The sequence below is a fragment of the Odocoileus virginianus genome, chromosome 16 (genome assembly GCF_023699985.2).
Source record: "Odocoileus virginianus isolate 20LAN1187 ecotype Illinois chromosome 16, Ovbor_1.2, whole genome shotgun sequence".
Lineage (NCBI taxonomy): Eukaryota > Metazoa > Chordata > Mammalia > Artiodactyla > Cervidae > Odocoileus > Odocoileus virginianus.
Genome location: NC_069689.1, coordinates 1,438,866 through 1,911,249, shown reverse-complemented (window position 1 = coordinate 1,911,249; position 472,384 = coordinate 1,438,866). Strand labels below are relative to the sequence as shown.

At 52.7% G+C, this 472,384-nt stretch overlaps 6 protein-coding genes, 4 long non-coding RNA genes, 1 other non-coding gene and 1 pseudogene across 27 annotated transcripts; 7 read left to right on the top strand and 5 right to left on the bottom strand.

The window, feature by feature from the left end:
- Positions 1 to 74,989: 74,989 nt before the first annotated feature.
- Positions 74,990 to 288,400, bottom strand: LINGO1 (leucine rich repeat and Ig domain containing 1). 9 transcript variants are annotated; one of them, XR_011491669.1, is made up of 5 exons: positions 287,321 to 287,406; positions 263,069 to 263,171; positions 233,025 to 233,963; positions 204,559 to 204,602; positions 143,683 to 143,708 (listed from the first exon to the last, which is right to left on the bottom strand). XR_011491669.1 is itself a non-coding variant. In XM_070477598.1 (4 exons), exon 4 carries the CDS (start codon positions 77,867 to 77,869, stop codon positions 76,025 to 76,027), a length of 1,845 nt encoding a protein of 614 aa, XP_070333699.1. In that variant the 5' UTR covers positions 77,870 to 77,881; positions 143,611 to 143,708; positions 204,559 to 204,602; positions 263,069 to 263,127; the 3' UTR covers positions 74,990 to 76,024. The 9 variants fall into 9 exon arrangements, 4 of the variants coding, with proteins under 4 accessions (XP_070333699.1, XP_070333696.1, XP_070333700.1 ...); XR_011491668.1 differs by lacking the exon at positions 143,683 to 143,708 and adding an exon at positions 158,232 to 158,320; XM_070477598.1 differs by lacking the exons at positions 233,025 to 233,963; positions 287,321 to 287,406 and adding an exon at positions 74,990 to 77,881 and having other exon boundaries at positions 143,611 to 143,708; positions 263,069 to 263,127.
- Positions 247,655 to 248,217, top strand: LOC110124885 (uncharacterized). Its single transcript, XR_002309907.2, has 2 exons — positions 247,655 to 247,946; positions 248,041 to 248,217. It is a non-coding gene; the product is annotated as an uncharacterized lncRNA (long non-coding RNA).
- A 73-nt stretch (positions 288,401 to 288,473) lies between the features above and the next one.
- LOC139038653 (uncharacterized) lies at positions 288,474 to 317,223 on the top strand. The gene is made up of 4 exons (XR_011491672.1): positions 288,474 to 288,560; positions 304,329 to 304,835; positions 309,302 to 309,358; positions 314,294 to 317,223. It is a non-coding gene; the product is annotated as an uncharacterized lncRNA (long non-coding RNA).
- A 21,763-nt stretch (positions 317,224 to 338,986) lies between these two features.
- CIMAP1C (ciliary microtubule associated protein 1C) lies at positions 338,987 to 343,086 on the bottom strand. Of its 2 annotated transcripts, XM_020873614.2 has the most exons (4): positions 342,591 to 343,079; positions 341,464 to 341,574; positions 340,224 to 340,337; positions 338,987 to 339,620 (listed from the first exon to the last, which is right to left on the bottom strand). In XM_020873614.2, the coding sequence occupies exons 1-4, from the start codon at positions 342,709 to 342,711 to the stop codon at positions 339,142 to 339,144; spliced, it is 825 nt and encodes a 274-aa protein (XP_020729273.2). In that variant the 5' UTR covers positions 342,712 to 343,079; the 3' UTR covers positions 338,987 to 339,141. The 2 variants fall into 2 exon arrangements, with proteins under 2 accessions (XP_020729273.2, XP_020729274.1); XM_020873615.2 differs by lacking the exon at positions 340,224 to 340,337 and having other exon boundaries at positions 342,591 to 343,086.
- A 10,700-nt stretch (positions 343,087 to 353,786) lies between these two features.
- On the top strand, positions 353,787 to 389,271 carry CSPG4 (chondroitin sulfate proteoglycan 4). Its single transcript, XM_020873617.2, has 10 exons — positions 353,787 to 353,958; positions 372,552 to 372,715; positions 374,551 to 378,078; positions 379,216 to 379,698; positions 380,018 to 380,194; positions 381,795 to 381,993; positions 382,070 to 382,204; positions 382,304 to 382,470; positions 386,059 to 386,242; positions 386,521 to 389,271. The coding sequence occupies exons 1-10, from the start codon at positions 353,871 to 353,873 to the stop codon at positions 388,353 to 388,355; spliced, it is 6,960 nt and encodes a 2,319-aa protein (XP_020729276.2). The 5' UTR covers positions 353,787 to 353,870; the 3' UTR covers positions 388,356 to 389,271.
- LOC139038652 (uncharacterized) lies at positions 383,719 to 386,117 on the bottom strand. Its single transcript, XR_011491667.1, has 2 exons — positions 385,377 to 386,117; positions 383,719 to 384,910 (listed from the first exon to the last, which is right to left on the bottom strand). It is a non-coding gene; the product is annotated as an uncharacterized lncRNA (long non-coding RNA).
- An 8,540-nt stretch (positions 389,272 to 397,811) lies between the features above and the next one.
- LOC139038870 (5S ribosomal RNA) lies at positions 397,812 to 397,920 on the top strand (annotated as a pseudogene).
- A 1,874-nt stretch (positions 397,921 to 399,794) lies between these two features.
- TRNAC-GCA (transfer RNA cysteine (anticodon GCA)) lies at positions 399,795 to 399,866 on the top strand. The gene has a single exon. It is a non-coding gene; the product is annotated as a tRNA-Cys (tRNA).
- Positions 399,867 to 403,722: 3,856 nt separating this feature from the next.
- SNX33 (sorting nexin 33) lies at positions 403,723 to 414,423 on the bottom strand. The gene is made up of 2 exons (XM_020873643.2): positions 411,719 to 414,423; positions 403,723 to 405,218 (listed from the first exon to the last, which is right to left on the bottom strand). Exons 1-2 carry the CDS (start codon positions 413,169 to 413,171, stop codon positions 404,965 to 404,967), a joined length of 1,707 nt encoding a protein of 568 aa, XP_020729302.2. The 5' UTR covers positions 413,172 to 414,423; the 3' UTR covers positions 403,723 to 404,964.
- A 9,593-nt stretch (positions 414,424 to 424,016) lies between these two features.
- IMP3 (IMP U3 small nucleolar ribonucleoprotein 3) lies at positions 424,017 to 425,220 on the top strand. The gene has a single exon (XM_070477591.1). The coding sequence runs from the start codon at positions 424,125 to 424,127 to the stop codon at positions 424,677 to 424,679; it is 555 nt and encodes a 184-aa protein (XP_070333692.1). The 5' UTR covers positions 424,017 to 424,124; the 3' UTR covers positions 424,680 to 425,220.
- An 11,712-nt stretch (positions 425,221 to 436,932) lies between these two features.
- On the bottom strand, positions 436,933 to 440,765 carry LOC139038651 (uncharacterized). The gene is made up of 2 exons (XR_011491666.1): positions 440,681 to 440,765; positions 436,933 to 439,086 (listed from the first exon to the last, which is right to left on the bottom strand). It is a non-coding gene; the product is annotated as an uncharacterized lncRNA (long non-coding RNA).
- Positions 440,719 to 470,403, top strand: SNUPN (snurportin 1). 8 transcript variants are annotated; one of them, XM_020873651.2, is made up of 10 exons: positions 440,719 to 440,846; positions 443,742 to 443,904; positions 445,459 to 445,603; positions 448,316 to 448,474; positions 450,039 to 450,143; positions 450,373 to 450,469; positions 452,490 to 452,587; positions 455,015 to 455,092; positions 456,562 to 456,642; positions 461,316 to 470,403. In XM_020873651.2, the coding sequence occupies exons 1-10, from the start codon at positions 440,804 to 440,806 to the stop codon at positions 461,412 to 461,414; spliced, it is 1,068 nt and encodes a 355-aa protein (XP_020729310.2). In that variant the 5' UTR covers positions 440,719 to 440,803; the 3' UTR covers positions 461,415 to 470,403. The 8 variants fall into 8 exon arrangements, with proteins under 8 accessions (XP_020729310.2, XP_020729304.2, XP_020729308.2 ...); XM_020873645.2 differs by lacking the exon at positions 461,316 to 470,403 and adding an exon at positions 458,316 to 458,925; XM_020873647.2 differs by lacking the exons at positions 440,719 to 440,846; positions 461,316 to 470,403 and adding exons at positions 440,858 to 440,955; positions 458,316 to 458,925.
- The last annotated feature ends 1,981 nt before the right edge of the window (positions 470,404 to 472,384 follow it).

Genomic DNA, 472,384 nt, shown 5'->3' with positions numbered 1-472,384 from the left:
TCCTGTCCAGCCCAGCACACCAGCATCTGTGGGTGAGATAACCATCCCCTGCTGGCTAGGAGACTGCCCAGGTCCTGCCAAGGTCAGGTGGGTCTACACCCACGCCTACATGTAAACTTACACACACATACACTCTCTCATTTACTCGGGATCTACAGCAGACTCATTTTGGATTTGGTCTTTATGTGAGGTCTATCCTCTGCCCAGATCTGGATCTAGAAAATTCATTTACTCTGCAGTTATTGAGTAAGGAGTAAGAGCCAGGAGTTGGGAATACCATGATGAATAAGATGCAGCTCCTCAAACTCACAGGTAAGGCAGAGAGACAAAGAGACCAACACTTTAGAGAACAGAGCACCACGGGAGCATAGTAGATGGGCATCTAGTACAAGCTTGGGAGGTCAGGGAGCACTTCGTGAAAGGTGACATCTTTAAGCAGCACTAACCAAAGATAGCCACTGGCCACATGTGGCCTGTGTATTTCATTAACTTAAGGTTCATGCATGTGAGCACAGTCATGTCTGACTCTTCACAACCTCATAGATTATAGCCCGCTAAGCTCCTCTGTCCATGGAGTTTTCCAGGTAAGAATACTGGAGTGGGTTGTCATTTCCTACTCCAGGGGATCTTCCTAACCTGGGGACCAAAACTGGGTCTCTTTCATCTTCTGCATTAGCAAGTGGATTTTTTTTTATCACTGTACCAGCTGGGAAGCCCTAACTAAAGGTGAATACAATTTTAAAAATGTTTTCTCCTTAGCACTGGCCACGTTCAACTGGCTACTATATTGGACAGTGCAGAGACAGGATATTTTCATCCTCACGGAAAGTTCTGTTGGACAGCACTGTGAGGATAAGCAGATCTTCCCCAGGTTAGGGTCATGGAGAGATATTTCAGTTCCAGGGAGCAGATTTGTAAAGGCCAGGAAGCATAATGCAGTGGGTCTAAGGGACTGGCACCCCAAGCACAGGCGTGAGGAGGAGGGCGGGTGGTGATGGCTGAAACTAGAGAGCAGGGAAGAATTCTAACAGCTGCTGAAGCCTGCATGTGTTGGCAAGGACCTGGGATTTGGTCCTGAACGTTTGGGAAGCCTTGGAAGAGTTTTCAGTGGGGAGTAGCAAGATCAGTTTTTCATGTTGGAAGAGCTTGCTTGGGGAGTGTACTGGAAGGGAGCAAACTTGGAGGCCAGAAACACTCAGGGAGGAAGCAGGTACCGACATTCAGGTAAAAGTCCTGTGGAGAGAGTCGCTGGCCTGGGAGTTAAGCTGAGAGGACCTGGAGTTGGATTGGCTGAGAGTCCCAGGGAGAGGGGTTTCTGGCTTGAGGGACAGGTATCTGGGCTGCCCTTTGTTGGGGAGGAGGGAATCTGGGGGAGACCAGCTTGGGCTGTATTGAGTGTAAGGGAAAGTTGAGACCCTGTAATTGGTAGGTAGGTGAGGGCGCCTGGTCCTCTGGGGGAAAGCTGGAGCTGGAAAAAAAGGGAGTGGTCATCAGCAAAAAGACATGAATGTAGGTCCTGTTGGGGAACTGAGGTCCCAGGAGCATCCTCAGAAGATGATGTTGGAACTCACCCTGGAAAACATGGGCGAGTTTGTGGCCAAGAGAAGAGAAGGAGTCAGAGAACCAGCGAAGAGCAAGGGAGACCAGATGTCCCTTTGAAGGAAACGTGTAGCTGTGGCTCCATCCTCAGGATGGGGGAACTGTAGCTGCCAGTCTAGGTGGGGCTTCTATAGAAGACAAAGCCGTAGCTGGACACCGAGAAGACCAGGCTCAGAGAGGAAGGGAACTCATGACAGCAATGACAAGAGGCGATGGGGCAGCTTGTATTTTCTGAAGATGGCCACACAATCTCCCCCACCCCACAGGCTCTTCTGCAGTGTGACCTGGCCACCTGTTTCTGGAGTCAGGGGTCTGTGTCCCTCCTCTTAAACCTAGGCAGGCTGGTGACTGCTCTGACTAATAGAATACAGCAGAAGTGACACTCTGGGACTTCTGAGGGTGAATTAAGATGCAATACAGCTGCCACTGTGTTTGCTGGGACATTCACTCTTGGAGCTCCGAGCTATCGTGTCAGAAGTCTTATTGGGACTGAGGCCACCGTGCTATGAAGATGCCTATGCCATGCGAATAGGCCCCATGTGGATGAGTCCCCTGTGGGTGTTGCGGTCAATAGCCTCTGCCTAGCTCCCAGCCCAGTCAGTATCAACTGTCAGACATGTGAGATGCTGAGCCTCTGGATGATTCCAGACCCCAGATGTTGTCATCCCCAGCCACTGAGGCCCCAGACCACTGAGACCAGATACAAGCTGTCCCTTCCCTACCCGGTCTGAATGCCTGACCTACAGAATCCTTGAACATAATGAAATAGTCAGAGGTTTACACCACTACATCTTGGGGTGGTTTGTGATGCAACAGTAGTAGTAACAGGAACAGACAGGAAGCAAACAGGCCAGGATGTGGGGGGTTGGCAGGGACACGGGGAGTTGATTGGACTGCACGGTGGGCTGGGGCCTCCAATCTGGGGGAGGATTGTGCTTCACCCTGCAGGCAGCTTAGGGAGAGGAGGCAAGGTAGAGTGAGCAGGGGCTGATGCTGTGGAAGCTGGAGTTTGGAGACCAGATGTGAATGTCAGAGAGAGTTTTGGCCTGGGAGGTTACCCTAATGGTGGCCTCAGAGAGGTCCTGGTGGGAGCAACTGTGAGAGGTGGGGAGGGCTTTGGAGTCTCACAGTTTTATGTTTAGTTCCCAGTGCTCTCACTAACCAGGTCTCTCTCAGCCTCAGTTTATTGATCTGGAAAATGGGAATATAAATTCCTCCGTGGCACAGAGTAAAATGCAACGTAAATGTGACTTCTGTTCCTTTTATCAATTTTTCTCCATTTATTTCTTATCTTAACAAGGAATGTTCACATGTGTATTGCCCTGGTGGCTCAGTGGTAAAGAATCTGCCTGCAATGCAGGAGATGTGGGTTTGACCCCTGGGTCCAGAAGATTCTCTGGAGAAGGAGATGACAATCCACTCTGGTATTCTTGCCTGGGAAATCTCATGGACAGAGGAGCTTGGCAGGCTACTAAATCCACGGGGATGCAAAGAGTCAGACATGACTGGGTGACTAAACAAAAAAACCAGCAAATTTTAACAAGGAATGTTTACAAGTGTATAGACTCAACTGTTGATGAACACATTTAAGGGCAAGGTTATTTGCCTCATTTTACAAACAGAACATGAAGCCCCTAGAGGGGCTGAGAGTATCCGAAAGCCTCAGAAGTCTGGAACCTTCAGCTTGTACTTTTTCTGCAACTGTTCCTCCCCTGGTTAGAGTCAGGGAGGAGGCGAGGGCAGGCTGGTGCCCCAGCAGGTCCCAGGGGCCCTGAGCAAGGCCGCCAGTGCTGTATTATGTATTCCTGTCCAACCCTGCTCCAGCCCCAGCCTCAGTGACTGCTTGAACTCTGGAGTCCCAGACAAACTGTAGCCCCAAGAGTGAAAGCAAGTGCGGGGAGATTACAAATATGGCAGGCCCAGCCCTCCCCACCCTGGCTTCCACCCGAGTGCCTGCTTCCGGATGGGTTGGGGTCAGAAGAGCCACTGAGGCACCCCCACCAGGAGCCTCCACACACACCTGGGCCTCCTGGGGTCCTTGCTGCCTGGGCAACACTTACTCCAAGCCCTGGATGGACCACCTGGACCCCAGCTCCTCTCTTCCTGCCACTCTCCTCTGCATCTGGTTTCATCTCTGAATGCCTTGCTGTTGTCCCTAGCAACCAAGCTCCTGGTCCCATCCTGGTCCTCCTTTCTCCCCTCTTTTCCTTCTCCCCTTTCTGCTTCCCCGTTCTCATCCTTCTTCCCTCCCCCAACCTGTGGAGACAGTGCCAAGGGCTGGAAGGCTCCCCTCAAATCCTGGGCCAGCTGAGCAATGCAGCCAATCCCCCTGGCCTTTCTGGGTTGCTAACTGACAGATGATCACATTCAGTACTCTCCGCCTGCTTGAGGGACTGGGTACTGAGACCCCAGGAGCCAGGGGATGTCCTGAGAAGACCCTCAGGCAGAACTCTCAGGGCACCCCAGGCACAGAGCTAACAATTATACAGAATAGAGTAGACTTAAGAGCCAAAGAGAGTTTTTCCCTCTTAGAGCTGTTTGAGATGGTGAGCTTCCCAGAGTTGGGGGCATGCAAGAAGAGGTTTCTCCCATGATGATGGTGATGGTATGGTGTAGGGCAGTGAGGGTCCTGCGACAGTGACTTGTGCCAGATTGAGAAGGAAGTCAGTGAGGTCCTGGCCCCTATCACTTCTCACTGTCCTTTTTATCCTCGTTGTCTTTCCCCCAACCCCATGACCCTTTAGTAACAGGCCCACTCCCCCCATCCAGCCTTCCCAGAGGCTCCATCTCTCTCAGCTGGACCCTAGGGAGTGAGGACAGTACCAAAGTGAGGTTCTTGGGTGTATTATCCACCCACAGGCAAGCCCAGTGCTCAGCACAGCTGTTTCAGAGTGAACACACGCAGTGCACAGGGCAGTGTGCACACAACCACCCCACCCTCAGAGTCCCCAGATGTCCAGACTCCCTTCCAGACTCCTCTGTCCGTACTCATGGCCCGATCCCTTATCACCTCCCCAGTGTCCTGCTGTAGCCTGTTTAACTTGGGCTCCAGTCCTGCCAAATTTGCCACCTACTCAGGCTCTTCTTAGTCTTCTCTCCCTGCCTGGAGTGCTCTCATCTGCCTTTTACTCCAATTCTGCTCAGAGGTTGCCTCTTTCAGGAAGCCTGCCCTCATAGCCCAGACTTAACTCAATTCCTCTGGCTATCTTACAGCTCTTTACCCCACTGAGTGGTCACCATCTTTCTCCTGAGCGCTCCTACCTCTCTCTGGGCCTCGGTTTCCCTCATCTGTAATGTGAGCAGGACAGGCCAGTGGTCTTGGAGGATCCTTCTGACTGGTGAGGGTGTGTAAGTCAGGGCTGTTAGAACAAGAGAGAGAATAGTCTGGGTCATCTTTGTCCTCCTCTCCCCTCACTGTGTCCCCTCTGAGTTTCAGGCCCTGGGTGTGAGGGCCAAATCCTCCCTGTGTGGTCCTAGGTTGGTCCTGACCTTTTCTGAGGCCTCAGTTCCTCATCTGCTAAATGGGGAGAATAATCACAAAGACCTGCATCTTCAGGCTGCCATGAGGCCTGGGGTGCAGCTAGCAGAGCAGACTGCTCCGTCTATGTCAGCCAGAACCCAGGCTGCCAAAGGGAAGAGCTCCGGCTCAGCTGCCTCCTCCTTCTGGACGGCCCAGCCCTTGCGCTCAGGGGTCCCTGGGGCTCTGCTGCCCCCCAGTGGCCAGAGGCCCCTGGGCACTTGGAACCAGTGAGTTTCTGGCTAATACAATTGACCTCCCACCCAGCCCAAGACAGAGGGAGACAGGAACTAAGGTCCAGAGGGGGAAGTGTCTCGTTGGAGGGGTCACTCAGCAAGTCAGGGCAGCGTCTAGATCAGAACCTGGGCCTCCCGGCTCCCAGCACTTCCAAGTCCAGGGGTGGGGCTTGTCTTCTTGCGTCAGGCTGACCAAAGACGGAGCTGCCATCTCACTGACTCAATCTGCCTCAAGTGGGGACCCTCAGGTGTGGAGGGCCCTGCCCTCTGAGAAGGATTCCCCATACTTACCCAGGGGTCATCCCTGACTGGGAGGGGCTCTATGACCGGCAGGGGTCTGCCTTAATCCCCTCCCTCCTGATTAATCAAATACTTAAAATAATGGCCTTGGTCATGATTGATGGACAGAGCATAGCTAATTACCCTGGAGATTAAAATGACTGTTTCTGTTTAAAAAGGCTGCAAATGAGTTAATTATTTCCTTTGCTCACCTCTCTAACCTCGTTACACTTCTAAATGAATAGCAATATTGATCTTGGAACTGATTTTGGTGTTACACCGCCCGAGCGGGTTTAATTAGGGTTTGAAAACGCTGCAGTGCCTCCTCCTTCTGACCGAGGAAATTAGCCTTGGGTTTTACTTACATTTCACAGCCTTGTCCTCGCAGACAGCAGGGCTAGAACACGGGCAGACATGCCTGATGCCCGCCAGCTCCCCCCCATGTCTGGCTCCCAGCTCCCTCCCCACCCAGAGCAGCAGTACCGACCATCCCTTGCCTCTCATCTCTCAGAATATGCAGCAGGAAGGTCACTGGGGCCAGCTAGTTTAGCCTCTTCTTTCTGGTCACAGTGGGGGTTTGGGGGCTCAGATATGACAGGGAAGAAGTCCAGCATCACATGGCGAGGCAGGGGCAGGTCTGGGACCAAAAACTGTCATGGATTCCTAGTCCTAGACCTTGACAGCTCCCTGACTAAATAAATATTTCTTCTCCAGATCCCTAAGGAGCCACTTGGTCCTCCACCTCCCTGCCTTGCAGCTCCCTCCTGCCTCTCCACTCGAAGGGCCGCGTGAACAAAGACTGCCAGCCTGTATAAAGGTGGGAAACAATAGGAGGAGCAGGAGCAGGAGACAAGGTGCCCTATCCTGGTTGGTTACTATAGGCACGACAGCCAGGAGGCTGGTGGGGAAAGGCAATGCTTCATTCAAGCCATGGGGGCATTAGGAGCCTGGCATCCATACCTGATCCACCCAGAAAAATCCAGGAGCCAGGTCACATGCCCAGCCTTATCAAATACAGAAAGGGAAGTGTATTTGAGAATGAGACTCCTGACTGAATCTGACCCCAGCCATACACTGAGTTCCAACCCTCAGAGGCTCAAGCTTGGACACACTGCCTCGACCCTGGTCACCTGTAAAGCCACCACCTTGGTCACTAACTGAGCCCTGACCCTCCTCACGTATTGAGCCCCAACCCTGCTCACACACACTAAGCCCCAAATCTGGTCACACTAGCTGGACTCTGAAAACATACTGAGCCATGAACCTCCTCACAGCCCCCAACCTGGAGCTCCAACCCTGTTAAGAAATGGAGCCTCTACCCTCCTCAAACATGGAGCCCTGACCCTGGCCACACACTGAGCCCCAACCCTGGAAACAAACAGAGCCCCCCCCACCCCCACCCCACCCCGACCTCCTCACATGGAGTCCTTGACCATGGTTACGCACCAATCCCTAAATCTGGTCACACATAGAGCCTCACCATGGAAACATACTGAGCCCCAAACTTCCGCACACAGTGAGCCCAGATTCTCCTCATACACAAAGCCTGGACTCTCCCCACACAAGGAGCTGTGATCCTGGTCACACACCGAGCCCTGACCCTCCTCACAGGGTGACCCCTGAGCCTCCTCACAGTCAGAGCCCCAGCCCTCCTCACACCCAGAGACCCGACCCTAGTCATACATGGAGCCCTGACCTTGTCACACACGAAGCCCTGACCCTGGTGACACAGAAGGCCTGGACCTTCACACGAGGAGCTGCGGCCCTGGTCATACGCAGACCGTGGTTGGTCTGAGGGAGCAAGTTTACTGGTCTCTTCTTGTTCTTGTTGCCCCTTCTGTTCCCAAGGATGGGGGCAAAGGAGAGGGAGTTCAGTACTCCAAAAATGGCAGGCCTCTAGTAGTGAAAGCAAAATAAACCAGGTCCATTGTGCAGGCCCAGGAAAGCTCAGCTTTGTTGGGGTTCACGGCTTATGTGTGAATACTGGAAAATTTTGGTGGGAAAGCTGAAGAAGTTGAAAGACCCAAAGTCACCTTCAAGGAGCCACTAGCAGCATTCTCACAGGAACCACTGTGCTATCAGGAGCCTCAGAGGCCCCTGGAACTCTTCAGTTGCCACATGACTCTCTGGGTCCTGAGGAACAGAGTGGCCTTTGAAAGGAGTTTCTTATTGTCCCAGCTGTGCTGCCATTTTCCATCTCACTGTGTCCTGTGACCCACTCAGCTCAACTTGGTCCACATCCCATCAGTTCAGTTCAGTTCAGTTGCTCAGTCGTGTCTGACTCTTTGTGACCGCATGAATCACAGCATGTCAGGCTTCCCTGTCTATCACCAACACACCCCATAGATGGAACATTATGTCCCCTTGGTGCATCCAGTGTAGTTGATGGGTCCTTGACTCTAGAATCTGACTGCCTGGAATTCAAATCCTGGGGCTGCTCATCCCAGCTGTGTAGTTAGAGGCAAGTTACCTCACCTCTCTAGGCCTCACTCTCCTCACCTGTAAAATGGAGATGATAATAGCACTTACCCCCAATACTTCCACCACCTGATAGGAAGAGGTGACTCATTGGAAAAGACCCTGATGCTGGGAAAGATGGAGGGGCAGGAGGAGAAGGGGATGACAGAGGACAAGATGGTTGGATGGCATCACTGACTCAGTGGACATGAGTCTGAGCAAGCTCCTGGAGACAGTGCAGGACAGGGAAACCTGGCATGCTGCAGTCCATGGGGTCACAAAGAGTCAGACACAACTGAACAACACCTAGGGTAATGGTTCTGAGGATTAACATGAACTAATTCCTATTAAGTGCTTGGTCCTTGGCAGTGGGTAGGCACTATATTTGGGTGGTTTTTGTGCTCATTTTGCCTTTTGGTGCATACTTGGCTGACACTGACAAGATCACAACACTCGAGGGAGGCCTGTGTTCAGGCCCTGAGGGACCAGCATGGTTCTGTGACAACTGGTGGTTACTCTGTCCTGGGCACGGGTGACACAGGGAGTAAAATGCCATAATCCTGCTCTCTGGGGGCTCCGCTGCCTGGGCAGAGACCATGCTAACACATGTGTGTGGGCTACGTTGGGGGAAAGAAGACCAGGTGAGCTTATTGGGGGATTGGTGGGTGTTTGAAACAAATACAGTTTGTTGAGCAACTATTGTGTACCAGGAGCTGTTCTGGGACTTTACAGACACTGTCTCATTTCAGTCTCATAAGAGGATCATATATAACTATGTAACACTTAGCATCCCCATCTTATAGATAATTCTGAGGTTCCGAAAGGATGGGACTGGAGAAGTCTGAGGCTTTTCTGCACTAGAGAAAAGTGTGAGTGGAGGTGTGACCGAGCTCTGGGGACCCAGGGTCCAAGGGTACTGCCTGGCTGAGGGGCCCAAGAGGTGTCATAAGCGAGGGCCTTGAAGGCCAGGCTCAGAAACTCTGTTCAGTAAACACTCTGGATTGAACGAAGCAGTGCTCCAGCATAGGGAGCGGGGGGAGGACCACCCGACTCCCAACACCCAGCTCTGAACACCACACTTCCCAGAGAGTTCTCTGGTGGGCGTGTGCCCAGGTGTGTACACGCACAGCAGTGCTGGTTCAGGGCAAGGCAAACTCACTGGAAAAGACCCTGATGCTGGGAAAGATTGAAGGTGGGAGGGGAAGGGGACAGCAGAGGACGAGATGGTTGGATGGCATCCCCGACTCAATGAACACGAATTTGAGCAAGCTCCGGGAGATGGTGAAGGACAGGGAAGCTCGGTGTGCATCACCAAGAGTCGGACATGACTGGGTGACTGAATAACAGCTGCCCCCTTCAGGGTTCACATTTCCAGTTCCCAACCAGGATAGACCCAGGCAGGCTACACAGGGCTCAGAACAGAGCACATAGCTGGCTGGGAGGCTCAGCCCTGGCTCCGTGAGGGTGAGCAGGGTTGGCAGAGGGGGTGGAAGGGAGGGTCTGCTGGGGTGGAAATGAGTGACAGCTTCCTAGGAAAGGAGAGCTGCACGTTGGGCTGTGGATGGGCCTAGAGGCCTAGGAGGGCAGGGGCCTGTGGGGCTGGGGCCTCCCACTCAGCTCTCTCTCCTGGCCCCGTGGAGTCTCCTCCCTACTGTGGACCCCAAACACCTCCACCTCAGACTGGGAGGAGAGGCTGGAGGCCGCCTGGCAGACCTTGGGAGCATGGGGCACCTGTCTCCGCCCTGTCCCTCCTCCCCTGAACTTACTCTTTGCCCACCCCACCCCACCCCCGGCCGCACAATTAGCTGCTCTTGTCTCTAACTGATTCCTCTGGTACACACTGGACAATTAGAATTTAAATTGCCTTTTTCAAAGGTCACAAAAACATGATCACAGAGAAATCTATTAGAGGGGCTGGGTGGCACCTCCTTCTTGGCCTCCTAGAGCTGTTGGGGTGGAGGCCAGCTACCTGCCAGGGGCCCTATTGTTACCCCAAATCACTCCCAAAGCTCCTAGGCCCCTGCTCTGTGAAAGCAGGGAGAGCAAGTCCCCTGCCTCATTTCTGTGCCTTCCCACAGCCCCTGTCCCTCACTGTGCGACCTTAAGTAAGCTACTCACCCCTGCAAATCTCAGTGGCTTCATCTGTGAAGTGGAGCCAGTACATTTTGCTTCCCAACCATGGGAGGCACCACATGAAAAACACAAGACCTCCCTCCAGCTGTGGACTCCTTGCGTCTCTGATCCCATTTGTTTCTCTGCCTCTTCCAGGAGGCTGAATGTGGGCGCTCGTCCTCTGGCTCCTCCAGCCCGACAGTGGCCCAGGCCTGGCCGGGCTCCTCAGGCTGCCCTGGGGGTGGAGGCCGCCTGCCTCACTGGAGCCCAGGTCGGGACTCTGCCCATGCCTTCCTTTGGCTCCCTCAGCAGCTTACCCAGGGCTGGGCACATCGGGAGACAGTCTATCTGACAGATGGAGAAGTGGCTGAAAGAGAGCCCAGGTCCCTACATGCAGGGGGCTCAGTCTCTGTTGGGGCAGGCGACAAGCCTGGGCAGCAGATGTGACCAGCCTGCACTATGTCAGACCTGAGGAGGATTGCTGCGGGCCTCAACCTCCCATCCATGAGACAGGCATGGGGCTGCAAGGTCTCCGACGACCCTGCTGACTCAAGTTCTTGGGTTGACTTGGGATTGTTGGGGTTGGGGCCCAGGGCCAGAGAAAGCTGGACGGAGTGGCCTTGGCTGTATCAGGAAGTCATGTCAGGCCACCCCAGTCGTCTATATCAGCCTCGACAGGCCAAGCTTCTGAGCTTGGTGGGGGGTGGACAAAAAGAGGCCAGCAGGGACTTGGCTTCGTGGAAGGAGGCCCTGACCCAACCCAACCAGATCTAAGAGGAGAACTGGTAGCCACCACAGCCCTAGCCCTTCCCTGTTTATTCTACCCAAGCTGGGAGGATGGCCCCTAGAAAGCAAATAGCAGAGCGCATCCTGCCAGACTGGCTCCAGGAGGAAAGTAGGGCTGAAGCATGACTGCTTCCCCTGGCCTAGGTCTCCCTCCACTGAAAGGCAGCCCACCCAGTAGCAATGTCAGACATAGAAGGGAGCGATGTTCACTGAGCACCAATGATCAGACATCCCTGGGCCGCAAATGCTGCAGAATTGAAGCTTTTGAACTATGGTTCTGGAGAAGACTCCTGAGCATCCCTTGGACAGCAAGGAGATAAAACCAATCAATCCTAAAGGAAATCAGTCCTGAATGTTCACTGGAAGGACTGATGCTAAAGCTGAAGCTCCAATACTTTGGCCACCTGATGCAAAGAACTGACTCATTGGAAAAACACTGATGCTGGGAAAGATTGAGGGCAGGAGAAGACGGGTGACAGAGGATGAGATGGTTGGATGGCATCATCAGCTCAATGGATATGCATTTGAGCAAACTCCGGGATACAGTGAAGGACAGGGAAACCTGGTGTGCTGCAGTCCATGGGATTGCAAAGAGTCAGACATGACTTAGCGACTAAACAACCTTAGAGAATCCTCCAGCAGTCCTATATATCACCATTTCACAAGAGAGAAAACAGGCTCAGAGAGGTCAAGCACCTTGCCCAAGGTCACCTAGCCAAGGAACTGACAGGGCTGGAATTTAAACTCAGGCTTGCTTGGTTCCAATGTAGAAGGTCTGCACGGCCCAGCCCTGTGGCTGGTACTGGCTGTAAGGGATCTCATTCATCTGGGATTCAGACCAGCAGTAGGAACACCAGAGGATGTCCTGTGGCTCCTTGGGGTGAGCAGGGAACCCCGTAGGGAGTCTGTGTGGACTCAAGGCAGAGGAGCAAGCTATCAGTATTCCTGTTTTCTCTGGGTTGGCTCCCAAGGTCAGGTTCATCCTCATACCTCATTTAGAAGCAGGTGCAGAGCCACAAAGTACAGAGATTACCCAGGTAATCCAGCCTGATTACCAGCCCTGTAGGAACTTCATTTGGATGCTAAAGGAGGCAGACCTGGGACCCAGGCCTGTGGCGCAGTCAATGAACGCCCTGCCCCCTGACCTGGTGTGAGCAGGAGATGCCCCCTAGGAAGGCCCTATTAAAGTGAAGAGGCATAGGCAGGCAAAGGGGTGGGGGTCGGGGCACACAGGGGCCCTCAGAGCAGGAGGGGAAAGACTCCCCTGGATTCAGGGACGGGGAGTTGACAGAACCTGCCGTCTGTACCCCTGTCCTGAAGACTCTCAGAGTTGTCCGCTAGCAGGAGGGACTTTAGGAGTGGAGAATGAGGCCAAGAGTGCCCAGAGAGAGGGTGGAAGGGCTTCTGTCGCCTGCAGCACCCTTGCTGGAAGCGTTTCTTGCTCTGACCCTGGGTCTGGCCAGGGCTGGGGGTGGGGCTAGGCATTCAGTCAGTGCCTGAAACATAAGAAAGTCTCTCTGGGGCCATAAATCCCATGAGCCCAGGCAGGCAGGCCCACAAAGCTGTTGTGACAGCAGTGGTTAAATTAAGTGGCTGTCACGGAGCCGGGCGGGGCTGGTTTCCTAAAATGGGATTTATGGCCTCCCTGCCTCATTTGCTGCCCAGTCAGCCTGGGCCCCCCCACTACCTGCCTGTCTGACAGAGGCCCGTTCTCAGAGCCCAGGAGCTCCTGCCACACGGGGGAGCCAGCACGGACTGCCATGCAATCTGGGGCCTCTAGGGCTGGGGCTCTGGGGCCACACCACTGCCTGCCTTATCCTCAGAAAAGGGGCCCAAGGCCCTGAGAGGGCATGAGGTCATGTGAGTCCTGGCCCAGACTCTGTCAGAGGACACACCCACACTGCCTCCCTCAGAATTCGGCTCAGCCCTGCTGCCTCTGAGACTTTGCTGGCTGCAGCCGAGCCCCTTACCTTGCTCCTTCCACCTGCTTCTTCACTGCCTTCCACCTCCTTCCACCTCCTTCCACCTCCTTCCACCTGCCTTCTTCACTGACCTTCTCCTAGGCCGCTGCTTCCAGGTCTTCCTCCTCTCCTGGAGTCTTTTATCAGTGAAGACAGAGCGGGAGCAGGGGGCTGGCCATGCCTTGCCTCCTTCTCACATACACATGCCTGTACACACACACACCTGTCAATGTGTGTGTTGAGTAGCAACATAAATGTGCCAACAGTTCAGTTCATTGTAGGATAAAATATTGTGCTTGGAGCATTTCATCTGCAGAATCCCCTGAACTGGACGTTGTCAGATGCTGACAAGGGGAACAAATAGAACATCAATGATAACAATAAAGAAACGAGACACAAAACATAAAACATACAGGCCTGGAGTCCCAAAGCATCCTCTGACCAACCTGTTCCTTGGAGTCGTCTGACCTTAGGACCATTCCCCCCATCCCCAGTTGCACAAGTGATCCCAGCCAATGAGGATCCAGAAAGGCTGACACGCCCCTCCTGGACACCACCTTGGGTTCACAACTAATCTGTGGACAAGCCAGAGAGCCAGACCCATCTCCTCCCCTGGTGCTTATTCCAGGGACCCTCCTAAGTCACATTTGTCATTGAAAAAGTGAATTGTGGATGGCCGATGACCAAGCCTCAAATAATAAATCAAACCCAGTTCATAGATGTCCCTGAGCAAAAGCATGTGGTAACTGGGAACTGCCACCCTTCTCAGGAGGGTCGTCTGCTTGGGCCAAACCTGCAGGGCAACCGCATGGTCCCAGACAGCACCTGGGAACGTCCATCAGAAGCAGCCCAATCCCCCTCTGCTCTAAAAGGGCTCCTACTGCCTTGACTCTGAGGCCTTGGTGGTGGTGGGGCGGGGGTGGGGTTGTCAGATTTTTGGCTGGATTCTCTCCTGAAGGCCTAGGATGTCGGGAAGGCCAGGAGAGGTTCCTTCTCCTCAGCTTGGCCCCAGGACCCCAGGCCAAATTTCCAGCCAGCCTTTCCAAACCTTTTCCCTCCACTCCTCATGTGCTCAAGTTTAAGGATTGCAGGTGTCATTTATAACCTGAACTTTCCCACCTGCTAGCCTTGGCTCAAGGCTCCAATAGAGATGGAGCCTCAATCTCCATCTCCACCTTTTCTGATCCTCTCCAGCCCCTGAGGACTGCATTTGCACCTTAGAGAGGGTCTGGATTCAGAGATCCTGGGTTTTCTCTTCAGTTAAAAGAAGGCTGGTCTGAGATGAGTACAAACAGATGAAACATCTGCCTGGCTGGATCCTCACTGGTCTGTGAGAAGGAAATAATATCCTTGTTCATCTCCCTGCCCCACCATCCCCCATGCTCTGTGGTTCTCGGGCCTTGAGGAGTCAGCATAGGAGGGCAGGGCAGCCTGGAGCAGAGGGGTGAATTGGAAGGGGAGGTGCTGCTGAGTCAGGACTAGCTGGGGAGCAAACCAGAGGAGGCAGAGTGAAACGGCTGAGGGGGGCTCTCTCGGCCTTAAGGCTCATGAATGGGGAAGGATTTGTAGGCAAAAGCGAGGAGGTGCAGGCTCTGCAGTTTGTACCTGAAGGGCAGCCAGGGCTGCGTGTGTATGTGGTGTGTGTGGTGTGTCTGTGTGAGTGTGTGCGAAGAGCATGTGCTGCTGCTCTATGTATGACATGCATATCTGAGCATGCACATGTGCCATGTGCATCTCTGTGTATCTGTGTGAGCCTGTACATCTGTCTATATGCATGTGGCATGTTTGTGTGGCCCTCGGGCCTGGACTGCATCCCAGGGGTCCCATCCTGAGCTGCTAGGGGTTCCATCCCCTTTCCTCCACCTGCTCTTGTAGCTTCTAAGACTTTGTAAGGTTTGTCACCAGCTATTCGTTCACTGGCACCTGGCCCTGGCCTGCTTTGCCTGGTTCACAGCAAGAAAACAACAAAGCCTCATACTGCAGGTAAAAGAGCCAGACCCTGACTTTGAGGGTCTCCCCGTCTTGGGGGTGGGAGGCCAGCAGATACTATATACACATTCATACACTCAAGCACGAGCTGGGTTCCAGTGGGGGTCTTGGGCAAGGGGCAGGTTCAGCCCTTGGGGCATGAGACCCCAAGGCCAGAGCATGCTGGGAACGTCCATTCAGATCAAGGAGCCAGGCAGAGGTGGAGGTCCTGGGCACAGGACTGAGGTGGGGCAGAGCTGGGCAGATGCAGAGAGAAGGGAGATGGAGGAGCTCTGAGGAGAGAGCAGATGAACGAGGGTGCAGGGGGTGGGGGAGAGATGCCGGAAGGGCCCTGGGGCAGTGAGGCCGGGAAGGAGGGGCTGCTGCTGGCCTTTCCAAGTTGGCTGATCTGGACATCAAAGCCCAGAGTGTGTTCTGAGGATGCTGGTCGCTCCCTCCCACGGAGAGACAGATGTCCCTTTGATGGTGAGAAGAAAGGATGTTGTACAGAGAGGGTGGAGGAGGAGGATGGGGAGAAAGAGTCTCCTCCTCCCTGTGGCCACGTCTCCTCCCTGTGGCCACCCAGGGAATGGGAGAGACCACACAGTGGCACATCCTCCATCTCCAGTGTTCTGGGAAGCCAACCCACCACTGGGGTCTTCACCTCTCCAGGGAATGGGCAGAGGTCCGGAGGGCAGGGTCTGATAACGAGTTGCTGCTTTTGCTGTTGTTCTTTTTCAATCACTGAGTTGTGTCTCTTTGTGACCCCATGGACTGCGGCACACCAAGCTTCCCTGTCCTTCACTATCTCCTTGAGTTTGCTCAAACTCATGTCCATTGAGTCAGTGATGCCATCCAACCAAATCACAAGTTGACTACTGGCTACTTCCTGGCACCTTAAGCCCCAGGAAGGGCTGAGTGGGAGTGGGCCAGTCTTGCAATGGAGGGACAGCTGTGTCCTGCAGAAGGACAGGCTCTGTGCCTCTTCACACCTCTCTGCAGCCACCTTAGTTAGACATCTCACCTGGGCCAATGTGTGTGCGCACACATGTCCATCGGTCATGAGAGGTTCTATGTATGCTGTGTGCAAGGCCTGCCCCTCCAGCCCCAGCTGGCCCTCTCATTCCAGGAAGAGCTAGGCATGCTCCCTTTACAGTTCCTGGACACTTCTGAGTACCACCTCTGCTCTCAGCTCACCGTTTCCCAGCCTGGCATACTCTCTGCACCACCCTTAGGTCATAGGATGCCTTTGTAAGAAATAGCAGCAGGCGCCCTTCCTCCAGATGCTTTCTTGCTATCTGTTGGAACATTGTCATAAAGATACACATCAATTATAGACTGGAGCTGCGAGGGGAGGACCCTGAACACTCCCTGCCCTCCTCTTGGTGACCCTGATCCACTATGTTCCTCCATGAGCCCCAGGGCCCCCAGAGCTTGTGGTGCGGGGCAGGTCTTGACGAGAGCAGTGGTGGCCTTGGGCATCCCTTCTGAGAGCCAGGTTTGGTGAATTCCTCTTGAGAGAGCCAGCCTTCTCCCCTCCACCATCATATCCCAGAGAGGGCACACTTTGGGGGACAGCCCCATCTCCACCAGTGTCTGACAGGCCCTGCGTTACAGACGGCAAATGGATCACAGCTGGATCCAGGGTAGATTTCAGTCTGGTTGGGGATCATATCCTCCTGGCCAGCATCTATCCGAACGAGAGGGCTTGGCTCATGGTCCCAGCTCTAGGACCATCAGGAAACATCTTCAATGCAGCAACTAGTTCTGAAGAACCCATGGCTTCTCTATGTGTGCTCAGTCATTTCTGACTCTTTGCCACCCTGTGGGTTGCAATATGCCAGGCTCCTCTGTCCATGGGATTTCCCAGGCAAGAAGATTGTAACCTGTTGCCATTTCCTCCTCCAGGGATCTCCCCAACCCAGGGATCAAACCTGCATCTCCTGCCTCTCCTGCATTGACAAGTGGTTTCTTTACCACCGAGCCACCGTGGTTCTCTACGGCCTCCTTAATCTGGATTCTTTGGAAAGGCCCCTTTAATATGGAACACCAGCTCCCTCAATCACCCCACCCCACCAGCCTGTGGGCATTTGCTGGTCACCACAAAGGGGATAACCTTCCTCTGCCCAGGCAGGACCATAAGCTTGGACAGATTCTGGGGTTTCTCACTAAACTCACACTCCCCTTACATTCTTTGCTCAACACCATAGCCTACAACCCCCTAACTTCCCACCAAGGGGATGCCCACCACACCCTTCTGCCCACACTTCCCAAGGGAAGGCGCGTCCTGTGTCCAGGGTCTGGTCATTGGTGCCAAGGTACCAGTGGGTAGGTCTATAGGGACCTACAGACCTCTTAACCCCAGCTGTGCCCAGCCTTGGTACCAGATCCTGGGACTCCTGGTTTTGTGCCATTAGCGCCTCCAGCCTCTCCCCACAGCCTCTCCCCTCCATGCTCATAAGGCTGAGCCATTCCAAAGACCCCTGGCTGCCCTCCCTCTTCCTCCTAGAAACAGATGCTTGCAGACTGCAGCGTCCACACCTGCTAACCAGACATGCCTGGACCCCCTGGGGCAGAAACACAGCAGTGCCTCTGCTGCTCACATCCAGGGAGGTTCGCACCATCTACCACTTGGACCCAGGCTCCGTCAGCAACCTGGTGGAAAAACCCAATCAGCCCCAGCTGACTTGGCTCTGACCCCTTGAGAAGGAAAATGGGAAATAAAATGGAGGTGGGGGAGATACAGAAAAATAAATTTCCAAGCCTTGTATGTGACGGTGACATCCCAACAGCCGCTGTTGACGTGGAAAAATAAAAGTTGCCGGCTTGTTTTTTTGCCCTCTCTTTCTAAATGATTTGACGTTTTATTCCCCCCCACCACCCCACCATCAAACTCTCTATTCTCTGCTAATGGCAGAATAATAAAAAATTATACCTCATAGCGTGTGAGTGAGAGGCCAAGACGGGAGCCCAGGAGAGGGAGGAAGGAGAGGAAGAAAAAGGTTATTATAAATGTGTCAGCCTTGTTTATGGCCCTTTATCAGCGAGGGAGAGACGAGGAGGGAGAGACACCGTCAGCGCACACTTTAAAGCGGCCTGCCAGCTTGGTTGGGGAGTGTAAATAATTTTTATTTTCAGCTGCATTTAGATATTTTAAAATATACACCCGCCAGCCAGCCGTTGTGGGGAGCCAGCCGGGCTGCTGGGGAGAAGCGGGGTGGGGGTGGCTTGCCTTTCAGCCCCTTTGATGGGCCCATGCTTGACAATTAGGGCTTTCAGAAGCAAGTGTTCACTGATAAGGGCTCCCTTCCCAAGGAGCCAGCAGAGATAGTGAAGCCAGCCTCAGTGGCTGCCAAACTCCCCAGTTGGCTGGCTGGGGCCCATCTGACGGAGTAGGACTGGGGAAGCTCGCTCAGCCAGCCGGTGTCCTTCCCAAAAAGGTCAGCAAAGGCATAGGCTGCCTGGGTCAGCACCCCACCCTTCAGGCGCCGCTGGACGCCACATCTGCATTGCAGGCTTGAGACCATGTAACTTCAGCCCTTCAGGTTTCATTCATGCTATTATTCACTGGTCAGTATTTATTGAGCACCCACTGTATGCCAGGATCATAAGGGTTCAAGGGCAGGGGAACTTAAAGACCATCTCATCTAACTGGTCCTCTTATCCCTCCTCCCAGGCGGCCTCCCAGGAGCAGTCCGTCATGACCTCTCATGCTACCCCACTGCATTCTGGGCTTGAAATGGGCTGTCCGAAGGCGGTGTGGTCCAGGGATTGAGAACTCTCACTCCATAACTGAGTCATGGCTGAGATCTTGGGCAGATGACTGCCAAGGGCTGAGCCTCCATTTCTTCTCCTGCAAAATGGGGATAATAGTGGTACCAACCTCATATGGTTATGGAGATGGTGAGCATAAAGACTTTGCTGTCTGACACACAGGGAGCACACTCTAAAATAAAGAATGTCTCTCATCACTGGTTCTGCGTATTCAATCCCACCAAAACCCCCTAAATGTCCAGGGTGCTAGCACAGAGGCCAGGATTAAGGGGAGTCTGCAAAGAACTGAGCTCTGTTTTCCAGAAGCTCATGGGCCAGGCCAGAGGGCGTGTGTGTGTGGGGAAGGCTCATCAGGACAGGCTCTGGCAGAAGGGTCCTAGAAGGAGGAATAGGATTGAAGTGGAGAGGAATAGGGAAGAGCCTGGCCTGGCTGGAGAGGAAGGGATGGTCAATGCCCCGATGGCCTGATGTCCTCCCCAGGCTCATTCCCAGGACTTCCCAGGTGGCGCTGGTGGTAAAGAAACTGCCTGTCAATGCAGGAGACATGAGAGACATATGTTCAATCCTTGGGTAGGGAAGATCCCCTGGAGGAGGGCATGGCAACCCACTCCAGTATTCTTGCCTAGAAAAATTCCATACAGAGGAGTCTGGAGGGCTACAGTCCATGGGGTTGCAGAGAGTCAGACACAAGTGAAGTGACCGCATGCACACAGGCTGGTACCTAAACCAGCTCTGAGAGGGGATTTGGCACACATACCCCATGAGAGTTGTATCCCAGGTATGTGGCCTGCACATTACTGTCCCCTGTGTCTTAGGGCTTCAGGTTTGTACTAGTCCTGGCATGAGGCCTGTCGGTTGAGAGGAAACCATAAATGTGAGAGAGGGATAGAGTGGAGAGGGAGCAGACGGGGGCTCTATGCTTGCCTCTTACCTCTTGTCATCCCTTCAGTCAACCTTTACACATCATAAACACACTACTGCCTGCTCAGAGCCTAGCACTTAAAGCACTAAGAGCCCCAGAGGGAGAAAGATCTGTAAACAGGCAAGGACAAACCAGCGTATGAAATGGTGGTCTATGGTGGTACAAAGGTGCGGAGAGGAGGTCGGGATCCAGGAAGGAGCAGGAGAGATTGAGTGGGCCTCAGAAGTAGACGCAGGAGTTTTCCAAGCAGACTAGTGGTGAGGACACTGCATGTAGAGGGTAGAGCATGAACAAAGGCCTGAAAGCATATATTGCAGCTGCATGGGTCACTGGGGAAAGTACAAAGTAATTATGAAGGCCTGGGTTTATGTTTCCCAAAAGTGTCCTGAGGAATATTAGTCCTGGGAGACTTTGATCGATGTTACTTGAAACAAGAGTTCCCCTGGTGGGTTATATTTGGGAAATGTTAGACTAAACAATGAAAAGCACAGGGTAGAAGATTGATATACAAAAATCAATTGTAGTCCTATACATAGCAGTGAAAAATGAAATTAAGAAAGCAGTTACATTTACAATAGCATCAAAAAGAATAGTATACTTAGGAATAAATTTAACCAAGAAGGTATGAGATTTGTACCCTCGAAACTACAAAATATTTCTGAAAGAAATTAAAGACTGAAGTAAACAGGAAGACATCCAATGTTCATGGATTAGGAGCCTTAATATTATTAAGGTTGCAGTACCCCTTAAATTGATGTACAGATTCAATAAATCCATATTAAAATCTCAGTTGGCTTTTTTTTTCCTGCAGAAATTGGACCAACTGATCCTAAAATTTACATGAAAATGCAAAGGACTGCTGGTGGGAGTTCAGAACAGTACAGCCACTTCGAAAGACAATTTGGAGGTTTCTTACAAAACTAAGCATTGTCTTACCATACGATCCAGCAACTATGTTCCTTGGTATTTACCCTGAGGAGTTGAAAATTTATATCCACATGGAAACTTTCACACTAAGGTTAATATCAGCTTTATTCATAATTGCCAAAAGTTGTAATCAGCCAAGATGTTAGTCAGTAGGTAAGTGGATAAACAAACCATGGTACATTCAGATAATGGAATATTATTCAAGGCTAAAAAGAAATGAGCTATCAAGCTATGAAAAGACATGGAGGAAATTAAAATGAATATTACTGAGTGAAAGAAGCCAATCTAAAAAAGCTACATACTGTAAAACTCCAACTACATGACAATTGTTGTTGTTCAGTCACCCAGTCACGTCCGACTCTTTGTTACTTCATGGACTGCAGCATGCCGGGCCTCTCTGTCCCTCACTATCTCCCAAAATTTGCCCAGGTTCATGTCCATTTGCATCAGTGATGCCATCCAGGCATCTCATCCTCTAACGCCCTCTTCTCCTGCCCTCAATCTTTCCCAGCATCAGGGACTTTCAATGAGTCAGTCCTATTATGGCCATTAGGAAAAGGCAAAACTATGGAGACAACAGGGCTCCCCTGGTGGCTCAGACAGTAAAGAAGCCACCTGCAATGGGGGAGACCTGGATTCGATTCATTGGGTTGGGAAGATCTCCTGGAGGAGGGCATGGCAACCCACTCCACTATTCTTGCCTGGAGAATCCCCATGAACAGAGGAGCTTGGTGGGCTACAGTCCATGGGGTTGCCAAGAGTCTTACAGAACTACTAAGCACATGGAGACAACAACAAAAAATATCAGTGAATTTTAGTGGTTAGAGGGAGGAAGGGATGAGTAGGTGAAGCACAAAGAATTTCAGAGTAGTGAACTACTCTGTACGATACTATAATGGTAGATACAGGTCATTATACATTTATCTAAACCTGTAGGATGTAAAACACCAAGAGTAAACCTTAGTGTAAACTGCGGACTCTGGTTGATAATGATGAATCAGTGTAGGTTCCTCAGTTGTAGCAAATGTACCTCTCTGGTGTGAGATGTTGATCACGGGGGGAGGCTGTGCATGTGTGAGGGCAGGAGTTATATGGGAAATTTCTATTTTGCTGTGAATCTAAAACTGCTCTAAAATTGTCTGTTTAAATACGTCAATTTTCAAAATGCAAGGGACCTAGAATAGCCAAAATAATCTTAAAAAAGAACAAAGTTGGCAGACTCATACATCCCAATTTCAAAATTCACTATAAAGCTAGAGTAATCAATACTTCGTGGTACTGGCATAAGAACAGACATATAGATTAATGGAATAGAAATGAGAGTTCTAAAACAAAGCCCCACATTTGTAGTCAATAGATTTTCAAAAAAGGAACCAAGACAACTCAATGGGGGAAATACTAGTCTTTTCAAGAAATGATGCTGGGACAACTGAATATCCATACACAAAAGAATGAAGTTGGACCCCTTCCTCGCACTATGTATAAAAATTACTCAATACAGATTAAAGACCTTAATATAAGACTTGAGATTGGGAAAGCCAGGCTGCTGGGGCTAGAGGCAGGGGAGTGGAATTACCACCTGGTCAGGTCCAGTTATAGAAGTCTTAGAAGACTTCTTAGTCTAAAGAAGTCTTAGAAGACTCAGAAGTCTTCTACAATAATCATTATTATTTATTTTGCCCTAGAATTCAGAGGTTGACAAACGTCAGTAACAGACCTTGTAGTGAATCCATAGAAACAGGAAGGGTCTGTAAATGTTCTCCATCTCTCTTCCAATTTATCTGCCTTGAAAGTTGGTGGGAGTAGACATCGGTACTTTTGGAGGGAACTTTGCAGTTACTAATGCCCTCCTTGAAAAATGTGAGAGCTCTACCACCGCTTGGCATTTGCAGAAAATACCAGCCTGATGGAGCAGAGAGAAGGAGGTACAAAGGTGTCATCACAGAACTGCTTGTAACAGCCTCTTTGGTAGACCAATTACAAAAATGGCCCCAATGCCCCACACTTTCCTGTATCCTTTTCCAATGTCACTTTGCAGCTCTTTCCAGCAAGAGATGGAATTGATTTCTCAACCCCTAGCATCTGGACTGGCCTCTGACTAGATTTGGCCAATGGAATATGGTGGAAGTGACCATGTGCCAGTTCCAAGTGCTGGCCTCAGGAGCCCTTGTATGCTCCCACTTGTTCTCCTGGACACCTGCTACCACCATTAGGACAAGTCTAGCCTAGTTTGCTGAAGGATGAGAGACCACATGGAGAGAAGAAAATCATCTCAGGCGAGGCCATCCTGGACCAGCCAGCCCCCAGGCGACCCTCCAGCTGACTGCAGGTGCCCGAGTGGACTCTTAGGAATCAGCCTAGCCTGGCCCAGACCAGGGCTGCCCAGCTGACTCAGACTCATGGGCACAGCTAAGCTTTGGGCCTGTCAGATGGCCATTATTTACAGCACTGAAAAACAGATACAGCCCCAAACTGGAGGCCACCCAGATGCGCATTGATGCGAGGCTGGAAGTATAAATGGTGGTTCGGCCATACAATGGGACACCCTGTGGCCATTAAGAAATGAGGTCGATCCATACATACTGACCTGGATGATGTCCATGATATATTGGTGAGGGAAAAAAGCAAATGACTAGTCAATATTTATGCCATGACCCCATTTTAGTTTTTGTTTTTTTTTAAAGTCTGTGTGTAAAATACATAGATTCACCTAGAGAAAAATCAGCAGTGATACACAGCAAACTATTCATAAAGGTTGCCTCTAAGGGAGACAGGGAGGAGTTTTATATTTTTGTTTTCTTTCTTGCATTTTTTTTTTTAAGTGAAGATTACTTGGGGAAAAAAATACACACACACCAAAAGCTGGTGTTTTCAGTGACAGAGTTTGTTGAAATTGAGGCCCAGCTGTTTGTTGAAATTGAGGGTTCTCCGGCTTCTCCTCTTCTGCCCTGACCCAAGCCCACACCCTCCTCCAGCAAACCCACACCCCTGCATATCCCTCCATCACTCAGTCACTCACCACGGACCCCTCACCCCCTTAGGTATTTACCTTCAGACCGGAGGGCAGGAAGATCCTTAGGGGATTCAGTCCTGCCTTTGTGACACAGAGGGAAACTCGGTACCACAGAGGTGGCGGGGACACAGGGGAGGCCTCTGAGGCAACAGCTGAGCTGAGGTAAGACACAGGTGTCCTGAGGGCCCGTCCACCTCAAGGAGCCGGAAGCATCCCCAGCCCGGCCCAGACCGCTGCTGGCTCCCAGTTCCCTCAGAGGGAGCCTCGAGGATCAGGGACAAGCCTCGTCCTTCTTGGGAGATGGACGAAGGGCTGTGAGGGAGGGGGAAAGGGACAGAGCCCAAGAGAAGGAGGGATGGGTGGGGGTGGGCATGAGTGCCAGCCGCAGCCCAGAGCCTCCGGCAGGGAGCAGCCAGATAATAAGCAAGAATAATAGAGGAAAGAGAGCGAAATGTCACATAGGCTCGGGTGCCATTAGCCACCAGAGAAGGGAAATATCACATAATTAGGCCGGGCCTTTGTTTGTTTTTGTGCAGGGGGAATATGAGGGGGCCCTGGTTATTGGGGGGGGGGCATTGTGCCTCTGGGGATGGATCTGTTTACCTGGGGTGCGGGGTGGGGCAAGGGGAAGTGGATTCTGGGAACCTCAGGCTTCCCACTCCCTGGTCCCTGAGCCTGACATTCTCAGGGGGTATTTGGAAGGGGGCCAGGGAAGGGATAAGACTGGTTCCACCTCGAAACTGAAACGTGGAGCTCAGAGGCTTCCTTGCTAAACTGTGTTTGCTGCTGTTTGTTTATATTTCCCTCGTTATTACCCAAGTCACAGAAACACCCGGGTAATAGCTGCAAAATTACACACTCGCAGCTAATTCGAGTACGACTCTTGGCATAGCAGCCACGTTTTAAGGAGAAATAAACAAGGCTTGAAATAAAAGTCGGCAGGAATACAAATCTGCAGCAACGAGGCCCACTCCCCCCCTTCCCACGCAACAACTAGCATATATAGCCCTCTTTCCACACGTGCACATGTCTCTACCCAGGCCCAAGGACCCACAGGCCAGCCTTCCCCATTCCCTTCAGGATGACTTGAAGTGGCTCTTATCACTGCTCCCTCCACTCTAATCCAGGTCAGGCCAGGTCCTTTGTTTGTCAGACCCAGGCCCCTCCTCTGCCTGATTCCCTTCATTTGAGGGTGCCCACTCTCCTGCTTCCCTGGCTAAGGAGGTTCTAACCACCTGCTCACCGTTTACTCATCCAACACGTGTTTCTTGAGCATATACTTGTGCCAGGCATGGATGGTGCTCTAGTGGTGAAAGAATATAGACACAGTGTATGAGACAGATATTAGACAACTAAATGCATGAATAAGTGCATAATAACAGGCAGGGATAACTGCTCTAAAGGAAAAGCACAGTGTGCAGTGGGAGTGGAGAAGAGAGACCTGCTTCAGATTGTGGGTTCAGGAAGGGTTTCTTTTAGGGAAAAGGAAAGCCCTGTTGGAATTGAGGCCCAGAGTTTTCTGAGTGCTGAGTGGGGAGGAGAGTATTCTAGGTGGAGGGAACAGCATGGGCAAAGGCCCTGAGGCAGGAAGCCAGTGTGGCTGGTGAGCAGGGAGCTGGGGGAATGTAATATGAACTGGCCTGGACATAGGTGCCACCTTAGGGAGTTGGAAAGAGTTATAAGCAAAGAGGAATTGATCTTGCAATCTTGAAATATCTCCCTGCTTGGCTAGGGTGGGGGAGTAAGGTGGGAGGGTGGTTGTAGACTTCCTAGTAAGAAATGACCATGGCTTGAGAAGGGGCTGTGGCAATAAGGACAAAGAGGGAAAAAGGGCTTAAGGGGATCTCAAAGGCAGACAGCACTTGAATTTCCAGGGAAAGGGAGAAGGAGTCAAAGAGAGCTGGTGGATGGAGTTCATTTTCCGAAATGGGGAGTCTGCAGGAAGCATGGGTCTGGGACGTGTGTCTGGGGTGCATAGAGATAACACTCAAGACCACTGGGGAGCCAAGGTTGTCCATGGAGAGAGAAAAGTGAGGAGAAGGTGTGTGTGCACATGTGTGACTCAGCTCAGACTCTGACAGACTGTCCCTCCCCCCATCACTAATAACAAGAATAAAAGTTCCAACCACAGTTTGTGGAGAGAATTAAACAAGGAGTCTCAGCCCAGCTGCATCAGAGGCAGCCCCACTGTACCCTCTGCCTCCCTTAGGATCTGCTCCAACCAAGTGTCCGTGAGCTGGGAAATTTGTTGGGAGAGGGAGTGTAGGAACCTGGGAGAACCCATGGAGCTCAGTCCAGAGATGAGAGAGGTGACAGGTGAAAGCAGCAGGGGAGAGAGGGAGAAGATGGTTGGCTGGAGTGGGCGAGGAGGACAGAAAAGACAGAAGGCAGGCAGGGACTGGGCTGGGCAGCAAGGGGGTCTCTATCTCTGCCAGGCAGGCCCAGGCTGCAGGAACTAATTAGCACAGAACAATGTCCTAAGGATGCACTCTGACTCCGGCTCACACCCACACACTCACACCATGGAGTGTAAGGGATTGTGAGCATATGACTGCTGGAGGCAATGTCACCAGGCCCCTCCCTTCCCTTTTCCCCCTCTTCCTGAGAAAACTTGGGGGCAGAGCAGGGAACCCAAGCTGGGAGGTGGGAGACCCTGGTTTGCCAGAGTCCCCGACCCTGCCTGGTCCCTGGCCTCCCTATGAGGGTTGATGGAGGTCCTGTCTGGCCATTTAAGCCTCAGACCACCCTGGGCCCAACCCCAGTCCCCTGTGACTCCAAGTTCTGCTGTCCCTCACTGCTTGTGTGTGTGTGTGTGTGTGTGTGTGTGTGGTCCACATATTTTGCTTGTCCCCATGTGTACTTATAAAACATGCTTGCACACCTGTGTGCACATGTATGTGTGTGTCCAGGTGCATCAGTGTGAGGAAAGGGAGGGGATCCCAGCTGAAGTGGTGCGCGGCAGCATCCTGAGGCCTGGCTCAGCCTCCCTCCCTAGGGAATCCTCCTCCACCCCACTTCTGGGCAGTCGGGTCCTCGGTCCTTGTGCTCCTGCAGCAGGAATTGTACTCACTGTACCCCCGGGGCCTTCTCTGGGGCCTCGGATTGACTGAGAACTGCCCTGGAAGAGGTGGGAACTCTCCTCATTTTTGTCAGGCTGGTGGGCTCTGCTGGGGCAGAGGCCTGAGGGTCTAGGACCTGCTGGGGGGAAGCAGCTGGCCTGAGGCTGCCAAGGGAGCTCTGTGCTTCAGGAACACCTAGCTGGACTCAAGGGACACTGGACTATGTCTGTCTCCAGCCTCCTTGACTCTGGGCAAAACTCTGGGAAGGAGAGGCTATAGCCAAGTGACAGTCCCCCCATCCCCACCCCACCCCATCACCAAAGATACAAGGGTAAACTCCTTTGCCATACATTGTTGAATGAAGTTTGGCTTACAGGCCATAAATTGTCTAGGTTTGAGGTCCAGCCCTGCCACTGATGTGCCCTGTGACACTGGACAACACCCTCCTCTTGGGCCTCAGTTTGTGCATCCATAAAGTCAGTAGAGGTGGATGCTAGACGACTGGATGGCCCCTGAGGGCCTGTTCAGCTCCAATGCTTTATTGCATGACTGAGGCAAGCAACCCTTGGCCCCCTGAAGACCAGCTCAGCGGGGTGAATGGGGGGCAGGAAGTCCAGAGAGCACAGCCCCAGGACGCTTTCGGTCACAAGTGGGCTTGTACCACCCTGCATTGCTCACATCTGCAGTACAGAGAGCATCTCCTTAAACATTCAGGCTCACTTAAGAATTTCATCCTCACCTGAGCTCTGTGCCTTCTGGAACTGGCTGGCCCACAGGGTGCCAGAAGCTGCACTATTGCAAGCCCAGAGCTGATGGAGAAGCCCATGTGACAACCGGTTCTCCCCCTGCCCCCAGCCAACTGCCCCTGGGGAGGTCTGTTTGTACCTTCCGATCTTCTGTACTGGGCTTCCCTGGTGGCTCAGATGGTAGAGAATCCACCTGCAATACAAGAGACCCAAGTTCAATCCCTAGGTCAGGAAGATACCCTGGAGACGGGAATGACTACACACACCAGTATTCTTGCCTGGAGAATTCTAAGGATAGGGGAGCCCCGAAGGCTACAGTCCGTGGGGTCCCAAAGAGTTGGACACCACTGAGGAATTATCACTTTCATCTTCTTTATTGCATCTATTCAGGACTAGGGAGATAATGGCCCCAGGAGCAGCTTAACATTTTAATTTATAATTTTGAAAAAAAAAATTCATGTGTTTCAAAAATAAAAAAGTAAAAGTTATAGGGTAAACACCTTCCCTCCCTCTTGCTGCTCTGCAGGACTGGCTTTTAGTTTCCCGTGTGTGCTTTCAGGGTTTCATTTACTTTCAGAAGCAAATACAAACACAAGCATCTTCTGAACGGATGACTAAGAGATCCGGGGGCTTTCATGGAGTGCCGAGAGCTGGGCCTCCCATCCCTGACCGGCTTTAGACCCGAGGATGTGACCATCCCAGGATGATAATCAATCGGACACTTTCAAATATTTATGAAACACTGATGGATTTTCTCAGTCTGGAGTTGTAGCTTTCATGGAATTGGGCTTTATTAGCCAGAACGTCAATATTTTCCCTGGGCCACGGCCCAGCTGCATGTGTTCCTGTCGTGCCCCTGGTCCTGTGAGTCTCGCTGCTTCTGCCATGTCAGCTTCTTGCCGGGGGCTCTCGACTTCCCTGCCGCTGAAAGCTGGTAGGGAAGGACACACAAAGGCCAGACCTCAGGAGTGAGCCTCTGTGCAGAGACTTACTCTGGGGCTTGTGCTGGGCAAATCATTTTCCCTCCCTGAGCCTCAGTTACCCTATCTGAAAGGCGAGAAGATGGATCAGTTATTGAGCTTCATTGCTGCTTGGTGCTCAAGAGGACCCTGCAGGGTTCCCCAGACAGGGGCTCCCTAAGTGCAGAGCTAGGTCTTCTCTTCCTCCTTCATCTCTTCCAGTGTCCCCAGGCATAGGGCAAAGCTCACGCTAGGGCTCTTTCCTTCTCAAAGTATGATAGACTCAAGGCTCCATTATTCTGCAAAGAGGATGTTTCCATGGGCTCTAAAGAAACCACAACTCTTGGGCCTCACCACAACTTGTCCTGGGTTCATGACGTCTTCCCTGCGTGGCTGGGAAATATAAAGCTGGTGGGATCTGAGTCGGATCAGCGGTGAGGGATGGCCACAGAGCAGGGCTGACGGGAAGTTGTAAAAAGAGAGCTGATGTTTCTGTGACTCTGAGGTCAAAACCAGGGGCAGCAGAGAGAGCTAATGAGCTTGGCTGCGATGAGTGGGTCAGGGGGAGCAGGACTGCTGGGCTGCCAGAGTGGAGCCAGGTAGGGGCACATCTGGTGCCAGGGAAGCTAAGGCAGGGCCTGCTTACCCTGCCCAGCCTTTTGAAATATGTGTGTGTGTGTTTTAATTTTACAGTCTTGTGTTAGTTGCTCAGTCATGTCTGACTTTTTTCGACCCCGTGGACTGTAGCCCACCAGGCTCCTCTGTCTATGGAATTTTTTAGGGAAGAATACTGGAGGGGTACCCATTCCCTTCTCCAGGGAACCTTCCTGACCTAGGGATCGAACCTGGGTCTCCCGCATTGCAGGCAGGTTCTTTAGCATTACAGACAGATTCTTTACTTTCTGAGCTACCAGGGAAGCTGAAATGCCGGACACACTCAGTTGTGTCTGACTCTTTGTGACCCCATGGGCTGCAGCCCACCAGGTTCCTCTGTCCATGGAATTCTCCAGCCAAGGATACTGGAGTGGGTTGCCATTCCCTCCTCCAGGGAATCTTCCTGACCTAAGGATCAAACCCAAGTCTCCTACATTACAGGCAGATTCTTTACCATCTGAGCCACCCCAGATGCTCTTACAATCTTAAAAATATTTAAACATATATTCTAGTAAGAGGAATACATGAATACATTTTTACCACAAAAACTCAAACAGTGTACAAGCATATCACAAAGGAGGCTTCTTTCCCTACAGAGCATCCTCCACTGTTTACCATTGTTAACAGTTTGACATGTAGCTTGCAGACCTTCCCTTACATATTATATTTACACACAAAATACCTACATGTGCACAGATAAGAGGCTGTTTTACAACATAACTAAGATCCTACTAGATACATCTTGTCCTGGAATTTACTTTTTTCCCCATAAACTTGGGAGATCGCAACTGCTTCCAGGTTTTTCTTACAAAGGATGGGTCTTAGCTGGCTTAACAACCCCTCTATGTATGAGCATTCAGGTTGTTTCTGGTTTTTCACTATTACAAAGAGAGATACTGGGAATATCCTTGATGATCCTGCTCTCTTGGCCTAGTTGAGATCTCCTCTCAGTCCCGAGGTACATGGGGCCCACTCAGTCAAAGGTAAATGTCTGATCCATGATGGCCCCTGAGTAGGAAGGGCCGAAGGCATGCTCCCTCTGCTGGGAGAAGCTGAATGCTGAGCCCAAGAACAGATGCCTGTAGGATGGCATTTCAGGCACTGAGATGGCAGTGGTGGGGTTAAGAATGCTGCCTGTTAAAGAATGCCACATCTCTTACTACCCATCCTCTCTGGTTCTCACCCAAGACAGCCCCAGAAGGGGAAACATGAAGATGCTGTAGGAGGAGACTGGAGTGGAGAGGTCCCTGATGGCTGCAAAGCAGAACGCCCAGAAGGGAGCGTGGGCTTGACCGGGCTTGATGAGCCCACCATTCAGGGTCACGAGCCAGAGTATGGAGCTGGGAGTTTGCTTTCTCTGAATGTTTGCTGTATGCGAGGCTCTGTGCTAGGAAATCTGGATGCTTGTTGCTGCTCAGTCACTCAGTCACGTCTGACTCTGCGACCCCATGGACTGCAGCACGCCAGGCTTCCCTGTCCTTCACTATCCCCCGGAGTTTGCTCACACTCATGTCCATTGAGTCAGTGATGCCATCCAACCATCTCATCTTCTGTCGCCCGCTCCTCCTCCTGCCCTCAATCTTTCCCAGCATCAGGGTCTATTTTCCTTCAGTCCTGTGTGGTAGCGGGGATTTCATTTACAGACACAGATACTGCAGCTCAGGTGAGGTGGCTTGCCCCAGGCCATACAGCCACTTTCCCTAACTGCACAGCCCCAGTCCATCCATCTTCCTTGGCTGCCTCCCTTTGGCCTTTGGTCTCCCCCACCAGATGATGCCAGGTCTGAAACCCCACAGGTCTCTGGCCACCTGGGCCTTGCAGGTCAGTGGTGACAGATGGACCAGGGCCTCTCCTGGGAAAAGCAGGGTCACCATAGGGCTCACACAAGCTGCCTTAGCTCATTCCATTGTGGCATCACATGGCTGAGAAGCAGGCCCTAGAATCTGCACAGGCACTGGGGGAGTCAGGCAGAGCTCAGGTTTGCTCAGGCTGTGGGTCCGCAGCTAGGTTTGGGGTCAAAGGGCAAGTAGCATGACTAGAGATTTGTTGGCTGGGGATGAAAAGCTAGGGCCTTCCTTACTTGTCCCTTCATATCTCTGTGTTAGGGCAGGATTTAGAGCTTTCTTCAGATTCTCAGAAGCATCTGTGGTTCCCAAAGAGGTTCGAACTTTGTGGATTAAGACACAGTCTCTACAGAGCAACTGGGGCAGAGGAAGGAGTCTGGGAGTCCTAGTTAGGATCCCATCTCCAACCTAATTCAGCGTCCCCATCTGTCTTACCCTGAGCTGGACCTGAGCATTCCTAAGGGCCTTCCTGGCACCTCCAGCTGGACTCCACTCTCCATCCCGGAGAAGGCAAAGCATTCTGGGAGGCTTAAGTAGGTCTTTGAGAATCCCTGGGCTCCAGGGTCAAAGAACTGGAGAGTTGGTTCATGCCTTGGGAAGCAGGAGGTGAGGAGACAAATAAGAGAATACAGGATAAATTTCTCTCTTTTTTTTTTCCTCCAATGGTACTGGGCAGGGAGGGTGGGTCCAACATGAACAACTGGGTATCTGTGTGTTGAGTGCTGGAAAAGCTCTTCAGGCTGGGGGCGGTGCCCAACTCTGTGCCTGACCACAGTGGGATGTGCCCTGGTGGGAACAGAAGAGGGGAGCCCTGCCGTCCTCCCTCAGAGAGCTCTTACCAGACCTGGTAGATAAATTTCAGCCAGAGCCAGAGTTTGGACTCTGGGGCTTCAGGGGTTCTGGAAGCAGCCCAAGGCCTGGGCCCATCAATGAATGAGACCCTGACATTGGCAGATAGCTTTAGCGTCACACAAGCAGGGCAGACTTCCTGGAGGAGAAGGGAGACTGCATTGAGCAGATCTCCTAAGCGTGTGTCCTGGAGCCAGACATACCTGGGTAACCCTCTCACCTCATCGTTTATTGGATGTGAACAACTGACTTTGCCTTCCTGTGCCATAGTGCCCTTATCTCTGAAATGGGAATAATAATAAATTCTAACCCAGAGAGTTGTTATGAGGATCCCAATTTTTTATAATGATGCCTGACACTAAGCAACTGCTCAACAAAGATAAGTCATTTTTGTGATTATTTTCTCAATGTGATTAGAGGATAAGAAGAATATGAAAAGATGAAGATGCAGGCAGTCCAGGTGGCTGCCAGGGTGGGGCTAGGAAACCCAGGTCTGGAATAATCTCCAAGGAGGTTCTACCTCTAAGGGAATAAGGGGGCCCAGCACAGATTTACAAGCAGTTGGATCATCTAGTGCATCCCCACTGTGAGGACCACACTTTGCCAGCTTCTAGTCCCAAGCTCTGTGATGACTGACCACATCCCAAAGACCTAGAGCACAAACAGTAGAATCTTAGTACTGTGACAGTTAAGAAAAATATTTGAAGTCTGAGGTGAGGTAGGAAGTAAATGGATGGCTGCCTACCTTGACCATGCACAAGCCAACTCTTCTGGGAGGTGGCGGGTGGGTGGATCAGACTATTGAGTCAATCAATAGCTTCTCAAGGGACAGGGCAGGTCCCTTTCCTAGTCTAGACCTCTGTTCCCTCACCAGTATAATGGGACTGGAGTGGCTGAACCAGGTGACCAGAAAGGCCCTGCCATCCATAGTTATCTCTGAGCTAACAGTCCAGGCCAGAAGCCAGATGCAGAGTGTAAGTTAGAGGGCCCACCCTGGGGGGGCTCTCCCAGAGGGGAAGTTGGCAGGAAGCTGGGATAAGGCAGATCCTGTCCCCTCCCTTCTTGCTGCCTGGCAAGTGACATCTCCTCCGCTCAGCTCCCTGAACGAGACTGAAGCTGACTGACTGAGAAGGCTCCAGAGCCAGGCTGTCAGCAAGTGCCCCCTGCCACCTTTGCGTGGCTAATTTGCATAAAATTTGCACATATCTGCATAATTTAGGAAGCAGCCAGTGCTCATCTTGGGCAGTCCAGCTCACTGTGATTTTATGAGCTTTGAAGTAGCCCTTTTTTCTCCTGCCCGCTCCCCCTTCTGCTTCCCTTTCCTCTGAGTCTGGGCTGTCAGATCCTGTTGCCTCTGCCCACTTTTCCGGGGCTGGAGGATGGGCCTCCCAGGCTGGCTGAGGTCTCCAGAGAGCCCCTCTGCAGCTGCAAGCCTGACACTGGTTCCAGCCCAACCCTCCACGAAACCTTCACAAAGAATGTTTAGGGACCCTGAAACAGCTCTAGGTCGTTCACAAAGAATAAGTCAGGGCAAGGTAACCAACTCTTTTTTCCTGACGGGGCACTAGGACACAGGGTGCCTATAGGTGCCTACAAAGCTCTGCACCTAATGTTGGTGAGGCCAAGACGGTACCCTGAGGCTGGAATACAGGGCATGGTCTACAACTGGCTGATCAAACAGTCGACCCTGACAGCTCCTGGATTACTGACTCATGGATTGCTGTCAGCCCAGATGGATGTCACTACAACTGTGCCACAGGGCTCTGTCCCTCTCCTTTCAACATTTTTATTCTTGAATTAGTCAAGACTCTTTTGGATACAAATAATATTAACTCAGCTTTCCTGGTAGCTTAGAGGTTGAGAATCCACCTGGCAATGCAGGAGACACGAGCTCCATCCTGGGGTCAGGAAGATCCCTGGGAGAAGGAAATGGCAACCCACTCCAGTATTCTTGCTTGGGAAATCCCATGGACAGAGGAGCCTGACAGGCTGTAGTCCATGGGTCGACAAAAGAGTCGAACATGACTTAGGAACTAAACAACAACATTAACTCAATTCCAACTGGTTAAGCAAAAGAAAAAAAAAAGAAAGAGAAGGAATTTATTGGCTAATGTAACCGAGAAATTCAGGGGTATTGACTTCAGGCACAGGTGGATCCAGAAGCTCAAATACTATCATGAGAAAATTGTTTCTCTCTCCTTGGTGTTGGCTTAAACTGGCCCTTTTGCTTTTAGAGCCCCTGGAAGCTCCAGTGCGATAGATACCCTGCCAGCTCTAAGTTCAGGAGAATCGGAGTTTCTTCCTATCAGTTTCAATTAAAGTCTAGAATGCAGTCTTACTGGTTTAACTTGAGTCTTGTGCCTAAGGCTGAACCAAGCTCAGTGATCAGAAGCCTGTGACCCTCTCATTGGCCACACAAAGGTTACATGGGCAACTGGGGCTGGGGAAGGGTCAGCCTTACACTAAGGGTTGAGAGTGGGAAGGGGGATGTGACCGTTTCCAGAAGACACATGGGGTCCTGGATGTGATTCCAATCAGGCAACTAGCATTTTCTATGGATAAGTCATTTTTGGCAACCTGACATACAAGGAGCTGGAAATTGGGGAGGGGGAGGTTTGTGAAGACTCACTAGGACTGTGGATGTAAATTTCCTCACCTCTATGAGCTTAGGAAGAACTTGGGCAGGATTTGAACCCAGCCCTACTGGTTCCTGGGTACTTGGTGAGGAAGCCATGACGCCCAGTGATTGCAGAGCCCTGAGTCACCTGGCCTCTGAAACACAAAGACGCACACTTTATAGAGCAAAAGGGACTGCAGCGGCCATCTGGATAAGGAACAGGGAGGCACTGCTATCTAGCTCTGATAGAAAGTGGGTGGGATGACCCTGGACTTCCTTTCCACAAATGCTAATGGAGCCTTGGCCCTTTAAAGCTAAGGAGGCTTTGAGGTATGGAGTAATTACAGACACAAGAAACCTCCATTTTAAGGCAGTCCCTCATCAACTGCACGCCTTTCATCCCATCCTGAGGCCAGAACTGCTGAGTCTGCCCTCCACCTCCGACCAGCTCAGCACTTTGCCTGCACACTTGGGTCCCAGGGCTGCCCAGTCCAGGGTGGAGGGTGGAGGCTGGAGCTCAGACCTGCAGCTCTCAGCCCTGCCTGCACATTGTGCTGCCCAGGCCATTGCAGTGGGGTGGATGCTGCCAGCTTTGCCGGTGGCCTGGCAGAGTTCAGCCTCCTTCTCACGGGGCCGCTGCCCAAGGAAGGGCCAACAACTGCCAAGCACTCAAGAGGAGCCAGACCCTGGATTAAGTGTTTTTACTCATTTAATCCTTAACAACCCATGAGAAGGATATGGTTTATCACCATAAGCTTCCTCCCTGCTTTAGGACCAAGGAGCCTGAGATCCAGAGAAGTTAAAAACTTGCTCAAGGTGGTACAGCCAGCAAACAGCAGTTGGATTTAAACCTCAAAGACCTGGGTTCTCTAGGTTGTACTGTGTCCCTGCCTCTTTCTGTACCATCTGTACAATGGGCACACAATCACATGTGTCCCATGCTGCCAGAGGTATAGGGAAGAACAAACCAGATTTTAATTTATTTGTTATATTATCATTTTTTTTATTGGAGTATAACTGGGCTTCCCTGGTGGCTCAGATGGTAAAGAATCCGCCTGCACTGTGGGACACTTGGGTTCATTTGACCCGTGGGTTGGAAAGATCCCCTGGAGAAGGGAATGACTACCCACTCCAGTATTCTGGACTGGAGGATTCCATGGACACAGGTGCCTGGTGGGCTATAGTCCATGGGGTTGCAAAGAGTCGGATAAAATTGAAGGACTTTCACTTCACTTTTCGTAATTGCTTTACAATGTTGTACCTGCTTTACAATGTTGTATTAATTTCTGCTGTACAGTGAAGTGAAGCAGCTGTATGTACACATACACCCCCTCCCTCTTGGACCTTCCGTTCCCCCATCCCACCCCTCTAGGTCATAACAGAGCACCGGGCTGAGCTCCTTGTTCTATACGGCTGCTTCCCACCAGCTATCCATTTTACATATAGCACGTGTCAATCCCAGTCTCCCAATTCACCCTACCTACCCCTTCCCCCCATGTCCACATGTCCATTCTCTATATCTGTGTCTCTGTTCCTACCCTGCAAATAGGTTCATGTGTACCATCTTTCTAGATTCCACATATATGGATTAATATATGATTTTGTCTTTCTTTCTGACTTAACTTCAGTGTGTATAATAGACTCTGGTTCCAGCCTTGTCTCTCCAAATGACCCAATTCCATTCCCTTATATGGCTGAGTAATATTCCATTGTATATATGTACCACATCTTCTTTATCCATTCATCTGTCATTGGATGTTTAGGTTGTATCCATGTCCTGGTTATTGTAAATAGTGCTGCAAAGAATATTGGGGTACATGTGTTATTTTGAATTATAGTTTTCTCAGGGTATATGCCCAGTAAGGGGATTGCTGGGTCATATGGTAGTACTATTTTTCTTTTTTAAAGGAATCTCCATACTGTTCTCCACAGTGGCTGTATGAATTTACATTCCCACCAGGAGTGCAAGAGGGTTTCCTTCCCCCCACAGCCTCTCCAGCATTTATTGTTTGTAGGTTTTCTTTGATGATTTCCATTCTGATCGGTGTGATGTTATACCTCATTATAGTTTTGATTTGCATTTCTCTAATAATTAGTGATGTTCGGCATCTTTTCAAGTGCCTGTTTGACATACAAACAAGATTTTAGAAGACAGGGCTTGAGAAGCACCCTTCTAAGACAGATCGTTGTCCTCACTACCAAGGCAGAAGAGGGGGAGCTGGGCGGGGGAGCAGGCGGCTGCAGCCCCAGGACAACTGCATGGAAGGAATGTGTGGAGGAAGATGGCATCAGCTGTGTCTACCACTGTGAAGAGGAAGCAGCGGGGGAGGAGAGTCAGGATGAAGCTTTAGGAGTGGAGACTGGGGCCTTAGCTGAGCAGTGAAGGTGGGCGGAGGGCAGCTGGCCAGGCCTCAGGGAACTGGCTCACACAAACCACTTGTGGAAGATTTTATCAGCAAGTGGAGGAAGGAAGGAGGAGGATGGGAACAGAGCTAGGAGAAGGCTTTTGATGCAGAGGAAACAGGGCATGCCTGGGTCAGAGCCAGGGCATCGGGAGGGAGACAACCTCCTCATCTCCCAGTTCCAGAGTCCCCTGCAGGACTGGTGTCATGCCCATTCTACAGAGGAGGAAACAGAGGCTCAGAGAAGCAAGGCCGCCGATGTATCTCCCAGCTGGGGTGTTGGGACTGAAGTTCACACAGACAGCTGGAGGCTGCTCCCTACCTGCACACCTACTGCTATGGCTTGGGATGCAGAGATGGATGCCTTGTTTTTGTACATTGTCATACTGTTTTCCAGAGCTTGCACATCGAGCCCACCTTTGGAAGTCTCAGGGGCTCCCAGGACAGGAGGGCAGACTACCAGGAATCATCACAGCCTCACACGTGAACAGCATTCTCTCCCATAGCCCCTGCCTTTCCCCAGAGGAAGAGCCAGGCCCAGGTTCAGGAACTTTCAGTCACTACTGGCTTTAAGATGACAAACTGCTTCCTGAGGTGGTGAACTCCCCATTCCTCAGGGTGTGCAAGCCGGAGCTGGATGCTGTCTGGGCCTGGGCTATTACGGTTGAGATTGCTGCCCTGTATTAAGATATCCTGGCCCACCTCCAATGTCCTTCCCATCTCTTAGTTAGGGAAGTCCCATCCCTGATGGTGGAGTTTCTGGCAGCCAGATGACAGAAGTGTGGGTGTTGCTGGGCCCTCCCAGAGCCCCTCCAACTTCACTGTAGAGGCAGCTGCCTCCTCTGTTTCTGCATGTGCTTGTTTCTGGCTCAAGGGTCCCTGGACACAGGCTGGGCAGATCCCCATAGAAACAACTAATACACCTGTAGGTGCCCATGGCTGCAACCCAGAGCAAGAGAGGGAGAAGCCAGGGCCGGGGGCGGGGGGCTGGGGCAGTGAGCTGGCCTCCCCCATTGGTGCCCCACAGCAGAGCCACGTGAGCTCATTTGTGAACTGCCTCATGTGGAGTGGGTCTCCCTGGGAAGCCACTAATCCCATCTCACGCCTCCTGTCTCCTGGGGGGCAGTTTCCGGAGGATCCGCGCTCCCCGCAGGAGACATGTGGGGTGCTTCCTGACTTCACTGACGTTTCTGATTCCAGGCCTTCAGCGGCTGTGCGACTTTCCTTCCAAGTCCTCGGTTCCACAGATGCCAGCTTGCAGGGCCAACTGGTGGTTACCCGGCAACGCAACAAATATTTGGGCCAGCCAGGCTGGTCTGTGCCCCCCATCCTGGGTTTAGTGAGACCTTAGAAGGCAGGCAACCCCATGGGCTTTGCCTATTTTTTTAAAATATCTGGGCACCAAGTAAAAATAACTCTGCTTGGCAAAGCCCTTTCTGCTGACCCCTTCTCCAGGGATTTCCATGTGGGGACCTGGGCGAATAGGTGGGGGGAACTGACAGAGATAAGGAAGGGATGGGTGAGAAGGCAGCAGGCAGCCGTGGATAGAGGAAGTCAGGGCTTTGGGGCTGCGAAGGCCTGGGTTTAAATCTGGCTCCGGAAATGTTGGCAGGTGGGAAAGAGTGGACCCCTCCCCCTCAGATCTGCTCTGCTCCAGAGAGCTACCCATCTCAGTCCCTGGCTTACAGCAGCCCCACCAGATCTGACCCGGCTCAACCTGGCTCCGCCCAGTGGGTCTCATACTACACCCCCCTCTCTCTCTGGGATGCCTCATTGGTCCTCTTGGCCCCTCCCATTCAGCCTCCACCCAAGAGGCAGAGATTTACACTAAAATAATCATCTGATTCCCTCATTAGGTCCTGCTGAGAACCTTTCCCGAAAGCCCCTTAGCTGGTACCCAGGAGAGCCCCTTAGCTGGTACCCACGCCCTGCCCGGTTCCCCTGCCTCCTCCTCTTCCCTCCCCGGCAAACCTTCGGCTCTGGCCATTTGCCATTGTCTAAGCCAGGCTTCCTTGGGCCTTCAGACCCTGGTTGGGGCTGGTCTTGGGCGCCACCCCTCCCACCCTTCCCCACCTTCCGGGTGTCTGCCTTCTTGAGGATGTAGAGACTGGATGAGCTCCCCTGGCATTCCTGCTCTGATGCCTGTCAGTACACTCTGAGCAGAGATTTCTTCTTTACTGACTCATCCTACACCACCTCTGCACCCTGACCACCCCCCGCCCCCGCCGCCCAGCCCTGGTGCCGTCCACCCTGCATGGGGCAGGGTCCTTGGGGCAGGCCCCTGTGGGCCCGTGAAGTGCACTTGTGCCCTAAAAAGAGACTTCCTTCCTCTGGTGGACACAACCCCACACGGAGCTGCTGGGCTTGACGAGTGGAACACAGGCTGGACTTCAGTCCTTCTTCCTCCCCACCCAGACACTGTGACCCCGAACTCGACTTTGTCCAGGCCAGCTTCCCCAGGGCTGGCACTGCCCCCAGCATAGCACTCAGCGGAAGCAGGCTGAGTTAAGCTAGAGCAGGCTTTGTCCCTCCCAGGGGGCCCCAGGTCTCCAGGCCTCTGCCCTGGGCTGGTCATGGCTCTCAGAGGTGGGTTATGTTCTCTCCTCCGTCATGGGTGCTTTCTGCTGTGTCTGCTGCAGTGAGGCTCTCTCCTCGGTGGGACTCCTGACCCGGCATCTGGCCAGCATCTGCCTGGCACTCTGGCCATTTGTGTAGATGCTCATTCTCATATAGCGAATCTACAGCATTCCTCTTCTTGTTGATATTGTACAAACAAAAACCATGGTTGTAACTGACAGGCTGGGTGTCCAGGATACGAAGGGCACTGGAAATGTGAAGCTAGAGCGCAGGGCAGGGAGCGGCTGCCTGAGGCAGAGTGGCTTGCAAAGGGGCTGGGGCTCCCTCGGCCTCCCCCATCCCCATCTTTCCCTGTCACAGGCTGCACTTCCTTCCGGGCATTTTCTGAGGAAAGTCGGAGACTGGCTCATCTCTCTCTTGTATGAGGAGCAGGTACCCCACCCACTGGGTCCAGAAAGCGAGATAACAAGCCCCCCACTCACCCTCTCACACATCTGACAGGGAGTAGGACAACCCCACCATGGCTCCCACCACACCAGAGAGAAAGCCCACATCTCCACGTGACCTACCTGGGCTTACTGATTCGGCTCCATCCCCTCTCTGGCCTCACATTTTCCTCTCTCCCCCTCAACTCACTCTGTCTCCACTGTGCTGGGTCCTTTGATGCCCCTCCCCCTCGCCAGACATGCTCCCACCTCAGGGCCTCTGCACTTGCTGTTCCCTGGATCTCATAGTCTCCTAGCTCAGGACCCACACGACTCACTCCCCCCACCTCCTTTGCCTCTCTATTCAAGGGCCACCTTCTCAGCAAGACCTTCCCTGACCACTTGTTTAAACCACAACCCCTCCCCAGAACCCCCAAGTTCCTGATTATTTTTTCCATAGCGCCTATCATCATCGGAAATACAATTTATTTTTCTTTCTTATTTTTTGGGGTGCCAGTCTCCCCTCTTGGAGAAGGAAATGGAAACCCACTCCAGTATTCTTGCCTGGAGAATTCCAGGGACACAGGAGCCTGGTGGGCTGCAGTCATGGGGTCACAAAGAGTCAGACACAACTGAGTGACTAAGACTAGATTAGTCTCCTCTCTAGAATGTAAACCCCAAAAGGTCAGTCACTTTTCACCGCTCCATCCCCGGTGCCTGTCAGAGGGTAAGTAGCATGAATGAGAGTTTGTAGAATGAACAAATGAGTGAATAGACAACAACAGCAGTAAAGAGGAGCAGCTGCCTTGGGTGGGCAACCTCTTGGGCTGACCTTTCGCATCCATTCTCTCCTTGAATTCTCCCAGCACCCTTTCACCTCCTAAGTGAGAGAACTGAGTCTCAGGAGGTTAAGACTCCCGTGAGGTCACTCAGACAGTAGGTGACCAGGCAAGGCAAAGGTGGACCCTGTAGGCCAGCGTGTGCCCACTACAGCAAGTAAGGGGCTGCCCCACACCTGCCATCTGGAAGCTCACTTGACTTCGGCCTTGGAATCCCAATATCCCTGCAGACTCTGACATACCCAGCATTCCTTGGGCTGCGGAGGTGGGGTAGGGGAGAGGGTTTGTGAGCATCCATCTTCTGTCCCTTAAGCCTGTGGTGTGGTCCTCTCCTCTCTGCCTCAGGCTGGGGAGGCGGGGTAGGGGAGACGGTATGTGAGCATCCATCTTCTGTCCCTGCAGCCTGTGGTGTAGATCCCTCCTTCCTGCCTGCCGCAAGGTCCCTTCATGGTCTCAGGCCATTGGACTGGCCCACATCAATGTTCCCCCTTGCAGCTTCCCACGAGCACTGAAAAGGCACAGCTTTTAATCTCCCTTCTGCCCCGCCTGCCTCCCGCCGGTCATTTCAGCGGCACATGAAATATATTCCAACTCAACCTCTTTCTAAATCTACTTGGCACCCTCTCTTCTCATATTAGCACCCCCTCTCCTCCAGCCCCTCGTTCTCTGCCACCCTCTGCCATTGCCTCCTCCAGCAAAGCCCCCAGGGAATGTTGTATATGAAATTATTTTGTGAAATCCAATAAAAATTTTAATCAGGTCAACATCATTACAGGAAAAGGAAATGATGGGTCTTCCCTGGTACAGAAAAAATGAAGAGAAGAAAAATATCCACCAAGCCACCCATACACCAATGCCTGCCCTTGTGTGTACTTGCAACCGTGTGTGTGCACCCCCACTGATGTACGTGGCACCCTGTGCTTGCACACATGCATGCATTCTCACAAGGCTTGTGTGCATCACTGACAAGTCCTTGGCACCCTCCAGGCCTCAGTTTTCCCGTCTGTACAATGGGGCCTTCATTACTGAATTCAAATCCCTACCAGCTCGGGAGCTCTGTAATCTGGTGCCTGCTCACAGCTATGCCCATGGTCACACCGCCTGGTGGAGGTGGCGGCCTCAGCCCACACTGCTGATAGATGCCATCTCAGAGCACAGAGAATTGAGTCGAATACCCCAGCCTCCAGGTTCAGGTCCACTCCTAACATTTGTGGGGTCTGGGGCAGTGGTAAAAATGGAAGCCTGTGTACCATATGTCTAGATATTTATATTATAAATCAAGCTAACTGTTAAATAAAACATGTTTTAGGCTCCTACCTTGACAAATACACCTTTAGGGAACCTGAAAGGCCAGGTTCAAATATAGAATTCTTGGGAGGAGCTGGCCCCCAGCCTCCAGCCCTGGCCTGCACCTCACTCTGCCCTCTGCCCCTGGCTCACATATGTGGGGACAGACACCCCAGGCTGCAAGGCCTAGCTCTGTCTGCACCCCATTCCCTGATCACAGCCCCCTGGACTTGTCTCAGGCCTTAAGAATGACCATCAGTGGCATGGTGCCCTCTTAGAAGGTGGGGGTCCACGGAAGAAGCCCCTCATAATAGAAAGTTCAGGCCAGAGCACTCTAAGGTGCAAGGCCCCCAAGAGGAGCCCCTCTTACCTGGGTTGAGGGTGATGCTGACCCACCTCCCTGCCCTGAGGAAGAACATGTTAGGGGAAGCACACTGATTGAAACCACCCACCCTGGCCAGGCACCATAGTAACCATTTGCATGAGTTGTTTTACAACAGGAGGTCCTGGTAAGAAACATGGAACTAATAAGCCTCCACCAATCAGAAGAGTTCGGGAAAGGTCAAAAGGAGACACCACCTGTCCAACCACCTCCCAGAATCCTTCTCTCTGGCATCCATCTTGGCTGAACAAGGCGTGCACCACCAGGAAGGATTCTGAGTCAGAATGACTGGCTAAAGACAACCTGGAAACTAATTTCATCACCATAAAACCCGAGACTGCAAGCCATGTGACAGAGCAGTTCTCCTGGGTTCCCTTACCTTAGTGCTCTCTGCCTGGGTGCCCTTTCCCAATAAAATCTCTTACTTTGTCAGCACATGTGTCTCCTCGGACAATTCATAGTCGGAATGTTACACAAGAGCCCAGTTTCGGGCCCTGGAAGGGGTCCCCCTTCCTGCAACAAATGGACAGAGAAGCAGGAGTCACTCCTTGCACCATGACAAGGCCGATGGCTTCAGCTGGCAGTCCACCCTCAAGCCCCTTTCCCCACCCTTGTCTCTGGGGCTGGTCCACAGCATTTAAGGGGTGCTGGCCAGGGAGGCCCCAGGCACACAGATATGCCCCAGAGTGGGTGGGAGTGTTCTCTGCACCTGCCCCACGAGCGTGGTGAGCCTCCTCCCTCAGGGATGTGGGTGGGGACACGGATGGGGAGGGACACCCAGCCAGGGGCACTCACCCTGGGGAGAGGTCAGGCTTTCTGAGGGGGAGGGTCACGTCGGGGGAGCCCTGGGGGGAGGCACTTTCAGAGCCCCCTTCCAAGGATGCCTCAGTGTCTGTGAGTCTGGAAGACAAGTCCATTAACCCACTGCTGCCCATGGTCCCATCGCAAGGAGGGGAGTCTGGATTCATTTTCCCTCACCCATAAAACAGGGAAGTGACGCTGGCCACTCTGGGGTTCCTGGAATAATTACAGAGGGCTGCGTCTCTGATGGGGATAGGGTAGGAACAAAGGAGACCACCTGCCCCCCACCCCCCACCATTCTCTCTTTTCCTTCTCCAGCCCTGCCCACAACCGGATCCAGGAAGCTGCTCTGCCCTTCTGACATTTACAGATGACTGTCCCTCCTCTCCTTCCTGCTGACATCTGAGCCTCCACCTGGGCCCGCCGGCCGGGTTGGGGGCAGGGCTGGGAGGGAAGCTACTTAGCCTCTCCTCAGGGGTTCCCAGGGACAGGAGTTGAGACCCCAGCCCTCCCCCAGGCCAATGGTGAGAGAGAGCCAGAAAGACTGGGCGGAGGCTCCCCCTCCATGGAGCCTCTCTTCTCATCCACGGCCTCTTTTCTCCCGGAACTCCTCCCAGTGTCCCAGGCAGGAGACACTGACCCTTGCAGACCCACCAGAATTTCTCTTGCTTCTTGCCAGATGTTTATTCTGTAATCGGGAGCCTAGGATTGCTCAATACTCTGCACAGCCCACCTCCCCCTCTTCCCCAGCCTGGCCCTGTTGGGGGGTGAGAGGTGGATAATATTCCAGCTCCTTATCTTCACAGACTTCCCAGGTGGTGCTAGTGGTAAAGAACCTGCCTGTTAATGCAGGAGATATAAGAGATGCGAGTTCGATGCCTGGGTAAAGAAGATTCCCTGGAGAAAGGCATGGCAACCCACTCCAGTATTCTTGTCTGGAGACTCTCATGGACAGAGAAGCCTGGCGGGCTACAGCCCATGGGGTCACACAGAGTTGGGCACGACTGAAGCGACTTAGCACGCACACCTCACAATAAGATATCACTGCAGTGTGCTTCATGCAGTCCCTGTCAAGTCCCCAGGTCCCCAGGCCGACTAGACTCCCCGAGGCCCACATCAGTCCCCCACACTGGCACTGATCTCCTTCTCTGTTCCATCCCACTGCCCTTCTCTCTCTCCTCCCTTCCTGGGATCAGCTTAGACTCAAATGCCTGTCTCAGTGATTGCTTCTGGGGAAACCAGCCTATGATGGTCATGGATGCAGTGAGTGCCAGCTGGGACTAGATCCCCAGGGCAGAAAGGACAAAAGCAAAGCTCGTGTTCTGATCTTACTCTTTACTGCAGGGCTCCCCACATCCCCCAGGAGGCAGTCTGTATTCCTGGGTGGGGGCTTCTCTGGCTTCCACATCCTCCTTGGCCACATCAGTGGGCTCTCGAGGCTTCCAATTTCCTCCTGGGTTCTCCGCTAGGCTGTGAGTCCTGGGAGGGCAGGGACTGGGACCTGGCACCAGTGTGGCACCCAGAAGATGCTCGGGACCAGCTCTTGAGTGTGTGAAGGTGCTGATCGTGCTCTGGGAGCTCGGGACAAGGGCTTAGTCACTTCCTGGAGGATCTGGCTGGGATGGAGGGAACGCCTTCCCCACTACCAGCCCAAGGAAGCTGCTTCCTGCAGGCTGCCATGAGAACATGTGAATCATGGAAACAATGATGTCTGGCCTACCGTGATTACTGGAGCATTTGTGCAATTCGTTCTTTGCAATTTCGGGGAAAAGGCCCTTGTGCCAAAAGGAAGCTGCCTAGCTCCATAACGAGGCAGTCTTGGGGTCTGCCAGGTCACACCTTCCAAGTGGCAGGAGGCTTGGGGAAGTGGACTCAGGCGTGGGAGCAGGCTGGGTGGGAAAGCATGTGGCCTGAAGGAGCTGCTAGGTGAGCAGGAAGAGGCCGGGGCCAGGAGGGCCAGGGCCAGTCACCATGCAGCCTCCACATTGAGTCTGATTGTCTTCAGGTGTAGAAGTGAAGATGCCAGGTATGTCCTATTATTAAGTCTGGTGTGACCCCAGGCTAAGGTCTTGATCACTCGAATATGAGGGGCCTGAATGAAATGCCTGGGCTTCCCAGGTGGTGCTGGTGGTAAAGAACCCACTGTCAGTGCAGGAGACACAGTTCGGTCCCTGGGTCTGGGAGAGTCCCTAGGGGAGGACATGGCAACCCACTCCAGTTTTCTTGCCTGGAAAATTCCGTGGACAGAGGAACCTGGTAGGCTACAGTCCACGGGGTCACAGAGAGTTGGACCCAACTTAGCAACTGAGCGCACAATAAAATACCATTTTGAAAGGAGCACAAAGTTTGAAGTGTGGCTTCAGATCCTGACTCTGCTACTTACTGGCTTGTGACCTGGGCCTTAGTTTTCTCATCTGTAAAATGGGACTAGTGGACATTCCATTCTCCTTTCTGTGGCTGGTGAAAGGATAAGAGTCCTTGTTTCATTTGACAAAATTTACTGAGTCCTTTCTAGGAACTGAGGATACAACAGTGAACGAAATGCAAAAATTTCTGCCTTGGGAATTTCCCACCAGTGCAGTGGTTAAGGTTCTGTGCTTCAGCTTCAGGGGCTGTGGGTTCTATCCCTGATCAGGGAACTAAGAAAAAAATGTCCCTTCTTTCATGAAGTTTGTGCTCTGAAGGGGGAGAGGCAGGAAAGGAGGGAACACATTTGATAAACCAGATAATTAAGAAAAATAGACAACCTGTGAGATACTGATAAATGCTAAGGAGAAAAATCAGAACAGAAAGTATCAGTGGCTGTGTGCCTGCAGTTTTGGGGTATCCGGGGAAGACCATGCTGAGAAGGTGACATTGGAGCAAGATCTGAAGGAGGTAAGGGAGGCGGTCAGATAGATTCTGGGAAAAGGAAATCAGGCCTAGGGATGGGTAAGTGCTCAGGCTCTCAGGAGGTCATGTGGCCTAGGAGGCTGGGATGAGGGGAGCTGTTGGAGGGCTGGCTGGAGGAGTCATGAGAGATCACCTCATCACGGTAGGGTCGTGGTGGTCTGTGTGTGTGCTAGAAAAGCATTTCCAGACACAGAGTATTGCAGAGAGGAGTGAGTTAAGAACAAAGAGCAGAGATAACATGGCCACTGTAAGCACAGTGGGCCGACTGCCCAACAGACCCAGGAGAGCCTACGGTTTAACAGCAGGCCGGCTCAAGGGAGAGCCGACCCCTTTCATGGGTCAGTAGCCAATTTTTACAGTCTCAAGACAAAGAACATTCCTGCAGAAAGGTGGCATTAGGTGATTGGTTAGGGTGGGCCCGTGGGTGCTCAGTTGCTCACTATGGTCAGAGCTACTAGACTGCAACCCCTGGACTGTAGCCCTCCAGGCTCCTTTGTCCATGGGGTTTCCCAGGCAAGAACACTGGAGTGGGTTGCCGTTTCCTCCTCCAGGGGGACCTTCCCAAACCAGGGATTGAACCCGCATCTCCTGTGTCTCCTGCATTGACAGGTGGATTCTTTACCACTGAGCCACCTGGGAAGCCCTCCGGTGTGTATTTTTACCTAATATGGGGTCAGGGAGCTGGCCAGTAAGGCCAGGGGGGCTCTTGGCAACGGTTACTATGGGGCTGAGTCAGTGCCAGAGACGGCCTTGGTTCTGGCTCCAGGTCTGTAGCCTTGGTACAGGCCTCGCAACTGCGACCTTGGTATGGGACTCCATGGTAGGGACTTTGGCTTTTGCTTGGCTAAAGTGGAAGGCTCCAGCGAGAGGAATGACAGGATCTGACATGTCTTTTAACAAATCCTGTTGTTGTGGGTGGGTCCCCTAGCTGCTGAAGGCAAAAGAAACAAGAGTAGGAGCAGGGATTCCATCAGGAGACGATTGAAATTGTCTTGGTCAGGGGCTCAGACCTGATGAACCTATGCAGAGGGACCCAGTGATGACTGGCGGGAGGGGGACACAGGACATGTCATCGTGTCATCAAATCGTCACTGGATAAGAAGGCTATTCTACTTTCCGTTAGTTTCAAAAGCCTTCTGGAAACACTGAGAAAGCCTTCAGGTGGTACTGATATGCCTTCAACACCTCTAGCTTCTGGCCATCTCCTCCTTTTAAACCCAAAATGACAGGCCTCAGACTCAAGGACTCCTGCCTTTTATGTCTAGCTTTTTTTTTTTTCATCATTTTCATTTGTATCATTTTCATGGCATTTGGTTTCACACTTACCTTCTGTTTACGAAAACTGAGACTGAATTTTCTCTTAAGTTACTAACAGAAAGGTTTCTTTTAAAATAAACTTATCCAAGTAAAATGTAAGTTGACCTAAAAAATATTAGGACAATAGCACAGATAGTATAAAAGTTCAGCAAAAGTTGTATGGTAAGCCTGAATGGCTGCAGCTGGGGAATCTCAGAGCTGAGGTAAAGAGCTGTTTCCAGCTGTGAACTGATGTGCTAAGGCCCTGGGGTTCTGAGCAAAGCTTTGTACTTCCTGGTGTCTCCCAGGCCTCTCCTGGCCCCCAAATTCCAACAGTGCCTCCACAGACCAGCCCTGCTCTCTCAACTCTTCTTCTACCATGCTCTGGTCAGGAAAGTGGAGCAAGGCCATGAGTTAAGAGCTGAGAGACAGGGTGCACCTGGGGCAGGGCGGAATCCTCACACTGTCCCTCCAAGGAGGGGTCCGGAGAGACTGAGGGGAAGGCATTGGTGTGAGCCTCACTGTCCCTGAGGGAGGAGGTTGAGGAAGACTTAAATCACCATGCCTGTCACGCCCCCGAGCCAGTCGCCAACTCTCGCCTGTCCCCAGGGAGCTGAACCATCGTCACATTTTCTTAGCCTTCTCTTCAATCTCAACTTGCCCTTTCTCCACACGCAGCCTGTAGATCATCCTTAAAGGTTGGCAGCAACTGGATTGGAGAGAGGAAGGAGGGGAGCGGCCTGTGGGGATGCCTCCAGGAAGGAGGTTTATTTTGGCCCCAGTGCAGCTGTCTTGTGGCTCCAATAAAGAAGGATGGGTCCGCACCATCATACACTCAGCCTGGGGGCTGGCTGAAACCCACTCACCCTGCCCAGAAAAGGTATGGTCCAGGCCAGGCCAGCTTAGCGGGGGACCGGTCATTTCAAGCAGTGTTGTAGTCACACCTGACCGCACAGCCCACTCGTCCATTCTGCACACCGTGCCTGCTGTGCTCCCGTTCTGCTCACAGATTTAACTGCATATCCAGCATACTGAGCACCTCCTATGCTCTGAGCAAGATTCTGAGTGCTTACATAGATAGCATCCTTTCCGAAAGCTCTTCTAGGATGTCAAGGCTGTTTTGACATCTCCACTGGGGTTTTGGCTAAAGAAGCTCAAAGTGGCATGGCCAGTCCCCTCTGCCCACCTACCCTTGCTGTACCAGCTGCTATTCCTGAGCCCAGCCCCCAGCTGCCCTCGTGGGCAAAGCTGTGTTCAGGCTCTGGTCCTGGGTCCCCTGACCAAGTCTACCAGGGATGTCCACGTCCAAGCAGGACCAGAGGAAACATACAGCCTGTCCATCCATCTTTACTGAGCGCATAAGCTCCCAGTCTGGAGAAGGCAATGGCACCCCACTCTAGTACTCTTGCCTGGAAAATCCCATGGATGGAGGAGCCTGGTGGGCTACAGTCCATGGGGTCGCTAAGAGTCGGACACAACTGAGCGACTTCACTTTCACTTTTCACTTTCATGCATTGGAAAAGGAAATGGCAACCCACTCCAGTATTCTTGTCTGGAGAATCCCAGGGATGGGGGAGCCTGGTGCGCTGCCGTCTATGAGGTCGCACAGAGTTGGACATGGCTGAAGCGACTTAGCAGCAGCAGCAAGCTTCCAGTCACCTGCACGGGTCCATTCCCTTCAGCTCTTCTCCACCTGGGTGACCTCCCTCCACACCTTTCCCTCCAGCCAGGACCCATTCTAGCCCTGGCTCTGCCACTGACTCACTACATTAATTGAGGGTGTGGAGGTGGACATTGGACAGACATGCCAGCCCAGAAACCCCAGGGTTGGCTGGACTGGCCTCGCCCGCCTTCTCCTTCATCTAAACTCTCCCCAGGCCTCAGTAGCCCCGCCTCTCTAAACCCTCCTCTGATGCTTCATCAGTTCATAACACTCCCTGTTACTCTGGAGCTGGGGCCATCTCAGCTGGCTCGGTCCCAGATGGCTCCCTGCTGGGCTTCTTATCCAGCTTTTCAGGAGGACAAAACGGTCCCTTCATGGACCCAGAGTTAGATTTAGGAGTCTGGGTTGGTGGGGAGCAGAGGGTCAGAGAAGCTATCCTGCCAGCCGTGTCCCCTTCTCTCTTAGGAAGCTGGGTGCCTGGGTTGCCAGTTTCTTCTGAGGCCCGACTGAAGGTCCCCACAACCCCTAAGGCCTCTCCCTCTGGGATAGCAGGGAGACAGTCTGTCCAGTTTCTGGGGTTCTCTGGAGCAGCCCTGCCTGGATAACAGGAATGGTGAGAAGAACCCCGAGGGCCTTCCTGAGGAACGAGGGTACCAAGGACTTAAGATCAGAGGCCAGGAGGGTAGGCAGCGGGAGGTAGGCTGGGGGTGGGGAGACAACTCAGCCAGCCCAGCTGAAGGAAGTCTGGGAGCTGGGTTATGAGCAGGAGCAGAGCTTTACCAGAACATTCCAGATCCGCAGGGTCAAGGGTCCAGACATTCACAAAAGTGGGTGTTAAGGACACGTGAAAGAAAGAGGTCCCAGTTATGGTCCATCTGGAGGAAAACTCTGGGATGGTACACGTGTGTGCTTGAGTGCTAAGTCACTTCAGTCATGTCCGACTCTTGGTGACCCCGTGGACTGTAGCCCACCAGGCTTCTCTGTCCATGGGGTTCTCCAGGCAAGAATACTGGAGTGGGTTGCCATCCGATCCTCCAGGGGATCTTTCCGACCCAGGGGTCAAACCTGCACCTCTTACATGTCCTGCATTGGCAGGTGGTTTCTTTACCACTAGCACCACCTGGGAAGCCTGGCACGGAGAAGGGCAAATTACCTCGGACAAATTCTGCCACACTTAGGGCAGGGTGAGGGTGGGGAGATAGACACAGGAAGCTCCTTAGTCCAACTGTTATGAGCTCTTCCAACAAGCCACTTCTAAGGGACCCATGTTCTTCCAGACTCTCATTCAAAGCATCTTTGCAACACCTAAACTGGAAGAATCTAAGATATATGACAATTCTAAGGAGTGAAAGATTCCAAGAACAGATTCCAAGAGTCCAGGGTGCAGAGTCCCCCAACTTTGGAGGCTTCATTGATCCTTCCTCCCTGACATGTATCTGGGAACCATTCTCCCGGGCTCAAGTGAGAGGGTGGGGTGTTACCACAGATGCTTATGGTGCTGGGTTTGAACTCCTAACATCTCTGAAGACCAAGCACTGATTAGTCTGGACAATACAGCCTCTGCTTTCTCAGGCACAAGGCCACTGAACTGGGCCCGTCTTGCTGGAGACATGGCCATGGGCTATCCTCTCTAAGGGAAACTATGGCAGTGGTGTGCTTGCCATGGGGAATGAGGAGAGGCTCCACTGAGCAAGTGACGAGCCTCTTCCGGCCTGCTGAGGCAGAAGGGGCAGGAGAGAGGGGGGCTTGGCTCTAGGGAGCACCTACTTTCTGTGGGCTAGGCCTGGAGCTCTCCACCCCTCTGCAGAGACAGGGCAGACTCTGGTTTAGCTCTCTTTTCTCCACCCCCCGGGAGACCCCCAGGTCTTGGAGTAGTAGCTGCTAAAGGTACAGAGAGAGGAGGGAGCCAAGGATGTAGCTGTGGCTGGAGTCTGGCTTCTCTTGCCTAGTAACACTCCTCCATCTCCCTTACCTGCCTGGACTCCCAAGGTCCACTTTCCCAGGGTCTGACCCCTCTTTCCCCAGAAAATCCCTAAAGAAGGGAGGATGTATGTGTTAGCCAGTATTCCTCCCCGAGGTTTTTCTCCCACAGCTCCCCTTGCTTGAGTGAGCTCAAGGTGCCCTCAAAGCTGGAATCCCATCTTCCCTTTCTCATAGCATTTTTTTTTTTTTTTTTTAGCTGTGCTACATGTTACGTGGGATCTTAGTTCCCTGACCAGGGATCAAACCCGTGCCCCCTGCATTGGAAGCACAGAGCTTTAGCCACTGGACTGCCAGAAAAGTCCCTCTCATAGCATGTCACAGGGTGTGACTGTCCATGGCTGCACCATCTGGCCCAGGAGCCATCAGCCATACGTGGCCACTTCACCTTTGAGATGCAGCTGGTCTAAATTGAGTTGGGCTGTAAGCGAAACTACATATCAGATTTCAGAAACTTGGAACCATAAAAGAATGCAAAATAGCTCAATAATTTGTAATACTGATTGCACATTGAAATGATAATACTTTAGACACATTGTATTAAATATATTCTAAAATTCATTTCACCCAATTCTTGTTCTTTAATGTGGCTACTAGAAATTTTAAATTTCATACGTGCCTTGACTATGGCTCGTGTTATATGTCTGTTGGCCAATGCCGGTCCAAGGACAGGTCTCTGGACATCCGTGAACACTGAGTAGTCTGTGCAAGGGACTGGGGGTGCCAAGGTGCTGAGTGTGTAAGGCCCAGAAGGAGCTTCAGCCTCTCACCAAAGAGCAAACTCTGGGCTTGTGGAACAGCTGTTTCGGTAGGTGTGGGGTCTGCCCAGGGGGGGCCCAGACGTCCTGCCGCTGCTGGTGATGAGTCCGTGCTCCTCAAGGAAGCTCTTAGCAGCCAGGTCCCAACATCAAGGCCCTTAGTGCTTAAGGCTCTGGAGTGAGCACTGTGGGTTCAAATCCTATCTCTGCCACGAATTAGCTACTAACACTGAGGCTCTGTGCCTAGAGCTTCTCATCTTAAAATGGAGGCTGGGTTTCTTTTTCACTAACTTTTATTGAAGTATAGTATAGGCAGAAGGAGAAGAGGGCAGCAGAGGATGAGATGGTTGGATAACACCTCTGACTTAATGGACATGAACTTAGGGAGATAGTGAGGGATAGGGAGGCCTGGGGTGCTGCAGTCCATGGGATCACAGAGTCAGACACAACTTAGCGAGTGAACAACAGCAACATAGTTGATTAACAATGTTGTGTTGGTTTCAGGTGTAGAGCAAAATGAATCAGTTATACATATACATGTAGCCACTCCTTCTTAAGATTCTTTCCCCATATGGGTCATTAGAAAGTATTGATTAGAGTTCCCTGTGCTATATAGGAGGTTCTTATTATCATGGGACTATTTTGAGGATGAAATGGGCTAATGCACATAAGAAAGTCAGGATAGTATCCAGCACGTAGTAGGTGCTCAGCACACAGAAGCCAAGGGTGTCAGAGCCCGGGTCTGGGTCACTCAGAGGACAGAGGAGACAGGAGATAGGCGGCTGGGGCAGGCCAAGCTTGAGGCCCAGTTCTGCTAAGGCCTCCTATCCTCAGTCTCCCTGCTGTCAGGGGAGGGTAACCACGACCCTGATGGCCCAGGGCGGTGACAGAGGGCAGTGTGATGCACTCCCTTGCCCTTCATATGTCCCACCATCTCTGCCAGAAAGCATGTGGGAAGGGTGCCGAGCAGCTGGGGAAGGTGACCTTGAGGCCTGGCAGGGTGGGAGCAGGCCAGTTGGTAAGGGGCTCACAGCTGGAGGACTCAGGAGCCTCAACTCCACCAGCCCCTTGGAAAGCCCGGTCTTAGCACTGCTGGAAATTCTTAAGCTGGGATTTCAGTTTAATTACATATTGATTAAATGGAACAAAGGCGCAGAGGCTCCAGGGACCAGGCTCAGTGAGTGCCTGATGGAATTTCAATCCTGCTTTGTTCCTGCCTCCCACTCTCTTAGAGACTCAGAGCGCTCTCCGCTGAGGAGGCCTGGCCTTACATGAGCTCGTTGGGCATCAAAGATCCTGCCATGACAGAGGGCAGCAGGTGGCCCTTGGCTACCCAGCGCTTCCCCACCCTAGCTCCCAGCACTCCCATCTACCCACCATCCCCGAACCGAACTCAGGTCCGCAGAAGACCTGTCCAAGCTCACACCCAAGGTCAGAGGAGGCAGATCCAGCATTTGAACCTGAGTCTTTCCCTGAAAGGTCCTGGTGACATGCGGACCCACTCTGCAGCCGGGCTCACCACAGCTCCGCATTGAGAGGTGCCCAGACAGTCCTATTCAAGAACCACTCTCTGCAATTAGAGAAAGCCCACACATAGTGATGAAGACCCAGTACAGCCACAAATAAATAAATTATTCTTTAAAAAAAAAAAGTATTTACTGAGCACCTTCAGCATAGTCTTCCCATAGACACGGCATCTGGCTGGAAGCTTAGAGAACAAATAGCCAGACGAAGGTAGGGAGGCAAAGAATGGGAAAAGCATTCCGGGCCAAAGGAGCAGCCTGTGTGAGGACTAACAGGCAAAGGCAGCACTTTGGTGGGCCAGAGCAGGCTGGACCACAGAGTGTGGGGTAGGGCAGGGTGGGATAAACTGGAGGCTTGAGCTGGACTCATCTCTCAAGGCCTATAGTAGATGACGGGGCTTGACAACACCTTCCCCATTCTTGCCCTGGCAATGCAGTTTGGGAGTCTGAACTCAGCTCAAGGGAATGGAGTCGTCACCCGATTTACTTACCAATGATTGGCTCTGGGAGGGCTGTGTGACCAGTTCTGGTCAATGAAGAGTTGAGACAAGGCCCACATACTCCTAGACTCAGGTTTTGTGAGCCAGTGCATTTATTTATTGGAGAAGGAAGTGGCAACCCACTCCAGTATTCTTACCTGGGAAATCTCATGGACAGAGGAGCTTGGTGGGCTAGTGGGTTACAGTCCATGGGATCGCAAGAGTCAGTCATGACTAACTAAACCATCACATTTCTTTATGGTTTAAGTCAGTAATAGTTTGATATTTTGTTATTAGCAAAAAGCATATATTGGTATAAACCACCATAAGGACTCTGGACTTTACCTTAAGAATGATGGGGAGAATGTTAACTCTGAAGAATGTTAACATGGAAATATTTTCTTTTTAAAAATATCACTCAGGGTACAAAGTCAAGAAGAGGGGGAAGAGTGAAATGGGAGAACCCAGCTGGGAGGAACAGGCTGTTTAGGGCGGCAATGAGCTTCCCATCAGCGTAGTGAGTGAGCAGGAGCTGGACCGCCATCTGTCGAGGGCAAGAGCTGGGCATGATGATATCTCTTAGTTCTTGTCTGCTGATAAGATTTGACAGTTCTGCAGACGGCCTCCTACTTCCTGCTTCCCTGAGAATTACAAGAGCCTTGGCATGAGTAAAATTCCCAGACTTAGGAGCAGCCCAGTTACTCGAGGGACTCCTAACCTGCCCTTTCTCTCCTACTTCCCTGCTTTATTTTCCTCCACGGCACTTGTCATCTGTAAATATGTGGAGTATTTTCCCTATTTACTTAGTTCACTGTTCCTCCCGTAGAACTTCATGCTATCCAACCTGGTGGCCACATGTGGCTGTTCGATCACTTGAGATGCAGAGTCTAAATTGAGATATGCTGTCAATATAAACTACAGAACGGAGGTTGAAAGCTTAGTATGAAAAAGAATGTAGAGTATCTAATCAATTAAACAAATATTGATCGCATATTGAAATGATAAAATTATGGATGTTGGTGTTGTTTACTGACTAAATCATGTCCCAACTCTTTTGTGACCCTATGGACTATAGCCCACCAGGCTCCTCTGTCCATGGGATTCTCCAGGCAAGAATATTAGAGTGGGTTGCCATTTCCTTCTCAGGGGATCTTCCTAATCCAGGGATCGAATCTGAGTCTCTTGCATTGCAGGCAGTTTCTTTACTACTGAACCACCAGGGAAGTCCGATATAATGGGTATATTTGCTTAAATAACTATATTATTAAAATAAATTTCACCTGTTTCATTTTTCTTTTTAAAATCCAGCTACTAAAAGTTTTTACTTACTCATGTGGGGCACATTATTTTTCTACTGGACAGTATTATACCAGACCAAGGACTGGCAAACTATGGCCCATGGGCCAAATTCAGCCAGTAACCTGTCTTTGTGTAGCTCACGAGCCAAGAATGTTACATTCTTAAAGGACTGTAAGAAAGCAAACAAAGACAAATATGCAACAGAGGCTGTATGTGGCCCACAAAGCATAAAATATTTACTTCTAGCCGTTTACAGAAAATGTTTACACTAGACTATAAGATTGACACAGGCAGGAACTTCTATCAGCTTTGTTCTTCACTGTGTCCCCAATGCCTACAACAATAGGAGCACTGCCCGGCACACATTTGGTGTTCAATAAGCATTTGATGAACGAATGAATGGATGAATGAATGAATGAATCGATATGTTGCCAAACCTTACATGACTGCCTTTTGTTCCTACCCTGGAGGCTGCCTGCCAACTGGCCTGGCTGCCCCCAAGGGCAGAGATGTGCCTTTTCCTATATAACCCATTACACAGCTAAACATGGGGCTGTAGGTTGGGGGTGAGGGCAGGAGAGACACATGCAGAGTAGCGTGCTGCTTCATCCCACCCTTGTAGAGGTCAGCACCACCCTGTCCAGTCCTGCTGCCAAGAGCTTTGAGGGTGGGAGAGACAGATGAGACTCACCCACCCCTTAAATCAAAGAAGTCCAGATCCCTCTAGGGACAAGCTCTTGCAGGAGAGAGGGGATCAGCCTTGGCCTGGGGCGGCTGGGATTGGGGTTATGCCTTCTTCAGGGTTCGGTTCTTCTCCAAGGAGCCTATCAGTGGCAGGCAAGGTGATCCAGAGCCCACAGAAGTAGGCCCAGCAGAAATGAGGTTCTGCCAGCCCCAAGAAGGATGCTGTGGCTTTGATAGATTAGAAACCAGAACCTGGCCATGAAAGGACTTTAATGCTTTAGATTAAACTGGGTTTGGACGGATTTGTTTTTGGCTCCTTTGTGCTTACCTTTTACATTCCTTATGATAAAATTGCCCCTGACCATCTCCACCCACCCAGCACATGCAGTGAGAAAGGGGCTAGGATGTTGGTGGCTCTCTTTGCCCATATATAACCCAGAGAGAAAAAAGAAAGCGGTGTGTGGCCCTTGCTGAGGCAACAGAGACAGTGACCTGATGTCCCCTAGAGATGCTCAAACCATTCCTCAGAGCGGGTAGGCTAGGCTCGCTTGTGCGGAAAATAGCACTGTTTCATGGAAAGCGTGGACTTTGAAATCAGACCCACTTCCCAGCAGGGCGTTGCTTCATTTTCCCGGGCCTCCGTTTCCCACTCTGTAGACTGGCTGACGGTGCCGGTTGCGGTGAGCACCAGAGTAGGGGCTGAGCAGAGTGCCTGGCATACAGACGGCCCTCGGTGAACAGCAGTCATGACTGACCCTCCTCACTTAGGAGACAATTCCATCACCAGGAGCCCGAGCAGGGAACAGTTTAGACTGCTCCTACCTGTGTGATGTGGCCAAGAAAGCCTCTGGCCTGGAGAGGCCCTAGTACAGCTCATTTGGAGCCAGGGGAGAAGAGGGGGTCACTAACTACCAGAGTGAGAACCAGTCTCTAGTCTGCAGACCTCCCACCCCCACCCTCTCTCCCACCCACCACCTTTGTCCAGGCTCAGAGCTCCTGGGATGTGGAAGTAAGAACTTGGCAGCTTCTGGCTTTCCTTCCTTCTCTCCCTCCCTCCTCCCTTTATTTGTTATTTGTTACATGGGCTGTAATTAAGAAGGGAAAATCTGTGAAAATTAAATGATTCTGAAGGGGCCGAATAGAGACTGGCAGGAATGAGGGGTGAGGGGAAGGAACTGGAGGAAGGTTGTGCCCTGCCTGCTTCTTAAACGCCCTTTGGAGAAAGGATGCTGGAGGAAGTACTGGGAGCCACCCCTTGTTGCCTCTTCTGGAAACCCAACTGAAGGTGTACAAAGCCCTGGGCCAGACAGAGTTGGACTAGGCCTTACTCAAGAGGATGGTAGCCTGGCGGAGGAGACAGACACCTACATAGATAACTACACCGCAGATGACAGCCAGAACCTGCGCCCCTGTCCAGACCTCTGTTCTCTTCTTGACTTGGGATGAACAAGCCCTCCAGAACAATGCCTCAGGGGAAAGTGGGGCTCCTTTTAAATTTGTCCGAAATGTAACCTCCCTTTTGGGTGGTCCCTTTAGGTGGCCTCAGAGAGAGACCACCCAACGCAGCCTGGGGTGGGGATGGTCAGGTAAGACTTCCCGGAGGCAGTAACATTGACACAGGGCTTTGAGGGCTGCTCAGGAGTTTAGCACCCTGGCATGGGGCGAGGGGGAAAGTAGAGTTGAATTTTTAGGCAGAGGGAGCAGCCTGTGTGAAGGCTGGTGACAGGTCCAGTGTGTGAAGGGAATAAGGGATGTGTGCCAGCTGCGTGTGAGCACATGCTTCCTTTGTGGCTCAGTAAAGAATCTGCCTGCAATGCGGGAGACTAGGGTTTAATCTCTGGATTGGGAAGATCCCCGGGAGAAGGGGATGACTACCAGCATTCTTGCCCAGAGAATCCCATGAACAGAGGAGCGTGGCAGGCTACAATCCATCACAAAGAGTGAGACACAACTGAGTGACTCACACACACACACACACACACACACACACACGAATCGGGGCTGGAGGCAGGCGGGGAGGTCAGGCAGCCTCAAACACTGTCCTCAGGAGCTTGGGGATCTTGGTCTGTGGATGACAGACGTCATCTGAGGAGGCATCTATGCCCCAATTTACAGGTGAAGGTCGTGACTGAAGTGCTGAGATGTGAAGACCTTGCCCAGTGTCCCCAAACTGTGATCTGGGCCTGGAGGGCAGGCGCCGACCTCGGCTTGCCTCTGATAACAGTGTTAATGACTCTAATTCACTTTAGTCCATTAACGAGTCTTTATTGAGCAGGAGCAGGCGCCAGGAGTGTGCGGGTGTGAGCTGCCACGTGGGCCTTAGAGCCCTGCTCCCAGAGAAGACAGCCACATGAGCCTCCCTAGACAGCCATCTAGAAGGCCAAGAAGTCTCCTCCTGCCCCCTCACCACCCTGGGGCTGCAATGATCCTCCTGGCCAATGAAGCCTCCATTCAGGGAGTGGATGGTAGACAAGGAGGCAGGCTATCACTGTAATTGCTTGTGACCTAGCCTCAGCCTGCTCCTTCTTAGGCGCCAGCCTAGACCTTAAGAAGGTGGTGGGGGTGTGTGTGGTAGGACTGGGTCAGATGAGGCAAGGGTTTCTTCCCACCTGACAGAAGGGTACAGAAGCAGCCACAGTAGCACCCAGAGGAAGAAGGGAGTCATCCCGGCTCCCAGAACGAGTCCCCTGGCCAGCTGCCCTCTTCAGCTCCCACTGTGTGCTGGCAAGGGGAAAGGTGGGGCTATTGCTGGGCCCCCTGAAGGAGGTCTAGGAACTCAGGCTGACGGCAGGGTCCTGGAGCACAGGAGGACCCTACCGTTCAGCTTAGCCTGTAATAGGAATGAATTATGCATATGCATGAGACCTCATGATTATGAATGCTAGGAAGAAGCCTAAATGCTTTCAGGGGCTGGCTCAGCTAGGCTTGGGACAAGGCAGAGGTCTCTGATTTCCACCATCCCTGTAGAACTAGGGCTGTGGCATATGTGGCTGACAGCTATCAGAGCAGCTGGAGCAAGAACCCCAGTTGCTGTCTTGGCTCTACTCCTGTCTTTCCCTAAGACACAGAGCGAATCACTGCCCTGCCTTAGACCTCAGCTATCCCATCTGCAGAATGGGCATGCATGCTAAGTAGCTTCAGTCATGTCTGACTCTTTGCAACCCTATGGACCTTAGCCCACCAGGCTCCTCTGCCCATGGGATTTTCCAGGCAAGAATACTGGAGTGGGTTGCTATTTCCTCCTCCAGGGGATCTTCCTGACTCAGGGATTGAACCGTCTCCTGCATTGGCAGGTGAGTTCTTTGCCACTAGCGCCTCCTGGGAAGCCCTGCAGAGTGGGAATAAGTCTCCATTCAAATGCCTCCAAGAGTTGGGCTGAAGGCCAAATCCAAGGAATAGCCATCATGTGGATTGGATTCCCTTGGAAGTTTAAGAAGGGTCTTTAAGAGTCAGAAGTTGCTCAAGACTCTCAGTCAAGGTCACAGAGAAGTAGTGCTGCATATTAACTCCTTTCACAGACTCGAAAACAGTGGCCCAGAAAAGTGGAGAGACTTGACCAAGATTATACTAGTAGGTTTCTAAGCCCTGTGGCCTTTCCATGGTCAACTTTAGGACCCTGCACAGGGCTGCTCTCCCCAGCCTAGGCACTTATGCTGTTTCCTGTCACTCCATCAGGGCTTTCTGAGCCATTTGTTTTTATTGTCTGAATGTTGGGTGGCCTGCAAGAGGGGCTGGCGTCTGCCTGTGAGTATAAAACTGACAAGAGGTGCTGGCGGAGTGTGGAAACTGTCAGCAGAGCAGCCGCCTGTGAAATTAACATGATATCGAAAGCGTCAATGTTTATTTACTGGAAATATCTGGACAGGATGCAAAACAGGCCTGCAGCTGCTGCCTCAAGGGTGAGGATGAGGGTCACTCAGCTTGTCCCTTCTTGCCAGCTACCAGGCCCTGCTGGCAGAATCAGCTGACCCCCTCATTGAAACTCCCATCCTCTTCTTGACTTGCTGAGGAGCACGCTCTCAGGGAGATGGTGCGGGTTCATTTAAGGTTATCCAAAAGTGATCTCCCTCCTGTCTCAGGATTCCAGAGATGGTGAGTCTTGTATCTGGTAAATGAGGGTGGGTCCTTGTTCCCACAGCAGCCCGCCCCAAGCCCCAGCTGATTGGGCCAGATTGAGGTCACCTGACTAAAATGTGGCCAATCACAGTGTGTCTCATGGGAATTTGAAATTGGGGCACAGAGATTAGGTTAGCTGCAGGGAACTGAGACTGGAGATTGTGTTGGCTCCAGGCAGGGGCTACCATCTCGGGGTGGGTGGTCAATCTCAGCTAAGAGCATGCTGATGAGTGAGGGGAAATCTTGGTTACCCGGAATGAGGAAGAGAAAGGAGCAGATACATGAAGGTGAACAGAGATGAGAGACCGCCTAGCTCCTGGTAGAGATAGACACAGACACATGGTTTTCAGCTTAGGGTAGGGAAGTCTTACATCTTCCTGTCTTACAGTTCGTTGTGCATTTGTTTCTTCCCATTTCTCTGTAACTTGACATTCAAAGTATACTTTGGGGGGAAAGGGCAGAAATCTACTGAAACTGGCCATAAGACGAGATTGAGCCTAGGATTTGACATGACAAGAAACAGACCCTCAGATAAAGTGTGGAATTATCTAAGAAGGCTGAAGGGGAGGTCTGTAGTCCATAGCATGTGGTAGCAAAACTACTAACTATTATAGTTATTGGGGTCCAGACCTGAGAGCCAGGCTCAAGGGACCACTGAGAAAGGCAGAATCAAGAACACTCCCTCTAGCTTGCCTCTGCATCTCTTGGCATCCTCTGTGTGTTGGACATATGGTTCTTGGTAGCTCCCAGGTTCACATTTCCGAGCCTCAACTCCATAGAAAAACCAATATTGGCATTCTCTAGTTCTCAAATTCAAATATCCTAAGGAAGGGTTCTGATTAGCCACACTTGGGGCAAATCCCAAATTCTTGTCCACTCACACCAGCAAGGAGCTGTGGGTTGGGTACAGATTGGCCGAGCTTGTGTTGACACCCTCTACAAAGCTGGGCCATGTCCAGGGGGTGGGTCCATAAGAAGACAGCAATTCCTAGTCATACCACATGGTTGGAGGTGTAGGCACCTCACACAAAGCAGACAGAACAATTGAAATCCACTCCATTCTTTGAGCACAGAAATCTGGGGCATCAGTGTTAGCTGAGGGGTCTGGAGACCCCTCCTCCCATGGGCCTCGGTTCTTGGTAAGGACACAAAGAAGAATCTGAGGTCTTACCTGTTGCAAGAAAGTTTACTGAAGTCAAGGAAAGAAAAAACAGAGAAAACACTTCAAGAGAGAGATGGGCCAGGCCAGGGGAGACAATGGCCCTGGAGGGCTGGGGTGCAGAGTTTTTAAGACAAGGTCATTTGCATAATCCAGGGAGTCATTGATTGACAACTGCAGGTTATATAACAAGATGGTCTACTGTGCATGTCCTTCCCATAATTCAGTCTCAGATGTATGTATTCATGTAATATCTATGAGCAGTTTTGAGTCCAGTGGCCACCAAAGGTTACTTTAGTACACGATAGTATGAAGTGTGAGCATGTGCTACAGGGAGAGTCCTGCCAGTTGGCCAGTGGGGAATTCTTGCAGCACCCCAACTATTTTGGAGTACTGATGGGGGCACATTTGGGGTGAGGCTGGTAAATTGTTTGGTGGGATTAGGTGGCCATTGGATGTTTAGCTGAAGAGGCCACCTCTCACTGCTGTCTTCTAACTTTCTGCCTAACATCAGACCTGCTCCCATCACCTACTTCTCTCCAGAGGACACAGGTTGGCATCTACTGATGACTATTGTGCAGTGTGGGACTGAAAGCCTTTTTCTAATTCCCCTTTTGCTACAGGGAAGTTTTCATTGCACTTAAGCTGGTGTCCATGCCCTCCCCTCACCATGATGACAGGTCAGGAGCATGGATAGGTGGTAAACTACCATTCAGCCCAGTGTTCCCAACTTGACTGGTGACAAGAATCAGCAGAGCACCATCCCAGACATTTGGATTCAGTATGGCTGGACTGGGCCTGGGAATCAGAATTCTGACCTTGTCCTATCTGGAGGATGACTTGGGAATCACTGATTTAGGCCACGCAGGGTAAATGTCTCACCTGGCCAAAAATGAGACCAAAGTAGAGGAATAGATGACACCTTGGTGTGGACCCACCCTGGGAAGTTTTGTACGTGGTGGTCCGCACCCTGGCAGCACATGAGAATCACCTGGGGAACTCAAGGATCCTATTACTCAGGAAGAACCCAGACCAGTGAAGTCAGGATCTCTGAGAGTAGGAAGTTTCTTTTTGTTTTTTATTTTTTAAGTATGTACTTATTTATTTGGCTACATTGGGTCTTAGTTGTGGCTCATGGGATTTTCACTTTTGCATGCAGTCTTCTCTCCAGCTGGGCGTAGGCTCGAGAGCACGTGGATTTAGTTGCCCCCATGGCATGTGGATTCTTAGTTCCCCGACCAGGGATTGAACACGTGTCTCCTGCATTGGAAGGCAAATTCTTAACCACTGGGCCGCCAAGGAAGTCGCTGAGAGTGGGAGTTAAATAGCAGTTTAGTTGCTTCAAGTTTTTAAAGGTTCCCTGGTGACTTCACTGTGCAGCCAGGGTTGAGAACCACACTGATCTAGAGAAAGTCACCGTTTCACTGCACTCACACTCTTACTTACAGACCCCCACCCCGCCCATAGCCTAAAAGAGGTGGCCTTCCATATCTTCTGGCCCTGCCTCAGCTGATTGGACCAAGGGTGGACACCGCATGTAATCCTGGCCCATCATAGTTTCTATTGGGAATTTAGAATTGAATGCAAAGGCTGAGTGAGTGGCCGTGGAGAGCTGAGGTTGCCCTCTTAAGGGAGCTGTGCTCAGTCAGACACCCCCTGGTTGGGCAGCAGAGCAAGGAGCAGGTGACCTGAGCCACTGTGCATCCTGAGGCTGAACCAAGAGGAGAGAGAAGCGGTTTACTGTGATGAATTTCCCTTACGGCAACTCCCTTATTAGACTCCCTTATGGCAATCCTAATGGCAACCCCTTTGTTAAAGAACATCTTTAAACGGACTTCTGTTCATTGCACTCAAATTGTTTTGGATACCCCAGCCCAAGAGCCCTCCTCCCCCCTGCTGCCTCCATGGATCCACCCTGGAGGCCCAGGGAAGGCCAACAGCTGACGCCTACTGGGCACATGCCACAAGCAGGTACCTTCCACGGGTTTTGTCTCCAAGCTTCTCAGCACCCCTGTAAAGTGGGAATGACCATCACCGTTCTAAGGGGAAGTGCGGTGCTGTGCCCCAGGCTGCCTGACTGATTAGTGTGGAGAGGAAACATAAAGCTGGGTGTGCCAAACCACTTCCAATGCATCTCGCCAGAAGCCAGTTATGCAGAGCAGGGCAGAGTGGAGGTCTTGCTGCAATAGGGAGTGGAGGGCCACTGCTTGCCCTCCGCCAGAGCGGGGTCAGAGCATGAGAGGAGGGGGGCTGACCATTTGAAAACAATCCCACTAGGACTTAGGCCCTGAGTTACTGTGGGAGACCTGAGGCCCAGGGACGCACCCAGGGCCCTCACAGCAGCTGGAGCTGCGACGACTCTCATCACCACTGTCACTGTTGTCGCACAGGCTACAGAGGGCTTTGTGAACCAGCTCACTCCTACCCCATCCCGTGTGAGTCCTTGCTGCTCTGATCACAATTTTTAAATATGTATTATTTGAGTGATTGGCTGGCTGGCGTCTGCTCCCCCATCAGATTCTAAGCTGGGCAGGAACTTTCCTCCGAACATTCCTGGTGCCTAGCCCAGTGCCTGGTGAGAGGAGGTGCTCAATGAATATGTTGAGAAGGAGGAAGAGAGAGAGTGCTCAACAGCAAGAATTATGACTCCATTTTCTAGATGGGGTGTGTGAAACCCAGAGAGGGGAAACCAAGTGGTCAGATCAGACAGGAAGCAATGGATCTGGGCGAGGACCTGACCCAGAGCAGGGAGGGAGGCCCAAGAAGACACAGCAGAAGTGAGATTTCAGAATGGCTGTAGGCATGAACAATCCTGGACAAATGAGTGTGGGACAGATGCCAATAAGGGCCCCATGGGACTCCTGGGCACAAGACCTTTCTGTCCCCCATTCTTTGTAGGCAAGACTCCAGCAGCTTCCAGGTCCTTCTCTGAGTTCCAAAGGGAAGAGCAGTTGCTAATCAAGCAAGGAGCAGCAATGAAACCACCTGAAGCAGAGGCTCATCAACATTAGGTGATAGACCATCTAGGACCCCTGGTGTTGTTCAGTTGCTCAGTCATGTACAACTCTTTGTGAACCCATGGACTGCAGCATGCCCGGCTTCCCCCATCCTTCACCATCTCCTGGAGTTTGCCTAAACTCATGTCCATTTGAGTCAGTGATGCTACCCAACCATCTCATCCTCTGTTGCTCCTCCTCCTCCTCTCAATCTTGCCCAGCATCCGGGTCTTTTCCATTGAGTTGGCTCTTCACATCAGGGGCCAAAGGATTGGAACATCAGCCTCAGCATCAGTCCTTCCAATGAATATTCAGGACTGATTTCTTTTAGGATTGACTGGTTTGATCTCCTTGCAGTCCAAGGAACCCTCAAGAGTCTTCTCCAGCATCACAGTTCAAAAGCATCAACTCTTTGGCGCTCAGCCTTATTTACGGTCCAACTCTCACATCCATACATGACTACTGGAAAACTTGGGACCCTGCATACATCCTAATCCTGTTAGCAACCCCACCCTATTGAAACTGCAGAAGAAACAAGAACGCAAGACTGTTACTGCCTTGATCCTTATCACATACACCTGCTTGACTATATAACTTTTCCTGACTCACCAGGGAGAGGGGCACAGGTCTTGAGGTGTGAGTCTACTGTGTTCCCCCTTTGCCTGGCAAAGTAATAAAACCACTTTTTCCTTCTCCTCCATAATCTGTCTTCATGTTCCTGTTTTGCATCAGTGCACAGAGAGCCAAGATTTTGGCGACAAGATATAAAAGTGATGGTGGGGTCCTGAGTGAAGCCCTTTCCTTTGACAGAGACCTCCCTGATGGGGAACCACCCCTCCCAGCAGGTGGAATGAGCAGCTCTCTTGGCAGCTCTCTCCAAGGCTGAGAACCACAGGCCCGACCCAGGGTGAGCAGGAGGTGGGTCACAAGCTGGAGAAGGTGAAAGCCCTGCAGAACCTCACTACAAGGCCCATTAGAAAATGTGCTTTTTTTTTTTTTTTAATGTGGACCATTTTTAAAGTCTTTATTGAATTTGTTACAGTACTGCTTCTGTTTCTTAATGCTTTTTGGTTTTTTGGCTCCATGTGATACCTAAGATCCCCAACTAGGGATCAAACCCACAACCTCTGCATTGGAAGGTGAAGTCTTGATCACTGGACCACCAGGAAAGTACCTATCCTTGTTTTTAATGTTGCTAAACATAGAGAAAGAGGCAGAGAGTTGAGCTTGTCTTTGCAATATGGAAAGACAACTATGATTGGTTGTCGCCATGGGCTCTTAATTTCTACCCTGATGGAACAAGTCTCCCGCTTGGGCAGGGCACCCGGTATTGGAGCTATGATTGGTTGTCACCATGGGCTCTTAATTTCTATCCTGATGAAACAAGTCTCCATCTTGGGCAGGGAACCCGGTATTGGAATGGATCTGGCTGCGTGTCAGGGACAAGCCCTGCATAGCTCACCACCTGTGAGTCTCCTGGTCCACAGCCCCATGCTTGTTCTGAATGTCCTGAATGAAGGCTGGGGGCTGGAAGCTGAACTGAGAAGGTGCCAATATATATAACAGGGAGTCCATAAGAATAATAACAGTAGAAGCAAACACTGATTGGTCAGTTGCTCCGTGCCAGACACCATTTGAAGTGCTTTGCAGGCATGATCTAATTTAATCCTCACAAGTTACATGGGCAACCTGCCCAAAGGCACACAGCTGGTATGTGGCAGAGCCAAGATTTAGACCCAGGTCGTCTGGCTCCAGATCTCACACTCTTGACATCCTACACTTGCCACTGTGACCAGCCTTCACCTCTTGGAATACTTTGTGTTTCAATGTGATTCAAATATTCAAGGTATGATTTTGCCTAATCCCAGGGCTGGCAGGCCCTAGGCCAGGGGATTGATTCAGAATTGGGAATTCAGCAATGGTGATGAGGAAAGCACTGTTTGGGGAAGTGACCTATACCATGAGCCAAAGGTTGCCAGGAAAAAAAAAGTGAGCGTGTGTGTGTGTGTGTGTGTGTGTGCGCGCGCGCGCGCGCGCGTGCATACACGATAGGGGAAGGGTTGGGGGATAGGGAGCTTCTTAAGCAGAGGGAAGAACATTTGGGGAGGTCTGGAGGGGAAGGAACTTGGGCATTTCAGGAAAAGGAGGTCAATGCAAGCTCTTGGGAACCCTCTGGAGCGAGGAAACTATACTGGGTCCTAAAAGCTCCCCCAGAGTCTTTGAGCCAGGTCCCTTCACAAACCTCCCGGGCTAAGTCCCACAAGGCACTTCTGGCCAGGATGCTGGCCTGTCGTTTGCATCCAGGTGGACGAGCACCACTGCGATTTATCTTGGGCTCAGTATCTGGGTGCCTCTGAGGAACCCCTATCATTCCTGGCCTCAGCCTAGTCGTGCCTTCTAACCCTGTAACGAAGAGGGCCCGGGCACAAGGGTCCGAAGTGGGGCGTGGGGATAAAGGGAGGGTCCCTCGGCCAAGCTCCTCGAGGCCGGCCCCTCCCAGTCCTAAGTTGGTCGCCTAGGAGACAGCTCCCGGTGCGCTCTCATTGGCCGGCCCCGGCTCCGAGGGTGGGAGCGAGGCTCTGGGCTGTTTTCCGCACGTGCACGTGCGTGCGCGGGCTCACGTGTGGGAGCAGGGTGCGGGAGCCTTGAGCACCGAGCGGATCTGGGCGCCCTGTGATCCCAGGAAGGAGGGAAGCGGCGGGAGGGGGGCGTGGACCCTTGGGAGGACCCAGATGGTCAGAGCTTGGTTGGTGGAGGCTCAGCCAGGGTGCACCTGTGACCTGCGGGAGGGGGCTGTCCTGTAGATCTGTGCTTTCGTGTGAGTGCTCAGGTGAGAGGAGCCAGTGTGGTATACCAGTGTGAACAGCTATTATCTGTACCAGAATGTACACTGAGGGTACTTGCTCACTTCAGGAGAAAGGCTTGTGTGTGGACACATAAATTGCTGCTTGTCTGTGTAGGAGAGTGTATGGGTTTGTATAAATGTGAGTTCTGCTGTGTGCACGTGTGCCCACTGGAGTGCGTGTATGTGTGTGCACGTGTGTAGCGGAGAAGTGTGCACCTCCCACACCTCAAATCTTTCCTCCATAGACTGAGACGTGTCATGTCACTCTCATGCTCAAGCACCCACCATAGCTCTCTATTGCCCCATGGCACCCTACAGAACACCCACCCCAGCTTCCCCAACCCTTCACACTCAAGTCTACTCTCCCTCCCCCAGGGACACGGAGAGTCACCAGGATCGGGGGTTCTGCCCCTGGTGCAGGGAAGGCTTCAAGGAAGGGCAGGTGTGAAGTGTTCAAAGCAGGTTTTCCTAAAACTAAGCCAGGGGGCCTGGAGCTGAGGGCCTTGGGACCCTCTAAAAACTGGGACTTACCTTTTCTCTCCCCTGTTTGCTCTCTTTACAGGAATGGTAACCTTCCCTTACGTCCCCACTGCCTGTGGGACTCCGGACTCCACAACTGTGGGGTGTTTACAGGTGTTGTTCCTTCAGCCACCTCCCCACCCCATCCTCCCCTGCCTGCCAGTGTGTTTGGGAAACTTCCTTTTTTGGGGAGGAGGTCTGGGGGTCAGCCAGGACCTGGGAGCCCATCATGGCCTCTTTAACCCTCTGCCTCACCTCAGAACAACCTCCCATCTAGCCCACCCTTCCAGCAGTCCTTTCTACCTCTGGGCAACTGCAGGAGCCCATCAAGCTTGCCATGTCCCTGTCCCTTCCAGCTGCCCCGCAGGACAAAGGAAACAGCTGTTCTCCCGGCTCCTAGCCAGCCAGGTGCCAGCCAGTGGCCGACCAGGCAGCCCTGCCCAGCACTTCAGGTGGCAGAGACTTCCATCAGTCCTACTTCTATGGTCCACCTGGACTCTCCGGCAGAGGGGCTTGTCCCTCTCCTCCTGGGCTGTCCTGCCTAGACGAGCTCTGGGAGTCCATCTGGTCCAACCCTAGCTGTGCAGAGAGAGGAAGGTGACACAGAGGGACAGGGGTGCACCCCAAGTGGCAAGAGACGGGCAGCCTCCCCAAGGAGGACATAAGGTGATCTCCGGAGTATGTGTGGGGAATGGGTGCTCTGATGGGCTTTGGCTGTCCCAGCTCCAGGCTGAGAGGCACCTGAGGAAGGCTAGGGGACTGGGTAAGTGGGCCTGAGGTGGCCAGCATTGGGGCAAGTGGAGGGGCCGGCAGGCCCCGTGGGCCTCTGTTCCAGGTGACTGCGCAGTCGGTATGGCGCATGGCCAGGGGGATTTATGGGCCCAGGCGCAGGGCTCGGCAGTAAATGTCGTTGTGCTAGAGGGCTGTAACTCTGCTTCGCCTCAGCAGCAGTGTGGGGGCAGGGAAGTAGACAGGGGACACTGCTGAGTTCTGGGGGGGAACCCTGAAGCTGGAAAGGAGTGGGGAGACCAAGCTGGTATTGTTCTCTCTCAGGCACTTGGGAGGGTCGGCCCAGGGCCTGCTGCAAGGTCACACCAAGCAGTGTCTTCCCCTCCCGGTGCTGGGCACTGGACAGAGCCCAGCAGACAGACACACAGAAAGCCTCACTCTGACCTGGCTCCATGCTGCCCGGGGCAGCTGCACACCCCTTCCAGCTGGGGCTGCTCCCTGCGCCCTTGGCGTGACCTGAAAGAGGCTCCAGAGCTGGCAGGCAATGGAAGGGATGAAGGTTTACTGTGCCTGTGTCTCTCCTCTTTATGACGCTGTATTTTTTAATGAGCTATGTAAATCTCTGCTGGTTGGAGAGCACAGTTAGGGCCTCCAGCTGCCCCCCCTCCTCTGGGGCTGGGTGCCCCTGGGGCTGGCCTGACCTTGTGCTTCCCGTGGGAAAGCTTTCTGGATGCCACAGTGGTTCTCACCCCCCAGTTCAGCTGAGTCAGAGCTGGTGCTACTACTGACTCATTTTGTGACCTCGGACCTGTCACTCCCCATCTCCGAACCTCAGTTTGCTCATCTGCAAAATGGGAGCACACACTGAGGCTTGTGAGGTGCCACAAGGTGTCTTAGCTGTGCAACTCTGCACAATGGCTAAGCCTCTCTGAGACTTGTGTTTCTCATCATCAAACAGGGAGACAGTCATGCTGATCACTGCTCTGGGCTCAGCTCTGGACCCTGGGAGTGGAGGACCACTGAGAGCGTCGGCAGTCCTCTTGCCTGCCTGGCTTTCTCTTTCCTCTGCTTCCAGCTTTATCTCAGCTTCTTTCCCCTCCTCTGTTCCCCCAGGGCATCCTGTCACTCCGTCGCCAGAACTGGCTGTCTCCATGGCAGTTTGACTGGGAGTGAGGGGGTAGGGACAGGGTGGAGCTGGTGGGAGATACAGGGACAGCCATGCTCTGCTCCTGCTGGGGTCACATCCAGGGCATGACTCGGCACGGGGGTTGGGGTGTGAAGGAACTGGGACAGGAGGGGGCTGGGGCTGAGACCCTGGGGCATCCCTCAGTCTCCGTGGCCTCAAGTCCACAATCTAGCCTTCCCAGGCCCAGAACTCACCTGGCCTGGGCTGGAGTGTAGAATGAGCCATAATAGGTTTATGAGGAGGCTGTAAATCCCTTTACAGGCTAAGCAATCAGTTCCCTGAGGCAGTCAGAGCCAGGGCTTAGATACATGGCCACTGATCTCAGGCCGCTGCCGTGTAGTCAGTCCGCAGTTGCAGGCAGGTACCAGGGCCAAATTGCTGGGTCCTTAGAACAGGCTGCCGGGCCCTGTGTATCATGCTCTGATCTCAGGAGCCCACAGAGATGTCTGGTCGACTGGGAGCCAGGAGGGAGAACTGATCAGCAGAAGCTTTGATCGTGACCCCCACCCATGTACTCACCCACCTATGCCAAGACACACTCTCCCTCACCAAATCATTCCCATCCCACAAAGGAAAGGGGCTGGAGGAGGCGATGGGACTGTACCCACTTCACAGATGAGAAGCTTGAGTCTAGAGTGGCTCAAAGTAGAGACCAGTTTGGTGCTTTCTTTTGCCATGAAGTACTTGTGCCCTGAGTATGAATCCTGGCTTTGTCACCTACCTGGTGGGAAACCCCAGGACCACTTGTCCTCCTTGAGACTCAGCATTCTCATCCAAAAGGCAGCATATGGGAACATCCTTGTGAAAGGATAAAATAAGAAATGTGGGTAAAGTGTCTGACCTGGTGCCTGGCACAGGCCTTGAGAAACAACAGCTCTTACTATGATTGCTGTATTACCCCTGGTGTTCCCGCCACCTGCTTCTGTTTGAAAGGACAATGCACCAGGGGCAGCAAACTTAGGCTCAAGTCCTGGCTCTTACTTACCAGCTGTAGATCCATCTATAGGTCTGTAGCCATCACTTAAGCCCCCCGTGCTCAGTTGCTTCAGTCGTATCTGACTCTTTGTGATCCTATGGACTGTAGCACACCAGGCTCCTCTGTCAGGGATTCTCCATGGACACCAGAGTGGGTTGCCATGCCCTCCTCCAGGAGATCTTCCTGATCCAGTGATCCAGCGATCTAGCGTCTCCTGTCTCCTGCCTTGTAGGCAGATTCTTCACTGCTGAGCTACCAGGGAAGCCCCCTAAGTCCCCTGCTCCTGGGTAAACTTGTAGAGAGATCTGTGCACCAGTGAGTGGTTCCTGAAAGGGAAAAGGCACCTTTTTCCATGGAGGTTCCTGGGGAGGATGACTTCCATCAGTGGCTACATCGACACTTGCATCCAGCATGCCCTTTCACCATGTGACTTTGCAGCACCTCCCACCCAGAGCTGGGTCTAACCTCCCACCCCTCAATCTAGGTGGGCCTTGCCTTAACCAATGGAATGCAGTAAACTTGAAGCTGTGGGACTTCTGGCCTAGGCCTCAAGAGACCTGGCATCTTCCATTTAGCCCTCCTGGAGCGCTGAGCTACCATAAGGAAGTCCGGCTAGCCTACTGGAGAGACCATGTGGAAAGAGAGAAGCCTGCCAGCCTCCGGTCCTCCTAGCCTCCCCAGCTGAGACAACAGACATGGTCAGAAACCACCCTGGACCTTTCAGCCCCAGTCGGGGTTTCTTAACTAACACCAGGCAGAGCAGAGATGAGCGGTCCTGACCAAACCTGCCCAGCTTAGGAAGCTGAGAACAAATGAATGGTTGCTTAGTTTTGGAGAGCAACAACAGATAACTGATACAGTCCTTTAGGCTTTCTGTACCATCTTTACCCAGACTGGGTCTGGATGAGGTGGAGCTCCCTGGCATCAGTTGATTGGACAGGAGATGAGCACCTGACTCAGAGGCAGCTGATACATTGGCTGGCCGGTGACCAATCAGATTTTTCTTCTCTGGAGGCTATGAATGAAGAGATCGGAGATCCTACCTAGCAAGGAAGATTATGAAAGCTGCTGAAGCTGGATTTTGGAATGGGAGCTGAGGATGACTTTCAACCCTGTGTAGGCTATCATGTCATCAGAGGACATCTAATAGGGGAGAGCTGCAGGAAAGCTGACCGACCGTGGAAGCAGGTTCTGTGAAGGCCCCAATAAATCACTTCACTCCAGTTGGTCTGCTCTGACCTTGCTCCTGGGACCTCACGACCCATGACTTCAGGTCCTGAGTTCAAGGCTCAAGGTCCCCTGGGACTCTTTAATAGCTGCCCAGGGTCTATACTGCTCCTCTGGCCACTCTTTTTCTATCCTGGGCAGTCAGGGGTGAGAGCTTAGAGTCTGCTACCACCTTCCCCACATGGGCCCCTAAGCCTCCAGTGGCAAATCAGAGGATATGACCAGGTTTGGTTTCTACCCCAACCCCACTGGAGTTCCAGCTCTTTGGGATCCCCATCATGTTTCCCACACAGTAGTTCAACCACCACTTCTCTGCCTGTCCATAACGATATCATGCTGATAAAAGTGGTCCTATTGTACACCACACAGGTGCCACACCTGAGATGGTGTTTGAACCAAGGTCTGCTGAGTCCAAAGTCCATGCCCCAAACACCACTCTGCTGTGTGCTCTAGGCAGGTTATTTTCCATCTCTGAGGGGTACACTGGTGTCGGGGTTGGGGGGGGGCATAGCGTTTGCTGCTCCCTCTAATACTCCCCCTGCTCAATGCTATCCTTGGCCCAATCCACTTGCTTGTCCAAGGGGAGGCTCCCAGTCTTATCACCCCTTCTCTTTATAGTATGCTGTCTCCTGCTGGAAGCTGTCTCTGGCCTTGGTCTTCTGGGAAGCAGGCTAAACTCTCAGGATTCAGTATCTTGCCTTTTCCCCAGTAGCTTGGACCCAGGGTGAAACATGAGCAGAGCAGCCAGTATCCTATAGGGCCTGATGAGGAAGGACACTCTGAGCCCACAACCCCACTGGGCCTGAGGCAGACTGGGGCCATGCAGTGAGTGGTATCCATTCCTACTCTTTCTCTGTTGGAGGCTGTGAGGTTGTGGAGAAAGTAGCCCCTCCAGTCTGGCATTCCATGCTATTCCACCTTAAATCTTAGGATTTTCAGCAGTTGAGTTCAGTCTTCTTTAGGTGAAGGTCCCATGGTTAGTAAAGGGCCACACTAAACCTAGGCTGCCGAGCTCCCAGTGTGGACTTTTCCCAGTGTCCAGGTTCTTTTGCTTGGGCCAACCCAGTCCCCCAGCCCAGGGTGCTCACATTCCGCTGAACTGACTCTCTCCCCCATCTGAAAACAACCTCACAATTTTCCCATGTCCTGAATTTCCTCAGGGGTCCAGTTCCTTCCCAATAGCCAAGAAGATATTGGTCCTGCTCTTACCAGAACCTGGTGAGGCCCCAGGGATCCTGGAACCCCAGATGGGTTAACTAACAATCCCCTGGCTGCCTTTTGCATGCAGACAGTGTCTGTCAGTGCATCAGGTTTGGGGTGACAGAGAGCCTGCGCTCTGGTCTCTCTGGAGATGGATAGGGCTCCTGGGTTCTTGAGCCTCATGTGAGACCACTAACCTCTTATTGTATACATGCTGCCCACCATGTTCAACGACTCCTCTCCCTCCCCTTGGCCTCCCCAAAATTGTCTTCTGCCAGATGGGGCTCCCCAGACCTGGTCCTGAGAAGCCCTGAGTCAGGCTAAGAAGTCTGTGGCTCTAGAACTTCCAAAGCTGGTGCTGTTACTGAGAAGTTGTGTGACTTTGGCTAAGCTCCCACCTTCTCTGGTCCTGGCTTATCAGCAGAGTTGGACTCAACAGTAATGATCATCCTCACTGTTGGCAGTGGTTTTACTGAGTGCCAGGCACTACATAGGTGGCGCTAGTGCCAATTCGATCCCTAGGTTGGGAAGATCCCCTGGAGGAGGGCATGGCAACCCACTCCAGTATTCTTGCCTGGAGAATCCCCATGGACAGAGGAGCTTGGCTAGCTAGAGTCCATGGGGTCCCAAAGAGTTGGACATGACTGAAGCGACCTACCACAGCACAGGCACTACATCACTCAACAAATATATCTATGCTCCCTCATTTCACCTCCTAACGACCTGCATAAGATTGTCTTTATGCTACAGATGAGAAGACCAAGAAGCTCAGAGGGGTTAAGAAACAATCCAAACAGCTAGTAAGTACTAGAATAGGACCTCAAACTCAGACCTGACTTCAAACCTCAGAGTCTTATCATCGCTAGTCTAGGCTGCCCCAGGTCTCCCAGGGACCAGCCACCTTCCCCGCACCAACATCCTAGGATCCTAGAGAGAGAGAGGATCCTATTTCTTCTCAGAGATAAAATCATAGTTCAGAGGGCTTGAGGCTTCCCCAGAGCCAGGGACAGTCTGGGATGGTGGTTGGGAGATGTGGACAAGTGTACAAAGACCATACCAGCTGGGAGCCTGGAGCAGAGCCGGCTCTTGGGAATGTCTGTAAATTGAATGAATGAGTGACTGAGTGTTGACTCCATGCCAGACTCTGCTCACCCTGTCATCCCACCAGAAGCTTGGTTTAGAAGTTGCTAGGCATGCTGTTGGGCTCCCCTGGTGGCTCAGATCATAAAGAATCTGCCCGCAATGCAGGAGACCTGGGTTCAATCCCTGGGTTGGGAAGATGCCCTGGAGAAGGGAATGGCTACCCACTCCAGTATTCTTGCCTGGAGAATTCCATGGACAGAGGAGCCTGGTGGACCCCAGTCCATGGGGTCGTAAAGAGTCAGACACGGCTGAGCAACTTTCACCTTCACTTTCACCAAGCATGTTGCTACCTAGTTCATGCCAGCTTGGGTGGGGGGGTGTGAACCCCAGGAGGAGCTCTGACTGGAGGAGCTGCATTCTGGAAGTTTCTTGTTGCCAAAGGCTGACTTGTCTATTGCTTCCCCTCACCCCCAAGTTCAGCTAAGCCTGTGCCTGTGGGTTCCTGCGTCGCTGGATTCTCCTCTAGTCCGAGGGTTAATGGGCAGCAGGGTCGCCCTGGGCCTACTGTGGGGCGCAATCCAAGGAGTACCTGAGGAGAAAGGGGAAACTTGGAGAGGCGAAGGCAATAATCTCTGAACCCGGGGCCCCTCCCTGTCCAACAGAGGTGGGGGGTGAGTACGTGGTCTGCAGGAGGAGCTACTGCCCCAGCTTCTCGAGCCCGTGGATTCTGGGAAAGTTACAAGGTGACCTGCCTGGCTCTTCGCACTTCTGTCTCCCAGAACAGCCTTTTCTAGAGTTGAATTTGGAGTGTCTCGGTTTGGTGTGAATGAACAGGGCGCTTCTGACTCTCCTGGTCAGCTCACATGCAGGTGGATCCCAATCCCAAACTGGGAACCCTTCAAAGCCCAGGGTAAGCTCAGAGTAAAGCCTGGTGGAAGATGAGGCAAGACTTGGGTGGTGACTTGGGTCCAGGCAGTCCTCAGGACAGCCCCAGAACTGCATTTCCCAGCCTCAAAGACTTGGTGCTCTACACGGGAAGTGGCATAAGCAGGCATTTGATAAATGCTTATGGAAAGAAGGCTTGGAAAGAGATGGTGTACCCAGTCCCTGGATAGGTCCAGGTCAGCTGCAAGCGGCTTCTGCCTGGGGGGACCCAACACCAGAGTGGGTGGAAGTGATGATGCTCATGGGCTTAGGACTCCCCTGGGGGTCTAGAGCCCTGGCTATCCAGGCAAAGCTTATGGTCACCGCTGGGCAGCTGTCCTGGGCAAAGCCTCTGGAAGTCCATGGAGGTGGCCCACCCCTGGCATGCCCCCCACCCTGACCCCATGGAGATCCCTTAGGAGCCCCGCCCCCCCCACAGTGAGATAATAATGACCATAATGAGAACAGTCACCCACACATGTGCACAGCGCTTTACAGGTTACAAAGTGTTTCACATACATCATCTCATCAATTCCTCACAACAGCCCTGTGAGGTAGGCAGGGCGGGGAGTAGCGTTTCCATTTGTACAGATGTGGAGGCTGAGGCCCAGAGAGGGTTGATGGCCTTTCCGAGGCCACACAGCAAGTCGGCAGCAGAGCTGGGACCAGAGTTAGGCCTTGGCGCCCGGCTCTCTCCACTGACTGTGCTGTCCTCCAGAGGACCCCAGCCCCTGCCCAGAGTCTCAGCCACACCCGAGCCAGGCCGCCCTGCCCCCGGCAGCAGTGCTGCCTGGCAGCTCAGCAGACAGGCCCTCATCCCCACTGGGCAGCCCTGTCCCCTCCACCCGCTCTCTGCAAACAGCCAGCCCAGAGCTGGGCCCAGACCCACCACCCAACCTGCTCCTGGGGACCGCCCTGGCAGGGTGGGCAGGCAGGCGGGTGGGGCTGGAACCTCCTTCCCTGTTTTCCTGAGTGATCCCTCCCCACAGGGGAAGAGAAGAGGAAGGAGGAAGAGGAGGAGGAGGAAGAGAAAAAAAAACAAGAAACTGAGTTGGAAGAGGGCCCTGGAGCAATCAGGACGTCAAAAGTTTGCATTCCGACTAGCTATAGGAAATAGCTTTTTTTTTTCTCTTTTTATTATTTCAAGTTTTCATAAAAATCCATAATTATTGAAACCCAAGTTACAGAGGAAGTTCGTAACTTTTTTATTGAACTATTGACTGTGCCGCATCAAGTTGGTTCGTCAGCTTCCGGCTCCAGTCTGTCAACGAGTGCCCCTGTGTAGGTGGGGTCCCCAGGCCTGGACTTCTGAGGTCCTGGTAGGAAGAGGGCAGGCGGTGAGGGCCGGCGGGGGCAGCAGGGGACGGGGTGGGAGGGAGAAAAAGTGTGTGTGCGGAGGGGTCGGGAGGAGGTGGGAAGGGCTGGGGAGCCCGCGGAGGGCGGCCAGGCCCCTCCTCCTGCCCGGCGCACCCGGGGGTCCCTGCCCCCCGCCCCGTCCTCATATCATCTTCATGTTGAACTTGCGAGGCGCGTCGGCGGAGCTGATGCCTGCGTCCGACTTGCGGGGCACGTACTCAATTTCGATGTTGTGCTTCGTGTTACCCTTGCCCCGGCTCCAGAGAAACAGCAGCACCAGACAGAAGAGGACGACGCCCAGGAAAGAGATGAAGCCCATGGTGGTGGCAATGATGAGGGTCTTGATGTCGAAGGGGAAAGGCACGGTGGCGCGGGTGCTGTTGGCCTCTCCCTCGCCCGGCTGGTTGGAGATGAAGGCGAAGGTCTTGTTGGGCTGATGGGGCCAATCCGGCGAGTAGCTGCGCACATGCAGGTGGGCAGGCATGGAGTCGTTGCCGCCCGCGTTGGCCGCGATGCACAGGTACGTGCCGTTGTCCTGTACCTGGGCGTAGCGCACCTCCAGCGTGCCGTCAGGGAAGACCGTGAGTCGCCCGTTGCTCTTGGCCGAGACCAGGTGCTTGCGGGGCGAGAGCCAGAGGATGGCGGGCGGCGGGTCGCCATCCGCCCGGCACACAAACTGCACCGTGTGGCCCTCGTCCACGAACACCTGCTGGGCCTTGCGGTCCCGGATGCGGGCGCGGCGGCAGGTGAAGTAATTGGGCAGGAGTACGTCGGGGAAGTCCTTGAACTCCTTGCCCTGGACGAACTCGGGCGTGGCACACGTGGGCTGCTGCCGGTTGAAGTTGAGCCGCCAGCGGCGCCGGAACACCCACAGGAGCCGGCAGTCGCAGGCCAGCGGGTTAGAGTCCAGGATGAGGGTCTCCAGGTTGCCCACCGAGTGGAAGGCCGACTCCTCCAGCGTGGTCAGCTGGTTGCCGGAGACATTGAGCACGCGCAGGTAGTTGAGGCCGCGGAAGGCGTAGGGCTCCACCACGGCCAGCTGCCCGCCCACCAGCTGGATCTCCTGCAGCCTGAGCAGCTCATGCAACATGGAGCCCTCGATGGTGCTGATGGGGTTGTAGGAGAGGTTGAGGAAGCGGAGATAGACCAGGTGGCGCACGGCCAGGTAGGGCACAGCGGTCAGGTTGCAGTGTGTGATGGACAGGGACGTCAGGTTGAGGCCGTAGAGGCAGTTGGGAGTCATGGTGTCCAGGTAGGGCCAGTGCGAGATCTCCAAGACCTTGAGCCGGTACAGCCTCTTGAAGGAATAGTCCCGGATGGCATTGATGTTGAGGTGCCGCAGCCGCAGGACGATGAGACCGTGCAGGTGGGACAGCGCCTCCGTGGGGATGGAGGTCAGATTGCATTTCTCCAGCGTTAGCTGCTCCAGGCTATTGAGGCCGCTGAAGGCTCGGTGGGAGATGTAGACGAGGTCGTTGTCGCCAACCTCCAGCGACTTGAGGTTGTACAGGTCCTGGAACATGTAGTCCAGCAGGATGACGATCTTGTTCTCGCTGATGTCCAGCTTGGTCAGGTTACTGAGGCCGGTGAAGACGCCCAGGGGGATGAGCTTCAGGCGGTTGCTGCGGAGCCCCAGCGTCCGGAGGTTGAAGAGGTTGTTGAAGGCGCCGGGCTCCACGGCGCTCACGATGTTTTCGTTGAGCTCCAGCTCCTCCAGGTGCGGGAAGCTGGCAAACTCGTCCTGGTTGAGCGTTTTGATGCGGTTCTTGCCCAGGTCCAGCAGGCGGGTCTCGGTGGGGATGCCTTCCGGCACCGCCACGAAGCGCTTCCGGTGGCAGAGCACCGCGCGGTCCTGGGCAGAGCACTCGCAGCGGGGCGGGCAGCCCGTGGCCGATCCTGACAGCACCGAGCCCAGCACCAGCAGGAGGATGGGCTGCCAGCAGGCCAGGAGGGGGCTGGGCATGCTCCTCGCGCCCCCCGCCAGCATCCTCTCGCTCACCTGCGGCCAGGAGCAAGCACAGCACAGAGGAGGTGGTTAGAGGACAGTGATCGCTGGTCCCCCGCCCCGAGCCCTGTGTGCCCCTGTGCCCTCCTGCCCCGTCAAGATGTCCCTGACCCAGAGAGAGAGGCAGGGGTCCAGAGTGGCGTATGACACCTGTCTGGATTGTCAACACAGTGAGGTCCAGATATCGAGGCCAGAGGAACTCCTGCCACCCCATGCTGCTTCCTCCTTGCTCCTTACCCTGCCTAGAGCCCTTCTAAAGGACTGTCCCACATCCCTGGGATCCAGTGGCTTCATGGATGGGGTGAGGTCACTTCTGGTGATCCTGGAATTGGCACCCTAGGCTGTATCCACCTCCTTTTCATTTTACATTTATAGGCAGTGGGACTCCCAGCGTGCATCCCACCCCCCACCTGGCACCCTGAGCTTTAGCTTCCCCTGGTGCTCATCAGGGATAAAGCTAGACCTGCTGAGCTGCCCTCGGGGCTCACAGAGGGGATCAAAGGGGCTCAAAGGCTGAGGCCTCTAGGAATGGCCAACAGAGCAGCACATCTGGGCCCCAGTTGGGAAAGGGCTTTTGAGGCTACTGGGGTCCACCCTCTCGGCCTTCAGCCTGAACATTCCCAGGCACAGAGACCATGGCCCCCTCCCTATCAACAATGAGCTAAGCCCAAAGCCAAGAACCCTGGGCAACCAGCATACCCAGTGGTTCCTGCCATTGTCTGCGAGTCTGCTCCCCATGGGGTTTCTGGATCAGTGGAGGGCACCCCCTTCCAGAAAGCCAGGACCCAGCCCTGAGGCCTCCCCAAGGAACCTCTGCAACTCTCACAGTCCTCCAGGTCCCCATGGCGACCCACCCAGGCAGGCTGCTGAGCTCAGGCTCCTGCTCCTCTTTCCTCCGGGAATGCCCCTCCCTCATGTGTGGAAACCCCATTTGCAAGGCCTAATTGAGTCCACTGCCCTAAGAAGCTTTTTCTGTTGCCCAGTTGGCAGTGTACTTCCCTCCAAAGAACACCCACCCCTCTCAACCAGGCTTCATCTGTCTGTCTCTCCAGGTTCCAATCACTGTCTTCTGAGTACCAGGGTCCTGTCTGATGGGGGAGCAGTCAGACCCCCACAGCCCAGGATGGCACAGACAGCCCCACATTGTAGCACTGGGGATGGGAGACTTCTTACAGTTGGGTCCCGAGGAATGTGCAGGACTTGGGTGGTGGTGACTAGGGAGATCCGCTTGAGGACAGGCTGCAGGCGTCCCCACACACAATTACTCTCTCCTCGTGGGTTCAGAGGCCACTTGCTCCCACTTCTGCCCAGAACGCTCTTCCGTCCTCTATCTCTGTTCCACCCCACAGGAAATTGGCCCAGTAGAGTACTTAGGGGGTTGGGAGGACTAGTATGGACTCCCTGAACAATAGAGGTTAGACCAATGGTCTCTGGGGTCCAAGCTGAAGCCCTTTTGTTCGTGGGGTGAAGATCCCACCCAGCCTGGCACCTTTGGGGCTCTGCTGCCATCCACATAGCCCACACCCGTGGCCCTGAGGGGGCCTCACTGCAGGAAGGGGGTGCTCCGGCCGGGAGGATCCCATCACCCTGCCCCAGCTCAGGGCCTTCTCCCATCCCTCCAAGCTCCTCCCCACACCTGCCCACAGCCTCCACTTCTAAAGCTACAGGTTTTGTCACCCACACTTCAACCCTTAAGGCAACTGGGGCTTGGAGAGCTCGCGGCTGCCCAAGGACACCCAGCCAGTTGAGGAGGTAGATTGGGGACCAGAGCTCTGGTCTGTCAGACTTCAATGACACCACCCACTTCCCAGTGCTCCAGGGTCTCCCAGGACTGACAGGCACTCCCTGGTTGTTGATCGACTAAGTGACTGATTAACCAGAGAGGGTTCCTAGTGTCACTGACATGTTATGAAATCTGCAAAGTTTTGTTATTCTCAAGGGCTTTGTCCACTGCCTCTGCTTCCTTCATCCCCTCTCATTCTCCCTCTGGAGTTTTCTGTGGTTTGGCCTCCCCCACTCACTCCAATCAGGCCATTTTCCACAGTCACACACGCTCCAGTGACCCACCAGAAAAGCAAACATCCTGACAGACAATCAATAAGTAATTGGGACGGCAGCTGGGGCTGGCGTGGTGTGAGCCTGGGGACCGGGAGAGGTAAATAGGACTTTTAGCACCCAGCTCAGGGGCTGGGCTGGTGGGTGGGGTGGGGGCTGCTGGAGAGGATGCCAAAGAATGAGAATTGGGGCAGTGAGTGCACAGTGTACGTTGAGATGTTGGCAAGACCGTCATATAGACAAGAATCTGGCATTGAAGACTGCACCACCTTGTCTCAACCTACCCATCTCCCTCCTCTCCCACCATTCCCCCCAGTGAAGTCACCCGGGTATCCGAGTCTTATCCTGTGCATTCCTGCCTCTCAGCCAGCTCCTTTTGGAGATCTCTCCCAGCCTCACTGACCCAGAAGCCTTTGTGACATCCACCCCCAAAGGCCACCTCCTCCATGAAGCCATCCTTGATCTACTCAATCAGAAATCTCTTGCCCACAACTCTGAAGCACCTTACATTTATTAGTAATGACATTATGTAACTGGTATATAACATCTCATTCTAAAAATGATTTGAGCCAATGGCCAGCAAAATGATGTTACAAGATGATAAGAAGATAAAGGAGACAAGCCAGTCAAGAAAGAATGCCACAAAATCCTGTGTAATGATAAAAGGTTGGAGCTTCCTAGTGACCTGGGCAAAGAGGGAAATATGCTCCAAAGCTTCAGCACTTGGCACCTCTCCTGTGTCTTATGTTTAATCCTGGGTCAAACCCTCATGGGGTTTATCCCACCTGCTAGACAGTGAAGTGCCTGTAGGCAGATGGTGTGTCTGCAGCCTCAGGTCAAGGTGTGGCACAGAAAAGATTCCACTGAATGTTCTCTGGAAGGAACTGTGTGTGCATGAGAGATTTTCTGCAGGGGTTGAAGTCACTCTGATGAGGCTGACCCTGGAGCAGGTCCACTGAACAAAGAGGACACCTGAGGGATTCAAATACGTTGATAAAAAGCTGGTCAGTATTGCCTGGGTGGCAGGCCTGGCAGTTACACCCACAAAGGAATGGACAGTTACAGAAAGACACATCCTCCGAATTGCCTCTTCCCTCACCTTTTATGTGCGGCTGTCCTGGAAGACGAGGACACTGAGGCCTCGAGGGGCTAAGATGGCTTCGCACGCTGGCACAGCACACTGGGCCTGGTCTCCCCATCTAACACCCCCGCGGGGTCCCTGTCATCAAGGGATGCTGGCAGGCTGGTGTCTGAGGGGTTCACCAAACCTGCTGAGTGAGCAACACGCTGCTCCCGCCTGCCCCGGCACCACCAATCCCACTGGTTACTCCTGCAGCGGCCCAGGAGAAGAGTTTTATACATTTTAATCAGCGTTTTATTTTGGATCCTTGCCCCCCGAAGGGCTTCCCACAAGGGCAAGAGTTTCAAAATTGGCCCAATAAATACAAAGGAAATGAACATGGAAGGCTGGCAGGTGGGCAGGCAGAGGAGAGCCGTGCCCGGGCCATGGCGCGCAGAGCCCACAGCAGCCTGTCTGTGTCCTCCCAACCCCAGGGCGTTGGGGGCGGCCGCGCCATCAGACCCGCACTGCAGAGGGCCAGCCTGCCACTCACGTCAGGGGCAGATGTGGTCCGGCTCTCTTGCTCCCCACACCAGCCACTCCACTGAGTGCCCTGGAGGACTCTTCCCCTCTCTGCCTTTTCCCCAGCTGTGCAGTATGGGTGTGGGGGGGGGGGAGATGAGGGGTGGATGCCAGGGTTCCCTCACAGAAGTTGGATCTTCTCCAGCTAGAAAGTCAGCAACATGTTCAAACCCATGTAGGGAATGAAGAGCTCTATAGGGGCTGGAAGGATCTATTTGAGGGTGGCATCCCTAGCTGGGGCCTCCCATTGGGGCTGTTCCCCTGGGGCTCCCCACTGGCTCAGCTGGTAAAGAATCCACCTGCAGTGTGGGAGACCCCAGCTTGATTCCTGGGTGGGGAAGATCCCCTGGAGGAGGGCATGGCAACCCACTCTAGTATTCTTGCCTGGAGAATCTGCATGGGCAAAGGAGACTGGCAGGCTACAGTCCGCGGGGTCGCAAAGAGTCAGACACAAGTGAGCGACTAAGCACACATCCTGGGGCTCAGGGTTGGAGGGAACAGCTGATGGAGACTGAAGAGGCATGGGATGACCCATGGGTGGACCTGGAAAACCCCTGAGGTCAGGGGTCATTCTGTCTCCTAAGGCAGCATCTGAGGCTCCTAAGGGTGTGGGCATGCCACTACCACACATGCAGCCCGACCCACAGAAACTGATCAGACACCTGCACTTAGGGAAGGGGTGGGACTAGCAGCTACAGGCCACCTGCTACAGGCCAGATTTTAGGCTTTATCCACACCGTCTTAGAAACCCTCACCTAGCATTCAAAGAGAGATTTCTTGTCCATTTTATAGATGAGAAAGGTGCAGGCTTCCAAAAGGGAATACATATGACTCTGACTTGGCTCCAAAGCCAAGAGGCCGCAGAGCCCCCTGATCCTGTGAGTCAGGCTGCCTGTGCCAAGAGTTACCAGGAGTGAAGCAGGACTTCTCTCAGACACACAGGCCAGGCCAGAGGAGAGGCGGGCATGTCCCAGCAGAGCAAGGCCGAGGGGAGGCACTAGAACTTAGGTAGCTGCATGTAGGTGCATCTGTGTCCATGTGTCCATGTGTTTAGTCAGTTGTGTCAGACCCTTTGCAACTCCATAGACTGTAGCCCGCCGGGCTCCTCTCTCCTCTCCTTTTGCATGGGATATCCCAGGCAAGAATACTGGAGTGGGGATCTTCCCGACCCAGGGATCGAATCTGGATCTCCTGCACTGCAGGTGGATTTTTTTTACCTGCTGACCCAGTAGGGTACGACCTTGCCCCTTAAATCAGACAAAGCCCTTTCCCCAACTTTCAGAAAATGGTATGTTATACACACTGAATTTTTTCAGTGTTTCCCCGCTGTACCATTCTCCTTTGCCTGCTGCCACTGTCTATGCTAGAATCTCGCCTAATTTGGGGTCGACTGCAGCACAGGAGGGAAGGTTCAGTTATTTTTCGTTTATGGTATCAATATTTCATGGTGTTCCCACTCAGTGTTCCTCAGGGACCGCAGGGAAATCCCCAGCACATGCAGACGTGAGATCCCTCGCCATAGAGGTGCCCACTGCCTCCCTGGGATGCCTGGCCCCCTGGGTCCTCAGCCTGGCTGTGTGACCTGGGGCAGCTGTGACAGGTTGCTCTCTCACTGAGGAATGAGGCTGCTATGTTTTGTCTTGTCCTGCCACCCTACATTCCTCAGGCTGGGTCTGCAGCAGGAGTGAGGGAGGAAGGAGACAGACCTGGGACAGGAGACGGGGCTTCAGAGAGTCTGCCTCGGGGCCCGCTCAGCTCTACTCCCCTTTCCTGCGTGCGTGCTAAGTTGTGTCGAACTCGCTGCAACTTCATGGACTGTAGCCCACCAGGCTCCTCTGTCCACAGGATTGTCCAGGCAAGAGTACTGGAGTGGGTTGCCATGCCCTCCTCCGGGGGATCTTCCCCACCTGGGGATCGAACCTGCGTCTCTTACATCTGCAGCATTAGCAGGCAGGTTCTTTACCACTAGTGCCACCTGGTCAAAAGTCCTGGGCCATGAGCACATCCTGTTCCCACCACCACACCTTGAGGTGGGTCAGTTACTCAGAAAGGGACTTATGCTGGGTCACCGAAGGTTGGAGGCAGGGCAAGGTCTAGCTTCTTCGTGACTTGCCCTGTCCCCAAATCTCTGCCTCTCTGAAGTCCCTTCTTTGCTTTCAGCTCCAGGAAACAGAGTAGCTGGATCCATTTCATGAAATCATAGAGCACATTTGTGGTGAGCGTGCCTGTTCAGAGGCAGCCATGACCACGTGGCTGAAAGTAGGGTAATGTGGGGCTGGAGTGAGGCCCCTCGGGAAAGCCCCCGAGGGTCGCACCATGCTGGAGCCTTTTCCCACAGCAGTGGTAGGCCATTTGCCTATGCCTGGAGGCATCCCGCTCAGCCTTCAGAATCCAGCTCAGGGGTGTTTCACCCCAAGCCGCTCAAGCCTGCAAGTCCCCAGGAAGAAGGGATCACCTCCGGCGGGGGGAGGGGGTCCCTCTGGATCTCGGGTGCCCGCCCACCAGGCCCTGCTGGTGTGCTGACCTCTGTCCCTTTCTCCCTCTGCTGGAGCTTCTGCTGCCCCCCGCCACTTCTGGGTCCCCCAGATGGACAGTCCATAGTGCAGGGCTGAGGCCAATACAGCTCAGGAGAGCCAGGTCCAGCTTCAAGGGACAGAAGGCCTCCCACCCCCACCACAGCTGCTGGGCCAGCTTCCCAGGACAGCTCCCAACTCCTGATCTCGGCTCTTTATAGAGGCCTCAGGGAGGAGGTGTCAGGCTGAAACCCAGACACATTTCCACCGGCCAAGTCGGGGGCAGGAGGGGTGGCATTTTCAGCCAAGAGAACGATGAGGGCAAAGATGTGCAGGGTGGAGGCGACTGATGTCCTGGAAACTTTGAGAGCATCTGGGGGCTCCTAATTGCTTCTCTCCTACCCCAAATCCTGACCCAGGTCCCTGGACTCCTTTTAAAGATCCTCCATTCTGCCGTTCCAAGGCTAATCCCTGCTGAGGTGTGAATGGCTGATAATGGCTTAAGGTGTGAGCTGCTAATGGGGGGAACTTGGTCTTCCCCGGCCAGTCTAATCCTGCAGGGCTCTGCTGAGAGCCGGGGGAGGGCAAGGATTGCCTCCTGGCACAGGGGGTTGAGGACACAGGAAACCCTGAGAGGAGGGGTGAGCACCCAGGCTGAGCTCTGGCAGGAGAAATCGGGACCGACTGAGGCTAGCCAGCAGGCAGCTGAACCTCAGCTGTGCATCCGTCCATTTGTCTCCTCCCGGGCTGGTCAGCCCACCCTTTCCCTCTCCCTCTCCTCTTTCAGCTGCCACCCCCATGGGAGAGAAAAATCAACCTGAAAGAAAATTGAGGTCATGTCCTTTGTCGTGTATAATTCTTTATTTTCCTCTCGCTCTTGGTTCCAGCAAAGAGTTGCTGGGCCCCCAGGATGTGTGTGTGTGTGTGTGTGTGTGTGTGTGCAGGCAACTGTGTGTGGCCTGTGTGAGTGTCTGTGCCTGAAGTCCCTCCTCCTGCCACTGCCACCAGCCCCATCTCCCAGGTACACTTGGAAACTCCATCCTCTCCCAAAGGTGCTCACCTGGCCTCTCAGCCACGGCCGGGCTGGAGGGTGCTGCCTGCCCATTTGCTAGGGCAGCTGCCCCTGTATGGCCCTGGGCAAACACTGTGCCACCTAAGGGAGGGACGCTCCTGCCCACCCCATCGCCTACCCCTTCAAGCACAGCTGGTCTCGAGAGCTGCCAGCCTTCCGGCCAGCTCGCAACCCCAGGCCATTTGCGGGATAAATTATGAATTTTAATTGTCAGAGCATCTTAGTGTTTAAAGGCTTCTATATATAGGCTTTGCCCTCCCGGAGCTGCTGGCTGGGTGGGGAGGAGCCAGGGTGAGGCAGGGCCACTTCTGGGTGGGCAAATAGCCCTGGGCTCACAGGTCCCTAGCCGGGGCTCTGGCCAGGGCACCCTGCCCTACCGTGTGGTCGTGGGTGAGTCCTGGACCACTCTGGACTCTGCCTGTCCTTTCACAGGGTTGTTCTGAGGTGAGAGATCCGGCCTGGGGGAGGTAGGAGGGAACCACTGATTCTGGGAAGCGTCTGTGTTGTCAGCTATGGGCCTGCCTGAGTGGACAGCACTCCTGGTTGGACCAGTGCTATCCCAGAATTGAGGAGGGGCAGGCAAGCACCCATGTGGCAGCCTGATGGGGCTCAAGGAAAGAACAGCTCTGCTGCTGCTAAGTCGTTTCAGCCGTGTCCGACTCTGTGCGACCCCATAGACGGCAGCCCACCAGGCTCCCCCATCCCTGGGATTCTCCAGGCGAGAACACTGGAGTGGGCTGCCATTTCCTTCTCCAGCGAATGAAAGTGAAAAGTGAAAGTTAAGTTGCTCAGTCATGTCTGACTCCTAGCGACCTCATGGACTGCAGCCCACCAGGCTCCTCCGTCCATGGGATTTTCCAGGCAAGAGTATTGGAATGGGGTGCCATTGCCTTCTCCGAAAGAGCAGCTCATGCACCCCCAAACCTCCCTTCCCATCTCTCTCCAGGCCTGGATGCCCACTCAGACCTACAGGGACAGGGAGGTGCCCTAGAAGGCCTTGGGCCTCCTCCACCGCTCAGGCCAGGGGCCCCTTGGGAGGTGCTTAGCAGACACGCCCGCCTCACTTCCCCTCAGCGCTGCCCCCCACCACTTTGTGGGGCACCCAGGGCCCTCTCCCGGTGCTCCAGTCTTGGAGGCTCGTCTACCTTGGAAACATCTCAGGCTGGCGCATTTCAGGCATTGGAGGTCTGAAAATCAGCCAGTCCCTCCCTGGGAGGGTCACCAGCCCTGGGTTTGAGAGAGTGGGGAGGTCACAGCCTGAGAAACCCAGGGTGGAGACGGGAGAGCTGGGGGAAGTGGTGGATCTAATTGTGGGGTCTGAAGGTCAGAGAGACCTCATAAAAATGATGATGATGATGGCGACTAGAAAAACCCTAATAGAGGGCTTTTGGTATGCTGGGCATTATTCCAAGTACTTTACCTATGAAAATTAATTTCCCCTCACCACAGCCTGTTGAGATAGGTCCTGTTATTGTTCCCATTGTGCAGATGGAAAAGATAGAAGCACAAGGAAGTTGTGCAACACTCTCAAGGTCACAAAGAGGTTCTGTAACTTGCTACAGGTCACAAAATTAACATGATATGAACTCAAACATGAGCTTGTTTGCACTTCGAAACAATCCTATGAGGGTAGTATTATTATCTCATTTTAAAGATTAAATAACTGGGGCACTGAGGTGATGCCACTTGGCCCATTACAGTAAATGGCAAAGCTGGAATTAGGCCTGAGGTGCTTAGACCACAGGTGGTCCTGACCATTCTCATATGCTGCCTCTCTCCAAATCAGGTTCAGGGCTGCTGAGCTACACAGTCGCGCTCAAGCGACTTTATGTCTTGGGGCCCTAAACTCCTCGTTTAGAAAAGGGAAGGGCAGGGTTGAAACTGCTCTCACAGGGCTGGGGGCAGAGAATTCAAGGAGAAGGAAGAGAAGAGACATTTATATGCAGCACATCAATTAAATGCTTTGCAGATTGACCCACCAACCCTCACCACATACCTTATGATGGAAGTACCATTAGCCCCATTTTACTCATAAGGAAACTGAGGCGCCAGGACATTACTTCACCTGCCAAAGGTCTCTGAGCTTGTCTAACTCAAGAGGCACGATAACTCTACAGACCATCACTCAAGTGAGGAAACTGAGGCCTGAGAGCATCAGTGACTTGTCCGAGGTCCCACAGCACCTCGGGGTTGGGGTTAAGGAAGAGGCCCGGCCTCCTGACGGCAGCCACCTTCTCTCCCCAACACCCTAGCCTCGCCATTCATGGTGTGGCCAGGTCAGGGACAGATGAAGGTTTGTGTTTATTCTGCCCTGGAAAAGACTTATAAACCACCCCCCAGTATATCACAAACCAAGGTCCAATGAGGTATTTATAACATGGGACAGGCAAACTATAAATAAAAACCCTTGCCTTCTCTTGGCACTGACTGTTCAAAGCCCTCTCTGCTCAAATGAATCTTGGCCAACCTCTTGCCAAAGTCTATTTTCCCAACCCAGTATATATACTAATTTCAGTATCAAGTTCTGCCCAGTCACAACTGATGCCATCACCTGGCTGTGCGTTCATGAGAAGCCCAAACTTGGGAGGGCCCGGGCATCTCTGCAGATCTCTCAGGTTGCAAAGCAGAGGGTGCAAAGGGCCCAGAGCAGGCCCATAGGGCAGAGCCAAGACCCTGCATGGAGTCACAGAGGAGGTCCATTCAGTTCAGTGCATGCACACTAAGTTGCTTCAATCACGTCCAACTCGTTGTGACCCTATGGACTGTAGCCCACCAGGTTGCTCTATCCATGGGGATTCTCCAGACAAGAACACTGGAGTGGGTTGCCATGCCCTCGTCCAGGGGATCTTCCCGACCCAGAAATCGAACCCCTGTCTCCTGTGGTTCCTGCATTGCAGGCGAATTCTCTATCGCTGAGCCTCTGGGGAAACCCCATTCAGCTCAGTACAACAAATCAAATGGAAGATCAGAAGGCTCAGCCTGGGAGATGTGCCTCGGTAGATAATGAGTGAGCAGACTGTCATGAGAGGCATGCAAGCAGAGACTGTGGACCAGAGACACTGCAGGAGGTCTTCTCTGCTGAGCCCACAGCTCAGCAGCCCCTCTTGGCTCTGAGATACCCCCACCTTACACCCTAGGCAAGAGAGCTGACATGGCCAGGTCCCCAGCCTCATCTGCAGCCCCATGCTGGACCAGACAGAGGGAGCCTGCTGCCCGGGCCCCCACCCACTCCACTCCCAGAGCCATGAGCAGGTTCTCTGCAGAGGGAAGAGAGGAGGTGGTAGAGAGAGATTAATTCCCTGAAATGGGAAAAAATAGAAAAACACACACACACCACACACCCTAATAACATGTAATAAGAGGTTGGAGACGAGGAACAATGCCCTGGTAATGTCACCCTGGCGGCAATCAATTTGGGTGTCACATGAAATAGGCATAATTATTCCGCCAGCCCCGTCTCCCGTCTCTAACCAGCTCCAGGGGCCCGGGCCCAGGCGGAGAAAGCGGTGCGGAATCAATTGTTGGTGCACCAGGCTGGTAGAGGGAGCCGCTCCAAATTAGCCTGCCAGCCCCGTGCGGCTCAGCCCCTGAGGGCAGGCAGGGGCTTGGGGGCCTTGCAAATGCCCAGGAGCCACCTCGTTCAGCCATCCCTCACTCGCTCAGTGGGCTGGGGCAATCAGGGAGGACTTCCCAAGGAGGTGGGAACGGAGGAACACACATACATGAGTTCATTCCTCGGGTCACCAAATTCTCACTGAGCACTCACCCAGGCCAAGCCTCACACCAGGTGCCAGGGGTTCATCAGGGGGCTCTGCATCGTTAAAATAATGAAGCAAACTCTGCCTCTGCCTCTCAAGCTGGGACCACCCCTTCCCATCCGGTGGGTGAACACAGTGCCGCTAGGATTCCTTTGGCTCTAAATCTGCAGGGACTTGAGTGCTCCCTGTTCCCCCTTCATTCTCACCCACTGGGGAGAACTCCCTGACTGTTCTTCCCCATCCCTGAGCTCGGGATTTGTACGGACAACATCTCAATACCTGGGGAAACTGAGGTGCAAAGGGGATGATTGCTTAGTGAGCATCCATTACTCACTGGCAACTGCCTATCTCAACCCCCATTTCATACACTAGAAACTGTGAATTTCAGAAATGCAAATCAAGGCCATAACATAAGATTGTTTTACACTCATTCAGTCAGTAAAATTCAAGATGTCTGGGACATCCCTGTAAGAAGGCCTGTGCCCTGCAACAAGAGAAGCCGCCACAGTGAGAAGCCCTTGCACCGCAACGAAGAGTAGCCCCCACTCACCACAACTAGAGAAAAGTCTGCACAAAAGCAATGAAGACCCAGCGCAGCCAAAAATAAATAAAAGATTTTTTTTAAGATGTCTGGCCATATTGAGTGTGGGTGAGTGTGGGGAATAATGGGGATACTCATCTCCTGCTGGGGGAGGCATTAATGGCCCAACCAATTTGGGAAGCACTGTGGCACATTTCCTAGTAAAGCTGACAGTGAACACGACGTATAGTCCAGCAATTCTGCTCCTAGCTGTGTGCCCCCAGAGATGCTCTGCATCTCAGGGAAGGGACCAGAAAGTTCACCGTGGTATTGTTTGTAAGAGCAAAAAGGGAAAGAGCCTACATGCCCATTAATAGAAGAAGGATAAATATTCTGAAGAATAAATACAAACAACAGAACATTATGTATCAGTGAAAATGAATGAACTACATCTATCATTATTTGCAACAATATAGATGAAGCTTAGGCATACAATATTGAAGAAAAAAGAAAATTCCAGAGGACAGCACAGTTTCATGTTCCTTTTACAGAGTTCAAAAATAACTAAGACAGAACAATTTCTCTATATTAAACTATGATTTTTAAAAGGCAAGGGAATACTAAATAGATCATTTAGGGTAGTGGTTGCCAAGGGATGAGCTAAGAAGAAACACATAGTAGATGTATATCGTTATTAAAGTGTGAGTGTTCATGTTGGGAGGAGGGTCATGATATTCATTATATTATTAGTAGTAATAGTAATACTAAATATGTTAACTAATTAACAGGCCATGCCTGGACCAGTGAGCAAGAGTCCCAGACCAGAAGTCAGGAAGAAGGCATTCTAGACTGAGCCTCATGCTTATAAGCTGGGGATTTGGGGGCAAGTCATTCTGCCTCTCTGGCTCTGTTTTTTCTTAGCTATAAAATCAAATCTCTGTACCACCTACAAGGTTAAGACAGAGAGTACATCACTGATACAAACTAGGAGTAACTAGCAGTTCTGGAGAATTTCCTGTGTACTCTTCTAAATGCTTTGCATATATGAACACACTTAGTTTTCATAATGGCCCTCTGTTATCATCACTTTATGGATAAGGAGGTCAAGGCCCAAAAGATTAAGTATTAATAACTTGCTCAGAGTCACAGAGGTAGGCAGTGGTAGAGCTGAGATTTGAACCCAGGCATCTGCTTCCAGGGACCAAACTCAACAGCCTTACTCACTAGAAAATGACATTGAAGGAACTGAACTCACACAGGAGAGGACTTTTGTCGGAACAGCTCTACTGGGTCCACAGAGCCCAGGGATAATCATTCAACACACAATGGAAATGAACTTGCCTTCCCACACTCTTTCTACCAAAAAACCATCCCTGGTTCTAGAATCCTGCTCTTTATGTCTCTGCCAAATCTTCTATTCCCTCAAGAGATACCCAGCCCCTCTGTCTTCTTGGGGGACTCCTGACTGCCACAACCCCCCAGGAACAAATCCCATCCTTCTCTAGGTACCTATGTGTGCTACTGAATACCCTGCCCGGGCCCTCCCCAGTCCCTGCCTGGGGCATCTTTGACATCACCTACCTCTGCCCATCCATTATAGGCTGAAGATACTGTGTCTCCTCCTGGTAGTTTTGGCCACCAGAACAAGCTGTTGCCTGGTGCCTCCCAGAATCGTCCCTATCCCAGAGGCCAGGCAGGGGAGCCCTGGGGATGGGTACAGGATTTCAAGGCAATCCATGGGGGCCATGGGAGGGTCTAGTCCAGAGCAGAGCAGGCATCCCAGCCAGGATGTGCAGAATAAATGTATGGATGAATTGGTACAATATTAGGTGCAAACCAGGTACTGTGGGTAACTGGGGTAAGAGGGTCAGTGATGGGGAGCAGTCAGGGAGGCTTCCTAGAGGAGGGGCCAGGAGAAGAGAAGACCTTCTAGGTAGAAATGCTGAAGCAAGCCAGGTGATGGGGGGATATCAAAGGGACTGGTGAGAATGGGACAGAGAGCCATCAGTAGGTAGCCATCAGGAGGCAGGATGTCCTTGGGGCTGGAAGGCCACCAACCTTCCACAGAGAGCTACACACTGGAGAGCTAAACTAAGAGAGCCCAGCCAGCAAAACCAAGGCTCCGGCTCTGAAACCACCACCACCTACGGCCTCCCTGGCCCTTCTCTAGCCCCATAGGACCCACTTCCTCAACCCTCCGTCTGACACACTGCCTCACGCTTCCTCGGGACCCTGTGCAAATCACTGCACTGTCTCATTTCTCAGCAGGAATGCACTTCCCCACCCTCTAGACCCAGTCATCACCTGCTCACCGTTTGCTTCAGTGGCACCCAGAAAGCAGACCAGATGAACTATCACTGGTACCAGGAATCCTGTCTGGCTTTATGCTGAACAATGATCCACCCTCATAACACTTTTTTTGTTTTTTGGTATCCTGCTGGAATTTGGGTCTTAGAATATAATATCTAGTTTAGGAAAAATGGGTGCTCAGAGGCAGAGGATGGAGAAACTGATCCCTAGGATCAAAGAAGATTACTGCAAGGGTAGGGTGGTCTCTCTATTGCCCTTGGCCTACAGACTATGATGCCTTGGCCCTGAGTACCCAGCCATCCCCCCAAACCTGGCCCCTTGCATTGGGGACCCACTCTAACTCCAGGCATGGGGGAGTACCGCTGCCTTGACCAAGCCCTACCCAAAGCCCACCTCACACTTAAATTGGCAGGGAGTGGGAGAGGGGGGCGGAGACAACAAGAATATCACAAGGGGCCCGCCCTCGCCTTTGCTAAGCCTCCTTCCAGGAGGGGCCGCTGGGTGCTGCCCGGCGCCCCTATCTGGGTTCCGAGGAGCTCTTGGCCTCTCCCTTCTGCCCCCTAATCCCCATCTCCGCCTCAGGCTGTAGGGAGAAGGCAGGAAGAGCAGGCAAGCCGTCCCAGCAGACCAGGTGCTGGTGCCTTCCCAGAGGTGTGAGCACTCGGCCCCTCCTGACCACACAAGGACAAAGGGTCTGGGAGCAGCTGACCCTCCCTTCCCGCACAGCACTCCTCGCTGGGTGTGGGGAAGCCTGGATGCCCGGGCTTATTGCTCCCTGGGCATGGGAGGCACCGGTGCTGAAGCCATCGGCATAATGACCAGCAGGGCTGAGCCGGAGCCATGGGCCAGGCAGGGCTGCACACCCTCAGGCTCCGAGAGCAGAGGACTGAGGGAGGGCTGGTTGGCAGGGAAGGGGCTTGCCCAGATGGTACTGCTCCCACCTCAGGGCTTCCTGCCCTTCCACCCCTCCAGGGCAGAGCTGCTGCCAACCTCCTAGATGCCCCAACTCCCCCAGCCTGACCCCAGGACCTCTGAGAACAAAGAGGAGATGCCGGTACAACCAGGTCTGGATGGAGCAGGGCTGAGACTCAGGGCAAGAGACAGGAGGGGACTGCCCACTGGGCCTGGCCCCACCCCTCCTCTACGTGGGATCCGCCTGGAGGTGCCAGGGGAGTAGGAAGCCCACAGCCCACCTTACAGAGGTGGGGGGAGAGAAGGAGGCCCCTTCCTTCTCAGCCAGGTCCTACCTGCCACCAGCTGTGCTTCAGAATTAAAAGTGGGGCAGGGGGAAGTGAGAAGCTGGGGCTGAAGACAAAGGGGAGGCCCTTCAATGGTTCCTGGGTCCCCCTCAACCCCAACTCCCTCTCCTCCATTCCTGCAACCCCCGGTCTCCCCTCTCCTCCCCCTCACTGGGCAGGAGCTGAAAAGGGGCTGCTCCTAACCATTAGGGGAGCCAAGTGGCGCCCAGCCGGTACCCGGGAAGAAACCTGGTCCCTGACCTGCGTCCACCGGCATCCACAGGGGTGCCTGGAGCAGGCTCAGGCTGCCTGGGGGTGTCTGGGGTCTATGGTAAGAGGCAGCCACCCAATGCTGAGCAGGGGGCTTACCTTCCAGGACGCCCAGTGCTCAGGATGGGAGGGGGGCAGAGGACGAGCAGGACGGGGACCCCTCCCCAGCTCCGGGGTCCCAGCTAGCCAACCTAGAATTTGTTGCGGTGGGAGGAGCGGGAAAGCTTCATTTCTGAGGCTTCAGGGGGGCGGTCAGATCTGAGATCCCGAAGCGGGTCTGGGAGACGCCGGGGTGCCCCGCAGACCCAAGAGGGCACAGCCCCGGCTGACGGCGGCCCCCAGGGGCGCTCGTCGCGGGGCTGCCTACTCGGGGCTGGGCCTCGGACGCCGGGCTCACCTGCATTTCGGGCGCGCCGTCCGTCCGCTCGGCTTGGTCGCCAATCGCATGTCTTCCTCGCCGGGCCCCAGCCCCTGCCCAGCCCCCTCCTCCGTCTCCTCCTCCTTGCCCGACACCTCCGCCCGGCAGTCCACGCGCCCTCGCGGGGCTAGCCGTCCGTCTGTCTGCCCCACGCGGGCGGGAGCCAAGCCGGGGCCGGGCAAGGACCCGGGAGTGGGGTGGCTGGAGGCCGCGGCCCCCGCGGGCGGAGGGGCGGGTGCGCTCAGAACGCGCGACACGGGCTCTACGAGTCTAGTTCTGCGCCCCGGGCCGGCCTGGAGCCGCCGCCGCCGCCGCCACCTCTGCCGCTGGGGCCGGGGTCGAGGCCGGGCGCGCTCCGCAGAGGGGCCGGGGCCAGGGCTGAGGCCAGCGGGCAGCGGCCGCGCATGCTGCTAGGAGCCCCGCGTCTGGAGAGGAGCCGGAGCGGCGCGGGTGGGGACTCCGCGCGCTCCGGGACCGGGACCACGACCCACCGCCGCCGCCGCCTGCGCTGTCTCCGGCCGCCCGCTCCGGCTCCCGCGCCGGCTCCCGCCCGGGCTCCGCGCTCTGCCGCGGCGCGGGGAGGGAGCGCGAGCAACGAGGAGCGAGCCAGGGAGGGAGGAGGGACCAAGGGAGGGAGGGAGAGAGCGAGCGGCGGGAGCCGGGCGGGGGAGGAGAAGGCGCGGCCGCAAAACCGAGGGAGGGGGGAGGTAAGGTGCGGAGCTCGGCTCCTTTCAGAGAAGGGGGCGGAGAGCGAGGAGCGCCCCGACCACCGCCCTGTTCGGATGGGGCAGCGAAACTGGCAAGGGGGCGCGAGCTAGGGACGCGTCAGCCTTGGGCGGGGGGACGAGGGGACGGGCAGCGTCCCGGTGCTCCAGCCCAGCGTACGGCCGCGCCCCTCCCGGTCCGGGCCGGCGGGGCCCCGGGGAGTCCCATTTGCGGTCCTCTTGGGTGTGTGTGCGCACCCTCGCGTGTGGCTACTTGCGTGTATTTGGGAGCGCGTGAGTGTGTTCACACGTGTTCACTGGGGTCACTGCACACTGCTATGGGGAACCGACACACGCACGTGAACCCGCAAGGTTCCCCCCGACCAGGGTTGTTTGGAGGACGGCGTGGGAAGGGTCAGGCCAGGAGCCTGCGCCTTATCCCCTCTTCTCGGAATTGTCTGCGCATCCCGGGAGAGCCTACATCCTGGCTGCCGGGAAGCTCCGGGGGACCCCGAAGAAGGCGCACTAGACCCGCGGTTCTACCCAGAGCTAGGTCTCGAGCCCTCTTTTGCAGCCTGGGTCCCCGCCCAGCCTGGCTTCCTGTCCAGCAGAGGGCAGCAGACCGCTGGGCCGCGGGCACTGCGCCCAGAGACCAGCAGAGGGCAACGCGGAGCCTCAGGCTGGTCTTGGCTGTCCCCCATACCGTTCCCCAAAGGTCCAGGGGATCCTGAGTTGAGGCGTATCCGCGAATAGGCCCAAGGAATGGGACCTCTCCTCAAAGATCCAGGTCCTCTTTGACCGCAGATACAGAGAATCGGCTGGTGGAGGTGTCTAGGGAAATCCTGTAGAGTGGGCTACGACCCTTGGGACCTCACCTCCTTCCCCATGGGTTCTGACATTCACTGCAGTTACCTGGCTAGCATGGTGGGGCCACCAGTGTCCCCCTACCCCCAGCAGCATCTTGCTTCTCCACTGTTCAGCCTCACACACAGCCCAGAGAGTTGCACAGACCTGTTCTGGCTAAAGAGTTTGGGTACTTCTCAGGCTCACGGCCACACCACAGCTCTGAACAGTCCTGCCTGGAGAACAATCTGCTGTATTCCGTGTCCATCCGCATCCTAGGCCTAGGTGAAGCCCCTCCTAGCAAGTGAGGATGCTATGCTGTGCACTCTGCATTTATCCTCCAACAACCCTGGGAGGAGGCGCTGTGGTTCCCCCTGTGACATAAAGAAGGAAACCCAGGTTCAGAGAGGTTCTGTCATTTCCGTGCGGTCGAACAGCTAGGAAAGCCGGGAAAGGGAATCTGAATCGCCTTCTGGGGCTCGGAGTAAACCGGCAGGGGGCAGGCTCGGCAGAGGGACCTACAAAATGCGGGAGGGAAAGAGAGGAGGCGACACAGGAGTCGCCTTCCCTTCAACAGCCCAGCAGGCGACTCCCCGGTCCCTCTGTGCCGCCTGGACCCCCGTCCCAGGCTCCCCAGCTCCCCCACCCCGGCTGTTTGTGAGTTACCCGCGAGCTCCCGCCTCCCGCGCCGCCTCCTCCCACCAGCCCGACAGGAATAGACGCGCTCTAGCTCCTGCGTAAAGGCTCTGCCAGGCACCCGGCGGGCGCTCAGACCCGCTGCGGGGCGGGGGCGGGGGCGGGGGCTATTCCTGGTGCGGCGACTGACGCAGACACCGCGCGGCCAAGGCTTCTATCCGCCCCCGACTCACCTGCTCCCCGCCTCGGTGATCTCGACGGAGAAATGGGCGAGAGCCCACCGCTCCCGCCCCTACCTCCCAGGTGCTGGCTGAGGAAGTTAGTGTCCTGGGATGAGGTCTTCTGGGGCCCACAATTGTCCCTCTAAACCTTGGAGGTAACAGGGACGACGAAAGAGCTATCTGTCTCCGAGAAACTGCCCCAGAGTCTTAGTTCTCCAAGTGAATAGTATCCAAGCCACTTCCCACTCCGTTTCGCTAAAAGACCCCTCCCAGCACTGCTTATCTTATTTCACCAGTGGAAATGATGGGGAAGGGGAGGCTCTGGGGGGAAGTATTTAGAAAAAGACCTTTTTGAGGGTCTAGCCTGGGTCTGATGAGAGTACACACCCCTGGCCTTATCACCAGAGACCCCATGGGGTAGGGGCACAGTCACTGGAAACAGATATCTTTCCATTCCTATCTCGTGGGGGTGATCCCCAACACAGTCCTCTTAGGGACACCAAGACAAGGCAGAATGTGGATTAGGAAGGCCCAGTCCGAGACTCAGAGACCATGCCCCTGTAGCTTCAGCTGAAGTGTTCATCCACACCTCCGAGCCTTGGTCCTTACTGGTCCACCTGCTTGTCATGCCCTATCCCTGGTTCCCACCTGCATTACAAGACCAAACTAGACCGTTTGCTTCTATTCCTGTCTCTCCTCCTCAGACTGAAATGCCCTTAGAGGCAACAGTCCAGTCTCCTCCCTCTCTGTCCCCAGACTAGGAGCTCCCAAGAGCAGGCCTGAGACAGCACATCTTATGGGTGGGCACACGGCAGATCTCAGCTCCGGGGGGAAAACTCAGCAAGTCCCCGTCAAGCAGGAATTGATGGCTGGAAGGAGTCCGCCTGCTGATGCCTGAGTGCTCCCAGCAAAGTGGAGAAGCTGGGAATTTATCAGGGGATTCAGGAGGAGGGGCAGGGCCTCTAACATTTATAGAGCTCCTACTGTGAGCTAGGGTCTGAGCTGTACTTCATCTCACTTCAAGATGGAGTTTGCTATCCCCATTGTACAGATGAAAAAACTGAGGCTCTGGGAGGGCTAGTGACTTGTCCAGGTTTACTCTGTATAAAAAGTAGAGCTGGGCTTTGAAGCTTTGTGTGTGTGTGGTGTCAGAGCACACGCTCTGTTCTCCCCACTCTGGGAAGCTGAGCAGACAGGACCGAGTCCCCCGTGGCACAGGCAGGAATGGATGGCACATATTGGCCTGCCAGAACGCCTGCTTTGTGCTCGTCCTGCCCACTTGCATCCCAGCAGCTCTCAGGGTTTTACGATGATGATTATTTCTGAAGGCACTTGAAATTAATGACAGCTCTAAAATGGCCGGGACAGTGGAGTCATTGCTGAGACCTCTAATTAGTAAGAAAAACGGAGGAGACCAGGAGCCGGGGAGGTAGGTGGGGGCTGGGCAAGTGGCACGGGGCATGGAGCAGGGCAGGGGAAGTGGGTTGGAGCCAGCACCTAGCTGGAGGTCCCTGTGGAGCAGATGGACCCCGTATCCCATTTGAGGCCACAGATTTGATTCTGAGCACTCATTTATTTGCTGTGTCACCTTGGAGGGAGTCACCGCCCTCCCTGGGTTCACGTCTCCCCAATTATGAAATAGGAGTTGGCCTGGGGGGTCTCTAAGTTTTGGGGGTTCTATGGGGAGAGTGGAATGAAGCTGTAAGAGGGGGCTCCTTGAAAGATGACCCTGAGTCCCTGGAAGGCTGAAGCCCAGAAGGTGGGGGCCCTGTAGCCTCCAGGAGCCACCTAGAAAGCCCTGCAAGTCTCTCACAGCCTCCCATGTTGGTGTTGCTGAGGCTGCTGGTGAAATGAAGTCCTGAAGACTCAGGCTGGAGAGAAGTGGATCAGGAAGTGGCAGAAAATCCATAGGTCAGAGCCCTGTGCTGGCGCAGCTATGGAGGGGGTGAGGGGTGGGGTGACACCTGAGGGGGTTGCCTCTCTAGGGGGTAGGCCTGGAGCTGGGACCAGGGTTAAGACCTTCCTTCTCTCTCTTCAGCCCTTCCCTACGAGCCACTCAGGGACTCCAGGGTCCCACCTAAGCATGTAACAGGGGGTCTGGCTGAGGTACCTAAAAGGGAAAGGACTTACTCAAGGTCACTTGTGCAGGTGCGCCCTAGCTCTCTGTCCTGTCTGGGGTAGCTGGCACGCAGGGGCTTATTTACACGGTGGCTGGCTCAGCTGGATGAGGAGATGTGCTGGCTGACGCGGAAGGACACCCACCATGGGTAGAGGCTGAAGCCAAGACTCCAAGGGCAGGAATGTGAAAAGCCCACCCTCCCTTCCTTGGGGCATCCTCTTATTTATCATTAACAGCTTTCTTAGATCCTTAGACCTGAGACCCATTTCACCCACTCCCCTTCCAAGGCAGGGCACTGTGTGGCCCCCTCCTTCCAGAAGCCTGCTCTGAGCCCTTCTGTCTCCTGCTCTGAGCTGGCTTTTGTATCCTTGGGCATCTCTCTAAGCCTCAGTCCAGCCTCTGTAAGACTGGGCGGCTCAGTAGGACCATTTCATGGGCTGGTGTGAGGATCTCATGACAATACACAGATACCGAAATCCACAGATGCCCAAGTCCCTTACGGCTGGCCTTCTGAGTCTGTGGATGTGACCTGTGGATACGGAGGAATGAATGTACACCCTGTACCTGCTGCTGGACCTGGCACTCAGTAGGTGCTTGGTAAACTTAGGTACTTTTTACAGTTATTATACATACTTCTGTGGCTGCGCTTTGCCTCCTGACCCTGCAGCCCACCCTCTGTAAAGACTGGGGTCTACCCTAAGGTCCCTTTCACATTCCCATCAGGAGAAGCCTGGACTGAGTTCCTTATTCTCCAAGAATCAGGAACACCCTGAAGGCAGAGATTGATCTTGTGTCTCCTCCAGTTTCCTCAGAGAGCCCGAAGCCCAGATTCCGGAGAGTCTGGGTGTGCAAATTACACTCAACTGAAACCCATTCATCAGGAAGAAGCCATGAGTTCCTCTGGAGAAGGCGGCCAAGGCATGGAGGGGGGTGGGCATGGATACTCTTGAATCCCCAATTCTCACCTCCCCTCATCTCAGGGGCCTCCATCACCCACGCCTCCTTTGGAAATGTTCCAACATTGGTGACATTCAGTTATCTAGAAACAATATGGGCAGCAGCCTCCACTAGTTGGGATTGCACTGAGAACTGGGGAGGCCAAAGCCTCCCGGAGAGCCCACGGCAGAGACGAGGTCCTGGGACTGCCCCTGCTCAGTCTGCTGAGCTTGGCGCCTGGCTGCTGCGTCCATAATGACTGAGATGCAGGAAATCTGTCTGAGGCCAGTCAGTGAAGGGGCTCGTCAGTCCACCCTGAAGTCCCTCCAGGGGAATAACTCATGTTCCTGACCTTGAAGTTAGCTCTCCTTGAGAACACAGGGAAGCCGTGCACTCCATTAAACACACACACACACACACACAAAACACACACACGATATCCAAATGATTAAATTGAGAGCAAAAACAAAAAGCAAATATAAAAAGTAGTTTGTATAAAGGGATACTCCCTGGCTCTTTGGGAATCTAGGCTCCAGGCTTGGCAGAGCAACTTCTCCCAAGAGCCTGGGCTTGGCTGTCCCCGCGGATCATGTCAGGGGGAACTTGAGCTAATGTGTGTAAACAGACAGCACTATTAGCAAATCCATTTATTAAGCACTTGTCTTGAGTTCTGTTGTGCAGGAGACTTGTTTATTAACTTAAGTCGGAACCTGTTATTAACTTAAGCCAAAGGCAGCATGTCAGGTCGGAAGACATCCAGCCCCAGAGCCAGGCAGCCTTGAGTTCTGGTCCTGGCTCTGTCTCTAATCACTGTGTGACCCTGGGCAAGTCACTTTGCTTCTCTGAGCCTCAGCTGCCCTGCGATAGGCAGCTCCTAGTGTCCCCCAGTGGTCCCTGTATTCTGGTGTTCCCCAGTCCTTGTACAATCTCCTCCCCTTGACTGTGGGCTGGACTAAAGGACCCACTTCTAGTGAACAGAATATGGCCAAAGGGATGGGATGTCACTCCTGAGATTAGGTTACAGAAAGTCTGTGGCTTCCATCTTGGGTACCCTCTCTCCATCACTTGCTTATTCACTATGACAAAGGCCAGCTGCCATGTTATAGCTGTCCTGCTGAGAAGTGTAAATGGAAAGAAACCGATGTCTCTAACCCAACACTCAAGGAGGGCCTGAGACTTACCAATAGCCACACAACTAAGCTTGAAAGACCCTCCCCAAGTTCAACCTTGAGATGACTGATGCTTTGGTGGACACCTTGACTGTATCCTTGTGAGAGACCTTGAGTGAGAGGTACCCAACTAAGGCTCACCTGGATTCCTGACCTACAGAAACTGTGAGAAAATAAATATTTGTTGTTTTAAACCTCTATGTTTTGGAATGATTTGTTATGCAGCAAGGGGAGATAACTAATACATGCTTCATCTGTCAAGTGGGCATACAAATTCCTTTCTCCCAATATGGCTGAGGGCATTGAGATAATGCAGGAAAAGTGCCTGCTGCCAGTCAAGGTGAAGAATGACACAGCAACTAGGTGGTTATCTAATAAAGTTGAGGAGCTGCACATTCTATGACCCAACTCCTGGATATACAGCCTGGAGAAGCACTTCCACGGAAGACAAGCACATGAATGATCCCAAGGGTAGTGTTTGTAATAGTGAAAAATCAGGAATCCCCTAAAGCCTATTACAGGGAGAAGGCATGAACAGAGTGTGGTATACCATGTAGTGGAATACTATGCAGCATTCAAAATGGACAAGCTAGAGCCACACGTGTCAGTGTGGGTACTCTCACAAACACAATGTTGAGGAAAAAAAATCAAAGATGGTACCATTTATAGAAGGTTTAAAAACAAGCCCCAAACCCTGTAAATGATGTATGGATATCTATATATATTTTTAAAAGCATAAACACACACATAAGAATGATCAACTCTGACTCCAGGTCAGTGTTACCTCTAGGGAGAAAGGCAGGGGATATGTAGTGTTGGCCTGAACCCCATACTGACAATTTACCATGAGCACAGTGGTTCTAAGTCACTCATTTAATCCTTTCCACAACCCATGGGGTCCATTCTATTATTCTTTCATCTTACAGAGGGGAAAACTGAGGCACAAAGTCTTCAGGGAGATTTTCCTGGAGTCCAGTGGGACACCAGGACTTGGTTCCTCACTTTGTCACTAAACTGAGGGAGGCCACATTACCTCTCAGGCCTCAGTCTATTCTGTAGCATGGGAGAGACTTGCCCTCTGCCTCCCCCTTCCTAGGTGTGGACTGAGATGCTGGGAAAGTCTTGATTAATCAATCTGAAATATTTGCAGAGGCCCCCATGAACCAAGTCTGGGGCTGGCTAGGAGAGACTAAACACAAGGAGGTGTGGATAAGAGGGGGCTTCCCAGGTGGCACAGTGGTAAAGAACCCACCTGCCAATGCAGGAGATGCAGGTTCGATCCCTGGGTCAGGAAGATTCCCTGGAGTAGGAAATGGCAACCCACTCCAGTATCCTTGCCTGGAAAATTCCATAAGCAGAGGCCCCCTAGCAGACTACAGTCCACGGAGTTGCAGAGTCGGATGTGACTAAGCACACATGTATGCACATGGACAAAAGGAGGTGTGAATAATACGGTTCCATTCAACACAATTCAGTTCAGTTCAATTTTGCACAGACTTCATTCACAGACAGTTGTTGAAGTTAAGGAATATTGCTTGAGCACCTACAATATGCTGGGCCCTATATTAGGTGCTTTCCTAAATTAGCTCATATAAGCCTCAACCACAGCCCAGGAACTATCATCCCCATATAATCAAGGAGGAAACAAAGTCGGTGTGGGGAGCGGGTGAGCAACTTCCCCAGGTCACACAGTAGAACTGAGATTGTCAGGATTTGCCCTCCCTCCAACCTTGACCTGCCCTCCGTTTGGTGTTAGGGGCATAGATGGGAAGGGTCCAGGCTTCATTGCCCTCTGGGGATCCTGGCCCAGCCCAGGAAGTTCTGGAGAAGTTGGGAGGAGAGAGAGATGTGTGTGGCTGGAGCAATCAGGACAGGTTTCCTGGAGGGGAGGGAGGGGCAGTTGCTTCAATGGGCTCATTAATGATGAAGCAGGTGAAGACATTCATCCATCCATTCTCCCATTCATATCCTCAGTTAATGCTATGGCTTTCTCTGTGCACCAGAGCCCATGATCTGCACAAGAGGGCACAGCGCCATCTAGACCGAGGTGAGGGATGCATGGGGCATCGTGCACACACAAAGCAGGGGCTAGGGAGGCGGGATAGATAACCAGGAGGTGGTGATAGCTGAGCTGAAATCCAAAGAGTGAGTAAGGGGTCAACCAGCAGACAGAAGTTGGAGGATGGGACTCCAACAGAGAACACCAGGGACAAAGGCAGGGCCCTGGGAAGGTGGGGAGAGACAGCGACCCCATGGAAGCCCCCAGTGACCAAGGCGGTTGCAGCTCAGCTGAGAAGGGGCTGGGGGGCTGAGGCCACCACCATGTCTCTACCAGGTAGGGAGAGTGTCCGCGTGCTGGGTTCTCTAACCAACTGGGTCCCCACACCAGCTCAGCCCTATTGGGCAGGCAGGGCCCCTCTCCAGAGGGATTAAGAGCAGGCAAGTTCGAACCATAACGGTGCATGTAATTATGTGCAAAAATGAAGGAGAGCGTCTTAATAATTGATGGTGGGAGAGAGTACATATCAGCAGAGGAACCCAGCTGTATCGCTGTCCCGTCCCGTCTGGCTGGGACCCAGGGCAGTGCCTGGCCGCTAATATGCCCATAAATTATTGAAGTTATAAAGAAGAAAGCAGGTGTCATGTCGCACCCCTAAACAGCTTGTTAGCTAAGACTAACGAAGGGGCAGCCTGCTGCTTGGCATTGTGTGGGCTCCCCCCACGGCCTCCCTGATTGCAGAGGGAATATGGATGAGGGCGGGTGTGGAGAGAGAGGTGGAGAGACTGGCCATCCCCTCCCTGCCCCCATCCAGCATCCCAACCCACTGTGGAGTCAGGTGGTCGTGGGAAAGAGAGGAGGCCCACAGACAGAAAGAGCCCCCAAACGGGCTGTGAACTCCCCTCACTGAAATGTACAAGCAGAGGCTGGACCAAATGTCCAGAGGACACGAGGAGCCAGAAGAACTCCGAGGTCCTACCCAGTCTGATGCACTGAGGCTGACTGGGGTTACTGGGAAGAACCGGATGCTGGGGCCAGACATGCAGGGTGCACATCACAGGAGAGCCACCTGCTGGCTGTGTGACCTTGGGCAGGTCACCCACCCTCTCTGAGCCACTTCCAATTCATGCTACCTGGGTCTAGCCACACCTGTCTTGGAGGATTGTGGGGAGGATCCTAGGAGCATATGTATGTGATTCTCTGGGTGCACATAGGACCTTGTGCATAGGACGCCCCTTCTACCTCCCTTGTCCACCCCCATCCTCACAGGGGCTTCTGATTAGATCAGGCCTAATGAGGCTTCCCTCTGCCAGGCTCTGTTTATGCTTCATTTAAGGCCTGCAGGACATTAGCAGGAAGAGAGAGACAGCTGAGGAGGGGAAAGGAGTCCAGCTGCCAGGGCTTGGCCACCCCAGGCTCCACCACACACAGGGCATCCCCACCTCAGGGAACAGAGGAAGAAGATAGGGGATACTCCAGGGCCAGAGAGAGAGAGAGAGAGAGAGAGAGAGAGAGAGAGAGACCTTGGGGGAGTGGGAGGGTAGGAGGGAGGTTGGGAAGGCAAGCATTTTGGCTCCTGGATGATAAAGAGCTTGAACCTCACTGTCTCTCAGGCTGGGAGGTCTGTGGTCTCTAGAATGCTTCCCTCCAGGGGGTGCAGGCAGTCAGCCTGAATGGGGCACTCGGGTGCCCACGTTGTGGTCAGCTGCGCTAAGGGCCACATAAGACAAGAGGGCTTCCTTCCTGGGCCTAGGGAGGGTGCCCAGGAGAGGCAGCCACATCCGCCTCCATAACCTGCCTGAGACCACACAGGGAGCCAAGGGTAGGCCTGACACCTGGGATTGGCTTCCAGCAGCAGAAATACCCCCAAGAGAGCATTCTTTTGTCAGTGGTTTCCTTCTTCCAGAGGAAAGAAATCCTGAGAGTTTGCTTTGGGCTGGGCCTCTCCTCCAGGGGTCCCCTCTGCACCCCTTATCTTATCTGGTGCAGGACTGCTCTGTCCCACCATGGCCTGCTTTGCAAATGCACAGAGAGGCATCGTCACTGCCCAAGGCCACACAGCAAGTCAATGCTGATGCCTAGAGCCAGGCCCTCCTGCCTCTCCCCACACCTGCTGGGCTCAGCCCTGGAGGAAGTGGGAGGCTTGCACGGTCACACTGGGCGCTGGGCACTGTGTTGTGACTGTTGGGATGTGAATACTCCGACAGCCACTGTGGTGTGGGGTTCCCAGGAGCACTCCTCCTGCCTGAGGACTCCCAGACCCAGGCACCTGCTTATCTACCTACCACCTGCCCAGTGGGATGACAGCCAGGTGGCCTGGACAGAGAGGGATGGAGGCATTTTGGAGGGACGGCTCCTGGGGCTGACCATCAGCAATAGTCAGGTTACATGGAGGGGAAGAGAGGCTCGCTGGGGAAGGTTGGAGGGTGGACACACAGCGGGGACAAGAACCTCAGGTCCATGGCACCTCCTCGAGTCTCTCCTGGCTATGTGAGCTGCACTCCCTTTCCTGCCATCTTGAGTGTGCTATCCACCAGTCATAGCACTGACATCAGGGAGGGTGGGCCCAGGGGAGGACGCACCCCAAGCTCCATGGTTGAGTGTTTCCACCCCGAGAGGAGCCACAGCTCTGGCCCAGAGGCAGCTAGGACCAGAGGAAGATCACAGGTAGGGATGTGAGAAACCCAGGCATCCTTTCTGAGAGCCTGGGCCACCCCCAGCAGGACCCCTGGGCCTTTTGCCCTCCTATCTCCTCTCCTGCCAGTAAGAAATTGGGCAAGGGGATGATATATCTGCAAACAGGGATATGGGTGAGTGTGATGAGTGGGAGAACCTTCTAGAACACGGAGCCCTCTGGGCAGAGCACTTAGGCAAGTCCCTTCACCTGCTCCAAAGTATCGTGAGGATTAAATGACATAACCCATTCAGAGCCCCGGAATAGGACCCAGTGCCACGATCAGCCTTCAAGAGAGTGTACCATTGTGATCGTGAGTCTAGCTGGTGCGGCGATGTCTGTTTTGTGTATGTATCCAGTTTTTTGTGCTATGGTTTTATCATTATTATTATTACAACAGTGTTGTATTACAAATCTGTTCTGTTTGTATCACTGTTGAATGTTATGTGTCATTTTGGTTATGTATGTCAGGGTTAAGTGACCTGAACAGGACTTTTCTGCAACTCCCCATTTTCAAAGCCCCATCAGTCCACAGATGGAAAACCCAAGTCCCCATTCAGGGTTTCCAGCTGTGCTGGAGAGGAGCAGAAATTGTGATCTACACCTAGATTGTGCCCACCCTCTCAATCCCCTCTCTGCCCATGTTGTCCTAGAAGCCCACCTCCCACAACTGGCTGACCGGAGCCTGAGGGCAGGTAAGTGAGGGGCATACCCCGGTTCCAGGAGTTCCAAGGGCAGACCTGTGTATCTATCTGCCCCTTCTGGGCCTGCTACCTAATGTGGCATTTCTATACCAGGGAAATGAAGGTGGCACTGACAGAAGTATGAATGACACCAGGGGAGCAAGAAAGAACCTAGCACAGGAAATGGGCCCCAAAGCAGGACTGAGGCCTGGATGACTTCTCACTGGTCACTCCTGAAGCTGCTGGACACATGCTGGATGGTACTCTCAATTCCTTCAGCAACACGTACAGAGGGCACTACTGTGCCCATTTCACAGGTGGGGAAACTGAGGCTCAGAGACAGGAAGTGACTTGTCCTAGTCAGTGGAGCCAGGAATAGCAGCCAGGTCTGGCCCTGCTGACAGTCACAGAGGTTTAGGAATGGAAGAAGAACACTCCAGTTGGAATCTTTTCTAAGGGGTAAATGATGTGGCTCAGGTGGCAGCCTCAGGTGGAGACATCTAGAAGGCCCCAGACAAAGGGGGGGCCCCCCACATTAAACCAAAGCATGGGCTTATATACTCAGATGCAGTGTGTTCACACCACCTGCTGGGGTGTGAAAACCAGCCATAAATACCTGCATTGTCGTGGTGCTCATCAGGCAAGTGGGAAGAGAGGCCTGGTGTGCCCTCAGGAAATTTCCCAGTGACTCACAGACTTGTGGACCCCCCTCTTGGCACACCCAGACACTCCTTGCATAAGCACATCCCCTGAAACCAGCTTGTCGGGGAGCCTCCTTCCTCCCCCCCACCCACTTCCCAACTCAGAGGACTGAGGGGGTCCACAATAGGGTGAGTGGAGGGCTGACCCCGAGGCCTGCTCTGTCTCACTGCCTCTCTGCCCAGAGGCAGCCCAAGCAGCAGGTGGAGGTGATGCTCACCACCACTCATCCCGCCAGTGCCCAGCTCTCTCTCCCCACCCTTGAACTTGGCAGGGACAGCTCCACATTTAGTTAACATGCTGGAGGAGTGTGTTCGGGTGGAGGGGTACCTGCACAGCTCATGGCTAAAGATAAATACCAGCGAGCGTCTGAAGTGTGGGAAGCGCCGTGAACAAATTCAGGCCTTCCCATCCCCCGGCAGGTTGGTCCCTCCAGCTGCCTCCCTGGCTTTGCCCACACCTGTGCTCACTACACAGCTTCCCGTCCCCCTAGAGAGCAGGCTCCAGACCCACTTTAGAAGGGCCAGCAGCCCTCCCTTAGCCATCAATTAGCCCTGGGAAATGGAGAGTGAACAGAAGAATAGTTCAACATCTTGCTGCTAATTCTCCCCTCGTGGCAGATATTAGCCTGTCCTCCTCAGTGGATCCCAGGAGCACAGGGTCCCAAAGGCCCCCCAGACACTTCCCCTGCTGCAGGAGCCAGGAGGCCCCAGAAGAGCCTCGGCATGGCTGGTACTCCCGTGAGAGTCTAGTGAATGCACGAGTGCCTGAGCAAGCCTCAGTTTCCCCATCTACAGACTGAGATGGTACTGCCAAGCCTGCCTGCTTCATGGAGGGGCCAGTGACACGAGAACGGCCTAGGGGGTGTGACGGGGCAGACACCCACCTCCTGGGGGGGCAAACGCACCTACGGCCCCCATAGTCAGTTAAGGCACTGCTGGTTCCTGTCTCTGCTTTAGCTACATGTCAGGAAAGCGTGTGTGAACCAGGGACCCCACCCAAACACAAGGCCCCCACCTCTACCCCAGCACATGCCAGTGGGCCAGTGGACCCAGGTGTGTACACAAAGGCACGCCCACACCTCCACCCCTGGCATACATGCTGGCAAACTCTGGTTCTATCCCCAGAAGGAGTCCTGCTTCCCAGCGCCCTGCTGTCATGGCAACCAAGAGAGCTGAGTCGGGGGCAGGGATGAGGAAACAGGAGCCTGGGCTGCAACTCACAATCCACTGAGAGGTCAAGGACTCCTTCCCGCCTCTCACCTCTCTCTCTCTCTCTCTCTCTCTCTCTCTCTCTCTCTCTCTCTCTCTCTCTCTCTCTCTCTCTCTCTCTCTCTCTCGGTGCTCCCAATACAGGTCACACAGCTCTGAGCATGTGGAGCCCAGGCAGGAACCCAGTTTCCCCCACACCCCGGTGGACCAGAGCAGAGCCCAGCAGGCCGTCTCTCCTGGAAACAGACCAGTAAAACCCACATTCAGGGCAGGGTCTGAGGGTCAGCCCCTGGCTCAGATATCTGCCCATGCCGAGCCTGCCATGACCCTTCTCCATCTCCATCCCCGCTGCCTGCGGTTCCAGCATCAGGGGTCCTCCTGGGGTCTCTGATGCACCTCTGTCCTCAGTAGCACCCCAAGAAGGGCAGGGACTTTGACAGTCACAAGAGATGGGGCTGGGATTGGCTGGCAGCCAGGTAGGGTGTGTGCCTCTAAACGAGGCCCAAAAGAGAGGCAGGCCCCACCACAGACGGTGGAGGGAAATAGAAATGCCTAATACTTCCTGAGCATTTACTCTGTGCCAGGTAGATGGGGCCCTCCTGTAATCTAGGCATTCACTTATTTCCTACTCTCAACAGCTCTGTGAGGAAGGTGCTCCAAGAGTGTCTCCATCTTACAGGTGAGGACACAGAGACACAGAGACGCACAGTAATTTACCCAAGGTCCTAGGGAAGGAAGTGGCACCCGGGCACATTCCAGCATAGAGTGTGAAGACTGGGGAAGGCACTCAGCTGATTGCATATGTGGTGGGGGACCTAGAATTCATTTGTCTAACGGCCTAGTTTACAGGTACTAATGCTGAAGCCTCCCTGGTGGGAGTCTAGGGCCAGGTGGGTGCCTGGCTGAGAATCAAGGCCCCTGGAGCCTCCCAGGCCTCTGCTATGCCCACTGTGTTGTCTTGCCCGCCCACCCCACAAGAAGGCACAAGGAAGCCAGAGCTGAAAGGCTCCCAGTTCATCTGCCAGGGAACAAGCCAGTGGAGAGGCAGACCCAGCTCACGAGAGGATGTGACACAAGATGAGTAGTGATCAGAGCAGGAAGGGAGGAGAGAAGAACCCCAGGGAAGGGAGGAAATCCCAGGGGTCTCCCTGGAGGAGGCAGTCTTTCAGGAGCGGTAGGATCCTGGCCTTCAGAGAATGGGACAGACATTCTAGGAGGAAGGAACAGTAGATGCAAAGGCATGAAGGTTGGACAGGGTGTACACAAAGCCCATGGAGTAGCCACAACTGCCCAGAATGGGGTCAGAGTCAGAATATGGTCAGAAGCTGAGTAGGAGCCTGGGAATTCTCCAAGTCCTGCCTCCTCAGCACTGAGGGCAATGTTTAACTCATTGATGAGATGTGTCCTTTTCTAAAAGGCCAAGGGGCCCAAGAGGCTCCCTGAAATTGAGCAGGAAGACTCACAAAAAAATCCCAGTGTTAAAAATCAGAGATGGCTTCTTCCACTAGAGCCTGTGCTGAAGCAATGGCAGCCTCGCTGAAGGACGTTCCAGGAAGCCTGAGACAGGCACTGGCCAGCCTCGGTATCCTCCCTGCTGCCATGCCCCAGGCCCTCTCTCCTCTGTCTGTTTTGCCTACCATTCCCTTCCATCCCCCCTCCCTCCCTTCTTTCCTTGTGTCTTTCTATCATTGTTCCTTTATTTTATTTTCAGCCCTCAGCACTTTTCCTGAAAAAGAACAGCTGGGCTGCTGGAGTCACAGAGGAAATATTTTTTTGACTACTTTGCAGATTCCCCTTCTCTATGAAAACTGACGCCACCATTGCTAACTGACAGGTGGACGCTGAGATATTTATTTCCTTGTCTCCTTCTTTCCTCTCCCTCTCTGGGCTCTGTTCTGGGGTATATGGGAAAGACAGGGCAGTCACACAGCAGTGGGAGGAGAAGAGTAGTAAGGGGTAGAACTTTGGCATCAGGTGGGCAACTGGGGCCCTCAGTAGCATCATTAAGCCCATTTTACAGATGAGGAGACTGAGTCCCGAGACCACCCAGATACAACAGTAATTACAGTACTAACACTAAACACAGAGCTGGCATTTAAGGAGCACTTGCTGCATGCCAGGTACTGTGGTAGGCCCTTCACATGCAATGAACCAATGAGGTAGACACATTACCAAGCCCATTTTACAGAGGGGAAAACTGAGGCTCACAGAGACGTCACTAGCCCAAGGCCACAGAGCTGGACCAGTAGAGCGGAATATCCCCCCATACAACCATGCCCATGTTCATTCTGCCAGGTGCGACCCCCTGCTGCCCTCCAGATGGCTGGCAATGGGAGAATCAAGATTTGAAACCACATTTGTCTACGTTCTCACTGCAAAGCTGGACTCTACTCCATGCTGATTGCTGTTGCCAAGAAAACATTAGACAGCAGTTCTAATCAGAGAATGACCTGGCCTGATCCTGACCCCAACCTGATTCCTGAGGCTCAGGGGTACGGATCTCCAGACCAAGCCTGGCTCAGCCTCTGACCTGCCTTCTCTGGACCTCAGAGACCCTGCTAAGCAGGGGAGACCGAACAGGCTGAGCCCTGGGCAGCAACATAGGAACAGCGGCCGAGGCCCCCCAGGACCATGCTGAGCAGAGCATGCCTCCTTCCCAAGGGTCCTTTGGTTCATCCTGTTCTCCATGGCTGGAGACCATAAGCAGCCCCTGCTCCCCTGGGATTCTAATCTGCTCTCTGTGGCCCAAAGACTCAAGGAGGGGACAACAGGAACCCTGGCCTGGGCCTCAAACCTGCTGGTACACACCCCAGCAGCCACCTGAAATTGCACACACACACCCCGGGGCACCCCTGTAAGGCCAGGAGGCCTTCAGCTCTGCGTGTGTCATTGTGGGCCCTGATCTGTGTACCCTCAAGTCCAAACTTAGGGACAGTGCCTTTAAGACATATCCAGGGAATGACGATCAGTCCTGCAAGCTAAGAAAGACTGTTTGGATCAGAGCTGGCAGTAATATAGGATAGCAGCCTGTGTTATCTGCAAACCCGCAGCCCTCCTTGGCCGTCCAACATAAATGTGTTTAAATAGCAACACAGATGTACATGTCAATGGGAATGTTCTAAGCTAACGTGTGGCTGGTATAAATGTTCATGACTTCAAAGTAAACATGATAGGTGGCGATGCTGTGTTCAATGTACACATTCAGTCTTTGGTAAGAGAGAGGGCTTCGTGAAAAAAAATGTCTAGTTGATGTGAGATGCACGTGTGGGACCAATGGTAATGCATGTGTTCACATAGATGGAAGGTTAAGGCAGATGGGGCTGACTCTCAGAGATGGAAATCATGGTAAGAAAGGGTGGTTCAGTGAGAGCAAAGCCCCAGGGGCACAGAGGTGGAAAGGAGAGAAGGATTCCAAGTGGCGACGAGGGTGAAGAGAGAGGCTGGGGGCAGTGGACTGTGGCTCTGGGGTCAGAGTGGAGAGCCTGCTCAGCTGGGGCCCAGGCATGGCTGCGGAAGGTCTCCAGCGGGAAAACAGAAGCCAAGGGAACCCGAGCCCACTGAGGGATGCTTAGAATCCTGTGTGCCCAGGTGGACCCTGGACCCGACCTGGGCTCCCACAGACTGCCCCTCAGAGAAGAGCAATTCCCAAGACTGCTCATGACTGGGAAAGCGAGACCCTACTAAAGGGAGAGTGGGGGGATGAAAGAGGGGGCATCCTTCCACCACCACCCAACTCTGTCACCCCAGGGGGTCGAGGACAGAAAAATAAAACTAGAGTGTCAAAAAGGCTTACTTCCAGCCCTAGTCAACCACCACGTGACACTGGTCAATGGAACTAAGATCCCAAGCCTCAGTCTTCTCACGTGAAAAATGGAGGGCGACAATTTATTTAAAATATCCAAAACAGGCAAATCTACAAAGCCAGAAATTTGATTAGTTATTGGTGAGAGATAGGGATGTTGAGGGGAGCCAATGGATTTGTGGTCTTTTGGGGGGGGGGTCAAAGATGTTCTAAATTTAGTTTAGTTGTGGTGATGGTTGCCCAACTATATGAAATGCTAAAAGATATTTAATTGTATACTTTAAATGGGTGAATTTTATAATATATAAATTATGTCTCCATGGTGGCACAGTAGTAAAGAATACACCTGCCAATGCAGGAGACGCAAGAGACATGGGTTCAATCCCTGGGTCAGGAAGATCCCCTGGAGAAGGAAACAGCAACCCAGTCCAAAAATCCCATGGACAGCGGAGCCTGGTAGACTATAGTCCATGGGATGGCGAAGAGTCGAACACAACTGAACACACACACACACACCAAGATAGTTTAAAATTGATTGCATAAATGAATAAATGGACAAATTATTTCTAAAAACAGTGTTATACATTGAAGATATTTTGTAATAAATATACTAAAGAAAAAGAAAAACAATGGAGAGTGTGATAATACCACCTGTGTAGTTCCCACATGAGATAGTATGTGAAAGGGCTTTGCAAACTGTGAAGTGATGCGCAATGTGAGGTGGCAGAGTCCTGGTCCCTGGGGCTTTGCTGTTGATTGACAAGCACCAGGGAGGCCAGTTTAATGTCTCCATGGTGTGTAAGCATGTGCAGAGCATGTACATGCACATGTGTTTGTATGTCTTTAAGACTTGAGGTTCTCTAAGACTCTGCCACGGAGTTTTGAAATGAGGGGGAAGAGAAGGAAGTGAAATTTCAGGATAATCTTAAAAGCGAAAAAAAAATTATTACGTGTCAAAAGGAGTGGAGAGGCTTAAATGGCTCCCAGGTGGGACACAGAATAAAACAGTCTTTGCTTTTATTTTTCGATTGTCTCCACGCAGGGAAGACAGGCAGAGTGTCGTCATAGCAACCCTGGGCATCCGGCAGGGGGCGGCCTGGACTCCGCAGGTTTGTCTGGGTTGAACAGGGTGAGTCAGCTCAGCAGACCCCTGGAGCTGAATCTGAAGGTGAAGTCTCAGGATGGGGATGGGATGAGATGGGTGGCTGAAGGCTTGCCGGGGCAGTAAGGGAATCCCATGTGGTAGTTACAGAGGGGAGAGGTCATGCATGGCTAACAGATGGTTGGACAAGGATTGGAATAAGTGTTGAAGGATCCACCCTGGGTGCTGGAATGAACAGGGCATGGTGTGAGGCTGATGGCTCTCCCAACCACCCCTGAGCGTGTGTTAATGGTGAAGTTATCGTTTTAGAGGCTAAGTCTAGAGTGAATTTGGCTCCAAAGGTAAGGGTCAGACAAGAGAGAAATGGGGAGGAGAAAAATCCTGATTGGGGGGACTTCCCTGGTGGTCCAGTGGGTAAGACTCTGAACTCCTAATGCAGGGGTCCTGGGTTCGATCCCTGGTTGGAGAACTAGATCTCACACACAGCAACTAAGACCCAGTGCAGCTAGGTAAATTTTTTTCATTAAAAATTAAAAAAAAATCCTGATTGGAAAAAAAAAGTAGCTATGGCAGATTCATGCATCTGGGTACATACAGAGGCCACTTTTAACGGAAATTTGAATTGGGGGAAAGAAAGAGTCCTACATTTGTGAAAAATAGCTGGGAGTTCACTGCCCCTTTCACTGTGTATTCCTAGCGCTGACATTCAAGAAATACTTTTTTGAATAAATGAATGAATGACAGAGGTCTGACTGAATGGTGTTCAGAACACTACATGGAAGCTCTAAGGAGGCAGTTGACACCTTCTCTCTGATCACTTGCAGGCTGGTACTGAAAGTTAAGCAGCAAAAGAAACCAAGCTGACCTAAAAATGCAAATAAGGAGGTTGCTGGCCCAGGAAACCAAAGGAATCTGAGCGTCACGTGGCCCGGGGCACACCCAGAGTGTCTGGCAACCCAACTGGGAAAAAGTGGTCACAGTTCCTCCTTAATGCCAAATGATAAAAACCCACATTTGTATCAAGTGGTGATTGATAACAGTCCATTCCTACCAAGAAAGAACCACATTGTGCCAGGTGTTTGGGCTTCTTTAGGTCCTGCTTGGACTTAATAAACCACGATTCTGATACATGTGCCAACCTCACAGTCTGATGTCCTGGAAGTTACACTTGCCAAACAGCTTCAGATGAAGAGCAAACACATAGGCAGTAGGAAGCCTTTGATGGGTAAGTCACTCCAGCTAGTGGAAATGTAGATTCTGGGGCATGGTCTGGGCAGACCCCTTCACCCAGTGACTTTTGCTGCAGTCTTGTTTCAAAGGAAAGAGGCTTTGCAATAATTTGGGGCTTGGGATCTTTGGATCTTCGGGTTTGGTCAAGCCCTCAGGGGCTCTCAACTGAAGGCTGAGCAAGGGTAGCCTTGGGAGAGAGTCCGTGGGAGACCAACAAGCCTCAAGAGACATTTCAATCCTGAGAAGTCAAGAAAAGCCTCAGAACAAGAAACCTAGAACCCCCTTCCCATTCATGATGGAACCCTGTTCCCTCTACTCACCAAGGAACTGTTCCCCTGGTGAAGGCCCACATGGCTTCTGAAAAGCAGGCAGCATACATCATGGGGTCAAAGGGCATGAGCACACCTCACGGACCCACCAGCTTTGGCCAAAACTTTTGTTTTTTCTGTGAATCAGGGAATCAGTGGGACAAAGCATCCTTCAAAAAGCCACTGTGAGGACTGAATAAGACAATGAATACTCAAGAGCTTCATTCACAGTAATATGAACAAAACAATTACTAGTATTCTTGTTGCTGTTATTGATTCACTGGATAGAAGTGGGTCCCTTCCCACAGTCCCTGGAGATTCAGAAGCCTCTCTGGGCCTTGCAGCAGCATCCCAGCTCTGAACTATGAAATCTTGACTGACAGCTCTTCTGTCTTCCTGAACAGCCCCAACATCTCTTGCCTGTGGCAGCAGCTGGGGAAATTGTGTGCGTGTTGCTAGAACATGGGGAAATCATGTTTCTCCATGCAAATATATATTCCAGGTGACATCTGTCACTCACATCCACACCAAACGCACCCCACCTCTAAGCCATGTTCCTGCTGTTCTCCACCTAGAACCTGCTCCCGCTCAGTGGTTTGAGGTCCAGCTCCAATGCCTCCTTCATCAGGGAGTCCTCCTGGATTTCTCCCTGCCCAGCAGTGGACAATGCCAGGATCTGGGAGGAGAGGACAAGAAATCAGGCTCAACCTATAGCCTGTCTGGTTTGTGCCATGATTGGTAACCAATGAGCCTCCCTGGAGGGAGTGTGCCTCTGTCACACCACCTGGTCTTTGTCCACTTACCTGCCTGTCTCTCCCTCTGACTGTGAGCTACTTACTGGAGGGGAGGGAAGGGTCTGACTTACCCAGTGAAGATAGGGTGAGGAGAAGGGGAAGGAAAAGCCACCTCTTTCCCCAATATAGAGGGAAATGCTGGTTGGTAAAGAAGCTCTCAGAAACCGGATGTCAGAGGTAGGGGTGGGGACCTAAGTCAATCCCTTCATTAACTGAGAGCCAAAATGAGAAAGGGACTTGCCTAAGGTCACTCAGCCTCATGTGGCTGTGACTTATGTGACTTAGGACTCAAGCCCAAGTCCTAAGTCACTGTGTATACCCACTGTCCCCTCCTTGCCCCAGGCCTTGGACTCTAGGGCCTCCAGCCAGGGAGAGTGGCACCTTCCTGTGTAATGAGGGAAGGTGCTGAGTGAGGGGAGGGGTCCTTAGCTTGGTGGGTCACCCAGACCACCCCAGGCCTTCTCCATGTCAAATGCAACATTTGTTGAACAGAATTGAATTTACTGTTCGATTGTAGGAGATGTAATTTGATCTGGGTCTTATGAAGCCCTTAATAAAGTCAAGGGATTACTGCTATCTCCTGATTTTTTTTTTCATGTGTTAAAAGAGGCACTGGACAAGCGGTGCTCAGCTGGGAGTGCAGGAGTCTGTCTGCTTGTCCTGGATCTGCTACCACCATGCCATACGCCCTGGAAGAGACACCCCTCTGCTCTGTCCTGGAAGCCAAGGCCTTCAACCTCAAGGCAGGGACTGTCCATCAGCCCTGATGACATCAGAGGAGGTGGCCAGGAAAGGAAAGAGGGTTGGATTCCCTAGGAGTTGGAAGTGCAGAGGATGACAGCTAAGACTGATTAGGTACCTTCTGTTTACCAGGGTCTCCATCCCCTTTAGCATGTTGTATGCTCCTGGCCTCCTTGTGGGGCAGGGTCATCAGAAAGGAATGTTTGCTAAGATCTCAGTTTTCTTCTTTCAGGAACGTGGTAAGGCATTGGACTTTCCTGTTGCCTTTGAAGTCGGACAAGGCCATGTGACTTGCTTTGACCAATGAACTGTTAGTGGATATTACCCATGTGGCTTTAATGGGAGCTTCAGAGCCAGTGCCCCAGCTGGGCCATGCCTCTTCCCATTGCTGTGGTATCATGGGCACACATGTTGAAATGGGGAAAGCTCCTTCAGCCTGGGGTCCTGAGTGACAGTTAAGAATGGACCCTCTCACCCCCAGTTGCAGTTGCACAAGAAATGCATCTAAGATATTTTAAGTCTCTGAGATGTTTAAGGCTATTTATTATTGCAGCAAAACCTACCTAGTCTGACTGATACAGTGCTGCTCTGGACCAGTTTTCTAGAAGAGGCAACAGAGGCTTAGTGAGGTTCAGTAACTTGCTGGGGAACCAGAGTGAGTAAGTAATTCACTCAGTCTCTATATACTGATCCAAGACCACACTCTTCCTAAGCTGGGGTTCTGTGTCTGCCCAGGCTGGCTAGGAATGGTCAGACTCCAGTCAGTGGGGATGAGGGCCACTGCTTAGCATCCACATCTCCTCATTTCCCACTCCACTGAGTGTAGTGTCCCTGTAACCCTTCTGAGTGGCCCGTTGGAAAGGTCAGATTGGGGTCTTTCAGTCTGTGAGGGCTGGTGGAGGTCAGAGGCGAGAAGTTTGGGGAGGTCATGGATACAGTCCAGAGTTAGGCAGACCTGGATTCTAATCTTGGTCCTGCTACCCTAGCTGGGCGAACTTGGCAAGATACTCTCCTTCTCTGAGCTTCAGTCTTCTCAGGTGTCAAGGGGGAATAATGCTACTTCCCTAGATATTGTTAGAATGAAATGAGACTCAAAGATCTTGGCACATAGTAGGACCTTCTACTTGAGCTCTGTTATTACTGGAGGCAACATACAGGGGTAAGGCCTCTTCACTCTCTATCCCTGCCCTTCCTACCTCCTCAACAGGAATAAAGGCAGACTTCCCTGCTCTGATTTCTCTTGTTACTGTTGTTTTGTTCAGTCTCTCACTTGTGTCTGACCCCAAGGACTGCAGCACGTCAGGTTTCCCTGTCCTTCACTATCTCCCAGAGTTTGCTCAAAGTCATGTCTGTTGTCCTGTTTTCTCTAGACACATCCTAAAGGAAGCTTGCTCCATCATCTTACAGGGCCTTACTCAACCCCTGGGGGAGTGAAGGAGAGCTCTGTGACCACATGTATAGTCAAAGAGGAGAGATTTTTCCCAGCATCACACATCAGAAGGTGCTGGTAGAGCCGGTGTTACTGTGCTGGCCTCCTTATTCAGTAGCCCCATTTTTCAAAGGTCTGCAGGGGGCTTCCCAAGAAGGAAGCCTGACTGCCCCAGACATGCCAGGCAGGGCTTCCAGGAAGAGGAGTTGGGGGAGAGCTGCAGATTCAGTGGAGGCAATGGTCCTACTTTAGAACTGCCCATGTGGCCTCGTTCTACCCCAGCCCCAAGCCCTTCTTCAAGTTGCCACCCCAGCCTCTTCTTTAAACGAGTCAATTCTAAAGGAAATCAACCCTGAATATTCATTGGAAGGACTGATGCTGAAGTGCCAATACTCTGGCTCCCTGATGCAAATAGCCGACTCATTGGAAAAGACCCGCTAGGGAAGGTTGAAGGCAAGAGGAGAAGGGGATGACAGAGGATGAGATGGTTGGATGGCATCACTGACTCAATGGACATGAGCCTGAGCAAACTCCAGAAGACAGTGAAGGACAGGGAAGCCTAGCGTGCTGCAGTCCATGGGGTTGCAAAGAGTCAGACACAACTGGGTGGCTGAACAATAACACAGCCTCTTCCTGCCAGCCCACTCTTCTTGATCCAGAGAGTCCCTCTATACAGTGCTTCTTCTCCACAGCATGGCCACATTGGGTCAGGCCTCTGCTCAAGGCAGCCCCTACTCCAGGGTTGGGACCATGTGAACTCATCCCTGTGTCCCCAGCAAACGCCAGGGATCACGTCCAGAATGACCACACCAGTGGCAGCTGCCTTTAGTGAGATCTGCTCTAGCCCCTGGGCTATATGCACATCACACAAATCCTACAGGGGAGGGATTATGAGCCCATTTTACAGAATGAGGAGACTGAGGTTCAAGAAGACTCACTTGGCAGAAGTACTACAGGCATGAAGAGATGGATCTGGATTAACAGCCAGGTCCCCAAAGCCTATATTCTTAACACACTCACCCTTCAATCCCTGACCAGATGGGTGGGTGGAAACCATCCTCTCCTTTCAGCTCCCCCCAACCCTCCCAAACCTCATCTCCCACCTCCTACCTCTGCACCGTTTCCTGTTCTCCAGGCAGCCCTTCACACCTGCCCGGGCAGTGTGGAGTCCACCACCACCCAACGAGTCTGTGATGCACTCAGGTTAGATGAATGCCTGCCCCTGACCAGGAGCGGGGCCCAAGTCTTCTGCCCATGTCTGCCCCAGTGTCCCTGTCCACAGGGTGAAGGCTCTGCAGACAGGGATAAGGGTGAGGAGCCCAGAAAGGGCCAAAGAGTTGACCTGAAACCCTGAGCCGGGCACTGAGTTGCATGTTTTAAGGACAAGGTTTACCCAAGGCCTGCACAGGGGGTCAGAGGGCATGCCAGGGCTGCTGTGGCCCAGGGACCAGCTCTGCAGAACACGGAACACTGATCAACCCTCCGCAGGAGCTCCCACCCTCCTGCTGCTGCCTCTGTCTTACTCCATCTCTCCCTCCTTGCTTTCCCACCCCCTTCCCCTGCCCTTTTTCCCTTCCTAAAAAACACAGGGGAAAAAAAAAAGGGGATTCAGAAGCCTACACCGCCTGCAAAGTATGGTTCAGCCTCCCCAAAAGAGGAAATGCCAGCGTGCGGGTTCTCATGGCAACCCCAGCTCCTCCCCGCCCAGCCGCCCTGTGCCCATATGGTGAGATGCACACGGCGCTGACTCAGCCGGGCCCTGGGGTCCCAGGCCTAGGCCTCAATGTGGTCAGTGTTGGTTTATTCGGCTGTCCTGGCCACAATCTGCCCTCCTGAGCAAACAAGACCACCTCCTACAGGGACTCCTTGGGGAGTGCTAAGCCCTACCCAGGATGCAGGCAGGTGGGGGCAATATTCAGGAGCTGCTTCGGCCCGAGAATGGGAATTCTGTGATCTGATGCAGCCTTTGAATTCTGTTTTTCAGCCTTCAAGGCAGAACAGAATGGGCTGGTCAAACAGGGTCAGAGGGAGCTCCCCTACCTCCTCCTTCCCTCTGCCTTTGCTCTCCATGCCCTGGACATTAGAATTTCCATGTCAGGTGTGGCGGGATGCAGGAAGCAGGATGACCTGGAGAGGGTTTCCTTGGTCCTGGCAGTCATGCACCAGCTACTTGCCCCCACCCCATCCCAAGCCACAGCACGCCTGCTGGTCTCAGAGCTGTGGAATGAGGAATCAAGGCTTGGGCCCTTGCCATGGCTAAGCTGCCCCAGGGCACTGTCTGCTCATGTCTCTAACTGTTCCCCATGCCCAGAGCAGCTCCTACCAGCCTCCTGTGTGGACTCCTAGTTTTCCAGGCCAGTTGGCATTTTCATGGCTAATGAAACGGAAGCTAGTGCCAGGCAGGCTTGGGGACAGCAGGGCTGGCGGCTGAGAAGCAAACCTTCCAGGGCCTGGCACCCACGCTGCTTCCTTTTCCAGGGCCCTGCAGGACTAGACAAGCACAGCAGGGCGGTGCAGGGCTGTCCAGGTCCCTGGTACTGCCTGGATCCCCACCTGACTCGGAGCAGCTTCCCAGACCTCTGTCAGCCCCAGGTCACCTTCAAAGATCCACCCTGGGTACTACACCTATGTAGTGGGAGTCAAGTGGGGAACCCAGGCCCCAAACCTGAGGGGAGTGAAGGTTGGGACCCACTTAGTCTGGCTTCATGTACATGGTTCCCTCTGCCACTGTGGGGCCATCCTCCCAGAAGCTCTAAACCCAAAACTTGCCTGTCTTGATCCTTCCTGTATCTTCTCATTTCTAATCCCCCTCCCCATGTCATACACATGTCTATGAGTGTCAGAGTCAGGACACCCAAAGGGGATGTGCCTGACCCTTAGGTGCACATGCGTGGGGCCTAGAGAGGGTCAGAAACGGCACAAGTTCACGCAGCAAGTCTGAGGTCAAGTTAGCCCTGAAATAGGGCCCCTGACTCCCTGATCAGGGTCTCTTGGAGTATCAAGCTGCTTTCTCTGATTCTCCCTCTCAGCTGATGGGAGGAAAGGGAGGAAGGACGGATGGATGGATGGATGGATGGATGGATGGATGGATGGATGGATGGGTGGATGGATGGATGGATAGATGAGTAGATGGATGGGGGGGCTGTGGGGAGTCGGGAGCAGGGATCCAGGAACAGATGGGCTTTAAGGCTCCTCCGCAGGGGCTTGGGGGAGGGGGAGGAGGCCTAGAGAACCTGGAACTGTTACAAAGTTGCGAGTTAAAACATTCTTCACACTCCCGCCTCCTTTACTGTTCTGATGCACCAAGACGTGACAAAAATGTGTCAGATTTTTTAAAAACCACACACATACACAAATGCCAGTCCCCATCTCTGCCGCCCGCCCAAGCTTGGGCCATCTGTTCCCCGGGGGTGGGAGGGGAGTGGAGCTTGGCAGTCGGTGTCAGCATTCTGGTCACCCCCAACCCTGGGCCTGGACCAACGACCTGGCCCAGAAACGGCCCTCCGGTAAGGGCAGGACGTCTAGGAAGGTGAGGGCTTGGACACTTGGCTCGTCCCCAGCTGTGCTGGCCCACCCTACTGCCAGACCACTGTCACCTCTGTCCACCCTGGGGTCCAGTGCACGCACAGCCCCTCACTGAGCTGGGCACTGCCCCTCCTCTCCAATTTCCTGTGTTGTGTGCACAAGGTCTGGGAACCCCCCTCATGGTGTATATAAGAAACCAAGGCCAGAGAGAAGGAGAAGCTTGCCCAGGTCTGAGTGCATCTCCTCATTCATTGAATGAATGTCTTCCAACAGAAGAGTGGTGAGGACAAGAAAACAGGTGGGCCTCGGGGCAATGGCTGGAGGGGAATCAGTGAGGTCAACCATCATGATGTGTCTGGGACTGTCCTGGTTTTGGTACTAAAACTTCTGCATCCTGGAAATGCCTCGGTCCCAGGTAAACCGGGATGACTGGTCACCTGGTAGCCACTTTAAGATGGGCACACATGCGTGCGTGCATCCTCAGTCATGTCCGACTCTTTGTGACCCAATGGACTGGGGCTCCTCTGCCAGGCTCCTCTGTCCGTGGGATTTCCCAGGCGAGAATACTAGAGTGGGTTGTCATTTCCTTCTCCAGGGGATCTTCCCCACCCAGAGATCAAACCTGTGTCTCATGCGTCTCTTGCAGTGGCAGGTGGATTCTTTACCTCTAGCGCCACCTGGGAAGCGCCGGGCACATATGAGTCCAAACATGGGGACTCAGCGTGAGGGTCTGAGACCCTGAGAAAGAAGGGGCAGGCTCTATGGGTGGGGGAATAAGCCCGGGAAGGGAGTAGGGGTTTTACTTGGTCACAGAGTCAAATTTTAACTGTGGACATAGAGTCAAATTACGGAGCAGTTGGTGCAAAGGTTATAGCCTGTACAGAACTTTTAAAAAATTCATCAAAGCGGACTTCCCTGGTGGTCTGGTGGTTAAGAATCTGCCTGCCGATGCAGGGGACATGGGTTCAATTCCTGGTCCAGGAAGATCTCACGTGGTGGGGGGGGGGGGCAACTAAGCCTGCGCACCTGATACCTGTGCTCCACAACAAGAGAGGCCACTGAAATGACAAGCCTGCACACCTCAACGAAGAGTAGCTCCCAACTAGAGAACGCCTGCGTGCTGCAACGAAGACCCAGCACAGCCAAAAATAAATAAATGTTTAAAAAATTCATCAAAGCTGGAGACACAGGCTCGGGTATGTGAAGCTGGCAGGGACTATATCTTGCCAGGCCTCTGAAGCTTCCCGAGGGAGTGGGGACTTTAGCCAAAGAGCATCATGGAGCCACTGAAGGGAATGAAAAAGTGAAAAAATGTGTTAGTTGCTCAGTCATGTCCAACTCTTTGTGACCCCATGGACTGTATCAGGTTTCTCTGTCCATGGAACTTTCCAGGCAAGAATACTGAAGTGATTAGCTGTTCCCTTCTCCAGGGGATCTTCCCAACCCAGGGATCGAACTCAAGTCTCTTGCATTGCAAGATGGATTCTTTACTGTCTGAGCCACCGCAGAAGAGTATAATGTGGGCTTACTGTGGTCAGATTTGCAAGCAAGAAACCCAAAGGCCACAGGTTAGTCAAGCCTGTGTGTAGGGCCCCAGAAGACCATCCATTGCTGTATCCACCCCCAAATGTAGGAGAGTCTGGTCATCCTTCAGGGCGCAGCCCAAACGCCACCTCCTCTGAGAAGTCATCCCTGATTGCTGAGAGAAGCAGGGGCAGTCATGCCCTACTCTGGTCTCCTCCACCCTGAGGATCCCCAAGTCTGGGTCCCAAGGGAGCCCTCATCACAGTGGCTACCCTGCCAGCTCCCACACTTTGTCACACTAGATCCTCAAAGCCATCTGAGCAGATACATTTCCAGGTGTGGCCATGGAGGCTCAGAGAGGGGAAGTGGTTTGTCTAAGACCACACAGCATTTGATGGTTGGGGTCAGTTCGGAATCATGTCACATCTGTCTAAATTCAGAGTCCCTGGGGCCCTGCCCACAGCAGTGTTGTTGGCGGGGGTGGGGAGTGAGAAACAGAGGATGATCAGCTATCTTCCCCTGGAGGAACACATGAGTGGTCATCACCAGGGTAAGCTGGATAGAATGGGCTGTGGGACGTAGTAGCTGGGTATACGGGAAAAGCTGGCCACGGCTGGGAGATTTATAATGGAAGTCTCCCAGATCAATTACTGAATTACCAGGCAATCTGACCTTGAAAGCTTGCAGGCAAGAAAGGCTGGAGTAAGGTGAGGAGGTAGCCTGGGAGCAAGTGCTCAGCCTCCTCCAATAGGGGAGGGGGTACCTGGGAGAAACAGGAGACCGCCTGGTAGAGAGTGAAAGGGGTAGGGACTGAAATGCCACCATCATCTCACACTCGTCTGTTGAAAGTGGTGAGGTCCCTGTCAGAATGCAATCAGCTCTCCTCGCCCCTCACTACAGAGTTCATCAGGGCATCCTTCTAGATAGGAGGGAGTCCTCACAGTAAGTTTCTCTTCTCAGAGCCTCTGTCCGCCCACCTACAGAATGGGGATCCTGTCCCAGCTCCACTCACCTTATAGGGTTTGTCTGAAGCTCATGTTAAAGTCCAGCTTATAGATGGGCTCTGGGGCACGTGCAGCCTATAGTAGAGTCAAGGGTGCGGCCATGGGAGATGTGGAGGGGTTCAGAGACCATAGAGGACATTGCATTTGGCTTCTCAGGGGGCCCATGTGATGACCCTAGGCACCAAGGACCCTTCTAAAGGGTGCTCTGAGGTTCCTGGGGGAAGGCTGCCAACCCTGGAGCACCAGTCTCCCAGGTGTCTCCTGGGAGAACCCTGAGCCCCCAGGGAACAATAAAGACTCTCTTGCCCTTGCAAGGTGACCCCAGGTGAATGCCTGACACAGTTTGCAGTGCAAACAACTGGACTCTCTTCTGTGTACTGAGTGGGAGGTAATCCCTGTATAATGGGGATGCACTGGTACTTCTCTGTACAAATGGATGGGGGTTCGGAGGAGGGAGAGGTTTGCTCCCACTCCCTCATTCTTCTCCTGCCCCTCAACACTGTTCCCTTATCTTCCTACCAAAAAGAAATTTCTTTGGGTCAGTAGATTAATTATTAATAAATGGCTTAATACTGCTTTTTAATACCCATGCAGTGTTAACAATAGTGCCTGACCTACAGTAAAAAAAACTGAGTGTTAGTGATTGCTATTGCTATTATTATTAATACGATTACTATAATGCTCTTCTGTTCAAATCCAAATACCATAGGCAGGATAAACTGCTATCAATCACTCACACCTTAGTATGAATTAGTTAAAAAACCATCTTGCTTTCCTGCTCACCCGTCTAAGGTCAGCTTCTCTTGGGATGGGGGTAAGTTTGGAGCTTGTTGGAAGGGGGGCGCATAATAAGAAACACCTGGGCCTTGAGCATCAGATTTCAAGGTGAAGATGCCCAGGTCTTCCTAGCCTGGCTAGAGGAAAAAAATTTGAGAGTGAGGGGTGAAAAGCCTTCAAGGGCTGAAGAGTCTGCCCCTAGTTCTCAACTAAAGAGAGCATCTGGTCTGGGATCAGGGAAGGGGTACAGAGGAAGGGATGAAATGCTGCCCCGAGCACAGGTCTCTTCCCAAGACAGGCATGGGGTGGGGGGAGGATGGGGTGCTCTGAGCTGTGCCCAAGCCTGACTGCCTGCTCACCACCACTCTGGGTACTACAGGGGGATACTGGGGAGACAAGGATGGGTTGGAGGGGTGATTACAGGCAAACAGAGTGGAAAATGAAGCCCTTCAGATGGCAAATGAGTTTAATAGAAATGAGATGGGCAGAGGCTGCGATGAGAATGGCAATGCTGGGGAAAGGTGAGCTGATTCTCAAACAGATCTGGCTAGGAACACTGAGGGTGGGGGAGGTGATCAGCTTCACCCCTTGCCCCTGAGGGGTGGCCAGGCTGCAGGGGCCAGGGTGCACACCCCCACACTCAGCTAGAACCAAGAAGGCTTAGGGACCCACAGGTGGTAGGGTGAAGTTAAAACTGTGACTGTGGTCAGACTTGCAGAAGAAGATCTTGGCCAGCACAAGGCACCAACTGGGGAGTCTAGTATCCTAAAGACAAGTGTCTGCCTCTCTCAGAGGAACTGGTCCCAGCTCTGCCTCAAGGCATGAAGCAAAGCCCGCTTTGCTTAGAGTGTTAACCTGTGGGAGACCCCTCACCAGGAGCAGGTCTCTGTCCCCTATGGCAGGCACTGCCCCTCCTTATCCACAGGTCTTGGGAAGGCTTCCTTTGGGCCTCAGTGTGTGCCTCTGTGAAATGGGGATAACAGTGCCCACACTGCCAAGCCATACGAGGCTCCAAATGAGACACAGTGCAGGTCACTGTCCATTCCCAGCCGGGCCACCATCCCTGAGGGCAGGGTGGAGGCCCTTCCCTGGCCCACGGGCTTAGAAATTGTTTGCCAGGTGAGCTGGTGGGCACATGTTCACACCTCTCTAGATCCTGCACCCTCTTCCTGACTGACTTCCACCCTCTGCTCCTTTCTTCCTCCTGCCCTTCCTGAAGCAGGCTCAGCAAGCTAGCACAGGGCAGCCCTCACCACATCCAGGCACAACTTGGCCCTCTGCCTTCACTGGGCCTCAATTTCTGCCTATACATGCTGACCGAGAGGTTCCTGTAGGCACTCCAAGGGCTAATGGCTCTGGACAGGGAGAGGTTGTCCCAGATTCTGCCTCAGTCTTCACGGGTCATTTTGACCCGGGACACTGCACGCTGCCCAGCTCTCTTCCCAGCCAGATTCTGCTCGGGCCTCTGAATGGAGGTGAGAGGAGAAGGCCGCAGAGAACCAGGAGCTACTTCCAGCACAATAACTAATAACCGGGCTGGCAGATTGAATTATACCTTTTCCAGTTCCTTACCCTATTGATCCGAGAGGACTCACATGTGTGAGCAGGTGTGTGCCCCTAGCCCGTGGGGCTCTGGGGGCTCCAGTGCACGTGCTGAGTCAGTCAGCTTCGCAAACGGATGGCGTGCTGCCAGTTTGGGCCCTCCGGGAGGGAGCTGAGCTTGCCCCTAGCGCCCCAGCCCAAGGGGTCCCGAGCATGTGCTTGCGGCTCAACCTGGCCGGGGCCACAGGGAGCAAGAGAAGGATGGGCTCTGGAGTGGGGAGAAAGGAAGAGAGACAGGGCTGGCTGGGGCCCTCAGGAATGAAGGAGGAGGAAACTCCTTTCACAGGTTCTTAAGGAGTGGGCAGGCTGTCCAGGAGCCTAGATGAGGCCACAGGAATCCCAGTCTGAGAGAAAAAAACCAGTCCTGCTCTGGGGCCCATCTGAAGAGGCTGTGCATGACCCTGCTCTCACCTCTACCTCTCAACCCCCCCTGCACCCCATCCTCTCTTCCCTGACCCTCCTTAACTCCTCTCACAGCCAGGCCAGGGTTCCCCTGAATGCCCCTGCCTGGGAGTCTTCACTCCACAAGGGGCTGGTGAGTCAAGGGAGGCTGGCCACCCTCCTTGTGGTCTCAAACACAACCCCTGGAGCTCCTTCTAAAGATGGTTGGTCTCTGGTTCCATATTTCAAAAGAGGTTCTAAGTCCATGAAGCAACTCCCGAACTGTCCTGTGCACACATACCGCACAGGTGTGAGTCAATTCAACCATACCAGTGACCGGCATTTCAACAGCCAGCCCCCACATGGGACATGTGTATGCATGTGTGCTAAGTCACTTCAGTCATGTGACTCTTTCAAACCCCATGGACTGTAGGTTCATCTGTCCATGGGATTCTCCAGGCAAGAATACTGCATGCCATGCCCTCCTACAGGGATCTTCCCGACCCAGGGATGGAACCCGCATCTCTAATGTCTCCTGCATTGGCAGGCAGGTTCTTTAACACTAGCACCACCTGGGAAGCCCACGTGGGGCACACGTGTGCACTCTGAGAAAGACAAGCAGTGCAGTGGGCTCTGGGCCTGGAGGCTCTCGGATGAGCTGAAGCCCCTGCAGGTAGGCCGCGTGCTCTCTCCCCACACCTCGTAGGTTAGGAACTGGCCTCAGCGGGAAGCTGGGGATGGCTGGGGTCCCTCCTTCCACCCGACACTTTCGAGTGTCTCACCTGCGTATGCGTTACATCCGGAGACTAAGGCTGACCCAGTGGCATTAGGAAGTCCTTCCTCCACCTAGCCTAAATCAAATCAATTGTCTATCCTTTCACTCAACAGACATTCTTGGGCAGGCACTGAGGACCCAGTGGTCATGCCCTGGCAGAAGAAAGGAAAAATCTCCCGGGTCACCTGAGAACTGTGTGCTGGGGGCAGTAAGCAGGAAGTGGCCTTGGTGTCTCCAGGGGTGGACAGGGGGAGAAGGTGTCCTGAGTCCCTGGGTAACTTAAACCACCGCAATTCCCCAGGATCGTTTTCACAGCTGAAGAGGAAATCCCCCTCCATCCCTCTGCCCCTAGTCCCAAGAATGTCTCTCTGAGCTTAAAGGTCCTATCTCAGACATGGACTAGCTGAGTCCATCCTGAAATGGCAGTAATATCCTTAGCCGTTTCTCTATCCACTTTCTCTTGGAAACTCCTTTCTACCCCTGAGGCATCCTACTCAGACTCCAGATCCTGCAGATTGCCCCAAATTCTACCACTAGGGTCCCTCCTCTGTGTCAGGCATGCTTTACAAGGGGTTGCGTGAGTCCTCAGTTGCATCTGACTCTGCGACACCCTGGACTGTAGCCTGTCAGGCTCCTCTGTCCATGGAATTCTCCATGTAAGAATCCATTTCGTGGTTGCCAATCCCTTCTCCAGGGGATTTTCCCAACCCAGGGATTGAACCCAAGTTTCTTGTGTCTCCTGCATTGGCAGGTGGATTCTTTACCACTAGTTACCTGGGAAGTCCCCTACATGGCGTTGCTATTAGACAAGCCCCAGCTCCAGCCAGGCCTCCCCGAACCACTCCTCCCCTCATACCCAGAGCCCAGGAGCTGAAGCTGGAGAGTCAGTGGGAGATGGAAGAGCTTCTGCCACCCTCCATGCAATCAGCAGAGGCTGGCAAAAATGAACTGTGAGTCCCGGGGCCTGGCCGGGGAACCACGGAGGCTAGAACATGAGGTCACCTGGCAGGGAGGCCCAGGGAAGGCCCACAGGGCATCTGGGGCAGGACTGAGACAGGCCTCGGCCTTCAGACCACAGTCTGAGTTTGCAGCGCTGAGCATCTGCTGGGGAAGGTGGGGAGATGCCACGGAGCTCTCCCTGGGAGACTGACCCAGATTTCTCTCCCTCTCACTCAGCCACACAGGAACACCGGGTATGAGTGTGTGTGTGTGTGTGTGTGTGTGTGTGTGTGTGTGTGTGTGTGTGGTGTTCTCAGCTCTGGCAGGCGGAGGGGTGGGAAGGGAAGAAGCTTGTTGAAAGCTCTGGGAAATGAGAGAGAGAAATCCTCCCCAAATCCCTTTCTCTGTCACTAATAGCTAAAATATGCTCTTGACAACAAGGTGAAAGGCCCAGAAGACTCGGGCCTGACCTTGCCCCGGGGAGCTGCTGGCGCCGCAGGCCTGGCTGTTGAGGGAGAGCCCAGGCCTTGGGTGGTCAGAGCTGAGCCTCCACGCCACCCTCTGGCCTTCCTTTCTGGACGGTGTCCCACAGGTCCCACAGATACTGCCCTGGAAGGCAGTGAGCTCCCCATCATGGAGGCTGTACAAGTGGCAGGGGACAGGTACCTACCTGTCAGGAGCCCATGACAGGCACTTAGAGATGGGTGGGGAGGGGACAAACACAAAAAAGAGCTGGATGGCCCCTCCCAGCCTGAGCTGTCCCCTTGATGGGACGCCTACCCACAGTCCCTACCCCCAAGGGATTGGACCTTAGCACCCGGGGGTGGGCCTTGTGAGGGGGAGGGCCTTGTGAAGGGGCGGGCCTTGTGAGGGGGAGGGCCTTGTGAGGGGGAGGGCCTTGTGAGGGGGAGGGCCTTGTGAAGGGGCAGGCCTCGTGAGGGGGATGGCCTTGTGAAGGGGCAGGCCTCGTGAAGGGGCAGGCCTTGTGAGGGGGATGGCCTTGTGAAGGGGCGGGCCTTGTGAGGGGGAGGGCGTTGTGAAAGGGCAAGCCTTGTGAGGGGGCGGGCCTCGTGAGGGGGAGGGCCTTGTGAGGGGGAGGGCCTCGTGAGGCGGAGGGCCTCGTGAAGGGGGAGGGCAGAGCTGCGCCCAGGCCTACCCCAGACCTGGACCCAGTGGGTTGTGTAGATTTCTGGCTCTGGAGTGAGGATGAGGGTCGTGCGGGGCTGCTGGTTGTGGCCGGGGGCTCTGGTGCACACATACAGAATTATCCTGCCAGGGTCACACTCCTTCAGACACACACACAAGATATACACAGAGACCTGAGTGTAAACACAGAAGCAGGCTGTACACTCAAGCATGAGCTGGTAAACCCGTGGACCCACCAGGGATATGTCTGGTTCCCTCCTGGCTATGCTGGGCCCCCTGAGGCCCGTGAGAGAAATTTTCCCCAGAGACTACTAGGGGCTCAAGCTAAATCCTTGAAACCCTTCGCATGTTAAGACTCGAGATGTAGGCCTCCTCCTCGGCCACATTCTAGGCTCCCTGCCTGACCTCTGACCTCCACAGGCCCCGCACCACCTCCTCTCCAGCCAGGCCTTCTCTGTGCCAAACAAGGAGGCCACCCTGGCTCCATCCTGAACCCTGAGAGCTGGGGTGTCTGTCCTTGCCAAGAATCCCAATATCCCGCTGAAGCGTGTTGTTGCTGTTCAGTCGCTCAGTCGTGTCCAACTCTTTGCCACCCCACAGACTGCAGCACTCCATCCTTCACCATCTCCCAGAGTTTGCTCAAACTCATGTTCATTGTCGGTGATGCTGAAGGGTGAGAGGAACACTGCTCACCTGCTGCTTGTGTGAGACCCTAGATGTGGCCTGCCACTGTCGGGCCTCAGTCTCCCTTCTGCCCATTAGGACTGAGCAGCCTGGAGGGGCTGTTGGGAGGACTGGAGATGTGCAAGGGTGGATGCCTCCATGGTCATGGGCACCCTCCAGGCCAGCCGCAGCCCAGAGCACCTAGTTCCTGAGCCTGAAGCAGCCTCCCAGCACGGTCAGGGGATCCTTTGTCCTCATATACACCGTCCATTCCCTCACCACACCTGTGTGCACCACCACCCCTGGATGCTGACCCATCCACACCTCACCCTGCACCAGGAAGGAAAGGAGAAACGCTGAGCCTCCCTGAGGCTGGGACCATCTGCAGAAGCCCTGGCCTCTGTCCTTACACGCCCTGCTGTACATCTCTCCAGCATCTGCAGGGGAGACAGCATGCACCCCTCCTTCCGACAGTGAGCCCTCCCCCGTCTCCACAGCCAGGCCCACCCAGTATTTTGTAATTGAACTCCTCGCCTTTTCCTGAATCTGCCCTGCTCTCTCAGACTCACAGCCTCCACACAGGCTGTTCCTTTGCTGTGATGACCTTCCCTCTCTGTCAGTCTGAAAACGCTTCCCTCTCCTTAATGAATCTTTCCAAACGCTTCCTCCTCTGTGCAGCCTTTGTGCCTCACTGTGTTTAAACCCCCATGACGCTCTGGCACTGCCTCCATGGGGCAAGTTTCACCTTGCACTGGTCAGATGTGCCTAAGCTCTTGTCCTGACCAGGCTTTGGGCACCCCCAGGGCATGGCTGGGACCTGCACTCAGCATGTTTAAGGCCCTCCAAAGGGCCTGGCACTCAGTACCCAGGACCCAGCAAGTATTTACTGAATGAATGAATGGACAATACAAGCATGTGGACATCCTTGCCAAGGCCCAGCATAAGCTGAGACACAGCTTTGAAGGTCTCTTTCGAGGGGGATGGATTACTTTAGGGAGTCTTGCAGTCAGACACTGGTCCCTCATTAGGCAGACACCACCAGCAGGGCATACAATGTAGGAAGCTCCATCCTCAGAGAGTGCGCAGTGCCCTTGGGAGCACCAGAGAGCCTTGGAGGGGAACCATTTGCATGATGCAGAGTTCAGAAGAGTGTGCTGCTGCCACCACTACTCTCATTTGCCAACTATGAGCACCTGCTGCAGGGCCAAGGAATCTATAGCCCCTGCCTGCCTCAGGAGCTCATGAAGTAGAGATGCAGGTAGAGGAAATGATTTCATGGACTAAAACTCGAAGCAGGAGAGGGTGGCTTGGAAGCCACACATCCTGGTTCTCGCTGTCCACCACTTAGCAATCCCGTGATCTTGGGCAGCTAGCTTAATTGCCTTGCATCTCAGTTTTTCTCATCTGTAAAATGGGGATGCTACGTGTATTTATTCCATAGGGTTCCTATGAGGATCAAATGCTTACAAGCTGCTTTTAACAGTGCCTGGAACAAATAAGTACCCAAGGAACAAGAACAGCCACTGTTATTTGTTTCATCATTAGTTAGATGGCAACCCACTCGTACTCTTGCCTGGAAAATCCCATGGACAGAGAAGCCTGGTAGGGGTCGCAAAGAGTCTGACACAACTGAGCAACTTCACTTTCACTTTTCACTTTCATTAGTTAGAAGCAGCCCCAGACTAGGGATTCCCAGGTAGCACAGTAGCAAAGAATATGCCTGCCAGTGCAGGAGACACACAACATGTGAGTTCAATCCCTGGGTCAGGAAGATCCCCTGGAATAGGAAATGGCAACCCACTCCAGTATTCTTGCCTGAAAAATGCCATGGACAGAGGATCCTGGTGCTCACCAGGCTCCATGGGGTCACAAGAGTCAGACACAACTGAGCATGCATGCAGACTAGGCATGCAGAGAGTGGGCAGACTGGCAGCAACGGAGTTGGAGAGATGTCTAGGACTGAGGAAATCAATCTGTTCAGAGAATGTTTGGTGTGGATTTCTCTGCTCAAGGAAGCAAAGGATCTAAAGAGATCTGGGCAGAGAGACCCTGAGGAAGGTAAAGAGGGGAAGGTGTCAGTGGATGGATCGGGAGGTTTCTAGGGGCCTGGGAGTCCTCATGTCAGCCCTTGTGTGAATACATAGATGAGAGGAAGTGTGCCAGGCCCTGCAGGAAGGGATGGTGCATGCTTTGCCTAGGAGTCCAGCATAAACAGGGGGATGCAGATCTGAGTGTGGCAAGGCTCAGGGTGGGAGTAGGGGACATTCTTCCACCTGGAGAAGAAGGGCAGAGGGCTAAGGAGCTGCTCTCCCACCTCTGGCTACCTGGGAAGTCCTCCTGGAGGCTTCCTGAGCTGTGAAGACATTAGACTGAAGCTACAGGTAAAGGGTTCACATACAGGGAGGAGAAGCTAATGATCTTGCTTGAAGCCCAGGTTCACTGTTCAACTTCAGGCATGTCTTTTTGCCTCTCTGGACCTCAGTTTCCTCATCTGCCAAATGGGTATATTAATTTCCCATGGAGTGTAAGCCACTATATCCTCCTAGCCATCCTGGTAGGACAGGGAGGGGCGAGGGGCCATGGGTTGAAGGGGGCAACCTGGAAAGCGAACTCTCTTGGGATACATAGGATGAGGGGTACTCTAACAGGCTGTGCTCAAGGAGAACAAGTGCCTGAGGAGGAGAGAAGAGCTGTTGACCTTCTGCTCAGCCTCACTCTTCTCCTTCTCCCTACCTAAGAACCCCCTACACACACCATCAGCCATGTCAGTGTGACATTAACTGGCTGACATTAATAAGCCGGAGCTCCTCCACTTGCCTGCCAGACTGAGCCTTAGCCATGGAAGAATTGCTAATTACAGCCACAATAAGGAAATATCAATGATGGACATCAATATTATTGCCTCTTGTGTCCCTTCCTGTTGATTTGAGGTGTCCAGGGCTGACAACATTGAATGATGACAGAGGGGAGGAGAACTCCATGTGGAGAAGGAACACGCTGCAGTTTGATTCATTCATGAAACCAGGGCCCATTTCCTCTGAGCAGGGTCCCCTTTACCAAGGGCCAGGGCCAAAGCTGCAGGTAAAGAGTTCATACACAAGGAGGAGAAGCTAGTGATCTTGCTTGAAGCCTGGGTTCACCAAACAACTTTAGGTATGTCCTTTTGCTCCTCCAGACCTCAGTTTCTTCATCTGCCAAATGGGTACAATAATTCTAATCCTGCCTACCTTGTGCAGTATGGAGGAGTGACTGGAGTGCAAAAGCAAGGCTTTAGAAGGGTGACCTTTGGTGCAAATACAGAGGTTTCATGGGCCAGAGGAGACAAGTGAGATGAGGGTTAGAGGCTCAGAGGCTTAACAGAGAGACAGAGGTGTCCCAGTTCAATGAACTCTCAGAAGCAAAGGTGCTCCCCTGTGGCCCCACTCAGAACTCCAAATAAACAATAAACTCCAATAAACAAATAAACAGTAAGTCAGAGAAAAGAGAGGCAAAGCTTGACTCATACGTGCAGCACACCAGCTGCCACCTCTGAGCCCCTGAGCTTGGGAGGACTTCAAGACTTTCAGTGCAAACCCAAGACCCTGAAGACTCCCAAGGCACGTCACAGAGAGAAGTCACACACAGGGTGGACTTCCACCCACCAAGAGGGTCTCCTAGGCAGCCCGCCCTGAATCAGAGTACAGGGCACAGCAGAGAAGCACCTTCAGGAACAATCCAGACAGTGGTGTGAAACGCACTGTCCGTGCCAGGGTGCATCTTACACACAGGTGTGTGTAAGCACACACACTCAGAACACACATGCACGACCAGGTTCACCAATGAATGTGCAGAGGCTAAACAGGCGAACACACCCTACACACACCACAGACACACATGCACGCAGCCTGTCTTAGGCCCAGCGCCAAGCTTCTTCCTAGTCCATGGAAACCTCTCCCTGTAGAGAAGGAAATAAAAAGCCCCATGCGGCCTTCAGGCTCATGTGGCCTCTCAAGCTGTGGCCCAGCCAAGCAGCAGTGATTAGGTGGCTGGGAAACGAAGCCCAGCATGGCCTGAATATTTCACGGGAGATTTTGCTTCACAGAAAATCCCTTCTTTGCTCCATGCATGTCAGGGTATAATTACCCATTAGGTAGTGGAGCAGAAACCTGGGAAGATGTGCGTGCAGCTCTGAATCTGGGCCCCTCGCTCTGCCTTGCCTGCGGGCCTGGTCCAGCCTGGTGGGGCCCAGCCCCCCTCTCACCCGCCCCTGAGGAATGCCATTTGGGACACAGGGTGTCCTGGCTCAGAGTCACCTCTGTCCTAGGTTCTCAGCCTCTGTCCCTGGCTCAGAAAGGGCCGAGGTCCCTCATCCTTTTGCCCATGCACTCCCCACCCCCAGCTCTCTCTGTAGGGGCTTAAGACCGTCTGGCTTATCTCACTCCCTCATCTTTCCCCTTATCCTCTCAGTCCATCAAACTGTTTGCAGCTCCCTGAACAAACAGAAAAGACAGAAATGAAAATGAAAACCGAGAAACAGAGAAGAATGAGAAAGAGAAGATAGAGAGGAGGTACACACTAGAGGAAGAAGAGAGGGCACTTCAGCTGCTCCCTGGAGTTCTCATCCATCCCCCTAACCTCACTAAGGTTCACCCAACAGAGTGGAGAAAGGGGAAAGGGTATCAAAGCTCCATCCTTTTGCTTCCCACAGGGAGCATTCTTCCCCACTCCTTTTCCCTAAAAAAAAACAAACAGTCCACTCAGCTTAAATTAAACTCAGGTGGCTTCTCCTCCAGGAAGTCCTCCAGACTCCTCCCCAGGTGAGGAGGCTTCCCTGGTTCCTACAGCCCCCTGTGTCTCTCCATCACTGTTCTGTAGTCAAGGCCTGGAAGCTTAGATGCCTACAGGGACCAGAGAGGAAATGACAGTGAGTAAAGGGGTGTAAGTGATGCAGTCAGGGGCTGGGTTAAGATTGAGAAGGGGAGAGCACGTGGCCTGCCTAAGGCATCAACACCAAGTCACTTTATGGCCCAGTGATTCCACTCCTGCGAGAAACCCAAGAGAATGGAAAACATGTTCCCACAAAGTCTGTGACACAAATGTCCACAGTGCCAGTATTCCTAATTGCCCCAAAGTGGAAATATCTAAATGTCCATGAGTGAATGAATAAACAAAATATGGAATATCTGTAGACTGGAATATTATTGGGCCATAAAAAGGATTGAAATACTGACACATGCTACAACATGGATCAACTGAAAACATTGTTATGTGCAAGAAGCTAGTCACAGAAAGCCATCTCTTGTATGATTCTATTTATATGAAATGTCCAGAATAGGCAAATCCATAGAGACAGACAGAAGCTTAGTGGTTGCCAGGGCCTGTGGGGTGGAGACAGGAGGAGTAACTGCTAATGGGTACAGGGTTTCCTTTTGGGGTGAGGAAAATGCTCCGGAATTAGATAGTGATGATGGTTGCATAATCTTGTGACTATTCTAAAAAAGACTGACTTGTACACTTTAAAGTGGTCAGTTTTATGGTATGTAAATTATATCTCAATGAGAAAAAAACAAATGGTTTAAAATGGAACAAAACATATTCATCAGCCACATCCCTGGCTGGGGCCTCCAGTTTTCAACTTCTAGTTTATACATCTCTCTCCTCTGCAAGAATGGGGAGTCAGCCCTACCTGAGGCCAGCCCCTCAGTGGTCCCCAGAGCTGGCATCCCAGGGGCAGGCACTTGAGCCACAACAGTGACCACGGCAGCGTGTGAACGCAGGCCACATTTCATGTTTCACACAACCTCCCTCAGAGGGCCCTGGTCCAGTCACTCAGGCAAGGACCACTGAGGCCCAGGTTCAGGGTCAACTGAGCTAGGGTCACACAGCAAGCCGGAGACAGAACATCGAAGCCAGGCCTCCCAAGCTGGTGCAGGACCACCAGGGCCACTGGTAACCAGACTCTGGTGGACAGAGGAAGGTGGACACAAAAGCATGTGCAGCTCCGCCACTGCATCCTGCCTCAAGGCCCCTAGACTCCCCAGGCCTCAGATTCAAGTCTACCCCCTTGGATCTGGCCACTGCGGTGATCCCCCTGCCCCCTGCTCCTCTGTCAGCACCCCCACCCCAGGAGCCCACAGTTACTTCCTCCAAGTCCTAGGCATGGCCAGCACTGTGACCTAGACATCCAGCCCTCAGAGGCCTGGACACTGTAGGTTGCCAGGGGCACAAGCTGAGCCTCTTGTCGAATGGCCTTCTGGTGTAGGATGACCAACGATCCCCGGACTGAGAAGTGCTAAACTGGACAGTCCTGTGCAAAACGGGACAGCTGGCCACAGTGCCTGGGAGGTCCACCTCCTTTCTCAGTCCTGGGGAGGGGGTGGTCACAGAGCGTGGGGGCTTATTTCTTCAGAAGGCTTTCTCCCCTTCCTCTCGCGCTCACCTTCTCATCTTGGCCATCCTCCCTTCCAGAACCATCCATTGCAGAAAGGAACCCTCTCAGCTTCTCCTTCAGGTCCCTCAAGGGCAGCATGTTCCTGGCACTAGCCCCATGAGCCCTTGTGTTTGTGGAGAAACCCTGGGGTCCACTGGGTGGACAAGAGGAGGGGCCGGGGTGAGGCCGTTTACTTCTCCTTCAGTCACAGCCTCCCTGTAAATTGTCAGCTCCCAGAGGGCAGGAACTTACGTCTTGTTTGGTTCACAGATGTGCCTAGTCTAGACGACTAGGTGCCCATTTGCTGAATGAACAACTGGGTCTATTTTCCAATCCAGGCTACAGGAGGTTTGAACTGCTGAGGAAGGCTTCAGGTGGCCATGAAGGCCTCCTCCCTCTGGCCCCTCATGCCTCCCAGCCACCCCTTAACTCACTGACAGGCCCCACCCCTGGCACCTCCCGAGACCCCCAGCCTTCGCTCCCATAGCTCACTGCTCTGGAGGCTCTCTCAGGCCTGTTCTTGGTCACCAAGCTCGGTGAAGTCTGACTTCATCTCTACCTGCCCCCTCCAGTGAGGCTCCCTTCCCAGCTGAGCCCTGGAGCACCTTAGGGAGGGTGTGCAGGTGAGAAGGAGGGAAGAGCTGGGGATGGGCCCAACCACAGGTTGCCCAGGACCTGGGTCATCCTCGAGATGCAAGGGTTTCTGGGTGTCTCAGGGTCTGTCTGTCAGCACCAGGGTGCGAGGCCAGGGCTGGCAGAGGAGAGGAGCGGAGGGGAGAGAAGGGACAAGACAGGGAGGAACCAGGAGGATGAGGGAGAAGCTACTCTCAGTCCCGGAGTCCCAGGAAGGCCAAGTCAGAGTCCAACACAGTGACGAACGGGCGGGACAGCCGGTTACATGTAGACACAAATATCCCCCAAAGATGCAGATCACCGCCCCGCTGTTCCGAGTGAAGTCAAGAGGGAGAGAAGGTCCTCCTAACCCTGTTCACACAGTGACCTTGAGCCTGGTCACACACTGGGCACCAACGCTGTTCACACAAGGAGCCCCAACCCTCCTGCCACACGAAGCCCGGGCCCTGGTCCCACAACTCTCCTCACGCTCTGAGCCCGAAGCCTGCTCACACGCCGAGGCTCGACCCCCCTCGCACACAGGGATCCCCCACCCTCCTCACACAAGGGGCACCAACTCTGGTTACACACCGAGCTTCGACCCTCCTCTCACACTGAGCCCAGACATTCCTCAAATGGAGAAACTGGGTGCTGGCCACAAATGGAGCCCTGACTCGGGCCACACGCTGAACCTTGACTTTCCTCATGCACGGAGTCCTGATCCTGGTCACACAGGGAACCCCCACCCTCCTCATACAAGGAGGCCACTCCTGGTCACATGCTGAGCACGGACCCTCACTACAAGCTGATCCCTGAGCCTCCTCACAATTGGAGCCCCAACCTCCTCACACATGGAGCGCTGACCTTGATCACAAACTGAACTCTGACCCTGGTTACACTCCAAGCTGACTGTCATCACATGCCGAAGCCTCTACACAAACGGAGTCCCAACCCTCCTCACGCAAGGAGCTCCAACCCTGGTCACACCTGGAGCTCCGACACTAGTTACACATTGAGCCCTGAACCTCCTCACACATGGAGCCCTGACCCGCAGGGCAGACTGACGCTCAAAGATACGGAGGAGGTTCCAGCAGCATCAGCCTTTCACCTCCCCCATTCCTCAGGCCTGGGTGACAGACATGGTATCTGGGTGTCTGAGACAGATCCCAGCTCTGAGTGACTGTTGGCAGCTGGTGTCCAAGGTGGCTCATGGTGGTTGATTTCTTGACGTGCTCAAGACCAAGAGTGAGCAGGTGACAAGCTCTTCTGTGTCCAGGACACAGCATGTGTCTAGTAGACACCAGGTCCTCTAGGAGCCCCAGCCCCAAGCTTCCATGGCGAAGCTGCCATGCCCATCCTTTCCCCTCCCCAGCCCAGCAGAGCTTGCTTCCTTGCTCCTCCCCATCCCTTCCCCTCTCCATAAGAATCCAGCTCCACCTCCCTCTCTTCCAGGAAAAAGCTGTGAATTTCTAGGTACCTGTCCCCTCCGCCTTCCCCCTTCCCCTCTCTTGGCCTTCCCCAACACAGATACACATGGAACAGGCCCCCATTCAGTGTCCTCAGCTGACTGTCAGTTAATCCCTGCAGAGGTGTTAGCTGATAATTAAGACGTTAGCTGAGAACTTAACATGTGATTCCCTGCCAGGAGTATTTTGGTTTTAACAGGTTGCTCTTTGAAATGGGAAAACCTTCAAGACCCAGCCAAATGGCAGAGGGGGATGCTGGGGGGGAGGGGGGGATGGATATTTTGTGCCTGGAACCCTTCCAGCGTTCCTGAAACCCACTCTGTCTCACCTCCCCTGTCACGGGGTGGACAGAACTCAGACATCAGAGCTGCCTCCCAGGCTTTCTCCACCTCCTTAGAGTTGATGCCACTGGACACATGATGAAACCTCTCTGAACCTCAGTCGCCTCATCTATAGATGGGTTTATAGAATACCAGCCTTACAGGACTGTGACAGCACACAGGAGACCCTCCACCCTTCAGAGCTCCCATCATCCCCAACTTCCCTTCGCTTCTTCCTTCCACACCTCTCACCTCCTCACACTCTACCCCTAATCAATGGCCAGGTCTATTCTCTGAACCCCCTACCATCTTTCCCCAGGCCATGATCAATGGAATCAAACAGCAAGGCCTGGACATACATGAGATTGTGGGGACATTTGTCAGATGATGGGAAAGGAGCTTCAGAACAAGGAGAAAGAACAGCTCACTCAATAAACAGTGTCCAAACAACTGGCTAGTCATTTGGGGGAAAACTGCTTAGATAGCTATCCTCAAACCACACCCATAGAAACATTCTGAACAAACCAGAAATTTGAATATTTTTATATATTATGCGTGCTGCATGCTCAGTGGCTTCAGTCGTGACTGACTCTTTGCAACCCTGTGGACTGTAGCCCGCCATGAGATCTCTGTCCATAAGATCCTCCAGGCAAGAATACTGGAATGGGTTGCCACACCTTTCTCCAGGGGATCTTCCCAAGCCAGGGATTGAACACTGTCTCTTGTATCTCCTGCATTGGCAGGTGGGTTCTTTACCACTAGCGCCACCTGGGAAGTCCCTTAAATATCATAAAGAACTAGAAAACAACATAAGACAAATTTTCAAAATGTTTCGGTGGATAATGCCAGAAACTGTAAAGGAAAATAGTGATGGACTTGACCACAGGACCATTTCAAACTTTTAAGGGGTTAAAAAAAAGAAGCTCCATAAATTGAAATGACCAAAAACAGCCACAAAACTGTGAAAAAAAATTTGCAACATATGGCAGTTAAAGGGTTAAATCTCTCATCCTCTTATAAATCAGTTTGCTCTTGCAGGTCAATAAGATGCATTTCACACACCCTCGCTCCAAACAAGGAAGCCTGTGACCTCCCCACGGCTAATGCATGATCAATGCTCAGTCTGCATTGTACTCGACCTCATGCTTGAAACATGTCTTGCCCTTGGCTTCCAGGATAGTATACCTGGCTCTCTTCCACCTCACTCATTGCACCTTCTCAGTCATCTTTTCAGTGCCTCCTCAGCTCCCTCACTTCAGGCCAAAGGAGGCTCCAGGACTGGGTCTGCGATCCTTCTCTTTTGTACCTATATGCTATTTAGTCACTCAGTCGTGTCCTACTCTTTGCAACCCCATGGACTGCAAACTGCCAGGCTTCTCTGCCATGAGGATTCTCCAAGCAGGAATACTGGAATGGGTTTCCATGCCCCCCTCCAGGGGATCTTCCCAACCCAGGGATTGAAGCTGGTCTCCCACATTGCAGACGGATTCTTTACCATCTGAGCCACCAGGGAAGCCCAAGAATACTGGAGTGGGTAGTCTATCGCTTCTCCAGGGGATCTTCCCAACCCAAGAATCAAACCAGGGCCTCCTGCATTGCAGGTGGATTCTTTATCAGCTGAGGTACCAGGAAAGCCCCTTGCATCTATACTCATTCCCTTCATGCTCTTATCCAGTTTCATAGCTTTATGCTGATGACCATGTATTTGTATCTCCAGTTCAGACCTGGGCCCTGAACTTCATCCTCATGTCCATTTCTACTTAGCTGTCTACTAGCATCTCACACTTGACCTGTCCACAGCCGGGGCCCACCTGGGCAGTCGAACCAAGCCCCACACACGGCAAGGTCCCAGGCTTAGTTTAATGCTCTACTCTCAGCACTTTGAAGTTCTTAATATTATTTTTTAGACAAAAGGCCATACATTTCAGTTAGCTCTGGCTCCCACACATCATGTAGCCAGTCCCGTCCATAGCCGAGCTCCTCTCCTCCCCTACATCAAACCCACTCTTCTCAATCCTCTGCTCTGCGGATGGCAGCAGTCCCATCCTTCTCTCCACTTGGGCCAAAACCTTTGGAGTCATTGTGATGGATTGAATGTTTGTCTCTCCCAAAATTCATACGTTGGAACCCCAACTCCCAGTGTGATGGTGTTTGGAGGTGGGATGTGACGTGGGTTAGATGAGGTCATGAAGGTGGGGCCCTCATGATGGGATTGGTAACCTTAAAGAAGAGGAAGAGACGCCAGGGCTCAGTCTCTCCGTGTGCACACAAACATGTCACATGAGCACACAGTGAGATGGTAGTCATCTCCAAGCCAAGGAGAGGGCCCTCGCCAAGAACTGCGTCTGCCAGCACCTTGATCTTGGACTTCCCAGTCTAAAGAAGTGTTAGAAATAAATGTGTGTTGTTTAAGCCACCCAGCCTATGGTATTTGGTTATGGCAGCTTAAAATGACTAAGACAGTAATCTTTGGCTCTCTCTCTCTCTCTCACATACACACACACACCACCTCATCCAATCTGCCAGCAAATCCTATTGGCTCTACCTTTAACATGTACTCAGAATCTTTTCACTTCTCCCCACTTCCATCAAGACCCCCTAGTCCAAACCCCACCATCTCTTCCCTGGATCATCACAAGCATCTACCGCCTGATATGCCTGCTTCCATTCTGGCACCCTTCAGTAGCTGGAGTGATCTGGCTAAAATGAAATTCAGATTGTGTCATACCATCATTCAGAACCTTCCATGTCTCCCTGCTTTCCCCACTTCATTCTGAGGAAAAGCCCAGGCCTTAGGGTGCCCACAGGGATCTGGCTCTTGATCCCTCTCTGGTCCCACACTCCACTCTCTCCCTCCCTCACCCTGTCCCAGCCTTCTCCCTGAGCCCTGAACAGGCCAGGCCTACCCCTAACTCAGGGACCCAGACATCTGTGTGACTCATTCTCTCACCTCCTACAGGTCTTTCCTTTACTGCCATCTCCCAGCGAGGCCTTCTTGACTGCCATATCCAAGTATCCCAACACTTCTCATCCCCACCCTGCTCACTTTTCTTCTCATTAGCACTTAGCACTCATACACGCACTAGATTTCACTTGATGATCTGCTTTTCCTTGGCTGTCTCTCCTTCACAAGAGCTTAAGTTCCATGGAGCAGGGATTTTGTTTTGTCAATTTCATTCACTGTTAGGTCCCTAAACAAAACAGTATCCAACACGTGGTAGATGCTCAATTAATGCTTACTGAATAAAGGGACAGATGAATAGAAGAATGAGCTGAGGGCGTGACATGAATAGGCACTTGATAAACAGGCAAACAATTTGAAATGGCCAAAGAACACACACGAATATGCCCAATCTCATCAGTGATCGAAGAAATGTAAAATAAATCAGTTTTACCTACCAGGTTGGCAGGGGTTTAAGTGAGTGATAATGTCATGTTGGCAAGGGTGAAGGGACAAGGCCTCTTGTATGTGACAAGTCAGCGCGACTTTCTGGAGGTTGATCTGACCTGTGGGTCAAACCTGGAAATGTGCGTGCCCTCTGACCCAGGCAGTCCACTTCCAGAAACACCCCCAACACAAGTGCACACAGATGTAGGAACAGGGAGGTTCCCTGAGTGAAGTTTATAAATAACCAAACACCAGAAACAACCTAAATGGCCCCTGACAGGATTAATAATTGATAATATAACTTAAAGACTACCCATACAACGGGCGTAAAAGGAAGGGAAGAACACTAGAATGATCTATACAATAATATTAAGTGAGAAATCAAGTGACAGGACAGTATAACTAGTATGATAGTTTTTCCTTTTAAAATATGTTTCTCAGCACATAGAAACAAGTCTGGAAGGATATGATATATGGAACTAGTTAGCAGTGGTTAGCCTTGGCAAGAAAGAGATTTGGGGAAGAGCGTGAACTGCATGCTTTAGATACTTCTACGGGGACTTCCCTGGCAGTCCAGTGGCTAAGACTTTGCCTTCCAGTTCAGGGGATGTGGGTTTGATCCCTGGTCAGGGAGCTAAGATCCCCATGCCTCACAACCATAAAACAGAAAGAACACTGTAACAAATTCAATAACGACTTTAAAAATGGTCCACATAAAAAAAATCTTAAATAATCTATCTACATTGTTAGATCAATAGGTAGACATAGGGAACATACTACCTTAATAGTTGGGAAAATGACTCTGCCTAAGGAGAAAACACATCCCTTGTCTCCCTAGTGCTGAAGGATGCAGAAATAGGACATTCTAAGCCCTCATTATCTGGCCCTGCCTCATCCCTGTTACCCCACCCACCTCCACCCCCACACCCCAGCACTCTGGGTCCCAAGTTCAGGAAATAATTTTCTATTCCTGGTTCCTCTCACAGCTCCACACCTGTCTCACAGCTCCGTTCACAGGCACAGAGGCCCAGCCGACCCCATCTAGTGACCTCCTCAGCCTGAATTCTGCTATCAGAGAGCCAGAAGGGGGAAGACAAGGACCCCAAGAGCACCCTTCACAGCCAGCCCTGCAGCCTCTAGCAGGAACCCCAGGTCTCTGCCCCAGGGACGGCTTGCAGGACCTATTGACTGTGGCCTGAGCAGGCTTGACCACCCCTGGCTCCAGGGCCCCCTCTGTAGGCCCTGGACACAGCTGCTCCCAGGGTGCCAACATGGGCCAGCAAAGTGGGGACTGAACAGAGGAAGAGGGGGGCTGGGGTTTCAGCTCCCGTTAACATCGCCAGATTAAATCAATAGAATCACAGGTCTCATGCAATATTTGGGACATACTTATGCTGAAAAATGAGCTGTTGTCTTTCTGAAGTTCACATTGAGCTGGACATCCTGTATTTTTTCTGGCAAGCCTAGTTCCCACTGCATCCCAGCCCTTGACCCCAAGCAGAAAGCCTCCACTGGGGCGCCCAGGAGCAACCGAGAAATGTCCTCTCTTGGGCCCAAAGCCGGGGGATTAAAAGTGAGCAGGGCTGTTCTTGGTGCCAGAAAGAGCACCTCTGCCCTGGGGGTGTCCTGTAGACAACAGGGACCTTCTGGAGTAAGAGCCCCCACTCACAGAAGCACACACCCCAGGGGAGTGAAGATGGCAGCTCCGGCAGGGAAAAGCCAGTGATAGCAATGGATGAGAAGCCTCAGAGGCAAAAGCTCCCACCGCCAAAAGAACTTGGCAGGTGTGTACCACGAAGGATCCTTAACCAACTGCAGACAGCGATGTGTGGGAGCCACATGGGGGCCTCTCCATGTCTCGGGGACGAGGCCTGGTGAGCAGGGGGTGCTGCTGAGGTAGCTCGCCACTTGGAGGTCTGGGAACTCCTCCCCAGGAGGCCCTGCGGGGGCCTGGGGGCTTCAAATCCCACGCTGTGTGCCCCTCCATCGCTCTGACAGGGGCTCATCCACCCAGGGCTGGGGGACCCTACTCTTAAGAGTCCTCCCACCCAGTGCAGAGACACAACAAGGGAGAGCCCAGCTCCATCTTCCCCTACCTGGGTCAGACAGCGCCGGGAGGCAAACAGACAGGCCTCTGGGGGCCGGAGGAGCGGCAGGTGGAGCGGCAGCCCGTCCGTCTCGGTCCCAGCATGCACTGTGGGGAGGAGCAGGGAAGTGAGTGCTGATCAAGACTGGGCCTCTGCAACCCAGGGGGGTGCCCACCTCAGCATGGGACCCCCCCCCCCCCGCCCGCCGCCCCCGAGCAGATCCCGACCCTCTACCCCAGGGGGCTCAGCGCTGCCTCCCACTTCAGGGAGGGGCCTTCTGCCACCAGTCCTGGTGTCTCCGGCTCCCTTGAATAGCCCCCCAGGCCTGGCATTCGAGGCCCTGTCCAAACCCCTCGCTTCTCATCATCTCACACTATCTCCCATAGGTCAGGCCCACCTCTGGTAAGTTTTGCTCACCACACACACACATATACACAGGCAGTTCTACCTCATTCTCTGTGAGGTTCCCTCTGCTACCCACCAAGCCTGTCCCCTGCCTTCTGGAAGCTTCACCTACATGTCTTCACCCCCAGCACCTCACCCCAGCATGGCTGGCCTCTGCCCCACCACTGCCCACGACACCCTCTGCCAGGACCCCCACTGTCCAGACCAGTCCTCCTGCCCCAGCTGCTGGGTCTCTGGCCCGCTGCCCTCTCCCTCCGGTAGGAGGCTCCTGACCCACACTCCCCTCATTTTCACCACTCCTCCTCACACATGGTCCTCAGCTGCCATGCCCCAGCTTCCCTTCCTTTCTCCCTGGACCACCCGACTCACACCAGTGTTTCAGTCACCCTCTGTCTATGCTCCCCAGGGGATTCCATCATGCCCGGAGGAGAGTCGAGGCCCTGACCTGTCTCCTGCCGTCTCCTCCCTCCCTCAGCTCCAGTTGCAAGGCCCGCCCGGCAGCACACCCCCCTCCAGCTCCACACAGGCCTGGCTCCTCCTCAGCCAGGTTCAGCTCAAGGCACCTCCTCAGACAGCCTTCCCTGACCACCCTGCATAGGAACCCCTCCTTCCCCGAGTCACACTACCGTGGGTGACTGACGTGTCATTTGGTGTTCCCTGTCTCAACAATCCCACGGCGAGCTTTATTTCCAGTCAGGTTAATTGAGGTATAATTTACTTGCAGTAAAATTTACCCTTTTTTAGATAACAAATTCTAGTGAGGATGTGGAGAAAAGGGAATCCTTGTGCACTGTTAGTGGGAATGGAAATTGGTGCAGTCACTATGGAAAACATTACGGAGGGTCCTCAGAAAATTAAAAATAGAACTACCATGTGATTCAGCAATTCCACTTCTGGGTATATAGCCAAAGGAAATGAAAACACTATCTCAAAAAGATAGATGCACTTCTGTGTTCACTGCAGCATTATTTACAGCAGGCAACATGTGGAAACAACATAAGTGTCCATCAATGAATGAATGAATAAAGAAGATATGAGATATATACACATATATCTATATAATGAAATTATTCAGTCATAAAAAATAAGGAAATCCATTTGTGACAACATGGATGGACCTTAAAGGCATTATGCTAAGTGAAATAACTCAAAGACAAATACTGTATTGCAGAATGTAAAAAAATAGAAATAAAAAACTAAACTCTTAGGAAAAGAGATCAGACTTATGGTTACCAGAGCCAGAGGGTGGGTGGAGAAGGAATTGCAGGAAGTTGGTCAAAAGGGCTTCCCAGGAGACTTAAGAGACTCTGGCTCCATCCCTGGGTTGGGAAGATCCCCTAGAGGAAATGGCAACCCACTCCAGTATTCTTACCTGGAGAATCCCATGCACAGGGAAGCCTGGTGGGCTATAGTCCATGGGGTCGCACAAAGTCAGACACGCATAAAGCAACTTAGCATGGCACAGCAGGGTCAAAATGTACAAACGTCCAGTTACAATTTAAGTATGTGCCAGGGACAAGCACAGCACGACGACTATAGTTAACAGTCTGTTATACACGAAAGTTATTAAGAAAGTAGATCCTAAGGGTTCTTATTACAAGAAGAAAACCTTTTTTCTTCTTTCTTTTCTTTCTATATATCTATATGAGATGATGGCTATTGGGTGGTAATCATTTCACAATATATGTAAATTAAACCATCATACCATACACCTTAAATGTAGACAGTGATGTATATTGATTATTTCTAAACAAAACTGAAACAAACTTTACACTTTTTAGTGCACAGTTCTGAGCTTTGACAGCATGTAACCACTACTGCAATTAAGATAAAGAACAATTCTATTAACTGTCCGTATCTGAAAATCTCCATGAGTTGTCCCCTTTGTAGCCAACTCCCCCTATCCCTGCCTCTCATAACCACTGATCTGTTTTCTGTCTCTGTAGTTTTGCCTTTTCCAGAATCTCATACAAATGGAATCATCCATATGTAACCTTCTGAGTCTGGCTTTGTTCATTTACCAAATAATGCATTTGAGATTTACCTGTGTTGTTTCTTGTATCAGAATTTCATTCTTTTTTTTTATTGCTGAGTAGTATTCAATTGTTTATCCATTCACCAGCTGAAGGACATTTGGATTTTTTCCAATTTGGGGTGATTATGAATAAAACCACTATAAATATTCACATACAAGTTTTTCATGAACATAAGTTGCTATTTCTCTTAGGAAAATACCTAGCGGTAGGATTCTTGGGTTATACAGTAAGCATATTTTTAACTTTATAAAAAATAGCCAGACTTTTTCCTAAAGTGACTGTACCATTTTTCATTCCCACTGGCAACATATGAGAGTTTCAGTTACTCTGTACCCTCATCAGCATTTACTACTGTCAATTTTGTAAAAGTCAATGTTAGAGATAAGCAATGGTATCTCATTTTGGGGGGGGGAGGTGGCTATCAAATCCAAGTTTATTGAGGACATTTGTAGAATTGCTTTAACTCTCATTGTCATTTTGATTTGCATTTCCCTACTGACTCATGAAGATGAGTGATTTTTTTTAAATGTACCTGACTTTTGTTTTAGTACCATCACTATCTGCAAGTACATCTTGATTTAATTATTTCTGTTTATTTTCCATTTCCCCCATCATATGTGAGAGGAGGAACCATGAGAGCTGCTCCCCCAATATCTAGAACGGTACCTGGTAGTGGATAATGGTGATGATGTTGCACTTACAAAGTCCTGATCGTACGCCCAGCACTATTCTGAGTGTTCGACAGATACTAACTCATTTAATCTTCACAAGCGCCCTGAGAGACAGGTGGTATCCCCACTTTAAAGAGGAGAAAACAGAGATAGACAGAAGTAACTAACCCAGAGCTAACAAGGCGCTGAGCAGAGCTTCACTCTCAGGTGGCTGGAGTCATGATCAATACACTACATGGCCCATGGCAGCCACATTCACTGAAGGAATGAAAATGTGGAAGAAGGACAACTTCAGTCCAGCGTGCCATAGACTGAGTATCTGTGTCCCTTTCAAAATTCATAGCTGAACCCTAATCCCCAATGTGATGGTATCAGGAGGTGCAGCTTTGGGGAGGTGATTAGGTCTGAGAGTGCAGCCCTCATGAACAGGATTAGCGCCCTTACAGAAGAGACCCCCGAGAGCTCTCTCATCCCTTGTGCCATATGGGCACGCAGTGAGAAGAGGGCATCGATGAACCAGGAAGCCGGCCCTCACCAGACGCCGAATCTGCCAGCACCCTGATCTTGGACTTCCACCCTGCAGGCTGTAAGACGTAAACCACAGTTGTTTATAAGCCACCCAGTTTCTCAGGTATTTTGCCTAAACAAAGACACGGGCTTCTAGATGCTACCTCCTGATAGTTCCCCTCCAAAGCTGAATTCATTCTCACTCTCGATTCTACCTCTCCTCCTAAAAAATTTGTTTTATGTTGGTATTGCAAGCAACCAATAGGGACAAGCGGGGTGAGGTTGAGTCAAACCTGGAGCCTGGTGGTGAAGGGTCCAGGCCTGCCAGGGGGCTTATTCTTTTACAGGGACTTCTCCTCAAAGCTTTTCCCACCACTGCCTCCCACACACTCGGGGCCTCCCCAGCTGGAGAGAATGAACAGGAAGTCATGGCCTCGGCAGTTCAGAAACCCTTGCTCTGAGAACATCCCACAAAACCCTTTGTCCAGACTTCGCTTCTCACTGCTCACTGAATGTCTGGCATATTTCCTCCATGCCCTCCCCCCAACATGTCCCATTTCCTCAGCCCCTTTACAGGTAGTTGAGGCCATGTGAGAAGTTCTAGCCAGTGGGCTGTGAACAAAAATGATGTGTCACCTCTGCCCCAATGCATTTAGGAGCCTGTGTGCATCTCTACCATTTTCCCTTCTTTGCCGCTGTGGCCAAAGAAGGCTATGAGTTCCAGGGGGCAGCTACCATATGGTGGAGCTTCAGCCTGGGTCCCCGTGTGACTAAATGGACCAGCTTCTGCCACCCTCTCCACCTCCCATGTTGGTCCTGTAGTGTGAATTCATATGGTAAAAGAAGAAGGGAGCCTTGTCACATTTAATCAGGAGTCCCCAACCTCCAGGATCTAATGCCTGGTGATCTGAGTTGGAGCTGATGTAATAACAACAGAAAGAGAGTGCACAGTAAATGTAATGTGCTTGGATCACCCCAGTAGAAAAGTTGTTTTCCTTGAAAGTGGTCCCTGGTGTCAAAAAGGCTGGGGACTATGGCATTAAATCACTGAGAGTTCAGAGAGAGCTTATTAGTGCAGCACTTCACTACCCTTCCTACATCCCCACCAGCCACATGGGGGCATATGGTTTAAGAACATGTTTGGATGACTTTCTGGGTGACAGAACTAAGCTCCATTTGGGAGCCCCAAAATAACTAGGATTCCCGTGAGAGATGGAATGACTTCAGTTCCCAAGTTGAAGGGTTCCCTGCATTTACAAGGGAAACGGGGGCAGTTCCAGGCCCTTCCACAGGATCCACTAACAGGACAGTCCCCACCTGGAGAAGGGAGGTGGGAGCTGAGTCAGCTGGGAGCATCTTTATGACAGTGAGGGCCTTGGCCCACATTCGAGGACTTGAACTTGACTTTAGAACAAAGGCTGATACATCTTGAGTTTTATCCCTGACTCAGGCCTGGGACAAGCTCCCAGAAAGGCCCCTGAACTCCAAGCTGGTTTGTCCTGGATGGACAATTTGGGGTGGGAGAGAGGGCAGGAAATCTCAACCAGGACCTTGAAGCCACAAACAACAATGCGCGGCAGGTTTAATTGTAGGTTTATGTTTTGAACTTATTGGAACTCTACTTCGGCAATTATCACCTTAAACGATGTGGACTCCTGTGGGACAACACAGGGAACAGGGGGAGGAGGCAGCCCTTCAAGAGGACAGCAGGAGGCCGGTAGAGGACCTGGGGGAAATCCCTTAGTTTATATAGGGTCCCTGTGACTTCTCGCATCTTCCAAGAAGTAAGATTTGGCTGCCATAAAATACTCTGCCTCTGCTACTCACACTCACCCCAAATTGGAACAATACAGCTTCTTTGAGGCCATTAAAAAGACTCTTCTTGAGAATGAGTGCTGGGTGCTGGTGTCAATACTTGAATGTGTGCAGCCAAAGGCCTGTGGTTCTGAACTGACGCCAGGGTAGATGAAAACTGCAGCATTGCATGGCACCCTACAGAGGTACTGGGGTGGGCTGGGGGTGGGGACTTGGGTCAGAGGCAGGGGTGGGGTTGTTTAAAGTGAAGAAGCCCCTGGAGCAAAGGCAGGATCTGTGGAACCTGGGGACCTGGGGACTGGGGCTTCCAAAGGAGCAGTCATGAAGAATCCTCTCTTGGAGGCTTTGGAGTTGGGGGCCTGCAGTTTTTGGTGTAGCTGGTCTCTGGGAAAGACTGAAGCGAGTTTTGCCATCTTTTTGGTTAAGAATAAAAGGGTGTGACTGTTTTGCATATAGGGTTATCATTACCATCTTTCTAAATTCCATATATATGTGTTAGTATACTGTAATGGTCTTTATCTTTCTGGCTTACTTACTCTGTAGACAAGTGCTCCGGCCTGGTGCACTGGGAAGACCCAGAGGGATCGGGTAGAGAGGGAGGTGGGAGGGGGGATTGGGATGGGGAATACATGTAAATCCATGGCTGATTCATGTCAATGTATGACAAAAACCACTACAATGTTGTAAAGTAATTAGCCTCCAACTAATAAAAATAAATGAAAAAAAAATAATTTAAAAAAAAAAGGGTGTGACTGATACAATATAACTGAAAACTAAACCCTACAAAGAAACGGCAATAACTGTTCCATTCTTTACCACAAGCATTTATTTACTTGGGGGCTTATTTTGATGATGAAATCCATAATGATAACTTTGGTGATTTTGGTGAGCTTTTTGGCTTAGGAGAAAATTTAAATTGGGTGCAGACCCGAGGTTTTAACCCAGTTTGCATACTTTGCCCCCACCCTGATGACCACAGGATTTGCTTAGACATACCAGCGGTAAGGAACCATGCCCAGAATTTGCTGTGCTTTCTCCTTTTGTTTCCTGCAGGCAAGTTTCCTGACCAATGATGCTGAGAATTACTCATCCTGGGGTCAGGGCGCCAGCAACAGCTTGTGGTTAGAGTAGAGATTTGGCTGAGGTGGGGTCAGCTCAGACCCCTGGCTCAAAAGTACACTCGAACATCCCCACTCAGGGACGAAGGTGTTTTAGGCTTGGACGTTATGGTCTGGTACCCAGAGGCCCAGGCAATGTTGAGATGGATGCACTGGCTCATGGAAAATGCCTGACTAGAACTGCTTGGGGGAGGATTCCCTGAGAACAACATGAATCGTTTCCCCCTGAATGGTTTTTGCTGACTGACTGGGCTTTAATTCACTGTCTGCTAAGGGTTTGGGGGCTGAAAACAGAGGACAAAGTTTCAAAGGCAAATACTGAGAGATGTTCCTGTGGGGAATGGAGGGAGAGCTGGCACACAGCAGAGAAGTGGCAGGCAGAGGGAGGATGGGGGGACGGGTGGGGGTAAAGGGCACGGACATCCACGTCTCGTCCCCGTCACCACAGTCAGCCTCCCCGAGAGCTCAGCCCTCGCTGTGGTAGGTACTTCCCACTTGCTAACACATCCGATGCCCACCAGCACCCTAGGAGATGGGCACTGTCACTGTCTGCATTTCTTTTAGTAATTAAAAAAAATATTCATTTATCTGGCTGCACCAGGTCTTAGTTGTAGCACGTGGGGTCTTCAATCTTTGTTGTGACATGCGGTATCTTTAGTTGTAGCATATGGGATCTAGTTCCCTGACCAGGGATCGAACCTAGGCCCCCCTGCATTGGGAGTATGGCATCTTAGCCACTGGACACCAGAAAGTCCCGCTGCCTATATCTTCAGGATGGGGAAATCAAGGCCCAGAGAAGGGCAGTAACTTGCCTTATTTGGAATGGGGCTAGGTGTCAAACCCAGGCAATCAGGTTGTAGCACTCATCCTAAGAGTCCCTGATGAAGCTGGGTTGGCCAGGTTAGACATGAATGAAGAGCTCCTCAGTGCCACTGGCAGGAATTCTGTCTGTGGGTGGTCAGATCCAAGTAGTCCAAAAAATCCACTTTCTGCCACTAGCTCGTGACCTTGAGCGAGCTATTTACACTGAGACTTGTTCCTTACCTATAAAATGTACTTCATATGACAGTAGAGATTACAGAGCACATGTGAGTATGTGTGTGTTTCTCTGTGTCTGTGTGTATGTGTGTTGCCTTGTACAATACTTGGTAGAGAACAAAAATGCCACAAAAAGCGGACACACCCCCATACTCCCTGCCATGGTGCCAGAGCACAGATATGCCCATCTCTAGAACTTCCAAGCATGTACACGGGCATGTATGTACTTATGTGTACACATGTATATGTGTGTGTGTATACTCATGTGCACGCATGTCCCAGTCATGTATGTACTCGTGTGCACATGTGTCCCTGCCAAGATGAGCACTCATGTGCATGTGCACATATTTCCCTCCCTCTCCTGTCCTTAACTCAGGCTGGTGGCAGCATCAGCCACATGGTCTCCAGCCAAATACCCAGACATCACTCGTGAGTCCTTTCTTCCCCTCTCCCACCCTCACATTCCCTCACCACAGTCAGCCAATGCCTGAATATTTCTCAATCACATCTTCTCCCAGTTCTCCCTCACCCCCACTGCAGCCAGTGTGCAGTCCCCCCTCCACCCACACTCCACACAGTGGCAACCAGAATTACCTTTCCCAGTCACAAATTTGACCTCACCCGTGCTCCACTTAAAACCCTCCCAAGAAGCCTAACCAAGCAGGATGCAAAACTTCTGAGTTTCACATAAAGCCCTAAAGAGAAGCCTGACAGAGTTGCCTGAATAAAGATCTAAAGCGTCTCTATGGCCAGAGATACCATAAACAAAGTTAAAAAGATAAATGGCAGACTAGGGGAAATATTTCTAACACACATAACAGACAAAAGTTTTTAAATCCCTAACATACTAAAAGCTCCTTCATACCCATAAGAAAAAGGCAAAAAGAAAAGAAAAATAGGCAGCGGATATGAACAGTCAATTCACAGAGAAGAAAATACAAATGGCCAGTAACCACATGAAAAGTTGCTCAGCCTCGTTGGGGAGAAGGAAAGTGAGTGTTGAAACCACAGTGAGATGTTTTCCTGGACTGGTGAAAATTAAAAAGCTTGATAATGTTCAGTGCGGAGGGCGGCTGGGGAAATGGCTCCCCACAGATATCAAGGGTGGAAGCAAAAACTAGCCCAACCTTTTGGAAGAGCAATGTGACAGTACCTATTAAAATTTAATAAGCATACCCTGAGCCAGGGCAACTCCACACCTAGAAGCCTATCCTACAGAAAGGCTTACACGTGTCAGCCAAGATATATATACAAGGATGTTCACTGAAGCATTATTTGCAAGAGTGAAAAATTGAAGGCAACCTAAATATCCATCAACCCAGGCCTAGTTACATAAATTTCGTTACAGCCAAACAATGGAATATTAGGCAACGATTAAAAAGAACACGGGGGATCTGTATTCCGTGACACTGACAGATGCCCACAGCATACTGGGAAATGAAAAATGGAAGTCGTAGAGTAATGTGCATAATATGATTCATTCCTTCTCTTTTTTTAAAGATAACACACAATAAATATATTTATAAAGGCACAGAAAAAGTTCTAGAAGGAAGCACACCAGATCAACAACAGTAGGACCTCCACAGAAGGAGATTTAAGGGCAAAGAAGGAAATTTCTTCACAGGACGCACTTCTATATTGTTTCAGTTTTTACAGGAGCAGATATTGCTTTTGTGGTTAAGACGAGAAAAGAAAAAAGATACCCCGTCCATAGCCTCTCAGGGGCTGTAAGTCAAAGTCCACACTCCCTAGGCGGCGGCTAAAGTCCAGGACACCGCCCTTGTGTGCCACCAGCCCGGGGTCTCCTACGCTCCCTTTCAATTCCCCAAACTAAGCCTTTGTCCCTACGGTTCCATCTTCCCACAGTGTCCTTTCCTGCCTTCCACGCCTCATCTTTCAGGTGGTTCCTCACCTATCGTCACCTTCTGGAAACTCTCCTTGAACACTCCCCCCCACCCTGCCTCCACTCTCCCAGCAGCGGTGACAGCCAGCATCCAAGGAGCACCTGTGTGTCTGTGTCGGGGCTGTGCTGTGTGCTTTACCCCGTACTGACCCCTTCAATCCTCGCAGCAATCCTAGGAAGGTCTGTCATCACCTTATTTAATGTATAAGGAATCTGAGGCACAGAGGCGTTACCCAACTTGCTCAAAGTCACACAGCCCAGCAATCAACAGAGCCAGTGAGTGGCGGTCCCAGGCAGAGCATGCGTGAAGCCTTCTGCCAGCACTCAGCACACAGGACCTATACCTTCCAGGCTCCCAGACTTGCCTAGGAGCCCCGAGTTGGTGGGTGGGTGAGGTGGGGGCGTTGCCTTGTTCCTGCCCCCAGAACCTGGGCGGGTAAGCGTACACAAGGAGGCCTGCTGGGGTGACGAGCCAGCTCCCAACCTCAACCATCCAGGGCTCAAGGAAGCAGCTGGTCTCCCCAGTGGGCTGGGACCAGTTCAGCTGGAGGCCAGCTGACCCGGGGCTGCTGAGGAATGGCACGGTTTGTGGAGGTGCAGCCCCTCCTGAGGCGAGGACCCAAGCTACTTCCTGCACACCTACTGTGTGCCAGGCCCGAGGGGTCACGGGCCAGGGAAGCCAGGGGCCAGGAGACTGCTCTGCCCTCCACGTGCTGTGAAGTCAGACACATGGAAGCCAGGAGCCAGAGAGGGGGACAGTGGGATGATGCTCAGAGGAGCAGGGGCCTGGTTTCTGATCAGGACAAAGCAGATGGGGGTCTCCGTGAAGTGGCATCTGGGTCCAGCCCCAAAAGACGAAGGAGAATCTGGGCAGGTGGAGGGGGGAAGGGAACTCCAGGGGGCTGGAACAGCTTAAGCAAGGGCTGGAGGGGGGCAAGTGAGGAGAACTCTGGGGAAGAGTCACTGGTTTTGGCTGGAAAACAAGATAAGTTGGGAAGCAGCCGTGGAGTGGGGGTGCGAGATGCTGGGGCCCTCGGAGGGAGCAGCTGCCCACAGCAAGGAAGGGGCAATCAAGCACGTGGACTGCCCAGGACCGGAACCTGTCAGGCAAATCCACGTCCGCTGTCAGCTCAGGACAGTGGCCTAGTTCCCCACCTCGGTGCCCTCACCTATAGAAAATCATGCAACTTCCAGGATCATTGAGAGAATTAAACAAGACGGTGGTTTGCAGCACCTTGAACCTTGGGAGGCGGAGGAACACGTCTGGTGGGGGCACCGTGCCAGAGGAGACAGAGGCGGCTCCCTGGGGGCATCGGCCTTTGTGATGAGAACTGGTGTGGGCATATGCCCCTCAAGGCACCCCAGCCCAGCAAAAGTACTCAAATACTAGCCTTGTGTTTAAAGTGTAAACTCCAGGCGATGTGATTTCAGACTCTATGCTTTCTTAAAGAGATGTGAGAGGCAGAGCCTCACAATGTTGAGCAGGTCTCTCTACCCCTCTCAAGCCCTCAATCTCCTCATGTTGGGGGGGTAGGTGACAGGTTGGGTGGTTTCCCTAGACCTGGTTATTCAGAAGGGGCTGAGCCATGGAAGGAGGGAAATGGGCCAGAGGTGACTGTGGGGAGGTGTGGAAACCCAGAGAGGTGGGACCCAGAGAGGGGAGGGTGGGGGATGAAGGAAGCAGAATACGCTCCTTCCTGGGCTAGTCCCCCAGCCAGCCAAGGTCTTCCTCACACCCCCTACTCCAAGGCCCGCAGCCCCCACCAGAGCCCAGGGCATATTCATTCAGTTGGGGGTGGAGAAGCTGGAAGAAGAGGAGCTCCACCCTCCCAGGGCAAGTTCACTCCTGGGAACGATGGAAACAGCAGTGGGTGGGCTGGGAGGCAGGTAAGACCTTGGAGGCAGGTGAGACCTGGGGTCATGCCCCACTGGGCTATTTCAGGCTGAATGCCACTAGGCAAGTCCCTGCATGGCTCCATTTCCTCTTCTATGAGATGAATAAATATGCTTTCCTTGTAAGTAACATTTTTACCCTGGGGCCCAGCACACGAGCAACCTGCCTCATAGGTGAGCCCTTTGGTTCACCAGGAGCTGCGCAGGGCCTGGGGGAGTCTCAGCCAGCTCTGGGAGTGAGGGAGAATCACTCACCCCCGGGCACCCCCAAGACCCCCATGGGTGCCATCCTCCTCATCGCCCACAGGGACCCCGTCTTAGCCTCCCCACTGGCCCACCCACAGCACTGCCCCCACCCACCTGCTGCCAGAAGAACTCTCTAAGTGAGGCCCTCCTCGACTCTGATCACTCGGCTGTCGCTGTTGGCTTGTCACTTCCCCCACCAGCCCCGTGGGCAGGAACTACATCTGATTCATCTTGGCCGTTGCAGAGTGTGGGGTCTGGCACGGGAGTCCTGCCCACAGGCAGCAGAGCTAGCAGTGGGGATGAACAAGCAGGACCATTCACCCCTCCCACCAGCACCTGTTGCTCTATTGAATATTCATGACAGTGCTGGGCTCCACGTGGGACTCGGGGAGAGCTCAGTGTGGGACCACAGTTCAGTCTGTCCGGGATCAGGGCTCAGTGGGGCTGGGGTCAAAGTTCAGTCTTCTGGGATCTGGGCTCACACTGCGGGGCTGAGGTCAGGGTTCAGTCTGTCCAGGATCAGGACTCAGTGGGGCTAGGGTCAAAGTTCGGTCTTTTGGGATCAGGGCTCCGTGTGGGGCTGGGGTTAGGGTTCAGTCTGTCCAGGATCAGGGCTCAGTGAGGGGCTGGGGTCAGGGTGCAGTGAAGGAAGTTTTCTGCCCTCTATCATGAAGGGCTCAGGACTTCTCCCAGCCTTATCCCCTGCTTTGAAAACAACTTCTCCTGCCCCTGGGGTGCTGGGGGCTGTCTTGAGTCCCCACTCTGCCCACGCACTACCCAGGCAAGGCCTGACCTATGCTCCACTCCAGGCATCCCTGGAGTGGAGGCAACCCATTCTCATTGTGGCCAGCCGCCACCACCTGACTCCCACAGAAGGAGCTCAAGGTGGGAAGTGCTTCCTTGCATCCCTAACTGGCCTTCAGAAACACAGCAAGGACCGTCAGCCTTCTGGCCTGAATGTGTTCCCAAGCCAAGGAAAAGTGGTTTGTGGGTTAGCTCAGGTTTTTCTATTAGCCACCCCAGTGTTCCACTCTATTAGCCCAGATGATCCGGTGCCAGTGGAGGTAAATCTGGGTCTGGCTGAACAAGCAGGCAAAGGTGTTGGCTGGCACATGGCAATGAGATGTGCCATCCAAACAGTTCCTCCTGTCACAGCGCCTGAAATCCTGCTTTGTGCTCCTTGCTTTAAGTCAGTCTTGCTGACCCTCCTCTGAAACCTCCATCCTGAACAGTTTTTAGCTGGGCGTTGGGACTGCCAGATCTCCCGGCCCTGGGCGACTCAGGTTTAAGCCAGGTCTGGCACTCACGGGGCTCAGAAATGGGAGCTGAATCACAGACTGGCCTGAGTGGGCGTCAGAGTTTGGCAGGAGGCTGCCCCACCCCTCAGCAGTCCCACCCACCCAGCCAAACCCTCCGCTCCCTCTGCCTGCTACTCCCAAGCAGAGGGTCAAGTTGGTTTGCAGGAAAGACACATGGTTCTCATTTTAATTAATTAAAGAAAAATCTAATCACTGCATTAAACTTCTCATTACTCCACTTGAATACCCGTTAAGTAAATTTAATTACCAGAGGATTGGGTTTCCCAGCCTCTTTCATTAGCTTCTGATAAGATGGGGAGTTGGGAGGGAAGGGGATGGGAAGCAGAACAATGCCATTCTCAACCTACAGAGGGCAAGGTGGGCAGTGTACTGGGGCTACTGTGGTCAGGCTTTGGTGTCTCCCTGAGGACAGGCTTAGCCCTGGGCATGGGGAGACGCTCCTCCCAACTACCTCTAGAAAGGAAAAGGCCTAGAATTTGGATACTGTCAGCGCTGAATGCTTCATTTACAGCCACTCTTGGTTATTTATACCCCACCTCCTTCTAAAAGAGTTTGAGGTTGCTAAGAACAGCACAAGCTGAAAAATAACAGAAGAAATCAGAACAAGGGAAAGATGTGCGAGAAAAGAAGAGGAAGCCAAAGGCAAGGCTGCTGAGCAACATGCCCCAGCAACCCGAGCACTTATCAGAAAGGGGCCACAAACCAGCTATGAGCTTCCTAGCAGCCAAGACAAAGAGAGCAACACATTTCAGCACTAAGGTCATAACAAACAGAGTATTCATACGGAAATGCACACCAGACCTTGGTCTTTCCATCTATAAAAAGGGCAGAGCTTGAGCATGAACTAAAGGAAATGACCATTGGCGAAAGCAGTCAGCAAAAGTTTCCTAGAGCAGGAGGGATCTAAACTAGGCCTTGAAAAAGAGGATGGGGCAGACTCCATCTTTAGTAATCATTTATTATTTGCCTCCCCCAGTCAGAGACATCTCCTTCCTGCCAGCAGGACTCTGAGCTTCCTTTGAGAAGCTCAAAAGAAGCTTCTCTCTCATTGCTGGTCACATGGTTGGGGAAGGACAGACCCTTACCCCAGTCCATCCTCATTTCCTGTGTATCCAGTTAAAGGATCAGGATTATCTTAACGCTGCCAATAGGGCCCAAGAGATTTATAGTCACTTGGTACTATCAATCCCAAGTCCTAACTCCAGGACTTTTATTTGTTCTATCAGAAAAGCAGGCTTTATCTCTAGCCGAGACCCCAGATTTCAACCTGGTAGCCAGTAGCCCCAGAAATTGCTGACACATCTTAACGATTACATCACGTGAAAAGATACTAGGAATGGAGCCATCACCAAAAAAAGAGAAGCAGAGAATTACAGACAGAAAACAGCTCCTGGTCACATTGTTGAAGTGACTGGATCAAGCCCTGCCTGAAGCCCAACTTACCCCTAGACGCTTCAGTTTCATGAGTTGATAATCTCATTTTATTGGAATAAGATTTTTGTTACTTGAAACCAAAGGGATCCTCACAGACACCGTGTTCAGAAAGGTATCCTTCCAGTTCCAGAGACGGAGAAGGAGCCAGGGAATGGGCAGGGTGGGTGTGCCACCTACCGTGACTACCACTGTGCCCCACTGAGTCCTGAAGCTTGAGGTGCAGGCTGGGGTGAGGAATAGGCTGGGGAGTGGGTCCAGGAGCTGGGCAGGGACAGAGCCCCGAAATGCTGGCAGGAGGCAGGCTCAGCACAACCAGGACATGGCTGTGGAGCCCCTAGAAAAGAGGAAAAGCAAGAATGAGCCGTATGGTTCACATGGGGACACAGGGGCACAGGGCGTCAGGCAGACAGCGGTCACGCTTTCCCAAGGGGAGGCGAGTCTGCCAAGTCTGTCTTCACTTCCTCACCTCTGTACCTCACTTACCCTTTACTGCGCCCTCACCCAGAGTGCCTCCAGGCTGCCGAAGAGCATCTGTAGGAGCCCTTCCCTCTGAAGAGAAGGGAGGATGGGGGAGGGGTGCGCAGGCATGGCTGGAATCCATGTGCTAGTGCCAGACTGTATGTGCCTGGTGGCAGGCGGAGGGCAGGGGAGCGTCCCCCTCAGGACTGTGGACTCATTTCTCACAGTTCCTCTCCCAGTGAGTGTCCAGAACCGGGCCCAGGGCCTGAGGTAGCCAGAACAGGACAAAGGTGAGCGAGGCAGCTATCCTCTTTGATCGCTGGTCTGGACATCCAAGTGGCTTCCCTGGTGGTTCAGATGGTAAACAATCTGCCTGCAATGCAGGAGATCCAGGTTCAATCACTGGGTCAGGAAGATCCCATGGAGAAGGGAATGGCAACTCACTCCAGTATTCTGTGGGCTTCCCAGGTAGCACTAGTGGTAAAGAACCCACTGGCCAATGCAGGAGACATAAGAGACAAGGGTTCAATCCCGGGTCAAGAAGAACCCCTGGAAGAGGGCATGGTGATCCACTCCAGTATTCTTGCCTGGAGTATCCCATGGACAGAGGAGCCTGGTGGGCTACAGTTCATGGGGTCACAAAGAGTCAGACATTGCAAATCTGACTGAAGAGTCAGATTGAAGTGACTTGTCACACTGGACTTCTTAAAGAATCCTAGAGAGGACAGTGCTCAACCCAAGGGAATGAATAGTGTTCCAGGCATGGGCAGAGAGCAATGTAGCACCTCTGAGTGCCTTCCCATCTGAAGAAGCAGGAAACCGCCTACTCTGCCTTCACACATACCTCCTTTGGGCACTGACCCAGCTTTGGGGGGCCACCCCTCAAGGGGGTGATAAACACAGTCTTCCCCAGCTTCTCTGAGGCCAAGTGGCACCTTTGGGGAGGGACAAAGGGTGGAGATATTTCAGACTCAGGACATTGCCTGAGGTCCTGGCTGTTGGAAAGTCACTAAGCCTCTTTATCCCTTCGTGAGTCCTCTGATCTAAGGGATACTGGCTTGCTTCTTGGCTCCATAAAAAAGGCACAATGACCGAGATCCTGCGTCACAGAACACTCGGCTGACTGGGTCTCCAGAAACATCTCTAGATCAGTGCAGTGGAATTGAGCTTTCTGCAATGATGGGTGTGTTTGATACCTGTGCTGCCTGATATGATAGCTGCTAGCCACATGTGGATGTTGAAATGAGGATAAAGACACTAAGAATCTGGTTTTTTCTTTTCTTTTATTCATTTATATTTAAATCTAAATAGTCACATGTGGCTAGTTGCTACCATATTCGATAGTACAGCTCTGGACCAACCCTTGCCTAGCCCCTGGCCCCAATGCTATGCGTCCTCAGTGGTGTTGGACTCTTTGTGACCCCATGGACTATAGCCCGCCCAGCTCTTCTGTCCATAGAATTTTCCAGGTAAGAATACAGGAGCAGGTTGCCATTTCCTAACCCAGGGGATCTTCCCAACCCAGGGGTAGAACCCGCGTCCCCTGCGGCTCCTGCATTGCAGGCAGATTATTTCCCTCTGAGCCATTGAGAAAGCCCCCCTGGTCACAACCCAGAGAAAACTGAGGTCCAGAGAGGAGATAGGATTTGTCCAAGGTCACATAGAGAGTGGCAAAGGCAAAATCTAGAACCTAACTCTTCGGACTCCTAGCCCCAACTCTCAATAGCACCCACTGACCTTCTCATGTTGGGCTCATGTTCTCCCGTCCTGATCAGCACCGTCACACACAGTGTCTTGCTATCCCATTAACCATGCTACTGCTCCCAAGACAGGGTATCAGGCCACCTTTGAAGGGATCTCTCCCAGCCACTGCTGCTGGCCCATCCCTCAGGCCCCTAGTCAAGCAACCCCAAAGAATATTGCTGGGGAAATCATTCATCAGAGAGGAAGTGCCCTGGGCACAGAGCTGGCCACTGCAGGGTTATTAATAACAACAAAATGCTGGAAGCTGCCTAAACATCCCACAATACAGATAACGAAGTGCATCATGACACTGCTGTTTGATGGAATATTACACAGCCATTAAAAGTGATAAACACAGAGACTTGTAGCAGCACAGAGCAATGTTTACTAACAATACTGAACAAGAAAACGGAAAATGGATGAGGGTAGGGCGGGGTTGCAGTGGTGTACAGGGCTCTGTGCTCACTGAGCCCACTTGTATCTGTTATCGCAGCCTGCACTGCAGCATAATGACATCCAGAGTTCACACCCATTCTAGAGATGGAGGAGCTGAGGCTTCAATAAGCCACCCACAGCCCTGGTGACATGGGGAGGGAGCACTAGAATAGGGCTTGAACTCTGATTTCTGACTCTAAGGACAGACTTCCACAGCTGTTACTTTGTGCCATGATGGGGATGTTAACTTTTGACCTCTCCTTTTTATGTATTAACTCATCTTATTTAACAGATACATTCTAAGTGCCTTACAAACGTGGGCTCATGTGATCTCTACAATAGCTGTAAGAAGGAGCAACTGATACTCATTTTTTTTTTTTGAATCAGGAAACTAGGGCACAGAGGTAAAGGGTCACTTCTACTTCCCACATGGTCTACAAGGTTTCAGTGTTGTCTTCACAGGAGAAGGGCAAGGTGACAGGGAGGGAAGAGCTGTTGACTCGGAGCAGTAGAAACAGTAGTATGTGTGCAAACAAGTGTGTATGTGCATGTGTGTCCTCCCTTTCTAATTGCATGGAAATGCTTTTTTGTAGCAATTGAAAGAAAAAAGAAATAAAATGTTGTATCAAAAATTCTTTACAAAACAAGCACAAACACAAAAATGAAAACTTATTCAAAATTAAAGCTATTGATACATCCAAGAGACTGTGAACGCAATCCAGCCCCTGGCAGCCAAGCTCATGTCTCCAGGCTTTCGTGCCAATTTTCTGACCCTGGACTCCTCCCTCCTGCCTGGGTGAGATCCTCACCTCAGGGGGCAGCGAGGAGCAGCCTTGTGTGCAGGTGGACTTCAATAAACACCTCCCGGAGCCCTCGGCACAACACAGCAGGACAGCAGACAGACTTCAGAGACCGAGCTGCCTGCGGCACTACGGTCGCTGGCCAGGGCTGACCTAAAAAGGCCAAGACATCCAGGCTTCTGCCTCCAGCCCCAGGCAGCTCCATTCCACAAGTGCAACAACCGAGCCACGCAAAAGGTAAAAGACCTCATTGGAGGTCACACTGCTACTGAACAGAGAAACGTATGTGTGCACATGCCTATGCGTGGATACAACCCACACGTACACGTGTCTCCCGTGTTTGCTAAGTTGCTTCAGTCATGTCCTACTCTTTGCCACCCTGTGGACTGTAGCCTGCCAGGCTTCTCTGTCCATGGATTCTCCAGGCAAGAACACTAGAGCAGGTTGCCATGCTCTCCTCCAGGGCATTTTCCCCACCCAGGGATCGAACCCTTTTCTCTTAAGTCTCCTGCATTGGCAGGCGGGTTCATTACCACTAGTGCCACCTGGAAAGCCCTGTGTGTCTCCCACGTGTACGTATAATTAAAATATCAGGTGATACTCAGCTTATAGACACACACCACACACACACACAATGATGATTACATTACTAACTGCTACCATATCCACAGTTGTGTTTCTATTTCTCCTGTACATTTTTCTGTTATTTTTCATTCTGTCACCAAATACTTATGAGCACTTACTATGTACCAACTATATTATAGGTGCTGGAAATTAATTGGGGTGCCCCTCACAGGGATGGGGATACAGATGATAAGCAAATAAAGAAACAAGATAGTTCCAAAGAGTGACAAGTGCGATGAAGATGAGCCTGGGCACGTGAGGGAGAGCGCCTGGGATGGGGCTCAAGGGTCCCTCGAGCAGGAGGATCTGAGGATGTCTTTCTGCAGAGGCCACATCTGAATTTACACATGGACAATAAGAACTCAGTCAACCTAGAGCAGCAGGAGCAAGGCAACAAACAGAGTGGGGAAGAAGACTGGTGTTTCTGAGGAGCCACAAGCCATTTGGCCCCTAGAATGAGATGGGCAGAGGTGGGGCAACTGTGCAAAGGAGGCCACAGAGGGAGGCTGGGCCTTGAAGGCCAAGGTAAAGCTTCGGTCTTCATCCCTAGTGCAATGAAGAGTCACCTCGGAAGTGCTGGGACGTCTTACTCGTTGTGAAAAGTTCCTTTGGGCTGCCGACTGGAGACTGGATTGAAGAGGAGCAGGCCCAGGAGCAGGGGACCCGTGGGCTGGCTCTGGCAGTTGCCCAAGACAGGGAGATGTGCCTTGGGCCAGGGTGAGGGAGGGACTAGACAGATTGAGGATATATGCTGTTGCAAACACAGCTCATCAGCAGTTGGTTGATGAGTTGGATGTGAGGAGGTGGGGGTAAGAAAAAGGAATCAAGGATGACTCCTAGATCTTCTACCATGGACACGAACTGCTTTTACCACCAGACCCCCCACGAAAAAATTTTAAATAACTGTTAAAAAATAACAGCAGATGAGCCACCATGAAGACCGCCACCCCCCACACACTGAGTCTCACACCCCCCAGGGTGCATCTTTCTTTCCAAGCCCCCGCTGTGTTCTCTGGTCCTGCATGTAGCACACAGGGCAGGAAAGAGATTGGGTCCCACCCTCAGGCTGGCAGGAGACAAGACTGTCCAAAAAGACAGGACAGGGAAGGACAGGGGAGGGTGTAGAGAGGCTGGTCCAGAGCAGGCCCCCAGCACGTGCTTGTTAAAGAACATGCTGGCTGAACCTGAGAAGTTCTAGCATGGGGTGTGGAACTGGGGAGGCAGGGCACAGCATCTGGGAAAAGCAAGAGTTTGAAGGTGAGACCATCCAGGGTTTGAGTCTCGGCTTCATCCTAGCTCACTATGGGACCCCGGCTAAGTTCCTTTGCTTCTCAAGGCTCAGATCCCACAATCCTCCCACTCAACGTTGTGATGAAGACTCAGTGAAGTGATAAATGTCAAGAACTGACATTTATAACTATTAGCACCTTTCCCCTTTTGTTTAAAAAAGGGCTAAAGAAGTCAATTTAAGCTTAGACAGGTAAACTTACATCTATTCCAGTCAAGATTCTGGAAGTGTTGCCGAGAATGCCAGGAAAGCCAATGGTAAGTGTCAGAATTTCATGACCAAAGAGTCTTGTGGGAAAACTGCATATCCTCTCTTGGCTGCTCAAAAGAGTGACACACACTCCAGCCAGCCACAAGTGAGGCCCTCGTACATCCTTGTCGATGAGACAGAAAACTATGATCTGGGCTTCTCAGTGGTTAGCTATATAACCACATCCAAGAAAGTGGGAGAATGAGGCAGACTGGCCCCTGGGATGGGATCTCACTGGCATCAGCAGGGTTGGTCCTTGGCCCTTCCTGGAACAACCTTTTTTGGCAGAAACTAGAGACTAGGATGTGGGCTTCCCCATTGGCCCACTTGGTAAAGAATCTGCCTGCAAGGCAGGAGACCTGGGTTTGATCCCAGGGTCAGGAAAATCCCCTGGAGAAGGGAATGGCAATTCACTCCAGTATTCTTGCCTGGAGATTCCCATGGACAGAGGAGCCAGGTGGCCTACAGTCCGACTCACAAAGAGTCAGACACAACTAAGCGACTTTCAACTTCAGAGACTAGGATGGAACTTTGAAAGGAGGTCCAGCCTGGAAGGGTCAATTAGGGAGTCAGGATCCTCTGTCCAAAGACCTCCATTTACCCAGGAAGGGGCCAAAGTGTACAAGAGAGGGTTACTAGGCCCTGGCTGAGTTCTGTGAGTAGCTCTAAGAGTGGCCAGGGAGCTGTGGCCTCTGTGGATCCTAGTGGCACACGAGGGCTGGGTAAGCCAATCACTCCAACTCTGGAGATGCTGCAGCCATGCTTCATCCTCGATGTATCTGTCTAGATGATTTTGGATAAAGTGTGGTCTGTTCACAGGGGCTTGACAGGAAGAGGTGGGTCTGAACCCCATGTTCCCTGGGGAAGCCTCAAGGGCCTGGTCAGGACTTCAGGTCCCTGGCATTGGCATTTATGGGCCCAAAGAGTAGAGCTAGGCCCAGTGAGGAAAGATTCCAGGAAGAGAGATTGCTTTTCAGCATGAATAGTAGTGAGCTCCCTGTCCCTGGGGGCATGCAAGCAGAGGCCTGGAGAACATATATGCTGGGTAGGGATTTGCACTAAATGTGGGGGTTGCTTTCAGCCATGGGGTTCTTTAATTCTACTCACATGTGAATCAGGACTAGATTATGTGGATCAAAGAGGGTGTTACAGAGAGTGAAGGGAAGGCAAGGATATTATTATCCCAGAATAATAGTTGTTATTATTATTATTACTACATTATAGATCACCAACATTCCTATCTATTCTCTAACTCGATCTTGTGCCCATCCCAGAGGCACAAAGGAAGATTAACCCCATTTAGCAGATGTAAAATCTGAGGCCCAGAGAGGGAATAAGACCAGCCTGAGGTCCAACAGTACATCAGCCCCACACCGAGAAGCCTTCCCCTCTGAATGCCAGTGGTCATCCCACCACTCCTGCTGCTGAGGAGGGAGCAGGAATCTGCCCTCCAACCAGGGCTCCTGTCCCTTTGCCAAGACTTCCTATCCCTGAAGGTTAGAGGCTCTCTTTGTGCACCCCCACAAAAAACCCTGGAAGGGAGTCCCAGCCCAGAAGGGACTGGGACTCCTCCCAGGTTACACGTGTCCTGCTCCCTGCCCCTTTCCTCTCATTCCCCTATGGTCCTGCCACAGCCCCTTAGGTTGGTTCCTTCAGACCAGATCGAGGACCAGACACCGGGCTTTGCCCAGGAAATGAACTCAAGGGGCAGGGTCCCTCCTGCTCAGCCTTATTCTTCACCTCACACCTACACAGGCAGCTTGAGACTGGGGAGAACTAGAGTCCACCTTACCAGGTATCCCACCAGAACACCTTCCCTTTTCCAAGCCAGAGGGTCAGAGAGAGGGCCTCTGGGCAGGAGATGTGACAGTGTCAGGGAGTGGGGAGACTGGGACCGCCAAGGCAGGAAAACTGCCACCTCCAGTACCACCCATGCCACATCATACATCGAAGCCCAGGGCATTCCTGTGAGCCAAGGAGCAGCATCTCACTTTACAGGTGATGGGATGAAGGCTTAGAGAGATTAAGGATTTGCTCAAATTCAAAATACTAAATTGAACAGAAACAGCCTGTAAGTTCTAGAGTCAGGATTTGAATCCAGGACCAGCTGGTTCTAAATACCCTGTGCTTTCCCAGGCTCCCTGCTGCCTCCACAGAAGTGCAAGGAAGCTCAAATAGGCAGCCTGGTGAGCAGATGAAAGGGAGGGTGCAGTGGGGGCAGAGAGAGAAGACAAGACAAAAAGACAAAAGACAGAGATCAGCTGGGACAGACGAACTGACAAGTGGACCCTGCAGGGGCCAGAAGGAGGCAACTACAGAAGCCCCCAACTTGATCAATGAAAGGCCCCCAAGTGCCACCCCCACAGCCATCTGCTTCTCCAATTTAGCTACTAGTCTTCCCTAGGTCCTCCACAGGATGCCCAGGTCCAAGGAGCAGAAGAAACTTCCCGTCCTGAGAGTACTCCATCAGTGAGGGTGTCAGGTCAGATCCCTGGGTCTGGGCAGAGAAAGGAGGTGGACAGAGAAAGAAAGGGGCCAGTTCTGTCCCTGAGCAAGGCCGTCAGCCCAGCTTCTGTCTGACCATGCCAGGCTAGAGGGTCCAATGGCCCCAACAGCCCAGAAGGTACAGCATTCCTGCCCGCCCCACGCGTCTGGGGGAGCATTCTGGGCTAGCCAGGTGTTCCCAAGTCCCACTGGCAGCCAAGCACAATTGGTCTGTCCCCAGAGCATGCAGGGTTTAGCAACAGCCTCTCAACTGAATATTTAAGAAGAAAATTACCCCTCCTGTTTTTTTTTTGTTTGTTTGTTTTAAAGAGAGAGAGAAAGGGAGGGAGCAGGAAGCCAGCAAAGGAGGGAGAGGGAAGGAGGGTGGGAGAAACCTACCCCAGCACTGCAGTCAAGGTCACGGGCATCGTTGTGGGGCAGTCGCGGGCAAGGAGCCTTTAATCTGGGAGTTCAGGCCGAGGAAACTAAACGCTGGAAACCGGAGTACATTACTGCCCTGAATGATCTGTCGGCTTCTATTAGGCTAAATATCCCTGGATAATAGGGAATTATCCTCTGAAAAGGCAAACTGCCGGCCTCTCCAGGGAGGGGGGTGCGGTGGGAACCTCTCATCGTGAGGGCTCTCCCACGGTGATGGGGGGAGGAAAGAACAGGTCCAGCTAGGAAAGCCGCCCCCATCCCACACCCCCTCCTGGGAAAGTCACAGTCACCAGCTATGCGAAGCTTGTGGCTGCTGCCAGCACCCCACCCCCTCCTCCCCAGACTCTCCCTCCACTAAGGAGTCTGAAAAGATGCTAGACGCAGGGTCCAGGCCAGACAAAGCCTCCATGACAGCAGGTGACCGTGGGCAAGTCCCTGAGCCCCTCTGAACCTCTGTTTCCCTGTCTGCTAGATGGAGTTAATAATACTCACCCGAAGGCTGTGCCATAGGGAGGAGGAAGCTGGCGCCCAGCCTGGCACAAAGTGGGCACCCAGGACAATTCTGCTCATGCCGTTCTGCCCACTGGTGAGGGCCTCCTCTTCATCCCCTCCTCCTTATCATCACTGGCCCCCGCAGGGCATCACCCCCTCCGCCCCATTCTGCCCATTGTGAGGACCTCTTCATCCCCTCCTCATCCTCACTGGCCCACTCATCCACTGCCCCTCATCCATGGGGCACCACTTCCTCCGCCAGGAAACCCTCCCTGGCCCCCACCCTTGGGTATCTCCTACAGCCAGGACCCCACCTTCTGGGGTTCTGGGCTCTGCCAGCTTCCAGTGGTTGTTCACACGTGGGCCCTTCAGCTTCAGGGGTTCCCTCTGAACCAAACAGTATTTCCTCCTTCCCATCCTCCCCAAGCCCTCTCACCCGCACAACTGGCACTCAGGACTCCGCTCAGACGTACAGACTGGGGCTGGAGGAAGCCAGGATCAGGCATGGACTGGGTCCATGGAAGGGTGTCACTTGTGGAAATGCATTCGGCACCAGCGAAGCAGAGCCAGAAAGCCAGAAATTCCAGAACACGAGTCTGCAATGGCAGCCAGACCATCTGCAAGCTGGCCAGGGCACAAGGCAGGGCTGGGCCAGGTCAGAGAAGCATAGCGGTGGGACTTAGTACTGGGTTCCTGGCACAGTACCGAGGCCCTGGAGGTGTTTAGGCCAGGAAGGGCCTCAGGGGTCAAGAGGGGCATGGCTGACCTGTGCAGGGAGAGGAAAGGGTCAAACGAGTAGCTGGGTGTGGAGCAGCGACATACCGCTGAGCATCATGGGTACTCATGTCCAAACAACACTGTCCAACTTTGTCAGATCAGTTCAGTTCAGTTCAGTCGCTCAGTCGTGTCCGACTCTTTGCGACCCCATGGCTTGCAGCACGCCAGGCCTCCCTGTCCAACACCAACTCCCGGAGTTTACTCAAACTCATGTCCATTGAGTCGGTGACACCATCCAACCACCTCTGTCATCCCCTTCTTCTCCTGCCTTCAATCTTTCCCAGCATCCAACTTTGTAAAGTCTTTTAAGTCCACTAGTTACTTTGATCTGCACAGCCTTCAGGTGAGTGGACAGATTGTGTGTGCGTGCTATGTTGCAACTAACTCTTTACAACCCTATGGACTGTACCCAGCCAGGCTCCTCTATCCATGGGATTCTCCAAACAATACTGGAGTGGGTTGCCATGCTCTCCTCCAGGGGATCTTCCCAACCCAGGGATCGAACCCACGTCCCTTATGTCTCCTGCTTTGGCAGGCGGATTCTTTATCACTATCGCCACCTGGAAAGCCCAAGGGGACAGTTCAGGGATTACTGTTAGCAGTTCCTTAGTTCATTCATTCAACAAGAACTTGCGGAATGCCTGCTTTGTTCCAGGCATTGTTCTGCCTCACTCAACAGAGAGGAAACTTGAGGCCCAGAAGTGCTGCCCAGGAAGTTCCATGGCCCCATGGAGCGGGCGGAAGTCCAGGCTGCTGTCAGCCCCCATTAGTGAGAGGGGCCATGGGGCCTCTGCTATAGCCCCAGAGACTGCAGGAGTGACCGGGAATGCCCATGGGCTGGGAGACCCAGAGAGCCTCCGGAGACGAGGAAGGAAGCGGGGCAGTGCCAGGCGGGAGCTGTGGAAAGGGGAAGCCCAGTGGTGGGTGAAGGGGGATCATGGGCAGGAGGGGCCTCAGTCTGGAGTGAAAGCACCTCTTCCTCCAAGGCAGGGGCGGGAAGCCAGAAAGTGTGAGGGGAAGGAGGGAAGTTCACGGTGGAGGGTGCTGAACTCCGTGGGTAAAGGCTGGGGACAGGGCAGCAGAGGCACAGGTGAGGAATGACCAGGCCATCAGCCCCACCTGCGGAGAGGAAGCGGCACGCAGGCAGGGCCAGAAGGTAGGGGTGGGGGGTCAGAGTGGGCCCATCAGGAGGACCTGGAGCCTGGCTGGGTCCTCTAAGATGTCTGAGCTCTAGGGGAGGGGCAGAGGGCAGGGAACCCCAGCAGGGAGAAGCAGGCCCCATGACCGCCCTAGTGGGTGCCCAACCCAGTAGCCTCAGGTTGCCCTGTGCCCCCAGGGGACTGAGAACCTCCCTGGGGTGTGGGCTCCCAAGGGCCCAGCCACGGGAAAAGCCCAGAGCAGGCTACACGCCTCCGGATTCTCCCTCCCACTGAAGGGAGCCCCTGAGTCAGCTCAGGAATGGCTCTTCTCTCTGTTCCTTGAGCCAGCCCATCCACTCTGAGCAGTCGCCAGCAGGTTCCCCACTTCCCTGGGCGCTCCTCTCCTCATGGGTAAACTGAGGCAGACCTCACCTCTCAGTGGCCAGCCAGATCAGGAGAGCACTGCCCAGTGCCCGGATGCACACACAGTAGGTGCGCACAGATGACTGGCCCCTTCCTGTCCCCAGTAGTGGAGCCTCTACTAGTGTGCACACAGCATCCGCAGTGCCTCGCACGCACTTTTGCTCAGTTCACTTTTATTGAACTTTACAGCTAACCAGCTGGTAGCGGTGGAAGGAGGTCAGAATTCTGCCCACTGGACGCAGTGGGGAAGGGGCTGAGAGAAAGCAGGACATGGTGGGAGGGCGTGGCGACGCCCCGGGGAGCAGACGTGAGGATGCAGCAGAGGCCGAGGTCGCTGGGCACTCCTTAATAATTCAGCAGGCAGGGGGGCCGGGGAGGGGCAGTGAGGGCGGCGGGGATGGGGTTCACCCAAGGGGAGGGTCCCAGGGCAAATGGGCCCCCCAGGCCCCAGGCCTCCTCATGGCCCCCACAGCCTTGTGAGCTGCTCCTCCAACTCACCCTGCCCATTTCAGAAGCTACCCCACTGTGTGCCAGGCCTCACCCAACCAACCAAGAGCATTGGAGAGAAACTGACACAAGTCAGAAGGAAAGAAGAGCCATTCTGGGAGGAGGGACAGAACCTGGAAGGCTTCACAGAGGAGGTGGCTTTTCAACTGCTCTGGGTCTCACCTGGCTTTTCTGTGGAACAGGACTATATACGCCTCCTCCTCTTCTTACTACTGCTATTGTAACTACTACTAATAATAATAATGCCTTAAGTATCTGGGGTGCTCACTTGGTGCTAGGCTCTGTGTGAACACTTTGTGCACAGAGAGATTGAGCTGGAGCTGAAGCCAAGCCCTCCTTCTCCTAGCCTCCCTTTGGCTGGACCAGCTGGTGGAGGGTTGACTGAGGTCTGAGCCTTGGGCCAGCTGCAGCAAGGTCGGTAGGCAAGATGGGTGTCACTAGTGGCCAAGGTCTGCTAGTTGCCCCATGTTGTCAGCATAACTCCAAGTGAGTGGGGTGGGGGAAGGGGGTGGGGGGAGGGAAACTTCCAGAGCCAGGTCAGAGGCAGCAAGGTCAGAGGTTACACAGTGACCATGGCGGCAGCTCAGTTTGGCCCTCCCAGTGTTTGAAATGCTGGTGCTGAGTACGGCCTACACCTGCCCCTTCAGCCTACCCATCTCCCATAGGACCAATCTCACCCACATGCCAGCTTCCAGAAGTCCTCTGGCTCTCAAGAGGCAGGGTGGGGAAACCACAACTATGCTAGGCAGTAGGTATTATTGATCCCATGTGATGAGAAAACAGGTTCCAACAGATGATGTCCCCTGCCCAAGGTCACAGATGGGAATGGCCAAGCTGGTACTCATACCTAGGACTGTTTCCAACAAACAACGAGATGCCAAGGGCTAAAAGGCTCATGGGGCTGAAGTTGGAGTGTGTCTCAAGCACAATCAGTAGGCCTGGGAGAGGCCTTTGCGGGTGAAGTCTTCCCGGCTCCCCTCCCAGTGGCTTCAAGCTGTCCACAGCCAGGACTCAGATGGTCTGGCAGTTTGAGAAGATGAGGAACTAAGAGGCAGGGGATGGTAAAGGAGACCTCTCGTGGTGGCTTCCAGCAGCCCTTGGCCTCACCCCAACCCTGCCTGAAAGCATCCATCTCCCTGGTGGCCTGATGTGGCCAAAAGGGCTTGAGAAGGACTTTTTAATGAGGCTGAGGTAGGAGGCAAAGGGCATGGTTAAGGAGAGATGAAACTCAGCCCAAAGATAGAACAAGACCACCTGTGGACTAAGGCTAGTAGCAGGGGATGGGAGGGGGTGGTCAGGAAGGCCCAAGGGAACAGGTCTCATGGTGCCTAGACTCCCACTATTAGAGCATAATTCCTCTGAGTTCCCAGAGGTGTTTGGTTTCCATAACGCTTTGAACCAGGGAGAGGCACCATCTAAGAATACCGGCAGTGGAGAGTAGGGCTCTGAGGTTCTGGCCCCCCTCCTCTATTGACATACTGTGCTCCTTGGCACACGTGTCTTTCCCGCTCTACTCCCCAGTTGCCCCATCTGTAAGATGCCCAGGTATGAAGACTGGGGGACACAGAAGGGAAGTGGAAACACCCTAGACAAGCAACCCCTTCCAATGCCCGTATCGACTAGACGCAGGCTCCATGCTCAACATAATCCTCTGTGGTCTACCTTTACCCTCTCAACAAGGCCATGCCATAGATATCGGCACTCCCATTGTCTAGGGGAGCAAACTGAGGCTCACACAGGGAAAGGACACTCCGAGCTCCAGGAAGAGTTCAGACAGGTCCTACGAGTGCTGTTTTGTTCAGCACTCTGGACAGCTCCCAGCCACGGCCTCCCCGGCCACCACCTGGTCACCCCCACCTCTCACACACACACATACTCTTAGATTTGCCTGCTTTTCCCAACTCTCTCATCCTATATAAACTTCACCTAGCTTTCCTTTACTGCTCCAGCTGCACTGAACTCTCCTGGGCTCCTGGCATGGCTGTGATCTGTGCACACAGCACTGGGACCTAGGTCAGTAGTTCTTGCTCCCTTTTACTTCTCTGACTTAAATCTCATTCTCTCAGCAGCAACGTGAGGGCAAGGAACTATCTCCCTCTCTCCTTTCTCTGCCACAGTCTGGGCACACAGAGGGGACTCGTGGAAATCCACTGGCTTTGGATCGGATGTGGGTGAGAATTGGCTGAAAAACTCTAGGGTCATCATTTTACTTCATTCATTGAGTTTCAGATTCCCCAGCTGGGAAAAGCGCTGATCCTGTCCATCTCACAAACCTACTGTGATTTACACAGAGAGTGCAGATAAGCCATGCAAGGAGCTCCTACCCCCATGACAGTGTGGCTACCTGCTGACACCCCCTTAAATACCCTCCTGGGACCTCATTCAAGTTATGGACCACTTCTCCCCATGAAAATCCCAAATGATTCATAAATAGGTGGATTAATATCACTGAGGAAAGTCTGAGGCTAGTAGATGGGTCAGGGAAGCCCAAAAGAACAGCTGGTACAGTGCTCGGAGTTCCACTATTAGAATTGATGCCTTTGTGGGCTCATGAGTGTTCAGTATCCACAGTGGCTTTGAGCCTGAAAGCAGAAACACCTAGGAATATTGACAGTGGAGGTGGGATCTGGGGTTCTTGTCCCTCTTCTCTACTAACATACTATTACTTAGTACAAGCGTCTTCTTCTCTCTGGCCTGCAGCATGAAGTATCCAGGCATACAGGAGGTGAGATGGCCCTCTCTGCACCACTTCCTGGAAGGACAGGAGGAAAATGCCTGTAGGAGTGATGTCAGAGGTGCTGGGAAGGACCCTCTAAAGCTCTCAAATCCAGGACTATGATGCCAAAATGCCTCCACTGGGATTGCCACACTCCTTTATCCTCCAACAAAAACCAAAGTCAAACCCTTGGTCTTTAAGGGACCCAGCAGACTGACGCTACCCATTCCCAGGCCCAATGAGGGCGGGCCTGCCCGCATGCCTTGGACCTTGGAGAAGGGTCCCCTCATTTATCCTCAGGCCCAACTGACTTATCCAGGGAGCTCCAGCCTGAGGAAGGCTGAACTTATACCCCCCAATCTAGATGGAAAAGAGAATAAGATTCTATGGGAGGCCTGGGCAGGAAGAGCTCTGCTGAGGCCCCTTCTCTGGACCAGGAAGGGATGCTGAGGGAAACGGGGGAAAGAACAAAGAGTTCTATCCTGGCTCTACCACTTAACTAGCTGGCTGACACCAAGAAGTTGCTTTACCTCTTTGAGTTCCACTTTTCTAATCTACAAAGTGGGGGAATAATCACACCACAGAGCGTCCAGTAGTGGGAAGTTCTGGAGGAACCATGATCAGGTTCCTGGCCAGGGTTTTGTGTTTTTTCACATCAAAGAGTGGGTGACATCAGCTGTGGACACGTAAATAACATGCCCCATGGGGAAGATGAGCGCTGAGAGCTCCGAGGAAGTGTGGATAAGGTGGGTACCAAACCCACCCCAGCAGGGTTCTCCCTAGAGAATCAATCTGAGTCCTGACTCTGGACACACACTGGGTCCCAATCCTGGTTATGCTGAGCCTTGAACCAGTCACCAGCCACTGCAGGCAGTCACCACCAGAGACCAGTGTCATAGTTGGCTCTAGGGAGGGCTATCAGACTCCCATCTTCTTGTAGAAAAGCTGCTAGTAATCTTCCATTGAATGAATTGGCTCATCCCCGGTGGGGAGGGGGCAGGAGCCTGTGGGCTCAATGTGTGTCCCTGGCCTTTTGCCCCTCTGTTCATACCCTCCTCACCCCTTTGCCCTATGCCACTGGCTTCGGTCTAAAGATGCACCCCCACATACCCCAGACCTGCTTCCATCACCCTGGCCATGTTTTCTAGGCCCCCTGACCAGTTTTGTCCCCTGACCACAGCCCCACAACCCAAGCCTTTAGTATGTTTTGCCACTCTGACCTCAGATGGTGGAGAACCTGGGATGCTTGTGGCAAAAGGCCCTTGGTCTTACCCACTCATTGGGCTCCCTGTCCAGGTGGGGAAGCTGAGGTCACTGGGGGTGAATGGCAATCCCAGGATTTCCATCCTGGACCAGCACTTTTTTTTACCTGGCCTTCTGGCTGCCAAAGGGCTTCCCTTCTCTCAGTGGCACCCCCACCCAGCCATCAGAGGAGGGGCCCCAGCAGATGGGGGTCAGGCAAACCCCAAGTCCCCTACCACATCCAAGCGGGCAGCAGGAGGTGGCGAAGCATCACGGAGCCACCCTGTCCTGGGCTCCTCTGTCCTCAGAAAGCCCCAACTCGAGGCTAATTTTGGACATCTTCTCAGGCTGAACAATTGAAGAACTTTTCCAGATCCTCCCTGGCATAATGGGGCCACAGGGGTGAGTTGCCCCCACCCTTCTCAGGGCAGCTGAGGCCTCCTGGCCCGCAACACTACAGTGTGACACTAGGCGGGAGTATGCATCTGAACACAGACCTGGCCCCGGGGGAAGACCAAGGTGGCAGTGCGGGGAGACGACCTGCCCACCCAGGCTGACTCATCCTTTTGGGTAAAGCACTGCCCTTCTCAAACTCAAAACTAGGCAAGGGTGGGGGTCCGCTCTAGAGGTGGTGGCTCTGGGTTCCCATCCTGGCTCTGAGTACTACCAGCTGTGTGGTTCTCTGAGTTTCAGATCACTCATCTATAAAATGGGGATGATAAGATGTCAGTCACCTGGCTGGTACCACGACGATCCTGACATCCTTGCCATCTCCCTCAGGATGTCCCACAAACCCCTCATCCTTCATCTTCCTCCAAGTCTGCTCCCTCTATGCTTACGCTATTGCCTCTGTGAATGTCTCCACCGTCCACCCAGCTGTGATTCCAGAAACATGGGAGCCCCTGCAACTCCTCCCCAACTCCCACCCCATCCCAGCCAGCACGAGTGCTCAGCGTATCTCCAATCCAAACTCCTCTCTGCACCTCCATCCCAGACCAAGCCCATCACTGTCTGCTGGGCCGCCACCCTTTGCCCTTGTGCCTCTCCACTCTGCTCCCCATCTGCTGGCAGCCAGTAAATTAGATTATGTCCTTTTCCTGTTTAAAACCCTCCAACAGCTTCCACTTTCTCTTAGAACAAAACCTGCTCACCCTCCTGGCCATGGTCCACAGATTCCGCTGACCCACCCCTGTCCACCTGCCTTGACCTCCTCCAGCTTTCTTTCTCCTACCCCATAAGTTTCTTCCCAGCTTCTCAACACACCAAGGTCCCACCCCACCCCCCACCTCCCACCAGCATGAAATGCTCTTCCCCGCTCCTTGCACACAGCACCCTCCTCTTCTTCCGTTCAATTTTGGGATGAGACATCTCCTAAAGAAGCCCTCCCAGATTACCCTGTCTCAGGGAGCCTGGAGCCTTCCCCACCTCCGCATTCTCTATTATTCCCTTGTACCACTTGTCACAATTTGCAATTATACATCTATGTCTTTGTTTACTTGTTTATTATCTGTCCCCACCCCAACAAAAGCTGTGAGTTTCACAGGGGAAACTTGCTCAGCCCTGTACACCCAGAGTCTGGGCCTAGTTAAATGCCCAGTAAACAGGCATCTCCCCTGAGGTCCATCACCCCAAAGCTGATCAGAGAGTCCACCCTCCCAGCTTCCTCAGTCAGTTCCAAAAGCCATATCTGGAGTCTCAGAAGAGGACTTGGCAGGCACAGACACCCAGAAAGGCAGGATTCTGCCTCCCTGGCTAGTGCCCATGGCTGCAGCTATGCCAAGACACCATGCAGATCCCCTGCAGGGAACAGCGCAGTGAGGGGCAGAGCAGGGCAGGACCTGCGGCTGCTGAGACTGTGCCAGGGGCTGGGCATTCTCACAGCAAACCATCCCAGCGGGCAGCAAGCAGCAGGCGGGCATGTGCCCACATCTGATTCTCCAGGAAAGAGAGAGATGAAAAAATAATCCAAGCTCGCCCCTCTGTCTGTGCCTTCTCGGTGTTGGGCTCTGGCAGGTCCCTGAGCCTGGCCCCACCCACAGCAGCCTCAGCCAGGTCAGCCCTCCGTGGGGCACACCCCCCGCAGCACCCAGGCTCAGGACAACTTGACCTGGGTTCAAGGCGAGGAGTGGCCGCGTATGATTAGGTCTCACACACAGGGTTCTCAGAACTCAAATCATGGAATTGGATCGATGTGACCTCTCCTAGAAGTGCTGGCAGGGCAGGGAGTAAACGGCATCTGTGCCCAGCATCTGGGGTCCAGGCATCTCCTTGACCCCTTCAACATCCTCCCACATGGGTCCTGCCCCAAATTCAGATTCCCATCTTCCTGCCAGCAGGCCGTCCAGTCACACTTTTGCATCTTCCTTCTTCCTTATCTCTCTCTCCAGATCTCATCTTGATCAAGTTCCACTTCACACAGGAAGCACTGCTGGATGCCCTGGGCCCAGGAGCTCCTATAGAGGCAGCCCTCTGCTCCCATCACTGCTCCTGGAGGCAGAGGTTGGCACCCCTGGGAGATAGGGTGGAGACCCGGTGAGTAAGGCGGAGTGCCGGCAGAAAACAGGACCACGTGTGTGCTGTGAGTCCAGCTCCTCCTGCTCCTTAGCCAGTTGTGCGCTTCTGAAAGGAGGGGCGGGGGCAGGCAGGACCCCTGCCCCCAGGATACGCTGGTCTGATGAAGGAGACCTAGCTACAAGGTCCAAACCTCCTGTCATTCAATCACTGAGCAAACCTGCACGAGGCTCCGGGCACTGCTTGGGCACTGGGGGTACCAAAGTGAATAAACCCAACTCTGTTCCCTGGGCGGCTACTGGCAGAGATGACCACACAGTAACACTCCTGCACGCTCGCCTGTTCGGGGCCCCCGAGGTCCTGAGCAGCGCACCAGCGCGTGGAGGGAGCACTCTGTGGTGGCAGTCCAGGACGCTGAAGGGGCCGCCTAGCCCAGCCTAGGAAGGCTTAGGGATCCTGGAGACAGATGCCCTGGAGGAGGGCATCTGTGCTGAGATGCAGAGTGTGACAGAGGCTAGGCGAGGGGTGCAGGGAGGGTCTCGGGCAGCTGTCACTAAACCCCAGGAGCCCTGCCCTGCCACTCAGGAGCCTCCACGCATAGACTCTGCCTCCCCACTCCTGATCGCCAGGCCTATGTGGGGAGGGAACTTGGTCTCTTCAAAACTGTCCTAACACTGGCGCAGCAGCCCCCCTCCCCAGAGAGCCTCTGCGCCAGGCTCCACGGACGCCAGTGACATTTCCGCATGCTGCCATCTCCCAGCCGTGGCCCACCTAACTAGTCAGTGGGGACCAAGGCGGTCCCGGGAGACTCCCAGAAAGCCAAGAACTGAAAAGTTCAGGCTGGCACAAAAGCCCCATGGGGGGCGGGCATCTCCAGTGAAGGGCACCCTGATGGCCTCTCCTCTCCTCCCACTGCAGCTCCTCCAACTTGGTGCCGACCTCAGGGCAGGGTGAGGCTGCAGGAGTGGCCCAGGCTGGGCCCAAAGCTCTGGCCCGGGCACAGCTGGGAGGGGAGACCAGGAAAAGGGAAGAAAGCATCCCTGAAACCACCCCCAAACGCACACATACACACCCCTGGACTGGAGGCATATGAGAGAGGAGAGCCCCCGACACCAGGACCACTGAGGGATGCGGCAGAGCCACTCTTTAGGTCAGCGGGGTGGCCACCCCATCTGGCATTAAGCAGAGGAGAGAGAGAGCAGCCCCCACGCAGCCTCTTCTGGAGAGGGAAGCGGTGAGGATTCAGTCCCCACACACACCAATGCCAGGCCATCCACATGGGCAGCCATGCCCATCTCACCACACCCTTAAGCAGAAACAGTGTTGACCACTCTGCAGGTGAACAAATTTAGCTCAGAAAGGTCATGTGACTTGCCCACCGTCACACAGCCAGGAAGAGAGGGGCTTAAAATCAGGTCAGCATCAGCAGAAGGAGTTTTAGACAGACACAGGAGAAATCCCCCAACGGTTAGAGAAAACTTCATCCCAGGAAGATGGTCCCAGGAAGGCTGGAGCCCCTTCTCAGGAGGCTGCTGGGGAGAACTGGGTGAATGGCTGAGGGCAGGGTCCTGCCCCGCTATTGACCCCGAGGGTCCCATTCCACTGTGATTCTCTTGGACCACCAGGCACGTTCCATCAACCTCCTGGAGGGTAGGCTCGAGAAAAGCTGGGAAGTTCCTGATAATGGCTGGGGGAGGCTCTGAGCACAAGGCACCCATCCAAGGCTGCCTCCCCCAGCCCTGGCCACTCTGCAGCTCTGATCCCTCCCTGGGAGGCTCTAACCACCTGAGGCCACCAACGGAGACAAGAGTGCCCAGATCCCAGAAGAAAAGAGACCAGAAAGGATTAAATAGGGGAGAGGAAGAGCTCACCCCTAGTGGCCAAAGCAGCCAGCGGTGAACCCTGTCGGGTGGTTTTGACAGTGCTGGGCACCAGCTCATCCAGAACCTCCTTCTTGTGCAACATAATTACAGTTCTCCCTGTGTAATGAGACGGTTTTTAAAGGCCATTCAAAAGAAATTTCCTATAATGAGGTGAAGGGGTTTATAGTATTATACATCAAGGCGGCTGGTAATTGGTGGGACCTGGGCTGTGTCCTGGAGTGGAGCAATGGGAGTTCCATGTCTAAAGACGAGGAGAGCAGGGGGAGGGATGCCAAACCCTGGGAGGTAAGACGGACACTTTGCCAGAAACGTGTCTGCAACACCAACAGGTGTCCTGGAAGAGCAGACAAGAGGCTGGGAGGCTGACAAAGCTGCGGCTGGACAAGGGAGAATCTCCGGGGTAGGGTCACAGAGGTGGGTTCAGGAGAAGGAAAATGAAGGTCCTGTTTGAATTGTGTCCCAGATTCATGTCCACCTGGAACCTCAGAACATGGCTTTATCTGGAAACAGGGTAATTAGCCACTGCAGACGTAATTAGCTAAGATGAGGTCACGGTGGATTACGGTAGGATCTTGTCCAATGACTGGTGTCTTTATGAAAGGAGGGAATTTCGGACATAGACGCACTAACAGGGAAGAATGCCCTGTGAAGATAGACATAGGACTGGAATGATTTTTCTACAAGCCAAGCAATGCCAAACAACCACCAAAAGCTGGTAGAGGCAAGAAATTTCCATCCCTAGAACCTCCAGAGGGAGCAGAGCCCTGCCAACACCTTGATGTCAGACTTCTAGCCTCTAGAACTCAGAAAATAAGTATCTGTTGTTTTAATCCACTAGGTTTGTGGTACTTTGTTATGGCAGCCCTAGGAAATTAATACAATGACCATTCTAATAACTGCAACTATCCAGCAATTTAAAAGGTAGCCTCAAAAGGTGATGAGCACCCCACCTCTAGAGGTGTGCAAGCAAAGCCAGGAGTGTCCCCATCTCCCCCTGCACTCTGAACAGATGCCGGGGCAGGTTCACACTTAGTCCTCCATCTGATCCCACTGTCTGAAGTCCAGAGTGCTGGAGGCAAGAGTTATTATTCCCATCCCCAGATTTGGAAACTGAGGCTGAGAGAAGGTAAACAACCTGCTCAAAAGCACAAGGTAGCCAGTCAGTGCCAACGACAGGCCTGGAATCCTGGAACGCCAACGCCAACACCAGTTCTCGGCTCTTCAGGCTCATGACCCTGAGTCTTCCTTCTGTGCCTCCCCTGTCTCTAGATTCAACTGCAGTTCAACATCCTGAAAGGCAGAGAAAAACCCATGGTCTCCCAGGACCCAGATGTTCCAGACTGAAAATGGAACACTGCTGAAACTCTGGCCCAACTCTAAACAGAAGCTTCCAAGCAACACTGGCTGCCCACTGCATCCTGGTGCAGTTACCAGCCCCTCACAGCATCTGGCTCAAGGAGGCGCTACCCTGGCCCACAGACCCTTACTGAGCACCTACTACGTTCAAAGCCCTTGGCACAGTGTGGGGTGGGAGTGAAAACCAGGGAAGGCAGGATATTGCATCCCCTTGGGGACCCAGAGTTCATGCGGATCAGACCACCCAGCAAGATCTCACAAGGTGTCCCCAGACCAAGTGTGACCTCTGGGTGGACATCCTAGGCCCTCTCCTGGGGCCTCTGGAGAAGTCAGCTGAAGGATGGGAAGCAAGAGTGTGGTGTTCTCCAGCTCCTCCCAGGCTTCGAGTGCCGGCAGGCTGCACCGCATCCCCACCTGCGCCTGGCACTTGGCTTGGCTCCGTTACCCCAGGAGCTAGAGAACAGCGAGGAGGCCCCCAGCTCTGGCACCAAATGGAGCGTGAGCACAGCCAAGCTCACCAGCCAGGGCGGCCCGCTCTAAATGCTGGCTAATTGGCGCTGCACGGCGGAAGGACGGAAGGAGTGGGCTTTGAAGTCACCTGGTGTGACTTGTCCAGCGGGAACAATGGGCCACCCAGTCCAGTGAAGAGTCTCGGCTCTTTCTAATTAGGTGTCGCTTTGAACACGGAGGCCTCAGATTAATGAGGTTTACGGTGCTCAGTTTCACGGCATGGCGGGCTGCCGCTGTTCTCTGATCGCAGTTTGATGCCAAAACCTTGTTCTCTAAATCAAAGCTTCTCCCAAAACTCTGCTTTCTGACGTGCCTCGAGTTTCTGCAGGGTGTCTCTGCCAGGGAGCTAAGAGCCTTCACCTCCATCGCATCACTCCCGGCGCTGGCTTCTGTTTTGCTGAAGAAGACTTCACAGGGCCATGACACCTCCCACAGCCCGCCTGGGAGGGTCAAGGAGCGGCTGGGGCTAGCCCCGTTTTGCACCGCTGGCTGGCCCAGCGCACCCCTGGGGGGCCAAGAGCCCCCCTCCAGCCTGCAGGCCCCTCTGCCTCAGCTCTTGGCGGCTTCAGGCATGCTGGGCCACAGAGAATCCACTGGCCAATTTCCCGCTGTTGGCATCTGTTCACAAGCCTCAGGGACATCTGGTTCACCAGTCTTGGAGAAGATTGAGACATTGTGGAAGCCGGCCTGCAAGGCCTCACTCTCTGCCTCTTCTGCTCTAACAGAAGCCTCCTCCCCACCCCTGCTCTGGGCCTTTGCTCACAGCTCCTCTCCTCTCCCTCCCTGGGAAGGGCCCCTCTCTCTAAACTCATAGCGCCCTTCAAATCCCAGCCCTGCCCCTTGCTCCTCCTTCACCACCACAGACACCAGACCTTGTTTCCCCTTCTGAGATCCTCCAGCCCCACATCCGTCACCTGGAGCAAGCGTTTCTTGCTGTGTATTCCGTTGTTTGATGCTGCCTCCTTGGCTCATGATCTTGTCCTGCCTGCCCTGTGACGCTGTCCCCCGAGACAGGAACAGTGTCTATGTCACCTCAGTGTCCCCCCCACAGAAAAGACTGGCTGATAATAAAGAGCCTACCCTCCCTGGGTGCTCCAGAATGCACCAAGAGGAAAGACGCCATCCTGCCTCAGTTTCCCCATCTGCCAAATGGGAACAAGGGCCTCACCCTACTTCCTTCTAGGGCTGCTGGAGCATCCAGGCTGACCCTGACAGATCCATGTGTTTGGGAGACGCGAGGCAGTGCAGTGGGTGGGCTACACCTGGAGCAGGGGGACGGGATCTGGCCAGGATGCTAGGGACCCCTGGAGACTGGACAAGCCAGTTTCTCGCTCTGAGCCTCAGTTTCCCTAAATATTAACAAGGGTGGCTCCAGGACTCACAGGATGCATATATTCACTCACTCAATCCTCATGACCACCTGTGGAATATATACTGTTATTAGCTCCATTTCACAAATGAAGCAAGGCCCAGACTGATTTTAAAAAGCAGTTTATTGGTGGGAGGAGGCAGAACTCAATTCTAGGCAGCATGTTAGATCCTGAACCTGCCTTTTTCACCACTGCACTGACTTTCAAGGAGGCTTCAGCTAAGCTTCCACAGAACCCATCATTTCTAAACTTGCTTAACCTCTCAGGCCTCTGTTTCCCCATCTGAGGGGTGGGTATACAGTGACATTTATAGACAGCTTCTGCTAGGCCATCTATCTGCAGGCTGAAGTGCTCCCCACTCCTCTGAGCCCCTTTCAGACCTCAGCTCCAAACCTCTCTCCCCTAGAATTTTCCTGCCCCTTGGATGCCTACCCCATCGACTACCTCCACCATCTTTTCTTTCCACCTTCCTGGCCACTTCTCCTCATCCACCTAGAGGCTCCCATCTTCCTCTGAGCCTCAGCCCTTGTCATCCTCTAGGTGACCTCCCCATGCTAGGGATGACCAACACTGGGGTTCCCTGTTCCCAGACCTTCTGCCTCCAGTGACCTTTGGCCTCCACGTCCACCAGCTCCCATCCTGGGCCACAGCCGGGCCCTTGTCTCCACCACAGCTTCCGGTCAAGCCTCCTTGCCCGGCCCACCTGTGCCTCTCCTTAGCCCTCTTACCACAACTTTCTCATCACCCTGAGATCTTCACACCTCCTTCTTTCTCTCACTGTTCTTCTGTCCTCACCCTCTTTGTCTAGTTTGAGTTCCATGATCCATCATTATAATAAATCCCTCAAACGCATTGCCTGCCTCTCTCCTTTGGCAGTACTTTCATGAAACCCCTATCTGGAGGAATCCAACTAGCACCTTCTGGGCACCTAACACTGAAAATTCAGATGAGCTTGGAGAAAATGAGCCTGCCATGCACACCGTCCTCTCTCTGAGCTCAAACTCTCAGACCTCGAGTGGTCCCAGCACTGCCCAGCAGGCCCAGATTGTGTCATGGACTGGCTCACTTCCTGCCTTCCAACATGGCCATGTCTGCCCTGTCATAAAGCACCAGATGTGAACTCCCTCCCTGCCCACTGCAGATTCCAGAAACCCACTTTCTTCTGCCAGTATCCCCTCTTCCTGCCTGAGGAGGGGCCATGCTGCCTGTCAAAGGTCCATTGCTCCACTTGGACTCTGAACCCATCCCTTCTGGTCCCAGGAGTTTGGCTCCCACCACTGCAATGTCCCCTGGCATCACCCGTCTTATCACCTATTGGATCCACCATCCTCCCCCATCAGCAGTTATGTTCTGCTATCTCTTGTCCTTTAAAAACCCCTTTCTTAATTATGCTGAGTTTTTAAAAAATTCAATCTCAGATGATTCTATAGTGTATGATTCTATTTATATAACACTCACAAAGTAACAAAACTACTGAGATGGAGGATAAAGTAGTGGGAGCTGCAGGGGAGGGACCATGGGGATGGGTGGAGTAGCCCAGGGAGCCTCCTGGTGATGGAGCAGTCTGAATCTTGACTGTGATGGTGGTTACAAAACTACACATGCAATGCAATTACACATTGCACTGTAATGTGTAACTGATCAGTTACACAATTAATGTGTAACTGATGTGCTCACGTATACACACACACACACAACTGGGAAATCTGAATGAGATCTATGACTTGACCAATGTCAGTGACTTGGTTTGATATTTGCTGTGTATTAGAGTTACACAGAACATTACCACTGAGGGCAGTCCAGTGGAGGGGTATCTGGGACTCACCTAGACATTCTTTGAATTTTCCTGTGACTCTCCCCACTCCAGCCCCTACTCCATCCACTGCTTTTCCTCTCTTCACACCATTTCTAGGAAGAGCCAGCTACTCTTTCTCCCTTCTCTCTCCACCCATTATCTTCAACCTACTTGAAGCTGGATGCATTCACCCCTTCATGACACTTCTCTCTTCCCATCCTGGCCTCTTTATTGTCAAAAGCAAAGGTCTCTGCTTCTTACCCACCCTCACAGCATCGTCAACCATGGCTGTTTTTATCCTTCTATTTGGAACCCTCTTGGCTTCTGGGGCTGACCTCATGGCTCAGCTGGTAAAGAATTCACCTGCAATGCGGGACACCTGGGTTCAATCCCTGGGTTGGGAAGATCCCCTGGAGAAGAGAAAGGCTACCCACTCTAGTATCCTGGCCTGGAGAATTCCATGGACTGTATAGTCCATGGGGTCGCAAAGAGTTGGACACAACTGAGTGACTTTCACTTGGCTTCTGAGATGCCACACTATCCTGGCTTTCCTTGCTGTCCCTGGATGTGCCCTGTCAGCCTCCTATGCTGATTCTTTCACCTCCATCCACTCTCCATGCGGGTGAGCCTAGGCCCCAGACCTGGGTCCTCTCTCTCTACCATCCAGATCTCTTCCTGGGCGAGCTGTGCCTATGTCCACAAACACCACCTATAGCCACTGGTCCCCGGATCTCCATTCCTGCTCAGTCCTCTCCCTGATCTCCAGCCTTGTGAACCCAAACATCAGTGGACATTTCTGCTTCAGGAGGTAGTCAAAATGAAACTCCCATCTGACTCCCAATCTCAAACCTCATTTGGTCCTCCCCATCTCAGAAAATGGCCACAGTGGCTCAAGTCAGGAATCAAGGAGACCCCTTGCTTCCATCATGTCTTTCTCCCAGTTCTCTTTTCTTTTGGGGGGAGGGGACACCACCTGTTTTGTTGGATCTTAGTTCCCCAACCAGGGATTGAACTGGGGTCCTCTGCAGTGAGAGTATAGAGTCCTTAACCACTGGACCAGGGAATTCTCCCAACTCTTAGTTCTGCCTCCAAGCTGAGTCTAAAATCATCTTCCTCTCTCCATCTCCATGGCTACCACCTTGGCCCAAGCCTCCATCACTTCTCTGCCTTACCCTCCTACAGCAGCCAGAAAGCTCTTTAAAAATCATAAATCAGATCTGTCAGTCCCCGGCTTAACCCATCAGGAGCTAGCTGGTCATCCCCCTTGGAAAACATCACAGTTCCTCCGCACAGCCAGGGTACCAGGCAAACACTCTCATGTAAGACCCCTCCCTCCCACCACACAGCCCCCTCTTCCACACTCGGGGCCTTCTACAGGTGCACCCTCACCTGAGAGGGGCCTGGGCCCCATCCCACAGGTGTCCCTATTCACCCCATCACTGCACCATCAGCGATTTCAGACCCCTGTGCACTTTTATTTTGTTAGCATCTTCATTACCCACCAGCCAGAGGGAGTTTGCACATCACTACCTGGCACATAGTAGGCACTCGGTCATGCTTGTCAAGTGAATGAGTGAGAGCTCCCTGGTCTCTGCGCCCCCGGCAGCATCCTCTCTCCCCCGATGAGGCTGGCTTGCCTGTGCATGGGGAGAAGGTGCACGTCCTATAAATATCCACACGATCTGCTCTCCCCAAAACAGTAACTGACACCCCGATGACTCGACGACAGGATAATTCCCCCACATCTTGCTGGAAGCTGCTTCCAGCGGTAAAAGTTTGCTGTTTTATGGCCCCGAGAAGACATCAGCTATATAATGGGCTAAAATTATAACCTAGTACACTCATCTGTTTAAATACTCTTGGAAACTGAACACCCCGGGCTGAGCACTATTCCGGGTTGCCAATGGGGGGCCTGGCTGTGTGGGCCACACCAGGCCCAGGGCAGGGCATGAACCTGTTCTATAGGGTGACCGTGGTCACAGGTGGAAGGCGGCGGGGCCGGGTATCACATCCGGTTCGCTGCAGGCACTCAGCGTAGGGCACTTGCCAGTACTTTCCCACGTCCGTGGGACACCGGGAGGAAATGGTGCAGCCTGCTCTGCGTGGGCCCACCAGGCGGAGTGGGGCGCAAGGGTGCTGGGTGCACGAGGGATGACACAGAGCGACTGGAGTTGGGCTGAGGCCGAACCCCATGGTTAGAGGGAGCAGAACCCTGTGAAAAGGGCGTGAACTGTCCTGAAAGGCAGTGACCTCCTGTCACCGCCTGCGTCCAGCGTAGCAGGACATTATAGGGGGATGGTGTGGACCGACTGCCTTTCTCCAGTCTTGCAGCACTGGAACTGGAGCCACAAGTGGAGTAGAGCTTCAGGATTAAACAGCCACCTACTCAAATCCCACCTCTGCCACAGTTTGGGTGACCCGGGGTGAGTCACACCTCAGGGCTCAGACGCAGTTTGCTCATCTCCACAGAGAGATAACATGTACAAGATGTCTGCAGGTAGTTGGTGCCTACTAAATGTTTGTCCTTCCCCTCCCTACTTCCCTAGAATCAATGTAAGCACAGCCGTCTGGGCCCTGGGACTCTCCAAATAGTCTTCCTGCCCTGGCCCAATAGATGCTCAGGTCCACCCATGTATCTGGACGCCTGGTATCTACCTGGACCCCAGCACTGGCACCACCTCCTCCAGGAAGCCACCCCAGGCTGCTTTGATAGGTGCTGGGCTCCTCCCCACTTGCAGGCTGTGGTGCACACTGGGTGTTGGAGGTGAGTGGGTCTGGGCACATGTGCCTACTGCATCACTAGTATCTCATGGTCAGTGGGTTGGGGGAGGAGAGTGTGCTCTGTGTGTGTGTGTGTTAAACAATTACGACAGCAAACATTTATCAGTACACTGCATTTAATATGTACCAGGCACTTTATAGGCAACTGACTCATTTAATCTATACAACAAAGTTATGAGGGAAGCACTATTTTATCTCTGTTTTACAGATTGGGGAACTGAAGCTCAGAGAGGTTCAGTGACCTATCCAAGGTCACACAGCACTAAATGACAAAGCCAGAATTGCACCCAGGCAGAGTCGGTGTGCCTAACCTCGGCCTGTACCATTCAGCCTCACAATGCAGATGTGGATTCCCCACTGTAGGTGCTTTCACAATTCCTGCAGAGGGTCAGAAGTCATCCCAGGTGAACAGTGGTGGGGCCTCATGACCCTGGAGGCCAGGACACTAACATAAATACTCACACACAGACTTCCATACAGATGCAGGCATTAGTGAACACGTGCACACTCATACACACAAAGGAGTGAAGAGCTATCCCTACCAATCCCACTGCCCAAGAGTCTCTCATCTCACCTCTCCCCATGTCACCATGGGTGGGGCAGACACAGGGGAGACTCAGACACTGCCCACCCCTGGTGTCAAGTCTATCCTAGATGTTAAAATCAAATCCTGCTCGGTCCCTATGGTGAGATTTATTTATATTGGTGGAACCTGGAGGCTCAGAGAGGGTTGGACACTCCTTTTAGGTCACACAGCAAGTCAGGACAAAACTAGACTAGTGCCCAAGCCTAGGAAGCTCCCAACGAATGCTTTTTCACACCATCCCGGGGTCCCCTCCACAATCTCTGATTCCAGACATCTCTATTTCTGCTTGCTTTGAACAGGACAGAAATAATAGAAATGAAGAGAAGACAGAAGAGAAAGAGAGGAAACAGAGGCCAGAAGGAGACTTGGGAGAAGATAGGAGAGGAGGGGAGCAGCAGGAAAGTCTGATCAGTGAGCTGCAGGGGGCCAGGCTCGGCTTACCAGCCCTCCTCGCCCACCCGCCCGCCTGAAGCTGCAAGCTTCCGAGAGGAGCGCAGTGAGGCGGGGGTTAACTCTCTGCCGTGGAGCAGAAAATGAGGTTCCAGTTATTAGTTGATTTATTGCTCTGTCCTCAATCTGCGCTCAGGTCCTGGAAGGAAATGTTCCACTCGAAAGCATTAAGCGTCTTCAAAGAGCAGAGGCATTAAAAATTGAAATCATAAAATAGACACGTAAATACAGTGGAGGTGAGAGGGGGGCAGCCCCCTAGGCAGGCTGAGGTGGGGGTGGCAGGCCCAGGTCCCAGCAGGCCTGTGGGGCCGCCACACTCAGGCAGGAGCCAACTGTGTCTACAGAGGCGAGGGGGGTGTTCCTGCCCAGAAGGGGCACCCCAGCATGGCTCACAGTGCCTGAGACCCCTCCATTAGCATACCTCGTCCTGGGTGGGGGGCGGGGAAATCATCCTATCTTTGAAAACATTCCCTCTTGGGAAGGGGACAGCCCCACGGCCTGTCAGATAATAGGGGGAGAGACAGGAGAGGGGAGGCAGGACTGAGCTGATTTCTACCATAGCCAGTGTGCTGGCAAAGGCAGGGGCAGCCCTGGGACGCTGGGGCAATCGCAGCTCCTCTGGCACCAGGCTGCCCTGTGGGAAGGGAGCCCCAGTAGACAGGCCCCCAGTCCTAGGCCCTCCTCAATGTCACTCAGACCCCACTGCACACCCGGAGTTTGGCTGGGCCATGTGGGGACCGGCCCACCCCCAGTCAAGGCTGGGCCTCGGCGGGAGTGGTCACAGAAGGTCCCTGCTCTGTCCTCAGTCCATCTGGGCAGCAGAGTCACGGGCCAGGTTATATAGCCCATGCTCTCTCCACAGAAGGGCAAGGGGGCCGGAGAGCCGCCAGCAGGGTCTGAGCCCCACCTAGAAGGATAGCATCTCCAGTGTCCCCAGTGGGCCACCTCCTGAGGCGGTCCACACACACGTGTACACACGCACCACTGGGGCAGAGTCTGCCACTGAGAGCCTTTGTGATCCTGATCACAGGCGAATGAGAGGGGACCCTCGATGGCAGAAATCTGAGTTCTGGGTCGGGGTCCTCCACGGACGTGCTGTGTGACTCTAAGCCTGGTCTTGCTGTCTCTCAGCCTTGATTCCTCACCTCTGCTCTCCTGGCCCCATCTCACTCCCTTCCAGCTCAGCTTCCCTAGGAGTGAGAGACAGGTGTCTCCCCCACCTCCCCCTCTTCCTTCCCGTCCTCGGTCCCTCCCTCACTTCATCTCTCATCCTTGCGCATCGACAACTACCCCCATCTCATTAGGGGCCCTCGCCCTGCCCCTTACCCTCCAGCTCACCCTCCTTCCCAAGCTCTTCCCACTCCCACCCACCAAGCCCAGGATGGGGGTCACCCCTCAGCTCACCCCTCAATTCTAGAACCACTCCTGGTCCAAGGACCTCTTTCCCCCACATGTAATTTTTCTTAATTGGAAGCTTGTCAATTATCCCTATGTTTTCCAGAGGAAATAAACAGCAATTAGAGAAATAAGTGGTGTTTTTATTCTCCAGGATACTCAGCAGCACAGGCCCCCATCTTCCCCACCCTAATGGCCAGTCCAGCCGCCTGCAAGGTCCATTCTCCCACCCTCTCCCCGCATCCATCCCCACATGTGTGTGAGCAAAGGGCCTGCCACCGGGCCACCCGGCAGCAGGTCGCCTCTTGGAATCTGCGTGAAGAACCATAAATCGCTGAGAAAGGGCCTCTTTCCCCGTGCAACAGAAGGTTAGAGTGTTTAAAGAGAGCAGTGGAACTGTTTTTATTAATCAGAACTGCTATAAAGAAAGCATTTTAATTAACATAATTATCCCGATTGAGAAAAGCAGTCCTTACTCCATAGATACTTTTCAGACTAAAGATGCAAGCTGTCACAATCAGTCATAATTAAGTAAAGCGAGCCATTTTTTTTTTCTCTCGCTCCCTTCCCCTCTTGGGCAACCACTCCTCCCTAGGTTAGATCTCAAAGTAGAGACAAGGCAGATGTCACGCCTTCCACGGGTTCATACTCTCACACCCCAGCTGCCTCTGGTGTTGCATTTCAGAGAGGGTGCGCCGCTGGTCAGTGGACCCTGCACCATGACCCTCTCTCATGCCTGACCTCAGAAGGTTCTCCCCACCTCCTCGGGAAGGAAGGAGACAGACCCATCTCGAAAGGCATCCACCTCGACCCCCTGCTGGATGACCAGTCCTAGAGCACTGTTCCTCCCTGACACTTGCAGGGACTTTCCTGGGCCAGCTGACCCAGAAGGAATAATGGAGGAGGACAGCCAGCCAGTGGGCACCACGGACCATCACCCTGGTCCAAGCCACCAGCTGCTCCCACCTGGATGCTCAACCTTCACCTCCTACCTCTCTAATCTATACTTGACTCAAATTCAGGCCATTTCACCACATTAACAGGTAGAAATCTGTTCACACCACAAATCTAATTGTATAACTTCCCTCATTCCAACTTAAACCCCTTCTTGGGGACTTCCCTGGTGGTCGGTGGCTAAGATTTCAAGCTCCCAATGAAGGGGGTCCGGGTTTGATTCCTGGTCAGGGAACTAGATCCTGCATGCCACAACAAAGAACTAAGATCTAAGACCCAGTGCAGCCAAATAAATAAACAATAAATATTTTTTTAAAAATCTCCATGGACCTCACAGAGGCCTGGCCCAGCCCGCTTCAGCCACACCTCCCACCACACCTCCCCAGTGTTCTCCACTGCACCCACATTGGGTGTTTCCTCACCCTTCTCAGTTCACATGCTATTCCCTCTGCTTGTTGCCCTCATCCCTCCAGCCACCACCGCCCACGCTCTCAGCTCTCCTGTTCATTCTGCAGTGCTTAGCTCATGTGTCACCCCCTCAGCGAAGCCCTCCTTGACCTCCAGACCTGACCCATCCCCTCTTAAATCCTCTCACAGCACTGCATACCCGCCCCTTGCTAGTATGTGCAGTGTGCTAGTGTGCAGTGGCCTTACAACAGCGCTGCCATTCTTTATTTAGCTTTAGTTTCCTCCGTTCAACTATAAACTTCAGAAAGCAGCCAGCCAGACACTTTATTGTTTTGCTTTGTTTGACAGTATTCCTGTTTGTTCACTGTTGTGTCCCCACTGCCTATGATGGTGCTTGGTAGGTATTTAAGAAATACTCATGGAAGGAAAGAAGGAAGAGAAGGAGGAGGGAGGAGAAGAAAGTCCTGGCTCAGGGCACGCTCCAGGAGACTGTCACAGCCCCTGTGTCAGATGAGGGCATTTCAAGGAAGAGGTGAGGGCTGCTGAGGGCATTTCGAGGAGGTAAGGGGTCATCCCAACAAACTATGAAGTGTCCTACTTCCCTCATCCCATCTCAGCATCATTGCCGTGCTGTGCTGTGTGTTAGTCACTCAGTCGTGTCCAGCTCCTTGTGACCCCAAGGACTGTAGCCTGCCAGGCCCCTCTGTCCATGGGGATTCTCCAGGTAAGAATACCGGAGTGGGTTGCCATACCCTCCTCCTGGGGATCTTCCCAACCTGAGGATTGAACCCAGGTCTCCCTCATGGCAGGCAGATTCTTTACCATATAAGCCACCAGGGAAGCCCTTGAATACTGGAGTGGGTAGCCTATCCCTTTTCCAGGGGAAACTTCCTGACCCAGGAATTGAACCGGGGTCTCCTACTTTGCAGGAGGATTCTTTACCAGTTGAGCTACCAGGGAAGCCCCTCAGCATCATTACTCTCCCCATTTTACAGAACTGGACACTAAGGCCTCGAGAGGCAAGATCAAAGTTATGGTGAACCAGTGCAAGAGTCTGGGCCCGTCTCAGGCTCTGAGAGAGCCTGTTTTGGGGTGGGACAACAAGGGAGGAGAGAGATACAGGAGTACCCACTGTGGGTACAGTATTCCCCTTGGGCTTGGGGGATTGAGAACTGCTAGGAGCACCTCTTAGGATGTGTGACCTTGGACTTCTCAGCCCATCTGAGCCTTAGCTTCTCCATCTGTGAAGTGGGCAGTCTGGAGCAGGTACCATCCTCTGCCTTCTACCCATGACCCTTACTCCCGCTCACCTGACAGCTAACACCCCCAAAGCTTCAGACCCCCCCCCCAACCTCCTTCCCCTGAAGAGCCAGAAATACTGACAAACACACCTGCTCACCCAGGACGTGCCACCCTCCTTGGCCACCCAGGGAGGGTGACGCTGGGAGCCTGCTGCTCCCCGCACCAACACCTGCAGTGAGACACGTGCACAGGTGACACCACGGGCATATTTTACCCAGACATGCTGCCATTTCCTCCCTGAAAAGGTGCTTATTTTTTAGTACCTCTTAAATAGGAGACGCAAAGTGTATTATCAGCACTTTTTAAATGGCTTGTTAATGCCCCTGTAAAGCTCAGCACTGGCCAGAGGAAACAGCTCACTTCTGGCCCTGGTGTGGCCTGAACTCCCTTGCAGTCTGCGCTCTGAGTATCACCAGTACTGAGCCCTGTGCTGGACTCTGGCATTGCCAGGAACTTGACAATTTCTGACAAAAATATGCCCAGATTCCTACTAGGGCCACAAGATTCGGTAACCCTTTAGGAATGGCTGGGAGCAGACTGGGGCCCTGCCTGGTAGAAAAAAGTGGAATGAGCACGGGCTTTGTAGTCAGGTGTCCTAGGTTCAAGTTCCTTCTTGGTCACTTACCAGCTGTGTGACCTAAATCCAGTTACCAAATCTCTCTGAGCCCCAAGTTTCCTCACCTATAAAATGGCAATGCTAACTCCTGCCTCAGGGCTTTTTTGAAGAGTGAATCAGGTAATAAAAACCAAGTGCCGACTTACATTAGATTTTCAAGGTGTGGTAATGGCTTCCCTGGTGGCTCAAATGGTAAGGAATCTGCCTGTAACGCAGGAGACCCGGGCTTGCTTCCTGGGTCAAGAAGATCCCCTGGAGAAAGGAACGGCTACCCACTCCAGTATTCTTGCCTGGAAAATCCCATGGAGAGAGGAGCCTGGCAGGCTACAGTCCATGGGGTCGCAGAGTCAGACACGACTGAGTGACTAACACTTTTACTTTCTTTCAATGGCATTATGGCTATGTTTTTTAAAGAGTCCTTACCTTTTAGAGATATACCCTGAAACATTTATGGATAAAATTATACGATGTCAAAATAACCCAGTGGTGGCGGGGAGTGGGTGGGTACAGAGGAAACCAGTCTGGTCCTGAGTCCACGCTCCCTGATGAGTATGTGGGGTTCAGTACCCCTCCACTTTCAGACAGGCTGACATTTTCACACCCAACCATCACACAGGCATCCAGCCAGCATGTGTTCATTAAATCCAGGGGCATGCTCTCCCAGCCACTGAAGCCTTGGACCCCTTGCAGAGCAAGGGCCAGCAAGACAACATAAAACACCAGGAAGGAGCGTGGGGTGGGGAGCTGAACCTTCACAGGGGCAGCCCCAGAGGCTCCTGCTGTCCATAGAAGGGGAGACAGGCAGGTGATGGGCCCCAATAATCCAGGGACTTGGGATACCCTGGAAGTCAGGCAACCTCTGTTTAAGGGACCCAGGGACCACCATTCTCGCTCTCTGAGCTCCAGATTCCTATCATCATAAGGGGGTGGTAACACCCCACCTCACTTGACCTGTCTGACCTGCCCAGGATAGCAGGGGCCCAGCCTGAGGCAGGTGCTTAATCGCCCTTGGGCTGGCCCCCACCTTCCTCAGTAAATTTAAACACAACCACCTTCAGCTACTGAAGCCTGGGGTGGGCAGGCCAGCTTCCTACTGGGCACAGGGATGCACACCTGATAAGAGCCATCCCGCTCTCAGGAAGCGCCCAGGGATAATGTCATTTTGTAAACTACACTGTACCCAGCAAAGCCTCAGGAAATGGGGCTGAGATGACTCTAGGACTGGGGGAAGAAGGGAAAAGGCAATAGTAATACAGTAGTCATGTACCTCGGAGAAGGCAATGGCACCCCGCTCTAGAATTCTTGCCTGGAAAATCCCATGGACGGAGGAGCCTGGTGGGCTGCAGTCCATGGGGTCCTGAAGAGTCCGACATGACGGAGCGACTTCACTTTCACTTTTCATGCGTTGCAGAAGGAAATGGCAACCCACTCCAGTGTTCTTGCCTGGAGAATTCCAGGGATGGGGTCACACAGTGTTGGACACGACTGAAGTGACTTAGCAGTAGTCATGTACCTATGTGAGAGTTGGATCATAAAGAAGGCTGAGTGCTAAAGAATTGATGCGTTCAAGCTGTGGTGCTGGAGAAGACTCTTGAGAGTTCCCTGGACAGCAAGAAGAGCAAACCAGTCAATCCTAAAGGAACTCAACCCTGAATATTCATTGGAAGGACTGATGCTGAAGCTGAAGCTCCAACACTTCTGCCACCTGATGTGAAAAGCCGACTCATTGGAAAAGACCCTGATGCTGGGAAAGACTGAAAGCAGGAAGAGAAGGGGATGACAGAGGATGAGATGGTTGGATGGCATCAGCCACTCCATGGACACGAGTTTGAGGAAACTGGGAGATTCTGAAGGACAGGGAAACCCGGCATGCTGCAGTCCATGGGGTGGCAAACAGTCCGACAGGACTTAGCGACTGCACAACCAACAATAACAATAGCAGCAACAACAGGGCCTGACTCCAGCACAGGGTCACAGGCTTCACCTGCACCTCTCCGACCGCCCCGCCCAGATAGGAGGTACCATTCTCCCCCCTGGAGCGGAGGAAATCGAGCGGAAGGAGATGTTACAGCAAGACAGGGCTGAGCCAAGCCCGAACCTGCCACCCAAGCCCAAGGGCCAACAGGGCGAGAAGACGCTGGGGACACGCGATCATCCCAAGGGACCATCAGCGAAAAGTGCCCAGGCCGGGAGCCTGTGGCCCCACTGAAGCCAGCCCTCTCCAGGCCTCCATCTCTTCACCTGTGACAAGCGGACAGGGAGACCCCAGCCCCACCTAGCGGGCACGAGGGGAAGGCGGCAGGGGCTGGAGAGGGAGGCCGAATCTCGAAGGTTCCTGAGGGAGCCGAGGCGGCTGTGAGGTAAGTCGGTGCGCGCGGGCGGGAGGCGAGAGAACGAGACGGATCTCTCTCAGGCTCGGGCGCTGTGATATTTTCCCCGGGTTATATTTTTAGATGGACTACTTTTTGGCCCCTCCCCCTGCCTCAGTAGGAGGAAGAACACTGAAATAGCTGGGTGTGCGTGTCTGAGCAGCTATATATAGTGGGCACACACCCTCACCCAGGGCTTCTCCCACTCACTGCCCCCAGAGCAGGAGTCGGGCGGGGACGGTGCCCCCTCTTACCCAGGGGCCACGGAGTCTGCTCGACTGCCCTGCCTCCCACCAGGCACACCCCTCACCTCAATACATGCCTGTGCACACGTACACACAGCCAGACACACATCCTCAGTGGCTGCCGGCTCGGACCTGTCTCAGGGGGTCGTTGGAGAACGCCCAGAGCAACCGGCAGGCCCCCTCCCGGGGAGGGTGGGTTGGGTGAGGAGAGTAAGGAGATGATTTCCAAAAACCTAGTTGTAATTCTCTCGGCCTGGGGTTTGCTGGTCTACACACCGCCATCAGGTTCCTTTCTTGGACTTGTCAAATCTTCAGACTCTGTCACTTCAGCATCCTGAGCAGAAGATACATCTAAAGTCAAACACATTCCCCCAAACACGTCCATCTGAGTCCTCAAGTTCGGATTGGGAAACTGAGAGCTGAAGCTCACCAGCCAGTCAGAGCCACTTGGAAGCTTCAAGCTCACCTCTCTGAACTCAGCTGCATCATCAGTGAAGTGGGGCTGAGGCAGGCTGGCTCCCACCTCATGGGCTACTGTGAGGAGTAAATGGAGTGAGGCACATGAAGCCACCATTCCATAATGAGAAAGAGGGCCATGAGCTCCCAAGGGCCGGAAGAAACCCACAGTCTCCCTTGACCAGAGGCCCCAGTGGGCCAGGCCCCAGCCTCATGGCCAGAGGCTGGTCCATTTCCACCCCACATTCTAGCCTGGCAGGTCTCCACCCAGCCCACAGTATGTGCTTCCCAGATGGCACGTGGACCTGGTTACCACCTTCCCTAGGAGAGCCTGAGATGGCATCCTGGCCTCCTGTCCGTCCTCCCACTGGTCACATAAGCCATGGTAGAGGGTCAAGGTGGGAGGATTCACCCTCATGACCACCTCCCTCCAGACGGTGGGGCTCCTCCTCGGTGTCTGAAGCTGGTTTGGGTATACCCAGTCCAGAGGCAGGCCTCACTGGACTTAACTGATTTCTTGTGCCAGGACCTAAGCAGGACAAAGAGCCCTGGATAGGGAATTCAGTGACTGGAGTCTGAGTCCTAGATCAGCCGTGTGAGCTTAGGGGTATCAGATTCCCCATTTACACAGGGCAGGGAGTAGACCTGTGGTCTTTGGGAACCTTGGGATCACAGTCCACTCTGAACACAACTGACTCCCCACAGAGAGACTTACAGCCACCATCTTGCTGAACCCTCAAAATTCCCCTAAGGGAAGGAAACAATGGTCATTTTTCAGATAAACTGAGGCCCAGGGAGGGGAAAAGGCCTACCTGGGTCACAGAAAGCTGGTGGCTCCATGGGCGGCCTTATCAGAGGTGGAGCCTGCATCACCATGCCTGGGGAAGCCAGGACACCTGGGATGCCTGTGCTGAACCACAGGCTAGCAGAATTCCCGACCATGTGCCAACAAGAGGCGGTGTGTGAGCCGGCTCCAGCATGGATGGCACTGCTATAATGTGTGTAAAAGCGCCCTGTCCCCTTCCTATACCCATCCCCTAGTCATTGTGCCCAGGTTCAGAACTTTATTCTTCTAGCTCTAAGATTCCATTTGGTTTGGTGGGTTTTTAGCCCAGAGCTTCCATCAGCTGAGGACCCAAGGTGAGAACCGCCTCTCGTTTGCAAATGTGGGACTCTGCCTTCATCTAAGTCATCAGAAGATTGGGGCAGAATCAGGCCAAGGCCCTAAATACCACCCCCCCCCCGCCCCACCGGGGACCTTCTTCCCACAAACCAATATCTGCTGTGGACTCCTTGTGTCACTGATCCTGTCCATTTCTCTTGAGTACACTGCACCCATATCTGTCCCATTACAGAGCCCCAGAATTCACCCAGAGGCCCCAGCAGCCTTGGAGATAGGTGGGGAAGAAGCCTGCATCCCTGTAGGGACCCACACCACCCCAGTGGGGCCATGGGTACCTGCCCTGCCTAACTGGGCCTGGGTACAGCAGAGCCCAAAGAGGGGAAGAGGAAGGACTCAGGGCCAGGGCAATAGCCATCCCCCAGGTAGAAAGGGTATGGATCTGATGGACCTGGATATATAGATATTGCACAGGAAAGAATTAGCTTGCAGTTGCTTCATCCTTCATTAAGTTTCTGGATGGAAAGTAAGAGTGTTAGTTGCTCAGTCATGTCCAACACTTTGTGACCCCACAGACCATAGCCCACCAGGCTTCTCTGTCCATGGGATTCTCCAGGCAAGAATACTAAAGTGGGTAGCCATTCCCTTCTCCAGGGGATCTTCCTGACACAAGGACTGAACCCAGGACTCCTGCATTTCAGGCGATTCTTTACCACCTGAGTCACCTGGATATCCACATGCAAAAAAAAAAAAATGAGGTTGGACCCTTAAGGTACACCATATACAAAAATTAATTCAAGATGGATTAAAAATCTAAATGTAAGCCCTGAAACTATGAAACTCTAAGAGGAAAACATAAGGGGAAAGCTGTATGACATTGGACCTGGCAATGATTTCTTGAATATAACACAAATGCACAGGCAACAGAAGTGAAAATAGACATATGCTGCTGCTACTAAGTCGCTTCAGTCGTGTCTGACTCACTGCAAACCCATAGACAGCAGCCCACCAGGCTCCCCCATCCCTGGGATTCTCCAGGGAAGAACATTGGAGTGGGTTGCCATTTCCTTCTCCAATGCATGAAAGGAAAAGTGAAAGTGAAGTTGCTCAGTCGTGTCCAACTCTTAGCGACCCCATGGACTGCAGCCTACCAGGCTCCTCCATCCATGGGATTTTCCAGGCAAGAGTACTGGAGTGGGTTGCCATTGCCTTCTCCGAATAGACATATGAGGCTACATCAAATTTAAATACTTCTGCATGTCAAAGGAAACAAAGTAAAAGGGCAACCTACTGAATGGGAGAAAATGCTTGCATATTACACATCTGGTAAGGGGTTAACATCTAGACTAAAGAATTCCCAGAACTCAACATCAAAAACCAAATAATCCAATCAAAAAGTGAGCAAAGGACTTGAATAGACATTTCTCCAAAGAAGATACACAAATGGGGGCGGGGGGGAATGAGGAGGCCCCTTAGACTGAGCCTCTTCGGAGATGACCCCTGGGGTCAAGGCTGTTTCTCCTCCCTCAGACCAGGCCTACTTCCCCTCTACCCCTGGCTGCCTCTCCCCATCCCAGTCCAGCCAGGCCTGGTGGTGATAGATTCTACCACAGTGCAAGCATTTCAGGCAGCCGCCTTCTCCCACCACCAGCAGTATGATTGGTGCTCAGCCTGTCAGGAGCCCATTCGTCACAGCCACGCCACAGCCCCACAAGCCCAAGGCAGGTGGACTGCACTGGGGCCTGCCTGAGTCCTGACCCTCAGAGTCTTCTCAGCTTCCAGCCAGGCCAGAGACCAAAGCCTCACTGAGGGCCAGGGCCTGAGTGATGGCCACATCTGGAGTTGGGCTTTCTACAGCCCTCACCACCTCACTCCTGCCCCTTCCTTTTAGCCTCCAGGGAGGGACCTCCAGCAGTGGCTCTAGGGGATCAGACGGAGCTAATAGGAACTTATCTTGTCTACTCCTTCCCAGCTATGTGGCCTTGCAAGCCTCATCTTCTCTAAGGCCCTGTTTCTTCATGGGTAATATGAGTGTAACATTACTCCCTCATCAGTCCACCGGCTGGGTCAAATGCTTGGAATATAATGGAAGTGTAATAAATAATGGACCCCACCCCTTTCTCTTGAATCCAGAGTGCCTGAGTTCAAATCCCCATTTGGCCACTTATGAGTTGTGTTACATTGGGCAAGTTACTTAACCTTTCTGTTTTCATTTCTTCTTCTGTGAAACGGCCTCATGGGTTGTGGTGAGGATTAAATAAATAAAGATTTGTAAAATGCATAGAACAGTGCCAGGCACACACCGGGCACTTAGGAAGCATCACTGTGTTTGTAATTGGTGCATTGTTGGTGTCCTATTTCACAGGCTGCTTCACGGGCTGGACATGGCTGAGTATAAGCAAGATTCTGCAAACTGGAGATCCCATCCTCTGTGACTGCTGAACATCCCTTTCCTTTAACCCTCCTTCCCTGCCCCACTTTATGGAGACTTCCATCCCTCAGGAGCCCAGGAAACATTGGGAAGGTAGCAGGGAAGACTCTGTCCTGCCTCTGAGCAGCTCAGGAGCCACTGGCGAGGTGGGCATAGGGCAGCCCCAAAGGCTGAGCTGGGCTCAGGGCTGAGAGCCAGAAATCCAGGCACAGGGAACTGCGGCTCGTACTCAGGCAAGGAGGAAACACTGGAAGTTCTTGAGGCAGGCAGGCAGGCACAGGTGGCCTCAGACCCAGTGTGTCCACGATCTAATGTGCCCAGAGCCTTTTCTTCCTATTGCATCCTATTTTTCCTGGATTACATCTCTTAGTATGCTTGGAAGCCTTCTCAAATATTTGATAGAATAAAGTGGGTATAAATATATAATAGGTAACATGTAAATTGGAAGAAAAAAACCAAACAAACAGCTTTCTCCCACCACACCCACAGCTCCTCCTCAGGTCAGGGGAACTCCGGACCTGAAGTCTGGAGGGGGGGAGTTCGGGGGTGGGGACTGGGGGTGGAAGTTGTGGCAGGCTCCAGCCCTGCCCCTCCTGCCTCTGGTCTCTAGTTGCACACAGGAGCTGGGAGGGTCCTGTTCTCGTCCTAGAACATTCCACAGCCCTGCTAATAACAATATTGGCATCTATGACTAGAATTTGTTGAGTGCCTACTGTGTGAAAAGCCTCACTCTTGGTGTGTCCATGAGCACTCCAGCTGATCCTCCAACAGCTCTGCAAGGTGGGTTGTGCTATCATTCTCCCTTCTCCAGGTAAGAAAACTGAGGCACAGAGGGCTCAACATGTCAACAGTCACACAGCTGGTAAGTACTAGAGCGGGGATGCACAGCAGACTTTCTGATGCCACAGCCCAGGTTCTTGACAATTACCCATACTAAAGAGGACATGTCACTGCAGCACTATTTACAATAGCCTGAACATAGAAGCAGCCTAAATGTCCATCGATAGAGGAATGGATAAAGATGTGGTGCATATATACAGTTGAATATTACTCAGCCAGAAAAAAAAAAAAATGAAACTATGTCATTTGCAGCGATGTGGATGGGCCTCAAGTCTGTCATACATAGTGAAGTCAGAAAAAGAAAAACAAACATTATATATTAACACATATAGGTGGAATCTAGAAAAATGGTACAGATGATCTTATTTGCAAAGCAGAAGTAGAGACACAGACATAGAGAACAAATGTATAGACACCAAGGGGGAATGATGGGATGAATTGGGAGATTGGGATTGACAGAGATACACGACTATGTGTAAAATAGGTAACTAATGAGAACCTACTGCACGGGGAGCTGTACTCAGTGCTCTGTGACATAAATGGAAAGGAAATCCAAAAACAAGGGGATATATGCAGTGTTGTTCAGTCGCTCAGTTGGGTCTGACTCTTTGTGACCCCGTGGACTGTATGCATATAGATCGCAGACATATACCTTATAACCCCATGGATACATGTATACATATGGCTGATTCACTTTGTTGTATAGCAGAAACAGTAAAGCAACTATACTCCAAAAAATATTTTAAAAATAAAATGGTATAAATAAATAATACAAAGGTTATGTGAGTTCCCTGGTGGCCTAGTGGTTTCAATTCAGTGTTTTCACTGCCAAGGCCCAGGTTCAATCCCTGGTTGGGGAACTGAAATCCCACAAACCATGCGGTGGGGCAGAAAAAAAAAAAAAAGGCTGAAAAAAGACATGAGACTGGGTGGGGTGCCGGAGGCTCAGCAAGACATCCCTGAGACCAAGAGTCCAGCCCCGGCCCCCCGCCCACCCATGCAGGGGCCGCCCCTGCCTCCCTGACTTTCTGTGTCTGCACCAAACCAGGCTCTCTCCTCCCCTCCAGCTGTGTTAACAGGCGTGAGCCTGGGGAGGGCGGCTAGGTTAGGATGCATTCACTCCACAAGTAGCAGGGCAGGAGGTGAGCAGGCACTGTGAGGTAGCAAGCTGGGGGACAAAGGCCTGACTTTTCACCAGAGTGCCCTGAGCCCCTCCTGAGCCTCAGCTTCCACGTCTATAAGAACAGTTAGAACCTGCTGGCAGGCTCCTTGAGGCGGTGCATATCAGAGGCCTCCCTGGGGCCTGGCCCACAGGGCTGGGCAGGATCCTGACTCTCTAAGCTTTAAAGAGAGCAAAACCAGAGCTGGGCCCCACCAGGTCAGAACCCTATCTCACTACACCTTCTCTGCCTCAATTTCTTTAGCAGTAGAATGGGTATAATAGAATTATCACTAACCCGTGCCTGGCATACAACATCTCAGCCAGTAATTATTTTTATTATCCTGGGGCACCTCTAGTCCACGCTAGAAATCCCCTCTTCCTGGGTGGCGGATCAGACAGAGTCATGTGCAGAACAGGGTTAAGTGCCAGGCACCAGGCTCCAATGTGGAAGCTGTCCCCCAGATGCCAATTCCACAGGAGACAGCAGAGAGCCACCCAGCTGCCCCAATCTCCCAGAAGCATCCAGCCAAACAGGGAGGACATGGACACATAGTCATACATGCACACCCGGGGCCATGCATGACCACAGCTCAGAACAGCCAGAGCCTAGCACTACAACCCCACCAGTTCCTGGTGCCCTGCAGGCCCCCCAGGACATAGGATACAGTGGGGTTCAATTCCACCTCTGCCTCTTCTGTGACTTGGATCAACTCGCCCTCCCTGTATGGGCCTCCGTTTTGCATATGGAAACAGAGCTAGCGATAGCCCTCTTCTCTATGAGGGTTGAAGGAGGTTACGTGTGTGAAAACTGTGCTAGGTGCCCGGCAGGTGGCATGTGCCAGTTCTTTCTCTTCCCCTCTCTCCTCTCTGCCTCCCACTTCCACCTGCCCTGCCTTTCAGGCCAGCCCCAGCATTACGGCTGCTGCCTTCCTGCACCCCGTTTAAAGCAGCCTCTCTATCTGCTTGCAACTCGATGTCACCCCTCTGTGCCCCCCTCCACCCTGGCAGCTGAAAGCACCAATCACCAAAGCAGGGACAAGCTCCCTTGTACTCAGCAGTGCCCCCCGGCAGCCTTCAGTAATTGATACCCAGAGGAGGACAGCAGAGCCGCCTTCCCACCACCACAACCGCAGGTGCGGGAGTACAGAGACCCAAATACCACTGGGTCAGCCGCAGCTGGCTCAGCTGCCTACCACCAATAAGAGTAACCGGCCACCAATCGTGGCAATCATAGTAGCGCCATGGACGGGGCCCTTGCCACATGCCAGGCCATGTTTAAAAGCTTCTCACACATCATCTTATCCAACATCCCCATGAGGAAGCGCCTGTTGCGCCCATGGTACAGATGAGGAAACTGAAGAACAGAGAAATTAGGAAACTTGCTCAAAGTCACACAGCTCACAAATGGTGACAGTATGAACCCAGGTGATCTGGCTTCAAACTTGGGCTCTTAACTCTCTACTTTTCTGCTAAGTTTATCCCCAAGCATTATAGAAATGCCCACGACTGAAGGCCTGGTGGGGAGAGGGGAAAGGGCCATGGGGTCTCCCTTCTGTGCTGAGCTAACAGAGGTGAAAACCAAGGAAAAAGAGACACTCTGACTTCTTAAAACCTAAAAATTACATCCCCAGGAATAGGATGTCAATCAGGGCACAGGCCTGACTCCCAGCGCCATCAGTCCCCTGTTTTAGAAATGAGGGCAGTCAGAGCTTGGGTCCACATCTCAAACCCACACCAAAAGTCAAGCCAGTGAATTCTGGCAGGCGTGATGGAGAGGGGGTGGGTGTATGGCAAGCCCACCTATCCAGGCCAGAGCATTTCCCTAGGCCTCCTGGGCTCTGCTAGGTGGACCCAGGCCCCTTCTGGAGCGGCTCTCACATTTCTGGTCCCCTCAGATGCCCACGTGTGGCTTCACATGGGGCAGAGCACTGACCAAGGCTGGCCACCACCCGCGCCCAGCCTTGAGTGCAGATGGAGCCTGTGCCCTGGTGTGACCCGCGGCTCCCTTCTGTCCCTGGACAGATGCTGCTGTAACCGTGGCTCCCAGATTTGCATAATGCCTCCCTGCCAGGCTCCCCGTGCCCCGCCCCCCCATGTGGGCGCTGTTCCAGCACAGGTTTCTTCTCTTCCAAAGATTCCTCGGGCCATCCCACGAGTCATAAATAATCAAACATGCATCAGATGCCAGTTCCAGGTGTGCCGGATGACATCCCTTCAGACTTCTGCAGTCAGCCCCGCGGATCTGAACCTGCCCCTTCCCAGTTCTACCCCTAAGCAGCATCCCTGTAGCTGAAGCCCATGTCTGAAACAAGCACCTGGCTTGCTCTCACTCAACCGAGTGGGGCTGGGACCCACTTGGCCAAGCAGGGGATGGTGAACTGCAGAGAGCAGCTAAGGGCAGTGACTGTGGGGTAGCTTCTAAGAGGGGCACACTCTGAGCAGAGGGGCTTAGTGTGCAGACAGAGGAGAGGAAAGAGGGGTGTGCCACAGAGAGGGAACCCCAGAGACCAGCCAAGTGGCTTCATCGTGCAGCCCTGCTGATTGTGGCTCCCACACCTCATGTCATGGCTTCTCTGGAGGGCAGACCCCAGCTCCTGGGGACCTGGACAGGAGGCATGGTGGACAAGAGTGTGGCCTCCAACCATTCGTATCCCCTTGGGAGGCCCCAAACAGGGAGGCAGTGTGTGGAGTAGCTGGGAGTGATGTGCAGACTGTAGAACTTGGAGAGAGAACCTGAGCCAGATCCTATCTTGACCAACAGGGCCCCATCCCCACCTCCCAGCCTCGGCATTTCCACCTCTAGGAAGGGAACAAACTGCTCCCACTCATGAGCTGTTGTTAAGATTAATGGGCTAATTAAAGTGTGAAAAATGTTTCTTGTAGACTCGAAAGAGGTGGCTAACCATGGCAAATTAATAACAATTAACACCCCTCCTCCAGGCAGTCTACCTGGACTGGGTTCACTGGGCAGTTTTTCCTCGCAAGAATGGCAGGAAGTCTGTGCTGGCCTTTGCAGGGGTGTCCGAGTTCTGCTCTGTTCCCCAGAGTCCTACAGACTCTTCCCAACAACCAGACCCACCCCTTGCCTGACCCCAGGCTCTGTGCTCACAGAACTCAGTCCCTGAGGCAAGAATAACTGATGTGCCTTTTAATATCTTTAGCATCAATTGTGTTCTAGGCTCTGTAGCAAGCCTTCTCTTCACAACACAATGCCCTGAAGGATGCGCTGTGAAGGTCCCCTCTGACAGATGGGGAAATGCAGAAGAGTCACAAAGACAAGGGGGAAGCCAGGACTCCAAATGGTTATCCCAGTGAACCCCCGCCCTGTGCGTGCAGCAAGGCTAGATGGTCAGATGAGGGTGGAGGACCAGGGAACCCTACCCTCAAGTCCCAGTGCTCCCCGCTGGCTGCTGCTATTGCTGTGAAAGGCTTGGTGGGGGGGATGGTGCCACCTCCCCCCTTCACACTCCTCTGCTCCCTCCCTTGCGTGGAGGCGAGACTGACTCAGCAGACACCCTGGGGCCCCTGACGCCAAATTAGAGCCAGAGCCCTCCTAGAAATCATCCACTCAGCAAAGCCTCCTTGGAGCTGAAGTCCGAGGAGACACAAGAAACTGGGGGGAGGGGAGGGAAAGCATCTGCCCTGCATGGAGACCTGCTGGGGCCTGTCCATGCAGCCCCTCATCAAACAGCATTCTCCAGACCCCAGAATACTGTCCCCAAAATGCTTATTCATTGCAGAGCACAACCAGGCCCCCAAACCCTGAGCTCGACCACCCACAGCACCCACAGCCTAACTCATGCCCTGGCTTGTCCCTCACAGGCAGGCCCACAGCTCTGCCCCCTGCTCAGTGAGGGACCTCCAGGGTCCCCGAGCCCCACTCCTGACTAGTTCCTAGGCCAGCAGCTCCCAAACACCAGCAGCTGGTCCCCAGCATTAGTAAGCCTCACCCCGTCCGACCTAGGAACCACTCTCCTCTTTTCTTCCCTGAAAGCTGATCCCAACCCCCTTCTGCATTCTGCAACTCAGAAGCACCCCCAGGAACATGGCTGGAGGAGGGCAGGGGCTCCAGGAGATGGAAGAGGAGAAAGAAAGAAAGAAAAGATGGCAGAGAGGGCCAAGCAGAAGGAGACAAGGCCTCTGGAACCTGCCCCGCATACATTTCACCCTCCGGTCCTCTCCTCATCCAACACCCCAGACATGCACTGCTTACCTCTAGGGGGTGCCGGCAGGCTCAGGGACTCTTCAGAGGGACACCTGCAGAGAGACAGCAGAGAAGGGGTGAGAGCACGGTCAGATGGAGACCTGCAGACTCTTCACCCAGAGGACCCGTCTGGCGATCAACCCCACCCAGCCTCTGCCCCGCAGCCCAGGACAGAGGGAGTAGGAGACTGGGCAGCCCAGGGGTGCCAGACTCACTGCACAGAGTTAAGAATGCCCTTTTCCGTAAGTCAAGTACCCTGCTGCAGCTGGCTGGGGAGGGGCCTCAGGAGAGATGGAGTTGCCCCAGAGGGTTCCTGCTGCAGGCCCAGAGCTCCACGTGGGCCCTGAGGCACGCGCACATAAGCAAAGAGCAGCTTCCCCTCCTACCTGTACCTGTGGGTTCTCTGGCCCCTGGACACACAGGACTGAGCCTCAGATTCTCCCTCCTGGGGTCAGATGTGGTGGCCAGAGGGAGCACCCAAGCTCTTTCTTTCACCTTTAAGTGGCACCTTGACCTGGTCATCTCAGCTTTGTCACCAGTTCACCCCATGACCCTGGGCAGGCCCACTCCCCTCATTGGGCCTTGACTTCCCCATCAATACCAGTGGGTGAATCAGAGTTGCCTGGAGGGCTTGTGAAAACACAATGTGCTGGGCCCCACCTCCAGAGTTTCTGATTTCAGCAGGTCCAGGATGGGGCCCAAGAATCAGCATTTCCAAGAAGCTCCCAGGCGATGCTGACACTGCCATTTGGGGATCACACTTTGAGAACTGCTCGTCTAGTTGTGTCTGGCCTGCAAAGTGCATAGTCCACGCCCTCAAGGAGTTCACAGGCTAACCGAGGAGACCACACGTATATGCACACACCACTGACTCAAGGAATGTGGAAATGTGGCTTATAGATCACAGAAGGAAATGTGGCTTATAGATCTACTAGTTTTGGGCTATGGGCCAGTGCAGTCTGGTAAGGCTTCCTGGAGGAGAGAAAGGCCTAATTTACCTTTCATTACATATTGTAGTCTTATTCCTATATAAGTAATACAGGCATATCTTGCTTTACTGCACTTTACAGTTATTGTTTTTACAAATTAAAGGTTTGTGCCAACCCTGCATTGAGTAAGTCTATCAGCACCATTTTTCCAACAGCATTTGCTTGCTTCATGCCTCTGTGTCACTTTTTGGTAATTTTGCAATAGCTGAAACCCTCCACTAGCAAAAAGATTATGACTCACTGAAGGCTCAGATGATGGTTAAAATTTTTTTAGCAATGAACTATTTTTTAATTAAGGTATGAACCTGGTTTTTTTCAGCCATAATGCTATTACTTAATAGACTGTAATATAGTGTAAACATAACTTTTATGTACACTGGGAGACCAAAAACTTCATGTGACTCACTTTACTACAATATTCATTTTATTGTGGGGGTCTAGAACCAAACCCACAATATCTCTGAGGTGTGCCTGCACATGAAAGCTTTCTCTTGTTAAAGAGCTTCAGATACAGATGCTGTTGTTGTTTAGTCGCTCAGTCCTGTCCTACTCTTTGCCACCCCATGGACTGTAGCCCATCAGGTTCCTCTGTCCATGGGATTTCCCAGGCAAAAATACTGGAGTGGGTTGCCATTTCCCTCTCTAGGGGATCTTCCCTACCCAGGGATTGAACCCACATCTCCTGCATTGCAGGAGGATTCTTTACCATTGAGCCACCAAGGAAGCCCTTCAAATACAGATACCTACAGGGTAAACATATTCTCACTCACAACCACAGCTCCAGAGGTCTTGACTGCCCATCTGGTGGGAAACTTTCACTAAGCATTTGCACAGACATACAGAGAGGTGCACAAGTGTTTATATATAGAACAAACCCGCGGTTACACACCAGGCAGGAAAGTGTCTGTGCTAGTGTATAATCAGGTTCCTCACTTAATAGATTTTGGAAAACGTTCCCTATCTATATATAAAGATAATAATGATCACTGCTTGTATTCACTGAGCACCTACTATGGGCCAGATACTGGGTTGAGCACTATATGTATTAACCCATTTAATTATCGTAACACTCCTCTCCCCAAGATGGGGGCTGCTGTTAGCCTAATTTGTAGAGGAGAAAACCAAACTGCAGAGTAACCTGCCCAAGAACGTCCAGCCCAGGGAATGGCTGAGCACATGAACACCAGTGTCCACGCTCCAAACGGAGCCCCCCCCCCCCCCCATGCTCAGTGCTACATGGAGGAACTCCACTCAGGGACAAACGCTCACCTACTTAATCAGACCTCCCAAGATGAGTGCTTAGGGGGTTCCAATTTTTTATTTTCATTGCTATGGAAAAGCCTGCCTCTTTGTACACATGCATTCCTAAAAAGTAGGTCAAAAGGTGTACACATCTTACTTTTTTCTTGCAGGGGGAGCACTTCTCAGTTCCCCAATCAGGGATCAAATCCACAGTCCCTGCAGTGGAAGTTGGAGTCTTAACCCCTGGACCACAGGGGTGAGATCTCAGGGTATACACATTTTAAATTTGGATACACTGCCAAATTGTCCTCCAAAAATGTCTATGCCAACGCCAGGCTGACTATTCCCTGGCAAATGCCTACTGAAGAACAATTCCCATTTATTGAGTACATTACTAGTTGCCAGATCCAGTAACATCTGGGTTGTCATTTCTATTTTGCAGATGTGGAACGGAGGCTCCGAGAGGTTAACTTTATCACCCAAGGTCACGCATCTGATAAAGAACGTATCGATTTTCTTTGATATGATGGAGGAAGAGAGAGAGGGAGGAAAAAGGGAGGGCGAGAGGGAGAGACGTTCCTTAACCCACATGACCCACATGCCCTTCCATCCTTCTGCTCCCATTTATAGCAAAGGTCTCGAGCAGTCCCTACTCAGCATCTCAGCCTCCGCTCCCTCACTTCCAGCTCTTCCTCACTCCCTCTCCAGTTGTGCTTCCACTCCGTCACTCCACAAAACTGCTCTTCTCAAGGTTCCCAGAAACCTCCGTTTTGCCAAACCCAGCAGTCACCCTGATGGAGCTAACTGCTTCCTCCTACAGGAAACACTGAGCTCCCAGAATTCAGCCTCTCCTGGTTGTGCTCCCAGGCTTTCCTCCCTTCTCACCCAACCTGCCTCCAAACATCCAAGGCCCCAGGGCTGGCAGGGCTCTCTGCTCTCTCCTAATTCCCTGCTCTCACCTGGTCTCTGTAGCTTTAAATCCAGCCACGCCCCCCAATCTCTCTCCAGCCCCAGCTCTCTCCTGAGCACCAGCTGCGCATATCCACAGGCCTATTTGTCATCTCCACTTGCTCATCTAAGAGACCTGTCCAAAACAGAACTCTTAATTTTTATCCCCAAAATTACATCTCCCTCAAGTCTTGACTCCTCTCTGCCTCACCCCACACCCAAGCCATCAACACACCAGGTCAGTACAACCCCGGAAACACATCCCAAACCTACCTGCTTCCCCTGTTCCTCTGCTCTTGCCCTCATCAGCCCTTGCCTGGATAACTGCAGCAGCCTCCTGCCTCTCCGGGCTCCCTGATCCCACCCTGGTCCCAAACTATCACAGCAGGCACATAATGGTACAGACAGAATCCTTTGCTCTCCAGCCATATGCAAGGGGTCTCCATGGCAGAGAGAATCAAGTCCAAACTGTTCAAAGTCTGCCCACCATGGCTCAGAATTCACCTTGAACCACAGTCTGGCCCCCTCCCACACCAGCCAGTTTCGGGGACTCTGTCATTGCTGCTCCTTCTGCCCAGAATGCTATTTCCCCAGACCTTCTTACCATCCTGTTCAAATGGGACCTCCTCTATCTTCCCTGGTCACCCCCAGCCACCCCAACCTCTCCCATCTTTCATGGATTTTATCCCTGCTGCTGCTGTTTAGTCGCTTCAGTCATGTCTGACTCCTTGCAACCCCATGGACTGCAGCCCGCAAGGCTCCTCTGTCCATGGGATTCTCCAGGCAAGAATACTGCAGTGGGTTGCCATGCCATCCTCCAGGGAATCTTCCCAACCCAGGGATCAAACCCAGATTTCCTGCATTGCAGGCAGATTCTTTACCGCTAAGCCTCCAGGGAAGCCCCAGACTTTATCCCTATCTGACATTATCTTGTTGATTTACTCCTTGTTGTTCATGCATCTCCTCATCATAAGATGAACCCAGTAAGGCAGGGAGGGACCATATGCATCTTACTCACCTCTGCATCCACCTCCTACCCTGTGCGGTACTCGGCACATAGCACTCAGTAGATATCTGATGAATGAATGAATGAGTGGGCAGAGGCAGCTCTATCTGACTCCAAGGCCTGTGCTTCTGTTTCCTACACAACCTGCTCCCATATGAAGCAGGAAGGAGCCAGAAGGCAGACCCGGCAGGGCAGGACCCTCTGAGCAAAGGCAGGGAGGTGGGCGCAAAGCTGAGACAAAGCCAGGTGGAGTGGCGGATGCACACTGGAGAGCAGCAAGGCTTGGGGCCTCCCTGGCATGCCAAGTCCAGCAGCCCCTGCCCCAGGGGGGAACTGGGGCCCTCACACCTGCCAACCTGTCCCATTCAGGAGGGAGCCTTGGGGGGCGGCCGGCAACTGAGCGCGACTGGCGGGGGGCCAGGATGGCTGCCAACAGCTGGCGCTGCTGCCAGGCAGCCAAGTAATCGTGTTAGCCAGCGGAAATTGGTCCAGGGAGTTTTTTTCCTTCGCCTCCCGTTTTCTTTCTCTTCGCTTCCCCCTCGGAGCTGCAAGACTCGGAAGATTGATCTTTGCCTGAAACGGAGGAGATAACTCGATATAATGAACTCCTCTGTCCCTCTTGCTGTTTGGAGCTTTTAAAAAATTTAAAAGGGCTGGGGACAAAAAAGCTCATCCTCAGGGTTCTCTGGGGCTGCTCATCCTCCCTTGGAAGCCCCCACCTCTGTTCATGCCCCTCTCCCAATTCTCCATCTGCCTCCTTCCCCTTTCTTTTTCCCTTGGGATGCCTTGATGGAACAAAGGTTAAAAATATCCCCTTTCTCTCGCAGGTTTTAAAAATAATTTTGTTGAGGTCAGGACTGGATCGGCCAATGGCCCTGCCTCCCACAGCCCCACCCCCATGGCCTTCCCCACTCCCCAGAGTCACCAGCCAGCCTGGGGGTGACAAGCTGGCGCAGACCCCCTCTTCTCAAAGCATTTCCAAAGGGAGCCGCGAGGCCCAGCCCGCCCACTGAGGCGCTGCCAGAGATGACTTTTGTTCCAGCAAAGGGCTCTTTAAAGAGCCGCCTAAAGACGCACAAAAGAAGCCCAGCTCCAACTGGGACCCAGGTTTTGTCCCCCATCACTGGAGGTCCATGCCTCCCCATCCGCAGTCAACCCCACCCTCCTGCCTGGGACTCTTGGCTCTGTGCTGCAACATATGTCCACCCAATCAATCAATATTTATTGAGCACCTACTCTGTGCGGAGCATTGGACTGGCAGCTAGGGACCCCAGGGACCACCAGTCCCTTCTGATTCCTGCCCTCAGTGGCCCAAAAGCCTGGTGAGCAATCAGGGGTCACACTTGTTGGGGCGGGGCGGGGCGGGGGCACTCTGAGAGCAGAGACAGAAGTCAAGGGAGGCTTGCCTGAGATAACATCCTTAGAGCAGAAATCTAAGGACAAGTAGGAGACCACAGATCAGAGGGTGTGGGTGGAGGGTTCCAGGCATCATCGGAAGGGTCTGCTCTCAGACCCAATGTTAGAAGGGGGTGGGTGGCCTCTTCCCTGGGCTCTCTACCTGCAAAGGGAGGCCAGATCCCATAATTCCTTACCTGACATTTAAGTCCCTTTCTAGCCTGGACTCTGACCCCAAGACTCCCCTCATCTCCAGCCTCCTCCTTCAAGGGACAGCTCAAATGTTGCCTCATCGGCCCCTGGGCAGGAATTTCTACTCCCTCAGTCTCCTATACCAGTGCCTCCCCACCCTGCCTGTGGGATTCTACAGGCCCCCTGCGCATGTGGGTCATGCTGAGCAGTCTCTGTGTAGCCAGAGCCCCGCACATAGCCAGCAGTGTGTGGCAAGTGGAAGGGAGCAACTGGGACACCATCAGAAGCTTCCGGCTCAGACCAGTGATGGCTGAAGGCATCAGAGAGAGCTTCCTGAAGAGGTGGGTCAGGGCTCTGAATAAAGAAGGATGTGGACATTAGAAGCCAGGGCCTGGGGGGTGTCAAGAATCCAGGGAAGCAGAGACAGAGCAGCTCAGGAAAGGCCCAAGGAGGCGGGCACCCCAAAGCCTAGGCTGATCACTAAGCTGTAGCCCCTAAGAAGTCACAATGGAAAAGGGGAAACTGAGGCTCAGAGAGCAGCTGCTTCTACAAAGCAACAGAGGCAGGTGGGATGCTGCCCAAAGGTCCTTAAGCAGTCATTGACCACCAGCACCCATTTCCAGTACTGTGTGTGCGAAGTTGTTTCAGTCATGTCCAACTCTTTGAGACTCTATGGGCTGTATCCCACCAGGCTCCTCTGGCCATGGGATCCTCCAGGCAAGACCACTGGAGTGCGTTGCCATTTCCTTCTTCAGGGGATCTTCTCAACCCAGGGATCGAACCCACGTCTCTTAAGTCTCCTGCATTGGCAGGCGGGTTCCTTACCACTAGCGCCACCTGAGATGCCTCCACCCCTATTAGAAGAGCTCACAGACCAGTAGGCAGTCAGGTACCACACCATGTGGCCTGTGGATGGGGGATGGGAGCCTGGAGAGTCCAAACCTGAGCGAGGGAGGGAAGAGACACCCGAAGTGGTTCTCTGAGATGTTTGCTGGGCCAGGAGAGGCACTTTAGGCAGCAGGTCATCCCAGGCGAGGGAAGACCCTCCAGCGGGTCTGTTTTCTTTGCCCCTACCCAGGGTTTCTGGCTTGGCCAGGTTCCTGGGAACACAGTCAGCCCACTCCAGCCTGACCCTTGAAAAAAACCATCCCCTTCCCCACCTACCATATTGCCCTGAGAGGCTGTTCTGAAAAAGCCCTGGCCAGTCTCAGGCTTTCTGTCCTTCATGTTGGGACCCTGAGGTCCCAGCCTCCTGGGCCCAGGGGCACAGAAGAGGCAAAGAGCTCTTACCCAGGAAGGCCCCTGACACTGCCTGCTCCTCTTGCAGCTCCCAGGCAGCCCCGGAAACCAAGCCTGGCCACCCAACAGGGGCAGGCCACAGCTCCCACAGACGGTAGTGTGGCCAGCCTCTCTCCCCAGGGCCCACCACTGCCAGGAAGAAACGGAAAGGCCCAGCCTGACCTTGTGGTTCTGCAGGCAAGTGGCTTCCCGCCTCAGCTTCTCCAGCGCAGCCCCCTGGGCCTGTGGGCTCTGCGGGCATCAGGGCCGGCTGGAGGCACAGGAAGCTCCGTGTAACCAGCCCGGCCTGCTGCTGGGGCCTGAAGCCTGGTCCCCACACAGACCAGGGAAGCCTCGCCCAGAACATCCAAACACAAGGCTTCCCAAGACATCAGCTGAACCCAGAGAGGAGCAGGGCTGAGAGGAATCAGGGTTCAGACAGAGGGAGAGAGTCTCGTGGTAGGAGGGGCAGAGACAGGCTTGGGCCATACTCAGTGGGCAAAGCCTGAATGCCAGGTGGATGGAAATATTGGGCATCACCGTCTGTGTCCAGTAGCTCATGGGCTGATCCAAGCAGAGGAGTGGGGCTCAGCCAGTTACTGGCAAATGTGAGGCCAAAACAGAGGGGCCACTCCAGGGATGCTGATTGACCTGTCTGAGCCTCCCAGTCTCAGCTCTGGTCAGGCCAGAAAATCTGCTGCTGGGCATGTGTGGAGTAGAACATTTTTTCCTAAACCTCTGAGGGGTGAGAAGGCCCAGACTGGTCCCCCCTACCATGGTCTCCCAGCCAGTCCAGCCAAAGTCACCCCTGCCCATCACTGTACCTTCTCCCCATGGCCTCTGGGGAGCAGAGTCACAGCAAACAGGGGCTTGAGGAGGCACCATGGAGTAGGGGGCCGGGGCCTGATACAGCAGCTCACCTTCCCTCCCCTCCTAGCAGCCTCCGAGGCGGGTTGGGCATCCCCATTTCAGAGAGGAGAACAAGGCTGAGTCGAAGACATAGCATCTAGCTCCCAGTCCAACAATGAGAAACAAACAGGTGATGCGCAAAATCATAACTTTTATCCAGCCCGTCAGAGAACTGAGGTCACGAGGCAAGCAGGGAAACCAAACTGCAGAGGGTGACAGGCCGCTCCAAGGAGTGTGAGACACACACACTCTGTTTCACCCCTGGCGGAGAAGGGAGGAAAGGGCGCTGCCAATACAGCAGGAGAGCAGAAGACAGCTACAGGTGGACGAAGTCTCAGGGGCTGAGTGTGGGTCAGTATATAACTAACCATGCAGATCCCACAGTCCCAGGCACCATGGGGGTTGGCCTTCGCCACCAGCCTGTTTTCATGGGCTCCCACAACACTCATGCGAAAGGGGGGAGGGCACAGTAGGAGATGGAAGAAAGACCCCTCAGTGCACAGACAGGACACCCAGCCCACCTCTCCTTGTTGACCTGGCTGTCCCTGGAACTTCTCCAACCTCCGTGCCAGGCTCCCCGGCCAGGAGGGGTCTCGCTGGGGGATTTTGTCAAACCCTAATCCTCTCTGCGCTCCTTCTCACATCAGTTGCATCCACAACCATCACCTTCACCAGGGCCCACAAGGTAGTGAGAGAGGGCCAGTGGGGAGCCAAGGAACTGAGGAGCAGACAGACAGCACCTCTCACATCTTCCCTGTGAAAGGGGGCACATGACCCCAATACCCCAAAGCGGAGTTGAGGGGCTGAAAGGGCATAGATGACTGGGGGTGGGGCCAGAGCTGAGGCTTCCTGGGTCAGGCCTGTGCCCTGTGCCCTGCCTGAGGAGCCTCAGCCTAAAATGGGTTGGCAGGGTCTGCTCCAATCCTTCTGCAGACAGACTACTCTGGGCACAGAGTGGGGAGTGATTCTCTTTTCTTTCTCCCTTTAGATAGCCAAATTATAGTGCAATGTAAAAGCAGAGGCAAAGGCATCAACTTCAGGAGTTATTCTCTTTATAATGAGTAAGTGGGGAGGACAGAGGGAGGAAGGAGGGAGACTGAAGATTTGCAGTTACTGCAGGTGGCGGGCAGAGTAGAAGCAAAAAACCCCAGGCCACTGCTGGGGGAGGGAAGCAGCAAGGCAGGGGGCCAGCTGGAGGGGGTGCTTCTGTGAGCCGAGGGGTTGGGGTCCTTACCTCCCAACCAAGCAGGAAAGGGGGGATCTGAGGAGCTCAGGCGGTGAGCACTGCAGGCTCCAGGAGCAGTTCACAGCCCACCCTACTTTCATTTATGCACCCAGACAATCAACAAGTATTTCCTGAGCACCTATTGTGCGCCAGGCCCTGAGGGTCCTCAGTGAGTAAGACAGACAAGGTCCTTGAAAGGGAAGTGAATGTGTTGTAGACAGGCTGGTCCAACACCTCCAGGGAGGCCTAGACACTGGTTGCACACCAGACACGTCGGTGAGACACCAGGAAAGCCCAGAGTAAAGAGCAGAGGTTTGGAATTAAACAGGCCTTGGTCTGAATCCTGGACCTTCATCATGAGCCATGTCCATGGGCAAGTTCCCCACTCTCTCTGAGCCTCAGTAACAAAAGCAATAGCAGCTAACTTTTATTTAACAGTTACAACGTACTCAGGTTTGTTCTATGACTTTACATGCACGTGTGCTCAGTCGTTTCAGTTGTGTCTGACTCTTTGTGACACGATGGACTGGTAACCCACCAGGCTCCTCTGTCCATGGGGATTCTTCATGCAAGAATACTGGTGTGGGTTGCCATGCCCTCCTCGAGGGGATCTTCCTAGGGATTGAATCTGCATCTCTTATGTCTTGTGCCTTGGCAGGTGGGTTCTTTACCACTAGTGCCACCTGGAAAGCCCCTTTACATGTATAAACTCATTTAATCAGTATGATAACACTATGAAGTAGGCACTATCATTATCCCCCTTTTCTTGGAGGAAACCAAGACATAGAGAAGTTGTGGAGATAGTGTGTGAATAGAGACCAGTGTAGGGTCACCTAATGGCTCCTGAGACATCTGAGGACATGAGTACCTGAGTTTGAAAGAGCAGATTATAAGAACTGGGTCAGGATAAGTCAGTCAGTAACACTGCCTGGGGGCCCTTCATAAGGAACATGGGTGTGAGTGAGGGACCACTTCGTGCCGTGGTCTCCCATCTCTCACCCAACCCCAAGGCTGAAAGCACTTACTTGTCTCTCCATCTGTCCAATTCCTGCTCAGCTATTTTCTCAGGTCCAGAGCCAGTACTGCTACCGCCTCCAAGAAGCCAGCCCAGATTGCCCAGCATCCTTTGGAGCACCTTGAACCTGCAGTCTAGTTGAGGACTAAAGCAGCCATAGAGGGTAGAACTGCCCCTGGGCCATGAGGAAAGGGCCATCAGGTGTAGAAGCATGGCTGGTGGGGAGGCGAGCCCTGCCTGGAGGATAACAAGGCACCCTACTCTGCAGGAGACTCAGGCAAGACGCCGTGCTTGTTGGCAGCAAAGCTAACGTGATGGATGACACCATTCAGTAAGAAATAAATCCCGAGACCCGCGCGCCAGGTGAACTGGGGGGGTGTATCCGTCTTAGAGATGCTTAATGAATGTGCCAGCTGCAGTGGATGGCAGCACATACATCTGCCTCCCACCCCTCTCCAGCTCCTTGTGCTCCGGGACCACCCTCATCCCCAACCCTCAGGCTCAGCCCTTTCCCTAAGCTCTCCTAGAATCAGGGATGGAGGGTACAGGAGAGGTGCAGAGATTAGCTGGTCTGGACAAAAACTCCCACTGCACAGACTGGAAAACTGAGGCTCAGAGAGAGCAGCAACTTACCCAAGGTCACATATAAAGCCAAATGCAGAACCTAGACTAGAACCCAGGCCTCCAGCCAAAGCCCACGTGGCCACTCCCTTAGACTCTACTCTCCAGGGACCTCTCCAAACCTTCCCTGCCTTTAAGTTCTGCTGAGTTTCCCCCCATCCCCAGGCACAGGGCTCCTCCAGAACACTAATCCTGGACCCTTCTGTTCCTCTGTTCCCCTCTCTAGCCACGACAAAACAGCCACACCATGGCAGGCACCCAGGGCTCGTGGTCACTGCTGGTAGGACTGAGTCATTCCCAGTGAGTCCAAGTCGGAGAACAGGCAGGTCCTAAAGGTCCATATTCATGACCAGATAAGATCCATCCCTGGAGACTCCTCCCAAGCACCAGACCTTCGGTTCCCTCCCTGGGTTAATCACTCCTACTGTGCGCCTGTTAATTATCCTTGGACTGGTGACCCCTTACTTCCTAGAAGAGTAGAGGTCAGCCTGGCCCTGGCTGCTGCAGAATGCCTGCCAATTCCCAGGCCGGGCTTTCACCAAACTGATAGGCAAGTATGCGCAGAACAAATCCCTCAATCAAATTAACGAGATGCTGACCTGCATGGACAGAATAGAGGGAACCTCGGGGAAGCGGGTAGGGGAAGAGAAGGGCTAAAGAACGAGCTGCATGCAACGACACAGGAACCAGGCAAGCCCCCACCCCAGCATCTTCCCGCAGCTGCCACCACGCCTGAAATGTCACCATTAAAGGGAAACATCGTTCCTTTGGGGTTCAGAGGCATAAAAGTCTCCTATTAAAGTGAAAATATCTTGGAGAGAAATCACACCCTCAGTCATTATCCACCTCCACGCGTCAGCGCAGGAAGTGGGCAGAAGGAGGGGGAAGCATGGGGGAACCTACTGTGCGCCTGATGTTAGAGACGACCCCAAGACTCCGGGGCCCCGTGGCTGGTCAGAGGTCACTCAGCCTATGGGTGAGGGTTTGAGCCCCAGCCAAGCAGAGCAAGGGTGTGAACCCAGAGCCAAGCTTCCTCCTTCTGTATGATCCAGAGAGGGGCTGTGGTTGCCTCCCTGAGCCTCCCCCTCGCAGGATGAGCTGCTGCCCACCACCATCAGCCCTGTGGGGCTTCAGGGCAGAGCTCCACTGGGCCCCTGGGGGTGCGAAAACCAGGAATCGAATCCTAGGACAGGCACTCTGAGCTCTCCTAATGAGGCAGTACTTTCCACAGTATCCCACCCTCTGGACATCCCCTCCCCTCACCCCTGCGGTTACCAGTTTGTTGCTGAGGAAAAGGACCTGTCCTTGGAATCAGATGACCCAAATGCTAATCATGTCTCTTAACCTTCCTGGGCCTCAGTCTCCCCATACATAAAATGGAGCAAGTCACACCCTCCCTGCAACATCACTGGAGGGATTCCCTGGGAGAAGATCTGAAAGAAGCCCAGGCCCTAGGGGAGCCCCCCTGCCTCCACATGGAGCCACCCACCTGGATTCCTGCAGAGCCCTGGAAGTCCTGGAACCCTGAAGTGGATGCCTCGAGAGGAGGGCTCAGGCCCAGGGAGCAGAGCCAGGAGGACTGAGACCCTGCCCCAGCCCCAGTCCAGTTCCTGCAGTGGTCCTGGAGGGAGGTCTGTGCCCACCATCACCTGCCCAGCCCAGTACAGGGCTCTTCCGAGGCCCCTGCCTTTCCTGACCACAGGAAGCCCTGCCAGAAAACAAGCATGACGCCAGCCCCTGGGCAGGGCTCCGGTGAGCACCCCCCCCACACCCCTGTCTCTCTCTGGGCAAGTCTCCCTTCAGCTCTTCCTCTCACCCAGTTTCCCACACCTGGCCTCTTTGCCCAGAGGCAAAAAAAGGCTCAGTGATGGCTGCCGGCTGCAGCTGAACAGGGCCCGCAGCAGGGAAGGGTCTCTAACCTCTGACCTATGCCAGCCAGGCAGGGGCCCCTCCTTAGGAACGGCTGTCTTTGTCCCTTCCCACAGTCACTTCATAGGCCTCCTTGTTGCTACCTAGTGAGGCCGCTTCAGCACCTCTGAGGTCCTCCCACAAGACCACCATCAACCCACCCCACATCCCAGACCTCCCTGCCATCACCAAGGGGTCTTCTGAAAAAAGGGGCAGGACCCCAGCCACTTACCGGCTCCTGAGTTAGTCAATCACCTTCTCTCTGCCAATGATTTGAGGGCTGTCTGGGAGCAGCCAGAGAGGTTGAAACACAGAAAAGTGACTAGCTTGGGCGTTGATGGTAAAGCATCTGCCTACAATGCAGGAGACCCGGGTTCAGTCCCTGGGTCGGGAAGATCTCCTGGAGAAGGAAATGGCAACCCACTCCAGTGCTCTTGCCCAGAAAATCCCATGGACGGAGAAGGAGGAGCCTGGCAGGCTACAGTCCGTGGGGTCGCAAAGAGTCGGACACGACTGAGCGACTTCACTTGGGGGTTGTTGAGGACAGTAAGGAAGAGACGGGAACAAGCATTAAGTAAGCACCAAGCTGTGGGGCAGGCTTGCTTTATTTCATTTAATCCTCCAAATAGCCCCTTGTATTATGCCCACTTTACAGATGGAGAAAGTGAGTATCTCTGAGGTGAAGGTGCATGGCTTAACTTTGATTTGAACCCAGATCTATTAATACCTGACTCTCCACTGCTCCCAACCCCCACTCCAGGTGTTGAATTGACATCATCAGATGGACGAACTGCCGTGGTGACAGAGTTGGTGCCGTTTCCCAGATCCTCCTTGGGACAACCTTGCTAGTGACCCCTTCCCCTCTGTCCTCAGGGTCAACAGTCGGCCTGGCCAAGCCGGGGTGGGAGGACGCCTGCTGCCTCCTGTGTGGCAGCCTCCCTCCCCTCTCTCTGCAGTCTCACTGGCAAATGAGTAAGAAGAATAGAATTACAGTTGGGCTACATGAGACACAGAATTAGTGGGATTAAATAAAAATAGCTATTAAAAGTGCCTTATAATTAAATTCATTTTCCAATTATTTGTTTTACACACACACACACATCCGCCCACACTCATGCACACACGCACATTCTCCAGGCCGCAGCTCCACACCAAGTGGGTGTCAGGGCCCCAGCTGCCAACCAGCCTCCTCCTCACTGTTGCCTCTTCTTTGGAGTTCCGGGGCCTGCCTCTCTTCCTCACCCTGCTCCCTGGCCCTGCTTCCAATCCATCCAAGGAAACTACCGTTTACCACTATTCCCACGTGCTGAGCCTACTATGAGCCAGACACCTGACACCATTCGCCTCCTTTGTTCCATCCAAAGACATATTTTTCATTCAATAAATATCTGTTGAAAGCCAAGTACTTAACATGCACGATCTCACTTAATCCAAACAATGACACTCATTCCTTCATTAAATATTAGTTGAACACCTACTTCATGGTAGGATCTAGTAAGCGCTGGTAACACTTCAGCCAACAAGACCAGACCCTCTGTTCTTGTGGAGCCCATCCTGAAGAAAGCCCAGAGCCAGAGACCAGGCCAGGTGATGGGGAAGAGGCAGATGCCACCTGAGTCGGGCCAGGAGGAGGTTCGGTGGGATGGGGATGCACTGAGAGGGGGGATTCTTCCCACTGAGAGCCCCTTGAGGGTGGGAGGGGGTCCCACCATCCTGTGTCCAGGGAAAGAGGCGGAGCACAGAGTGGGAACATCATTATGATTGTCAGCCTGAACTGACCTACCAGGTGTGAGCATGTCTCTGCCACTTCTCAAGCTATACTTTTAATGCTTTTAGGATTACCATTATTACTACATTTACTGCTGTTATGGCTATCATCACACCTGTGGAGCTGATCAGTCATAAATATGTGAGAATTTAGAAAAAGCCTCATAGAGATGGGACAAATTACAAAACCTCTAATAGTGGAGGTGGTGAGGATGCCCTGGGAGGAGTACAGTGAAAGTCTATGTAAAGAGGGTCACACAGGGAAGGAAGATTTCCAGCTGATCCCTGGAGGGCTTCCTGGAGGAAGGAGCGATTCTTTTGGCCTCCCCATCCCAGGCCCCTCCCCTCTGCTCCCTTGGTCTGATCTTTAACTCCTTTCCATGGGGCCATGGGAGGACCCTAGCCCCAAGTCTGGACTCTAAGTGTGTTGTTGCTGTTTAGTTGCAAAGTCATGTCCCCTGCAACCCCATGGACTATAGCCTGCCAGGCTCCTTTGTCCACGGGATTTCCCAGGCAACAATATTGGAGTGGGTTGCCATTTCCTTCTCCAGGGGAACTTCCTGACCCAGGAATCGAACCCACATCTCCTGCATTGGCAGGCAGATTCTTTACCTCTGAGACACTGGGGAAGTCCGCTCTAATGGAGGGGGCACTTCAAAACCTTCAGCCTTTGAATCCAGCCACTCAACCAGGCCCACTGTCTCCTAAGCCCTGGGAAAGGTACAAGACCTTATCTTTTAAGAGATCAGATAGCTGGGGCCAGGGCACACATGTCCAGGATGAACAAGGTCTAAGACAACACCAAAGCAAGGGCATGGTCCCTAAGAGTGAGCCATGAGGCCACCAACACTTCCTAAGTCCCTGCTGTGCATCCAGTATTCTCCATCTCTTCCCTGAGGCTCTCTCACACCGCGGTGCGACCCTGGGTCCTTCTTCAGAGGAAGCCACTCAAAACGCAGAGAGGTCAGCAGTGACTTGCCCAAGGTCACAAGATTTGCAAGTGGCAGAGCTGGGGTTGGATGGACCCCAGATCCATCTGATCCAAGGCCTTTCCTTCCCCCACTCTCCCCTGACCAGGAAGGCCCTGCTAGGGGACCCGGAGGCCAAAGAGACAGTGTTCCTGGAAAGTGTCCTCTGTGTGGGCCCTGCCCGCCTGGCCCCTCTTGTCCTACCCTCTGTCCTCAAGGTGGACAGCCCACCCTCCTGGCCCCCCCGCAGAACCCTCACACTCAGCCAGCCCCAGGAGCCCAACAGTAAAGACTGTCCTCGAAGGAGGCAGCTGAGCTAATTAGCAGACTCTATCCTTTCCTCAGCGAGAACATTACTTCATTATCCGAAGCCAAACACAGCCCCACGGTGTCCGGCAAACACACTCAGGCAGCTGGCAAAAGCAGCGCAAATCGATGGGCAGCAAGAGGCCCGCTCTGGCCCAGCCTCCCCACAGGGCTCTGGGGCTCTGTCCCATCTTTCTGACAAATGCCGGGGAAGAGAAAGGCGCCGGTGTTGGATGGGAAAGATTACAGCTGAGCAATAAGGCACAAAGACCCCACAGACAAGCCAGGCCTATTGTCACTTCCAGATGAAATCGGCCAACCCCAGGTGAAGGAGGGGAGGACGAGGGAGGTGGGATGCTGGGAGCAGGCCAGGCTGCGGCACTGGGGAGCTGAATGGAAATCCCATAGTGTCCATGGTGACAGACAGCCTTCCCTGTGTCCACAGGGCAGAGACCAGCCCCTCGGTGGGGGCACAGCCTACTTTCTGAGACTCATCGCTGCCCCCACCCTACCCCATTTCATGGGCTCCTCACCCCCTCCCCCACACACACAGGCGGCCTCAGGCCGGCCCCCTGTTCGGGACCACGCTGTCTCCCCCTCTTTTCTGCCTCTCCAGCCTTGGTGCCATCTCTTTCAGGGTGCTTTCTGACCATTCCACCCTGTAGGGACCTGCTCTGCCTCATGTCTAGAGCACTTTTCATAGGCCCCATAATCAGGCACCTGATTCTTTGCCTGCCATGCCCAGCTCTCATTGTTGTGGTTGTCGTTGGTGATTTGTGGGTCCTCTTGAGGAGAGAACAGAGATCTGGCTGCCTCCAGCTCTCCTCCGTCATTGAACTTGCTAGAGACAGGCACACAGTTACTGCTTGATAAGTGTTTGTTGACTGAATACTGGGAAGACCTTCTAAAGCCTCTATGTGCTGCAGCTGGGAACATTTGGAGAGTTCAGAGACCAGTGTTTGTAGTCAGCTCTCACACTAAGCTTCTGTCTGCCCCTGGAGAAGTCACTGGCATCCTCTTGGCCTTAGTGCCCCGACCTGACAAAGCAGGTTTTTGTCAGAACAACCAGCGGGGTGAGTTCGGCTGGGAAGAGATGGTGGGCCCCAGGCTGAGTTGGGCGCTGTTTGTGGTGCTGAATCTGGGCGAGGCCCTCTCTGAAGCTGGTGGGTACAAAAACTGAATACAGCCAGAGAGACAGGACTGGAGGCGGCAGTGGGCGGCGGGGGGGCGGCAGTGCGGGGTTGGGGGAAGAAGGAAGACACAGCTGAGAGACAATTTATTTGGCCTGCTGGTTCTGGGCATTGCCAGGGTCTGTCAGCATGGGGGCCACATGCTCAGGCTGGGGGAGGAGGTTCAGCTTCAGCCCTTGGGGGACCAACTGTCTAGCCAAGGACCCAGAGTCACACTGAGAACAGTCTGATGGAGTAGAGGCTGGAAGCACACACACCATGTGTGCATGCAGCAGCACACTCATCACAGTCTGTGTGGACAATGCAAGCTTCACAGGCACGAAATTCCCAGGCCAGAGTGCCCTCCTAGGCGCTGCCACACTCGGCCCTCCTACAGCCAGGGAGGCACCGGGCACCCCTTGTGGACCCGTTTAAAAGAAGAGGCAAGTCAGGCTCGGCTCCTGGAGCCTTCTCACTTCCAGAGAGTGAGAGGCTACTGCCGGATCCCCTCCTCCTCCAACTGTGCCAGGTGCCTCTCTTCATGAGAGATGAGACAAAGAAGGCATTTGCTGTGGAAGAGCAGGCAGCAGGCCCGGAGCTGGGAGAGAACATGCAAGCAGGGAGGGAGGGAGGCAGGGAGAGAGACAGGGAAAGGGGGAAGAGAGGGAGGCAGGGAGGGAGACAGGGAAAGGGGGAAGAAAGGGAGGAAAAGAGAAAGGGAGGGAGGGAGGGAAGGAAGATAGATTCCACTGCTGTTGAGGAGCAGATCTTGGCAGGGTTCTGTGCTGGCCCAGCCACCGTCCGTGTCGGAATAATTTCTCCAGCAGAAACTCCATAATTATGGGTAATAACAATCACTCTGATTTGCGTGTATTGAGCACCTTTCAGCCAGAGATCTCCAAGTGCTTTGCCAACACTAATTAATTCATTAGGCACGCCCGCCTCCCTGGGACAGGGCGACATGACGCCCCACCCAGCGCAGCACAGCTGGCTCGGGTACTCAGCCGGTGGGTGGCAGTCCCAGCAGGGGCACATGTTGGGTATCCTGGGGGGAGAGGCTCTGAGGAGGAGGAGATGGAAGAGCAGCCCATCTGGCCCCGCATCCTGGCTCAGTTGCCCCCTCAGAGGTCGGATCCACACCCCGAGGCACAGCCTCCCTGCCCGCAGGCTGTTAGAGGGCCAGGTGCTCAGAGTGGGCGGAGCCTCAACCGAGCCCTAACTCCCTGCGGGCCATGGGAAACTCACAAGCTTCCAGGAAACAGTTTCTTCACCTGTAAGAAAGAGGCCCGGGGTCTCCAACTCCCAAGGTGGCTGTGGAGCTCACAGCATGTAAGTGGAAAGAAGTTAGACCTGAGCAGGGCTTGGCAAACGAACGGTGCTCTTTCTCCCTCCATCAGCCCACTCTATGGAAAATGGGACCAGCTGGCCACAGATGGATGTACAAACCCTCCCTACTGGCTGGGACCCTCCTAGGACTATACATGGGCACTCAGTACCTTTCAGAAGCAAGGAGATGCCCCTCACTCCAAGGGGCGCTCAGTCCTGCCTCATTGCTCACCCCCCACCCCCAAATCCCACACTGGCCTCGATGCCAGAAACCCATGGATCTGACTGGGAAGGAAGCGGTTCCCTGAAGGCCAGGCTCAGAAACAGGGCCAAAAGAGAACTCAAGGATCAGCAGGCTGTAGCCCTGAAGCAAGGCACTCCCCAAACTCAGTCAAGATCAAGCCAGATCAAGTCATCTCCTCCAGATTCTGACAGTGCAGACAGGAAAACCGAGGCACAGAAAAGGAAGGAATACAAGCTTTGAAGTCCCACCTGGAATCGGAGCCTAGTTCCACCAATTCTTGAGCAAGTCACTACCCCTGAAACTCCATCTCCTTATCTGCAAGATAAAATGGTAAAATACCCTTGGCTAACAGTGCTGCCTACACTGTAGGTATTAATACTTAGCAAATGGAGTCAATGTCATTAATTACACGGCAGTTATGTTGTCTATTTAACAGCGTCCCTAAGGTCACAAAGGAAACTCCATAACGGGATTCTTGGTTTCATGTCACAACTCTTTACAGAGCACCTACTATGTGCCAGGCACTCTGCCATCTACCTCTCCAGCCTTCTTCCTTTGTAAGCACCCTCTGCCAGCTGGTTGGCTTCCTCCCTGGGGAGGCAAAGTCTCAACAACAAGGAACATGCAAGTCCACATTCATGCAGAAGAGCTAGGACAGACCACTCCCTCTTCCTGCTACTGGCCTCCCCCTGCCCAGCTGAGCCCACTTTCTTCCTTGATGGGTTCTGATCTCTTGTTCAGTTTCTCAGTCATGTCTGACTCTTTGTGACCCCATGGACTGCAGTACACCAGGCTTCCCTGTCCTTCACCATCTCCCAGAGCTTGCTCAAACTCATGTCCATTGAATCAGTGATGCCATCCAACCATCTTGTCCTCTGTCATCCCCTTCTCTTCCTACCCTCAATCTTTCCCAGCATTAGGGTCTTTTCCAATGAGGCAGCTCTTCACATCAGGTGGCCAAAGTATTGGAGCTTCAGCTTCAGCATCAGTCCTTCCACTGAATATGCAGGGTTGATTTCCTTTAGGACAGACTGGTTGGATCTCCTTGCAGACCAAGTGACTCTCAAGAGTCCTCCAGCACCACAGTTCAAAAGCATCAGTTCTTCAGCGCTCAGCCTCCTTTATGGTCCAACTCTCACATCTATACATGACTACTGGAAAAACCATAGCTTTGACTAGATGGATCTTTGTTGGCAAAGTGATGTCTCTGCTTTTTAATATGCTATCTAGATTGGTCATAGCTTTTCTTCCAAGGAGCAAGCATCTTTTAATTTCATGGCTGCAGTCACCATCTGCAGTGATTTTGGAGCCCAAGAAAATAAAATCTGTCTGTTTCCATTTTTTTCCCCATCTATTTGCCATGAAGTGTTGGGACCAGATGCCATGATCTTAGTTTTTTGAATGCTGAGTTTTAAACCAGATTTTTCACTCTCTTCTTTCACTTTCATCAAGAGGCTCTTTAGTTCCTCTTCACTTTCTGCCATTAGGGTGAAGGTATCATCTGCATATCTAAGGTTATTGATATTTCTCCCAGCCATCTTGATTCTAGCTTGAGTTTCATCCAGCCCAGCATTTCGTATGATGTACTCTGCATATAAGTTAAATAAGCAGGGTGACAATATACAGTCTTGACATACTCCTTTCTCGATTTGAAACCAGTCTGTTGTTCCATGTCCGGTTCTAACTATAGCTTCTTAACCTGCATACAGGTTTCTCAGGAGGCAGGTCAGGTGGTCTAGTATTCCCATCTCTTTAAGAATTTCCCACAGTTTGTTGTGATCCACACAATCAAAGGCTTTAGCATAGTCAATAAAGCAGATGTTTTTCCAGAATTCCCTTGTTTTTTTTGTGATCCGATGGATGTTGGCAATTTGATCTCTGATTCCTTTGCTTTTTCTAAGTCAGGCTTATACATCTGGAAGTTCTAGGTTCACTTACTGTTAAAGCCTAGCTTGAAGGATTTTGAGCATGACCTTGATAGAGTGTGAAATGACTGCACCTGTGGGGTAGTTCGAACATTCTTTGGCATTGCCCTTCTTTGGGATTGGAATGAAAACTGACCTTTTCCAGTCCTGTGACCACTGCTGAGTTTTCCAAATTTGCTGTCATATTGAGTGCAGCATTTTAACAGCATCATCTTTCAGGATTTGAAATAGCTCAGCTGGAATTCCATCACCTCCATTAGCTTTGTTTGTAGTGATGCTTCCTAAGGCCCACTTGACTTCACACTCCAGGATGTCTGGCTCTAGGTGATCACACCATCGTGGTTATCTGGGTCATGAAGATCTTTTTTGTATAGTTCTTCTCTGTATTTTTGCCTCCTCTTCCTAATCTCTTCTGCTTCTGTTAGGTACATACTGTTTCTGTCCTTCATTGTGCCCATCTTTGCATGAAACGTTTGCACTTCATGCCAAGATCTCTACAGGGAGACCCCCTCACATGGCGACAAAGGATGACCCCTCATGTGCAAAGAGAGCTTTACAGTTATAGAGCGCACAGTCCCACTGGGGGCTGTGAGGAGCTCAGACACTTGACACCCACATTTGTAAGCCCAGTCCCACATGTATAGAGCACTAACAGTAATGCAGTCACACACAATCACACGAAATACATGGTGACACACAGCCACGGACACACACTCTCACACAGAGCTACACAATACATATACCAACACACAATGACAACCACACACCCATGGACACACACTACGAAGGGGAGGTCAAGCCAAGGCATTGCCCCAGGCTCAGCACAGCTGATTGGTGAGTCAGTGAACATATGACCATTTCCCTCTATCTAGGCATCTGACTGGCTTTCCCCTCCCTCTTCTGCACACTTTGAACACAGTCTTAAGAGCACTTGTGTCAACATGCTAACTTGAAAGACGATTGCAAAAGTACCACTCTAAGTGAATGTGCTCGGGCACTCCTCTATTTCCACCCACACATCTTCCCCACAGGGAACTGGATACCTCCACATGTGTGCATGGACACCCAGGGCTCCACTACCTCTCACACAGGCTCATCCAGGCTCACATATGCTGACCTCAGGGACACTCTGGGGCGCAGCCCAAGGGAATGGCCCCATTTCTGCTCTGCAGTTCTTCCCACACATCCCTGCAGCCCCTGCACTGTGCAGTGAGCCAGAAACCCCAGGAGTCCCACCATCCTTGAATCAGGTGAGATGCTCAGGGCCCGGCTGCCTGCCTCCTTGGCCAAGCCACCCTCCCTTCCCCCTCGCCCACCAGTATCCCTGTCTCAGGGTCACCTCCTCCAGGAGGCCTCCCAGGTTCCCAGGAATCATCTTGGTTTGATGTTTGAGATGATGTCTTTGAGAAGGGTCTTCTCAGGCAGTCTGCCCCAGGGTCTTGGCTCTGGGATGACACGACAGGAGGTCCAAGCCACCGGAACAAGAATGTTTGTGAACTACTCTTGTGGGATGGTAGGATGCTTCCCCTGGCTTGGGGTCCCACCTTGCATCCCCAGAATGGGTTCATCAGGCATTGACCATGTGCTCATCAGGCATTGACTATGTGCGAGGGATTGACTCCAGGGACAAGGCATCACAGGGGAGGGTGGCCTAGTCATCCAGAGCAAATCTGAGGTGGGGATGGGAGCACCCATTGGCATAGGCTGGGTCCCCATAGACCTTAAGGAGGTCACTTTCCATCTTGGTACCTCAGTTTCTTCATCCACCAATGGGGATATTGTGAAGACCAAGTCAAGGTGCTTATGATATAAAACCGTCATGGAAGTGTGAGGGTCTCGGTGTTTTCCTGCAGGGTATCCTCAGGGAAGGCTTCTATTCCCCTGACCACACAGGGCCTTCAGTGGACCTTGAACCACAGGGAGGTCTGTTCAAGTCTTCAGAGGAGAAGAAAGACTGGAGAGAGGATAAAGAGAGCCAGCAAGGGGTGAGAAGTTTCCCTAAGGGACAGAGAGAAGGATGATGAGGAGAAGAAACGCAGCCATAGGTGTCTATGAGCAAGAGCTGCCTGGAAATGCCTAGAACCCCCCACCCTGGTACAGTCCTCAGGGCACAGGGCCCCCGGTAAGAAGCCCAACCTTCAGCTCGTTAGCCAAGACCTGCTCGTTAATCACCACGGGCCGCCTCTCCTTGCCTTGGCTGTGTCAGGCCATAATAATATATGAAGAACATTCATTTATTCACCAACTTCCCACTCAGGGAAAGATATATGACGTTGTAGGAATGGATTTATCCTGACACCCAGCTTTCAGCAAAGTGAGGCTAATTTAAACATTTAAGTCAACAGCTCACCCCTCCCGTTGTCTCCCAATTTCTTTTTTAATGGTGGGAGGTGAAGGGGAGGGAGGTTGAAAATGCACAAGCCTGCGTGGTTGGAAGATTTGAGGCGATGGAGGGAGAGGAAAGGGAATCTCGGCCAGCTTTCCCTCTGGCCTCTCTCCCACCACCCATCCTGGGCCCACCTCTGGAAAAAAAGAAAAAACCAGGGCAACAAGTAGGTGTGGAGGAGCAAGCACTGAACTTGGGGTCCAGAGTCCTGCTCCATCTCTAACTCACTGCACCCTGATAAGCCCCTCTCCGTCTCCAGCCTCTATGCCCTTGTCTGCAGAGCAGGAGGTTGAACGAACTAGACTCTGCCCAGGTCATCTCCAGCTTCTGGAGCTGGGTTCCTTTGTCCTCTTCTGGGCATCTCCTCACCCCTGGGGTCCAGCTGCACGCTCCTGGGAGACAGAGGGGAAGCAGGACTAGGTCCTGCCTAGAGATCCATCAGGAAGGGCCAAGACGGCTGCCGTGCTAGGGAGAGTCAGCTGAACCTGAGGGAGTCCAGAGCAGGCTGGACAGTCAGGGCGCACTTCATGGAAGAGGCAAGGCTTACATTCAGGACAAGGGAGCAGCCAGGTCTCCATCTGTTTAAGAGCACCGCCTCCAGGCGTAGGTGTGTATGTGTGCTAGGTCACTTCAGTCATGTCCAACTGTGCGACCCCATGGACTGTAACCCACCCAGATCCTCTGTTCATGGGACTCTCCAGGCAAGAACACTGGAATGGGTTGCCATGCCCTCCTCCAGGGGATCTTCCCAATCCAGGGATTGAACCTACGTCTCTGATGTCTCCTGCACTGGCAGGCAGGTTCTTTACCACTAGCACTACCTGGGAAGCCCCCGAGGCTAGATGCTTGGACTCAAATCCCTCTTCCATGGCCTTAGCAGGCTGCTGACCCTCTCAATGTCTCAGTTTTCTCATCTGAAACCTGATGATGAGAGTGCCTACCCCACAGCATTCTTGAGAGGATCAGATGGGGCCACCATCCATGGGAAACCCCTGGAACCATGCTCGGTACAGAGAAATCACCGAAGCAACACCAGCATCACCATCATCAGGGATGGGCCAGGAAGAGGGGAGGAAATAGCTGGGTGAGGTCAGTCTGCCCCAAGTCTCCCCACTTCAGCCCAGGCCGGTCTGGGCCTGGTGTCCCAGGGTAGGGCGAGCGCCACTCAGCCCACCTGGAGCCCAGGAGGCCCCTGACCAAGGCAGCAAGATTTCTCTTTGCTCCAGGTAGAGACCAAACCACCCCACCCTCCATGATAAGGAACTAAATCCAGGGCCTTCTCTGAAGCCCTGGAAGGCACTTAATAGCTGGGCAGTGGAGTAAGCAGCTGGGCAGCCAGGGGCGGGTGTGTGGCATGAGTAAATGCACTGCCCTCACGCGTGTGCGTGTGCATGTGTGTGTGCCTGTGTGTACAAGCACACACGTCGGCACACACTAACTTTCTCATAGTTCCCTCTCCCTTCACTGGCCTCTGATCGAGGTTCCAAGCCACCAGCTCCCCCCAGAGAATTCTTGGACCTGAAAGTGGGCTGGTGTGGACACTACAGAGTCCCTGGCCAGATGGAAGGCTGGAGGGTGGCTGGGAAGGAGAACAGGGACCCTCAAAGCCTGCTAAACCCCCACTGCCAGAGCCTACTAGGCTCAAATGGGCCCGGGGGTTGTGGCCAAGTCTCGGTTTCCTCACCTGAAAAAAATGGAGCCAATTAACACCAACTAGTAAGATTAAGTGAGGTCATATGTTGAGGCGCCCAACCCTGGGCCTGACACAGGCCCCCGACCCACATTTCGGGGGTGCTGGGAAAGCCAAGAGCAGCTTTCCTCTCACTCTACTCCCCCCTAGAACAGGAGACCCCATTAGACAGTGATGGATGGGAGCTGGCGACTGAGGAAAAAGGTGTCAGCTTATGTGGGGGTGTCTGCCTCTCTGCAAGTCTCGCTCTAATTGAGTGTCCTATTAAAACACGCTGATTGGTAACACAGCCACTTTAATAAAAGAGTTCCTGTGTTATTTTTACAAGTCACCACTGAACAAACATGCCAAATCCTCCTCCCTGGCCACACCCGCAGGGAGCCTGGCATCTGAGCCATAAGCTCATAAGCGGGATGCCACTGCCCACCTGGTGTCATAAGTGGGATGCCACTGCTCAGCAGTGTCCACGCCCCCCAAGGCCTGGAGGGCGGCCACGCCCCAAAAAGTGACAACCAGATCCACCTCCCCCGCCCCCCGGCCGGCCCCTGGCAGGCTTGAGTGACAATTTTAACAAGCCAGCATATTTTTCCTCCTCGAAAGAAAGCCTGGCGGTGACTCACGCCTGTTTCCCACAGCAGCCTACTTCTGTGTTGTCTTTGCTCAAACACACCTGCCGGCTCCCTCCCCTGTGGGGGGTGGAGGGCACCCGGGGGTGGGGGAGGTGACATTTAACAGCCCAGGCTGGGTGTGGAAAGGTTCAAGGAGGCTGAGTGAGCCTCACCACTGAGGGTGAGCTCAGCCCCACCCAGCAACTCCAGCCCATTGGGCCTGGGTGCCCATCTATAAAAACAGAGGTTGGACCATACACAGGGGTTGCAAACTGGGCAACAGAATGCTTTGTTTGGACTGCTCAGTGGGTTTTAAAAGATTGGAGTCTGTTGCCAACTTTTATAAATCACATAGAAATCTGGATTTCTCGTTCTCCAAAAAATCTGATCTGGCCATCGACACCCTGCATTTCCATGTAGCAACAGCCAGCCTGCTTCGCTCACCATTCCCTGCCTGGCTCCTGCAACCTCTGAGTGTGAGACCCATGGGCCTCCACTTCTGAGGTTCGGAATCCCTACATCTATATGAGCCCCCTGTGCTCTGCCTGGGGCTGGAAGAAATGAGGCACAGAAGGAAAAGGGAGTTAACAGGACCCACAGCCAGACTCAGACTGGGGATACAATCCAGGAACACACAAACCACAGAATTTATTGTGAAAAGTTTTCTTTTGTGTTGCTAAAATAAGATTCCATGGGTTAAGTCACACCATTCTATGAAACCAGACATTTGCTCTAGTGTATGAGACTGGATGGTGCTGGGACCTGCCACCCAACTGTGAGGGACCAGCCATGATAGCCCAGCGCAGACACAGGATTACCATGATCAAAGGCTAGAACAACTTGCTGATAGCACAGAAAGTGGGATGGACATTCTCTTTTTTTTTTCAAATTTGGGGACATAAGAACCAGTTTAAAGGGTTCAGTTGTAATTGTGCAAATACACAGAATGAAATAAAAGGCTTTTTTCCACTATGGTTGTGCTCTTTCCAGTTAAAAATGCCTCAACTCTAGAAATACCACTAATCTGGTCCAGGTCAGATGCAGGACACTCCAGGTAAACAATATGTCAAGGGAATTAGGGACTGGAAGGAGAGATTCCAACAGGAGGAGTTCTCAGGAGGAAGGGCGCCAAGGGCTGGGGGAGCCAGGCAGTTTCCTGGCCTCAGGCATGAAATTAAGTCCCCTCATGGCTGCCTGTAGCCCCTATGCCCAAGAATCCCCCTGGGGGAGTGACGTCAGAGGAGATGACCCAAAGAGTTCTTTGGGACCCTTTCACATGCTTCCATTCTTGGCCCATGGCTTCTTTGAGCCTCAGTTTTCCCATCTATAAAGTGGACGTGAATGATGGAGTGAGGCTTGGCTGTGCAACGGTGTTCAGGCAACAGGCCTCTGCTGCCCTCTCCCTTGTTTTCCCAAGAAAGGGCCCACAAGCCAACTGCACTCATGTCTAGTCTGTGCCATGCTACTAACTCCTGGCTGTGTGACCCCAGGTCACAAGGCTGCCTCCCCACAGGGCTGCCAGCTCCCTGCGGGAGGATTGGGTCTGACCGCTCTCTGTCATCCCAGTACCAGCTTCAGGACCCTGCTTGGCACACAGTAGGTGCTTAAGGAATGAATGGAGGACCAAAGGCCAGACCCTGACCTCTGGCCTCATGTCTTCCATCTGTAAAATGGAGCTTTACACCCTCCTGGGTATTTTGAGCCCTAGAACTTGAAGAGCCAGTCCTGAAATCACCTGGGCAGCCTTTGCTGAAGCCAGAACAGCCTGAGGCTTCCTGGTACTTGGGGGTGGAAGAGGACCCAAGGAGCTGGCAGGGCAGGCGCTGGGTGGTTCTTGTTGGGTGAAGGCAGGGCAGCTTGAGGGGCAGGTGAAAGGCAGTGACATGAGGACAGTGAGTGCAAGCCACTCTTCTAGGACCCTGGCTGTGGTGGTCAACCTTGAGGGGACATGGGACAATGGCATACACCAAGCACATCATATGCTCAAAGACCCAAGTGTAAGGCAAGGTACAGTCTCACAGTCCCAGAGAAGCAGGCCTTAAGCAAGCCTCCTCCAGGAAGCCTACCCTAATCACCTTCCTTTCCAGGTCAGGACCTCACTCCCCTCAGGCCCACATCAACTCCTGCTGAGGCCCTCAGGGTCCAGATGGAGGGCGGTAACCTGCCCAAGGCTGCACAAGCTTCCCAGCCTCCTGTGTTTCCCAGGCAGGAGACCTCGACTAAAATCTTGGGAAGCAAGATCAGAGAGGGAGAGCACCTTGGGGAAGCCACACAGCAGATGAGGCTTCAACCACCAGGTCTTTGCCACAGCAGGGCCCTCCACCCAAACTCAGGTCTCTTGTCTACTTGGGGAACACTTCACTTCCCACTCAGTCCACATGTCCCCTCCTCCACGAAGCCTTCCCTTGACCCACCACCGAGGGGACACACCGCTTTCACTGGTCCACCCACCTGCCAAGCAGTCCCTCCCACTCTATGTCTGCCCCAGGGGCCCTCCCTGTGACATCTACTCACAAGGCTGCCTCCCCACAGGGCTGCCAGCTCCCCTGGGGAGGATTGGGTCTGACTGTTCTCTGTTATCCCAGTACCAGCTTCAGGACCCTGCTTGGCACACAGTAGGTGCTTAAGGAACGAATGGAGGACCAAAGGTGAGAAGGTAGGAAAGAACTGCCCTGGAAAGAGAGGTGCCCGCCCATCCCCGCCCCCAGGCAGGCAGGCAGGCAGGCATGCCCCGCCCCACCCCGCCCTCGCCCAGTTGGCAAAAGCTGCAGAATTAAGCACAAGTTATAATTAAGACGGGATGTTTGAAGAGAAACACAATCTCCGTTTCCGTGGGATCCGCGGGCACAACAGTAATTAACGTCTCATTAACATTCGCCTAATTAAGCAGTTTATGAAAGTGTATGGATTTGCATACTGCCACGCCAGGCAAAATTAACCCCTGAGGTCCTGGGTGGGGCTGGGAGGCAGAGAGGGCTGGGTGAGGCCTGGGGAGGAGGCAGGGTGGAGTGCCACCTGTCAGCAGAGGCTGGGGGAGGGGAGGGTCTCCGCCTGCCCTCCTAGCCACCGCCCCCAGCCCCACCTCACACGCCCCTCCACCGGCCAGAGGGCGGAAGTTCACTCCTCCTCTCTTCCCACTCCTTGGGCCAACACCATCTTCTCAAAAAGGACCTTTTTAAAAAGGAAAAGTAGGTTATTGGTTTCCTAATCACCCCCCTACTACGACCAACCCCAGTGGTCTTCCTGGGAGCCCACTGCTCAGCCAAGCTCCTAGGTCTCCACCCTTCCCTGAAGCTCTCTGCAGGGAACAGACCTTCCACCTAAGAAAACCTTTTTAGCTTCAGGTGCTATTACCTACCTCACTCAGCACCCCCAGCTCCCTGAGGGCTGTGTGAGTATCACCCCATTTAATCCCAAAGAAGAGGGGCTCAGGGAGGTGTCAGTTCAGTTCAGTCGCTCAGTTGTGTCTGACTCTTTGGGACCCCATGCACTGCAGTACACCAGGCGTCCCTGTCCATCACCAACTCCCGGAGTTTACTCAAACTCATGTCCATTGAGTCAGTGATGCCATCCAACCATCTTATCCTCTGTCGTCCACTTTTCTTCCTGCCTTCAATCTTTCCCAGAATCAGGGTCTTTTCCAGTGAGTCAGTTCTTTGCATCAGGTGGCCAAAGTATTGGAGTTTCAGCTTCAGCATCAGTCCTTCCAATGAATATTCAGGATGATTTCCTTTAGGATGGACTGGTTGGATCTCCTTGCAGTCCAAGGGACTCTCAAGAGTCTTCTCCAACACCACAATTCAAAAGCATCAATTCTTTGGCACTCAGCTTTCTTTATGGTCCAGCTCTCACATCCATACATGACTACTGGAAAACCCATAGCTTTGACTAGACAGACCTTTGTTTGGCAAAGTAATGTCTCTGCTTTTTAATATGTTGTCTAGATTGGTCATAGCTTTTCTTCCAAGGAGCAAGCGTCTTTTAATTTTCATGGCTGCAGTCACCATCTGCAGTGATTTTGCAGTCCAAGAAAATAAAGTCTCTCACTGTTTCCATTTGCCATTCATTTGCCATGAAGTGATGGGACCAGATGCCATGATCTTAGGTTTTTGAATGTTGAGTTTTAAGCCGGCTTTTTCACTCTCCTCTTTCACTTTCATCAAGAGACTCTTCAGTTCCTTTTCACTTTCTGCCATAAGGGTGGTGTCATCTGCATATCTGAGGTTATTGATATTTCTCCCAGCAATTTTGATTCCAGCTTGTGCTTCATCCAGCCTGGCATTTCACATCATGTACTCTGCATATAAGTTAAAAAAGCAGGGAGGTGTAGACCCTGTCCAAGATCACAATGCTGGCAGTGGCAGGCTCCTGGGCCCCAAACCCTTCCCACTTCCCCAGGGGCTCGATCGGGGTGGGGGGGCACAAACACTCCCCACCAGCAATAACAACACAAACCACACATTTGCAGCCCAGCCTTGGGAAAAGACAGGCTGCTCCTTCTCGCTCCTCTGGATACCTATTAACCAATCTCCCGCAGGCATCTTCAACTCCCAGCCTAGCCACCACAGCTGGAGTCACCTGTAATGTAGCCATGGCAGGAGGCCTTGGTTCTCCAAAGGAGACAAAGAAAGTAGGCTTTTAGGACAGTGTCAAAGATCAAGTAAAGTATTTCTCTCTGGAACACTAAGAAGCCTTGAGCACTGAACACATTTTGGTGTTCATTAATTCTTTTCTTCTTTTTTTTCTTTTTTTAAAATTTCTGGCCACACCGGGTAGCATATGAGACCTTAGTTCCCAGACCAGGGATCAAACCCAACCCCCCTGCACTGGAAGGCAGAGTCTTAAGCACTGGACCACCAGAGAAGCCCCAATGATCCTCTTACTCTTTGATCTCCACTTCCACTGCAATGATGTCCACCATTCAGGACATCTGTCAATACTCTCCATTCTGAGGACAGAGTCAGACAACTTTTCCCAGTGAAAATTTAATTTAACAAGATTTATCATGATCTTTAAAAAAAAAAAAAAAAGCTCATTCCCAGCAAGCTATAAAAAGCCTAAGCCATAAAGGTGAGAGATTTGACTTTGTTACAATTTAAAGTGCCTGGGCAACCAAAGACATCACAGAGGGAAAAGACAAGCCAGAGACAGACCAGAGGAGTATGCCTGCAGTACATACAGCCAACAACAAAAAAAATTTTTTCCAGGCTATATAAAGAATTCTGCAAATCAATACGGAAAAAGACAAATTGCCCACTTTTTGTAAAAGCCAAAACATAGGATAGGCAACTGGCGGATGAGGAGACCCAAAGGGCCAAACACATGACAAGACTTGCCTCAGGGCAGCAGAGTTCCCAGTAATGCCAAGTAAAAAGAGATACAACGCTGTACCCGTTAAGTTGGTGGGCATCTAATAAGTGTCAAGTGTTGCTGGGGCTGTGAGACAACAGGACTGCTTGGACATTGCTGGTGGAAGCAGATGTTGCTACAAGCATTTGGTGAAACACTGTGGTCTTATCTTGTAAAGCTGAAGTTGCACATAGCCTACCACCAAGCAATTCCACTTCAAGAAAAACACCCACACACATACACACCAGGAGGATGTACGATGCTCATGGCAGCCTTGTTTGAAAGAGTGAAGGGTCTTTTCGACCCCATAGACTGTAGCCCACCAGGCTCCTCTGTCCATGGAATTCTCCAGGCAAGAATACTGGAGTGGGTAGCCATTCCCATCTCCAGTGGATCTTCCCAACCCAGGGATTGAACCTGGGTCTCCTGCACTGCAGCAGATTCTTTACCATCTGAGCCACCAGGGAAGCCCAGAGTGAAAGGGGCAATGCTCTAAATATCCACCAGCAGGAGAATGGATCCACTGCGGGATGTACAGATTAACTATGGTAGGTTGAACATGTGCATTCACCGTCACACCTTTCCAAAACCCCATTACAACAATAAAGGATCTTTTTTGTACCTAAATCCACAAGGACAAAGATTGGAAGAAGAGAAAACAGCAACATAATTTTGGAAGTTGGAAAACAGATGGGTGAGCGGTAATTGATTTGGCAGAGCTGAGAAAGTGAGTCCCCATCCTATTACCTGGCAGAACCCACCAAAGGCACGGTAACTAGTGGGCCCAGGCAGCCCTGGGCATGGGAATGAAGGACTGCTTGGAAACAAGAAGCAGGGAGACCCCACAGAGCTCCCAGCTCTGCCCAGAGAAGACTGGGAGACACCAGGCCATGGGGCTGGTGGCAGGGAACCCTTACTAAACACTGAAGGAGTAGGTGAAGTTTCTGTGCTGGCTTTCAGGTCTCGACTCCAGCCTTCCTTCCTGACTCACTTCCAGGAGGCCCTGCCATCAGGGCTTCCAGTGAACCAGCACAGTGAAGCCACAGTTGGTGAGTCTGCCCCCACACGGGGGACACCAATCAGCCTTTATTGTCCCAGTGCTAAATAAGAGCTACCAAACAGGCATCATCAGACATTTGAACATCAGCTCCATCAGCTCAAGGACTTTTGACCATTTTGTTCAGGGCTGCAGAATGGAGCTGGTGCAGAGCAGTGACTCCATAAATTTTGCCAAGTGAATTAACTGAGGAAATCTCTAATAGGAAAGACCAAGTCCCAAACAAGTGAAAAAAAAAAAAAAACAGAGAGAGAGTAAAACAAAGCCAACTTGAAGGAAATCAGCAATGCAGATAGAAGGAAACTTTAAAAAGAGAGAGAACTATTATTATCCTTAGAAATAAAATATCCACAAAACAAGAGTTGGATGCAACATATTTTAAAGAGAACATTCAGCAAATAAAAAAGAATCTTTGAAATTTAAAATTTATACAGCAGAAATAAAAAAACTCTAATAGAGACTTCTCTGGTGGTCCAGTGATTAAGAATCAACCTGTCAATGCAGGGGACACAGGTTTGATCCCTGATCTCCAGACCAAGATCCCACATGCCACAGGGAAACTAAGCCTGCACACCACAGCTCCTGGGCCCATGTGGCCTAGAGCTCGTGCTCTGCTGCGGGAGAAGACACAGCAATGAGGAGCCCGTGCACAGCTAGAGTAGCTCCCACTAGCCACAGCTAGAGAAAGCCCCTGCGTAGCAACAGATTCCCAGCACAGCCAAAAATAAGTGCATAAATAAATATTTTTTTAAAGCTTCATTAGAAGGGTAGAATGATAACACAGAAGAGATCTCCCAAAAACAGGGACAGAAAGGTAAGCAATGTGACCAAAGAAGGAAAAGATGAGGAAGTTAGGGGTCCCCCTGAGAAGCACAACATGTGGCTGGGTGGAGTTACAGAAAGAGAGAACAGAGAAAACAGAGGCCAGGCATAAAGGAGTAAATCAAAAACTTTCTAGAACTGAAGAACACAAGCTTCCAGCTTAAAACATCAGACCTTCACCAAGGCCCAGCGCAGTGAGTTCTCAGAACATGGAGGGAAAGAGAAGGCCCTACAGGCTTCCAGAAAGAAAATCCCAGGTAGGATGCTCAGAATGGACGCCAGAGCAGCCATGGAACTCTCAACACCAGTACCACAAGCAACGTAAAAGCAACGACTTCAAAGGAAGGGCCCCCATTAAAATTCTGGGGATAAAGATCTCCATCTGGAATTCTATACCCAGTCAGACTCTCAATCGAGATTTAGGCAGAAGAAGAGTTTTCAGATGGGCAAGGTCTCAAAACATACTTCCCACCCACCTTTTCTGGAAGCTATTGGAGGATGTGTTCACCAAAATGAGAATGTCAACTAAGAAGGGAAGCAAGAGATCCAGTCCGAGAGAGGTGAAAGGAACCTGAATTATGGAGAAGGGCCATCCGGGTGTGCCTGAAGCACAACAGGCATCTAAATAAACCCAACTGGAGCAGGTCAGAAGGCTCAAGGAGAAATTTTTTCAAGAGGATGAAATTGATAGAGGACTTTACATGTTTTCCTTATATTGAAAGGAGATTTACCCAACTGAGGGAGAGTTGGGAATTGAAAAAGTGATAAGTATTTTAAAAAATAAAACCCTAATCCCTCCCACCCCTCCAACCCTGCAAGAAGATAGTTTTAAAACTCCAGGGAAAACAGAGCTGTCAAGAACGAAAAAGTAATCAGAGTATTCTGTGTGGCTCAGCTGGGAAGCTCAGCCAACCAAAAATGTGGTGACTGGGGTGGAAGCAGGGGGGTGGTGGTCAAATGGAGCTAAATCCTCAGCTAGTAAAACTCACTAGGTGATGCCTGAAACTAAACCAAGGAACAGCCATACAAGCCATTATATAGAAGTAGGGGGGTAAACACACAAACAAGCCACAAAAGGGTTGAAAGAGTTTGCTCCAGAGGTGTGGCAGATGGTTCAGGGAAGGGCCGAGGACTACAGGGTTTATGACAAAGTGATATACGTGGCCTCACCCGCTGCCAGTGGGGGCCACCTCTGGCCATGAACACCCCAACCCCTGCCCTAGCCTGTGATCGTTCACTGCCCCATGCACCCTACCTACCTGCACCCCAGCCTCCTGGACAGCTGCTGCCTCCATCCCTGCTGGATTCCAACACCTGTGCCCCCCACCCTTCCTCAAAGGGACAGAAGCAGGTTCCCAGGGGGTACCCACTTCCTCCATCTCCTCCTCTTCTCCCTGGCTGGGGGCACCCTGAGGGTGGGGGTCTGCCCAAGCCAGCAATCCACTGAGTTTTTCTTTCTACCTTTCATTTAACAAATAGTTATTGAGCCCCTCTCTGTCCCAGGCTCTGGGGAAGGAGTTGTGAACAAGGCAGCAGCACATTAAACAAATACAGCAATAAATACAAGTGGTGGGGAAAGCCATGAAGGAAGAGAACGGGTTTGTGGAAGGAGAATGTATGTCTTCATGCGGACAGTGAGGAGAAGGCTGGTCAGTGACAGGGACACAAGTGTCCTATGTAGAAGAAAGGAGGGAAGGAGTAGGTGGGGGAAGGGGACTCTACCCCCATCTCTCCTCCCCAACTCTGTCTCACCCCTCCTCCTTTGATCCCCACCCTCTTCCAGCCAAGACCAGGGCCAGTCTTGTCAGAGGACAGCAGGAGAGAGAAATTCATGGCCCAGCCTTTTAATGGAAATTGATGCCCACCTCACCAGGGTGATCTACACCCTCAATTCATTCCTCACTCAGGTCAGATAAAGCACCACAGCCAAGCAGGGAGGTCAGGGCAGTGGCGTGTGGGCACCAGTTTCCTCTGCCAGAGAATTCTCTCTGCCGGCTGCAGCCCCATCACTGCAGGTATGTTCCTGCCCTGTCCCTCCTCCACAAACCCTGCTTTCATCCAGGCCTCTCCTGCTCAAGATCCTTCCATAGCTCCCAGTGCTCTCAGGGACATTGTATGGTCTCTGATCCAGGCCAGGCTCAGGGCCACAGCTGAGCTAGGGGCTGATGAACACTCAGCATCATCCTGGCAGGAACAGAGGAGGCTGTCCATGGCAGAGCAGGGCTCAGAGAAGGGAGTCCCCTACTCCCCCAACCCCAGCTGCCATAAACTCAGCAAAGGCCTCCAGAGGGAACCACGCTAAAGCCAGCCTTGGGATGAGCAGAAATCTGGCAAGAGCTCCAAGAGAGGCCAAAACCCCATGTGGCCCATTCCCACGTCCAGGGCTTTGCTCTCACTGGACCACTTGCCAAAGGGCTCACCCTGCCACCCTCCCTTCTACCCAGTTACCACTTCAAGTCCCCCCGAGGCTGCTCTTTCAAGGAGGCTTCTGTGACCTCTCAGGCTCCCCCATGACTTGGGCCTCTCTCCTTCCTCTCCCTAGCCCACAGCACATGTTTTGGGAGATCTGTTGGCCAACAAAATGGCCAGGGTCAGCAAGCAGTCGAGGAGAGGTACCTTCCCGTGGGAGAAATCCCTCTCCTACCTCACCGTACCCCAGCTTGGACTGGATAATGTCAAAGCCAACTACAGCCATGGAGGGAGGCAGGGGGATTGTCACAGAGGGAAAAAGAGGGGAGAGAGCCAGGTCCTCAGTTCCTTACCCACCCCTGGTGGACAGCGACCACACCTAACAGTGCTGGACCACTGTCGCCCACTTGCCTTGTGCTCCGTCTCCACCTCACACCATGAGCAGAGATGGTCCCTGGGAAGAGGGGGCCAGGGAGGAGCTGAAATAGCTACCATCACCCAGCACCTCCTGTGTGCCAGGCACCTCACATAAAACCTGCCTTTCCTTATGTGCTCACTCACCGCTAAATGTGCAACATATATGAGCTCATTTAATTCCAAGACCCTGATGGGCCCTATTTTCCAGGTGGAGACATTGAAGTCCACAGAGGTTAGTGATTCATGCCCACAATCACACTCTGGTTAGTGGTGGAAATGGGATCTGGAGTCAAATATGTCAACCTGGGGAGCTGAGTTCCTCCCAGGGACCTTTTGAGACAGGGCTCTCTGGGATGGAGGGACATGCAACTTGGGGCCTGCATCCCAGGAAGCAAGCAAGCCTTGGTGCTCCTCAGCTGGAGTAGGTGTGGCCAGAGGGGCAGGACATTGCTGCTCTCTATCACTCCCCATAGATGGGGAAATTGAGGCTCTCAGAAGTCACGCACAGGGTCGGTAGATTCAGATCCAAGCCTGACCTCAGACCCAGGAACTCTTCCCTAGGAACAAGTCATCCTCACCTGGGCAGGAGGCAGCAGGCCCTTTCTGAGCCCCTAGACTGGCCAGGGACACAGGAGGCTGGAGTTCCCCATCTGGCCCAGCAGACTGCCTCCCAGGGCCAGAGAGAGCCCAGATACCTGCCAACTTCCAGCCCCTGCTTTGGCCAGTCAGGGGAGTGGGCCCTGAAGAAAGGACCTGGTCCCACAGGACTGGACCCTTCCCTGGGCTTAAGTCACCCAGAGAGCTGAACCCCATCCTACCCGCAATACAACACCTCTTCACCTGCAGGCACCTGGTGGATGAGACAAGGTCAGAGAGAGGATAATGCCAAATAGCATCATAGCCCTGGGGGAGGAGAAAGCCCCCTTCCAGAGTTGGGCCAGGGGCTCCTAGGATCCCATCCAACCTCCTGACAGTCAAGACCCTGGACCTCCAAAGGTCTATGATTCCAAGATCTCATGCTTCTGGGAACCTTACATCTGCCACCACTTTTGAGCACCAACTAATTACAACACCATGCCTACCTGCTCAGTTGCTCAGTTGTGTCCACCTCTTTGCTTCCCCTTGGACAGTAGCCCGCCAGGTTCCTCTGTCCATGGGATTCTCCAGCCAAGAATACTGGAGTGGGTTGCCATTTCCTCCTCCAGGGGATCTTCCTGGCCCAGGGACTGAACCTGCATTTCCTGCATCGCAGGCAGATTCTTTTTGGCTGTATTTACACACTCCCCCCTCCCCCCCCCCCCCACCATCCCAGCAAGAAGAGGATTTTAACCCACTTTTTCCACTGGAAATGGGAACCTGTCCAAGGCCAGCAGTGATGAAAGGCAGGTGGGGTCAGACTCTGGGGCACTGAGTGCAGTCATGGTGTAGTTAGCCCACAGCCCATGACTGCTCACAAATCCCACTGTCCCGTATGAGGCAGGGGGGAAGGCAGGGGATCTGCAATAGATCCTCTGACCTAGAAAACAAAGAGTCATGATTTCCTAGCCCTGGGCTTCTCCACTGAGAGTTCTCAGAGGATAGAAAGGAAGCCCCGACCCTGCTCCGCCCTCCAAGGCCTTCTCCAGGCTCTAAAAACAAGAGCTAAGACCTCTGAGGAGGAGCTGAGGGGCTCAGTCTCAAGGCCCCAGAAGCTGGGCCAGGAGCCTGGGGTTGCAGCCCAAGAGGTACAAGGGGCTGGCAGGGAGCCCAGAAGGCACTGCCACCCCTCTGCCTGCATGTGAGCAGGACACTGTTGGGCCCGTGCCACAGATGCAGTAACTCAGAAAGGAAGATTATGGGCTCAACTCTGCATCCTGGTTACAGGGTGCCCGCTCCCATCCCAGCTCTGGCCTTGAAAAGCTGTGGAGGTTGGGCAGGCTGCCTGCCGTCCCTGGCCTTGAATTTCTCTCTGCGCAGGTAACTGGATCATCCTCTCCAGCCAGGTTCCGGGGTCTGGTGCTAGAATCCTCAGAGTAACCCCGTACTCCGATTCAGGGGCCACTGGAAACATGGGCTGCCCACCTCCACTGTGGGCCCTGCCTCCAAACCTGCAAAGATCACCATTCAGGTAGCATCCTCGGTGCAGAAAAGAGGAGACTAGATCAGTGTGACCCCAGGTGCTCTGGGGCCAGGGCTGCCCAGTAGCCAGGAGGCTCTGCTGGCTTCTCCTACCTTCCCTCACTGTCCCTGGGAGTGACCTGGGCAGACAGTCCCACTCTGGCTGCACTCCCACAACCCCCGAGTCAGACAGCAAGATGGAGTAGTAACAGAATGCAGTTTGGTGTCACACAGCCCAGGTTCAAAGGCCACCCACCAACCCCCGAATTCCAGAGCAGTTTGGAACAAGTCTTTTAACTTCTCTCGACCTCCATGTCCTGATCCATAAATGGAGCCCACAAGCACGCCCCTTGGAAGCAGGGACAGATTTCCTTTTCTTGGGCTCTAAGATCACTGTGGATGGTGACTGAAGTCAAGAAATTTGAAGACGACTGCTTCTTGGCAGGAAAGCTATGACAAACCTAGACAGTGTGTTAAAAGGCAAAGACATCACTTTGCCAACAAAGGTCCATATAGTCAAGACTATGGTCTTTCCAGGAGTCATGCACAGATGTGAGAGCTGGACAAAAAAGAAAGCAGAGCGCTGAAGAATTGATGCTTTCAAACTGTGGTGCTGGAGAAGACTCTTGAGAGTCCCTTGGAAAGCAAGGAGATCAAACCAGTCAATCTAAAAGGAAATCAACCCTGAATATTCTTTGGAAGGAGCGATGCTGAAGCTGAAGCTCCAATACTTCGGCCACCTGATGTGAAGAGCCGACTCACTGGAAAAGACCCTGATGCTGGGAAAGATTGAGGGCAAGAGGAGAAGGGGGCAATAGAGGATGAAATGGTTGGATGACATCACCAATTCGACAGACATGAACTTGGGCAAGTTCCGAGAGATGGAGAGGGTCAGGGAAGCCTGGCGGGCTGCAGTCCATGGGGTTGCAAAGAGACACAACGTGGCGACTGGACGACAAACCACGCCCTAAAAGGAGGGGAGGCACGTGAACAGGGAAACCAGTGAGAGAATTGAGAGACTCTGCCCAGGCCTACCTGAACAGTCAGCCTGCCCCAGGTCCTGCCAACCTGACACCTCGGCTTCCACTTCCAATGCCTAAAAGCCACAGATGAAGAGGAAACCTGCCGTTTAAAATAAAGTGGAATTTGCCTCTCATTAAAATGAAGTTTGTCACTTCTATCATAAATTGTCCCTCTCAGCTGCAGAAAAGGTCCATTAACACATTATTTTTCCTTCTCCAAATGAGACGAGAGTGGGTAGGATTGAAAATCCCTGTGGACAGTTAAAAAAGCCAGAAAAGCCCTCTCCCCTACCACCTCCAGTTGCCCCCAAGAAGCCAAAAATCTCATTGTAATTATCTGTCTGGGAGCAGGGTAGGGGAGCGTCGTAGCACGGTTCGTTAAGTCGCTAATTAGCAGGAACCAGCTTTGACTGTAGGGGTTGGGGGCCAGAAGAGTGGGTTTCGTTCTCTCCCTCCCCCCCTGCTAGCCCCCAGCCTTGTACCCACCCAGTCTCACCTGGTTCCTGGGCACTTGCTCTCAGAGCCCAGGTCTCTGCAGTAACCCTTTTCCTCTGAGGTCTCAGCCTCCACATCTGAGCTACAGAGACTCATCCCTGTGACTGCTGAGGGCTCGTGGAGCCCTGGACACCGTCCCTGGGAGGCACTGGCACAGACAGAACGACAGAGCATGCAGGGGGCAGGCTGGCGGGGGCAAGGGGTTGCTTGGAGCTCTGAGCACTTCCAGTTCCGATGTTATAACAATGATGACCTATGTTTAATGAGCACCTACTACAGGCAGGGCTTGACAGATTGGACTCTTAATCTTGGCACAAGAGCCCCACAAGGTCATCCTGCCCAATGTCCTTTACAGGTGAGGAGGCTAGTCACTACAAAGTTGAGTGACAGCTACTAGGTGAGATCTGAAAAGAGGCAGGCCAAACTGAGCCTGGTGCCCGCCCACCCACCACACTTGGAGCCTGTGTGTCTCAGTCCCTGATTCCATGCAGGAAGGACGTGCAATTCTCCAGCACCTTCCAGTACAAATGGCCCTAGGAGATGGAAATACTGCTGTACCGTGATACACAGGGATAAAGGCACTTGTTTCAGGTCACGCAGATCAGGAGAATGAGGATTCTAAGAATATGGTCTCCTGCCCTGCACTCCCACTCCTGGGCATATACAGAGAAAAACGTGGTCCAAAGGGATTCATGCATCCCAGGGTTCACTGTAGCACTATTTACAGAAGCCGAGACATGGAAGCAATCTAAATGTCCATCAACAGAGGAATGGATAAAGATGTGATACAAACATACAATGGACTATTACTCAGTCATTAAAAAGAATGCCATTTGCTGCAACATGGGTGGACCAAGAGACTGTCATACTGAGTGAAGTAAGTCGGCAAAGAAAGAGAAATATCGCATGATATCACCTATATGCAGAATCTAAAAAGAAATTATACAAATGAACTTATTTACAAAACAGAAACAGGCTCAAAGACTTAGAGAACAAACTTACGGTTACCAAGGGTGAAGGGTGGGGAGAAGAGACAGTTAAGGAGTTTGGCATCAGCGTGTACACACTACTATACTTAAAATGGACAACCAACAAGGACCTACAATACAGCACATGGGCTCTGCTCAATTCTGTGTGGCAGCCTGGATAGGAGGGGAGTTTGGGGGAAATGGATACATGTATGTGTATGGCTGAGTCAGTTTGCTATGCACCTGAAACTATCACAATACTGTTAATCAGCTATGCATGCTAAATCACTTCAGTCATGTCTGACTCATTGCAACCTTATGGGCTGTAACCTGCCAGGCTCCTCTGTCCATAGGATTCTCCAGGCAAGAATACTGGAGTGGGATGCCATGCCCTCCTCCAGGGCATCTTCCCGACCCAGGGATCGAACCAGAGTCTCTTCTCCCACATTGGCAGGCAGGTTCTTTACCACTAGCACCCCCTGGGAAGCCCTAATTGGCTATGCTGCTGCACTGTGTTGCTCAGTCATGTCCAACTCTTTGCCACCCCATAGCTATAGCCCACCAGGCTACTCTGTCCATGGGGATTCTCCAGGCAAGAATACTGGAGTGGATTGCCATGCCCTCCTCCAGGGGATCTTCCCAACCCAGGGATCGAACCCAGGTCCCCACATTGCAGGCAGATTCTTTACAGGCTGAGCCACCAGGGAAACCCAAGAATACTGGAGTGGATAGCCTATCCCTTCTCCAAGGGAACTTCCCGAGCCAGGAATCAAACCAGGGTCTCCTGCATTGCAGGTGGATTCTTTACCAGCTGGGCTACAAGTGAAGACCCTAGTAGGCTATACCCCAATATAAAAGGTTTAAAAAAAAAAAAAAAAAAAACTTGGGCTTCTGCCCCTACATCACAGTCCTGGAAACTCACTTGCAGCCGCACAGCCCTCCAGAAGCCCTGCCCGGAGCAGAGCTCCCCTCCATTACCCTCACCCAGGAACCTGCCTGAGGCACAGCTGCCCTCCCTGGGCTCAGAGACCCTGTCTGTCCTGCCTATACAGTTGTCTCCAGGCCCCATCAGCCCTCCCTTAAATTCTGAGAGTACCCATCGGGTTCCTGCCAGCCCTCAGGCACAATATCCCTGCTCAAACCCACACTTCCACGGCTCCAAGGGGGTCACTGGGTCATGAGCTCTGGGACCTCCTCCAACCCCACCTGGAGCTCTGCCCACCCAGAGCCACTCTGCTTACTGCCCCAGCAGGTCTTCTTAGGGCTGCAAGCAGGCCCACGCCCTTTCTTGGGGAGGATGACCAAGTGGAGCTGGAGGCTGTGGAGGTGCAGTCTAGGAGGTGATGAGAGTGTGCAGGGAGGGTGCCTCCATTTCCCAGAAAGGTTTCTTGGTTCCTCAAATGGGCAGGGAAGTGTGGGCCTTCACTCCCCCGAAACTATGGCCATGCCAAACAGGTCTTTCTGCCCTCCTGATGCCCACTCTGTCCCAGCCAAGCCCTCCAGCCCCCTGCCCACCTTACCCAGGGCCTGCTGTCCGTCAAGCACCTTCCAGTTTAGATGGCACCTCAGAACCAAGGAGCAGCTGCTACTTGATTCCATTCACACCCCCGTGGATGCCAGAGATAGGGGGGCCTCCTGCGGGAGCCCAGCTCCAACCGCCCTCACCTAGTTAACACATACATCCATGCACACACGCTCATACACACAGTCCCAGGAGCCAAACAGTGAGCACCCACTACACACGCAGTCCATCTGCCACCCAGTTCAGGCCTCTGGTATTGGTAATGAGAGCAGCAGGCCAACAGGTCATGGGGCTGATGGCCACTCAGCAGCAGCAGATGAAAGCAAATTTCCTGACCCGGGCTGAGCCCTGACTCTGATCACAAGGATCACCGATGGGTGCTCCTGGGATCCTAGCCTCCCCCTTGCCCTGGGTCTAGCTGTCTGCAGAGGAAAGTGGCCAAGAGGGGTTAGAGTCAGTGCCTGGCATCGGGCCCTAAGGTTCTTCCTCAGCAGCTCCCAGCCCACAGCCTAAGTGCTCCTTGTCCCTGCCCAGAGAGGCCAAGGGCTCCATCTGAAGTCACAGAGCAAGTCAGGGACAAGCTGGCACTAGAACTCGGGCCTCCCATCACCTGGGCCTGGGACTCAGCTGCAGTGCATGCTGTGAGAGAGGCAGAGCCACAGGCCCGGCAGTCATCTCAGGGGCCATCTTATCTCCTAGAACCCAGAATGACTGTGCCTCAGGCCGAGAAGGGCAAGCCTCAAACCCACCCCTTTCTCCATCAGGATTTTCTTTTCTTCAGTCTCCTTGGCCATGCCCATTAAGCCCCTGCTTGCACGCTTCTGATGAGAGCAAACTCACTACCACCCAAGGTAGCCTGTCCACTTGAAGCTCTAATTGCTATCCCTCTCCCTGACCTGGCTCTCCATGGGGCAGTCCATGGCCACTGCAGGTCCGGGTTTGAGGAAAAGGCTCTGGCCCCTCAGATATTTCTGGACAGTAAGTGCAGCCCCTGAGCCTACCATCTTCCAGGTCCCAGTCCCTGCTTGCCTTCCACTTCCCGTTAGAGTCCCTGTGGGCCCAGGTGGAGACCCAGGCTGGAGCACCAATGGCTGGGTGGCTGAAGAGTAGCTCCTCACTCTCTCTGAAACAAGACAATTCAGGTAAATCCTTGGCCCTGGAAGCTCTGGCAGTGGGGATCCACCACACTCAGCCCTGAACAGGACCCTCCATACCAGGCACAACCGAGCTTCCCCAGTCATCTCCTCCTTCACACTAGACTCCCTGCTTCTTGTGATATGCCCTTCCACAGCCTGAGCCAAGGCTCTCTAGCACTCTGCCCTATGTCTGTGCCCCTCCAGGCCTAGAACAACCACTGTGTGGCTCAATGGGCAATTGAGTGCCCATTGCCAAAAAGTAAGGGAAGGCCCCTGACTCTGAAAATATCTCCCTGCCAGCTTAGCCTGGCTCTGAGGTTGGTGCTGGGCCAGAAGCCAGAGGCTGGAGGGTCTCCCCCAAACCCTGGGTAGCAGCAGGCACCCACTGTCCCCCTGGACACCCAGTTCCAAGCCCCCATCCCTCCATTAGCATCCCCGCCATGCCTTCATTAGCACAGCCGGCTGTCCCCGAGCCCCAGGCTTGCTGAGTTACAGTCCATCCATCCCTCCCAATGTCCTTGCCATTGCCACCACGGGCCCATATTACGGCACGCACATCTGTCAGCCTGTGGCCGCCACTACCGCCACTGTTTCCAGGGAGACAGTCTCCATTTATGACATTATCAAAAAGTCTGGCCCCTCCCTCCCCCTCCCAACCCTTACCCCTGCCTCCCTTTATGGGGATGAAGATTTTGGCTGTAAATATCACCACATGTCTTCTCTGCAGACTCTGACGGGGCCTGACTACGTAGGTGTGGCAGAGGAAGCCACAACCACAGCGCGCAGCCTCCACGTGCTAGTAGGTGCACTAAGGCCTCACTCTGGCTGCCCTGGCCACCCTCCCTGCTCCACCCAAGACCATCAGAGAGTACCCAGCCCACTGCTCATCCATGTACCCTCTGCTGCCATATAAGCCCTGAGGCAGAATCTGCTCACGGTGGAGGCAGGCTGGCGATGGGTCACCAACCCAGGGCTTTGGCTGCAAGGTGGGTAGAGAGCTAGCCCCGGGAAGCCCTCAGCTTGGAGGCCCCAACATAGCAGGCCCTTTACCCATCAGCTACCAAATCCTTCTCCCAGCAGCCCCGCAAGCAGCAGGTGTTAACAGGACAAAATCAAGCATCTAAAATCACACAGCTGGTCCACGGGGGAGCTGAGATTGGAAACCAGAACCAAGGACTGCAAAGCTCCTTCCACCACAGTCCTGATTCCTCCCACCCCACCATAGCCTGAGGGTTAAAATCTGACATGTTCTAAGCACTTTACATGTTTACATGTATTAATAATAACTTAAGCCTCACAATGGTGGCTCAGACAGTAAAGAATCTGCCTGCAATGTAGGAGACCTGGATTTGATCTGGATCAGGAAGATCCCCTGAAGAAGAGAATGGCAATCCACTCCAGTATCCTTGTCTGGAGAATTCTATGGACAGAGGAGCCTAGCAGTCTACAGTCCATGGGGCCACAAAGAGTTAGACAGAACTAAGTAACTAGTTGGACTTGACTGAATGACTAACACTTTCACTTTCAAGCCTCAAATGACCCTGTGAGGCCAGCACCACTAATATACCCATTTTTCAGACAGGACACTGAGGCATAGCCAAGGCCACATGGCTTACAGGTAGATGCATGCAAAGCCAGGCAGGCTGGCCCCAGAGCCCAGCTCTTAAGGCCTCTGCTCAGAGGAGTGGTCTAGGCTACCCAGGTGAGGGGTGGCTCTCCACAACCTTGGAGAGACTCAGTCCCTTCCCTGCACCCTCCCCACGGAGATGGGCCTTGCCATCTTTCTCTGAGATAACACTAGAGTAGTGAAGCCCAGGTGCTGGGCCTGACACATTGCAGGGATTCACCCCAGCCCTTCCCACCCCTAGTCCAGTCTTAGTCGCAGAGAGATCATGAGGAGCAAATGTTCAAGATTTACTCAACTATCAAGGGCCAGGAAAGTGGTACATGGAAATATTGTCATTATTATTGTCATTGTGATCATCACAGTGGAGATTTGATCCCATCACTGTGGGGTTTCTGACCTCACGCCCCACAGGGGTGGTACACACAGGACCCTGGAACACTGAGGGTGCTTCACAGACTCTCTAGGCCTGTTAACAACTGTATTCATTTCCAAGGGCTGCTGCATAAATGACCACAAACTTGGTGACTTAGAAATTTATTCTCACACAGTGCTGGAGGTCAGAATTCTAAAACTAGTTTCACTGGGCCGAACTGAAGGTGTCAGCAGGGCTGGTCCTCTCAGAAGGCTATAGGGGAGAATCCATACCTGGCCTCTTCCAGCTTCTGGGGCCACTGGCATTCCTTGGCTTGTGGCCACATCACTCTACTCTCTGCCTGTGTAGTCACACAGCCTTCCCCTCTCTGTAGTCAAACTTCCTTCTGCCTCCCCATTATAAGGACATTAGGGGATTGCATTTGGGGCCCACCCACTCAGTGCAGAATGATCTCTCCATCTGAAAATCCTTAATTTAATAACATATGCAAAGATTTTTTTTTTCCATATAAAATAACTTCCACACGTTTTAGGGATTAGGTCATGGACATCTTTGGGAGCCATCATTTAGCCTAAAACAGTCACCAGTTACCAACTCAACACCCCTCCTAGACAATTAGCAGGGACATCAAAATTCACATGACCACAGCTGAATGCTTTATTTTACCCCAAGCCTGATCATGCCCACGTCCTCTTTTAAAAAGTAGTTATACTCCCATCTGCCCAGCTGTTGAGGCCAAAAACCATGGGGTCAACTCTTTTTTTTTTTAATATTTATTTATCTGGCCACACTAGGTCTTAGTTGCAGCCCTCGGAATCTTTGATCTTGAATGTAGTATTCGGGATCTTTAGTTGCAGCATGTGGGATCTAGTTCCCTGACTGTGAATTGGCATTGGGAGCATAGAGTCCCAGCCACTGGACCACCAGGGAAGTCCCAACGGGGTCAACTCTTAATTCCTCCCTTTCTCTGCCCCAGAATAGCTGATCCACCATCTGCAAGTCTCACTGGATTTCCGTTCAAAATCGATCCAGGATCTGACCACTTCTCACCATTTGCACAGCTGCCACTAGGCTCAAGACACTGCCTGTCTCTCCTGGATTACTGAAGCAGCCTCCTCCCTGGGCACCTGCCTCCATAGTGTCCCCAACACAGCAGCCAGAGGGACCCCGAAAACCCAAGTCACACTGTCAAAATGCTGCAGGAGCTCCCATATCACTCAGAGCAAAAGCCTTACAACAGTCTGCAAGTTCTGACCCCATTTGCTCTCAGACATCAGTTCCCATACCCCTCTCTCCCTCTCCTGCCTCTTCTGCCACTCAGGCTTCCTCCCTGTCCCTCTTACAGGCCAGGCAAGGGCTGGGGGTCCTTGTTCCCTCAGCCTTGAACGCTCTTCCCAAGTATCTACACAGCTCCCTCACCTTCTTCAGGTCTTTACCAAAAATCATCTTCTCAATAGGCACCCTCACCACTAACATTTCCTTTTTTCCTCCTCCCTGATTTGTTTTTTCCCCTTGACTTTATCACGATCTAACGTTTTGCTTATGCAGCTTGTTTAATGTCTGTCTCCTCTGCTAGAATGTAAGTTCTGTGGAGACAGCCTTTTAGGTCCTAAAAAGTGCCTGGACAAGTTCAGTTCAGTTCAGTCGCTCAGTCGTGTCTGATTCTTTCAACCCTATGGATGGCAGCACACCAGGCTTTCCTGTCTATCACCAACTCCCAGAGCTTGCTCAGACTCATGCCTGTCGAGTCGGTGATGCCATCCAACCATCTCATTCTCTGTCATCCACTTCTCTTCCTGCCTTCAATCTTTCCCAGCATCAGGGTCTTTTCCAATGAGTCAGTTCTTCGCATCAGGTGTCCAAAGTATTGGAGACAAGCAGGTGCTCAATAAATATTCATATCAATTCACTCCACAGACAATTATGGAGGCACTGGAGAGGTACCAGGACCAAGTGGTGAACAAGACACATCCCTTGACAAGGACCATCCAGGGTGTCAAACACAGTGACAGGGAAGCATAGAGTAACATGGAAGTTCAGTTCAGTTCTGTGAACTAGGAGTTCATTAGCTAGATGAGGAGACAGCGTTATTCCTGGCAAGAGGAACAGCAGGTACAAAAACAAAGAACAAAAGACCTGTTGATGGAACAGGGGAGAAGGCAGGAAATAAGCCTAAGGTGTGAAGCAAGGTCCAGTTCAAACAGCCATGGAGAGCAAGGCAAGGGAGTTGAACTTCTCCCTGTAAGCAGCGGCAAGGACTGAAGGGAAGGATGTGGCAGGTATAGGGGTCTGGAGGCTCCGCTGCCGCAGATGTCTGGCAAGCAGCCTAGATGCGGGGAGAGGTTGGGGTACAGGGCCCACCAACCAGGCGCCAGGGGAAGGAGTAGGAAATTTCCTCAACTTGTGGCCTCAAGACACAGTGACATACTGGGGCCCCCAGTATGCCCAGAACTGTGCTGGGGGAATATCTTGGGGAAAATTAAAGCCAATAGTTTACAACAGATGCTGGACTGTGCAGCTTTAATGGATCCAGGGGACAGGACAGCAGGGTGGCATCATAGACTGAATTGTGTCCCCCAAAGTTCATGTGCTGAAACCCTAGCCCCCAGCATGAGTGTATTCAGAGTAAGGAAATAATTAAGGTTAGAGAAAGTCATAGAGTAAAGCCTTAATCCAATGCCTGGAGAATCCCATGGACTGTAGCCTGCCAGGCTCCTCTGTCCATGGGATCGCAAGAGTCAGATAGACTTAGCGACTAAACCACCAGCACCTTAAAGGAAGAGACACCAGAAACCCCTCCCTCCCCATCTCTCCCCCTCTCCACGCCCCCTCCTCACTCACTCTGCCTTATGAGCACACAGTGAGAAGGCAGCCACTGCAAGCCAGGAAGAGAGGTCTCACCAGAACCTGACCATGCTGGCATCCTGATCTCAGACTTTCAGCCTCAGAACTAAAAGAAAACACATTTCTGTCGTTTAAGCTACCCAGTCTATATCAAATCCACCCAGTCTTTTGTTAGAGTTGTCAAGCAGACTAAGACAAATAGCAAAGTCAAGGAGAGCTTCCTGGAGGAGACAAGGTTTGGGGCCATCCTAGGGCTTAAAGACAAGTCAGATCCTGGCTGGCTGGACCTGGGGTCACACAGCAGACTCCAGCCAAGGCCCTGCTTCATCAGGCCTGCAAAGTCTCGGCAGCTTCTTTGGGGTTTCATTCCTCTGCTGAGGAGCACAGAGATAGTTGTGGGATTGATGGAACTTTGCAGCTTCCATAAAGTATAACCAGACCCCTCAAGATGGGGTTAGGAGGTCAGAATATTAAGGTTCCTAAGCACCAGATCCCTGCATCCCTATTCTGCTCCCGTGAAAGGTAACTCAGCCTTATCTGGGACAACCAGGAGTTAACATGCCAAGGTCCCCCCCCAACTCAGGCTCCCACCCTATGGAGGCTGCCTACAAGTGGAGACCTGGGTGGGGCTCTGAATGACAGGATATGCAAAAAGAGAGAGAGAGAGAGAAGAGAGAGGTCTACAAATGAATATACATTTTTATAAGACATGTTTAATTAAAGTAGATTAAAATTAATTTGCTTTAAGAAAATTAGAAGTGCCCTAGAGGATTTCAGAAGCAGGACAAAGTCCCTGAATCCAGAGGCTCCACAGAAGGGCCTGGAAGTGGGGTAAGAAGGAGGGCACTCACACCTTTCCCTGGTGGTTCAGATGGTGAAGAATCTACCTGCCAATGCAAGGGACACAGGAGACATGGGTTCGATCCCTGGATCAGGAAGATCCCCTGGAGAAGGGAATGACATCCCACTCCAGCATTCTTGTCTGGAGAATCCCATGGACAGATAAGCCTGGTGGGTTACAGCCTATAGGGTTGCAAAGAGTCAGACACAACTCAGCAACTAAGACTTCCTTTCTTACCCATTCTCTGCACAGGGAACCCTCAGAAAGATGTGCCTCCCACTTACACAGCATTCTGTACACCTCAAGATGTGGTCCGTGGAATAGCAGGCCCATTCAGCCCCATTATAACCAGGAGAAACTGAAACCCAGAAAGGGCAGTGACTTGCCCAAGGTCACACAGCACACCTGTGGCAGAGCTCAATGTGAAGCTGGTCCCTTCTGCCAGCCCTGGATGTTTTGTTCACACTCAGCACCCCAAAAGCCTCCAAAAGCCCACACACAACCCACCCCCTGACTGAGCTGCTGCCCCCCAGGATCCTCTCATTTGCAGGGCGAGGACTTTGGCTCAGTGACAATCTGGCTCCTCTGAGGCCTGGCACAAGGAAGGTGGAAGGAAGCAGCCTGGGGGTTGAGGACAGGAGGCAGAAAGGGAAAGGACCTGAAATCAACAAGCATTCCAGAATTTTAAGCAGTTTTTGGAGGAAAACGAGGAGCAGGTTCAGCTGTAGCAATTTGCTCCAGGGGAAAATTATGTTCCCGTGCTCTATTATACAGAACAGAAGGAACATTTGGTGGGTTGAATACTCGTTAATTTATTTCTCTGTTTGTTAATGGGCCTGACGCACGCGCATGCTCATGTACACACACACACACCCCCAGGCGTCAGCAGGAGATGGCGCCGGGCTCCCCGAGTTTTCCTGCCACCTTCCTTTGAAGTATCACTGGGATTCTTACACCCTCTTCTCAACGTGGATGCCAGGGTTCTAGAGGGAGGCGGTGTGCAGTTCAGAGACGGAGGTGAGGTAAGAGCCCCTCAGTTTCCTCATCTGAAAAATGGACTTGGCAATGGGATGATCCAACGTATTAGGTCAAAGCCTTTGACCTTGGAACAAGTGTAATAAAACACGTGAAGTCATTTCAAGAGCATCGAATCTAGAAACATGCAGGAGGTCCCAATAGAGCCCGAGGAAGTGACGCTCCAGTGAATGGCTCCTTGACACCTCACACCCAGGAAGTCCAAATGAGGACAGTCTTGGCCCAGAATCCCATCTCAGAAAACAAGGCCACTCAGGCCAAACTGACCTCCCCTGACCCAGACTCGCAGTCTTCCCACCGCAGAGCCCATCTCCAGCATCTCCCCCCTCCACCCATTTCTCACCATCCAGAGGCACTCTCCTCCCCGCTGTGACCCCATGGCCCTCCTCCAGATCCAGCACCAGTCTCCCCACGAGGCTCCCTGCTTTCCCCACCACTGGCTCTAATCTATTCTCTCCCCATGGGGGCCAGAACGGAATCTGAAAAGCACACGTCAGATCATGTCACTCTCCTGCTTCAGCGCTCTCAGAGCTTCCCCCACCCCACACACCCCTAATTATCTGAATAAAACCCGCCTCTGCTAGGGCCTCCCCTCTCCCTCCTTCCCCATCCACCAGCATGCTATCTTTCTCCTGGTCTTCAAACACATCCAGCTCCTTCCTGTCTCCAGGCCTTGGTCTAGTCGTTCAGCCACCCTAGAATGCTGTTTCTTCTCAGACTTGAGATCACCTCTTCAGAAAGTCCTGCCTGGATCCCTTCCCCTCTAAAGTCACTCAGTCCACCCCAGCCGCTCCCTGTTTCATGGTCCAATTTCATCACAGTCTGGCGCTATTCAAATGATTTGAGGTTTGGGACTCAGCTGGTGGTCCAGTGGTTAAGAATCTACCTGCCAATGCAGAGGACATGGGTTTGATCCCTGATCCTGGAAGATTCCACTTGCTGCAGGGCACACAGGCAAACCTGTGTGCTATAACTACTGATCCGACACACCCTAGAGCCCGTGCTCTGCAACAAGCGAAACCACTGCAATAAGAAGGCCGTGTGCTGCAATGGAGAGTAGCCCCTGCTCGCTGCAACTAGAGAAAGCCTGTGCCCAGCAACAAAGACCCAGCACAGCCAACACATAAATACATAAAATTTATTTTTTTAAAAAGAGAGAGGATTCCCTCTGCCTAACAACAAGTGATTTGAGGTTTGCTTCACTGCCACTCCCACAAGAATGGAAACTACCTGAGGGCAGTTGGAGTATGTGTAACTTCCCTCTATCTGCAGAACCTAGAAATAACACCCAGCACTTAGGAGGTATTTTATAAACACATGAATGAATGGATAAATGAATGAATGAAGAGACAGGTAAGCTCTAAGCCAGAGGGGTTATTGAGAAGCAGGCCAGGGCTCCCTGATCCCAATGTCATCTGCCCCAAGCCCTGAAGGGTCTCAGCACCTCTTCCACTACAAAAAAGGAACAGGCGGGGATGAGGTTTGTGGAGCGGCACCTATGATCTGGGACCTCTTCTCTAAACAATTCCATGATGCAGTTACAGATCTGAGACTAAGGCTTGAGTCCTGGCCCTGCCACTCTGTGCATCTCACTTGACCTCACTGAGCCTCCGTTTTCTCATCTGCATAATGGGGTAATAACAGGACCCATCTCCCAGGAATGTTCTGTGGGTGAATGAGATCTTGTTTTCAAAAATATGAGATAATGAAGACAATACAAAGACCCCCATCTCTTGTAAGTGAGGACACAGGAAATGTTGTGGGAGTAGTCTGGGTCCCACACTGGAAGTGGGAAGTTAGGAGTAAATGCAGACTCGTGTGACTCAGAATCCAGGCCTGTGCCCATGTGCTGCTCAGCCCCGGGCTGGGAGTGGGGAGTGGCGCACAGGAGGCCTGTCTGCCATCTGTGTGTCAGTGGTTGCGTTCCCTTGTTCCCCAGGTGAAGTGACAGGCGCTCCCCAACCCGGTTCCCGCAGGTTCAGCATAGAGATACTTTAGGAAGCGGGGAGCACTGGCCAAGGAGAACAACCCAGCTCCCACTTCCCCTCCCACCATGCCTGAGGCTAGGGAGCTGGGGAAGAGGCAGTGGTCCAAGCCCTGGACAGGTAAACTGAGGCAGCCTAGGAGCAAGTCTATGCAGAGACTCCCCAGGGTGGTCTAAAGTGGAGGAACTGGCAGGTCTGAGACTCAGGAAGTCTGGGAAGAGGAGGTGGCCCCCATAGCAGGGGAGGAGGAATATCACTCAGCCAGCACACCCTTGTCCACCCCCCAACACACACACACACACACACACACACGCACGCACGCACGCACGCACCCCAGCCAAGAGCACAGAGCAGGGGGAGGCAGCAGGACTCCAAAGGCCCTGGGGTGGGGTATCTAAGGACAGATTCGGGGAGCACCCACTCCCACTCAGACTGGTTTCAGGGGTTGGAAGGTCATCAGTGAAGGTCTAGAGACCTAGAGGTGAGGCCACACTGCTGAGATCCTGCTTAGGCCCAGCCAGTGAGGGACGTGGCAGCCAGAGCCAAGGTGCCTTCAGCTGGCGGCTCGTGCACATTAAGAATTATTCCTCTCGCCAGCAAACAATTTGTTACAATATCCATCGTGCGCTTTTCCCAGCTGGGTGCCCTCCCATACATCCTGGATTAATCCCAGAAGTCACTCCATTCATTGAGGACATGCCTGAGTGTGCCTCCTCTTTTATCAGGGAAATTTTTCATTGTTTTGAAGCACTCATAGGTTTTAATTTGGGGTTGAGATTTTAAAGCCTCCTTCAGTGGTGAAGACATATGAGGCGGCTTGTGGCTGGAAAGATTACCTCTGACCTCCAACCTGAAAGGGCCCAGCAGGAGCCAACAGATCCTCTAGAGGAGGGGAACACAGCACCTCCTCTCCAGGGAGTCAGGGACTGCAGGCCTCAGTGCTGTGTGGCATTGAGACACACCCTTGGCCTCTCTGAGCCTCCCCAAGAGAGGCAAAGTCAAGGAAGACTGCATATTTGAGGGACCCTCTACTGAGCACACTCAGGAAAGTCTGGGAGATGCTCACCTTTAAATCCCACAGTCCTGGGGGGTAGTGGGGCCACATAAAAGGCTAAAAATTGGGAGTTCAGATCTTAAATGACCTGGGACAGGTGAGTCATTATCCTTTCTGACTAGGATGAGCTCAGGGCCGCCCTAGGCTTCTATGCAAGCCCAAGTTCAGAGTGGGTCTAACTGAGGGCCTGGCATATAGTGGGTACTCGGCAAGAGTGACTCTCCTGATTGGACTTCCCGGCGGTCCAGTAGTTAAGACTCCAAGCTTCCAACAGAAGGGGCGCAAGTTCGATCTCTGGTTGGCAAACTAAGATCCCACATGCTGCATGGTGCAGCCAAACTGAAAAAAAAAAGAGTGACTCTCCTGGCCCTCCCAGCCCACCACAGATCCCTTCCACTTCTCCGGCTTTCAGTCTCTTGGCCCTCAAGAAATCAGACCCCCTGGTTCCTTAATCCAGGCTGCCCTCAGGGTGATGCCATCTCCAGCCAGAGCCTCTCCACAGGCCTTGCCAGTCTGGGTAGCTGCCACCAGCCTCCTCCCAGGCCTTGCACAAGGCTGCCATACTTTCCACCAGAGACTGGAGAGTCCTGTCTGTGCACAGTGAACCCGTGCCCCTACTAGACCACAGGCACCATGCCAGGCTCTCTGCTGGGATTCAGGCTGCAGGCTTGCTGACCCCCGGCCCTAAATCAGGAGACAACTGTCCCACTCCCACTTCCTGGTCCCCCGCCCCCACCAGGGGTCCAGGGCTGGGGCTTCTCTGGGCTCTGAGTGCAACCCCCACCCTCCCAATCCCAACCCCAACCCCACTACCACCTGCTTCCTGGTTTTTGCTCACACTATTCCCAACCAGCCAAGCCCTCTCTACATTCCTCCTTGCCCCGCCTCCTTCCCAAATCCTCCTTAACACTAAGGTCCAGCCTCTTCCAGGAAGCCCTCCCTGACTTCTCCAACCCTTATCTCCTTCTCTTTCCTAGACTCCCAGCATTTCTCCTCAGTCCCACTAACTTCACATTGCTACCCAAAAGCAGGAACCGTGTGACCTAACTCATTTTGGGGTCACCAAGCCCAGTACCACTGGGTACTCAGAAAGGATGGGATCATTAAATGATTCAGAGAGAAGGGGATAGAAGTCTCCCACTGATAAAGTAGACACCTCTGTGAAGAGCCATCATTATGGCCATTGTGCTGATGAAGAAACTGAGGTTAAGAGGACTGAAGCACTTACCCAAGCAGAAGGGCTGGGATGTGAAACAGCCCCACCAAATGGTGCTGTTAAGACACAGTCCAGGGAATTCCCTGGCAGCCCAGTAGTTGGGATACTGTGCTTTCACTTGGGGTTCAATTTCTGCCTGATCAGGGAAATAAGATCCCACAAGCTGCATGGCTCGGCCAAAAAAAAAAAAAAAAATGACACAGTCCACAAATCCACATTCCACTGACATGACCCGCCAGCCCTGCAGTTCACACACGCTACCCCATGTGACCCTCCATTCCACTGGAACCTGTGCCACCGGGAAGCACAGATAGCCCCGAGAGGTGGCATCACTTCTCAAGGCCAGACACACAGCCGCAGCACTGGCACTCAAATCCGAAGTCTCTCAGTTCCCAACCTGGTCAGAGCGCCTGATCACGACTCCTGTGACAGGGTCTGTAGACGAGCCTGCCCACCCTGGTGCCTTCCCTCCCCAGGCTGTGGGATGGCCCTCCCTGTCCCCAGCCTGCTCATCACCTGCTCCCAATTATCAGCCGAAACCCGGCGCTCCGGGGATCACCCGCACGGTCGGCTGGCCTTCTGGAGGGGCCTGGCTCTCACGGTTCCGGGTGTTGACACAGACAGCCTCGCCGTGATGGCTCCCGGAAAGTAGGACACATCGGGGGAGGGTAGGAAAGCAGGTGCAGGCTGGAAACCCTCCCGCCACCTTCCTCACCGCCTGGACTGCGGGCCCACCATGAAGGGTCTCCTCAAATGACCTTGACAGCTCCCAGGAGCGGACCCTGTGGGGCCTGGAGAAAAGGCCTGGACTGCCCATTGAGGGGAGAGGTTTGCCCTGTGTCTCCTCCAGCTCCTCTTAGCTCAGTCACCTGGAAGGCCCCAGGGGCCGTGGGAAGAGAAGCCTCTCTTAGCAAGAACCCCTCTCTGCATCTAGGGGTCACTTCACTACTCCCTCATCTGCAAGAGGGGCTCAGGTAATAGAAGCTTCCACATTCCAGACACTCAGGGAGGCTAGGTTGGCTTATCCCGGCAGGATCTGAGGAGGCAGCTCTCCTGGGCCACCCAGCAGACACTCAGATCCAAGCAGGACAGACCCAGTCTCCCAGGAAATCAGCTGGGTAGCATTGAGTCCAGGGTCCAGGCTGGAAGGCAGGTGGACACGCCCACCCAACAGTTACAAAACCACACCCAGCACGTCACCAGGGAGCCTAGGGTCTCAGAAGCCAAGAGGTACTGCCCCCTATGCAGACTGTCCGCTCCTGAGCACAAGCTCAGGCCATGGGCATGGTTACAAACTGTCATCACCACATCCCAGCCTCCTCCCAGTTCCATCCTGGCCTGAGAGATGATGACAGAGGGTTCCCATAGAAGGCACCAGGGTGTGGGGTTCAGGCAAGAGTCAGAAAGGCTTAAAGGCTAAAGGGGTGGAAGTAAAGACAGTTCCCTGCTCTTTGCCTTCCGCATGCCAAACCCCCCCCCTCCACTGGTGAGCAGAAAGGAGATGCAGCCCACCCCATCACACACAAACATCATTCTCAAGGCTGTGGGTGCCCATCTTCGGTGTCCCCCACTCTCTTGTCTGCAGCTCAGGCTCCATTCTGTGTCTCTCCAAGCCCAGCTCAAGCACTTTTATTATTCAGAAGAGCCTCTTGATTGAAAAGGCCTCTGAGGCATCACACAAATAAGAATCCTTTAATTGGGAAGTTGTTAACTTCTCAAAGAAGAATTTTAATTTTGCTTCCCCACCACCTCCTCTCCCCCGAAACCTATGAAAACTATGGACTAGAAACAAAGCCAGACAAAGCCAAACACCCTGGGGCACCCCATCCCCAACAGTGCCAGCATCCAAGGCGGCAGAGACAAGTGGCAGCTGGCCCCTGCCAGTTTGCACAGACACCACAGACCCCCACCTAAGACATATGAAGGCCTGTGTGAAGGCCTCGAGCCTTTCCCTTTGGGCGTGCCTGCTCCATCCCCCCATCACCACCCACAGAAAGGGTGGCAGATGGCTGAGGGGATCAAGGGATGACAGGGCACCCAGACGGGGGGGGTCGACCATGTCTGTCGGCTTCCCAGAGCCTGACTCTTGATGCACATCTCCCACCACCCTCTCTTCTATCCTCGGTCACACTGTCCTATAGCAGATGACTACACTTAACTGAGCATTTACTATGTGCCAGACGTTGCTCTAAGCCCTTACGTGCACCAACCAACTTAATCCACACAAAGTCAATGCTGTTACATTCCCTGTTTACTGAGGAAGAGACTGAGGCCTGGAAAGCGTAAGGAAATGGCCTGAATTTACATCATTAGTGAGAGGCAGAGCTGGGACTGGATTCCAGGCAATCTGACCCCAGAGGGCGTAATCCAAAGGGCCACCTTCACCCACCAGCCCCCCTCCATGGCCTGTGTGCTCCTTGAGGATCAGGGCCATGACTAGCTCATCTCTGGGTCCCTGGGACAACACAGACCCTACCAAACAGCCGCACTTAGGAAATGTCTGCAATGTGAACGATGAAAATGAACAAAAGGAGTGGTTGAGAATCCGCCCTTCAGCTATGCCTGTGCGCAGCAACTAGAGAGAATCCTGGGAGCTGCAAGCAAAGATCATCCCAGGAGCCACGCCCATGGGTCATCCGCCCAGCGTGGGAGCACTGCTGGGGTGAGCACATGTGCACAGGGAAGGGCCACCCGATGGGCCCAGAGGCCAGGGAGGCTTTCTGGAAGAGACACCTACCCCCAGCCTCCTTCCCCGGCTCTCCAAGGACATGGGTCACCTCCCACTCTCCACGTAGGCAGGGGCAGAAGGGAGGCCTGTGTGACCAGTGGCACTGATTCAGGAGTCAGTAAGTGTCCAAAGGTGGTGGATGTGCCCCTCCTGCAAGGAGACTTGGGCAGGGCTGGCCACAGAGAGAGAGGCTTGATTTAAATGTCATTGACCCCACCAGAAGGCGAGAAGTCAAGGGCTATGGCACCTGGGCCCCCCAGTTTCACCTGCCCTTCCCCTACCCCATCAACCACCCCCCCCACCCCCCAGGCCACAGGAGCGCTGGAGGAACAGGCTGGAGGAGGCAGGAGACAGGAAAGAAAGACCTGGGCTCCCTCCAGGGCTTGGCTGAGTCAAGTCTCAACTCCTCAGCAGGCCTCAAAGGCTCCCGGTAACCAGTCTGGCCCCCCTTCCTGGGCACCTCACTCCACAAATACTCTAAAGTCTCCATCTCTATACCTCTGCTTAGCCTGGGTCCTCCCTCCTCCCCCAAACCTTTTCCACCCATCACAGCTCCACATACATCATCTTGTTCACGCAGCATTATTTACGATGACACACCAAGGAAAACAATCAAACTCTACCACAGAGAATTGGTTAAACATGCAACGGCACAGCCGGGCTGGAACATTACGCTGCCATTAAAAATCACATTCCAGAACAGTATTTAATGGTGGGAAAATGATCTTGGCATAGTATTAAGTGCAAAAGGCAGGTTAGAAAACAGTAAGTACAGTTTGATCCCAATTATGATATAAATACATATTTTGTAAAAGACTGACGGGCAGAACACCCAAGTGCTCACATTTTCTATGGAGAACACGCAGGCTTCTTTATTTATCAGAAAAATAGAACATTTTAAATGAATCCTACAGCCTTCGAGGCTCAGCTCGGGCACCCCTCCTCCAGGCCCCTCCAGCCCCCCACCAAGAAGGCAGCCTCCACTCTGTGTTAGTTCCCCGACTCCCTGCCCACTGAGCTTCCAGTGCTCATGCAGTTGCCTGGGCAGCTGGGTGGGGGAGTGGGGGGAGTGGGGGGCAATAGAGGGGTCTGCGGTGCCCCCCCACGAGCGTAGGGGCAGGGGCCAGCCACCGCCTCCCTGCCATCACTGCCCTCAGCTCTCCCATCACCCCAGGCTGCTTTGCAGAGAATCCTGACCACCTGCTCTCTCCCCATCTCCCAGCAGCAATTACAGGTTAAACTGGAGGGCTAATTAGCTGCTCATTCCACCCAGGGCTGACTGATTAGCAGGAATATCTTGATGGAGGTAACCGGACTCCAAAACGAGGAGGGCCCGGGAAGGAGATCCTGCTGTCTGCTCCCTGCCAAACCCTGCAGCTTCCTGAAGGGGAGGACAGCATTGGATGAGCCTTGGCTACATCACAACTGTCACCCAATCCTTCAGGAGAAGGGGCCGCTAGGTCTCCTTCCTCTGAAAAACTGGGTTAACGTTCCAGCCCAGCCTGCTGCCCCCAGCTCTTCCCCAGCACGCCTTCTGTTTAGCAGACCTTCTCATGAGTCACGGAGGCCTGTCAAAAACAAAGCATTAGCCCAGAAAAAGAGTGGAAGTCACTTGTTCAAGGTCACAGGCAAGTCTAGCGAGGCAACAACCCAGGTCCCCCCCTCCCCATCAACCCCCTCTTCGGGACTTGCTGTGGCTTCTCCACATTCCCTGTGTTCATACAGGACCAGAGTGGTGGGGCGGGGGACTGTCACCTCCCACGTTCTGGGTGTCCTGCTCCTCATGATAGAGTCCAAGAGGCCATCTGCTCCGCTCACACAGAGAGCGGCAAGGTCACCTGGCTGCCAGTGCCTGTCACACGCGCACACCTGGGGCTGAGCCGCCTCCAGCCTTGAAGGTGTCAGGACTCACACGTTTACTCTGGCTCGGAGCCCCGTGAAATTCCCCACGTCGGAGCCAATGCCAGCCTCCTGACAGTTCCTTGGACCCTGACTGTCTCAGTCCACACGTTCCCACTCCCACCTGACCTGGAGTCATGCACACGTTTGATCAACAATGTGACAGAACCAAGGACAGAGCCCGTCAGCTCACCCCGAGAGACCTCCCACAGCACACGGAACCCGACAGCCGGCACGTCCAGGAAACCGCGTCGCTCAGAAGAACGCCCCAGGCTTCTGAGCGGGCGGCCGGTGCCCTGCCACAGCCCGGACTAGTGGGACGCCCACGGCCACAGCAACCCTCCTGGACTTGAGTTCAGGCCAAGGTGGGAGATGGGAACCCCCCAAGAAGATGGGAGATGGGAACCCCCCGCGATGGCCTGCCCATAGCCGCTCCCTCGGGGACACCCACATCCACCCTCCATGGCCCACCCTCACCTCCCAGCAGCCCAAGAGCAGCCTCTTACCTCAGGTCAGGCGGGCTTGTAGGGAGTGCAGCTGGGAGGGGGACTGGCGATCTCTCCCTTTGCCTGTGGGCACGGGGGCCTCAGGGCCTGTGAGGGCAGGAGGCTGTGGGAGAAAAAGTCAAACCATCAGCCAGAGGAGAGCGCAGGCAGCACAGGACGGTTCTGGGGGGCAGTGGGGGGCCATGCACACAGAGGGCCTGATCCCACTAGGCTGGGCAATTAACACTCATACATCTCACACACAGACTCTCTCTCCCTCTTCTTGACACACTTACATACACACTTGCATGTGTTCTCACTCATTTGCACACGCGCTTATACACACACACACACATGCTTTCATCTGTATATATTGCACTTAATCTCTGAGACACTTACATATCACTGGCACTTACACCCACATGCACGCTCACTCACTGACACTCACATACCCTCACAGGCCACCAGCTTGGGCAGTGGGGCTCTGGGAGTGGTGGGGTTCCTGGCAGCAGGCAGAGAGGCGGGTATCTGGATATGCCTCCCCAACCCACCAGCTCTGTGACCTGGGGAAAGTCAAGTCTCTGAGCCTCACTTCTCTCATCCATAAAATGGGGATACCGTCTCTCAAGCCAGGGCTGCTGGGAAGATAAAAGGAGACAAGAGATGGACAAACGGGGGCATGTAGGTGCCCAGCCGATACCAGGGACTGCCTTCCTTCCCAGCCTGGCTCCAGGAGGCAGGCCTGGGTTGGTCCCTGAGAGCGGGTTCTGCAGAGCCCCAGGGGTGCCTCTCCCCAGGCCTGAGCCCCGGCTTCCTGGTTCCCAAGGTGCCCTCTCCCCTCTTCCTTCCCCTGCCTCTACTGGTTTACTCCTTCACCAAACCTTCTCCCAGGGCAGCTCGGGTCCCAGTCCCCCCACCCTCCATGAGTGGGGTTGACACTAGGGAGTCGTATCCCCTTGGCAAGGCCCCTAAACACAGGCCTGGGGCTGCAAGTCCGAGGAGAAAGGTCGGCTCCCAGCTCTCTCACTCGCTACCTGCATGTCCCTGGGTCCGACTCTCTCTCCCAGCCTCAGTTTCCTCAACCTCTCAGCTGTTGTTCAGTCGCTAAGACATATCCGACTCTGTGACCCCATGAACTGCAGCACGCCAGGCCTCCCTGTCCCTCACTATCTCCCAGAGTTTGCCCAAGTTCATGTCCATTGATTTGGTGATGCTCTCTAACCATCTGATCCTCTAAGAAAAAGACCCAAGTCCCTTTCTGAGCTATTGCCAAGAGGTTCCAATCCAATCAGTGTTTCTCAAAGTGTGGGACACATGCCACAGGGGTGCATAAGGGGATTCTAGGTGGTATGCAAACAATTTTATTTTCATAGGTGTTTATTTTTCCAATGACAAGCATATCACAGCTGTGATTTTATGGATGTGTGGCGTGGGGAGCACTGGGTAATCCACCTTCAAATGTGAGTCAACACAAAGACAAGGATTAGGAAAATGCAAGTGCAGGTGGCACCCAGAGGTGGCTATAACTGCAATGGTGAAAGGGAAACACAGACAGTCGGCATCTCACAGGGCCTGGCTGCCAGCAGCCCTCATAAGTGTTAACAGTTCCCTTCTTCTCTGACAGGCCAGGTCAGCCTCCCCTTTTCCTCTTAATTCCCTGTATGGCACCGTACAACACAGGCCTGGACCCCCAGGGAGACTCATAAGGCCTTCCAGACAGGATGGATAGAAGTGTGGATGAATGTATCTTGGAGGTGGTTGTCATAACATAAGCAGAAGATGGCAAAGGCCTCTGAGTCCCTTCCAAAGTCAACATTCCATCAAGTCTAAGATGCAAAAGTGTAATTTCTAGCTACATGGTAGGTAAACATGGAGGAACGCTCTAGAGGCAAGTCTTGTTTCACAGGCTGCACACTTCTCCTCCGAGAAGGAGGCAGAGAAACGGGCACAGAGTAGGTTCCGGGGTCCACCCAGGCTTTCCCATCCTGACAACAGAACCACAGCAGTGTGAACCCAGTAAGAGAGGGCCTGCCTAGCTCCACAGTTCACCAGCCCCAAATTACACTCCCTGCTGCCAGCAGATCCCAAGGGTGCCTCCCAGTGGCTGCTGACCCTGGAGGACAGGACTAGACATAGTGATGCTAGCCCAGGTCAGAGGGGTGGCCAGAATCTGGGCCATTCCTCAGGCCTGGGTCCTCCAAGCCAGGCGTATCCAGGCAGGAGTACCCTGAGTGGCTGCCCAAGCTGGCTCCCAGTAGGTTGGCACAAGTCAGCAAGGCCCAGGCCAGCCCGGGCAGCCCCGTCCCGGGCAGGCCTCCAGATCACCTGGCTGGCAGCCCTGAGCCCAGCTCCACCTGAGCTGGCTGGGCAAACCATGCCCACAGCTCTGCTCTGAGCACCCAGCTGCCACGTTCCATGATAATGAATGGGCCTCCCGCTCCCTTCTCCCCAAACCTTCCCGAAGCTCCCACTCTCCTCGGTGGCATCACAAGGAGTTGCTATGGAAATGGGACCACAGGCAGAATGTGACAATGATTTGGGGCAGAGATGCAGTAGGAGCCAGGAGCTCTGCTGGACATGGGGGGCCAGGGGGGCTGCCTGTGTGCCGAGTCCTAATAAGGACATGAGATCCCAGCTGCAGGCCTCAGAGCCACGGTGGGTGATGGGGACCATGGCAGAGGTGGGGGGGTGCTTCTGACCTGCCCTCCTGGCTCCTTGGCCCTTCAGTTGAGCCCAGGGAGCCCTGGGAATCATACACCTGTGTGCTCAACAGAAGTAACACAAGCCCTTAGGAATGTGAGACTTTCACGGAAAGGCTACTTCAGGATGCTGCCAAAGTAGATTCAGTACTGTGGGGGACTGGAACCCAGTAAGTGCTCAGCAAACACTGTGATCAAAGAGAATGGTACTGGTATGTATATATGCATGTGTGTGTGTGTGTGTGTGTGCGTGTGTGTGTGTGTGTAAGAGAGAGAGAGACAGACAGAGACATGTGGCTATAATGGTCGACCCAGTCACAGAATCACAAAGTTTGAAAGGCCCACACCCATTGTACAGATGGGGAGACTGAGGCTCAGTGAGGGTCAGGGTCAACCCAGCAAGTCAGCCAAAAATTTAAGCCCAGAACCCAGGTCTCCTCTTTCCCAGACCTAACCACTCTACCCAATATCCCTGGGTTTTCTTTCATTCATTCATTCATTCTACTTTTGCTGAGCAGTTACTTTGTCCTTGGTGACTGGGATATAGAGAGGTGAAGGACACTGCCCCTGCCTGCTAGAAGCTCAGCGAGGAGACAGGCAATCATGGTCAGAGGAAGGGGTTGGGAGAGAGATCCAAGGGGCTGCAGGAGCCCAGGGAAGGTTATCGTGGGGATTTGAGTTATGTGCTTCCGAGCCATGCATCAAAGAGACCTCCGGCTGTCCCCAGCTTGTCTCCCAACTGCTCCCTCAGTGCATGGCCCCCTAAAACTCCCACACAGAGGCCTCCAGTGTTGGACAGTAGTGAGCCCACCTGGGGCCCTCGCCTCCAGGAGGTCATGGAGGTATTCCCCATGAGCACATCTAATCCCCAGAAATGAGCAACCATGACAAAAGCATGTTATTACACAGAAGGAGTTCAAAGAAAGCTGGTGCCCTAACTGCCCTCCTCCTCCCGCAGGCTCAGCCTCCTCTTGAACTGTTCACTCTTCCCTCGTTCATTCTTGCTTTTCTGGGCACCTTGCATGAGCTGGGCATAACACTGGGCCTGGGTGGAGCAGAGAACAAGTGAGCCCTAGACGCCAGCCAACACATTAGTAGATTTCAAGTTCCCATCTTTGTCAGCGCACACAGATTCTCTACTGCAGCGGGGTTTTACTGAGAGGGCAAGAGGGGACACCTTCCAGAGCTCGGCTTGAAAGACACACCAACTTTGCTGTATACCCCATGGGCCATGCCTCCCAGCAGCTGGTACACACTCCCACGATCAATTCCACACAGGTGGAAACCGAGACCCTGAGAGGTGGCCAGGTGGACCCCAGGTCGTTCAGTGCTGAGGAGGCAGGACATGGCAAGACCAGTGAGGACAGAAGGGAGGGGCCAGGTCCAGGGCTGCGGAAGGGGAGGAAGGAGACATCGGGGAAGGCCTCCTGGTGGAGGAGGGATGGGGGTTAACTCAGAGCCTGCCCCCAGCCTCCCAACAGGAAAAGACTTTCTCCAAGAGAGAGGAATGGACCAGGGGTTGTCCTGCCAGCCCATGTGACACAGGGCTGGGCTGGCAGGTGGAGGATGAGAGGGTCATGTTCCTTAACAGCCACCATCCTGTCCCAACCCACTGAGGGCTGCCACAGCGCCGTCTCCCATCCCAATTCCCTCTGCTCAGTGGGGAACCAGCTGGGGATGGGAAAACAGCAGAGACACAGAAATGGGATGGGGGCAGACACACAAGGAAACGGAGATCTAAAGAAAGACAGAGCAACTGTGACTCCAATGCCAGAGGGCAGAGAGGAGACAGAGAGATGAAATGCATGGGAAGAAGGGGCTATCCCTCCCTTCCCCAGAGCCAGAGCTGCAGCTGCCAGGAGGAGCCTATAAACCAGGGCTTTGCAAAGACTTCTCAGCAATAAAATCCTTATTTGAAATGAAATCTTATGCAGTGGGGGAAGCCTTCCATGCCAGACATTAAATCCAGAAGCCATAAAGTAAAAAATTTGATAAATCCAACTACATAAACATGTAAAAACATCTGTACAGCAAACGCACTATAAACCAAGTTAAAAGGCACTGGGAGAAAATATCACTAATATACAAAGAGCCCCTACAAATCAATAAGAAAAAAAGACAAAAGAAGAGAGAAATTGGCAGTGAATTAGAAACCCACAGAGGAAGAACTAAAATTGGCCAATAAACATATGAAAAGATGTTCTATCTCACTAGCAATCAGGGAAATGCAAATGAAAATGACATGATATCATTTTTTTGCCCATCAGACTGGGAAAAACTAAAATGATTGATAACATACAGTGCTGGCAAGGATGTGGGGAAATGAGCACTCATGGACCAGCAAAGGGAGGAGGATTTGGCTCAACTTTTGGAAGGGTAATTTGGGAAGATTGAATAACGTTTTAAACCCACACACCCTACAACCTAGAAATCTCACTTCTAGGAGCTTCTCCTACAGAATTGATAGTATAGGCACCCATATATAAATATTCAAGGATGCTCATAGCAGCCTTGCTGGTGAGAGTAAAAAAGAAATGGCCTAAATGTTTATCAGTAAGGGAATGTTTAAACAAAACACAGCACATCCATACTATGGAACACTCCGCAGCCACGCAGCCATTTGACAGAAGGAGGCACATCTATGTATAACAATATGAAAAAAAATCAAGCTGTACAATGCTATTTCAGAATAAGCCCATTTTTATAAATAGCAGATTGTTCGTTTATGCCCCAAAAGGCTGGAAGACAATATGCAGACAGTACAGGGATCACTTCTTAGGAGGGGCGCAAGGGGGCTTTCACGGTCTCCATTGCCTACAAATGTGTTGTAGAATTTTCAACAGAGTTCACTTAATCCTTTAAATCCTGCTAAGACTCCAGTATATAATGCAGACCTGAGCAGACTGGCTGTGGTTGAAAGGGGAGGGGCGTATGTAGCCCCACCCCCAGACCTCTGGTATGGGGTGGGAGCAGGGCTACAAAGGACCAGTTTGAGGACCTCAGCTGGAGAATGCGAAGCCCCCACCTCCACTGCCCCAAACCAAGGCCAATGGGGAGCCCTCCCTGGCCAGATGGCACTCACTGGCAGCAAAGCTGTTTGCAATGAGACCTCGGTGGCCGCTGGGTATCTCCAACCTGGACTTATTTCTCTGGGATGCAGTCACAGTCCATGGCTGTGCAGGAGGGGTCGAGGGGCCCTTGTGCCCACGTCCCCCCACCCCCTCAAGCCCTCTGCTGAGGACACAGCTCTGAAGCCAGCCTGGGGTAGGGTCCAGCATCTCTGCCCAGGGCAAGGGGGCCCAACAAGAAGTACAGACAGGTCATGCTAAAGCCAAGGCCACTGGCTCCTCAGCAGGACTCTGGCCCTCGTGGGCTGGGGTGGGAGTTTCCCCTCAGTGACCAGAAAGTCCTGGAACATCATGATCTTGAGAACCCTAGCTAAGGCACAGAGGAGCCCAGGGAGTGTGGGCAACACAGGAGGGGTCTTTGCAGGAACGTCCGGTGAGGGGGCTCTGAGGTCCAGCCCCGGGCTCTCACAGGGCTCTTGTGCTAGGGAAGGAGGGAGGGAATGAAGAGAAGACAAAGCAACAGGGACGCTGCGAGGCTTCTCTCTGTGCCAAGAGAGGGCTGGGCAAGCCTGTGCTGCAAGTAGAGGGCACTGGTGTCTGCATGTGCCGGTGCTCAGAGAGAGGGGCTTGTGTGGGTCTGCACAGGTGAACTATGGAGAGGGTGTTGTGTATCGTTATGTCTATATCTAGAGTCAGCAAGTGTGTGTGTGTGTGTTAGGGCATAAGAACAGCCAGTAGGCTTGTGGAAAGGCCAGGGTGGGGGGGGGAGTGAAAAGTGAAAGTGTTAGTTACTCAGTCGTGTCTGACTCTTTGTGACCCCATGGACTGTATGTAGCCCACCAGTCTCCTCTGTCCATGGGATTCTCCAGGCAGGAATCCTGGAGAGGGTTGCCACTTCCTTCTCCAGGGGATATTCCTGACCCAGGGATTGAACCCGGTCTCCTGCCTTGCAGGCAGACTCTTTACCAACTGAGCCACCAGGGAAGATGCAGAGGCCAGAAGCAGGCGGCAAGTTCCGGAAACCCATCCCCAACTGGCCCTCAGCCTGACCCAGTGCCTCCCAATACTGTCCTCCCCTCCAGTCAGAGGAGCTGTCAAGGACCAAAGTTTATGGGAAGAATGAGAGGGTTATCACAATGCTCAGCCCCCAGGCAGGCACAGGGTGAAGCAGAAAGAGCATGACCTGGGGACTCAGATACCTGGCTTCCCATCCTAGGGCAACACCACGGGTCACATTAACCATGTCCCCTGGGAATCGATGACAGCAGAGATCCTCACCAGAGGCCCCACAGACGGGGAACTTAGGAGGCCTGTGAGCACGGAAACTGCATGAAACTCGATGTGAGTTTACGCACATGGTGTGAGGGGGGGAGAGCGTGTCTGTTTCAGGTCTGGAGCCATGGCTTTCATCAGATTCCCCAAGGGGCTCACAGACCAAAAAGACTCAGAACCATCAAGCAGGAAGGGAGCAAGGCTGGGCCTCCAGAGGACAAAGGTCTCAGGGGCTTGATGTCCACCTGTCCATCCATGGCTGGCGGGGCAGCATGGTTTGAAGGGCAGGGGCTAGGGCAGGTTCTGCAGCTCCAGGCCCTAAGCAGGACGCCACCCACTCCGAGATGTCCCAGGGTGTAGATGCTGGTTTGAGCAGGGATGAGAGTTGTCCAAGGTGAGTTCCCCTGGCAGGAAGGGAGCACAGGGTGAGCGAGTGGTGACCCTGAGCCTTACTCTCAGACTCTCTGGGCCTCTGTGTAACCATCTTACCCTCCAGGCTATGCAAGGTAGACCCTGGGAGTCCATTCTGAGCACATGAAAGGAAGGTCAGGCCATGCAAGGGTGAGGCTCGGGCTTAGCCCTGAGTGTCTTATGCCATGCTATGTCACTTCAGTCGTGTCTGACTCTATGTGACCCCATGGACTGTAGCCCTCCAGGCTCCTCTGTCCATGGGATTCTCCAGGCAAGAATACCAGAGTACGTTGCCATGCCCTCCTCCAGGGGATCTTCCTGACCCAGGAGTTGAACCCAAGTCGCTTATGTCTCCTGCATTGGCAGGCAGGTTCTTTACCACTAGCGCCCCCTGGGAAGCAGCACTGAGTATTCACTCCTGCATTTGGCAGTCTTCCCACCTGGTGTTGGCCTGAGCCCCTCTTCTCTCCTGGGATAGGGGGCAGGCTGCCCGGCTGCCCCACACTGCTAACTAGGTCTGCAGAGCCCAAGTCCTTCTTGGGCATCACCACCTCCCATATGACAGTGACCCCAGAAAGGAGAGGAATAAGAGGTTTCATTACAGTCCTGGACTGGAGTCAAAGGAACCTAGGGGCTGCACAGAAGCCCTGAGCAGGGCTGGCAGGCTGGGGCATATGAGCTCAGGGGAGCCCCCTGAACTGTCTCTGATCCCTCCAGGGCCCTCTCTCAGCCTGACATGGGGAAACCAAGGGACAGAGCGAGCCCTCTGTCCTGGGTCACACAGGGAGTTGGTGGCAGATCGGGGCCAGGATCCCAGGCCTCCCGCCCCTGGCTGGGTTTACTCTGGGCACAAACGCAGCTCACCCCCCTCAGGGGACTCAGTGCCCATCTCAACACCCCTACTCCTGCCAGAAAGAGGCAGCTGGCACTGGGGTCCCAACACACTGAGTCACATGCAGGCCTGCAGGGCCCCTGGATCCAGACACCCCAAGTGTCTGTTTCCTCCTCTCTAAAACAGAGGTACAGGACTTCCCTGGTGGTCCACTGGTTAAGGATCTGCCTGCCAATGTAGGAGACACCGGTTCCATCCCTTTTTCTAGGAAGATTCCACATGCCACAGGGCAACTAAGCCCATGCGCCACAACTACTGAAGCCCGAGCTCTAGAGCCCACGAACCACAACAAGAGAAGCCACAGCAATGAGAAGCCTGCTCACCGCAACTAGAGAAAGCCCGCATGCAGCAGTGAAGATCCAGTACAGCCGAAAATAAATAAATGAATAAAATAAAGCAGCTATTATTTTAAAAATAAATAAATAAGTAAGACAGGTGCAAAAACTCCTGTTGTGAGAATCAGCAGAACAAAAGACTGCTTAGAGCATGACAAGAGCCCTTTCCACCGCCCCTCGCCCCCAGGTCTGGGCCTCAGTTTCCCCATCTCTAAATGGGAAGCTTGCTCTGAGTGATTTCCCAGGCTCTCGAGCCTCTGAAACTCCTGGGAATCTTGCCTGGGTGCCCAGCCCATGCCAGTGTCTGTGGGGAGACAGGCTGCAGAGGCAGAGACGAGGGCCTGCCCTGGTGGAGCTCCCTGCAAGCTAGGGAGTGACAAGGGTGGCTCTGGAGCACAGGCTACTCAGCAGAACTGGGTGTGAAAGCGCCCACGGCCGAGCTCCCAAACGCACAGCCACACTGCCACAGTCTCCACCTCTCCCCACCGCTTCATCCCCAGCCTGTCCCACTCATTACTTGCCTGTCCCCTTTAGGCACTAGGTTTATACCCTTGCTCCAGGGGCCATGAGAAGCTTGAATATAGAAAACTCAGTATGAGGCTTGGCAGTGACCAAGGAAGGCTTCCTAGAGGAGACAGGACAAAGAGGGTCAAGTTCTCACAGCGTGCATGCACGCTCAGTCACTTCAGTCGTGTCTGACTCTTTGCAACCCCATGGACTGTAGCCCGCCAGGTTCCTCTGTCCATGAGGATTCTCCAGGCAAGGATACTGGAGTGGGTTGCCATGCCTTTTCCCAGGGGATCTTCTTGACCCAGGGATCGAACCCAGGTCTCTTGTGTCTCCTACACTACAGGTGGATTCCTTACCGCTGAGCCACCGGAGAAGCCCAGTTCTCACCGCAGGCCTCGAATATCCAGATGCAGAATCCAGACCCTAGGAGCCACTGGAAGTTTCATACAGTCCTCTTGGCCTGGGCAGAGATGTTGGATCCCACCCCAGGCTGGCCTCAGAGTTGTGACCCCTGCAGGGGATTCAAGGGGGTGGGGGGAACCTGGGCACCTTGTGCCCACTGCCCCTCCTCCACAGCCATGGACTATGACTCCATCCCAGAGAAATCAGTCCTGGTCTGAGAAGCCCAGGGGCCTCTGAGGCCTCATTGCCATCGGTGAGTGCCGTCTGGCCAGGGAGGGCTCCCCGACAGATTAAGAGCAGTGCCAGCCCGGACTCATTCATATTCCGGTCTGGCTGCCGGCTTCAATATGGCTGAGAGACGCGAGGGCAGAGGCAGCCCTCCGAGAATGCCCGGCGATGATTCCTCTCCGATTCCAATTTATTTTCTATCATTAATGCTTTTGAAAAGCCCCACATGCTCTGCAAACAGGGAAGGAGCACGGGGCTGGGGAGGGAAGGAGAGGAGAGGGCTGGGGGCGGAGGGGGGCATGACAGAGGTGGCGTGGGCAGCAGGCTAGGGGCCCTGAGACCTAGGTTCAGATTTCCACCCCGTCTCCACCTGCCTGGAGACCCGGGGACAAACCTGGCCTCTCCTGGGCCATGGGGAACAGCCCCCTACTCTGCCCATTTCAGGGGACACTTTCCAAGATCTCCTGAGGGGTCAGAGGTGAACAGGCTTTATACACTGTGAAGGGCTGTACACCTTGAGGAACCGAAAGCAAAGCAAGCCTGACTGACTGTGGCAACAGAGACCTATGAACTGGACCCCTGCCTCCCCACCTATACTGGGGACCCCCACCCAAGGGTCCAGGAAAGGCCTTGACTGCCTCTCACCACAGCACAAGCAGAGGCAAAAAGCACCAGGATCTGGACACCCCCACCCCTCACCCCACTCCCGTCCCCTGCCTTTTCTGTCTCAGACTCACACTCCAGCCTCCCTTCGCCCACAGGCTCACCAAGGATCAGCCTCCCAACCAGCATCCCTCCTCCCCTACTACCACCCATGTGGAGCCTGGGGTGGGGGTAGGGGATGATTCCCACATGTCCTCTGCTCAGAACCTTCCAGAGGTCCCCATCACCTAAGCCCAAACTCCCCACCTCCATGCAAAGCTCTCCCAGGCAATTCAGGCCCATCTGGGCAACCCCTAGGCCTCCCTGGCCTGACCCCACCCTCAGCTCCAGTACTGACCACGCCTGGTCTTTGCACATGCTATTTCCAGTCTGAAACTCCCTCCTTCTCAGCTCCGGTTCACCTGTCAAGCTCCTACCCCATCTGCAAGATGCAGCCCAAGTTCTCCCCTGTGCAACTTTTTCTGACTCCCCTGGCCGACCCCACTCTGTGCTTCTAAGCATGCCATATCCACCTTCCACGACTCAGTAATACGGTCATTATGTGTGTTTGGCAGCTCCCCTCCATTCCGTGAGCCCTGGTGGCCAGGGGCTGTGTCTGATCCATCCAGCGCATTCCTAGTGCTTGGCAAAGTTCCTGGCTCACAGAGACCCACTGATCCAGTCAACTGGTCTTAACAGAGCACCTACTGGGCGTCAGACTCTGAGCTGGATGCTGGGGATGCAGCAGCAAAGACAGAGTTGGTCCTTGTCCTCAAGCTCTTCCAGAGGATGTGCTCAGGGAATGTCTGTTGAATGAATGAACATACGACCACCTTGTAAACAGAGAAACTGAGGCTCAGAGAGGCAAAATGCCCTACCCAAGGGTACTTTTGCCTCCCTGCCCACATCTCTTTCTACTCTGTTTCTCCCCTAGAACTTTAGCAGCAGTGAGGAGGAATTTAAAACATAAGGTTAGAGTCAAAAAGAAAAAAAAAGGAAGACGAGAATGTAGTGGATTTTCCCCCCTTTCTCCATAATGTAAAGAAAATTGCTTTTGCCAACTATCACAGCTTAAAAGCAATTAGAGTTTTTGGAGGGGACTCTGGGCACGAGCAGAAGAGACAGAGTGAGCACCCCAACACAGAATTTCTCCAGCATTCGTTTTGTACCTAGCAAAACAGGGGTAGGGAGGTTGGGGGGAAGGGGATGTGTTAAAGCAGCAATTTGGAGCAGCAGAGATGGTGGAAATAAAATATTTACAGACTTCAAGGGAGGGGCCTGGGAGGGCCAGAGACACCCCCCCACACACACTCCTACTCCCCATTCCGGAGGCAGGTAAAGGGAGGATAAAGAACAGGAGACAAGGAAAGCCACCTCCCCACCGCTCCTGCACTGATGGATGCTTGAGACAAGGAGGGGAGAAGCCCCCAGATGCCCCGACTCTCACCACTCCCCCACCAGGCAGGACCCACAACCACCAACCATCCCCCAGCCATCAGAGATCCACCCCTCCAACCATCAGTCCTGGCTCTGCTCAAAATCTGGAGACCATCACCACTCCAGGCTGGCATTCGAGGCGTGCACAGCCAGGCCCCTCTCCAGACTCATCCCCAGATGCTCCCAACAGGGCACGCGGCCCTGACTGTTTTCTGAGAAGCCTTGCTCGGTCCCACCTCCAGGTCTTACCCTGAGAAGGGAGTAAAAGGAGTGTGCATGCCTCCCCTTGGAGGGAAGTAAGGCAGGTGTGAGGGTGCAGACCCAGAGCAGATGACCGAGCCAAGGACACACAGCTCTAGGCTGCACACTAGACTTCCAGAAATGCCTCTCCCACCCCGGCCTCTTCCCCACCTCTTCCCCTTGGCCTCTTGCCTCCAAATACAGAGCAGCCACCAGCAACATCTTCCTGAATTCTAACTTCCTCCTTCTAGTTGCAGCACAGACTCTCCTCGTGTGGCACACAAATGACACAGCCTCCGCTAGAAGCAGATGTTACTAGGTTTGAATGCCAACACCTCCACTAACTGTGTGACCTTTCCATGTCCCTCGATCTCTCTAAACCTCAGTTTTCTCATCTGTTAAATGGGAACAGTAATAGTACAAATTTCATGGGGTTGTTTTTAGGGTTAAATGAGATAATATGTGTAAAGTACCTGGCACTATGACTAGTAGGTGTGCAGTGAACTCACCTCTGCCCCACTTCATACTCGAGTACTCCTCCAGGCCTCAGGTGGCCCATGCCCATGCACACAGGCTCCCATGCCACCTTGCCATCCCCTGATAAAGGCTAAGAAGGTACACACCACCTGGGTGCAGAGAGGGTGGGAGATACTGATGCACTTTGCACACACACACAGGGGCCTGATCCCTCCACACAGAGCCAGAGAGCCCTCGTTTTCTTGGCTTAGGAAGGATTCCTCCTTCCTAAGGATGGGGGAAGCTTCAGTCAGAACCCTGAGAACCTGTCCAGGCAGGTGGAAGAGGTGACCAGAGGCTCAGCCTTCCCTCCATCCTGTGGCTACGGCCCAGCCTTCAGACATCCTCACAGTCCTGCCTGACCCAGGGCCCAGAGAACAACAGTTAGTGGCAAAGCCCAGAGCAGAAACCAGGACTCAAAGACAGTGAGATCCAGCCAAGCTAGGTAGTTTTGGTCTCAAATCCCAGACTCACCACTGACCAGCCAAGTGACCTCCCAGAGCCTCAGTTTCCTCATCTGTAAAATGGTGCCCATAATGGCCACTTGGCTGCGGTGAGCACTAAGCTCTTCCAGCACCCTGCCGAGGTTCCAGCATGCAGTCAGTCAGCGCAGGGACCTCTGCTGGTTCTATCCCTGCCGAGGTTCCAGCACGCAGTCAGTCAGCAGGGGACCTATGCTGGTTCTATCCCACCTGCCCCCGGATTCTAGGCACAGTGCCATTCCTACCCCCCAGCACATGGAGAGCAGAGGGAAGGCCTGCCCTATTTCCTGTGACCCTTGCCAGCCTACTGCCCACCTAGCAGGTGGTGAAGGACCAGTCAACAGATGGGCCAGTGGCCACGGCCAATCCTCCCTACCCTTCTCACAGCAGCAGAGGGCCATTCCCTGCCTCACTTCATCGCAGAGAGGTGGTGACATGCCCCAGGTCCACAGCCCACTCAGCCACTTGGGGGAGGGTGGGTGTTCTCTCCATCCCCAACAGCAGAGAATACACAGGCTTGATGTAGGGTCTGGCCATGCACAGGGCTGTGGACGAGGAATCAGAAGGTGTTTGACCTTGCTCTCCCTCCTATCACCTTCCTCTCAGGGCACTTTCCTGCTCACTGCTCCTACTTCTGTCCTCAAGAAATAAGCCCAACAGTAAGTGTGGCACAAACCAGGGCTCTCCTCATTGTGGGGGCAGAGATGGGAGCACAGGAAGCCTGTCTCAGCCCTGGACGGCTGAGCCTCAGGACACCTGAGCCTCAGGACACCCTGCTGAAGCCTCCTCCCCAACCTGCACACCCACGCTCCCCACTGGTAAATAACAAGGTGTGTGTGCATGTGTGTGTGTGTGCACGCATGCATGTGCATGTACAGAAGGCAGGGCAGGTCCTAAGAACCTGGGGCTGACCCCAGGATGACTGACAGCCCTTCCCCAGCTGGGCCCACCTCTGCCCCTTTGAACCAGAGAGAGCACTGATCTCTGAAACACAAGCCCATAAGGCTCAGCAGCAGGGGATCCTGGGACTGAGAAACCAGATTCCTGACTTATTGCCAAGGCTCCACAATGCTTTTCTTTTTTTAACGTTTATTTTTATACATATTTATTTATTTGATAGCATCAGGTTTGAGTTGCGGCATGCAGAATCTTCTATCTTCATTGCAGCATGCAAGATCTTTAGTTGCAGCGTGTAGGATCTAGTTCCCTGACCAGAGATTAAACTCGGGCCCCCTGCATTGGGAGCTCCGAGTCTCAGCCACTGGACCACTGCAAGTACAAAAGCATTGTATTTGCAATGCTTTTCGATGTGACACTTGAGATGGGGTTGGCCATTCCCTGTGCCTCAGTCTCCCTATCTAAGCCTAAAAGAATGAGATCATCTCCGAGGCTGCCATCTAGTTCCAATGTTCTCCAGTTCCATATCTGTGACCCCTGTGACCCTCACAGAATCAAGAGGTGCTCACAAGTCACCAAGGGCACTAAGGGCAGAAAAAGCATGTGTGGGTGCCAGAGGGCAGGATCACCCTGACCCCAAGGAGACAAGGAAGCCCAGGGAGACCTGCACGTGCCCTAGGCTGGCAGAGGACACCGGTCCTCCCTCCCCAAGGAAAAAACTGGGCCCAGGCAGGAGAGTGGAGACAGCTCCTCCATGGGGCTAGAGGCAGCCAAAGCCTTCCCTCCTTTCTGCACCTGCCCCAGCTCACCCCTCCGTGCCTGGCTTCTCATCTCTGTTCTGAGGCTACCAAAGACTCAGCCCAGCCTAGATCTCAGGCACAGCCCCCCACCTCCCCTACACACACCCTCAGTTCTCCCAAAGCCCCTGGCTAGCCAGGCTAGGCTCCTACGCACTGCCCCCGAACTCCAGGCAGCCCTCCCCTTGCCGTCCCTCCTGCCATCCAAAGTGGCTGGTGCGGGCAGCCCTATGCCTCGTGCCAGCAGAGGCTCCCTTGGCCCTGCATGGCCAGAGCCTGATAACAGTCTCCTAAATTAAACAATAAACAAGAAGTTGTTTTAGATTTTCCTGACGCTGCAGTTCCTGATTAATCCCCGAAGCAAACAAAAGGGAAAGAGACCCGGCTATCCTAAAAGAGACTCACTTCCTGTTTCTAGGCGGAACCTCCAGCCTGAGCCAGAGGAACCACCCTAGAGCATCCTACCCCAGCCCCCCGCCCAGCTCCAGGCCGCTTCCCGCCTCCCCTCGCCCCACAATCCCAGGCTGGCACCTGTAGACCCCAGCCCCCTGCCCAGCTCCAGGCCGCTTCCCGCCTCCCCTCGCCCCACAGTCCCAGGCTGGCACCTGTCGACAGCCTCCTAGAGCCCACTGCTCCTCCCCTCCCCCTCGGGCTGTGTGACCGTGGACAGGCCAGCTTGTCTTTCAGGCCCCAGTCTCCACATCTTTCAAGCATCCTCACCTCTCAAGGATAAAATGAATTATGTGACCACTTGAGGTGAGACAAGCATTTTCTTATATTTTTTGGAGATGGATGCTGAACTATTTAGGGGTGAAATGTCATGATGTCTATAATTTACTCTAAACCACTCCAGAAAGAAAAAGATAAAGCAAAATGTGGTAAAATGTCAACAACTGTTAAATCTAGGTGAGTGGGTATATGGGAGTTTGCTATACTACTCCCTCTATCTTTCTGTACCTTTGAAAATGTTCCTAACAAAAAGTAAAAAAACAAAAAATAAAAAACAACACATTGGTCACATGAGCCAGAACCCCACAAATAATGCCTCCTGCTCCTGGCAGGCCTGAAAGGCAGCTGGGTCTCTTAAGTAGGTTAAACATGCCCCCTGCCATCTCCTTTATGTGGTTTCCCTAGAAATCGCTTTTGCACAAATTCCACTGAGTCCTAGCTCCACATTTAGAAGCCTGAGCACATTCAGAAGCCAGACACAGCACTTTAGTGAAGCAACTGTTTTCTTCTGACCAACCACCTTCCTCCCACCCACCACCTCCCTCCCACCCACTTCCTCCCTGTCCTTCTGCAAAATGACCCTGGATTAGAGTTCTTTTTTTTTTAATATTCATTTTTACTTATTCATTTGGCTGATCCGGGTCTTAGTTTCAGCAGGTGGGATCTAGTTCCCTGACCTGGGATCGAACCCCAGGCCTTCTGCATTGGGAGCTCAGAGTCTTAACCACTGGACCACCAGGGAAGCCCCTGGATTAGAAATCTTGATGCTGGCTCCATCCTCATATGGCCACTACCCTCTCTGAGCCTCAGGTTGCTGCTCCCCTGCCCCACTCCCATTAACCAGAAATAATGACAAGTCAGGGACTGCTGAGGCATCTCATTCAAAGGCACAGTGTTACCCCCACAGAGACTGAAATTCCCACTTAGCTGATGGGAAAGCTGAGACCCAGGCCAGGAGAGACTGGAAGCAGAACACAGAAGGTGGGAACAAAGGGAGGTGAGAGTGAGCAAATCTCCCCCTCACCCCCTCCCTATCTCTCTACCCCAACCCTGGCAGTGCGAATCTAAGTGAGGATCGCCAGCACCTCCCTTTCTCTTGTTCCTATTTACGAGCATCCTGGTCAGGAATAAATGACCATGATTGTAATCTCCCAGCCAGGCCCAGCTGACCCACACCAACGTTGGCCAGGCCCGCCTCCACCGATCGATAATGGAAGAGTTATCAGTACCCCAAATAATCAATTGCTAATTGCTGGATGCCATGCAATTCATCGGGGAGAGTTATGTGTGGCCAGTGACTGGGCATCCCGGCCCTGGCCTGGTGGAGCTTCCCAGGGGAGAGAAGGCCTCATCCGTAGTGAGTATCTCAGCAGAAAAGCCGCCAGTAACTCGGAGCTTCTCAAACAGATGTCCTGGACCCAGCCAGAATCTCCAGACCCAAAGAGGAGGAGGAAGAGGCAGTGGCCACAGAGCCTCTGAGGGATGGGCCACATGCCCTGGTCAGCCCATCTGGTCCCAGGCCCCTGGATCTGACAGGTACGCAGGATGAATAAGCCCAGTCCTTGCCACCAAGGCATTCCCAGGCCATGAGGAGAGACCAACTGCCAGATATCGCAGGCCTTGCACACAGTAGGCCTCACATACAGTAGGTGGACAGCAAGTGTTTGCAAAACATAAAGCAGATACACTGCTCTGAGTTCTGAGGAAGGAGAAGCTGCTCCCAGCTAGGGGGACCAGGAGGGGTTTCTAAACACGGCATTTGGGCTGAGTGTTGAAAAGTGGTGGGATCTATGGGCAGAGATGGAGGAAGGACTCAGGCAGAGGGGTCAGCAGAGCGAACCCCTGCAGGAAGGAAAGCCACAGCGCTTGAGAAAGGGAGAGTGAGTGGCATTGGGCTGGAGCCTAACTGCACAGAGGACTATGGAAGGAGACGGCTGGGTGCGAGGAGAATAGGACTCTGCAAAACACTGAGGGGTCCAGACACCAGTCTGAGTGAACAGGGAGCCCTTGGAGGATGCTGAGTGGGAGCGTGACAACCAGCATGTGTTTGGAAGGACCGTTAAATGCCACGGAGTCCACAGTTCCTGCCAGGTTCCACCCCACGAGGGTGGAGGCTAGTCTTACTCATCTCTGTCCCCAGAGCAGCCAGCACAGCCGGTCCCAGAGGAAGCACCCAACAAGAGAACCGCTGAGCGATCACAGGACCCGCAGATGTAGGACGGGGGACGCCTGGACTCGCAGCTGTGGAAAATGATGTTTGTATCAAAACATGTATTTACAGTAGAGGCCCAAACACAGCCTTGGAGGCAGGCAGGGAGGGGATCATCTTCCACTTACAAAGAGGGACGCTGAGGCTCAAAGAGGGACACATAATGACCTGGCCACGGTCACCCAGCTGGGGGAGCCCAGTGTTCTCCCCAGAAGAGAGCTCCGAAGGCTGAGCCCTGGTTGCCTGGGCAGGGTTTAAGGGTGCCCAAGAGGTAAAGGCTCCCCCTGTCACGCTCCCTGACACACACACACACACCCCATCCCCTGCCGCTACCCCATGTTGGACAGACATTTCATTGGAGAAATGCCCCAATCACTGCCTCACTGAGCATCCCCCACAGTAACCCCAGCTGGGATTGACTGTCACCAGGGCAGCCTGTCCCTGCACCTGTATCAGAAACAGGGCTAGGCAGAGACTCTCTAGAATCCCCAAGCTTGTTGGGGATTCTAGACAGATTTTGTGGAAGACAGACCCACTTCTCCCCAGCCTCCACTTCCCCGAAGTTTGGGACCCATATCAAGGCAGCAAGAGTCCTGGACCAGGAGTCCAAAGACAGGGTCAAGGCCAACTCGCTGTGAACCAGACTCTGGAGAATCACTTGCAGGTTTCTTCATCTGTGAAATGGGACGGTGCTCTCTGCCTACTTTACAGCATGCCATGGAGACTAAATGAGGGGTGAAACATAAAAACTTACTTATAAAATTATAAATTGGGCTTCCTAGGTGGCATTAGTGGTAAAGAACCTGCTTGCCAATGTCGGATATGCAAGAGACATGGGTTTGATCCCTGGGTCAAGAAGATTCTCTGAAATGGCAACCCACTCCAGTATTCTTGCCTGGAAAATTCCATGGGCAGAGGAGCCTGGCAAGCCACAGTCCATGGGGTCACAAAGAGTCAGACAGGACTGAGCATGCATGCACCACATAAAATTATAAAGCAAATTTTTTCCTGAAAAATAAGGCTCCTCTTTACTTCAGCCTAGAGACTGAAACTCACTTCCCTCTCCCAGCAGAGGGCAAAACATGACTGACACTGAGATTCTTCAGTGTATCAAGCTAGCGCATGCTTTATATGTATTATTTCAAAGTATGCTAATGACACCCTGAGAAGGTAGGTTATCATTCTCACATAAGAGATTAGGAAACTGAGGCCAGAAAAGTGATTTACCTGTGCCCGTCCAGCTCAAAAGTGGCTGAGACAGAATTCAGACTCAGTTCCAGATGGCTCCCATGCCCAAGGCAAGCCCTTTTAATCACACCAGACTGATTTGAGGGGCCCATTTCCATACTCCAAAATCTCAAAACTACAGAATCAGTGATCAGGGTAAGGCTGCATGTCACACCTGAGCTGTGGCTCACACATATATACTCCACTCAGACCTGAGACCCCGACATCAGAGGCGATGTGCCACCCCACGGCCTGTGGACCAGCAGGGCCAGAGGAGTGGCATGGGGAATGGGGGTGGGGTGTCTGGCACAGCTGGTCCTGAGTTAATTGGATCAGTCCTGGGCATGGAGCCGCCTGTCCGACTGCCCTGGCAGATGGGTGCTGAGACTGGGCCACCTGCCAAGGCCCAGCTTCCATGTCCAAACCAACCTGGACACTGAGGTTCCACTTTGGCCTCCTCCCGCCCTGACCCTGGGGGTGGGCAGTGCCCTCATAGATCCAGAAGGCCAGAGTGGCAGCCACTATCCCCCTGGGTGGCGGGCTCCTCCCCTGATGTGGCCATATGGCTGCATACTCTCCCTGATAGCTGGACAGTTGAAGCAAGTGCCTGAGGAGGCCCTCTGCAAAGGCCCCGAGGCCCCAGGCACCCCACCCATCCCTGCCCTGCAGGCCACAGGCACAGCCAGGAAAACCCCTGGCTGGAGCCCCTGCCCCCAACTTGCTTTATGACCTGGTGTGAGTCACTGCCCCTCAATGGGCCTCCAACTCTTCCTCTGTCAAACAGCAATGCTGACGAGCCCTCTACCGCGTCCCCTTGCATTCCACTTCCCAGGTCACTGACTTCCACCCAAATTCACTCCAGGTCTTCAGGGAGACAAACTTATCCATTTTACAAACATAAAAACTGAGGCCCAAGAAACTTCAGGGGAAGGGCCAGTAAGAAAGACTCATTTCTTGACACCAGGATGCCTGCCGACTCTGTAGGCCCAGGAGGTGGGAATGGTGACACCAGAGGCCCTGCCTCACTCTGATGGCCTGCATCATCCCACCCAACTTCCCACCCAGCCCGAATTTCTTCCTCCTCCATCAGAAGGGAAACCATGCACAGCCCCTTGGCCATCCCAGCGAAGGCTGGCAAGGCGCCTGGCCCCGCTCTTGCCACCCCCCACCAGCCTGCAGCCCTAAAGCAGCTCTAGGACGGCTGCCCTGCCTCTGGCTTTCCCGGCCAACCACTCCCACGACCACCAGAGGGAGCGGTTTAAATTGCAAATCTGATCGCGTCCCTCCAGAACTTCACCCCTACAACCTCTGAATACGAAATCAGCCCACACTCCTCAGCTGGGCACTCAAGATCCTCCTCCGTCTTGTGCCAACCTGCTCTATGCCTGCTGTGCCCCTGCAGGAACCACTCCACTGCAAACACGTTCCCCTCGTGCCTGGAGCCTCCCACCTCCAAGCCTTTGCTAACACTATGCCATCTGCCTGGAAAGCCCTCACTTGGTCGCATCCTCCATTCATTCACTTATCCAGCACATTTCCTGAGCATCCACTAAGTGTCAGAAATATTCGAACAGGTCAGCCCTTCTGGGTCCATCTGAAACAACCCATTGCCAGCCTCCCTCCCCCGTACCTCTTGGGGCCTGCCTTATACCCAGGGGTGTGGGTCCATGTCTGTGACTCCTTTCAGAGCTCATCCAGGGATGGGCCCAGGTTTGTCATAAGTACCCTCAGTATGAGCTCCCAGGCCTCAAAGCAAGAGAGGCCCCCAATATGAAGTGACCCCCAAGTGGACAGTTCCAAGCAGTGAAGAGCAAGGCCAAGAGAGACACGGTTTCTGGGAGCAGATATTGAGGCCCTGGAAGCCCACAAAAGAAATTCTGATTGACCAGGGTGGCCCCCAATTCCCCCCAAAGGAGGCCTGAGTGGTCAGGGGTAACTTTACCCCCTCAAATTACCCCAAGGCCCAGGCCAATCAACAACTTCTCACTGCGTGCTTAGTCGTTCAATGTGTCTGACTCTTTGTGGATTGTAGCCCACCAGGCTCCTCTGTCCATGGGGATTCTCCAGGCAAGAATACTGGAGTGAGTTGCCATGCCTTCCTCCAGGGGATCTTCCCAACCCAGGGATCAAACCCAGGTCTCCACATTGCAGGTGTATTCTTTACCATCTGAACCACCAGGGAAACCCAAGAAAACTGGAGTGGGTAGCCTATCCCTTCTCCAAGGGATCCTCCCAACCCAGGAATCAAATCGGGATCACATTGCAGGCAGATTCTTTACCAGCTGAGCTACCAGGGAAGCCCACTTATCACTGAGTTTGTTATAATTTAAAACACAAACACAGCAGGGTCAGGGCTTGGCTGGACAAGGAAATTAAGGGGGCCACCCTGAGCAAGACTCGTTCCCAGTCAGGAGGTTTAGGGCAGGGAGTGGTCATCCTCCTAAAGGAGGCAGCCAGTGGGGGCTGGGAGCACCTGGCAGGGGCTTTCACCCCTGACCCCCAGATCAGGGGTCAAAGAGGTACCATGTTCTCTCTCTCTCTCTCCTTGGCTTGAGGCCCCATATGGAGGGCTCACCCTGCTGGAATCAGTTGGGGACAGGGGATGGGGGTAGGGGTCAAAGAACTAGAGCAGAGTTCAAGCAGGTCTTGATGGCAGGGGTGGGGCCAAGCAGACAGCTGGCTATGTTCCAGCCACTTGGGTACCAACCAGAGCATCAGTCAGGCCAACACAAAGGAGCAAATGTCCAGAGCTCAGGGAGCCACAGGGGGACAAAGGGGTAAAGAGATGGGGGGCAAGGAGGTCAGAGGGCGGGGCAAGGACAGCTAAGGAAGACCAAGTCAGCTCAAGCTGGCAGAAAGGAAGGGGCAGAGGCCGACAGAGGCTGCCCCAGAGTGAAGCCAGCAAAGCAGCTGAGGGAGCCTTCACAGAACCCAGTAGACCACCCCTACCACCCTGCCACTCCCACCCCCAGATGAGCTTTGGTCACTTCTGGGCAACAGCTTTCTCCACCTGAGGTCTTCGGGGGCCTGAGTGGCCCTGGGGATAAGTCCAGGGTATCATCAGGACTGGGCTGGGGAGAATGGACACAGACACCTGCCTGGAGCTGAGAGCTCCTCTAGCTACCTGTGTCTCAGGTGGGCCACTTGGGAAGGAAGTGGTCCCCATAACCATCAGGCCCTATCCCCACCCCCAATGCACATTTAGACCTCTGTCTGAGGAGTCCATTCTCCTGAGGGTGAGCTCTTTGGCCCATAAAGGGACTCCATGGGAGAGACCTCAGAATAATAGGAAGGGTTCCAGGATCCAAGCAGGAGGACAATGACAGGACCTAGAGTGTCAGGCTGGCACTCTGATCCGCAGAATGACACTGACATCCCAGTGCCAAGGATTATCGGTTTGCAAACTATCAAGCAGAGACCAGGCTGACTCTAGGGTCTGCCCAGATGAGGCTGGCATCAAACCAGGAGAATCAGGCTGAGAGAAGCTGTGCCTACCTCCTTGTCCATCTGAAGAGTGTGTTGGTCACAGCAGCAGGAGAAATGCCCTGGGGAGACCCTCCAGCAGCAGATCCCCAGAGCCCTGCTGCCAGGTCAATAAAGAGGGTTTGAGGGCCCTCCCTGCACCCTCCCAAAGCAAAGATCAGCAAAGATCAGGGTTAAAGGATACCTTCATGGTACAAGGGACTGAGCCATTCCCCTGGCTCCATCTCTGCCTCAACATTCTCCTCTGAAACGGAGAGGAAACGTGCCCACAGCCCCTCCATTCTCACAAGGTAGCAGAGAGATCACAGAGGGGCAGTGAAGGTGGAAGTAGGTCTAAGCCTGAAAACCGGTAGATATTACCATACCCCTTAGATTCAGGGAGATACAGACTGGCCCAACATCACCACCCTCCACCCAGCATTGAGGCTGAGAACAAGACTTCTGACCCCACGGGCTCACTCGCTGAATGCCAGGGAGATACAGACTGGCCCAACATCACCACCCTCCACCCAGCATTGAGGCTGAGAACAAGACTTCTGACCCCACGGGCTCACTCGCTGAATGCCAGGGAGCAAGGCACATGGACAAGGGGGGCTGAGAAACTCAGCTGCTCCATCCCAGAATCCCAAGCTGAAAGGAAAGATGGGGAGCAATCAGAGAAGGCTTCCTAGAGGAGGAAGAATATGCTTGGAAGCAGGGAGAATTCAGTAAAGTGGAGGGGCCTGCAGGGAGCCTGAACTCTTTCCCTGTCTCGGGCCTCTCCCTCCTGGGATACTGGCCTCCCACACCTCTCAGGGCACCATCCTGGACTACCCGACCATCCTATCTTCTACTGAAGAGGCAGGGCTGGCACTGGGGGCAAAGGGGGTGGGGGGTAATTGGTAAGCTTCCTGAAGCTGTTAGCAGAGTACAGGAATGCCAGAGGAGACTCAATAAGATGGAGGTGAGGGTAGGGGCACAGCACAATCACAACCTCATCACAGAGTGAGGCAGCAGGAGCATGGTTCCAAGAAAAGCAGGGGCGGGGTGGCACCAGGCTAGGGGCCTATCCCTAGGCTCTTGGGAGCTCTTTGGGGGCCAGGGCTGATGGGATGCACTTTCCTGGCAGTTCCCTCCTTCCAGCCGCCTGTCCCACGGAGCAGAAGGAACAGGGACACACACACACAGAGGCACTTCTCCCAACTCGCAAACCTCAAACCCGCGTCCTCAGCCCAGCTGCAAAGATGACCTAGCGGCCCTGAGGCCGGGAAGCTGTCGCCCCGCGGGTCCCATCTGACCCTGGCAGGGTCACAGGAATCCAGCGCCCCGAACGCCTCCAGAGCAGCACCGCGGGGCTGAACCGGTGTCCCCGAGAGCCGGCGGCTGCACTGATAAAGTGGCTGCTCCCCCTTGACCCGCCCGGCGGCACGGCACGCAGCCCATTCCTCCCTGGCGTTCTCTCCGAGAAAGGCCGGAGTTCCACCATTAAAGCGCCTCCATCCTCTGCGCCCATACGCAAAGTTGCTCCAAGTCGCCGGGGTTCTGATGGCAGGTGATGGTTAGGCGGGGCCGCGCAGCGGGCGAGAGCGCGGTCACGAACCGGGGCGCTGAGCGCGCTCCCCTTCAGCTCCACGCGTGCACCCCCCTCACAACGGGCGCGCACCCAACACCCCACCCCCCACCCGCTGCCCCTGAGGCTCCCGCCCAATCAGAGGCCGCGCACGCGGCGCTGCCGGCGGGCAGACACCCCAGCTCCCCGGCCTGCGCCCCAGCGGCCCCGGCCCCGCCGCAGCATCCCTCCTGCCCAGCCACACTCACCGTCCCGGGCGCGCAGTCGGCGCGCAGCTCCGCTCCGGGGCCGCATTCCCCCGCTGGGCTCCTCTCTGGTTCCCGCTCCGGCTCGGGTTCCCGCTACGCAGGGCTCGGCTCTGAGATGGTGGCCGCGGCAACGAGCGAGGCAGGGAGGGCGTGTGCGCGAGTGTGTGTATGTGTGTGTGTGTATGTGTGCGTGTGCGCGCGCGCGCGGTGCGTGTGCCTGTGCACGGGAGGGCCCCGCGCTCCCCTGCGCGCCCCGCTCCTGCCTCCAGTTCTCCACACTGCGATGCCAGCAGAATCCCTAACGCGCGCTCCCAACTGCCTGGGCGCTCACACTCGTGCACACACGCGCACACCTGGGCGCGCACACACCTCCGCCGCCGCACAACCGACTCCGCACTCCCGACTCTTGCCCTCCTGGGGAGCTCACAAAGGCCCCGGCCCGCCGGGAGCCCCCGGAGCGCGGCCCGCGGAGCCTACGGAGTGGCCCCGCAGTCCTACCAGGCTGGCCCCGCCTTAGGTCCTCCGGTATTCCCGGAGGGGCTCCCTCGGGCGTCCCTGCTCCTTCACCCTGCCGGCCTGACCGCGGCCGTGCTGTCCGCCTGATCCCCGGCCCCGGCGCCCGACTCCGGCTTCTGGCGCTCCCACCCAGAGGCGCGGGCTCCCTGCTCCTCGCCTGCGCCGCCGCCCGCAGCCGCGTGCTCTCCCTCTCCTTCCTTTCCCTCTTTTCTGTCGCTGCCTCTCCTTCTATCTCGTCTCCCTTCTCCCACCTGCACCCGCCCGGATCCCGGTCCTCCGTCTCTCCGGCTGCCTCTCCGTCTATCTTGCCGACGCCCTCTCCCGCGCCGCCGCCTCCTCTCCACCGGCCTGCGCTGCCCTCACATTCTCCGCATTACACTGGGGTGCCGCCCGCCACTCGCCGGGCCCAGGGTTCCGGCGCACAGTGGGCGGCAAGGGGACCCGCCGCGCCCGGGCCCCACCGCCCCCTCGGCTCTCCGCCGGCTCCGCGGCTCCGCGCTCCGGCCTGGCGGGCGGCGACGTCCCGCGCTAGCCTCGGCTGTCGCTGACAGCTCCCATCTCGCCCGGGCTTAAAGGGATAGCGCACCGGGCTCGACCTGCCCCACCCGGGGGCGCCGAGGAGGGCGGCCTCGTGCGCCGGCACAGTCCGGGGCGGTGGTGCAGCCGGGGCCGTGCGGGCGGCGCCCGGTCCGCCGAGGTTGAGCCCGGCCCTCCGGGGCTGGAGGTGAGTCAAGGAGACGGGCGGTCGGGCCGGACCGCGCCATCCAGGGGGCGCTCAGGGCTTGTTGGCGGCTAAGCCTAGGGGCACGCTTGAGGTGTGGGGCGGTGCAGGCTGGGCGCCCGGCACTGCGGGACGGGGGGGGGGGGGGGGGGGGGATCAGGCAAGCAGCTGTCCGGATCTGAGCACAGGGTGAGGACACCTGTCATGCTGAGAGAACAGGGCTCACAGGATGGCCTCCCACTCTTGGGCTGTGTGACCTTGGGCAAATGCCTGCCTCTTTCTGACCTCAGTTTACGCTTCTTTGGAAGGACATTGAGTTCCATCATCTCTGGGGCTCTGATTTGGTAGTATCAATAGATGCCTCCTCCCTGTAAGAGCAGGAAGTATGAAGGAACTTTACTGGGTGCAGGCGGTCCGGAAAAGCTCCTGGAGGAGTTGACATTGAAGCTAGGTATTGAAGGATGAGTAGGAGTTGGCTGGGCAGAAAGAGCATCCCCTTTCAAGAGGATATGCAAAGACCTAGGTGTGGGAAGCAGGGAAAGATGCCAGGTATGATTCCTGGATCGGGAAGATCCCCTGGAGAAGGGATAGGCTACCCATTCCAGTATTCTTGGGCTTCCCTGGTGGCCCAGATGGTAAAGAATCCACCCACAATGCAGGAGACCTGGGTTTGACCCCTGGGTTGGGAAGATCCCCTGGAGGAGTGCATGGCAACCCACTCTGGTATTCTTGCTTGGAGAATCCCCATAAACAGAGGAGCCTGGCAGGCTACAGTCCATGTGGTTATAAAGAGTCAGACAGGACTGGGTGGATAAGCACAGCACAGCGTATTGGGGGAGTTGGGGGAGGCAAAGAGAAACTATAATAGCCTTGGGTTGAGGAGTTTCAACTTTGTTGAGGGGTAATAGTGGGGATGACACGGTGTAGGGAGAAGCCCTGCCCATCCTTCAGCCATCACAGATGCATTGCTAAGGGCTCCCCAAATCCAGGCGCCTTTGAAGGAGACCTCCTCTTTCCTGTTCCTAAACCCAGTCCCAACCTCTGCTCCCAATCTCTCCAGCCAGACGCAGCACAGCCTCCCCCTGCTGACCGGAGCTGGAAATGGAAGAAGCCCAGGCCTGGCTGTGGTGCTGTGAGTCCCAAAAGGGTGGGTCATACTTTAGCACCCACCCACCAAGGTGCCCTGCAAAGACCCCAGACTTAGTTATCAAGTCATACCCAGTGCCAGCCCCAGCCTCAGTGGCCTCTTCTGTACAATGGGAATAAAAATACTCAGCCACCAAGGAGGTTGGCAAAGAATTCCTGAGGAATGACACGCAAGAATGACCCAGCATATGGGAAGCATTCAGCAAGTATCCTTTTCCTTCCACACACCTGGCCTTGGCTCTGTGGACCATCCCCAAAGTGCTTTCTGTCTCCCTTTTCCCTCCTTCCTGGCCATTTTCCTTCTGCCTTCCTACCAGACTTTCCGGGAGCCTCAAGGGAAATGAGCTCATGGCTGTTACCTGCTCTGGCTAAACACACCTCCTGAGAAGTCTTCCCAGGGCTTGCAGGTGGACCCTAGGGAAGCCAACCAGAGACAAACAGCCTTTCCCCAGAGTCCCTGACATCCAAGCAGAGCAGCAGTCTACATCCCCTTCCATTTCTCCCACTCTCCTATGCTGGGAGCCACACAGCCTTTGTGTTTGTGCTTGGGAATTTATGTCCCCAGTTTTGCTGTGCAACATCAGATAAGTAGCACACCCTCTCTGAACCTCAGTTTCTTTCCTAAGTATGAGGACAAGCTGGTGTGCCCGAAAGGGGCAATGAACATAAGTCTAAGTCAGTTATTTTCCCTCAACAAATCCAGGCCATGTCCCTTTATCCAGGGATTCTTCAGAGAGGCAGACAGATACAAAAGACTCTTGGGACCCTCGGATGTCCTGCCCTTGTGCTAGTGACCAGGAGCTGTTACTGCCTCTGCCTCCCAGCAGGCTTTACAGAAAGTCAAGGCATGAATATGAACAGACACATGGAGGAATCACTCCCCACTGCCACAGCATCAAGTTTAGGGGCCAGGCCAGTGTGGGCAGCTGCATGAAGATGCTTCTTCACGGGAAGCTAGGAACTAACTGCTTCCTGCCGCAAGGGCTGAGTCAGTGCCCCTACTGATGTTTGCTCACAGCTCCTCTGCTGTTTTCAGCTGGGTCCACAGGCCAGTGGGGGAGACCTAGGCCGCTCCCCAGACCCAGTCACCAAGTCAGGTCTAGCCGGGGGCTAAGTGGCCTGCATGGAATCCCAGGAGACAGTGGGCATTTCCTGCCTGCCTTCTCAGTCAATAACTGGCTTCCTGGATCAGGCTGGAAAATAGGGTCACTAAGGGAGAAATGTCCCACCCAGTCAGGCTTTCTCTTTGCTATCTCTCATCCCACATCCCCACCTCCAAGTCTTTTCCCACCTGTCCTACCACCTCTTGGCTTCCACACATCCATCCACCTCTCAAGTCCTTTCCTACCTAAACAGCTTCCCCTGAGTACTCCCTGGCATCTCCAAGCTCTCTCCTCCTTTGTATCTTAACCTACTGTGTGTCAGGAGTTTTCATTCACTGGTTCATCTTTACACTAATTCTGGTGTTATCATTCTCATCTCAGAGAAGAGGAAGCTGAAGTTTAGTGTGCACTTCTAGGATTTGAACTGAGGGCCATTTTCTTCATTCTTTCCACAAACATTTGTTGAGGGCTTGCTCCATGCCAGGCTCTAGGCCAGGTGTAGGGAATACACATCAGAGGACCTAGAGTCTAGAAAAAGAGAACACTTTACATTGCAAAGAAACATAAGATTATAACTAGGACAAGTGCCATGAAGCTCTGTGGAGCTATTTGGTTGAGGCACAGTCTGGTCTTGAGAGTCAGAAAAGGCTTCCTGCAGGATGTGACATTTGACCTAGCGCCAGAAGGTTGGGTAGACATTAACTTGGAGTAGTCAGGGGCCCCAGAGAGAGGGAACAGCTTGTATAAAGGCCCTATGTGGAGAGGAAGGAGAGAAAGGCCATGTGGCCAGAGCATAAGGAGAGGGGATTGGAGATGGGGCTGCATGGGGATTGGAGATGGGGCTGCATGGGGCCAGGGCAGCAGGTTCCAGGGGACCCCAAAAGGAGTTGAACGTTTAGCCTGCTGGCTCTGGGCTGGCCCTGGAGATTTGAAGCAGAGGACAATGCTCATTCTTCCTCCAACTGCTCCCCAGTCCACCACTCAGTGCCTTTGCACCAAGGGACCACTTCCACCCCTTTCTTCTGATGCCCCAGCCCTAGCACAACGTGGGACATACTGAGGGCTCAGACTTGCAGGTGAACTGACAACTTGGTGGGCCGGGCCAGGGAGAGACAGAAGACCTCAGCTCAGCCTTCACCCAGCCTCCAGCTAAATGACTTTGGTCAGCTCCCACCTCTCTCTGTCCCTCATAACTGTAAGACAAAGATTAGACTGATTCCTTTGCCATCTCTGGTTGATCCTGGGGCATAACCTGTAATAAGCGAATGAAAAAGACTCAACAGTCAAAATGATCCTACCTGAGCCAGGGGATTCAAGGCCTAGAGCCCTGCAGGGTTATGGAGTAGGGTGCGGCTTGGGGCCTGCTGCTGGCCTAGTGCCATCCCATCTTGCCTCTCCTCCTGAGCTTACCTTCCCAAATGAAGCACTCCAAGGTGTTCCTCCTCCCCTCCACCCCAGCATGGCCCATGCCCTCACCCACTTCTCCCCCATCAGATGTTTGGGAGTCACTGTTGGCCTGTAAAAGCTGAATTGGATTCCTTGGGCATTTGGTTTTCCCATCTGTAAAAGGGTGTTATCCTTTCACCTCCTATCTCCCTGGGAGGAGAGAGGATGAATAAACAGCTTGTTGGTATAACCTCCACCTTCTGTATCAGGGGCACTGCTCCCTTGTCAAGTGTCCTCCCGGGACCTTGATGTCAACAGCACTGGGGGAAACAGACACACCAACTGACTTTGATTTTTTTTTAATATTTGTTTACTTATTTATTTTTGGCTAGATGGGATCTCAGTTGTGACACACAGGCTTCTCTCCAGTTGTGGTGCATGTAGTTCAGTAGTTGTGGGTCTCGGGCTTAGTTTTCCCAGGACATGTGGGATCTTAGTTCCCTGACCAGGTATCAAACCCAAGTCCCCTGTGTTGAAAGGTAGATTCTTAACTACTGGACCACCAGGGAAGTCTGCCAGCTGACCTTTTAAAACCTCCCCTAGAAGACCATAGCCAGCTGCCCTCCCCAAGGACACCACATGCCTCCCAATAGGAAGTCCAGGGAAGGGTGACTCTCGGGGTGCCCCTTCCCTCTCCCAAGGCTCCTTTGTGGGTCCAGACAATGGCTGGAGGGGGCCGCTTCAGAACTTGCTCCCTCTCGGGGCAGCCATGCCCTTTGCCCTGTGGGAGGCTCACTCCTCTGTGTTGTACCTGCTGCTCTGATTGGCCTTATCTTCTTAAGGGTCCATCCTAAGGATGCTGCCCCCAGGTCAGCAGCAGCCCAGGCCAGATCAGTTCATAGTTCTGTTCTATCAGCTTTTTCTACAATAATCACACCTACCTGTAAGTGAGGAAGTGCTTTCCTGTCCACAAGTCTATCCCATGCGCCTTCTCCGCAAAGCCTCACTACAGCCCAGGAAGTAAGAACAAGGATTGGCCTCATTTTATGGATAAAGAGACCAAATCGCAGGGTTATGACCAGTACAGACTTTGGGGACCTGCAGTCCATCACAGTCACATGGGAGGTGGGGGGGAAGTCAGGAAAGGAGGATGCCAAGGGCAGCAGGAGAGGTGGTTGTTGGAGATCTGAGTGGAGAGGTGACCCTGCCTATTACTGAAAGGTGGGACTGGAATTGCAGTTTGGGAGGCCAGTGAGGCAGGGGGAGTTTAAGGACCTGAGAGTATGCACAGTTAGGGGGACAGACTTACACTTCAGCTCCCACTCATAGAGGATGTGCTCTGTGCCAGGCCCTGAGGGGCCCGGTCCTCGGGGAATTCACAGGCTGTAGGCAGACAGGCACATCCACAGAGGAAGGCCAAGGGTCCGAGTTCTGGAGTGGTAGGTACTGTGTCGAGGTGGCTGGCAGGATCACAGAACCAAGAGTCAGGAGCCCATGTAGCCTGGCCCTGAGCCTCAGAAGAGATGAGGGGTTTCCCATGCTCACCTGGGCTGGTGTCCGTAGGATCACGCTCTCCCAGAAAGGCTATGGATTGGCTGCCCTTGAAGGGTGCTTAGGAATTCACTGGGCGGGGGAAGGGGGCCTGAGGAGGCGCGAGGGCAAGCAGAGGTCACCTCTGAGTTATCAGCACCCATCGGCCTGGGCCTGGCTACTGCAGGCATTTAGGGAGCATGTGCTGGCCAGTTGGAGGGTGTTTGAATGAAAAAGGAAGCCAGGAGGGAGAGTAGGAGGGAGGAAGAAAGGGGGTGAGGAGTGCATGAGAATAGACAGAAAAATAAGAAAGAACCCACATTGTCAAGGAAGCTGCAGGAAAGCAGCTGGCAGGGCAGGCTCAGAGCCAGGTCACAAAGGTCCTTGAATGTCATGGGGGGTGATCACTGTACTTTGAAGGATTTTAAGGTGAGGCAGATGATCAGATCTGAATTTGTGGACACTCCTTCCAACTCCTGGGGGGAAGATAGATGGAGGGGTGAAACTGGAGGTCAGAGCCTGGAGAGGCAGCCAATGGGGTCCTCCAGGTGAGGGGATGGGGTGGAATGGAAGGTAGATACTTAAGAATTCAAGAAGCAGGGCTTGGTGAGTGTCTGAGTGTGGAGGTGAGGAAAGGAGGGCTCCCCCCCCATGGCCTTTCCACAGAGCTTCCTGTGAGCTGACCCCTGCAAGGCTTCACAACTTTGTTCCAGGGAACACTCACACCCACCTGCCTGAGGGTCTACACGGTGTAGGGGGCACCACGGTGCAAGGCTCGAACCCCTTTCAGGCTGAAGCACTCCTCCGTGTTGCTAGGAGTGTTGAGGCTGGCTGGCCGGCCACAGATGAGCCCCTGCCCCTCAGCTGAAGAGAGAGGCTCCCTGCCCGGGGCCTTGCCCCTCCAGGGACAGCTGCGTCCAATTAGTGACCAAAAGTGAAAGTATTAGTCACTCAATTGTGTCTGACTCTTTGCGACCCCATGGACTATATAGAGCCCATGGGCTTCTCCAGACAAGAATATTGGAATGGGTTGCGATTTCCTTCTCCAGGGGATCTTCCTGACCCAGGGATCGAACCCAGGTCTCCTGCATTGTTGGCAGATTCCTTACCACCTGAGCCACCAGGGAAGACCAAGCCAGGGGATGAAGGCTCAACCCTCCTGTCTCAACTCAGGACGAGCCCACAAAGAGAGCTCAGGTCCAGACTCCCATTGCTCTGTGCTGTGAATGCATCACAAACCATCTCCCAAGTCTGCCCCATCCTGCTTCCCTCACTTCCTCCCTGCCATGGGTCTAAATCCCAACAAATCTCCTGCATGCTAATCTTCTTCAATGTGCTGGTATTAACATCCACATTTCACCCCTAAGGAAATTTCAGCTCAGAGATGTTAAGTGACTTGCCCATGGTTGCACAGCTGATAAGTGGCAGATCAGGGGCTGGCTAGGGAGGGAAGAGGCCAGGGACCCTGGCTGGCTGAGGCAGAGAGACGGAGGGAGAGTCAGTCCCCAGGGAAGGCTGGTCCAGCCTGTAGACCAGCACTGGAACCAGGAGGGATTTATTCCGTCTGCCTCCCTCTCCCCATTCCACAGATGGGGAAACTGAGGTCAGAGAAGAGATAAGATTGCCCAGGCACATAACGTCAGTTAATGATGACCCTAGGAGTGTTCCCTAAGGTTCTGCCTCCCAGACCAACACAGGCGTTTCCTTTTTTTATTTATTTATTGCTGGACTGGCTTTTCATTGCTGTGTGCAGGCTTTCTCTAGTTGTGGTCCAAGGCCTTCTCGTTGTGATAGCTACTCTTGTTGCAAAACATCAGCTCTAGGCATGCAGGCTTCAGTAATTGTGGCTTGAGGGCTCTAGAGTGTGGGCTCAGAAGTTGTGGAACCTGGACTTAGTTGCTCCGCAGCGTGTGAGATCTTCCCGGACCAGGAATCGAACTGGTGTCCCCTGATTGGTAGGTGGATTCTTAACAACTGGACCACCAGGGAACTCCTGGGCATTTTCTTTGGACCAGACTGCTGTTCTCTTTCCACTGGCCCCTTTTCCAAGCCCAGCAGCGGGTCTCAGGCTCAGAGACCTGTCAGGGTTGACCCTTACTCAATTCCCCCAAGTGGAAAGAGGTGGCTGTGCTTCCCCCAGGCTTGCAGAGACCTTCACAGCAGCCTGAGCTGCCCAGCACTGGTGTGAAGTTGGGATGAACTGGGCTGGGCAAGGCTGGATCTGACTGGCACAGTAGAGCAAACAGATGAAGCAGACGGGAAGGAAATCAATTTGAGTGTTTGATTAATTTTAATTTTTAATTTGCGCAGAGAGTAGCGCTCCCCATTTGGTACCGCATGCTCACTGTGAGCTGCTGGCTCTGGCCATGGCTGCCACTGCTGCAGCTCCATGTGCCCGGCGGCTCCCTGCCCTTCTGTCACATGAGCCAGTCTCTCACATGGCGACTGGCTTTCTGCAAAGCAGAAAGGAAGGGGACCTCCGCCCCTTCTGCCCAGGAGAGACGGGTCTGCTAAGTCCCCTCTGTGCCAAGTGGGAGGAGCCAAAGCTATGCTCCCTCCTGGGAGGACACCAGGCAGGCCACGCCTGCACAAAGTCACGGTGGATGAATGAACTCTCCGGCATGGTGACAGACCAGTCTGGGGGGCAAGGGAGATTCTGGGTGCACATCAGTTCACAGGTGCTAAGTAATTGCCCAGGCCACTTACATTTAAGGGCAACTATACCTGGAGTCGGATCTGTCATAAAACTAGGACAATCTCAGCTCTTGTGTTCTGAAACTTCGAGGGTCAAACCTCTGCTCTTTGTTGATTTGGAATTTGACCATATACAGAATGGAGAAAGTTGGTCTGAACTGGAAGAGACTAAATCCATCATACACACCCTCTAGCTCCTGGCCCTTTCTCCCCAACCCCCTCCCCACCAGGCCCTATACTCTGAGAGCATCAGCCAATGGGGTTGAGAACAGAGACCCTGGAAGGAGGCAGACATAGTTGGAATCCTGGCTCTGCCACTTTCTAGCTGTGTGACCTTAGGCAAATCACATAATCTTTCTGAGCATAGCCTTCAAGGACACACCATTTAGTGGCCTCCTCCAGGAAGCCTTCCCTGATTAAAACTTCTGTCCTCACCACAACTATTCCCAAGTGCTGGTCCTGCCCTAAACACAAGCCCTCTCTGACCTTCCCTTGACCCTCAATAACTTGACTGTGTGCACTGCACACATTGCATGGGATGATGTGCTAAAAGAAAGTGACTTTTGGCATAGACATCCCTGCTCCAAATCCAAGCTCACCTCCATGCTGGCTGCTTAGGCCCATCTCTTGAGCATCTCAGATTCAGAGGATCCAAACTGAATGCACCAACCCTCCTCATACTCACCTTTGCCTGTTTTTCTTCCCCATCTCATTAAGCAATATCCCAGTCTAGGAGGTAGAACCCTAGGGAACACTCCTAGGGTCATCATTAACTGACGTTATGCGCCTGGACAATCTTATCCCTTCTCTGATCTCAGTTTCCCCATATGCGGAATGGGGAGAGAGAGGCAGATGGAATAAATCCCTCCTGGTTTCAGTGCTGGTCTACAGGCTAGACCAGCCTTCCCTGGGGACTGACTCTCCCTCCGTCTCCCTGCTTCAGCCAGCCAGGGTCCCTGGCCTCTTCCCTCCCTAGCCAGCCCCTGATCTGCCACTTATCAGCTGTGCAACCATGGGCAAGTCACTTAACATCTCAAGCCAGTGGGCAAGGATCCACTGAAACTCCTCCATCTGCCTCATTCCCCGCATCCTACCTGACCCAGGCCCTCTGTCCCCACCCTCCACTTCTGCCCTCTGATAGCGCAGGCAGAGGGAGAGGGATTCTCTCTTATATTTACTCCACTGCACGGCAGGGCTAGGGGACCCTTCTGAGAACAGCCAGTGCTCCCCTCCATTCTACAAGATGAGGACCCTGAAACCCATAAAGAGACAAAGACCTGCCCTGGGCCCGACGGTCTACTGCCCACAACAGAGCCACGGTGAGAAGGCCGGTGTCCTCTGCAGCCCAAGTGGGCATTGCAGGGACGTCATGGTCACAGCCAGGCCCTGGGACAGTGGTAGAAGGGAACTTGAAGCCCCCCAAGTCCCAGTCTACCTACCCTCAAACCCAAAACCCAGAGAGTCTGCAGAGGAGGGATGAGGGCTGGGCTGTGTTCAAGTTCCCAGGCAGAATGAGTAACCCACAACTGAGAAGCTCACGAAAGCCACACATCATTCCATGCTGACTCTACAGCCCAGCACCTCGCAGTCCTGCTTGGAAGCGGCCACAGCAGCAAACAGAAAGAGGCCTCAGTTATGATTAGAGCCAGAGGCCATTCTCTGTGTCCCCCTCTCCCTACACCCAATTCTCATACTGCCTGGAATTCTATTAACCTTGCCTGGCTCAAATGCAAATTAATCTATTCTGGCCATTAGAAGAGTTGGTACAAGAATGGGTGAGAGGGCATAAAGAGTCATCCCGGTTAGAAGTCCCAGAGAGAGGCCCCAAGGTAGACCAGGCTGACCCCTTTTATTGAGCACCTTCTGCATGCTGGGCACTGAGCTAAGGGCTTCACAAGCTTCCTTGCTGCTCCAAGGCCCCCTCCCTGTTACCCAAGCATCATTCAACCCCTCCCAGCCTCAGTTTCCTCTCCTGTAAAATAAAATTAGTGTTAAGAGCTACCTCTAGAGCCTATTGAGTGATTAAATAGGAAAAAGTGTGTAAAGTGCTTCCTACATTGCTGGACACAAAATACATGCTAATTAAGTGCTAATTATAGATGAGATGACTTTTGTGATAAAGCCGAGAACCGATCCAGTTCATATTCATGACTGTTAAATTTGAGCTGCTGGACTTGCTAGATGGTCCAGTAGTTGAGAATCAGCCTGCCAACACAGGGGCATGGGTTTGATCCCTGGTCCGGGAAGATCCCACATGCCACGGGGCAACTAAGCCCATGCGCCACAATTACTGAGCCCTGCTCTAGAGCCCAGGCCCCACAACAAGAGAAGCCATCATGAGGAGAAACAGGCAGAGAGTAGCCCATGCTCCCCACAACTAAAAGCTCACGCGCAGCAACAAAGACCCAAAGCAGCCAAAAATAAATAAATAAATAATTTTTTAAAAATCTGAGCTGCTAGTAAGATAAATGTTTCACCACTTGCTGCTGGAATGGGGTAGAGCTGGGGGTGGAGATAGGATTCTGCCCAGGTCTATGCAACGAAGGAGTTGTCTAGAAACCCACAGCATTAATACTAAGACAAAGCATAGAGAAGGGATAAGGTCACAGGAAATGGACCATAGGAAGCCATCTTATCTTTTAAAAGCCTCCCTCTCTGAGGTTTGGCCCTAGGTGGGCTGACCCCAAAGGCCCCTGAGTCTTTTGGATTGGACCAAGCCAGGCAGTCAAGGAGAAGGAATGAGAACTTCCTCCAGTGGGAGGGAGAGGGGAGTGGCAGAGACCCCAGTGAGACAGAGATGTTAGGAAGACAGTCATGTGATAGCCACTGATACACAGCCCTTAAAGCACTTGTGTTTGTCCTTTGCCCACATTTTCTCATTTCATCCTCTGAACAACCATGTCAAAGGTATCGTTATGCCCATACACAGAGGGGGCCCCAAGAGGCCAATAATGACTTGCCCTTTGAGTCTTGATCTTTCTGTTTTCTAAAGACCAGGCTTGGAACCATATGAAGAAGGATCAAGGAAGAAGCTAGTGCCAGGGTCCAGCTTCTTCTCTGGGTTCCAAAACCCCTGGTCCAGGGCAGTGGGGCCTTCCAGTTTCCAAACCAAGGCTTCCCCAGATAATCAAAGTTGAGAAGCCCAGAAAATATCTGCCTCTTCCTAGTCTGACTCTGGAAGCAAGATAGAGATTACTATGGGAAGAACCTGGCCATGTACTGGAGGTTCTTGGAGCAGAGCTGGAGCAGAAATGCTTGAGGTTAAAAAATAATAACAGTTTACTGCACTAAGTACATACCAAGCACTGCTTTACATGCTTTATGTATTATGTTTCATTCTACAGCACCCTTTGAAAGTGAAAGTGAAAGTGGCTCAGTGGTGTCTGACTTTTTGCTACCCCATGGACAATACAGTCCAGGGAATTCTCCAGGCCAGAATACTGGAGTGGGTAGCCGTTCCCTTCTCCAAGCGATCGAACCCAGGTTTCCTGCACTGCAGGCAGATTCTTTACCAGCTGAGCCACCAGGAAAGCCCAAGAATACTGGAGTGGGCAGCCTACTCCTTCTCCAGCAGATCTTCCCAACCCAGGAATCAAACCAGGGTCATCCCTATTTCACAGATGAGGAAACTGAAGCACAGAGACTGTTAGGTAATGCCTCCAAGTTCACACAAGCCAGAAGAGACCAAGCCAAGATTCAGTTTCAGGCAGTGAGGTTGCACAGGCCATGACTCTAACCACCTATCAAGCTGCCTATCTAAACAGCCAAGTACTGCCCCCAAAGCCCAGAGCAACCCAGAATAGTGTTGGGAGTAGGATTCAACTTACAGCACTCCTATTTGCACACACTTTTTAGAGTACAGAAAGTGAGACACCTGTGTCTTTGCAGACTCAGCACAGAGAAGCCAGCTGGGCTGCCCCTGTTTTTGCTCTGTTCCATAAGTCTGTTCCTGACTGCTCTGTTCCACAGGCAGTCAAGCTGCATGGAAACATGAGGCCGCTGAATAACTTGGGCAATCCCATGTTCCCAGGGCTCCAGGCCCCAGGTCCCACCCATGTGATGATTTCCCAGGATGAGCCACTTCTGAAAAGTCCAATTCGGCATTTACACCCACCTCTGGGGAGTTTGGGGCACTCTCCAGGGTCCTGAAATAGCTCTCTTGCCTGTAAGCAGGGAGTCTGGAGACCCCAAAGCAGCTGGTTTGGTTCTCTGGACATGTTCTTAAAAACAAGGAAGGTACATCAACATTTGCAACATGAACTATTACCCTAAGCGCACGTGGGGAGCTATTTCTTAGATTCATCACCACCGTGACCAAGGACAATCCTTTTGTGAAATCAATGAATTGATGCTCCCTCCTCCCTGTGGGTGGCTCTGTTTCCATTTGAATTTTCAGGTAGAGGATGCACCTCAATGAGATGGGCTGGTCTGTAGCCCTAGAATTGAGGTGAGTGCATCATGAGGTGTTCAGCCCAGGTGCTCAGTAAATGTCATCAGCTGCCATCATCACCACCATAATCCTCATTATCCCTCATCATCTCTGGGCAGACCCGTCTTTTGGGATAGCAACACACCCAGATGTATACCCCCAGTTTGTGGCTCTAGAAGCACATCTGGGGAGAAGGCAGTGGTCGCCATTGCTGTGTGCAATGGCCAGATGACAGTCTTTAGAGGGAGGAGGAGGAGGGCCTTCCTTTCAGAGTCTGCTCAGATCCTCTCCATCCCAAAGTTCCCCCTTGGGGACCTAGAATATCCTTGTCCTACCTGTGCTTTCAAGTTTAGACTAAGTAAGGCTCTAAGAGTGTCTCCCTCAGTCTCCCACCCACCATTCACAAGTCCTGATGGGGAAACCCCATGAAGTGACTCCAGGACTGATTGATTATAGGGCCATCTTCTCTCTCCATACCCTACCTCTTTGGGCCCCCAGACTCCCCCATCTCAGTGGGAAATCAGGCAGCCAGATTCTAGTGATTAAAGAAAGCAGGGGCCCTCCTTTTTAAGGAAAGGACTCCATATACCCTGAAAAAAAAACATAGTTCAAAAAGACACATATATCCCAAATTTTATTGCAGCACTATTCACAATAACCAGGACATAGAAGCAACCTAAATGTCCATCGACAGATGAATGGCTAAAGAAGATGTATTATTTACCTATATACAGTGGGATATTACTTAGCCATAAAAAGGAATGAAATTGGGTCACTTGTAGTGATGTGGATGAACCTAGAGTCTGTCATACAGAGTGAAGTAAGTCAAAAAGAGAAAAACAAATGTCATCTATTAACACACATGTATGGAATCTAGAAAAGTGGTTCAGATGAGCTTGTTTGCAAGGTCAGAGATGCAGACATAGAAGGCAGATAAGTGGACACAGAGCAGGAAGGGGAGGATGAGACAAATTGGGAAAATAATATTGACATACTTTCACTAGCATGTGTAAAATAGATAGATAGTAGGAACATGCTAGGTAGCATAGGGAGCTCAGCTCGGTGCTCTGTGATGACCAAAAGGGGTGGAAGGTGGGAGTGGGGCAGAGGTTCAAGAGAGAGGGGATATATGTATACATACAGCTAATCACAATGTAGTAGAGCAGAAGCTAACACAACATTGCAAAGCAACTATACACCGATAAAAATAAATAAATAAATAAATGGAAGGGGCCCACATGCTGGGGAAAGAGCTGCATCCCCACAAGAAAAGAAGCTACACCTCTACCCTTTGCTCCCCACTCCTGCATTCTCCCAGTCACCCCAGCTTGGAAGGGGCAAGGTCTCAAGGCAGAGGCCCCTGACTCTTGTCCTCACTTTCAACACCAGCAGGCCAGGACTCTGTTACTCGATCTCCATTGCAGAGCAACCCTGCAGGCTCCACTGCTGGGACTGAGAATCCTCAACTCCTCTTTTCAGCAGACACTTATTAAATACCTACTGTATGCCTGCCCTGTGCCAGGCAATTCTCTTACACTTGATCCCATGTGATCCTATGAGAACCCATAGGATCCTATGTGATCCCATGGAAATAGGTATTTAACAGATTAGAAAACTGGGGCTTAGAGAGTCTAAGTCTTTTTCCCAAGGTCACATAGCTGGGGGGCGGTGGGTCAGGAACACCAGATTGCCCCTTTTCCAGACTGAGGAGAGTGGCTCTCCCAGCCCTGCTCCAAGTTGATCCACAGGGCTGACTACAGCACAAGCCTTAGAACAGGTGAGCTTCACTGAGGAGTCAGAGGAGAAAGCCCTGGCTAGCCTAGTTTACACCTGCTTTGGGAGAACTGCCCAGCTGGCTCCCTGGGCCTTGGAAGGATACCCCGTGTGGGCGATGGTCAAGGTGATGGAGCAGGGAAAGTAGTCACATCCCAGACTGAATGCCTTCCTTGCTCCCCACTTGGAACTGCTGAAGCTGAGAGGGTGGGAGGTGGGGCGCAGGGCAGGTTGTACACTAGGAGACCCAGAAGGCAGATGTGCCCTCCTCCCCCACCCAAATACAGCCCACTTGCCTCTCTGGACCACCGTGGAAGACACTTCTGAAATGCCAACATTTTCTGAAAGGGTTAGGGCTCTCTACCCTCAAGGGGTCAGGCAGGTAATCAGAAACGGACCTGCTGAGAAAGGGCCAGGGAAATGCAGGCTCTGCCTAAAAACCCCAACTACCCCATGTGGGCCTGCCGATTTTTCAAGAGAAGCCAAAAGTCAGACTTCCCTCAGAAGGCGTCCATTGTTTAAATATTGGCCATTTCAATTTTTTACAGTACCCTGTGTGTCAAACATTTGCCATCTCTGGCTCATGCCCTTAGATGCTCCCATTGGCCAAGGCCCCAGTGGAGACCAGCGCAGCGTTTCCAGCAGTTCAGAGTTCACAGAGTCCCTGCGCATCCCCCGTCATCTGAGCCTCTGGGATCATGTCCCCTTTCTTCAGCTGTAGAAACTGAGGCTCAGAGGGACAGAGTCCTGGGGGAGGCCAGGCCCTGACCCCAGCACAGGCCTCCTCGCCCTGACCCCTCACTGTAGCCCACGGAACACAGACAAGCTCCTTTAGAGGAAGGGACCTGGACTCCAGACAGACAGAACTGGCCGGAACACAGATGAGGACAGCAGGCTGCTCTCAGGAGTCTGGGGTAAAGGAGGCACAGATTTTATCCGCCCCTCCATTCTCAGTGGGCCCTTTTGATTGAGGTGCAGGAGCAGGGCCCCTGGGCCCAGAAGAGGTAAAACTGGGTGGCGAGAGGGAAAAAATTAGGGCTTGGATTGGATTTTCTCCATTTGGAGGCAATGTTAGCTCCACTGTGCACTGCTCTCATAGTTATTTTTTATTCAGAAGTTGATACATTGGCTGGAGTGGGGACTAGGTAGGGACCAGGTTGAGGAGCCTGGACCCCCAGGGAGCTAGCCAGGTTTTTCAAGGAGAGATCACAGCAGGAGGCGGGATGGTGGGGAGAGGAGGTGAGAAAATCCACAAATCTGAGACAAGGAGGCACTGATGTCCTTTCTCAGCTTTTTACACACATGCACACTTGGGCCCAAGACTTATGCATGGAACCAGCACATGCACACATGTGTGTATATGGGCAGGTAGACATACATACATCCTCACACATGCCACCAAAGCCTTTGCCTACACTGTGCTCCCCACCTAGGATACTCTTCCCTTGTCTCTGCGTCCTCTTGTTATCATTTCTTGGGCCACCTCCATTCCTAGTGTCTGGAACCAGAGAGGGGTGTTTGGATTAGGCCAGGGGGTACTGGGCCCTGGGTGTGTGTGTGAGAGAAAGGAAGGGGATCCTAGGGCAGAGCGGAGCTCAGGGATGAGGTCTGTGCCAGGGCTGGCAGCGGGGCTGGGAGGTGTCCCAACGCTGCCGGCAGGGAAGTGCAGAGGCTGCCGGCAGGGCACTGAGAAGGGTCCGCTGTTTGCAGAAAGGGACACCGAAGTTGGACCTGAAAATCTTCCTTCCGCGCCCCCAGTGGAAGTCTTCCAGGATCACCCCGGGTCGGGTGCTCTCGCCTCCCTTCTAGCTCCGAGAACCGTTATGGTGGGCTGAACCTACTGGATACTGCGCTCAAGAAATCTTAAATCCATCTTCCCGGAGCAGCTAACCTCCTCGAACAGCTCCAGACCTAGTACCGTACTTTTAAAACCCAAGCCCTTTGGCGGTGGGGAGGCAGCCTTCAGCACCTAGCAACGGAGAAACCAGGCCGAGTGTGATTGGTCAGTTCCAGCTCAAAGGAGGGACGTCGTGAACCGATTGGGTGGCAGTGCTTATAAAAGGGAGATGCCAGCGACCGCGAAGAAGCAAGTCCATGGGGCTCTGCTGTCCTGAGAGCCAGAGAACCAGAGAACCAGCCGGAAGGAGAGAGGACAGTGTGCAGTTCAGAATTCCCGCTCCTGCCAGGGCAGGTCAGAGAGGAGCACTCCAGGTGGAGGTAGGTGTCCAGTTTCAGATCCTAACCTTGGTGTTCCAGGAAGATGGGCTCAATTCTCAGTCTGCTCATGGAGGCAGCACTATTGGCAATAAAACAGAAGTGTCTGGCACTCAAAGGGTTAAGCCTGAATTAACCAGAACAGCCCCAGAAGCATTCCCCGGGGACTTCCCTGGCAGTCCAGTGGCCCAGTACAGGGGACAGGAGTTCAATCCCTGATCAAGGAACTAGACCCTGCATGCTTCAACTAAGAGCCCACGTGCCCCTTCCTCAGGTTTTCCTAGCGGTTGTAGAGCCTTGAGACTGCTACCCTGAAGAGTTCTCATGCCTCAACTGCACACCTCCAGGGAGCATTACTCATGTTGTTTTCCGCTAATCGCGTCCCCTGGAGCCACAGACTGTAACGTGAATGGTGCCTCCTGGAGCTGGGTGCCCCCTGGAGCTGCGTGCCCCCTGGAGCCCCCGGTGGCTCTGGGTGCTCAGTGCAGCCCAGCTGATGGTGGGCTCCAGAGGGAGGCTTTAGTCTCAGCCGAGCAGTCTCCCTCGTGGCGATCATGGGTGGGGGCTGACTAAAGGCTGCCAGCTTAGATGCCTGTACAAGAGAGTCCGGACCCTGCCAGCCCCGAACCTCTCTTCCTAGCCTTCTCCCCTCAGCAGCCACCAGCCATCTGGCTGGACAGGCCCATGAATGGCATGTCTGCAGCACCCTGGTGGCAGCCAGGCAGTTGATAACTGAAAGACACCCAGGGCAATATTTACACTTTCCAAAACCAGGCAAAGGGGGTTGTAATGTAACAGTAAGGGGGGGCATAAAGGCATACTAGTGACACCATTTTAGGAGTACCCTCTGTGGGTCAGACACCATGTAGCAGTTCTGATTCTCACAAAAATCTTGAGAAAGAAATATAAATATTCCCATTTCACATATGAGGAAGCTGAGGCTCCAAGAGGCTTGGGAACTTGCCAGGCCACACTGAATCTTAGCAGAACTGCATTGGAGGGTGTCCTGCCTGACACCAGGGCTTTCCACACGCCTCCTTCTAGCCCAGCCCCCAGTAACTTTCTGTCCTCAAGGGCTATAAAGGCAGCAGTAACAGGTCGGAAGTAGCTTTGACCAGTCCAGTGTGATGAGAGGGCTGCCCTATAAGGGTCCCCTCCCTGAGGCTGTGGGCATCCTTTCCTGCAGCAGACAGGAGCTGCCTTTGTGCCGCATGCTTATGTGGCCGCCTGTGCCTGTGACTGTATGTACGTGTGCTACTTGAAACTCTCGTGGGCTCTGGTCCCCAGCAGGCTGGCCTCAAGTCTCACTCATTCACACGGTAGCATGGCCCCTGGGGAGTCACCTCCCAGCTCTGTCTCTTACCCGCTGTGTGACCAAGTGCTGGGCTTAGTCACTCAGTCATGCCCGACTCTTTGCAACCCCATGGACTGCAGCCCACCAGGCTCCTCTGTCCATGGGGATTCTCCAAGCAAGAATACTGGAGTGGGTTGCCATGCCCTCTTCCAGGGGATCTTCCCAACCCATGGATCAAGCCTAGGTCTCCTGCATTGCAGGTGGATTCTTTACCATCTGAGCCACCAGCAAAGCCCAAGAATACTGGAGTGGGTAACCTATCCCTTCTCCAGGGGATCTTCCCGACCCAAGAATCAAACCAGGGTCACCTGCATTGCAGGCAGATTCTGTGTGATCTTAGTGGGCTACTTAACCTCTCTGTGCCTCTGAGTCTCCATCTGTACAGTGGGGATAATAATATCACCTTCTTCAGAGGTAAATGAGTCTAATGCAGTGCCTGGTGCATGGTGGATGCCATAAGGGTGTTAGCTAGTCTATTTTTCAACAAAGGTTTACTGAGTGCCTCCTATGTGCCTACTATGAGTCTGATGGGTGCTAGGACCACATACTGGTAAGTGGTAGGACCTGGTAGGTGCTAGGACCACCCCCAGCTGCCTGCTCAACACCTGCACCTGGGTGTCCACCATGCTCAGATAACACATCGCCCTCCTCCCCCACCAGGTCTGCCCTCTTTCTGGTTACCCATCTAAGAACTTAGAACCCCCAGCTACCCAGTCACCCAAACCAGTAACCTGGAAGCCCCCTTGTCACCTTGCTCTCCATCACCCCCTCATTCAACTAAGTTCTATCAACTCTATCTCCTAAATCACCATGAATCCATCCCCTTCTCTGCAACCCACCAGACTCCCCCTCCCCCAGTAACAGTAATAGGTGCTATTGGTGCCTCACCCAGATCCCTTCCACCAGTGCATCCCCCCCATCCCCACCCTCACCCCCCACCCTCTGAGCACTGCTGTGAGTGCTGGCTGTCAACAGCTCACCGCTGTCCTTCTCTAGAGCATTGCCCTCAGCCAAGGGAGACCGACCTTATCGGGAAATGCTTGAAGGTTTACAACCCATAGCCAATGGCTGACAGATCTAGGAACAAAAGCCCACTCCCCTGCCCCCAGGCCCTTTGCCTCCTGACAACTCTGATGCTATTCAAGCTCCAGGGCTCCCCTGGGATCAGGCAGAGAGCAGACTTCAGCTGACCCCTCATCCTTGCCTAGCTTCCTCCCTGTCCTATCCCACTCTCTCTGGGCATCACTTGAAAGCACTCATTTAATAAACCTCTACCCCTCAGATCGCCTTTTCCTGCTCTGCTTTTCAGGAACCCTGTCTAAGAGACCATCTCCCTTGCTGGGTTAGTCACAGTGACATGTTCTGGCCCTGGAGGAAAACTTGAAGGACAGGTGGGGGCCTGGCTGGGGCAGGGGACAGTGGGGGGCCTGAGAAGGGAAAGCAGATAAGCTCTGGTCCTCCCCACCCATCCTGAATGGGCTGGCCTGAAGGAGTAGCCGGCACCCACCTGGCCTCCGAGACACTGTGATTAACTTTTGTGCCAGAAGGAGAATGGGGAACTGAGGCTTTCCCTCCTCCTTTTTTTCTTTTTACTTCTCTTTTGCTGTCTTCAAAAGCTGAGCCCAAGTTAATCAGATAAATTCTTCGCCAGTCGCACCAACCATTTTTCTAAGGTTCAGTCTCCCCAGAGCGACTCATAATTACTCCAGACTGAGACATTAAAGCAAAAGGGGAAAGAAGAGGGAGAGAAAAAGATGTTTTTAATTAAAAAATTAATTTTTCCAACAGACCCATGGATGGCTGCCTGGCTGTGGTGCTTCACCACCTCCGAGACAATCCCCTTCCATCCGTCTTTCCTCATTAAATCTCGAGGAAGGGGAGGGGGGCCTGGAGAGGGCAGTCCATCCCTGAACAAAGCCTTCTCTCCCTCCAGCGGAAGCATCCCACCCTCTGCCGCCCTGAACAGTAAGTGGTTAGACTGCAGGAATCTAGGTGAGAACAGCAGATGCAGGGTGCGAGCTTGGAGTCAGACAGACGCGGGCCCCTGTTCAGTCCCCTAGGACATGGACAGCGTGGCAGCGCTCCCTGGCACCTCCCTCCTCAAGTAAGGTCCTTCGACCAGCAGCACTGACATCAGCTGTTAGAAACCAGGATCTTAGATCACCTGAATCCAAATCTGTGTTTCCATAAGCTCTCTGATGACTCATGTGCACACTACATTTTAAGAAACACTGTCCAAGTGGCTCTGAGCCTCAGTCAGCTCCTCTGGAAAATGGGGAGAATAAGGACCTCCGCCTTGCAGTTTAGTTTGCAAGGATTATGAAGCTGTAGAAGAAAACAGTTCATCAAACCATAAAGCAGAAACCTCAGAAAACATTCCCTGCTTATAACCCTGAGCCTTTTTGTTGTTAGGTGTCAAACCTCGCATCTGGTAGCATTTCAGGCACTTGATTTGGTGAGCCAGAGACCTTCCCACTCACTCGGGTACTTCATTCCCTGTATCTGGGGCCCAACCAGGAGTTTCTTAAAGCAACTAAAGAGTTTGTAATCAGGGAACTCTTGACCAGAAGAAATATAGTCACTCACTGTCTAAAGCATCATTTTGGTGTGTTCCCTGCTCACAGCAAGCTGGAAGCTACTGGGGGTGAGTAGGCTGGGGTGAGGGCAGCTCAAATCCCAATGTCACAAGGATGCAGGCACCCACTCCAGACAGACATCAATAGCCAGAGTCTCTGACTTTTATTAATTAAATTTTACTGGAGTATAGATGGTGCTTCCCTGGTGGCTCAGAAATAAAGAATCCTCCTGCAATGCAGGAACTGCAGAAGTGGTTTTGATCCCTGGGTTGGGAAGATCCCCTGGAGTAGGGCATGGCAACCCACTCCAGTATTCTTGCCTGGAGAATCCCATGGACGTAGGAGCCTGGCAGGCTGCAGTCCACGGGGTTGCAAGGAGTTGGACACGACTGAAACAGCTATCACACATGCACTGGAGTATAGTTGCTTTACAATGTTGTGTTAGTTCCTACTGTACAACAGAGTGAATCAATTATATGTATATATATGTGTGTGTGCATACATATATATATATATTATATATATATCCTCTTTTTCAGAGTTCCTTCCCATTAAGGTCACCACAGAGCAGCCAGTGGAGTTCTGTGTGCTCTACAGTAGGTTCTCATTAGTTATCTATTTTATATGTAGTATCACTAGTGTATATATATTGGTTTTTACTTTGTCATTCCCTGCTGGGGTCTTTTCTGAAGCCATAATCCAAAGTGTGGCCAAAGCCTTGGGTCATCAGGTTACCTCTTAATTAAGAGCGACTGGAAATAACACTGAGGGAAAGACTGGGTAAATGGTAGTAAGGATCTCTGAAATATTTAAGAACTATTAACAACAAGAAGACATGTTTATAATGTAATGTAGGATATAGAACAGCTATAAACATACCTGGGTTTTTAAAACTTGTCCATATGTTTGTGTGTGTGCAGGTGTGTGTGTCTAGGCTTCTGGCCAGACAATGCTATAGTTCTGGTTTCCAAGGCCCCTGTAAGTCCAAGTCCCCTAAGCCAGGGGATCCTGTGAGCAAGGCTCTGCCCCAGTAGAAGAGGACTGAGAGAGGAAGAGAAAATAATAGAGGAGAAGGATTGGGACCATAGCAGACAGAGCCAGAGTTCAGGGCTCCTCTCCAGCACCTGCAGAGTACTGCAGAGACCCGAAGAAGGAAATCAGAGAATGAGGCAGGCATGGACCACGCTGCAGGGGTGTGAGGAAAGGCTGAGGTTCCAAGATGGAGCGCACTCTAAGCCAAGGGATGCAGGGCAGAGCAGCTCCTGGAGCTGGGGCCAAACCTGCAGCATCAAGCCTGGAACTGACACCATGTCACAATATCCAAAGGTCTTTGTTGACTACATTTAGGGAGAAAGGTGCTAGAGTTATAGTAACAGTGGACCTTCAGTCAGGATGCTTCTCTGGGCCTACCAATAACTCCCTCTGCTTTTATGCAGAACTTTAACAGTGACAGAGTAAACTTAAACAGAAAAAATAATAAAGAAAGTACAACACAGGGAAGCCAGAGGAAGCTGACCCAGCAAAGCCACATGCTGGTTTAGGGACGGGATTCACAATACCTACAAGATCACCAAGGGATAAGAGCCTTAAGCAGGATATAAAGAGAGGGCAAAACCAACATTTTAGAGAATAAGAAAAAAATAAGACCTGGTTTTGCACTCAGGGCTTTGGGGGATTAAAGGAGCAACTACAAAACCAACAGTTGCAAGGAAAAATACAGAGAAAAACTGCCCCCTCAGGATGAGCTTATAGAGCAAAATTCAAAATGCATAAAGAACATTGATGCTAAAGCAAAATCAACAGTTAGAAGATGAACTTATTGCAGACAAAACAACTAATAGAATAATCTTTAAATGGCATAACATTGTTACCAAACTGAACTTGGGTCCACTTGCCTGTAGCACAGTAAGGCCAATCTACTGACACTAGGTTGTGGTGAAGGAAAATTTGACATTTTTTGAAGAGGCCAATAAGGAGATTGGGCAGCTGTGCTCAAAAGACCTGAACTCCTGGATGACTTTCAGGGAGGGGCTTTTTAAGACAGTGCAAGGCAGAGTCACAGAATGTGTGATCTGCTCATGCACAATTTTCTAATTGCTTGATGGTGAGGTGAGAGGGTGATGTTTCTGGAATCTCAGTCATCATCCTTCTGGTTTCAATGGGCCTGGGGTATACATGCTGGTGGTCAGCGTGCAATTAACTTCTTCCACCTGGGGGGGGTGGTTAAATTAAAGATATGGCTCAGAATATTCATCTATAGCCCTGGGGAGGAACTAAAGACACTTGACTTTGTCTTGTGGCTTAACTGTTATTACTTTTGTCTTGCTTGACTGCTTTCCTTGGCTTCTGCATTTTCTCGCTTTTCTGATTAAATCTTTTCTTTGAAACTCCATAAAGGCCTAGGATGTGCATGTGTGCTAAGTAGCTTCAGTCACATCCGACTCTTTGCGACCCTGTGGACTGTAGCCCTCCAGGCTCCTCTGTCCATGGGGTTTTCTAGGCAAGAATACTGGAATGTGTTGCCATTTCCTCCTCCAGGGGATCTCCCTGACCCAGGGATTGAACCAGCATGAATCTCCCGCATTGGCTGGCAGGTTCTTTACCACCAGCGCCACCTGGGAAGTGCTTGAAGACCTAGGAGCCTAAAGCTCTACTACAAACAAGAGGCAGGGGACACGATGAGGGAGGGGGTTTGTCCCCAAGAATGCCACCACACAGGGTCCTGCTCAGTCTCAACAAAAGCCTGTTTAGAAACCTTTTTAAAAAAGTGGAAGAAAAGACAGCATCTGCCAAAAGGAACAAAAATTAAACAAAAAGAAGCATAAATGTAACAAGAGTAGATAGACATGAAAAATAACCCATTGAAAATCTTAGAAGTGAAATGATATACTCATTGGGGGAAATCCCTCCAAACTTGGATAAATTCTAAACTACACATGGCCAAACAGAAACTTAGTGAATTGGAAGCTGCTGCTGCTGCTAAGTCACTTTAATCCTGTCCAACTCTGTGTGACCCCATAGACGGAAGTCCACCAGGCTCCCCCGTTCCTGGGATTCTCCAGGCAAGAACACTGGAGTGGGTTGCCATTTCCTTCTCCAGTGCATGAAAGTGAAAAGTGAAAGTGAAGTCACTCAGTCGTGTCTGACTCTTAGCGATCCCGTGGACTGCAGCCCACCAGGCTCCTCCGTCCATGGGATTTTCCAGGCAAGAGTACTGGAGTGGGGTGCCATTGCCCGCTAGTACTAAGGAATTTAAGTAGAACACAGCATAGAAAGGTAAAGATATAAACAGTCCATTAAGAAAAATGGTAAGTAAACTGAGTTGTTCAGTCGCTAAGTCATGTCCCACTCTTTGTAACCCCATGGACTGCAGCATGCCATTAATTGGGAGGATCTAACCAATACCTAGTAGGAGAAGAGAATCAAGGGATGGAAGAGAAGTAATAGTAAAAAATATAAAAACAGATTATTTCCTAAAATTAAAGGAAAAGATAAGTTCTCAGGGTGGAAGTAAACATGGAATGTCTGGCATCATAAATAGAGCTGTATCACAGCTAGACACATGCTAGTGCAGCTGCAGAACATCAAAAATAAGGATTAAAATGTAGAGGCTTCCAGAGAGAAAAGACCCTTCACCTATCAAAGTACTGACAACAAGACACACAGACCTCTCATCAATAAGAGGCCAGAAATCCATGGGGCAAATGCTTCAAAGTACTAAGTATAAAAAAATGGAGGTTAAAATTCCATTTGCAGCTAAATAATCACTCAAGATTAAAACAAAATAAAACCTTTGTCAGACTTACAAAGACTAGAAAATTTATACCCAAGGACCTTCACTGAAAGAAGTCCTAAATTATGTACTTCAGCAAAATAATAAGTGAACCTAATGGAAAAGGTAGGGTGTAAAAACACAAGAATGAGTCCGGAAATTAGTGTGTGTGTGTATATATATATATATATATATATATGCATATGCATGTACATATACATTAGGGTTTCCTGTGTGTAAGCACACACACATACATACATATATACTAACTGAAATGTTGACCATAAAGGCTTCCCCAGTGGCTCAGCAGTAAAGAATCCACCTGCGATGCAGGAGATGCAAGTTCGATCCCTGGGTTGGGAAGATCCCCTGGAGAAGGAAATGGCAACCCACTCCAATATTCTTGCCTGGAGAATCCCATGGACAGAGGAGCTTGGCAAGTTACAGTCCATGGGTGTCGCAAAAAGAGTTGGACATGACTGAGCGACTAAACAACAAAAATTGACCATAAAATGATAATAATAATAATAGCTACAGTTATCTTTTTTTAAAAAAGACATAATATTTTAGACAATGAAATTGAGTACTTGTCCAGAGGATAATAAGGATACTGAATAACCTATGAACTTTGTTTTTAAAAAAATAAGTAAATATGTATATTGAAAATGTAAGAGTACCACTAAAGATTATAAATACAATTTATAGGTTGTGATATGCAACTAAAGCAATATTTAGAAGTAAATGTATAATCTTAAATGAATTTATTAAAACATGGAAAAATTTTAAACACCTTAAGTTCTTAAATTCAAAAACAGAGAAAAAAAAAAAAACAAAACAGTAAGTCCAAAGAAAGTAAAAGGAAGAAAACAATAAAGAAAAGATTTTTTTAAATTATTTTAATAGGAAACAAAAGCAACAGAGAGATACAGCAGTCAAATTATTTCATCACATCTGCTCTGCAGAGTTACATCTTTACATGCTATAAAAACTTTCTAAATTTGTTTTTAAAAGTTATCACTTAGCTGTCTTAAAACTCAACATTCAAAAAACTAAGATCACGGCATCCGGTCCTATCACTTCATGGTGAACATATGGGGGAAAAGTAGGAACAGTGACAGATTTTCTTTTCCTGGGCTCCAAAATCACTGCAGACAGTGACTGCAGCACGAAATTAAAAAACACTTAGTCCTTGGAAGGAAAGCTATGACAAACCTAAACAGTGTATTAAAAAACAGAGACATCACTTTGACAACAAAGGTCTGTATAGTCAAAGCTTTTTTTCCCAGTAGTCTTGTATGGGTGTGAGAATTGGCCCACAAAGAAGTCTGAGCACCAAAGAACTGATGCCTTCAAATTGTGGTCCTGGAGAAGACTCTTGAGAATCCCTTGGACTGCAAGGAAATCAAACCAGGCAATCCTAAAGGAAATCAACCCTGAATATTCATTGGAAGAACTGATGCTGAAATTGAAGCCCCAGTACTTTGGCCACCTGATGTGAAGTGCCTCATTGGAAAAGGCCCTGATGCTGGGAAAGACTGAGGGCAAGAGGAGAAGGGGGCGAAAGAGGATGAAATGGTTGGATGGCATCACTGACTCCATGAACATGAGTTTGAGCAAACTCCAGGAGATGGTGAAGGACAGGAAAGCCTGGCATGTTGCAGTCCATGGGGTAGCAAAGAGTTCGACATGACTTAGCGACCAAACAACAACATACAATTTGTTTTGGTAATCCCATTATATCTGATCTTTTTCTTTTCAGGTGGTTTGATGATGGACTTTAAATACAGGCCTGAATGTTTTGACCAGGGAGTGGGGGTAGAAATCTTTGCCAGATACTTTCAGGTTTCCTGCCTCATTTGCATCCTCTGAACACCCAGTGAAGTGAGGAGGGTGGGGCTGTCACTGAGGGTCAGAGAGGCAGAGACTGTGAACGGCAGTAAGTGGCACAGCCAGAAACAGAACCCATGTCCCAACCCCACTCCCACAACCCTAGTTTTTCCCATGTCTCCCCAAGTCACCTCCTAGTTGCAGGGGGACTGTGAAGTATCTTTCCTTGAAGCCTCCTTCCTGAGCCTGATTCAGACCAATCTTGTGCATATAACCTCATTCAAGATGCCAGAGGTGGGATTTCCCTGGTGGTCCAGTGATTAAGAATCTGCCTTCCAATGCAAGGGATGTGGGTTTGAACCCTGGCCGGGGAACTAAAGTCTCACATGCCAGGGGGCAGCTAAACCTGATCTCTGCATTTAAAGAGATGCCCTCGTGCTACAAGGAAGACCCATCACAGCCAAAACAAAAAATAAATACATTTTTTTTAAAATATTTTTTTAAATAGTTAAAGAAAAAAAGATGCCAGAGATGAGAGAAAGCCAATGTCCCTGGGGAACACTGCCAAGCAGTCCAGGCTCCCCTCACTCTCCCTTGGGGAGAAAAACAGTTCTTAGAACAGGAGGCTATGCATCTGCAGAGCAGCCTCCAGTACCTGGTGTTTGAGGCTCACCTTTGCAGGCAGACAGTGAGGAGGGGCTGCCTAACAAGACCAGAGCCAGTGTTTTCCAGGTGGGGAGAAAAAAAGCTCTTGTGAAAAAAATTATCATTCTTTGGATCTGCTTAAGATGGGGCCCAGCCGTTCTTTAGTTAATCGCTCCACATACTTAGAAAGAAAGTTAAATCACTGACGACTTCTCAGTAGAATGACTTGGCCCAATATTGTGGTTATAAAACTAGACTGGTGAATTTCCTTGTCTGTGAAATGTCCTTCCCCAGAGAGCTTGTGGAGCACAGCAGACATGCAGCGATGTGAGTGTGGGCACAGTTAGATCCAGCCTGAGATGGGGGCCAGAGCTGGGCTCTGGGTTCCCTGCCCAGCCTGCTCAGCCACCCCTCTCCCTGGGTGGGCTGCTGCATGTTTATTGCATCAAGATGGCATCTGGTTCTCCCACAAGCGCTGACCTAATGGGCTGGACTCTAAGACAACCTTGAGGCAAGTCACCAGCCACTGGCCTGGCGCTATTACCATGTTTCCCTGGAGGAGAAAGAAGGATGAACTCATTGCCCAGGATTCCTGTGGAGTGAAGGAAAGACAGAAATTAGCATGCCCACCCAATTCCGTCACACTGTCACGCTCTTGAAAGAAAATACTCTGCAATTTGCTTTGAAATCTTAAAGAAAGAAAAATACTAAGTCACAGAGTAGTCAAGGCTGAAGGGAACCTCAGACAACAACTGGCCCAACCCCCTGACTCTTCGGAGACGGAAACTGAGGTCCAGGGTCACACAATGAGGATTCGGGGGGCCTGAGTCTGCAGCCCCCCAGGGTCGGCCTCCATGGCCTGCTGCTCTCACCCCAAGGCCCTTGTAGCAAGGGGGGCCAAATCTCTACTGCCCGGAGGGGAAGCCTGAGGAGCAGGAGAGAGAGGAAAAGAAGGGGAAGGACAGAACACGGGGTGGCAGGAAGCAGCATGAATTTGCTCAGCCCAACTGTACTTGATCAATCGTCAGCGGGGCGTGCGGGAGCGGCTGCTGGAACCACAGCTCCCCGGAGCCCCATCACTCAGCGATATGGTAATAAAGTGGCCGGGGCTGGAAAAATGCTATGAGACTCCAGAGAGCTCAGTCTCATCCCGCCGGATTATAACCCTGTTATCGACACCCCTGAGGCTTGTTCTGTCTCCTTCAGCACCAGCTCTGGAGATGAAAGCTCCAGCAGGATACAGTCTGACCCAAGCATCCAGGGCTGGGAGCAAAAGGAGGCAGGTAGCAGGAAAGACTGACTCCTCCAGGGTCATACCTGCCATCAATGTCCCGTGTTCCTGAGTCCCAACTCCTGTATCCATTGAGGCCTCTGTGGGGCATTGGGCTGTGCCGTGGGGGACAGAGGGAGGAGAAACTGGGGTCAGGCTTGAGATTCCCAGAGAGCTGGAGGCACAGTCCTCACCCACCCAAAGGTTAGCAGATAACAGAGATTGTGCAGTTCAGCTGTTGATACTCAGAAGACAGACAGGGCCCTGGAGGTTTCAGAGGAGAAGACAAGCTTCCTGAGGAAGTTACAGCTACATCGGGCTGGAAGGGTCGTAATTCTGCTCCTGAAGGAACCATCACCACGGGCTCCGGCAGACCACCACCTTTCTCCCCATCCACCCACACACAGGTCTGAGAGCATCCTGAACACCAGGTACTCGCTGTCATCCTATGTAACTCTCCCCAGCATGTCAGTACTTCCAGGAGAAGCTCAAAATCTCACTGTGTCATAATAATATTCAGCCATGAACAGAAATGAAATTCTGATATGTGCTACAGCATGGGCGAATCTTGAAATCATTATGCCAAGTGAAAGAAGCCAGACACAAAAGGACAAATATTGTATGATTCTACCTGTAAGCGGTACCTAGAATAGGCAAATTTGTAGAGACAGAAAGTAGAACCGTGGTTGTCAGGAGCTGGAAGTGGGGGAAAAGGGAGGGGAATTATTGCTCCATGGGGACAGAGTTTCTGTTTGGGAAGATGAATTTCTTGGAATGGATGTGGTGATGGTTGTACGACATTGCAAATGCACCTAATGCCAATAAATTGTACACTTAAAATGGTTGAAATGGCAAACTTCATGTTATACATGCAATTTACTACAACTTTTTAAAAATTCTTACCCTTGATACTAATGTTATCTGTCAATTATACCTCAATTTTTAAAACACCCATCACACGCTGCTGTGCAAGGCGCCGCCACTTCACCCTAGTTTCGAGAGGGCGTGTCCCTAGAATGAGGGGAGACCCGGAAGCCCTGCCGAGCACAGGCAGGCACAGCGCTCATCCTCTGAATGACTTCTGCCCTGGCCTCTGCAAACTGGTGCTGCCTCCTTCAGGCACTATGCCCTGTCCTGTCTCTGCGCCCTTCGCACAGGCTGTTCCTTGGCTTGGAACTCCAGCCCCCGCTTCACTCTCTAGCTAATGCCAGCTGATTCTTCAGGACACCACGGGTGTGCCACCCTCTCTGTGAATTCTCCCCCACCAGCCCCAAGCAAGTGTTACAGCAGTCCTCCTCTGGGCAACCATATCTTCGATGCGTGCATCAGGGAACCTCTGCTGCTGGATTTGTGGGCCCACTGGGGCTTCCCAGCTTGCTCAGTGGTAAAGGATCCTCCTGCCCATGCAGGAGACACGGGAGATGCAGGTTCGATCCCTGGGTCAGGAAGATCCCCTGGAGGAGGAAATGGCAACCCACTCCAGTGTTCCTGCCTGGGAAATCCCAAGGACAGGCTGCAGTCCATGGGGTCGCAAAGAGTCAGACACGACTGAACAACTGAGCAGAGGCAGGAAAATAATACCAACCCCTTAGAGTGCAGCTGGACAAGGCAGCCCAAGACAGCACAGCACAGACTTCAGTGTCACTTCCTGTGGGTATTCTTAATTAAAGCAACAACAACAAGCCACATCGCTGATCAGAGGCAGATTCTGGGTTACTTCCCCAGCATTTTCAGTTTGAATGTAAGCCATGGGTCAAAAGCGGTAGAGGCATTGCTAGGGTCAAGCTTATTATTAACTTCCCAAGAGAATGTAGTGATATTTTGGTCCACCAGCAATGGAGAATAGAATACAAAAGTAGATAGGACTTACAGAAAAATCAAAAGAGCAGCTAAAAGCTGGAGCTATCCATCTCTCTAGGAGAACTTTTAAGTGGCCCCCAACTAGAACTTAAAACATGGATATTAGTTTAAAACTTTTGTGATCTAAAAAAAAAACTTTTATGATCTATAAAAATGATACTCTACCAATCAAGATTTGATTTCCTATTCTATCCTGGGACAGAGGCTGCTGAATTTACTTAAATAAAATCACATTCGCTAGATGGATGGACAATAGATAAATACATACCTAGACAGACAAAAATATGGAGACATAGAGCCGTAGACATACATGTAAGTAAAAATACTTAGATTATTTGAATCCTTGTATTTACAAGAATTTACGATGTGACTTGTAAAGCAGCACATCTTATATGTCAGCAAACCTAGTACTGTATCTATGTCCTCAGTTTCCTCATCTAGACTGTGAACTCATTTTTTCTCATATTTATTTATTTATCATTTACTTGGCTGTGCTGGGTCTTATCTGGCTGTGTCGCTGTAGCACGTGGGATCTTTAGTTGCAGCCTGCAAACTCTTAGTTGTGGCAGGTAGGATCTAGTTCCCCAACCAGGGATCGAACCCAGGCATCCTGCACTGGGAGCGTGGACTCTTAGCCATTGGACCACCAGGGAAGTCCCTAGACTGTGAACTCCTTGAGGATAGGTCTCTCTGTTTGTGGTCTCAGCACAACAGAGTTTGGCGCATAAACCAAAATGAATAAATGTCTGCTTTGTAACTGAATGAGTTAGTCTCTGTTTCTCCAGCACCCAGCACAGGACATGATTCTCAGCCAAAGCCTAGTATATATTAGGGGAAAAAAAGGAAGGAAGGACCTGAGCACCAATACAATGCCCCCTGCTGTAGACTGACCTACCTCCTAACGTTAAGCTCTTGGAGAAGCAGAAGTATCGCTGCAGACAGAGAGCCAGGTGGCCCTGCTCACTGGCTTGCCCCCATGGGGAAGACAGCAGGAAGGTGAGGAGGCCCAGCAGAGTTGCCTCCATCACTGAGAGGCCAGACCGCCTGGGTTGTGGGGTCATGAAGGCTGAGGCAGGAGCTACATGGAACTCTCTGTGAACTGCAAATATCTCGAAGTCCACAGTTTAGGATGATGAAATCCAAGCGAAATTTCAAGATGAGACTGTTCACTGTAGCAGTGTTTGTAATAGCAAAAAACAAACACAAATAAAAACTGAACAATCCAAATGCCCTTTGAAAGGAAAATGGGTACGTGGGGATAGAATCACTCTATGAAATACTAAACTGTAATAAAATGGGAGAAGTCACAGCTACATACAGTCGTATGAATAAATCTTAGCAACATTTAACAATGTTGAGTGAAGAAGTAAATCTCAGAAGATCACATATAACATGATGGATGCCTTTCTATAAGGTTCACAACTAAAATCAAAAGCATATTGTTCACTCATCCCAAGAAAAAAAATTTTCTATTTCTTTAATGTTGTAGCTATATGAGATGATGGATGTTCACTAAACCTACTATGGTCATCATTTCATGATGTGTGTAAATCAAATCGTTATGTTCTACACCTTAAACTTACACAGTGCTGTATGTCAATTATCTCTCAATAAAAACAAAAGAACAGTGAAAACATATTATTTCAGTATCCACAGGTATGTGATTGTGGTATCCAAGCTCCAAGCTCAACAAAACTTCCAATTTTTCCTCCTTTGTAGGTACCTGCCCTCTTGAAATTAGGGAGAGCCATGGGAAGAGCTTTGACCAGTGAAATGTCACCAAAGTGTTCAATGTCAATTTAGGGCAAAAACACTTAAGTATGGGTGCTTAGTTCTTACTCTCTTCCCCTGCCAAAGCAAACCCCAGATCTTAGTGTTGAATAGCAATCTCATAGGTTGGTGGCTGCACCGTGTCTGGGGTCCGTGTCTGCAATGTCCTTGGCTAATCTACATTGGCCATGTAGCATGAGTGAGAAATAAAATTTTGTTGGGTAAAGCTACTGAGATGAGGGATTATTTGTTACTGCAGCATAACCTGGTTCATCCTGATTGATACAATAATAAAATTATATTTAAAGTCAAGATAGTGCTAAACACAAAATTAAGCATTGTGACCACTCTCTGAGAGGGAGGCAGGGGAATAAGATAAGGGAGGAAGAGCACAAGATGAGTGCAGATATTGTTAAAGCTATAGATCTTAGGTTGAGTTCTGAGTTCACACCTGTTCACTATATTATTTTAAACAAAAATAGGTCATTGTAAGACTTCCCTGGTAATCCAGTGGCTAAGACTCCACATTCCCAGTGTAGGGAGCCTGGGTTCAATCCCTGGTCAGGGCACTAGATCTCACATGCCACAACTAAGAATTCCCATGCTGTAACTAAAAATCCCACATGCCCCAACTAAAGATTCCACTTGCCATAATGAAGATTGAAGATCCCATGAGTGCAAATAAGACCCAGCACAGCCAGATAAATAAATAAATATATTTTTTAAAAGAAAAGCTTTAAAAAAAAATAGACCATTGTAAATAAACTGCTTAATTAAAGGGGCACTGTATGGTCCAATAAGGAGTGTGTCATAACCAGGGGTTGTGATTACCCAGCTCCATGTATCTGAGGTCCATTTAAAACTGAAAAGAAAAGGGGGTGTCACTCAGATATGAGCCAGAAACCCAACCACTGTACCTGCCAAAGGGTGCTTACATTTCATCTTGTAGAATATGTGTTAGTCACTCAGTCGTGTCCGACTCTTTGCAACCCCATGGACTGTAGCCCGCCAGGCTTCTCTGTCCATGGAATTCTCTAGGCAAGAATACTGGAGTGGATTGCCATTCCTGTCTCCAGAGGAACTTCCCAACCCAGGGATCGAACCCTGGTCTCCTGCATCACAGGCAGATTCTTTACCGCACCTTGTAGCATAACAGCCAACAAAGTGTGGAAGGCGGGCAGGGAATGAGCTCAGGTGTGCGGTTTTTCCCCTAATCCCCTGAGGTCCAGGGCCTGAGATGTCACTCTCCACAACCCCTTCTCCAGACTCCCCCAAGGAAATTGTCAGGCCAGCTGGCTGGGGAGGTGGGAGACAGGAACTTCACAAAGCCTTTGTTCCCACCAGCTCCTCAAACCAACCCAAAGCCTCATTTCAATATATTTGCATGAAATGGTTTCATCCCAGAGTTGGCCCCTCCCTACCCTCATCCCCCACCCTGGAATGCCCGCAGGCCCCTGGACCAACCTCAGGCCCCTTTGGATGATGTCATATTTACCAGGAAGAATTTTTGCTTTTTCTGCACCCCAGATATCATAAATCTTACATAACTTTTTCTCCCTCAACCTCGATGCTAAATTCACTGCATTCGATGGGGAGTCACTGGGGAGTTTTCAGCCGGAGAGGGTGTGGTGGGATTTGCAACTTGAAAGCTGCTCTAGTTACCAGTGAGGGACAAGGATGGAGGCAGGGGGAACACTGGGGGGAATAAGCAAGGCATCGGAACCTGGGGCGGGGGTGAGGAGGCACAGCAGTGGGAGGCCCCTGGGCAGACCCCAGAGCCTCTCAGAGGGTGGGATCAAGAACTTGGCAGAGAGTCAGAGGGGCACAGCCTGACTCCATGGTCACTGGGGAAGACAAGGGAGGGTACCTGCCACCCGCCTGCTCCCGACACCACTCGGGGTGCAGAGAGGGAGAGAAATGTCCTGGGAAATGCCTGCGGGTACAGAGAGGGAGAGAAATGTCCTGGGAAACGCCTGCGTGGGGCTGTGGCCTCTGGAGGAGCCTGGGCTGGAAGTGGGGATGAAGCAGGGCCAACCATTTATCTTTGAACTTTCAAAACTAGTTGCATATATTAATTTAACCAAAAAAAATCAACTGAAAACATAAAGAGTCAGAACACTTCGGTCACGTGTTCTTATACACGAGAGCTTCCGGGAGTTCACAGCCCTAGAAATTATGCACCAACTTGAACAAGAGGGTGCAGGTTTTTTTCTGAAGAAGAGTCTATATATTTTATTGAATTCTCTAAAAAGCCAGTGACCTGGGAATACTAATGACTGTTTATGTAACACCATACTTCGGGCTCTACATATATATATATTCGTTTAATCTTCACAGCAGCCCTGTGAGGGACAGTCTCTTGTCATCCCCATTTTACATATGTAGGGACTGAGGCACAAGGAGCCAAAGCAAGATGCTGACGTTTGCTCACATTACTGAGATTGGAGTCTCCAATATGTCAGCCACTAACCTGGACCTGGTCTGGCTCAACTCCAAACCTGCCCAGATGGACAAGTCAGGCCCCAGGGCACAAAGGCCCCAGGTCCCGAGGACAGACAAAGCTGGGCAGCCAGGATGTGTGGACCTCCATGCTCATAGCCCTTCTCAGGGTCAAGTTCAGGAGAAACAGGACAGCGGACCCTCGCTGTCATCCTGGCCTGTGGCAGGGAAGGCGATTTCCTGCCAGGGTCATCTCAGGAGCAGGCATGGGGGAGGGAAGCCCCCCAACCATCGCAGAGGCCAGCCTAGCCTGATCACCCCCTTGCAGGGACAGGGACCCTCCTTCCTCGACAGCCAAGCCCTCTATCTCCCTGGCCTATCCTCACGCTTCTGCCCGCAGCCCCACTAGCAGCTGAGGACAAGCGCCAGGCTATCCACGCTTGGGGGGGCACGGGAGGGAAAGTACCTCCAACCTTACTTTCCCTGTCTCTCCTCCCTGTCATCCAGCCCCAGCAGGGGTTGGCCCCTGGGGCTTGTCCTCTGAAGCCTTGTCCTGCAGCTAGCCCCACTCCCTTCTGGGAGTACGTGAACCCCTCAGCCTGGCTGGAGGCCGCCCCCAGGGAACTGTGGCAGAGGCAGGGCCCAGAGCAGAGGCAGGGCTGGGCAGTCCCAGGAGGTGATGAGGGCCCTGCCCTAAGATGCACGTGAGCAGAGGCTGGACACCACCCCCCCCCCCAATCATCTTTGAGAGGCATCTGGACCAGCGGACACACCCAGATCTCCAGTCCTCCCATTCTAGGGCCCCATGAGAGGCATGGTGACACAGGATGTCACAAAAGCAGGTACGATGGGCTCCAGCCAGATGGACCTCAGAGCAGGGCTCTAGCTTCATTCTGCAGAGGGTCAGTGGCTTGTCCAAGGTGCCACAGCATCTTGAGGTGCCCTAGGGGAAGGGCACGTGGGGGCAGAGGGATGGGCTGGGAGGAGGGGCTGGTGACTTGAGTAGGATGAGGTGAGTGGCCTCCCGGAGGATGGAAGACATACACGAGGGTCCCTCAAGGTAGACAAACACATCTCTAGGCAAAGCAGGAGATGGATGGAGTCAGACATCCTCATTGCAGAGAGAGGCGTGTCAGGCGGCACTTTGAGAATTTAAGCCCTAGGAGGAGAGGCCCCTGTTGACACCCCCCGTACCAGCCCACCTAGGACAGAGGCATCCTGGTGCCCCACCTCAGTCTGACGGTGGGGGGGAGGGGGTACTAGGTTATCTTAACAGCGTGGCAGTTGGGGTGGCAGGCCAGGGCCTCCCCACACCCACCCTCAGACAGGGGCCCTCAACACAGAGTTCTCTCTTCCCCCCATCGTCTTCCCAGAGCAGGGCCCTGGCTCCCACCCGCCCCCACCCTCCCCCCGCACCTCTGGACCCGGCACGCAGTGCCAGCACAGGAGGGGTTGCCCCAGCCGTGGCTCCTGAGTAGATTTTCCTGGGTACCAGCGTCAGGCGAGAGGGAACGAGCTATTTTTAGCGGACTCTCGGCAGCAGCGAGCAGTCTCAGAAGTGCCCGCGTGGTCGCTCCCACGCTGCTCTCAGGTTTTAGCTCCTGCGGGCACTGATTCTTGCACCCAGCACGCTCCGATTACCAGGGTGACCTGAGCAGCCACTGGGCATCTCCTCGTGAGCCGAGTCCACGGGCAGATGACATGAGAGGAGCCGGGGTAGGCCTCCCACCACCAGCCCCACAGCGCCACCCCCGGCCCCCTGTGGCCCCCTCAGGCGCCCGTCAACTTCCAGGAACGTGGGTGCTGAGGGTGGACTTCACTGGACCTTGCTGACTTGGTTTGCATAGCATACCTCGTGCTTCCCAGAATGTGAGGACCACTCCAGGAGCCCATCCTGCCTCCGTCCTTTGCAGAAAGACACGCCGTGGAGGGGTTAGACGTAGGTCACCCCAGTGAAGAGGAACTCATTTGAAAAGGACCCCCCTTTCCCCTTGACGGAGATCAGACACTGGAATGTTTTCAGTGAAGATTCAGCAGGTACAGGAGTGAACCGACCTGCTTTGCATGTAAATGGTTCCTGCCATTCTGCAATTCCACAGACGGTTGGATGCACGCTGTGTTGATAGGTCTCCTCAGTTTTGTTTTGTGTTTTTTCAAGAGAACTTTAAAATTCAGAATCTGTTGTGGAATCTCCCAGGTTTTAAATGTTGGCAACCAGGTCAAATCTTAAAAGAAGACTGTGTGGTTTAAACAAAGCTCATTCAGGAACTACACCCGATTCACAGGCCAGGAGATGGGAGCGGTGTTAACAGGGGGGCCAGCTTTCCAAGGCCTACCCGGCTCCAAGATGTCCACACGGGAGGCCCTCCGTACCAAGGGGGAGCAGACCTCAGGACCCCAGATCTTTAAGGACAGGGTACCACTTTCAGGGCCCATCCAGCACTTTTCAAACTGTAGTCCAGGGAGCCTAATTGTTAGAGCTGTTCAAAGATGTTCCTTATTTATGAGCAAACACTCTGGGAATCTCTGGCTTAAATAAAGCAAAACAGACTTCTTTACTATAGTACTTGTCTGAGCCTTTTACGTGCAACAAAATGCCGTGTGCATTTTGAGGGGCTGGAGCATAGGCAGAGCTTCTCAAAAGAGTTCCACACAGACCCCATTTTCAAGGCATACACATTAACTCCAGCAAGACACTGTTGTTGCGTGGAGTGTGGTTCTAGAAGTAGGGCTCACCACACTAACTTAGGCAGTCCACAAACCAACATCCCATGGTGGCTGCAGCCTGTGAAGGGGGTGGAGAGGGGCATCAGAGAAGCTGAGACCAGCAGGCAGTGGTCAGGAGTGTGGCTTTGTCCTCAGGACACGGAGCCACCAAAGAGTTGTAGGCAGACAGGGATGTGGTTGATGGAGCGCTCCCGTCGTGTGCAGACCAGACTGAAAAAGGGAGACTAGGCCAGAGGCAAGGAAGCTAGTGCAGAGGGGATGGGTCCCAGGGATGTTTTGCAAGTGGAACAAACTGTCAGGACTAGGTGGCTGAAGGTTGGAGAGTCTACCTGTCAATGCAAGAGACATCACTTCGATCCTGGGTCAGGAAGATCCCCTGGAGAAGGAAATGGCAACCTGTCCTGGTATTCTTGCCTGGAGAATTCCATGGACAGAGGAGACTGGTGGGCTACAGTCCACGGGGTCGCAAAGAGTTTGGACACTGCTGAGCATGTGTGCGCATGCGTGTGCATAGACACACAGATGCCTAAAAGGCTGTGGGGAGTGCAGGGGAGGGAGGAGGTGAAGGCAAGGCCAGGCAATAGGCTGAAAAGGCAGAGCCCAGACAGAGGCTCTGAGCCAAAGGAAGGGAGAAGTTCAGAGCCCAGGCTGGAGATAGGTCCCCTTGCTGTGCCTTGCCCACCTCTTCAGGAAGCCGGGTTTGGGTAAACCTCAGCCACCCAGAGTTCCCATGGCAACCTGGAGACAAAATCAGCTGAGCACCTGGGCAAGCAGAAGGTGGAGAAGGGGTGGGGAGCGGGGGGCTGCTGACCTGATCAGTGTGCTGTGGGCTCCTGGGGTTCAGAACTGGCCACCCCTTCCCCCAGGCCAAGGGGTGGCCAGAAAATAAAGGCTCCTACCCTCCAGGGCTCCTGATCTGACAGCCAAGTTAGGAGGGCCGTGTGGTTTCTTGCGGCTGCAGTAAACCCAGCCCTACTCTGGGTCCAGGCCTGTGTCCATCATCTCCCAGCTGCCCTGGTCACTGCCTCTGAGAGAGAAGGCAGGGCGACTCCTGTGACTGTGTCTCCTGCCGCCATCAGAGCCACAAGGCTAATTTTAGCCCTGACATCAGGCTATACCCAGGGTGTTGGGTGGAGAGGGCTGTGTCTGCCCAGTTCTAAATGCAGGCCCTGGGAGCCCAGCAGGAGGGCCTGATGGCTGGCCATCCCTACCCCCAAACAAGCAAAACAGCTCATCAGAACAAGCCCTTCTGACACTCCCACCCCACCCCACCCCACACCCCCCACCCACCTCTCCACACCCTGGCCATGCCCTCAGCCCTCCAGGAGCTGACCTTGCCCACTTTGGGGTCAACTCCCAAAGTCTGGGCTCTCTCACCAACCAAGTCAGACTGGTTCACAGTCAGCTCCCCTGCCCCCGCTCCCCCACGCAGAGCAGACAGGCTACACCATCTATGACAACAAAGATATGGTGCTTCCAGCAACCCCAGAACCACATGCTAAAGTCCCAGTCTGTGGCTCAGATCAGATATCACCCCCTGCATGAGGCATCCCCACTCCTCAGTCAAAGCTGAGTTCTCCCTCCTCATACATCCCAAGCTCCTTGTGTCGCTTGGACAGACTGTCTCCCACACGAGACTCTCAGCCCCTGAGAGCAGGGACTGAGTCTTGTTCCCCTCTGCCCATACCCCTTCCCCCGTAAGCCCAGCATGGTGCTTGGCACACAGTAGGCATTGCTGGGTCCAGGTCAAGGAGACCGAGGTGGGGGCTGCAAGTGTGACCTCTGAGCCAGAGGGGACAAGGCGGAGCTCAGCTCAGACACTAGCTTGCCCTGTGGTCACAGTCCCCTGTCCCCACTCCCATCCTGTTCTAAGGAAGAGAGCCCCACTCCCAGGTCCGTTCTGGGTCACCTGAAGCGACCATGCCTATGACCATCGAACCTCCGAGGCCACACCATGGGCCGACCATTGGCCTGGTGGGAAATGACTGGGCCAGACTGCCCCCCTAACTTGAACTGGGAACTTCCTTGCATCTCAGTCCATTCACAGCAGAGGCAGAAGCGAAGAGCGTGTGTCTAGAGCAGCCAGGAGCTAGATCCAGAGCCTTGATGGAGAAGCAGGAGGTAAAGGTGAGGGGCGGGCAAGGAAGAGAAGGAACACCCCTGTCCCAGGCTCAGCCTCAGCCCTCCCCCCGCAGGTGCCCCCACCTACCCGCTCAGTCCCCCCTGGCCCCACCCCAACCCCTGCCCTGTGCCGAGGCCACTCTGCCTGGCAGGTTGGTGATGCTGTTTCTAGTGCCTGCAAGCCCCATCAACAGGCTCTGCACGCAGCCCGGGTGGCGGGTGACTGCCCAGCTCCCTCTTGCCTGGGGTGGAAGGGGGGCTCTCGCTCAGGGCAGGGAAGCCCGACCTCGCCCCTCCCTGGAAGAAGAGGCTTGGGGACCCCAGCAGAGCCTGGAGAACACTGTACCCTCCCACAGAGGTCAGGGGCTTCTCTGCTGTGGGGAAGTGGGCTCCTGAACACAGCTGTGGGCCCCCGCCCAAAGGAAGAGACACCCTCAGATGTGCAGGCTGCAGGGCTCAGGGCCTCCAAGTCCATGTTCCCACTCTGGGAGGAGAGACAGGGAGGGGCCCCGGACTTCCACCTGCCAGCCCACAGAGAAGGGTCCAGACTAGCCCCCCTCAGGCAAGGTCTATGACGTCTCCAGGGGGCGCCAGAGAGCTCCCAGCCATCAGTGGCCTCCCAGGCCCAAACCTGCAGCAAGGGCTTTGCTGTTTAGCTTCCTAGGCTGGGGGCCGTGGTCGTGCTGAGCTGAGGCCAGAAACGAGGAGCCACCACTGGCCACAGAGTCCTCTCCCTGGGCTTCAGTTGCCCCTTGTGTGAGGGCAGGAACCAAGATGACCCCTCTGTCCCCCAGTCTAGACACTCTCCCAGGCAGGTTTGGAGCTTCTCCGAGTCCATCCAAGGGCGCCAGGGCTGGGCACACACCAGGCCTGGCAGAATGTGTCCCCTCCCTCCCCACAAGCCAGGCAATGCTGGAGGAGGTGAAGGCAGAGAGGCCCAGAGGCCCGGGATGGAGCCAGCCCAGGAATGACCACCCCCGCCGTGCCCCACCCCCACCACGGGCGGCAATCCCCAAGGAGCCACTTCTGCAGGAGAAGGGACCCAGGTGGCAGCCGGCGGTCATAAAGCCATCTCAAAAAAGGCTCCTGGCAGCCAAGCGTAAGTGCCTGGGCCACGGTGAGTAGCAGAGCCGGTAAATTACCACTGAGGGCTGCACACACACCCCCTCTGTATTTATACCCGCCTTGGTGCCTGAAAATGGATATTTATGCATTTTCAATATTCAGGGCAAACACTCCATCACTCAGCGCTGCGTGGCTGCAGCACATTACCCCGGCCCCGCCGAGATATTCCTCTTCCACCTGGCTTGCCAGCTCAGGAGCTTCCAGGTCGGGCCTGGACCCCAAGCCCTTGCAGAGCCCCCACCCCCATCTGCAGGCCTGTGTGCCCCAAGGGGGTGTGGAGGGCACAAAAGGCCAAGCCAGCCTCTCCTGCGAGCCCCGGGGCTCACTTTACAGACCAGCAGCCAAAGCTCAGAGAGGTTGGGTGGCCTGGGCAAGGTCTCACAGCATCCACTCTAAGCCAGGGTTACCGTGCCCAGGTGGAATGACTCCCGCGTCACCAAGGAAAGTGGCGGCATTGGGCTGTCTCTCCCGACCTCCCAACCTCTCTTTGCATCCTTTGCTTGATGTCTGTCTCATCCTGGCTCTGATTCTGTCTCTAGATTCCACTCTGTGTCTCTGTGCCTGTCTGGCTGTCACCATCTCGGTCTCAGTCTCTCCCACATCTCTCCTTTCTTCGTGTCTCCACCTCCGTCCCCTCTGGTCCCTGTGTCTCTCTGTCACCCCCACCCACACCCCACACACACCCCCTTTCTCTTCCTCAGAGCCTCTGTCTTTGTCCACCCCTGCCTTCCTGACTTTGTCTTGGGTCTGAGATCAGGGCAACAAGGCAGGGAGCTGTCCTGCTGTCCAGGAGGGGCCCCCTTGGGGAGCCACGTCTCCCCCACACTGGCCCTGTAAAGGGGAGCCCCACACCCCCTGAGCTGGAAGACCCACAGAGCAGAGCGGAGCTGTGGTGGGAGGCTCCGGAAGCGCAGATTGAGGCTCACTGGAAACAAGTGAGAGATGGGGTGCGTTCCCCATGTTGGGCTAAGCAAGGTTTCTGATCAGCCATCCACTGTGACTTTAAAGGGCCCATCTAGTTTGTGACTGAGGTTGAGTGATGGGGTCCCTGGGCCCGCCCTTAGCTGAAAGGGTTAACGCATCTGCCTAGCCCCCCACCCCTCTCCACCTTCACCCAACCAGCTGCTCCTTTTCCTTTCTCCCTCTCTTTCTCTCTCCATCCATCCATCCCTTTCTCTCTCTGTCAGGAATGATAAGAATTAATTAAATGTGTCCTCAGCTCCTGTCTCCTCACTTCCCTCAGGGAATTTAACCAGTCCCAGCACCTCAGGCCTTGTTAGATTCCAAGAAAAACAGAACCGATGGTGTACTCTGTTACATGTGGGTGTGCACGTGGCTGTCCCTGCCCATAAACATGCACGTGGGGGCACGCGGTATGCTACTGAATGTTTCAGCGTGTCCGGTCTGCTGGTTCATCGACACGTACACGACTGTGTACAGCTCCATATGCGCTCCTGAATCTGGAGACACATGCTGGGATGTTGGTGTGAATACACATACGAGTCTCTTGGTGTGGGCATGGCACACGAGCATCGTATGTCTTCACATTTAGGTCCACTCTATTGAATCTATCCACTTGTACTGTGAGTCTGGGTAGACCTCATTACCATGCAAGTCTGTTTGGAGGTAGACATACATGCCTCTGTATTCTGGGTGTGGCTGTGTGTGTGTGTGTGTGTGCAAGCACGCACGCGTACACCTATGTGTGCACATCTAGTGGTATGCGTGCACCGGCGCATGAGCATGTCTGGGGGCACGTGGGCTGTGCGTGTGCAGTGTACACACACCCACACACCCTGGCTGCCCTGCACGCACATCTTCCTGGCTCCCTGGGAGCAGGCAGCCTTGTCCCCAGCAAGAGCCACTGTGCCGCCTCTCAGGGGTGATGTCAGCGGCAGTACGGGTGGCAGGAGCCCGAAGGTAGGAAGGTGGAAGTGGTGCAGGGGAAGGCACTCGCTAATGAGGCCACCTTCCTTGCCAGCCTGGGAGTTGCTGCCACTAATTAAGGCCTCAGTAAGCAGCTCCCCAGGGAAGGGCTGCTGACGGAGCCCTGCTCTCTCCCTCCCCCTGAGACCTCTTCCCCCACCTCCCAGCAGTCCTGAGATGCTGTAGGAGCCCTGGGCACCAAGAAGAAGGCAGAGAGGAGGGCCAGTGCTTAGTCCACCAGGAGACCCAGGATGCCCGCCTGCCTGCCATCCGTCTGCTGCCAGGAAGCCCACATTTCAGAGTACTCCTCTGTGTTAGGGCACAGTCACCAAAAGGCCTCTGGGAATCCAAATGTGCTCCTGGAGACAGGAAAGTCTACACACCCTGACCCTCACAGACACCGAGCATGCCCCTGTAACTCAATCTCTAGACTGGGAGTCAACTGGGTCGGCTGATAATCCCGGTGCTGTGTGACTTTAGGCAAGTCCCCATACCTCTCTGGGTCTTGGTTTCCTTGTCTGTAAAGTAGGGGAAGAAGATTTGCAATGCAGGGGACACGGGTTCCTTGCAATACAGGGGACATGGGTTTGATCCCTGGTCGGGACCCCACATGCCACAGGGCAACTCAGTCTGCACTGGGCAACTAGGAGCCTGCACACTCTGATGCCCTAATGCCAGTACTGGAGAGTCCATATGCCGCAAGGAAAACTCCCACATGAGATCTGCATGCCACAGTGAGGATCCTGCATGCCCAAACTAAGACCCGACACAGCCAAATACATAAATATTTTTTTAAAAGAATGGTGAGACACAAGACTGTTTCAGATAGTACAGAGATGGGCATCTGCTATGTGTTTATTTTCATGTGTATATTCTCATGCGTATGTGTGTGTTTGTGTGTACTTAGCACATCAGACCCCTGATTTCACAAATATTGCTTAAGAGAAGGCAGTGAGCCAGTTTGAAGAAAAATGTTCAGTAAATGAGAAGAAAACCTGGCATCTGAGTGTGACAAAGTCCTGATGGAAGGTGACAAGTGACGGTGGCCCCAGGCCAGAGGGTCTCTGAGGCCCTTCCCTCTCCAAGAAGAGGTGGGTTCAGACCCCCCAGGCCCCCCAGAACGAGAAATACACAGACTGGGCCCTGGTTTCCACCTTGCTCTCATCAGCACCAAGATACACCATCACCAGGAGCGGCAGGAGAAGTTGCTATGAAGTAAGTGGGGTGGTCCTTCCTCCATATGCCCTCAAAGGACACAGAAAGTGTCCACACGCATGACCCCTGGTGTGATTCAGCCCAGGTCAGGCCAGGGCACAGGACTGACCCATATGGAAGGCAGATGTGGCCGGGGCCTTGACAGAGACAGCTCAGGCTGGGCCTGGCATGTCCAGGGGGTCAGCAGCCACACTTCCCATAGAGGCTAAGGAGAGGTGCTGAGCACCCCCCCACCCCAGGCTGGTGAATAAGCTCTTCCACCCGTGCTGCCCAGGGGAGAGCCACCTGTCCCATGGCCCCAGTGTCTCTGTCCTCCAAGTGGCCGGGTGTGAATCACAGGGATTTACAGCCCAGCCTCGAGTGGGATTTATGGGTCTGCCTCAAGCCCGGCCAGCGGGGAGTGGCCGCCCATCAGTCCCCGATTGCGGCTGATTGATGAGGATGTTTCCTGCCAAGAAAAATCCCCTCTGTGGCAGGCAGCTGACAGAAAGGCTCCAAGGCCCAGGGGCCAGCCCCTCACCCCACACCTGTCCCCAGTCTGGTCCTGTCTCCTGCACTTACAGCTCACACCTTCCCACGATCCCCCCAGCCCCATACACTGACACCCAAACGGTAGGAGCACCCAAGGGCCCCAGCTTCCAGGCCAGCATTCTACCTTCCCAGACCTGCCACTTGCTCATCCCTGGGAACAGTGCCCTTCAAATAAATCCATCCCAGGGCTCAAGGCTGGACATGCCAAATTCCAGAGTGAATTTCTGAAGGAATCCAGAATACACACACACACACACACACACACACACACACACACACACACACTTCACAGATGAAGAACCAAAAGTCCAGAGAGGGATGGGCCTTGCCCAGAGACACACAGCAGCACAGTGGTGGAGCTGAGACCTGCGCCCACAAGACCCTGAACTAGTCAAGTCAGTGTCTGATCCCAGCTGATTGTCCTATAGCCTCTAGGATAGTTTTCATCTCCAGATATGGGCTCCTTTTCTCCAGAGAATTCACAGACCTGAGTTTGAAATTCTGCTCTATCAGTTTCTATCTGAGAGTCACCATTTCTCTGTGCCTGATTCTTCACCTGAAAAGTGAGGTTCCAAAATAGTCCTGACCTCTTGGGGTCATTATGAGGTTCAAGTGATACAATATAGGTGAAGTCCCAGGGCAGAGCTGGATTCCTCTCTGGCAGTGCTCGATAGGTGTTAGAGATTGTCCTCCTTCATCCCTGTTGTCTCAAAAGGCCCCCTGCTCCCTGATTTGCTAGGGGTGGGGGTAGGGCAGCCTAGGGCAGGTGGAGCAGGAGGAAAAGGAGAGGGTATATGTAGGGCTGCAGAACAAGAGCGAGACCCCTTCCTGCTGAAGGAAATCCTGGAAGGCTGCCTGGAAGAGGTGACATCAAGCAGAGGATGCAGAGCTCTACCTCTCTTGCTCTGAGGCTATCTGGGGACTTCCTGAAAACCACAGGGCTAAGGGGAAGTACCCTGCCCTGAAAACCAACCCCAGCCCCAGACCAGCCCCAGCACAAGTTGCTTGCTTGAGTGATCTGGGGGCAAGTCCCTCTCCTCTGTCAGTCAGTCAATCAGTTTAGTTGTGTCTGACTCTTTGCGACCCCATGAATCACAGCACGCCAGGCCTCCCTGTCCATCACCAACTCCCGGAGTCTACCCAACCCCATGCCCATCGAGTCGGTGATGCCATCCATCCATCTCATCCTCTGTCGTCCCCTTCTCCTCCTGCCCCCAACCCCCCCCCCCCTCCAGCATCAGGGTCTTTTCCAAAGAGTCAACTCTTTGCATGAGGTGGCCGAAGTACTGGAGTTTCAGCTTCAGCATCCTCTCCTCTGTAGGCACCTGCAAAACAGGGCCAGGCAGGACCAGACCACACTCACTAGAAGGCATCTTCCAGCTCTGACCTTTAGACAAGCGCATGCAGACCCAGCCCATGCAGTACCCAAATCTTGCCACTGGGTGACAGCAGGGAGCAAAGCCGGAGTCTGGCCTCCCCTTGGCTGCTGCTGACCAGTCCTTCCCCGCATCACCAGATGTTCTTTGCTTCCCCACGCCCTCAGCTGACTCTCCCACGAGCCAGAGCTGAGGGATCACCCACATCCAGACATGCGCTTCTCCCCACAGCCCTGCAGAGCAGCCTGCATTCTCTACTTCTCAGGTGAGAAAACCAAGGCCAGAAGAGGGAAGGACCTGTTCAAGGTCACACATCATGCACGGCAGAGCCAGATCTCTAACCCTTTTTCCCAGCCCCCGGCCCCCTAGCAGAGGCCATGTGAAGGGAGGATTGGAGTCAGGGAAGCTTGGGCTGAAATCCTGGTGCCCCCACCCCTAGCTGTGCATTATCACTAGACAGGCTCCCCACCCTGTCTGAGCCTCAGCTTATGTAGATGCGTGGTGCCTGGCAAGAACTGAACACACGAAGCTACTTCTTTGTTTCCAGTATATCTGACACCCCACGAGAGCAGACACGTGTCTATCTGACTCACCTTGGCGTCCCCAGAGCCTGGCGTGAGGAGGATGTTCAGAGAATAATAGCTGCCCAGAAGCTCTCTCCCTCCTGGCCCTGTCTGGCACTCAGTGTAAGGGCCTCCCCCTCCTCAAGTCCCCTCTACCCTCTGGGAGATCAGCCCTTTCCCTTCCCCCTCCCCTTGGCAGCCCACACCCACCCAGGCCCTGAAGCAATAGCCCCTGCCCCCCACCTTTCCTCCCCGAGTCTCAGCCCCACTGTTCTCCGTCCCTGCCTCTCCTTCAGTCCCTCTCTCCTGCTGAGTCCCTGCTCTGCACCGTACACTGTGTTTACAAGAAAACCATGACAGTTTTCTATTTCTCTCTTTTGTCTCCTATCCTCCCCTGAAGGGAAACGTGTTTCCACTCTCCTAGGAAAAAATGAAGGCTCCAGAGGAGAAACCACAAACAAAGGACAGTAGGCCCCATGGGTGCCCCCCAGCCCCACCCACGGGCCACACGCACACACGCGCCTACCCAATCCTCCTCTTGTGGGGGCCTCCAAGAGCGGCTCTGTTGTTTTGGGGGTAATTGAAAGTGTCAATCTTTATTCTAGAGGATAAGCTAGGCAGAGAGACACGTGGAGCAAGAGGCAGAGAGAGAGAAGAGAGCGGAGGGAGGCAGAAAGACACAGGGGAGAAGACCCAGATGGAAGAATGTGGACTCGGCGAGGAGAGGAGAAGCCGGAAGGAACAGGTTGGCAGCAGATTCTGCCTCCAGCGAACTTGGAAAAGCAGCTTCTGACCCCTCTGGGAAGCCAGGGGCATTTGTCCACCAACTAGCTTCCCTTCCCCACCCCAGCCAAGGACCAAGAACAGGAGAGGTGGGCACAGGGAGAAGGGTCTGACTTGCCTTGGTCAGTGAGGGCTCACCACCCAGGTGACTGGAGGGATGAGAGCCAGGCAGCGGCTCCTCAGCCCCCCACCCTGGGCTGGGAATCACGCCCCAAGCCGTCCTGAGCCCAGAGACCCTCCTGAGCTCCCTGCCTGCAGCCCACTCCACCCAAACTGCACATGGGCATGTTGAGTGGCGGGGAGAGAGGCTTCTCACGGTTTATCTGCTCTGATTCTCCAGGGCAGTGGGCTGTGAGGGAGCCTGGGGGGAGGTGAGTATGTGTGTGAGATAAGGAGGTGCTTGGAGAGAGCAGGGTGTGGGAAAGTAAACGTACATGTGTGTAGTATGTGTGTGTCTGTGTGTCTGAGTGGGCTTGGTGTCAGGGCATGTGTGCGGAGTAGGGCGTGTGGTCTGAGCATATGCGTGCATGCATGTGCATGTGTGAGCAGTGCTGGAAGGAGCGTCTGTGCCTTGTCCCCACGCATATGTGGGTAAAGGACAAGTGTTTGTGCACAACCCCTACCTGTGAGCCAGTGAGCGGTGTGGCAGTGTGGTCCCACGAGCAGGGCCCCTCTTTGACTCCTGGCCCAGGGCCACCATCGCCCCAGCTCCTGGGAGCCAGAGTAACCTCTGGCCCTCAGGGTCCCTCCAGCAACAGCAGAAGGATGGCCACCTACCCACTCCCCCACAACCTGGCCAGTGTCCAGGAGGGTCATGTGACTGAAGTTTTACCACCAAGCCCAGGCAGGGGTGACCCATGGAGGCCAGGGCTCCCCCCAGCCCCGGGAGAGATGGGCAGAAACTCTGGTAGGTGTCCTGCCATGCACGTGACACTCACCACCTTCCTATGTCTGCCCACGCCTGGAGAGCACTGCTTCTCATCCTGCCACCCAGCCACCCTCTGAACCCCTGGAAGGTGTGGCTGGGACTCTGAGGCACACTCAGAGCTTGGCACAGGGCAGGAGCTCAGCAAATGTCTGTTGAATGAGTGAACGATTGTGTCTGCGTGATCTGGGACCTAAGTACCTGAGGGTACAGGCTGAAGTCCTGCAAGGGTCAGACCAGGGCTTCCGGCCAGGTCAAGCGTGGCTCCCAAGTTGTTCAGAAGGGGTGCAGTTAGCACCCAGACAGCCCCGAGAGGCCAGGCCCGCTGACCTTCTCCAGGTCATCTACCCAGTCACCACCACAGGGGAGGCAAGGCCAAGAGCTGGGGACTGCTTGGTCTAAAGGTCTGTCTCAAGCTAAATGACCCTCTCACTTCATGGGCTGAGGCACCAGGGAGGCCCCATTCATCTCTGGAGGCCACAGCCCTTTATTGATGGGGCCATCTCTCTTTCGAACATCTTCATCCTCCTGGGGCTTCCCTGGCAGTCCACTGGTTAAGACTCTGTGCTGCCAATGCAGGGGGAATGGGTTCACTCCCCTGGTTGGGGAACTAGGATCCTACATGCTGCATGGTGCAGCCAAAAAATAGAAGGGAAAAAACTACATGTGTCAAAGATTCATACTGAATCCTCCAGGCTGCTATCCTTCCTTGGGAACCACAAACCAAGGGTGAGTTCTAGCTCTGGGGCAAATACCCAGCCCCGGCCCATCCTTATCTGGTAGCATCTGGGGCCACTAGGCTGAAGGTCTGCCCCGGACTGAGCCACAGAGGTAAAAACTAACATTTAGTCCTAATATAATATATTAAGACTATGTAAGTCCTAAAATAACTCACCCCAAACTGAGCCCTGACTCTGCTTACCAAACCCGATCACACTCTGAGTCCTGACCTTGTCACACACTGAGCCCTGACCCTGATCACATACTGAGCCCTAATCCTGGTCACACACTGAGCCCTGACCTTGGTCATGAACTGAGCCTAGACCTTTATTTAGAGACAGGCCATTATCTTGTCATCTGGCCAAAGCTATTTCCCTGGCTCTGGGCCTCAGTTTTCTTCTTTTTTCTAATGGAGGGCCTTGGGATGACCTGATCATTAAATCAGAAAACCCCTACTCAGAGGTTGGCCTGTAGTTTCCCCAACCTGGTGACACTGGAGAGCATCAGCCACTGCCACCTGCCAGCCCCCACCCCCAACAAACACATTCAGCCCAAGCATCACTAATTTTTGCAGCCACCATGATAAATGGCATTGTCGGCAAAACGACGTCTTTCTAATCTGCTGCAAGACAGATGGGTCCCCAAGCTCACTGGCTGTCTCTCGAGCCTGCCCAGGCCAGACTTGTGGAAGAGTGGGGAGGATAGGACAGACACAATACCCCAGGCCTGCACGCTGGGGTGGGAAGGGGAGGACATTTCAGGCCCAGAGTCAAGAATGACCTCAGTGGGGTTTTCTACAAGCCCCCCTTTTTAGATATTCAGTTGTTTGTTTCTTTTTAATATTCCAAAGATAGTCTCTGCTCCTTTCTACCTAAAGTTAGTTCTTCAATACCATTTTCATTTTTAGTTAAAACTTGAATATTGGACTTCCCTGGTGGATCAGTGGTAAAGAATCCTCCTGCCAACGCAGGAGACGCGGGTTCGATCCCTGGTCCGGGAAGATCCCACATGCCGCAGAGCAACGAAGCCTGTGCACCACAACTATCGAGCCAGTACTCTAGGGTCCAAGAACCACGGCGTGAGCCCACACGCCGTGACTAGTGAGCCTATATGCCCTAGAGCCCGTGCTCCACAACGGTAGAAGCCACCGCAGTGAGCAGCCCGTGCACCGCGACGAGAGAGCAGCCCCCACTCACGGCAACTGGAGAAGAAAGCCCATGCAGCAGCAAAGACCCAGCACAGCCAAAACTGAATAAACAACATCTTAAAAATAAAGATAAAACTTGCATATTGCTCAAATTCTCAGGGATGAGCCATCAGACACTGGTTCCTAGTGGCCCCTTCCTCCTGCCTCCCTCTGCTTCGGGGACAGGGGCTGCGGAGGAACGTGCCTCTGCCTGAGCCATCGGGCAGATTCAGCCTCCCCTCTTCCTTCCCTAAGCCCCCCTCCCTCCACAGTTCCTGCTGCCCTTTCCTCACTTCCAGGGGCTGTAGAGAGGCAGGGCCAGTGCCCCCCACATCTCCTGTGGCCAGGGGAGCTAGGAGAGGGGCTTGTCTTAGGGATGAGGGCAATCAGAACAGGGGATCTGGATACCAAGAATTAAAGAAGGACAAACACCAGCCCCCAAGACCGCAGCCTCCCCAGAGACCAGCAGGAGAGCGGGCACCAGGCAATTCAAAAGCAGCAAAGCCAGAAGGGGTGGGGGCTCTGAGCGCTGCCTGGACTCATGAGTGAGGCAACACTGCCCCCTACTGGTCAGTTCACAGCTCTCTCCTCTCCTCTGCCTCCAGACACTAGAGGGCTAAGCGGTTGGGGTGGGGACACACGGGTGACTCTCCAAAGACAGCATGTGACATACAGACCCTCCTCCCAGCAGCTCCCTTCCCCTTTCTTTCTCCCCTTCGCTGATCCCTAGCCTCCAGGCTCTGCCCATCTTGCCCAACCTGCTCTCACTGCCCAAGGAATTCTGAAAAGACCACATCTCCTCCAGCCCCAACACCCTGAGGACAAATCCCGAGTCCCCTTCAAGCTGCACACCATCTGGTCTCATTACAGACCAGCCTCCAAGAGCCCAGGTGCCCGCCCTCTGAGCCCGCCCTGGTTCCCTGCTCTTGTACCCTTGGGTCCCACCTGCGTGCCATCCTCTTCATCTTTACCTCCACCAATGATACCCTCCATGCTACTCAGTCTCTGCTCATTCCTGGGGTTCCTCCCCCAGGAAAACTGCCCTCCCCCCACCCCCAACCAGCACGGCCCCTCCTTCCTGTGTGCACACACCCTGCTCCTCACTCCTCTCTCAGATGCTGGCCACCATCCGGGATCAAAATCAAACAGTTCAGGAGCTGGAGGGAACTTGGCCATCCCCTAGGTGCCTCCTCCCCCCTCACAGAGGCCCAGAGAGGTATGGGAGCTGCACAAGGCCACACAGCACTCCAGGGGCAGATGCGGGGCCGGAACTCAGCTCCCCGGAGTCTCTACCCAAAGCTCCTTGGGGGACACAGAGCTGTCTCCCCTGATGAGCCACAGCAGAACATCTCCTGGACAAGGACCCCTCCTACACCTCCCAGTATCCCCAGCTCCTCACCCAGGGCAGGGCCCAAAGAAAGCAGCTGTGTTTGCAAAACCAAGGAATAAATAAATGAAAATATTTATCTAACGCCTTCTACGTGCTGGAGACAGCAGGCACCAACTCTGCTACTTAAAACCTGGGTAAGTTGCTCAATTCGGTATAGAAAAATAACTTCTGGGAACAGGGTGGGGGGGGGCAGTGACCAGGTGGGCTCTCAGTCGCGAACGTCAACGATCAGTGGGCATAGGTGGGCCGAATGCTTGATGCCCATGGTGAAAGCGGGCGGGCGGGGCTTGTGTACCGTGACCTGCTGGACATTGTGGGAGCCGGGGCCAGGCCGAGGTGTGTGGTCTGCCAGGTAGCCAAAGCGCTTGGCCATGCTGTAGATGGGGCCGCGGTTCTGATAGACGGAGGGCTCCGGCCGGGTGTGTGCGGCCGGTCCAGGACCTCTTGCTGTATTCTTGTAGAACCAGTTCTTGTCCGAGTGGGCCAAGCTATAGCAAGGGGCAGCTTTGTTGGCAGGGAGGTTGGGCCCCAGCAGGAGTGGCATCTGGTACTGGTTGGGGCCCGGATTGGGGTCCATTACTCGGTATGGGCACCGGAAGCCAAAGGAGTACTCAGGAGCCCTGCGTTCCCCAGGCGGGTGGGTCTTCTCCAGGTGGTAATGGCAGGGCGCCGGGGTGGGGCTCAGACCTGGATGTAGGCAAATGAAGGGGAGAGGTCTCAGGGCCGGAACCAGGCTGAATCTCCTGGTGACCAACTAACGAGTCGAGGGAGGGGGCGAGGTCTTGGTGAGCCTGGTGTGACTTTACTATAACCACCTTAGCATCAGGCGGGAACATCGCCTCCCTGCATGCGGCTCTGGGACGAGGGTGGGGAGGGACTTCGCCATCCTGGCATCAGGATTGTGACACTGTCTTCATAATATAAAAAGCCCGAGCATCACCAGAACGCCACCCTTGGCTGTCATTGTCCCTGTGACAGCACCAAGAAAACGTGCTGGAATCAGTAGTCTGTGAACTCATTAGCATGACTCGAGCCCTGTGATATTTTTACCATATCACCCTGCATCATACATGGAACATTGGCCTCCAGACATTAAGTACTGTGACCCAGACACGGTGACATGGGTGTCTTGAAGTGAACTTGCAGGGAGGTGCCAGCATCTGCAGGCACACCTGGCGAAGGTAGTCATGACCCCTTTGCTCCTGCTTGTGTCCTAAGCGTGGACCCCCACCCTCCAACCTCCACCCCCCAACCTCCCACCCCCGACCTTCCTCTTCTGGCCCATCTTACGCAGGTTAGAGATGTGCTCTGCCATGGGAACCTGAGGACAGCTGGCCATCCCAAACCGAGTTATCTTAGGATCCAAGAAATAACAAGGCCCGGGGCTACGTATGTCCATGATCCCTGCAAGGCAGCCAAGGAAAGGGCCAGTTACCCCAGAGGCCGCCCCAGGGTGAGTCTGGCCTCTGCCTCCAGGCAACATCCCCCTCCCCCAGAAAAGAACTGAGGGTGCCTTCCTAATGCCTTGGGCTCTTGGGGATTTGGGGAGCCTTTATTTTCTCATCTGTAAAATGGATCTTTTAACACAAGGCCTAACATTCTCTAGAACTTGTTCAGAGGAACAGATAAAGTAACAGCTACCAGGGACTGGTGCCAAGATGACAATAACAGGCATGTGTGTGTGTGTGTGTGTGTGTGTGTTAAGTCGCTTCAGTTGTGTCCAACTCTTTGCGACCCCATGGACTGTAGCCCGCCAGGCTTCTCTGTCTATGGGATTCTCCAGGCAAGAATACTGGAATGGGTTGCCACGCCCTCCTCCAGGGGATATTCCCCGACCCAGGGATCGAACCCATGTCTCCTGCAGCTCCTGCGTTGCAGGTAGAATCTTTACTGCTGAGCCACCAGGAAAGCCCAGGGTGGCTATTAATAGAATGAAGAAAGGACCCAGCCCCAGAAAGGGCAGGGGTGGGGGTGGTTTCCCCTGTTCAGAAGGATGTGTTACCCCAGCGAGGTGCCTGGATCTCAGACCCCCAGATACACACTGCTGCCTGCTCTCTCACCAGCCGTGGCCATCAGCCCCAGCTTTCGCCGGCCCTCGGCTCCCTGCCTTCCAGGGGGTTCTAAGCCATCTGGGAGGCCCTGAGTCCACCACTCCCACCCCCTTCCCCCCACCCCATCCCTCAGTTATGCCTGTCCAGCTGCTTTAGCACGTGAACCCACAGCCGTCAGAACTGAAGGGCACCGGCCAAAGACAGTCAGAAAGGAGGCCCTGCCAGCTGGATGCAACAGGTCACTTCACAGCTCCCTCAGGAGGACCAGTTGGGAGGTGCCTTCAGAGGGACGGGTAACTTGGCCCCCTGCCGACTTCCTTCTGGACCTAACAGGCCACCTGGGTGTCCCACTCAGGACAGGCCTGGGCTCCCAGGGGCCTGTGGCTACAGGTAATGACTTCTCCCCTTTCACACCGCCCCAAACATCCAATATTAATAACCCTATGCCTGCGGGGACAACGGGTGTGGCGAGCACTCACGCTTCTCCGAGTGCCGGGCATGCAGGGTACAGGCCGGCTCCTGGAACATGGAGACGTCATGGTCTATGTAGCCCGTGCAGGATGGCCGGAGGTACTTGGCAGGCCCCGGACCTGTGAGCACAGAGAGAGAAGCCCTCAGCCTGGGCCTGCCAGATCAGAGGCAGGGAAAGCCCTGAATATGGTGTGCTTAAGACCACTGCAGGAACTTCCCCGGTGGGCCAGTGGCTAAGACTGAGCTCCCAATGCAGGGGGCCTGGGTTCAATCCCTGGTCAGGGAGCTAGATCCCACATACTACTACTAAGAGTTCACATGCAACGCCTAAATACCTCATGAGCCACAACTAGAACCTGGTGCAGCCAAATAAATTAATATTAAAATAAAAAAACAAGAACACTGGCGTCTTTGCTCCTCCTAATGTCATACTGCCACAAATCCCACTATCGAGCCACTTCCTTTAGGGAAAGTTAATGTTCCTAGATAAAATGCAATTTCTCTTGGACAGGCAATGCATAATAAGAAAAGTAATAGTTACAAGTAACTGAGAACTTATTATGTGCCGAGTACTATGCTAAGCACTTTCTATGGGTTATCTCAGTTAAGCCTCTCAAGAACTCTGTGAGATACATATTCTTGTTTTTCCCGTCTTATAGATGTTCAGCCTCTAACTGAGGCTTAGAAATATCAATTCACACAAAGTCACACAAGCTGGTCTTATGAAAATTCTAAGACATCAGCCAACAGAGCCCAAACATTTAATCACATACTAAACAACCCCCATGTACAGCAAAAGTCAGTCATCAACGATGTAGTAAGAATTAGTTTGTCTGCTTTCAGTTGAGAGTAAGACTCAAGGGAAGTGAGGAAAGCTAATATGGACTAAAGATGTCATTGAATCCCTAGTCTTTTTCCAAAACTGGCCTCACTTCAAACCCCTTCCCACCACCCTCCCCAAATTCCCAGCAGTTAATTCTGCTTGTGGAGTTTAGCTTGGAAGTGCAGATCTTCTGTGGCTTTGAGAAAAGCCTGAAGGGGTTTTGCAAGAGGCAGGGCTGCAAGGTTAGGACACCTTCAGCCACTCTTCAGAGAGAGGAATGAGCCCAAGCTCAGGTCAGGGGTCTGCTCTCACCTTTGAGCATCGCCAGGACCACAGGGGTCTGCTTTATCTCGTGCCCTGAGGACACTGGCACCTTTTTCTCTGGCTGCTGCCCATAGAACACAGGGTTCTTGACGCCCTTGGACAGTTTCATGTCTGGGGCTAAGCGGAGGGGCAATAGCAGCTACTGAGAGACCTGGAGCAGCGGGCAAGGAGCTGGGCCTGGGTGAGACTTGTTCCGGGCATCCCTGCCCAAGCCCCCGTGTCCACTCTCTCTCTCCCCGACGCCACAGGCGGCGTGAGGGCTGAGAAGCAAAGCAGTCCTCCTACTTGAGCAGCTGAAGCTGTCTGGGGTGCAGCCAGCTGCAGGGCCCCGCAGGCAGGAGCTAAGATGACATCACTGCAGAACTTGGATGTGAAACCCCGAGTGTTTATTTCCTCCAGTTGCCGTGGCGCCTGGACTGTGGCATAGAAATTCTATGCTGGAAGCAAAGCTGTGGAACCCTGAGAACTCAACCCCACTGTCCCTGTTCCCAACCTGGCTAAGTGGCCTGAGGGGCCCCAGGACCCTGGATCAGAAAGCAGAAAGGGCAAAGTGGAGTGACAGACCCAGCTCTTCACTCTGGGTTTGTTGTTATTCAGTCGCTCAGTTGTGTCTGACTCTTTGCAACCCCATGGGCTGCAGCACACAGTCTTCTCTGCTCTTTACTATCTCCCAGAACTTGCTCAAACTCATGTCCATCAAGTCGGTGATGCCATCCAACCATCTCATCCTCTGTCATCCCCTTCTCCTCTTGCCATTTATCTTTCCCAGCATCAGGGTCTTTTCCAATGAGTCAGCTCTTCACATCAGATGGCCAAAGTATTGGAGCTTCAGCTTCAGCATCAGTCCTTCTAATGAATACTCAAGGGTTGATTTCCTTTAGGATTGACTGGTTTGATCTCCTTGCAGTCCAAGGGACTCACTCCTGGTGGGTGCCCTGGAGGTGGTGAAACAGTGGACAGGTCACGGGTGAATGATTCTTGCTACCTGCACAGCCCCCTGGAGTGGTGGTCTACTCTCTGCCCCTCCCACCTATCCCCCAGATTCTGGACATGCCCCCCACTTCTATCGCAGTCTACTTTTTTCTCAGGAAAGTATCAAGCCAATTATTTACACTAAGGTGTGACTGTCTGATGACTTCTCAGATTCCTGTCCCAGGGATGATGTCTTTAGGGACCCATGTCTAGGAATATTTGACTGCTGCTGACATCTTGGGCAGGGAATAGGTGCAAATAAAGGAGGATGGAGGGTGGGGCTGAGGCCTCAAGAAGCTACTTCCTGGGGCTTCTCTGATGGCTCAGCGATAAAGAATCCGCCTGCCAATGCAGGAGATGGGGGTTTGATCCCTGGTCTGGGAAGATGCCACACACCTCAAAGCAACTAAGCCCAAGCACCGCAACTATTGAGCCTGTACCCAAGAGCATGGGAACGGTAACTATTGAGGCCATGTGCCGCAGCTACTGAAGCCCATGTGCCCTAGAGCCTGTGCTGCACAAGAGAAGCCTGAGCACTGCAACTACAGAGTGAGCCCCACTCGCTGCAACTAGAGAAAAGCTCGCGTGCTTCAATGCATGCATAGTCAAAAAATAAATAAAATTATTGTTTGAAAAAAGAAGAATCTACTTCCTGTGCTTGTGGTCAAGAGCATCCCCTGAGTGGCGGGAGTGTAAGAGCAAACACTGAAGAATAGGGAAGATGTTTAGCTGCCAGGTGATTGATGGATGAGCCCCGGGGCTGAGGAAATGCTCGACACCCCCTCACCCCAAAAAAACAGGAGGCTCGGGGGCCCTGGGGCCTGCTTCACCTACCAGTTCATAGCTCAGACCAGGGATATGATCTAGAGTGGTTTCCATATTGGGCACAGATGACCACTGGCTTTGAGAGGATGTCTGTCACAGCCCCGGTACACAGATAGTACAGTTGAGGACTCGAAAGGGCCCAAGACTTGCCCAAAGCTTCCCATCACATTAGTAGCAAAGACGGGACCAGAACACAAGCTCCAGAGATCTCTTTGGATCACAGCCTCTGATCGAATGGAAACCAAACCATGCTCTGAACTCACTCCGACCAGCAGGCACAATGAGGACCCAGAGCAGACCAGCCAGGTACGCTGCATGCTTCAGCCCCGACTTGTGGGGCTGAAGGCTTGAAACAGAGGACGGGGTGCCCATACCCAGCACAGCATTTCCTTCCTGTGTCTTTCTCATCACCCGAGGGGCAGCAAAGCCTTTGATTTATGGAGGGGGAGGGCTGGGCAAGGCTGGGATTGGCCCAGCCTCAGTTGGCCTCGGGCCACGGGCAGTGCCGCCTCCTCACCCTCATCCTTGCCAGCTTTTCCTGCTGGAAGTTGCAGCCTGCTGGGCCCCAGTCCTGATGGTCCCCTCGTACTAATAGGGGCCAGATGTTGGGCTGTGGCCTTCACCATCCTGGGCTGGTGGAGCGTGGTGGTCTCCAAATATCTCAGGCCCAAGGAGCCTTTCTGACCCCGCTACACACACTGTTGCTGTCTGCCATCCTTGTGCCTGGTTCTTTTAGGGAAACTGAGACATTTTCCACCCTGGAAGGTCACCCCATTTCCACTCCAAAGGCTCCCTTCCCTCCAACTTTAACTGAAACTTAGCTGACCCTGGAGACAGCCCTCAGTTCTCTCCAAAGCTACTGCTCTGTTCCTCCAAGCCCAAGGTGGAGCGGGTCGCTGGTCTCCTGGGTATCCACCCAGGCAGTGTTGCCTCCCTGACAAGGGCATGGCTCCGTGAAGACCCCAGCATCCAGGGTGCCCCTCCTCTCTCTCAGAATTGCCATCTGTCCTGACTTACAAACCTGGCAGCCTTGGCTCATGGTCTTTCCCCACCCCCCACTCCTGCCATTACCCTGTTCACTTAGGCCTCCCCAGGGACCACACAGGACTCTGGGCCTCCCAGTTCCCAGACCTCCTTCTCCCAGAGTCTCCAAATGCCTTCTCTCCACTCCCTCCCAGCTACCCTCCCCAGCACATTCTGGGTTTCTCACCCTCCTCTCAGGAACACCATCCCCTGTTCTCACCATTCCACTTCTGGCACAGACCGCCTGCTATCACCAAGACCCCATCAGTGACCCAGCACTTGCCCCAGCCCCTCTTTCAGGCTTCCCACCTTGTCCAACACCTTTGCTGCTAAATCCCAGCCCTGAGTCACCACATCTGACCTGCCCTCCTGCAAGACCTGTTGGGAATAGACTCATGGCCCCCAGACCCTGGACTTGAGTCCATGCCACCCAGCCACCCACCTCCGTGCTGGGCAGCTTGCTCTCTCCCTCTCCCCAGAGATCATTGCAAACATGGTTTATTCCCCTCCTGGTACCTGGCCCTCCCTCCAGCCCCTTGCTCTGCATCTTGCTCACAGAGCACGCAGAGGCCGTCAGACTGACCTTGGACTCAAAGCCTCCTTCCCACACTGTCAGAACCACCAGCTTCCACTGGCACCTGCTCCTGCTTCCCTCCAGGGCTTAGGAGGGCCCACCAAGACCCTCTCCCATCTCTTCTGCATCTCGAGAATATTTCACTGTCCACTGCCATCCTCTCCTTTAACCCCTCACCTGGCCCTTCCCATCACACTCTATATACTCTGCATCTGTCCTATCTATTAAAAATCATCTAGCACAGGGAGCTATACTCAATATCCTATGATAAACCATAGCAGAAAAGAATATTTTTTTAAAAAAAGAATGTCTACTTGTGTATAACTGTGTCACTTTGCTCTAGAGCAGAGATTGGCACACATTGTAAATCAATCCCACTTGAATAAAAAAAATTTTTAATTACTTCTATAGACAAATAGACAAACTTTTTATAGAAAAAAGATAATTAAAGAAATAAAAAGTATCTCCCTGGTTACACACAACTCTCCCAGTCAGCTTCCCCTAAGAGGCGTTTTCCCTGCTGTCTCATTCTCACCTCCCTGTAACGCTGACTCCCTACAAGCTGGCTTCAGGTCCATCCTCCACCTAAACTGTGACCCGCATGTGGAAGCCTCCGCCAATGGCCACGTCTCACCCTCGTCAGATTGGCCTCTCAGGAGCACTGGGCCTCAATGACCCATCACTCCCTCCTTCTTACAGCCCCTCTTCCTGGTTCCAAGATGTTCTGGTCTTCCTCCCTTATCCCCACGGCCCCTTCACAATCTCTGGCTCTTCTTCTTCAACCTGACCTGTCAGTGCTTCACAATTGTGAAGGGAAAAATGAGAAAATACAAGGAGAATCCTGGCAGGCATCACCTCAACCAAGTGTTGGAAGTTAACATCATCGACAATGGGACAAATAGATGCTGTGTACCTCCCGAGAGGATGCACTGAGAAGGACACGAATCAAGACTTCCCTGGGGGTCCAGTGGCTAAGATTCCACACTCCCAATGCAAGGGGCCCGGGTTCCATCCCTGGTCAGGGAACGAGATGCCATGCGCCACAGCTAAGAGTTTGCGTGTCGCCACTAAAGATCCTTCATGCCACAACAAAAACCCGGCACAACCAAACCAACCATTTTTTAAAAAAGGACATAGGATCACTTCTGGGGTGTTCCCACCAAAGATGCGTAAACCTGAATCTACAAAGAAACCAGATAAACTCAAATCAACATTCATGTTACAAAATAACAGGTCTATACGTGTCCAAAATGACAATATCGTGAAAGACAAAAAAATACTGAAGAGCTTTTCTACAATAATGGAAACTCAAGAAATAGGACAACTAAGTGTAATGTCAGAGCCAGGATTTTCTTTTGCCAGCAAGGATATTATTGGGGAATTGAAAGAACCAGAAAAAAGTCTGTGGCTAGTTAAAAGTATAATACCAACCTTAATTTCCTGATTTGGGTCATTGCACTCTGGTTCGGAAAGAGAAGGTCCTTCCTCCCATATCTGTATTTCCCAGGAAATACACACTGAAGCATTTAAAGATAAACAGCGTTATGTCTGTGACTTACTCTCAAAAAATTCTTATAGGCAAAAAATATGTCTATACATAGAAAATAATTTAAAATGTGATAAAATATTACCATTTGGGAAATCTTGGTGAGCATGTGGGAAATATTTGTAATGGCCTTCCTACTTTTCTGTAAGTCTGAAATGATGTAAAAAAAAATTTTTTTTTTTAGAAAAAAATGTTGGCATCTCAGAGTTCAGTCTTGGGAACTTCCTCTCCCTTTCCACCATTCTCCTCTCTCTGGGAACTCTCATCTCCTCTGTTGCTTCATTCCCATTATCTGTATCCCAACAATTCTCAAATATATATATCTCTGGCTCAGCCCTTCTTAGGAGTTTAAATCCATGTATCTGACAGCCTGCACAGTATCACTTGAGATTCTCAAAACATCTAAAAATTAACATGCCCAGAGTTCTTCTCATGAGTTGCCCCTTGACCCCATTTATCTCAATGAATGATGCCATAACCCATCTAAGTATCCAAGCAAGAAATCTGGGCTTGTCCTGGACATCTCCCTTGTCCTTACTCCCCACATCCAATAATCATCAAGTCACTTAGGGAGACGACGAGTTCCCAAACGCAGGGCTCCTGTCATTCACCCTTGTGCTCCAGTCCCCAACAAAGTGTCCTGACATATGGTAAGTGCTTAAGAAATGTTTGTGGAATAAATGAATGAGTCAATCCATTGATTGATCAAGAAAAAGGTCACTCCTCATGGGAACAGAGTCCTACTTTCTAAACCCAGACACAGGCCCAGTCTGGCTGACTAGACTACAATTTACATTCATGGAAGTTTGTATCAGTTATCTCTTGCTGTGTAACAAATTATCCTCAAAGCTTAAGAACATAAAAGAGTGATAAACATTTATCATCACACACAGTTTCTGTGGCTCTGGAGTTTAGAAGTGGCTTAGCTGGATGGTTCTGGCTCCAGATTTTTCCAGAAGTGGCAGTCAGGAGCTACAGCCATCTGGAAGTATGGCTGGGGCTGGCATATACACTTCCAAGATGGCTCACTCACGCTGAATGGTGAGTCGGTGCTAACCGTTGACAAAAGGCCTCAGTTCTTCTCCAGAGGAGCTCTCTGCAGGCTGCTCACCTGTCCTCAGCTCACGGTGGCTAGCTTTCCCCAGAGCAAGTAATCAGAAGAGAACAAGGCAGAGGTCACCATGTCTTTTGTACATACTCCATCATTTCTGCAAAGCCCTGTTGGCCATTCCCTGGTAGCTCACATGGTAAAGAATCCACCTACAATGCAAGAGACCTGGGTTCGATTCCTGGGTCAGGAAGATCCCTTGGAGAAGGGAATGGAAATCCACTCCAGTATTACCACCTGGAAAATCCCAAGGAGAGAGGAGCCTGGTGGGCTATATAGTCCAGGCGGTTGCAAAGAGTAGGACACCTTCAGTGGCCATTCAGGTCAGCCCTATTCAGTGTGGACACTGACTCCACAAGGTTGCGAATGCCAGAAGATGAGGGCCATCTTGGAGGCTGGCTTTCACGGTGTTTTCACTGTACAAGGACCCCTAGCTAATGGGACCAACAGGGGCTGAAATCCAAGCTATACACCCTTAGGTGAAGTGGGATACGCACTAAACCCCACACAGGCTGAAGACAGCCCTGTCAGCTCACTCCACCACCTCTTGGTTGTGAGTTTTACCTCTCCTTCAAAGGATTCCTGGGAGATGTGCAGAGAGCACAACCCTGGCATCAAGAGTTGCCCTCATCATAACCAACAGGTGCTGCCCTTCAGTTCATAAAGCCCCTGCGCCTCTGTTTGAGGGCATCATCCACGCACCATAGCAGTTCTAGTTTACAGATGAGGGTGAAGGTGCTGAGAGGTGAAGTGACTCGCCTGAGGCCACACAGAAAAGGCTTGGCAGGACAAGACCTCTGGCTCCTAACCCCACATTCTTTCCACTGCCCTGCCCAGCTGCCAGCTCAGACCATGTCTCCTAACACCCACTGAAGCCTCATCCCCGATCCTAAGCAGGTATTTCTCACCCTTCTTTTAGGAGCCCCACCCCAGCCCCCAAAAGCATCTGCCCCACACTAGACCCTGAGCAAATACGTTCACGAATATTTTCCATCCAAATGAAGACTCCCAGAGGCTCTCTCTGCAGCCAAGCTGAATATCCACAGATGGAGCAGAGCAGGGGTTAACAGCCTGAGCCAATATTTAGAAATAGCACAACCCCAGGAGGAGTCAGCTGCGGCCAGCTGGTCACAGCCACTGAAGCCACAAGCCTTTGTGGACGTGGTGTGGAAGATGAGTGCTGCTCCTGGGAACAGAGGCCCTGAGAGGGTCCCCGACCTCCCCCAACCCCCATCTCCCCATGACAGCTTGGGCACGGGGAGAGCCTGCCCCTGGCCAGGAGAAACCCTGCCACAGGCCTCCCATCCACAGCCCACAGCTGGCTCCCCAAGGGCAGCAAACATAACTTTTCAGCTCCTGAACTGTGTAATTGTTGGGAATAGCAGGCCCCACCCCTCCCGTCCTGGCTGCCTTGCGCTTGGAGGAGCCCCATGGATGCCTCCAGCCAGGAGCAGGAGCAAGGCCACTCCTAGCCTAGGCCCTGGGTCAGGGGCCCAGGCCTGGGGCCCACCATCATGGAGCTCCTGGCCATGTGGCTTTGGGGTCACGGAATTGAGACCAAAAGCCCCAACTGCACAGTAGTGGCCTGGGTTCTAGATCTTTCATGGTGGAAGGCCACTTCCCTGAGGTGAGGACCTGTGCAACGGGAGCTGAGGCTTTGCCCCACTAGGGCACAGCACCCGCCATTTACCCGCAATCTGGCTTTGGCCACAGGCTCCCTGGGTGGGGCCCAGGCAGTCAGGGTACAAAACACAGAGGCACTCAGAGTGCCAGGCCCCACCCAAGGCATGGCACAGCCACGGCCACAGCCAGAGCAGGCACTCTTCATCCAAACGGCGTAAGCATGCGGGTGACCGGGAGGACCTGGCCCACACGCCTGACTGAGCCCTGCAGTGGAGAAACCGGTGACGCGAGGCTCTGTCCTCTGTCCTCCCAGGAGCCCACCACTTGGAGAAACTGAGGCAGCATTTTGACTTCTCCAGCCCTCAGCCGGGGGCATCCTTCCTCATTCTTCAACTGTGTCCTAGGTCTTCCCCCCTCCCCCCATCCTGGGTGACCTGCCCTGTGCTTTGCTGGGAAGAAACCTACCGAGAGGACAGGAAGTATTATCTCAGCTCTGTGTGCCCATGGGAGGTGGAGGGGAGGCCGGGGGCACTAGGAGAATACAGAGGGAGTCTGTGAAATGGGAGTTCAGGGTGGGAAGGAAGGCAGGGAGGACTTCCTGGAGGACGGTGAGATATGGCCAGAGAGGCAGGGGCGGTCAGGGATGGTCACTAGGGACACCTGGCCAACCCAAGCCAGAGAAAGTCAGAAGGCAGAGGAAGAAATTTGAGGATGCTCGGGAGGTCCTGATGGGCTCTACTCAAAATGAGGATGTGGGGACCTTAGTGGAGGGCATGCTGAGGAGGCTGGCTGGGAGGGGGGACAATTGAGGACCAGGCACTGCCCGACCATGGCCTTTGTTCTGAGATGATAAGAGGCGGTCAGGGATCAGTTTCAAGACAAAAGGCCTCAACTTTGCGCCAGTCTTCCTGGTATGATGCCGCTTAGCACCAATACGGGGCTCAAATCCCTGCTACAGGCTGAACAAAGGCCCGGCAGTCTGGCTCCAGGGCCCCAGCATCCCTTTACCACTAGAGCCTCAGTTTTCTCATCAGTGAAAAAGGAACACTGTCCCCCAACACACACGCTTCCCAGGGTTGTCAAGAGACCAGGTGGATGTTTTGTAAACTGAGAAGACTGAGCAGGGAAGTGACAGTGGGTTATTACTGCCCTGCCAGTTGCCATTATTTTTCCAGGCCTGTGTTTCTCTCCCCAGCTAGCAACCAGGCAGGGGGAGGCTGCAAGCTAATCCCGACTTGAATCTAAGCTGTGGGTGGGAACTCTGTCTGGAGGCTCCACAGACAGACCAATAACTCCTGGTAGTTGTGGTAAATCTGAGTGGGTGGGGATGGGGAGGAGCTGCGAAAAGATGGGGAGGGGGAAGGATGGGCAGATGGGGTGGCTGGAAATCTCCACCCATATTTTTGATTCATAAAGAAGCAAAAGTCCTCTCCTCCAAAGAAAGCTCTTTTCCTCCAAATGTTGTCTTCTCAGCAGCCCCGGCAACTTGGGGCCCACACTTGGCCAGTAATTAGTCCCTAACAAGGACCAGGTGCCTTGCTGACTTGGAGAGAAGGAAAAACAAGGGAAAAGTATGGAATTGATGGCTTTACTGCCACCAAGACCAGCTAAGCACAGCCCAGGCACCCCAAGCCTCCTGGGGTGAACTGGAGGGGAGTTGTTAGGTTTGCCAAAATTCCCCCAGAACAGCAGCAACTGACTTCTAAGTCAATCCCAGCATGCATTTATTGGGTACCTACTGTGTGCAGCTGCCTCTGGAAGTTACATGCAAACTGTGAGACCCAGGGAGGATGTGCAGCAGGCCTACAGGGCAAGGAGGGAAAAAAAGACTAGCATTCGTTGAGCACCTCTGTATACCCTGGGCTAGGCACTTGAGGTACATTAAAGCCTTTAATCCTCACAAAGCCAATTTTACAAAGAAGGAAACCACAGAGACATGAAGTGATTTGCTCAAGTTGGACAGCTAAGCAGGAAAGCTGGGATTTGAACCCAGAGCCCCAGTTACCACTGTACTGTGGGTTTGGGGCCAAAGACCCCACTCTACCTCCTAGCAGCTGCGTTTAAGTTAAAGTGTTTATCACTCAGTCATGCTCAACTCTTTGTGATCCCATGGACTGTAGCCCACCAGGCTCCTCTGGCCATGGTATTCTCCAGGCAAGAATACTGGAGTGGGTTGCCATTCCCTTCTGTAGGGAATCCTCCCAACCCAGGAATGAAAACTGGGGCGCCTGCATTGCAAGCAGATTCTGTATCATCTGAGCCACCAGGGAAGCTGTGTAGACTTGCTCAAGTCCCTTAACCTCCCTCTGCCTCAGTTTCTTCATTTGCAGAACGGGGCACAATTTTGTTGCAAATTTTGAAGGGCCATACACACACGTTAGGACAATCACCAGGCAAGGGGAGAGGTTGAGGAGAGAGTGAGTGGTGGGATGGGGTTGGGGGTGGGCTAAAGCAGGCAAGGGTAATAGATTCTGATGGAGGAAGGGAGGGGAGACACTCCAGGGGTGCTCTTCCACCCATTCGCTGGGCAAAGAAACCAAGGCCAGGCGATACCAATGCTAGGACTCGACAGAGGGCAAGCAGAGCCTCTTGACGCCAGAAGCTCTACAGTAACATTGCCCTTTCTCCTGTTTGGGACAAGGCTGAGATTGTTGCCTGGGAAGGAGCCAAGGAGAGCAGGGCCCCAGCCTGAAACTGTTAGGTAGGTGATAAATCCAGGGCCAGATTTCCAGGAGGCCACCCCAGAGGAAGTTGAAACACCAAATTCAGGAGGCCTTGGGTTCTGGTCCCATAAGACCAGGTACCTACTGTCCATCTGGGGGCCTCTCGAGAACCACTTCCAGCTCTGAGCCAGTCTCCTCCTCCATGAAACGAGGGCAGGAATGGTCGGCAGCCACTTGGCAGGGTCCAGTTGAGGCAAATGATCCCGTGGAGTTGAGGATCCCTCCTGCCTTGTGGGAGAATCTAAAACATCTCTCCTTTACCGACTAAGTCATTGAGGCAGAAAAGGTCAAAGAGGCAATGCCAGTGGGCACTGCGCTGTACAGAACTTCAGGCTGGTGCTTCTCTGACCAAATGGCATCCTCAAGACACCTCAGAGGCAAAGCAGCCCCAAAGCAGTCCGTGGAGTGGAGGGCATCCGTCCTTCCTCCCAGACCTGGCGTGAGGACGCCCCACACCCACAATCCTTGCAAGAGCAGAGGGCAGAGAAGCGAGGGGACCAGCCCAGCTCACATCTCCTCGCAAAGGAGTCCTCCCGGGAGCCCCCGGGAGTCCGGGCTCCTCTGGGATTTTGTTACGAATCTCTCAGGTGGAGCCTGGGTCTGACCGAGCTGTAAGGATCCTCTCACCCTCGACGGGGAGGAGAACCAGCACGGGCCCTTTAAGACGGCTGGGGGTGGGGGGGCAGCCGGGAGAGCCCCGGCCTGAAACCGGAGCGCGGGTCGGCGCCTGCCCCGCCCCGGCGTTAAGTAGGCGGCGGGACGCCCGGGAGCCCCAGCCCGCGCCAGTTCTCTCAACTCAAAAGACTCTTGGGTCCAAGCTCCAGGCTCCGGACTCCGCTCCTCGCAAGTCGCCGCTGCCCAGCCCGCCGCCGCGATGTGCTGGGGTCCCCGGCTCCCGCTTCCAGCCCCCGCCCTGGCCCTGGCTCTGACCTTCGCTGTGTTGGTGGGACCAGCATCCACAGGTGAGTGAGGGGCCGGAGACCCCGGCCCAGACTGGCGGGAGCGGTGGAGGGTTTCTTAGGCAGAGAAAAGGGACAGGAGGACCCAGAAGTGGCCCCCAGTCGGAGAAACAAGGGGGCTGCACTTCTGCTGTTCCCGGCTGGTGTCTCTGTGGGTATCACGCCACCCTCAGGGAGGCAAGATCCCCAGCGACAGCTCGCTATCTGGGGGTCATGTGGGCTCTGGTTATCTGAGGTTGGCCCCTGGGTCGCTTGTCTAGGGCGTGGCTCTGTGCAGGATTGTCCTCTAGACCCAGACGGGACACCCCGGTGCCGCCTGGGCTCCTCATATCCAGGAGGCTCTCTGTGACCGAGTCGATGCCCAAAGGACACCTGGTGACAGGGAGTCCCCAACTTCCGACACCCAGGCCAGGAACGGGGAGTGTGCAAGGTGGGCAATGCGGAGGAAGCCACCCTCCCCACCCCGTGTGGGGCCCCGAATGCACCCCAGCCTCCACCTCCTCCAGCATCCTTGGGTCTCTTCCAGCTGTGGCCCACTCTGCCGGGTGCGTTCTCTGTCTTCACCACCACCCCTTCCTCCCCTTCCTGTCTTCTCTCTCCTCACTGAGAAAGCCTAGCTGGTGACAGACAGGACCACCCACTCTTCAGCCTCCTAGAGGCAGGGCTGGCGCCCCTCAGACAGACAGCCCTGGGCGACCCCCTGCACACCTCCCTGTCCCAGGCATTGGTACTTGACTCCAGCAGAAATGGAATGCCGTGAGAGGTGCTAGGACATATCCAGTCTCTATTCCAATGCCAGAAATCCCACCATTATGGCATTCTTCCCTTGGTGAAGGCATGGTCTAGTTATGCCATAAGAACTGCGGCCTCAGGGCTCATCAGTCATTACTACCCATGTATGTATGAATCAGTGCTTCAGCCTACATCTTTTGGGACCATTCCCAAGAACAACTTTGAACTGAAGAAGGGCCTGAGTCTCCCTTCCAAGGACCTAGGCCACACCCCTCTCCCCATCAGATGGGGAAGCCAGTTAAAATGGACAGTAATCACACGGTATCCAAAAGGGAAATGAGTCAGGGGAGAGCCCCCCACTGGAATGAGGCAGAGCTGGATCCCCAGGCTCCCTGTTCCCATCCCCAGGAACCCCATCCTTCAAGGTCTCAGGGGGTGGGTGATAGGCTAAGCCTCTAGAGAGATGGGAAGGGGGCATCTGAGCTGACTAGAGAGATGGGTGCACACCCAGCCCCCAGCCTCTAGCCAAAGGAGCGACTCCAGGACCCACCTCCTTGGGCTTCAACTGAGAGCTATTCCCAGATACCTTCCCAGCATCAACAATGTGCAGACATTGTGCTGGGCAGTCGGGAGTGCACAGAAATACAGATTGGACTTGGACTCATTCAGAAGGCAGAAAAGCACATTAAAACTCAAACAGCAATTCCTATCATGTCTGCAAAGATCCAGATGAAGAATATGGTGAAGAGAAATTCAGAGGCAAGCTAGGATGGGACAGAGGGTGATCCTTGAGCTAAGCCTTGGAGGATGGGAAGGGGGTCAGTGAGCACAGGCTCTGAGATGGGTATGAGCGGAGATTAGGAGGCCAGTAGCCTGGCTGGAAGGCATGTATTTTTGAGCACAAGCCAGAAAGAGCCACTGGGGTGGGGCAGAGAAACCTGAAATGGCAAAATGCAGCTCACAGCCCAAGCCCTGCTGGCGGTAGGGAGCCAGCGCAGGTTTTAGAGAGGAGAGCAGCATGGTGCCAGTGGGGTTAAAAACATCAAGCAACCCCTTCCTATAGGAGGGATTTGGAAGTGGTGAGGGGGTGGGCGAGCTAGTACCCTCGCCCCCTCCCAGTCTGAGCTCCCCGCCAGCAGCCCACCTCTGTCCCCAGGCCTGGCTTAGTTCCGTGTCCTGGTCTCTGCAGTAGGGGCAGCCCTTACCCGTGGAAGGTATCACTGCCACCCCTCTTGGACACCAAAAGCCTACCCCAAAAGCCTCTGAGTCTCAGGTACCAGAGTGAGGCACACTGAGATGCTTTCCCCGCACTCGTCAACACTCCAGAGCATCCAGGTCATGGGGCCTGAGAGTCAAGCACCTTTGGAGACCACCTGGGCCAACCTTCCGATTGTACAGACAGGCAACCTGAGGGCCCAGGAGGGAAGCAAAGTGGTCTAGCCCACAGAGAAGCCCTGCTGCCCAGGAGGAGCCCCCCAGTCCCACTTTGTGGGAGCTCCCCACCTGCATAGTCGGTGAGGCTTGGGCCCCTATGCCAGTGTGCAGGGTAAGTGTGGTGTCCATTACCTTCTGAGCCTTATGGGGATCCCGGCAGAGCCACAAGCAGTGGGGAGACTGAGTTGGAGCTGATGTGGTTCCAGTAGCGGGTGTAGCACAAGCGAAACCGGGGGTCAGAGTGGGCACAGAACATACAGGGCTAGTGGCTTCTGCACCTCCTCCCTGCTACTGTAGCTGACTTTGAAAGGCAGCAGATGAGGGGTGCAAGTGGGACTCAGGAGGGAGTGCCAGGCGGAGAGGGTTCTTGTACCATCTGGGTGGGGGCCCTGAACTGATGGGGGTGTCTTAGAGAGCAGGGCTAGCGTGGGGGCAGGGGAGCATCAGAGCAAGGAATTGAGCCAGGGTAGGACTCTGTTGCTTCTAAGGATGGTCTGGGAGACCCTCTCTAACCGGAGACAGAGACAGCCTCTGAGTCTTGTGTGTGTGTACACTGGGGCTCCAGCCCTCTAGAGTGGGGCAAGGGCCAGTGCCCTCTGCCCAGCCCACCCGGACTCTGAAAGTGCTGTTCCAGAACCAAGTATAGCTGAGCTCCCCTTCCCAACACTCGCCCGCCTGCCCGGCCAAGACAAGAAGAGCCTTTCAGTGCCGCCTGCCTGGGGGGCCCAAGGAGGGGGCTGCGCCAGGTGGGCCAGGCGGCCAACGAAGGGCGGGAGGGGAGTAGGGTTTGCAGAGCGCGCAGCGCAGAGGAAGTGTATAGGGAACTGGGCGTGCTGCCCAGGAGGGGGCGGGTGTTAGGGGGGGAATTGGAAACAGCCCTGATACACACACACACACTGGCGCACACAGCTGTGGGCCCGAGAAACCGTGTACACAACCAGCTCCCAGACCTGGGCTGGGTGGAGCCTTCAGGGAAAGAGGTGAGGACAAGATGGGGGGGCAGGGGTGCTGAGCTGCTCTGGGGCTCAGTAAACAAGGGGGCCTTTGGGTCTGGGACTCAAGTCTCCTCCCTTCCAGGTCCCTCGGCTCTTTTACTACATCTCCCCGACTCCCGCCCCATCCAGCTGCCCTTTTGCTTCTAACACGCCCTGAACCAGTGTGTGCCCGGTACTATGGTACTATAGAGCCTTCGAGAGTTAAGACTCCTTCTCCAAGGACTTCCCCGGTGGTCCAGTGGTTAAGACTCTGCACTTGCAATGCAAAAGGCACAGGTTTGATCCCTGGTCGGGAAACTAAGATCCCACATGCTTGGAGATGAGACCGAGAAAATATAATAATAAAAGATTCCTTCTCCAGGTACAGGTTTAGGGTGTGTTTCAAAAGAACTGTAGTACCATTATTACTGAATGTATGTGAGTAATTTTTGAGTGAACTGAATTCATATGAACAATTTTGAACTTGGATTCTTCCTGGGGTAGGGTCTCGTGGCTCTTTCTACTTCTCAGAAGGGTCCGTAACCCCCAACAGGGTCCATAACTCCAGAGAAAGCCCCTGCGTGGGCACTGGCCATGTTGTCCTGCAGCCTTATGGCAGCTCTGCAAGTCACAAAACATTCCCATTTACAGATATGGAAACTGAGACTCTGAGAACATCAGGGACTAGCCTCAGGCCACTCTTTGGGCACATGGGCTATGGTGTTCTCACTCACCCCAACAACAGTCACCTTTCCCAGCTCAGGCCAGGTGGGCCGCCCCCCACCAGGGGAGAGAGACAGGTCTTTAAGAGAAAGACAGTCCCCTGAGGACCCCGGAACTCTGTGTCCATCTCCGCAGACCCCTCCAGCAAGTGCCCCTCACCTTTCTAGGCCCTCCCCACTTCCTCCCGGCACAAGCAGATCCTCTTCAAAAATGCCTACCACCCCGCCCCCAACAGCTGGGGTGGCAAATGAAGCCACGTTTGCCTCAGATGCAGGGGAGTGCCCTGGGGCTGCCGTCACAGTGGCTTGGTGGCATGGCTCACCCGTGTTCTGGACAGCGCTTCTCCTGTTGACCATTCCTGCCTCTCACTCAGCTCCTGCCCACACCCCTGCCGCTCCCAGCCTGACAAAGAGCCAGCCCTGCCAGTGCTCATGGGTATCAGCCAGGCGTCCTGCCACTGCTCAGGCTAAACTGTTTCAGTGTGTGTCTCTCGTGGCTTAAGTGTCCTGGTGGTCAGTGAGGTGGCCTCCCCTCCCAAACCTCACTGCAGAGGCTCCCCAGCCCAGGCCAGCTGCCCCAGGATGTTCATAGGGAAATCAGGACCCAGAGAGGGGCTGCTGTCTTCTCAGTCAGATAGCAAGTCCTCAGCAGGGTGGGTGGTAGGCCTCTTGGCTCCTTGTCCTTGTATCCTGGTTTGGGTGTGGCCTTCCCCATATGGCCAGCAGCTCCCAGAGGGCGGACGTCCCCTTTGCTTTTCTCTGAGGTCACCACAATCTTGCGGAGCCCACGACGGAGCCCACAAGGGGCATAGAGATCACTGAGCCAACAGAGATTTTCAGACTGTGTCCGAGGTGCTCCGGGACTTTACATTCCCATATCTGGGAATACAGGATGCTTGTGCCACCCTGATTCATGCATAGCAGTCCCATGAACGTGTGTTTATAGATGGAGGTTTTGTGTAAGATACAGTTTTGATAAAGCGTTCTGTGGCTTTGTTAGGAAAAAAAAAAACCTAAAAAACTTGAAAACTAATTAATTGCTTTGAGTTAAAACATTCTGAGAGCAGGGGAGAGTCAGGTCAGATACAAGAGAGGACTTCCTGGCTTTCAAAGAATCCAAATCAAGATTACAGCCCCCGCCATGGTGGCACCTGCCTGCAGGACCCAGGGCTGTGGCTGGGCCCTCTCTCTCCCCAGTAGATCAGCTGGGACCCACGTTCAAAGATTATGCTGTGTCCCATTGTCTGGATGGTGAACTAGACCATCAGATAACGATCAATAATCTCTGGGACCCTTCCACCACAGCCAATGCTGTTGCCTACAACTGGTCTTCTCTCTTTTTCTCTCTGTCCTTCAAGGTTCAGCTCCAGCATCACCCCCTGCTTGGGATGCCTTTTCTAACCATTAATTTTTGAGGGATACAGCCTGGTCTGCCACCCTTCTGGGACCCTACCCTCCATCTCTGTGGGGTTACAGGCCTTCCCCCCCCACCCTCACCTGGCCCCTGCCCCTGTTCCGTGACCTCCATCAATGTGACACCTAGTAGGCATGCGTGCATGTGTGTGTGTGTGTGTGTGCATGGTTGCACACACATGTGCACACACACACAGAGTACATTCAACAGCCTGGCTAAGAGCCTAACAAGGAGAGTGTCCAGGCCCCGAGCCAGCAGCCTGGGGGAAGCCCCCAGCTCAGGACACAGCCCCCAGCTCCACCACCCAGCCAGGGCCCCTTAGCCTGGGCCATCCTGCTCTCTGGGAAGATCGACGGGGCAGGGAGGAGGAGACCAGCTTCCGTTCCCACCTAAGAGCAGCCCCTCCTCCCCATATTTCAGGAGGGGGCAGCTATAAATATCAGTGAGCCCAGGATGTTGATTCCCACGACACCAGCCCCTCCCTGCCGCTTCCCTGCATACATCGACTGGGGCCCACTCAGCGCTCCTACGGCTGGAGGCCAGCCAGGCCAGCCTCGGGCCCAGACACACACACACACACACACACACACACACACACACACGCTTCTCACCGTGGTGAGGGAAGGAACGAATCACTCTTTTTGGGCGTCTTGGAGCAGCTCAGAGTAAGCTTCCCTCCCGCCCGCCCCTCAGTCCTGACTCAGGCCTCACCTCCCCCTCCTCTGAGTCCTCAGCTCTGCAGGGCTGGAGGAGGCAGGAGGCCAGGCTCACCTGGTCAAGAACAGGGTGTTAGAGAGCTCAGAATTCAATTACCGCCCAGCCACTCAATGCAAGTGACCAGGCCTTTATGAGCCTCAGTTTTCTCTTCTCTAAAATGGGATAAATAATTACTGCCTCCTGTGTGTTGAGGATTTGTCTACAGTAAATGCTCAGTAGGTGCCTGCCCCTAAGGTTGCTGATATTCCGTTATTACCATCTTCTTCTGGAGGGAGGCAGGCCCATCATTGGAGCAGGGTGGGAATGCAGGGTTCCTGCTTAGGAATCTTTGAGATAGTTTCCAAAGCAGGAGATTGAATGAGGTGGCCCTAGGAGAGGGTCCGTCTGGGGCAAAGTGATGTGGAAAATGGGAGGCAGGCTCCCAGGAGAGCTATCAAGGCAGCCTCTGCCTGGCAGCCAGCCCAGGACCCTTCAGAAAGGGTTGGGGGGGCTACATCTGATTGACTCACTGGGCTGAGGTCCACACAGCCCTCCTGTATGAAGAGAAGCAGAACAGCCCCTCTGAGCCCCACCCCAAAGCCTAATGGCCCCTTGGATAGAAATGACTGAGCCAGGATGCAGCACAACCAATCTGTTGAATGAGTGCCAAATGACTCCTGTCCCAGGAGTAGATGGATGGGGATGGAGAGAAGGAGCAGGCATCAAGACCTTTATAAAATTAGAAGCCTGGAAGCTTGTCTTTTCCCTGCTCTCTCCCCACCCTTCACGGGCTCCTCTGATGGTAGGGGCTGGAGGTCAGGGCCCAGTGATGTGAGATGGTTCCCCAGGAGCTCCTGTGGGGCTATTACTGCCACTCAACAAGCAGCAGTGGCTGCATCTGTAGCAAGAGGATCTCAAATGAAGAACTGAGGATTCTCTCTGCCCTGCCTGGGCTGCTTGGACCCACCAGAGGAATAGGTGATGCCTGAGTCCATGGATATGTGAGATCAGAGTTGGTAGAGATGAGGGAAGGTCTCAGGAAATGGATGAAGACTGGGGTGAGCAGCCTAGGGGAGTGCCAACTGGATGGACTCTCTGGGTAAATAACCTTGGCCCCCACAAGCCATGATCCCAGTGTGGGGGCATCCTCTGCCTTCATCCCCTGAACAGACTGTTGGGCAAAGACTGGCCAGCTCCCCAGTAGTGTGCTAATAGAGTCCAGGCTCCTGTCCCCAGCTCAGGCTCCATCTCTGGGCATATGGCCCTTGTACTTCCAGACACTCATCTGGAGCCCAGCTGATCCCCTCCAGGGAGAAGGTACTCAAACGGGGGCCTGCCCCTTCAACTGTTGACAGCCCTGGAATAGGAGAGATATTGCAAGGACTTGAGCCAGATGTGTGATGGCAGCCCTTGGGATACCTGGCCCTGCTATGTGGCCTTGGGCAGACCTCTGTCCCTCTCTGGGTCTCTGGGTCAGATGTCCATTCTCCAAGGTCAGCCCTAAAGTTCTGAGCTGAAGCCTCTTGGGAGCAGGAGAAAGACCTCTGCTTCTATCCGGAGAGAGCCAGCTTCTTGTCTGGGTCCACACAGCAAGGCAGGCTGGGCTTAGAACAGGACTGAGAGGCGGCCCAGGCTGCCAGAGCTCCCTGGCATGAAGAAACCGTTTTTCTAAACTGGCAAAGAGCCCTGGGGTTCTCCTGGGATGAGAGCAACGGCTCCTCTCCACCCCCGGTTCCCATCTTCCAGCCCCCTGGCCCCAGCCCCACCCCACCAAAAATAAACCCAGACCACCCCATCCTGTACCAGCCAGACCCACCCAGCCCCTCCAGAGCCAGTTGAGTCATTGCTCAGAGCTGCTCCTTTTTTAACTGTCTGAGTCACCGGTTGTGGCTATAACTCCATGACACATGACTGGGACTATAGACACCCCCTAGCCCCCAACGGCCCAACCAAGGGAGGGGCCTGAATAGAAACTGGCGGCAGGTGTGAGCGCGGGCCACCGCCTCGGCTTGGAACCCCTCCAGGCCCAGGGAACTCCCCACCCAGCAAGTCAGAACCCAGACCTGTCCCCAGCAGTCCTGGAACAACCCCGCCCCCCTGTTCAGGACAGCCCTTCAGAGACCTTGGCGACAAAGCCCTTCAGCATCAGCTCTGCCCCCACAGGTTTGCTTTGCCTCCAGACGGACCCGGGGCCTCCCAGCCTTAGACTGCCAGGCACACAGGGTCTCCAGCCCTGAGGGTAGTGGGAGTGGGCAGCGGTCTGGCCTTCTGGGGTACAGGCCCCAGAGATGCCTAATTCCTGCCCTCCCTCACCCAGATCTGACGCGCACTGACCAGTCTGCCCAGAGCACCGTGAAGACTTTCTATGGGACAGAACCCCCACTTCAGCTCCTCCCTGCTCCCTCTGTCTCCCCTCTATTCACCATGTCAGCTGGGCCACTGCTCCGCCCCCCACCCCCGCCTCTCCCCGTCTCTCCCCAAGGCCGTCTCTCCATCTCTTTCCCCACTGCTGCCCGGCCCTCTCTGGCTGCCCCATCTCTCTGGCCTGTTTTCTGTCCATCACCCAGTCGCAGTGGCAGCCGGCACCCCCACCCTCCGCAAGCCCTTCTCCGCCTCCTAGGCTCCTAGACATCACATACCCTCACCTCCAGCCATTCCCACCATGGACTCTGGGCCCCTGGGACCCATGCTGCAAGAAAATTTCCATCCTCATCACCCAAGCCCCCTCCTTCCCGCTCCAGAGCACAGGCTACATCCTGTCCCAGGGAACGTTAGGATCCCTCAGACATTTCCTTGGAGGCTCAGAAAGGGGGGCAGGGGGGCCTGGGAATGGCTCCACCCACGGCCCCTTCCTGAGCACGGGACTGCACAGCCTCAAACCCCATCCATCTCCTGTCTGTGGCTATGGCCTCCAGCTATAAATAGGGGCTCAGAGTCTATTTTCTTTCAAAACAAGCACCAGACTGTCACCACAGGCCCAGAAAAGTACTCTCCAGCTGGGGCAGTGCCCCACTGCACCCCAGCCATTGTGTCCTGCCCCACGCCCACCCCACCCCAACCTGCAGGCACTGGGCCCTGGAGGGCAGAGGAGGACTGGAAGCAAGCCTGGAGGTAAGACAAGTTGCAGGGGCAGAGCTGGGGTAAGCCTCTTAGGTGCAGCCCCTCCCGGCTGGGTCAGCCAAGGAACACGGCTCCCTCCTGCCCTGCCAGGCCTTCTCCTCCCTTTCTTACCACCTCCCGTCCCCAGTCTTGTCCCGGAGGCTCACAGTGTTAACAGAGAGAGGTGATAGTCGCACAACTCCTCAAGCCTCAAGCCACGGTGGAGTCTCTTTGCAACCCAAATGCAGAGAAGGAGCTATGGGCTGCGGAGAAGGGTGGGGAGCCTGTCTTTCCTGAAGGAGCATGAAGGCATTTCACAGGCAAAAGGGAAAGGAGAGCTTGCTGGGCAGAAGGCCCAGCCTGAGCAAAGGCCGGAGTGCAGACCTGTCAGATGTGGAGGGAAAACAGCCAAGGTCTGGTGAGGCTGGCACCTTTGGGTATTTGGAGGAGTGAACAGGAGAGCCTGGCGGGGTGGGGACAGGGTCACCCAGCACCGTCAATGCCACACCAGAGGTCTGGGGCTTGATGGGAGGCACTGGGGAACCATAGAAGGCATCCAGGCAAGCAAGGATGATGGAGCGACTCAGTTTAGGCTAACTGTGGCTGCGATTAACAAAGGGAGGCAGGAAATTCATTAAGCCAGGCGAGGGATGGTGACCATCTGTCTTGTGGAATCAAGCAGAGAAGCAAGATGGGAGACACATTTGAAGGACGATGAAGGGGCTGAATGGATGGGAAGTTCATTCAAGGTCAGGACGAGGGAGAGGGTCAGAGCGACTTTCAGATTTCTGCCCAGCAGTGGGTGCCTGTGGGCCCTTCACTGGGTGGTGAGCAGCTTGGAGGATAGATGATGCTGAGTCTGGCTTGAACAAGTGGGCTTGGGTTTGGGGGGCTTCCCATGGGTGTTCCTGGTGTAAATGTCCAAGGGACATTGGCAGGCAGGCCCAAGCCCTGGAGACTTGGTGCTGGAGACAGAGATAGGCGTACCAGAGCAAAGAGGCAGTACCCGAACCCTGGGAAGAAGTGGGGGGCTGGAGAGAGGGAGCCAGAGATGGGGCAGAGCTCAGTGGGTGCAGACAGGCTGGAGAGGTCTACAGAGCCGGCAGGTGAGGGTGCTAGGCTCGGAACTATTCCAAGAGGAGTCAGGCCTGCCCAGCGGTGGGGCAGGGGGTGTCGGGCTGGGGATCTTGGTGGATCCTGGTTAGCACAGAGTTCCCCAGCCAGGTCACTGAGGTTTGCTGGTCCACCCTCTGAGGCCACACATTCCTGCGGGCACAGCACCAGTGCCAGGGACTTGCTTCTCGGCCTGTCTGCCGTCAGACAGCAGTGCTGGTAGGAAAGCCTTCCTGCGGGCGTGTCACCATCATTGTCCCTGCATCCCCTTGGGTGCCAATGTTTCCTCTGCTGGTGCATGTGTGTGGGCCTCCGGGATGGCAGATGCACTGACCTGCAGATACAGGCGCTGGGTCCTGTCCTCCAGAGCCTCCAGTCTCGCCAGACCTGTGGCCACTCAGGCCGGAGGCAGCTGTGCTCTGCCTGCTGTAGAAATCACACCTCTCCACCAGCCACTTTCTGCTGGGCTGGGCTAGCCAGAGGCCAAGGGTGTGTGTGTAGGTTGGTGGGTGATCCCTGATCCAAGCCTCTGCTTCCCCCAGTCTCCTGGATGTGAGACTTCTGTCTGTGGGGTCACCCCACCCCTCTATCATATATTTCAGGTGGGGGAACTGAGGCACAGATGGTGGTGGCTTCTCCGAGGCACTCGGCCTGTTGAGCACAATCTGAGCCAAATGGGTCCAGGCCTCTGTCCAAAGCCACAGTCACTGCTTCCAGTATCCCCATCCCAGCTTGCACACTCACTGTCTCCAAGATCTGCCTGCCAGGCTGGGGGAAGCCCTGAGACATCTCTCCGGCAGCCCTGCCCTCAGCGGTTTCTCAGCCCAGAATGATGGGGAGACTTGGAGATGAGCAACAGGCATCCAGGCTCTGGCTTCTGGCCACGACAGGGGCTGGCCCACCAGAGAGCCCATTCTCACCCCGGGCAGAGCCAACACCCCTGCCTCTCCACCCTCTTCTCTGACCTCCAAGACCCCAGTGGGCATGAGTAGCACTTATCACTGGTTTCTGGAACGTGCCGCCTTCAGCCATCCTTGAAGAAGGTCCTTCCCTGGCCCGGCCGGCCCCAAGCCAGCCACACTGGGAAAGGCCAGCTGCCAAACCACCCATGGCAAGCAGATGCTCCCCCGCCCTGCTCACTCCTTCCCACCTCCACCCCCAGCCCTGAGAGAGGGAGCCCCCGAGGACAGGAAGGGAAGGGAAAAAGTGTGTCTTGCCCAGGCAGGGGGCCAGCTCTCACACCCTCCTCCCGCTGGGGCCAGAAGCAGATGCTGCACTTCCGATTCACAGACAGTGACTAACCCCCTCCCCTCTGTGCTTCTGTGCACACACCCCTCCCTGAATCCACAGCACCCAGCTCTGGAGCTGCATGCGCGGGGGCTTGAATCCCAGCCCAACCGCAGCCCATCTTGACACCCTAACACAGACGACTGCCGTCTTTAAGCCTCAGTTTCCTCACCTGTAAAATGGGAGCAACCTCACAAGGACCCTGCTGGGGACTGGGGGCTGCAGGCCCGACGCCAGGCAAGGGTCCCTCCCTCTCTTTCTTCTCAGCCAAGGCCCGCTGAGATGAGGATCCCACCTTGCTTCTGCGGCCAAGAAAGCCGGAGGGAAGGGGATGTGGAAAAGGGCATGGAAATCCACCCAGCTGCCCTAGAAGGAGGCAAATTACAAGGCAAGGAAAAGCCGCTGGGAATTGCTCTGCACTGCGGCCGCCCCACCCCGGGGAGCAGCAGAGGCTCCACAAAGACTTCTTTGAGGGCCCTGCTTCCTCCCCACCCCAACCCTCCAGCCTGGGTGGACTCTGGGCTGCTGCTTCCAGCAAAAACCTCTCATTTTCCCTCCTACTTCCTCTGTGCCCCACGTGGCCCCAGGGTTGGAACACGTGACTGGGCGCCCAGGGCACCAGCCTTGCCCCTGTTGGTGCCTATGGACCAAGCTCAGCATCTCCCACCCCCACCCATCCCCTGTTTCCTTCCCAGGGGTGCTCACCTTCCACAGGGGGTCCATGAATTGGAAATGCTCCCCAGCATATGCCGCTCAGCACGGGTGGCCTCGGATGCTTGATTAAATGATAACCAAGGCCAATGACCAGGGTCAGAGATCAGCCAATAGCTAAGGAAACTGTTATCTGCCTTGGCCTTTTGGGCCTTGCAAGGAGCCAGAAAGGCAACTGAAGAGGTTAAGTACCCCGAGGGGGAGTCTCAGAGTTCGAGAGTTCTTGGAGTGAGGAAGGGCGGGGTCATCTTAACCCCAGTGAGGTCTCCATAGTGTTGAGATGGGGAGGTGGGCAGGAGGACCTGCCCACATAGACCTATGCTCTATGGAGACAGCTATTGTCTCCCAAGAAGAAGGCTGCTTTTTTAACTCCCACGAAAGTGAAAGTGAAAGTTGCTCAGTTGTTTGCAACCCCATGGACTGTAGCCTACCAGGCTCCTCTGTCCATGGAATTCTCCAGGCAAGAATACTGGAGCAGGTAGCCGTTCCCTTCTCCAGGGGATCTTCCCAACCCAGGGATTGAACCCAGGTCTCCCACATTGCAGGTGGATTCTTTACCATCTGAGCCACCAGGGAAGCCCCCACGGAAGTTGACTCCCATCATCTATTGCTGTTCCTACGGCTACGGCTTGCGGGGGCAGGAGAGGCGCGGGTGGTTGGCGGGCCCCTGGGGTGGCTCTGGGTCAGTCCCTGGTCTGGAATCAGGGTAGCAGAGCCAGTGCCATGAGCACTGTGGGTCTGCAGGCATGTGAGCCAGCCCCACAGGTGCTGAGCCACCTAGCCTTGGCTCTGTGACCCCAGTGTCATCACCATGCGCAGGCTATGCTGTCCTTTTGGTCTGACCTGAAGTCATCCCTCTAACTTTCCCCCTTGTTATCTTCAGTGGAAACAGCCTGGGTGGAAGGTCATAGCTCGGTTTGGGACGGCTGAGGCTGGGGGGACTGTGGGATGTGATGAGGGAAGGTTGGGTCCCTGAGTAGGTGCGATGACAGCTTCTCCCTCACCTGGGAGCCCTGGGAGCAGGTGTAACCAGGGAGTCATGGTCCAGCATCCAGAGCCAGACTGGGCCCACGGCACCGAGTCCTCACCTGCCCACACTCACCTTGACCTGCCGTGATGCGTGGCGCTGACCTGCACTCACACACGCTCATGCCCACACGCAGCCCACTGAGGTCATTTGGGGGTCTACCGTGCTCTGTGGGGTCGAGTTCTCATCCCCACACTTTCGCTTTCCCAGCTCTGAAATGGGAGGGGGTGGTGGCAGGAACATTGCCCTCACTGGCAATCCTGGGGGCGGAAGCCCTGGTTCTGAATCAGAGGGAACTTTCCACCCCACCCTGGCCTCCCCAGAGGTTCCCTGGCTTGGGAACAGAGTGCTGGTGAAGAAAAAATGAGTCCCTTGGAGGCGCGCGAGGAGGGGATCAGGCACGAGGTCCAGAGAACCTGGGTGACAAGGCAGAGTGCCCGGCCCATCCCTGGCATCACAGGCCCGGCTTTCAGCCTGCAGGTGGGCCACACACACTCCTCCCTGAGGGGAGACAGAGAGCCCTTCAGCCCTGCCTTGGCGCTCTCCGCAGCCCCTCAGACTACCTCAGAGGGACTCTCCCAGCCTCACCGCTGCCTACCAAGGATCTGGTTAGAGACAGGATCTGTCACCCCTGGGGCCAAACCCCAAGAGGTCCTGGAGGAGAAGCCCAGCTTCACCCCAGAGTGGAACCCCTCCTCCCCCCGCTGGCTGGCAGATCTCCCCGCCTCCTCACCCTCCCTGCTCCTGTCCCACATCCTGCCCTCTCTCTCGGTTTTTCTTCCTCCATCTCCTACCTCAAGCCTCCGTCTGGATTCCTGAATTCAGTCTTTGGCGGGGGGGGTCCTTATTTTTTAAGCTCACTTTTCATACCTTTCTCAGGCTTTCTGTGTCTCTCGGCTTCGTTCCCCTTTTACATTCCCATAGCTACATTATTATATTGGTGAATGAACGATGAATGAATGAATATATGGGTTCCCACTTTTCTCCCCGCCCACCTCTCACCTCCTGCTCCATCTCAGCATCACTAGCTGAATCTCCCTCACATCCACTGGTCCAGGTCTCCCACCACCCCACCCTTGACTGCAGGGCCAGGCATTCCCCACCAGCCATCCTGCCCAGCAGCTCTGGGCTCCCGAACTTTCTCCCTTATAAAGTCAGGCAGCAGCAGACACCCAGGAATGCTGCTGCTGCCCATGACGCATGCTGGCTGCAGGGCCGCCTGGCTGCCCCCAAGCGACCAGGAATGTGATGGAAGCTGGGCACACAGAAATTGATTGCCCGAGGGTGGGTGGGGTGGGGTGCCCAAGCAGGCAGCGTTCTGACAGGTGGCAAGGCCCGGAGCTGCAGGCTTTCTGCTTCTGTCAAATTGCTTCTCCTCTGAAGCCTCAATTGTCTGTCTGGTAAATGGAAGCCAAGTGCCCTCCTCCAGGCAAGGGCCACAGAGAGCCTTGATATTGTGCAACCATCACCAAGGGCTGGGGGCAGGTCTGGCTCTCTGGACTGTCCTAGGGCAAGGGTGGTATCCCAGTTACAGCCGGGATGGAAAGGGGAAGAGGGGGCTGAAGACCAAGAGAGGAAGAGAAGTGAGTGAGCAGAGGCAGAGACAAGGAGGTCGTGGGACAGAGACACGGAGAGACAGATTTGGCCAACCCCAGGGGTTTCGAGGACCTGGAAGGAGCTGGGTCTGCAGCAGCCCCAGGACTGGAAAGGTACCTTTGCTCGAGCCCCTGCCCCTGGCCAGCCTGGGGGGTGGTTGGGGAGCCTGTGAGAGACTGAGAGGCCAAAATCCTGCTGTCAGGCAGAGGGTTGAATGCCACGATGCAAGTAAGCCTCATGTTTGGGGTCCCCCAGGGACAGGGACCAGGTCCTCGCTCATAAACATCCTAGGAGTGGTCCAGGGAGCCAGGAGATGCCAGCGTAACCCATGCTCTGCCAGAAGGTGGCTTGTTGGGGGACCTTGGCCTAGGCTTCACCTCCATGTGTGAGGAAGGGGTGCGGCGGGGATGGAAACAGACTCTTTCTGTGCCCCCAGCCCTCGTCTCAGGAAGAGGGATGGAGGCGCCCGCCCTGGACCCAGACAGCAGCGCCCTGTTCGTGGGCAGGAAGGGCGGGAAGCTGTGGGATGCTCCACCTTCAGCAAACCTCTTGGGCGGATGGGTGCCGGGCGGGAGGGGTGGCAGCCCTCCAGGAATACACTGCCCCTTTCATGGAGCCCAGAGCAGCCAAATCACGGCAGGCGGGCACCGAGAGGCAGGACAGGCCTGGGCACAATCATTGCTCTGTCCTGGCAGCTCCCAGCCCACACGCGCACACATGCACAAACACACAGCCTTACGCAAACCCAAAACACACTCCCAGCAGCCACCCACACACTGGCACACACAGGCGAGTATACATCTCCACAGCCCCGGACACCCGCCTGTGTACCTTCTTCCAGACAGTGAAACCCATACCTGGGGCGCTCGTCCTGCCCCTCCTGCTTGTCCCTCGGGCCCTCTGAGGCATCCTGATCCCCCCCATGCCAAAAGTTTGGAGCTTCCCAAGCAGCCCACACCATTGACCTTCTGCACACTCACCTTTGAGAGCAGACCTCAGGCCAGAAAGGGACTTTCAGGACTAATCCCTACAGACAGGAGTGGGAGAGAGTGGAAAGGGGTGCCCATTTTACAGAATGGTGACAGTGAGGCCTGAGTTGGGCTCCTTCTGGCCCAGAGGACAGCCCACATAGCTGCTGCAGGCCTAAACTGGTGTTTTGATGAATCGTGGGTCTTCTTGACCCAGGAGAGTCAAGGCCAGGCCTCCAGGCTGTAATGAGGCCTCCTCTCTCCCCCTCACTGCCCTGGCATCCCTATCAGGCTGCCGAGCCTGGTGTGGCCCCTGCTGCTCTCCTCTCTACTCCTCTGTCTTCAACATTTCCAGCACCTGTACATCCCCGCCAGCCTCTTGGCCTTGCTTCCCTCCGAGATTGCCCATTTCCCTCCCTCTTCTCTACATAACCCTCACCTCCCCCAGGAAGCCCTCCAGGACTGATTCCTAGCTCATGCCATCTTTATCCTGCCTGCCTTCTCCATTTGAAGGCCCTCTCCAGCTGTTCCCCCAGCCCACCGGTCAGGACAGGGACTCTTGGTTCTTACCACTGCCACCCATCAGAGACAGTTAGAGAGGAGGCAGAAGGAGACCAGGAGATGGGGGGAATGGCGCTGTCAGAGCTTCCAAAACCGCAGCCAGCAAGGCCTCAGAGGCCTCTGTTGGGGCGAGGGGGCTTCCCGGCCTGTGCGCTGCTGGCTGCACAAGGCAGGCTGTGTGAGCCCTTCCCGCGTGGCCCCACAGGAAACAGCAGGGCCCAACCCCTCAATGGGCCTATTCAGACCCCAGCTCTCTCTGGAAAGTTCCTCTGCTTCCTGACGCCCTCCCGCTCTGGCCTGGAGAACCAGACCAAACAGGCTGCCACTCCCCCGCGCCAGGAGGGCGCTGCAGGCAGGTGGTTCAATGGTTGGAGCCAGCCAACTGCTTCAGTTCCTGCCTGGTCCCCAGCTGGACTGCGCCCTGGCAGGTTGACACCCACCTTTAGTGAAAGGGAGTGTGGATGGGGGTCTGTGCTCACTCGCACACAGCTGGGAAGCAGAGGGGCCCCCAGCCAGTGCATGTTAGGCCAGTGAAGGTTTAGCAACAGGCTCTCGAGGGAGCCCTGATCGATGTGTTTTGCCTCTTCCTGTGGTATAAAGAAGCTCTTTGGGCAGCGTCACCTGGCTTACAAAATTCCTGAAAGTGTTACGGTCGTCTCTTGCCAGCCGCTCTGAGCTTTGCCGTGGTGGTGGCTCCATCCTACAGGGGGCCACCTGCCTCCGCTCCTTGCCTGTGGCTGCCCCCATCTTAGTGTGCTGCATTTTGTTCCTCAGAATCTGTGGTCTTGCAGATAAAACACCCCTGTAGGCGCCTGCCAGCTGCCAGTTCCCTGGTCTGCCCCTCGCGGATGCCGAGGTGTGCTGGGCCCACCGAGCCGTGTCTGCCTAGATGGCTTTGCAATTTTGCTTTGATTTCTTTAGCTTCCTAGAGAAGGCTCTGGTGTGGCCAGCAAGTGCTGGCAAGAGGGGATAAGTAGAAGGGATTTCAGCTCAGCCTGAAGGGGAGAGCTTCACCTTTCTTGGGTGTCCCTCCATCTCTACAGGCTGTGTTGACTGCCCTTAGGGCACACGAGTCTGGGACTCCTCCAGTGGCTGATGCAGCTTCCTCAGGTGCAGGTTAGCTGGCTCAGGCCCCCCGGGGAACAGCGCATAGATGGCTGGTGTCAGATCACCCCTAATGAGGCCAACAGGCTTGACTGACTCACAGAGAATTTAAGAGAAGCCCAAGGAGGATGAATCATCTTTTTAACCCCCTCCTATCTCCACTTACCCCACCCCAGCCCTGGACATCAAGGGGGCAGAGTCAGTAATATATTTGGCACTAGTCTCCATGAAAGGAATGGACCAGAAATTGTGGCAGCAGGTTAGAGGCCAAGGGAAGCTCATTTGGAGAAACTTCCTGGAGGGGGTGACAACTTAAAAAGAGAAGGTGTCCCAGTGTAGGGCCTACACGGTGACCCTGGGAAACCCCAAATATGACCTCCTGTCGTGGGAGGCCCCATCAGACCGTCAGCCGCTCCCAGGCCTTGCCTTCAGTCTGAGACCCAGGCTTGGAGAACTCAGCTGAACCCTGGCTTCCGGGCCACGGTGGAAATAATGGGGCCGGATCTGACAGCTCACCAGGGACCATTAATATCTAAGCAGCAGGAAGCAATACAGGGTGATGGAGGAAGCTTTGGCCCCTTTTGGGTCTGGCATCACACGTGGTCTCCATCTGGGCTCAGAGCCTTTGCTCTCTGGTGGACTCACCGCCACCAGGGCTCAGCCGTGGCCAGCCAATCCAGGAGCTAAGCCAGATGGGCGCCTCAGAGAAGACTCTGAGCAGGGATCAGTTTGGGTAGCAGTGGTTCTCCTAGAGCTTCATTCCTGGGGGTGTGGCCATCGGGCCAGTTGATTAGGTCAATGATGGTTTCCCTTTGAGCCAGGAAGGAGCCAGACCCAGGATGCGGATTCCTCTAGGGCCCAGGGGAAGAGAGCCAGAGCTGGCAGAAACCTCTGGCCCCAGAAACCCCCGAGGAAGAGACCTCGATGCTTGGGATTGTGGGGTCTGACCTCCTTCAGAGCCAGGGTCTGGGCTAGACATGAGGCAAGGCCGTGCCTTCTGGTGCCAGGACCAGCAGAGGCCACGGGGGCCACCGTGGAGAACCGTGGGGGAGCCCCGGCCTGAAGCACCGTCCCTACCGCCCAGCCGTCCACCCTGAGGCACCTTTCCTCTTCCAGGCACAGGGCCGCACTTCATCACAGCTCTCTCTTGTCACACAGCCTCCTTCTTCGGAGAGAACCACCTGGAGGTGCCTGTGGCCACGGCTCTGACCGACATAGACCTACAGCTGGAGTTTTCCACGGCCCAGCCCGAGGCCCTGCTTCTCCTGGCGGCAGGCCCTGCTGACTACCTACTCCTGCAGCTCTACTCCGGACGCCTGCAGGTCAGTGACGTCGCCCTGCTGGACTCCTTCTCTAGCTTCCAGTGCACCCCCCACCCACCACCTGTGACCTTGTGCATGTCACTTTCACCTTGAGGCCTCAAGGGCCCCCTGCCCCCACTGTGAGATGGACAGAAGTGTGAACTGCCTCAGGAACCGGCTCTGCCCTTTTGCTCTCCAGCCACGCTTCTCACCAAGACCCCTCGCCGGTCCTCGGTGTTCTGAGCACTCTGACTGCTCTCCATTCTCTGCCATCCCATGGTCTCTTGCTCTTGGCAGGCCTTTGCTCACCACTCTGCCTGATGCAAGCTTCATTCATTCCCTGCACCTGCCTCACTCCAGCCTCTCCTTGAAGTCTCAGCATTGGCACCCCTTCCTCACCTGGGCGGATTCCCCTCTCCTGGGTCCCAGAACCCCCGTGCATTCCTCTAGCAAAGCCCTGGCCACCCTCTATCAGTACTATGAGAGTATCACCACTGTCTGTCGGTGATGGAACAGCCAGGAATGCTACTGCTGTTGTTCAGTCGCTAAGTCATGTCCAACTTTTTTGTGACTCCATGGATTGTAGCCTTCCAGGCTCCTCTGTCCATGGGATTCTCCAGGCAAGAATACTGGAGCAGGTAGCCATTTCCTTCTCCAGGGGATCTTCCTGACCCAGGGAACGAACCCATGTCTCCTACACTGGCAGGCGGATTCTTTACCACTGAGCCACCTGGGAAGCCCCACAGCTTCCTTAATTTTATTTCATCATTCAAGTCACCACAAGTTTTATTCGCAGAGTCTTCTGCCGTCTCTGGAGGCTTTCCCCTAACCATGAAGAGTTTGAGGACATGCGGTCTTAGTCCACCTTTGGGGGAGCCATCTGTTTCCACACTCCAGTGGGGAGAGGTCTCTGGTCCCCTCAGTCCTACCCATGAAGAGTTTGAGGACATGCGATCTTAGTCCACCTTTGGGGGAGCCATCTGTTTCCACACTCCAGTGGGGAGAGGACTCTGGTCCCCAGTCCATCTGATGCCCCCATTGCCTCTCACTGCCACAAGGTGTCACTGTTGAACGTGGCCTGGTACACCCTGGCACTGATGTTCTTTCTTCCTGCCAGGTATATTGATGCCTCACTCCTAGAGAGGGGCTCCATACACGGACTCCCAAGGCCATAAGTTCCTAGTGCTCTGCTCTTTCAGTTTCCATACTCTGCCACGACCCATTCTACCATCTGGCTGTGGGAGCCCTGCACCAGGGCCAGTTCTGGGGTCAATGTCCTAGAGACAGAACCATGTCTCGCTTCTCTCCCCAAGGACCCCCACCTTGGACAAGTCAAAACACAGAGCGTGTGGTCAGGTGCCCCATCCCTGAACAGTGAGCCTGGCTGCCTCAGTGACTCCAAGCTGTTTTGCTCTACTTGGGGGACACAGAAGGGGATTCCCAGGTGCCCGTTATTCCAGGGGAGGAATCTTCTGTATTCCAAGGAGGTTTTTCTGGCACTTCTCACCCAAGGAAAGAAGGGAGACATTCTTTCAGCCTAAATCTCTAGGAAATCATCTTGATTTCCCAGGCTGAATCTCTAGGAAAGCATCTTGCTGCATGACAGGTCTGGGTGGGCAGGGACCACACCTGATTCACATTGGGGTCCCCTGAGCCCTTCTGGGCCTGGTTCAGAAACCACTCTGGGGAGGGTTTGGGAGATGAGTAAAGAGCTGGCAGGAAAGAGAAGGGAGTGGCTTGAGAAGCACTTGTTCTAGGCCCTCTGCTTCGGGGACCCCAAGTGTGGGAAGCCAGTTATGCTTTTACCGCAGAAGTGCTGGATGCAATGTGCTTCCTTCCCCGCTGTGTCTCCTCAGGTCCGACTTCTCCTGGGCCAGGAGGAGGTGAGAGTGCAGACCCCGGCAGAGACGCTGCTGAGCGACTCTGTCCCCCACATCGTGGAGCTGACCGTGTCAGACAGCTGGGCCTTGCTGTCGGTCGACGGGCTCCTGAATGCCTCAGCCCCAGTCCAGAGGGCCCCCCTGGAGGTCCCCTATGGGCTCTTCCTGGGGGGCACAGGGAGCCTTGACCTGCCCTACCTGACGAGAGCCAGCCGACCCCTGCGGGGTTGCCTCCACACAGCCATCCTCAATGGCCGCAGCCTCCTCCGGCCGCTGACGGCGGATGTGCCCGAGGGCTGTGCCGAGGAGTTCTCTGCTGGTGACGACGTGGCCATGGGCTTCTCTGGGCCCTACTCGCTGGCCGCCTTCCCTGCCTGGGGCACTCGGGACGAAGGCACCCTGGAGCTTACACTCACCACACGGAGCCAGAAGGCGCCCCTGGCCTTCCAGGCCGGGGGCCGGCAGGGGGACTTCGTCTACGTGGACATATTTGAGGGCCACCTGCGGGCCGTGGTGGAGAAGGGCCAGGGCACCGTACTGCTCCACAACAGCGTGCCTGTGGCCGATGGGCAGCCCCATGAGGTCAGCATCCACGTGGATGCTCACCGGCTGGAAATCTCCGTGGACCAGTACCCCACACGGACTTCCAACCGTGGGGTCCTCAGCTACCTGGAGCCACGAGGTAATCTCCTCCTTGGGGGGCTGGATGCTGAGGCCTCTCGCCACCTCCAGGAGCACCGCCTCGGCCTGGCTGTCAACGTCTCCCTCCTGGGCTGCATGGAGGATCTCAGTGTCAACGGTCAGAGGCAGGGGCTCCGGGAAGCCTTGCTGACCCGCAACATGGCAGCCGGCTGCAGGCTGGAGGAAGATGAGTACGAGGAGGATGCCTACGGCCCATACGAAGCTTTCTCCACCCTGGCGCCCGAGGTGTGGTCGGCCATGGAGCTGCCCGAGCCCTGCGTGCCAGAACCGGGGCTGCCTCCGGTCTTTGCCAATTTCACCCAGCTGCTGACCGTCAGCCCGCTGGTGGTGGCCGAGGGAGGCACAGCCTGGCTGGAGTGGCGGCACGTGCAGCCCACGCTAGACCTGAACGAGGCCGAGCTGCGCAAGTCCCAGGTACTGTTCACCGTGAGCCGTGGGGCCCGCCACGGCGAGCTGGAGCTGGACATCCCGGGCGCCCAGGCGCGGAAGATGTTCACCCTCCTGGACGTGGTGAACCGCAAGGCCCGCTTCATCCATGATGGCTCCGAGGACCCCTCCGATCAGCTGGTGCTCGAGGTGTCAGTGACGACCCGGGGGGCCGTGCCTTCCTGCCTTCGCAGGGGCCAAACATACATCCTGCCCATTCAGGTGAACCCTGTCAATGACCCACCTCGCATCATCTTCCCACACGGCAGCCTCATGGTGATCCTGGAACACACTCAAAAGCCCCTGGGGCCGGAGGTCTTCCAGGCCTACGACCCAGACTCTGTATGCGAGGGCCTCACCTTCCAGCTCCTCGGAGCCCCCGCCGGCCTACCCGTGGAGCGCCGAGACCAGCCTGGGGAGCCAGCAACCGAGTTCTCCTGCCGGGAGCTGGAGGCAGGCAGCCTGGTCTACATCCATCGCGGTGGGCCCGCCGCGGACCTGACATTCCGGGTCAGCGATGGGCTGCAAGCCAGTCCCCCAGTCACGCTGAAGGTGGTGGCCGTCAGGCCGGCCATTCAGGTCCTCCACAACACGGGGCTGCGCCTGGCCCAGGGCTCCGCTGCACCTGTCTCGCCCGCCAACCTGTCGGTGCAGACCAATGCCGTGGGGCAGGATGTGAGCGTGCTGTTCCGAGTCACCGGGGCCCTGCGGTTGGGAGAGCTGCAGAAGCAGGGGGCAGGCGGGGCGGAGGGCACCGAGTGGCGATCTACACAGGCCTTCCACCAGCGGGACGTGGAGCAGGGCCGCATACGGTACCTGAGCACTGACCCCCAGCACCACGCCGAGGACACGGTGGAGAGCGTGGCCCTGGAGGTGCAGGTGGGCCAGGAGGCCCTGAGCAATCTGACCTTCCCAGTGACGGTGCAGAGGGCCACGGTGCGGCTGCTGCGGCTGGAGCCACTGCACACCCAGAACACCCAGCAGGAGGCCCTCACCACAGCCCACCTGGAGGCCGCCCTGGAGGAGGCAGGCCCGCACCCCACCGCTTTCCTCTATGAGGTGGTTCAGGCCCCCAGGAAGGGCAACCTTCAGCTCCAGGGCACGCGGCTGTCAGACGGCCAGAGCTTCACCCAGGATGACCTGCGGGCCGGCCGGGTGACTTACGGGGCCACAGCTCGTGACTCAGAGGCAGTTGAGGATGCCTTCCGTTTCCGCGTCACGGCCCAGCCACACTTCTCCCCGCTGTACACCTTCCCCATCTACATTGGCGGTGATCCGGATGCCCCCGTCCTCACCAACGTCCTCCTCTCGGTGCCCGAGGGTGGGGAGGGCGTCCTCTCTGCTGACCACCTCTTCGTCAAGAGTCTCAACAGCGCCAGCTACCTCTACGAGGTGATGGAGCGACCCCGCCATGGCAGGTTGGTGTGGCGGGACGCACAGGACAAGGCCACCATAGTGACATCCTTCACCAACGAGGACCTGCTGCACGGCCGGCTGGTCTACCAGCACGACAACTCGGAGACCACGGAAGATGACATCCCCTTTGTGGCTACCCGCCAGGGCGAGGGCAGCAGTGACATGGCCTGGGAGGAGGTACGGGGTGTCTTCCGTGTGGCCATCCAGCCCGTGAACGACCACGCTCCTGTGCAGACCATCAGCCGCGTCTTCCACGTGGCTCGCGGCGGGCAGCGGCTGCTGACCACAGACGACGTGGCCTTCAGCGACGCCGACTCTGGCTTTGCAGATGCTCAGCTGGTGCTGACCCGCAAGGACCTCCTCTTCGGCAGTATCGTGGCTGTGGACGAGCCCTCTCGGCCCATATACCGCTTTACCCAGGAGGATCTCAGGAACCGGCGGGTCCTGTTTGTGCACTCAGGGGCTGACCGCGGCTGGATCCAGCTGCAGGTGTCCGACGGGCAGCACCAGGCCACCGCGCTGCTCGAAGTGCAGGCCTCTGAGCCTTACCTCCGTGTGGCCAATGGCTCCGGCCTGGTGGTCCCTCAAGGAGGCCAGGGCACCATTGACACAGCCGTGCTCCCCCTGGACACCAACCTAGATATCCGCAGTGGAGATGAGGTCCACTACCAGGTCACATCCGGTCCACGCTGGGGGCAGCTGCTCCGGGCTGGCCAGCCAGTCACCAGCTTCACCCAGCAGGACCTGCTGGAGAGAGCCATTCTCTACAGCCACAACGGCAGCCTCAGCCCCCGTGATACCCTCACCTTTTCTTTGGAGGCAGGGCCTGTGCACACGGAAGCCACCCTGCAAGTGACCATTGCCGTCGAGGGGCCAGTGGCCCCCCTGCACCTGGTCCGGCACAAGAAGATCTATGTCTTCCAGGGAGAGGCAGCTGAGCTCAGAAGGGACCTACTGGAGGTAAAAGGCTGAGCAGGGGTCTGGGCTGGGTAAACGGGGCCCCTACCCCCAGCAGTCATGCCAGGCATGCTTGCTTGGATGGTTTGGGATGTAACTGTGGTGGCTTCTGGGCCAGGTGTGTGTATGTGCCTTGGGTGTGTACCTGTGCATCTGCATGTTGTGTGCCTGAGGGTTTCTGGGCATTGTTGTGTATGCACGGCTGCCTGTGGGTTACATGTTCCTGCACATGTCACATGCACACATGAACACGCTGTGGCCAACATGCAGATTCCTGGGCTCTACCCAGACCACAGAGTCTGATGTGGAGCCTGAGCATCTGCATTCGAATAGGGGTAGGCTGTCTGGAGGGTTTTGACAGGTGCAGACTTTGAGGATTACAGGCCTTAGAGACAGGTTTGGCTTCCCCCACCCCCCTGGCCAGCTCCTGTGTCCTCAGTTTCTTTCCTGGACCTCAGACCAGGCCTTGAGGGCTGCTGGCCACCCAGGAACCTCACTGAGCAACCATAGGCCATCTAGTAGGTCCATTACCTTGCTGTGTGACCTCATACCAGTCGCTTGCCTTCTCTGGGCCTTATTCTCCTACTGGGAATAAGCTGCCAATTTCTGAGCCTCTTGTGGTTGTTGAACCTGTCAAGACTTCAGGGCAGATGGTGACTAAACATGTCTGGTGGCTGGAAGTCTTTGCCCAGGAGAAGGTAGCTTTGAAGAGCTAGGCTTTGAAAAGTCTGAGGTTTAACAGCAGAGAGCAGGGGGACAGTCTTCCAGGCAGAGAGGCAGAATCAGACATGTGAGCTTGGGGTGGTGAGTAGCCTTTTATGGCTGGGTCATCAGATGAGGGAGCGCCTTCCTTCCAGGCCCTGGACTGGACTCGGGTCTGCAAGCTCCATAGAGCCCCGTAGTGTAGGAATCCAGGTCGCTCAGAAGGATGGGGCGCCCTCTGGTGGCAGTAGCGTGGCATGACGAGTCAGTGTGTCTGTCCGTGAGTGACGTGTGTGTCTGGGTGCACACATTGGCGTGTGGTAAGACTGTACGTCCGTGTCACTGAACCTGAGGCTGTGTGATTGTATACATTTCCACGAGAGTGTGTGTGTCTCAGAGGCCTCAACAAGCTCCCCCTGTGACCCCTCTGATAACCAGGCAGCCCAGGAGGGAGTGCCGCCGGCGGACATCGTGTTCTCGGTGAAGACCCCGCCGAGCGCCGGCTACCTGGTGATGCTGTCCCACGGCGCCGTGGCAGCCGAGCCGCCCAGCCTGGACCCCGTGCACCGTTTCTCCCAGGAGGCAGTGGATGCGGGCAGGGTCCTGTACCTGCACTCCCGCCCTGAGGTCTGGAGCGACACCTTCTCCCTGGATGTGTCCTCAGGCCTGGGTGCTCCCCTCGAGGGCGTCCGCGTGGAGCTAGAGGTGCTGCCCGCCGCCATCCCCCTGGAGGCACAGAACTTCAGTGTCCCGGAGGGCGGTGCCCGCACCCTGGCCCCGCCCCTGCTCCGCGTCACTGGGCCCTACTTCCCCACGCTGCCAGCCCTCCACCTGCAGCTGCTGGAGCCGCCGCGGCATGGGGCCCTGCAGAGAGAGGAGGGGCCTCAAGACGGGAGCCTCAGCGCCTTTTCCTGGAGAGAGGTACTGTCAGGGAGGCCCAGGGTGCAGCCCAGCTCTGGGGGTCAAGTCTGGGGGTATGCAGGGAGAGGAGGCAGGAGCCCACATTTACAGGGCATCTCATCTCACCCTCCTTCACCGGCAGAGAGAGATAAGTGTCCCCACTTCCTTCATTCTTTCACTCTGGGAGAAATGACGGTCCCCATTGCCGCCCGCAAAAACAAGCTCTGAAGGAGTCAGTCTTCCGTGCCCAAAGGCAGGGCATGAAGGGTGCTGGGCCTCAGGCCCACCAGGGGGCTCAGGCCTGCTGGGGCCTGACCTCTGGCCCGGGGCCTGCCCACAGGTGGAACAGCAGCTGATCCGCTACGTGCATGATGGGAGCGAGACCCTGGCAGACAGTTTTGTCCTAGTGGCTAACGCCTCAGAGATGGACCGCCAGAGCCACCCCGTGGTCTTCACCATCACCATTCTGCCTGTCAACGACCAGCCCCCCATCCTCACCACAAACACAGGCCTGCAGGTGAGAGAGTTCTAGGACCGTCTCCCACTGTCCCCGTCCCCACCAGAGAGGCCCAGCATGTAGCTCCCCTTCTGTGAGCCTCAGCTTCCCCCTCTGTAAAATGGGGATCCTGCCCCTTGATGCCCTAGGTTATTGGGAGGATAGAAGAGCTACTGCACCGAAAATAGAACACAGGTGTGAGGCTTTGTAATTGGTCACTTACAAGGGCAGCAGACAGCCTTGTGAATGGACATGCTTGATCCCGCTGCTCCCTGGACTCACCCTCATCAGGAAGCTTTTGCTCTTTCTCCGCACCAGGACTCCTGAAGAAAGCTGTTTCTAACCCTTAGGGGTGGACTCCAACTGCTCCCCCTTCCACCCCCGGCAAGTGCAGGCCGCAGCTTGACTCCCCAGTCCCCTGACTCTTACACTACTGCAGGGTAGTGGTGTCCCCATCCAGCAGAGGTGGAGGCTGAGGCCAAGACAGGTGACAGGACTTCTCCAGGGTCACAGTGGGAGTCACCGAGGGAACAGAAAGAGTGTGGCTTGACCAGGGCCACACAGCAGGATAGCAGACGGGCAGGGCCCTGAATGCTGACCTCTAGGGTATAGCCTCTGGCTCAGCAGCAGCTATAGAAGGTTTCAGAAGAGGGCTGATTTGGGCTGTCTGTGACATGAGAATCTTTGGTGTATAGGATGTGCCTGTGGGGAACAGCCCGGTGCCGGGGAGGCCAGCAGAGGGTAGGTTTCAGGCTGAGGGCTGCCGGGAGACCGCAGTCAGATGGCGCTGTGTGCCATTTCGCCACCAGGTGGTGCTGTCTACCGTGTTTGTGCCAGGAGCCCTGCACTAAGGCCCTGTCTATACATTATGGCCCTCCTTCCAGAGTTCTGGCTGAGGTCAGCCTTGGACTGGGAGAGGGAATCCCAGCGTGCTTGGTTTTCCAGGGAGCCCCTCCCCAGTACTGCTCATAAGTTGCTGACCCAGTTGGACCCTCGGAATGGGATTCTGTCCTGCTAACAGGACGGAGGCTTGTGGGGTCTCCCCTTCACTCAGCGTGGGGAGGGGCTGCCTGCACCCAGGAAGCCTTTACCCACCTGCCTGGGGGCTCGTGATTGCACTGGGAGCACCTGGGCCCTCATCAAGTACTGCAAGACAGTGGCCTGCCACCAGCCTCTCCAGCTCACCACTCCTCCTACCCCCTCCCTCACCTGGAAGGGGAGCCCATTTCTAAGTATCCTGATCAAATTCCCATCCCATGCTCCTGCCCAGACTCACCATGGAGGGTCTGAAAGGAGACCCGTGCCCCGCTGGTGAACCACAGAGGCAGCACTATGGGTCAGGGTTGGGGGGTCTCTGGGTGGTGAAAGCTGGGGGCTTCCTGGGGTAGGGGTACATGAGCTGGTCTTGAGGGACAAGCTGGACTAGGGCAGACGGAGAGCAGGGAGCCTGGGTGTGGGAACCTTGGGCCAACAGGGGAAAGTGAATGGGATGGAGGGCCCCTTTGTGCGGGGGAGCCCTGTATGGTGGTACAGTTGGAGCCTTGACAATGCGCCCAGGCCAGGGAGGAATGAAGTGGGTGGGCTTGGTGGGAGCAGACCCCTCACAGGCCTGTATCCCCAGATGTGGGAGGAGACCACGGTGCCCATCCCAGCGGAGGCCCTTAGGGGCACAGACAGCGACTCCGGACCCGAGGACCTGGTCTACACCCTGGAGCGGCCCAGCAACGGACGGGTAGTGCTGAGTACGGCGCCGAGCACCGAGATCCACAGCTTCACCCAGGCCCAGCTCGACGGCGGACTCGTGCTGTTCTCACACAGAGGTGGGTGCCGAGAGGTGGAGGTGCCCCGAGGCTGGGTGCCCGTGTGAGCCGAGGCTCAACTCCCCTCCTGTCCTAGGAGCCCTGGACGGAGGCTTCCGCTTCAGCCTGTCTGATGGCGAGCACAGCTCCGCGGGACACTTCTTCCGGGTGATGGCCCAGAAGCAGCTGCTCCTCTCCCTGGAGGGCAGCCGGACGCTGACCGTCTGCCCAGGTGGGTGAGCCACGCCAGGGCCCTTCTGCCTCCCCAGCGGCCGCGGGTCTGGCCCTGGCTCCCGGTCAGAGGCTGACAGTCCCCCCTGGCCTCTTGCAGGGTCCGTCCAGCCGCTCAGCAGCCAGAGCCTGAGAGCCAGTTCCAGTGCGGGCACTGACCCCCAACACTTGCTCTACCGGGTGTTGGGGGGCCCCCGGTTTGGCCGGCTCTTCCACACCCAGCAGGGCAGCACCGGGGAGGCCCTGGAGAACTTCACTCAGGCAGAGGTAAGGGCTGCTATCTTCAGCCACTCGAGGCTTAGACTCCATCCAGTCTAAGGCCCACTCTCCCCCTGGACACATTTGTGGACACGGGTCCCAGCTCCAGCCTCCCTGGGCCTGCCATGGTCCAGGCCCTGTATGCCCCACCTTCCAGAAGCTGCCAGGCTGGGGGGTGGGGGAGGGATGGGGCTTAGTGTTCCAGGGAAAGGAAGAAGGATGCAGGAGACCAGGGCTCTAGGGGCCCAGAGCAGGGATCAGGTTCTCAGACTTGGCTTCCAGAAGGAACTGCACTTGGACCCTAGGGGAGTAGGGCAAGGGTATACTGCATAGGGGACCCTAGACACCCCAGTGGCTGGGGAGGGACAGTGTTTAGTTTAGGGGGGATACAGTTTGGGATGAAGGCAGCTGGTGGGCTTGAGGGCAGAGATGTGTGCCCGGGGCTCAGGTGAAGAGCCAGAAAGAAGCAGAGTGGGTCCTGAAAGCAGACGAGTGGACACAGGCAGCTGAGTAAGTCGAGCTGGGGGTGAAGCTGCCATCCATGCTTCAGGGCAGCTTCAGGACACAGCTGTCCCCAAGCAGAAGCCACCAGTGAAAGCTAGAACTCTCAACCATGCGAAGAGGCAGACCACCGGGCTGCTTCTGTGGGGGTTCCAGAGCGCTCTGTGCTACCTGGGCCAGTGGGGCCAGCAGCCATCATTTAAATTAAGGTCCCTGTAAGCGCAGGAGGCGCCCAGCATTCCAGGGCAGCCTTGGCTCTCCCTGAAGGCGGAGCATGGCAGTGGGGGGTGGGGGGGGTTGTCTTCCAGGTGAGGGCAGGAAGGAACTTTAATGAGGGTGAGAAGACGTTCTCAGGTCTCTCACATCACCGTCCCCCAGGCTCAGGTTCTCTGTGCTCCCAGCATCTGCTATGGCACCCCCTTCGCAGCCATCCCCACAATTAAATATTCAGCAGGGCAGCTGTGCACCCTGAATCCCAGGATGCCCGGGGGAGGGGGATGGAGCAGGAGGAGAACTTCAGGCCCCTCCCCCACACTGTGGACTAGATTGAATGGCCACCAGGGGGCCAGGCTGGCAGCACCACCCAGGGAAGCTGGAGGAGGCTTTGAGGCAGACACACCCTCCCCTTGGTGAAGGGGGCAGGGCAGAACGGGGTGGGATCTGACAGCGCCTCGGTGGCACAGTACTCTGAGCTGGGGGGAGTGGAGAGGAGACAGGGGCCAGGTGTCTCCATTCTACAGATAAGGAAACTGAGGCTTACAGAGGTCAAGGGATTTTATTCGGATCCCGTGGCTATTTGAAGCCATCCCAGGGCTATGCCTTCGGCATGCTAGTCCAAGATTCTTTCAGCAAAGGATGCTACTGGTTCCCAGAGGCCAGGGACCCCTCCTCACCTCGCCTGTGACTTGCCTCATCCCCAACCAGACAGCCCCCCCACCCACAAGTACCTCGTGTACCCAGACCTCCAGCTTCCCACCACTCAGCTCCCGAGGGTCTCTGTTTCCTTCCTGCTCATCAGTCAGCCCCAGGCCAGAGGTCACAGCTGGCAGTCCTTGTGGACCACAGCTGGCCCACAGATGTGTTTTATTTGGCTTGCGCATGCATTTAATATTTTTAAATTAGTGGTCAAGATATAACCTTTGGGGTATTTCACCCACACGCAACCTGATTTCCAGTTTCTTAAAAAGTTTGTGTTCCCCTCTCCCAGACAGCCTCTGAAGAGCACCTCCTGCTTAGACCAGCTCTGCTCCCCCTCCTGACTCGGCAGGGTGCCCCACTTCACCACAACCCCGGTGCAATAGTGAGATGGAAGCCTAGAACCTCCCACACACTGTGACCCCAGTCGGCTTCCTCCTCACTATTGCACAAGTCCTGTTTTTCCACGAGAAGGAAAATAGTTCCCTGTGTCTCCTAAAAGGGGAAAACAAAAGATAAGCCAAGAGGACACAGTGGGATTAGAAGGGGAGGGAGTGGATTTCTTGATGGAAGTGGAGACTACTCCTTGGTGTTTAACACGCAGCTGGCCCCAGAGAACAGCGGGCGTGGCTGGAGTGGAGAGGGAGGAGGTGAAGTCGCAGGTAACAGGTCACACCGGGTCTTTGAAGCCAAAGGGTGGTGAGCCATTGCACTGTCTGAGCAAGACTGACAGAACCCAACTTACATTTTTAAAGCTCACCCTGACTTCTGTGTTAGAACCCACCTGCGAATGCAGGAGACCTAAGAGATGCAGGTTCGATCCCTGGGTCAGAAAGATCCCCTGGAGGAGGACCTGGCAACCCACTCCTTACCTGGAGACTCCCCATGGACAGAGGAGCCTGGTGGGCTAGGGTCCATAGGGTTGCAAAGAGTCGGACACGACTGAAGTGACTTAGCACGCAAGCGTGAGGGGCAGAGAGAGAGCCAGGACACAGTTAGGAGGCTCCGGCAATGATCCAGGCCAGAGATGACACTGTTAAGAGAGGAAGCGAGGAATCAGGGGTGACTCAGGGTCTGGGGACCCGAGCCACGGGAAGAACAGAGCCATGCCCTCCACAGTGGGAAGGCTGGGAGAGGCAGAGCAGATCAGGGGTCGTCTCGGATATGCTGAGTTTGAGATGTCCCTCAGACATCCCAGTGGAGCTGCCCAGGAAGCAGGTGGCTATGAGCCTGGAGTTCAGGAGAGTGAAGCCCGGGATTGGAGAGACAAATAAAGGGGTCGTCTCATGGCTGGCATCTGAGGATGTGAGACCCAGTGAAAGTACATGGGTAGTGCCTGTAGGCAGACTGTCAAGGCCAAACCACAGACATATGGGGGGGGGGGGGGGGGCGGGACCAGCAGGAGAGTCTCTGAAGAAGCAACTAGTGAGGCTGGAGGTCAACCAAGGGAGCAGAACCGCTTGGAAGCCATCGGGTAGGCTGGAGGAAGGAACACTCACTTGTGTCCAGTGCTGCTGAGAACTGGCCTCTGGATTCAGTGACATGGAGGCCATGGTCCCCCTGGCAACAGCAGGAACCGAAGTCTGGGGGAGTGTGCTCAAGACTGTGTGGGGGAGAGCATAGATTATTCCTTCTGGCTTTTTGCTACAAAGAGCCTAAAAGGTGAAAGAACGAATGTTGGTGTAAAAAGTGAAGTCGGGAGAGGTTTCTTCTTTAAGATGGACGGAAAGCATAGTTACCTAATGATGGGACTGATCCGCCTGGGGGGACATTGATGCCACGGGGTGAAGATGGGCATTGGTAGAAGTGGTGGCTTCAGTAGGGAAAAGGGACAGAGATTTCATGCAAAAGAGGACCGAGCTGCTGTGGAGAGAGGCACAGATAAAGTACTGCTTTCTCAGGGGCTCCGAGAGATGAGGTGACTCGCCCAAGGTGGCAGAGCTGGGGTTTGACAGAAGCGTCCGGATCCAGAGCCTAGCTCTCCACTGTCACGTGACTGTTTTGTGGCGACCCGCTGAGCTGATGAAGGAGACATAGAGCGAGGCACACTGGGGAGAGCCGCGAGGGTGGCTGGGCTCTGGGGGTCTACCAGGGAGACCCCAGGGCCCAGTGCCAGCACCAGCCTCCAAGGGGGTCCCAGGCCCTGCAGGATCCCATCCAACCAGTGGGGTGTCCCCACAGGTATATGCTGGGAACGTTCTGTATGAGCACGAGATGCCCTCCGAGCCCTTCTGGGAGGCCCATGACACCCTGGAGCTCCAGCTGTCCTCACCCCCTGCCCCCGACATGGTCGCCACCCTTGCCGTGACCGTGACTTTCGAGGCTGCCTGTCCCCAGCGCCCCAGCCGCCTCTGGAGAAACAAAGGTGAACAGCATCATGGGCTGGCAAATTTGGGGGTGGGGGGCACAAGGCCAAAGGTCAGCAGCTCGTGTCAGCTCTGAGGACCTGGTATATTACAGGGAGGATGGGCAGGTGGGGTCAGCAGGGGGATACGATCCCAGTCCTCCTGGGACCCTGAGGCCCAGGCTGGGGTGCCTGGTCTCACCAGGGAGGGACAACTGGGCCTTGAAGACTCTGGTCTGAAGGTCCACGGTTCTCCCTTCGGTGGACGGGAACCTTCACAGCCTGTGTCCCTTCCCCAGGTCTCTGGGTCTCCGAAGGCCAGAGGGCCGAGATCACCACTGCGGCCCTCGACGCCGCCAACCTTCTGGCCAGCGTCCCATCGCCCCGACGCCTGGAGCATGACGTGCTCTTCCAGATCACGCAGTTCCCCACGCGGGGCCAGCTGTTGGTGTCCGAGGAGCCCCTCCATGCCGGGCGGCCCCACTTCCTGCAGTCTGAGCTGGCCGCAGGGCAGCTGGTGTACGCCCACGGTGGCGGGGGCACCCAGCAGGATGGCTTCCGCTTCCGCGCCCACCTCCAGGGGCCGGCGGGGGCCCCCGTGGCGGGACCGCAGACCTCAGAGGTCTTCGCCATCACGGTGCGCGATGTGAATGAGAGGCCACCGCAGCCTCAGGCCTCCGTCCCGCTCCGGCTCACCCGAGGCTCCCGCAGCCCTGTCTCCCGGGCCCAGCTGAGCGTGGTGGACCCAGACTCCGCTCCCGGGGAGATCGAGTATGAGGTGCAGCGGGCCCCCCACAACGGCTTCCTGAGCCTAGCGGGGGCCAGCCCGGGGCCGGTGACCCGCTTCACGCAGGCTGACGTGGATGCAGGACGCCTGGCGTTTGTGGCTAATGGGAGCAGCGTGGTGGGCGTGTTCCAGCTGAGCGTGTCCGACGGGGCCAGCCCCCCGCTGCTCATGTCCCTGGCTGTGGACGTCCTGCCCTCAGCCATTGAGGTGCAGCTGCGGGCGCCCCTGGAGGTGCCCCAAGCTTTAGGGCGCTCTTCCCTCAGCCGGCAGCAGCTCCGCGTAGTTTCCGATCGGGAGGAGCCAGACGCAGCCTACCGCCTCACCCAGGGGCCCCGGTACGGGCATCTGCTGGTGGGCGGGCAGCCTGCCACAGCCTTCAGCCAGCTCCAGGTAGACCAGGGAGACGTGGTCTTTGCCTTCACCAACTTCTCCTCCTCTCATGATCAGTTCAGCATCCTGGCGCTGGCCAGGGGTGCCAACGCATCTGCCACGGTGAACGTCACCGTGAGGGCTCTGCTGCACGTGTGGACAGGTGGGCCGTGGCCCCAGGGTGCCACCCTGCTCCTGGACCCCACTGTCTTAGATGCGGGAGAGCTGGCCAACCGCACGGGCAGTGTGCCGCGTTTCCGGCTCTTGGCAGGACCCCGGCACGGCCGCGTGGTTCGAGTGCCCCGGGCCAGGACAGAGCCTCGGGGAGGCCAGCTTGTGGAGCAGTTCACCCAGCAGGACCTTGAGGATGGCCGGCTGGGACTGGAGGTAGGCAGGCCAGAGGGTAGCTCTCCCGGCCCCACGGGTGACAGTCTCATTCTGGAGCTGTGGGCAAGGGGTGTCCCTCCCGCTGTGGCCTCGCTGGATTTTGCCACGGAGCCTTTCAACGCAGCCCGGACCTACAGAGTGGCCCTGCTCAATCTGCCTGAGGCTGCTCGGACTGAAGCCAGGGAGCCAGAGAGCGGCACCCCCACGGGCGGGCCAAGCCCAGCGACCTCCAGCCCCGTGCCCCCCATGGCCAGCGGGGGCTTCCTGGGCTTCCTGGAGGCCAACATGTTCAGCGTCATCATCCCCATTTGCCTGGTCCTCCTGCTCCTGGCCCTCATCGTGCCTCTGCTCTTCTACCTCCGCAAACGCAACAAGACAGGCAAGCACAACGTCCAGGTGCTGACCGCCAAGCCCCGAAACGGCCTGGCCAGTGACGCCGAGACCTTCCGCAAGGTGGAGCCAGGCCAGGCCATCCCACTGACGGCGGTGCCTGGCCAGGGGCCCCCGCCGGGGGGCCAGCCTGACCCCGAGCTGCTGCAGTTCTGCCGGACAGCCAACCCTGCCCTCAAGAACGGCCAGTACTGGGTGTGAGGCCTGGCCTGGGCCCAGATGCCGATTGGGCCAGGGACAGGCTTGCTCGGGCCCCGGCCCCATTGCTCCCATGCCCTGGTGCTGTCTGAGTCTCCCCAGGGCCAGAGAATCCTGGGGACACCAGGGTGTGGAGGGTGCTGGGAAGCAGGCCCAGGGATCCAGGACCAAGTGGAGACAAGAGCTGGAACCTCCCCAGCTCACTTCCGGCCAAGAGAACTGCAAGGGGCGGAGAACAGAGGCGGGCTCAGAGTCAGGTCCCTGCCCTGGAGCTAGTGTGGGTGATCAAAACCAGAGCCGCCTCCTGGAAGAGCAGGACTCTGAGTCCTGGGTCTGTGACCTTGGGTAAGTCACACTTGACCCAGGCTGCTAAGAGGGCAAGGAGCAGAGAGGGATGGCGGGGCTAGATGGGGATTCCTGGATTTTCCACGCCATGCCAGGCCTGCCTTCATCTCTGCCCCAGGATGGGGAAGAAAACTTCCCCTGGTTTTTCAGGGAGATGCTATTCCCTGGGGCAGAGGGCAGGAGGAGAGGGTCCCCCCTACTCTCTCAAAAGCATAAGCAGTGGAATCATATATCCAGGGTGCCAGGTGGGTGGGTTGCTCTGGGATGGTTTTATTTAAGGGGGATTGCAAGGAAGCTATTTAACATGGTGCTGAGCCAGCCTAGACTGATGGAGCCCCTGGGGTAAGGGATGGAGAAAGGTCTGAGGCCAGCTCAGTCCCAAGGCCCCACCTTGATGGACTGATGGCTAGGCAAGAGTGGGTCTGTGGCCCTGGAGAGGGCTGGGCTGGGGAGTATACAGGTTCTCAGGCCCTGGACTGCCGCAATGCCTGTGCCCCTTGAGGACTGTGGGGTGGGTACTTGGGGGCACTGGGCTCTGTGAGGCCTGGATAAAAGGTGCTTCAGAGGTTCTGGACAGCTGTGTGTTGTTTGTCTGACTGTGTACTGGGGCCCCGTCCACACTAGCCTGCACTCCCCCAGGCCTGTCACCAGGATAGATGGGGCCTGAATTTCCACCTCCTGGAGCCTTTCAGATCTCTGCCTCCACCTGTGCGGGCAGGTGGGCCAATCTTTGTGGGATGGGGCTTTGGTTTGGTAGGGATAAGTAGGCCCTCTTCAAAGAGCTTGAAGAAAAGAAAAACAAAACCAAGAAACATTCAGAGCCCCAGCTGCAGGTGTCTTAGCCTCAGTTTTGGGCTCCACAGCCCTGTTTCTCTGTCCACCTCTCAAGAGGTTGCAACAGCAAAGATGGGGAGAGAGGGGGACTTGGGGATCCCAAGGCTGGGGCATGGGGCCAGGGACAGAGGGGAACTTGGGGATCCCAAGGCTGGGGTATGGGGAGAGGGATAGAGGGGGACTTGGGGATCCCAAGGCTGGGGCATGGGGAGAAGGATAGAAGGGGACCACCACAGGTGCCCCTGCTCGGTTCCCTGGAGATTTTCCCATGGAAGATTTCTGCTGGTCTCTGCCCTTCCAACAGGGTTTCCCCGGTGGCTCAAAGGTAAAGAACCCATCTTTCAATGCAGGAGCCACGGGTTCAATCCCTGGGTGGGAAGATCCCCAGGAGAAGGAAATGGCACCCTGCTCCAGTATATTCTTACCTAGGCAGTCCCATGGACAGAGGAGCCTGGCAGACTACAGTCCATGGGGTCACAAAGAGTCGGACACAACCGAGGGACTGAACAACCAACCCTTCCAACGAGAGGACCAAGAGTGCTTTTTTTCAAAGGCAGAGCGAGCAGCAAGTGTTCCAAAAAGTCATCTGTCCCTGTAGCCAGAGATAGATCTGAGACAAAGCATCCTCAGACGGTCTTTCACGAGTTGCTGAGGAGCCACCACTCTGGTCCTTTCCCTTCAGAGGGTCTCCCAGGGTCACGGGCAATGGAGACAGATTCTAGCTCCCAGAGAAGAGCCCAGGCCCTGGGAGCAGGTTGGAGTCCTCAGAAGAACAGCAGGAAAGTGGTCTGAGCTCTGGGGGGACGTGGGAGGCCGGGGGAGGGGGAGGGGTGAAGGGAGGGGCATCTGGGACCTGAGCACAGCTGCATTGGGGGTGGGGGGCCCCAGCCAGCCGCTGGCAGCTCAGCAGCATCACCTCTCTGCTGTTTCCCACATCTGTAGCATCTGAACCAGGAATTAGGGCAAGAGAGGAGATTCCCTCCCTCCCACGCTTCTGTCCCTGGACCACCCCTCCCCACAATGCCCTTCACATCTCAGCATCCAGCCTCCTAGGACTTCCCCTGCTCTCAGAAGTTTTGGGAAGGAAACCTGGAATCCTGGTGGGTCACTGCAGGAAGGGCCCCCAGAGAACCCAGGGGGACTAAGAGGGCAAGAGGCTTGTCTAGAGCCTCACACAGCAGGCAGCCATGCGTGCGTGTTAAGTCACTTCATTCTTTCTGACTCTTCACGGCCTTACGGACTGTAGCCCACCAGGCTCCTCTGTCCATGGGGATTCTCCAGGCAAGAATTCTGGAGTGGGTTGCCATTTCCTACTCCAGGGGATCTTTCCAACCCAGAGTTCGAACCTGTGTCTCATGTCTCCTGCATTGGGTAGACCAGAACCCTGAGCACAGTCAGCTCCTGTTGCCACATTGAAAGCCTCCCCTTCATGGAAGGTGGCCAGGACCCATAAGTGGCGGCTCTGCAGAGATCCCTCTGTACCCGGAGCTCAAAGTCCTGGCTCTGGCTTCCTTTTCAAGCCTGGCCTCTCCAATCCACCCCATGCCAGCCTCACCCAGGGGCCCTGCCAAGGGCGTCTCCATGCCACGCCCCACTCTCTGGTCAGCTTCTCTCTGGAGTTCAAGGCTGCATCCTCAGGGCCCTGATATCTAGGGCCAGCCTCCACCCAGAGCAGCCAGTTTCCCTGGGAGTGTAAGCTGAGATGAAGATGACGGACCCACCAGGCAGGATCTGGCTCGGCTCAGGTTCCCCCAAGAGGCCTGACGACACCCTCTCTGTTCACGTGGCCCAGCCTGCCCTGCCCCCAGAAAGCTGGCACAGGCCAGTACTGCTCTTGCTCCTTCAAGCCTGGGCTGGACAGTGGGCTGGCACCCAGGCGTTGTGCCAGCATCTCTGCCAGGACCTGGGAGAGGGTCTTGACTGGCACACCATCCTCAGAGCCCATTCTAAATGCAGGGCCTCGGTTTATTAGGTAAATCCCTTGCAGATTTCAGACAAGCACCCCCAACTTAAGGAGGTTGCTACCCACTTTACAAAATAACTCACCATTCCTTCATTTAAGGAGCTGGTTCCTCCCAGGCACTGAGGATAGGCGCCAGCCAGTGTACAAGCACTCAGGAATGTCCGGGAGCCTCTGACCTTGTTAGACACACATACACACACACACACACACACACACACACAGTGTGGGCTTGTGCTCACAGCTATGCACTTTCAGACCTTCAGAAACAACACAGAGATACATACTTGCCTGTGTACCCCCTACACACACACACACACACACACACACACACACACACACACACAAACATGCACTTATAGGTACACAAACTCCAGAGTTGAGTGCCCCTTGCCTATGGTCCTCCCACAGTCCCAGGAGCTGGCCATGTGGTACCTGGGATATGCAGCCCATCACCAGGTCCGAACTCACTTCCGCACAGTGGGGAAGTGACCCCACTGTGGGAAAGATGGTGGAAAGGGGTATGGGGAGCAGGGTAGGGCTTGCCAGAGGGGCCCAGGTCCCCAGCTTGGAAGAAGCCTTGCCCACCACCCTCAGTGGTTTAGCCTCTTAGATGCTAAAAAAAGATGGGGGGGGGGGCTTCCTTTGAGCCCCTCTCCTCATTCTGTGAGCTGGCCCTTTAAGTGGAGTTGCCTGGGCAGCTGTAGACCCACAGAGCTGGAACCATTGTCCTCCAATAGGAAGGAAGAGAAATGGTCCTCCTTCCCCACAACCCTTCTCTCCTGACCAATGGGAACCCCAGGGGTGTTAGCATCTTCCTCTGGGCCCTGAAGATTCCAGATCTTAAAGGGCTGGAGGTACCTAAGCAGCAACACCTCCCCCCACACACACACCACCAATTTCTCAGGTTGGGTCTGCTGTTCCTGGCTGGCACATGTGAGGGAGCCCTGACAAGTGAGTGGAGCCAAGATGGGGCAACCAGACATGCTGGACTCCTCTCTCTACAGCCCCATCCTAGGTCCTCTCATAGTTAATGTCATAGTTAACCACCCCTGGGATTATTTAGGCATTGGCAAGGGTATTTGGTGCCAAAAATCCTGTGGGAGAAGCAAACAGAAATATACCCAGCCCTTCCTGAAGAGCCCCAGACATGCCAGTGAGTAACTACCACACCGTGTGTGCCCTAACCCAGCGGCGTGAGCTGGCTGGTGGGAGGGCCTCCGGCTCTGGCTGCTTCCTTTCTCCTTACAGAGCGCTGGGTCTTTCCACACCAAGAGCAGCCAGGCAGTGCTAATGCCGAGCATGCCCAACCCACCCCCTGTGGGTGGTACTGTGTTCCTTCACCTTTCAGATGTCCTGGGAGCCCCTAAAGACAGAAGCAGCCCTTGCTTAAATCAACCAGTGGCCCAGAAGTGACTTTTCTACCTTAACACGGCTCCCTGGGCCCCCAACCTAGGAACTGCCTGCTCAGCTAGCCCTTAGCCTGGAGCTACACCCAAGGCTTCCTTCTGAAGCTTTGTGAGGTCACAGAGGGCTCAGGTGTCAGTCCTGAAGTCCAAATTAGCTAGGCTGTCTAAGTCCTTGAAGCAGGGGTGAGGCTGGCAGGCAGGTCTGATCCAGCGAAGAGAGTCGGCAAGGAGTTGCCCACTCCCACCCTTACCTCCCAGCGACAGACAGGTCCCTGGCCAGTGCATCAGTTCTACGCACCCCCGCCGTCTGCGATCCAGCCCGTCCTTCTCTCCCTGGCCCCTCCCCACCTGCAGAGGGAGGGACGAAGAAGGGAGGTGTCCAGCCAAGGTTACCAGTCAGTGCCTTGGGTCTCCTCCAGGGCAGAGCACGGCAGTCAGAAGAGGGAAGAAGCCGCTGGCCCGGCTACCTCCCAGCATGATCAGGAAGTGAGGCTGGGCCTCCCCAGAGCTCTCCATAGAAGGTGGAGAGGGTAGGGAGCAGGAGGGGCTGGACGGAGGCTTCCAAGCTAACTCTTCTGCCCCCCCTAAATAAACGCTGACTCTGACCTCCAGCCTGTGTGCTGCCCTGCTAGTGGGACTGTCTCTGGAGCACCCAAGTCCCCTCCCTTCCCAGATCTCGGAGGCCCCCAGCTTGGGAGAAGGTCCCAGCCTTGCAGCCCTTCCCTGCAGGAGGTCTACACCTTGTAGGAAACATAGTTCAACTCTGTGCTCCCTCGGGGCAGGGTCATGCCAGCCCAATGCTAGGCATGCAAAGATGGTCAGGAAACATATATTGCAAGAATACAGCCCCTCCCCACAGACCCAAGAGGTCTCTCACCACCAGGCCCACCCAGACCTCTTTTCCCAGCTTCCCTCATCCCCCAGGAGAGCTGACGAGGCTCCCCACTGCTGCTCCGGCTCCTGCCTCCCCTCCCAAGCGCAGGCAGACCTCAGGTTTCTAAAGGGCAGGTTTGACTCTCTCCCTCCCAGACTCTTCTCTGTCCCTCCACACCCGAACCATGGCTCCCTCCCACCCAAAGAGGTCTATCTGCTCAGAATCTCATGGGCAGAACACTTTGACCAAGTTAAATGTGGAAGCCCACCAGAGAGAGAGTCAAAATGGATTACACAGGGCAGGAGGGGGAGACAAACTAGAACCCCTACCACTCAGGCTCCCCTGCTACTCCAACCCCTTGCCAGAACCTTCCTGGCCCAGCTGGTCTAACCACTGCGGGACCGCCTGCATTCAGCTTGGGGGCTCAGAGTCCCAACCTTACAGGAGTGCCTTGCCACAGTCACACAGCAATCCGTTGGCAGAGCTGGGCCTCCTCGAGTTTCCAAACCCCTCCAGACGCCAAGGATGCCTCTCCCAGCAGTGGGATTCCTGGTTCCCACAAAGGCAGCAAGGGCAAGCGCAGGTGGGCCAGGGCTGCCAGCCATGCTGACCGGGGCAGAGACCGCCAAGAACCAGAGAGCAGCAGGGGGAACCCTGTTGGGTCTTGTTGAGGAAGGTGGAGCCTGTTGTAAAGGGCTGTTGAGCAAGCAGGCAGGTGGGCGAGGCTGGCAGAGCCTGGGCACTCCTGGAAGGCAGTGACTCAGGGGAAAGGCCCCTCTGAGTCAACCTGGCTAAAAGGTTGCCTTGAGAGGGTGGCACCTGCACAGATGGCTGGAGCAAGGTCTGAGGACTCCGAGAAGCTTCCAGGCCTCAGGACCTTCGCCCTTCTGCCCCATCGTCTGCCCTGAGGACCTCAGAGTCTGGGGGCAGAATCCAGGGAGGGAGGGCAGAGGTGGAGACTGTGCCAGCCCAGTGAACTTGCACAAGTCCACCCACCTGTTTTAACTCGTGACGGGATCACTGACACCGGAGAGGACAGAGCCAGCTGGGAGGAGCCGGCCGCCTGCTTTCTGCCTAGACCCCCACTGCTTCATTCCTGCCCCATCTCCTGTCCCTGCCAGCATCTGTGCAATGTGTCCAGCCAGAGGCCCAGGCCAGCTCCCGCTCCTCTGCCTGAGTTAGGACCTAGCAGAGCAACTGACCAAGGTTTTGTTTCAAAGGGTCACGGCTGTGGCAAAGCTCTTAGAAGAGCCTCGGACACGCAGTGAACACTCACTTCGTGTGTAAACAGTCAATAAATGTTGACACTGTGATGAGTCGCTGTTGTAACAGCAATTGTTGTTGAATTGCCTGGTGTGGATCTGGCATGCTGTAGGTGCTTCCAGGTTGGTGTTACTGTGATCTTTGTAATTTATCACAGCCGCCACAGTACCTGGTGCACAGTAGGTGCTGAACAAATGTTCAGTCTTCCTGGAAGGCCAGATGCATCCCCCACCTGAAGAAGATGGACGTGGGAGCATGTGCTTTGCTGGGCTTGGGTAGGGAGGGTGAGGTGTGCAGCAAGGGGCCAGGTTCTAGGTAGGAGAAGCCAGCAGCCCGACTCTGACCTCCTGCCTCCCCATTGAGTTAGAGGACTTACCTGAGGTTAAGTCAGAGTATCAAGAGGGAGGAAGACGATACAGAGCTTGAGCGAGGAGGAAACAGGCCCTGGAGCAGACAGGGCTCTGGGGGCAGACTGAGAGACGCTCCTGTGGAAGCCAGGTCTGAGCAGAAGCAGCCCCCAAGAGTAAGCCTGGCATTGGGCTGGAAGCACTCCTTCCCACTGCCCATGCCCCCAGGGTCCACCTCTTATGACGCAGAACCAGGGTAGGAAGTGGGGGACTCTGAGACCTGGACCAGAGCTCTGCACCCAGTCACCCCCAGTGTGAGTGGCCCTGTTTGCCCAATTACCCAGGAGTCACCCGAGGAGCCTGAAGAGTTGGTCAGGTTGGAACACCACCACCCTCATACGTATGTACCCCACCCAGCCAAGCCAACAGGGCAGGGCTGCAGTGCAGGGAGGGAAGGAGGCTGCCCGCTCACCAGCTAGGACGGCACAGCCTCCCGCTAACCAGAGATGAGCAGGGAGGGGCTCTCTGCTCTGGCCTTGAACCCAGCCCTCTAAAGCAGGGCGGGGTGGGGGTGGGGGCAGTGGATAGGATCTGATCCTTCCCACCCATTCATACCCACACTTTGCTTAGGAAGAGGGAACGACTCCCCAGAGCAAGTCACTGGCTCCTAGGGGGTGTGGGAGATGACATCAGCCAGGAAGCATGCATTCGGCCATCAGCTGCTGCGGCAACACACACGTGTGTGCACACACACACAATTTAAGGGACTGCCACATGCGGCCGCACATGCAGACATGTGCAGATTGACTCCCTGACAGCAGCCGACCTGTGCAAACCAGAACCCACACACACCTTCTCCCCAGAGACCTGAAACACTGCCATGTAGACATTCTGGGTCACCAGCTATGAGCCAGGCACCGTGCTGGGCACAACAGAGTTACCCCAGGTCCCCTGAAGCCTGTCTTCTAACAAACAGATATATTTAACATCTAACTTGCAGAGGAGATTGTGTGATATCTTGAGTTTTTTGGAAGCAACAAATGTCAGGGAGTAAGATACTGGCCCAGGGTTGATAATTGTTGAAGCTCAGGTATGGACACACAGCGATCCATGATACTGTATTAGTTTCTCTATTTTGTATATGCTGGCAACTTTCCAAAATAAAAAGTTAAATACATGTACATATTTAATTGGCAATTGATAATAAGTAAAATGAAGGGGGGAAAAAAGGCAGGGTAAAGATACAAAGCACTAGAACTAAGAAGTCAAGGAAGGCTTCTCCAAGGAGGTGACATTTTAAGCAAAGACCTGAATTAACTAAGGTTCAAACCACACAGACATTTGGGAGGAAGAACAGTTATCAACCCTGGGCCAGTGTCTTACCCCAGCATTCCTTGCTTCCAGCAAACTCTAGATATCACACAGTCTCCTCTACAAGTACTTAAAAGTGCCCAAGTTAGATGCTACATATAGCTTTTTGTTAGAAGGCAGAAAAAAGGACATTCCAGACAGAGGGGACCCACAAATGCAAAGGTCCTGAGGTATAACAAGCTTGAGAAATAGCAGTTCAGTAGGTCTGGAATTCTGTGACCAAAATACACAGGATTCTACAGTGAGATCAAAGGGGCCTTGCGGCTGTGATAAGAGTTAAGAATCTCTCTTAAGAACAGCAGGATGCCCTGGAGGTCAAAAGCACGGGACAGATGTGATTTGATTTAGAATATGGTCTTAAAAACCACTCTGGAGACTCCTGTGATGATCCAGTAATTAAGAATCTGCTTCCCAATGCAGGGGACGCAGGGTTCAATCCCTGGTCAGGGAACTGAGATCCCACGTGCCAAGGGGCAACTAAGCCCATGAACTACAACTAGAGTAGTTGTAGTGGCCGCAAGGAAGTGCCCACATGTAGCAGGTACACATGTATATGCCCAACACAGCCAAACAAATAAATATTAAAGAAAAAAAACACACAGCTCACCCTGGCTCTTGTTAGATCTTTGGGAGGAGGAGACAACAGAAGTGTTTGGAGACTACTACAGTAGTCTGGACAAGCATGGGACTGGCTTGGGACTCATGGTGAGATGGTGAGACGGATCCAGTGTAGGATCTCTTTTGAGGCACTTTGCTCACGGGTGGATGTAAAGCGAGAAAAAGAGAGAAGCTGAGCACGATTCCCTGAGAGCTCAGTTGGTAAAGAATCTACCTGCAATGCAGGAGACCCTGGTTCAGTTCCTGGGTTGGGAAGATCCCCTGGAGACGGAAGAGGCTACCCACTTCAGTATTCTTGGGCTTCCCCTGTGGCTTAGTTGGTAGAGAATCTGCCGGGAATGTGGGAGGCCTGGGTTCAATTCCTGGGTTGGGAAGATCCCCTGGAGAAGGGAAAGGCTACCCACTCCAGTATTCTGGCCTAGAGAATTCCACGGACTAGTCTACAGCCATACCACTCTGAACGCGCCCGATCTCGTCTGATCTCGGAAGCTAAGCAGGGTCGGGCCTGGTTAGTACTTGGACGGGAGAATTCCATGGACTGTATAGCCCATGGGGTCACAAAGAGTTGGACACCACTGAGCAACTTTCATATTCACTTTCAAGCATGATTCCAAAGCAGGACCTGAGCTTGGAAGTGAGGGCTAGGGACACAGTGGGGAGGATTGTGCAACCGGTTGACTACGGGCAAAGAGCATCCCGGTAGGGACCTCACACCCAGCGTCAGCCCCCCAGCAAGCACACAGGGGGATGCACACACACTCTGGGACACCAGGCACAGAGCCTTTGCCCCACCCTGCCGGCCCCACACAGAAGCCCCAGGACTGCAGCCCCCGTGCTCTCTAGCTCAGCCGCAGCACCCACAGGGTCCCCAGTCCTAGCATCTCTTTACCAACCCTCACCACCGCCTCCCATGTCAGCCCCTTGAGCAAGGAGGCTTCTGACTCACTTTCTTCCTGGACACCAGAACCCAGCCCCTCCACCCCCGGCCTCATCTGTCCAGTCGCCTTCAGATCCTGCTCCCATACCCCAGCCTAAGGCAGGTTCTTTAGCACCTGAGCCATCAGAGAAGCCCACAGAAAATGATCACTCAATAAATATTTGCTCAGCACTCTCTGTGGGCCAAGCCCGCTGCCTTTCCACCTAACGCCTTGAAGGTGCATGGTCACCTCCACCAATCCCCACCACCTCCCCCATGATTCCCCTCGATTCCTAGCACTCCTGCACTCGCTGTACCACAGGACAGTTGCCCACCCACCCCTGCTCACCAACCAGCCTGCCAGCCTTGGAAGGGTGCCTGGTGCCATGGGAAGGGCACAGCTGTGTCCAGGCAGAAGTCAGTCCTGCCTGCCACCAAGCAGCTGCACCATCTCACGCAGGTGACTCTGCCTCTGAGTCTCCGTCTGCTGGAGAGGTCCAGAAGTAGTTCTCACCTTCCAGACCATGGTGAGCAAGGAGACAGTTTACGGGGGTACTGAGGCCAGTGCCCAGCACAGAGCAGCACGTGGCAGCCATTCAGTGGCCGCTGTTGTGCACTCAGGCCCAGCCCTGACATCCACCCACTGGGTGGCCTTAGAGGGCTCGTCCAATCAGTTTTCTCACTCATGTAGTGGGGTAATGGTATTCCTGGTCCCGCCTGTCTCTAGGGCTGCTCGGAGGCTGGTAATCCCAGCTGCTCCTTACTGGGCCCTTGGCTATGTGCAGGCACTGTCCTGCTGACGTGTTTGGCACATAGACCCTCCCACAGCCATCTGGAATTCCTGTTATAAATGGAGAAGCGGAAGCATGGCAACGTTGAGTAACATCCCGAAGACAAGCAGGTGTAGAGTGGATTTGCACTCAGGCTCAGCCACGCAGATCCTGCCTCTGAGTGGTGAAGGGAAAGGGGCTTTGTGTCTGGGGGGCAGCAGTGCTGTGTGCCGGAGCCTCAAGATACCCTCACCCAGAGCACTCCTTCCAATGGCAGCCAAGGGACTAAGTCAGCCCAGAAGAGGCCTCAGGTACCTCCAGGCGCCAGCCAGCCCCCAGCTCCTACCTCAGGCATCAGCCATTTGCCTCCCCACCAGATGTAGCCCAGACCCTGGGTACCACTCACACCAGTCTGCTACACTGCACCTCCCTCACTGGGCCCTATTTCCCAGTCTGTGAAATGATGTTGATTATCTCTTGCATATTGGGTGGTTGTGAAACACTGGCCATCCGTTGTCCACCATGGTACCACTTGCCCCGGGGGTGGTAGATGCGCCAGATGCTGGGAGATCCAGGCACAGTGGGGACTTGAATGCCTTTCCCAGGCAGAACCAGACCTCAGAAGACAAAGGGTTGCACAGGGTCTCTAAACAGCTCTCCAGAGCACCTGATGCTTGAATGTGTGATGAAGGCTGTGGAATGATTTTGCCAGCCCCTTGAGGTTCCCTGGTGGCTTCCCTGGTGGCTCAGAGGATAAAGCATCTGCCTGCAATGCAGGAGACCCAGGTTCGATCCCTGGGTTGGGAAGATCCCCTGGAGAAGGAAATGGCAACCCACTCCAGTATTCTTGCCTGGAGAATCCCATGGACAGAGGAGCCTGGCGGGCTACAGTCCACAGGGTCGCAAAGAGCCGGACACGACTGAGCCACTTCACTTTCACTTTCACTCTGAGGTTCCCTGAGGCCCACAAGGCTCAGGGACAATTGAGGGAACCTGGAGTGCCCCAAACTGAAAAAGGGCCAGACCCACGGAGGCTTGAGGATGGGATCAAAGGAGCAGGTGGTGGGAAGGCAGAAGACTGGGGAAGATGAGCCAAAGGTCCAGTGCTAACCTAGGACCATGGAGGGCACACAGTCCCAGTGCCAGGGACCAGGGGCTCCGCAGGACCCACAGCAATGTTTGTAGCCAGGTGGACAAAAAGGAGCAAAACACCAAAAAGCAAAAGAAAATAAAGACAAAATCAAAATGAATAAAATTTAATTAAATATCTACACAACAAGACATTGTCAAGTAATAAACTGAACCCAACTCAAGTAGCTATATATGAATGACCTTTAATGAGGAATGCAGGCAAAATTTCATATGAGTGATAGGATCAGGGATTCAGCATCTAAAATTCAAAGTGCCAGAGGTCTGCCTAGGGTCTTCAAATGTGCCACCCCAAAACTTACATGCCTCCCTGAGGAAAGGAGGGTCCCAAGATTGATTTCAGATTACTTTTCTATTGGGTGGGTTAATGAGAAAGCAAAAGGGAAATTCAGGTCATTACAGAAAAATGAAGTGATGTTCCTCGCACATGTTCATTTGTAAATGGAGACCCTGAGTCACTGCAGACCTCACTGTGCAATGCCGCCCTCAGCCTCTTCATCCCTGGGGGGCTGGTGGGAGTCACCCCACCCTCAAAGTCCCTGCACATTTCAGCAGTTAGTTTGCCAGCCTCCCATTCTTTCACACCTCTGGAGCTAAGATCTGCCAACCCCTCTGGAGTTAATCAAGGTGACTTTAGGGAGTGAGGCCAGAGAGCTGGGTTCAAGTCTAACCCCACCCCTGACCCACTGTGTGATCCTAGCCAGGTCGCATCCTCCCTCGGGCCAAGCCTCAGTCTTTGTCTGTGAAATGGCATAACTGCCTACCAGGGCTGCCATGTGGACCAAGGAGGACGCAACTGTGTGAGACACTGCTTTTTAAACAGACTAGACTGCATCGGGGTTTGACTAACCAAACAAAACCAAAGGAAAAAAGCTTTGCCAAAGCCCGGAGCGGGGTTTCACAATCAGCCCTTCTGAGCTATATCTGGGGGAGGTGAATTTTTATGCTTCCTCATGGTCTTTTTGCCAAGGCCTCACCATCTCTTCTTGCCCCAAGCAGCAGAGAGAGGGATCAGAGCCGCAGTGGTGGGGAAGCAGGTTGGGGTGGGTTGGGGTGGGTGAGGGAGCCAAGCCGGCTTGGCTCCTGGAGGCCTGAGTCAGCAGGCGGGCAGGCAGGGCGGGCCCAGTCCTTGCAGGCTTGGGGAGGAGATGGTGCAGGAATGTTCCTCCCGCCCAGGCCTGGGACTTGCCCACCACATCCTGGCTCTTAGATGCGAGATGCCTGGAGCTTTGTTGAGTGGGTTCAGCCAGGGGCCTTCAGAGGCAGCCTGGCCCCAGGGACCGCCCAGAAGTGGCCAAGGCCAGGCCACAGAGCCTACTGGGAACTGGTCTCTGACCCCAGAGCATACCCCATCCCTGCTGGGTGATATAGCCAGGTTTCCCATCTGTGCAATGAGGAATTGAACTTGATGGTGTCAGATAATGAAGGATCCAGACTGGTTCCCCCAGGAGGTGATGCAGGCCGAGTCTATGAGCATCTATGTGTATGACACCTTCGCTATGTGCATGTGTGACTTTGTGGCCATGCATGTCTTGAGTGTGTGTACCACTGGGTGAGTCCTGTGTGCACAGGACTATGGTGGGGCTAGAGTGACAAAGTGGCTGAGACAGACAACATGCATGTAGGTGTGGGCAAGTGTGGACGTGGCTGGGAAGGTGTGACTGTGTGGCACTGTGGCTGGGAGTGCAGGTGTGTCAGCATGTGACCATGCATATGTGTGTGTGTGTGTGTGTGGAGCCAGGTGTGACCTGTGTGCCCGTGGGCAGGTTGGGTGGCTCTATCTGCTTTGGGTTGGGCAACCGTGTCTGTGACCAGACCTGGCTCTGCTACAGCCGTGGCCCAGCAGTGGCCCTGTGGTCCATGGCCCTCCTGTGCCCAGGAGGCAACAGGATGCGGGATCACAGAGCCATCCCCATTCCCCAACTGCCATATGAGGCCACAAAGCAGACTCCTTCCCCAGGCTGGGCCAAGACTGGGGCTCGGGGTCCCCTGCCCCCCACCTCCAGGTCCTGGTAGCTGCCCAGGGCAGAAAGAGAGGCCTTGTTTTCCACCCTCCTCCCAAGGGAGGAAACTGGAGGCAGCTGGGCCCAGCTCAGTCTGGAACATCTGCCTGGCGTGTGACTGAAGCCGGCCAGCAGGCCCAGCCACCACCAGACTGGTCCCCATGCACACTGGTCCCCCAGCCCTTGCTGAAAGAGGCTGGCTAGCCCAGATCAATCTCAAATTCCCCAGCACCCCGACCCAAACTGAGAGAAGGGCTGTGACATCCCCGCTTCCACTACACAGATGTCTGTCCCAGCCTAGAGACCTCAGAGGCTTGGCCTGTCCTTCCCTTCCCTTACCTCACATCTTGATACTTTTCCTAGGTGCAGCCCCTCCTGAGAAACATGTCAGACCAGATCCCCTCACCCTGAGGACAGAAGGTGTGGGAGGTGGTCCCTCCTCTCGAGAGACACAAGAGGTGACGCTATTACCAGGGCAGGAAGCATGAACAGGGGACTCTCCAGGCACTGGTGTTAACAGCATTCCCATCACTCAACACAGATGAGCCCTGGGAAGACCACCCCCTCACCCCCACCTCTCCTTACTGCAGAAGGCTGCCTAGAGGTTGAAGCTGAGAAGAGGTTAAGGGTGGGAAGGTCCTCGGATGGTTTGGAAAATGGAAGAAGGAGGGCAGGGAGGAGAGGGGAAAATTCCACAGAAAGTCCCAAATCTGACCTAATTTTGACCCAGGGCCAGGGGCCCATTCCAGAAGTTCCTCTGAGGACGCTCTGCTGGATCTGGGAGCCTTTACTGCCTCTACCCTGCTGTACCTGCTGCCCCTTATTCCATCTCACTGCCGTGAGCTCCCGCAGCCCCCAGCCCAGCTAAAGCCTCCCCTGATGCCCGGACCCCAGCAGCCCTCCCTCCACCCAGTCCCCACTGCCCCCAAGAGGACCTTGACCTCCCAGCCCTCCTCTTTCCCGTGTGCAAACAGATTCTTGTCCACCCTGCCTAGGACACGCCCAAGGGCACAGCTGGGGGGGTCCACCTCAGTTTCCAACCAGGAAGCCACTCAGGGCTGGGCACCCTGGACTGGACGGCCCCTGGGAAGGACACAGGGTCTGAGTCCCACCCCCTCTCCTGGACTGGGCTTTCCTGGGGGCAAGGCTGGGATATGGCCTCCTGGGGAGATGAAGCCCCTGTCGACTAGACTGTCCCTTCCTCATGTGACCCTCAGTCCTGGATCACAGAGCAGCACAGCCAAACCCCTGGCAGGACTCCACCTATTTGAGAAAAGAGGAGAGTGAGGTCTAGGAAGGGTCTGCGTTGAGCTGGGGTCCATGGTCACCCAGAGGTCTCCAGCTAGCCCCAACCACCTGCACTGCCCTCTCCCCACCAACTTTTGAGGTTCTGGGGTGAATGCTGTGCCCATCACCACCTCAGAATCTGGTCCAGCTGCTCCCAGGGACAACTAGAGCTCCATCCTTCCCTCCACCCTCATCCCCCCTGGGATCCAAATAAGGAGTCATACTTTTGTTATCGTAATTGGAAAAGGTTTATCAAGAAAACAAGAAAGAATGAAGATTGAAGCAGCAGCAGCCAGAAATAGCCATGACCTCCCGGGAGGGCCAGCAGTGGCGTCTGTCAGTTTCTGACCATACCCCGGCCTGGGGGTGTGGGAAGAGCTCCCTTGAGGATGTAAACATGAGTGGGAGACAGCACAATCCCACCAGGACCTGGATGGCATCACAGTGAGCCTGGTGATGGGCAGGTGGGCCCAGGATCCCTGGGGCGATGAGTAAGCTGGCCCCTGGGAGCCGGAGATCCAAGCCTGCCCGGAGTGTGAGAGCTACAGCTGGTGAACTCAAATACCCAGTAACTTGTGGGTGTGCCCTCCAGGCAGGTACCACCAAAATCCTGCGGTCTGTGGCTTGTCACAGCACCTTGAGCTCAGGGCAAAGATGCTGCGTGGTCCCTAGCCAGGGAGTGAGGGGGCTCAGCTGGTGAAGGGGGAGTCAGGAGGGAGCTGGCCTGCAGCCCCTGCTGCGGGGTGGCGGGGAGCAGGGCAGGGACAGGGGCATGGGAGCCAGGCAGATCCCCACCCTCTGTCACACAAGGGGACACACCAAGGGGGCACCAAACTTGCTGGGAAAAGATAAAGGAGAGGAGAAGAGGTGTTTCTATGCCTCCACAGCTTTGTCCAGGCTGTTCTTCTCTGAATGCCTTCCCCGTCCACTGTCCCGACTTACTGTCTGGCAGGTTCTTGTCATCTTTCAAGACACACTGCTCCCACGTCACCTGCTCCATGGAGTCATCCCTGACCGGCAGAACGAGTGGTCCCTTCCACGAGCTTCCAGAAGCCCCTTCCTTACCATCGATCATACTGTATTGCCCCCGCCTGCTTCTGTGTCTGACCCCCCACTTCAACTGGGGACAAGAGCAGGCGTGTCGCAGCCCTGGATGCCCAGTGTCTGACCTGGGGCCACAGCAGGCCCGCGTGTCTACCGAACAAATGAGAGGGAAGTGGCCAGGTGGGCATGCGCTAAAGGCTCCAGGGGAAGCTAAGACCCCAGCCTGGCCTCAAGTGACTGACCAGCAGCCCAGGCCTGGGCCTGGAGGGCTCCTGGCCCTGTTCTCATCCCCGCTGTGCCCCCAACTCTAAGGGGTGGGGGACTTTCCCAGGGATATTCATGACTCCTCCAAAGGCCACCCCCAACTCCCCACCCTCCAGGCACTGCTGGCATGGGAAGGCCCCGGGGGCGGGGCCACACGGTCAGAGGCTGTCATACATGCGCAGCGTCTTCTCCAGCTGCTGGCTGACCCGCTGGTAGAACAGGATCTGCTGGCGCAGGTAGTTCTGCATCATGTGCTTGAAGTCGAGCTCGCGGCGCTGGTGGAAGTGGTTCATCTCGGCCTGCAGGGCAAAGCCCACCACGCGGCAGCGCCGGCGGATGCCGTCAGCCTCCTCCTGCGCCATGCGGCCCTCGTCACTCATGCGCTGGCTCTCCTTCACCTTGGCGAAGGCGCCTGGCACGGGCAGAGCGGAGGACAAGGGCGGTTAGGGCTCCGGTCGCTCCCATTCGCTCCCTAACCCTGCCCTGAGACCCTTCAAGGGCAGACAGCACCCTCACTGGCTCAACTCGGGCCCCCCTCCTGGACTCCAGACCCATGGTGCAGCCACTTGATGTCTCCACCAGGATGTCCCCCGAACCCTCACCATCAGCATGTCCTAAACCAGATGTACCCTCTTCCCTCCAAACCTGAGGCACCACCAGCAGCGTGCACCTGACCGGTCACAACCCTGCGAGCTGTACTGACTTCTGCGACCAGGCTGTCCCCATCCACCAGAGGCCTCATCACCCCTCACACTGGTTCCCCACTCAGCTCAGATAGCACCTTCTCCAGGAAGCCTTCTGGGTGGTCCCAGTGCATCAGTGCATCTCCACGCTCTCAGGTGTCCTGGGCTTCCCTCTACCACAGCTCTTCCCTCTCTGTGGTTTTTCTGACTGCATCTCTCCAGGTATGAGCTCAATGTCTCTAGCACCTAGAACAAAGCCTAGCCCACGCAGATTCTGACACGTGTCTGCTAAACTGATCTCACTGGACTGCTACAACAGGCCCCCCACGGGTCTCCCCACTTCAGTCCGAACCTCTGAGAGGTTCTCTATGGCACCTGACCAGCAGCCAAGCTGGCACCCATAGCTCCAGGTCTCCTCTGGCTTCCTTCTGGCCTGCAGAGCAAGGTCCCCCGTTCTCCTGGCCTGGGAAGCCCTCTGGGAGTTGACCCCTGCACCTGTTCCGCACTGACCCCATATTCATCAAACTCACCCTTTCTCTCCTACCTCCCTATCTCTGCCTCCTGGATCCTTATATATAATTCAAGGCTCTGATCAGGTGCCACTCCCACATGGAGCATCCTTCTCCCTGCCCCCATCACACTACTGATTCTAAAACAGAGGCTGAAAGGCCACCTGGAGTTTTCCTTTGTGTGTGTCTTACATATAAGCTCTGCTCCCTCCTCACCCCAGTCCCCAGGGGACTAGAGGAGGCCAATGTCATAACCAGGTGACAGATGGTGAGTCAGGGGATGAACCTGCAGAAGGGACCCAATTTGGAAGAACCTGAGTGAATCAACAAGCAGCTGATGAAACGATTTCAGTTCTGAATTATTGGGCACTTGGCTGATGCTGCGCTGAAGCCAGTGGGCAGTTGCTGAGCTGGGGAGGCAGTCTGCCTGTGCCTAGCAAGGCACTCCTCTCAGGGCTATAGGGAATCCACCGTGTGAAGGAGAGTATGAAGGTGGGCAGGCTTGGCACAGAGGACAGCATGCTCCTGGAGCGCTTCAAAAGCACATGAGTGACAGGCTTGTTTTACATGCTTCCCACCTCCTCCTTAAGGGGGCCTCTCAGGGACCTTTGAAACACAGTCTGTTTACTCTCAAGTTGTTCAATGCATTCAGGACACATTTACTGTGCATTTATTATGTGCTGGAAATAACTCTGCCTTTAGAAGGAGCAGTACCCACGGAAGGCGGCAAGTGTGTGGCTAATCAGCAAATAGCGCCATTTCGGGCAGCCCGACTCACATTGACAACACTTCCAGGACTGCTCACACAGCACCCAAAAGAACTCCGCAGTGTCCAGCTCCCAGCCCACTCAGTCCTTGCAGCACCTTCCTTGAACCACCTCTTCTTGCCTCTTGTTTCATCCTTATTGATTCATTCAGATTCTTCCAAATTGGGTCCCTTCCCCAGGTTGATCGCCCAGACCTGGGCAGAAGGAGAGGGATTGACCATGGGACCAAGATGAGACCCCCATGAGAGGCCTCAGAGCTGGAGCGGCCTTAGAGGACAGCTGTCCAGCCCCCACCCCCACGGCCACCTTCACCTCCACCACCATGCCAGTATTCTTCAGAGGAAACTCAGGCCCTGGTGAGAAAGGACTTGTCCAGGGGCTCCCAGCCTCCTTCCTGCCCACAAAGTGCGGGATATCTGGCCCCGAGGGAGCCTTGCAGAGCGGGGAGTGGATACCACTTCTAGTGCAGGGAGCCCAGGTCAGGTCCTCCAGGCACATACGTGAGACATCCAGACAATGGACTCGGGAATTTGAGAAGGTCCCAAGGGGTAGAAAGAACCAGAAGAAGAAAGGTAGAAAATAGCTGGACAAAGAAACTAGAGTTAGGCTTCAGCAAAGGAAACATACCAGCCTGGATTCCACCTTCCTGAGAAAGTCTGGGTGCGGTGGCGGTGGACCTGCATTTGAGAAGCTATTTAAGCCCTTAAACAGCCCATGGCCTTGGGCTTCCCTGGTAGCTCAAATGGTAAAGAATGCACCTGCAACTCGGGAGACCTAGGTTTGATCCCTGGGTTGAGACGATCCCCTGGAGAAGGGAATGGTTACCCACTCCAGTATTCTTGCCTGGAGAATCCTATGGACAGGAGTCTGGTGGGTTACAAAGTCCATGGGGTCACAAAGTGTCAGACATAACTGAGCGACTAAGCACAAGCCCATGGCTCTAAAGGAAGGAAACTGAGGCCCAGATAATAGGAATGAATCTATTGCAATTGCTAGGTATCCACAGACAGGCAGGGAGCCAGGGATGGGGGGCAAAGGCTATGGGGGCCAGAGGAGGTCCCACCCTGCTCTCTGTCACCCTCCACCCTGTGACTCAGATGTGGGACTGGTACCAGCTAACACTAACGCACCCCAGAGACAAACTGGGAGTCAGGGCCTGGGCCAGTCCCCCCTCACACCACCACATTCCACCTAGGACTCACCCTGAGAGCTGAGGATCCTAGGCACCTCCTGCCCTGGCAGTTGTCCTGTAGACCGGATCCCAGAAATAGGGACGGGAAGGTTGGAGTTTCAGATCCCCAGGGTCTCAGGCATGTTCCCTAAAGTCCCACCTGAATCCATCTTGTCCCTACCCTAGGTTGAGGGCAGGAGGTCTGGGTCCTAATCCACTGTGTCACCTCCAACAAGGACTGCAGGTCTCCCCACTGTCACACGGGACAGGTTGGACTACATATGATGCTGCTGACAGCTGCTTAGGGCAATATAGCACTTTAGAGTTTCCACATCAGTAAAATGGGATTATGATGGTACTCGCCTTCTAGTTAAGAGCAGAGGTTTAATTGAACTAATACGTTTAAAGCACTTGGGATAGAGCCTGACAAGATAAGAGCTCCAGATGCTATGTGTAGCTAGGTGCAAACTGCTCTTCAGTCACACCACCCAGCTGGTGGTGGCTTAGGGCCATATGATTCTTTGTTCATGGGAGCCTAGGAGGAGAGGCAGAAGGAGAGTTAGGTGATGGCCCAGAGCACAGAGACTAAACCCACCTGTTCCCCCAGGGTAGAACTTGGTCCTGCAAGGGCCACTTTGCCTTGGCCAACCTGTGAGCACCATGACCCCTCCATGCATGCTGTGTGGTCCAGGGCCTGCCTCTAGTCGACAGAGGATGCCAGCTGAGTTGGTGAGAGAGTACCCAACTCCTTCCCTGGTCCTTCCCCTTCTGGCTCGTCTTCCCCAGGCACCACCCCTCAGGGACCTCCCTGTCCCATCTGTCTGGCACAGCGGCAACAGCCTGGCTGTATAGTTAGAGACACTGGGGTTCCAATCCCTGCTCTGATGATCAGCCCCCCTCACTGCCCCTCATCTAGAACACATGGACCCACACTGACCTCCGTGGTTTGTGACGAGTCCTAGGACAGAGTCCTGCCCTGGCTGGCTCTCAGGCAGGGGCCCTGAACAGTCACTGTTTCCCCTTGCTGTCCCAGGTTAACTATTATCAAGACTCTCTTTTCCCCTCACAAGATTGCCCTGGTTTGGATGATAAATCACATGGTTACCCTTCTCCCTTTAGGAGAAACCCCTGAACTGAGCTCCAGGGACCAGGCTGGTGGGCAGACCAGGCTGGTGGGCTTCAACTCTGCACCAAATGGGTTCCATGATCCATTTTCCTAAGCTTTCTCAGGGGAGGAAATTCAATCAGGGTCACCTCAAAGACAACATTTGTCCAAATTCTGGTCTCCTAAACCCTACCAGGCCTCCTGTCTCCTTCCTTGCAAAGCCTCTCCCACATGCTCACCATGTTTTAGAGTGTATGAACAGGCTGACAGCATCCTGGGCACCCAGGCCCCAACTTTCCTGCTCCTCCCTCTGTGAAAGGTCTCTATCCACAGGGCCACCATGGGACCTCTTCTCCCCGCAGCAGGCTGTAGTTCTCCAAAGCCTGCCCGAGTCTGTCTCAGCCAGATTCAAGCCCCACTCCCTAACCACTGTAGTACCTGCCATACACAGGGCTGGGAGTGGTGGTACAGAGCCTAGAAAGTGGAAGAGTAAGCCCCAAAGCCCTTGGCCGAATGGGGAGGCATCCTCTGGGTAAGGGAAGGTGGGTGCGGCCTCTGTCTGAGGTTGAATACATCACCCCCAGAGGACCACTGGCCCCTCATCTTAGCCTCCAGTGGAAACTCAGAAGTGGCCTCTCTCAGCTCTGTCCCCCCGATCCAGGGTCAGAAAGGCCAGACTGCCTTTACTCCCTCCTGCTCTAATGGGAGCCTGGGAGCCCGGAGTACAGGGTTGCCTTCCCGCCCCCAGCTCTGCCCTGGGTGGAGGGTCCCCAGACACGCATGGGAGCAGCTGTTTCATCACTGTGCTCCTGCTCACCTTTCTCTTGCTGCCCACACAGGAACACGCCACCCAAGGAGCTGGTTGAACCAGCTTTCCCAGGCCGTAGTGCAGCAGTGAGCGTGGCTCTACTTCCGCACAAGGCGACACCTGCCCCAGTGGGCCAGCTGGCCCCAGCCACCACCCCTGCCCTGTCCCTGCCCAGAACTCAGAGCCGAAACTAAGGCATCACTCTGTCCTTGACCAGACCCTTCCCAGGACTCTCCCCAACCCCACTCCCTTGAAGGCCTGAGAGCTCACAGTGTCCACTCTATGTTACAGATTGAGGAACTAATGCCCAGAGAGGGGAAGGCACTGCCCAGGGACACACAGCAAATTGGGGGCAGAGCCAAGACCAGAACTCAGGTCATGTCTCCTGAAGCTGAAAGAAGAGAAGGAGGAAGAAAGGAACGTGGAGAAGAAAAAAAAAAAAAGCAGGAGAAGGAGGAAGAGACAGACAGTAAGGGGAGAAAAGAGTCTAGAAGCTGGAGAAGGTTTAGAAGTTAACCTCCTAAAGATGGTTGGATGGCATCACTGACTCAATGGACATGAGTCTGAGCAAACTCTGGGAGACAGAGAAGGACAGGCAAGCCCAGCGTGCTGCAGTCCACAGGGTTGCAAAGAATCGGACACAACTTAGTGACTGAACAACAACAACAAAAGGAGAACAAGGCTGGTTTGCTACCAGCGACCAAGGTAGGGCGGTGATGTTTGCTGTTCCCCAGGCTCAGTGCAGAGCCGGCTTCCTGACCCCGCCCAGAGGAAAACTCTCCACCAAGCCAGGCCTGACCTCAGGGCTCAGGGGCCTGGGAGCCAGCCCCACGCCCTGCAGACGTTCTTCCTGAGTTACCAAGCAGCCCTGGGGAGGACCACACCTCCCTCCTGCCCTGCCTGTAGTCCGCAAGGCTCAGCCACCTGCCGGGTCAGCTCCTGACTCAGGGGCTCAGGCAAGAAGAGAAGCCAGGATCAGGAAGAGGGAATCGGATGGACCATGTGGGTAGTGCCCTGGACCCCCGGTTTCTCCTTCAGCCCAGTCCGGGTGCCCCTCGGTGACCCGGCTATGAGTCACTTCCCTGGCAGTTCCTTGAGAGCCCCGCAGTAACAGGGACCCATCCTGTCCCTCCCCTAGGGAGGAGACCGTGAGAACTGAACACACGGCTGAGCTTGGGAGGTGGCCAAAAACCATGTGTCCTTGGGGAGGTGCAAAAGGAAGGGACAGTCCCAGCGAGGCCACGGACTCCTTGTGCAAGCCACCCTTCTGTGGACACAGCTCCTTCGTCTGCAAAATGGGGACAGCCTCCCCTCCTGAACACAGATAGGGAGGAAGCTCACAGATAGGATGTGCAGCCATGAGAACAGTCTCTGAACTTGCAAAGGCAGGGAGGTGAGCTGGTGACAAGCGGGAAGATAGGCTACGCTCTGTGCTCTCGTTATCTGGGTCTGTGTCCATGTCCCCCATAAGCCTGTGGGCTCCTCAAGGGCAAGGCCTGGGCCCTGGTCAGCTCCGTGTTCCCAGAACCCAACCTAATAACTTGGAGGACTCGCTATATAGTGAGTAAATGAGACAGAAACAGAGAAAATGAATGAATGAATGAATGAATGAGTGAGTGAATGAATGAACAGACAAGAAGGTAAACAGTGAACTCCATGAGGACAGGGACAAGACCTGCCCATAAATATCCTGTACCTAGAATAGCACCTGTCATCTGCTAGGTGCTCAACACCCTTGCTGAATGAACGAATGAGACAGGGACTGAAAGACTAGCTGAGCCACTCTGCCCCATCTAGGCCATCTTCACAGCCCCTGTGCCCTGCAGAGCACAGACGCTGTCAGGGTCTCCAACCCACACTGGCCCTTACCTTTCTGCAGGTGGATGATGTCAGGGAAGTTGGAGAGCAGGCCCTGGTAGAGAGACAGTGTATCGAGCATCCGGAAGAGGTCATTCTTGGGCTGCTCAGCGAACATCTCACCAACCATTTCATAGGTTCGGCCCGTGTGAGAAATGGCGCTGTTGAGGGCCTCAGAGCTGAAGGGGGGGTCCATCTGGAAGGCGTGGCTAATGGCCTGGAAGGCATTGCCCAGCTTCTGGAATTCCTTGCGGAAGCCCCCCACATGCTTGCGCACCAGCTCTGAGGCCACTGTGCTGAGCTGCAGGACGCTGTCGTCCATTTTCTTGCTGAAAGCTTTGAAGGTGTCTACGCGGTCCTCCACGTCCTGCAGGTCCTGGTGCTCCGTGGGGATCTGAAAGGTGAGCAGGAAGCTGGCGCCCACCATCTCGTCCTTCTCGGCCCGGCGTTTGCCCATCTTCCACTGCTTGTCATCCAGGCAGCTGAGGAAATGCTGGAAACCCTCATACTGGGACAGCACAGGGTGGCTGGTCATGTGGTCCATCCAGAGGATAAGCCGCCGCTTCCGCTTCTCAATGAAGTCCTCCTCAAAGCGACCTGTGGCCTGCTTCTCCGGGAGGTGAGGCACTGAAATGACAGTGAATTTGTGCAACAAGCGGTTGTAGAGCCAGTCGAAGTGTTTGTAGCGCCGGTAGACAGGTGAGCTGGCGTGAGTGGGTGTGAGCTTGTAGGAGATGTAGCTTTTGATGCCCTTGAATTTGGTCTGTTTGGTGGGGTCCTCCACGGAGCAGGAAAATGGGTGGGGGTTGGCCTTCCACTGGGGGCCACGAGGGCCCATTTCAATGGAGTATGTCTCAGCGATCTTGGCCATCATGGGCACATCGCCCAGGATGAAGGCCTCCACACCAGAGCGCACGAAGCAGGAGAAGCGGTTGAGGTTGCGCCCCACCACGCTGCCTCGCTTGGCAGATGCCAGGCTGTCCTGCCGCTCCAGCAGCGGCTTGGGCCGGAAGGCCATGTGTTGGCTGGGATAGGCACCAGGGTAGGAGAGGTTGAGCGGAGGGTGCCCGTTGGTGCCCAGCCCACCAGCCCGTGGCTCCTCCACCACCGTGCATCCATCATCCCAGTCATCCCAGTCATCGTCATCATCCTCCTCTAAACTACCCTGGTTTGACAGGAAGCCACCACTCCTGGAAGTGTTGGAGCTGTCATACAAGCTCACCTGGGTGCCCAGAGAGCCTGCGGGGCTGCCGGAGTAGTCGGCATGGTTGGAGCCAGTGTCAGAACGGAGGATCTCCACATAAGAGGCAGGGAAGAGCCCGGTCTCCCCACGGCTGTTCTGGCCCTGCAGCCAGCCATCCAGCGAGGTCTCGCTGAAGATGACCAGGTCCTCGTCCTGCCAGATGCTGATCTCCTCCTTGTTCTCGCTGCGGAAGTCATAGAGGGCTCGCCCTTTGAGTGCCATGTCTGGGCCGGTGGTAGAGAACGATGAGGAGAGAGTCCTGTCCAGAACTGAGGACACTTGTTAGGGTGTCTGAGGATGCACGAGCAGCTCAAGGCCGGCCACAGCCCTCAGTCTCAGTCCTTACTGCGGGGTCTGAGCACCCACAGAAGGTATCCAGCCTCCCTCTCTTCAAAGCAATGTCCACGGCCCAGAATCGGCCCTACCAGGTCTGCCGGCACATGCCTGTGAGCGGGGAGGGCTCATGTCCCTGGTCTTCCTCCCTTCCTTCCGCAGTCCCTGCACGGGAGAGTCTCTCCTCCTCCCACTCCTAGAAGAAAAGTCAAGTGACTAGGAGAAAACCAGCCCTGAGCAGGCAAAATTGGACACTCTCCGCTGAAACAATGTTCTAAAATAGAAGAGAATCACTCGGAAACCACCGTCCCAGAAACTCCAGCAGCTCTGGCTCCCAGCTCCTTCTGGCTCCTCCAGCCTGGGCCTCTGGAGGCTCTCACATTCCTCTGCAGATCTCCTTCCTCCTTCCTCCTCCTCTTCCTGGGCCACTGGGTTTTCAAAAATCCAGAAAATCCAAGAGGGGCAAGGAGAAAAGCGGCAGCCTCCTGAGTCGAATCCAGGGGTGGATGTGTCCGGCTTCACAACAAGCCAGGCCGGGAAAACAAGGACTGAGGCTTACACAACAGGCCGGCCAACTCTGCGACCCGGCGGCCCGGCCCGGCCCGGCCCCCAGCCCCCAGCCGGCTCGGGTGCCCTCTCCCCGCCCCCAAGCGGCCAGCCCCCACCCGGGGGAAAGGAGGGGACGCGACGAGGCGCTCAGGCGACTCCTGGCCACTAGCTGAGTGGCCTCTTTTGTTTGCTAATTCCTCAGCAGTTTCTGAGCCTGAAGATGACCCTGATCTGAGTCCAAGGACCCCCGTCCAAAGGTAATCCCCTTGGAAACCGGCCCCAGCGCGCCGGACGTAGACCCCTCACCCCTCGCGTGCACGCACACACTCAACAGGAGTTTGGAGAGTGAGCTCGGAAAGGTGATGGTGCGGCCGGCCGTCTGTCCAGCCGTCTGTCCGTCCGTCCTCTGCTCTGCCCTGCGGGATCCCGCCGGTGGGCGGCGGGCTGCGCCCCGAGCCCGCGTTCTTCTCTAGCGTTCGCGGCTCCTCGGCGCCTCCAGCGAGAAGCCAGATCCAAAACAACAGAAAAAAAGGCGATTCCGGGAGGTGGCGTCCCGAGGAAGGAGGGAATAGCCGGCGGAGGGACGGGGGGGGGGGGGGGGGGGGGGTGGGGGGGGGGAGAGGGAGGGAAAAGGAAAAGCAGGCTGGGGAATTGGACAAACTCCGCGGCACTTCCGTGCGTCCTGGCTGGCCAGGGACGGCCCGGCTCCGCCCTCCCGCTGGCCTGGGACGCAGCAGCTCGGCTCCCGCCTACTCCTCTCTTTTCTCTTGTGGCGGGCGCCTTCTCTCACTCCCGGGGAGATCGGGATGCGAGAGCAAGGAGACGATCAATCGCGGACGAGAGGCAGCCTCCGGGGCCAGCCCCTAGGGCAGCCGCACCCCCTCAGCCTGTCCGCGCTCGCAGGGAGACACCTCTCGCCCCGAGGGGCTCAAGCGCCGCGCGGGGGAGCTCTCCAGCCGCCGCCTCGCCTCCCGGGCTCTGTCACCCTCTTGCCTTTTCCGTGACGCAAGTGAGGAAAGCTCTGAAAGTTTGCAACGTGCGAGGCTACAAGGAGAGCGCCAGAGCCAGGACGCGGGAGGAGGAGGAAGGGTGCGCGGAAACCCGCAGACTCCCGCTCCTGCTTCCCGCCCAGCCAGCGCTCCGGCGGGACGCGGCTGTGGCGCCGCCTGGGGATTGTTTTCTGGAGGGGGCCCCAGAGCCAGCGGTGCCCTCATGGAAAAAGCTTGAGCAGGCTGGGATACGGGCTGCTGCGGGTCCTTGTACCCTAGACGGACAGGGCCAAGAGAACCCCTGTCCTGGGCGACTCGCTTCAGAAAGCAAGACAAGACTCTGCACCTGTAGTGACGGGGAACTAGAGCAGGCACGATCAGGTTCCGTCGTGCTTTGGGCGGCTGGCGGAGACCAGCGTCTTGTGTCTTTGCTAACACCAAGAAGAAGAGGGGAATGGTCGGGTTGGGGCTCTGGGAGGAGGTAAAGGGGACTTGACCCTGGTCACTGAGTCTGCCAGACATTGTGCTGGGCACTGGGGATCACAGTACCACAAGGTAGTGGTGGTGCCTGCCCTGGAGAGTTTACAGTCTACCCTCTTGTCTTACAAGAAGAGTCTGCACATTGAAAGAGACCCTGATGCTGGGAAAGATTGAAGGCAGGAGAGGAAGGGGGTGGCATAGGATGAGACGGTTGGATGACATCACTGACCCCATGAACATGAGTTTGAGCAAACTCCAGGAGACAGTGAAGCACAGGAAAGCCTGGCATTCTGCAGTTCATGATGTACGGAAGAGTTGGACACGCCTGAGCGATCTAACAATAACAACTCTTGTCCTCTGTTCATTCATTCTGTCTTTGTCTCATTCATTTGATCCTGCACTCAAAGAAACATTAACTGAGCATTCTGTACCAGACCTCCTGGGCTACGAAGACGAATAAGGCGTTTTCCTCACCTACCGGGAAGTTCAGATGGATCAGGAAAATAAAGCCATGTTCCCTGCGCATTGTGGTCAGTGCCATGAAATGTGATTGGAAGGTCACCTATCCCAACCTGGGTTGAGCAAAGACCAAGGAACGCTTCCCAGAGGAGGAGTGTCAACTAGGAATTGGCACTTGCCATCTACCTATCTAACTCTGTAAGGATTAAAGCATGTGCTGCTGCAGCACTGACCTTCAACATCCCTGCAGGAGTTCAGGGTGGAAAGCAGAAATGAGGTACTCTATGCTCGGGGAAAAACAGGTCTTCAGAAAGATATTCTACTAAAACTAAAATCCTTAATGCTGATTAACAGAAGTTTCACAAGACCAGCAGAGACTTCCACAAAAAATATTTGCTTGATTACTCCCCCTTTACCAAAATCACATATATACTGTCCTGCCCCCCTGCCACCTCTGTGGAACAGTTTCTCAGAGCTATCTGAGGTGCTGTTTCCCAGGCTACAATCTGCATTTTGCCCCCAGATAAAACGTAACTTGCAACTCTCATGTTGTGCAATTTTTTTAAGTCGACAGGAGGTACCCAAGATGAACAAAGGTTTCAGCCCCTACTCCCCTTCCTGGCTATGCCGTGAGCCTTGTCTACCTCCTCTAACTAGAACCTCCTTCCCCCTCATGCTCATACTTCCCACTTGTTGTAGATTAACTGGCACAAGATGTTGCTGTAAACGTGGGCACCTTGGGCTGTTGTTTTAGTTTTTTTCTTTTAGCGGCTTAGCATGCAGCATCTTAGTTCCCCAACTAGGAATAGAACCCATGCCCCCTGCAGTAGAAGCACAGAGCCCTAACCCCTAAACTGCCAGGGAATTCCCCACCTTGGGTTGTTTTGAAGGGTGTAATTTGCAGGTTTCTGGCTCCAAAAGCCAATTTCACTGGTTCAGTGAGTAGATCCAATGCCCCACGCAGAGCTGGCATTTGACCAGAATAAAGGTTTATGTGTAAACCCCAGAAGTCCAGGTATTACTTTGCAAAAAGAAATTCAACTGTCCAGGCACACCTGAATTTATGCATCAATAGATCAAGGCAATTTGAGCTGCTCCCTGGGAAAACCAGTTACCAGAAGTTTGGTTCAGTGAAACTGAGTGCCCCAGGATAGGAGGAACCAATGGTTCTCTCGGCCAAGAAACCTTGAGGTCTGGTCCCCTCAACCATAGGTGCAGCCTTGATTCTAAGGACTCAGTTCAGCCTAGGATCACCAGGACCAGAGCCTGAATATGTTTCCTACAGCTGCTTTTGGGACACCCCTTTTCTGTGATCTCTCTTCTGTTTGCAGAATCTCTCTCCAAGCTTGGTTTAACAGAAGCAGCTACTCCCTTAGTGCTTGTTGAGTGCTAGACTGTTGTAAATGTTCTACCTTTATTAACTCACTTAGTAAAATCAATGGGATTTCTACTCACCCTACTAGTTGCTGTTCAGTCACTCAGTTGTGTCCAACTCTGTGACCCCATGTACTGCAGCATGCCAGGCTTCCCTGTCTTTCACTGTCTCCCAGCATTTGCTCAAACTCATGTCCATTGAGTTGATGAAGCCACCCAACCATCTCATCCTCTGTCACTCCCTTCTCCTCCTGCCCTCAAGCTTTCCCAGCATCAGGGTCTTTTCCAATGAGTTGGTTCTTCGCATCAGGTGGCCAAAGCATTGGAGCTTCAGTATCAGTCCTTCCAGTGAATATTCAGGATTAATTTCCTATAGGATTGACTGGTTTCATCTCCTCACTGTCCAAGGGACTCTCAAGAATCTTCTCCAACACCACAGTTTGAAAGTATCAGTTCTTCGGTGCTCAGCCTAACCCCTAGTCTAACCCCACCCCTCAGAGGGACCCACAGCCACCACCTTGATGGTATTTAGTTGGTTCCCAAACGCTTCAGTCACATATTTATAATTTTATTTATTTATTTTGGTTGTGCTAGGTCTTTGTTGCTGCACGCAGGCTTTCTCTAGTTGCAGCTAGTGGGGCTACTCTCTGGTTGTGGTGCACAAGCTTCTAGAGTGGTTGCAGTGGCCTCTCTTGTGGAGTACCAGCTCTAGAGCACAGGCTTAATAGCTGAGGCACACGGGCTTAGTTGCACCATGGCCTGTGAGATCTTCCCAGCTTAGGGATCAAACCCATAACTCCTGCATTGGCAGGTGGATTCTTTACCACTGAGCCACCAGGGAAGCCCAAGTCACATATTTATACACATTTACACCTTGGATTTATTTCCGTATTGTTGAGGGAGGTGGTGGTTTCTGTCTCACAGTAGCCACCCTATTTTCAGGTTCTTGAGGAAAACTCACTCTTAAGCTTCACCAAGATTTCCAGAACCTATATCTTCTATTCCCAACTCTCTTCAAACCTATGGGTAACAGGACCCACAGTTACCACTCTCAGGCAACTGCACTAACCTTTGTGGTTTCCCCACACTCTGCCCATTCCTTTGGGAAAATTTTTATTAAATTCTCCTTGTGTTATTCTAATTGGAGTGTGTTCTCTCTTTCCTGCTGCAACCCTGACTCAGACACAGGAAACAGCATCCATCTCCCATCCCAGCTTTCCTCCTTTAGGAAAGGAATCAGCAAGGGAGAACAATGGCCAGTGGTTTCCAGGCTGATTCTGCTGGTGGCTAGCATGGTAGACACACTGGACTTTTACTACAGAAATGCATTCAAGAGATGATGGAAGGCCTGAGATAATGGTCTGGGGAGAAGTAGATTTGGGATTTTATGGGGGTAGAACAGACTGGAATGACAACCAACAAGATGTTGATATTGAGGGAAGAGTCAATCCACACCTTTAAAAAATAGATTCTTGACTCCACTTCCCCCCCGCACCCCACCTCTGCTTTTTTTTTTTTTTTTTTTTTTGGCTGCATCAGGTCTTACTTGTGGCATGCAGGATCTTTGTTATGGCATGTTATGGGCTCCAGAGCACAAGGGCTCTGAAGTTGCTGCTTGAGGCCTTAGTTGCCCTGGGCACGTAAGATCTTAGTTCCCTAACCAGGGATCAAATTCGTGCCCCCTGCATTGTAAGGCAGATTCTTAACTACTGGACCATCTAGCAAGTCCCTTTATCTGCTCACCTTTGCAGCAAAGTCCTCAAAACAGCCATCTCTAACAGCTGTTTGCAACATTTTTCCTCCCTTTCTCTTCTTAAACCCCTCTAGCCATTCTTTCAATCTCACACTCCACTGAAACTCTTCTTATCAGTCATCAATGACCTAAAGGTTATTCTCAGCCCTTCTCTTGTACTTAGGCTCTCTGTAGCATTTGACCAGGTTGATCACTTCTTCCCCCTGGATACACTTTCTTCGTTTGCACTGGCCAGCCATACTCTCCTGGTTTCCCTTCTACCACACTGGTTCATCCACTTCTCTCCAATAATTCTGTTGTGTTTTTTTTGGGGGGGAATAATTTTTATTTTACATCTTTTTTACAAATACATCGAAGAAGCATGCAATGGTGCCAGCACTGGATGCAATCCTGGGCCATAGGTCTGCACACTCCTTTGCAACTGATCCTGTAACAGCAGAACCTTTCATCTTGTCTTTACTGTTTACTATGTGCTCAATTGCTCAGTCGTGTCAGACTATTTGTGACCGCATGAACTGTAGCCTGCCAAGCTCCTCTGTCCGTACACGAATAGGATACTGGAGTGGAATGCCATTTCCTCCTCCAGGGATTGTTTACTCTGACCCCTGCATTATCTTCAAAATAAAGAAACACACCATCTTTTCTCCAGTGTGAGTTTCATTGTCAAATTACCATCACTGGATGTACGTTCTTTCTCAGTTCTGATTTGCCTTTCTTGATTGTGGCCATCACCATGTCACCCACACCAGCAGCAGGAAGTCTGTTCAGTCATTCATTGATTGCCTTCACAAAGATGATATACAGATTTTTGGCTCCTGTGTTGTCAGCACAGTTGATCATGGTTCCAATTGGAAGACCCAAGGAAATCCAGAATTTCGCACCTTGCTTCGACATCTTGAATGCCGGAAAGGGACAAAAAGTCAATAATTCTTGACACCAGAGTGCCCACTAGTAGCGTGGTCCTCTTGTCTTTTTCTATTTTCACTTCTTTGACAATTTCACCCAGACTCATGACTTCAAACACCATCTTTCTGCCAATAATATCCCAAATTTTAAATCTTCAGCCCAGGCCTTTTTCTGGGCTGATACCAAACTGAGGGAACTCCCTGGTGGTCCAGTGGTTAGGACTTGATGCTTCCACTGCAGGGGGCATAAGTTCTATCCCTGGTTGGGGAACTAAGATCCTACATGCCTCGAGGTTTGGCAAAAAACAAAAATAAAAAATGAAACACTCGACTTACATGTCGTTCTCCTTGCCATCTCCCTTTGCATGTCTAGTAGACATCTCCAACTCAACATGTTCAAAGCTGAATTTCTGATCTTGCCACCCAAATCTGTTCTGTTTGGCAATTTCCCCCATCTCAAGCAGTAAGTACTTTCTGCCACTTGCTTAGGTCCCAAACTGGAGCCATCCTTTGCCCTTTCTCCTTATTCTGGAACTCCTCTCTCACTGGCATCTCACAACTGCTTTCCTGGTCCCAGCTACCACCCTTCTCACCTACATCACCACAACTTCCTAATGGCCTCTATGTTTCCACCTCTGCCTCCTGACAGTCTGTTCTCAACACAGCAGTCAGAGTGGTTCTTTTAAAACATAAGTTAGATGCTAGTTCTCAGTTCAAAACCCTCCAGTGTCCTCATCTCACTCAACCTAAAAACCAAAGACCTTAAGAGAGCCTGTGGAGCCTCTGTTATCTGAGCCCCCTTTCCTCACCTACTGACCCACTCTGCTCCAGCCAAGATGGCTTTGTTATTCCTCTTCTGAGATGCCAGGCACATTTCCATCTTAAGGCATTTGCACTCACTGCTTCCTCTTCCTCTAGATATCCACATGGCTAACCCACCATGAAATATTACCTTCTCAGTAAGACCTACCTTGACATGCCCTGTTTAAAATTACAGCCCATCCTCACCCCAAGCTTTATCTGGCTCAGTTTTGTTTCATGACACTTATCACCTGCTAACAAATATAATTTACTTATTTATTATGTTTATTGTCTGGGGAGAAGGGAGTTAACCAAGAGTCCTCCCACACACACCAAACAAAGGCTGAAGATGGAAGGGAGTGGGGCTGGGGGAATATGAAGGGTGGGGATGAAGTGCAAACTGGGAAAAGATATTTGCACACCATAGATAACTGGTTAAGGATTACTATCCAGAATACACAAAGCACACCTTCAAATAAAGTAGAAAGAAAGCAAACAATCTGTATGTTTCCTATTGCAGCTGCAACAAATTACCACAAACTTAGCGGCTTACAACAACACAGATTTATTCTTTCACTGTATTTGGGACCAGAAAACCAAACTGGATCTCACTGGGCTCAAATCAAGGTGTCAGCAAGGGCCATGTTCCTCCTGAAGACTCTAAATAAAAAAACCTTTTCTTTGCTTCTTCCCACTTCTAGAGGTTGCCCACACTCCTCTGCTCCTGACTCCCAAACATCCTCAAAGCCAGAAATCACACCTGAGACTTCTGCATGCATCATCATATATCCCCGACTCTTCTGCCTCCCTCTTCAATTCTAAGGACACTTGTGATTAATGAGACTAACTCAGTTAATCCAGGACAATGTCACTGTCTCAAAATCCTTAATCACATCTGCAAGATCCCTTTTCTCATATAAGGTAACATTCACAGGCTCTGGGTGGACATCTTGGGGGGTGGAGGGGTCACTATTCTACCTACCCCACAAACCAACAGAAAAATACACAAAGAGGCATTCCACAGAGGAAGAAACATATATGAAACCTTTATTCATCAGGAAATGCAAATTAAAATCATAGTGAAATACCATCACACACTCATCAGATTCACAAATATTTAAAAAGTCTACCAACCAAGCACTGTCAAGAATGAGGAGCAAAGGGAACTCTCATGTAGTGACAAAGGAATATAAATTGGTACAGCCCCTTTGGAAAACAATTTGACAACAGCTAGTAAAGCTGAGCCAGAGAAGGCAACAGCATCCCACTCCAGCACTCTTGCCTGGAAAATCCCATGGACGGAGGAGCCTGGTAGGCTGCAGTCCATGGGGTCGCAAAGAGTCGGACACGACTGAGCGACTTCACTCTCACATGTTGGAGAAGGAAATGGCAGCCCACTCCAGTGTTCTTGCCTGGAGAATCCCAGGGACGGCGGAGCCTGGTGGGCTGCCGTCTATGGGGTCGCACAGAGTCGGACACGACTGAAGCGACTTAGGAGCAGCAGCAGCAAAGATGAGCATGTATTTTACATGTTCACGTATCCTTTACAACTCAGTAATTCAACTTCAAGATGTATACTAGAAGCTACTGCATAGGTACAACAGGAAACCTACAGGAACACAGCACTGCTAAAAAATAGTCACTCCAAAAAAAAAAAAAAAATCCAACAGGAGACGGATTAATAAATTGGATAGAACCAAACAATGGTTTTTCTAGTAGTCATATATGGATGTGAGAGTTGGACCATAAAGAAGGCTGAGCTCTGAGGAATTGATGCTTTCAAACTGTGATGTTGGAGAAGACTCTTGAGAGTCCCTTGGACTACAAGGAGATCCAACCAGTCCATCCTAAAGGAAATCAACCCTGAATATTAATTGGAAGGACTGATGCTGAAGTTGAAGCTCCAATACTTTGGCCACCTGACTCAAAGAGCCGACTCATTGGGAAAGATGCTGATACTAGGAAAGATTGAAGGCAGGAGAAGGGAACAATAGAGGATGAGATGTCTGGATGGCATCATCAACTCAATGGACATAAGTTTAAGCAAACTCAAGGAGATAGTGAAGGAAAGGGAAGCCTGGCATGCTGTAGTCCGTGGGGTCGCAAAGAGTCGGACACAACTGAGCAAGTGAACGACAACAAAACAATGGAATATAATGCAGCAGTTTTTTAAAAAGCAACTGCAGCTATATATAAAAAATGCCATATGTGATATCATCTAAGCAACACTTCTCCAATATCATGCATGCAAATTACCTGGGGATCTGGTTAAATGCAGATTCTGATTCTTAAGTTCGGAATGGGGTCTGAAATTCTGCATTTTCAACAGCTCTCTGCTGATCCATGGGCTATGCTTCAAGTAAGAAAATTCTCAATATACTTAGGGATGCATAAAATGATAAAACTACTTTTCTTTTCAAACAAAAGGCAAAGATAAACACTAAATTCAGGACAACGGATATCTTTACCTCTGACTGGGACAGTGGTTGAATAGGTCCTGGTGATGCTTTCTTAAACTGGCTGTTGGGTCCACAAGTATTCTTTGTATCTCACATGTTACATATAGTATCGCCCGTATACAATATTGTATCTTTAAAAAAACAATGAAAAGCGTACAAAAATAAAATTATAGGCAAAGAAGCTAGGTGGCGTCAAAGTCTTGGGTAAATAAAGAAGTTACTCCTGTAGCGCTACACTAAACTAAAACAGATATAATTTGCAGAAAAAGTGTTGTCTGTTCACTAAATACTCCAGAAATCCAACCTGCCAGGCTAATTCTTTTCAGCCCGGATTAAAGAGTAAGGATTTGTACTATCCAAGTTTTTCAAATTTAGTGGATTTTATGAATCACCTGGCATTCTTGTTAACAATACAGATTTCCAAGTGACTCCAGTGTAGATCCTGATTCTGGGTGTGCAGGAAGTAGCCTGGGAATCAGTACTGAATTCAAGCCCCAATTGGTAGGGTGAAAAAGCTCCGCCCGCCTCGTAATGGATTTGCGGTTAGTAGGCTGTGGGGGATACTCGATCAGCCCCTGTCGGCTCCGAGAAGCCCCCACACGGTGCGAAGACAGCCCCCTACCCAGCCCCCCCCCCCGCCCCCCGCCACAGTTAGCACAGTAAATCCATATTAGCGCGGCGGTCACCCCTCTTTCCCGGAGCTATCCTCTTTGGCTCTTCTGGAAGAAGCTCTCCAGAGAGGCCCTGAATGACAGAAACCTAAACAAGAGGAAATAATTACAGCACTAGGTAATTAATTCTCAGCAACTTAAAACCTCGCAGGCTCGCCTCGGAGGCCGCCTCTCCCACCAACGGCCTCTCCGGGCGTTTCTTCCCTCCGCCTCCCTCAGAAAACGCGGAGAAGAAACGCGAGATACGAACACGGGGCGTGGCCTCATCCTGACCAATGGAAATGGGAGGCCTGGCCCTGAGTCTTCCTTTCATTGGCGCAGGATCCCCAAGGCGAGGCGGAAGCCGCGCGGCAGCCTGAATGCGCGCGGAGCCTCCGGACCGGCAGCGTTTGAGCCGCCATCATGGTGCGGAAGCTTAAGTTTCACGAGCAGAAGCTGCTGAAGCAGGTGGACTTCCTGAACTGGGAGGTCACAGACCACAACCTGCATGAGCTACGCGTGTTGCGGCGTTATCGGCTGCAGCGGCGCGAGGACTATACGCGCTACAACCAGCTGAGCCGTGCTGTGCGCGAGCTGGCCCGGCGCCTGCGCGATCTGCCGGAGCGTGACCCGTTTCGCGTGCGCTCCTCGGCCGCGCTGCTGGATAAGCTGTATGCGCTCGGCTTAGTGCCCACGCGGGGGTCGCTGGAGCTCTGCGATTTCGTCACGGCCTCGTCCTTTTGCCGCCGCCGCCTGCCCACGGTGCTGCTTAAGCTGCGCATGGCTCAGCACCTCCAGGCCGCTGTGGCATTCGTGGAGCAGGGCCACGTGCGCGTGGGCCCCGACGTGGTCACAGACCCCGCCTTCCTTGTCACGCGAAGCATGGAGGACTTTGTCACCTGGGTTGACTCGTCCAAGATCAAGCGGCACGTGCTGGAGTACAATGAGGAGCGTGACGACTTCGATTTGGACGCCTAGCGGATGTCCCCTCGCCAGGACTGCATTTTGTAGATGGGGAAGCTGAGACACAAGCTTGAGATTCTGTGAAGGCGCGTCTCCGCAAGAGTGTATCAGCCAGTCGTCGGTTCTTAGAACTTGCCTCCTCAGCTACAGGCCACGCGCGGAGCCAAAGGGTACGCCCTTTTCCACGAAATTTTCTTAGCTCTTGGACAATTGGTAATTCAGTGACTGCCGTAAGAAACAATAGGAAGCGGTTTTGTGCTGCACTGGGGAATTGTTATGTTCTTGTACCTGAAACATTGCGGTGTGAATGCAAGGACTTGGGATGGGGGAGGGCCTACCCTCGCCCCCAGCTTTCCTTTCGTTTCTTTGTAACAGGAAGTGTGGTTTAATTTATTTAACTCGAATCCTTGCTCTTGTTCCTGATTAAACTATATAGATGTTGTAGAGGTTGGTCTCAAGTTTTCATAAAATGGATAAGATTTTAGTGTTCAAGGTTCTTTCTCTTGTTTAAAGGAATGCTCTCCTAATGCCAATAAATGACCTACCTGCTTTTTAAGTGCAAATTTTTGTCTGGGTTTGTCACATAGAGTCGCATCTATAGGTCTCCCTGAATTCAGGAACCCACAGAAGAATAGTGATGGCAGTGAGCTGCCTGTGGGTTGAGACCTGCCCTGGGTTCCACGTGTGGGGGTTGCAGGATGTTGTACAGGGCTGGGCAGATTTGTCAGTTTACTGATCCCTTCCTCAGAATGAGTGTTTTGGCAGAACTCTTCCCCACAGGACTTCCTGTTACTATTCCAGCCTCAGGAAATACCATATTAAAGGGCTAAAGTGTTTGCTTGCCTAAGGAAATAATCACCCTGTAGCTTGTTCATCTAGTGGTTAGAGTAGCCCAGGAGGATCTTGGAAAATTCTTAGGAATGGAGCCCTCAGGAGGCCCCAGGGCTGCCTGCCCAGAGCAGCAGCTCCACAGCTACTATCCATCACAGCCTGCCATCACTACCTGCCCAGCCTTTAATTTAGAGAAAGGTTAATTGCCCAATTAGAGTGGGTTTTATTGAGGGACAGAAAGGATGAATTGGGAGTCAGGGAGCCAAGCCTGATGACAATTGAAGAACATGAAGGGAGAGGGTCTGTTCTAATGCTGCCGGCTCACTGGAAGGAAGCCTACCTCATTTACTCAATACCACTACAAGGAAAATAATAGAATGCCAAGACCATTGGGTTGCTTTTACCTGTACCATTTCCATTTCCCCAGGTGTAAGGCAACATTTGGTGAAGAAACAAGGTGACACTGGAGATGACAATAATAGCAGATGCTTCTACTGTATGTGAGACAATTAGTGCATTACGTATCTTAATCTATTTAATCCAACAATTCAATGATGTGGGGAGCCCAGTTCTCTACTTTTCAAATAAGGGAACTGAGGCAGAGATGGATCAAACTACCCCAGATTGCATAGCCAATTAAGTGGTGGAGCTGGAATGCTTCTAAAGAAGACTCATGCGGGGACTTCCCTGGCAAGCCAGTGCTTAAGACTCTGTGCTTCCAATGCAGGGGGCGCTGGTTCGATCCCTGGTCGGGAACAAGGATGTCCCATGGCACAGGGCATGTCCAAACAAAAAAAAAAGTGCAAACATTGTCACAGCCAGCCCTTGGGAAACATCACGGTTTAGAGAGAGTTCCTGAACCTGAGTTTCCAAGCCAGCAGAGAAGCAGCAGCTCTAGACAATATGGTTGGTCCCCAAGAGGGTGTAAAGGTTTGAATTGAACAAGGAGCAGGCATTAAGTTGCCACGGTTTGACTAACATTCATTGAGGTCCTGTCTGTGTTAGGCTGCCATTTCTTTTCCTAACAACTCTTACAGGTAGGTGGTGGTATTTACACATTTTCAGTTTGGCAAACAAATTTGGGAGAACTTGTCCAAAGCTGGGGTTCGGGTCTAGGCTCATGCAGCTCCAAAGACCGTATTCCTCTCAGTGCCATTCCTTTAAGAGAGGAAGAAGAAAGAATCCCACTCCTCCGCTCTGGTGGCTGGGCAGAATCTCTTTTTTTGAGGAGTGTCCTCAGTGATCTTAGAATTAAGGATCTTATAGGGGAGAATTTGGTGGTTCTAGAAAGTGGAAACTGCCTGCAGCCCTCCAACTCTCACTAGACCCCACAGGGCAAGGCAGACTGGTCCCTTTGGTGTAGTTGAATCCTGCCCTTAGCACTCAAGCAGATACAGATACAACTTCAAAGTTCTCATGAAGGAAACGGTTTAGAAAGTTAGGAGTAAAATTCAAGATTCTTTAGAAAAGCTATTTCTTCTCTCTTTGGGGGGAAAGAGCGGAAAGAAATAACTTACCAGAACCTGTAACCAGAAACTTAGGGCTTAAAAAACAAACCAAAAAAAACCCCTGCAAGACTAGTGATTCAGAAGGCCACCAGGTCTGTGCCCAACTAGCTGTGTAATGATTATTTCACTTGGCCTCTATGTGCCTCCATTTTCCTTGTCACAAATATGGTGATATAGAGGGGGGAAATAATGGAAAATTATTATTTAATGGGTCCAGAATTTCTGATTGGGGCAATGAAAAAAAATTGGAAATAGATAGTGGTAATGGTTGTACAACATTGCAAATATAATACCACTGAATTGTACACTTAAAGATGGCTGAAATGACAAATTTTGTTATACACACACACACACACACACAGACACACACCTGGAGAAGGAAATGGCAACCCACTCCAGTATTCTTGCCTGGGAAATCCCATGGACAGAGGAGCCTGGCAGGCTACAGTCCATAGGGTCATAAAGAGTCGGACACAACTTAGTGACTAAACCACCACCATATACATACCAGTTTATAAAAATGAAAAGGGAGATGGGTAATAATAGTACTGACATTAAAAATTATAGAGAGGAATAAATGGCTTAATTCCTATAAAGCCCTGACAGAAGTTCCTGGCATGTGAGCTGAGCTCCCATCCTCTTTCCCCAGGTCACAGAAGTACAGGGAGATAAACATATTACACAAAAAAGCCTAATGGATTAAAAATTGTGCCCCTGGAGAAAAAAATGGCAACTCACTCCAGTATTCTTTCTTGGAGAATTCCATAGACAGAGGAGCCTGGCGGGCTACAGTCTGTGAAGTGGCAAGAGTCAGACGACTGAGCAACTAAGCAACAAGTTTATGACTTGCCAGGCAACAAACTGATGCACCCAAAGGAGCAACATCCCAAACACACTCAACAACAACTACAATATAAATTTTCTTATCTGTGACCTCTAGTTTGACAGAATGGCTCCAGATTAAACTTGTAAAAAATTTAATTTTTCATGTTCTCTCTGCTGCCTTTGATTAGTCCTCAACTCTCTTCCCACTTACTTGCCTATTTTTGGTGGGGCTTTGAAACATGTCTTTCTTAACACAGTGACTTGGAGAAATTTCCAATGTAGTTCTTTCTTTTTGGAAAGAATAACATCTCACTGGTACATCAGGTCATTTTATCATCATATGGCTCTATTATTTTCTTGAGTCTTTCCAACTGACTGCTACTGCACCCTATGGCAACAGCCCCACAATCCAAACCTCTGGAAACTGACCAAGAATTTGGAATCAAGCATGCTAAGGAGGAAACTGAAACTTATAGAAAATATAATGGGCATTCTGTCTCTGCTCTCAACCATAGCGAAGTAGAGAAGATTCTGTGGTAATTCAGTTCAGTTCAGTCACTCAGTCATGTCCGACTCTTTGTGACCCCATGAACCACAGCACGCCAGGCCTCCCTGACATCACCAACTCCCGGAGCTTACTCAAACTCATGTCCATCGAGTCGGTGATGCCATCCAACCATCTCATCCTCTGTTGTCCCCTTCTCCTCCTGCCCTCAATCTTTCCCAGCATCAGGGTCTTTTCAAATGAGTCAGCTCTTCGCATCGGGTGGCCAAAGTATTGGAGTTTCAGCTTCAACATCAGTCCTTCCAATGAACACCCAGGACTGATCTCCTTTAGGATGGACTGGTTGGATCTCCTTGCAGTCCAAGGGACTCTCAAGAGTCTTCTCCAACACCACAGTTCAAAAGCGTCAATTCTTCAGCGCTCAGCTTTCTTTAGAGTCCAACTCTCACATCCATACATGACCACTGGAAAAAACATAGCCTTGACTAAGCGGACCTCTGTTGGCAAAGTAATGTCTCTGCTTTTAAATATGCTATCTAGGTTGGTCATAACTTTCCTTCCAAGGAGTAAGCATCTTTTAATTTCATGGCTGCAATCACCATCTGCAGTGATTTTGGAGCCCCAAAAAAATCTGACACTGTTTCCACTGTTTCCCCATCTATTTCCCATTTAATCACAAATAAGCTTCCTCCCACCTCAGAGCCTTGTTTGCTCATCTGTGAAATGAAGATAATGTGACAATATCACAAAGCCCTTTAATGAGCTTGTGTGCCCAGATGGACTCTTGGGCAGGCCTCACTGTCAAGGGATGTCCAAGAGACTCTGGCTGGATCTGAAGAGTCAAAACAATAGGATTGGGACTTCCCTGGCAGCCCAGTGGTTAAGGCTTATGAGCTTCCAACCCAGGGGCCGTGAATTCGATCCCTGGTTGGGAAATTACGATCCCACATGTCCTGTGGCATAGCCAAAAAAAAATTACAGAACCAAGCTGACCTGGGAACATTGTGGATAAAAGCAGGTCCCAGGCTGCCATTCCGTCTGAGGCCTTTGCACGTGATTTTTCACGTGAGCTACGTCAAGGTAAAAATGTCTCTGACCACAGTAGTCAAGAGCGACTGAGGGTTTGGGGGCTGTACAAGCCGGAGGAGTAGCAACAAAAGGAAAGAAGAGAGCCCAGGCCTCAGTCTGTAAGTACTTAGGTCAGAGCTTTTGGCACTGCCCAGTTCTGTGCCTGCTTAGTCACATGCAACTCTGGTCTGAGGAATTTTTTTTTTAATTTATTTATTTTTAATCAAAGGATAGTTGCTTCACATTATTGTGTTGGATTGGTCTGGCCAATTTCTGTATCAGTTATCTATTGCCTCAATAACGGTGTATAACAAACCCAACCCGAGACTCAGAGTTTAAAACAGTAGGCATTTATTTAGCTCATGAATTTGCAGGTCACCTGACACTTCAGATCTTTGCTGGGCTCACTTAGATTTTGTGATTGAATGTGTATTGGATTAATGACTCTGCTGACTTTGACTATGCTGTCTCTTAAGTCTGGGGGTAGGCTGGCTGGTTGTCAGCCGATTTAGGATGCCTTGGCTGTGAAAACTTGCAACTTCACTGAGATGCATTTGTCTTATCCCCCTGCAGCAGCAGTTAACTTGCATGGTATTTTAATATTAGTCTCAAGTTGCCTGTGGCTAGTGTGACTGCCCAAGAGTGTGGCTCAGGCATGATGGAAAATGAGCTGTGTCACCACCATGAGACCTAGGGTGAGGCCTTGCACACAGTAGATGCTTAATAACTGCTTCAAATTTAGCCTCTTTGTAGTGACCAGCTGGGCTGGATCAAGGTGAGGCAAAGGAGGGACTTCCCTAGTGGTCTAGTGAGCTCCCAATGCAGGGAGAACAGGTTTGATCCCTGTTCAGGGAACTAAGATTCTGCATGCCTCACATCTCAGCCTTAAATGTGGGCTTCCCATGTGGCTCAGTGGTAAAGAAACCACATGCCAAGCAGAAGACACAGGTTTGATCCCTAGGTTGGGAAAATCCCCTTGAGAGAGAAATGGCAACCCACTCCAGTATTCTTGCCTGGAAAATCCCATGGACAGAAGAGCCTGGCGGGCTATGGTCCATAGGGTCAAAAAGAGTTGGACACGACTTAGCAACTAAACAACAACAGGGAACTGTATCCTGCATGCTGCAACTAAGATCTGGTGCAGCCATATAAATTTTTTTTTTTTTAAAAAAGGGGAGAAGGCACCCAGGGCACTTGCTTGACCCCAAAAATGAGCACCTGCTTAAATTTTGCACCCTTCATTTGTCTCTCCTTAACTCCTGCCCTGGTGATAGGCATGGTGCTCTCAAAGCTCGTGAAAAATTAGTACAGAGAAGTCACAGTCCCTATCTGAAGAAGACAGAGGCTACAGTAAGCTTGCTGTTTACATCTCTGGACTCACTAGCAGCTGAGGGTTTGGGAGCTGAGCAAGCCAGAGGAGTATCTAACAGGCCTCACTCTGGGTCTCCCAGGGTCTGGTCATTCTGAACCATTATCACACCATTTGTCATAGCCACTTCCCACTGGTATTATGGTATAGTAAAGAATTTAACTTAGGGGACTTCCATGGTGGTTCAGTGGCTAACACTCTGTGTTCCCAATGCCAGGGCCCTGGGTTCAATCCCTGGTCAGGAAACTAAATCCTACAAACCACAACTAAGAGTTCTCATGCTGCAACTAAAAAAAAAAAAAAAAACAACCCCACATGTCACAACGAGTAAAGATCCATCATAGCTAAAATAAACAAACAAATATTAAAAAAAAATAGAATATAACTTGGCCCCAAAAGGTTCTGGGAGGTAATCCCTAAACTTTTGGACCGTCATGTCTGATAAGAGTGTCTTTGCCTGGTGCCCTTGGCACAGATAACAGCAGTGTGAGTTAGGCTGGGGCTCTGAGCCACACCATGATGAAGGGTGGGAGTTTTGGAGCAATAGTTGGAGTCTTGAAGGGGCTGAAAACTGCCCTGAGGTGGACAGTTAACCATTTATTTTTTAATTTATTTATAATTGAAGGATAATTGCTTTACAATGTTGTGTTGATTTCTGCCATACCTCAACATGGATCAGCCATGGGTATACATATATCTCCTCCCTCTTGAACCTCCCTCCCACCTCCCACCCTTCCCACCCCTCTAGGTTGTCAGAGAGCACCAGTTTGAGCCCCCTGAGTCATATAGCAAATTCCAACTAGCCATCTGTTTTGACAGTTAACCATTTCTATGTAATGGAGCCCCAGTAAAGACTCTGGCCTGGTGATCTTCTCTGGGGGGCAGCATTCTGTGCATATTGTCATCCATGGAAGCTAGCGGAAGAATGCTGTCCTGACCTCATAGGGAGAGGACAGTGGAAAATCTTAGATCTGGGCTTCTTCCCTTGGGTTACTTTATGTTTATTTTTTTATGGCTGTGCTGGATTTTCCCTGCTGCTTGAGGGCTTTCTCTAGTTGTGTCGAGAAGGGGCTACTCTCTAGTTGTGGTGTGCGGGCTTCTCATGGCTGTGGTTTCTCTTGTTTCAGAGCACCGGTTCTAGGGCATGCTGGATTTAGTAGCTGCAGCTCATAGGCTCCAGAGTGTGGGCTTCAGTAGTTGTGGTGCATGGGCTTAGTTGTCTGAATTACGTGGTATCTCTCCAGAGCCCGGATCAAATCCATGTCCCCTGCATTGGCAGGCAGACTCATCCACTGTACCAACAAAGACGTCCCCTCCTGCCTGTTTTAAGTTAGGTCTTTTTGGTTGAGCTGCAGTTCTTTTTTGTATTCTGGATATTAGCCTTTTGTCAGATATTTGATTTACAAAATTTTCTCTGTAGGTTGTCTATTCACTCTTGACAAGGTCCTTGTTTATTTTTGCTTTCTGGGTTTTTTTTGGCCATGCCATGCAGCTTTAGGGAAAATTAGTTCCCCAATCAGGATTGAACCTGGGCCCCTGGGAGTGGAAGCACAGAGTCCTAATCACTGGACTGCCAGGGAATTCCCCATAGTGTCTTTTGATGTACAGAAGTTTTTACTTTTGATGTAGTCCAATTTATCTACTTTTTTCTTCTGTTGCCTGTGCTTTCGGTGTCATAACCAAGAAACCACTGGCAAATTCAATGTCATAAAGATTTTCCCTTGTGGTTTCTTCTACAAGTTTTACAGTTTCATTTGTTTCAGTTTTGATTCTTTTTTTTTTTTTCCAGTTCTAGTTATTAAGTTTTTAAAATATGTTTATTTATTTTGGCTGTGCTGGGTCTTCCTTGCTGCTCAAGCTTTTCTTTAGTTGTGGCAAGCAGGGGCTACTCTCTGGTTTCAGTGCACAGACTTCTCACTGTGGCTTCTCTTGTTGGGGAGCACAGGCTCTAGAGCCTGCAGGCTTCAGTAACTGCAGCTCCCAGGTTCCATAGCACAGGCTCAATAGTTGTGGGCCACTGGCTCAGTTGCTCCGTGGCACATGGGATCTTCCCAGATCAGGGATCGAACCCATGTCTCCTGTATTGACAGGTGAATTCTTTACCACCGAGCCACTATCAAAACCCCAGTCACTTATTTACATACATATGCACCTTGGATTTGCTTCCTGCTGGCTCCAAGTCCCATACACTTACAGCTTAGACTAATTCTCAACTTGAGCAGGCATCAGAATCACCCGGAGGGCTCGTGAAAACAGATGCTGCCCATTCCTTCTGAGTTTCTGATTTAAGAGGTCTGGAGTGGGCCTGAGAATTTGCTTTTTTTTTTTTTTTTTGGTCATGTCTCGAAGCTTGTGGGATCATAGGCAGTGAAAGATTGAAGTTCTAACAGATTTCTCAGGTGGTCCAGTGGTTGGGAGTCTGCCTGCCAGTTTGATCCCCAGTACGGGAAGATGCTAAAGTTCCAATACTTTGGCCACCTGATGTGAAGAGCCAACTCATTAGAAAAGACCCTGATGCTGGGAAAGCCTGAAGGCAGGAGGAGAAGGGGACGAGAGTGATAGTCGACACGATTGAGTGACTAAACTGGGAAGATTCCACATGCCTCAGGGCAACTAAGCCGGTGGGCTGCAACTACTGAGCCTGCGTGCCCTAAAGCCCAAGTTCTGCAACAAGAGAAGCCAACGTAATGAGAGTAGCCCCTGCTTGCCACAACTTGCCGCCACTCACAGTGATGAAGACCCAGCACAGTCAATAAACAACAAAAATAAATCAAAATAGAAAAAACAAACCTCAAGAGTCCTAACCACTGGCTGTTTGGTTGCTCAGTTGTGTCTGACTCTTTGTGACCCCATGGACTGCAGCTCACCAGGCTTCCTTGTCCTTCACCATCTCCTAGAGCTTGCTCAGACTCATGTCCATGGAGTCAGTGATGCCATCCAACCATCTCATCCTCTGTTGTCCTCTCCTCCTTCTGCCATCCATCTTTTTCAGCATCAGGGTCTTTTCCAATGAGTCCCATCAGGTGGCCAAAGTACTGGAGCTTCAGCTTCAGCATCAGTCCTTCTAACAAACATTCAGGATTTATTTCCTTTAGGATTGGCTGGTTTGACCTTGCAGAGTAAAGATTAGGACTTTGGAATCGGTGGGGCCTGGATTAAAATCCTCACCCCATTGCTTTCTGGCTGTACATAACTTGGACAAGTTGTTTCAAGCCCTTTAATCTGGGGAAGCACTGTTGTCTGCAGGGAAGACATCCTCTTAGGCTAATCTGGGGTTGATTTATTTATGATGTAAGTAAATCAGTAAGGGGAAGATTATCTTTTTGTTATTGTTTTGTTTTCTGGCTGAATCATGCAGCATGGAGAACTTCCCTTACCAGGGGTCAAACCCACGCCCTTACCCCCTCCACAGTGGAAGCAATATCTTTTTAAAAAAATATATATTTACTTATTTGGCTGTGCTGGGTCTTAGATGTGGCACTTGGGACCTTTACCTGCAGCCTGTGGGATCTAGTACCCTGACCAGGGATCAAACTCAGGTCCCCTGCATTGGGAGCATGGAGTCTTAGCCACTGGACCACTAGGGAAGTCCTGGAAGCAGAGTCTTAACCACTGGACCACCAGGGAAGTTGGAGAAAGGGTTATCTTATTAGAAGAAGTTAAATACAAACAAAACATTTTTGAGGACAGCCTGTGCCAGGTACTGTTCTAAAGACTTTACCTGGAATAACTCACTTAACTATAATAATCTTATGAGATAGGTGCTATTAGCCACATTTTACAAAATGGGAAACTGAGGCATATGGGAGATGAAATAAACATGCAGGCCCCAGAGCCAGCAAGTAACTGAGTTAAAATTTAGACCCAGGCCATCCAACTCCAGCGCCTAAAACCTTAATCACTCTTACATGCTTCCTGCAACCCAGAGCTGAGCCCCAGGAACCATGTTGGGATGGAGAAGAGGTTTGCCATGTCCCAGAACTTTATAGTCTCCTATGACTGAGTTTCTGCATCCTGGCTCATGGGACCCCTCCCACTGATACACAACTTTGTCACGCTCTCAGTTCAACTTCTCCTTCCTGCCACAAACAGTTGAAAAGGTCCTCTCCTGCAGGTGTCTCCAAGTGGGCAGTGAGAAGCACCGGTCCTTAAGATGGCGTAGGTGATGGCCTGAGTGAGTTATTTCAACTCCACAGTCTCAGTTTCCCCTTCCAGGCCTTAAACAATATTGAATTATATAGGGGAAAGCAGTTCCCTTTTCAGTTTCAGTAACTTCAAGGGGAAAGTTTTCGCTGGGGGCTAGATTTTTACACATGTATAATTCTTAGAGACATCTTCCTTTTAAGGACAGTAAGCCCTCTTGGTTTCTCTTCTAGACTATATCCCCAATCCAGCCCTTCCGATAATGTCCACGGCCACAGCTTGAGTGCAAGTGCTGCTTACTGACCTCCTGACCTCCATGCTTGCTTGGCTGAATTCAGTTCTCTATCCAATAGCCAGCGTACTCTCTCTGCAACTCAAATTTGATTATGTTACAGCTGTTTAAAAACCTTTGTCTTTAACGGAGGTAAAACCCGAACTCCTTTTGGCCCACAGGCCTGTGTCCCGCCTGCCTCTATGACTCCCTCTGTCTCCCTCTGCTTCCCCCTCCTGCTGGCTTTCTGTCTGTTGTTGTTGTTCAGTCACCCAGTCGTATATGACTCTTGGCGACCCCGTGGACTGCAGCACGCCAGGCCTCCCTGTCCCTCACCATCTCCCAAAGTTTGCCCAAGTTCAGGTCCATTGCATTGGTGATGCCATCCAGCCATCTCATCCTCTGACACCCTCTTCTCCAGCCCTCAATCTTTCCCAGCATCAGAGACTTTCCCAATGAGTAGGCTGTTCAAATCAGATGACCAAAATACTGGTGCTTCAGCTTCAGCAGCATCAGTCCTTCCAACCAGTATTCAGGGTTGATTTCCCTTAAAGTTGATGACTGATTTGATCTCCTTGCTGTCCAAGGGACTTTCAGAAGTCTTCTCTAGCACCACAGTTCAAAGGCATCAATTCTTTGGTGTTCTGTCTTCTTTACAGTTCACCCCTTCATGGATCACTGCCTTGTCATGGCGAAGGGGCCTGCGTAACTCAATGAAGCTATAAGCCCTGCAGTGTAGCGCCACCCAAGACAGACGGGTCATAGCAGAGCGTTCCAACAAAACATGATCCACTGGAGGAGGGAATGGCAAACCATCCTGTATACTTGCCGTGAGAACCTCATGAACTGTATAAAGGCTTTCTGTCTACCCTTTACACAAAGCCTCTCTTTGCACCCATGGTGGCCTTCCACTGGAAATGGCTGGTCTTCCTATCCTTGTGACTGGCTCCTTTTTTCATTATTTAGGTCTAGATTCAGATGTTACCTCCTGGGAGAGGAGTTTCCCAAACACTGTAGCTTCAGCAGCTCCACCCAACTCATTCTCTGCCCAGTCACCTGAGCTCCCTGGTACTGGTCTGCACTCAGCTATGGCATCTATTGTTTCTCTATCCTACCACAGTTGGGCTGTAAGTTCCTGAAAGGCAGGCATCAACTCAGTCTTGGTCGTTTTGGTATCTCTTGGGCCTGGCACAGTACCTGACCAACAGCAGGCATTAAACACATATTTGTTAATTGAGTGAGAGTGACACTCAGGGCTCCTCTTTGGGAAAAGGGTGGACACCTTTCTGCCCTCAATCTCCTATTTTCAAGGTAGAGATTCTTCTGCCTGTAGGTGCTTACCAGATTTTGTGTGCTCAGTCACTCAGTCCTGTCCGACTCTTCTGTGACCCCAAGAACAGTAACCTGCCATGTTCCTCTGTCCATGAGATTTCCCAGGCAAGAATGCTGAAGTAGGTTGCCATTTCCTTCTCCAGGGGATCTTCCCAACACAGGAATAGAACCCGAGTCTCTGGTCTCTCCTACATTGGCAGGTGGATTCTTTACCGCTGCACCACCTGGGAAACCCTACCAGATTTTAGGGGGTACACAAATTCCACCTTTTTTTTTTTTTTTTTGGCCATGTGGCTCAGCATGCAGGATCTTAGTTGCCTGACTAGAGGTGGAACCAGAGTCTTAACTACTGGACTGCCAACGAAATACCCAAATGACGCCTTAAATAATATTCAGTCTTAGCATGAGAAAGTAGATGTTTGCTATGAATTTTCTAATTATATAAAAGAAGAATTCTGAGTTACTCCTTATGACTTCTCCAACACTTGCTAATCTGATTTTTACAAAGTCCACAGCCTTACACTTTTTTGTATATATCAGTATCTAGATTATAACATTATACTATTTTCACTATAGAGTTCACAGGTACTTTCTATTAAAGTGGGAAGTGATTTAAGGTAATGATATGGTGTTCTTCTTTCAAATAAACATACTCAGTTCAGTTCAGTCACTCAGCTGTGTCCGACTCTTTGTGATCCTATGGACTGCAGCCAGGCTTCCCTGTCCATCACCAACTCCCAGAGCTTACTCAAACTCATGTCCATTGAGTCGGTGATGCCATCCAACCATCTCATCCTCGGTCATCCCCTTCTCCTCCCGTCTTCAATTTTTCCCAGCATCAGGGTCTTTTCCAAAGAGTCAGTTCAGAGCATCAGGTGGCCAAAGTATGGGAGTTTCGGCTTCAGCATCAGTCCTGCCAATGAATATTCAGGACTGATTTCCTTTAGGATGGACTGGTTGGATCTCCTTGCAGTCCAAGGGACTCTCAAGAGTCTTCTCCAACACCACAGTTCAAAAGTATCAATTTTTCAGCGCTTGGCTTTCTTTAACTTTTTTAGTTCTACCACTTTATTGCTACCAACCCATCTCCCTCCACCCTCGTGCACACATGCTCAGTCATGTAATCCCATGGACTGCCAGGCTCCTCTCTCCATGGACTTTTCCAGGCAAGACTACTGGCGTGGGTTGCCATTTCCTTCTCCAGGTTGGCTTTCTTTATAGTCCAAATCTCACATCCATATGTGACTACTGGAAAAACCATAGCTTTAGATGGACCTTTGTTGGCAAAGTAATGTCTCTGCTTTTTAATATGCTGTTTAGGTTTGTCATAGCTTTTCTTCCAAGGAGCAAGCGTCTTAATTTCAAGGCTGCAGTCACCATCTGCAGTGATTTTGCAGCCCAAAATAATAAAGTCTCTCACTGTTTCCATTGTTTCCCCATCTATTTGCCATGAAGTGATGGGACCAGAAGCCATGGTCTTAATTGTCTGAACGCTGAGTTTTAAGCCAACTTTTTCACTCTCCTCTTTCACTTTCATCAAGAGGCTCTTCAGTTCCTCTTCACTTTCTGCCATAAGGGTGGTGTTATCTGGGTTTCTGAGGTTATTGATATTTCTCCCAGCAATCTTGATTCCAGTTTGTGCTTCATCCAGCCCAGCATTTCGAGTGATGTACTCTGCATAAAAGTTAAATTAAAAGTAGGGTGACAATATACAGCCTTGACATAACTCCTTTCCCGATTTGGAACTAATCTGTTGTTCCACATCCAGTTCTAACTGTTGCTTCCTGACCTGCATACAGACTTCTCAGGAGGCAGGTAAGGTGGTCTGGTATTCCCATCTCTTGAAGAATTTTCCAATTTGTTGTGATCCACACAGTCAAAGTCTTTGGCATAGTCAATAAAGCAGAAATAGATATTTTTATGGAACTTTCTTGCTTTTTCAATGATTCAGATGTTAGAAATTTGATCTCTGGTTCCTCTGCCTTTCTAAATCAAGCTTGAATATCTGGACGTTCATGGTTCATGTACTCTTAAAGCCTGACTTGGAGAATTTTGAGCATTACTTTGCTATCATGTGAGATGAATGCAACTGTGCAGTAGTTTGAACAATCTTTGGCATTGCCTTTCTTTGGGATTGGAATGAAAACTGACCTTTTCCAGTCCTGTGGCCACTGCTGAGTTTTCCAAGTTTGCTGAGTGCAAATTCATTATATATTTATTAAATATATTGAGTGCAGCACTTTCACAGCATAATCTTCTAGGATTTGAAATAGCTCAACTGGAACTCCATCTCCTCCACTAGCTTTGTTTGTAGTGATGCTTCCTAAGGCCCACTTGACTTTGAATTCCAGGATGTCTGGCTCTAGGTGAGTGATCACACCATCGTGGTTATCTGGGTCATGAAGATCTTTTTTGTATAGTTGTTCTATGTATTCTTGCCACCTCTTCTTAATATTTCTGCTTCTGTTAGGTCCACACCATTTCTGTCCTTTATTGATAGATAAGAGTGCCTGAAGAACCATGGACGGAGGTTTGTGACATAGTATAGGAGGCAATGATCAAGACCATCCCTAAGGAAAAGAAATGCAAAAAGGCAAAATGGTTGTCTGAGGAGGCCTTACAAATACCTGAAAAAAGAAGTTGAAGGCAAAGGAGAAAAGGAAAGATATATCTATTTGAATGCAGAATTCCAAAGAATAGCAAGGAGAGATAAGAAAGCCTTCCTCAGTGACCAATGCAAAGAAATAGAGGAAAACAATAGAATGGGAAAGACTAGGGATCTCAAGAAAATTAGAGATACCAAGGGAACATTTCATGCAAAGATGGGCACAATAAAAGTACTAGGCTTTTCTAAAAAGTACACTGGTTTAAAGACATTAAATACAGGTGTATATGGCCAACCTTGTGGAGTACAAGAGGCTACAGTTATGGTATCATTGTTGCAGGTAAAGCATAGTTCTTATGGTAAACTGGCCCCAGATGAGCCCCTGGGCTGAGTGTCATTTAGTTTGTGTTTTTCAGTGACATGGGAAGTTATTCAGCTGGTGTGAATGATGGACTGGAGCCGTTCTACTGGACCTCAGTGCATGAATTTGTCCATGTCAGTCTATTTTCCTCCAATGTATAGGGCTTTTATTTTCTGCGACCTCCGTGGTGGTGGGTAATGAATGGTGGTTCTAAGACACAAAATACTTAATATCCTGGTGTCAAAGTCAGTCTCATAAATCACCTTTATCTGCTGACGCACCAAATAACCTAGTGCACAGCCTAATCATTGCCAAGTTAAAGCTCACTTATATGAGTTCTAAAATTTTTTTTTTACAAAATTGGTCTTCCGGGACCCCTTTGCCCTTCCATCAATCTGACCTCCAAATGAATGGAATCGTGTACATAAAATATGCAACAAATCCACACCTTGGCATTCCTTGGACTCAAAATGTGCCAACACTGTTTCTGTAGTATAGTAAAATTCAACTTCCCTGTAAGACAACCATGCCGCAAACTTAAATATTTGGCTCAAAAGCTGTGTGACTTCCACCAAGTTACTTAACCTCTCTGCGCTTCAGTCTGTACTTCCTTGTATTATTGTAAGATTAGATAATGCATGTGAAACACGTTATCCGCCTCAACGTAAGTATTCAATAAATGGCTATTCATATTTCTATTTTGCATCTCTGCGGTCCTAGTTTACAAAGGCCGCTGTCTAGTCTGATTAACTTTCTAAACCTCAGCTGCTTCCCTCTACCCTTAGCACCAATTCAATCATTCCTTCACCAGTACCTTGCCGTTTGCCGGAGGCAGAAATCAAACCTGGTCCCTACCATTGCCAAGCTCGCAGCCGACTAACGGGCTGTAATCAAGGTTTCCAGGGTTCTAAGGCGGAAATGGGAAGGGGACGACTGACTGAGACTTAGGGGTCCGCGGGGCGGGTGGGGAGGAGGCAGCCATTCAGGGCAACTTGCGTTGCCTGTGTAAGCACCGGCACGGGAGTGGGAGCGGACTGCAACTGGGCCCTTAAGGGCTGTGCGCATCCTGGGGAGGCGACAGGACACAGGCGCTGGAGGAACTTGAATGCCCGGCCACAAGATCGGAGTTCCTGTTGTTGGCCAAAGAAACCTGGAGCAGCTGGTGCTAAGGAGTGAGGCCTCGGCCCACCCAAGTCACCTTGCAGGCGGGTCACAACACAAAAGCAGAAGGAGGACCCCAAATTCGGGCGGACTGGAAAATACACGGCCGTTGAGGGCGGAAGTAACCGCAAACCTGTGACCGAATCGCGGAGTAACTCCCATGGTTCTCAACGGCTGGAGGAGCCGGAAACTACCCGCGCGAGGTGGGTGGGCCCGGAGGCGGTCAAGGGGGCGGGGCCGGCTCTCTCAGGGCAGCTGATTGGTCGGCGCGGCGGTGGTGGAGGCTGCGCGTGAAATCGTCACCTCGGCCTGGTGAGTCCTGAGTTCGAGCTTGGGCCTCGCTGGCTCCGGCATTGTCCCTAGGCTCCCGGCCGTGACTCCGTCAGGCCGGCTCCACGCTCCCGGCCTCCCGAGGCATCATCTGGAGGGGCCGAGCAAGGCCGGGGCCTCTCTTTGGGCGGGCTTCTACTTTCAAGTTCCCGGCTGTCGAGCCAGGACTCCTCGGGGATAACTTTTGTGGGGGAGGGACGAGTCATGCACCCGGTCCGTAGGGAAAAACAGTGCGGGGATGTGGTGGGGACTACTGTCGAGTGGAGCAGGTAGAGGCCCCCGAACTGAAGCCCAATGGGAGACGCCGAGGAAGCCCAAATCCTGGGCTGGGGGATTCGACGCGGGGGTCCCCGGAGGGGGAGGGAAAGGAGGAAGGAGCCGTGGCGGGTAACACGCGGAGTCTGGAGCTCGGAGGAGAGGCCTGGGCTGGTCGGAAATTGAGAGTTAGAGGATGAATGCAGGTGTTGAGACCAAGTCAAAACCCTTGAGTCATCTCCATTCGGAGAATAGGTTGAAAGAGCAGGAGCTAGCCAGGGGACCGGGCGGGGGCGGGGCGGGGGGGTGGGGGAGGGCCGGCGGCGAGCCGCCCCCGTATACAAGGCATTAATTTTAAGTATTTTATACTTCTTGGCAGACCATGAGCCCACACCACGATAAGGCATGATGAAGCCTAATAAATGTATTTTTGGTTTGGTCATTACTTCGGTAAACCGAAGTCATAATGAATATTTAAAAAATTGTATTATGGAAGTGTTCAGACTTACACAAAAGTATGGAAAAATCCAGAAAATAGCATACAATTTAGAATCCTAAGTACTTACCACCTAGCCTCAACCATGAATGGCCACCCCTAGTTGCATAGCATATATGTGTCAGTATGCCTCAAATCCACACTGATAAACTTTTTAAGTTTTTGGTTTTTTCCATTCATATTTAGTGGGTATAAAGTTTCCATTTTGCAAGAGTAGAGAGTTCTGGAAACTGCTTGCACAACAGTGAATGTAATTAACACAACTGGGTTGTACACTTAATGATGAAGTGGTAAACTTTTATGTCATGTGTTTTTAACCACACACACACAAAAGTTCCTTTCAAATTAGAAAAAAAAAAAAAAAAACTAGGGAATTCTCTGGCTGTCCAGTGGTTAGGACTTGGTGCTTTCATGGTGGGGTTCCATCCCTGGTTGAGGAACTAAGATCCCACAAACCCTGCAGCAGGCATTAAAAAAAAAAAAAAAACACAACTTAATGCTGTAAATTAAGAAATAAAATCTGAGTTCAAGTGTGCAATGGAAAATAACTCGTTGCCAAGTAGAGGCCCATAGAGTTGTATTTTTAACTGTGGAGGGTCTGAAATGAACCTGTTGGTTTTGATGCTGAGAGTACTGGACCTGGCCTGGGGTGGAGTTAAGCACTAGTGATGCCCTCTGGTTTATACTAGAACTTGAAGGGTTGGGCCAGCCCAGCTGTGTGAGTCAAATTTCTCCCAAATATTCCTGTTTTCTTACAGTCTGAGGCACACTTCTTTTTTCCTGGCCGTGGCAGCTTGTAGGATCTTAGTTCCCAGACCAGGGACTGAACCCTGGGCAGGGAAAACACAGAGTCCTAACCTTTGGACTACCAGGGAATTCCCTGAGGCACACATTTAATCCTTGGGTTAGCACCTGTGCAGGGCTTCTTGGGTGGCTCAGTAATAAAGAATACACCTGCCAAGCAGGAGACTTGGGTTTCATCCCTGGGTGGGGAAGATCCCCTGGAGCAGGAAGTGGCAACCCACTCTGTATTCTTGCCTGGGAAATCCCATGGACGGAGGAGCCTGATGAGCTACATACAGTCCATAGGGTTGCACAGAGTCAGATTTGAGTGAGCGACTAAACAGCAACAGCATGTACTGCCCCATGCTTTCATTCAGGGAAGGGTGAGTGAAGTGTGAAGTCGTCTCTTTCCACTCCCATTCTTTAGGGTTGCCCTTGGTAGTCTGTCTCTAGTGTGACATCTACTCTCTGTCTCCCGAACGTGCCACAGTTAGTCCTTTACACTCTTAGGGCAGCTGGTGTTAACTGAACTGGGAGGTGACCTTCCATATTCTAGTTCTTTTCCAAGTGAGTCCTCCATATGTGGCCTTGAAACCTTGCTTCTGCCTGCCCCAAACAAACATACAAAACAAACTACAGACCAAGAAAGTAACTGCCAGGTTTGGGTTTTTGGCTCCTTGTCTTTCTCCTAAGGCTTCAGAACCAGCACTTTTCCTGGAGCTTGGTTTTCTTGATGTGAGTTGGCATTTATTAGAAAACTAAACAGCCCATCAAACTTGCATCTGAAATTACTTTTTAAAAAATTGTTTTAAAAAGGCAATTACATTAGTTATCGAAAAGCATTTTTAGAACTATTCAGGGAAAAACTCGATAGTTGATCACATCACTGAATGCCAATGATAGTAAGAAGGAATTAGTGATAAGATCCCTGGTGAATGATGGCAAAGAGCAAAAATTAGATTCATTCACTAGGTAGATTTCCTTAGTGATTGATGTTGAAGTTTATACACTCAGAACTATCAAAATGATCATTATTAAAATATCTGTGAGGGAAAAAAGTATTTGCTCATATGTAACTCACCCTTTAATTTCCTTTTTTTCCTGATGGAAATAATTGTGATTTTGGATTAAGTGAGGTTTCTTAGGAATGTAGCCATCATGTTACATCATAACTGCCTATACCCAGGAGGTGATACAAAATGAATGAACCATTTTCTTATGTTTTCCTTTGTAGGGAAGATGGAAGAGCTGAGTCAAGCCCTGGCTGGTAGTTTTTCTGTGTCTCAAGATCTGAACAGCACAGCCGCCCCACACCCCCGCCTGTCCCAGTACAAGTCCAAGTACAGTTCCTTGGAGCAGAGTGAGCGGCGGCGCCAGTTACTGGAACTGCAGAAATTGTAAGAGATGTTTTAACTCCTTAGCTTCTCTCTGTAGGCTGGCAGCTGTGAACCACACAGGAGGCTCTTGGCTTGTCTCTACAGAACCCCCTTCAAAGTGGACCCTTTGTAGATTGTTCTTGCTCACAAGGTCGAGAGGGATAAATCCCGGCAGAGGTAGACATCCTTGACATCCAGAGCTTGGGAAAAGGTGAGGAAGTAGGGAGAGACTGAAGTTTGAAAGCAAAAGCTCAACTATCTGGTTAACTTTTTCTTTTCTTTTTTCCTGGCAGCAGTACTGAGCTTTGCAGTTTAAGGACTTAGAAAAGTCACGCCCAGACTTCCATTCCCCACATTCCCTGTGTGGCTTCTCCTGCACTCTGACTTCTGGCTTTGGTGTGAGCTTCCTGTCTTCCTTCAGCCCAGATGTTTCTGTGGAGCCCTTGGGAGTTCCAGACAAATAATTCCACAGGGAATCTGAGGAAATGTCTTCCATACACTTCAGTCTCAGTGCCAAGCTGAGCAAACAGGGAAAGAGAGTTTATAGGATAGCGAGTGTGTGAGGCTGGGCTGCTCTGAAGGCGAGGCCTGTCCTTTTATTCTCAGTGCAACACAGGCCTCTTCTGGGTAAGGAATTAAGGATTAGGAGAAACTGTCAACAGCTGCAGTTTCGATGCAGTCTCCATTTTTGCCCACTGCTTCATCGCTAGATGTGTATAGTAGAGATGGTTCCCTGTGGCTTCTGGGTTGCTTGCAGATTACATTCTCAGATCGCTCCTTCTCCATAACCTCCACAGTTAATTAATTGTGGTTAATTAGTTTGGAATAGATAATACATTCATATGGTTCAAAATTCACAATACATAAAAGAGTACATGGTGAAAAATCTGTCTTCTAGACATCAAGTTCCTTTCTCTCTCTCACTCTTTTTTTTTGGTCATGCTGAGTGGCTTGCAGGGTCTTAGTTCCCTGACCAGGGATTGAACCCAGGCCCACAGTGGTGAACATGCCAAGTCCTAACCACTGGACTCCCAGGGAATTCCCCACATCTTATAGTATACTTGTTACAGCTGATGAATAAATGTTGATACATTATTATTAGATTTCCTTAGCTCTTCTAAGTGGTCTTTTTTGAAAGTTAGGAGAGATGCATTGCTGTTCCTCAGAAAGCCCCAGAAGCTGTCCCTGTCTCAGGCTTCTCACTGCATCCCAGTGTTTCCTCCTTGCCGTCCCTGAGAGCCTTCAGACTGATGTCTGCCAGGCAGAGAAGTGTCAGCTCTCACCTGCATGGAGATGGGCGCCTAGGGTGGAGTGGGAGGGAGTGGGATCAGCCACTGGCAAAACTTGAAAATTCCTTTAAATATTGTACTTTGCTTGTTCCTAGGAAACTGAAGAAAGCCGAGTGTGCTTAAACTGGGTTTCCTATTTAGGATCTGTGAGGAGGTGGTCACTAGTTAAGGCTTACAAAGGAAATTCTATCATCTCTTACTCCCACCACAATTTCCAAATTGCTCCTGAATTTAAAGACTTTGAATTACATCTGTCATATATGACTTTTTTCTCCCCCCCCCCCAGAAAGCGGCTGGATTATGTGAACCATGCCAGAAGACTGGCTGAAGATGACTGGACGGGGATGGAGAGTGAAGAAGAAGAAGAAAAAGATGATGAGAAAATGGAGGTTGACACTGGCAAGAAGTTACCAAAACGCTATGCTAATCAAGTGAGTGGTCCAGAGAAGATTAGGTGTAGCTGCTCCCGCTCCATTTACTGTGCAATCAGAGCTCTTTACTTAACCATGAACAGAGAGGAAGAGATAGGAAGAATAGGAACTGCATTGAAAGTGCTGATGTGCAGAACATTTCTGAGATGAAGAGATGGCTTACAGCTCTGTGTGCTAATGGGTGTCGCTCATGGAGTCTGGATAGTGGGTTTCAGAATCATCACCCCATGCTGTTGGCAAAGGCTTCTGACCTGTTGCCAGAAACCCCTGAGCTATTGATATACTAGTTGATTCCATTCTTCTCTTTCTCTACTAGTCATTATATAGATGTTTTAGATTAGGCCTGCCCAGCCCAGCACTGTACCCCACCCCACCTCCCAGGTTAGTAATCTTTCTCAAGTGGTGGACTAATATGCCAGTCTTGGATCTTTACATTCAGGTGGTTGGAGGTTGGAAGTATAGCTGCCCTTGAACACTGGGAACTGCCCAGCACCTCCAGGCTAGCCAGCTGAGGTTGAGACCACTGTAACAGACCACTATATGAGACAACAGACCACTATAGCAAACTTCACTTAGTGCCCTGCTAATTCCAGAGGAGAAACCATTGTGGCTTGTGGTGCCATCGGGGAGGCAGGCCTGGAGACTGTCCAGTGCTCTAGGCAACCCAGCTATTGCAGAGGTAGGGTGTGTATCTGAATGGGGCCAGGGGTCTACCCTGCTACTGCATACTTCTCTCTGTGACCCAAGTGTCTTGTCACCTCAGCATCCTCTCCTACTTGTAGAATATGGTTCCTGGGTACACACACTCCCATCCTCTTTCTCTGCCTCAAATATAGCACAGACAACATCTTCTGTGACAAAGTACAGTTGAGTTCTGTTGAGCAAGCGTTTGTGGATGTGGAATCTTAGTTCCCTGACCAGGAATCAAACCTGTGCAGTGGAAGCATGAGTCTTAACCACTGGACCACTGGGCAAGTCCCCATCAAACATTTTTGAAGGCCCTGTTCTTTGTTAAGCTAGGCTATGCTCAGAAAGTAGACATGGGCTGGAAATAGCCCGTGCACTCCTAGAGTAAGTGTAGAGTATGTTTTTTCCAGTAAGAAAGTGATATTAACTGCCAGCAGGGAAGGAAGCAGGGTTTTGAAATCAGGAAAAGGTTAATGAAAGAGAAGACAGCTTTGAATCATGGGTAGGACAGGCAGAGGTACAGAGCATTTCAGGGTGTTTCAGGCAGCACAATAAGACTGAACAAGAGGCAGAGGTGGGAGAGGAATATATGATGTGTTCAGGAGGGATGTACAGAGGGTGTGTGCAGATGGAGCAGTGAAGGGTTGGGGGAGGTATATAACAGAAATATGTACAGCAATTTAGACTCTGGCCTATGCTGTGAGGAAGCACTAAGAATTTTTGAGCCAGGGGCAGAGGTGGGACTTCATGGGATGACTTCCCACATCAGTGTGTAGAAAGGCCTGGAAGAGAGAGACAGTGGTAGGGAGCTAGGTTTGCTAAAAGAGCTGATGGTGAGTTTACTGAGGGCATAAAAGTGTGTCTGGCTTTTTCCATTTAGCAAAAGGATTCATGTATATTGTAGCATGTGTTAGAACTTCATTCCTTTTCAAGTAATATTCTGTTGTACAGATATATCACATTTGTTTTTCCATCCATCAGTTGGTGGCCATTTGAATTGTTCCACTTTGGGGCTATTATGAATATTGCTGCTATGTGTACTTGTTTACCATGTTTTTGTGAGGACATCCATTTTCACTTCTCTTGGATATATACCTGGGAGTGGAGTCACTAGGCCATATGATAACTCTGTGTTTAGCCTTTTGAGGAGCTGCCAGACTATTTTCCAAAGTGACTATACCATTTTACATTCCCACCAATGATGTGTGAGAGCTCCTTTCTCCACATATTTGCCAGTACCTGTATGGTCCAGCGTTTAGAGTACAGCCATCCTAGTGGGTGTGAAGTGCTGTTCCACAGTTTTGATTTGCATTTCCCTGGTAACTAATGATGTTGAGCTTCTTTTCATGTGTTTATTAGCCAGTATCTTTGGGGAAATGTCTGTTCAAATTCTTTGCCCATATAAAAGTGGAGTTATTTGTCTTCTGTTATTGAGTTGTAAGAGTTCTTTACAAGTTCTCTATGAGATACATGATTTGCAAATATTTTCCATTATGTGGGTTGTCTTCACTTTCTTAATGATGTTTTTGGCAGCACAGAAGTTTTACAGCTTGATGTAGTCTTAATTTATCTTTTGTTTCGTCATTTGTGCTTTTGATGTTTTATAACTACTATTGTTTAAGGGATTGTTGATTATGCCTTGGGTTTAAGATTGATTAACATAGAGGGAGGTGATGATATTATTATTAATAGGGCACAGAATGCAGAAGGGGAAGGGTGGGTGTTTCAGGGATGGGAAGTATTTGGGGTACAGAAGGCGGTGAATTCTGTTTTGGATATGCTTGGATATAAGGTACAGAGAGGACCAGCAGAGAAAGAGATACCAAGTAGACAGCTGGAAATATGAAATTGGAGCAAAGGAAAGAAGTCTGGAGATGGAAAAGAAGAGAATTAGGAGGCAACTTCTTTGGAATGACAAGTAAAGCTACAGAAGTAGATGAGATCCACCCCAACAGGGGACAGCATCTAAGAGAAAAGAAAAGGGGGACCTAAAACAGCCCCCTGAAGGTTATTTACATGTTTTAGGGTCGTGTGTGGAGGACTGTTTGGAGGAGAAACAGAAAAATCGTGTGTCATGGAGCCAAGGGAGCATGTGTCAAGGAGGAGAATATGACTGGCAGCATCACACCAGGAGTGGAGGAAGGAGGGGGAGATGAGGGAATAGACATGCTTGGCTGCAGGGAGGTAAGGCACATCTGGGGGGTAGCAAATCTGGACTGAGGGTGTCAGAGTGGGTGGGAAGGCAGTGGCAGGAAATATGAAGTATTAATAGTTAGAGAAAGTGGAAGAGCTTAATAGAAATGTAGAGTATAAAGGTTTCATTTTTGCCTTGGATTTGAGAATTAGCGGTTGTGTATTTTGTGGCCTACAGGGAAGGAGAGTTGGGAGAGACGGTAGATTAAGTGGGAGGGATTACCTGATAGGCCAAAGTCTTGGTATCAATGGGAGGGACCAGTGATGACGGGAAGAGCAGATCTTTTTCAAATTCCTTTTTACCACAGCCTTTTTTTTCTTTTTTTAAGGTAGATTTCCTAACATCTTTTAGTGTAGTGTTTGGGTCAGTAGTTTGGGACTTGATCTAGTTTAGAGTATCTCAAGGTAAAGGATTTTATTCATCTCTGAGGTATAACCCCTAGAATATAATGGTGTGATAAAGGTAGATGGGTGGACAAAGGAAGGAAGGAAAGAGGGTCGCATCCTCCAGTGTAGGAGGTGAGGTAGTAAGAATGTATAAGGATACAGATAAGGAAGGTGAGAAGTTTAAGTTCAGGGTGAACATGAGATGAGTTGATTACTAAGAGCTAGTGAGGTGGAGGTCCCACTGTCACCTTTTTCTGTTCTCATTCTTTTACATGTATTTTCATTATAATATATACATGAAGTGAAAGTGTTAGTCACTCACTCGTGTCAAACTCTTTGCAACCCCATGGACTGTAGCCCGCCAGGCTCCTCTGTCAGTGGAATTCTCCAGGCAAGAATACTGGAGCAGGTTGCCATTTCCTGTTCCAGGAGATCTTTCTGACCCGAGAATTGAACCTGGGTCTCCTGCCTTGCAGCAGATTCTTTACCATCTGAGCCACCAGGGAAGCCATACATATACATATACATATACATACACACATATGTATATACATATGCATATATACACACATATATGTATACATATACATATGTGTGTGTATATATAATATATATATAATTCTTTTCTTTTAAATATTTATTTATTTGCTGCATTGAGTTCTTAGTTGTGGCAGGCAGAATCTTTCGTTGCAGCTTGTGGGATCTTCCTTAACAAGGGATTGAACCTGGACCTCCTGCATTGGGAAGGAGAAGTCTTAGCCACTGAACCACCAGGGAAGTCCCAGGACATAAATTCTTTGTCACTGTAAACACAGGAGCAGCACAGCCCTGTTGACTGTTATTTTGTTTTTTTTTTAATTTGTGGAAAATTGCTTTACAGTGTTGTATTGGTTTCTGCCATACAACAACTTGAATCCTCATAATTATATTATATATCTCCCCTCTCTCTTGAGCCTCCCTCCTACCCCCATTCCACGCCTTTAGATCATCACAGAGCAGCAGGTTGGGCTCCCTGTGTTAAATATTAATGGCAACTTCCCAGCAGCTATTTGTTATATGTCGGTGCTGTCTCTCAATTCATCCCATCTTCACCTTTCCCTGTTCTGTCCACAAATCCACTCGGATCATCAGCCTTGTTCACTTTTAACACCATTTTTTGTGTTCCCAGTTAATGCTGTCAGAGTGGTTAATTGACGTCCCTTCAGATTTGGGGCAGGAATGGATTGTGGTCGTGTGCCCTGTTGGAAAAAGAGCCCTTATCGTGGCTTCCCAGGTGAGTAGCCACTCCCATGCCCGTGCCAGCATGCCCAGCCTGCAACTTGAGGGCTTCTCTGCACGCTGTGTTCCTTATCTGTCAGGCAGCTGTGCCTGCCCAGGGATTGAAACACTGCTGCGGGAGGGATTTGGTGAGAGCCATCCTTGGACTGATGGCACCCGTGCAGAATGTGGAAGCAAAAGGAGGAGGAAACCTTGATGCCTGATGTAACTGTCTTTCCCCACAGGGTTCTACCAGTGCCTACACCAAGAGTGGCTACTGTGTCAACAGGTTTTCTTCCCTTCTGCCAGGAGGCAACAGGCGAAACTCAACAACAGCGAAAGGTGCCTACATAAAGTTGTCTGTTTATTAAGTTTTATAATCAGTAAGAGACAGTGCTTGGTTACTTGCTTAGTTGTTTTAAAGACCCACTTTGAAAGAACACCTTTGGAACTGCACAAAGATACTGTCCTGCCCATTGGGCTCTCCTTCAAGGTCAGGCCTCCTCAGTTGCAGAATAGTTGCCACTTATGAGGCCTGCTGAATTAAACCCCTGAATTAAAGTCAGCGCACTTTTCCCATGGATTTCCATCACAAGGTTACAGGTGCGGTTTTCTGGGGAGAGGTCCCTCAGAAGACCATGTGTTACATACAGTAAGCTGTTGCCGGGGGCTTCCTGCCAAATGCCCTTATCTCCTTTATCTTTGTCCTCACCTTAGCTTCTCCCTCCTACCTGGGGCCAGCGGAGGAGACTAAAGGTTAAATAACTTGCCTGCAGTCATTCAGCGAGGAGTTGGCAGAGCTGGGCCTACACAGTTCTCTTGTCTCTAAGCTCCTTTGGTGCTTCCTGCTGTCCTCTGTCCTGAGCCCCGACCCCTGCATTGTTTTTTTTTACTCTGGCCTGAAATGTCCCTCCCCTGCCCCCTGCCCTGCTATTTTAGTCCTCTAATCCCACCAGACTGTTCATATCCTATCTGTTCGTGAAGCATTTCCTGCTGTTCAGTCCCCTTTTCCTGGAACTCTCATTTCTCTTAGTTTGTGCTATAGAGTGCAGCTCTTGGTTTTTTCCTCTTCAATCACCTTATCTCAACTGGATTGTAACTTCCCTAAAGGCAGGGATGACTTACAGTCAATACTCCCCACAGAATGAAGTGCCTATGATAGAAACTCAAAAGTAACCGTCAACTAAAATGGAAGATTCAGTTCAGTTCAGTCGCTCAGTCGTGTCCGACTCTTTGCGACCCCATGAACCGCAGCACGCCAGGCCTCCCTTCCATCACCAACTCCTGGAGTCTACTCAAACCCATGTCCATCGAGTCAGTGTTGCCATCCAACCATCTCATCCTCTGTCATCCCCTTCTCCTCCTGCCCTCAATTTTTCCCAGCATCACGGTCTTTTCAAATGAGTCAGCTCTTCGCATCAGGTGGCAAAAATATTGGAGTTTCAGCTTCAATATCAGTCCTTCCAATGAACACTCAGGACTGATCTTTAGGTTAGACTGGTTGGATCTCCTTGCAGTCCAAGGGACTCTTAAAAGTCTTCAACACCACAGTTCAAAAACATCAATACTTTGGTGCTCAGCTTTCTTCATAGTGCAACTCTCACATCCATACATGACCACTGGAAAAACCATAGCCTTGACTAGACAGACCTTTGTTGGCAAAGTAATGTCTCTGCTTTTTAATATGCTGTCTAGGTTGGTTATAACTTTCCTTCCAAGGAGTAAGCGTCTTTTAGTTTCATGGCTACGATCACCATCTGCAGCAATCTTGGAGCCCAGAAAAATAAAGTCAACCACTGTTTCCACAGTTTCCCCATCTACTTGCCATGAAGTAATGGGACCAGATGCCATGATCTTAGTTTTCTGAATGTTGAGCTTTAAGCCAACTTTTTCACTTTCCTCTTTCACTTTCATCAAGAGGCTCTTTAGTTCTTCTTCACCTTCTGCCATAAGGGTGGTGTCATCTGCATATCTGAGGTTATTGATATTTCTCCCAGCAATCTTGATTCCAGCTTGTGCTTCCTCCAGCCCAGCATTTCTCATGATGTACTCTGCATAGAAGTTAAATAAGCAAGGTGACATTACTTGCTTTCAAGCTTGAGCTTCTCTTAAACCTTATCTGAAGGTTCAGAGTTCACATGTGGCACGGCCTTGACCCCTCTTGTACTGTCACACCTCAGGCCACCTTTGGGCTATACCAGGCAGCCAGAAAAGGCTGTGAAGAACTTTGTCCCTTAGTGCTGGTGCTTGCTGTAATCACTGAGGGTTGTTGGATGCAGTTCCCAAGCCCTGAAGATGGGGCTCCCTCGATTATGGTGGAGGGAGCCCTGATGGGTACCCTGTACTGACTTTCTGCCTGCAGACTACACCATTCTGGACTGCATTTACAATGAGGTGAACCAGACATACTACGTTCTGGATGTGATGTGCTGGCGGGGACACCCGTTTTATGACTGCCAGGTAAGGACTGCTGCTCTCCTCATGTCTTCTCCTGCTTTCTCCTCCCTTCCCAGGAAAGTGGTTCAGCATGTGGGTTTAGTCCGTGACCAGCTTCTTTATGTTTACAGGATGTGTAATATCAAGAACATCATCTAATGTTCCTTGCATCTTTGAGTGTGTTTAAATTAGCTTCATTTCTTAAAAGAGGTAGGAGGAACTAAGGGAAGCATTGCCATTCTCGAGGGGAGAAGAAACAGAGTGGAGGGATAGGCTGGAACTTGGTGGAAGCTGTAGCCCTCCCCTCTCTCCAGAGTGGGAGGCTTGCTGGCAGGGAAGACTGTGGGTGGAGGGGATGCTGCCTAGTGCAGGCAGCACCAGGAAGAGAGGGTGGAATGTTAAGCACCATCAGATAGACTTCTGCCACCTCCACTCCTTACCAGCCACATCCTGACCCCGAATGTCAGAGTCTCCTTAGTATGACTGTAAGGGCATGAATCCCTGAGGGGCTAGCTCTGGAAGCAGATTTTCCAAGTGAGGAAATGCACTCCTCCCCCCCAATATTCTCCCCTCAAGTTTCACCTTCCCACAACATCTTTCTCAGATTGGTGATACTTACAAGTGACAAGCAGTCATCAAGAAAGAGGCCAGGTCACCCCGCAGAGTCCATCTCTGTTCCCGTGCTCCCCCAACCTTGTGCCAATTTTATTTGTTGTTGTTTAGTCACCAGGTCATGTCCAACTCTTTGCAACCCCATGGACTGTAGCCCACCAGGCTCCTTTGGAATTTTCCAAGCAAGCACACTGGAGTGGGTTGCCATTTCCTACTCCAGGAGACCTTCCCAACTCAGGGATCGTACCCACATCTCCTGCATTGGCAGGTGGCTTTTTTTTTACCACTGAGCCACCTGGCAAGCTCTGTCCAGTTTTATAGTAGTGGGTTTTTAATGCTCCCTCTCAATTGTTAATAGTTTATCATTGTAGTTGTCAATGTGTGGCCTCAGAAAGTTGTTCAAAATGCAAATTCTTCAACCTGTTGAATCAGAAACTATGGGGTTGGGGCTTATTTTTTAACAAGCCTCCAAGTGATCCTCACAGAGGCCCAAGCATGCGAATCACAGGTTATCACCATAGGCTGCTGCTTTCCATAGCCATTACCCCAGCCTAGGTTTCCAAATCGTGCCAGATGGTGGTAGTTCAGAACTTTAACATGCATCTAATTCAAAAAATAATAGCCAAGACCTGCATCGCTAAGCACTTTGTGAGCATGATCTCACTGAATCCCTTACAACAACTCTAAAAGATAAGTATGTACTATTGTTTTTACTCCTGATCGTTTAGATACGAAAGCTGAGAGCTGCAGGTGTTAACTACCTTGTCCAAACGCAGAGCCAAGCCCCAAACTCAGAATTCACAAATTCAGTCCAGAACCTATTTTTCTTTAATTCTGTTGAAGGATTTTTCATAACATACATTCACAATCTACAAATTTGGTAACCAAAGCCACCTATATTTTGATAATATAAAGAAAAAAGACTGTGGGGTTTTCTTTTGTTTTTTTTTGGGGGGGGTCAAAATTTGAAAAGAAAAAGAAAAGCCCCTAAATACCAACAGAAGGATATGTATCAGAAGTAGTAGTTTATGAGAAGTTACAACTACAGAGTAGTTTCTAATTCTCAGGTAAAGTAAGACAAAAGTTAACACAATGTGCTTTGGAGTTGTAGAGTCCTGGTCCTGTGGTAATGCTGTGTGCACCTGGGTGAGTGATGTAATTTCTCTGAGCCTGAGTCATCACCTGTAAAATGGGGATAGTAATAATACAGTTTGGAGAGGATGGTTGATGATAATACGATTATGTGCATAAGGTCCTTAGCATGGCGCCTGAGACATAGTAGGCTTCAGTGATAAATGTTGGCATTACTACTATTATTAATCCTATTGGATTTAAGGAAAATATATCCAAAGATTTTATGATATATCTTCTTGACCTTACAGCAGTGTTTTAACAGAATTGAGGGTAATGAGAGGAGGGCTTGGGTTTTCATCAATCAGGTGACTATTTTTTTCACAGTTTTATTGAAGTGTAACTGACATACAGCACTGTGTAAGTTTAAGGTATACAGCACAATGATTTGATTTACATATATGGTACAGTAAGTTAATGCCCATCATCTCATATAGATACCAAAAAGAAAAAAATAGTTTTTTTTTCCTTGCCTTGAGAAATGTTAGGATCAACAGCTTGCAACAGCTATCATATATATCAGACGGCAAAGTTAACCATAGTCATCGTGTTGTACTTTCAATGTCTAGTACTTATTTATCTTATAACTGGACATTTGTGCCCTTTGACCATCAAGCAGTTTTTAGAATGGAGTGTTTTTGTTCATAAAACAATATTTTGTTCATGACACAGTGAGCCTTATTTCATCTTTCCCTGTCTCTTTGGCAGACTGATTTCCGATTCTACTGGATGCATTCAAAGTTACCAGAGGAAGAAGGACTGGGAGAAAAAACCAAGCTCAATCCGGTAAGGCCTGGTGTTAGGACTGCAGAGTTCTTTCTGGGGATCAGTTTGGATTGCTCTGTTGTCTGAATTCAATCATTATGGATAAAATTATCTTTATTTTTCCTTTTTGAGGCAGCATGGCATAGTGGGAAAAATATGCACTTAATAGTTACCCAGATTCCAGTTTTGGCTTTTAACAATTACTTGGTTAAGTTAGTATCTTCACTTGGCTTTAATTTCTTTATCTGTTTAATAGGGTTAATAACACCTACATTACAGAGCTGTTCTGTGAACCAAATGATGTAAATGTGCAAGTCTTTCTAGCATAATACTTAGGGTGAGCACTCAATAAATAGTGGTTGATAGAAAATGCTAATAACTTCTTTTATTAATAATGCTATATAGAATGCTCACCCCAGAGTTTCTGATTCAGTAGGTCTGAGGTAAAGCCTGAGAGTTTGCATTTCTAACAAGTTCCCCAGTGAAACTGATACTGCTGGTCCGTGGACCACACTTTGAGAACCCCTGCTTTTGTATCTGAGCTAAGAGTGACCTCATCTAGTGAGTTCCCTCTTTTTATAGATGAGGATGCAGGCGCAGAGAGAGGGCGCTGCCTTCCCCAAGGTCCCATGGTCCAGGATGATAGCCCAGGTGTCTTTGCTATTCGCTCAGTGATTAAACACAGGATGGCTATTTTCATTGCATTTTATTTGTTAAGCTCTATAGACTGGCATTTGCTTGGGTTGCTTACAGCATTTTTAAAGGCAACTAGATAACCAGTTACAGGACAGTAAATGGAGCCAGTACTTCTAGTGATGTTATCAATAAGGTCCAGGAAGAACATGGGTGCTGCTTCCTATGAGATGCTGTTCTGTATGCTCTACCTGTACTGTCTCACTGTGTCTGCATGACAACCTTATGCAGTGGATGCTTTTATTATCCCGTTTTATAGACAGGAAAATGGAGGCATATGGAGATTAAATGATTGACAGAGGTGCGCTTCAGACCCAAGCAATCTGACTGAGAGGTTGTCATAATCCTCATCACTTTGTTATGTTGCTTTAGGATAAAAATTTTTGCTGTTGTGGCATTTCACCAGCCCTTTGTTTGGGGCAGCTGTCATAGGGTTGGGAGAATAACAGAATCCCCACGCCTAGTACAGGGTAGTGGTTTACAGTCTTGATCATGTGTTAAAATCAACAGGAGAACTTAAAAAACAAAAATGCTTGAGTCCCACCCCAGAGCAGTTCAGTCAGAATTTCAGGGTGAGGCCTAGGCATCAGTAATTTTTAAGAGTTTCCCAGATGGTTCTCCCGTAAAAAACAAGGTTGAGAATTCTATGCCTAGTAATTAGAGGACAGGTAGAGGGGGGCGGTTAGGGTAGGGTGAGACTGAAAATTTTCTTTTTTGATACATTGTTAGCTCTTCAGCTGCTGGAACCAGTATTGTTTGTAACGTATACTCATTATTTGTTCTAATTCATGTTTCAGTTTAAATTTGTGGGACTGAAGAATTTCCCTTGTACCCCTGAGAGCCTGTGTAAAGTGCTGTCTATGGACTTCCCTTTTGAGGTAACAAAACCATTGTCTTTATTGCTCTGACGTGATGGTGGTACACAGGGAAACTTGGCTACCTGGAGTCTTAAGAGTGCCTCTGACTTTGCTGTGTCAGAGCATCAGAAAAAGGGCTGAAAGCTGACTCGCGGGAAAGGATGTGCTCATGACCCTTCAGAGTCAGATAAGTCAGAAGGCCAGAGCTGGAAGGGCCCTGAAAGGAAAGCTCATCTCACTCCCTCATTTTACAGATGGAGAAGCTGAGGCCCAGAGAGAGGTGAGGGTTCCATTCCTGGGTCCTTGTGTCCTCTGCTACAAGCGTGAGAATCAGCCCCATGTTTGACTGCCACGGCTGATTATGCTGTAAAGGCGCTTCTGTGACTGACAGACTGCAGGGCTTTGAACTCCTAACCCTTCCTTCCTCCGACCAGCAGATGGTCCCCGGGGACGGCAGTGCATGCTGAGCAGTGGCAGGGCAGCAGGGTGACTAACTTGTCCCAGGTTGCCCAGGACTTCCCGGGTTCTAGTGCTCAACTCAGAGTCTCAGGTCCCCAGGGTCTGCTCAGCCCGGGGCAGCCTTTTGTCCTCCTCAGAATATGCCAGTACCCTCTCCACAGACTTCCTTTGCCCATCGTACCCTTTAAAATTCTGCCTCATCACCCACAAGTATTTGCTTGAACTGAATATAATTTTGCTAAAAGGACCATAGCTTCCCGAATAAGGAAATAGCGAAGGCTGAGCTGCCTTCATTTCTGGGAGTCAATTAAGAAGGTGGTAAGAACACCATCTTTATTTATAACCCTTATGCCCTAGTGACAATAAATGCTTTTTAGAGATGAGTCACTGAATCACAGAAAAGAAAATATGGGACTGTGGGAGGTCTTCCCGTTGAGAAAAACTGAGTTTCCCAGAATGTAGCTCTCAACAATTTAGGGGGAGGTTCAGGCAGCCAGAAATGCTGGCTGCTTGACCGGCTGCTTCCCTTGCACTCAGCAGTCGGGCATCTTGGAGGGGCTTGTCCAGTTTCCCTGCTTTGTCCCCTGTGTGGAGCACACCCCCCACTACTGGGACCTCCAGGTGGTAGGAAGTACATGGAATCAGAGGAGACAAGACTTGGGCTCAGGGTGGATTGCTACTTCATCCTCAGTGTGTTTGGGGGAGGCCCTGGAACTCCCAGAGCCAGAGCAACTCCAGCTCTCAAGACACTTTCATGGTGGGTTAGAGAGTGAAATGGGGCTTCCCTGGTGGCTCAGATGGTAAAGAATCTCCCTGCAGTGCAGGAGACAAATTCCATCCCTGGGTCTGGAAGATCCCTTGGAGAAGGGAATGGCTACCCACTCCAGTATTCTTGCCTGGAACATTCCATGGACAGAGGAGCCTGGTGGGCTATAGTCCATAGGGTCACAAAGAGTTGGACACAACTGAGTGCCTAACACATACTTCAAGAGGGTGAAATAGTGGGGAAAGCACCCTGTAAATGGGAAAGTACTTTGTATGTTTTTATATATTAAAATTTCATTTTCTAGGCCATTTCTTCATTTAGAGAAATGCATGTGTGAGAAATGAGGACTGTCTTTCATCTGGCAGTGACCCAGGAAAAAAGAATTGGACCATAGGAACTGCCACAGTGTACATAGCTCTCCTATGTGGGCCCCAGAATCCCTTCTCATCCCAGACTTCCTCTCTTGTAGGTGGATGGGCTTCTCTTCTACCACAAGCAGGCCCACTACAGCCCTGGAAGCACTCCTCTGGTGGGCTGGCTGCGCCCCTACATGGTGTCAGATGTTCTTGGCATAGCTGTGCCAGCCGGCCCACTGACCACCAAGCCAGAATATGCTGGCTACCAGCTCCAGCAGATTATTGAGCACAAGAAGAGCCAGAAGGAGGGCATAATGGGGAAGCTCACACCCAGGGCCTCTGAGAATGGATGCTATGAGTTGGAGCACCTGTCTACCCCCAAGCTGAAGAGCCCTCCCCAGAGCCCCAACCACCCGGAGAGCCTCATGGAGAACTAGGCGGGGCAGCCTCCTCTGGGAGTCACAGGATGGTGGCTGGTCTCAGAGGAGGGCTGGGGAGGTGGCCAGTGACAAGAACAAAGTGCCTTCATTTTAAGGCAGACCTTCCAAAGCCATTCCAACTGGAAAGAGCTTGTCTCCTATCTGAAATGCTGGCTTTAACAGTAGGGGAAGGTTCCCACATTGGGTGGTCTTCGCATTTGAGCAGCAACTCCTGTGAAAATGTATCACAGATATGTGATATATATCACATATCCACAGTGTAAATATATGTCATTCTTAAGAAGTTATTTGTGGTTCTTAAACTTTAGACTGTCAGGAATCTCCCCCACCTCCACTCCTTCAGGCTACCTAAACCATGACTGTTCAAGTGTTGGCCCATTTCATTCTGTTTAGCACTTCAGCATTCTGCTGAGTTTCTAGTTGCTGCTGTTGGTAACGTCATTTTCTAAAAGGTCTTACCAGGAACTGCAGTTCTTGGTATTTGAATATGTTCCCTCTTCTGAGAAGACAAGTGTGATTTTCTCTGGTTTCAACACAGCCAGAGATAAAATGCAAATAGAGTTCATTCACTGCTTCCACCAACATTTGAACATCTTCCAGAAAATAAGCCTTGTGCTAGGTCCAGGGGTGTAGAGTGGGTTATGGTGTGAAACAGGATTTCATCCCTGCCCTTGAGCTCAGGATCCAGTAAGGAAATAAACCCACCAGCATCTAGATGGTGGGATGATGGCTTTAGTGCAGAAAGGGGGCAGGGGAGATTGGGAGGAGCAGAGGGAGGTTTCAGAGCTGGGCTGAAACTCAGAGGAGGGACAGAAATGTGCTCTGTGGACAAAGAGGGGGGAGTTTCTCACAGAAGCAGGAGTTTATGCAGTTGCACCCCTCAAGAGCTGAGCAGGACTTGCTCTGGGGCCTGAAGTTGGTTCAGCATGTCTCAAGGTTAAAGGGGGGCTGGGAAACTGTGGTAAAGGAAGCTGGAAAGATATGGGCCTGACCGTAAGTGGCCTGTGTGTATAAGGTGTGTTATACAGAGGTTTGGGGGTTTATATCATGGATGAAAGGGAACTGATGACGCGCTTTGAGCAGGCAGGATCCACTTAGATTTGTGGATGGGAGCTCTGTGGCAGCTGTGGGGGTGGAAGGCGGCCTCTAACACCAACCAGTTAGATTCTGCTCTTTGTTCAGGAAATGTGTCCCATTTCCCATGGCCTCAATCTGCTCCCCATACTGCTTTCCACTTTTCTAGGACTTCTCTTAGTAGAAAAAAGGTCTTCACTATTCCACTCCAGTGTACTAGTATCCTGTGGAGAAAATTTCAGAAGGATCCAGGTCAGATCTTGTCTGACATGCAGTTGTTTCTTTGTGTTGATCAATTCTGGCAACGGATCCGGGCAGAAGCTGTGGTTAAGCAGAGCCTAATTACACAAATTCAGGACCCCACTGGAACTAGCCTCAGTGTTGGGCTCTTAGAGGGCTGCTCAGGCTGACACTGTAAAATTGGAGAAGGAAGAAACCCCCTTCCCTACCCAGTAATGACCTGCTGGCCACAGATTTAAGCATGCCTACATCAGTAAGCTGTTTCCTGAATTTAGGTCAATTCTGTAATAGGAACATCGTGTTCCTCTTGCCAAAAAGCATGTTGTAGGCTGCTTAGAGGTTTAGTCTCTGTTTAATGATCTTCTGAATGCTCTAGTTTGTGCTCTCAGCAGCCAACTGTATCATATCAGGAGCTGTGCATGCTAGTATCAGTAGAGACTTGACCAGACTCTGCCCAAAAATAATCGGGTCTGGAAGGACTATTTCCCTCAAAGAATGCTCTCTGGGGACAGATGCATGAATCAAAGAACAAATCAGCCAAACTTTTCACCATGTACAACTTGATACTGTTGAAAAGGCACCTTGAAGGATGTTTCTCAGGTGTGTGCCCTCATGTTTTTAAATGAGCCGGTATGATTTATCAATCACTGAATAGACTGTGTCTCCTGGTCATATTTCTCTGTGAATTATGAGTTCACCTCCTGCCACCCATTTCAAAAACGGCTGTGTTGTTGGTTTCTGTGATTGGATATTAGTTATTTTAACATCTAACTCCAAACTTAGATTGTAGAGGAAATGGAGAAGAGAGAGGTGGGACTTAAGGACATGGTGACTCACTAGCTGTGAAATGAAAGAAATGGACAGGAGGAGGAGGAAATGGCAAACCCCTCCAGTATTCTTGCCTGGGAAATCCCATGGACAGAGGAGCCTGGTGTGCTACAGTCCATGTGGTCACAAAAGAGTCGGACATGACCGAGCGACTGAACAACAACAAAATGTGAACGAGTGTAAAAAATGTGAAGTATTGATTTGGGTGGTTTCCAGTTTTGGCAAATAGCAACAAATACCAAATCTGTGAAAAAGGAGGACCAAGTAATTGTCTTGCCATAAATTATGCATAAAGACATTAAGGAAAAAAAAAAGAAATGGACAGGAATCATCAGAATGATTCTTAAGTTCCTAACTTGGGTGCCTATATGCTATTAACAAGGATAAGCATCTCAGGAAGAACATGACTGGGAGGGACTCCGGGGCAGAAAGATAATGAGCTCAGTTTGGGGCAAGCCGATTTTGAAATGACTGGGAGATTGACTCGGCAGTAGTCAGGCCTTAATTCAAGTCTTCATTTCTCTCCTGCAGCGCTGCCAGCGTCTCTCGCCTGGTTTCCCTGCCACCAGTCTTCCCTGTCACGTCCCCCTCAGCTCTAATCTGTCTCTGTTGCAACAACTGGCAGAGTGACCCTTTGTAAAAATGCAAATCTGATCATGTTATTTCAAGGACTTCCCATGGCCTCAAGGCACACGTAAAGCTCCTTGACCTGCTGTGCAAGTCTTAATGACCTGGCCTTAGTGTATCTGTCTCGTCTCTCGGAATACCTTGCCGCTTTTCCTACCTCCTTTCTAGCCATGCTGCTTAATGGTTTAGTACAAACACGTGTTTCATACTTCTCCCCTCCCCACCTCCCCAAACCAGCCCTCCTCTCTCTGATTTCGTCCACTTGGTGAATATACCTACCCATCTGTGTATTTTTGGCTGCTCCAGGTCTTAGTTGCAGCCCATGGGATCTTTTTAGTTGTGGCATACAAACTCTTAGTTGCAGTATGTGGGGTCTAGTTCCCTGACCAGGGATCAAACCCAGGGCCTGTTGTGTTGGGAACATGAAGTCTTAGCCACTGGACCACCAGGGAAGTCCCTACATATCCACATGTTGAATAAACAGATACCTGTTTGGAACATTATCTCTGCAGGTGGAATTAGCCATTCTCATCTTTGTGCCATCCCCATTCCACTACATATCTATTTCCCAAAGTTAGGATAGTCTCCAAGACTGTCCTTTGATTTGATAATTCACCAGAAGGACTCAATACACTCACTGAAAGCAGTTTTATTCCCAGTTAAAGTTTATCACAGTGAAATGAAATAGATTTAAGTCAACCAAGGGAAGAAATGAATGGAGTGGAAACTTCCAAACATGGATCTTGCCCACTGGTCTTCTCCCAGTAGCATCATGGACAGCTTTAAATTTCCTAGTAATTGTGTGACTAAACTCATGGAATATTGCCAACCAGAGAATCTCACCTGTACCTTGGCGTCTAAAGTTTGTTGTTGAACTTGGTCATACAGACCTGGTTGGCCGACCTCATTCTCCAGCTGCTCCTGAGGTCTGGCTGATAACTGATAACGTGTCACATTGTTGGATTATCTGGTGAGGCAAAAGATACCCATGCAAACAAAGACATTATTGTTAGTCAAGACATTCCAAGGGCTTAGAGGTTGCTTCCCAGGAGCCAAGGGCAAAGGCCAGGCTCTCTTTGGGCAAGGTTGAATTATTTATGACAGACTTCCGCTATTACATGGTAAGCACTTTGAGGTCAGGGACTTGGTTTTATTCATGTTTTGATTCCTGGTGCCTGGCACTTTGACTGGTACTTGCATCAATAAATGTTTGCTGAGTGAATGAAATGATGAGCTGGAATGAGAATGCAGTCTGGAGGGGGACCCCTCCCCTCTCTCCTGCCCAGGGGAGTGACCCTGGAGAGAAGACTGAGAGGAGGTGTGTAGGCTGCTAACAGGTGGTTGGATATGCTGCAGACGTCTAAGAATAAGAACTACATTTAATTCATGAATGTGATTAAAAGGAGAGCCATAAAAGGGGACATCCTGGGCAGTCCATTGTTTAAGCCCTTCTACTGCAGAGGGTGCAAGTTCCTTGATCCCTGGTGGGGGAAACTAAGATCCTGCACTTGCCACCTGGTGTGGCCAAAAAAAAGGACAGCCACAAAAACTTCACACTACATACCTTGGAGGAGGGAAAGAAATGACCTTCCCAGCTATGGACTTCCTTTCTAACAGAGGAATCAATAAAAAGCTCGGCTGGTAAAGAATCCATCTGCAATACAGGAGACCCCAATTCAATTCCTGGGTCAGGAAGATCCGCTGGAGAAGGGAGAGGCTACCCACTCCAGTATTCTTGGGCATCCCTTGTGGCTCAGCTGGTAAAGAATCCACCTGCAATGTGGGAGACCTGGATTCGACCTTTGGGTTGGGAAGATCCCCTGGAGGAGGGAACAGCTACCAACTCCATTTTTCAGTTCCATGGGCTGTATAGTCTGTGGGGTTGCAAACAGTCAGACACGACTGAGTGACTTTCACTTACATATATATTTAATTTATTTCAGGCTGCGCTGAGTCTTCATTGTTGCACCTGGGCTTTCTCTAGTTGTGGTGATCGGGGTTACTCTTCATTGTGATCACAGACTTCTCCCTGCAGTGGCTTCTCTTGTTGCAGAGCCTGGGATCAGTAGTTGTAGCTCCCAGGCTCTCGCACACAGGTCAGATTTGGCGCACAGGCTTAGTTGCTCCGTGGCCTGTGGGATCTTCCTGGACCAGGGATCAAATGTCCCCTGCATTGGCAGGTGGATTCTTAACCACTGGACCACCAGGGAAGCCCAAATGTGTCTTTTTGAATTACGATTTTCTCTGGGTATATGCCCAGTAGTGGGATTGCTGGGTCACATGATAGTAGTTCTATTTTTAGTTTTTGAAGGATTCTCGGAAGTGGCTGTACCAGTTTATATTCTCACCAACGGTATAGGAGGGTTCCCTTTTCTGCACACTTTTCCCAGCATTTATTGTTTGTAGATTTTTTGATGATGGCCATTCTAATGGGTTTGAGATAACACCTTATGTACTTTTTAGCCATCTGTATGTCTTCTTTGGAGAAACATCTATGTAGATCTTCCACCCATTTTTAAAAATTGGGTTGTTCATTTTTTTGATATTGAGCTTCAAGAGCTGTTTGTATATTTTAGAGATTAATCCCTTGTCAGTTGCTTCATTTGCAAATATTTTCTCCTATTCTGAGGGTTGTCTCTGTGTTGTTGATGGTTTCCTTTGCTGTGTGAAAGTTTTTAAATTTAATTAGGTCCCATTTGCTTATTTTTATTTTTATTACTCAAGGAGGAGGATCAAAAAAGAAAGTGTTCTACCTATGTTTTCCTCTAAGATTTTTATAGTATCTGGTCTTACATTTAGGACTTTAATTTTGAGTTTATTGAAATGGTTGAATGGCATCACTGACTCAATGCACATGAGTTTGAGCAAGTTCTGGTTGTTGGTGAACGACAGGACAGCCTGGCATGCTGCAGTCCATGCGGTCACAAAGAGACATGACTGAGTGACTGAACTGAACTGAACTGAGTTTATTTTTGTGCATGGTGTTACGGAGTGTTCTAATTCATCTGTTCGCATGGAGTTGTCCAGTTTTCCCAGCACCACTGATTGATGAGACTGTATTTTCTCCACTGTATATTCTTGCTGAGACTGTTCTTAATTCACCTTCATTACTGCTAGCTTCCCAGCACTCACAGGCCCCTCTACACCTCGCCTCTGCCTTGTTATTAGATAGCAGACACTCTCCGGGAAGGCGGAGCAGGAGGTAAGTCACAATCAGTCAGGGCCCAAGATCAAACCTCTCAGTACTTGGAGGGGGAAACAGAATTTAAAAATTAATCTGTTTCTTCTTTTGATGTAAAGTTTGAGTATAATAACAAAAGCCTAAGACAAAGTGGGACTCAAAAATCAGCTCATCTTACCGAAGCAACCAGTCATACGCTGGCTAAAAGCTCAAAGCTTATCAGTCTTTCCTGCCCTACATATATGAGGCATAAAACAAAAGATCATGCTTGCTTAAAAATATATGTTGGACTTCCCTGGTGGTCCACTGGTTAAGAATCCACCTGCCAATGCAGGGAACATGGATTTGACCCCTGGTCCAGGAAGATCCCACATGCCTTGGAATAACTAAGTCTGTGCACCACAACTATTGACTGTGCTCTGGAGCCTGGGAGCTGCAACTACTAAGCCCAATTGCTGAAAGTACTGAAGCTCAAAAACCTTAGAGCCCATGCTCCGCATCAAAAGAAGCCACAGCAATGAGAAGCTTGTGTGCTACAATGAAGAGTAGCCTCTCTTCTGCAACTAGGAAGGACCTGCCTGCAGCAACAAAGACCCAGTGCAACAATAAGTAAATAAATCTTTAAAAAAAGACACATGCACCCCAATGTACATTGCAGCACTATTTCCAATAGCCAGGACATGAAAACAACATAAATGTCTATCAGAGGAATGAATAAAGATGTGGTACATATATATATATATATATATATATATATATATATATATAATGGAATATTACTTAGCTGTAAAAAGGAATGGAATTTAGGTATTTATCGAGACTGTCAAACACAGTGAAGCAAGTCAGAGAAAAACAAATACCATATGTTAATACATACATGTGGAATCTGAAAAAAATGGTATAGATGATCTTTACAAAGCAGAAATAGAGACACAGACATAGAGAACAAACATATGGATAGCAAGGGAGAAAAGGTGGATAGGATGAATTGGGAGATTTGGACTGACTGACATATATATATACTATTGATACTATGTATAAAATAGATAATGAGAACCTACATATAACAGGGACTATATGGAACCTATGTGTAACATAGGGAACTCTACTCAGTGCTTTGTGGTGACCTAAATGAGAAGGCAGTCCCAAAAAGAGGGGATATATGTATGTGTATGGCTAGTTCACTTTGCTGTACAGCAGAAACTAACAGACTATTGTAAAGCGACTATACTACTATACGCCAATAAAATTAAAAAAAGGAAAAAAAGACAAACCTAGAGACTTAAGCTACCATATGGTCCTGAAATCCCACTCCTAGACATATATAGAGAGAAAACCATAATTCAAAAAGATCCATGCACCCCAGTGTTCACTGCAGTGCTATTTACAATAGCCAGGACATGGAAGCAAGCTAAATGTCCACTGACAGAGTAATGGATAAAGATGTAGCACATATGTACAATGGAATATTACTCAGCCTGAAAAATGAAATTATACCATTTGCAGCAACATAGATGTACCTAGAGATTGCCAGGCTGAGTGAAGTAAGCCAGACAGAAAACGACAGATATCATATGATATTACTTATAGGTGGAATCTAAAAAAAAAAAAGTACAAACGAACTTATCTACAAAGCACAAATAGAGTTACAGATGTAGAAAATAAATTTATGGTTACCACGGGGTGAGGGTAGAGGGAAGGTACATTGAGAGATTGGGATTGACATATATACAGTACTATATATAAATATAGATAATTAATCAGGACCTACTGCTGCAGGAGACCCCAACCCCCAGGCCATGGGCTGGTTGGTACCAGCCCATGGCCTGTTAGGAGCCAGGTTCCACAACAGGAGGTGAGCAGTGAGTAAAACTGAAACCATCTCCCCCACCCCTAGTCCATGGAGAATCTGTCTTTCACAAAACTGGTCCCTTTCCACAAAAAGGTTGGGGACTCCTGACCTACTGTATAGCACAGGAAACTATTCAATACTCTGTAATGGCCTATATTGGAAAAGAATCTAAAAAGAGTGGATATATGTATATGTATAACTGATTCACTTTGCTTTACACCTGAAACTAACACAACATTATAAATCAACTATAGTCCAATAATTATAAAAGAATGGCCCCAGGCAGCAAATATCTGAGGGAAGGGACAGAGTCCCCCAAAGCAGGATGTGTATATTTGTTTCTCATACCCATTTCACAAGATGGTGAGTGTTTTGAAAAGTTGATTTTTTAAAATCTGCTTTGATTGATGAGGTAGAAAAATGACCCCAGAGGCAGCCTTGGAAACTGGGAGGTAGGCTTCACGTTTGGACCCAGCCCAGGAGCATACTTCCCATCTTCAGGGACAATATGGAACCGGAAGAGGCAAATTTTGAAACCTAGAGAGCTCTTCTGGCTGGGACTTTGCACAGACCATTAACGTTTTTAGCAAAGTTCCTCCATTCCTCCCTCCCAGTGGGTCGGCAGTCTTTCAAGTCTTCTGTCTCTTCCTCTGTTTTTGCCCTTCAGGTTTTCCCTGCAGTCAGTCTGGGAAATAAAAGATGGAACTCAAATCCAGTCAGTTCTGCTTCTCATTAGGAACTTTAACAAAAGTTTTTAAAAGGTAGGAAATTGAAACTGGCTCAAATAAAGTTCTATCTATGGACCTTATCCATTCTTCTCTGGCCTCCCCACTAACACAAGTAAGTCAAAGAGAGTGAGAGTAAAGTAACTAATTGGTACCTTGTGCCTGTATTGAATATTTTCCCATGAGCAATTAAGTATCCAAGGTAACCAAACCTATCTGGTACTCTTTGGCAGGAAATGGACCTTGTTTAGGGCTTCCCTGGTGGCTCAGTGGTAAAGAACTTGCCTGCAAAGCAGAAGATGCAGGAAACTCAGGTTCAATCCATGGGTTGGAAAGATCCCCTGGAGGAGGGCATGGCAACCCACTCCAGTATTCTTGCCTGGAGAATCCCATGGACAGAGGAGCCTGATGGGCTTCAGTCCATAGATTCAAAGAGTCTGACTCAACTGAAGCGACTGAGCATGAATGCATGGACCTTGTTTGCGAAAAAGGATGGGTCCATTCTTTTAGCAAATTTGATTGAGTACCAGCTTCTCTGAACTATATATTATGCCAGGTTCTGAAGGGAAAGCAATGAATAAGACATTAAGGAACCCTCAAGGAACTCATGGTACCTTTAAGGAACTCATGGTCTAGTGGAGGAGACAGACAAATAAGCAAATAATTACAATTCAGACTGTTGGGTAAACTCTAGACAATGGGTGTCAGATATAGAAGTAACATAGATGAGTAACCGATAAGTCTGTGATCTGGGAGTGGTAGATAGGGGTGTTGGATAAGAAAACTGTGATGAAGACAGATCATATTTTAGCTTAGAGAAAAAGAAAAGAATAGAAAAAAGCAGAGAATAGCAGTAGGTAAATACCAGGCCCTAAAGTATTTGGTAATGGGAGAACTGTTATCTATACAAGATTTTTCACCTTCCTTACATAGCTTACTTCGACCATCCTAGCAGTTATAGATTTGGCCTATGAGTAAAGGAGAACAAATTTTTACCCTAGACATTGGTTAGTAGTATGACCTTATTTTTTTTTTATGTATTTGATGTGGACCATTTTTAAAATCTTTATTGAATTTGTTACAGTATTGCTTCTGTTCTATGTTTTGGCTCTTTGGTCACAAGGCATGTGGAATCTTAGCTCCCTGACCAGGGATTGAACCCACTCTGCCTGTGTTGGAAGGCAAAATCTTAACCACTGGACAGTCAGGGTAGTCCCTGGCCTTGCTTATTCTGTATCTGTCTTTTAGACATGTCTTTCATAGGCAGTAGATATTTTGGAGCAATATTTAAGAGAACCTTTAGATTTTAGAAGTAAAGGTATTATGGGGGAAACTTTACAAAATTCTAATCACAGCTTTGGAAATACCTCTATTCCTAGACTCAAACAAATATTTTAAAAGGCAGGAGAAAATGGTAAGACAGAGGTTTCAGCATTAAGGTGGCTGTCTTATTGATTCAGTCATTCAACACATATTCATGCAGGACCTGCCTACTAGGTACTAGGCTCTAGGCATTGAGAGTACCAGGGCCAGCAAGACAGATGTGGCTCCTGCCTTCCTGGCTAAGCAGGCAGACGCAGTGAACATGGAAACTAGTGCATAATTACTGATGGTGATCAGCTCTCTGATAAAGAATAAGAAGGTGCTAGGAGAGAGTAACAGGGAGCAGTTCAGGGAGTAGTCAAGATCTTGCTGAGGAAGTGACTTTTGAGCTGAGACCTTAAGGATGAGTCAGATTGATCTGGTGAAGGAGGTGGGAGGAAGGGGAGGGTACGCTTTCTAGAGACAGACTTGAAACCTGTGCTTTCAAAGCAAAAAACAAATGTACAACCCCTAACACTCCTCTTCCTAAGCTTCCCTCTTTGTAATTTATTTTCCACTTTCAGATTTTGGTTCATGTTAATTTAATAAAACTGATTTTTTTTTCCTGTCACCTATACTCTTTCAACACTCTAGCCTTCCTTTTGAGGCCCTGCAGCCAAGTATTGAAAAATCCAAGCCTTTGTCAATACATATGGATCTACTTTATACACACACACACACACACACACACACACACATATATATTTTTTGGAAGATCAAAACTTCAGCTACCTCATACTGTGATGGTGAGGTTAGATGAATGAAAAGAACAGAGTCTGGCACTTGGTAAGGATACAACAAATATGATCTATTAGTTCAGTGTATGTGTGTATCATGATTTATTTACTGAGTATCTTATTGATAGGCCATTATATTGTTTCCAATCTTTTGTATTAAAAATAGTTTTGCAGTTTCTAAGATTTGATTGAACAGGAAGACAGTATTACACTTGATTTTGTTAGTCCAAGCCTGCAGTTTAAGGCAAGCCTTTGTACTCTGATTCTCCAAAGATTTCCCACTTAGAGCAAATCCAGCCAGCTGCCTTGCACTTGGTTCTGTTCCTTACATCTCTGCTCAGAAACTTCCAAACATTATCCTGTTTGGACTGTGATAGGCAACAGTTCCAGAGAACTGTTCCCTTACACACCCACACACACAGCTGTGCTTCTGAAAACTCTGCTGAGCTCTCCTAGCTCACTCAGTTCAACCTCCCCCTTTTAAAATTTCTGTCACCAGATACCTGCATGAGGAGTCAGAATGCTAGGATTCAAGTTTGAGTTCAATACTAATTAATTAGCTGTGTTGCACCAACCCCTGGTATTCTGAGGGTCATTGGCAAAAACAAGTGTAAATAGTGGGTTGAGAAACTTCAATCTCTCATACATCCACTCGGTGATTTGTACTACTCAGCTTAGTCCTAGAGCCATTTGCCTGCTTCAGGATAGCAACTATATTTAAGTTACTATTTAAAAAAATTTTTTTGGAAAAGGTTATACATCCACGTGCAAAATTTAAACACACACACAATGTTGTTAGAAGTCAAAATAGTGGTAACTCGAGTAGTGATCAGGCAGGGACATCGGAGGACTTTGACAAGTTGGGAATTTCCTGATCTGTGTGCTGGTTACATGGGTGTGTTCAGTTTACAAAAATGACGCTGTACACATATTTTCACCTTTATGTATGTATATTATACATCAGTAAAAAGTTCTTAAAAAAATCTTAAAATGTCTAATTGACCATATAGGGGAAAGTCTCCCTCTTCCCTTCTGTTCCCAAGAATCCCAGTTCCCCTCCTGGGAGACCACCACTGCTTTCTTTCTTGTGTATCCCCTCAAACCTTTTTGGTGTATAAATAAATTTACAAATACATATTCATTTCTTTCTTTATACAAGTGACAGCATGTTATACACACTATTTGGGTCTTGCTTTTTTCTCAGTTAATAACATAGCTTACGATGTTCCATTCCTTACATGTGGAAGAGACCACTGTCTTGTTTATGGTTGTAACCCTAGGGCAGACTCAGTGCCTGGCATATAAAATACTTGTTAAATAGTCCTCCAGAGGACCAGCCGGTTACAATACTGAAACTAACTTCTTTATGGGGTAATGAACTCAACCTGGAGTCATTCTTACTGGTGCAAAGGACAAAGTAACCCCTCTGAGACAGAAACAAACCAGGGGTTTCTTTAATCAAAGGCAGCCTGAAGTTTCTATTGCAATGATGTAGAAATGAGGTGAGGACAGCAGTTACTTTTAACTTATTTTTTAAAAATACTTATTTACTTAGGCTGCCTTAGGTCTTCTTTGCAGCAGGCGGTCTTTCTCTAGCTGCTTCCAGCAGGGCCTACTCTCTAGTTGCGCCCGAGGGCTTCACATTGTGGTGGCTTCTCTTAAGGCAGAGCTCAGGCTCTAGGGCGGGTGGGCTTCAGTAGTTGTTGCCTATGGGCTCAGTTGCCTTGCAGCATGTGGGGTCTTAGTTCCCTGACCAAGTCTGGAGTCCAGTGTCTCGTGCATTGGACCACTGGACCACTAGGGAAGTCCTGCGAGAGGTTACTTTTTAAGTCAGAGAAGGAGCATCAGGACTCAGGGCATCTTCCTCTGTTGTCTGAGCCCCTCCTGTCGGCCTCTGTGACCTCTCCAGCCGTCTACCCTTGGGACTAGCTGTGGCACTACTAGTTAGTTGCATCCCTTGCAGAGTATCTTTGGTCTGGAATGATGCAAAAACATGCTAGACCCAGTCCTGCCTTCCCAGGGCCCTCTCTACTCCCCAAACGAACTCCCAAGACCTTCCCCAAGCTCTTTGCTGCTCTCGCTTTCAGGAAAATCAAACGCTTGCATACACTGCGTGATTCCTGAAAGGGGTTCGATATTGAATGGTGTTTCTGTTGAAGCACTAAAATTAACCACGCGGGTGATGGATTACCGGATACCGGTGGCAAGGAGTGAGAGCGAGCAAGGGCCGCGAGCAGCTAGCTAATAGGGTCTGTTTCTTCTCCCTGCGGACCCTGGACTTCGTAAGCACCCTTTCCAGGGGTCTTCCAGTCAGCAAGGGATGTGGAAGTCGATGACGACTGTGAGGTCCTCACAAGGAACGGATAGCAGCAAGTAACCCCAGTCCAGGTGCCTATGGCAGCTAGTTTTCAAACACTTGTATTTTTCTTCCTCCTCCACGGAGCTTAACCTCACGAAACTCACACCCTTTTTCTTCCTTTTTTTCGCTCCGCGCGCTGCAGAAGTCCCGCAGCCCCTCCCCCGCCTCGGTTCCTCTGGGTCCCCCCTCCCCTCGCCGGGCTCCCCCGCCCCCTCTCCGCGTCCCCCTCCTCGCGCTCCGCCGCCCCCGCCCCGGGCTCCTCTCTGTCTCCCCCTCCCGGACAGCGTCGGCGCTCGGCCGGGCCCTCTGCGCCGCCAGTTTGTGAATGAGACGCTCAGTTTCTCAATGGAGCCGCGGGGGGCTCGGGCGGGCGCAGTGCGGCTGCAGCGCTGGCAGTGAGCCGGGAGGGGGGCGCCTTTCCCTCGCTCCCTCCCTCTCTCCCTCCCTCCCGCCACCGCGGCTTTTGAGGAACGGGGCTGAGAGGCCGCGGCGCAGGTCGCAGGGCCCCGCATCCGCGAGGACGCCTCCGTCGCGTTCTGCTGGAGCCGGAGCGCCGCCGACGAAGCTGGACGCCGAGGAGGCCGGTGGCCTTCGGGATATTTTCCCCAAATCCCCGCGGTCCTTTGCTCTGGGTTTAGAAACTTCTTGATTTCCCATTTCCTTTTGTAAATCCCGATTAGCTCCTCGCCTGCACTATTTTTTTTTTTTTTTCTTTTCCGGGAGAGGTGGGGGAGTGTGAGGAAAGGAACGAAGAAAA

What these genes read in the sequence shown, in the direction of transcription:
- CIMAP1C (XM_020873614.2), bottom strand. Translation starts at nt 342,711, where the DNA reads ATGAAACTGTCCAAGGGCGTCAAGAACCCTGTGTTCTATGGGCAGCAG. An exon ending in GGTCCTGGCGATGCTCAAAG is followed by an intron (nt 341,575 to 342,590) that starts GTGAGAGCAGAC and finishes CTGTGCTCACAG; the next exon opens with GTCCGGGGCCTGCCAAGTAC. An exon ending in AGAGCACATCTCTAACCTGC is followed by an intron (nt 339,621 to 340,223) that starts GTAAGATGGGCC and finishes GCCTACATCCAG; the next exon opens with GTCTGAGCCCCACCCCGGCG.
- CSPG4 (XM_020873617.2), top strand. Translation starts at nt 353,871, where the DNA reads ATGTGCTGGGGTCCCCGGCTCCCGCTTCCAGCCCCCGCCCTGGCCCTG. An exon ending in GACGCTGACCGTCTGCCCAG is followed by an intron (nt 382,205 to 382,303) that starts GTGGGTGAGCCA and finishes GGCCTCTTGCAG; the next exon opens with GGTCCGTCCAGCCGCTCAGC. An exon ending in AGAACTTCACTCAGGCAGAG is followed by an intron (nt 382,471 to 386,058) that starts GTAAGGGCTGCT and finishes GTGTCCCCACAG; the next exon opens with GTATATGCTGGGAACGTTCT.
- SNX33 (XM_020873643.2), bottom strand. Translation starts at nt 413,171, where the DNA reads ATGGCACTCAAAGGGCGAGCCCTCTATGACTTCCGCAGCGAGAACAAG. An exon ending in CATCATCCACCTGCAGAAAG is followed by an intron (nt 405,219 to 411,718) that starts GTAAGGGCCAGT and finishes TGCCCGTGCCAG; the next exon opens with GCGCCTTCGCCAAGGTGAAG.
- IMP3 (XM_070477591.1), top strand. Translation starts at nt 424,125, where the DNA reads ATGGTGCGGAAGCTTAAGTTTCACGAGCAGAAGCTGCTGAAGCAGGTG.
- SNUPN (XM_020873645.2), top strand. Translation starts at nt 440,804, where the DNA reads ATGGTTCTCAACGGCTGGAGGAGCCGGAAACTACCCGCGCGAG. An exon ending in CCGGAAACTACCCGCGCGAG is followed by an intron (nt 440,847 to 443,741) that starts GTGGGTGGGCCC and finishes TTTCCTTTGTAG; the next exon opens with GGAAGATGGAAGAGCTGAGT. An exon ending in ACCCGTTTTATGACTGCCAG is followed by an intron (nt 452,588 to 455,014) that starts GTAAGGACTGCT and finishes TCTCTTTGGCAG; the next exon opens with ACTGATTTCCGATTCTACTG.